Raw genomic sequence first — 576,716 nt, 5'->3', positions numbered from 1 at the left:
TGCTGTTCTTTTGTAGAGATATCTCTGCTCTGGGCAGTCTGCCCATGAAATAGCAAAAGATTTTGTCCAAATAAAGGTTGCATTACAAAACAACTATATAGCCTTACTGCTTAAACAAGTGTTTGAGTTTTGCTTCCAAGGCTGCTTCTTGGCTCCTTTTCACTGCAGTTTAAGAATAGCAGCACACCATGCACTGATGGGTGTACATCAGAGGGCATTTTGGCTTCATCTGTGGGAGTCATGTCCCTCAGTTTCTAATACAATCATTCATCTTGGATTTTTCATTCTAACTATAATATGCCAAAAAAGTCCATGTTAAGCTTCTCTCCAAAGCAGACATCAATAATATTGCATATCACTAATTTAAAAGAGGTTCAGTGAAAAAAAATCAAGTAAAAAGGAGCAAGTACCAAAGATGTAAGTTGTTCTTTCCATTCAAAACCAAGGCATAAATCTTAGGATGTTTTTTTTTTGTTATTGGTTTGGTTTGGTTTTTTAATGAAGGAGAAGTTTTAAAAAAAACCCAAACAAAAAAAACAGAAACCAAAAACCAAACAAATTTTGATATTCCACTGATAAAAGCCACACCACTTCTAAAACATACTTCCCTGGCAGATCTAGTACTTATGATAAAACTATAGTTCCAGTGCTCATGTAGTTTTAATGACCCAAGAATGGAAATGAGGCCATTTTTATAGGGAGTTATACACATTTTATCAAATCAACTGATGGTGCTGGACAAAAAAAAAAAAACCAAAACAAAAACCCACAACAGAAAAGCTTTCAGGCACTTGTAAACTGAAGTGAGTCCCCTTTGTTGCTTAGAGCAGAATTAGTGAAGAACACAATATGATAATCTTATTTCTGATGTTCAAAATCATAAAAGAGAACTTATCTACTAGCTTCTTTTTCACTTTTTTTTTTTTTTTTTTTTTTACTATTTTATTACTCAGAGGGTTAAATCTGGATGCTTGAATACTTTCATATCTTAGCTTTACTTGACAGATAAAGATGAGTTTCTAGGAGACTTTAATAATGAGAAGTTAAAAGTAACAAGGAAAAAATCCTGGGAAGACAACCAGAGCCACAGGGCACAGGCACTTTTGATCACGATTGCAGCAGATCTTGGAGAGGGCTCTAGAGGCTCCCTCATTCCTGCTCTGCATTGCATCCAAAAGCTAATACTTGAAGTATATACATTCAAGGCATCTGGCAGGTCAGAGTTCCTAAAGGGCATATAAGTAACATAGCATTTTGATGAGGCTCTTTAATTTCAAGGTCTAGCCATTCAACAGACCCTTGTGAGAAGAGCTCAAGTGTCTTTTTCTGATTACTGAGATAATTCAGTTACAGGGAGCATGGGGATAAGGTGTTTTTCATGGTAAATAAGAGCAGAGGAGAATATTGAAAAACTAAGTATGCAGTATGTTTCAAACTGGGATGTAACAACCTTTGTTTACGTTGCTTTGTGAGATCTGTGTTGTTCTGCAAATACAGATCAGCAAATGCCTGTCTTCATAGTAATGCATATTGCTGTCCACATTATGGTAGGGACACAAGGCACAATATCATTCTTTGTTCCATTGAAACACCCAGTTAATCCAAACAAGAGCTTTATAGGCACTGGGACTTCAGGTTAAGGTATTTGTCTGTCAAAAGTACTGAAAACTTAAATTGCCCCAGTATTCAGAATTTAAGATATCAGTGCCTTATCACAATAAGTACTCCCTGAAAACCCTGTGCATAGACAAAATACATCTCCAAAAGGCTCTGAACCACCATGGAAGCAATGCAGCTAACAACAGCTTGTGAAGAAGCGGTATGTTAAGCACTAATTATTGAAAACATAAGCTTCTGTGCTCTAAGCAATAGCATTCCAAAACATTCCATTTACAAAACCCCAAATTCCAAGAATACAGAAAACAAAACAGACATTTGGTAAGTCTTCTGACTACTAAATTAAAATAGGCTTTCCTGAAGGCATCACATACATTCTTGATGACAAATGTTTTTCAGTGTGGTATTAAATGGCAGCAGTGTAGGTTCTGGATCTCAGGCTAAGCTGAATTATATTCAGCATAGATCCCAAGGCAGGACAGAGGTTAAAGGCACCTTTTCTCCAAGTGACCGCTGTTTCTTTGAAACACATACATGTCTGAGACATACAGCAACCTTTAGATTCCAAGGAGTTTCTGAAGTTTTGCTCTTCAATTGTTGCAGAGCTGCTTTAAATGGCTCAACGCTAGGACTCAGGTCTGCAATAGATGGGGCAGGTACAACGCACAAGTCAGAACTGCATGCTTTTATTTGCATTTTGAGATAAAAAATTACTAATATGTTAAATATCAATTGATTATCCAAACCATTAATTCAGGATTAAGGAATATTAAAAACACACATCATGCGTAACCACTAATCAGCAACAAATCCAAACTTAATAAACTGGTATTTAATTGTATCTTGTTAAATTTAGCAGTTGTCTTAATCATAATTAAAAGCAATTCCAAGATGCAATTTAAATCATTACCAAAAGCTCTTGCCAGTCCATTTCAAAACCAAAAATAAAATTATCTGAAGTTGCTATTAATTTTTTTTCCTTCTCCAAGCTGACTACATTCATTTATTCACAGCCCTGTGTATGCCCCAGTAACCATGATTAACCCATATCAGCCAGAGCCAGAAAAGCTATGCAAGGTCACAGCCAAGACGGACAGGGCAATAAAATATAACTACACTACCAAAAGCAATAAAATGCTTTGCTTCACTGCACTGATTTCTTTAGAGTCTCATCTGGCCAGCAGCCCTGTAGTGCTACAGTTCTATGCAAGATTATACGTTTGTACATGACTGTAACAATGCTCCTATGGGTTGTTGTGTAAAAAAGAAATACTGCAGGATGAGGCATGTAACCCACCGAAGTGAGCTGTAAGGGACAAGGACCTTGGATTTACAGTTGTTTCATCTCAGCAACAGAGGATTGCAAGGCCAAATTTTGTTCTCTTGGTCAGATTCAGGTAGCAGGAAGCTTATATTTGCCCTGTTGTCTTTTCATCAGAGATGGGGAAGAGCTTTCCAGGCAGTACACACTGCTCCATCACTTCACCATTTTGCTCCTGAGAATGGTCTGAATGCTACCTATGCAACTACATGAGAAGGGATGAAGTGGTATGTTAAGTCTTGCACATATGCATGGCTGAGGACAGAGCTGGGAAATGCTGCCACAGCCCACGAAGAAGGTCCACCAACCTCTAGCATGGCAGCAGAGACTGGACAGACCAGCCTCGTATTCCAGCAACTCTGGTACAAATGGGCCTGTTTAATGTCATCCACCATAAAAGTTTTTTGGACACACAGCTACAATTGGTGGGCAGCATTTGGTGATACGTTTGCACTATATCCATAGACAGAAAAAATACAATATATTAGTGTAATAGAGAGATACTTCATTTCCTCTGTAGATACATGTGGTGGGTTGACCCTGGCTGGACACAGGTGCCTACCAAACCCACTCCATCACTGCCCTCCTCAACTGGACCAGGGACAGAATATGTAATGAAAGGCTCATGGGTTGAGATAAGGGCAGGGAGATCACTCAGCAATTGCCATCACATGCAGAACAGACTTGATTTGGGGAATTCAGTGTAATTTATAACCATTCAAATCAGAGTAGGATAATGAGAGCTAAAATCAAAATGTAAAAACACCTTCTCCCCCCACCCCTCCCCTTCTTTGCTGATTTCTCTCCCTCCTCCCCCTCAGTGGTGCAGAGGAACAAGGAACGGAGGTCATGGTCAGATCATCACATGTTGTCTCTGCTGCTCCTTCCTCCTCACATCCTTCTGCTCCAGCATGGAGTCCCTCCCATGTGAGACAGCTCTCCATGAACTTCTCCAAAGTGAGTCCTTCCCATGGGCTGCAGGTCTTTACAACGTGCTCCAGTGTGGGTCCTTTCCACGAGGTGCTGTCCTTCAGGAACAAACTACTCCAGCCTGGGTCCCCCATGGGTCCACCGGTCTTGCCAGGAGCCTGCTCCAGCATGGGCTTCCCATGGGGTCAGAGACTCCTTCGGGGATCCACCTGCGCTGGCGTGGGACCCTCCCTGGGCTGCAGCTGGGTACCTGCTCCCCATGGGCTCCATGGGCTGGGGGCACAGCCTGCCTCACCGTGGGCTTCCCACGGGCTGCGGGGGGATCTGCTCTGGTGCCTGCAGCACCTCCTGCCCCTCCTTCTGCACTGACCTGGGGTCTGCAGAGTTGTTTCTCTTAGATATTCTCACTCTTCTCTTTGGCTGCAGTTCTCTGATATTTGGGGTTTTTTTTCATCTCTTCTTAAACACATTCTCCCAGAGGCGCTACCACCGTCTCCGATGGGCTGGGCCTTGGCCAGCGGCGGGTCCGTCCTGGAGCCATCGGGCACTGGCTCCATGGACACAGGGGAAGCTGCTGGCAGCTTCTCACAGAAGCCACCCCTGTAGCCCCCCGCTACCAAACCCAACACAATGCAGTTTGAAGATAGTGACATTAAAAAAAGGGGACCCCCAGCACCAATAACACAACACATGCTTTTTCCAGAGTGCTGTGGGTATATATCAGCACAATACCAGAAAGTTCAGATAGAATATTAACTTTGCAGAAAAACACACATACCTTAAAAAAAATTATTTTTTACTTTGAATCTGATAGTTCAAAATTTCACTTTTCTCCATATAACTGGATTCCTACAGATGGAGAAATGGACTATGAGTCAGTTTTTACCACGAGTTGCTCCAATTGTTCTTACTGCTTTGAAAAATCCGTGGTCAGAACTGCCTTCACAACCCAATTCTCCACAACTTTGAAACAGTTTCAGAAAAAAACACTGGGAATAATCCTCTGTGGGTCAAGTAATCAGGTCTGTAAATATGGAAAAGAGCTGGTGCTACTTAGGTGAATCGATTAGTTCAATGGGAAACAACAGAAGACTTGTTTCTGTTTGCTCTTTTCATCTTTCTACTCAGGCTGTAGAGGTTATAGCCCTTGAGTTTTATTCTTTTACAGTTTAAATGAACTTTTCCTGTTTTGAGCACTTTTCCTGTTTGCTCTATCATGGTATACATCTGGCTGTATTAAAGCACATTTAATACACCAGGGCTCATACTTCAGTCTGGAATCCTTTCAAGTCTCCCTTATTGTTTGTTCCACAGCCTCTGCTGCTCTAAATTTAGTTTCATCAGCAACTAACTAGTTCACTCTCCCTGTCAGTCATGTATATAGATTAGACACAGTCTATGTTCAAGGACGACCCCTTTGGGAACCCTGCTTAATACTTCTCTCCAATTTAGAAGTGCTTTTCTGACAAGCAATTGCTTGTTTCCATTTTTTTTTAGCTAGTATTTATCCCCTGTATCCACTCTTACAACCTCCCTTGGCTAGCTGCAGCTTTCAGCTTAAGCAGAAGTCTGTGAAGCAGAACTTTTGCAAAGAGTTTTCTCCAAATCCATAAATTAAGCTGTATACAGTGCTCTATGAAGGCTATTGCTTTGCCTTCAAAAGAAACAGCAAGAAATCTTGGCTTAGCAGGAGCCACACTCTTCCTGCAATGTTGCTTCCACAGTCACACTGGCTAGTTCCTCTGAGGTTAACGTAAGAGATGAATGTTTCATCACATTTCTTTTTAACATGTTCAAATTCTGCTCTGGGTGACAGCAAACTATCCATGGAGTGGCTTCACAGACTTCAGAGATTTAGTGTCTCCTGCACCTTTGCCCTAGCATGGATGTCAAAACTCAACATCTGGTGTTACAGAGTCTAGCATTTAGAATAGTTACAAACTAATACACCTCCTAATTGGTTCAGGGAGTGAGACTTTTCTTGAAAAAACTACAAACCAACCAAGCAAACAAAAAAGGGACTCAGATTAATGCAAGTCCTATACATGGAACAAGGGCATGACATGCCTGGGATTTGTTATGCAGCGAAGAGTTCAAGTTGAGAATTTTGGTTCAGGGAGCGAGACTTTTATTAATAAATCCACAAACCAACAAAACAAACAAAAAGGGGACTTTGAGATTAATGCAAGTCCTATGCATGGAACAAGGGCATGACATGCTCAGGATTTGTTCTGCAGAGAAGAGTTCAAGTCGAGAATCTTGCCCTAAGGGCCAGCTCCTACCTTTAATCTGTGCCTCCAGCTTCCACCAGTATGACTATAATATGAAGCATTCAGACTTTTAATAAGCCTGCATCCAGTCAAGCTTCATGACTATTTAAAGTCTCTGTAAGGATGCTCTTGATTTGTAACCAGAACATCTGCCATCTCTTGTTCAGTTGTACACCTTTTCTAAAGAGAGCATCCTGGTTCTTTGTGAATATTGAGCCCAAAGGCACATTTAAAGATGACAAACATTGGTCCCAAAACTACCAGACACTTAACTCATTCCTTTCTTTGGGTATCTTAATAGTGTTACAAGAAACTAGTCATATATTTGCTACTATTTAGTCTGGGAGTCAATCAACAAGGAAGTAATAATCTAACAGAGTGTCAACATTTGTGAAAATGTTTCCCCACAGTGAGATACAATATGAACTCCTCCCCTCTGTGTGAACTATCCTTGGAAGAACAATGTGAATATATCCAAGAATGTGAAATGGCAGAAGAGAAGAACAGGAAAGAAACTGATTCTTCCAAGCTTGCTGGTTTGGACTCTGTGATGTACTCATGTTGCTTTAGGTTGAAGAATGGAAACTGGATACAAGTTTCTGGCCATATAACCTGACCAAGGAAAATCTTGTCAAAGTGAAAAAAAGACATGAACTTTACAAGTTAATGTTTCTTTAATTTAACTGTTGCATAAGAACTCTCCTTTTCCTCCAGTAAATTTGCATGCAGAATCCCCTAAAATCCAAGGAATTAAAACCCCTCACTTTGCTTTCAGCAGTTGAACAAGAGAAAAAATATAAATCAATAAGAGGTCTCTGTGCCATTAACAGGTTTGTTGCGACTTTTATATTAAACCAAAAAGTAAGTCAAATCAAGACTGCCAACGGAAGGCATGTCTTAGCTGTTATAAATGGACAGATGGGGAATAAGGCTAATAAACTAAGATGACAGCACATCACTGGAAAAGGTGGAGGAGGTCCTCTATCTGCATTCTGTTCTAAATCCCACCTCCATAAGGATAAAGTAAGTGTCTTTGGTGAAGATGAAGGAACAGTGTGCAGATGTCCACCCTGGGGCTGAGATGAAGGACTAAGCACAGATGTCCAGCCTAATGCTGAAACATCCTCTTCATTATAATGTTTAAAAAGAAAAGTGGAAACTACACCTTCTGTTACAGTAAACACCAAACAGTGGTTATGCATTACTGTGGTAAACAAGGACATGGGAAGGGTGGGCTGCCAAGCAGCCACTATACTTTCCAGGTGGACTGACCTAGGTTAAGGGTTCTAGCTGTGCCAGTGGCCCCTGCTGCGGGTTATGACCTGAATCTGAAATGGTGGCTCTCCAGATGTTGTGCAAAGCCACCAGAAAAAAATCTCTGCACAAAGTTTGAGGCTGAAATGAAAAGTTACAAACTTTTCTGAAGCCATTCAGAGCTCCTGTTCCAAATTCTCCAATGAAGTTTCAGTGTAAGTTTCATTTTACAACTTCCTATATAGCTCTTAATTCCAATTTTTAGGCTATACTGTTTCTTTACTTCAGTAACACATGAGCATACAGACCATTACTAAAAATCCTACTTTGACTAATAGAAAACTCCTACTGTGCTATGCATCATAAAGCAGAACATTTTTGCAAAGAAATCACAGTAGAAATAGGTAACTTTATTATAGAAACAGAACTAGGAATTTGCCTGAATCCAAGAACTTTTGGAGTACTGGCAGAGATAAAATCTACTTTGTTTAAAGACTGTTCTTGTGCACTCCTTCACACAAAGCAATTTTTTTCCCTAGTTCTACCACCCTCTTTTATGCAACTCCAAGAGAAAACGAGCTCATTTAGGTCTTTCATACACTACTAGATGTGGAGCCTGAAGATGTTTTTAGTCTAAAATCCTGAATGAAATACAAAATGCAATTCCTTCATCAAGCTGGTAATTTGAGGTAACAGGAGGCTTTCTGTTTTGATTTAATGGCTACAGTATTGGACAATTAATATTAATATCTATTGATTTATTAATTCATAATTAATAATTATATAAATGAATTAGATATTTGGTGGGCTATCCCAATAACTACAATTTCAGTTTTTCTGAAGAACTGTATTTTTCAATGGAAAGAATATATATTTCCTTCATGCAATGCTTTGAGCAGATCATATTTCTGTTAGCACCAATAAATATTTTCTTTTTATAACTGCATATGGAACTATTATGATTTAGTAAAGAATTCACTGCATGGCAAACATATTTAGTGAGTTGCTCACTTGCTGTTTTTCAAGTCTGTCACTTCTACACATGCTGTTTATAACCAGGTGTCACACGGTTCATCCTTTGGCCTTCATCAGTGCCCTTAAAGCCAATTTCCTATGAACATTCTCTTTTCCTTCTCCGTTTTAAGATCAATTGTCACAAACACAGATCATCAGTGATGTAGCATTTAGCTACATTGCAGAAGCTTTGTTGGACTACAAACAAACAGGAGCAACTACTGCAATTTTGTAAGGCAGCGTAAAAAAAAAAAGTAATATTTTAAAGGATTTTCCCCTATTAATACGGAAAATAGTAAGCTCAGAACACTTATGCATTTCACAGTAAGGTTTTTAGCTTATTTTCAGGAGCAGTTGAAAATGCTGGATATGCTCCATCATGTCCATGAGAGTCTTTTTTCTCCCATTTCTTAAAGTTGCTCTGAGCTGTATATTTGCTTTTATAAATATGCCACTTACAAGCACATCCCTGTGTTAAACGTACCCCTGTACCTGCAACTGTAACATAGGAGATTGATAAGATTTTAACACAATTTTTTTATTATATTAACAACAAGATAGATTATTATTTTTTTTTTTTACACATCTGATCTCACCAGTCAGTCTCCATAAAACAAATGAAACAAAGAAATGTCACCAGTACAACAGGGGAGAACTGCCACACCTACCCTATTGCACCAAGCATGACCAAAAAAACCTCCCATACTGAGATGTGAATGGCATTGACAAGCATCATACAAAAACATATCATCCATATGTCATAAAAAAATATGCAAATATGATAAAAGCCTCTTTTGCTGGAGGAGCATAGCAACTGGCAAAGTAACTGCACATACATTTAATATCTCTTTGTGGAAAATAATCAATACATAACAAGAGAGATTTGGCACACAGATTCATGTGGGTGAAAAAAAAAAAAAAAGTCTGTTTTCATATGGAGTAAAAGCATATCCTCTCTGCCTTCTCTCTCTCTCTCACCTCTCCTTCCTCTCCCAGCTATACATATACTCCCTGCAGGGTTATAATCTATGTATTCCCTAGTGATGTAGTCACGTTCGATTGAATTTTTCAGAATGCTTAGCTATTTTGTGACATTTGCTTGGTAGTAGAAGACAAAACACTTCATGCCGTAAGGTAAGGCACTAACAATTCAAGAAGAAAGGAAGATGTAACAAACACCTGGTCTGCTGAATTTATTTATATCAGACATTAGAAGCCACTGTCCTAAAATATCTGGTGACATATTGCTCAGCAACATCAGCAGAGCCTGAAATTTGAGGGATAGGACTAAAATACAAATTAATTTATCTCTGATCAAAGCATAATGACATAACAAAGCACCAAAGCATACATCATTTTCCAATCTCACACTGACATTTTTAACACAGTAACTCTATGGGTTGCAAATTTTAGGAAGGCAGACAGCACCACCTGTATCATCATTCTAGACTCCCATAAAAGCAGATGCAGCAGGGTACTGCTGCAGGCAGGCTGTGCCAGGGGGCACGTGGGGCCAGGGACTGACCCACTGAAACATCAGCCTTCACTGGGGACAAACCACACAGAACATGTTGGATTACATTTAAAGTTTTTACCATCCTGCACATGTTTAAGTGAGTTTGGAGCTGTTATACTCTGAATCTTCTGTGTTTCGTATGTGATATTATAAACAAACTAAACTCCACACATTAAAATTCTTCAGATTCTTGAAACATGGAGGTCTTGCAAAACTCACTATACAATGGATGCAAGACTTGTTTGGAAATAACGAATGGTAATTGATTTAGTAAGAAGACAGGATCTAAGGAGCCTGGCTGGATTTACCTGCTTTGCTAGTCAGTCAGAAATCCCTAAGTGAAACTGCTAATCACGTCTAGATACCCCATGCTAGACTGCTGTCTATCTCCAGCACAGAGAAGCCCTTCTTCCAGGGGAAATGGAATAGAAACAGAGGAAAATGGCATGAAAAATAACATTTAAGCAACTGTTTTAGAGCTAGAGTAGAGAAATACTTATGAAAACACTCTTAATGAGCATTTATACCTGAATAAAGTAGCAACTGTTGGAACAAATGGTATCAAAAATTCTTGATATGGTACAGCTACAGTAAACAATAGCCAAGGACTGATGAAGTCCCCAGCTGTGACCATGCAGCCCTATAATGAGTCATATCTTTAACTCCAAAAAAGACGTTAGTAAAAGATGAGGATGTATTAAAATGATAAGGAAATATTCGTACTTCTTCCAGCTGCTTCTGTGGCAGGTAGTAATCACCAGTTCATTTAGGCCAAATCATTACTATCAAATTCAGTGACATCTGGTAGAAGAGTAAGCTCAAAGCTAACTAGAGAAAGTAGTCTACAAATGAAGCAGTATGTTTGCATCTTGTTTATTACCAGCAATAGGCACGTGGACTGCCAGATGCCAGCAATAACACACAGATGCCGAATGTGAAGTCTTGTCTCCCTTTTTTCCCTGGAGAATCCAAACAAATCAGTTGTATTCATGAAACAGTGACAAACACATTCCCTTTTTCACCAGGCTGCAAAGGATTTAGTAGAGTAGATGACAGAATCTGTTATAACATACATTGTCAAACAAATTAATAAAAACAAAGAAAGAACCAGAGCTGCACACTAGACAGCAAGCCCCTTAAGACACACACATCATGTCACTGGGATATGAAACACTAACAACGTGAAATTTGGATTGCCCTTGCAGAAAGTAGTTTGTTTAACATAGCTGCTGCTCCAAACTTGGACTTTGGCTGGCTTTTGCAACATCATTGTGCCTTATCTGAGAATCTATCACTCTTAAACTACAACACCCTTTGTGATGGGGTCACTGGCTCTCCAGTAAAAATATTTCCCTTGATATCTCACTTGTCTGTTGTGGAACAAGCACCCTCCACTACAGGAAAGTGATTTAGGAATTACAGTTATTATATTGCAGGAAAACAGTAACAAGGCTCCTATTTTCACTGCTCTATTTCTTTCCATTTCCACTCTACTTCACAGTTTGCCCCTTGCTTTCTACCTTCCTGTTTTATTCAGATTACGTCCTAAATATCAGCTGCCAGCACTCCAACCTACTTACAGCCCATCTGGTGGGAAGCAATTGTTACAGATACTCAACTTATCACCACATCCAACACATATCAGTACTTTATTTACTACAACATTTTCATGAACATAGAAATTACCACAGAATATAAATTTTTACAAATACCTTCAGTTGTTTAACTAAATAGCTGTTGACCTGTTCCCAAACAAAATGTTGGCTGACTTGTCTATTGTGGTGGAATTTTAGCGAATCCTCTGGAACCTTGAAAATGAGATGTTTGTCTTTCTAGGTGAGAAGCAGTGGCAAAGCAGTGAGACCTTAGCATGTGCCACCAGTGACTATAAAAACATGCTGCCGCTCTCGGGTACGTAAGCAAGTCGCTCTTCAGTTTGTGAGCTCTATTGTCTCACCATTAAGTCAGTCTGGAAAGGCACTACAACCAAAGCATCAATTCCCTGTGCCCTAATCCTGGAAAGGGCAAATTTATCTCTATTCAAGTACTGAAATTCAGGAATGGTATCTTAGATGTCTTCGTTTACTCCAATCGGTGTTTCATGTCTCATCCACCAGTAGAGGTAAAACTAAAAGGATGTATTTCTACAGAGAAGTCTGAACAATCCACAGCAACTCCTCATAGTACTTACATGAATAGGAGGTGGAAAGTGAGAGAGGGAAGCTATTTCCCCCTGTGTGTTAAAAATCAGTTCAGTGTGTCCTTAGTAGTGGAACAGATATTCACTACTCCAAAAATATAAAATCAATGGAAAAATAAAATATTTAGTAACCACATTTTGTTCAGGCAACAGATAGCAAAATAACAAGAAACATTTACAAACTAAAATAAAAGTAGAATTTAAATTAGTTCACGTATATAAAGGGGAAAAAGGACCATCAATTCAAATGAGAAGAAACATTCAGAAGATGATATTATGGGTAATTATAATAGCATTCTGAAAAGAAAACAAAATATATCATTTTCCTGATTAGTAACTTTATGTACCAGTTCATTTGTTAATCACCTAAAATCACCTGTTAATCATGGCTGCATAATTTCAAGACTTGAAAACAGTGAAAGGTTAGACACAGAGCTACATGTCAAGCATCTACAGAAAACTTCCACCTTTCATACCTCAGAAAAGTTCATATTTATAATTTCAGAGCGAGATCTCCATTCTAAGTTTATAATGATGAGCCAAATAATAGCTTTAGATAGATACAAGCATATAATGCTGGCAAACAGAAGTCCACAAAAATCTGGGCAACTTTTAATGGCTTTGACTACACATACTCTCACAATGCAATGCCTCTATTATCAGATAGAGAGAGAATGCAATCCGTTTGCTGCTGTATAGATGCAATTCTAAACTTAATTTACTGTCTGCAATGGAAGGATTAATATAACAGCCGTTTGCCAACAGTCTACTGTAGAGTGTCAAAAAGGAAGGAAACACTAGAACTATTCTCCCACAGTGTACTTGCCTCCCACCTGAGAAGTCAAGATGAAACTTCAACAGAATGTGTCATAATATCATCATACCTGTCAAACACAACGTTGAAAAAAGCAGAGACTCCAGACACATTGTATGAACCCTAATTTACCTTGTTTTATTAAAATGCACAAAGCTGAGCTAAGAATATATTTAAGAGCATATAAATTGCCCTTCTCTGAGGTGGCTCATGCAACTCTCATCTTTGAGAACTTACAGATTTGTCCAACTCCCTTACTTATGTTACAAGCCTTTAATCCAACGCTAAACCACAGCTAATATTTTTGAGGCTGAAGTTGAGAAGGTGGGAATCTGTTTTTGCCTGTTACTATTGCAGTTTCTCCTCAATTAGACATAGTTAGAGTTAGGGATCAGCTGAGAATCCAGAAAGGAGATCTCTCTAAGACCATGAAAACAGCTAGCAAATAACTATAAATGGACATGGCAGTATTAACTTAAGTCTGAAGACAGGCTGAAAAAATAACCCCAAGAAAAATGATTTTTTTTGTTATGTGTTTGAGTGTGAAGTCAGACAACATTAAATTAACTTTAACTTTTTTGCTATTATTTAAACGGAGAGGAGACAAATTTTAAAGTCACAGAAATTATAACAATTTATAAGTTACTAATGGGATGGCAAACTACAAGTCGGCATTGTAACACGTACAAATCACTGCAACAAAGGATGACCACAACACGCAGAGTTATAGAATCAGATTGCTCTGAGCAGACTGTCTTCAAGCCCCCTTTTTCCTCTTGACCCGTTACAACGCAAGAGCTGACCCACCATGGGACAAGAGGTCCTAACTGAAGAAGTGCTGAAAGTCACACTTTGCTTACAGAGTTACGAAAATGACAGCTAGCTATGTTTCCAGCATAACATGGGTGGAAAAAGAAATCAATTGCTAGATTGACACTCCCGTTTGTTTCCCTCCAATTTCTTTGATTTAGGTTTATTATAAGCACTTTGTTTTGTAATATGGAATACAATTCAGTAGCTATGTCTCAAGGACACTTGAATGTAAAAGTAAAGGCTTTTCAAACTGATTTTTATGTGCATATTGGCTATTACACCATGACCAAGGTATATAAATCTCTTACTTGAAAGAATAATAGCTCTTATTGATTATCATTTGATCATGCAAGATAAGGCAAGTGGGAATAATAAATCACCTTTATGGATTATTTGTGTACATCAGGTAAATGGGATTAAAGGCATGTTTCACATGTTTGCTGATGAATCTCATTTGTATGTAACTAAGGATGTTTCCATGTATAATCTCTTAATGAACTGTCACACAGAAACGAAAGAAATGTTTTCAGTCATTTTGAACCATCGGTCATCTGTCTCAAAAGCAAACTCACTGGCAGTGCAGCACTGGGAAACAGTGGCACATAAATCATCTTATCACTGGCCCTAAACCCAGTATTACATTAACTTAATCAAAAGGCTGCATGAAACCACCACTGAAACTCACTAAATGGAAGTAGATATACCTGGAAAATTACCCATACCTACTTTAATCGTGCATACAACAGCTGTTCTCTAATACTCTTAGGAATTACACTCTTAAATTACAATGACTTTACAATTTACCTAGATTATATTAGTCACCCAGGAGATATCTGTAACTTGCTATGAAGAACAGCTCATCATTGGATTCACCGGGTTTGCAAATTATGTCAAGATAGCCTGGATTTCCGCCCCCCCCCCCCCCCCCAACAAAAACCGCCTAGGAACTTTTCATTCTGCTGTGAATAACAGATTGTGCAAACCCCAGAAACAGAAGAGATACAAAAATTCCTCCTACTTCATAAACTCTATTCCCATTATCCCCAGACCTACAGGATAAACTCTTTGTAATAAACATTCAAAGGCGATTAGCTGAAATTCAGAATTTTTGTGAAATGTAACACAGTACTTGACACCGCATTCCTAAATCTGCCTTGGAAGAAATGCAGTGTTATGGACTCCAGTCTTCCCAAATTGGCCTTCCACCCATTACTGTCAGATCTATCAGTGTTTTTTCTCTTACATTTCTCTTTCCATTCTTTCTGCCTCCCTGTTTTTTCCTCTTTTGGTCATCTACTTCATTAAGAGAAAGAAATATGGAGATTTAGTTAGCCTATGCTTTTAAGTGAGCAAACAGAACTTGACTTTCTCATCCCCATAAAAAATAATGATGTATTGCTCAGAAAAAATAAAATAAGTAAAATAAAGTAAGATTTATGACCTCAGTTATGGGGTCTGCAGAAGTGCTAATATGGTTAAGTGACTGGTTTTTTTTAACCTCAACTACTGGTCAAAGGATGTTGCAACACTTTTTATTAGTTCTGTGTGTCAGGGAATGCTTCTCCCACTCTACAAACAGAAAGAGGACAAGCCACACAAGCAGCTGAATGGCTGAATTCACTACTTCCAGCCACACACCATTTACTTCTGAATGGCAACTATTTCATCTCCTAGTGGAACAAACCTTGTCTCAAGGAGAGCTGGCTGCACTATAAGATTATACGGTGCAGAAGGTTATATTTCTATTACATTACAGACTTTAGAAAACAATGACCTTATTATGGTAAGTCATGACAGCACAAAACACTAAAGCTTTTCTCTGTCTGGGAGACTTGAAATTATACAGGCAACAGAGCACAAGTGGGAAGGGCATTCTACAAGGTAAGAAAAGAGAGAAATTGGCCATCCACCCCTCACACTGCCCCACTGACTGGATTCTATGGCAGAAGGAGACACAAGGATATGGAGTCACCCTGAAAATCAGGCAAACTGTAAACTAAATCATGTCAGTTCTTGATTCTAATGAGGATCTCACAGATCCTTCAGAACGCTGCTCAGGTCAAAATGTAATTTTGTCAAGGCACTGAAAATGTAAACTTAGAAAACAAAATATCACCAGCAAACCCAGATCTTCCATGTTTAGAAAGAACTGCATGTTCAATAACCTTTAACCAATAAAACCAATTTCCTTTCTAGACTGGAAGGACTGTTAAAACTCTCATCTCCTGAATCGTTAAAATTCAAAGCAAGTGTGATAGAGCATTGGTAAAAGTCATTAGACGGTCATTGGGAAGAGCTTGCAACCCCTGGAATAACAATTAATTCAAATCAATACAGAAATTAGAAGGAAAGATTAGAAACTGCTGAAATTTACCTAGTGAGAACTAATTTATATTTTTAGCAAAATGAATCCTGTGACATGATCAGTAAAGCTTCAATTAAGAGTCAAGCTGAAGTTCTCCAACTTGTTTTTAAAACACAGTGTTAAAATACTACCGATCTTCAGAAAGAAATGCAACCGTTTTGTTTGTAATAAACAGCTGTAAAACTTTGGAACACAGACAGCTCCAGGACTGTGATAAAGAAATTAAAATCTGACAGAAGTAAATGTGGATAAGATGAGATTATTTAATAGGTCTGAGCTGTTTTTTTCTAAAATGTGTGATAGGAACATTGTACCACAATATTAGAGCCTGACAGAAGAACCAGTCATGGTGTGTTAAAAGGAATACATTTGCTTTCAGAGTGAAAGTTTCACTGGAAATACAGGCTGGTACCTTGTTAATACTGCAATGGCCAGCTCTCCACATAGGGACAGATACAGAGGAGAGACACCATCTTGCTGCCCAGACAATGCAAGTTTTCGTTACAGCTCAACATACATGGACACACCGAACCACTACTCATTCATTCAAACGGAAACAGCACACTGTAAAATTCAATGCAAGAATTCAAACCAATTTTCCCTCTGGATGTCTACCAACAAATTCTCATTTTGTATCAAGGCTGACAAGCAAAGCTTTGCAACATTCTAGATAATTATCTGAACTTTCCCCTCAACAAATCAAATAAATAATGACTCCCTACTCACGTTGCAGTCCTACTCTCTCATTTATTTTCTCTTCATTTGACAACAGAGGATGTTCTGATGCTTTTCTTTTTTTGCTTCTCTGTGAAAAAGGGCAATAAAAAAAGGAAAATACACATACAGACCAGCAGATGACAGCCTGCCATGACTGTAAATTATCTGAGGAAGAGCTGTTTCTTACAGGTCTCCTGAAAGCAATTGACATATTGTTGGTATTTGGAAAACCAGCAAGCAGTGATTGTGAGCAATGATAATAAAGCATTGCCCTATAATCTTTTTCAGAGGGGATGACATTACTGAATAGATTTCTTGCCGCTCCACCCATCACATTTGCCTAAAGCATCACAACAGTGAATTAACAAACATCACACTATCATTTCTGGTATGATAAGAGGTCACTGCTGAAAGCAGTCCTCTGTGTGCCTGCAGCCTTCTGGAAAGAAAAGAAAAATCCTGAGGAAGCAGTGCTGCTTCCCATTTCTAAAGGTGTGAACAACCCTAATAGGTCTGCTATTAAGAAAATAAGGACAACTGTAATTTCTAGTGAGAGACTGCTCACAGACCTCACCTCCTACACAATTCATTATAAAACCAGGACGTTTTAAAGAAATGAGATTACACATCAGCAGCCTGCAATGTTAAGAGGAAGGACAGTGTGTTCAGGTCAGGCTCTTCAAATGACATTTGAGAAGCCATTTGCTTTGAACAAATACATTTGTGCAAACATTGACTTTCAGATAAGCAACTCTTTCTTGTTGCTGTGAGTTAGCTGAGAGACAACACCTGAAAGGTTCATGCGGGAAAACAGTTCTTCCCCCTTCCCAGCACAAGAACCAGTCAGACAGCAGGACGCTGGCATAGCTGACGTTACTTAGAGGCCAGCAATATTATACGTGATCCTAATAAGAAGCACTTTTGGCTCACTAGTCTATGAAACCATTATAATACACCTTCAGATTACTAATTTCTCACGATTTGGCCATTCCATCATGAGTCCCACTGAAGCCCTCCGCCTCATACACATGAAGTGCAGAGCCACAGCCTTTTCCCCATGCAACAGTTGCAGTCCTGTGCTACATATCTACAGCCCAGGGACAATCCCGTAAGGAAGCACGACCCTCACAAGCAGCATGCTGCTGCTGGCCCTTCTCCATCATGGAGGTTCCTGCCAGCTGAAACTCCTGCACAGATACCTGATCAGCCCCTGCCCAGATGTCCACATGGCACCTTGCAGTCTGAGAGGTGCCAACCTGAAAAGTAACGTGGGACCCAAGTGGGTCCTAGGTAAAAAAGAAAGGAGTTTGCATGCCATTGCCCTGCCCAGCAAGAGGACCTGTGTTTCAGTACCTGACAAATTATCTAGCTCCATAGATGAAATACTCAAGATGTGGGAAGGAGCAGAGTAGGAATGCAAAGCTAGCAGCATTAATGAGCACCCGTGTTTGTATTTTTGTGGCCCCTTTGGAGGCTATTGATCTCAGTGAAAGGGTTTGTCATTTCACAGGGAAAACAAGGGAGGAACTGTCAAAAGTAATGGCCAGATCTTTTAGGATGGCTGTCTTTCGAGATCAGCTGTTGCTAACCCCATCAACTGTCCTACCACCATGGCTTTTTCAAGCAAAAGTTTACTCCTATCACCTTGGACCGCTTGTCTGATGATTGTTGAGCAAACCATTGGAGAGGAGGAAGGGGAAATTAATCAAGAGCCAGACAAAACAGAGGCATTGTAGAGAATATTTACTGGAGATAAAAAAAGGGTGGGATACAGTAGGGATGCAGAAAAGGGGAAATTGATGAAGCCACACAGACTGTATGGGGGCAGGAAGGTTGAGGGTGAGGAGTGGGATGCGGGGGCAAAAAGCTATGGAATGTAGCACAGTGAAACATGCTCCTCTGATAAAGATCTTTGTGGCATGAAAATAAATCATCCAGTTCTACCAGCCTAACAATGCCCACCACATCTGCATAAAAACATTTGACCAGAGAATAGCAAGAAGTTTGCCTTTCCCTTTTAAACCAGTTTCTAATTAATGACCTCTTCAAAGGACTTCAGCTCCTTTTCTCACTCAAAACTTTCATTAAACTTGGCAGACTGGCTTATTGTACTGAAACTTATGAAAGCTATACTACCTTTAAAAGTGGGGAAACATTGTCAGCACATTAAGCCTCTAGCTGCATTGGCTTTCCAGTCAGCAATACGAGAAATTAATAATCCCTCACTAGCAAGTTTTCTAGAAATGAGTGAAAAGCTGTGAATATTCTTTGGTCTTAGTAACTCAGTGATGAGGATGGGAGATGAGAATATCAGCATGGTAGCTGTGTAATCACTAAACACACAACGTATAAAATGGTGTTAATAACCCTAACCTTTAGTAAGTACTGAGCAATATGATATTAAAAGCATATTTTAGTTTTATTCCTATATTTAAGTAACTTTCAATATAAATTACACTAAAAATCCATTTTTAACTTTCTGCAAGGTTTGTGTGTCTGAAACACCATAGCATCTCAGGCACTGTGCAATGAAAGGCACCCAACGCTATCATTTTCACTAGTGTTTTCTTTACCTTGTTCTTTCAGCTTTCTAGTAGGAAAATAGCTACAGGATGTTTTAACATAAAGACTGCATTGCTATAGCATATCGCCAGATCTTCTGCATTGCATTGCATCTTGCATTGGGAAGTCTTGGCAAGATGCTGTTATGAAGTGGCCTCAGCAATAATGCTAGAATCATAATAGGCCACAAACCACCAGCCTCCTAAATTCATAGATGTGACCCTCTTGGTCAGTGAAGAACTCATTCTAGTCCAAAGATAGAATGCACTTACGTCCAAACAGTCTGTCTGCAGGAAATTCTGCAAGCCTCTGTCTACAGCTTTTCAGATTAAAAAGCTTCATACAGAAGTGGAAAGCTGCAAAATCAGGAAAAGCCTTCATTTCAGATACAGCTGATGAGTCATGTAGCAAGACGCCTAAGACATTAGTCACTGCCTGCTTTGTCATTGTACACTGCTGTCATTTAATTTCTCAATAGTTTTTCTATAGCATCAGCTTCAGTATTTCACATAGCCTCGGAAAGAACAAAAACCTGCACAATCGAGGACAAAAAAAAAAAAAGAAAAAAAAAGGCAACAATATTTGTTAGCAAAACAACTTTAAGAAAGAATGGAAGACTACGGGAAAGTATTAAGTTAAATAGTCCTGTTAGCAAGTATAAATTATCAGGTAGAGATATAAAACCAAACAATAGTATTATTTATCAACATTGGTTAGACAAATTTAAGACCAAAGTTCATTACACTGACCTTTTTCTTTTTGTGCTGCTTTTAGTACTGTTGGCTGAAAACTCATGAGATTAGTTCGACATGGCAGAGGTCATAGGACAAATGGAAGTTAGTAGATCTCAAGAGAAGACACACAAAATGTTGCCTGAACATGAAAAGCTAGAAGTGCTCTTGCGCTTTATGAAGAACTGAAATCTTATGGGGCGGTTCTAATACAAGTTTTGAAAACTGAAGGAATTTAAGGAATTTTGGTATTATTTACCTGTTCAAGCCCCTCTCAGATTTAATTAGAAAGATTTGCTAGAAGCTGTCCATTTGGATTCCCACCTCTGCTGAACTGGAACCAGATAGACTTACGGAAGATAGCAAAAGGCACCAGAAAAGAGCTTGAATAGTGTCCAAGCATCAACTGTGTCAATTGCAGCAAGAGACCTGCACTGAAATAAGGGAAAGAAGCCAGAGAAGATGTGAATGTGCCATCATGAGTATGTTAGGAGCACTGGTTAATTTGGAAGATAAGGAAAATGTATTAGTACGGGAAAAATAATGAGCTCATAAAATTCAGTACATTTGACAAAGAAGAATACTGGAGAGAATACCAAAGGTTACAGGAAGAGCAACTGTAATTTCCAGTCTTAACCATATTGAAGTTTAAGATTTTGAAAGCATTTTTGATGTTCCTTTATTTAAAATAAAAAACAAAGGCTTCTGATAAGTTCAAGCTATCTGACTATTCCTGCCATGCACATTGGTTCTTTCTGTTCATGCTTTGCTAACAGTGAAACTATAACCCCGACTGCCCCTGTTCAAAATCAAAACTTTACATCTGAAAACAGACATTCTCTTGAATGAGACACAAAATTCTCATGTCATGAAGACACTTCCTTTGGCGTTTACTATCAAGTATTACCCTGCACCAGTACATTATAAACACACGACTCACTGCAGGATTTATGGATTTCAGTTGTTGCTACTTGAGATATTTCTGTCCTGTTTTGCGTTCTTATAAAATGGGGGTCCATGAGTTTTATTGATGGCCATTGGCATATAATCAGGGCAGACATAACAACTGAACCAGGTATTTGTGCTCTCACTAGTTTAACTTTTGAGGCCTGCAATACTGTGAGAACCTTGCAGCAAATCTGCTGAATTTCCACATGCACCAACTAAGCCCAACGGCGCATAAGAACTGAAGCAAAAGAGCAGTTGCATGAGTTAAGTCATTCTTAATTTTCTTCCCCATAGATCACTTATCTCTTGCACCAATTTTTATCACTTCTCTGAAAGACGAATTCAACCAAAATCAGAAGCAGAGAAGGTTTAATGGGAACTGGGGAAGCCAGAGCAAGCCATTAGGATTGGTTTGTTCAGTGCAGAAAAAGTTATGTTTACCAGCGGGCCATGATTGCTCTCCATGAACATTATTAAACAGTAATAAACCACTCTCTTCCAGATAGTAAAAAAGGTTAATTGAAAACGTACTGGACAGTATGGACATGGTGGAAAGTTTAGGTGCAAGATGTTCCTGAATATATTCAGGAGAGACAGAAGATGACAGCTTCAAAACACCAAAGACTCTCCTGGTTCCCTCCCTCTTGGTCAGCATTCCAAGACCAAACAGGGTGCAGAGAAAACACTGACTTTGGTTTCATTAAGAGATTCACTACTTCTAACAAGACTGAATTCAATAGTTTGCAAAGGGAGTACACAAGAAATAACTTTTGATTCAGTATTTTTGCTTTTCTCCATTTGTGTCTACCCACAGACACTTGTCTCGGCATTTGGCAGAAGTTGCACTTTTTGTTTAGCAAAAGCATGAAACAGTTCATGATCATACAAAAATAATGTGCCCCTATCTAAAATCTATTAAGTATTTAATCAAAGAATAGAACTACAGATTTTGTTCACAGAAATCACACAGATGAACAGAAGTTTTAAAAATACAATATTTGACTCTTGTTACTGTAGCTTGCTGCTCAGCAATCAGGATCCACAAAGTCAAGGAAACACTGAAGAATCAGAGAAGTTAGTAACTATTGATTAATTAACAAAACCTGGTAATTATTACAAATATTATTCTATGGTCTTCCCAAAAGGGTGGAAGAAGGGGTGGATCTAACAATACTGACAGTTAAAAATTTGTAAGTTGCTATGACTGAAAGCATTTTTATTTTTACTCTTCAGTTGAAAATGCTGACAATTGCATAAACTTTTGTAAAAAAACTTCAGTATATTCTTCAAGATCAAGTTTCTTAAGAATGTAGAAACTTCTGTCTTTGGTGTAGGACATTAATTAGCTACATCCCTACTACATCATGACCAAAAAAATGCTGGTAACGTTTTCAGAAAACTAAGATTCTCTGGTCACGCTTCCAAGGACCAGCTTTTTTCCCTGTATTTTTGGAAGGAGTGGGAGTCATCTGAAAATTACCTACTTGCTAACTGTTGTTGACATAAGTAGTTGTTTATTATAATGTATAATCATACTGGGCTGTCAACACCACTCAGTCAGCAAGAAGCAAGATGTATGTCTCTCAGGGAGGTACAAGTCTTACATACAGAGAACCAGTCAATAAAAGAAACAACAAAAAAAAAACAAACTGAGAAATGCCGTTTACTTAGAAAAGAAAGCAGAGGTGGGCCATTTCAGCACAGAATTGTGAAAGAAGCTTAAAGTGTGTCCAAAACCCTCTGAATGTCAATGAGATTTGGGAAGCTATATCCCTTCTGTATCCGTGTAAATTCCCAACTTATAAAACATTGGCTACAAGTCATAATGATCGTCATGAATTGGATGCCTTTTGCTTTGATCTTTTGGGTCAATCCAGCACCCCAGACTGAAGCCAAATACGTGGCTTGGGAACCTGCAACAGGGAAAAAGAGTTAGTTTATAAATCCCTGTAAAGAGATTAGTAAAGCCCTATGTACTTGGCTGTAATCAGAGAGAGGAAATGCAAAGCCGTGATATAAATTACACAGCCCGATGGCTTTGGTTAGAAAAAAAGAAAAATAAGCCTTGGATGTTTCCTATGAAGGTGTTGCAACTAGTATGCTGTTTGAAGTTAAATTAAAAGCAAAACCTGCTAATCAAAAACTCAGCAGCATATCATAATCAAGTTACTGCAAACTTGATCATGCCTGTGTTTTTTGGCTATACCATCTTTGTCCATCGACATAATGTGAATCTCAACAGTTTGCTGTCAGAAAAAGAACACTGAGAACCAAAACAGTACCTCATTATCACACCCACGTAATTACCCACCAGCTTTTCCAAAGCACCTGTTTGCCCTCCTGTGCAAGCCAGCATCGCAGCTAGCTTGAGCAGCATGCCTTGCCCAAAGCTCTCCCAATACCGAAAAGGTTGCTGCTGAAACATACTTCTTAAATCCTCAATAGTATTTCAGGTTGTCCCCTTAGAAGAATGAAATGTAACCTTCTCTTTTAATGCCCCTGCCCGTCCTCCCTATAAACTATGCTAAAATAAGGGAATCATAGAAAGATCTATGTACTTCCTGAATGTTGTTTTTCACAATATTACAAAACTATTAATGGAATTAATAGTTAACTGATAGTACTTTTAAAAGTGCATCATAGAATGAGAAATTATCCAATAGGATACTAATTGCAAAACATCTAAATAATAGAGTTCAGAAATAGATTAACCAATTGCAAAGATCGATTTTATTGGCTTCAGCTATTATCTCCTGAATTATTAAAAAAAACTCAGCAAACACAACAAAACCTACAAAAAGCCCCAATAAACTAACCAACAACATAAAAAAAACCCTCAAACCCAGCACCCCACTACCTTCTGCCCTCAAATCTAAGCCATGGATTTCCATATTTTAGGATTAGTTGCATGAAAAAAATTGGCAACTGCTCCACAAAGTAACTAAATTCAAATAACCTTACTATGCTTGAAAATATTTATTTTATGATTACCCATCTGTTTCAGTGAGGTTGATTATGGAGTAAGGTGCCACTCAACATGCACAGAGTAATAGCATAAACCCAATATTTGCTTAGAATTTACATCAGGGCTTAAGCCTGCAAATGTTTTATTCATGTTGCTTTCAAGGTGTGTTCAGATAAACGACTGGTGGATTTGTAACCATCCATTACATGGCTCAGTCTTTTGAAAATTTCCTTCTCTAGAAAACAGTTATTTAAACCGCTAGGAGACTGAAAGGGTAAGGGCAGCACTATGGGGGGCTTGATGTTTCTGTATCTTAGACAGAGGGATCTCAAGTCACTCACACTTCAGGAAAAGTCCGTTAGAATTATGAAATCACTGAATCATTTAGGCTGGAAAAGACCTTTGAGACAGATCATCAAGTCCAACTGTTAACCCTGGACTTCCAAGTCTACCACTAAACCCTATCCCTAAGCGCCACATCTACCCGTCTTTTAAACACCTCCAGGGATGGTGACTCAACCACTACCCTGGGCAGCCTGTTCCAGTGCTTGACAACTCCTTCTGTGAAGAAATTTTTCCTAATATCCCATCTAAACCCTCCTCTGGCGCAACTTGAGGCTATTTCTTCTTGCCTTACTGCTTGTGACCTGGGAGAAGAAACCCGCTCCCCCTGCCTACAACCTCCTTTCAGGCAGCTGTGGGGAGCGATAAGGTCCCCCCGGAGCCCCCTACTCTCCAGACTAACCGCCCCAGTTCCCCCCACCGCCCCTCCCAGCACTTGTGCCCCAGCCCCTTCCCCAGCCCCGTGCCCGGCTCTGGACACGCTCCAGCCCCTCCATGTCCCTCTGGCCATGAGGGGCCCAAACCCGAACCCAGGGTTGGAGGGGCGGCCTCACCAGTGCCGAGCACAGGGGTCGGGCACTGCCCTGGCCCTGCTGGCCATGCTGTCCCGGCTACGAGCCAGGGTGCTGCTGGCCTCCTTGGCCACCCGGGCACGCTGCTGGCTCATGCCCAGCTGGCCACCAGCCCCCCCAGCCCCTTCCCCGCCGGGCAGTTCCCAGCCCCCTGCCCCAGCCCGCAGCGCTGGGGGGGCTGTTGTGCCCCCGGGGCAGGACCCGGCACTCGGCCTTGTTGAACCTCCTCCAGCTGGGCTGGGCCCCTCGGCCCGGCCTGCCCAGGTCCCTCTGCAGAGCCTCCTGCCCCCAGCACATCAGCTGTCCCCCAGCCTGGTGTCCCTGCAACCCTCCTGGGGGTGCGCCCCGTCCCCTCGCCCAGCCCCTCGGTAAAGATGTTCAAGGGACGGGCCCCGGCCCTGAGCCCTGGGGAACACCGCTTGTGACCAGCTGCCAACTGGATGTAGCTCCATCCCACACCACTCTTTGGGCTCGGCCATCCGGACAGTTTTTTACTCAGCAAAGAGTACACCTGTCCCAACCATGAGCAGCCAGTTTCTCCAGGAGATGCTGTGGGAGATGGTGTCAAAGGCTTTACTAAGATCCAGGTAGACAACACCCACAGCCTTTCCCTCATCTTTTGTGGCAGTGTTCCCTCACCCCCATCCAACAAAGGATGCAGATTATCCTTGGCCCTTGTTTTGTTTCTAACATACTTGTAAAAACATTTACAAAACTGTAAAAAGATTTACCTTTTAGGGCAGTGGCCAGCTCGAGTTCTAGGTGGGTTTCTGCCTTTCTAATTTTCTCCCTGCATAACCTCATGACATCCTTATAGTCCTCCAGAGTTCCCTGCCCCCTCTTCCGAAGATCAGCAACTCCCTTTCTCCCTGAGTTCCAGCCCAAGCTCTCTGCTCAGCCAGGCTGGTCTTCCCCACCGGCTCATCTGTCGGCACACGGGGACAGCCTGCTCCTGCGCCTTGAAGACCTCCTGCTTGAAGACTGTCCAGCCTTGCCGGAGCTCTTGGCCCTTCAGGGCTGCCTGCCCAGAGACCCTGTCAGCCAGGCTCCTCAACAGCCCAGTCTGCCCTCCACAAGTCCAAAGGAACAGTTCTGCTGACCCCTCCTCCTGACTTTCCTTACTTCTCTGAGAACTGAACCCCCCATCATTTCATGACCGCTGGGCCCAAGGTGACCTCCAATCATCACATCACCCGCCAGTTACCTCCAAACATAGGTGCATGCCTAGTACTATCACCATTGCAGCTCTGGGTATACCCAGAATTTATGGTTTACTAATCTGTAGAAAAAGCAAACAGTCATAGCAGGCAGACCTTCTGTGCTAGCTTGGAGTTTGTTATAAAAAAGAAAAGTTTTCACAACTTGTCTGTAGCCAGCCTGCCTGCTGAATTAATCTTCAGTTCTATGGCTGTCCATTCAGCATCTTTTATATTTGTAAGCAGCAAGGAACGGCTCGTCAGCAGATCACTAGCTGCATGACTCAGTGCTGGCTAGTAAGTGAAAACACAGGACTTCTGTGAAAGTTTCCTTAAAATATGGAATTCAGCCCAGGATGAACTCTCCATAAAACTCTCTTGTAGAGAAAACAAATACTCCATGTAAGGAAAGCTGTGAAAAGCTCATTAACTAAGCCAAGCACAGCATCAGCACTCACAGGCATTCACTGCTGCATCTCCAGCCTCTGTCTAATCACTGAGGTTTCCCACATTTGCACATAGGAAGCCCATTTAAATTCCTCTGAGAGTCAGGCCAAGAATCAGATATCAAACTTGACTCTGAAGCTATCTCACTTTACAGGCCGCACGTACTTTTTCAACAATATAAACACGAGATTAATGAAGATAAGCATTACAGGTGAATCTGGGCCCTGACCCAACATACCGTCTACTTAATGTCTCCACTTTTTCACTCAGATCATTAAGCAGGGCAGGGAGCATCTTACCAGTAGCATTTTCTAGTCTGAACATTTCAGGAGTTCTTAGAGACTACCAAACTTAATTCATTAGCTCCATCCCTAGCACTGGGAAACCTTTAAATGGAAAGTTCACCAAGCAGTGTAAAAATCAGTGAACACTGCAGTTCCCTGGAACAGTTCATACTCTGAAATTACATAAGTGATCTGAATCGAGTGAGAACTACAACCCTTGGGAGCAATTTCCAACAGCGCTAATGAGAGCACATCGAGTTCTTTATGTCCAGAAACTGTCACTGCCTGCAATAGTATTTAGAGCACATCTTGATGCTGACTCACAGATGCCAAGCATATTATATCACCTTTCAGTGTTCTGTTTAGTCAGCTATAAAGTTCAGCATCTGGTTCCCATTTGGGAGTTTATTTATATAGAACACCTACTTATATTCTACACACAGGGAGATGAACCGTAAAGACACAAAGGACTGATGACTAAATGAAGCGTTAATGTGGATACAGAACATATTCAACTATATATGCATAGGACCGGGGGAAAAAAAGAGATACAGCCAGGTTGAGAGGATTACTCAAGTGTTTCAAGTTATGATTTTTGGGAGTCAGAACCTTTAATTGTGGAATTATCCTGGACAGTGATTGTGAAGATATATCACTACTTCTTTAAATCGGTTGGAAGGTTTTAAAGTGGCCTTCCAAGTTTGTATCTTGTTTGCTAAATAGTTTTGATGGCTAAGTGTTTGAAATACTCTGGTATTAGCATACACTCAAAAAAGGGCAGCGACTGAGCTGACTGGAACAGTGATGCTGTATTATTATCTCTGACTCTCACCAAAAGACCTATTTCACAAAAAGACTCTTATTAACAGAACACCACCAATAATGCTCAAATACAAACCCCACTGCACAGGAACCAATGTTTTTTGTTTCTCATCACTGTGCCTTGAAAAATACAAAACTAGGTAGGGTCTGGTCCATAACAGGCTATATCAAACACACTGTATAATGTTATACCTTAAAATGAAAAACAATAGTATGTTAAAGATTACCCTTTGGTATCCTGTATTTTGCTGTGCTCAAACGTCTCCTCCCTAACAATTTGTATTTAATATTTGATTTTGCTAGAGAATATTGGATTTGCAGGCTAGTGATTTAGGCTGCATCAAAGTTTGGAATGCCATCCTTCAGACGGTGCTGCAAGGGCCTCTGTTCCTACCTTCTTTTTCTGACATGATTTCCAAGTGGATACTGCAAATCCCAGTTCTCAGACCAACCTACATTTAATTCTCTCTCATATTAAAGCTATGCTCCAGACAGTGGGTCTGTTGCACCTTGCATATTTGTAACTGGCAGTATGCTGATTCCAAGTGTGCACCTTGGAACAGGCTTGAAGGTTTCTTTCTTCACCCCCTCCCCTACTCTGCACCCCCCCTCCCCCCCAGCAGCTGTGTGATGGATATTCCAGACATTTGCCACCAGAGGGAGGTGACAAAATTCCACAAATTAAAAAAGACAGGAATCCACTAAAACAGCTAAAAATGTCCCATCTCCCTCCCCCCCTCGATGGCTGGAAACCAACTACATTTCACAGTACAAACTAAGTTCAATGTGCATGCCATATCTGATGAACATAGAAACTTAATTTACTATTTTTTTTTCCTCCAGTGAACAAGAACAAAAAGGAAGAAAGGATTCTTCTATTATAGAACATTATAAAAATGCTACTTTAAAACCATTAATTCATTGTCCCTTTTATAAAAGCAAATTTTTGATTAACTGAGATTCTGAGAGGTTACTTCATATGTAGAAATGTGGATGAGAAGTGGATCTCTTCATTAAAAAGTGTTCAAGATATGTTAGTTAAGCCAGAAATCCCTAGGAGGAGGAGGAATTGGAATTTATAGGAGTCCTTTTCCATTTTTGAAAGGGACAGTGACCTTGAACACTGCAATGGCAGAGGCTGGGATTCAGCCCCAGGATCAGAAAGTTCTGATCCGAGATCAGACTTACACTGAATACAGAAGGTCCCACATCCACACAGGGCTGTTGAATTACAACCAGACATACCTACAGTCTCCAAAACCGAAAAGAACTGGAATAATTCAGGATAAAATTAAAACTGATTTACACTGAACTTACAAGTTTCTTTCAGCCTGGCTTGAAACATCAAAAGGAAAATATAATATATTTTGGATTTTAAAAAAATTATCTAAATTTTGATGGCAAAAGGCAGCTGCTATAAACTCAAAGCAAAGTCCAGATCAGTTTTTAGACAACAGCATGAAAATATTCATTTGACTGGTTTACATTTAGCACAAGCCTCACACACAGCCCTCCCTTCCCCAAGATCTTGGACACTGGTCCCTGTACAAAGATCTCTGTACAAAGACTTGAGGGATCTATTCTGTGCATAAGTTGTTTGTTTTTTTTTTTTTCCTGAAAAAATCTGTTTATTATAGAAAAAGGTATTAGTGGGAGAAATCTCCTCTAAGTTTGTATCTCTATTCCAAAGTATTTCTTTAGCCTCTCTCTTTCTGGCTGTGGGATTTCTTCTGAATACAATTTTTATCTTTGGTAGCCAGAGATCATATCTATAAATGCTGTCTTTTCATGCCGTCCTCATGCCTCTTCTCCAGCTAAAGCTCCTAGTTTCTGAAGTTACATGCGGCTATTGCTGGACCAGTGTAATACCTACTGGTGTCTAAAGCAAGTGCCTGCAGGGGAATCTACTTGTCCTGACCGTTGCTCATTACTCTATATATACTTATATATTTTATATACCCTGAGGAAACCTGCAGCCCTCACTGTAAGGCTCAGCAGAGTTTTAGGCTTATTACAGACCGACTGTGCGGTGCTATGGGGGCAGAGCATCCCTACCCGTGGGACTGCCCACCGAGCCACCAGCAGAAGCAGAGACGACACTGGAGGAGCAAGTAAAGTCACATTGAGAGGGAGGGGCTGTTTCCCTGGTTTCCTTAAAGCTTCTCTCATCATATTTTTGATATTCCAAACTGACCAAGAGGGATTAGTATCACCTTAGAAATAGAAAGAAGCACGTGAAAAAAAAACAATAGTCTGTGCAAACTGGGTTAGCCAGGTGAGCCAGCCAGCAGAATCAGAACTAACCTCTCTGAGCTACTGAGCAAACTTCACTCAAACTACTAGCCTTCAAATTAATTAGATTGACCCTTCTCCAACTAGAATTTTCCTACTGGCTTCTTTTTAAAATGATGACCTTGAAACTTACGGATGTAATAGACATTTCTGGTATTTTTGGCCGTTTCAAGCAGAACCCATTTTAGGATTCCAGGTGTTTGCTGGGCAGGGTGACAATACTGGCCAGCGCAGGGCTTTACGTAGCCTTGCCTGCTGCTATAGCATGCAGCACTGGGCACTCTAAGAGGCGGATTGTCAGACTGAAGGGATCGTTGGTCCACTCTGGTTTTCAATTGCTATCTTTTTATAAGCAGGGCCAGATTTTAACAGAATTACCCTTTTAATTAACACACTTAACTCCACTAAACCTTTTTTATTTAGTCTAATCAAGTAACAAGACAAAGAAGAACACGATGTGGTGGTTTCCTGTGCAATAACAGCAATAAAAACAGACAACAATGAAATAGATAGTTCACACCCCATGAAACAACATAACAACCAAGTCTGTTAATTAAGGTATTTTTCTTCAGCATTTATCCCTTTCACTTCTGAATTATTTCTTTGAGATGCAGCTCAAAACCTCTCCACTTAAATCATTAACCAAAATTGCTCTGCCACCAAACATAGTTTTTGCTGGAACACTTAGTATATAAGATGCATTTTTAATCTATCAGAAAGGCAATGCTCTGTTTGGAAGTTCCTACTATCACCCAGGACCACTACTATCTAGAACATTGATCCGATTTTGGATTCACCTGAAAAGATTCTTGATAACTGTGAGGAGGCAATCATGTTTGGGCTGGGGTTTGCCTTTTGGAGCTGGCACCAGATTCTCCAGTTCTAAGGAAGGAGCATTCCTAATGTTCCTGGCTATTTGAATGAGCACTACTAACACGCACACAGAAACTTTATGCGTACTTGACTTGCAAGTCTGTGCTCTAGAAATATTTGAGAAAGATTTAAAAAAAAAAAAAAAAAAGACACATTCTCTAAAGGACTGTTTCATACAAGAAGCTAAGATTTCTTTTAGTCTATGCTTGAGTCCCTAGGAAAACAGTTTCCAGTTCTTATCATTCAGCTAAACGCTGGTTTTGCAGAATAGCTATTACCAGAGAGCTTAGCATATCCCAAACTGTTTCTACATTGAAACAAAGGGAGTTTGATTTCAACGAAGGCAAAATTTAACCTGTCACTGGCAGTTTTATTTTCCTCCCTAGAAGCGCACAGCTGTTTTAATGAAGGAAAATGAAGGAGAAAGTTACAGGGGGAAAAAAAAAAAAAAGGTAATTCTGCTCCCACTACAGCCCTTGCTTACCAGAGAGGCATAACTGTATTCAAATAACTGGAGTGTTGAAGCAGGGAGGACTGTCGAGGTCACACCAAACAACTGAGGGTTGCTGGGTCCCTTGGCTCAATAGGCTTCAAGCTGGAGGATGGGTTCCGTCCAAAGCAGCAGCACCTCTCACCCACCCTGTTCTCCCCATGTCCCACCAGCCCCCAGACTGCCTAAGGGAGGAGTTGCCAACAGAGGCAATTAAGAGCAAAGGTTCACCTCCTGCTCCAGGGCTACATTTCTAATTAAACGCTGTTCATAATCAGCAGGCAGAAGGTTTCCAACAACACCCTCCTATTATGCACGATGACTACCATTAAAATACTGCTTGCTAACAATTAGAGTGTTAATCATGACTTCATTAATGCATTTTTTCCTCTTTAAGATAAAATTATGGGAACTGGAATAAGAGATGGAACACGATTAAACTTTTAAATAAATCCATGGTGGTTCATTTCAAGGATAGATTGAAATCTGTTAGTAACTAACAACTCCATGCTGTGGATAGGGAATAAACTGTAAATTTAAGAATAACTATATAGTAACTGAGAAGAAAAAAAGTTAGCTGCTTTTATCTCCATAGCCAAACACCTAGTGCTAGACATAATCTACCTTTTGATTAAGTCTGACCTTGAAAATTGCCTTAGGAGCACAGTAAGTCATTTTTAGTGAACTGAGGTTGCAATTAAAAAAAATAGGAGAAAGTATTATTGCTTACATTGTAGAATTTTTTCTCAATTCAAATATTTCTTTTAAAAAATGAACTGCACTTTAGCTATTTGTTACATCAACTAATTATTCATCACATCACATTTATTTAATTACCAATTGTTCATTTCCAACAGTTAAGTTTGAATTAATAATGAGAATTCTCATTAAACTGTGTCTGCCAGATCCGACATCACATTAAAAACTACGCAGCGGGAGGAATGAGACCATCACTGGATCTTAGTGGACGTGCTTTGGGCAGACCTCTCCCTTTGCAGCACTCGGAGGGGAAGCGTAAGTAAGAAGCTCTGTAATATTGCAGTAGATAATTTTATAGTTTTAATTAACTGTAGATTTTTCTGTTGCACTTGGAAAACTCTTACGTCTTAACCTGCATGAAACAATTTATCTCTCACTGCAAAACAGGATTTTGAGGTCTGTGGAGTAAGGTGATTATATTTAAACAGAAGATTTTAAACAAAGTACAAGACACAAGTGATAAAGTAAATAGTTATTATCTATTTGTTGCTATAAAGTTAATGGAAGGATTCCAGCTACTAGAGGTGCTTGGATATTGTCTGATATTTTTTTTTTTTTAACCTGAGAAATTTTCAGATAGATACAGTTAGGAAGGTAAAATCAGTTATGATAAATTTCTAAACTCTGTGCAACCACTAAATTAGACTAAAAATAGCATATTAAGATGTAGGCACAATTTAACAGATAAATTTCAATTTTAAACAGCATTTTGCAAATTAACTTCAAATATACTCTGATTACAGCAGAAATATAAAAACAAAACAGTTTGGTCAAGCCTATGTACATTTGCAGAATTTTTTGTTTATTAATTTTTGAACATTTTGTGCCCCACTTCAGGATGACAAAAATATTTCACCTTGTGATACTAATCCAGCTAGTCCCAAAGTAACTACAAGCATTAGCCCAAACCTCCTTCCTTGTTCAAGGAGACAAAACTAGAAAAACCCAAATGTTTTGGCAAGGTAAGTTGCTGAAACAGCTTGAGGCAATGGCGGCTGTTCAACAAAACACAGTTGTATTCATTTCTGCTCCCCGCCAAATATACAGGAAAGATAAAGAAAGCTAACAGGATAGAACAAATTAGTAGATGGAAACAAACAGCCCTACCCCAGTACTCTAAACACTCTTTAGCTTCCCTTAGTAGTGCTTTTCAAATTAAACATACACAACTCAAACAAGATAACAAGAAACATCACTACACTAATAAACATTGGTGCGGGGAAAGAGGAGACCTGAACAAAGGTTTGATTTGGATATTCTCAGCATACAAACTTGAACAAATCAGTACTAGAAATACCGAGTAGGCTAGAGTATGTTTGTTTATGAATTATTGATCATTTAAATTGCTTGTTAGTATGTATACTGAAAGCGTAACTTCTGCAAAGATATTTGCAAAAGAAAATAACCCCCCCAAAGCATCACCAAAAAGATCTTAAGAATGTTAAATGTAATGACCTACACTCTATATTATTGAAAACTGAAAGAGATACTATTTTTGATTCTACTTGAAAAATCATGGGATTTTTAATTAAAAAGATCCAATATCAGTGGCAGATTAAAAAACAATGCAGGAAGCAGTTTAAGAGGAACAATGAGTCATAGTCTCTACAAAGACAATGGAAATTGAGGATGAAATTCTTAAAAAAACATAATCCCATCCCAGAAATTTAAACCCATGTAGTTTACACCTTCATATCTCACATATACATAAAGAATGACAACATTCTTGTAATATAACTTGTTTTGGTATAAACTCATCACATAACTTGAAGCACAGTCTCCAAACGTAGCTTGGTCAGTGCAGAAGTGTGGACTATCATATCGTTGGGATCCATAGAATAATATAGGAGGAAAGCCCCAACACCATCATATACATGAAGATAGGCCATATCTATGGGTCTTTCAGGAATCCAACTCACACTGTAACTTTGATACCTACCACAACCCCCAAACTGGGATGGTACTGTATAAGTCAGCATATACAGCAAACTGCATACAAACTCTAGGCAACTACCAGGAATTTGGTGGCAGAATAAAACTGAACCTCACAGAGAAAGCAACAGCCAAGTCACAGGTGAAAGAAAGTGGAAATGGAAACCAAGGATTTGAACTATCAGACCAGTGCTCTAATAAAGACAGTTTAGTTTCGTATCCACTTTAGGTCAAATCTAGCTACCAATGTAATTTGTAAGCTTAAAAAAATCTGAAAAAAATGTTATCAAGTTGTCCTGGCTAAAGGTCAGCTCTGAATCTTCCTGCAATCTGGAAACTCTTTAAAGGAAAAGTTTCCAAAGTTCCTGCTTTATCTTTTTGATTTTAATGAGCTTTGATATGCACAAAGGCAAGCATATATTTTGTTTATAACAGCAACTGTGAAAACTACAAATACAGCCTTTTGTCAATAAGCCAATTTAAATCATTGGATAAATGCAGACTAATTGGTGGGTTTCATTAAACTTTGCTCTTCCATTGAAATTAACTGCCCCGCTTCCTTCAAGGAGGCAATTTACACCAATTTACAGTGAAGGCTGCTGAGGAGACTTCATCATCCCTGTAACAGGCTCGCCAAAGCTGTCAGAGTAAAACACCCTCTTTTCATTCTGCAAATGCAGAAGAACACAAAGAGTAGCTTAGTCTGAGAAACATTTCTCCATGATATTCCAAGAATTTCTGGTTTAACAAAGCATAACTTGTGCTTGAAGGAGTAGAGGGCAAATTAATTTCCATCCAATATTTTTAAAACAGCAGTTGAACAAAATAGAGTGCTACCTCACTTTTTTTTTTTAATGAAAAAAAAAGAAACAACAAAACAAAACCCCCCAACCAAACAAAAGAATCCCCACCTAAAATAAAACACCAAAAACCTCCAACCCCAACAGAAAAGTATTGCCCACAAACTAATCAGAATAAAGGCAAGTTCTCCACTGACTTCCAGGTTCCCTTTTGTTACTGGTTATTTCTCTTTGAAACACGTAACTGGTGACAGCAAATTTAACTCTTATCTTTCTAAAACCAGTTCCATTCAAGTACCTCTATTCCACAAAAAAAAAAAAAAAGAAAGCATTAATATAGATCAAATGAAGAAACACATTGTGTTGAAATCTGGACAGAAAGCAGTTTCAAGCATTCAGATAGAATTTCTTTGTGCTGTGAGTGTCTTTGTCCAAAGAGCTCATATGGAGCTTATGAAATTCTTCTGGCTTTCTCTGCAATGTTAAAAAACGTTATGCCCATTTTAGAAGAAGATGAAGAGTGAAAAAATGACTTATTCAAGTAAAGCACAGTTTTGGAAGGAGTCCAGCAATCCAGGTTCTTGCCTCCTCTTATAGTCATGACCTCTTTGGAGATCTGTCAAATATAAGAAAAATCCTCATACCTCTGAAAAGATGCACCTTATCAAAGATTGAGAGAAAAGAGGGGTGGGAGAGAATCAGAGCTAGGGACATACTGAAAGTCAAAAAGAATAAAGGCAAGAGTCCTGGCAGAGAAAATATACAATATGATATGTGTATCTATAAGGACATTTACCCTATGCACATGGCTGCTGGATCAGCGCAAGACGAGGAGTGGCATTTAAAAAGCAATAACCGTGGTTTATATGTGTAGGATTCTACAAATAGGGTGAATTCTCCCTGAAAGACAACATTGTGTAACGAAGACCTGAGATTTAGAAGACCCCTGGGTTCTAACTTTCCAGAGTGGTTTTCAGCATCAAGAATTACTTCTAAGCACATGGAAAGATGTCTCTCAAAAGAGCGTAACTCACCACTTTTGACTTTTCCATCATGCACTAGCTAAATTATATGGGAATAAACATGTTAGCCTGGGAATTTGAAAAGGTGACTCACTGGGATTTTGAAATCAAAAAATTAAGAGAGAAAAACATCATTATAAAAAAATATTTGTGTTTAAATGGCTCTAAAATTAAATCCCCCAAACTGGAATTCAGACTGAGTGTCTGAAATTGGTATTTCAACACTCCCAAATTACCTCAGAATTTTTTTTCCTGCTAATTGCTAGTGTTAATAAGGGCAAAGAAGAACAATTTTTGCTTTGCTGCAATAGAACCACACATTTAAAGCTTATGTTCTGAGATCTATGCAAGTTCATTTACAAGATAAAGTTCAAAAAAGAATCATTAGAATATGTCTGACTGTCTTTCAACACTTCTCAGTTACTTTCTTGTTTTCATAATTGCTTAAAATCAAGCAAGCATCATCTATAAAATCAGTTCTTGAAATAAGCATGTGTTGGCTCAAAAATGAGTTCCTTACTGAGCGTGCAAAATCAAAGGAAAAGGCTAAGAATACAAGATATTGCCTTCAAAGTCATGCAAGCGTGGGTGCTAGGTGGACTGCCACACCTTGGTAGTTTCCACAATCAGATTCATACCCTATCACATGAATATGAATTTGTTAACTTCCAACCCTCTAACCCTGACTGGACAGTAATCTACATAATGGTTACACAATCGCATTGGTTAACTCCGCATGATCGTTGAGGAAGGGTCTCTGTGGGCCAGGGTCCCTCGTTCAGGGGGTATGATTTTATGATTTTTAGTATTATAATGAAGGTAGTTTGCTTAAGGACATATCTTTGGCTATCTGTTTAACAAGTATCGCATCAAGAACCTTGTTATTTTCCAGAATGTAATTGTTCTTCAAAGTCACCTTATCCTAAGCAGCAATTACTTCCATTAACCATCCTTGATCGTTATTTGCTTGGGACATCCTGAGTCAAAATAATGTGTGCTTTCTGTTTCTCAAAGAACATGTGCAGATTGTTAAACAAAACCACATGTCCATATAGTCTGCTCACAAAATTTGTTAATACGTGCCAGTGATTTAATTCAGGTCAGACCAAGATCATTGTCGCAAGTGTTCATTTTGTCAGTCTTACAGATCTTGGGTATCGCGAGGGTCAAACAGTCATGAAAACTGTACTGATGATCCATCCCTATGAGTACAGGAAACAGAAGCTACAAAGACATTATAAAAAGTCTTGTCTGTTACTGCTAGCAGCTTAGTCTCTATATTTTGCTCCTGACTTGGTCACACCTGTGCCTAGACATTGCATGCATACAGAAAACCAAATTGCTGTTTGGTTATGGCTTCATCTCGAATGGAAACAAACTGGATCTCTCCGAGACTAGCGAGTCACTGACAACAAAGCCTTCAGAGTCAGACACATTTCTCTAACAAACATATGGAGAGAAATGTCAGCACTAAAGGTAGAAATAATTCATCCAAGAAACAACACTTCAGATATACACTAAACAACTACCTTAAAGAAATAGAAATATAGAAGGAATCTTTCTATATTTTAATAACATACAAGTTCTTAAAAGTCTCATTAAATCTCATGCAGATTAACACCAGTGACAATCAATATATCATATGTGGTGACTACTTAGAGGGAGTAGTGAGAAAAGGGACCTATCTTAATGTCATTTAAGCACTCTTTTCTGTTTAAAAGGAAATGTGAAGATAAAATGCTGTTCTCAAGGAATCATTTCAAGGTCAAATTATTCTGGCCGAATTAATCCCAAGAGTAACCGCCGATTTTACTGGAAGTACATCAGAACTGAATTTAGCCTATAAGGTCCAACAAAATAAATAGGAGTATTTCAACCTGACCTAAGCTGGCATTACAGAGATCCGTAAATTATTTGTATATGGAGTAGAGAACTACATGGGAATAATGTATTGTTATGTCATTTTTGGGGGGTTGGGTTGGTTTGGCTTTTTGTTTGTTCATTTTTTCCCCTGAAGTTCAAAAAATCAATTACAGCCATGGAAGAGTAAAAGCACAAAACTCTCATGTCAAACAAGCCTAGAGAACTTTATTCCTCTGAAATTGTTAGGCCATATCCTGTTTGTTTTCCTACAGCCTGAAGTCAGAAATCATTCCACTCAGCCTTTAAGGAATTCCTTGGCTTTAAGGAATTTTACAGAACACTACCAGAATGTTATATAGCTTAGCAGCCCAACCTACAACATTTTACAGATAATCATATTCCTACCACACAGTTCTATTCAAAAAGCTTAAGAAACTTTATTGCCTAAAAATTGACAGAAAATAGACGAAGTGACATAGCTAGCCAGTATAAAATAAACCCATTACAATTTCTGAATAAATCTGAATAAGCAGAACACTCTCATATCTGACTGGGGCTTTGTGTCACAATTTTGGCCGTAGCAATTTTGATTCAGGGTGGAAGGTCCCTTAATCATATTTTTATACTGTCTAACCCCAGTCTTGTGGGTTTTTTGTGTCTCGCAAACTTGTTTCCATGTTTTTTATTAAATAAGTTTTAGTCACCTGATTTTTTTTATCCATTGAAAAAGTCCATCATATCTTGTTTTCCTGACCTTAGCCACGTAGACTGCAACAGGAAACTAACTTCTGGATAATCTTTTACTTTTCATCATAACCAGCACACAGGTAAGAGAACAGAAAATGCCCAAAATAGTCTTAATTATCCACATATTTAAGGTAAATTCTCAGTAAACTAACTTGCACTGATGTCCATGGCTCAGTAGCGAAAGAAACGTGCATAAATATCTGAACAGAAACAGGAATATTGTCTTTTAGAGGTAATAGATAACTCTTATTCAGGTTGCCTGATAGTACTCAGCAATTTTCCTCTCTTCTTGTCCAACAAAAGGTGTTGATCATCTACCTGGCACTATAAATCAAAATTCCTAGGCTGTCTGACTGAAAGACCAATTACCACTCCATCTGAAAATCGCACTTTAAGTATCTCGGAAACAGTTGTCAGGAAAGGTGAAATTCCTAGTGTAATACTGATAAATGGCATATATTCTTGGTACCACTGAAAGAAATCATTAGTTCAGTATGTTTCAGAGACATTGACTGCTACTTGAGCGGACTGTACAGACTGCTGAGAGGGCTCAGGGAAATGTCTCGGTACACTTTCTTGCTTAGACATTGTAACAGAAAAGTACACTTCTTCGTGGCTTAGTAAACATCAAGATTTTGGAGATTTTGTTTAATAAGTTGAGTAGCAATTAAGTTCTCAATTACAATTCTCACAAAATACATATTACATCAAAACCTCCTTCAAAATACAACCAACTATTTATGCCTATGTGCATATAGTTTCATTGTTCATGAATGTCTGTATATTCAGCTGAATATTAACAAGTAATGAGTATTTCTGAAACAGACTAGTTCTAAAGAAGCAAGTTTACCTATGAAAACTACAACAATGTCGTATTCCCTTTTCAGCATTAAAAGGAGCAACAAACAGGGAATGAAAAAAACCCAACCACCCAATGTCTTAAATGCTAGATTGTGGTACTTACAAGCTGTAGTATTTATAAGCTGTATTATCTTTCTTCCCTCTTCATGTTGCTTCTATAGCACACAAATATTTCCTGTGCTGCCTTTGTGCATAAGCTCAGATTTTTGTTAGAAAAACAACTTCTTGCTACCTCAGTGAAACAAAAAATAGCTCTGGTCATTTCTTATTACTTTCAGCCCAGTGTCTTTGCCCCATCAAATTTCTATTAATATTTTTCATTATTTCTCTAAGGTAATATTGGAAAAAAATCATTAACCTGTGGTTTGTTGTGTAATAGTATCTGTGATGCACGCATAAAGAGACACTTTCAGAATAGACTAAATTATATTTGTTTGCCAATGGTTAATTTCAGTTTGTTAAGAAGTTGCTTATTACTACAGCTTCTGTTAAGAAGCCCAGGTGAAATGCGATCAGTGTACCTCACTACTTACAGGATATGATTTTTATTAGAATTGGTTCAGTGCATTTGTAACCACTTAGAGACTTGGAAGCCCATCTATAGTGAATGCTTTTCCTAACCATTCTTCAGGTTACAACTTATATATCCACATTTTGAAAATCAAGCTTCTAATCTATGAATAGCGAGCAAACTGCCTCTTCTTCTACCTGTAAGATTTTCATCTTGAATAGTCAAAATGCTAAAGGCAAGTGTGCCAGAGCTAACCAGCAGAATCAGGGACCTTCATTTCTCAGCCTTAAGCAGGTTTTAAGGAAAGGATTTTTACTGCTTAATCCATTTATTCAATTCTAGTTGAATTCAAAAGGGCAGAGTTAATACCAGTAAGCTGACAGCTAGATATGTCCTGAAAGCCATACAAATGTACTCTGGGTGATAAAATTGGAATTTATGAACTCCCCCCCTCCAAAAAAAAACCCCAACCAAAAAAACCCAACACATAAAAAACCCAAAACAAATTACTTTCCATCTAATAGTTCCTATACAGAGAATCTAAAGAAGGCTTCACCAAAACTGATTCTAAGTGTTAAGCATGTTTCATCTGGAGGGTTTCATACGTCTGGCTCTCACCACTGAGCCACTGCATGGGAAAGGGGGTTATATTATTTAATGAAAAGATGTGCAAAGACTCACCTTGGGGAAAAACACTACCATAACTGAAATAAGTGGTAAAACAGAAGATACCCTGCTGGCATGAAGAGGTGGATGTACTATACGTTTTACTTAACTGCTTCTATGCATAGGAAACCACCCTGCCCTAACTTTTAAAGATGGCAAGCTCCGGTGGCTTGAATGGGGCTACAGTAGCTAGGTAGGCTTAGGCTGCACTTTTAGGGCTACTACAGAGGCAGCAGCGTGGACAGCTTCTTATGCCAGATGCCTCAGTTTCCCCCACCATACAATGGAGGACTTATTCATCTGCTTCGTGGAGAAATCTGTAAGTGTAATGCACTTCAAAGTCATCAGTTTTTATACGTACACTGAAGGGGTCAAAGGGGAATTTCCACAATTTCCAGGCTTGCCTGAAATCAAGAAGATAGGAAAAGCCACAGCCTGGCTTTTTGTAATAGCGAGAAAGGAAAGCATTCGGACCTGTAGGTAACAGTGGGATCCATATACCATTCTCATCATCTACAAGAGACACTGAGGATCAGGTTTATGAAAACATGACACTGAATTGTTAAAATTTAGAAAAAGTAAACTGAAGATAAATGCCACCATAAAAAAACTAATACATCACAGGTTACTTTCTTACTTTCCCTGAATATTCTTAATACTCTTGAAAATTTTCACAGCTATTCTTGGACAGCCGTGTGAACTGGGAGGACCTCAAGCCAAACAGCATGTTATTTGTTATGTTTTTTTATACACCCAAGCAGCACAGAGTCTGCATTTCACTGGCACGGTCCCCACGGTACACCGTGCCCAGTAGAACTTACAACACTGTCATTAATAACCTTTTTGCAGTAGGCACTTACTCTTTCTAGCACACTTACTATGGGGACATGTGGTCCACTGCAGCAGCCTTAGTAGGCTCTAAACTTTAACTACCAGGAGAATGCTTTTTTCTTGTGAGTCCGCAGATCAGAATTTTCCTCATCACATTTCCACACCTAACGGCCTGAAGCATCACAAGGTACAGTTAAGTATTGGTGCGAATCACTCAGTAGGCAAACTGAAGGAAAGTATCTCATCTCCTGGCCCTGTCTTGAAGAGCAGGACCCTAATGCTAGCTGTTTAGTGATAAAAATCAGTGTCAGATTTACCTCAGTCCCTTCAACTTTAAAAAGATGTAGTCAGGCTTTCTAAAATTGACAAGTTTAGATTTAAGACCATTGTCGTATTAGTTACCAGCATTTTTTTCCTTTGTTGGTTAGTATTTCTTCCCAGTGTATTTAAAAATGCATTCAAAAGGAATAATAAGAGAATCATCTAACAAAATAAGACCAGGAAAGTCTGGCTTGACTCCTGAAATTATATGGAATATCAGCATCTCCCCCTGAACTTTTTCAGATTAATATATACATTTAGCAGATATAGACATGGTCTCTGCCTTCTGACAACAACCCAGCTCAGAACAGCAAGATGTTTGAAACAAACCGTTGATAACATAGTGCAAGAAAGCAGCTATCTGGCTTCAATATAGTCCTTTATGCCTCTGTAACATGAGCCATGTGTAAGAACACAACTTGGTGCAGCCAGATTCTGGTCATAAGGGGCACGTACATATGCATCTCTTAAAGGAATTAAGAGAAAAAAACTCAGTAAAGATATCTATTTCTATCTGAAAGGAGAGCACAAAACGGCTCACAATAAAGGGAGCTATACAGTCAAGGAAACAATTTCGTGACAGTGGAATTCTCACAGCTCTACATTGTCATTCTTTGAACAATGACAACCAGTTCCAGCTAGAAAAATAGCAAGCATAGTTTCAGCTTTGATGATAGTTTTTTGTTTTTAAGTAGTAAAATAGATTAGAGTTGGATAGTGGTAAAAAACTTGGAAATTAAAATAATGCAGAAATTTTAGTGGAAGTAAAGAGACTTAACACAAAAATGTGACAGCCTAATGATGATATTTTTATATTTTTTATATTATTTATAAAATACATTATATTTTTATATTATTTCATTTTTTTGCACAGTAAAATTGTCCCAGAGATTATATTTTTGAGAACCGATTAAATACAGTGTCTTACAAATTAAATAATAATTTAAAAACCCCCAACAAACCACAAAACCCTTGCTGCTTTATCTACAAACAATTGCAGGTTTTCAGACACTGTTAAAAAGATTCACAATAACAGCTTATTGGGGTACTTTATTTGGACTTTGAAATAATCATAAGGGTCTTCCTCAAGACTTATTTTATGCCATCAGTCCAAATACTTACATGTCTGGGGAGAAAGTATTAGTAATAATTTAATTAAAAAGAACACCACCCAAAACAATATATATACTACTGCAGTCAATTTTAAAATGTGACATTAAAGAACTACTTTTGTAAACTGAATTAGATCCAGGTACTGTTGGCTGGGTCATGTTCTCAGGTGATAATTTCCTTGGATGAGGGGCACTGACTTAATTTAATCTGTAAAAGTCTTCTGTGTTAGGTAATATGTTATGATTTGCTTAAAAATAATAATCAACCAAAGCACCACTTCCCTTTTCTGAACAGATCTGTTTATACTATTTCCAACAAAACATTACTATTAATAACAAGGTGGAATATCTGTCCCTATAGAAAAATGCATCCTGCTGTGAAACACTATCTTGTTTGCCTTTCATTACTGAGAATATTAATCTCAATGCAATTCCTGCTGGGATAAAGATTTAAAGTTTCGCAGATTTTGGAAACAGTTAATTAAGCAGCTGCACTAACTGAGTTTCAGCAAAAGGAAGTCCAGAACACTTTGCAAAAGGCAAAGTAAAGCTCCATACTCAACTTTCTGGTTCAAACTGGAAAAACTAGAGCACCCTGAAAAGAAGAGAGGCCTTTTTCTAGATAGGAAATGATCCACGTATTTCACAGAGTCCCATCCCCTGGCACTTTCATAGCTAAATACTGGGACAAACAGGGATAAGACTGGAACAAAAGAAATTTCTTACCTTTTTGGAACATGCACTTGGAAATAAAAGATCCTGTTCGAAGGGGAAACCTTAATCCACTGTTAACAAGAGCAGGTGAGCTAGATTCAGACGCACAAGGTATTCGCACGTTGTTGACTTTATTAGAATGTGGGATGAAACTGGGACTGGGGAGGGCTCCCTTAGCTCTTCAGAAGTAAGAAAAAGAGATCTTGTGTTCCCTTGAGAGGCTCCGAAGTAACTGTTGGGGTGTGAGATGAAGTTTAGGATACTTTGCAAAAGTTGCCCGTGTTAATAAAGTGGTGTGTGGTGTCTAGGAAGAAGAAAGGAGGAGTCGGGAAGTTTGAAATCTTTAACCTCTTCTCTCACCTTGCTTAGTAGTTAATAGATCAGACCTGCAAAGTGTGTTGAAGTCTGTGTTTGTGACTGTAAACAGGGTGTCTCCTGAAATTCCCTGTTTCCTCATAGACAAGCTCAAAGAATTCTCTTTACGTTTCTTCTCTCCGGGTTCTTGGCCCAGAGTAATGAGATGGAGATGGAGGTGATTAACTGGGTGGCTACTGAAAGCCCCACCAAAAGGACAGGCTGTGCTTTCCCAGCTGTCAGTGTCAGAGAAGGATCAGTTAATATGTGGGCTTCAGCAGGAATGTTGCACTAACAAAGGCTTTTTTTTCTTTTTTTTTTTTTTCCTTTTTATGATATTACACTACATTTTTCAGTCCAAAGCTGGTAGGAGGAAGCAAATACCTTGGTGACTGTTACCCTCCTCACGTTAACTTGTGAATGTTTGCTCAGAGACTTGAGGAATTTAACTGTTAATAACACCTAGTTAACGTTGTAGTGCTCAGAAAAGTTCCTGCCCCCTGGCATTAACTAGAGAGAACTATCTTAACAATCTTTTATTTAAAAAAAGAAAAAATAAGATTCCCCTCAGAAGTTCTGATATCCTTAAAAATAACAATATGTATAAATAGATGAATTGAAGAACCATATATCTCCCCTCCCCAGTTAGGCAGAGTTAGTCTTAAAAAAAAATCAAAGATGACTTTGCTCCTTTCCAAAATCCTAGAGACGCCATATTTTATTATTGGGGGGGGGGGGGGGGGGGGGGGGGGGGAAGGAAAAAGAAAAAGATCTGAAAGAGATATGGCTCTGGAAGACAGGTGAAGTTGGGAATGTAGGAAGAATGGTGGATTTTTAAAAACTGGCAGCCTATCTTAAAGCCTCCTGTGCTATGAACACCTCTAGTTTAGTGAGTTTCTATAAAATGATGAAAAGATTTTTTTAAGTTGGTGGTTTGTCAAGTTATCCTTACTGTAGACTGTTCAGTTTGATTTATCAAAAGCTAGAAAAAATTATTTTCCTTTACTAATCAAAGAATTCTTAACTGTGGTCCCCATCAAAGATCAATAACTGTGTTCACACAAGCTCTGAGAAGTCTCACTTGCATGATCCGTCCGCGTAGGGCTGCCTGCTTGCAGTAGTCTGCGGTTAACCAGACCTGCATGCTGCACACTGCGGTGTTTATACCGCCTACAAGGAAGGAAATCCTTTGCAGCAGAGACAGAATATTGCATCGCTTTAGCTTCCATACCTTTCTGTTAAAAGTCATTTACTGACTATAAATACCTTTAAAACAGAGTTTGGTTGTCACAGCCATTGGCCTATAATAGCCAAGCAGTTTGAGAAGTGATGGAACACAGGCAGAGGACTGGAAAGCAGAACTTTCAGTGTGGGTGGTTTTTTTGGCATATTTCACAGTGCCATGGCAAATAGGCCCATTCAGGATCACAGCAGAGCCACAGCTGTCTGCATAGGCATCAGGATGGGTTCTTTTAATGGGCATTACATTTTCTACAAACCCAGAAGCATAGCCAAACCTGTAGAACAAATATATGATTACATTCCTATTGCATGTGCTTTGTTCTGCCAGAATCAGGCTGCTGAACCATTTAACAAACCTGGCAAAATAAGGACAAATAATTACCGAGGCCATTTGTTTTGAAGACATGCTATATGATATCTTTTTGAAAGCTATGGCATACGAGAAAGATTTCAAGGTAATTACTCGTAACTGTTGTCAATTACTAGAGCCTTAATTAATATGCTTGTTTTGCTAGCCCAAGTAGTACTCAGGAGACAAAACCCAACAAATTTGTCCATAGCAAGATAAGCAGAGAACAGCATTTCCAGGATTTATTTCCTACAGTGTCAAAAAAATGACAGTTCCTTGCTGTTCACTACCAGCTTCTGCTTTACAGCTTCAGAGTTATCTACAAACAGTAACTGATAAAGTTTCATAGAAACTCTGCCAAGAAAGGAAACTGTCTGTTCCATCATATAGGAAAACACAGCAATCTTTGCCCCAGAATAAAACAAACAACCCATGATTTTTAAAGAGGAAATCGTTAAAATTCCAAATGAACGTCCAAGTACGCTATCACAGAATGAAATTTTACATTTAAAAATGTCACGAGGATATAACAATTTATTAGAAAAAAACATTTAGAAAAAGTTGTTCTGGTTGAGGGTTTTTTTTTGTTTTGTTTGGGTGCGGTTTTTTTTCCTCCTTTTTTCTTTTTACACTCTAATCTTCCCTGAGCATAATGAGAAATTATCTTTGCTGCAATTGTCACTTAAAGAAGGTACCTTAAGATGAAGAGTGACAACAAATTTGAAGTTCATCAATTCTGCTAGCCCCTACAAGATATACTTTACAAATCTGTTATGCAAATACAGATCTATTTAACAGCAATTCCCCTGCAGCTCCCTGGTGGAATGTCACAGTGCATTCATTACAGGCAGTATAGGGAAGATGATCCAACAGGAAGGTCATGATCCAAGAACACCACAGATATGATACAGCCTCACATTATCTACACTACATCCAAGCTATGTTGTAAGCCTTGAGGAAGAGAGGGTATTCCTATGGCTCTTGAATAAGTTAGGAACTTACCAGAGTTAATTACTTAATAAATAAATGAGCTTGAATAATATCCCATTTGTATGTTCATCTTTAACCTCTGTATTTATGTGATCAGCTTCAAATGAGAAAAGATTTAAGATAGAAAGGGAAACTATAGCTAGTTACCTACAGATAACAAAACTGTTGGACACAGGCATATGCTGAAGTCCTGTAGCAATAAGTAAAGTGCCTTGCTGGAATAGGGCCTAAATATGAAAAATCTTGGTAAACCCTCTGATCCATCTTGGCTGAAAGTCATCGGACTGACTTCAGAGCATTTGCTTTGCATTCTGGCATGAGTTAAAGACTGAAGTGTCTGATGCTCATTTTGGTTCTGCTTCTGACTTCCCTGGGATTTTGTAGGGGGTGAGTTAGAATAGTGATGCTATTCCAGGGTAGGATTCAGCTGTGTTCTGTTTTACACAGAGGAAAATGTTTAAGGCAGAAGTACTGTGCTTCCTTGGTGAGTGGTAAACCTATTTAACAAAGTTAAATTGTATCAAAGCCATGCAAACCATGAATTTTTCTTAGGCTACAGTGAACAAAAAGGCTTTTTAGGCACCATTCCAGTTCCAAGGCAAATGGTAGAAAAAAGGTGTTAGGAGCTCTTAACCCAACAAATGCAGGAAAACATCCATCCATGTATCATCACTCTCAAAACAACTGTTTTCAATAACATGAGCTATGGTTTATGTAAATGGCTGTTGAGGAGCAAAAGTACAAAGCAATACTTGCTGCAAGATTTGATGTATCATTTTTGACATACAGGGAGAATGTTTTCTTCTTGTCTCCCTCTCATCACTTTTTTCTTTTCTCTTTAGAGAGCAGGGAAGAGTATCATCTCAATTCTGAAGTTCTAACCAATGTATTTGAAATTAAAGCCATGGTACTACTTCTTTAATTAAAGCATTTCTCACAAGGTTTCTAGATGCAGGAGAAAAATAATAAGGCGTATGGATTTAATTTTATGCAAGTTCTTCATTGAATTGCAGATATATGCAATCCAGTTTAAATGAGTGAAGGAGGGGAGTTTGGGCAACCAGTCAGGCTCCGCTCTTGCACATTAATGAATACCCCATAGAGTAGTCTGATATCCAAGAAAAGGCTATCAAAATTATATTGCTTTTATTAGTCAGAAATATTCTATGACACAATGTAATGCAATAACAGTTCAGCAGAACAGCTAATGCCTTGGGAAGCAGAACAGTTATATCACAACAAGCATCTTACCAAGTACTTACATAAGAACTACAAGTCTGTTTCTGTAAGCCTTTAAGCCAGCGAGTCTGTATTTCCTTCTGAGATACTGGCTCTGGCAGAAGGTACAGCAAAAGACCATCACATTTCACTTACTGGGCATTTCCCCCCCTGTAGTTAGAACCAGACATCTTAAAGAACATCTTTTAAAGAAGGAAGCAAACTGTATGTCATCAAAAAAATAATTAAAAAAAATTACTTAGAAAACTTCCTGCCATTCTAATTATTTAAGACATATGATTCTTACAAGAAAATAATTCCCAATCAACTTTTACATAATTTAAAATATTTTTTCACAGGATTCTGTAATGTTTCCATTAACTGTGCTGGTTATATCAGGTTTGGTGTTCCCCTCCCCAAAGACTATCTGAAAAACAGGTATTCATCAAAACTATTGGTGCAATGCCATTTTTAATGTCTCATATCTGTGACACGAAAGAGAACGAGAAAATTTCTATGTATATTATTGGTGCTGGGTCAAGCAAACACTTCCATGTCAGCTAATCTAGTCGCATTTGTCTAAAATCTAAAGAATTTTTTTAAACTATTCTGTGCCTCAGTTTGTCAAATGGACATAGTCACAGTATAGTAGGTTAGGTACCCCAGAATTGTTTAATCGCACCTCTATTCACTTCTGAGGGGTCTATGAGGAAACTCAGCTTCTCAAATACATTTCTGAAAAGGTTCTGCAATTATTTCTTGGTCTTGAGGCATATATAAAATATTTATAACCTGAGTTTCTATAATCTTACAGAGGTTAAATTGTGCAACCTCACAATTTCCCTTAATTTAACAGGTAGAGTCGCATTCTCAGTAAAGACACAGACACAAAAGTTTACTTACTATAAGATTTCTTTTTTTAAGGGGTGGCAGGGGGCAACTTGCCCTATTAGTTTGAATACTTGTGAAAATGTGAAAGGGGTAATAAAACAGTCAAATGACATCACTTCAAAAAATCTAACTATTATTAACAAAAAATGTTTACAGTATTCATGCTGCACTTGAATACAGTGGAGGAGGTTAGAGAGATAACCTAAAGTGTTCCAAAATAGTTTTTCAATTGAAACATGAAGATGTGAAGTACTCCTGGCTTTGTTTAGCAGATGGAGATTAACTCCTGGAAGATCCATATGTACTCAACCCAAGTACTGTGGGAAAACGAGTCCCAAGTCAGGGCTCCCTGTCCTCCTCCAAGTCAGGTTGCACGACAAAGTTCACCCGCAATGCAAGCAAAGCACAATGAAAGATTCTCATTGCAAAATGCCTTTTGTGGAGCCCTGGTCTATGTAACATGGCACAGATATTGAGCAGGATAATTTTTTCTGCCCTGTGCTCCCTGCTGCCATAGCCATACTGCTGCGAACAGCTGAGCTGCCACCCCACTCTGCACTGGAATCTGGGAATGTAGACCCATTCAGTGCACTGCAGGTCTTACCTCCACTGCTTCCTAACAAGAAGATAATGCTCTTAGCCCTGTGTGCACACAAGTTAGAGTTTATTCATCTGTGTGCTGTTTGCAGCTCTGACTGTATCGGAAACTGTACTGACCTAATGGAAATGTTTGTGCTATGCCAAAGCAAGTTCTACATGCATTTTCCTCCCACAGACCTCATGTGCCGCAGGGTCAGTTAATGAGCTGACCTGCTTTTGTGCCACTGAGCTGGAAGTGGCTTTTATGGTAAAAGTGCACAAGTATTCCATCCCCAGGGAGACATTTGAAAAAAAAGAAGATTGTTCAGCCCTCTTCTGAACAGAGAAGCAAGTTTACCCGGTTATTGCTTTATCTAGAGAGCGAGTGTCATTTAAGAAACTGTAGACATAAGCCTATGTTGAATACAAGAAGCTAAAGCTTTTCAGCTTACACTAAGTTCTCAGTTGTGAAGCTGAAGAAATGACATGAAGCAGTACTACGTCTTGGTGATACCTGTTTATTCTGATTCAACCACTTCTGGAATTTGTGTGGATTAAACTAATCTGGAGAATAAATCTAACTTGTTTAAATCCAACTAATCCAGAGAGGTCATAATGAATGACTACCATAATAAATATTACCATCATAAATATTACCATAATAAATGATAGCAAGTCATGAGTAAGTAATGTAACCGATCCATAATGGCTTAAAGCTAAATTCTGCACCTACTGATTTTCCAGTTCACCTTTGATGTAATTTTTCCTGAATTACTTCACATAACAGAAACCAAATATGTGTGTGCAGGAAACGTGCAAGAACCTCAGTGTTCTCTGGAACACAGACATTAATACATGTCTATTGCACAGCTGGTGAAATAAAAGTTAATTCCTAGAGACAATGGTCTTCAATAGCAGAGGTTAGAGAGATCATGAAAACTGAATGTGGAGTCCGAAAGTTTGGGGCCTTATCTAGCATAAATCGATTGAACTAAGGCTAGTTAAATGGGACCTATCAATTTAAACTAGATGAGAATCTGAAATCCTGGGCCTCTGGATCACGGATGTTCAACTAGAACAACTCTACATCCAGCTTGTTTCTGGTAATAAAATAATTGATATAAAGAATACACTGCTAAAAAATCTTTCTGTATGCCACTTTTGGCATCAAACTTGCCAGACCCAAGTGTTTTTTTCCCCCCCTCAAAAATGGATTATTGTGGCATTTAATCTCAATGGGAGGGAGGTAAACTCCTTTTGGACTCCATGCATAATTATCTTCTCCAGTACCCAAATATACCTTGGAAATTCAACAGCAGTGCCACTCAGCACTCTTGCAAGTACTGACAAATAACATCTGCAATGGAAATGGCAGGGAAAATTAGACAGACAGAATGTAATTACTTGCATTGGAATCTGGCCAAGACGTTCAAATTAGCAACAGGAAGATGAAAAAAATCTTGTAACAAAATCTGAAGCCAAATAATACCTGGAGTGCTCTTTTTGCTAGGCAGATGCAATATCAAAATCTAGAGGATGGTAGCATCAGCCAGAACGTTAAACAAGACTGTGATTCTAACACCAGGTGGATGCTTCTTGTAAGAATACACACAGCGTATCTGCCTGAAGGATGTGGCAAAACCACCTCGAGGTGTTCCTGAAGCATGAAGGGGAAGAAAATCAGTTTCTGGACAAAATGATTAGAATACATTGGAATATGGCTGGTGGCCTCTGCTGCAGGAAGTGCAGGGAAAGAAGTTAGCAAAAAATTGCCATCAAGGGTATGATTATCTGCGTTTCTCTTGCTGTGTTAGGTTTCATGAAACTTTCCAGAAAAGATGAAATAACCACAGAAATTGCTTCTGGCTTTGTTCACTATGACTTAATGAAATAATATTAATCTTTTTAAGATTAGGTTAGCTCTTCAGAACCAAAAAACTAAGGAAACTCATCAGATGTTCTGAAAACTAAACACTTTACAGGAGCACCTCTCTTATAGCATAAAAAATCCCATCTGTACCTATGCTGTCTAAGGAGGAGGTGTGCTTGGTGGCATTAGGATTTGATTCCAGAATCAGCCTACTACCCCTTTTTCTATTCCTCCTTCATTGTAAAGCAAACAAACAGAAGAGGGTTTTTGTTATGGAGAAGTAAAGAAGCTAGAAGGATGGTTAGTAAGTAAAGGCACGGCACTGAAGAATGGACACAGAATCTGCTATCTGTCCCTGCTGCAGACGCTCTCTGGTTACAGGACAGCTTTAAGATGCAGATTGGTGTCTACTGAATTTTCCGAGACGGCCCTTTCCCCTGCCTGAAGCTCCCTTCTGTACAATGAAGAAAACAAGGCTTGTTTGCCTCCTGGAGAAAGCAAAAGATAAAAATAACTGGTGTCAGTAACGGATGTGTACAAGATGTTACGTTCTCTTTAGATAACTCTCGTTTGAATCCAGAAAATGAAGATGGGAAAATAAAATCTGAACTTTGGTTTGGATTTCCTAGGAGACAAAAGCATGAGGCTCTTAATTGTTATTGATTTTTGCCTTCTTAATCTTTTATCTTTGGACCTTCTGCAAAAAAGCCAAAAGAAGCCCACTATCAAAAGTACAGCAAACCCCAAAAGTTCAACTTTTAATAATCTAGCAGATTCCATCATGATTCATCATTAGGGCTAAGGAAATGCTCACTCTGATGGAACGTGGAGCTCTATGATCTGCCTCTGAATGTGTTGGCACATCCTCTTGTTGGAGCTCATCAACACTGGTTAAATAACAGTTTGCTTAACAACAAGGTAGCATGGCTGGTGGTAGCTGGGAGACCCCAAGTAATGTGCAATATTTCATAGGGATGGATGCTGCTGAAGAAGAGAAGCACAGCCTGTAGAGAGGTCCCAAAATCTGAATTTGGCACCCTGTGAGTGCTGGACAGCTCTGCAATGCACAGGAAAGTGGAAGAAGAAAAGGAAAGAACACAGGCTACTGGCAAACTGCACCCCCCCCCCCCCCCCCCCCCGAAACCAAACCCACCCACCCTACCCCCAAGCAACTGCTGAACTAGGAATTACAACAGGAACCACAATTATCAGTTCCAAAATAACTTCAGTTCACATAATCTGTGTGAAAATTTTTGGGTTGATCGATCCTGTATTATACAATATATATAAACTCCAGGTGTGTGTTATCTAAGTTTATTGCTTGACTTCTGTTTTCCCACATCTTAGTTTTCAAATCATCTAGCTCCCTCAATATTGAACAATAACTTTTTGTTTCTCTAATCTGTAGGCAAGCCAACATCAGAACAAACAAGCAGCTACGCATCATGCTCTACTGGTTCTCAGAGAAGCAAAGAAAATGCAGTAAAGCTTTGAAGGGGTTTTGAACATCAGAAAAATCTTTGGCAGTAACTAAAGCTCATAGTATTTCTGAATTATAAGAACCTAAAGCAGCAGGGAAAATGACAAGGACTGAACAGGCTTTAAAACAGCATCAAAGAGTAGTGCTGCTCAGAGCTTGCAACCAATGTGAAACATCCCACCAGAAAGGGGTGCAAGGATCAGCTTCAGGAGCATCAATCTGATTTACAGTCAGCAGGACAAGAAAAGTATTATTGTGCCATCCCAACGAGACAGTTGGAGCATGTCCCAAAGAAACGCCCAACACATTTCCTCCTGAGGTAAATGAAGAGTGCTGATAACCCAGCAAACTGGCTTCAGATCATCACCGTCATATGTTTTCTAATGCCTGGTCATATACAGCGTTATTGCTGCTACAGAGCCAGCTGAACCCTTTATGTTCCTGAGCAAGGGCCAGTAGGTGCAGCCAGGTTCCTAGTGCAAATGGATTAGAGTGGGCAAGTGTGCCACGGGGGCCGGCAAGGCAGACAGTCTCCACAAACAGGGAGGCACGAGCTGCCTGCCAGCTACCTAATTGTGGAGTTGGTGTCTGCTGGGAAGCCAGCTGCCTTCCCAGCCTTCCAGATGGAAATGAGAATGTAAAAGAAAGTAGACAATGAAGGGTACATGGAAATCAAATTAAATAAACACTATTTGTACTACAATTGTGATCTGTTGTGACTAGCCCTCTTTTATAAAAAAAGCTCTTCAGGGATTTTCTTTCTCTGCATGTGGTAAAAGAGTAAGTTGAGTACAGAAGGTGATGAAGCAAAAGTACTAGAGAGCCTCTCTTACATTTGGAGCAGCTGTCTTGAATCTCCAAGTATACACCCACATTCTGCAAATATAAGTAAAAAGTTCAGAGGTTACTTTTTGGTTATTCTAGCTGGACTTTTACGTGAATCTTGTCTAAATCCTTTCAGTCTGCAAGCCGAAACAAGTGCTTCTATTTACATCTTCTACTCTTTCCATTCAGGGCAGTAAATGCCAAGACTTCCTTCTAGTCCTAATCAATGAGAACAAGAAAGAGTAGCTTTTTGGAGCCCCAGAAGAAGAGAGCAGGCAATTTCTTGCTTGCACAACACAGATAATACCTGAGATAAGACAAACACTTATCTCAATAAGCTTCCTTAAACAGAATATTAGCAGACCATTGATGGTAGAGTTCCAGCTGACTCACTGATATCAATACAAAGATATTTATTTCAGTGTGGCATATTTCTTCTTAATTACATAGTAAACCATTTTCAACAGAACGTTGAAATTCATTTCAAATGAATCAATTTCAAACGCATGTAAAATTAACACATGCCCCCCTGTTGCTAGTACACAGTTATGACCATTAAGCCACAGCTAAAAATTTCTGCAGAAATCTGATAAGGTCATTGCTGGATTACAAATCACTGCAACTTCAGTACTAGCCAACCCGTCCAAAAGATGAGACAATCCTCCGAAAACTCTGGATTTGACCGTGGTCATCAGGAGACGTTAGAAAGAAAAATACATGTTTCTCTAAGTGAAAACGGTGCCTATGTCGGATAAGAGCTGATTCAGATAATACCACACAGTATTTTTATATTTATATAAAAAAATGTAAGTTTTATTACACAGAACAAAAGGGAGCATAGATGCAATCTATATAAATCAAAAGTCAAACAACTAGAAGTGGTAGGAATTTTCACCTGTCATCTTCTTGAGCTACAAATATTTTGCAGAGATGCAAAATCAGGTTTTAGGTTTTATGGATATTTTCTTCCACAAGAAACAGCCCCACTAGTTTTTATTACCAGTAAGGGTATCTGAATGTATATTTCTATATTCATGGCAGTATTCATATGAAATAGTAAACTGATCTCAAATAGAAGAGTAATCAGATAATGTGTATTTTTCAGAAACAAACATAAAAAGCTTTAACATTAATTTAACAACCTAATTACTCAAGTGCTCAAGATTAGAAAAGAACAGTGTATTTTCCAGAGTTTCTAAACCTACAAAGTACAACACACAAACAGAAAACTAATAGATTTAAGAAATAGTTCAGATCCCCTCAAATTATTTAAAAATTATCTATGGTATAATCAAAAAAACTGTAGCAAACTTAGGAAGACCACTTGCTTACTAAAATAACATTTGTCCAGCCTTATCCATCAGCACTTTAGGAATTTCCTGGGCTGATCATCTATTGCTTCTGCACTGAACTCCTTAACCATCACCTGTGGTAGGGAGTATAGTGGAATACTGGATTTTTCTCTCTTACAGCTTTTAAAATAACAAAAGGATATTAGGGCAGTAACATTGATTAATACAGAGTGCCACAGCTTTATAATCCTAGTTACCTCCTAAGGAGGTATTTTCATAAATCTTAGTTAGATAGCGATTACTTTCTGAAACATAAAGGGGAGAAAGAAAGAGTCAAAAGGCATTCTAATGCCAATCGAGTCCTTCCTGCTACTGCCCATGGATTTCCTTCCTGTCAGAAAACCAGCCTCGACGTAGTAGTTGTCTTTAGAGTAATGGTAAATATTGCTTTTACATTTTCTGGTGACGCAAAAGTTAACTACCAGTCCAGGGGAAGCAGAATCATGAATTAAATCTTCTTGGGTGTTTTCCTAACATATGCGGTAACAGGAATAAGCCCAAGTTCCTTGAATGATGCCACAGCTAGATCAAAACTAACAAAATGAGTTTTCTTACTACCTTTCTATTGCTAACTTGTAGTTCCTTTCCATAGACAGAGATTTCAGTAAAATGAGCTTTGGTCCAGGTTCCCAACTGACAAACAAATTTGAGTGTGACTCACAGTTAATGTGAATTAGTGGAGCCCAGCTGACGTTATTCTGATTTAAAAGCTTCTGCCACTACAGATTTGCATTTAGAAACTAAACTCATCAAGTCAAATTCCAAATACTTTCATATCCTCTCTAATCATAGAAACCATAAGGAGTGCATGTTCTTTGGTCTTTCAAATGTAATTATTACTCAGAAAAATACTGAACTAAATGATTCTCTTCCTCTTGCCACCTTCTCCCTTTTCTAGGTCTGCTTTACAATACTTTTCCCACTACTTTGTGTCCCAGAAATCATCTTTCTCTGTTACTACAGCCAAATTTAAATTGTTGATTTTAACATTAGCTGAACTTACAAAAATTAAGCTATTTTTTTCTTTTGATAATCTTGTATGTAGTTCAATTCCTTAAAGTATCATGCAAATAGTGATCAGCTTATCCTTTGCTCATAAGTAGGGATCTGACCTTACAAATTTGCACAAACATCACAAAACCAGGCAGATAAGTAAAGCAAGCCAACAAGTGTTTGATAGACTTCTTGAACAAATACAAAATTTGCTCAGAGTAGCAATAGACTAAAAGAAAGGTAATAGCTATAATTTTAAGGATGCTTACTCAATGACAACAGATTAAACAGGCAGTCTTGTGGCTAAATGAATTGCTAGGATGACAAACGTCTTCCAGGGCTATGGCTGTATCATTGATGAGTAGATGCCAAGCCCACAGATTAGTAGACCTTAAAATTCCTACAAACGTCTTCTGGAAGGCATTTAGAACTGTCAGGCTATATTGCAGGAGTCAGCTTCCTCACTTGTTAACATACCTGCAGCTGGCAGCTGTCCCTGGACCACAGCAGAGGCTTAAGTTCACTTTTCCTTCTTACCCCCTCTGTGGTTATTCAGAACTATTTGTACTTCCTTTTAGCATTATAGGAGTTCCTTCATTTCTCCCCATCAAACTAGTATTTATCAGGAAACCATTGTTGGCATCTAACACCTACACAGCATCCTTTCTTTCTGTTTTTATCATATCTATGACCTTAGAATGTCTCCTGTAGTTTTTCCACCTGACGCTGCTGTAGCTATATGCCAGATAACTCCAGGTATAACAGATGGCAGAGGAGCTGTCTGTATTTTCAGTTCAGAGTCAATATTTTCAACAGGTTATGGCAGTTTATGCCACTATCCTTTTTTATACTTTTGCTGCTTTTTTTTTAAAAAAAAAAAAACAAAAAACAACAAAACAACTCTGCACCCCACGTTCTGCAGGAAGTGTGGGCAGTTGGAACAAGGAGGATGTTTGGCGTGGGGCAGGGTTAATCGCAGCTTTGAGGTGTGGGTAGTTGTGAAGTAGTTCATATTACTAGGATAAGGAAGATCTATTTCTTTAAACATCTTTGTAAAAGTATCTATAAAAACGTCTGCTCATCATAATTTCTGGCCTTAAAAGCCTCCTGTCATTTCAGAGTATGGGAGAGACGGGAGAGGCAGAAATCCAAGTTTTATTTAGCATCTCTATTGCTTTTTAATGATCTCTTCAGTGTCTTAAATGATCATTTAATATCTTCTGTCATCATTTTTCAGAGTCCCACACAATCTTGAGTGTTACTGTCTGTTTTCACGGCTCTTAGCTCTCTAGCATTGCAAGGCATCAGCAAGCTTTTACTCCTGCCCAAACTGGCTAGGTTAATAGTCATATCCATCACAACATAGATTCAGTGGCAATTCATTATACTCATCCTAACCATCCTTTAACCAGTTCATTACTTGTAAGTCCATAAACTGTTTTTTTCTCTGCTCATTGTGGATCTGTCCCATTCCATCTCCTTTCAAACTATTGTCTCTCATACTTGGACACCAAATGCTGTATATTCCAGCTCAGTTACATCAGTGCCTGTGAAAAGCCACTGCCTGTCATCTGTGCCCTTTCATTAGAATCATCTATCATCTTTTAAAAAGTCCATTATTAGTTCTAATGTCTGGTAAATTCTATTTTTCTTTTTGTGGAATTGAAGACTATAAAAAGTATTTCCACTTAATTTTTCTGCCAAAATTTATACCATCTCCTTAGCATCCTCTCCTCTTATTTCCCAGGATCTCACAAAAAAATTTGCTATTTTCTCCTCTGTTCTTATTTTTATTTTATATCTTCATTAAATGCATCCATTCCTGCTTTCAAATCCCTCTCTTCATTAAGATCTAATTTATTGGTATTTAATTTGGCCAAAAATGCCCTGAATGTAGTTTTTTACATTAGTCTATCTCTCTTAGAAGTTTATTTGAAATTAAGATCAATCCACATGCCTTTTTCTTTTGTTTTTACTTCTCATATTGTAGGACAAATACTCTGGGAAGCTGGGAATCAACTGTTTTCTTTCCAAGAATCCCTAACATCTGCTAGATGTTTATAAATATGTTTCCAAATTCTGGCAAAGTAAAAACCAACTTACCCAAACCCACAGTTTATTTCACAATTTATATCCTCTAAGAAACAGAAAGCATACGGTACCATTAGAAAAACAGGCAAAACAAACAAATATTCTGCAAAATTGAAATACAAAGTGAAATACATACATGAGTAACTAAAAGATGACACACTTTTTAGCAGCATTCAGAATACATGATTCTGTAAGGGCACACAGCTGTCTGTTTCAAGCCTAGATGCCCAGTACTGATAACCTGAAAACTGAGATATTAAAATGTTTTTCTGACTTTTCCTTAAGATATACTGTTTGTATGTCTGACGGGAGACAGTACACTACACAGCCCCAGGTTGCTGAGATTATTAGTTTAACAGAAGCATGCATTGTTCTGCTGCTTTTCCTAATTTTTTCTTTCCAAACAAGTTTTTCATAGAGCTGAGAAAGAAAAAAACCTCAAACCCCCATACCACAAAGAGGCATGTTCAAACTGAAATAAATTTGTGACTTTTTATTTGCACTGGACATGAGGCAGATTTCCTCAAGATATAGAAATGTTGGTATTGAATAATGTTTTTATTCTGATGTGAGTCTGTGTACTGTAGTTTTCTACAATATTTCTGGTTTCCTATGCATTTTCATTTGGTTTATGACTATTCAGGAATTTTGGAAAGAAACGAAAAATAAAGACAAAACATGACAATTCTGCCTTCCTATCCTTGAAAGAAAAAATAATCAGATTTGAAATTGATAAAAACGTGTTGAAAAAGTTAATTTTTCAATTTAAATGAACAATCCAGTGTTGCTTTTTCCCCATGAACATTAATAAAATAGGTATATTTAAACCACCATTTGCTGAGCTTTGCGCCGATCTCACATCCCAGGAGGTCAGAGCAGACAGTGTTGCGCTGAGCTTTCTGCCCTGCATTGCCAAGTCCAGCTCATGGGAGCAGAATGTGTTCCCTCTGCTCTTCGTGTGCAGACTAGTCCTTACTCAGATATTCCTAAAACTGCAGCCACTGACTGTATTTAAGTTTTCAGAAAAAAAAAAAACCCAAACAAAAAACACAACACCAAAACCCAGACAAAAAGAAAATCTCTACTGCATGATTTTTTGTGTTCCTTCCTTACTCCCTACATCAGAGAAAAGTCAAGGAAGCATCCAAGGGCAGCAGAGCTGGGACACTGAATGAAAGGTATTGGTGGGCAATGGATATTAGGAGAAAAAGTGTCCAAAGGGAGTACACAACAAGATATGTAGATTTAGAATCACTGGAAAATCCTGTACCATCTTCTTTTGTGAGAGAAAAATTGAGGACAAATACTAAACACAGCTCCCGAATCTAGTGACTCAACTGAATTCTGCAGTCAGACTATGCCTCCCCGGATTAATGCACAAAAACATCAAAGTAGAGGAGCTTTCTTCCCTTCCCTTGAAAGAAGCAAAGCCTACAGCAATGCTGGCAAGCTCTAAGAAAAGGTAGTTTTGGCCCAAACTAAATGCAAAGCAATGTAGAAAAAAAAATTAAAAATCAAAACTCAAACCTTTGTCTTTATTAAAAGGAAGCAGTAAAATCCAACACTCCCTCCACCTCCTCCCTCCCCTATAAATTTAGCACTTGGCTAAATTTATTGAGCAGTTGTTTGCAGGAAGTCCTCTCCACTATCGCTCCATCTCCCTTCCCTCTTGCTACCAGTCAGCTGAGGAGTGGGGAGAAGTTTGACCTTGCAGCAGAGGACAGCACTGTGAGGACAACAGGAGTTAGATGACAGCTGGGCACAGAGCCATCGATTCTTTAGCTGGAACACTTTGCCATTCATGTTTTTGGATTAAAAAGTGGGAATAGGGGTAACGGAGAAGGTTTAAAGGGAGACTCTGGGAAGAGATAGAGAATGGGGCAGGAAAAACAGCAAGGTAAGCTATATATATATATATAGGTTTCCATGATTCTTTGTGAGTCCTGAATGGGAAGCTTATAAAAAAAAAAGCATAAAGCTGGTCTGATAAGATAACGCAATGAGTGGTATTGGGAAAAAAAAAAATCATCTGTTAACAGAACCTTACACAAGGCTTTTTTGGGTGTTACATAATAGAGTGCACTTGGGCATTCATGAAGTGACACACGGCACACCTCCTGATGAAGAGCTGCAGGCTGGTCTCTGAGCAGACACAAAGTGCTCAGGGAGGAGTTGTTTACAAAAAGCAAGAACTTTTCAAATGGCTAGGCACTGGCAGGCAATTCATTGCCTGTCAGAGGTATCGCTACAGTTTTCAGGAAAACTTTTATCTTTTGTTGCTAGTTTTCTATCTGAGACTGAGGTTTTTACCCTTTTTTTAAACTTCTGTTTGTGCCTGGGAAACAGCAAAAGCAATTCATGTGCTCCACCTGCTCAGGGTAAATAACTATTAGCATCTTTACTTCCTTGAAACAGGACTTTTTTTTTGAAACTTGGCTTGGCTTATTGTTGTGAGTTTTTATCAGCATATTTTGCTTCACATCAAGGCACTTCATCTTCTGCTAGCACTGGACACAGGGCATGGGAGTCTTACTAGCTCAGGCTCGAGAACCCCAATTAGGATGAAAAAGCATAACTGTAACATTTTAAGTGTAAGTTTTGATCAGCAGAGATAGGTATGGACTAAAAGTGCCAGAAGTCTTCAGCTTGCTGTAAAATAATTGCAAAACCACTAGGGACTCTTGTGGGACTTTTCAGGGTGCACTCATTAGCATTTTAAGGTGAGGAGATAAGTTACCTGAAGTGAAAGGAAACAATCTGAAACAGATCCAACACCCAGGCTCTGCCGTAAAGGAGAATGTGTCAAAATGTGTGTTCTCATCCGAAGTTAATCAGGCAAGAAATCTTTCACAGTTCACAGTTAATTTCTCATAAGAAAAAGTAAAACATATTTTCTTTCTTAACAAAGATAAGGGATACCCTATTAAGTAAGAAACCACTCAGTTAAGCCTCGTACCCTGCTCTGAACAGGGGCATACAAGACACTTAAGGAGAACAAATAACCTTTGCCCTTTTGTACAGTCCACTGGCCTGGTTCTTCCCTTGCACCAACAGCTGCTGCAGCAGCGGTCCCAGACCACACGCTGCTGCTAGTTCCCTTTAATAAGTAATTACCAATTTACTGCTTTTACAAAAAGGAATTGTCTAATTCCTTCTAAAGCTTGCTGATACTGTCAACCTCTCCGTCACCTCAGGCTTCTGTGGCAACAAATTCCAGAAGTTCACAACCACCTTAATACAAAAGTACGTCCTTTGTTTTAAACCAGCCTCTCACTAGTGCCGCCCAAACAATCATTTAATGCTCATCAGGAGCAACAGGGATATATAAGACCATTCAGCCTACAGTGTCCACATGCAATTTTTTGTTAGCTCTCTTCCAGGAATCTTTTGAACATTTCCTCAACACCACCATATCATATGTAGTATGACGAAGAGCTCTGTAGTGAAAGGTTGCCTTCCTTTCCTTTAGGAAAGAGTATGCAGGTTATAACCAGGATCTCCATGATAGGAGTGTTACATGCTAAAACAACAAGTTAAAGCGGGCACCTTTACTCCCTCAGCAAATCTAAGATGAGAGAAGACTCATCCACCTAGATGTTCTGCCTCCTTTCATGAATGCTGTCTAAAAAGAGGCAGTCCCTGATGTACATGGGCCACAACAGAACAGCAAGATTCCCGAGAGCAGAAATTGGCATTTACAGTGAAAGAATCATGCAGCTATGACCTTTAGGACTTCTGTTTATTTAAGAGAAAATCTTATATGTGAAAACAACCGAAATATTAATTTGTCTCATTGTTTTCCTATGCAGCATTCATCTCCAATTACCCACAGTTTTTCCTGCTCCGCAACAGGGACACCAGAAGGGCAACAGACACCATAAATATAACAGAATCGGGAAACAGAAGAGCATGTGGAGCCCAAAATGCAGCTAAATCACTTCGTTTCCTCATTCTTGAGGAAAACCTACTAAATAAATCTCTGTATCAATTGTGCCAGGCTTCTTATCTTCAGAGGAGAATTACCTGGTATAGCCAACAGCAGTAATATGATCGTGGTTTGTAAACCGGTCCTTATCACATGGCATATATGCTGCACCTGCCTAGCCGATAGTGTTTCCTCCAATGCCTGACAGAGATTACAACTGAAATCAACAGGAAAGCTCTTACCAGTTAGTTACGACCTGCCAATTACAGTCTTTTTGTCAGCACATGACCAAAGAGCTGCTTGCTACAGAATAGACATGCAGATTAGCAGTCTTTGTGTATGTGTGCATGCACACCAGAGATTTTAAAAAAAAAAAAAAAAAAAAAGCATCTGCAACATTAAGTCAAAGTATTTTAAATAGTTCCAGGTCTAGTGAACAACTGTGGAAGATCAACAGATCTGTTTTCTCTGAATGACAAAAGTTGCATGCACACCAAGTGAGAAAATTTTGTGGATTAGTTAGCTCTTAAGTCAGCATGGGAAGCTAGTGACTACCCATTTTTCTACAGGATTTTGAGATTTGTGAATGAAGACAATCCAAAGAGTAAAAAGTCTTACTAGTTTTCAGTCTTTCAAGGTGAAACATTTTGTTTATTTCTACAAACACTTAAGAATATTAATGAAAAATATTGTCTTTAGGTTTCAAGGGAAACACTAAAGAGAAAGTCCAGCTAGATTTTTCTCTGAAGACCTCTGTCTTAGCTTTTTGCCGTTTTCAGACATAACATAATGCAGTATGTTCTCCTGATCAGTAACAGCATCAGAATCTACTATTTCTCAGCTGAGATCTGAGACTCATGTCAGCCAGTGGAATCAGCTGTAACATTTACGTGTGTCTGTCCAACCTCTCCCCAGTGGATCGTTATCTCTAAAGGAATGCCTTGTATGCACCTGTGCACTCAAACACCTATTGCATTGACTAGCCAAGGGTATTAGCATGTTCTGATACTGTTTATGGTTTATACCAATCTCTGTACCGAAAGCTAAGGAGTAAATAAGAACAGGCACTCTAAGACAGAAGGTCCCTCTAGTGCAGCATGTCTCCAATAGCAGTAGAACAGCAAGGCAGGGCAAGTATGAGATTCTCCTTCTGTAACTTCTAACTACTTTCACTACCTCTTCCCACTCTTCCCCTTAGTGTGAAAATATATCTCCTTTTGTTTTGAACTTCGCTCCTTTTAGTTTTGTTGGACGCCCCCTTACTCTTGGATCCCTGATTTTTCTTATAATTTTGTAAATCACTTAATCCTTTCTTTTCCAGACTGACATGCTGTATCTTACTGAACACTTCCTTGAACAGAAGCTTGCCAAGACACATCCCGTTCAACAGCAGCCTTCAGCAACCACTACATGGACTGCTATCCTAAGCAACTCACTCAGATACTTCCCATTTTGTCTGTTTGGAAAGGCATCTCAGAATCACAAGAAGACTGGCCATATGTCTACTCCTTAACGACTGAAAAAAACAAATGAAACAGGTAAACTTAAACCACACAGGAAGAGCTAAGGCAGGGTTTTATTTTCAAGCTCAGAAATTCCCTTTTTGGTATATTGGGAGGACAAAGGAGAGAAAGCCTTGACAAAACCAGTTGTATTTAATAAAAGAGGATATATTTTGAGAATACTTTCCCATAGAGTAAGCATGCAATGACCGTAAAAACTCGATGACATTTTCCCTTGGACTATGAGCTTCGACTCCTTTAACAGTTCCATCTATACCACTGGGAACTATAAACCACTTACTGCACATGTCAAACTTCTAACAAGACCCACTAATACTTCACAATTTTTTTTCCTCTCTGATATTGTACAGAAACATAATATATACTGGAATTTTGAGAGAATTTTAAAGACATTTATCTCTAAACCACTGTTTCAATTATCTGTGCACAAACACCACACTCTTGGTTTTACCCGATTTAAGCAAGAAAATCAGATGTTATTTAAGACTTTGCTCCTTTCCTCACTTACAGCAAAGGTTTGTTTATTTTGAGCTAAGGAGCTGTTCTAGCCAGCCCTTCTCATGCTGAGAGAAAAGCATGCTTCATCCATTACTTTCTTTTCAAGTCTCCTAAGGAGATAATCAGGCATTGCAATTGATTGCAATTTATTAATCAGACAGTCTGTTATACCTTTTTTTTTTAAACCATAACTTTATAGTTTGAGAAAAAGAGGTGGAATATCCAGCCAGATTTCCTTAATTGCAATTCATTCAAAATCATTCTTGTCCTCTTTTTATCCATTATGTCTTGTCCAGGATTTTAAATAGATCATGGAAAAGTGTTCAGTTACATTGTTATGACAAACAACAAATTTGTTTCATACAAGAAAACAGACAGCCTTTTTTCCCATCCATAGTATACCACTGATTTTCTGGCTCGCTACTTGCCCATAAGCTTTGCTGCCCACCTGTACTGTTTATGACTGATTAAAAAATATATATTATCTCAACATTCATGCCTTCCTATTATTTCAGTCATCTGCAGCAAGTTTGAGTATAGTGTTTCAGTTTGTTGCCCAGGTAAATATTTTTGTGGAATTGAGCACCATTAAGCCATATACAATTTCCTAAGGGAAATGCATAGTTGGAAACAAACACATGAAAACATTGTTCACCAGTGCTTTAGTTGAGTTTATTTTGTTCTATCATTGTGTGGTAGCATTGCTGAAGGGTTTTCATGAATGAAACCATGGAGAGACATTACACTGACATGGTATCTGATATTCCCAACAAAATTCTAAACCCAAATGGTGACTTTGATCTCCCAAAGCAAATACCTATAGAACTAAAGCATGAACTCTTAACAGCTTGATTCAATAAAGCTCCAGAGTTGGTACTATAGCCAGACAAATCAGTATCCCTCACTTTCAGGGTGCTTGGACTTATTGCCTGCAGTTTTGGAATGAGTATAGAGCCATTACAATAAAAGCAGAAGAAATTTCCTCCAACCATTGAAAGTTAAGTGGCAAACATTTACTGGAAGCAGACAACACAAGCAGATAAGAAGCATTTCCAAAACAGTGATTTCACCACTTCCAACAGTGGTCCCTTGTGGTTTTCATTTTAGGTGACTTTTTATTGCTTTTAGGATTTTTCCAAAAGTTTGTAAACACATTGAACATCACAGAGGTGCCTTAAGTGTTCTGCCATCTTTATTTTTATGATCTGCCTCAATATCAACTCCATTTTCAAATCTATCAAACCAAAATGACCAAAGCCATTCCTGTCTCCCTCTTCTTGTCATACCCAAACTCTTCCCACAATTAAGAGAGGATACGTAGTGAACCACTCCTCCTGAAACACAGTACAGGTTTTACAGCATAACAGTAGGCTCAAAGGGAACTTTGTGCTAGGCTTGAAAGTTTCTAGGACAACTAAGCTGAAAGTTTCAAGTTGCATTTGTCCCCAGTTGCATTTTCCCCCTTTATCACAAGGTATACTACACGTTGTTTCTGAAGTGCAGAGATCCTTTCAGGCTGGCAACAGTAGACTTTACTGTGTGCATTTGGCTGGCAGAATTGCTCATTTTCAGCCTATCAAAATGGGGAAAACCTCCTAAATACTCCCCCTGCTCCTGAACCTGCCCCACCTACAACAATAGGAGTTAATTTAGGTCCACTTTAGCATCTCCCGATGAAGGAACACCTTATGGGAAGATATTAATCATGTGCTAGCTTCCTGATCTGATTCTATTCTTCACAAAACCTTTTAATTGAGAGACTGCTTGAAGAAAAAAGACAGGTCCTCCCTCTCAGCTGCCATCTGATAAAAAAACCCAAACAACACAACAGCAACAAACACCGCCCCCCCCCCCCCCCAACACCAAAACCCGCACAAAACCAAACCACAAGAACTAACAAATAAAATTCCCCAGCATTTTGAATGGACACGCTTTATAAAAAAAAAAATTAAATCAGAGATGTTCTTTGGGTTATGTTGTAGGAAGGAATTCCCGTAGGCTAAGGAAGAGTGAGATATGCAGATTTTCCTGCCAATCTCAGAAAGTCAGCACTGCACCTGCAGCTCAGCTCTATAGCAGAGGTTGAATTATGAATTTTGATCCTGCCTCATCTTTCTCCACCTCTTCCCCTACATAATGAGTTGAAGATAGTTACTTTAGTTTTGTTTTTCACAAAGCTTTGAGCCACTGACATGGTTCACTTGATTTCTTTTGTCTGAAAACGTATGTACATCTGCCATACATCACTATAATCAACTTGCATTTACTTATGTAAAAGGTCAATTCTTAACATTATTTGCAGAGCTAGAAAAGAGTAAGAACATTTCATTCAACTAAAAAGAACAAGAAGAACCTGTGTTAATCGGCATTTATGACGCAAGTCATCAAAATCAATTTTGATGGAGAAAAGACTTACTGTTTCAACAATGATGAGCAATCCTGTGTGTGCTTGTTACAGGAAATTACATGTTTACTTCTGTGTGGCACAACATTACCTCTCAATTTTGAGGGGAGCTCTCTGTAAATTAGAATCTTTCTCCGTTATGTTTTCAAGGATTGCGTATCGTTGAAATGAGCAGGAAAATTAATGGAAAGCTACCAAGTTCACTTTGATGGTAGGACAATGAACTCATGTTTCACCAGGGATTTTTTTACTTTCAGCAAGAACCTTTACAGACTTCTGAAACCATTATCATGTATTAGTTAATATTTCACTAGTTTTTTACCTTTGATGAGTGCATGTTTACATGCCCCATTCATCAGCATTTCAAACTGATGGTGGTCTCTTACATTATACAATTTATTTTTCTTACTTCTAGATACGCTGTAGAAAGTCATCGGTGCAAACAGAGTAATGCAGCAAATTATGGCAGGACCAGGTTATGTAGCTAAGAATCACCACTTGATACTGAAGATCTCCCACTGGAGTCAGTACAGAACCACAACTAATTCCTGTTTTATATAAACATATAGCCTCCTGCCACCTCCTGCCCCAGCTACTATCTCTAAGCACAGAAATACTGGAAAAAAGCATTTTAACAGCAAGTAGTCATTTGAACTAAAGTTGGGGAATAATCAACATCCTTATGAGAACTGAGCATTTTCTCTTAATCACAATATTCAGCAGCTGACCAGCAAATAGATATCATTGCTTATTCTACTAAGTAGAAACCTCTGAGCAGTTTTATTTTTGTAGAGTATCTAAGAAGAGATACACATTTGTGATATAAAGCACAGATACAGAAGAAAAGCATGACAAGATGCTGGTTGCAACACTTGCAATAGTAACTACTAATTTTTATCTTGTTTTGCTTATTCTATGGGATTGTTAAAAACTGGAATTTGTTAATACTTGAAAATATCCTCGACAGAAGTGAGACACTATCATCTGGAGTTTTTTGCGTCAGCATATCTGCTGCAAGAAGCTAAAGACCCCTTAGCAGAAATTCACTTTAGATGGGAAGAAACATGCATATGCAAAACACTGATGTAAAAACATTCTCATGTTACATGAAGCACATAGTGTCATGAAGTAAGTTTGCCATTCTCTTACACTATTCCTTATCATAGTATGGGGTGGATTTCAAAGATCTAAGCAACATCTGTGAGAATAGGGAAATATTTCTGTAATTTGGGAGAACGTGCCAATAAGACCTTGTTTACATGAGAATCATTGATGAATTTTCCAGTGTCTAACCAACAGTATCAGAAAGGTACTTGCAGCCACTCAAGTGCTAATATTGCCTGCCTGCCAGCATCTTTGCCGCAAAGTTAGACAAGTCAGTAATTTAAATACAGGAGCCTAGCCCCAGGGAAGGAGTGCCAGTAGCAGCAATTACTTTCCAACAGTAAAGAAAAAAAAAAAAGAGAAAGAAAAAGAAAAAAGAGAGTCAGCACTGCTAAGGTGTCTATGCCTAGAATATTTAATGCAGAATCCAGAAGCCAAAACTGATTAGCCTTGTTTGTTCAGCTAATGTAAGTAACAAGCTTCGATAAAAAGTGTCATAGCCTGACAATCACGAGCCATTTTTAGAGTAAAAACTGTAATGTCCCTCTTTCTAGAAGCACCACAGATACACAGTATTTAAGCAGCTGTGATCTAAGATTTGTCTTGCATACACACCAAACAAAATATCATGATTCTTTCCTTAACAGTACAATTAAATGTTTCCAGTCATGCTCTCATGGACTTAAAAACAAGTCCGCATCCTGCTCATGAGGAATTTTTATTTAGTATCTCTAAGCTCGTTAGACAGGTTTTATATCTAGCACAGTGGGAAGAAAGGGCATGTCTGATTCTCCTATAGGTTACCACAATACAAAAATGTTTCAAGGCAACAATTTTTCAGAATTTAGCAGCTTGCATAAGATCCCCCAAATCATCTTTAGTAGCCAAATTAAAAAGACTTAACCCACGTGATGCTGAAGAAACTGAAACTCAGTTTTAAAATATGTATCCCTCATTCTTTTTTTCAAAATTGAACCACAGGAGTTAAGGTGAGAGCAAGGAAAACATGCAACTGAGAAACTGAATGACAGTCAGTGTAATGAGGAGAAATTGTTGCCATGTCCATGCTAGATTTTATCTGCTTCCCCCTTCCTTGTTTCTCACAGCAAATGACTAATTGCTGCATAATATAGTTTTTGGGCACAGTACAAAAAAGCAGGAGAGAAAAGGAAAGTTTAGAAACTTAAATCCAGCAAATCATTCAGTCCCTTTGCTAGATTTTTGACATTAGTAGGACCAGGTTCATTCAGCTGGTTTAATTATCAAGAACTTGAAATCAAGGTGGTATGATGACAGGGGAATATATTCATTCTATGAAGAATCCACAAGAGCTCTAGACCTCATGAAGAGCGCATAGGTGTAACCTACTGGCAGAAATTGGCACTTGAATGATATCATATTGATCAGATTGTGTATGAAACAGTTTAAATGAGGTTCGATTTGAAAAAAAAGAAGAGAAAAAGGAAAAAAAAATGAAAAAGAATCTCACCTCCTTCTGTGCCTACATGGAACAAATAACACCGGATCCTAGTAAGTAAAAACAACTTGTGGCAGATTCCTTTGATGTTAGCATACATTTATGCCACTAAAAAAAATATCTTTGTTAGAATGAGTCATGTTTTTATTATTCTCTGTTAACATGAAGAAATTATTCATCAGCATTAACGATGTGAAATTCTTTGCACTTGGCTTCCTTCAGAGCTACAAGATCAAAAACTAACCCTTTCACTGCATCTTGGCTGGAATGTAGAAATATCAATTAAAGAACAAAGGCAGGCACTACAGGTAATTGTATAACTTGTAAACATGTATTATCTCAGTTTGCAGTGTTGGGTTGTCTAAAAGAAATCAGCAGCAGATAGCCACAATTTGAGTGTAAAATGATAAAGGACACTGATTCTCCCTCTTCTGCCAGCTGATGTTGGCAAAAAACCCCTCAGGGATTATAGTGCACTTGGACTGCTTGCTCCGTTCCATGCTAGTCACTTAAGCTTCCACTGCGATGTTTAAACAGAATTTTTACTGCTTATAGGCAATGAAGGTCTGTCTTCCTCTGATCTCCCTCCCCTCCCTAGTTTTCTCATCTGAAATATTGTGCAAACACTGTCAAAGTCTCAGCATAACAAGGTTATGTATTTTATTTATTCTGCATTTTCTGTATTATCCCCATAGCCTTTCTCAATATATTATCACCTGTTATTTTCCCTTCTTTTTTTCCTCTTTTTTTCTATAATATTCAAACAAATAAAGTTTATGTATAAAAAGCAGTAAAATGAAAGCAACTGTTAGTTCTGAATGCAGGGGAACACTGTAAAAGTTTCTTAATTAACTTTTTCTCTTCTGCATGATCGTTGTCAGTCTGTGCAAGCTGTGTGATATCTGTTTGTCTGGGTGCACTGCATTCTGACTTGTCTCAGGATGAGAAAGAACAAACACAAGGGATAAAACGTCTCATACACCAGGAGATCGGCAGCTCTTTCTTTCACTGCTGGATAATGCTGCTTTTGGACATTACATTTCAAGAGGTTTAGATATCACTTAAAGTACAAAAATCAAGTTTGGAAGTCTCTGTTGCGTGACAATACAGGTAAAATTTGGTGGTGGTGGAGTAACAAGAGAAAGAGCGGTAACTGAAACAGCAGCTTCATATGGAGCAATGCACGCAGCTTCTGGTTTTGTACTGCCCACTTTGTCTTCCTCAGTCCTTTGATGAAAGACACCAGAGATTTACGGATTTATTCTCCTCTGGTTCTGACACTCTCCAGGTACATGGCACAGAGCAGCACATCCTGTTTTGCTGTTAACCCAGGACAAAGTGAAGGCTGTAGCACGGAACTACAGCACAAAGTATGCACATTTCAAAGAAAACCTGCAAACCAGCTCACTGCTTTCTAGTACCCATAGCACACTTTCTCCAAAGACTTTAACATGCAGCTGGCTGATAAGCCATCCAAACAATCTAGAGCAAGAGGGAAACTACTGCATCAACATACTCTAAGCACTATAGGGGGCTTAGAGGCATGGACCAAATGATCAGGACAGGTGTGTAACAGGCAAAAGCCTCCTGTACAGGAAGATTCTCAAGATCTCTGGTACACACATATCAGACAGTACTGATATTTGCTGTGGCTGCCTTGCAAACCTAGGCTTTGGGGTTCAGCAGCCCACGATGTGGCAGGGATTTCAAATCACACTCCCCTGACGAATAATGCCCTTCTCAAACCTAGTGTTCCTATGGTTATAGTGTGCAGACAAGGATCTGACACATGCAGTAACATCCAAGCCATTTACTTAGGATTATCAATCATGACACGCCATTTCTATCACCTCTCCACATTTTTCAGTCTGAATCCCTGAGCGTCATTAATGAATTGTGATCAGGCAATTAGTTCCTGACAGACAGGCTTTTCTACGCTAACTTCTGAGTGTAACAAAGATTTTGGAAATGGTAGCTCTTGCAGAGTATACCTGTGCCATTTTGGTATTTCATATCATGTCTGCTTCTAAGAGGTTGCTCTAATGTGCGGATCAGACATCAGGGACTGAGCAACACGCAGTTAGTTCAGTCATGCAAAACTGAAGATCAGCAGTGCCTAAAGAATGATAACTTGTTTGTCACATCAGAACAAAAATCACTGAATGCCATATCAAATGATGCAGATGGTGAACCTATTAAAATTTATTGCTTGATAGCCAGCCAATTTCTTCTACCCTAGATGTAAATTGACACGATAATCAAATGCCATAAACAAAATTAGTGCACTGTAGTACAGCATGAAATATTAAAATTTCAGATCAGATACCATAATAGCCACTACTTTAGTATTTCAAAACTTTAAAAAGTTACTTTTATCAGCAAAAATTAGCAAAAGTATTAGATACCTTGAAAACAAAAGCAAAAAATCCTACAAAAATCCAAAATGCATACATCCCACAACGAAGATTATTTTCTACAAGCATGAAATCAGCAGCAGATTTGTTTGCTTTGTTTGAAAACTACACAATGAAAACTCAAACTTTCCTCATCTGATGTGTTGTAAATGCATAAGCGATCTGGTTTGATTTGGCTCAAGACTTGCAAAAGCAATCAATCCCTATGGACTATCTTTGATTCTCCAGCTGAACATACTGCTCACAGAGCACTGAGCATGTTTAAGAAATAACAGTCATGATCATTACCAACCTCTTCTTCCTCCCCCTCCTCAGACAACTTTTTGTGCACAGAAAGAGTGGAAGTCTCATTTAAAATATATTTATGACACCTGTGAGGAACATGTCCTGTCCTTTCACAAGTCCCATTAATCTTTCTGTGTGAAGAGCTACCACTGGAAGATGCGTAACATTAACAATAAGGTTAAAGACTGAAAAATCTGCTGTTGTCATAGTAAGCATAATTTGACCTGATTCACATATCAAACTGTTTTCTAGGCTGAAAAAGTATTCTAGTCAGATTTTAGCACATACTTTAATCTGTCACTATCTGCTTCTGAAACTGTTACAAAAGAACAGTTTTTAACCACCATAAGAGGAAACAAAGCCCCATAGAATCCCATATGCAGTGTCCTGTATTTCTATGCCAGATTTTAGTGAGACACATGCTTGCACTTCCAGAAATAAGGAAAACTAAGAATCTACCAATGACATTTCTGTTGTGCCAATGGGTGGATGTGCAAAAGTTAAGAGGCAATCAAGTTGGAATTATGAAATGTCAGATGATAACCTCAAAATGTGAAAAGGAACATGTCTCCCACCACCAAATATACTTTTTTTTTTTTTTTTTTCCCCGCTTTGAGCTCCCTCTGCCTTATCCAATCCATCAGGGAGCTGTTGTTTCTGCTGTTATTGACAGAAACACTGTAGCAATTTTGTTGTTTCTTCACTGACCATTTCCTACTTCTGTCCCACCTATAAAGCACCTGTGTACGTCCTGATCCTAAACCAGGCATGCAAGAGAGGGATGTGGGAGGGAAGAACCAGTGGGGATGGCAGAACAAAACAGCAGACAAAAAAAGATTATTAGAATGGAAAAAAACTCTTCATACAAGTCAAGACCACAAATCAATGCAAAAATTATGATTAAAATCAAAGCTTTCCCAGCCAAAAGCCACTAAGAACATTCAGATGAAATACTTGATTTTTCATGGTATTTTTTGATCTGTCTTTTCTCTCCTGTCTCCTCCTTTATTGAACCGATAAGAACAAGGAAAATTGGACCCTGCCATCCACTGTGGTCCAAAAGATTATGCCCCTGCTCTTTTTAGCAAAAAAACTTCATTTTCTGAGGAGCTGGATAAATTCAAGACAGAGCAGAGGAGGTATTCATGCTCTAATACTGTTGAAATAATGTTCTTATGCTGCATAACTCTTCATTCAAGTACCTGCTGACAAGGTTCCCTGTTTGGAATAGGTTGCATGTAGCCACATTGCCTGGAAGAACACCCCCGCCACCCCCACCCCGCCCCTAGAATTTGGCATCACTGATTTAGATGACTACATACTCTGTTCCATGACAGCTATTTAAGATAATCAGCATTACTGAGCTTTACTAATGAAGCGTTGCAATCTGTGTTCCAAATCCGAACAGGATGCATTTCTCCTTTTTCATCCCTTACAAACAGAGTATAACGCATAATGAGAAGGATTAGGCATTCAGAAATTTACAGTAAAATCCTTTTTGCTTATCAAGGAAAAACATTCCTGGAGAACTGGCTTGCGTACCATATTATTTTTTTTTTTTTGCCATCATTTAATATTTCAGCAATAATAGGGAGATACCACATGGTATTTTCTGACTGGTAACAAAAACCAAGTACTTGCCACTTGCTCCTGTGTTCAGAGGACAAAAAAAGTATTGAGACACTGTTTTTAAATGAAAGAGACTACAATACAGAACATTAGTTCCCTGGCAGAACATAAACCAAGAAGTGGAAAAAAACCTTAAGCATTACTCAGAAGTCTTGTTAGTCCTGAAATTCTTAATATGTTATATCTGAGAAGCATCAAATCATGTGTAAGTCAGTTATTTTCAATAGAGAAATTTGGTTCACAAGAGAAATTAAAGTGATCCCTTGCTTTCATTCCCATCTCATTTCTCATTTCTCCCACTATAGTAATATTTAGTTGCATTGTTCTCAGATAACTTGGAGGGAGAAGGACGGACAAATTTCTAGACCCAATATATGGACCCAAGATCACTCCTGCCATTTTGTCCCTCTGTATTCTTCAGCTCGTTCCACTCTACATCTTTAAAGATCCCTTTCAGGAGAGGTGAAGGCAATCAGAACTCTCATGTTTACTAATTAAAGGCAAACCTCAGTCACTATTAGCAAAAAAAAAAAAAAAGAAAAAAAAGGAAAAAATTAAAAAGACAACATGTTTGTCTCACCTCACTGGACAATCAAGATTGGTAGACATTTTTTTCTTTTGGAGTTAGCAAATGAAGATAAAGGTTATGTCCAGATTTATATACAACACAGGTGTAAAAAACAATGAGGTTAGTCATGAACTCTTATTTTGATAAAATTAGCAGCTCTGTTAGTGATACAATGGGATCAAAATTCCACCCTGTTTATCACATTTATTTATATGTGAAAAGTGCATGGAAGCTCTAAGCCAGAATTGAGTTTCCTGACACAGGAGTGTACACCAGAAAAACTTTTAACCTCTCCTTATTGGAAGCAGAGTATCGTTTGCACTACAGAGGTGGGATGTTAAAAGCTACAAACAGAAATAAATGTGCGGTGCACCCAGATCTGAAAGTAAATCTTAACCATTGGTCATGCCTTTTATAGCATTAATATGCCAGAACATATATAGACTCACAGAATGGTCAGGGTTGGAAGGGGCCTCTGGAGATCATCTAGCCAGCTCTAGCCAGCTCTCTTGGACCCCCCTACCTTCTAGGGCCCTAACCCACGGGATTCCTCCAAGTAGGTCCTTGATGAGGCCGCAGTTAGCTCTCCTGAAGTCCAGGGTTGCAGTCCTGCCTACTGCCCTGCTTCCTCCACGCAGGATCCTGAACTCCACCGTCTCATGGTCACTGCAGCCAAGGCTGCCCTCAACCTTCCCATCCCCAACCAGCCTTCTTGGTTTGTGAGCACAAGGTCTAGGAGCACACCTCACCTTGTAGGCTCCTCCACCACCTGCATCAAAAAGTTATCATCAATGCTCTGCAGGAACCTTCTGGACTGCCTGTGCCTGGCTGTGTTATCTTTCCAGTGGGTATCAGGGAGGTTGAAGTCCCCCATGAGAACCAGGGTCTGTGATGGTGAGGCTACCCCCTGTTGTCTGTAGGAGGCCCCACCGGCCTGATCAGGTGGCCTGTAGCAAACACACACAACTGTGTCCCCCACGTTGACCTTAATCTTTACGCTTAAGCTCTTGACTGGTTCTGCATCCACCACTAGGGAGACCTTGATGCATTCCAGTTGTTCCCTCACATAAAGAACAACTTCGCCATGTTTCCTTGCTGGCCTGTCTTTCCTAAAAAGTACATAGCCATCCGTGATGGCGTTCCAGTCACGTGAGCTATCCAACAATGTCATACACCATAATTAATCCATCAAAAGACACACTTCTGCATACAAAGTTGTCATGACAGAATAGAAAAGACAACAAGCAGCCTCTTAAGTGTCACGACCCATAAATTGTTCAAGTTTTTTTTCACTCCAAAAATGGCAACTGAGGGACTGTGTAAAAGTAGCAAAATTCTGCTGCTAAAGCAGTTTCTGTTTTGATTTTTTTCTTGGGAGGGGACAGGCGATGATAAAAAAAAAAAAAAAAAAAAAAAAAAAAAGAGAGAGAGAAACCCAAAAAATCAACAATCTTATCAGACTTGGAAACCTTTGAGTTACTGGCCAGATATAAAATCTTCCCTTTCAAGTATGCCAAGGCACACACATTTTCAGGGCCAAAGAACCCAGAAACAAGACATGTTCACACAAAATAAAGAAAATAGGGAGGAGGAAGAAAAAACAGAAGTGATTCAGGAACATTTCAGAATAGCACAGGAAAAACCCTCAACTATCAATCTGGGTAGAAGTGGTCACTGTCCACTTGGTTCTGAGGTAACCCCTCCAGTCCATCATTTCACACAACAAAACATTCAAAGGATTTCAGTTTCTGGATAAAAATTTTCACAAAATCCCAGACATTTAGTTTATAAGAGACTCCTTTTGCCTTGTTTCTTTCTTCCCTGGCCCCTCTCTTCTAATCTGGCTAAAGACAGAGAAAGTTGGTTATTAGATTTGAGACAGACAAGCCAGCACTTATACACAGCATATTTGTGTAAAGCTGCTTTCCTTGAAAAATAAACCAAAGATGTGCAAACACCCATAAATGATCACAGATTGCCATCTGTTTCTAACATAGCATTCAGAGCAAAATAAAAGAATCCACACAGAAAGAAAAGATTTCCAGTATGTAGCAGTAAGGGGCATCTTCCTTGTCCTGAATGGGCAGTATGCATATATGGTCCGAGGATGATATCTTAGATACAAAAATGAGACATTGGTAGAATCAGATTTTTTATACGACAAGAAAAAAAACGGCCTATGAGAACTGGAAATCAAGTCTTCTTGGACTTACGTGACAAAAGTGTCGTAAAAAATGCACTAAAAACTTCCCAGTTCTTTCAGTGACTCCTGTGTCTTCTCTCCCAGGAAGTCTGGCTTTGTGAAAAATCTCTTTGAGGGCACTAACCATATGAACAGTCAAACACATAATCGCTGTGAAAATCGTGCCCATTATGTGACGTTGGGCATCCTATGGGATGGAGAACGTGGCAGAAACCATCAGTGGTAATCCATTTTCTTGGAAAAAGAAAAAATGAGAGATAGATGTCTTGTAAAACTATCTTCTTTGCCAGAGACAGCAGAAACTGTTGCACAATGGCCAAAGGTGAGCGGTTTTCATGAAATCTGAACTCTGACACCGATTCACTAGATCAAAGGCAAGCTACTGACTTTTTATGTTCAGAGGGTGACAATGCTCACTGGCCTTTGGAAGCACTTGAAGGTTAGTTCATTTTGGGAAGTAGCCGAGAAAGAAATTGGGCAGTTCCTGTGTCACTTGTATAAAGTAAAGGCAGAGCCTTTTCCTTTGACTTCAGTGGGGGCAGGACAGCACTCATGGCCTTAAGGAATTCCTCTGTTACAGATGTTTGTGGACTAAAATGCATAGATGGTCTTTGCCCAAGAAAAACAATCCAGAAGTTCCACTGAAAGCCAGTTGTTAAGAAGCAGAGATCAGGCCTATCAGACGAAGGAGATACATGGCTTTTTTTCTGCAGAAAATACATTCTACCTTGGGGAGGGGGTGGAATAAAATATATCACAGAGGGTTGAGCTCCTGAGTCTTAGTCTTGACTGTGGTCCCCGAGTATCAAGAACCACAAAGGAGATTTGAAACTCACCAAAAGTCCTTTCAGTTCAGCTAGGTTCCATAACATCCTATTGAGCATGTGCTCCACAGTTTTGAAATTTATCTTCAGTAGAGAAAAGGAGATCTATATTTGACCACAGAGGCAGTTTTGTGAACATTCTGTAATTGCAAGGAAAATTTACTGAGAAACAAGAGCATTAATGACACAGGGCTGAAATTATGTAGTAGATCCTAATCCTAAAATATTACAGATAAAATGCAAAACCATGAAAAGTAATACCAAAGAACTAGAAAAATAAAACAACAAAAAAGGAGGAGGGCACTGCTGCAGTGTGGAAGCAATGTTAGGAGCCATAGGAGAAGCAGGCAGGAGGCAGAAAATAAAAGCAGGTGACAGCATGTCACCTACATAGTCCTAAACTGCTCCCAGCAAAGGAGAGATGAAACCAATTAAGGCACAAAACAGACCCTTTTAAACATGTAAAGAGCAGACTTGATCTATTACTAGATTTTGAAATTTACATTCGGCGTATTAAATACATATTTAATCTTTTGACCTTGAAATCTGGCTTCAGTATGCCTCCCTCCCTCCCTCGTCTTCCTGTTTGGCCAACTTCTTTACACCATTTAATAAAAAACCAACATGCAGGATGTAAACCTACTTAAGGCAAAACTACTGAGCCTATATTATACTTTAAAAAATTTGTGTAGGGTTTGCGTGACAAGGTTTTGAAAGCAGGAGAGGTTGCAGAGACAGCTTCTATGAGAAGCTGCTAGAAGCCTTCCTCATGCCCAGCAGAGCCAGTGCCAGCTGGCTCCAAGATGGAACCACCACTGACCAAGGCCGAGCCCATCAGCAATGGTGGTAGCACCACTGGTATAACATATTTAAGAGGAAAAAACAGCCGCACAACAGCAGTCTGAGAGAAAGAGCGAGACTACATGAGAGCAACAACTCTGCAGACCCCAGGTCAGTGCAGAAAGAGGGGGAGGAGGTGCTCCAGCCACCAAAGCAGGTGGTCCTGCAGCCCATGGTGAAGACCATGACAAGGCAGGCTGTCGCCCTCAGCCCATGGAGGTCCAGGGTGGAGCAGGTATCCACCTGCAGCCTGGGGAGGACCCCACATGAGCAGATGGATGCCTGAAGGAGGCTGTGATCCCATGGGAAGCCTGTGCTGGAGCAGGCTCCTGCAGGACCTGCAGCCCCACAGGAGACCCAAACTGGAACAGTCTGTTCCTGAAGGGCATCACCCTGTGGGAAGCACTCATGTTGGAGAAGTTCATAGGAAACTGTCTCCCGTGGGAGGAACCCCATGATGGAGCAGTGGGAGCGCTTTAGGAAGAAGGAGAGGCAGAGACAACTGACCACAACCCCCATTCCCCATCCCCCTGCGCTGGTCAAGGGGAGGAGGTAGAGAAAATTGGGACTGAAGTTGAGCCCAGGAAGAAGGGAAGATTGAGTGGGAAGGTGTTTTAAGATTTAGTTTTTATCTCTTATTACCTTATCCTGACTTCATTGGTAATAAATTAAATTAATTTCCCTGAGTTGAGTCTGGTCTGCCCACAACAGTAGCTGGTGAGTGATCTCTCCCTGTCCTTATCTCAACCCATGAGACTTTCAGTGTATTCTTCTCCCTGTGCAGTTGAGAAGAGAGACTCAGTGTGGATTGGTGGGCACCTGGCATCCAGCTGAGGTCAACCCACAACAGGTATCTTCCAGATATTTCTATCTGGAGTTGTGTATTTTTTAATACACAAAAATCCAATGCATTTTTCCTCAACTGTATAATATCAAATATAATTCTTACACTCTCCTCCTCCATTATTAGAGCCCAAATCCATAAGCAAGATAAACCTCACTATGAAGAGCAGCAGGAACCAGCTGGCAGGTAGGTTCTGGACCTCTACTGATCCCCGGTTGCCCAACAGCACAAAGGACTATTTTACTGTAATATTCCCAGTACAACACTCCTTTTATTTTTCCATCTTCAAAACTATTTCTGCCATCTCTCCCTTTCTCTGCAATCCTTTGCTGCATGCACACACAACCATCTACATGCCTAGTGCTAATACTAATTGGTTCACCTCCAAGACACTTCTGGGCAATCCCTTCAGGATGCTCCCAACAGTTGGCTCTACTCTGATAGACAGTGGGATCCTCCACTACTCTCAGCCTGTGCAATTGTGCCTGTGATTATTGTAACGTTGCAATCTAAACACAGCATGGACTCTGCTGTTGCCTCAAGACTTGGGTCTAAAATAATCCTACTATTTATCCACCATCTCGAAGTGTGCTAAAATCTAGTTCATGAACATCTTGAAGCACTCAGATTTTTTTTGAAACCATTTTGCACGTATCTTTCACATTTTTTATTTTTCCCTTCAGTGTAGCAAAGAAAGGTGCTTCTGTTGATTTTAAAAAAATACATTAAATAATCAAACCACATCAACGCATACTCTTTAAACTCCTCAGTTCATGAATTCTGTTTACTCATGGAAAAAAATGAACTAATGCATTTGCATTTCATAATTGGACTAATGGGGCTGTTTACACTTCATGTTATTGCCTGTAACACAGATCAGGTACCTCTGTGAGTGATTCGAATGACCAGTACCTTTTTAGGAGGTATAGACCAAGTTTTACTAAAGCAGTTCAGTTAGACTAACTCCTGAAATTTGTATCCATCTACAGATTCCTCAAAACGCTGCTGGAAAATGAGTCTTGAGTGTTTATGATATATTTGTAACCAGAATACACCCTTCATTGAAATTAAAGTGCCATTCAGTATATGAAAGCAAAAGAGACTTGAGGATTGCCTCACATTTGACATAATCTCTAAGACAATATTCTAAGAGAAAGGGCTGATGGGGCAGGCATCTAGAAAATATTTTTTTTCTTTTTTAAAAATAATTCCTGCAAAATACATAAATCTGCTGGAATAAGAAAAAACGCAAACATATTCCAATAAACACCTTTAAAAAGATCCCCACTCCCCAGGATAATCCTTACAGCCTAGTGAAAATTTATTCTCTGTTCTTTGTTTCATGTTGGTTAGAACAATTCATAGGAATGTCCCAAAAGTTCAGCACTTTTGACCCATATTTATCCTACATTCTCCCTTTAAGAGGCCACGTAAATTTGACTCCCTGCTGTTGAATTTCAAGCAGACAGAAATACCAGTTCCAGTCCATTTGAACAGCCTCGGCTTCACTGTCATCACCGCTTGTGTCAGAGCAAGTGCTGAACGAATCAGTCTTCAGTCTCATCAGGTTACTGCTCGGCATATTACTTCTGAACAGAAAGAATATGAGTTTGTTTTGGGACATGTTCGTTCCACCTAAAACCAGTAGCCTGAGAAGAAACTGTAAGAGGCTGGAATACATGGTCACTTAATTGGGACAGTTCCACACACTGGAATACTACATTCAAAAAACCTGCCTGCTTCAGCTTATAGGCACCTTGCACTATTACTTTTTATTTTTTTAAGCTCCTTTTGCATCTTTTTCTCTACTTTTCCAGATAAAAATTGCATCTGGGTGACAAGTAACAGACTACCCAAACTCCTCTTCCAGGCAGGTTGAAAATGTTCAGTGTTTTAATTCAAATGCAGACTTCCATTCTGTACATTTCTTATTAATCTATTAAAAGCTCACCATTATACTTTATGTAGTGGTGAGTGACACCAAGCTAAGTATGGTCTGTAAGGCAAAATTAAAAGAGCAAGAAAATATTTACTGGAGTGGTGAAGGTCACGGCTGTCTAATAAAGGATTTGTGACTACGTGAAATTGGGAAAGGGATGGTATAGTCTGAAGCTATTTTCAACCCATTAGCTTAAGTCAGAAAGTATAAATTAAATATTTCAAATATTAGTTTAGAAATCTGATGTGCAATGACTGAATGCTTCCCCCCTTCTCCTTCCCTCATCTCTTTCTCCACAGGAACCCAAGTGAAGGGTTATTTTTCTTCTCTCTCTCTCTTTTTTTTTTTTTTTTTTTTTTTTTTTTGAGCCTAGTGTCCAAGTGCAGGATCATCCCTGCCCCCCACCAAATAACAGAACTCACAATTCCAGAAATTTTCTCTAATGCAATCGTCCTTTTCATTTCAGACAGGTGATCAACACTCAGAGCGCTTCCTGTATTTTTTCATAAGCAAAATAAGCATTCTGATTGTTCACTTTACTACATCACTGCCCTCTTTTTTTTTTTTTTTTTTTTTAAGTTATCCAGTGGTATCAAAAGATGTTTGCAGTAACAGTGGCTTTGATCATTCTTAGAGCAGATGTGAACTCAAATTCCTCCATGAGTCCAAGAAATCATTGGTTGACTTGTTTTTGAAGGTGAGAATTTCAGGGAAAGTAGTATCACACAGGTACTAATGATGAAAAATTAGTAAAGCAAGAGAGAGAATCTGATTCTTTTGGAAAAGTCGTTCCACCTTACTTGCAACAGGGCCTGTTGGAATGTGTTTCATATTTCCAAAAACCTGGGCTTGTTTAGTATTTCAGTGTCTGTTTGAGCTTTGATAAATAAGGAAATAAAAACTGCTTGTGACTGCAAACCCTGTACGACATAAGAGATATTTTCTTTCCCCAGATCTTTGATGAAGTAAATAGTAGAGAACAGAAAAAAGATCCCCCCCCCCCCCCAAAAAAAAAAAAAAAAAAAAAAAAAAAAAGTCTACACTAATTCTTGGTTCTCTAGTCCATGTTTAGAATCTCAGATGATTGTTCTACAGTCCCTTCCTGAAATACATATAAGCAGTAAAAAAAATAATAATGAACAATTCCCTGTAATTTAGTTTGTTTTCTTCACAGATCCTTAAATCAATTCGTTTTGTTCTGCTGTCAGTGACAAAAAGCAACCACTTTCACCTACCTTTCAAAAGCAAAAGCTTCAAATTGCTAATGTTTCCTTAAAAAGCCAAACAACCCCCCTCACAGTGTCTGCAGGCAGTTCCTTATCTCCTTGATATTTCTGTCTAGAATGGTTCTAGACACCTTACTTCGTAGATTCCCATCTTCCATCTTTCACTTTTATTGTTTTCTGATGCATCTAATTGCTTTTTAAGATGCTAGATGAAAAAAATAAAACCTCAGTGTTTCAGCTAGGGATTAAGTGCTGCCAAATAGAGCTCAATAATTATCTTGCTCGTTTTCTGCATGATATGTCTCTTACAGCCGCACTCCAACAAAAATATAATGTCCTCCATGAAGCATTATTTTTGTCAAGAGAGTTACAAAATTTCTGAAAATGGCGATTAGTCTAAAACACACCACAGGAGTATCTGTAATTTGGCTAATGTTTCCATAGAACAAGGCAATAGTTGAAAACATAGATGTAAGATGAATGGCATTGACTCTGTACAACAAATAGGGAAGGCCGGTTAGTCTTGACATTGCGGCTTAGTATAAGCCCTAATGAAACTGGCCGAAGGCACATTAGTTCTTGCCACTGCCTGGCAGCCAGAACCTTTTACTTGAAGAGTACCACGGGTCTTTTACTACAGAGAAAGTTCAATGAAAGGCTTTTTTTCTGAATATGTTCCAAGTCAGAATTGAGTCAGCTTGTGAAAAAAGTTTTCTGACTACCTAATAGTTCCACATTTCAGCCAGCTCTGTTGTTAATTCTTACTCCCAACTCTTTGCAACTTTCAATCACCTTTCTAAACACAGCCTTGAAATACACACACGCACAAACATCTCAAACTAATTTTACAGCACATTAGTACCCAAAATACACCTTCATCAACTTCTTAACTGTGAACATAGTAGTTAAGGCAGAGACACAGCATTCCTTTTTGCCACACAATATGGGAAATGCGAACAGGGAGATTTGGAGCAGACAGCCACGGAGCAGAATTCTTTCGCAGACTAAGGCTACAGACACATTTGAAGCTCTCTAGCTTAGGGCGTCTCCTGGGGTGATGATACTTGTGCTGAGGAATAATGGATTTTTCTACTCATTGGATTAACTGGAGAGACAAAGTGAAAAAGTAAAAATTTGAATGTCTGGATTACACCAGGTAGCTAAAATTATAATTTTACAGTGTACACCCAAAAAGAAAAAAAAAAAAAAAAGAGGGGGAAAATTAAATTTGAACGTAGTTTAATATGAGAGTTTTGAAACATTTTATTTTGAAAAAACAATTTTTGTTTAAAATTATTTATAATAAAGAAAAAACCTATTAGCAATCAATCTAGTTCTTAAAAAGTTATCTTTCAGCAGTAGTTGAACTATACTACTCTAAATTTCTAAGTTTGAAAAAACCTCAGCAATACAAGAGACGCAACTTGGGATGCTCGGACATACAGTGACTGTATGTGTTATTTCTGCATTGAAGCATTTAAAAAAAAATAATTGACAGTGATATAGGTTTCCTTTATTTAAATTCGGTAATCTGTTGCTTCTGTGACCAAAAAGATGACGATAACAGTAACGAAAGTACATCTGACATCCACACACTAGCTTTGCCTGTGACAGAAGAACAGAACAAAGTCTGCAATCCTTTAGTAAGCATGCAGAGGTACTCGGCTTCTCAGTTAGAGGCCCCTTCCATAGCTCAGCTCCAGATACAGTAACAATGGAATCTAGACTTTGGTGCTAGTATATATAAGTGCAGTTGTTGTGGGTCTGAATCCAAAACAGTTACATGTACATGAGAGAGAGCGCACACACATGAGAGTGTGGGAGCGTGTCTAAGCCGGACTGTTAAGAGCCAGCAGAAAGCCCTTTTTGATGAGGTTTCTGTTTGCACTTTCACTAGAGGAAGGCAATTTTCAAACTGTTAAATCAACTCCATGGATTATCTGAATTTCAATTCTTCTTATTGTAACCAGCCATGATATTATTTCATCAGCGTGAAGGTGTGTTGAGCACAAGACTCCCATACACAGCATAATAACAGTCTCCCAATTAATCCTTCCTAATCTTTAATATATTATGAGAATATTAATGAATGAATCCAGACCAATAACTTTCAATTAAAAAGATACACTTTCTAAAGCGTGAAGTAAATAAATTTCCCTTTGTTTTAGTCGAAGTGGTGACGTATGACCCAGTAAATTCTGCTAAGAAGTCCCATATTATAGTAAATGGCCTTAGATCCCATACACATGCCATAGAACTCAAAAGAGCCATAGTCAGCCTCTAAACCTCCTAGTCTGGTCCAAGGGTCACAAGCTCTCTGGCAACCAACTCACACAGCATGAGTCCAAACTAGAGACTGCACTGGGAGACTCTTACATCCCTACAAATGTTAAACAGATATCTCTTATTCCTTTAAAGGAAAAATGGCCTAAGGTATACTACTAGCCAACAGTTATGGTGTAAGTTTAAAAACTTTATTTCTCAAGGGTTTTTCCTCCCCATTGCTTTTTCTCCCCTGCCCTGTTCTCCACCTACTTAATTTCCCCTATTCTCTTCATTCCCCCAAAAGAAAGAAATCAATCTATCTATATACAGATCCACTAAATAGTTGGTTAAAACCTAAGATTACAAGCAGAGGTTCTTAGGTGGATGTATTCAGATATTGAACCCACCCTAATTATATTTAGAAAACAGCTACAACACCAGAGTAGAGGAAATATTTCTCACTTGACCAAGACGAGCTGTAACACTGCATTTTTAAAATTGGGTCCATGGTGTCTTGGTTCACTCAGCTGTAAAGGATTAAGGAAGCCTCCAGGGGAACATTTATGATAGAGTGCATAATGCTGGAGAGATGCAGGTGACACTTGCCTGAAGATTCTGACAATTATGTGTCTCAGCTGTTGACTGACTTACATGAAGGTATGGGAAAGGGAGCAGGATAGAGGAATGTATTTTATAACAACTGACCCCAAATTGCAGGTAAAGAACATTTAAGGTTTTACTTTGTGACATTTATGTTCTTTATTTACACAGCATTTCTATTCTCAGTGTTTCTCTATCTTCATAGCTTTTTGAAAAGAAATAGCATGCTAGATAAACATTGCTGACTCTGCAAGCCATATGAAGAGCAGAAGAGGGTGCTCAGCCTACATACCAATGAGATTACTGACCACAGCTGACTGGGTTTTGCCACCCTCTATTACTATTTCACAGCAGGATCTCCCATCTATTACTGGAAGACTGAGCTAAACTCTTCCAACTAAATCAGACATGGTGAGTATTACTTTGCAGACTGCTCTAACAATCTAACAAGTCAACAAATTGTTTCTCCTATAGTTGCATACACATAAAGTTTAGGAAAACAAACAAAACCAAGAAATCAAATCCATGAAATAGCTTTTAGATGTGTAGTTTTGCTCAACACCAACAGCTAAAAATAGTTGGACTAATAGCAGTGGAACAAAGAACATATGATGAATTCTGCATTATGGTCAAGGCATATTTGCATTATCTGAAGCATCAGCCTTGACCTAAGGTGATCCCTTCTTCCTCAGCACAACCGATTAGATGCTCTCACAAGACCTTGCTGTCCTAAAGTTGTGGTTGAGGCTATGAGCCAGGGAAGCAGTCAGTGTTAATTGCAGTTTTTATTAGTATGAATGGATATTTAATAGGCAACAGGATAAGTTTGCAAGACAAAGGATGTCAGTTTATGAAAGATAATAGCAGCCACTCACCTGGGTTTCATAGCCTTCATTTGAGTTAGATATGTGCAAGTATCAGACTACACACATTGGACAGTCTGCAGGGGAGACTGTAGCTAAAAAGCCATGTTTCTAGACCTTACAGCAAGTCATTGCCCCTTTGGTCAAGGTGATAAGTGTTTATCACAGCTAGAAGAAGATCTAATTAATGATTAGTGAGAACAGGGTTACTTCTCACCTTACAAGGAAACTATGAGTCACTCAGCCAGGTGAGCTGAGCACCATTGCCTGAGTGCATTGCCAACAGTTCTGAGGCAGGTGCTGTGATTATTTTTAGAAATTGATCACTGCCAAAGAAAAATAAGCAGGCCAAGTTTGGGGTGGGGATTGGCACAACAGATGAAACAGGAAGTGTTATTATTATCACTCTTACTTTATAGTCTTCCATCTTCTATGAGACACCTGCAAACACCATTAGAAAACATCAAGAAACACAACCCCTTGTGGGAAGCCCCATTCCTTGCTCCCCCAACGTGTCCTATCTACAGCCTGCTGTGTTCACCCAGAGCACCCCACACTCCGTTCACCTCTCTGAGCAGACATGATATAGTAATATAGTAGCTTCCGAGAAGGCTATTAAGCTATTAACTGTAAAAAATGGGATCACAAATAAAAGCATGTAGTATTAATGTGCTCAGAGTTATTTTATCATGAAAGCAAGTAAAATCTCAATTATCACAAAACTTCTGCATGTCAGTCTACAGGATCTAGATCTCCTTCACGCTGTCTAGGAAAAAGCATATGTCCAAAATAGTTGTAGTTCAAATGAATTTGGTCATGGGGGCTTCATCCGTCCTCATCAATGGAAGATGATGTTTCTCAACCAAGATAACTTAGGAGCTAGCTTAACAGTAGTATCTCTGGTCCACACAATGAAAGATTATACACTGGGACTGCAGGAGCTCAATCAAGACATGTGTAGAAGACAGAAAGGTTATTTATAAATAACTCTGGGACTCCATGACTTTCAAGAGCAAAAGTCATTTAAGACATACAAGAACACTTATATAAAAAATTAACTTTCATAATGCATTTCACAGGGTCAGGAGCACTCTTTCCTTTCACCACGAGTAGATTAATATTGTCTTTAACCTAACCAATTGCGTGCTGTTTGCTTCCCCCCATAGCCTTGCATGCTCATTAGCACAGAATTGATTCTCCATTCTGGCCTCTGTTATTCAATCAGCATTATCTCATGTGAGCAGGTAATCGTTGTGGCTGAAAGGGTCAAGCCTGTCTGCTCGGCATATTTAAACATGCCCCTTGCAAGTACTGCCTTTGAGAACACGCAGCTCTGAAGTACTGTCTCTGATGACATGCTGGATTGTCGCAGGATTATCAGTACACATCACTACCTGCGGGTAAATACTGTGTATGTATAGAGGGTCTAGAAAGAAGCAGCCATAAGTCTGGGTGGGGCTTGAGGGCTCTTTTGGTTTGAGCTGTGGGGTTTTTGTTGTTGTTAGTTGGTTTTGGTTATTTTGTTGATGTTTTGTTTTTGTGTTTGTTGGTTTTTTTTTTTTTTTCCCCAAAAGATAGTTTGAACAACAGGAGCGTTCATACACAGAACCCTTTAGAAGCTATTCTATCAAAGTCATACGGCATTCACAGGGAATGAATATCAGGACAGCATCCCAGAGTGCCATAATTCCTGCAGTTTTCTCTCCTGGCTGACAGGAACAATTAAGAACAGCAAAGCATTTAACTTCTAAACAGGGAAACAGGAAGTTTAACAAGTGTAACTTCTGTAATTAATAAGTGTCCTTTTCAGCTTGACACTGGCGATTTAATTATGTTCCAGGGGTTCCACAAAATTCTGGTTTAGATTTTTTAAATTGTTTAGACTTTTTAATAACTGTTTAAACTTGAATAATAAAAGGATTATACTGTAAGTGTAACCCCTAGTCTATGCTTAGAAAGTCAAACAGATTCAAAGTCAGAAAACTTCAGAGTCTGTCACACCTCCCTTCCGTCCCCCAGCCCCAGATCTCAGATGATGCAGTGCATTGCCTGGATACATCCAGTTCTACGAGGCGGGAAGAAAGGGATTTACTTTTTGTAACTCTTGGTGTTTCCATATTTATTACCTAATAATAAAAAGTAAGCAAAATCACAGAAAAAAAGGAAAAAATCCCTCTTACACGTACAGAAATGGAACAATGAAGTTGACTATTCCAAATGACAAACTGCCAAAGGCAGGAGTGAAAATTCACAGTTTCATCCAAAAGTTTCATAAATTCTATTCAAATGGATGGCTTCATGTCAAGAGAACTTTCTCCCACCAATTCTCAAGTTCTTTAAAGGACAAGTGATGTCCTGTGCTGCAGCAATTCTATATCATTTCACTCCATTTTTATTTCACCCCTTCAAAAAGTGACCAGATAACATAATCTCTAAACATTAAAAGAATCCATGTCAGATGTCATTTTCCTAGATATTTTATGTTCCTGTCACTGCAATCCTCCTATGATTTACCATATAAAAATATAATGATTAGCGAAGGCTGTGTATAATACCCAGACATTTTGGCTGCTTAGATTCATCCTTCTAATTAACTCTGAACACCTTTAATTAAAAGAAAGAAGATACTCTCCAGGAACAGTTTAGTACTGCCTAGAGGATTATCACTTCACAGTTTGTTGTCCTTGACTAACTACACAGGATATTTGAGTTTTTCCACACAGGTCTACAGAACAAAACCAATGGCCATGACATATGCACACTCTTTTCTTCTTTATAACCCAAATGATCTGATCCTGGTCACCCCTCTGTGTGACCTATGCAAAGACCATTATGTATGGGACAAGTTATATGAGACTGACCAGATCTACTAGCTCCCTGACACACGTGGTGAAGATTTACTCTCCCTGACCCTTTCAACCAGGTATGCTCACAGCCTTGCAGTTCTACCTCAATCTGAATGGCCACAGTGCCATTCAGCTGAGCTGATTCAGCTCATTAACTCAGAGGAAAAGTCTCTAATTTGTTTTGCTGGTTTAGTAAACCATGTCAGACCACAGCAAGGTCTGATGAATACCTGAGCTGGTGGAACAGGGCACTCAACATTTTGAAGAGACAACCACCATACTCTCAACCAAACACACACAGGAAAAAAAACACAAGCAAACACAGCTAAAAGATGTTTCTTATTATATCATGGCAGATTTGCCAATAGGTTGAGGAAGATAGAAAGCTATTGCTTTTTAATTTGGTGTATACCTATTCTATTTCATTCACTAATATAACTAGACACAACTCTACTGGTTTTGAGAATTTAAAACTTCTAACAATCAATCTGGCTAAGGATACAAAAGGATCATCATAACCAACTCATGGAGGAAAATAAGTAATAGAATTTCAGAAAAAAACCATACTAAATTCCCTTTACATGGGGAGAAAGTATTCCAACAGTAAGCTGGTCAAAGTAAAAACTCCTTCTATATTGTGACTGCGAATTTAAGCAGTTGCTACCAAAACAGATGTGCAAAGTTCATAAACAGAGGAACATCTGAGCATCGAATCAATTCACAACCGTGTAGTGACACTACTACTGGGCTAAAACATGCTGGTTTTTGTATGTGAAGTGGAAACTTTAGCTGAATTTTAACTTAAAGTGTCAGGTAGTACAAGATATGCTCTTTGCATCCTCTAGCATATTTTCAGACAAGCCCCTTGAAACTGCCTAATAGTCCACACAGTATTAAGTAAAGATCCAATCCTAAGAACAGCACATCTAGAACCATAACTCCCTACCTGGGCAGTGCTAGACCTTTGCAGAAGTTAGCCACTTCATCAAGACAGAAAGTTTTTATCCTTCAACAGTCTGCTCTTCTAAAATTAACTGTTTAAATACAATCCTTATTAGCTTCTGAGAGGTGACATAACTTCGGAAGAATAGCAAACATGGTGTCAGAGGCATCTTGAAATCACGATGAGTCTTATCTGGTTATCTCACTGCCTGACAGATAGTGTGGAGAAAAACTCAGTCTATCAATCATTCAGCCCTTTGCTTTACAGGCAGGTTTAATCAGACAAGACCCTAATGATACCTTTCAGAATGTTATTTACGTTGAATATTCCACAGTTAGATCTTCCAAAGAATAGGCCAAGCAACACGTTTAGAGCTTTGTAAATTGTTTCTGTCACCCAGACCAATTTATTTGGGCAGGAAAGCCCTTTCAGTGTTAGTCTTCAGCAAAGTGGCTAAAACACATCACTGAAGCCCTCGGCTTAAAGCCTGCGCCATGGTGCCAGATTATGTCACTGTACAGTTATCACTCAGCTCTGATATTTCTGTCATGGATCATTAGCTAGGTGCTAAGGAGACAAATGGCAACATTTGCCACTTGACAGTTTGCACTGTTTTTATACCAAAAGCTTATTTTATCAACAAAGTCAAGAAGGCAGAGCTATTTGTACTCACGTTCTGCATGTTTATGACAATTCTGTGAAGACATTAAAGTAAAAAGTTTCTGTAGAGAACAAATTACTTTCTTATGCACAATTATATCAAAGTTTAAAACCCTAATGGCAATTTATCTTTTATATTAGCAATTTCCAGGTGTAATATATTCTCCTTGAACCTCATATTTTCCATTTCTTTGTACTGCTCCTCTGAAACCAGTGAGTATAGTATTTTACAGTACAAACAAACATTTTAAACCAGTAGCCACTGCCAGTTTTCAGTGGTTGTTTTCACTTCACTGTTTTACAGCTGGGAAAGAACTCATCTGAATCATTATAGATATCTAATTTTTATATTTTTTTATCCTTAAGACCACAATGGCTTTTCAATATACTTTTGCTTTATATATAGCCTATACTATGCTAGGAGATAAATGCCTCCCTTCTTTTCAAGTGAATAGGGCAAGGTTTAAAAAACAACAAACCAAACCCCAAATATTTTGTTGTGATTATAGTAGCAAGCAGTTAGCCAGATTAAACCAAAATATTTTTGAGCAATTACTGTGATTACTTAGAATTAGGAAACAGTAAATAATTATTTAACAGATTCCAAAGGTGAAGATGATTAGAGTAATTAGCTATGTCAAGCAATATTTTTTTTCCTAATTGATACTGGCCTAATGAAATAAAGGATCTTTAAAAAACAACTAGTAATACATTTACAGCTCGGATTCTTCCATGGCCTGGGCTATAATGATGTAACATATGAAAATATATGGGGTTTGTGCAATATCGATTGCTTGAAAAAAAAAAAAATTTTACTTCCCAGGTTAGTGTATAACCTCAGGAAATAAAGAAGTGGTTGTAAAACAGGTGGATTTCAATAATTGGTTCGAGTTAGCCTATGTATTTTTAACACGCTTAACAGCTTTCCTTTGAACAGCCTCAGATTCCTTAGTAACAAATAGATTTGTGGGATACAATAAAGAAATAACATATCCTACAATGGAAAAAAACACGCAAATACAATCACTAAGAAGTTGAAACACCTTCAACTGAGCATCAAGGAAGAAGCCTTCTTAGAATAGTGCTCTACATAATCAAGCATTGTATTGAATACAAACTCTGAAAATTGGCCTCTGTTTGAGCAGGGGTTAGTTATTAAGAGTTTAGGTACACAACAGCTGGCCATTAATTAGCACAGACTGGTGATTTTTTAATGCATATTCGGCTGTTCCCTCTGTGTTCCTTATAGAAAACAGTATATGAAACAGCAAATAAATAGGAAGGCTGAAAAAAAAAACGTATCATCATGAACTTTATATAAAGAAGCTGCAGTATGATACGGTCCTGAAATCAGAAGGTATAATTCAACGTAAAACCTATACATGACATCATGGTGTGTGTATATATATATATGACATCAGTCTCTGGGTTTTCCCATAGTTACTGGGTACAACAGAAAGTCTTGGCACATTATTGCTAACCTCGAGCCCATACACACTTGCGAAGCATCCTCACCAAGAGGCAAACCTATCCCAAAAAGGGATCTGGTCTTCCCTCTTCATGAAAAGAAGACTGGAAGTTTTATGTGATAATGTAAAGACAATCTTTGCACCCATAGCAAAAGAAGAGAGTCTAAGAGACCCTAAAAGAGACAAAAAACAGTGACTTAAAAGAACATCACTTTAGAGCACACAAGAACAGAAACAAAGTGCGAATTATCAAGAATCAAGCAGGGTTGGCCCACAAAAGTTAATTAAGATCATTTCTACAGATAAGGTATTCTGATATCCTTACAGTTCCAAAAATAGATAAATCTGATCCATAATATAGACTTTGAAAGGTTATGAAGGCAGACATGAACATCTGCGTGGAAGGAGTTTTAAGGGATGCTTCCTTCTTTTAAAATAAGGAAAAGGGATCATCAGTATTCTGCTCCCTACATGTGTATGCTCTTATTCTCCATTCTTCCTGAAAGGAGCCTTGCTAATGAGCCAAGAGCAGCAGCACTGGGCCTTTAACAGTGGCTAATAGCTCAGTGTAACAGAAATTTCTACACTTTAAGTACCCATTACATGAGGTAGCATTTAATTTTGCTCTGAATCTGCTATATTATTTTATTTGAGGACTTCTGCTCTTACAGGGAAAGGAAACATTTGTACCTTCTCTGCTTCACCATCAATTTTTTATTTCTTTCTCAGTCATACGCCTTAACACAGATCATGATGGAACTCTGTTGAGACCTTTCTTCTCCATGAAAACTAGTCATTGGGTTTTACCCTGTGCTTCTCCTTTATCCAATCCTTTCTCCACTTGACTCCTCTTATCTTGTGACAGCTTAGCTAAAGATTCTTTGGTGACAGACATTGTAGAATATATTTTAGCACTCAAAACAGTACCTCAGCTGGATCTTCCAAATCCACTTCCTTGCTGACAGCTTACAGAATGTCAATGGATTTTTTTATTATTATTATTATTATTTTGAGTCATGAGTCCACTTTTGAATTTTGCTGACTCTCCCCGTCTTTCATACTCATCTCCATGTTCACTAATTCTACCTATCTGGCCGGTACGGACACCAGACTTAAATTCTGGTTCCCTAGATACCTTTGAAGCCTCACAGAGCGTGTGACACTAGCCCCCTATTAGTCATCTTCTCTCACACTTTTTTCAACAACAGGTTACGTACTGTTCAATAGCTCATATCTCCCATTCTTGATTACTTTTTGAATTTATGGATTAATACCATTTAATCACAACAATGTAGCTACATGAATTTGTACTTGTACTGTTAGGAACACAACAACCGCCAGAAAAAGTGAGGCCTAGGTTCCACCTGAATCAATAAGAGACGGTAAACAGCATAAATAACAAGGCAATAAAGGTGCGATTCATCTCCAGCATATTCTGTGTGCGTTGAATGTGCAGCAGTTCCCAAGATGGAAGATGCATTTAGATCCTGGTTTTATAGCCAAGGGTGAACTTTTCTTGTATAATTTGCCTAAGCTCTCTTGAACTTTTCTATTTTTTTCTGACATAATATTATTTACAATGGAATCGTGCATTGCATTAAAAAAACCCAAAACAGCACATTGTTTTAAGGTTCTGCCTGTTAAAGGACACTCAGTGGAACTAAAGGAAGGAATAATGAATAATCTTTCTCCTATTTAGCTTCCCTACAATAGTAATATTTTGTAGGAAAAGCAGGTATGAAAGTCATTTTCCCCTGCCTTTCACACCTTCCTATTGTGGAGATATTGAATAAACATGAGAGCAGTTTACACCTGTTTGCATCGATGTGACTTACTGCACAAAGATTTTCATAACGACAGATGGAATTCTGCATAAAGAGGTATGAGTTTACAGGTTAATACTACTAACAGGAATTGACTAAAACCATTAACACCACGCTGATGCAAGTTACAACTGTTTCCATGTCGATATACTGAGGAATCCACTTTATTTTTCCCATTTCTTTAGAGTTAGTATAACAGGAAATTATTCAAATCAAGATGTAGGAATAATTAATTCTGAGCAGTAGAATACACACGTACAAAGTGAATTTGAAGAACTGCGTAATATTGTTTCCTAGTACACAAGTTTCATTTCAAAGGTTCTGACAGTGCAATGAACTTAAAAAGGGTATTTGCATTGAGATTTTATGAAAACAAAGTTTTACTCATACGTTGAATATGAGATATCAAACCCAACGTACAGGATTTTCTGGAATGTTGAAAGCTTCCTCATGTTCTACAATGTACAAAACTATTTTTAAAGAAAAAGACCAACAAAAAGCCCATTATTATGCAGTATGGCCCTCCAATGATTTTTGGATCATGAATAGTTACTGTTCTCAAGATTTGCATTCAAGACAATTGATAAGGTTTGATAAGATTGTTATTAACAGGCAGAAGAAACCTGATAATTTGGCTGTTGGATTATCATATATAAACATACAAAGCCTTTCACAGTCATAATTTCCTTCAGAGGTCCAGGTCTAGAACAATTTCTAGACAACTGGCAAACGTTTAATACTTCCTAAAGTTGCACCTCATCTGTGATTTTCCACGAACTTAAAATAGCACTTATTGACTGGACACCACGCAAAACCTCTCTTTAGTGCATGAAATGATGAACAATTATCAAAGAAAGTCCTGGAAAAAGGTAATCAAGACTTTAACCACACAGCTTAGAAAGCTGTAGATATAATGATTATTTTTTATTGGTTGTTGTAGTATATTTAACTGATTGTATCTGACACATAATAATCCTTTCAGTAGTTTCAGATTGTTTTATGTGAATTGCTAACACAAAATGGTTTTTAAATTCCCAGAATAATCTAATTCTGCCTAACGCCAATAAGAATAAAATTGCTGAAACACATGGAAGAGGAAAATATCTGTAAAGTATAAAATACTGAATACATTATATCAGTGCTTTGCCAGCTAGAGCCACTGCCTTTCAGAGTTAAAGTCTGAATATCTTAAGACATTTTTAGAATCAAGACTGTTTACAGCATGAAGAAATCTCATTGGTTTTAAGTTAAATATATTTCTGGTCTTTATATCTTTTAACAGTGTTGTCTTTGCAGCTCTCATGTAAAGATTTGAGAAAATATTACAGAGTAAATTAATCATCCTTGGTATTTGTTATTAAACGAACTTTACTGGTAAGAACAGACTTATGTTGCTAACAATAGCATTTTCTGAAACGTTTCCGAAGGGAAATCTGTAGTATGTGGGTGAAAAAAGGCATCCATAATTATAGGAAAAAACCCTCAACTTTTAGATAATCTGTAAAAAACCAAACCAAAACTGCACTTACTTTCATATCATTCAATCACATCTTCAGTTTTCTGCAGATGAATTCAAAATAAACACAGCTTTCACCTCAGACTTTGAGTATTCTTAAATAAGGATAAAGGTTTTGAGCATTCAAAATCTGCTTTGTATACCTTTGTATGGAGCTCCAATAAGGCCTCTCAAAAAGAAATGTATAAATGAGAGTTACTGTGGAAAAATGTAAGTTTATATCCCCGAGAGGGAAATGTTTATATTCAGTAAAAGCAATCCTATTGCAAGATGAAAGTCTACAACTAATAGCAGACAGCAAATTTGGCATCTGTCTGCTACATAATGTGCCTCCAAAAAAGCAACAAGATGATTTCAAACTGCCTATCACAAATCACAGAGCGTTCTCTTAAATAACTGTAGAACACATTTCAATTAGTTTTGGCCAGCATACGATAAGACAGACATAGAAAAACTAGAGGGAGTTTGGAGGAAAAAGAAGATAAAATAGAACGGGAAAAAGAACACTTTTTTTTGTTGTTGTTGCTGAGAGGATTATAGGAGGTTAAAAAATAAAAAAAACCACACAACACAAGCAACTTGTTTGGGTAAGTGATGACTAAGAATGAATAATATATCAGGCATTAAAATATCTTTAGGCTATTAACATCCAAGTGGGAATGGATTATTTAGTGCGGTACACAAACCATAACTAGAAACAGCAGCGTTAGACTATGACAAGGAATGTGGCGGCTACATAGAGCGCAAAGCTTACTGATGGGAAAAAACATTAGTTCCTATTGCTTCTCTCAAAGTATCATCAAGGAATTCTAAGGCTGTTCAACTCCAATGCATTAAAAATCATATTACACAAGAAATTCACCTGATGGTATGTACTTACCAAAATCATACTATGACTAAATTACAAGCAGGCTCCAATGGAAAGGTACCTTGTCCCCAGTTGTTTTGCTTGTTAAGGTACTTGGGAAGCAAGCATCCTCAGGATATGTGACAGTCACCTTACAGTCACACATATCTCCCCAACACACACATGATCCAAGGCCAGTAATAATTCAATGGTGACATTTGGAAGGGCATCTGGACATTTTCTGGTCCAACCTCCTGCTCATAGCAGGGTCACCGTGCGTCAATGTGCTCTCACACCCAGTCGCATCCAGTGAAGTTCTGAATACCTTCAAGGATGGAGATTCTACTGTGCTCTCTTGCTAACTTCTTACAATGTCTGTCTGCTACCACAATAAATTATTTCACATAATTTCAGCTTCACATGTTGCAACTTGTGTCCATTGCCTCTTTTTGGAAGCGTACTGTGAAAGGACAAGAATCTTACTCCTGCTCCATAACCTCCCATTAAATAGCTGAAGATGGGAACTCCACAGCTTTCTTGTTTCAAAGATATGGTAACCCTAGATCATGATTTCATTGCATGGAAGGTGACCTCAAAAGACCCTAACCCCCTATTTGCAATTGAGTTCCCAACTGCCCATGTGCATCAAATGGATGTCCCCACCCCTAATAAAGATACGTAAATAGAAAGGAAAGGAAAAACATCACCTCTGCTTCCCCAAGAAAACACAGGAGGTTTTAGGTATTCTGTCCTTAACTATTGTCTGAAAGTTTTAAACTCTCTATTTTGCACACTAGTTCCTGACATAGCTGGATGTCCCTTTAGCACAGGAGACATCCAGTCTTCTGTCAGGACATAGTAAACAGCACATTATACAGCCCCCAGATAGAAAGCCTGGATAGATCTAAAAATTGGGATAGTCAGTTTTATAAGCCTTCTGAAGATCAGAGAAATGGTCAGTTCACAAAACGAGATGTTTTCTATTTTCCAAAATCCATGTTCCTTGAAAATAAAGACATAAAATTCTACACTTCTACCCACACCAAAGTGAACCTCAGCATTATGAGAGGTGAAAACACTTTTGTCTTAGAGAAATTAAAGCTGTAATTCCAGATTTATCTAAATATTCATTAGAAATAATCCAGTTAAGGGTCCACATACTCAGATTTTTGCAGATATTTCATAAATTTAGAGGCAGCAGTAGATGTCAACCTGGTACATTATGAACTTACACTATTGAATTTAATGTTTTAGCCTTCTCCACGGATTCATTGGCAAGACAAGTTAATTGCACAGCTACTAGAGGATAAACAGGATAAAGTTAACATGGGAATCTATGGAGATTTATTGATTCCAACAGTGCTTTTACTCTAATAACATACGTTTCCTGTGTAGATATTGTGTTATTTCATAATAATGTTGAATTAATTTACAACTTCACTAACTCTAGTGTGAACAATCAAAATCTGACAGCATTTTACCACCAACCTCATATTTTATACACGCACACATAAGTGCTCATACACAACTCAGGGAATTATTAACAAATTCCCTCTTTTATGACCACCTGGATTTTCAGAAACCGTAGAGGATGTACTGACATTCTCAGATTACTTTTGAGCAAAAGGAGTTCTGCTTTCATGTTTGATCAGGGTGAACTTGGTATCTATTCTTCATGTTACTCCTGGTTAGAAGACAAGCAAGATGGTTGTGATTTATCACACAAGTCACCAGTTGCTGGCTGTTTTCTTCCCTATTTGGTTGCCCCCATGCAACATGCTCAGATGTGTAATATGAACCATCCTGCTTTTTTTTCAGGGAGAAAAATGCATTCTTTTCCATTAATAGATTATGTGGTCAAACTACAGAAACAAAGTAGGAGGTGTTCAGACAAAAGAGCTAGAAGACAGTAATTTTGTTGTACAAAAATTGGGATGTGTGGACAGAAAACTGCTGATGTTTCTTGCAAAGAGTGAAGATGGTCTACAAAGAACCCTGGGTAGCTGAGGTATATAGTAACCACTGAAAATAAATAAATTAAGACAGCAACCAGAACTAGTCATTTTACTGAATGAATTATCTGCCTTTTTCTTTATTGATAAAGATTAATAATCTAGTACTGAAAACATACATTGAGAGTGAATACCCTATGTAGAATTATCCAAAATAGTTGAACTATATCTCATAAGAAGTCCTAAGTTTCTGTAACAGATTAATTTAAAAAGGTAACATGTGTAAGTGATTTCATGTATGTTTTGAAGCAACGTTAATCAAGTCTTAAGAAAAACATCCTAGTATTTTTCCTTTATTCTCTCAAGTGAATCACCAGCTAATTAAATTAGTTTAATGGTTAGCTGGAACTCATTTTTCATGCCATCTTTACAGAGAAAAAAATAAATATATAAAACTTCCCCCCCCCCCCAACAGAGTACAGTTGCTTTAAAAAAAAAAAAAAAGATCATGACATCAAATAAATCATGTATTTCATACTATCATAGAATAACAATTCTGAAATTCTCTTTAGGGGCCAATGATCAGCACAAGGTACCTTTTCCGTATGGGAGATCACAATGGTGTGTAAGGACACCAGTCAATCTTTACTAACTGGCTGAAACATTAGGAAAGATTATTTACATTAACCTCAGTTATCTGATTTCCTTGGATTATATGCAGTGAGAAGAGATTGGCTTCTGTAGGGGGCATTAAAAAAAATCAGAACCAAAACCTGTTGGTTTAGATGGAGTCCCGGGATTGGCTTCACTAGAGAGACAGGTAAGAATCAGTTTCTGCAAAAACTCAGACTATTCAGCATCACTAGTATTGTGCAGAATACATATTCCAGTGCTTTTGGAAAGTATTTGTTTTCTTATCGATGCTTTGTGACAGTAATCCTTTTGGGAATATTTACACAGCAAAAATTCAAGCAATAATTGCTTAGTTACATAATTAATTTGTTACTGGTTTAAAAATGAGGTGCAAGAAGGCACATGCATACAATACATAAAACCACCAACTACTATGGAAGTGACAAGCTTTTTTTTTTTTTATTCCTACAAATAGCTAAAAATCTCCAGAATTCAAATGGTGCAGCAGCTTATTTGTGATGTAGATTATAACATTTTATTTTGCCCGCACAATTTTCCTCAAGCACCTTGAGCCTTCATTTGTCATCTATTAATACACTGCTGCCATTACTGAGCATTTTAACTGAAGTAGCCCAGATTAAGAAAAAAAAAGGTCAGAAGAAAAACTTATGCCAAAATATCAGTTCACATCCAAATCTTTACATGTTTTTTCCCTTTTTATTTAGTCCCTTAGTTTGTAGTTTGTTTGTGGTTTTTTTTTTCTTATTGCTGTTACAATATTTTAGGTAGGGATCATCTGTAGACTACATACTTCATGTAATAGTTTGGAATTTGTGCCACTGTAAGCCAACAATGACACATTGGCATGCAATGTTGTGCTTCAAGTCTCATTGCATTTGTACTGGATGATAAGGCACTCACCTTTAAAGAGCTAGCTTTTCTCTAATTCCAGATAGGAGGCACTGAAGTTATTTAAATGCCAAGTCTCACAACGGGTGTTGAATTTGACAATCTAATTTTCAGATCGCTATAGATTAACTGGTAAAGTTTCTCTAACCTTCCTTGAATTTTAATGACCTTCCATTTCAGCAGACAAGCATCCTGTAAAGCCTGCTATAAACGTGTCCTAGTCGGGGTTCACATATCTGGATGTCCACTCATAAAAAGGAGAGCGTGCTTTGTTCCTAAATGCTATTTAAAAATAAAAATTAAGTGTATATATAAAACCAGAAATTCATTTCTGAACAATACTATGATGAATAGAGGTTAGAAAAGGTCTGGTGCAATAGAATAGAAATGTACTGGTTGTCATGGTGAATAAAGCCGTATAGTAAGCCAAACATGTTTCATTTTATTTAAACTGTTATTCAGACACCCATGAAAGTATTTTCTCATTTGGAGGAAAAATACAAGTAGACCACAAAAAATTGATTTTGTTGACATGGGTACATATGATGTAATGAAAATATCTTTTAACTTAAGGGAAAATATTTATCATTTTAATATGAAAAGTAACTCAGGTAGAATGCCACCATAAAAACCTGCTGGATCAGCAAGTTAACTAAAACTAAATATAGCATGCAAGTGTCTCCTGTATCTTTGGTAACAGATACTAAGCCTGGAGCCATAATATCTCACCATTCCAGTTCTTAGCAGAAAGCATCAAGTGAACCATTTGTCTGACAGACAGATCTTTTGAAACAATACTATTGGAAGAAAATAACCATATTCTTTTCCAATTACCCGATTACGTATTAATTTTCAGGGGGCAATTTAGTGAGGGTGACACTACAAAAGCAAAAGGCTGCATCACACATCTGCATTCCATATGCTTAAAGGAGAGCTACAGTGTTTCTGCACAGTCTTGATCCTATATTAGGATAGTTGTTGCTGCAATTCTTCTCTCTACCTTTTAGTTCACAACATCCAACAATTGAAATATTTCTCTCAGTCACTTCTAAATGCCAAACTAATTCTTAAAGTACTTTAGTGCTACCAGTATCCCAAGCTCTTCACAGTTTTGTAGTTCAGCCTCAGGCCTTTGTGGCCAGCAATACCTAAAGTACAAATGTCTTTCTCTTCATTTTTTTCCAGCTGCCTCTGTCGAGGCAGGAGCATCTCAGAGGCAGAGAAATGCCAAGTATACGTGGCAAAATATAAAATGTTGCCAAAGTATTCCATAAGTAACATGTGCTGTATGAAGTCATCGGATTCCACAAGATGGCAGCCACAATCTTGTTGCTAATTGTTATTTTATACTGTACCCAGGACTTGACTTTACAAGAACATTAATTCACTTGAGTTTACATTTGGGTAGTTGCTGTAACTACAGAGGGTGATCCAGCTCCTCATGAAGAGAGCAATGCCTTGCAAGTGACTGAATAAACATCAAATTTAGTTAGTCTACGTTTCATGCAAGTTTTTGGAGCACCATAGGAAATAATTACAAATGAATGACTTAAGTCTCTAGAAGGAAACAGAACAATACTATGAACGACCATCTGCCATTATCTGGCAATATAAGTAATGTTGTAGGAACACACAAAGATAGGAAAATAAAATCACCCAAATTTCTTTAGAAAGAGACCGATGCAAATATTAGTTTGTTTACAATTACATCAGGACTTGAGAACATGCTTCTTGTAGATGTTGTCCATGTCACCTCACACTGTTTTGCCTCTGGCACCTGTATTACAGTTCCTGTCATAGTGCTAAGGGGGAGACTATGTTTTTTTCCCTGGTCTTAGTCTCTTTGGATTAGATTTAAAAACCACATGAAGAAGTACTGTGCAATGCTGGCAAAGAGCAAAGGTGTTGTAAAACCAGACCATTAACAGGAGACGTGCAGGTGCTCCTCCAGTGGAGTTTGCACTGCTGTGTAGCAAAAGCAACTTCCTTGGCTGAAGAAACTTTTAACGATAAAGCCAGAAATATAAAATGAGAACAGCAGTCAGTTGATCAGCCAGAAAGAGGAAATTAATAATAAACACTGCAGCAAACATTTTTCATGCAGAGGGTATTGTGAAAGTAATCACAGCATGAACAAGAAGTAGGAATTACAGCTAAATCTAGAAGCAACACTAAGTTTGCGGTGTTTCTCCCTCCCAGTCTTGCAGATTCAGCCCTGTGATATCAGATTATAACGTATTTCAAAAACATTTAAAATCTTTCTCCCTTTCTTAGGGAAAAAAAAATATCTTCTGCCTCCCTCATCTCCTCACCTCCTTTTAAAAAGAAAGGACAACCCTTAAAACTGCCTAGGAACCATTTTTCATTGAAATATTGCACTCTGGGCATTAAAGACGGCATGACAAAGTTCTGTGCTATATGACATTTTTCTCAACCTATTTTTTTTTTTATAATTGCTAAATTATGATCATTTTGCATAGGCGAGGTAAAAAGTTAAGATTTCTCTGATGGTTTGGATGATTTGTTTGATGCGGTAAGTTAGATTCCAGCTCACTGTCTTGCATCATCCCACTGCCTTCTGGACCACTGATAGTCGAGGGGCAAAAAAATATTCTTATAACAGAAGTAGATTTGATGGACACACGTTGGATATAAAAGTCAAAAAACAAAGTAACATTTTCATGGTGGCCTCTGATCTCAACATCATTCTGAGCTTTTTGCAACAAAGCTGCTGTGAACAGACATTATTATGCCACTTTTTTCTCAGAGCAACAGAAAAATCTCACTGGGTTCTCAGATATTTTGCTCACACAGAGTAAAGCATGTTACACACAAACAAATAAGGCATTCAGAATTTGCAGTCCAGCACCACAATGTAGAGGAGCGTGCTTACAGAATTACTATAATACCATTCTGTTGCTACCTTAATTTCCTTTGATAGAAAAAGTGAAAAATATATATAGCAGATTTATCCTGAATATTTCAAATATATGTATGTATATTTGCATATTCTAAATTTAAGAACTATTTTGAGTTCTTATAAGCAATATAAAACAATGACAGAGAGAATACAAACCTTTAAGGTGTTACAGAAATGGAAGACTTGCTACCAAGCTGGAGCTGCCAAGATCCTTGGACTCAGGATTTGCTCCTTTCAAATTACAACTAATTTTTCCAATTACACTAAGTCCCAAAATAATTTTTTTTTTTTTTCTGGATATAAAGTAGAAAAGCACTGTTTCTTACAGGGTGAAGTTTTCACTTCATCATTCCCAGACATTTAATTTTTATTTCAAAATGAGAAAGAAAAGAAGTCTCATATGTAGAGCATTTTCTTTTGTAACTAAATAATAGTCAGTCAAATTTTATCATCCGTGAGTTACAATGCTTGTTGGTGTTAAACAAAATTCTATCCCTTTTAGGCAGCAGTGTTTCTGTCAAAGTGTTTTTCTCAACTCTGCTGAGTGAGGGCTGTTTCTGAGAGACGATCATCTTCATAATCCTATAATCCTACAAACAAACGGGAAGCCATCACTTAGCAGGTTACAAGCAAAGCTTATTGAAACACAGCATGCTTTGGCCACCATCAGTCCTAGTTCAGAGAATACAAGAACAGAGAAGACTAAAGCTGCTGTACAACCTTCACAACAAACGCACATATTAACATGTGCATGAACAGAGATTGGATTGTTCAGTGCTGAATTATTTATTGTTTTCCTCACTCACACAGGCTGACCTAGCCTAAACTCTAGTAAAGACATTGAAACTTCATCAGCTTGTATTTAGAAGAATGTTTGGGGTTTTTTCCCCACCCCTTATTAGGGGGATTCTACGCTCTGTACTAAAAAAAATAAAAATAATCAGTTCCACATATACAGGACACAAAAAATACAGAAAGGATAAAAGATAACTAACGTTAGCCCTGTGCGTTGGGCCTTCAGATGTCTAATCCCGTTAACTAAGAATTTTCCCCTGCAGGACCTTTTTCCGTTCCACTCATAAACCCACTGTTTTATTCATCAGAAAGAAACCACTGTTCTACCCATGGGCTAATTTATACCTTCTGCCCATGCTTAACTCACTGAGATATCCACCAGTAAAGACTGAAGAGTGTCTTCAAGAACAGGCACCACGCAATGGAAGAGAAGTCAGCAAGCAGTCCAAAGCAAGCTAGTCTGACAAAACCCATGGAAGTGCAGAAGTCACACATGCCCAGCTTGGGCCAGTCACCCAGGCTTGGAAAAACCCATCTGGGGTCCCTGTCTTGCCGAAAGCAAAGCGGTGAGACTCTCTAATGGAAGCTTTTGCAGCTTCCATAATCCTTAGAAGTTTGAATCTGAATTAACTTCATATTTCCCTTTCAAATAAACCACAGAATATCTGAAACAGCTTAAAGATTTTAAAACATTGTACAAATTAAAAATTGGGTTTTGCTTATTTGGGTGGACTGCTTCTAGTTTTCTACAAGGTGTGTTCACTTTGTTTTTTATCCGATTCACTGCATTTTCTAAAACACACACTATTTAAAGCTTGGGGTGGTTATTTCATGCTCAAGGACAAAGAGAATGAACTTCTATTCTTAGGGAAACACAGAGCCAGGAGGTAGGTCAAAATATGCCAGTCCTCAAGCACCAGACTGTGATCTAGGGCAAAAGTCTTAAAAAGAACATGTACCTATATTTGCCAAACAGAAACAGCAGATGTTACGAATCAGAGACTGGAATTCAAAGGTATGTATCTTCATCCATAGGAAAATAAGGAAAAAGAAATTTTGCCTTCAGAAAGGAAAGTGATTTTAGCGAGAACCTGTACAAATGTTTAAAAATAAAGAAAAGTTAAATTTTATTGACATTAAAGTTATTCAAGCAAGATAGAATAGTAAGGATGGCAGCAGTCTCATGGAACATAGTTGTTGAAGGCTGGATTGCAAAAGTTCTGTGAAGGAATGCATAGCCACATTAGAATAGAGGTTTGAGATTTAACAGTGATATAGCCTTGTTGTTAGATTGATCAGTTGATAAAGTTAAACTCTTTTAAGAAGAAAGTTTTGACTTATTTCTGTGTTGTTGTTGTATGTCTCTCCTTCCTGTCTCTCTCTGGTGTGTGAAGCCTTACACACCAAGTTGTTAACGTGGACAGCAGCAGTTTACTGGAAGAAAATATGCACCCCCAGGACCAGATAGTAGGTGCCTCGTCCTACAGAGCACTGAACTCCGGTGCAGCTCAAAGGGTGCCCACCAAGCACAGCTAGTCCAAGAATCCGAGATAAACCCCATCAGCTGCAGCTGGCAACAAAGATTGCACTAGAGAAAACGGGGGACCTGGTAGAACAAGTCCCTTGGTGGGGACACAGTAGGGGTTTTTACAGGCTTATCCCTAAAGCTTGGCCCAAGGGAATCCATGCTGAGGTCCAGTATTCAGCTTTCTTCTAGATCACTGGAATAATACATCCAAATATGAGGGTGGAGGGGTTTTTTGTCTTAAATGTCTTGAGAAAAATCAAACAGCACAAGACTACTATCTGCATAAGTCTGTACTATAGCTCCCATTTAAGCTCAGCCTAGGAATAATAAGAAATATACATAAAATCCGCAAATAATAAACAGTCATTCTGCTACTGAACTAGAGATCAGGAAAGAGAGTTACATTCCTCAGCAATAAGACAACAACAAGGGGCTCCTTTGACTACTATTAAGGCCTGTAATTTTGTACAAGGCCCAAAAAAACCCATATAAAAACCTAAAATCCAAACCAAGTCTGATTCTCACTGATCAAATTTCTGCTAGAGGTATTTATCCTTCACACTAGTGCTATGAAATACAGCTTACGTATTAAAAAAATATGAAAAACAGCACAAGTCACATGTAGCTATTGCTGACGCAGATACAGTATTATCACAATTGTTGAGGACTTCTGAAAGTTAAGCGCTGAGTTTTCCAGTTAATGAACAATACAACTAAATTATAAGTATGGAGCCTATCATTTTAAGTTGGTTTTTTTTTTTTTTTTTTTTTTTTTTCTCTGAACAAAATCTTCAATTTGTGGTACATTTCAAATGCAGGGAAAGACTATAAGTGTACAGGGCTCAAGAACTCACTCCCATTCAGCATCCACCTTTACTTACAGCTTGGGCCAAACATTTCAGCTAATCTACAAAGTATTTTCATATTAAAAGGAAAGAAAAGATCCTCCCTAGAACACAACCACTTCAACAACTTTAACTGGACATTTACAAGCAGCTGGCACCAACCCACAATTTAGGGTAACCAAGATGCTCTGAACACTGCTTCTAAACAGAACCCAGGGAAAAGAAAAGCAGTTCTTAATAGCCTCTACCAAAATTTCTCAAAAAAAACTTTGTTTGAGTTGCTTTCCGTCTCCAGATGAAGCTTCTTCAAGGAAGACAAACCTTAGACTACATGGAGTTTTTGCTCAGGAAGACTTTCTCCCTTTATAGCACTCACCTTTTTTACAGTTCCTTACTGAACGTAGTTTCTTCTTTTCAATATAAAAACACATTCAGGGTTTTTTTAGTTTCCTTCTCTCCTGTTCTTCCTGTACACTCTAGACTAAGGGGCGGGGCAGGGGAGGTAGGTTACTTTTTTTTAAAGAGCCTAGCATCCTCCCCCTTCTTATTCAGGAGGGATTAATGCTTAACTGGAGCCACCTGCTTGAATCCTCCCTCTCTGCTTTCCTCTGTCACAATTTCAGGTGTGGGAAACCCAGTGCAAAAGATTTTGAGGCTGGAATACATCCACTCTTATTTCCAATGGTGAATATCCATTTTTGCAGTAAAATAAGTGACTCACAAGGTAAGAAGCAATATATTGTGTTTTCAGTTTTCTGTGGGAACCAAAAGATTAAGGAAAGACTTGTAAGTACTCCTCTTCACAGGCATTCTCTACACCCTGCCCAACAACTTTCTGAATGAAGCCTTTAGATACCATAGTGAAAGGTTAAAGCCAAACATACATTTATCTTTCATGACAAATGAAGTAATATGGCACAAAGATACTTGTCTTCTCTTCCTCATTATCAGATACAGCCACATAAACCAAAACCACACAAAAACCCAACCCAACCCAACCCTCCACAAAAATGCACTGACCGACAACAAAACCAGACCAGTGCTTCAGGCTGCTTCTGTCTGACAAAAGCCGTGGGGCAGCTGCAGGAAGAAACAGTGAACGAGAAGGGTATCACCGAGCTGTGTTTCTTTTGGTGTAAATGCTAGCTATTTAACCACCTCGGAATAGAATTTCTGGAGTTATTTCACGCCTCTTTAAAGAAAATAAGAAAGGAACATCTCTTCATTTCTCCAGAAATGCATTATTCTAGAGGGAATGACATATTCCAAGTAAAGCCAAGCAAAACACATAACTCTAATCAGGCCGAGTATTAAGAATGACTCTGAATTCAATCTGTAATCTGCATACAACACTCTTTCCAAAGGTTTGTGGCCTGAGCACACACAAAGTATAACTAATTCAGAGCTCAGAGAAGAAATACAACAAATGTATTTCAGATTAATTTTGCTTGCTTATTCCACTCTCAACTGTCAATGTAAAGACAATTTGAGTTGAAATTTGGTCAATTATTTACCTATCGTATAATAAAAATAATCCTGATATTGTTAAAATAATTTCAGATACATACTTTTAAATGCACTCTTCCAATATCATGTGATCATTATGCAAAATCTGACCTGTTTTTGTTAAACATATAGTCATATATTACAAAATCCCTATTCCTTTCAACAAGAATTTTATTTGTTTCTTAAAATTGGAAGGCCTTCAAGTGTCTGTGCTGTTAATTATTTTTTTTTTAAATAAACTCAGAGTTTAATTCTTCAGTCTATTATATGCATTTATATCACTGAATTTCAATTGAAATCAACAATGAATACATTCCTTGCAAACACAGAGATGAACAAATGTTATTTACAATTGCTAAAAGTGTAAAAGTAGAATAACTGATTTTTTGCCTAGCAAGAATAGTGAGGGATTCTACAAAATCTGGTATACAGAATGAAAATTCAATGTGTTTCAGAAAATACTTGTTGTCTAAATGTCGAACAAATATCAAATTACAGAAGTCCCTTGAACTCTATTATTTGTCCCCAACTTTTTTCATCACCATGAAGAAAATCAAAGGAAAGAAAAAGCCCAGAATAATTTTTACATACTTTTTGCCTAACTGAGCAATGAAAATTCCAGGTTGTTTTTGTTTGTTTGTTTGTTTGTTTGTTTGTTGTTTTTGTTTTTTTTTTTTTAAGAGAAAAGACTTGTGTAGTCTGGCAAAAATCAGGCTGAGGTAAAGTGAAAAATTCTGTCTTTATTTAGAGCCAAATAAATAATTCATTATATCTGACCTGCAGTGCCCATTGTACCTGATTCATATTGAGTGGAAGAGTCATCTATTTAGCTGTCTATTTATATAATAGTATTTGCTTATAGCATACTCTCTGTTTACTTCTCGACTACACTGTTCTCTGAGCCAGGCAGCTACTTTGTGTTCGGCTCAAAGCAGACTACAACCATGTGGAAGTACCGTGGCTCACTGCCCAGAGTGCTTGGCATGTAACATCAGCACTGAGCTGTCAGTAGAGGTAAACATGCTGTGGGGTAGAGTTATAAAGGTGCTACTACATGCTGTCCAGCTGGGAGATGCTGGATTGCAATTCATGTTCCATATTTGATATCTACATGGAAATTTATCTCCTTTGAAGAGCTGAGCCCAACTGGGATGGCTAAGAAGCTGAAAACAAAATGCAGAGGTGTCTTGAAAATCTGGTTTAACTTTTTCTTTTTGAGGAACTTTGACTCTCTCTTTTTTACGTTTTAAATAAAAGACAGTCAATGAAATAATGTTTTCAGGTTTTGAATGTAGGAGATTAGCAGTTCTTACAATGATCAGTTTCCTCCAGTGTTCACCTCAGAGCTAAGTCTTTTGCCAGAATCCACTGACTATGAAAGACTTGAAGGCTGTTGTTTGACAACTCTGTCTTTTGGTGACACTATCCACGTTCACACTCTTTTCCATTCATTCAGCCCCTCATCACCCTCTAGTTCAGTCAGTAACTCTGCATGTGGGACTGATGAGCAGGAACAGGAGAAAAAAATTGTAGAAAAGAAGAATTGAATTAGTTTCTTCACACGTTTCATGGTGAAGTCTCTCAAAAGGCTGTACTAAAGGTGTACTAAACCTGAAGAAATAAAAATTGTTGGTGGAGGAAGGGGTGCTTGAGGGCTGCTTATCAGCTAGGACCTATGACTTTGCAATCAGGCTCCAGATATTCATGCCAAAGTCAGAGCTAATATTCTCTTGTACTAAATGTTTGTAATAGAGTTAACATAATAGGAATTATGTTAATTGGACAGTAAAGTTTAATAATACCAAGGTGAAGTTGACAGTGCATTGCAAGACATACAAATGGATCACAGATGCCAAAAGTGAGATGTTCCCTCACCCTCTCCTTCCCCTTTTCCTTGAGCTGGTACTCCTCTAAGATATAACTTGCTAACCTGTTAGAAAATTTATCCTATTAAAAAAAGTTAAGTTTTCTGCTAGGTTAATGAATCAAGCAGGCTCAGAAACAGGTCAAACACCAGCATTGATCAGGAAAAGGAAGAGGGAGGCTGTCTGTAACCAGGCAGGTGAGAAAGGGAGAGGGGAAATGCCCCTGTCTGCACAGGAGGCTGCTTGGTTTGCCCAGCCTCTATCTTCTCCAGCAGGAGATAATAACAGAGAGAAACCACAAAGTGGGGAAAAACCAACATCCTGCCCTGCCAAGTCAGAAAGGAGGACAAAATTAAAAATCTGGAAAGATAATCTGCTTTTTGCATAAAAAAGTAGGAATGTTAATTATGATACAAGCCTAGTTAATAAGCACATTAGAAAGTTATGTCTCCATCCACTACAAACAAAAGACAGGAAACCTCAGCAGCTCTTGTTAGTACTAGAGTCAGAAATTGAAATTACAGAATCAGAGTAGGGAAAAAAAAAATACTGCTTGTTCCTTACATATTATTATTAAGTTCTTTGTCAAGAAAGACAGGATGGTTGATATTTTTACTGTTAACAATCACCTCATCAGGTCCAGAGAGATTTACTGTCCTCAGCAAATTACCCCAGACTGAAAGAAACTGAAAAGTATGTAGCACATTCTTGTCTCCACCCTTGTTGATAAAACATGGATTAAGTCAGCAAAGGGTAGATCAAGCACCTGGTTTGACAAGCTCTAAACAATATCGCATCACATTAGTCACTGTGTCTGCAAAAACACTTCCTCCAGACTGGATTCTTCCACTAGGTCTCAGGTTCTCAACACCTTTATATCTACCTCAGATTCCATATTCTTATTGATCTCCTTATTTCTCACCCTCATCTACTATTGATTTTTTTCTATGCCTATTTCTAATTTAAGAATGAGCTGTTCATGTGTTAACAAAACATGCTGAGAAGATGCTGAGAACACTGTAAACAAAATCAGTGGGTTTTATTAAGCAAACAGGCAAAAATACAAATGATACAAGAGTCTATATGGTCTCTGAAGTAATAATTTTCTGTATTGGTTAGGCCTAGAATGTAATTCTCAATACAGATACTCATATCCTACGGTGATCCAATAATGTATCAATAATTATACTGTATATCCACCCTATCCTGGGCCAGTCCCCACAGCATCATCCTCTCTATGTATCCAGGAATGCTTCTTCACATGTGGCTTCAAAAACAAAACCATGCTATTATTACACAGTGCATGCTACATTTAAGCTGCAGATTTTTCAAGCACCCTGAATTTAAAAGCAGGTACTAATGAGAAAGAACTGTTTCAAGAAGTGCAAACTACTCAAATTCTTAATAAACTCTCAAGGACTTGAGTGCTGGCTCCAATGGCTATTGCACCTCTGTGCTATACTGGACTGGACAGTGCAGTGGCATCCAGCAGCAGGGTAGCAGTGGAATTGCATCATACCAAAGAATTGGGCTTCATGGCAGCCTAGCACTAATTTTTTCCTGTCATCAGCTCTCGAGACTTACATGTTGCATTTCCTGTAACTAAAGAAGTCTGCAGGAAGTGCCAAACTGGATTCCATACATGTGAATCAGCATGACTGATAATTTCAATTTATCCCATAGGATGGGGAGGGTAATGAATCAGATCTGATGCATATTGCACAGCTAAGATGACCATTTTGTCACATTATCAGTAAAATTTTCAGTTTGGGAGGTAAGAATACTTTTTAAATTATGATCATTTTAGAAAGGAAGATTTTTGCTCAGTCTGTCTATTACGATTAATATGAAATTTATTATAAACATCAATATCATACAAAAAATTAAATTCATTAAACTAATGTGCAGAGGCACCTCTGTTTTAATTGGGCTTTCCATTCTAATTAGACACTACTTCAGTGATATCTTTCAACCTACACAGATGTATTAATGACGTACTTAGTAATGCTGTAATATTTCATATCACAAATGTGTTCTTTTCCACTCTTAAAACAGTATTTTTAAGCAATGATTTCTGATAAAAAATGCTACAGAAACATAACATGATTTTTTCCAATATTAAGAATAACATAACTCATCAGGGCTTAATGATATACTGAAGCAACAGATGAGTTAGTTCTTATGTAATAATGTTAGTAATAATAATTATTCTCATATAACAATGTATTTAATGTTGTTATTAACTTGGATTTCAGAGATCTTGAGCAGCATGGTAGATCAATACTGAAGCTGAACTGAACTGATATGAAAGACATATTCAGTATGAATACTGAAGCTGAAGTGAAGTAGCCAATGACTTCAGAATGAGGCTATTGTCCTAACTGCAGCTAAGGAATACCCACTGTCACCCTCCTACAGTGCAATGGCTACGACAGCACGTAAGCCCTCCTCAGCGGTATTCAATTGTAGACATTCTGTGGTCCAGATTCATCTTATTACTAACTTGAAATAACCGCTCTCTGAAAAAAGGATCTGATTTTAGCACTTCTTGTTGAAAGGTGATTTTTTTTTTAATAGGATCCCTCAGCAGTTCAGAAGAAATCAGCACAACATTCTTATGCAACACAGTTACTACTTAAAACTTCAAAATTTTCTTTTGATTCATTATCCAGGGAAAGCAGAACCATATATTTGAGGCAAATTATTGCAGCAGAAGTTGATACTTTATAGTCATTATCATAATTAGAACAGAATCAGTAACAAAATACAAAGCCTTTGAATCAATTCAGAATCGCAAATAGTTGATCCTTTCCTCTAAATACCTGACTTTTAAAGAACTCACAGAGAGTTGTACATTAACAATGTGAATGTGAGCCTATTTAGATTTTTTTTTTCTGAGTTGTCCTCACATGAGTTAGTTCCTGGCAAAACCCACAGTGTCTAGCAGTGGTGTAACAGAGTATCAAGAGGAATAAATGGCGAACATGCACTCAAAGCAGTTGAGGACAGAGGCAGTGGCTGTTAATTACATCTTTGGTGTTTACTCAGTCTTAATCTGTGGGAATAAAAACTTGGAGGGAAGACCAAGGAAGGAATTGTTTCAACCCCTTATTAATTTATCATGACCTTATTTCAAAGACAAACTAAAATCTTAAATTAAGGTTCTATTGCAATAGAAACAAATGAAAATATACAATAAACTGTCTTCTAGTCATCCATTCAGAATCAGGTCTATTTGCTTTTTTCGGCAGATGGAAAATTTTATTGCTGTTTGGACTCATGAAGCCGATTCAGCTCCAGTGAGGGAAATGGAATTTTGTTCCCCAGTGCACAAAGATGTTGTCAATTATACAAGGCAGTTTTCTTTAACTTAAAAAAAAAAAAAAAAGTTGCTGGAAATCATATATTTCTGTGGGTTTTGCCCTTCAGTAGAGTAAAAATAGGATTAATCCATTTTAATTTTAAATAACAAACAAACAAATTGTGATCTGAAGCAATGCTGCAGGAAAGAATTTTGTTAGAAATGTACACAGCTACTTGCAGTACTATATTTTAGTTGTGACAGTGTTTACCCCAGCTGTTAAGCTCTGAATGCCTGTTTCCCAAACTAGTGTTGCATGTACCATTTGCATATACAGTACATCTTCATCAATGTCAAATCCAAAACCAGCCTCCTGAATAGATTTTATACTTTATATTCTAGTGGGCTTTAAATCTTTGTTTAAAGGCTTCTGTCTGTTCTTTTTATTTTGGAATTTAATTTAGTCATGGAAGGTTAATTAATCTTTAGATTTATAATTAGAGCAGTGAGTCAGCTCTTCCCGTCCTGTGGTATGGCCAGCTTTATACTAAAGTCTCAAAAGGAAAGAATGCAATTCATAATTTTATGCAAATATCCTATCAGATTTAAATGCAATGGAGATGGAAATCTTTTCAACTCTTGTCTGTGTAAGAATCCTACACCAAAAGATTTCATTAGAAGAACTAGAAAGAATACAAAGGAAGAAGATGGTCTTATCTCGTTTGTGGGGAACTATTTACATTAGTGGGGACTTCATTACTGGAGGGAGGGGTAGGCTGCCAGTTCTCTAACCAAACTGTTGTGTGTCAGGAAAGCTTGTTTAGACAAACCCCAAACGTTTCACAAGAACACATCAACTTCATCAGCTTTTGTTGAAGCATTATGGCAAAGCTTTCCTTGAACTTAAACATTTGTGTGCAACTGATAATGAAGTGTTTCAACAAGCTTATTTTGCAGGAAATCTTTTTGTAGTTTAGGCAGAAAGGAAATAAGTCTATTGTCAGAACTGTTGTTGGAATTGAAATCCAAGATGCAATCAGATCTAGACATCTACCTACCAAGGCTAAAAACAGCAAAATCCTCAGTTACGTTTGGATTTACTGTAGTCTGGTTTATTTCAGGTCACATTAAGAGGGAAATAAGAAGTCCATATGGCTCATGAAAAAATCACGTAATCTGCAGACAATGGATTGCTTTGACTAGCTGTGCAACACATCAAATGGCATGAATTCCTCATCTGGAATAGACCAGCAATACTCAGTAAAATTATGGCTGTATCAATTAAAAAAAGTTATTCTCTCATCAGATGTAATGTTGTGTAAGCAAAGGAGAAGACAGTTCAATTTAACACTGTATGAGGGGAAACGTCTTTGGATGTTCTGTTCTTGTTAATGTCGTAGAATGTCCAAAGTTAAAATACAGAAAAGCCAGATGCAGAAGGATTTGACAGATTTTTGTCACTGTATGCATTATGCATGTGTACGGATTACATTTTTATATGTATTGCATTTTTGTTATAAATAAGTAAATAAAGATACAGTGAGAATACTAATCTCACTAGTGTCTAAACAACTAAGCTGTTAGAGTCTAAACAACTAAAACTGTAAGTGTTGCCACTTGGAAAGGGATAAGTGCTTTCTGGGAGATGACTAATTTCATTCCACCTAGCATCCAAGAGACATAGGACAAACCACTTATGAAGACACACTGTTCTCCCCATTGATTATAGTGGGTGCCTAGACCAAATGGCTAATTTTTGGATGTCTAGAAGAGACATCCAGAAAATGCAAATTTATATAAAAAAAATTATTTGGTAACAGTCTTAACTAGTTTTAATTGACACAGGCTAAGTGACAATGAGCAAGCACTGAAGCAGAATCAGCTACAGATACAACCTTGGAGGTTATGGTGTTTCAGCTTGTTCAGAATTCCTTTTCTTTTCTCTTCTTAAACTTGAAAATAAAAACTCCCTGAAACAAAGAATTTGTTAGAAAGGAAAATTTCCCTGATAACAAGAAACTGCCATCTGGCTTTTAGACATCATATAACACTTCCTTATATAACTCAATAAGAAATTACAAATAATCATTAAAAGACAGTTTTCAAAATATTCAATTGAAAAGAAAGATTTCTCTGAGCCTACTTGAGAAAATCCAAATGAGAGGCATTATGGCATTCATGGATAGGAAGAGGTACCTGTAGACGTGTCTGCTTTCATGCAAAATTTCTAAAGAAAGGAGTGAATAAGCATAGATATTTATTTCAGAAGTGTTACTACAGGTGTAGTAGACAGTGGACAGAGAATCTAACTGTCTAAAAAAATTATCCTAAAAGTTTGCATAACCAATTTGGAGATAAAAATGGAGCAAAATTGTGTCTGCTGAAGTCGCTGCTGCTGCACAACTGTGAGTACAACACCACGAGACCTACAGTAGAGTAGAGGTGGCAGATAACATTTCATCATTATGCTTCCACATTCAGTGAAGCAGTGATGGAAACATTATACCTTCTAAGAACCTACACAGTGCTTATCCGACAATAGTCTACTTCAAGACACTGAAGGGTGTTATAAAACTTGGTCCAAGCATTTGCTGTCTATGGAGCACTTACAAGCATCAGGCCTATAATGCAAGCAAAGCTTTGGATGCTCAAAACCAAAATTAACAAGTCTAGTCACCTAGCTCACCTTAGTTATCATCACAAAGAAGTTAACTAGCTTACTGTTTACTAGCCACTTGAAAGATATGGAATGTAAACACTTCATGAATTAGAAACTAGGACTGAACGTGTCAACAGAAATTTGCATTCCACTTGTAAAATTACTTCATCACGGGTTACCACTGCCTTCCTGTATCACAGCTGTTAGCAGAGACAAAGCCTGAAAACTTCTGTACCAAAGCTTCTGCATTTCTTTGAAATGGAACTTTCTCTGCTTACCTGAAGCTACCCCATCTTACCTCCTACCTAACATTTTTGATCCACAGATTCCACAGTATAGCTGCTAGAAACACATGCTCTAGGCCAGTTTAAAGATGCATATAGTACACAAAAACTGCTGGCAGGAGAAAAAGAGGATTTTACTGTCTAGAATGTGTTTCAATTTTTCCTTCTCTTTTTTGCTAATCTCTTTCATTGAAATCTCTTTATTTCTTCTCTAAGCTAAAGTATTAGTTGGGCAAAAATATAACTGATAGAATTGGGCTCTTTGTGACCTAAATTGTGACTTTGTTGATAAAATCTGCACATCTTTATCAGACTTTTCAGAGAGCAGTGATTTTCCTCAACTCTCAGGCTGCTTCTCTTTATATCACCCTGACAATCAGCTCATTTCAATGACATTTCCAGCCTGCCTTCTTTTATCTATGCCAACAACTGGTTTAAAGTTTCCAATGCTGTAGCATATGGGCATCTGCACTTAATGCCCTGAAGATTTTTTTTCTATTCTATAATACTTACAGAAAGGATTTTTAGTAGCAAAAGAATAAAAGAATAGTAAGAACTGTTCAAAGTTATGGATATGCTTAAGGAGTGCAATACTAAGAGCATCTACTGAGGGTCACAGGAATTCACGGAATGAATATGTTCATTACCACAGAAATATAATTATTGATATTAGTTATTAAGAAAAAAAATTAAAAATGTTGAAAATGCTCCTGTATAAGGAAGTTTTAGTCACAGAGTGACAACGTCTTGCCCACTAATGATACATTTCACATCTGAATAAAGTATGAAACGACATACAAATGAAAGGCTCTAAAGTGACACAGTAGTTGACGTTATGTTCCAGCCATAAATGTCAAAAGAAACACCATTCTGCAGTTTCTAAGTGTTCTGCTTCAGAATACCTCAGGTTTGACTGATGGAAGCCAAGTTCTTGCTACTTTTGTTCATGACAGTAGAAGAAGAAATCAGCATATTTGAAATAGAGACCAGTGGACAGCATTCACATTACTGACTTCAGGCAGATAACTGACGTGATTGAGGCAACAAACACTTCTAAAGGATGGTTCAGGTCACATATTTTACAAGTCAGCCATCCTCCCAACTCCAATTACAATAGAAACAACTAAGGCTTGCTGAGCCTCTAATGTTAGCGTTGAAGTGAGATACCTAAACTGGGCAATGAGAATTCCAGACTCCTAAGAAACAGCAAATAATACCAATGGCAGCTAAACCAAACCAAACCAAAACACAAACACACATGCAAAAGAAAACAAAAAGAAAAGGAAAAAAGAGAGAGAAGGACGAAAATGACCTTACTGTAGATGAACTTCTGTCTAGAGTAACTACATAACTAACTGGATTTTAGACCAAGAATTTAAAAGTAGTATTCCTACACATGTCCTAACTCTGAAACTGCCAAATGTTAGGGGATCTGAATATTGGCTAATGAGCATAAAATATATTTGGAGTCTAAAGGGAAAGTGCCTCATCCTGCCACAGTATTGTTCATGTTTCCAACCCTTTATTTGCATATGAACCTTAGATTGTAACAGCAATTTCCATGCCAGTTGGATTTCAACCAGATTTGTTGGGGAAAAAAAAAAATCTAAGTGTGCAACATTGTGGCTGGATAACATGCACCCGGAGGATGGTAACTGAGAAGCAGACCACAAGCAGCTCAGGTAGCGCATCTCTGGCTAGTGCAGCAGCAGTAGGCAGGCATCAATTACAGCAGGCTTGCGGCCTCAGGCTTGTGAGAATGGCCACTGGGAACAAGGCAAATCTCTGGGATATCAAGGAATCTGGACCATTCTTGTTCTTTTCATTTCTCTTTCCATCAACCTAATTTATTCTAGTCTTACATTCTGCAGGCTTATGTGACTAGAATTACATCTGCAGTTCTTTTCTATCTTAACAAGCATTGCATTTACGTTTGGAATAATTTAGAAAGTTTCCATGTAAAATTTTGTAATGTAAGTTACAGTCCAATGAATCTGGCTTTTCTTAGGTTTCTAGAATATTTCAAAATGAAATTTGGAATTCAGCTGCACTTTTGGGGCCTGCATCTGATCCACCACAGTCCCACTGGCTTTAACTGATTTCATTTCACTAACATGGCTTTGCTTGTGCTGGTGGCCATCATACACTGTAAACTATCAGCTGATATTTCTGATATACTACTCTATACCTAGCAAAAAATCCATTTTTTTCTTTCTCAGCCCACTTGTGCATTTGAAACAGTATTCTCATGGAATTGTAATAGTCAGTTTTAGAGGCTCTGGCAATAGGATTTCTTCAAGATCATTTCAGATTTTTTATCCATGTCATTAACCCTTATACAGTCTTCAGGCTTTTCTTCTTCATGGAACATTCAAAATTCACCAGCTGTCATCTGTCTTCAGACTCCTAACAGCTACATTTCTTCCTCACGATCTTCACTTACCTTAGCACCCCCTTACTGGCATTTTCTATCCATCTGTCTCTGATATTCCATTTGCCCTCCTTTGGAACATTTTCTCTATCAGATATCAAAACTGTCAGTGTTTTCTTTACTTAATCCCTAACTGCTTCAAAACCACGTCTCAAGCCTCTTCTGACCTGACCAAATAACATTACCGATTTTCTCTCAGCTTCCCTGTGAAATTGAGTCAAGCAGCAGCTTCAGGTTCTCAGGCAGAGTGCTTGTGCTGTCATCCAGCTACATGACTGCAGCGGCGAGCTCATTTCTCTCTTTCAAACAGGAAAATCTGAGACATGGAGATCCAGCTCTAAGTCTGAAAGGATCTGGTTTACCCAGTCCACCGTGATTGTTAAATGTGCCAGGACCAGCTGGTTTGGACGGTCTCATGCTCACCTTGCCCATAGCTATTAGTTTCCAAAGCAGACTTGGCTGTGTCCACATAAATGCCATGTCATTCCTGTGGCCAGGCAAAAGATAGTTATTTTTGTATTCTTTTATTTGGTTTGATTGCCTAAAATTGTGAGGGTTCCACATTGTAACCTGTAAAAGTGTTCCTGTAGGGTAACTCTCCGAGTGAGTATTAAATGCCCAGCTGTGAGGCAGAAGGGGGTGTGAGAATGTTGAAGCAGCTGCAACAGCAGCAGAGGAAACCCTGGGCAGCAGGTGAGCAGCGTGTTCAGCATCTCCGGAAAAAAAACTTGAGCCTATGTGGTCGGCTGTGCCCAGATTCCCATAGAGAGATTTAGCCGACGCACTTCAGGAGGGAGCCCAGGGGGGAAATTAGATGCTGTAACGGTAAGTGAATGGATCCTGGGAGAAAAACAAAGAGCCAGACTGACAGTGTAGGTGCTCCCTGAAGAACCACACTCTAGTTTCACATCTCCATAACCACATCATTAATGGTACTTACTGGAACACATCTTGAACTCTTTGGTAGATGAGCCAAGAACTGCAACAAGAATGACAAAGAGACTACACCCAAGCTTTAAGGTGAGTCAGGATAGAATATATTTTGTATTACACCTGAAATGTTACTCGAGACTTCTGTCAGTTTATTAATTTTCAATTTAAAGGAAAATAGTCACTTAATATACAAAAAAATTTAAACTACATAAAGTATCTATTTTCCTGGACGAAACTTTTCAACTATAGGACTAAAAATTTTTTCGTGTTGTTTTAAGGTGAGTTTGGTATCACTGCAGCTTATGGTGCAGCGAAGATGTGAAATAATTGCTTTGTGTACTCAGTAGCCTGAAAGTTAATCTGGCTTATTATTTGTAAAGTTCTGCCATATGAGGGTCGAAACTAATTGCAGGAATAAAATGCCTGTGTCTCTAGTTTAATGCAGTGGAATTATTTTCTAGGTAAGGATATTATTAGCTAGAATCCAAGAAACGAACCTGCTATTTCAGGTTTTTGACTCTATCAAGACCATATTTTAAAATAGGGATTATTTTTCATGTCTGTTTCAATTTACAATTAATCCCTTACCAAATTAGCCATGCAACACAAAAGAGGGTGCTTTCAGAGTTCTAAAGGAACTGTTTCTGCCTACTTGATATGTACAGGAGTACTGCATATACAGTGAATCTGCAAGCCCAGTCAGTTATGGTGTGAGAATACTTATGGCTCAGTACTCCACTATATATTAGATATGTAATTCCAGAGACTCTTCATCACATCATTAAATTTTAAGCATTATTTTGCTTAGAAAAGTCTTTCTTTTTTTAAGTCTAACTGACAGTTCAATGCTGAAAAATGACCACTTCAAGAAAATGCTTAATTTATCTACTATTGAAAGAATAACATCTCCTCTTCAGGAGCCAGATAATAGCAGATCAAATAATATCTTACAATCTGCATATAAGGTAGAATGAAATATCTTTATAAGGATGGTGATTGCTTTATCACTTAATGATGTTTGTTCCCCATGGTTTTCAACATATAAATTATATTGATGGCAATGTGGTTTAAACGTTAGATATCCTTTAAATATTCACAGTACAAAAGCATTCAGGTTATTTAAAGTTTTTAAGAAATGACATGTTTTATTTTATAAATACTCTACAAGAAGCAACAAGCCTGTATTAACTTCAAATCTTTTTAGCTTAATGTCCTTCCTATTTATTGCACACCACGCTAATGACAATAAATCCTCACAGTGGAAACACTTGTGTTTGCAAATTACTAGCCTATGTCTGAAGTCATGCAAACAACCCTTTTATTGTTGTTTCACCTCTAGCATTCATTGGATTTGACATACAAATAAGTTCAAAGTAGTTTTAATAATTCTGTTGCTTGTTCATAGTTTTCAAAATGATAATCAATCATCCTTTAACCCATCGAATCAATCATCCTTTAACCAATTCAAACAGGGTGAACACACACATGCACATCGACAGATACCTGTGAATACACAGTAAAATACATTCTAAATATAACTCAACAGTAAAAACAACCCAGAACATACCAAAACCCTAAGGAGGTGAATATTTTCATGTGCTGCGCTTTTAGTCACGTTATCCAACCAGCCTGTGACTAAGATAAATCTGCCCTGTGCCTCTTCTAAGAAATGACAAATGGAGTGGTCCTTTTCTAATCAATTTGTGGAACTGCCAACATCAATAGTGTTCCTGCTTTCATCTCTGGCTAAAAAAGAGCTAAAGTTGTCCACTCTTTTCTGAACTGCTGTAAAATGGACTTAAACACAACACTGATATGTGAGCAGCCATCTTCAGAAACGGCTGTGTTCAAAAGTTACGGGAGTCAAGTACACTAAGCATCCCTTGCTTACCACAGCCTGAATACAGAAGTTTGAAGCTGTGCCTTGAAATATCAAACTTGGAATCTTTGTTCTGGTCGCATTACAAGATGGGTCCTGAGACAGAGAGTGCTCTCTCTCCTCCATCCCTGCAGATGCAACAGCTGTGTGCACAGGCTTAGGTCTTCACGTACAAGCACCCCACACTGAGATTGCTGTGACGACTTTCAGATACCACTCAGGTTAAGGCATGTTGCCACTAAAAACCTTGAAGCTTCAGTTTAAAGATTTCTGGGGTTTGATGACTTCAGCCTACAGCCTAGCAGTAACTCTCTCACAGGACAGGGTGCTGTATATATGACAGCTATAACTTCCCAGCGACCCAGCACGACCAAGTGAACCTTCACTTTCTGCATAACCTGTTAGCGTTGCTACTCCAACAGAGCATTTTTGACTTGGTGCTGTCATGGGCAGAATTATTTCAGAGCCTATAAATGGCTAACATCTGGTTGTACAACCAAACATTTGATTGTTTTTTTATATTACAAAAAGCATTATCAATGGCTTAGTTGTGATCCCAATTCTTTTTAATTTTACATCTAAGTTGACCAAGTACACATCCTACAACTGCTATATTGAAATTATTCTATTTTTATTAACAGATAAATTCTGTTATCTTTCTTCCACTAAGACAAGCATTTGCAACATCTCTATTTTTCTTTGGGAAAGACTTAAGCTCTCTCCTCCACCTTCAAGTTTCCTCTGCATAACTCTGAATAATGATTTCCTTTTCAAAATGTGAATTTAAATTGTGAAAAAATAAACAGCATTTTAGACCAGTGAATTTTCCCACAATGATGATTTCCTCGATTGGATTTTCTTTAGCATGTTCTGTTACGATTATTATCTGCAAAACAGAAGCTTATTCAGATGTGTTTTCTTTTATGCCTCAGAAATGTTAACATAGCTGGAATAAATTAGGAAGGGAATACAGAAGCAGTGTAATACATTTTCAAAAGATTTTGCAAATACCACGTATCAGGTATAACTACCATAAAATTATGCATTTAATTCAGGTACAATTTTAGGCAACAGAACATGAAAATTTGCTTATTTTTGCTAACTGAGAGCATTTGCCTTGCAATATGTGATGTTCCTTGCATCAGTTCCAGCCAAAATAACTAACCTCAGTCACTGGCTATGTTTGCAGCTTATTTCCAGTTGCCTGCTGGAATGACTGAATTGGAAAGGACTGTCCAGAGATTAGATTGTGTGTGTAAGTCATAGACTTTCCATCTGACCTTGGACTGAACATGTAGGCTGAGATTCTGCCTTTCAGAATTCTGTTGAAGTCCTTGCAGCTATTACTGCCTACCGCTGGCTAATTTTAAAGGCGTATGATTAATCTAAGTGATTTTTGCCTGTAACCTCCCTGTACCTCATTTTAGATGCTGAAAATAACATCATTACTGAATCTTACAGGTTGTTGTGAGGAGAGATATGCAACATGATGGTGTGCTTGAATGTTTGGATTGAGGAACATAAAAGACTCTAAGACTGACTGGAAGACCATTGAAATGTCAATCTCAAATCTTCTAAGTTCATTCACTACAAGGTATGCCGAGAAATTAAAAATATAGCGCAAATTGCACATTCTAATCATGTCAGGATTTCCAGGTGTGAGGGAAAGAAAGTCAGGGTGGTTTAGTACCTCCCTTCTCACTAACCCCCATCTCACGAGGGCTTGTTTTCTCATGCAGTGTCACAGTAGGAAAGGACAATACAAGGGGTAATGAGGGCAGGGGAGGGCTTAAACCACAGCAGGATGGGGCAGTGCTGTTGTGCCCAGAATATGGCAGACAGCCCTAAGCCCAGGCTCCAGCCCTGGAGACACCGGTCTGCACCAGGGACAGCCTGTTACTGTGGGCAGCAGCAGCCCTGCATTTTAGGAGGCGTAGTTCTTCAGGAGAAGAGGGCCTGTTCCTCTCGATAACCTACAAGGGAAGATCCTTTCCCCGTATTCACATCAAGGCTTTCTCCGCCTCTATATCTAGCAGCAGGGATCAGGAAAGATAGCTGGATGTTTGATCAAAACCTTAATTAGAACATAAAGCCAAACTGATTTGCAGTTCTCATCTCCTCCTTTGCACTTCCTTCTTTGCAAATGATAATTGCAGAAGTGGCATTTCATAAGACGATTCTGCCTGTGACATTCAGACATACTGGCATTTGAAAGAGGACTAAAGATACACTAAGGCAACACAGCGTCTCCCTGGAACAGTACAGTCTGGTCATTTTATTATTTACCCTTCACTAGAAACAGTGGAATAAGAATAGCCCTAATCAAAACGAATTTGATTGTTTATGAAGATCTTATTATCTTCTCTTGAACTTTTTCTTCCTGCCAAGCACTTTGTATGTCCCAGCAAATCTGTTAATTATGGTGTGGGGTTTTTAAGTCTGGGTACCATATGACAAAGCCTTTCTGACATAAAAGGGAGGGTAATACAAGACACGCAGTCCAACAGGCCATGGGTGTTTTCAGGAAACTAAGGGTTAACCCATTGTATCACATGGCTGAAAAAAAAATAAATAGACAGTCTCTATTGGAATATGGTGACTGGATGAACAGATGCTTCAACCCAAGACCCTTTAGAAAAAAAACATACCCATGAAGAATTGTAATTTCTTCCTAGAGCTCCTTATGATCTTATTTGCTAACAGATGGATGTATAGTATGATGAATTAACACTTCAATCCTCTGGAAATCACATGACTTTCATTTTAAAATACTGACTCCACAAAGCATGCACTCTAATGATGCGGTGAAAGTGAGTGAAGCTCTGTAAAAGAGCTCCTCATTGAGATTAGAAAGGGAAAAAACACCAAATCCCCAAACCCGAGGCAGTTTACTTAACAAGCTTACCCCTGCTTCATTTCCATTCACAATTAAAATAAAAAATATAGACAACAGTTCATTTGCATTTCTGCATTATCCTCTTTTTTAAAAATAAGAAAGGGAATTTAATCATACCAATTATCATATCAATTAATCATATCAATTAATGATAAAGTTTAGACCATTTAAGAGAGAGGGATTAAAAAAACCTCAACCCCCCAAAAAAACTACCACTGCATACTACAAAGATCTGCAGTAGCTTTTAAATTCTGTTCAAGTACACCCTTTTCAGCTATGCCAGATTTCAGAATCTAGTGCTGTCATTTTAAAAAGGAATAAAGTATATTCTTAGTCCTCACTATGAATCATCAGTTTGCATTAAAAAAAAAGAAGAAAAAAACCGAGCAGAGAGTTTAAAGCATAGAGAGAAAAGGGGGCATGGGGACGAGGAAGAGGATGCTTGAAACATCCAAAAGAATCTTTGATCTTTACTGTGAATAGATCCTGTGATTTTTGAGTCACATAAGAACATTAAAATATCTTTTTTATTCACTTCAATGGACTTGGATAAAACCCTTAAAGCCTTGTCAGATAATGAATGCTCTACAATGCAGCTAGAAAAATTTATCAGCGGTATTACTATTTTGACCTTTATTCCTTTTTCTCAGTTGAAATAAAAGCAGATCACCATCTGTATTGTTAAATCTTGTAAATAGTAACAGAAAGAGATATATTTATGATAGGCTGGTTTTTTTAAAAAGCAACTTTTTTTTTTTTAAACCAAATTTCTGTGGGTTGGTACTCAGCACATTCCGAATAAAGTTAGATCCTCCCGCCTTGAAAAGATTCCAAGTCAGGCAGGCAAAATTGATTGCCTCTCATTTTTAGCATCTTGTTTCGTGATACTGAAAAACATGCACACAGACTGCTAGATAACTTTTGTCAGAAAATTAGGTGAAATTTAGGCTGAAAAAAAGATTTTTTCTTTACCTTGGGAATTATTAGTAAGAGGTACTTACAAACTAGAAAACTGTTTTCTTAATTGCATATTACTAAATGCAACTTAATTGTAAAGCAGTAAGAGGCTTACCATAGGCTTTTAGTGAAAATATAAATCTAAGCAGCTCATTTGAAGCATTTACATTTTGTAATGATAAAATAAAATGGAAAATGTACAGTTCCTGCTCCCTTGAGTTTTTCATATTTCTAACTGTTGCATGCTCAACTAACTTCCTTATAGCTCTCTAGATAATACTGCATCTACAATTTTGCTGTCAAAGTATTTTAATACTTATTTTTAAACATTAACACTTAACTACACTCTCATTCGTTGTGCTCAAAATTAGTACTGGTTTCCTACTTTAGTGCAAATTAATACTGGAATATATTTCAGTGCTGCAGAGGTAGGATTAAGGCTCAGTATGCTAGACACAATATTTATGAGGGGTAAAGGAAAGGGGAAAAGGGAAAACATAAGGAAACAATTCTCACAGAGTTCTGCAACTTTCTGCCAAAGCCTCAAAGGTTTGATGAGTAGAATGAATATTTTCTAAACCAGGAGAGAATTAGCAAATAGAAAATAACAATTTCTGAAGAAGCAGGGAGAGAATAGTAAGTGTTACATATTTCTAAATGTTAAATTTTCCATTATTTTGAATAAACTGGTGAAATTGTAAAGAGTAACCAAATATCTGGAAGAATGCAAAAAATACATTCCAAATGACTGTGGAAAGGCTGAAGTCGAGAAAGACCTACAGATGTGTTCAGAGCTTCAGTTAAAAGGGAAGAGGAAAATATGAACACTAGAAGAGTGTAATGAAGATTGAAAAAAATTACAGAAATGCTGAAAGATTGGTGCAGGACAGAAAAATACTCTGACAGGTACAAAGTTCCTTAATAGCTAAGAAATTGCATCAAGAACAAAATAATGGTTAAAGTGAATGGTTTTCATTCTGTAACTAGGACCATGAAAAATAACTAAAGAAGGATCATATTCCCTAGTACTCCTCCACTGAAAAAAGTAAGGGTTTAAGAATACAAAAATAGGTTATAAACTAGATATCTATGTAAAAAACACCAGTGAACCAGGAAATGCAAGTCTTGTAAAGGTTCTGGCTTTGATAAAAATATTTGTTACATAAGTAGATATAGCCTACTGAAGTGTGACTGAATGGTCAAAATCCTATTCTATTACTCAAAAATACTCCTATTTTTTCTTTATCCATATGCTCACAGACATCAGGGCGCACAGTTGGTGAATGGTGTCCTGCAGAGTGTACCTGCACCCCAGTATTGATAGGGACAGCTGGACTGTATCTACTATTTCTGTATACAAATCAAACAATCATGGCTTTAAATCTACAGCATATATTAAATATATATATATATAAAATAGAGCACACACTTTTATATATATATATATATAACCCTATAAAAGGTAAAATTATTTGCCTAATCCAGAACCTGTGAATTCACTCAAAGTTCCTTCAGGGTATAATCAAATTTTAGGTAGCTTCACGGTGGTTCATAGTTGAGATTACAATATCTTGCCTAATTTGTGATTAAACTCCTATGCGTTATTTCTTTAATTAATGTGTCCTAAGCATCATAGGATACTCTGTGATCATAAAAAAAAAAAAAAAAAAAAAGAAAAAGAAAAGCATATATCATGATGAGTTTGCTGTGGTATGCAGACTGTTTCTGTGTAAGACGAAAAGTAGAGGAACCAAAGCTAACACAGAACGAAATGTATTAGAAAGTATGCAGCACAGTAAATGACATGTAACCAGTACGAACCAGAAAGTTGAAAAGGTGTTTTTGGAGCAGAATCTTACTGGGCAAACTGTACTTAGGCAGTCACAGAGTAACGCCATGCAACATCAAGATTGCCTAGTAACAGCATGAGAAATATTACATATGGGTATGGATTTAAGCAAAACTGGGATTAACAGGTATCCTAACTAAAACAGTTATGGCAGGATCCTTATCTGAGAGCAGACTGGGGCAGAGAAAGGAAGATGCAAGAGTGGCAAACAGGAGGGTCAAGAAACAGAAAAAAAAAAATAGAATAAGGGTCAAAATGACATCACCGAACTGTATTTGGTCACTGAAAAAGAGTAGGTGGGACCTTTGCGATGGTAGGAGTGCTGACACCAGCAGATTATAGTAAAACTGACCACGTGGGCTGTGGAGCTGGAGATGACCCACCTGACAAGTTCTCAGATTCCCCACTAGGTCTATATCCAAAAGACTCAGTGTAGATGGGTAAAGAGTGATAGAACTGCACCTCAGTAACAAATTGTTGTGATTGGTAAGAGTGTGAAGAGTGATAGAGCTGTAAATATGTAATAGCGGTACATTTATCAATTAGTCTATCAGTAGATAATTGGGATATTATTAGTGTAGTGATGAAATAGTAAACATTAAAGCTTCTTCTATCAGTTATATCTCTGCATTCAAAAAGAACAGAATCAGAACCAGAGGTAACACCTTCTTCAGTTAATGATGCTTCACAATATTGTGCAGAAATAAAGAAAAATCAGTGGAAGTGTCTCTCCACATAAAGCAGATTAGCAAAATCCAAATATTTTTGCAATGAAATGTACTGGATTTCTTCAAATTGTTTTTGAGGTTTTGATTTTCCTTTCCAACAATACATCATAGAATAAAAATAGATTAAATAAACACAAAGGCTTCCAGATACAACAATCTTCCCTTCCCCTTCCCCCCACCTCCCCCCAAACCTAGGGCCAATTAGCAGTTTGTTTTCTATAGTATGCTCATCTACTTTATTCTCCGCCCCTCAAAGGTAGCTGTAGTTGTGTTTCCGTGACCACAAACCTTCAAAGAAAAACAACCCAGAGAATTTAAATAAAAAGTTAAAATCAGAGCAATGTGGGTAGTAATCTTAAACAAACCAATCTAATTAAGAAATAAAGTGCATACTTTTTCTATCAAGAGTAATTGATGATAAATCATCAGGAGACAGATTTTCCATTTATGTTTGTTTCCACTTAAATATTTAGTAGGTTTTTGGAAGATACTTAGTGGGTCAAACTCAGTTCTGTGTTATATAAATCCAGGGGTATATGAACAAATTACTAAAGCCACGTTATACCAGCAAACATACAAAATAACTGTAATTATCCCTTGCTGTGTCAGAATATACAAAAACATAATATAGGGTCTAATTGAAATACATGAGACTACTGAATCAAGAGAAACAAAATTTTAAGTCAAGAAACAAATCAAATAAACCGCTGAAAATACAGATCAGTTTTAGCTGATATGCAAGAATGCTGAAGTACAATACAACGTCTCTTTACCCACCAAAATAGACCATTGAATAAATTGGGGTTATTGTATTATCATAATTTAGTAGTGCTTCAGCATAAGTTTTCATAGGGGTGAGTCTTGAACCTGCTTTTAAAGTTGATAATTAAAAAACTGGCCTGATTTTAAAAACATCCGCTCCAGCAGCTCTGGGGAACTGAAAAAACCCAACCTATTTTCACCGAAGAAACAAAATAGCAATGCATTTAGAGACTACCAATCACTGAAATTGAAGACATCTACAGCTGCTCTTGACAATTTTAGCTAAATACTTGGCCAAATATATCAGGGTTATGCTTATATCCCTTCAAGGAGAGAATGTTCTGTAAATACCATGTCATTGGTAGCTGTTGTTTCTGGTGTCCGCAGAGCTAATCAAGCTGCCTGGCAGGCAGAGCTCAGCCTCGGAGCTACTGCCTGTTAGAGTTCGCACATCTCATGGTTTTGCCTCTTTCCTTGGGCCTGCCCCAGCAAAATATTTCAGTTCAGGTTCTATGTGAATGTTGTATGTAAAATTTAAAAATGAGTTGTACAAGTTTTCTTTATATAAATGCACACAGCAATATTTGGACCACAGCATAAGATAGGTTTTCACCCATTTTCAGTTAGCTTTCAGTTTTGTGAGATATTAAGAAATTATATATATATATAAAAATATTAATACATTTTAACAGTAGAAAACAGAGAACAACAGCAGCCTATAATATGGAAAATATCAGAGATCCCAAATTTATGTATTAAATAACAAGAAATTTACAACAGACTGAGTAAATAGGTACCATTTGGAAGATATTCCAAAGGGCAGTAAATTAAATTGATGAAGAAGGAAAGCAAGAAAGACTTCAGACACAAGCATACTTAGGGCTGAGGAATGGTGCTGCCTGTAGTGCTTGCTGAGTAGCAGATGAAGCAATACATGCAGAACCAGAAGCCAGACTTACTATTGAAAATTTCTATGGATGAAGCAACTAAGGTAAAACTTATAAAACAAATGCATCTTATGCATAGTATTAACTACAGAAGTAATTTATAAGTTATAAAATCTCACAAAAGCAGCACTGCTTGCTATTTAGCATTCAAAAATCCTTGAACTCTCAAGCTTGCTCCCCCCAAAGGATTATATAAATCCAGGATATTTCTTACCTTCAGTCCTAACCCTTTCCACCCCCTTTTTCTCCAGTACATACCTATATGTGCACAAATCCCTTGAAGGTTTGTATAACAGGATTAAACACAAGTAAGGATTTTGGAAAAACGCAGGGAAAAAAAACCCCAGACATTCCACCTGGAGAAAAAAAACCCCAACTATTGGGAAAGCTGAGGTCTCTCTGAACTCTCTTCAGAGTTAAGAACACCGCTCTTGTGGTTTCTACCTGTGTGTTTTTATGTAGCTGTTAAAACTTGGGCAAAGAAGCTCATTTAACCTGGAGATGGTTCAGAATCATTTCAGTTCTTTGCCAGCATAGTGAATCACAGATTATGTTGATGACTCAACTCTGCTGAATGTATTGGAGCATAAGCATAATCACTTGATGTGTATAAAGAACACAGACAATACTGAAGTCTCCAGATATCGGGATATCACTACAAACATAATTCAGATATTTGTGTTTTGACTGTTGTCAATAAACAGACGATACAGTTAGCAGAACTAAGGAATTTTTTAATAATTGCCTTTTTATTCTTAACTGTAGCTGGACAAGAAAAAGAATGAACCAGGAGAGCTGGATGACTTGTAGACATGTCTGTTACTAATTGTAGCTACTTGGAATTAAGACATCATTATTTATTTTATATTCAAAAAGACCTTTATGCTGGATGGAAGCAGAGAGAATTTTATGTGGTAGCAGAATCAGAACTGTGGTTATGGCAAAGAGCAAAAATAACAGAGTAAATAACAGAGACGTATGTTATGATGCAAGTAAGATTGTTCTTATGACACAGAGCATAAATATACTCCATCTTTACATTTACAGATTTACAAATCTATGTATATATTGTTGTGCCTAGGCACAAATGGTTTCAGCATAAAAAAATGGATAAAATAAGTTTAAAAGCATGAATCTATATATTTAAAATATAGACACACACACATACCATAGAAACAATAACCTTTAATCTAGGTATTTTAGATTGGCCTTTCTGAAATGTGGGACTTGCTTTCTACCTGTTCAGTCCTTCCAGGAAAAATACAATTCATCTTAGGTGGTGAAAGAAAGTTAAAACAGGTGCAGTGAAGCAGGCAGATTATCTTTGGACATTATAGAAAACCTTATTTTCCCTCTATTTTTCTTCTTTCAAAGGACATGATTTGTGTAAGAACACACTTGTGAAAGCCTGCTGAATGTATGAATATTTTCTCATATCTCTTTTTTCACTAGAGATATTCAAAACATTTTGAGCAGCAGACATCTCTTAGGAAGTTCAATGAAAAGATAACTAGTTGTAGTCTTTATAGAACACGGAATAAATAAATTTTGAGTTCCGTCATATTGGTCATGTCATTTCTGCTACTTCTTTGTAAGAAGGTGGAAGCTCTAAAGGGAGAGCATGCTTCTAGAAGCTATAAGCAGTGTAACTATTAATTTTCTGGAACTTATAATCTGTTTTGCATATAGCTGTAATTTGTTTGTGTAGAAGTGTTTTTCTTTGGTGAGAGAATGATGGGTGCTGAGCAAGATTCCAACTATTTTCACATATGTCCTGACATACCTTCCTCTGATCCACTATTAAAAAAAGTTAAAAATAAAAAATAAAAAATAGTGTTTTGCAAAAGTAGCATGTGCAGAACATTGTATTTATTCTCCCTTGTTTTTGAAATATATATATCAACAGGAATACATGGTCTAGAATTGCTGTCTCTGAAGTCTAGCAACCTTTCTGCAGTAAAGTACTACCTATTTTTTTTCCTGCTGCTTTGTCACCAAAATAATGATTTTATTCCCCTTTTTATTCCTCCTAAGGCAATTTTGCCTTGAAAGACAAGACATTAACAAATGACAATGATATTTGATTTCATGTAAGATTAGAAAGTTTGTATTAGAATGGTCACTTGGATTACAAAAGTGTGTTTTAGGGATAAATTTTTGTTCAGAGAAAATTCCGTTTTTAAAATGTCTGAGAAACCAAAAACTTTGACATAATCTTAGCAATTCAAACATCTAAATTACATCTTTCTGATAAGACACAATAAATATATTTGAGACAAAGGGAGAGGAGAATGTAAAAGATGAACTTGTAAAAGTTATTTTTTTAATAACTGAAATACTTTGCAAGTTTTCAAAACAGACTATGCTCTGAAGGTATACCATAAACGTCTGCAGATACATTGCATGTATCTTGAGTGTGCACTGCAAAAAAAATGTGAAGGAATGTCACATCAAACCTTTTGCAGAACCTAAGTCTGAGAGCAGGCAAAGGTTTGCTGTCTCCTGATAAAATACCTTTAATTTCAAAAAAATCCTATATTATATAGTAACTCTTTTGATCTTTCAAATTATCCCTTTTAAACTTATGCTTATCCTAAAATAAGGATTTACAGTCATACTTTTACAGAAAGCAATGATTAGCTTCCCTAAATGTATATAGGAACATCACGCAGCCTAGCATTATGTCAATTCAATAAGTCATTCAATTAAAAACATAAGTTATGCAGCCTTGAATTCAACTAAAACATTTATTAATACATTTTCAAAATAATTTTATGCTCTTCAACTTTTAAGAAACAATGAATTTTAGGTCAACTGTCTTTCCCAGTATTTTACAGCTGTAACGATTATCCAATATGTTAACACATAAGAAAAAAAAAAGTACCAGTAAAGATTGTTCCACTGGAAGGTTAAACAGAAGTTTCTTTTCATGAAGGAGTGAGCTAAATGAAACCTACACTAAAACTTTACTTTTAAACCTAGATTTTTATTTCCCTAAATTGTTTCTAAATCAGGTATTTTTTCTAAAACATAACACATGAGGAGATACAGATCTTGATGATGTCCTCTAACATGATTTTTTTCTTTTGAGCAGTTTTTTCCTTTACATGGACACTATCGCTTTTAATAAATTTGTAATTTCAATAAAAGCTCTACAGTTAATTTTGTTGGCATTCTGGTGGATGATCAACATGAGGAATATTGGCAATATGTCTGTAAGTCAACAGAGCAGCTTTAACAAAAGCCAAAACCAAGGCTAATAACCCTATAGAAGAGCAGCAATATTTCTATATGCATGTAATCCTGAGTCACACCAAGAGGAGAATTCCAGGCAAACAGAACACACACAGAAAGAAAACATACTAGCTAAAGGAGCAGCAGAGAAGCGCTACTTGCAATAGGTGTGGGCAAACCAACCATATTGAAGCTACAGCTGCTTCTCTAGCTCAGGTTTAAAGGACATTTTTAAAAGAGATGCTGGCAAAGGATCCTCTAAAATAATAAGAGCTCTATAGCAGCTCATTACCTCAGATGAGCTTTTATTTTGCTGGATTATAGAAAAGATTTCATAACAACAATATCACTAAGATACACATTTGGAAAAGTGGGAAAGTTAGCCTCTGCAGAAACCTGGTCTTGAAAAGAAGCATCGCAGGAACTGCATTAAAGATTTGTGAATTGGAACCTAATGGGTGATGTTTCCTAGTTGTTCCCTAAGATTTCTTCCTTTCTGACTTCACACTAATTTTCATTTCTGTTTAAAGTGCTGGTTTTGACCTTAGTGACCTTAGCTTAGAAAGAATGCTGCACAACAGACACTAATGTTTATTCAAAACTTTGGGTCTCCAGAATTTTCTAATATAACTCTTGCTGACACATGCAGCACACTGCGATGTACTCTCACGTACTATTGCCATACACCTTCCACAGCTCTGCCAGAAATTACTTTGAGGAGTCCTAATTCCAGTGGGAATAACTGGTGTTTCGCCTTTTGTTAAGACAAACTTAATATTGCTGTGCTATACTGCACTGAAGGGGAACACACCTTCCATGGTTTGAGTAAATGAGAGGTTTAAACAACCCAGAAAAAGAGGAAAGAAAAGCTTGACGATCACAAAACCACTTAGCTACTGCAGCGTGATAGCTAAGATAGAGATGCTTGTGAAAGTGTTAAATTTTCTCCTGGAACCAGCTTGGTAATGTCTGTGTTGCATTTTATTTAATTTTATTTTAATTTACCGACATTGTAGGACTTAAAGTCATGAAGCAAAATTTCCAAAAGCTCCTTATTTTCTTAGCAGCCTGAATAACTGCACTTTAAAGTCCAGTCCAGATTCCCCAAACAGTCTAACCAGGGCAACTCAGGTACCATGAAGAGCTGTCTGACTGCCCACACTGGCTCCCCGGAGCTCCACACTGCCACATCTGAAGTGGTTCTGATACCTGATATTTGCCTCAGTTTAAATATTTCAGTGCAAAGCAAACATATGTTATCCCATTCTCAGCACAACTTAAGGCTGGCAGACTTACAGAGAGATGAGATTCTGAGGCACTTGAGGCAGCTTTCCATAATTTTGAGGTTCTCTCCATTTAATTTTAAAAAAGAACAGATAAGAAGCATTATCAAAGCAGAAGAATGCATTGAATAGGGCTCCACAAGTGTGTGTTCTTAGTCCATAATTTCATATTGTCCTGGCAGACAAAATAAAGATTAGGTTTATTAAATTTGCAGACTAGTAAAGATTGCCAGCAGTTAGGAAGATATGCTCAGGACTCATACTGATCTCGACAAATAAGAGATTTGGTCCGGAAGAAAAAAAAAAAAAAGCTGTTCAAAAGAGTAAGATAAATTTGCTATACCTAGCAAGAATTTTAGGGTACATAAAAGCCAGTACAGGCAACAGTTCTGGAAAAGAGGTTCTAGGAACTACTACGGAGCCTCAGCTGAGCATATGTCATGATAATGAGCAAAATCAGTCTTTGCATTATGATAGAGAAACTGTTCTGTGAGCAACATGAAGTTGGTTTTCTGCTTTTGTACTGACATTGAGAAAACCCCAGCTGATGCTCTAGATCTGATTTTAGGGACTAAGTATCAGTTGGAATACCCAGAAGAGAATGAGGAGAATGACACGAGATCTAGAAATGGGTCCTAAATATGTGATTTTTTTTTTTTTTTTGCACAGGGAGGTAAATAGGTACAAGAAAATATGGAAAGAATCTTCACTATATGAAAGAGTGCTGGGGAGTAGAAAGGAGCAATCTCTTCTTGTCACATGGTAAGAACAGAACAAGAAATAGTAGCAATAAATTTCAGGAAGAAAGATACAGGTAGGACATGGAAAAAACTTTTTAGCAGTAAGGACAGTCCAAAGATCTCTCAGTGGGATTACCCATAAGGCTGAACCTCCATTCGTCAGTGGAGGCAATAACAGCAGCTTATGCAAGCGTCTGTAAAGAATGGCACAGCACAGCTGACAACACCTGGAGACAGGGAAACAGAGGAGATGAGATGGCCTTTCTGTGTTTGTCTCTTGTACAGAAACTGAACTGTGACTGAAGATACACATGTGGTTAAACCTTGTGCTTTTTAGTCATGGGGGGTGGTGTGGGAGAAGGGAAAAAAACCCCTAAAGCACAATTAGTGCATAAGCTTTACTAGTATACAAACATGTACAGTACATACCTAGATCTGTAAATGGACATCATCATTAGTCTTGGGAAGTGATCTCAGGACTTCTGTGACACGTCTCAAGAGATACATAGATATCAGGGTCACTTTGAAGATACTTGTTTTAACTTTAATTTCAGAAACCTGGCTAGAATGATTCATGAACGTCTTGTGATTCTGAATATTTTTGTAGCATTGCCATGGCAACCTGATGTGATAGATGCAGGAGATAGTCACAAAGATCTGACTAAAAAGATGTTGAGACTTTTCTAAAGAGAGGAAAAAACAGTGAAAATAAAACAAAATACATAAAATATAAAATGTATGTCTGCAACACCTAAATGTTGCCAGATAGTAGGAAAACCAGATTTTCCATGTAGAAATGACATTCTTATTCCCTCCTAATGCTTATCCTAAAATAAAATATTACCTCACAAAAGCATCTAAAAATGGTATTTTGTGTCTTTTTGATGTCTCTCATCACAGAGTTGCAAAGGAAGCATATGTTTTAGAAGTCATGATGCAATTGTTGCTGTATCCCCACATGTGCACAGGAATACAAGGATTAAACAGATTTGGCAGCACATTGCTTTACAGATCAGCAATGATAGGTAGCGATCCAGAAACTTCCACAGGAGAAAAAAAAAATAGATTTAGAGTGCTGGCTGAGAGACTTATCCAAACTCCTTGCTGCCACAGTACATGAAGGAAAGAGCCAAAGAGGTACAGAGGACTACAAGTGTTATTTTGAAAACGGCAGCAAGTGTATGGCTAACTGGTTTGGTGAAGGCAAGTCCATAATAATGTTTCACACAGAGACAAGACAGGCATCTGTAATGCTGCAGGCATCCAAAACAGTTGGGCTATAATGCAAATGCTCTCTATGGCTATGATGTGCTTCACCATTCCCAACATATCTAAGGGAACAGATATCTATGGAGTACTGAATGAGTCTGCTTGTAATAAATTGATTCCTATTGGTGGTGTGGACTCAGAATCAATGGAGATATAAGATGCTGTAACTTGCTTTCATCCATGCTAAGCATGGCAATTTTAATGAGTAATTGATTCATAAAACTCAATCTGTTTTGGGATCATCCAGTATTGCAGAATATACTATAATAACATATTAGAACATGTTTAAGCACTAGTTGCAATTATTGGCAATCCTTGGTACAGGGATACATCTAATATTTATGGGATATATTGTGTCTGATTGATAGCAATGGATATGAGTTTACCTAAATGCTGTTAAAAACAACATAACATAAAATACAAAAAACCACAAAGCAAATAAAAAACTCCACTCAAAGTAACAGTGCTTGCTGGTTTGGAAGTGTGACAATTTATATTTATACCTTTTGTAACTTTAAGATAATAAAAACTTTGTAAAGGAAATGACGATAGAACTGTGCTAATGAAGAGAACCAAATAAACTTTTAAGTAGAGACATTTTTAAACTTACATAGGTATGCAAAAAAACCCAAACACCAACCAAAAAACCAAAACAATTGCTGTCTGACACAAATTTTTTACAACTGAGGGAACTGGGAATTTTCACAGAACCTGTCAGCTTCTGTGAAAAAAGACTAAGTACTGTTTTTTTTGTGACTTTTAAAACTGTCAAATTTTAGCCGCTGAAAGCCTTGAAAAGTTCACAGAGAAAATGAACCTTGTTCTTCTGTGTGTTTCCTCAAACCATAATCCATGAATGATGTGGTATTGCAAATTGTGGCATGATATTAAAAGGGAAAAAGAAAGCCCTTTAGTATTTCACAATACTTTCTGAGCTATATGTGATGAAGAACATACGGTGCAAGTGAAAAAAGCAATATTATGAAACACTTAGCTTTTGACTTAGATGGTAATATCCTCCCATCTTCTTTAGTAGTATGATCACTGCCAGAAAACCCATAATTCTCATCAGCTATAAATTCACTGGCTATCTAAAAAGAAATTTGTCCCATATTGCTTTAAAGCAGTAAAAAATATGGAGGTTGTCATTCTGTAGCCTGAAACTTCAATCCCAACATTTCTATTGCTGTAAGGGAAACTGTTTAATGTCCGGTTAAAAAAAAAAAAAAAAAAATTATAGATAATTAGAAACAGAAATATGTTGGTAGTTTTGTATTTTTAATAATTTTATTAGAAAAGGTTTTTAGTCCTTTGGAAGACAATTCCTCCCATTATATTCTTTTATGGATAACTGATCACAACAGCAATTTAAACAAAAAACCTCCTCCTTGGTTTCCACAGATGAATCCTCCTGTCTGCAGGGTTTCCATTCCCTAAGATTACAAGGACAAAAGCTTAATATTTTTCATTCATTGGAAGATTTTGTGTTTTCCTTAGTTAAACTCCTAGATAACAAATGAAAACAAGGATTGTGATGAATTTACACTATATTCTCATCTACTTAAATTTTTGCATTTGCATGTCACAGAGGAATTGTTTTCCAGAGCATTGAGCCTCATGGATGTGATAAAGGACCAGAAAAGAAACATTTCACAGCAGCACATGGGCAATCTCCACCTATTCATGGAAGCACTTCCAAGAGTTGTGCATCTCATTTTTTCCTCATAACTTTGTTTCATGGTCAGTGTACCTTCACTGTTTTTTTAAAGCATGGTCATTGGATGTTTATTGATTTCAGTACCTCCTAATCATTATACACAACACCTTGAAGGAAAATAAGAAATGTAAAGAGGACAAATGTGTGGCATCTCTTGAAACCTTGCTTTCTCTGCCTGAGCACACAGTCACAGGTTGTTTTTCCCCCACCTTTCTAACAATACTATTAATAAAAAAAGAATCAAGCAAACTACATAATGAAGTGAAGAAGTTAAGAGGACATTAACACATAATTTCACTTGTTCTTTGAATACTTTTTAGTCTTGGGGGATAAACACTGAGGATAGATGACTGAACTGTGATGTCTTTTTCACTTTAAAAAGAGCTCATATGAAAGTTTGAAAATTTTGAATCTAGAAAGCTTGCATGGGTATTTACCTATCTATACTTATATATCTATACCTTCAGCTACATTTAAAACAGAACTTTGGAAATATATGCTTTTAAATAAAAATCTACAATTTTATAAGGAATGAGAGCAAATAAGAACATATTCTGGATATTCAGATAAAATACTTAAACCAATACCTGGATGTTGCAAGTTCAGTCTGACAAACAACTTGCAATGAAGTGAGATAAACTAGTAAGTTAAAGAAAGGTAACTGAAGATTTTCACGGTGCTCCATTATTTTTAATAGTTAAAGTCAAAACGAGAAGATAACTGTATATGAACTGTAGCTGAAGAATTTGAGATAAGAGTTCTGTTGACCAAGTTTAAAACATAAACATATAACTTCAGTTGTCCTGTATTCATGCTTTATAATGCTGCTGAAGCACAGAAAAAACATCTCTTTATTCTATGCTTGTATTACACGTTACAATAAGTTCTGTATCAGTGAAATGGTACCACAGATAAAAATGATCCCATATTAATTTTCAGTCAGCTTAGGATAGTTTTAATCTTTCCAATGGTTAAAATATTTTAATATACTATACAGATGGCAAATTTATGTTGATAGCAGTAACTGCTCCAGAAACTTAGACAGCTCTCCTCATCTAGACAAGTGAAATAAGCAAGACTTATACCCATCAGTCTCACAGTTAATTTAAGACAGTGTCTGATGGAAACCTTCTCAGACAGTTTCACCATCTGGAAATTACCAATAAAATTTGATAGGAAGCAGAAAACTTTATTCCTTTGGTAAACTTATACACTACCAGATTTTGAGATGATTTCTGAAAAACCATCCGCTATATTGGAATTTTAATAGTCATATGCAGATAAGGTGGTTTACAAGAGACACCTAAATTTCAAGTTAGAACTATCACTGCAATGTAAAGAAATACAGAAATAAACCCTATTTGCAAGCAAGGAAATAATTATAAAATCACAAAAGAATTGAGGTTTAGCAATCTTCTGACCTAGATGTTGCAGAAAAAAATAAGAGAAGGATGTAAACTTCTGATGTGAAAAATGTAGAGCTGAACTTGAATTAAGAATCTTCTCAGAATGCTTAAAAATTGTTCTACTATCTTGTAGAAGCAGCAGAATTTGAAAAAAAAGTCATACGATATTTATGGCAATTTATTAATTTATCTTAGTATCTGTCACTTGTCCATATTTCCATAAAAATTAAAATTCTCCTCAACAGTAATTAGCACAGTTGAATAGATATATTAGATTCTTTGGTAATTTGGATTTTACACTTTTTTTTTTTTTTTTTTTTTTTAGAATTCGCTGTAACAAACAGAAAAACATGAGATATACATTCAGCTCTGTTCTCTACTTTGGGGCACTGACATGTAACTAGAGTTAAAATGGATTTTGTACTTGTAAAACACGTGCTTTGTTACACATTTTACAGCTCCAGAAAATGATTTTGTGAATGAAGGTTAAAATGAAGTATATATTTGTTAAAAAGTAATAGTAATGGAATTACCAAAAGATCATATTTATTTGTTTTGAATTTTTCTTTAATCTACTCAAATTTTAAGGCACTTAGATAAATTAACAAATACTTTCTTCTATAAGTAATTGCGTCAGAATGGAACTCAATAATATGGTGTAACCAATAATCAACACCATGAATTTACAAAAATGTCATTGTACAGCTGTAAATCTCACTGTTATTAAAGTACCACTGTTCTGTGTGCTTTAAAAGGAATATTAAAACCCAGACAGAACATGCAAAATAACAAAAATTATTTCTTTACTAGAATCTTAATGTGCCACAGTACTGATCTATGGTGAAAGATTTAGCTCTGTTTCAGGTTATTTCAGAAATCTGGAGGAAATACTTTATTTTTTTAGAAAAAAACCCTATCAATACAGCTGTTCAATTTTGGATTACTTTTTAATTTAGCTAGCACCACAGTATAGATAATGTAATAAATTGTTTTTTTGCTGTGAAAGGTAGTGCTAATCCACCCCCCCCACACCCCCAAAATATTGTCATTTATGTCAGTTGGAGAAGTTTCTCAGCCAACAACCAATAAATCATGTATGGTTTTATTCCCTTTCTTTTTTTAATATATACTGAAATGTAATAATCTGAGCCTGCAAAAGCACTACGGATGTATTCTACTACTGAATACAGCTGTAGAATTTACTTGTCAATACTAATATCAATGCCAGTCCAGTAATAACTAGCTCAAATCAAGAAATAAAAGAATCTTTAAAAGGAAAGATGGTTGATGGTTTTTGATCCCCATTACCAAAGAAGTCTTCACCCATCCTTCACTTCCCTTAAGATTATAAAATACAGATAAGTAATGTTAACCATTAGTCTCACTACTCAGTCCATTTTAGGACTTCTTGCTTGCTCCCATGGATTAATATTTGGTTTAGCCTCTAAACTTCAGGGATGTCTCTTTCTTTAAACTTCACTATTTATAGTAAGTTGTATGAGTTTTTTGTTTTTTTTTTTCTCCCCCTTTCTTTTGCATCAATACTCATTTTGTAAGCAGATGCTGCAGTAAGACATGTGAGATTGAGCACACTTCAGAATATTAATGACAGAATATTTCCATTTAATGTCTTCATCACTGTCTTCTGAGGTCCTGGCCACTTCATTTTGAATTTAAGCAGCCTTCAGTTAGCCAGTTTGTGCAGGGAAGAGGCACCAGAAATACTACAGAATTAGATTTCAATTTCTCTAATCCATAATTTTCTTTTACTTCCTTTGAATTTCATGAAATAGACAGTTTATGTTCAAATATACCTTTTGACCTTGACCTTATCAGGCCAATTATTTCACAGTTATCATGCCCATTCATTCCCATCTAATTCTGAATAATTCTGTATACTTAAATCCAGTTGTAAAGCAACTTTTCGTTTTGTCAGAAGGTTGAGACAATCCAGGCAGGGACACAGGACCTTCTATTGCCCAGGAAGCACAAAACACACCTCTGTCCTTTCTCCTATGAGAAGAGTGATAGTTAAAGCAGGGAAAGGAAAAGGACAGTAATGATTTAGTTTGAACATCACAGCTCTCCTCCGGTTCCACATCATAATGAAAGAACTAGAAAACTGGTCCTGCTTCTGTATTAATCAAATAGCTGGTATATAAAGTTGACTTTCCTTTTCAATAATCAATCTTTTAGAAGTAAATAGTGCAGTACCAAAATCTATTGAAGTGGTTACATGATGCTGACGAGCTTCTGATATGGTAGAGACTTCTCTGGGCAATTATGGAATTCCCTCAGAGAAAAACACCCACCCCTTTTTCCAGATGGCTCCATCCATTCTCTGATATGCCTTAGGGCTGCAGTGAATTAAATGTTAACATGTTATGCATGAGTTTACTCAAGGAATTCCCTTTCCGTTAATCAGTGCTGGTTAATTGACCAAGAAATTTCAGCTGTATATCAAAAATGCTCAAATTAGAAATATTTTGCCAGAAAAGTTTTACATTATGAAAGACTAATTCTAAAATGGCTTTTTCTTTTGACTTATAAGGTTAGTTCATTTTTGGTGTGAAACAACTGTGATTGCTTTATAAATACAATCTGAGTTTACAAAAATTCTTGAATAACATAATGAAAAGAACTCGGGATGCACAGACTGATTTCTAAGAAATGGTTTTGGTAATAATCTATTTTTAATAGGCACAATATTATCATGTTATTACATAAACTGATGGGAGTGTCTTGCTTTGGCAAAAGAAGGGATATGATGAATCCCGCTGTATTTATCAAAGCTTTGGGGATTGCTCAGAGGAAGCGGGAAGTGCCTTACCGATCTGCCCACTGTGGTACTTTTGGAGGGCATGGTATCATTTCACAGTTTTTTTTTACTACTTGTTTAGAGCAGACATACATACATACTACTGCATTTTCATGTTCCCACCTTTTCTGATACACAGGACAAAATAACTCTGCTATTCCTGGCCTTCTGCATCCCAAACCCAACCTGATTAACTAGGATTACCATTCTAGGCAGCCCGCAGGACTGCTGTACGGACAGGGAAGCTCCATACACCAGCTCTACTGCAGGAGCAAACAACTCCACAAACGCCTACACGAATCTCTTCTACTTTTGAACTGCAGCTAAGAAAAGCACCAACAAATCCAGAACACTTTTAACATATCCATCATCTTGGAATTATAATAAAGATTTCAGTTCTGCTTTAACTTAAAAACAGTTACCTGGTTAATCACAACATCACATCTAGAACATTCTCTATTCTAATATATCACAGCAGGCATCTTATTCTCTTATATGTCTCCAAAAGGGAAGAGGGAGGAAAGCACCTCTAGCTGCAAGTGTACAAAACCAAAAGCAGACAAGTGTACGCAGCCAGAAGCAGGCATTTTTACACTGAACTACCTCTAATCATGAAACTTTTCCATATGTTACTGTAGTACTGTAACCATATTAATGAATTATTCCCTTCATGACCCTATCATTCCATGTCCTTCAGGGTCACTAGTGCTGATGCTGTCTCCCTGTAATGTAGCTACATAGCCTTGGCCCAAGCCTTTCACTGTATCTTCTGCAGAACTGGCTGCTTAGTGTCACTCAGTCCCGTCATTGTTCCTTAGATCAAAGCAAAGTAGCTTTCACAGGTAGATCAAAACAAAATAGCAGAACGGATTCTGGACCAGTAGTCCAGTGCGTTCACTAAAGGTTCACAAAATTTCCAGGCCGATGGAAGCAAATACACTGACATTATGGCAATTCAATTTTCCTAATGAGGCTGTTGCAACAACATCAACATAGGGCAGTCCAGCTGGCTGCAATATCCCATCAGCCATGATTAGGAAAGAGCAAACAAATTCTGCTTGGTCTGCAGGCTCTCCTCCATTGTCATACAGACTTCTAGGACTCACACAGTATCAGCTATAGGACGGCACATTGTCTCCAACATAACTACTGTGGTCTCATATTTTCTCAAATGACTTTTTTATTCCTCTCTACTCTTAACCAAATAAATCCAGTACTGTAAGCTGAATTTTTCTTTTTTTTAAATACAATTATATGACAGTTTTTAAAGAATATTGCCAAAGCTGTTTTCATAGAATGAAATAAATCAACAACATTGTTCTTTTGTGCATTTCAATGGGGGAATATTACTACCATTAGCTGTATGTGATCAGTCAGTGACTAAAGTAATAGGGCAGCTAGTGCATTGATGTACATATATGTGGCTGAGAAGTTTGTTACTTCCTTCTCTTTAAAGTCCTGGCTTGTACAAAATCTCAAGGAACCACTATTATACCAGTGTGATTTGTCATTCCCTCCAAGGACCTCAGAAGAGCTCTGAGCATTTTTATGAGCTCAAGACCTGTCTTGAGCCCAGAATGAGTAGGATGAACATGAATTAAACATAGGATTTTCCCAAAATGCACCATATACAGTGTATGATGAACAAGCTAGCAGACCTATCAGCTGGACATTTCACCAAAACACTGTTGTTATGTCCTCATAAAATAATTTTTATAGTAAATGAATTTATTAGAGATAAATTCAGCAATATTTGCTCAGTTTATTCCCAATTCATTTCTTACTTATACTAGATTTATAGCATACATAACCCATATATAACCTGTATCCTTTATAATATGTATATATTTTATAACAAAATCTTAAGGAGATAAAAAGAATTATCTACATTACTCCTATCACTATCCCCCAATTCCCTTCATCTGAATTTTTAGCACTAGTATAATGATAAAGCAATATGTAACTCTTCATCCAGAAGCATCTGGCCGGATAGATTTTTTGAAATAAACAGCACACTAGGTTTAGCCTAAGACTTGTAGGGTGCTACCAGAAGATGGAGAGTGCACTGCTGTCCTCATATATGAGTGTACTGAATTTTCACTGTAGGAGAAATTTCCAGTCCCAGAAATCCCAAGCAGCTCAGGCTGATTACAGTTTGTTTGTTGTGCTTGACACCACAGGATAAATGAATAGCTTTCTTGGAAGGATACCCATTCCCCCTGGCACAGCCTTCATTTAATGATGTTCACAATTATCTTTACAGCAAAGATACTGGCTTATTATGAGCTATCACTGAGCTTGTGGTTCCATGTCTCTTGCAAGAAATTGCCAAAATTGATACAGACTGCAATGAAAGCAAGCTCTGTAAATTAGCCATGTAGGGAGTTGCAGGAACGTCACAGAGCACGTTAGGAATTAAGTTGAGGACACTCAGTCTTTTCTATATAGCACATATCAGTATGCAGTCACATGGTAAAAGAGAAATATAAGGTTTTCACATAGATGTGTCCATGGCAAATGACAGATTATTTTCACTTGTCTCCAAAGATGTTTCTAGCATGAAGGACTCCATTAAACCTCACAGATAAAAATCACGCTCAGAAAGACCAACAAAGGGCCTTTGGTAAACTTCCATCCTGTTTTGATAGGGGCATGGAATTTCTTTTTTTCACTAACTAATTACGAGTTCCTTTTTATGGCAGAAGAAAACAAGGGGGAGTTTTCATATACACAACATATAAAACTCAAGAGTTTAAGATTATTGTAAAATGATATTAAATTAGAATTGTAACACTCTTTACCCATTTTCCACAGAGAAAGTTATGAGAGAAGGTTAAACATAATCCAGGAACATCAAGAGCTGAAGTAATTAACGGGTACATGCTGGAAAACTTGACTGGAGCATGGAAACAAAAATGCAGCATAGAGCACAAATGTGATGACTCGGAGCCTAACTAGTCTTTCCTTGCCTGACATGGCTGGGATGTTACAATGCCCTTGAAACAGGTCTTCCTAGAAGTGAAAAGAAGCTGCAAGAATGCTGAGGAAGTAGTGCACTCTGCAAAACCTACGATCATTAGATTACAAGGGAATTAAACAGTTCAAGACAGTATGAGGAATAAATCACACTGTTTGATTGTTCAGTTAAGGCCACTGCACAAATCTGTGCTGCAGATCACAATATTAAAGGAAAATAGATATGTGTTTCTAAAACAGTCCACCTGTTAGAAATTCCTACCATAGCACATGGCATGTCACACAGTAAGTATTTTAGTATTTTAAAAATAACCTTAATTTTTGCCCCAGTGTAGCAAATTTTCAGGGCTTTTCTGAGTATTTGTTGCCATGGAATGACCTGTCTCCTCTTCCACTTCAAGATTACCTCCATTGAAACCGAGCAATATATTTTCCATTGAAGCTAGATATTATATTTAGTTTTTACTGAATGAATCTTTCATTATTTGTTTTAATTTTATCAGATTTCATTGTTTTAATTTTAACACTTTTTTTTTTGCTAGTTCTTACCTTTTTTCTAAGCTTTCTGACTTCTGAAGTAGATTTATTTGCTGATCAATCCATTTATCCGTTCCTTACAGGCTCCCTGTGTATTTGTAATAGTCTTATCTTGAGTAGCCATCTCAATGTCGCTAACATGCTTTTGTACCAGTTGCACAAGGCATAGCACACAATCTAGCAATTTAGCGAATGATGAACTTTTGACATGTAAATCAACAGTCAAGGATTAATGAATACAATTCAACAGTGAAGATTAATGAAAGAAGACAACAGGAAAAATTCTCAGTTACAAAAAGAAGGCACACTGCAACCAAACATTTTAGAACAAGTAATACAGTTTTTCTTCCTCTGGAGAGAATAAAAGAGGTTTCCATGGTACTGGAGTAATGTGCATGTCTGTCATTTTAAGTCACAGGTCCCTTAACCTTACCATAAATTTGTGAGCATACAGCGGGAAAACCAGCAAGAAAACTACATGTCTCTGAACTACTTTCACCATATTTCATCTAAGAAACCAACAAAACTGCTCTCCAAGTAGATCAGATACACGTTCCGGGGAAACAGACTCACACACTAGCCTATTGTATTTGATTCCTCCAGACCAAAATGGTCCTTTGTTATTTCAGAAAGGCTTCGAAAGATTTGCTAGCAACAAAGTATGATCACTAACACACACGGTCACACAGCATTGTTGTGTTTTATCCCCAGCACTTCCACATAATCCACTAAGGCAAATGTTACACTCTCTTGTTTTTCTTGCTCATCAACAGAGTCATAATATTTCATATACTTACATAAAGATTAACACCCTTTATCATACTCATAGGTTTCTTTCCTGCACTCCCTGAATTGTCACCAGGTAACTTGTTCTGCTTCTGAAAGGGCACTGCACACCCCTGCAGTGGCAGGTATAATGTATACTTGTACCTCAAGATGGTTGGAGAAGCCTTTAAAGAGGGGACTTGAACTACTCAAGTCTCAGGCTTGGTTTAATTCTTTAATGGGCAGTTATTCTTTATAACTAGTAAGTCTAATCCCTAGGAAGTTGGTATCAGTTCAGAATACAGGTGCTCAGTTAAGCATTCTCTTGTTATACAGAATAACTTAACTTCTTAACAGTGGTAAAGCTTCCTTCGTATTTGCTTAAGTACCATATTGGTTGTACACAGGTTTAACTTGAGATGCATGAACGTTTTTTGAAGCCTTTTTAGTGAGATCCAAAAAGGACCTTCAGATTTACTGAAACATTTACATTGCCTTGTACATGTTAAGTTTGTCATTTAGCACTCAGCCACTTGCACTTGATCTTTTGTGAAAAAGGGTCTATGAAAATGGGAAAAAAGCATCAGAAGAATACAAGGGTTAAACCAAAATAATACAGCCTTGCTAGGGCTTAATATTTTCATGCTTGGGTGAGGGAAAAAAAAAAAAAAAAAAAGGGGAAACTAAGGGACATAAAAATCCCCAGACATACTACAACACTTACCAGCAGCCTTGAAAGCACATGTCAAATTCATACAAGAACTATTACCAACTCTCTGCCATGTCCAGTTCCAACTACTGAGCACAAAGCTGTGTTCTATGTTTTTAAAGTGTTCATTTGAATGGGCACAGGTGATTTTTCTTAGTTTGTCTGAGAATATCTTAACGAGGTGGCTGGCCACGCCCAGGGAAGAGTACTAAAAGCTCCTAAATAACTGTAAAGAAGCAACTGTAATCACTGCCACAAGGATGCTAGAGCGACCTTGATTTCCCATTAAAAAAATATTTAGACTTTGCTAATGAAGACATATTATATCCAATATCTAACGCTTTTTAAATGTCAGAACATTACTAGGGCAGATTACTTCAATATTTTTACAGAATTTTTTCTCATTTCATTCATGTTTTACCAGAATTTCATAATACTCACACATTCACCATTACAGAATTAACTGTGAATTCACTGTTAATAAAGAGAGTTTCTTTCCTTTGTAAATGGAAGAGTATTTATTAAGTCTGTGTTTACACAGCGATGGGTTGAGTTGCCACAGAAGTAGGCAGTTATGTGGGCCTTAGTGTATCGTTTGGAACTTACAATTTTAGTCTTGACCCACTTTGTAATAAAGGCGGACAGTTGAAAGTAATTACTTGGTTGCAGTTATGTTTGGGGTTTGTGTGGCAAGGTTTTAGCAGTGGGCAGTGTTACAGGAGTGGCTTCTGTGAGAAGCTGCTGGAAGCTTTCCCCATGTCCAATGGAGCCAGTGCCCGCCAGCTCCAGGACGGACCCACACTGGCCAAGGCACAGCCCATCGGAGACAGTGGTGCCACCTTTGGGATAACATATTGAAGAAGGGGAAAAGAGCTGCACAACAGCAGTAGCAGCCAGAGGGAGGGGTGAGAATATGTGAGAGCAGCAACTCTGCAGACACCAGGATCAGAGAACAAGGAGGTGCAGGAGGTGCTGTAGGTGCCGGGGCAGAGATTCCCCAGCAGCTCATGGTGAAGACCATGGTGAGGCAGGCTTTGCCCTCAGCCCATGGAGGTCCAGGGTGGAGCAGATATTTACCTGCAGCCTGGGGAGGACCCCATGCCCTAGCAGGGGGGCACTCAAAGGAGGCTGTGACCCTGTGGGAAGCCTGTGCTGGAGCAGGGTCCTGGCAGGACCAGTGGACCCATGGAGAGAGGAGCCCAGGCTGGAGCAGGCTCCTGGCAGGACTTGTGACCCCGCGGGGGACCCAGGCTGGAGCAGCCTGTTCCTGAAGGACATCACCCTGTGGGAGGGACCCACACTGGAGAAGTTCATGAAGAGGTGCAGCCTGTGGGAAGGATTCACCTTCGAGAAGTTCCTGGAGGTCTGGCTCCCGTGGGAGGGACCCCACGCTGGAGCAGGGGGAGAGTGAGGAGCCCTCCCTCTGAGCAGGAAGGAGCGGCAGAGACAACGTGTGATGAACTGACCGCAGCGCCCGTTCCCTGTCCCCCTGCACCGCTGGCGGCGAGGAGGGAGAGAAAATAGGGAGAAAAGTTGAAGCCACACAGAGGGAGGGGGCAAGGTTTTTTAATATTTGGTTTTATTTCTCATTACCCTGCTCTAATTTGAATGGTAATAAATGTGATTTCCCCAACTTGAGTCCGGTTTGCCCATGATGGTAATTGCTGAGTGATCTCCCTGCCCTTATCTCAAGCCATAAACCTTTTGTTATATTTTCTTTCCTTTGTCTAGCTGAGGAGAGGGAGCAATAGGGCAGCTTTGGTGGGCATGTGGCATCCAGCCAGGGCCAACTTGTGGTCAGCCACAAGTTACCAAATGGTAACCAGTTATCACACATGCTTATGGTGAAATAAGAAGAAATCCTATTCTTACTGAAATAAATCGGATTTTTTAAGGTTTTAGGAGGAAAGTCTTTATCTTTCCTTGGTCACTGTTGTAATTATTCCACTAGGCCTGTAAAGATGTCTTATTCTCTCATGTATCTTGTTCTGTATTTGAAGAATTTTGGTGAATTACCTAATGTTGTCTGTACAGACCCTCTTTACAGAAGCGGTGTAATTCACCTGGACTAATTTTATTAGGTGTAACTGTCTTTCATGACTATTCAGATAGTTCTTTGCTTTCTAATGGATACTGTAAATTTTCTTCTAAAACTGCATTTGAAATTTTTTATAAAATATTTTATTACAGTAATTATTGCTCCTGTAGTATAATATGCAAATATTCATGGATTAAAGTCTCCCTTGAAAATGTGGACAATAAGTTAGTTCAAACAGCACAGGCCAATAAATTGACAGTAAAATTTGTCCATTGCTGCTTGGAAATCAAGGAAACATACTTGTAATAAAAAAAATTAGCAACCCTTTTATTCTTTCGATTTGAAATTTCAGTGCTTGTTCAGATAAAGGAGTTGTTAATCTCCTTTTCTTCAACATGAATATTTATTCTTACTATTTAATTTGGTCTTGAAATAAGCAAGGACTTCAGACCTTGGTATTCACATCAAGTAAAAATATCTAATTATCTAAATCTCCATTTCATACTAAGTAATAACCAGTTCTGATGGCCTGCATGCAGTTCTAAACAAAATTGGTCTTTTGAATGATGGTAAGGAGGTAGCTGATATGGGTAGAGGAAGTCACTGAGGCTTAATATTAAATATAATATTAAGAAAGGAAGACTGGATGAGTGTGACACTGTTTTTGAATGAAAGGAGATATGTACATGGGTGTAGCTATTATAAGTGAATTTAGAAAACTTGCACGGCCCTTCTAAGTGCTCTGAATTTTTCTAAGCTTGCTAAAAAGTGTATCATATCTTCATATAGAAGATGACAGAATTAACCACCCTATATCTCATTACTGTCTTGTCTACTGTTCAAACACAAACACAAGAAAAAATAGTCAATAGACATAATGTCGAAAACCAGCAATAGGAAAAAAAGATCTTTTCTGAATCTCCCAGGCAATCATATTAATTCTGCAATATGAGATCAGTTTAGCATAATATGGTTTTAGCTTACAAGACCATGAAATACTATAAGTAGTTGAACTTAGTACAGAATGTGATATTTTATTAATGTTAAGTTTTTAAATTGCTTTTAGAAGTAAATTTTGCTTTGTTTTAAATGGATAGCCAGGAATCAAATGTGATGTATATAGTACCTTTTATTGGATAGCCAAATTCCTTTGGTACTTTTGAAAAATTCCATTGTAAATCCCTGATTTACCAAGTGCCCAACTTTAGTCACATGGACAGCCTGATTTATCTTGATAAGAATATGCAAATGCTAAATGTACTAAGCTGGAAAGGGATAGAAAATCATACTAGAAACCTTGATGTTCCATTAAAAAAACTTCTTAACACTTGACCATGTGATAGAATTGCTAATGCAAGGCTTTCATATGTTTAATTTAATGAATATTAAAACTTGCTTTCTTTTCATCTAGTTCTCATTACTTTCATCGTGAGAAATTTGCATGTATATGCATTTGCATGTAGAATAATATGCTAGATATCATGCCTTAAGGATAGATAAAAGGATAGAATGAGTATTCATACTGCACTTGTCCAGGATCAGGTCAGCTATGATGGTCTAGATGTATGAGCAAGCTCAACAAGGAAGGAAGCAATGGAAAACAAACCAAGAATTGTACAAGAAAAAAATGAACTAAAGGAAATGAACAAACATAGCAGAGTCAGTAAAAATGCTAAAGAAAGACTTGTGGCTCTATGAACACTTGTCTGTTCATATGGCCAGAAGAATAGTTGATTAAGACAGAATTTTTTTTAGTATCTCTTATTTTGAATGATATTTACAGTTAATTAACAACCACCACTTCACCCCCTGAAAAACAATATAAAATAGCCTGTTGTGTAGCTTTTCTCCTCTGCCTCATTTAGGAGTTAAACTGCCTTTTTATACTTACTGGGTTTTTATTGGATTGTCAGTATTATTCAGCTTAGCATACCCAAGCAGGTTCTTCTAAACCTATTTGCATTTAATTGTAAGAACACAAGTAAGTAAAGCTTAACTTTTTTTTCTTAATTAAACTCCAAACAACAAATCATCATTAGTAAGACACCCTGCAGGGACAGAGAGTAGAGATACAGAGCCAAACCTTAAAATCTGGTTTTGTGCCTGCAATGCAATATTTACAAAACTATCAGAACAGTTTGTGTATTTGTTAAAGAGGCAAGAATATGTTAACAAATAACGTAAAGAGTAAATACTTTAGGCAGGTCCATGTTCTCTTCCCCAAGGAAAAAAAATGTCTGTCGGGAAGCAGCAGAAACAACAAAAAGTTATATTGCCTACATTACTAATGAGATCTGACCTTGGGTTCATCCTTCACTGAATCATAGATCATGAGCACAGTCTGCTGCTTAGCTCAGTGCTGGTGATCCACCCGTAGCTTGAACCATCCATCTCAAATCTCCCAGGTTTTGAGGTACATCTAGAACTAACTGCTGCCAGCATTGGCAACGTAGGTCTGTCTTGCTGACAGGCAAATTTGTCCCATCTGTGATTAGAAACAGATTCAGAACAGAAACAAGTGGGTTTATCTATTTCTGCATTAACTTTGCTTGGAATGGTACAAAGTGATGTATTCTGCTTTTCAGTACCAGAGATGACAAATATGAATCATAGTCTGAACATTTTGGTGTGGACTAATATAATGAAGAGAGAGTAATGGTAATTTACATGGCTCAGGTTGCTGAAGGTGATTCCTAGGCTAGTGCAGAGGATTAGTGACTCCTTTATCAGACTGCATCTGTTTGGCCATGGACTTTAGAGTACCTAGCATGAGGCACGAGTAGTTTCTGGAAACTAAAGTAAATATTAATTTATTGATATAGCAGTTTCACCAATATTCAGACTGAATAATCATCAGTCACACCCCAAAGATTTCTGAGTATTTATTAACAACTGCGGTTGATTTGCTTGCGACTGTCTTTTGAATCCTAAGTGATAGTGCTATAGGGCACATTTTCAAAGGTTCACCATAACTGTAAAGTCTACAACCTTAGTTATAATTTTTAGTTATTTTTGGAAAACTGATGTGTTTATATAGCTAACAGTACTCGTACTTGAGTTTTAAGGCAAACAAGACACGTTATGAGTCATGTAATTCACAGAATTAGAATCAATCACATTCACTAAAATGAAGGACTTGGCCTGCAAATAGTATCTGTGTATGTTTGTGTGTGTGAAAAGATGAGGGAGAGACACAGACAGACGGACAGAGACAGGTTCTCTGGCTTGAGCCCATTGCAGGAAGTCAGGAAGATCAGAAATACGACTTGGTATTTCCCTGCGAATGTCATAGTCATGAAGCATGAGCTAATCAAGTCTGCACCCTAACAATTCATGAGATAGCAATCTGTAACAATGACAATCACATGTAAAATTTAGAACAGAATTTTTCCTTCCACTTTTCTGATACTCTAGAAATGCTTCTGGTATTTAATTCAATGCTAATTTAAGAATATAAAGACCACGCCTGTCCCAGTAGATAAGCTTTTCCTTTGGGAGATCTTTTGCCATTATCCTCTAAAATCTGAGTTGACTGAGGGGAGTTAGCAAGGTTTTCTGCTACCTTTGTTTACCCTGAATCATACTTTCTGCATTCTACAGCTGAGAAGCTTGATCTGTTTATTTGCTGCTGCATTCAGTACTGGTAACTGTAATCATAGTTTTTACTATGACTTCCTTTGCTTTATTGCTTCAGCTGACTTGTATAATTCATCATATTCTGCATTTGCAGTTTCCTCCATTCTAGTATTTTCTTTTCATTTTGCTGGCTTCAGCTCCTCTTACCAGTTGCTTGCTTGAAAAATGACCTACAGCTAACCACTTTACATTTCTACTCCCAATGTCTGTTTTGACCGAAGGGCTGTGACTAGGATAATTTTAATTCAAAGTCTATCATCTGAAGGCATGCTGGGATATCCAGAAAAACAAAGGTTCCATCTAGGGAGATGATACATTAAGTGACATGGTGTTTAATTGATTAAACTTGTCCTTAAGTGATACTAAACAAACAAGTAAGCCAGTTATCATCGATTAATTCTGTGTGGATAGATAGGCATTGGTAGCAATAACTGCCTCTTTTCCAGGCTTTCTGGCTGATGTCTTTATATCAAATAAAACTTCTGAAGGCTTGGTCATTTGCCAGTTTCTCCATCGAAAATTACAGAAATTATATCACAAAGATGGCTGTGCTAATAAGATTTATTTTTTATTTCACCAATTAAATAAAAAGCGGGTGATAAATAATGCAGAATCAAATAATTAGCTTTTCTTCAAATTTCTGGTGAATTAGAAAAATAAGAAAAAAATAAACATTTTTGTTATTTCCTTGGAATCCTGAAATTCATCTTTCATTCATACCAGATTCATTTGGTAAGAAGGTGATTTTTGTTGCCTAATAAATCTCCAGAATGCTAATTGAATTTTTAAAAAAGTATTTTAAAATAATATTTTCATTAAGAACAAGTGAACATTCACCAAGGACCTATTTACCTTTGCGTTTTTAAGTGTTTTCTCATAAATTGTAATCTAAATTATGGCTAAGGTTTTTACAAATCCATCTCCTGTTGGCAAGGACTCTACCCTCCCTGACGTTATACACTCTTATAAAACCCTTCGCAGAAAATTAATGCAGAATTATGTATAGAAAATAATGTTTCAGTAAAAAAAGATGTCAAGTCAGAGAAAGAGATTGAAAACATTTGAATATTCAAAAGTCTGACAAGGATTAATCCAATAATAAGTAGGTTTAACCTACCTATCTAAATCAACCTGATCAGAAAATTGATCCACTGTCTGTCTTTGCTAAGAAAATGCTTTCAGTATTGTTATCTGTTCTAGGGTTTTCAGTTTTTCATAGATATTTTCTAGGGTAAAAAGAAGTAAATGAGCCTGTGAAACAAAACAGATTGTACCCTTCAAAAGTTTCTTAAAATTATCATTTTCTAAATAGCCATAAAATGAAAAAAACTAAAAAACTATGACAATTATTTCTTTTAGTATTTGCAAAGCTCCCATATGACAGTACACTATATTGCTGTGAATTTTAAAGGAGGCAATATCTCTTGCACAATAATATAGTGCTCTTCCTGATGGATTTTGACCAGATGATCAGTTGAGAAACATGAGAAGCTATTGTAACTTTTACTTTGTAAGTACTCTGTTTTTAAGTACTGCTTTGTTTTGCTACAATGGTTAAGCTGTACTTTACTTTTTACTGATTTTAATATCCTCCAAGTTTATAATTTTGTACAGATGTCAGATGCTGTTCAAAGGCATCACAGCACCTCATGGGATTCTAAATTTAGGCTAGCTCTTTCCAAGCTGTGGTGTTCTTTTAGTACTTTAATTTGCAATCATGATATTTGACTGTACAAACTGCCGGACTATTTTGATGACAGAAGTATTCTTTTAAAAATTTACCTACCATTACAAGTGAGTGGTACTGTAAGTCAGCAGCAGAATGAATGCTCAAAGGTGCTTCCTCCTATCTTCGTCCTCTTCTGCATATTACTTTGAGTCCCTGCCATCAAAGTTCCTATGAAAAAGTATTGATAGCCAAAGTGGGGTGATTGCTAATATGATCAAATGTGAAACAGATTTGGATTTGTAGCAAAGATTATTTTTCTATGGGAAAAAGACTTTTTTCCCAAAATTCATATTACTTTTTTGCCTATGACTTAACTTTGCAGATTGCATCATTTATTATCATGCGTTACTTATTATTTTGTAAGTAATAATATGTTATATTTGAGTTTATACTCTTAGAGCATAGTAATAGTTAAAGAAATATGAAAAGAGAAGAAAAATCCAAGTAATAAAATAGCAAGTTTTTGATAAAATGGTTAAATCTGGATTTTCAGGCTAACAGGTTAAGAGATATTGAGATGAAGCACTCTGACTGTTGTACTCTTTCCTAAGAATGGTATTTTTTTATAGCTGTACTGGCCTGATGCTTTCATTGCCAGATTAGCACCCACATATTTGCACATTCTGACGTGGTTGTTTTCTAAAATTTGGAAATAAATGCCTTAAATAATTCTGTATCTTTCCTTGTAATTGAAGGAGCTATGTTGTAAGGCTTCTGTGTTCCTGCAGAACACCTTGACAGTGCAAAATCCAGTAGTCTTATTGCTTGCTTAAACTTTGCTGTTTTATTTTACTTTGCAAGGATTAGTGTGCAGTCTCATCCTCTGCTAACCATTTTGAATGTCTTAATCCATAATCTCTCAGTACTTCTTAATCTGTATTCTGAAAACTGTTTAAATAACAGAACTAAATCTTTCTATTTAAACCACTGATTATTTTGAAGTGTTTTAGAACTCCTTTGAGTTTGATAGATCTTGGTTACTGGTCTTTTCAAATTACTTTGAACATTGTTTTGATTGATTCATGATTTCAGGAACACTTCGTTTGCTATGTATAGTTCAGTTTTGGCGGGTGTTGTATTTCCATATACAGAAACAAAACCAAACAAAAACCATTCAGAAGTTTATATTGACACACCTACTTTCCATTTATAATAATGCCATTCCAAGCAGCAGGATTGTGGTAATACAGTTTAGGTTTTACAAAACAGTGCTTTACGTGTGCATGTTAGGCTCGTGCTTCATTCGGAGAAAGCATAACTCTGTCAAGTGTACACAACCATAGCGCTGTTCTCCATTTGGTCACAGGGAAAGTAAGGATAGAGCCTACAGGGCCCAAAATCTCACAGAAAATCTTTCCAGAGATTTCAAAGAATTTTAGACTATGCTCTCCTGAAGGTGGATACTGAGTATTTATATTCAGTTCCAGTACAATTACAAAAAACAAGCTCTGTTTACTTCCAGCTATTTTCCACTCCTTCCATTCATGCATCTAGGTATAAGCTGTGCTCCACCTTTTTCCTCCCAGATATTTAAGACTGGAGTCAAAAAAGAAAAAAGGATAAATTTACAGAGCACAGAAAACTTACCTGTAGCCTCATGAAAAGCTGTGCAACCTGAACACTTTTAGAAAATACAAATTTAGCACAACACATATATTGTTTTCCTGATTGTATAAATGAAAAACCTGCTTCATTTATGCTGAAACTACTTATACTTTAGACCTAAGAGAATTGTCAGCAGGTACAAATTCATCCCTGATGATTTCCAAAGGGATTAGTTTTGTTCCTAGCCCTTACACACACAGAAAGGCAGATTCTATGAAAGTAATGTTTAATATACTGATATTATGGTTCACTGTTGAAAAAGCTATAGTAAACTTATTTCATACGTAGCACAAAAATTAGCACTATGCCTGGTTTGTTCCCTTCTATCCATTTACAAGAATATTAGAAGTGGTACTGAAATGGTAGCTTACTCACTGTCTTGTGTTTATCACTGTATTACCAAATAATCATAAACGGGTTAAAATACAATAAATGGACAACTGACTACAGAGTAGAGCATTACACGTGGGTAACTGAAAGTACATTGTTATTCAACTTATGTTCCATGAAGCCATTACCAGTGATTTATTGCATTTGTCAGACATATCTGAAGCTGATATAGACCTAGTTTATTGCACAAGGTTTTATAAATGCTGTGTGACTCAGAGCTCAGCAAATATCTGTGAAATACAAGACATGATGCTTAGAATGCTTGCTTAGATAAAGGTGTTTATGCTATGCAACGGTTTCATTTGAATTGGGTCTGGAACAGTGAAATCTTCAGCCCTGGTAAACATTCAGAAAGCTTTTCTCTGTTGACAACAAAGTTTTCCAGGTGAAACTTCAAAAAATCACAATTTCTTTGCTAACAGTTCAAAATCTGTCAGAAATTCGTATCTGTAGGCTCATGTTTATAGCTAAATCTGCATCTACCTCCATATCTGAGATTTTCAGAAAGGCAAAATTAAATCTAAATGTGTCTGAATAAATTGCTCAGATATTTGTTACCTTCAAATAAGTATTTTGATCAATTGTCAACTGTTCTGTTGTTTTCCATCATATTGTTATTCACAGAATGCAGTTTCAGATATTCATAATACGCTAAGAGAAGTTTTTTTGTACCTAATTTAAACTTTTGGGATAAAAGAGAGAGTTTTCAGGATCTGATACACTTCAAACATTTTAAAGATTAGAGATGTGAAGAGGAACATGGCTGAACAAATAGACTCTATGCCTAGAGTAGTATAAAGGCAGAATAGTTACTTTTATTTATCAGTTTAAAAATCTGTTCTTCCACAAGTTCACATATGAGTAGATAAATTTTGTATGTTTATGTATAAGTAGGTAATATTTAACTACTCAAAGTGGAAAAAAGTTTTTATTTGTCCACTGTAGATTCAAATGCAACTTAATTGTTTACCTTTTGGTTGTAATAAAGTTGTTACCTGTAAATGACTGGTCAATATAAAATAAGTTATAATTAAAGGTATCTCTTAAATTCCCAGTTACCTCTGTTCCATGCCTTTAATTGATACCTTTATTTGTGGTGTCAGCAATTAAAAAAATGAAGAAATAAATGACTGTAGAAAAATAATTTCAGATTATGATTGAAGCTTACCTAACACCTAGGATGATGCAGTCCTTGCCTCTGTCTGAAGTACAAAAAATGGGTTGATTCTTTCCAGGTTGATTTTAACATGGGTTTATGTTGGTGGTAATAATGCAGTGAAGCTTGGAGAACAGAGGGTCTCTATTCTCAGTGGTATCACTGTGTTGAACACAAAGCAACTCTGCATAAACAGTCCTGTTTGCCAAATAACTTCAACAGATGTTGAAAACATCAAAACAAAAGATGTCTGGGACTGTGTATTTAGCTGGTAGTGAGATTTTCAGTCTTCCTCTGAAGAAGCTAGACTTGAAACAAGGAGAATGCCAGTCAGCAAGAGAATGGCAGCCAAAGGACTGGTCTAATGCAGAAGACAATTTCTACTGTATTTGTGTAGCACATTGATGACACTGAAAAATTTCCAAGGGTGGTAGAAAGTATGTGTGTAGATTAAAATACTCAGCCTCTGTCCACCTCCCCACACTCAAAAACCCAACAACCTGGGATCAGTGCTGGTTAACCTAATATCCCTTATTAATATATCATTTTCAAATTCCAAATTGCTTCTGAGAATGAAAATATTATAAAAACAATAAAGCTGCCCTTTTAAAAAAAAAACAAAAAACCCAAAATGAGCTTCCACATAAGGAACTAGACCATACTGTCTGACAGATTTTGCAGCATCTCATCACCTAATATCTTACCTGAAAATCTGCTGTATTTGTTATCTGATGGATATTTAAGACATATTATGGTATAAAACCATCATGTATCAAAATAATTTATTTGGGCTACCATGACTCAGTTAAATTTACTTTTGAGCTGATTATGTTTTCATTTTATTGAATGGAATTATTGAAATCTAATACTGACTTATTCTTGTATTTTTAATAAAAATGAGCTATCTATTGATCTGCACAATTTAACAGAAGTTTCTTTTATTTCATGATATTTTATAAGCCAAATAGATTGGTCTCAGGAAGTCAGTTTTAAAGGTCTCATTAAACACTTTCAGCCCTGTAGATGCTAGTTATTGTAGTCCATGACCACAAGTGTCAAGCCTGTCATTTACCGCAGGCTGCTAAGAAGTCCTGTCAATTTTCCATGTTCAACATGTTCTTTCTTTTTTCTGGGACTTTAAATAACTACTCCAACTTATCATTGTTTTCTTGTTTATTTATTACCAACTAGATAAGCAAGAAGGAGCAGAATCTCACTGCAGTTGGTGCTATAGGTGAATCGAATCCAAAGAATTTATGGAGTAACTGCAGGTGAGTAAGAAAAACCACAACAAATGGCAATACAATACACACAATGACTGATCACGTATAACTATTATGGTAAGTATCTAGTGAATAATTTTAATATGGCTTTACAAAATGGTTAGTTCAGTAGAACAGTTTTTACTTGGTTTACTTCCAAAAGACATATGCTTATGAATTAAGATATATGTTTATGAATTAATTTCTTTTAAGAGACTGTTGATACTTTGCTCTTGAGTATAACATTGTTACAAATAGATCAGGCAGCTGAATGACCTACTGTAGTATTGACTTTCTTTCCACTGCAAACAGTACGTGAATATTGCCTATGTGATATTGCACAAGTCTTTTAAGTCAGTCCTGTTATTTCTGGACTACTACTAATGTGCTCTTTATTTGGGTCTGTTTAATATTACTCTTACAAACTTGTGTTAGTAGTAAACATCAAACATGTAAAAGAATGTACCATCAATAAAAAAGCTATTATTTTCATTCTACCATCAGTCCTTATCAACCGCATCCTACAAATATCTAATCACCCAAGCATTGTTATTAAATTCTATTAATTATTTTAATTACTTTTGCACTTAAGCATTTGCAAAATTGGACTATTTACTTGCAAAGATGGCATGACTTTGAGTCAGAGCTGTTTCTTTCAGCCTGTCTTAAGATATAATATTAACCTGAGTGATAAATGCATATAAATTCCCAGACAACACTGCTCTTCGAAGGCTGAAAAACATATCAGAAGAAAGGATTAGAATAAATTATGAGATTATTGGAATCAATGCGGTATGGTTAAACATAAGTTCTCTATTTGTCAATAGGCAATTTCTTTGAAACAGGTATTTGATCACAATTAAAGAAAAGTCAAGAATATTTTGCTTCTGACAGAAAGGGAAACATTGTGGCATATAGAAAAAGCAAAGTAATCAATTCAGTGTATGTAGTACCTGGAAGATCTCAGCTGCAGACTGTATCCAACTTAAGCAATAAGTGGACTGACTGAAGAAAATCCAAGGAATGCAGTAAGAATAATAAGCAACCTGCAAACATAAGATATAAGAACGGTTTGAAGGAATAGGATTTGTTTAATCTAAAGAGAAGATATGCAGTATAAAACCTCATATACACAGTAAATACCTTAAAAGAAGAAGAAAAGTTTTTCCTGTCAGCACAGGGTAAGATAAAAACCAAAGTTCTTTAGTTGGACAGGGAAGACAGCTGGGACTGCAAAGCACTGAAACAAATGGCCCAGATAGGCTATGAAAGTATCACCCCCGACTAGCCTGTATAGGTTTTCAAACTAAAACTAATGAACAAAAGGACAGTTCTTGGTATTAAGTAAAGCAAAAATAACACTAAAAATGACACTGTTATGGTATGTTCTGACAGTAGAACATGATGCCAATGTGTGTGTAGGTGTTATTCCACTCAGAAATATAGGACAGCAGCTTCACAAGTTTTCCATTGTGACTCCAGAGCTTTGGAATCTCCACCTAGTAGTTTTGAAAAGGAAACAGTCATAATAAATGAAAAGATCACAAAAATTTGTAGCCAGAAAGCAAAATACAGAAGTAATTTTGTTGGTATTTTATTGTGAATGAATAAATATTAACACAATAGTCAAGTGGGACTGAATGCAGTGACAAAATAGTTATGTTTGTGTGGTTTTCTATCTTTTTTATTGCCTTTATCCTGTGTGATGTCCTCCAAGATCCTCTGTAAATTTATGTCTTCACTACTTTTTTTCTATAGATTCAATATTGTGATATAGCTAGGGAACATAAACCCCCCTCAAGATGGCACCTAAAAAACACCACAAATTTTCTTGCATTTAAAAATAGTCAACTATCCGATTAACTTAAATTTTTCAAGAGAGATTTTGCAACAGTATCTTAATGATGTATTCATGAATTACGCATTTTATTTCTGTCTTATGAAACAGCCCTTTACAGGCTGCTGTTCTTCACTTATATTCCTGTAAGACAAGGCTATGGGGCATTTGTTAAAGTAAATACTTATATCTAATAGTGTGTGTGTATATATATATAAGAAATATAATTGCTTAACCATGTATATATATGTTCTATGTATATATATGCTAAAGATATTAACTCAGGATCAATTTCTTTTGAGAAAATTAATCCTTCTAGCATTTGAACATGTCCTACAAATGTAAAGCATATGAAAGCAAGTGTTGGTTTTACATCCTCAACATGCTAGACAGCAAATGTCTGGACTCCCTCAGTAAAGGCTTGATCTTGTACTGGATCTTGCTGTCACCAGAGGGGAAGAATCAAGTGCCAGAAGAGCTAAGTTTGTCTCACCAAGAAGTTGGATCACAGTTACTCTGTTGTTATGAATTACAAAGAAATAGATGATTATTGATGAAGAAGACTACAGGGAAATAGAATATTGGCATGCTGATGGCATTTTAAATGGATCCCCTTAACCAAAGAAGAGCAGTGTATGTTTCTGACTACTGTGGAGTGCTGTAAGGCAATAATTAGATGCTTCAGTACCAGTGATTTCTCAAGTTCTGAAAACTACTTCTTAGGCAAAGGAAAAAGAAAGCATTATAAAAGTAGTGAATGTATCATATATGGGAGTATTATGAAGAGTGTAATTTCATTTCCAGGCCCTCATCACATGACGTTGATAGATATGAAAAGGTTTGTATTATTTTGTATGGTTTTGTATCCAGTATCTGCATTAATGAGTGTTACAACAGAGAACTGGGATTTTACAGGAAGAGAACAGTGAAAACTACAAATCAGATGCACAAGAAAGGACTGAAGAAGACCAAAGCAAAAGGTAACATCTGTGAACAGCTCCTGGAACAGAATGCTGTTTTAAGGGAAGAAAAAGTAGTAAAAAAGGAAAATAACTTCTGAATAGGTTTAGAAAAGGAAACAGAAATGAGTAATCTAGTAATAACAGTTTAAGATACACCTGAGAAAGCTATTCGTTTGCAAAAGGTGAACAGAGACAAAGTCACAAAACATATTAGCCATCTACCCAGTATGGAACTGGAATGACTCAAAACTTTCAGCAGACTTCCAGCCCCACCTGAAGTTGTTTTGTTGCTGATCTCTGTTTCATTCAGTTCACAGTGCATTTACATTTTACATTGTTTCCTTTAAAGTAGTCATCAGCCACAAATAGCTCTAACTCATGTGGCTCAACCTTACAAGACTCAGATTTGGTTGCCTGACTTCTCCTTTGCTCCCTGCTGGGAAATTATTGTACAAACTTAACACTGAAGGTAAGTCAGGGATGGTAGCTGCTGGTGTTAGTATAGACCTGCTAAAGAACAAGGAGGAATAACAAACATGTCTTAATAGTAGATAGAAAAACTCACTGGAGAAAAGAAAAAAAGTGTAACCCTTGCTACCTAAGAATATAAACCCCAAACTATTTGCTGGTGGATGTCTGAAGGCAAGAGAATGCAGACAGTGAGAGGATTTCTATTTCTTTTCAGCACACCCCTCTTCCAACCTGTAACTGGAAGCAGAAAAGGCAAAGTTCAATTCTGAGGACCAAAATGAATGCCCAGCTGAAAAACTTACCCCAAATTAAACTGAACTGTCTCAGGGCTCTGTGAGCCCTGTTATGCTCTAAAATGGCTTAACAAAATATTACTTAAAGAAAAGAAGAAAATGCCCAAGGGAGGAAAGAGGACAACAATCAGTAACCAGCATTCTCTTCCCCGAAGTGCAAAAATAATAACACTGGAGTCCTCTCCTCTTGCTATGGTAATACATTAAGCTTATAAAGTCTGAAATCTTACCCTGTTTCATAGTAAGACTTCAACCAAGCTTCAGTTGGCCTTCCAGTGTATATTGCCCACCAGCTCTTTCTCCAGCTCTAAAGCAATCTTTTTTCATCAGCAGGAGTACCAGAGCATAGCACATACCACATTAAGTTTTGTTGTCCAAAAAAGACTTGTTAAATAGAGTTTAACTGATCTCGACTTTTTAAAGAGGTGTGTCCTTTCCTCTTTAGAACATGCACTGTGAGGCTGCTTACTATGAAATTACATGAGGGTGACTGCTCACTTAGAAACATTTAGATAAAATTGGTTTATACCAACTTTCAGTCATTTACTTCACTTTATCACAGGAATTCTTTTTTAAAAGAAATGCCCACAAATATGGTAAAATACCAAATATGACTCATTTTCAGTTCTGTTGTTATGTCTGGCTATCTACCGCTTCTTTCTCTGCATCAAATGACACTTCTGCACTTCCACCCCTCTGACATTTTCTAGTAAAAGCTAATACTCAGAATTGGTCAGGAATTTTTAACTGTCTTTTACTTGAGTACTTGCTGAATTCTTCCTCTAAGGTGCAGGAAATAGTAATGTACATCTTAGCTGATGGGAACATTATTAGTCATGATGTCTCAAATGCTCTATCTAGTAAAAGGCAACAGTTTCTGCACATAATTATGTCCTTCTTGTAGTAGTTAGTACAAAGCACACAAAGATAATGACTAATGAAGACTTAAAAAGCATATGAAACAATAATTTGAAATCATATTCTTACTGTCATCCATTATTGAAACAAAAAGACATTTGTCTACTTTTGGTCTTTTAGTTCTTCTTAGGTAACAAGTTTTGTATTTTCTTTAGATGCAAACACAAATTATACTTGGCTGTTATACAATGAAGTGACTAACTAATAATAAGACATTACAGGTCATTTACTTGTGAAAAAGCCACAGACAGTTGTCTGAAAAAGTCAGTTATTTTGTGTGTAAATAAAAATAGAAAGATAAGAAAAATTAGGAAGTAGAACTATGAATGACTGGAGATCTCAAACATCTTTTTACAAGAGTAAACGACTTGACAGGAATTCCCTTATACATGATGATACTCCTATCATAATCACTCAGGAAGGATAGACTTTATTTTCATGCCAAAGATGCAACTGTTAGAGGCCTTAAGGTAATATGAGGGCATTGATGGACAGCCTCAGAATAGGCTCATACCTTGTCATAGACTTTCTCTCCCAGACATATTATACCCTTTTCATCCAACAAGGATACTTTATTTTCCATTTATAAACCAAACTGCCATCTTAATATAAGGCAGTAGGAAATAAAGACACAGGCATTGAAATAAAGGCAAAGGAAAGGCATAAGAAACAAAACAGGCCACCTCAGGTTCAATCTATAACGGGTTAGGACAGGAAAATGGTAAGGATGTAGTGTTTTCCATTTTGTATACTTGCACCAGTGAGACAACTTGTTTGCCAACATCAGACAAAACCTTAACCAGCCTGTAAGGTAATAGTCTGTTTCTCAAACAGAAAAAAAATTAGATATAAAGAAGTAGATTTCTTTCTAGAACTGTAATGCAAGTCAGAGTAAGAATAGTAAAATCCTCTCTTTCAGTTCCCAGATATATGCTTAACTTAACTCATTGCATTAGGCCTCCTGACCAGCCAAAGTAGTCAACCCTTTTAAGAAAACATACTAAGAACACACATTAAGAACATGCTTTTAGTAGGCACTGTTGTTTCTAAAAAAAAATCCATCAAAACCCACAAACACACACACACCCAAACAAAAAAAAAAAAAAAAGAAATTACACAAATAAGGCTCACAAGCAGCTCGAGCCCATTGAAGACTGCCAAGCAATAAACATGTTCTAACATAAGACATCCTTAAGCACTTCCCAGAGAGCTGGGTAAAACTTATTTGTACAAGGTCAGTGATGTGGTGGGATTTGTCATTCCTGACCTGCCATCAGTATAGGTCAAGTTAGTATAGAATAGTTTGGTATTTAGCTTTGGGCTCCTTGTAAGCCATTATTATTCTGAACTGAAAAAGAAGCAAATAACCCCTTCTTCTGTGTTATCTGGAAAAAGAGAGCCTAGTACAGAAAAACAAAAATTCACCTTAAAAATGCTTTTTGGGGAATGGAAACTTTGATTCAAAGTGACATTTCTAATAATATTTTTCCATTTTATTTTTAGTTTTCTTCAGGCTGTGGAAAAATAAATTAAAAAAGAAAATAAAATTATTTGAGTGGAAGGAAGATAGCGAAACTGTTAAATGAAAGGGCACAAAGCAAGCACTGCAACCCACAAACCAAGGAAAAATATTAAATTAATTATATTTTAGGTACACTTAGTATTTAAGAACAGTAATTAAACCTAGAAAACTTTTTATGTCATAGATTTTAAAGCAGTTACAAAGCAGGCTAAAGTTCTTAACCACTTTTTTAGTTAAAATACTGTCATACAAGAAATTACTAGCATTTTCAGAGACAAGGATCAGAGTAGAAGAAATGGCAATGATTTTAAAGTTTGCCCTTACTGTCCCAAATAACTATATAATTTCAATTTTGTATAATAAAATATTTATATAACACACATCAAAAGACTAGAGTCAGAAGTTTAAGCATGTTCTGAAAACAGCGTCTCATCCTGATCTAGGAATTTGTCATGATGAGGGAAAAATCCCAGAATGTTACCTTTTATGATCAGACAAGTACTATCTTTTGTTGGAAAGTAAATTTTCTCAGTAGCTATCAAGTCAAAACAACATTGACTGAGCTATTTCTTTAAGGAAACAGCTAGGTAGGATAAGATTTTTGTCACAAGGATCTGAGAGCACTCTAATTTGACATCCTCTTACCATTAAAGGTGAATGCCCAAAGGTAAAAAATCAAGTAGGTATATTTCTCAATATAGAGATGTATTTTCATAGAATGACATGATGTTTGCAATTCTAGATGTTCAGCACAAGGAATAAATAAACTCCCTCAAGGAGCAGGAAATTCATGGCTCCATTAGTCAAAGTGCTAGCTTTTTAGCTTCTGTATGTTTATTACTTTCAAACCTGATTGAAATGATTTATTATCCAATCTCCATATTTTATTATTTTGCCTTACACATCTTTCACTCAAGTGACTGACCATAATTCCCTGCAGTCATTCTAATAATAAAAGAAGTTTGTTAATATTATTTCCTCCATAGATCATTTAATATTCATCACACCTGGATAACATAAATGATTTATGTTCTGAAAGTGGGAGAAAGAAAGCCTAGAGCTCTGCTCAGAACTGAAATTTTCAGATATTTTTAACAGTGACTTATTATATCTTTATTATGCCAACTAACCTATTTTGACTTCAAATCATCTGGTAGAATATGAGCTTTTGGTCAAACTAAAGAATTCAATATCTTATACATAAATTATAATATTGGCTAGCCATAATGTGCTTGCTTTATGTAAGTCTGGTTTCATGACAGTAACTTGGTTAATATACAAATGGGAAAGTATAGGGATTTCATAGGGCCAAACACAGAATGAAATCCTACTTCCACAGAATTTAATGTGGCCAGGATTTCATCTCTGTCCTTACATTTTCAAGATAAACCTCTTAAAAAATATTTACTGATCGAATGCTGGATCTGTTACATGTACACGAAACCATCCTCAATACCTTGAAAAGATGTAGCTATGTTAAAGCCAGGCTCTGAATACATCTTATAGGAAAGAATGTTTACTGATAGGAAAAGTTTTGAACTTAACATTCCTACTTAGATTTAATAATATATAGCAAGATAATAAAATACATGGAAATAAAAGAAACAACAGTGGGGATAATGTGCAGGAAAAGTTAATGTAAATTAACGTTGGAAGGCTGAACCTTGAAGTAAGTTTGGGAAAAAGACTCTATAACAATATATATTGGTGAACATCAATCTAAATACCATTATAAAATGTTTTTTAATCACTGACTCTTCTTGGTGGCTTTCTAATATTTGAACAAATATTAGTGTCCTTATTATTCAAATATCTGTAAAAATGAAGATAAAACAAAGCACAAAATAAAGAAACCTAGGGCCCAAATCTTGCATTAGTGGTCACAGATGTCTATTTCTGAAAATTACAAGCTCAGAGGTTCTTGTATTTTCTCTTCACAGAGGGAATCAGATGGAAATACAAGAAATGTGCCTTTCATTTTGTGTATAAAACCTTTTTCTGGGCTATGATTTGGTTTTGATGTGAACTATTTTTATCAGCTATGTTTCAGAATATACTTGTGATTACAGTTTTAAGTGTGTATAGATTACTTCAGAAACAGCATATCTAAGTATTTTTTCTTACATAATGTCTGTAATAACAATAAAATCTGAGATTTGCTTCTTTAAATTCTTACTTTAAATTCTAATCTTTAAATTCAGATACATTCCTATCCTTTGGTTGAATGTGTTTGGTTGAAAGATTACTGTTCCATATTTTACATAGCCATAATTGAGACAGAAATGCTAAGGATTAAAAAGTTAGAGACATTATGTGTATAAATTCAGATTGTATGTTTTCTAAACACATTTCTAATCAATAACTTTCTAAGAATACAGTTCACATCTGGACTACTTCTCTATTACAATGATATGTCATTATCTTAGTTATTTTGCCTCTTGCCATAAAATGTGCTGTTAAGGATAACTGGAAAAAACAGTAGTATAGATTGGAATAGTTAATGCCAACATGATTGAAGCAACATGAACCTTCATTAGCTGTCTTCAAAATGCTGATAGAAAAAACCTGAATAAAGCACAGCAAACAAATGGAAGGGCTAAGAAATTAACTTTCACCTTATGAATCCCTGTGCAATGTCTTAACTACAATATCATTCCTGATAACTAACATGGTGCATGATTTGAAAAAGCTTTTAACTTTTTATATGCTTATTATTTATTCTTAAAGATGGATAGGGACAAAGATTCAAATATTATGATTGCTTTGAGTTAACAACTCAATTTATAAGGGTATCTTGACAATTGCTGCATGTGAACTAAACCAGCATGTTGAAGAACCTGTGGTTATATTCCAAAGGCTGTGAATTTTTGGAAACCATTGCCAATACAGGTAAAAAAAGGAGTAGGTTGACATCAAATGACAATTTTATCAGATACTAAGGAAGAAGAGAGAAAATCCTAAAAATTCTCACTTATGAGCTGTACTTCAAGTAGACAATTTTCATTTCACATTAGCCAGAAATGCACATAGCACTGTGCGTTCTTACCTTTCACCTAACATTTAAAAATTTGAAAGATTTTCAAACCACGAAGGAGGATGAAAAAGAAGGTTATTAACCTCACTTTTTGTTCATCGTCATGTTTGGTATTTTCACTAGACCCAACAACAGATATGCATAAAAAGGGATCTATTTTACAGCTACAGAAATATTCCCTTTGCAAAAGTGGATGCTTTCTTTTGACGCATTCACTGGCACAACCTGAGCTGCATGTCATGCTTGTCATTTAGCTGGGGGTACAGACACCTTTTCACATTCATACATATAGCTCTCAAAGCCTTTATATAGTTCAACATGTTTATCTGCTTTAAAGAAACTACCAGGTGTCCTTGTTTCAGCTGGGATAGAGTTAAATTTTCATCTTAGTAGCTGGTGCAGCGCTGAGTATTGGATTTGGTGTGAGAACAATGTTGATGGCACACTGGTATTTTGGGTTGTTGCCGGGTGATGTTTATACAAAATCAAGGGCTTTTCAGTTTCTCAGGCCCTGCCAGCGAGAGGGCTGGGGGGCACAAAGAATTGGGAGGGGACACAGCCGGGACAGCTGACCTGAACTAGCCAAAGGGATGTTCCATACCACATGATGTCATGCTGAGTATGTAAGCTGGAGGAAGAAGGAGTCGGGGGAGGTTCAGTGTTACAGTGTTTGTCTTCCAAAGTAACCATTACACATGATGGAGCCCTGCTGTCCTGGACATGACTGAACACCTGCCTACCGGTGGAAAGCAGTGAATTAATTCCTTGGTTTGCTTTGCTTGCATGCACAGCTTTTTCTATACCTATTAAACTGTCTTCATCTCAGCCCACAGGTTCTCACTTTTACTCTTCCAACCCTCTCCCCCATCCCACTGTGGGGGGAGTGAGTGAGCCCCAGCATGACTCGTAAAAGGCACTTAATCACCAGCCAGGGTTACATCTCAACACCTGGAAACAATGGAAAGTACTAATAAGGTATAAATCATTCCATTCAACAAGGACAGGGGTTGGTGATGGCAGGTCCTTTTCATCCTCAAGTGCTTGACAAGAGTCTAAGTCAATGGAAACACCTTACAATGAGCTTTTGCTTACACCATACATTTCCTAATTTGCACAATGCCATAAGCACCAACAGTACAATCTTCTTAAGATCTGAGATCTCTAAGAAATTAACATGTAACAAATGGCTTTGTGAACAGCAATAAATTTATATGATAAATTTTTATATAATATGCATTATTATGTCTATATTATATAATTATATAAATAAATTTATCCTCAGGACTGAGCTGTGACTTGCTGTGCACATAAATTGAGAGGATAACACTGTAAAAAAATCCAAACACACAGACTTGGATATTGTTTTCAGATGCCAGCATTTCAGCTACTATTAATGTGCACCTTTGTTGATAGGATGAAACAGCACACAAGCATACCCTGGGGTTGAGGGTGAAGAAAAATCTTCAGAATCAAGTCCAGGAATTAAATTATTGCTTTCACTAGTGTGATCTGTATTTTGAGAAAGTCATATGGGGGTGTAAGGTAGTCATCCCTAACCCTGAGTAATTAAGGTACCAACAACAGCAGGACCTGCATTCTGTCACTTCCAACTTGTCAGGACACTGTATTCTTTAATATCAGATTTCATTAGAGACACCTATGCTCAGATGGATTAAGAATCACTTGGACAGATGCATTTTGTCATTTATAATTTGGAAGGGTACACCTCAAACAGAAATAACAATTTCTGTGAAGTCTTAGTAAGAAAAGGCAGTAACCTTTGGCTCTCAGTATACTATTTTTCTGCACCTTGTCTTGGCTCCTTTATATTGTAGTGCTTACCACAGCAGCTGCGATTTTTCAAAGCTACACTATTAACATGAAGGACTCTGGAAATTAGAAAATAGGATTTTTTTGATCAAGAATCCTGGAAAACGCCAACATTTCTCAGAAAAAATAAAGGCAATGCCAAGAACTGAACAAGTTTACATTCTGTTGGTTCATTTTTGTGAAAGCCTACTGCAATAATCAAAGATGATAAATTAAATAATATATAATGAATTAAATATTTATAACAAAATAAGAATTATGATTCAAGTACCTGGGAAGCCAGGAAAAAACAGATTCCTATAAAGAAAGTTAAGGACTTTTTAGTAAACTATAAAAGAATACATACTTTTGATATAATTAAAATTGTATTTGATAACTGCATACCATTAAAATAGATAATCCAGTCAGTATAATAACCAAGGTTTTACCACACATAAAAGAAAGTCAGGGGAGGGGGAGGGCAGAGGGGAACATCTTGCTTAAGAATCCTACAGGAAAAAAATTGTACTTCTGTACTGAAGATGGTTCACTGGATCTCTAGAGCAAATTTGCACTCACATACAATTTTTTATTGTGTTTCCCATTAGGTCACATCATAACTTAGGCCCCTAGTTAGGTGCTCCATTGCCTCCAGGTACAGGGTTTTTTTTGCTCTCAGTGAAGACAGAGGAATCTTTTTAGTAGAATGTAGTTGACTTACAGTAGCTTTGCTTTAAAGTTTTTGAAGCAGATTTTAGAGTAGATTTTTTTTTTTTTTTTTTTTTTTTTTGCTTTTAAAGTAGGTACTGTTGCTATTTCTTAGTTGATTGTCAGAAATTTTCTGGAAGGAACAACTTATTTTATCCAGTTTTGAATGAGTTGTCGAGGAAAATAATTACTGACTGTTAAATATATTTCTTCATAAAATTTAAGGAATGCAAACTCTCTAGTGTGTTTGAGGTTGTGCAAGGCTATGTCCTTTATCAAGCTTTTGACTTCTAATGTCCTTAGTACACCATTTGGGCAACAATATACTTTAACAAAATGAATTCAAGGACTTCCATTAAAAAAAAATAATAAAGCCTGGCCTGAGATCATACAGCTCCCAAGATCACTCTTTACTGCATTGATCATTGTGGACTTTATTCATTGACCCTGCTGAATCAAAAGACTCTCTCAGTTTATGCATCTCAGTTTAAAGCATGATTGCTCAAACCAGTAGCTCCTATTCAGCTTCTGAGGTTATAGACATAGATGCCTGGATTCACTGATTCCTATATGTAACTCTAAGGATAGAAAAGTTCATCTGTAAGAAACCACTCACAACACTAGGACCTAAGTATGCTTAATTTTTACCAAATATATATAGAAAAAAACTAAAAAAACATAAACAAACTCATGTTAACATAGCTCAGAAAAGGATGAAGACTTTGTTTGGGAACAAAAATTTCAGACTTTTCATTTATATGGCTAGTGACACCTCACCAGTTGCTGAAGACGCATTAAATTTACACTTTAGAATTAGGAGTATGTTGGACATCAAAAATAACTTATCATTGCTAATAATTCTGAAGCCAGTTGATGAATTGACAGAAGGTAAAATAACAGTAGAATAGATTAAGAATAGATGCACAGTCACATGAAGAAATGCCATGTCAAGTGGTGAATGTAAACCCAAACGTTGTCTTTGGTTTTGGGATAGGCAAGCCAATAATAATTTCTAAGAGACACTTTGGTAAACATGATACAAATGGGGTGTTTAAATAAGAGAAATTTTAGTTATAATCCCTAGTTCCGACCATAGCATCCACTTTCACAGAGGTTAATACCTGGAGGAAATATCAAATGCTGGTTTTGGTAGGTCTGATAGGAATCAGGAGTACTAAGATGTAACACTGTGAGAAGTAAACACATACTGCTTCCCACTTCTATGTTCAAGTAGCTTTTACCCCAATAACTCTTTTACCTTCCCCTAAACAGACCTCAGCTTAGCTCAGTTAACCAAAATCCTCTGCTTTTACCTTTACAATTATGGTCTAAGCATCTGAAACAGGATACTTTGAAAGCAAAACCACAATTTGTTAAGAACCTAGAAAAAAAATAACTCTAAATACCATTGTAACTGATTCACAAAAGAAGCTCTTTATGTTCAAGTATGCTTTTCATATCCTCATAATCAACAAAGATAAGAAGGGGAAAATACATGCTAATATTCAATAGTCTAAACAGGAAAATGAAGCCTCAATGACCGAATTTTCTGGCTTTCAAGGCAGACCAAGACTGAGTGTGAGGATAATTACTTGAAATAATAATATGCCTGAACAGGTACCGGACCCCACTACATAAGGGGCTGCCTGAGGAATGTTCCATTTGCCATGTCAAATTGATACAGCAAAGTGCTGAACATGGTGTTTTGCGTGAACTGTATTGGGAGCAACTTTTCCAGCATCCCTGAGCAACTGCACTGATCATTGATGTAGTAAGACCTGTAAAACAAATTGGAAATAACTTTTATTTTGTACCTATTGGTAAATTACATGACATTTCTGCCAAAAAAAAGCCTCACAAGCTGCCATACCAGCTGGAAATAGTTCAGTTTAGTATAACAAGTGCAACCCTGAAGAGCTTTTATAGATATGACTAATTCAGTTTAGCTTCATTGTAAATTAATGCATTGGGACAGCCAATACTAAAGCTATTAAAAGAATGAAATGTCAGTGGAATTGTCAAAATTTCTCCCTTAGCCTGTATTTAGGAAGACAATTTCAGCTACATGGGTCTCCAGTCAGTGGCGGAGACAGTCATCCATTACAATCAAACATGCATGAGGTTTTTGGGGGAAGTACTTGAGGAAAACAGTCTCTCTTACCCACTGAACAGCACGATGTGCAGGCATATGAAATTTACTTTAGTTAACAGGACAAAAGGGGTAACACTGCAATCAGACAAAGAAGGCCCCCTATCAAGCAAAAGCCTGTCCAAACAGATGGGCTTTCCAATACACTTGAAGGTCAACAGATTCTGAATTTGCCGAATGTGTCAGTAACCATGATATTGCAGCTACTGGATCTAACCTGTACATATCTCAGCAATTAAAAGATAAGGCCCATAAAGCAGCTATCCAAGAAAACTGAAAAACAAACTAGATCCCACTTTATTTAAAAAAATAGAAAAGAAATCTTGTTGGCCCTAATTGGAAGAAGGTTAAAGGTTAATAGGGAGGTTTGTTTCCACTGTAGGCTATTTAGATTTTGTCTGTAATCACAAAACAGCCCAATCTAGAAACCACAGGGAGAGCATTTCCTCAAAGTTTCTTCTGTGGGACTTGCTTTGAAGTAAGGAAGTTTAAGGACAGAGGTAGTCTGGCTTAACCATCAAGGGCTTTTTCTCTGTATTTGGAAATTCCTTTTTATTTGTGTCTTAAGTATATTTATGGTGCAATACTTCAGTGAAACTTAAATGCATATCCAAAATGCACTTCTACATGGAATGTTGATGGTTTTGCATGGTTTAATGAATGCTCCATCTACATAGCCAATGCAGGAGATTTAATTGAATATTTAACCCCAAATAACACTCCCTTAATATTATAGTTTCAATAAACAAGGCAAAATGCTATTTTTTGTTGCACTGATACAAATCTTACATAGCACTATTAAAATATAAATGACATTAAATCCACTGTAAAAACTGTAAATAAAAACAGCATTTCAGGCTTTCACAGTAAGTTCTCCAGAACTAAGCATACAAAGGATATCCGACCATTCTGCCATTCTCAAAACTGTAATGGTCAATATATCCTCATTCTACATGTACTCTTTTTTTAAAATCTAGGTCTTCAACTCAGTTTCCTTGGTATTTTTTCCTTTTTTTTTTTTTTTAATTGCTGTTCCATGAGCCTTAAGCACCTACAGAATATGATACTTGTCTGTTGCACTCAGTGAGATTTTCTAGTCTCTTATTCTGTTCCTCCTGATTAATCTGTTTTTACTTTGAGACTAACTTTCTCTCCTCTCTTTCTTCATGTTTTTTCTTTTTCAAGAAAAAAAAGTTCCTTGAACCACCAAAAAACAGACTAACCTCTCTGATAAATTACCATCATCTAAGGCTTGATGCAAGTTGGAAGAAAATTCTAATCAGCTAGGAACAGTCTCTCAGGGAAATCTTTTACCCTATTAATCAATCACATCCTTACAGTGTAGTCTGAACAACATTAAAGGAAATTATTTCTATTTCTTAGCTGTCTGAAAGCTCCCTTCCATATCTGTTTCTTCTCTCAACATCTTGCTTTTTTTGTCACAGGGAACCTTTGGATCTACCAAACTCAACTTGGACATGTTAAAGGATGCAGACACATCCACCGATCCTTGCAGCATGCCAGATGCAAAATAAGAAGGTAGTATTTAAACACTGGTGATAATAGGACTCACTCAATCTTCCCAGATCGATACAGTGCAAAACATTTTCACTACTAAACCTTATTTCCTGTTTTCTTGCCTAAACCTCAAAGTTACTGTTTGTTTTGAGAAACTGAATGACTGTCACCAGCTTGGTCAGTAGTACCTTATTCTGGGATTCAATTTAGTGCAGTAACCCATAGCAGTATCTCTGCTTTCTCTCTTTGTATAGAAAAACTAGAAGGATTTATGTTTTAGAGTAACAAAAGTTGCATCTCTGCATGCCCAGTATCACTCCAAGTCAGAATAAGGACTGATATTCTTTAAAAGAATCATCCCTTATGTCAACTCAGCACAAGCATGCAGTCCAGTGCAGGTTTTCAGTCAAACAAAACCCCAGCTTTTTCATTTTAACAAAATGAAGCAATTGTACAGAAAAAACTTGTGTACAGCAGTAATGAGATGTACTTTATATGCTTCAGATTGTCTGCAAAAAAAGACAGGAAGAACTGGCTCTTACAAATGAGTCATGGTGCAAAAGCAATATTAGTGTTTTTTAAAAGAATCAGTAAATATTTGAAGAGAAAGCCTCATGGTATGTGGACTTCCAAACACTTCAGATAGTCCTCAGAAAAGGCCAAAAAACCCTTTGCCTTCATTTGCAAGAAAATGATTTTGTCTTGAAAGCAAAAGGAAGGTTGTTTTGTTAAAATGTTAAACAAGCAAGCAAAGGCAGAAATTTATTATAAGGTTGCACAATGGAGGAGTTTAGCAGTGAAGTCTCAAAGGAAAGTATCCTGGACTTGTGTTACAGATGTACATACATATACATACACACACATATATAATCTGAAAATATGGTCAAATGTCTGTGCTAAATGTTTCATAATAATCTAAAGTAAAACTTACTACAAAGGGCTGCAGAAAGATCTCAGAAGACAATATGACCTGACAATAAAACTGCAGCTGATATCCAGTATGAATAAATAGAAAGTAATGCACAGAGGGATAAAAATCCCTAAGAATATATACATAAGCATGGGTTCTAGAATACAACTAATGAAAAATAAAAACTGGATTCTGGGGGAATATAAGCTCTTTCCTCAGCAGAAAAGAAATGTTTAGAACATTAGAGAAATAAATAAAAGAACGGACTGCAAAACAGAAGCCTTGTTTATAACTTCCAGTCACCCAAACTAAAAAAATTACATAAAAAAAATTAAAATGTGAAGACCGGGCTGACAATGGCGTATAGAAAAGTTTACATAAGATGCCCTTAGGGGACCATAAAGCTGAACAGTAAATGAGTCAGAAACTACTCTGGTCTGGAAAAAATCTGGTTAAAAACAATAGTAATAAACTGAATCAGTTCCACCATCAGATGCACCATATGGTCATACAAACAATTGTGCCAAAACAAGTGATAAGGCAGCATGGGGAAAGGGATTAAATGAATGGGGGGATACTGTGATTACACCTTTCAGGGACAATGCTGGCTTCAAATGTTTGCAAAACAACAGACTATCTAGACCACAACATTTCACCTCAGAAAAAAAGCAACTGAGGAGGGATATAGAGAAGGCAAGCCAAAAATTCTGTAACCTAGCTCCTACAGACAATTTTGCAACAATTGTAATTAAGGGAACCAATTTGTGCTTCACTTCATTCTCCAAAAACTGGTGGGTACCAATTTGCAATTATCTGACAATCCCCTCTGTACAACACAAGTCGTTCTTCAGGCATCATATTATGTTAATTAAAATGTATTAATTAGACTGCTGAACAACTTACCAAATACAGAAAGTGTTTATATGAAAATTTTTTCCAGTCACACAGCTGCTTTAAAGGAGGTGAATTTTATTTTTTTTGTTAATTTGACCACCTCTGAGACTGAGAGAGAAAAATATCTTTTTTCTATAAAATTTACCATTTTTGGTAAATATTTGCATCTTTTGATCTACATCTGGCACTTCCACTACTTTTCTCCCCTGCAAGAGCATAGATACTAAAAACAGAAAAGGCAAGTGTGAGTAATGAATGAAATAAAAAACTGGAATGAATAACCTGAAATTTGTAACAGATACTACCTGCAAAAGTCTCTCAAGTTCAAATATTGACAACTTTATTTTTATCCTTCCTGTGCACAGGTGTAGCTTACATTGAAAGTTCCATTCACAACAATTTTAGTAAAGCCTGAATAGATTCATGATGTCTATTAAAAATTTTAAAATTACTCACTTGTTCTTTCTTTCTATTGTTACAGTGCTTTGTTTAGTTACAGACAGTATTAGCAACAGTTCTTACTATCATCCTCATCCTAGAACAGGGCAAAGACATTTCTGTTGTTTCCCAAGATCATTATGTCCCCAAAAGCTCTAAAGAGAAACACATCTTCAAAGGGGAAACAAGTTAGAAAGCAATCCATGATGAGCAATCATTAAAAAACAGTGATCCTTACAGAAACTGACAATTAATGACAGTTTTAAATTTAGAAGTGAGTCTTGAAACCCATTTTTCCTATAGTGTTCCAGAGACATTTTGCTTCTTGAGGGAAAATAAACTCACAACCCACTTACAAGATAGCACATAACCTTGTGGCTCTCAAAGAATACAAAATAAATAACACCAATCTCCTTCAGTTTTTTATCTTTCTCACTTCATTAAAAAATTTGCTTCAAGTAAAAAATGTTAATAACTGAGGTCCTTCAGCCTATGAGAAATTATGTAATAACTCAGGGAAACCCATATGGCAAAAGTTTCAGATTTGAAGCATAGTTAAATTTGAATCACCAGAGCTCTTTAAATAAAATTAGTGAGAGAAAGACTATTAAGCATTCCAAAGGGTTATTTCTGCTTTGTATGATTCATGTTGGAGAACAACTCATTTTTAAACCAAATGAGGCTTAGCACAAAGCTATCTGACTTAGGCCACCGTCCTGATGAAGGAAGACTCCAGGTGGCTCATCTTGATGCACCTGGGTACTGCTATTATTATCTAATCAGAAAAGGAAGAAGGTGAGTCTATGGTCACAGTCACAATAGACCCATTATATATTAAGGCTCTATTAGCAGGAAGGATTTTTCATGCAATTGCAGAGTGGCTTAGCGCAAACAATTTTTTTGTTTTTAGGTTTGTTTGGCAAGTCTCTAAAACCTGCCCTACTTAGGGATCCAGAGGCAAGGGTTGGTTAATAGGAATGCTAGGATCGGCATTCAGAAGATCCAGCAGCAGAATGGCATGTGCAAAGCTGTAATTAGTTGGTTGAGAGCAGGAACAGAATTGTTTATCTGGGTTTCAGAAGACTTAAGCCCTATCAAATCTTGGTGGATCACTCTTCACCTTCTCACTAAGAGTCTCAGAATGTCCCAAAGCACACATATACAGATGTTGGACATGGCTTACAGCTGGGTACAGATCTACTTGAATAATTCTGTATAAAACATGCAGGATGATGTTTGAATTTGCTCACTTAGTGCAGTGTCACACCTTCACCTATGTCAGACTGCAGACCTTAGCCTTAAACAAGGTACAGACCTGAGCTGAATAAATAAATTCAAAAAAGCAGAACCCAAATGTTATAGCATTGCTTTTTGCTTCTTATTAAATCCTCAGTGACATAGTTGAAGCTTCAGTCTGTGTACAGTTAAAACAACTAACCAAAGTAAATCAAAGTTTACTTCCTTTCTAAAGAAAGCTGGACAAATTCCAGGGTCACTTACAAAAAACAAACAAAAAAAGAAAATAGAAAAGAAAAATAAAAGACTAAGACAGTTACAGAGAATTGAGTGGTAGATTTATGTGAACAATTTTCAGCCTCTGCAAGTTATTATAAATGAGCCATTTTTACTCTCCTTGACCTGACCAGGGAGTTTATTTCACTGTCTGATGAAAGGATAATTTGTATTAGAACATACAATCATTTGCACATCACTGGCCTTCCCACCTCTTCATGTTTCACACACCTACTCATACTCCCCTCTTCCTTCCAACCCCCCTCTTTTAAATGAAACACCCAGATCTTGAAATCTTTCTCAGAAATACACACAAGAACATATTCCTTGGCAACATGACTCACTCCAGTGTCTTACCCTCATTAGTAAGCAAGGCAGATGCTCTGATACCAATGCTGTCTGTTTTATATAATATCTCATTATTTATATATAAATGTATAATGCCTTGTCTTGGGAATACGGCATCAAATTTTGGTTGAACATTAGTAAGATTCACTCATACGTACAAGTGTCTTGTTTATTTTAGTTCACTTTATGGTTTTCTTTAAATTTTGTCATGAATTATGCTTACTTAGAAGAAAGTAAACCCCCTTTGGGACATTTTCCCCTGAATGCATTGCATATTCCAATGGCAGAATCTCTCACGATGTAGCAGTTGACAGTCTGCATACTTTAATTGAGCCAGAAAGTTTTAATTATACTGCTAGAGGCATCCAATTAACATTTATTTTCTTTAATAAGGACTCTATGAGAAATTAAAGAGAAAAAAAAAGGTAGAGACTGCAGTTTTTTGGAAAGAAAGAGGAGGGCACTCCTCTGTTTCTTAAACATAGCCAAACCTGAACATTATCACCATGAAACAACCATGGAGTCATGGAATCATTTAGGTTGGAACAGACCCTTAAGATCGTCAAATCCAATTGTTAACCCAGTACTGCCAAACCCACCACTAAACCATGTCCCTAAGTGCCACATCTACCTGTCTTTTAAACACCTCCAGGGATGGTGACTCAGCCACTGCCCTGGGCAGCCTGTTCCAGTGCTTGACAACTCCTTCTGTGAAGAATTTTTTCCTAATATCCCATCTAAACCCTCCTCTAGCGCAACTTGAGGCTATTTCTTCTTGCCTTACCGTTTGTGATCCGGGAGATGAAACCCGCACCCCCTGCCTACAACCTCCTTTCAGGCAGCTGTGGGGAGCGATAAGGTCCCCCCGGAGCCCCCTACTCTCCAGACTAACCGCCCCAGTTCCCCCCGCCGCCCCTCCCAGCACTTGTGCCCCAGCCCCGTGCCCGGCTCTGGACATGCTCCAGCCCCTCCATGTCCCTCTGGCCGTGAGGGGCCCAAACCCGAACCCAGGGTTGGAGGGGCGGCCTCACCAGTGCCGAGCACAGGGGTCGGGCACTGCCCTGGCCCTGCTGGCCACGCTGTCCCGGCTACGAGCCAGGGTGCTGCTGGCCTCCTTGGCCACCCGGGCACGCTGCTGGCTCATGCCCAGCTGGCCACCAGCCCCCCCAGCCCCTTCCCCGCCGGGCAGTTCCCAGCCCCCTGCCCCAGCCCGCAGCGCTGGGGGGGCTGTTGTGCCCCCGGGGCAGGACCCGGCACTCGGCCTTGTTGAACCTCCTCCAGCTGGGCTGGGCCCCTCGGCCCGGCCTGCCCAGGTCCCTCTGCAGAGCCTCCTGCCCCCAGCACATCAGCTGTCCCCCAGCCTGGTGTCCCTGCAACCTCCTGGGGGTGCGCCCCGTCCCCTCGCCCAGCCCCTCGGTAAAGATGTTCAAGGGACGGGCCCCGGCCCTGAGCCCTGGGGAACACCGCTTGTGACCAGCTGCCAACTGGATGTAGCTCCATCCCACACCACTCTTTGGGCTCGGCCATCCGGACAGTTTTTTACCCAGCAAACAGTACAGCCATCCCAGACATTAGCAGCTAATGATGTAATTTGTTTTCTTTTACAGCAAGAAAGAGAAAAAAATGTATGGTACTGTAGTGTATAAGGCTCTCAGATAATGTAACTGTTCTAACAATAGCAAGACCTTTAAATAAAATTCTCCTCCCTGTCCATTTCCCCATTTTCTGTCTTCTGGCATTTAGTACTGGGAGTGGGTAGCTCCATGCAGTTGGGAACTGTACACCTGAACAAATACAGCTGTAAGAACAGCATGTGTCTTGCCCTATTTAAGCTCACCTTGAACAATGTCAAGGCAGGAGATTTTAGTTTGGGAAATGGAGCATCAAATATAAAGCCTCCTCAGATGCCTGCTTTGGGAAAGAAAGGCAGTGTTACAAAATACCTGTTGGCCTTTGAAACAGAATTTTGGAAAAAGCAGAAAGACTGTAATCTATTGAGACAGATCTTTTCTTCATCTTAAAAGGGTAGCACGATTTCTCACATAAATTTATTTTAGATTTAAATGTTTTCCTGCCATTGTCATTTAAGTCACAATTTCAGATATTGTTGAATAATATTTTTCGCTATTTCATTAAATATATGTAAGTAATGATCTACTTTTGATGCCTTGTAATTTTGGGCCTGAGTTCATAATTTGCCTTGTGGTTTTTTTCGAGGATGAGCTCATTAGCTACAGGGTTCCTGATTTCATTCCAAATCAGGTAGTTCTTTCTCTACAAATTCTCTTTAATCTTCATTTGGGTACACTATATTTCTCTCCCTTGTCTGAAAGTACTATTTATGTAACATAACTGTTACAAGCTTTTCCTCATTCTTTCTACACCATAGGTGGCAGCACTATAAGAGTGAGAAAAATAATCTGTATGTGATCAGTAATGGCTGGGAAGTTACAGCTGGAAGATACATGTTATATAGGACTATTAATGTAGGTCGCAGTAGAACGATAACAGACAATTTGGCTGAAATTGCAGTTAAATACCAGATCAGTTCCCTCCATAGATTTCTTGTTTGACTGAGCAAATACATACAGCACATTTAAAACGGTATAATCATCCCAAAACAGATAAGATACCACAAGTTGAAAAAGGGACTTAAGTGCCTAATACATAAATTGCATGGAGTTTAAACTCCCAGAACCAAAGACACAATCAAAAAACTATGCCCTTGGATTACGTGGACTCTAGGGAGCATATAAACCAAAGAGGGAGTTCAATATAAAAGTGTTTCAGACAAAAAAAAAAAAAAAAAGAAAAAAATCAGCTTCTCTAAATGATGAGAAAAAATTCAGTCCTGTAAGAGTTTAGTGTCATGTACCTCACTGCAGATGGCAAACCTAAGCATTCCTCTGCCTACCCTTGTAAATGCCTTGCGCCAGTAGGTTTTAAAGCATACTGCAAACTCATTTCCTCTTTAAAAAAAAAAAAAAAAAAAAAAAAAAAAAACACCACAAAAATTTCCCATAAATCCCTTTTTTTTTTTTTTCCAAAATGGCAAGAAAAAGACTGAGATTTTCCTTCTCCTTGCTTTTAGACAAAAACTTACTCATTGGAGCAGTGATCCAGGCTTCACTCATTTTCCTTCTTTAAAGTGGTATTCAAACCTATACATCTACCACGTAAGAAAAATGCACAGATGCAAAGACAGGAGCTCTTTCCAGATACCTCTGGAAGCTTGTGGCATTTTCCATATAAGAATTAAAAGACCATTTGTTGGGGCATTAGGGGGAGAATAAAGGTTGAATATTACTCTCTGTCCTATGAATTACTGTGGGCAGTTGGGAAGGTGGATTCCTAGGTTGACCTCCAGAATAAAAGCACAAATGTTATATAAAACTGTAAGGAAGAAAAAGGAAAGAAAAGAGATCTTTGATTAAATGTTGTCCATCTCTTCTTTTTCTTTCCATTCAAATGTAACCAATCCTCCAGCTTAGGCTGACTCCAGCAACAAGTACCGTGCATAAGAGTGCAGTGACTGCTTATGTAACAACATATTTACAGCTGTTCCTATGTGGAACACAGGTGTCCCCTTTTGATATTTTTCTGGCTAGACAGACAGCATAACAATCTTTTGGAGATGATCCACAGCGATTTCATAAAGAGAATTGTACATCTTCACTGTCACTAATTATAGTAATCATCTTGCTCTGTAACAAGCCAAGGGCTTTCGCCAGAGCAACTAATTTTGCTTTTAATCCTGACTCCAAATTGCTACTACATTGTCCAACCTTCTTTCAATTAAAAATTGTGTAAATGTTTAGTTGGACTTAAAGCAGAGCAAGTAATAATATTTTCTTCAAGATGTATAGTGATTTCTAGAGGTAGGTTGATAAACAACACTGGATTCAACTGTGAAGCAGAAGACAGAACTACATTTTGAGGTGTGTCTCAGGAGAGCAGGTGATTATGTTGTAATATCATGTTTACCAGCAAATTATCCTTTTGATTAAAAATTATCTCAAAAAAAATGGTTATGTCAGTGACAACATTTAAAGTGCCCCTCAATAATTTCTCAGTTTTGATGAACCAAAAAAGGAGGAGTAAATAAATAAGCTATGCCAGTAATGTAATTTTATATGGTGTCAAAAATTGTATTAACCTATTTGAAATTAATGCCCAGTAGGTAAGTATGAAAGCCAAAGAAATGAAGCAATGGGAGTAAAGTGATGATGTATATACTTGATAAAAAGCACAAAACGTTAACATTTTAACACCTGTAGCATTCAGAAAATTCTCACAGACATGTTATAATGGATCTGAAATTTAACTGTGACATTGAAAAATACAGTATATATAGGAGTATGTCAAAATTTGAATATAGTTCAGACAAATTATATACATAAACGGTTATAAAATGAATAGAAAAAATTACATAATTATCTCCACTAACTTCCTCATGCAGTTTCCTGGATCTTTTAGAATAAAGATATCTAGTCTGTCCTGCAGGCATTGTATCCAAAGTCATCTTAGCTTAATTCTGTTCCACACTTTACCAACTATAAATATTTTGTGATTTTAAAATTATTGATACCTATGCAAACAAGAAATTTTCAAGTAGTATTGACTTTATTGCCTCTGCATAGAATATGCCAAAAGGCTGAATACTCTGTAGGCTGCTTGAGTTACATTTCTCTGTTAACTGGGATAGGAATTTAATTTCTACAGTGAGAAATTCTTAGTTAGACACACAGTGTGGGACTGATCTGGCTTAACTTAAACATATAAATACTAGATGCAGAAGTCTGAGCTAGTCATTCACAATCCCTTTAATAATTGAAGAACAGGCATCTTTAAATGTTTATCATTAGATCACTTAAACTGCATATCCCTGCCCCCCCCCCCCCCCACACACACACACACTTTATAAATAAAGAAATTATCCTTCAAAACTAGACATGTGGTTGCCTTAAAATTATTTAAAATTTCCATGTCACCATTATGCAGTGCTTGTTCACAGTGCAAGTTGGGAGAGTGCAATGAGAGTGATAATTAGTTGCACAACAGTGTAAGGTCTCCATATCTTTTCTGTACTCTTCACTGTAAACACCAAATATCAAAATGTTGAACTTACTAGCTTTTAATGGAACTTCAGTTGTTGTTCTCTGTTTCTTCATAGTCTTAGTGCCCTTATGTGTTCTTGAGAGATTAGGATAACCTTGAGAACAAAAGAAAAAGCACAAGTAATTTATTGCAAGCAATACAACTGCAGAGGGTATTATGTTGATAAGGGAATAGCCCTGGAACATGACAAATGCAAATAAGGCAAGCAGTAATGTACTGCATGTTTAAGAACTACTTATATAATAGGTAAGTACTGGAGAAATTATTTCCTACCTAGTATGGCAGCTTTTGATATATTTTGCAAACACCAAAATGTCATTCTTAGAGATGAATCACTGCTTATCAGTCCTTCCTCCCTCAATACATACATACATAGACATTCATAAAAATATTAATAAGAACAAGCAGAATCAATTTAAATACATTATTTTATACTTTTTAAAGAATGTATGCTTATGGGATGAATTTTAAGCAAGACAGCCAGCTCAAAGTATGTTTCAGTACAAATTACTGCAACAATAGTTTAATTGAGACAAGATATTTACAAGGTAATTCTTCTAGCCATTAGAAAGGCAATTATGCAAACCATATAAGTGGAAGTAAGCAGCTTCAAAAACATTCAGAAAACATCCCACATAAATTTTATGAAGTTAAAGAATTAAAAAGGGAAAAGAACATTTAGTAGCTTAAGGTTTTCCTCAGGGAATGCTTCTTTTCCTCTCTCATGCTCCACTGAAAGCAATTCAGATCCTTCAAGATTGTAGCATGACATTTCTAGATGTTCACGTAGGTAATGGACAAATGGAGTGCTAGTTCATCCAAAATGAAGTTAAACAAGCAGAAATTAACACAGAATAATCAACTCAATGTTAATTTTCCATCTTTTTTCTCAAAGATCAGATCTCCTTTTGCCTCTAGCTGCCTGTTTCATTGTGGCATGGTGATCTCTGTCCTGTTAAATGTTTTGATATGCAAGGAAACAATATTCTTTAAAAAGCTTTGGAGCTTCCATTGGTTTGCCTGTTACCAAACTCTGCTTAGTGGCAAATAACTCCAACAGGGTACTTTCTCTTTGAACTTTTTAAATAGATAAGATTATCCATTTTCCCTTGCTCATCTGGAGAGGTGTGTCACTGCAGAACACTTACATGTTAAAGTACCACATTATTTTGTCACTTCTTCAAGTGAGCTAGCTAACAGAAATAAGAGACATTTAGAAGGTAGAAAGTGCAGAAAAATACATTTCAGATAGGTTATGAACAGAGATGGAGAGTCATCAAAGCCAAACATACAAAGAAATTATCTCAGAACAGAAATATTTCACTCATGTGATAAAAATGTCAGAGAAGAAACGTGTATTTGAATTTCTATGTCTGTCAGTGACACTTTTCACAGTGACATCTGAACATCTCATTCACATTAATTAGCTGAAATTCATGTCACTATGCCTGCAAACTCAGGAAGGGATTGAACATGAATACTTTATGAATAGAAGCTGAGAAAACAAAGAAATTATGGATCTGGTGTTCCAATACACTAAAGACTGTTCCAGAATTTTGCTTGAGCTGATAAGAGAAGTATTTGTCAAAACAAGAAAACAATTTTCCAGCATCTCCTACAGAAGAAGTTATACTTCTGTTGCTATCCCACATACTTCTATTTGGAAGTCAGTGTGGTTTATCCTGCATTATCCATAGAAACTAAGATGCTTAAATCCATGGTTAAGTTACTGACATTTCTCAGAAGGTAAGAATGAAATATTTGATCCTCGGAATAGAAAAATCTTTGCTCTACTGGCCAAAAAAAAATATTTCTATTTCCTTAGGAGTGAAAACTTTAAAACATTTTCATATCCCTGCCTCTGTTAGTAAATAATGTCATCTTTTGTGATTTTTTTTTTATTAAAGTTGCCTTTCAAAACTGAGTTCAGATTTTTAATCATAGTAGAATCACTTCTTTAACTTTTCACTTTGTATTTAACAGACACTTCTCTCTTCAGGTTTTACAGACTTTTGCCTCAGCCAAATGATGTTTTCTGGCAGTACTTAAATCAATAGTTTAGAGACTTCCTTTCCAAAGAGTTGCTACAAAGTGTTAACATACAAAGCATTCCAATGCATAAGATATTAAAGTAGGAAAAAAATGTCATTTCTCTCTCCTGTTCCCTAATATAATTCATTTTGTAAATCTTTACTGTATGGCTATTGATTTCCTGAATCAAAAACACAGAACCTTTTCTTTCTCCTTTTCTTAAAAAGCATTTTTACCCACCTTCTGAGAGTTTTTGGCTACAATCCACTCACTAACTTGAAAGCTGTAAGACTCTGGAAGTCTTTCATGCTGCTGGTTGCAGAGTGAAATATTCACGGAAACCAAAGAACTTTAAAGTTCACCACATTTCACTTATGCACTCTCTCTGCAGTTTTCTCTGTTTTGATAGTTTTTGGCTTTTAGCTATAATGCTGCTTGTTTTCCTAAATCATTTGCAGTGAGAGTGTATGAGTGTGTTATTTTTGAGGTTTGAAGTACTGGGGGGAAGGGACATGGAGCCCTTGAAATGACTGCTGAAAATGCAAAAAAACTTTAACTTAACTATTTAATTCCTCTTTGTGGCAAGGTGAAAAGGCTGGCACTCTTTTTAAATGATTTTTTGGGCAGGTGTACAGCCTCATAAGCAATTCTCTTTATTCCAGTCAAACATATTTCCATACTCTAATCTCTGTGCAAGAAAGCTTATGCTGAACAAATTGTGGCTATTGATATTTGTATTCCCCACACAGTCAGAGCACCCACATTATCTAGCTCATTACTGGAAATTGCTTTAGAATGCCTTTAGTATGAAAGGTGTTATTATAGTATCAAATCCTACTCTAGTCTGCATTTCAAATTCTTGATTAAAACAGTATTTTGGGCTAACGAGTCCTCTATTAACATCTCACCTATATACTTTACCCTGAATAATTCTAAATAATTTGTTACAGCTAAGGAAGGTTAAGGCTGCTTAGAATAATAGTCTGCTATTACTGCTTCAAATGAGATGTTTATTGCAGTACTGGATTCAGTATTATAAAATATTATATTCAATCAGCTACTACCAGTGATAGAAGCTCCTAAACTGCAGTGAATGGGAGTGATATGACTTGGGCTAGCATCACACACTGACATCACAAGTATACGTTCTTTGAACATGTATGTGAACAGTAGATTAAGAATTAATTTTTTCATTCATAGCAGAATGAAATAAAATTTTGGTTACACTAAACTATCATCAAATGAAACATGCAGACTCTCTTTGCAGTAAGTATTATATATGCTTACAGTTGCAAGAGTATGGATAGGACCAGGATCTCTCACTTCTACTTTTGGGAATCTAATCAGATGCACAGCCTTAACATATATGTCTCTGTGGGAGAGGAGGATAGTGAATGTCTGAAGAGAGATGTATGAGAGGTGTATGGAGAGTGTCTGACCATTACTGATGGGAGATAAGAGAGAGGAGGACAGAGAATGTTTGGAGAGAGATATATGAGAGGAGGATAGAGAACGTCTGATCTGACAGAAGATGAGAGAACAACTGAGTATCGTGAAGGAAAGTAAGAAAGATAAACATGGTTATCTAGTAGTCAAAAGGTGTTTGCATGCTTGTGGTGATATATAGCTATGTAACTGCATGAATAGTTTCTGCCCTGAGCCTGGTGGTACATACAGCTGGAATTTGTATCCAGGCTCAGAGATATAAATATGAGCTTCTCTGTACAATAAAGTATCTCTGGTTGAACCACAACCTGAGTCTGTGCCTTCACACACACCACATGTCTCCATAAAGGCGACCACAAAGATGTGCCTGAAAGAAATTAAAACAAGGAGTTCTGGACACAGAAAACCAAGGCCTGTTTGCACATTAGTGTGCTTGGTTTAGCATTCACTTACTACAGGCTAGAAACAGTGAAGTACTCTGAAGGAAACAGTGCCAGACTGCATTTGTTGTGTCCCTTGTCAAAAAGCAAAAATAAAAGCACTCAAATACTAAGGGTTTTTTGATTAAGGGACCAGAGGCTTAATTTAACTACCTGAGGTCAAGTCTAGAAGCTCTGCGACCCTGAAAACCTCTGCATCCCAACGCCACAGCCGAGGTGAGGCTCACAGGCCTTGCGGAGCAGCTGCTGGGAGAGGCTCGGGAAGGCGGCTGGCACCTGTCCCTCAGGCTGTGCAGCCACGTTCACCCCAGGCCCTCAGCCCCACCAGAGCCCGGCGCTGCTCACCGGCCGGCAGGGCCTTCCCCGCCACCTTGCCCACTGCCCGCCGGGGCCAACGCAAGCTCTGTGCCCTGTTGTGCCACGGGCCACCCATAAAGCACCTCCTGATGATAAAAAATGCCCCTGATACCCCAGCTTCAGAAGGTCCCTGTAATTGGCAACACAAAGCCTTTCATTTCCAGGCGAGACCTGGTACACCCCAAGCACTGGGATGCTCTTCATGGAATTGCTTTCCTCTGTGCAGTTGTAGCTGTAAGAAAATACCTCAGTTACGTTCAAAATTGTATCTTCTCCATAAAAAGAAGGGCCCAAACCCTGGAATACAGTAGTATAAAAGCACTAAATCTGCGTCAGAAGGGTTTAACACTCCAGACAGCAGTGATTAGGCTGAGACAAACACGGCTTCAGAAGCGATCTAAGAAATTAGGTCAAACTTAGTTACCACCAGGGCATGCCAATCCCTTAAGCAACTTAAAAATGCATGTAAACTGCTTTATCAAAATACTTCCCTGACATCCTTACACGCAAGAAAGTTTCTTTCTACTATTCATACAGTTGATTTCCAAATCCAATTGAACTTGATTTTAAAATTCAAATATATGGACATTAAAGGAGATCCCTTTACTTCTTAAATAACAAGTCACAGGTCCCCAAAGGAAAGAATTATCAAGCCCACAGGCAAATGTGCAGGGATGGCTGAAAGCTGGGACGACACAGCCCTAGGATGGTCACCAGTGGGAAGAATGTGGAATTGCTTCTGCACAGGTACCTCAGAAGCAGATCTAAAGAAAGAAAAAATTAGACATGCATTTAACCTTGCAACATAACTTGGTTCAATAATCTTAGAAAATACTTTTAGTAGGAAAATATCAGAGACATTTTCATCTGCATGTGAAAAAGATTACACTGAAGCTTGAAAATCCGTAATAATTTATGGCAGTTCACAATATTCCCAAATCAATCCTTACATACCTTGGATGATAACTACATTTTCGGAAGACCCTTTGAATTAATTACTCATTTTAAACATTTCACAGCCTCTGGAGAACTGCGCAGATTATTTCCCCCTGCATAACTATGGCAAGGAGATCACTTTGTTTCAGGGTTATTTGGGTAGTTTACAGAAAAATGGGAGAATGAGACAGAGGGACAAGCTTTTCTTTTCTTTAATAATACTGAAAGTTATCCATGCAAGTCATAGCCTTCAGTCAACTACAAACAATAAAATCAATTAGGATACAGTCAGAAATGGAATTCTGATTTTAAAAAGGTGCAGACTAACTGTTCTATCACTTATGTTTCCTCCATGATAAACAAAAAGTTTGAAATTGCATTTTCTCCCAGTGACAGCCAAGTAACTGTAGGTTATAATATTTCTTTTATAAAAGTATAGAGCAAAATATTTTCAATACTGAAGAAAGAAAAAAAAATAAATTTTTTTTACAAGCTCAGCCTCAGTTCTGATGACCTTGCTCTAAGCACCTCACAGACTTTGAAATGGAGAACACAACTTAAAAGGAGCAACAAATAAGTCGAGTCCTGCTGAGGTTCACAGTTTAAAAATACATATCTTTCAATACAAGATAAAACTTTGAAATTTACTTGGCTTTGTATTATATTGCCACTCATTCACTGTAATGTTAATATTTTCTAGCAGACATCTTCACTACTGTGCATTTATTTATGGATTTGATTCAGAGGCAGGCAAAATATGTTCAAGCCATAATTCAAACCAATCAGTTCTACTTCATCTCTCATTTTCAAACGCTAAGAAATTTTGCTCCTCTCCCTATCTCCCTAAGTACTAGCATAGTGTAGCAGCTGAAATCCCAGTGTTTCATCTTCTGTGAGCAGGCACCATATCCCTGAGTGCTGACCACTCTTGTGCTCTGTCTTCCATTGAGTTTGCACTGAGTCTTGATTCCATTTTAGTCTGAATTAAAATCCACTGTAGCTGTGTACCAAAGGAAGCAAGGCCAGCTGCTCGTTGTACATCCTACATATAAAATAGTCAAAGATGGGACCAAAGGAATCAGAGTTACTGCTGTGAGAAAGCAGAGCAGGAACTAGCAATAATATATGGGGATGGAGACAGAAGTGCTGTGTCCTGAAGCTGGCAGGAAAGGAGGAAAGATACATAGTGCATAAGCCACCAAGGAAAATAAAATCGAATACTTAGAAGAAAGGACAAATTAATGGGCAGACCACAACCACAACCTGAACAATGAGTCTACAAAGGAGTCAACAAGCCTGAGAAACAGAGCCCATAAGTAGATAGGTAAAGAAAATGAAGCAAGAAAGCTGAAGTAAGGAAGATAGTAATCTATCATTGGAACAAATAGGACAAAACAAATGAGAAGAGCTTAAGCTTTGCAAGGGAGAGCAGAAAAGCCTTTGACTGTGAGAGGAAACTCTTTGGAGACAAATGGAGGCCAAGATCCCTGACATTTATGGTTCTGAAAGTTAGGACATGAAAAAGCCATCAGGCACGGTGCTCCTTCATTACATTTAGTACCAATGAGCACCAATCATAGTCAGCACCTCAAATTTGTAAGTCAAACATCTATTGAGTAAATTTAATGGGTTCCTTACATGCATTCCTTAATTTTCTAGGACAAAATACATAATTTTTTATAGTTTTAGTGTCGGTTTTGTGTGTAAAAGTAAATATGTGATTTTAGTAAACTTTTTTTTTCTGTCTTCAGCAATATAAATTACTAGAAATAAAGTGAAAAGCAATAACCTTGAACACATCCTTTTGAATTGCTGCATAGGATTGACCAATAAGCCTGCTGTTTCATACTGAAACTTAATGGAAGGTCTACAGAAAACTACAGAAATGGAAGCACTGTATTTAATTCCTTAATAAAATATCAATTTAAAACCTCAAGTGAAAAAGACACGTTCACAGTGGGGCAGATAAAACTCAATAATCTTACATATAACCATGTGAATGAGCTACAGTGATCTGCCATACGTTTCCTGTTTGCCCATATGATTATTGCTGTGGCAGCGGACCCTCAGAGATAAGCCTACAGCTGATGAAATTGCTTTGCCATGCGACTTACCTCGTAGATCACCCTCAGGAACACAGCTGGGTAACCTGGGATAGACCCTGCATTTTAAAATGCAGTCAAGAGTCAAGTTTCCTGTGCCTGGCCTGGCAGTCTTTGCCATTTTACTTGCTTTTGTGGTGCCATCTTACATTTGGTACCAGAGAGACAAGAGGCAATCCTCTTGCACTGACAGTATCACCTACCACAGGAGTAAATCGGATGGGTAAATAGCTTTTGCTCAAACTAAGTTCAGGGTGATTGTGAAACAGTATAAATGCAAGAAATCGTATAAAATTTGTTTCAGGTTAAATGGTTACTTGCAATCAGTCCTTCAAAAACAGATCATATTAATTTTTCTCACTTATTGAGTGATCTTTTGTCTTTTAAAACTTCAAAACCATTTGAAGTGTATCAAAGACTGTTTCATCCTAATCTATGTTAATCTTGTGGTCCACATATATGATGAGGGCATTAGAAACAAAACTATTTGCAAGTATCAATATCAGTCTGGTTTGAGTGAACTGTGAAAAGTGAACAGCTGCAAATTACACTGTGCAAAAGGGAGCCAGGCAGCAATTGTATTGCCACGGACTTTTGAGATTTCAGAATATTCCCACTGTAAATTACACCAAACTAAACCACTCTCAGAGCTTTTCATGACAAAGGAAAGAGCGAAGAGGAGGGAAAAAGACCAGAACTGCACCTGTGCCTACTATCTGAATGTTCACTTCGGCTGTAGGGAACCTACATTTGTTGTTTTCAGTCTCGTCGACTGAAAGCAGGAACTTTGAAAAGTTTTCCTTTCACAGGAACTACAATGGCTGTGGGTATGGAAATCCTTTGTTTTGCTCAGAATCAGTCCCTAGGCTAATCAAAACTTACCTTCAGGAAGGGAAAAGGGATTTTTGCAAAAAAAAAAAAAGGTGTATTCCAGTAGAAAGTTTCAGGTTTTTATAAACTTAAGTTTCTTAATGAAAAGATATATCATCAGAAAATTCCTACTCACCTCTAGGAAAAAAAAATCTTTCTTCATTTTTTTGTTTCAGTTGCAAGCTTTGTCACTATAATTAAATGATTTGTTTCACAAGATAAAGCTCCTCTAGAAACTAGTATTGTATTTGCATTTCTATTAATTATTCTGATTGCATGTTATCTTGAAAACACAGTGCTTAGATTACATTTACTTTTTTTTTACTGTTTATTTTGAAGGCATAAGATTTTCTCTGTGCAGATATCTATGGAACTTTTAATAAGTAATTCAAATGTTTGGTTATTAAATGAAACCCACTGATTCTTAATTCAATTTAGAATTCAGCATTTGCTCATTTCTCTGATTCAGTGTTCAGAATCAATTTGCTCTATCCTGATACAATTATTTTAGGGCTTATCCTGAAAAAGAAAAGCGTTTGCAGCTGTTTCTTTGAAGTACAAATAAAACAAAATTTCTACAAATGTAACGTATAGTTTAATGTTTGCCGCCTTCTGACCACGAATTTTAAAGTTTTCAGGATCAACACAGGCAATCCAGGTAGCAAGGTATGATGTGACATTTGACTTACCTTACCACCCGTCTCAAGTTGGAATAGAAACACATGTAAAACCACGGACAAGTGAACACAATTATATACACATCTCTTAACATCTCGAGTCACTAACCTAGCAAGAATCAATTACACCACAAGCATTGACTGGAGCTTTAATGAGAGTAACTATCATGGTTTCAAGTGGTACAGACTCAGTGATATTCACTCCATCTTTCTACTGCTGAGGGTGTCCTCTCCCTGCAAAGGGAGGAAGACAGAGCATGTGCCCACCCCTCAGCCTTCAAATTTAAATCCACATTTACCTGCAACTTTAATTGAAGGTCCAGAATTTGGCTAGAAATAGTTAAAACATTGTTGAATTTTACTGAATCTGTTAAGACACCACTCACCTCTGATATAATGGGAAATAACAAAGAATATAAGAACTTTTGTTGTTGTTGTTGTTTTATGTACTTTTCTGTGCTCATGAAAGATGAATACTTGACTCTTTTAAGAAAGAAGCTAAATTTTTAATTTTATATAATTCTATGAGCAGGGGTAAAAGTATACGCAATATCTGTCTTGCACATTGTATTTCACAAAGCAGTATTTACATCAAACTGAGCAGGGAACAATAGCCACTGTTGCAGCTCTCTAGAAGGAGAGCCAAACAACAGTTAGTTACTCTGCTCAGAAGAATGGAAGACATATTACCATCAATGAGAGAACTCAGCAATGTGATGGTAAATGAAGAAAATTGGGTAGGGTTGTTAGCTGTGTGCATTGGAATAACTGCAGAAATGTAAGGAGGACACAATTACATTATCCCATTGTTCAGATAAGTATATTGTCTCCTGGGCTATTTCTTAATGTTTTCTTCATTTTATTTAGTATTTTAGAGCTTGGATCTCCCATGTCAGTCACTGAAAAACAAGTTCTAGAGAATAGATTGAGGGCTTTGCTTGAGGTGTCTGAATCTGGTGACTTGCCTTGCTCTAAACTCTTCTAAACTTAGAAGTTTTACTCCATGTTTCCTTCTCCCACTGAAATGTGGCCGGTTTTGAAGCACTCAAGAATTCATCATTTCCTGGCCTTCTGAGGACATAGCCTCTCATTGCTAGGATAGGTGAAATCAAGACTTATCAGCCAGGATGATATGTAAACAGATTTCTTTCCTTGACCCCTCTGTTGCTCATAGGATGATATTTACACAAATGTATTTGTTTTGCAAAGAAAGGCTTGGAGAAGCTTGCATACAAATATTTGCTACTATTTGCTCCTGCTGTTTTAAACACTAGGTAGCTCTGCTTTTAGTAGTTATTTCTTGAACTGCTACCAAGTAAATAATATGGCAGTGCAGATTCCTCTAGTACTGTTAAGAAACCTTTTTTCCTGGCTCCATATTTAGTTACATTTCAAAGAACAACTGGGAAAGCCTGTGCAATAGTACCATGGCAGTAGTGTCTCATAATATGCAAGTTTTTCTTTCATTGGCTCATAACAGGGAAAAGATCTAAAAATCTCTTCCTTAAGTAAAACCAAGTCAGCTGAAGTAACCAATTTTTGTAACTAGAAGTCCACACACACATCCATTTCCACATAGTTTACTTTTTAAAAAGTGGTATTTATAAAATTTTCTTTAGAAAATTCAGCCTAATGGAAAATTGAGGCACATAGGAAGAGAGGAGGAGACATCCTCCCTTCAATTCTGGCAAAGTAAATTGAAACTTCTTGGCATCATCATTTACTATTTCCTGAGTAAAATAAAGCAAGTATGATTCTTTTTTTCTTCTTAAGTTTACCAGAATTATGAAAAACTTTAAATGTTTTTGAAGAAAATTACTCACACTGATCGAAATCTTCATGAGGTGAGATTGCCTAGATGTAACAGCAGAGATGTTATTGAGTAAGTTTTTACAGTTATTCTTTTAGAATGTAAGCACAACTTCAAATTTTCAAACTATTATCTGATGTTGATATATGAAGACTGATATATTCTCTTTCTAAACTTATTTCTTTGGCCATTCAGACATTTGCAAGTCACTTTCCACTTTAACAAAAACTAATTTTGTTTGGTTGATTTTCAGGTATTGCCTTTTTTGAAAATACTCAGTTATTTATGTGGCAGAGTTTTCTCTCCACTACTCTAATAAAGATTAGAGGGAAATAGAGCTTCTGTGATTAAATTTGCTTGTAAGAGGATAATATATTGTAAATCAGCAGCAATAATGGTCTGTTACAATTAAAAGACAAGAATTAAATGACCACTTTATGACACAACATTTCATAAACCATGAAAACAGACCCCATTAAGAAGTATAAACTTTTTTTTTAAAAAAAAAAAGAAAGGCATACAGCTGCATATGCCGAAGGTTTCACATGGTTTTGAAGTCTATATATAAAAGCAGCTATGAAAATGGACTTTCACGCCGAGTCCTACATAAACTTCAAGGTATGTGCTATCATGTATTAAGATAATTTCTATTAATACCTATTATCAGGTATAAATTTAATGTCAATAATCAGTTAAGCCTTATGTTAATATTTGAACTCAATCCCTGTGCCTTGACACACTCTTTATTAAAAACCAACCCCAAATCATAATCAAATCACTTTAGCCTAACTTAGAAATAATAAGAGTAGATAAGACATCAGTGGCTGTAAATTGGTGTAATCTGTCTGCAGGATGTGAGATCACACTATCACAGATTTGAAGATGTGGCTTTTGCTTATTTTTCTTTAGGAATGATGTGTGATATACCTATTTATTATAAATAGCACATAGCTCTTGGGTTTTCTGCTCGGCGGAAGCTGTCTAGAATTCCAGAATTAAGTCAGAGAAAGCTATTTGTGAGACATCAAAAGGAGCAAGCCAATAACAAAGATAAAGCTTTCACATTGGAAAAGGACCTTTTTGTACAAGCATGTGCAATTAATTACAAGTTCTGTTATGGCCAGCATGGGTGACAAAGTTTTCTCTTCTTAAAGCTAAAACATCCCAAGAGTGTAAAATTTTTGAATCTTTGGTAATCAGGTAGCAATGAGAGAGAGCAGGAGGGTAGTGGGGAGTTCACAAGGCTGAGAGAAGTTTTCCTGACTTCTGTTTTGTGTGCAAGAATGCATTCTACTAGTATCCTCACCGACTTCCCTCCTTTCACATCATCTTCTTTGTAGAGCACAAAAAATATTATGTTTATTTTGAAAAGGGTTTGAATCTTTTTGATCAGGTATAGTCACAGGCTCTTAAAAGAAAAGATTCACAATTGCTGAATTTAATTGGTCATGCTGTGTTTAACGTGGTCTGGATATAGACAAGTTCTATACTGTATTTAAATGCAGGGCTACTCAACTTCAGAAAATAAAATATGTGTATATATTACCTACCAGGATTTATAAATTATCTACCAGGTTAATTGCTTTTTGCAACAATACTAAGTTATTGGTGTAATGAAATAACTCATTGTAAAATAAACCTCTCAATTCAATGTCCAATCATAAATAGGATAATTGTTACTATACATTATATTAATAATACATTAATCAATGTAAATAAACTGGGCCTATATTTCCCTCTCTCTAAATCTATTTTTCCCTTTAGGTTTAAATAATGTGTTGTTTTTCTCTACAGTACCTCCTAACTTCTTCGTGTTCTCTTATTTTTCCCTTTATTGTCAGTTTAAGTGAGATCTTAGTGCTCTACAGATTCTCCTGAGTCTCCAGGTGAGCATTATGATAACTGCCAAAAGTTATTTCTGAGGTTTTAGTAGAAGCAATAATATCAGCAGCAAATCAAAGATAATCCAGGAAATTCTTCTCAATGATCTGTTCTCCCTTGAAGATTTTGTACAAAAGGTGAAATAATGGTTAGGACAGTGTCTTCCTGTCTAATATATCACTTTAACTTGCTATCTTAACTTCTTTTGTCAAGTTTAAAAGTTGTTAGGCTAGTGAGATAGATCCAGCTGAATTCAGTTTTGTTTAATTTAGGTTTATCTTGTCTTTCATAAAAAGAATCTCAAAGTGCTTTAGAGCTGAAGATAAGAAATGGGTAATAAATTTGGTACGATTACCCTTCTAGAAATAGAAAGACAGATGATTTTTTTGAAATTTGACTAGCATCTGAAGAATGGGAGGAGTAATTGGGCACAGAGGGAAACACAGAAAAGACAGAGATTTGAGAAAAATCTTTCCAAAGCTGTATGTGTGAATTTATGAGCTAATACCTGTGCATTCTCCTTTTGGAAACACACAGCTTCTAACCATACTAACAATTCATAATTAACCTTTCATATTGGTACTGAAAATTAAGTAACACAAAATACTGGGTAAGAAAATTGCATTGATGTGACCACTTACACACTTGTTCAATCTAATGAACATTTTTGGAATATTTTTTTTCAAGAGTTCAGAAGACAGTGCAGGAGGAGCAAGGCTGAGTAGCAATATTTCCTTCAAGATTCTGCCTTTTGCAGAACTGACTTCCAGAATTCACAATCTTACTGGTATCTTATTCGTGTAACAAAATTGTGAAATACTGTTCTTTGAATTTTTGTCAGGAATGAAACTCAGTAAGATAAAAAGAAAGAAAAAACAAGAACAAATCAACAGATGTGGAAGAAAAATAATATTTTTTTTTTTTTTAGTTTTCAAAGATAAATGCTATAAATAACATACAAAAATGAAAATATCTACTGGGAAAAAGTCTATGGAAGTAAATTTTGCAAATTGATGTGAACATGGAAAATAAAAAATAAAGAGATAGGATTCTGAAATTGTATGTATGGAATCAAAGATTAGTCTCAGTATTCTAAGAAAGATCAGAAAACCTGAGAGGAAGGATTTAGAATTTCTAGAATGGCTATTGCAATTAGATTTTGTAAAGGATATGATCGTGCACAGCTGCATGACAGTCTCTAAAACAGAATTCATTCTTCTTGTGGAATTCATATCTGAGAAATTACTTCAGAACCTCGTTATATATTCTTAAAACTTTGAAGTGTTTTGTAGTACTAGAAGTTATTAATACTTCCTTTCTTACAGTTCAGTATCCAGGAATAAGACAAACCTGAGTAAGAGCCCCAGTATTTGGCCATTTATTTTTCAGAAGATTAATTCTTTGGAAAGACAACTCTGAATCAAAGTCCCAGCTCTATGCTTCTCTAAGACTTCATTTATATAAAAGTTCAGTTATTAACTTGAATTTTACCACTGGACATACTTGTAATTGTTTCTAAATCCCAGATTTAGTTTTGGAAATTAGTTGAAATCCTGATCAGATTTCTTTTTTGTTTCACCTTAAAAATAAAAAGAAATAGAAGAAGACGTAACACAGAAACATATCTGGCTTGCATGTTAATACCTAAGGACACCGTTGTCTTTCTTTTCTACATCTTTACCAGATGTAGCTCAACTGGTGTCTGAATTTACGTTACTTACAATAACTTTGAAATCTGAGTTCTGCTAAACAGAAGTAAAGCCCAAATCTGAACCAATGAAAATTCATAATCTCTGAGTCAGCACTGAATACCTCAAAAACAGAGTATGTGCTTTTTCTGAGAGGGAAGGGTGTTATCCATACAAGGTGAAAGAAATGGGAGTCTATGAAGAAAGTGTTTTATTATTTGAAGATGTAATGCAAACAGTTATCCCAAGGAATTGCATTTATTGCTCTATTTATTGTCATTGCTTTATTTAATGAAATGCATCCTAACCAAATACGTTTCCAATAGCTCTATCGCTTTTTCCTGTTTTAAGATATGAATAATAAGTGCAATAATCATAAATGTTTGTTCTGAAAGATCCTGTATCTCCATTTTTGCGAGGAAAACTAAGTAACATAGGTATGAAATGTAATGCATACAGTTCAGAGTTAGAATAAAGGATAAAATGTAGGCAAATGTCCTAGAAAATATATTAAATGTAAATCAAAGTTAACTAATGTACCCATTAATCCTTGGATAGATTGTGAACTAGATAGAAGATCACTTGGTAGAAAATTGCCAGTAAAAATACTGATATAAAATTTCCATGCCAAATGGCTAAGTCTTACGTTAAACTTATCATTTAAACTTCAGGAATAAGCTTTCTGAGAAATTATGCACTAAAGCAGTTGCGGTTGCCAGAAGGTATCTGTATTATTGCTTGGATCCTCAAGATAAAAGCTCCATTCATAAATTATGGCTTGAACAATTCTTGAATGAATGTATTTTGAAGTGGATTAATTTGTCACAAAGAAAACATGTGGAATTAACAAGGTAATACCATTTAAAGAACATGATTTAACACTACTTGAAAGCAGAGCCATCCCTCATACACACAGAAGGGCATTTTTACATTATAGATTCCATTTTGTGTGTAATGAAATCAAGAGCAGATCAGGGAGTGAAAGAAGAAAAAGAGCTGTGATTCTTACTGCTCTTTGGATTTAGAAACATTATTTTAAAATTAAGCTGTAAATTTCTATAAAAGAACAATTGAGTCAAGACAGTGGAACAAAGATTTTGCTAGAAAAGCGTGTCAAAATCCTCTTGAATAGCCAAGTGGTTCTAACTGTTAAAAGAACAGTAACTGGGAAACGGTGTTGCTTGAAGTGAGGTGTAAGTAAACGTGGTGACAAGCCTTTACCTTTAGTGCATGGCTAAAAAAGATCTATGATTGCCTTCTAACCTTACAATAAATGTGGCTCAATTAAACTACGAGAAACATAATAGAAAGGGTTTTTCTTCATCTTCCTTCCTGTTTTCACAGATCAGTAAAAGTTTATTTTTCTTTTCCAATACCTCTGAAGCAACTCCACAATCTTTCTTTCATCTCAGTAATTCCTATAACTCCCACTTTTCATACATTCCACACAAGTAGACTCCTCCAGCCCTTACAGACATACCTACTTCTCTCTTATCCCATCATTATTTACTACCGTTCAATATTCTCAGTATTTGTCCCAGCAGAAAACTGCTGTGGTTTAACCAAATCAACAAAATCTTGACCGTAGTAAATCATATGTCACAGGGTGTAGCAGGAAAGCCTCTCTTTTCCTGAAGAAAAGAAAGGGAGGTGGGGGTGGGGGTGTGATCCTGTACAATTTAGGCTAACCTTTTTAGATTGTCAAGCCATGAATTCTACAGTATCATTTGTCTTATGTAATTTTTTAACAAACTTAGTGTAATTTTTGCTCTTATTTTGGTAAAACCACCTCAAATGCATTTTCATTATATAGTTGTGTCTCTTCAATAAGATAAACTAGATGTCTGAAAAAAAACCAAAAAACCAAAACAACCAAAAAACACTTGCTAAAAAGGATGACTAAAGTTAGTAAACCTAAATAGTAATTTGAAAGGAATTTTGATTGCATTCACATTAATAAGTAACTTCAAACAATAACAAGAGACCAGCAGAACAAAACAATTGGTGCTGAGGCCTCAACTTGTACACTACACGTGGTCTGAGAGCTTTATTTTAGGCAAGATTCAGTTTGGCCCTCAGGACCCCGTCTCCACAAGTATGTGGTTCAAAATGCTCTCAATACACATTATTGTTCTGAAATAAAAGCTGATTTAGACACATCTTGCAAGTATTACCAGCACCACTTCCCCCATGGAGAAGGGGGGGGGGGGGGGGGGGCGGGAGGGTTGTTTTCTCTTTTCTCCCACTGAAATATTTACAGACTGATGAAATACTTGAGCTTGGAAACCACATGCCTGTGCCAACGTTTGTTGCATGACCTCCACGACTGTCCTGTTAACCCAGGCAGCCACATCGTAGCAGAAAGCGTATGGTAATGCCTGAGGAGACATTTGCAGAAACATTCATGGACATAATCTTTTGCAGGCTAACATTTGTTGTAGACACACAGTATACAGAAAGTAAATGTGAATAAGATACATTTTTTACAATTTTACTGTTCATAGGTAGTCGGAGAGAAGACGACTGTCACTAGTTGTTGATCATGGTTGGCTTTTAGAAATACTTTGACAATATTGTAGTGTGCCTAGGACAAAAGGAGATAAAATTGGTAAAGCAGTTTGTTTGTTTTTTTCCAAACTTTACTATTCTCCACAAGTGTCAAGGTACACAAGTGTCAAATGTACCCTGCAGATCTGAATAAAGGGTTGGTACATACCTGTGAAAAAGCAATGCTCTTCAGCTTCCTCGATTTACGTAAAGTAAGAGGAAAATAAGTAAACAAAAAGTATCTGCATATTATGAAAATGCCATAATGGTGTGCTTCCAAAAGATTCTAGAGACAAATTTTTGACTAATCGTTCCAGAAACCAGAAGAACTGTTAGCTGCCCAGAGATTTGGATTTGAAAGCTGCTTTGTGTGGTTACTGTTACAAAATATATGCAGAAATGGAGACATTTCAAAATTTCCTCTGTTATTTGTTCACATCTCTACAGCTTAAATAGAATGCTCATGGAGTGAGAATCAAGACATTAATGTGAAAATGGAGACATTTTCTCCCAGTGTAGTTTTAAAACTATATTAAAAGAGCTATCCGTCCCCTACATCTTCACCTTACATAAATCAGGTTAGCCTACTGACTTCATTTAAATACAGTTTACAGGAGTTGTCTCACTGTACCTCAAGAGCATTCAAATGTACCAGAAAGATCAGAAATAATAGCTGTAAATGCTCAGATGAATTTTTTTTTTTCCTCATCTGAGATGATAAAGTGAAGATTCTGGTAATTGACTGTACTGAAACCTTATTCCACTAGAAACAGTAATTTTGTATTTCCTATAAGAAAACATATAACATTTGTTATTGCATTAAAAACAAACAAAGAACGTTTTTTCTTTCTGGCTTCAGTGAGAAATCCTGGTTTTAAGCCCTGAAATCTCTGGATGTGTTCATACAATTTTTTATTAATTTTTTTTTAGATGCAATGAAAGAATATAAATGTCATAGATTATAGATGAATTATTATTGCTTTATTATTCCATCATAGCTTCAACAAGCAAGGGTTTTAATGTGTAAAGGCATTATCAGCAGTCTCCTTTCAGTCCCTCACCATTTAAAAGCAAAATTGACTTAATGGACTGGATGAGAGATGGTGTTTCCAGCTAGAGAGGAGGAAATCATTGAAAAGTGGGCTGGTGGAATTTAGGCTTTTCTGAAATAATGGCATTCAGCAAACAATATTACTGTTTAAATCCAATATGAAACAAAAGAAGCAGATGGATGCAATAATTCAAGTCAACATGCATATAGAAGTTGTATGGCATTTTGGCAAATGTGCAGTTTGATACATTTTCAACTATTCTGGCTGCCTGTACAGGCTGAGAAAATCATAAAACCAAGGACCATCTCCAGTAATGAACCATATCCATGGCCACAAAAATCCTCATCAGTAGTCAACTACAACTTTAAATATCAGGAAAAACACTGAAACACATCTAAGGCATTCGCTGAAAAGCAGAAACTAGACTTATGACATTACTACTGAAGAAATAGTGTAGAATTTTAAGAAATGAGAAAATAGTTAATGTTCTGAATATGCAGAAAACCCACTGAATTATTTCCTGCTGTCCTTTCCCCCAAACACAATCTTCTGGTGAATTCTTGTCACTGCTAAACATTTCTGCAAATGTGTTGTTGGTTTTTGTTTGTTTGTTTTTTCTCTCTTTTGTTTGTTTTTGGTTTTTTGTTTGCTTGTTTTGGTTTTGGTTTGATTTGTGTTTTTTTTAACAAGAATTACAGAATTACCAGAATTACAAGATTAGAACTTACTGCCACTTACAGGAGAAGGTTCACTGGGAAGGGAATATCTGAATTTCCATTTTCAAGAGGTATCCATTTCAGCTGGTTAAAACATTTTCAGGATGTTTACAGAGTACTCAGAACTATATTACAAACTTTGCACAAAAAGGCCTTCTGTCTGGATGTTGTTTTCACTGACCAAAATCCTGATGAGGACACACAAGTATTTGTAGATAGCTGCTTTCTTCTAGAGGTCTCACTCATGTTCAAAGTTGATCCCACAAGGAGATGCTGAAATTCATCAGATTGAAAATTACTTCAAAGCACAGATTTTAACACTGCAACGGGACTGTTGTCTGCCTCTTCCCAATTTTAAATGTAATACATCCCTTCAGAATGACTAGACAATCATTTCCTGAGTAAATCAGAATTTACTGGTGTTTCTACAGTACTGATATCAGATACCTCATGATGTTTTTTCACAGCACTTAAGTCTGATCTAAATCAGTGCTGCCATAATTCAGTCCTGCTCTGACTGTGCATTCCTGCTTCTTCCTGGATGCCAGCAACCATGACTGATGAATTGCGAGGTGGAGAAATTCAAAAGATAAATGGGGGTGAGACATTTCTTGGCAATTTTAACTCTCATGTTATACAATGCACAGACAACACAAAAGAAAGGACTGCTTGCCAAGAGGCAAGCATATGTATGGTGGGACTTCAGTAACACGAACTTACAGTCTTGCAGAACTGCACACTTAGCGTGCAGCCTTGCTCTTTACAAGCTGAAAACTGCATGTATGCAATCAGCTAGAGAATCAGGTACAAAACAATGTATGTAACTACTTATGGCTGCTGGCCGTAAAGTTAATCAAGCGAGTTGGGGTTACAGAGGGTTTAGGGTGAATTTATAGATGTAGACTTCACAGATCTTGGCAATCCTGTGATGTACCAGCAACATATATACTTCTGAAAATGTCTAGGAAGGTTACTGGACATGGTGTCAGAAGTGTTCACCTGTCTCAGATTAAGTTCAAGAGGTACTATGACAGAATGGTGCAGGAAAAAGTTGAGGATGTGATGGAATGGATTAATGGTTTAGAAAATAGGTTTGACTCTCTGTAATTATAGACCTCTAAATCAAACTGCAAAACTACAGCAAAGAGCCACATGTTCCTGGTTTTGGCTATCACTGCTCTCTGGTATGATGTTTTGATTCTTGCAACAAAACTTAGGGAATGGCCAAGCTTGTCAGACCACAATCTATTTCCATATCCTCCTAAACACTGGTGATAGAGGGAGGGAGAAAAAAACAAACAAAAAACAACAACAGCAAAAAATATTAAAAACCACACGGCAGGAGCCTGAGATAGCCAGAGCCTTAAGGCGGGTCTGCCTCACGTTTCCTTGAAATAAATATGCCCCCTACCCTGAATCCCAGTCTCTGAAGACAGGTTTTATTAGAACACATAGAACAAAGTATAAAATAATTCTTGAAATAATGATGCCTTGTGGTCAGCTGGGTGAGACTGACTTTGGGAGAACAAATCTGCCCTGTTCCCTGTGTCGTTATACGGCAACTACTTTCCTCTACACTTCAGTGGCTTTGAGGGCTGAATGAACCCCACAGGGTCCCTTTGCTGGTCCCTGGGATTGTCCCTCCCTCACCCTGGCGGCTTGATTGTGTGTTGACCCCCTTCCTGCTGCAGGAACCCTGCTGTCACCTCCTCTGCAGCATCCTCTCCCTATTTGCATTGTAAGATGTCTAGAAAGCAGAGCATGTTCTGTTTCTCTAAAGTAAAATGCCACCTCCACCTCCCTCCTTACTAGAATAGATGATCCATAGCATGGCAGCCAGGGTATCCTGCACAGCATCAAATCCTGCCCTCTCTGTTACCAGCTGAGTCCTTTGTCCATGTGCTGTACTAGACCTGTTCAAGAAACGTTGTAGAAGCTGATCCAACACTTATACTCTCCATCACAAACACTGTATGCAAAAGACCTAGTACCTATTTCAGGCAGTAGTAAGCCCTGGAAAAAAAACACCAGAAATTTGGGGGGGGGGTGTTTGTTGCTGTTTTTTGGGGGGTTTGTTTTTTTGTTTGTTTGTTGTTTTTTTTTTTTTTTAATAAAAGAATCATCTGGAAGGAAATCAAACATATTAAATTATGGGCTAATGATATAAATAACATTCCATTAAATCACAAAAGCAAAAAAAATATAAATTACTTTAAAGCAAATCTGTCAGTCTTTCACTGCAGGATGCCACTTGAATCTATGGCACTTTACTACCATATCTGATTCTGTATTTGTGATTACATTTATCATACCCAGGAGACAGCAGTTTCCCTGTTCCAAGCAAAATAGTAACTAAATCAATATTCTTGTAACATATCAAATGCAAAAGGTGCTAATCTTTAAGGGGGATAGCAGAATTTGAAAAAGAAGAGGGGTTAAAATGAATTCTGCCCTTCTGCTCAGGTTTTGTCTTCCAGCCAAGCATCCATTTTTTAATACCTAGTTAAAGGCTTCCCACTGCTGCTTATGCCTGGACCACCTGTTCCCATAATGCACTCAAATCAGCAGGTTTTGGCACCGCATTAGATAGTTCACAAAAATACTAGTTCAGCATCAGACATTTAGGGTAAGCAGGCTAAACCACGTGACCCACTATTTCATTTCCATGAAAAAAGAAATAGTTATAACCAGGAAGGAAAGAAGGAAAAATATTGTACAAATTTGATGGTAGGTCAGGGTGGTGGAAATGAAGGAGAAGTGCCTTGGAAGAAATGCCTGAAGTGTATTTGTAGCATGAATGTTACAGAGAGGGAGAAAGAGACAGTGAGGAGGGAGGAATTAGATCATAATTGGTGGAGCTAAAGGAGAGTGAACAATGCTGAATAAAGAGAAGTAACAGGCAATTTGTCTATTGATAGATAAGAATAGGAAGAGCAGGCAATAAATCATCTCATCTAAAGAGGCAAATAAGTGGTATATTAAAGAACAGAGTGTAGGGGGAAGGAGAAGTAAAGTGATAGGTGGCTAGCAGATCGTACAGGCAGGTTGGTTTGATAAATAATTCTTGAGTGGCAGTTTTAAAAACTCTCTGAATTATGAATTTTAAATCAGCCTTCACATCTGGCCTCTGACAAAACTTTGTTATCCATAGCTATATATTCACATCTGGAAGAAAATATCCTGAAAGACAGTTACATGCCTTTTCTATTTAGTGCATAAGAAACTTTTTATAGCTGCTTTTCTAGCTGGAGCTGTCTGGTCTGTTTTCTTTAACTTTGCATTTCCTCAGACATTAGACTCTGTCTAACAGCTCACATTTCAGGCAGTGAGATTGCCATTCCAGGAGATGAGGAGAAAGAGGAACTCCTCCTCTTTCTAGAAGAGCTTTTCATTCACTCCAGCTACAGCAGCAGGTTCAGACCTCTAATCACTTGACATTTTCATGGAGAAAATACTTTATTCCTGGCCTTGGCACTGCAGTGTTCTTTGATATTCAGTCCACAAGGGTATTATCCCACATGTAACACCATACTATGAGTGAATCCCACCCTTTTAAGTAAACAATACTAGATCTTAAACATTTAATCCACTACATCTGAAAAGATTCTTGATGTACTTTCACAACTTGAAACCAAATGTAACAATCTTTCCAGGTCCGTGCCCACGGAATAGTTCCTGATAAAGTGAGAGGCTTGCTTGGATAGAGGTAGCTTTCTCCGAAAAGAACATGATACTTAGCTAAAAGGTATTTTAGTTCCGGAACTTGGAGAAGGTTGAGAGATCGCTTAAAAAGGCAGTTCTTTGTTTGAAGGACTTCAGGAAGGTAGAAACAAATGAATGATGGAAAAGAATAAGGCTTTTTATGAGCTATCTCATACCTGGAGGGGCTGGTACAGATCCAGAGCCAATAAAGCCCAGCTATCCCCTTGCTCATTCATTCTGATGTCTCTGCTTGGAGACTTACAATTATGGGGAGAAGGTAGGTTCATTACAGCTGGGTATGCACAGGGCTGGCTCAGGTCCATGATGCTCAACAGTTTCATAATATATTTAATGGTTTCTTCACGTACTTTAAAGCTTTTGTAGCTCAAATATATCATTATCCACAGTGACCTGCAATCCAGAAGATAAGTGAGAGTTAAAAAAAATATAAATCTTTTAAGATAGTTAAAAGAAAATCACTTTTTATCCCAGTCAAAACAGAAGTCTTAAGTTTTCAGTAAAGATGTAAGGGAACAATCACAACATGAACCTAAATAGTATTATGTTAATATACCTCTTACTTCAAATATACACCTTTCTCAGGATTCTGCTCATGTAAATACCATCAGATTTTGGGTTTTAGGTTTCATCATACATATGAAGTGGATATAAAGAGACAATGCTGAATTTAAGACAAATTATTGAAAGAAACTTAGATTTTCTTAGTCCCTAAAACTCAACTGAAGAATGAGTCCTCTGTTTCTTTGTCATGCAGGATTGATCCCTCCAGAACAGTGCCTTTGCAGTGTTTTGCCACTTAAGAAACATCAGTACATAGAAGCAAATAGAAATTATTCATATTTCCTGTTAAGAATATATACTAAATTGCAGAGCTTGTTAAAGTGTCAAACCTGTTCTTTCCTATTTTCTTGTAGGAACAAGGATTAAGTAAATTAGTCTTCAGAGAGCTACGTTAATTTTGTTGTCATTTCTCAATGAAAAGAAAAAAAATACTGTCTTATTTGACTGAGACCCAGCTGACACATGGTCATATTTTGGGTTTGTTTTTTTTTTTGCCCCATGTAGAGGAGTTAGAACTTCTGCCCCTGTGTTTCCCTTGGTCACGTCTCTCCACTAATACTGAACACGTGCATATTTCCTACACTTTTTAACATCATCAAGCTGGCAACTGTCTCATCCAATTTGCTGGAGCAAACCAAGGTGCTGGCATGGCTTTCTTGAATGGTAAATATCATCGCTGAGTGTAACAGCTGAGAATGTTGCCTCTAGCATCTGCCCACATGCTGTAGGACTATCTGGCACATCCATAATCTGTCTGCTAGCAGGAAAATAAAAAAAACTCACAAAACAACCACAACCCACAACATACACACAAAAATACACAGAAAGAAGCATTCATATCTAACTGAAGTTAACTCTTTCTTTAACAAAGACAGAAATATCACCATATCTGCTTCAAAAAGCAAGGTTAACAACAAGAAGATCACTTATGCTACCCACACTCTGCCTCCTCCAAAGCTGCAAACATGATACAGTTACAGAGGAAGAAATTCTGTCAAATTTCATGTGGTTACTGTTGCTTGGGAAACCACTTCCTTGGTAACTACAATGCATTCTCAGCACGTCTCAATATCAATTTCTCTCTGGCTCTGAGACACGCAAACCTGCAGTATGGTATGAAGAGAGAAAAAGAAAAACAAAAAACCAATAACAGTGAAACCAATCCGAAGGGAAAAGAACGAGCAAAAGATTTGTTGTTGCTGTAGTTTCAAATATGTCTAAATGAAAAATAATGTAATCGAAAATATATCTGGAAGTTGTTTTTAACATTGTTTGGAGGAGAAATTGTTGATATATGTCAATAAGTGTGTCTTGAATCATAAGCATGAGGTTGGAGACAGGTGTTTGTGTGGCTCTGGAGTACTGGCACTGAGCCTGGTACAGAAAGTTGGCTGTCGCTGTGATTTTCCCTGCTCTGTTCCAGCTTGTCAGATCATTTGTTGCTGAATCCACACTATACTTTAGAATTCAGCTTCAGAAAATATCTGTTAAAAATAACTCATTAGTATTTTGAAAATAATTTCTAAAGGAAATCATAAAAAGCAGAGATTATAAGCCAAAGAGTCCTTTCACAGACTGCTCCAGAAGTGTGGCTTTGGGAAGCCGTGACACCAGGAGATACTGCTGCTAAATCAGTGGCAGGTTCATCATTGTTAAACGCTCATTCACCCTTCTTTTCAGAAATATTTGAGCTCTTTGCATAGAATGCAAAACTTGATTTATTCATGGTTTCGTACCAAACCCCTTGCTTTCTGCTTACCTGGACCTCCAGTTTCTCTCTGACAACAAAACCATGCAGGCAACTCAGCACAGTTTTTGTTCTGGACAATGTAAAGGAAAAATCCAATCTTTATATCAAACAAATGGAAGGAGTGCTGTAGTAATAGCATTATCCATGTATTTTTTCCCTGTTTTTCTTTTTCTGTGCCTTCTATCAGAATCATTAATGTGTTGTTCCAGCAGTTAAAATCAACTAATAGGGAGAAGCTGAGAAAAGGAAGCACTAAGAATTAATGCCACATTAAGTGTCCCATGCACTATCCTTACAAGGCAAAGCAGACTTGACAGCCTGTGTGGGATATAAACGTCTGCAAAGGAAGTTCCTTTTTACACAGCTAGAAATGATCAGGACGGCAAAGAGGAGGCAGCAGGACCTCACTCCTGCTCCTATTTGTATTAGCTAGCTTAGTTTTGAGAGTGCCTCTCAGCAAACATGGAAAAATATACTGTACATGTAATTTAAATCTCCCCTGCTCTCACTGTAATGAACTATTATTTTTATGTGTGTCTGTATGTACACATACACTCCTGCCTTTTTAAGGACAGTAGTAAGTCTTTTTGTAACTTTTTTGCAGATAAAATAATTAACTAGCTGAAGTTATTTTGTTCTCATAGGATGAGCATCATCCAAAACCATTAATAGTGTCATTTTAACACCCTTAGTTCAAGCATGCCTTCCACCCACACTCCAAATGGTGGAGGATATATGTAAACCACATCTCTTCCAGGAATTCAGTAACTTATTGAGTCAATGGAAACACTGGTGCTAAACTGCAAGAATATACTCATCCCTTTCCTGGTGCTGTTTCCTGGATTAAATACAGGGATAAATTAAGAAATCTGAAAATGGAAGACTACACTTTAAAGTTTGTTCTCTGGGAATACAGCAGTACATATATCTGCAGTATAATATGTGGCTAGGGGAGAAATGGCAGGAGTATGACTCCTATTCTGATTACTAGAAAAGACATCATGGAGGGATGTGTAGCAGTAATGGATAGGATAGTATCACTTTCTGTGATGATTACCTGGGTCAGCACTAGTTTCTCATGAAGTATAGTGTCTTAATTTAGAAAAATAGATGAGAATGTCCAGAGGAGTTGAGCTGATAGTGTATTGTGCTACTATTCCTAGGTAGTTGACATACTTCAGCATATGTTTATGGTACTTCGAGAATGAAAAATGACAGTGGGATATGCCAAGTCTTCCACATTGCTGAGATGGCACTTAAAATGTTTTGGCAGTACTCCTTTCTCTCCCTGTGAATTTTAATTACCCTATTCAAAAGCACCAAGTAGCCATTAGAATCAATGTTATTCAAATACTGATGCCACAAAAGCTCTAGCCTTGAATGTAAGGTTGTAGGTCTTCTGATGTATAATCATTGTTACCAAATTATTCTTTGATGAAAAGCAGGAAGTTAGATATATGTTAAATAAAAAAAGAAAGCCAAAGCCACAAAAAGAATGGGGATAACTGAGGGTTTCTGTTTGCTTTTTTTAAAAAAAGTTTGCATGCCAAACTGAATCTTCCAAAAATTCATATGTAATAGTCTCCATTCCTCTCCTGTCAGCACAACTCTAGTTCAAATTTAAACTCTGCAGTCAGACTCTTTCCTTTGGCTGGATGAAAGAAAAATGCTGGAGTATATCAAGTTTGTTTATAAAAGTTTATCACTGTGATTTCACTTATAAATTAGCATCTTTTAATTATAATATATATAATAATTATATGTTCTTGAGTAATACAATAATGTACTAAATATATTAACTAATATATGTCATAGACTTTCCTAAGCATTTAATACTTACTTTTGTGTCTAGAGTTTATTGAATATTTCACCACTGAAGTCACGATCAAAAAAAAGTTTCAGGCCTATATTAAAACACGTGAAAGTAAGCATCCAGTGTCATAGCATGTTAGACTTGCACCTTGCGTGTGGTCTTTTTCAGTGAGTACCATGTAAAACCAGTAAAAACCAAGGAGACTTTAGTATTTCACATTATCAATTCCTAACTCACATAAAGATTTGTGGGTTACTACAAAATCAGGGTTTGAAGATTTGCCGAGCCATTGTCTGACTGGGTCATTGTGTGAGAGCCACTATTACATCCTACTTGGCGGGTTATGAAATGAGGTGAAAGCAGATATATATCCATGTAAAAGTCATGTCTTGTACTGACTGGTACTGAAGTGACTGCATATGTCAACTTGCAGTGATTTAAAAATCTATGTTTAGAGAAGTATTTCATCATGCCTTCTGATGTAGTTCCTAATGCCTCATTCTGGTATTTAAATGAAAACAAAAAAATTATGTCCTCCAGACTGGAAAAATTCATAGAAGAGGAACCAAATCAAGACTGTATCTTTGAAATTTCTATACATTGAGTTTTAACTTTCCCTGTCTCCAAATGTTAGCTAAATGAGAAACTGCCAATTTCATTTGGACTGCGTTCTGAATTTCTCACAGCTCATTGAGTAACATGTTACTTCAAGAGCAGCCCATCTAGTCAGGGTGGGATGACTTACTAGAAATGCTTTAGACAAAGAAAAATTCAGAAAAAACAGAAGCTTGGTTAAAAAAAAAATCACTTTTGTATTATCTCATAGGATTAGATTCTGTCTCTGTCACTCTGCCTTTAAATATATAAATATTGCTGCTTCTTGCATATTGCTGGCTTGATTCAAGCAAATCCATCTAGGTTTTTAAAAGTCAGTGTTTGTATATTTAATTTCTCAGAGGATTCAGTTATGTCTACAGTCAGTGGAATTGAATTGAGAACATTATTCTTGCCTTCCAAACATTAATTTACAAGCACATCATGTTTTCTGTGATTTTTTAAAAAATACTTTTCCATAAATCTGAGGGAGGAGTTCAATTAACATGGAATGAATAATAAACTATCATTTATCTTTCAACATGCTGCAAATCAAGGTATTAATTTAGGTTACCTCAGTGTGCAAGAGACATTGCATTTCTTTGAGATGAGGGACAGAGTGATAAAACCCATTTCCAATATGGTTTCATTAGACAATTTTTTTCTTTCTGTTGAGATGTTCAGTGTCTGTCTGTGAAGTGCTCCAAAGCATTCACAGAAAGCTATATTGCTATTCAGTATTAAAATACACTGATAAATTTTCAAAAGAAATGTCTTTAATATACAAAGATCCTCTGAAGCATTTTTGCAGAGAGACATGTAATTAAGAAGGGTTATTCAGAGCAAAACTGTGCTGGAATAGTGAGGACTTCTAGCAGAGCAAAGCTTCACACAGAACAGGAACAAATATCCATCTTTCTTGTACCTTTGGTTGAAGTCCTAATCTCTGGGATATTGGTATTCTGTGCCACTTCCCATGTTTCTTTAAATATGCATCAATCTAATGAAGGGTGAGTTAGAACATTGCCCATGATGTTAACGAATCAGGAAGAACAACATCTCAAACCTTGGGCTCCTAGCAGCTATTCCATTGCTGCTCTCTCTGATGTTTTCACAAACTTAATTTGCATGGTCTTAATTTGTTTCGGTGCAGAATAAAGAACAAATGTCAAACCCCTGCAATTTTAAGAGTTTTCATTTTTCAGGCAGCCTTCCTTACCATTTCTGAAGACTGTTCCTATTGGTCCAGAGGAGTCACATTCTCATAAACTAAACCAAATCAGTCTCATGGAGTCCACCTTTCCTCCAAACTAGAATAAATAAGAAAGCAATTTGTCTAAACACTAATTAAACCTTTCCTGTAGCCACAAGGAGCTCAAGCAAAATCGGCTCCAGGCAAAGCATCATTTGTAGAGGAGCACACTGCACCATGTGGGACAAACCAAGATCCTGTATTTCCAAACATCCTTCTAAACCCCAGCCAAGGAGCCACAGGTGGCACCTTTAGGGCATTAAGAAAGGCACCAGGGAAAGTCCAGTGAACATTGCTAGGCAGTGGAAGCAACTATTAAAATGGTAGCACAGGGACCTTCCAAGGAAATGTCCACCGACATTTTAATAATCTTTTAATAAGACTCATTATCTTCAGCTCATGACCTCTCTTGACACTTGCCCCTGACAACCATAACACAGCTTCTTCTTCCCCATCTCTCCAGTAAAATGAATTTTTCTGCTGTCCCTACTCTGTCACCCCTTGATTTTCTTCGGTTTTCTTCCCACTTAGGGTGTATATTTTATCTCCCGAACTTGTAACTCTAAGACCAGGAAAATTTAGTTTTTTATATATATATATGTATGTATGTATATGTATATATATATGTATGTATAATTCTGCCCCTTTCCCTTGTGTTTTTCATCTGTTCCTCTATTCTTTATCATAAACCCCATGATTATTAGTATGTAAAAGTAATGAGTTCTTCTGTTGCTAACTGAAACGCAACTGAACTAGTGACACCTATAGGAGTCAGGTTTTCGAAAAATAGTCATAATAAATTAGCTGGAAGCATTCCAAAGAAAGTGATTTCTCCCTGGATAAGTAAAAATTGTCACCCCAGTTGGCATAGCACACCCTAGACTTCACCATCTAGCCATTTCTGTCTTCTATTTCTTAATTACTGGTATATTCATATACCATTCATAGTTTCAAAGATCTCTTCAGTGTGTATTTGTATCAACACAATTTCATATGAATGGTGTCTCAGACCACCACATATTATGAAATCACTTTCTAAAGCAAGTACTTTAAAGTTATCACAAATAAGGCTGATGCTACATATTATGTTTACCTTTAGGTTATTTGCTTTTTATTTTCAGCTTCTTAAATAATAACCCTATTAGAGAGCGCTCCTATAATTGAAAGTGTTTATGATACTTCTATTAATACTTCTAACACAACCAAATGCTGAATGTACAGCAGGGAGTCAGTGATCTTTCCTCTGTCATTTTAAAACTTCAGTGGCGTCATTAGCCACATTAGGTAAAGAGAGTGTTGAAGGGGAGATACAATAGAGATCTACAAAATTATGAGTTCTATGGAAAAGCTCAACAACATTCATTGTTTGTCGTAATAACATGACTGGAAGCCAAATTCAAACCAAAAGGAGAAACATCTTCACACAAACTAAACTATGGAGATTATTGTTAACGCATGGCACCGATTCAGAAGTTTATATAGATTCAAAAATTACGTATACTAATTTACGGAAGGAGAATCCACTAGGTATATTAAGCATAGGATACCATCCCTGGCTCAATGAATTCATGAACTACAACTCACTAGAAGCTTGCAAATTCCACTCTACAATTGCTCTCTTGTATTCCCGCCCCCTCCCTCCGACACCTGCTCATGGCACCTACCAGAGGTACAATACTGCATGAAATGGCTTGATGCAGGCCAGGCTTAGAGCGCATCAAAAAACAGAAAGCTCCAGCTGGTATCTGGGACCAGTATTTTAGGATTCATTCTATGCAGATTTAAACATCAGGGTCTGATACTGTCCATAGTGAAAGAATTCTTTCAAGTCCTGTGCTGAATGTTTGAGCAGGCTTTTCATAATGTAGGAGGTCACAGTCAGTATCACAGAGAACACCGAAACCCTCACCTACTCCTAGTCCTGGAGGTGGTTATTGTATGGCCCTCTTTCAAGTGTCTCATAGATCTATAGACATATAGCTAATGCTGTGGTCACCATGATTCTGCCAAACTGAACTCACTCGCAAGCACCCAGGCTGGCACCCCTCCACTGAGGTGGCTTTTGTTAACATCACCCTTGCACAGGGCAGTGGTGCTGTTGATGGCCCAGCGGTGCCAGTTCCAGATAGCCTCCAACCAGCTTTGGTGAAGCAGGTGGGAAATTTGATTGATCTACCTTTGCTCAGAGTCGGGTCTCTGCAGCTGCTGCAGCTCCAGCTTTAGGTCAGGTGAACCATGATGGCTCCTGCAGGGGCCATCTCCCTGTGCCCTAGGCTGCCTCTCCTTCTGACCCAAGAAGCTTATACAATTAAATTACTCTGTTCCTTGGGGTGCTAAAGCCTTACTTGTAGACTCCACCTCAGAGGATCCTGGGGCAGGGGACCCCACAGAAAATGAAGACCTCAGACTGTATTAGTGCTTTTTACCATTGAGGTATTTATCTCCTTCTCCCTGTTCTTTACCAACTACACCCAAGCTTCATTATCTAACTTTACCTTATGAGTAGCTATGGTGATCAGATAGCACGGTTCTATGCTGTTTCTTGGGCATCATTATTTATCAACTTATTTATTGGCACATGCATAAGTCATAAACAAACCAGGTAAAACACAAATGAGACAACAGCCTGCTATTACACAAATAAACCTTTTCCTTCCATTCTAAAATCATGGGGTTTAGAATGAAAATTGGCAAGAGTACAGTCTTTACTATCTTTTAAAAGTGACAACTGTATGATGTTATATTGGTGGACAAGGGAACTGACAGGTAGTTAAGACAGCAACTATTAAGATGCAGAACAGCAGCTGCCTGACAGAACAAGTAAAATTGATTCTTGCATGCAGCTTCTGCCAAAACAATGGCAAATCACGTGGGAATGTGTTGTTTGTATGAAAAAGGCTACTTTGAATTTTAAAACCTAACCCCCCCAGCAAATGTACAAGGCTTAAGGATATGAATCACACTTTTGCAGATAAGTAGGCTCTGCTTTCATGTAATAAAACTAAATGCTTGAACTCAAACAGATTTTTTCCTTAGATGTGGTTTATTGCTTCAAGTAATATGAGTTGTTCTAGGTACTTCATTTTCTTAACACTGAGATTACATTCATTTTAGATTTCCACAAAATGAGTGAACGGACAATGTGTCTGGTCAAAAATAAAAAAAATCCCTTTAAATTATTCTTCTAATTACACTACAGTAATGTGACACTGAAAATATGGAACATACCCATAATTTCAGGAAGTACTTGTATAAACAATGAACTTGATGATGTTCTTGTATTGCACTCAAAGTAACGTCAGTTGCACTGAATTTTCTATACTATTATAAATTAAATTAAAAAGAGAAATGAAGCAAAATAAACAACTTGCCTTTGGAGCAACAGTCTATGAACTGACCACCGTTTTTTGAGAAGATGACATTTGAACAACATATGTTATTTAAACATAGCCATCATATGTCAAGAGACTTTAGCTGCTGGCCACAGACTTGCTAGACTGCCCAGTACAGAGCTGGCCTCGTTGCTGCAAGGGCACACCACAGACCTGCAGTCAGCTGGTTGCCCCAGAGGTCTCCAGGCTCTCCTTGGAAAAACTGACTTTTTCTAATGTACAGAGCTACTATTTACAGCAAAAGAATCCTGCTAAACCCGAGTTTCATATTCTTATACCCTTTTACAGTATTGATATTATGAAGGCTAAAAAGAGCCCTTTTTAGGATTCTTCTGGATTATTTTAAGTACCTCCCATGTAATCATCAGATCTAACCAAGAAATGCTTGTGTTTCTGAGTCTGACAAGGATCTTCATTAAACTGTTGAACTATTTTCCTACCCAGGAGTAGGCCAAACAAGGAAGCAAACCAGTAATATATTTCCAGTTGTCTTCACAGATCAGTAATTACAATCTACATTAAGCTTTTTCCATTCAAAAGCTAACCTATGAAAGCTCTGGTTCTTCATTAAAATCAGCTTAAAAAAAACTTTTTTATTATTTATGAACCTTCAGGTTATGCATGAACTTTCCTGATGTCCAGCTGACCAAGAGCAGCTTATTATCTCCCAGACTTCCCACAGCCTGCAAGGAATGGTTCAGATTTTAAATCCTCAAAATTTCTTGCCCCAGACTCTTGACATTTTCACTAACTTCATTTGAAATGGTGATATTTATATTGTACTCATCCAATTGAGTATATATACTCAGTGCAACACTCTAAAGCCAAAAGAAAGTTGCAAACACCTGCACATAAACAGGGTTTTTATGCAAATACAGAAAGTTGTTTAGCAAATTGCTTAATTAAGGAAAGTATTTGTTACAGAACATGGTTTAGTATGTATTCTAGTACTTGTTCAAATCTTTAGCTGAGCAAACCTTATTTAGACCTTACGTTTTGAAAATGTGTTTTAAATTCAACAGGAATGCCACTCTTTCTGTGTGTTGCTAGTAACAGATACACCTAACTTGAGTCTATTTAAAAAGGCAACTGGACACACGATATTGTAAAAGGATTAGGATAACCATTCTGAGTTCAAGATTTTAAATCAAGACATTGAGACGTTTGAGATTCACCTCTGCACTCTTTTGAATGGTGAAAGAAAGGGAGCGTTCAGAGACAGCGAGGAGTCTTTCCCTTGGGTTCCTTAAGTAACTCCCCAGTCCTCTTCTGCTCTAGAGAAGATTATTTTCTTGAGAACGACTCCAAAAGAAGAAGAGGTAGGAGCTGGGACAGCTTGATATTTACTATTTCAAAGACCATCACTGTAACATAATTCCAGCCCAACATTCAGCTAAATATAGCATGTGGTGCCAAGACATCTGGAGGAAGAGGACATATTTTCATCATCCATCTGTGCCTGTCCAAGAATGGAAATTGAGCTTATGGTCCAGAGTACTGTACTTTGGTTTCACAGTTTTCAGGAACAATGGATGCTGTACTTTTTTTTCTCAGAAATAAAAATTAGAATAGAAGAGAAGAGAACAGAACAGAACATTTCAGTTGGAAGGGACCTACAACGATCATATAGTCCAGCTGCCTAGGTTGAGTGGAATCACTTATGACCAAGGAGATGTTTCTTGCCTGAAAGAAGCATAAACTGCTGGTGTCCATTTTTTACCATCTTAAGATGATTTAGAAAAAAAAAAAAACAAACCAGAAATCTTTTCAATTTTTACTTGCTTCTCTTCTTCCCTATGTTTACTTATAAATGTCTTCTCAGTGGAATATATTATCAGCTATTTAACCACGTCAGGAAGACATATCAATTAGTAGTATAATAGTCTTGCCCTATATTTTTCTTATTATACACTAAAGCTTAATGGCAGAATTCCTGTGGATGTACTTCTCGTAGATAATGATTTACAGTATCCTGAAGGTATTTTAAGCCTAAGTCTGCTCTCTTTCTCCCCTCTAATAAGATGAAACTTTAACATGACATTAGAGAATTATACTTTGGTTTTAAAGATTTTTTTTACCAATTTGAAGGATTCTTATTCTCACAAAAAACCCCAAAACAACAAAAAAACCCCCAACAAAAAAACACAAAAAACCAAAACAGAAAACAAACTTTTAAAACTGTCTCATAGGGCACATTTTGAAACTATCCAAGTAAACTGCCATTTTCTGTACATTAGGGTAACTTGTGCTTTGCAGTCTTTTCTCTCTAGTTGCTGTGCAAACTGCTTAGGAGCAGAAGAAACCATAAGCTCCAGGAACCAATCTGCCACTGCTGTCTGTTTATGTAGTCTGATAGAATTTACATGGGCTGGCAGACAAAATTGCCCTTTGCATGCTTTGTCTCTAGGGGAATTTGGAAGTCTGTCCGAGTTTTATAAAATAATGATAATCACAGTATACACCAAGCAAAAATAACAGATTTTCCAAGGGCCTTTTCTGAGCAAGTTAAAACTGGACAAACAGAAATTAATGAATAATACTTAAAAGAAAAGCAACCCATTTATGCATCAAAGTTAAAATGGGTCACTCTGCAATGTAAAGCACATTTTTAGTGGATATAAATTTAGCAGCTCTCTGCAGCATTATGCATGACAGCAGTCTTGTGATATTTCAAGTACAGAACAGGTCCCTGGAGACACCATGTAATTTATAATGGACTAACCATAATAAACTGTAGTAGTCAGAAAAGGAGCTGGTTCCAATAAAATAAGGCATGTTGGTCTAGTCGTCTTACAGGAATGTCCTGTTGAAGATCTAAATTATCTGAGATCACATGGAAATAATGGGGAGGTTGGTTGGTAAAAAAACAAACAAAACAGAATGGAAGATCTCCTTCTTTTTCTTTCAAAGAGCAAGAAATTAAAAGAAAGAAAACAAATCCAAAGGATCACAGTACTTTTCAGTTGAGTAATAACTAGCAACCCTTTCCTCCAAGTGCACAGCAAACGTCTTACTGTTTTTTGTGCTGGCTGTGCTTTATCATAATTGGTGCAGTAACAAAATCCATCAGTACCTGCAGGGCCATAGCACTGCCTTCCTCAGCTTTGCTGCAAATTAATTAGGTACCAGCTGTCTACAAAGGCAGTCTTTATTTTTGACATATCTCTTACTTTGTTATTTCACACATTCCTTGCAGGTAGACTGTGGGTGTCTATTTGCTCTGTTCATAGCTACCAAGGACTGATACCTAGCAATGTGCACAGAAACATGGGAAATGATAAGCAGATTAAAGGTGCTGATTTCCAAAACACAGGTGTATTTAGCATGTCCACTTAGTGCAGGGATGTATGCACTTTGCAATTAATGAAAAAATTAGGTTTACCCGTTGATATTTAAGGCCCAGAAACTTCATTTCTAGATCTTAACTTCTTACAGGCCTTTGATGACCTGAGAAACAATAAAAGACATTATTAGCTCGGATCTCTGAAAAGAAAGTTTCATTTAACTTTCTTCTGTTCTGTCACGTGGTCCTTTGAAAGAACAATAAATAAGTGCTCCAGTTACATCAGGTTTTCAGTTATCAATTAATGATATAATTAAGGCACAGGTAGTACAATACTATCAATTTAATATGTAACATCTAATTTAACAATAGTTGAGAGATAAAGGGCCAAAATAAATCTTGTAGGGTTGTTCTGTTGCAAATTGTTAGTAGGTATGAGTGACCTAGGCAGTCATGTCCTCAACGTGTGACTACAGGGAGTCTGCTGTCTTCATTCTGCTGTGTAACACAGCCATTCTGGGACCACAGACAGGCACTTCTCTCTCCAAGGAAAGAAGGTGGATGTACACACGGGATGCAAACCTCTATCTGACAGCACGCCTCTTGTCTAGCTGACAAATGTATTCAGAAATCCCAAAGCATCCTTCTTAATTCACAATATGCAAAAGCTGTGATCACCTTCATTTAATTCCTCAAAGCAAAGTGACCCGAGTGCAACAAACAGAGTGCAAAGCAATTGATGGTTCCACAGACGTGCATGATCATGGTCCTACCTGTTGTAGCAAGCAGCGCGGAGGAGGCCAAGCCTGCAGAGACATCACCACGTGGGAGCCTAGTACTGTCACGTTATCAGGTCCCAACATACCTCACATATGAATTTTAAGCTTTTAAATGAAACATCAACTAAATCAATTATAAATTCTATATAAGGAATCAGAAACCTTAAGAGTATGATCATCAAAGCATGCAAACTTTGAAAGTCTAGCATTATGTCAAATCATCGCTAGAGTTTTCTTGTCCTTTCCTACTATTCTGATTCCTCCTCATGTCAAATCTAAGTATTTCAGGGTTAAGCTGACTGCTGAGTGGTTGTGTTTAGATTTTATTTTTCCAGGCACCTTGATGGAAAAAAACAAAACAAAACAAGAACCAAATTTTTGGCAAACTCCCCAACATTTCACATGAAAAATGAAAAATATTTTAGCTGAAAAGAACGACGAAATCTCCCAGAACAGAAAGCCGTTTCCACAAGGATATCAAAATAGCATTTAAAAAAAAAACCCCAAACAGAAAAAAACTCCCACCCTATTAAATAATGTACTAACATGATAACATCCCTTTAACATTGTGGAAAATATAATTCTGGGGTTTGAAAATTTTCTTGAAATAAATATTTTACACAAATTTATATCCAAATATATCGCAAGAGTTTACATTAGTATAAAATATCCCCATAAAGTAAATACCATGTTTTCATGAGAAATACCCACAATGCACATACTTTATCCATACATATTTTTGATAAAACTAGACTCATGTAATAGTAAAGGGAACACTGTGTTTTGTCCATGCAGTCACCATTAGGCAGTCCAACTTTCTATGGGGATATAAAGTACATAAGAGAAAGACAAAAGCAAAGTAGTACCTGGAAAGGTCAAATTAAGACATTTTGTTAATGAAACAAAATCAAAACTCATCTATTCCTTTATGCATTATGAATTACTGATGAAGTCATGCTTTAAAATGCTTTTAAGCTAGAAAAGTACTGGCACACAATTCTCATCCTCTTTTTGAGATGGCTCTCAAACACAAGCTAGCAAGAGGCATTCTGCTTCTCTTCTCTGCTAAAGAAGGATGGCGCCGGGGCACTACAATATGACTTTTTAAACTTATTTTCCAAAGTCTGTATCACTCTTATTTCATTAGAATTAAACGATTCACTTGACTTCTGGCACAAATGAGCAAAGTCTGTTTTTAGTACTGTACAAATTTTGCATACAATTTAGTTTCCAGTTCAGCAATATGCATGAGCGCCTGCAAAATCTAAGGAAAACATTTACATTTACAGCCCAACAGAGCTGTCTTGTTATCTCAGTTATTAAAGGAGAAAGATTTTCCCTCCCTTCCTCCACAGTTTCAACCACACTTAAACATTTTTCAGGGTGTGTACAGTAAATGGAAATGCTTAACACCTTGTGAAATCCTTCGGGCCAGAGCCTGCTCACCAGAGTAAAGGGAGCAGGATTTGCTATTTGTTTTCAAGCACTATCAGGCATAAAATACATACCTAGGGAAGAAGTATAGACTTATGCTGGACATCCTTTCCTTTCATCACCACCAGGATATATTATCTGATAAGGCTTTCCTGTAAGGAATCCGAAATAGGAAAACCAGGTGGTGGATGGCTGGGCTGCAGTTAAAAGACAGAGAAACATGTTATGCCAGAAAAGCAGCTTGTATTTACTTTAAAATCTTACAGCATGAGTGAGAAAACATCCTTTACTTTTCATCTGCCTGTCCTTTCCATTTTTTTGTCTCTTCCTTTTGTAAACTTTTGTTTGGATCTCATATAAAGGCTTTTTTCCCCTCCTTCTCTCATCCTTAATTAGGTTTGAATGTCAAACCTGTTCAGTAATCACATCACTTTGGGTAGTAATGAAGGCAAATAAATAATGCTTAACCTTTCTTAGAGAGATCTGGAGACCCTTCTAAAACCAATTAAGGCTTGTGTGATTCACTGGAATTAGCCAAGGCCTTCATCCTAAGTTTCCAAACTTGTGTAAGAAAGAAAATATTAAAATTAAAGGAGGGGAAGAAACTGTCCTTCCTACAGTCTTAGACACTTCTAATTTTAAAGTATATTATGAGTGAGAGAAAAAAAAAAAAAGGCAATGGAGATTACACTTTGTTGCTGCTTGAGCAGTTGGGAGGGTATTGGCTGGATTTCCCCATACTGGGGTTCTTTTTCTTCCCACCCAGCCCCCCATTTTCTTTCCAGTAATTTTTTTTTTTCTTTTTTTAACTAATTGACACATATTTCTACTTCAGTTATCTTTGGAATGGTAACTAACAACCAACAACAACAGTAAAAAAGCCTCAATCTTTCATAACATAAAATACAGAAGAACAGCAAAACCAACCCAATTTGTCTGCAGATCTTGCAGATAAATCTTGTGTTCCTGACATGTAGGTTTCGATCTGTTTAATATCCACATTTCTTCTGCCAATGTTCTCTCACCTGAAGAAATAATTCCTTTGCATGACATGGAAGGGGAAATATCCTCAGTAATACAACGGCACTGATCCTTCCATGACCAAATTAGCTGTTGTGCTGTGGGTTTATCATGGCACATCTTGCCCTTTTTGCTGCTGTCAAAGAGCGTATGACAGGACTTCATTCCCTGTAACCTGCATGACACTGTACTCCTGTGCCTGCCTGTGATCTCTCTTTGCAGTACCTTCATAAACATCAGTGCAATAAAATTTCAACCAAAAGTTGAAGATTAAAGACTGACACGTTCAATCAAACTCTTCAGGAAACATCTTTGGAAGCATTGAACAAGGAGATCTCAAAGGCCACAGACCAGTTTCATGTGGGCTTAGAAAGCATCAGCCTTTAGACATATCAGCCAAGCTTAAAAATGTATGTATGACTATACATATCCATAGATATAGACATATTTCTACTCAACTACCATTTGAAAAGGGCACCAAAACTGTAAATGTGCATGGCTTACATGATTTAGTCTTTAAAGATTTTGTAAGGGGACCCAAGTAAGCCAATCCAAGACTCCAGACTTCAGGAAGATTCTGTTTCTTTGGCTACGTTCTTTCTAAAAAAGAGAAAATTTAAAAAAGTGGTCTCAGCTGGAAGCATGCCCTTAGCCATTAGAGTGCCAAAATGAATGCAGTACATCAGCTCTGACAATCTGTCAGAAAGGAGAAAAAAATACTTTTGCTCCAAGAATAAGATGTGTTCAAAAGTTTTGCCCTGAAATCAAAACAAAAAAACCACCCACACAAAAAAGTTGCCTGGGCCGGAGCCTCAGTCAAGACAGGCATATCTCCATTTACATGGGCAATTTACATCACCTGAATACCCAACCCCCACTTCTGTACATAAGCATCTTTTTTTTTTTTTAATTTATTGCTTGCCTAGACTCACAATGAACATCATAATAAATCAGTCACTCCAAATATCCTTCAAGAATAACAAGCATTACGAATTAATAATGTCATGCTGGTCATTAATTTTGATAACCAAAGAATTTGCATTAGTGAACATACTGGCTATGTAGTTGTTAATGTTGCATTTATTTAATATGCAACAGTTACAATCTGTTAGAAGCCAGTTCCCATTATCTGACTCTTTCACAGCTGTTCAATGTTTGACAGATGCAGAATTTAATTCTTTAAAACACTGAATTTCCTTTTATAAGTTGAGACCTGTTGTTAGATAATTTCTGACACATTTTGCTAATTTTAGATTATCAAGATAGATTCAACAGTACAATTTACCTATAAGAAGCTGATAGTAATGTTTCTAATTTGCAGTCAAGTAAATTGAATGAAGCAAAGGCCATGTTAACCAAGTCATGAAGTAAGTGTTAAAGCTCAGAATAGAATAAAAGGAATAAATTATTCAAACACTCTGCAGAACTAGTCTTATTTTTATGCTAGTGGATTTGATATAACAGCTATTAGGATGTGATAACATTAAATGCATTTATAGATACAGACAGGTGAAAAAGTAGATAGACAATTTGCTCTACTTTGATTTGGAAATTATACTCACCAGTAAGTATAAATATTTTTAGACCCTAAAATCACGAAGCAGTCTTAAAGTTTAAATACTTTGGTTTCTAGCTTGCAATAATCTCTGAAAATAAGGGCTAACGGTATATCACATACTTGTACTAAAGCAACCATGCTGACATTTTAGTCTTTTTTTCAGAATTTGGATCTTCAAAGGAGGATGCAATATATTTTAAACAGTGGAGAGATGAAGTCATATTTGACTTTTTCTTAACAGTCTGGAATATTTTGTGTCTCATGTTCTGTGTCCTCTGATAAAGAGTGAGCATCCTGCAGCCAGCAGCTCCTCACCTCAGTACCAGCCACAGGACTCACGGGTCTTCCCATCTTCAGTCTCTGCAGAACTGGTGCTCTTCATCCGCAGAAAAACAAGACAAAACAGATCAGTCAGTAAAGCAGTGCTGTTGTGGGGCTGGGAACAGAGAGTAGCCAGGTGGATAACTTCAAAGGGAATTACCAATTGCCGTCTGCATTTCCAGACAAAAATGAGGATTTGGCAGTTTTAGCCTTTGGCAGCCTTTTGCCTGACAGCCATTTGTTCTCTTTTCTGGTGCTCCATCTGCTCCCCCTGGTTGGATCAACTGAAGAATCAAGTTGTGGCAGAAACTGCAGGTATGTACAGCTAAGGCTACCAAGAAACACCCCGCCATCTCCCCCATGTAGTGATACTTGGGGTTTGGAAACACAAATATTAATTCCCTTTTATTAGAGCTGGCATAGGACAAGAAAAACTAATAGATCTGAAGCCGTCCCTCGGCAGAGGAAACCAAGTCTAATTCCAAAGCATATTTAATGCTCAAGATCTACTAGGACAGAAAGAAGCAGCAAGAACAGAACTGTATTAGTGACATTTTACATCCTGGGAGCACAAGATGACACAGCTTCTGGTCCCTGCTACTGCCAACCAAGTTTTATACAAGACAGCTGATGGAGCACGGCACTACAGGTGCCCCCCCAGCCATGCCCAGCTGCACTCTCCTCCTGGTCTGCTAATCTGGAATTGGGTTTTATGCAACAGAACCGCTCCAAGAGGAAAATCATACTAGATTCACCATCCCGAAAGGGTCAATAATTTGGTCATCCAGGATCTCTCCTGTTAGCTCTTCAGTAGGAAGAGGGAGGAATGGAATTGGGTCTTCCACATCGTAAATCCATGCAGATTAAGACTATTCAACCCTTTCTCTATAAATGGCAACACCATCCCCGTGAACAGCTGCTCCTGGATTTCTGTAAGGAGGACACGAGCAACTTACCATCAGTAACAGATTCACAAGAGCTGACTCTGAAAAGGCGTTACTGAACTTCTGAGGTTTTTCGGCTGTTCCCTTCCTCTCAGCATTTTCTTATCAACTAGCACTAAGCACCTCGCTGAACATTGCTTAGATTCCCCAGACGCTCAACTCCCCCTGACTGCTGCGTAAGCGAATCAACACCGTGTTACGGCTACCCCTTCGCATACGCAGCCCACGCTTCAGATGCCTCAGTGCCCAGCTTCCTGGTGTCCCTTTCTGACCCAAATTTATAGACGTTCACTTCATACAAGAACCGTAATCTTCTGCAGCTTTGAGAAACCAGCCTGCCCAACATAACACAACTACATATACATCTTTTAGGTTTTCTTTATTTATATTTTTTTTAGTTCAAGAATTACACACTAGCCAACATTATTATATATTTACATGCTGAAACTGGCTGCAATAATTTTAAATTCAAGAAAATATCTCTTATGTGCTACTCATTTACAATCATCATTTTACTACCTCAAATATCCCAGAGGTTAGCAGTCCTTTTGAGAAAGACATGAAGATCTGATGCAATGATATCCACTAGTATTTTGCATTTTCTAGCCATTGGAAAATGTGCATTATGTGCATATAAGAAAGGCTACAAGGTCATTAGTAAGGCTGATGATTACTACATTATGAAGTAAATAGTACTAAGTAAAAAAAGATAAATCAGAACTGTGCAAAGACAGTACTAACAGAACCATTTAAACACCCATGCAAATAAAAACGTGATAGCAGTCAAATCATAGTCAGCTGGTTAGAATTAATCATGTTTCAAATGTTCTTTTTGTCTTCAACTGAAAGTAACAGGACAGACCATGAACAATACAGCCTGGTGAGTATCTGTCAAATGACAGTAACAGTGAAAACATACAAAATGTTATCAAATTGGAATAGATGACCTCATGTCTGAAAAACATTAAAAAAATACAAACCTTAGTATGAAAGTAGAGGTGAGATTTTCATTATTTAAGTTTCATTTTTTGTCAAAGCACTTACAAAGAAAATAATTTTATACTTATGAAATGTTAGTGTTGCATATTCTCGTAGAGATTATCTATTTCAATTTTATATTAATGGATATTTAAATTATTACTATTTTTACAAAGTAGAATAGGGCAGTCTTTTTAATCAACATTCCATTTGCTCCTTAAAAATTTGGACAAAGTTCCTAGTGCATTTTATTAAGCTTTACCTTTGGTGTTAAGCAGTGACTTATTAGATTTCCCTTTTAAACAATTTCTGGAGTGAAGATTCTTTGGCTTTGGGGAATATGCTATCTAACGACAGTCAAACAATCTTTTTTTTTTTTTTTTTAAAGAAAAATATAAGTCTACTATTAGATACCATAAAAGATACAGATTTCAGAAACAGACAGACGCAATATGCAGGCTTTCTGTAATGAAATCACCAACAGCTGAATTCTCACTTACCCTGGATTCCTCCACCTCTCCACTCACTGGAGCAACATAAAGGTGCCTTACTGTAAGTGAAAACCAGGCCCTATTTTTTACGCTAATCCGAGTACTGAGTGCCAAGCTACTATCTTCCGTTGCCTGAACATTTTAACCATACAAAAGAATCAATTGTTCTAGCAGTAACATTGATGCAATGGCTATTTTACACCACAGTACCTTCTGTACTTTTTTATATCCGGAATCCAAATCTGTTTATGCAAAAGGGTGTTTAAATTACTCTGCTAGAGCACTGCAATTATTGTACTTAGTAAAAAAAAGTCACTAAACAATTACTGTATCTATTGACTGCTCATTTACAGCTTATTTAATTATTTACATAATTTTAGGACACACTAACCTAAACCATAAGTAGAATTAGCTTTTTGCCTTACCATAAAGTACAAATTAGAAGTTAAAAATGTTTAAGAAATCTGATAATATTTACACACGTTCAGCTTAAGTTATGGTTGCTCACATTGTATGTTCTATGTACACATAGCAAAATGTTATGATCACTACTGATATAGTATTGTACCCTGGCCATCCCACCCTAGATTATTTTATAGAAATAGTTAATATTTTTGCCTTTTTTTTTTCCCTTGGTTCCCTAAAGAATTTGTTGGTTTTCAAAACTTACTAGTGGACAATGCTGTTATAAAAAGAGAGAGAAGAAATAGGCAAGCAATGTGAGGACTAGTCTAATTTCAGATGCTAGGAGGTACAGTACTATCATCATGTCAAACGGTGCAATGCTCCATACGAATTATAAGCATTGATCTGCTGATATAGAAATGCCCAGTTACCCTGTATAGTAAGTTGTTTGTTTTTTTTTTTTTTTTAAATACATTAACCTTTTCTTCTCAAAAATATATTCATACACTGGTTGATGGTAGAAACAAAACTATTATTAGCTTATTCCTTTAACACGCCAACACATAAATGTCTGTGCATATATATACTCGGTACATGTATATATACACACATATGTCCATATAGACATGTAGGTATATGTCCATATGCACATATAGTTGGAAAATGTTTAACATCTGTTCTCTTATGTTTAGTACTGTGTTATAATATAGAATTGGAACACAGTCTAATAATTACAGTGAAAATTAATTGAGGTTTAATTTCAATGCATATTTGTCTGAAATAAATAGAATTTTTTTTCCCCAGGTGTAAGACCACCACTCATTTTCTCTATGCATTGTGCTTTTGTACCTTACAGATTTTATGTCTTTTTTATATAGAATGAAAAACTCTCTGAAGAACTCTGTGACATGCTGCTTCTAAGACTCTGTTTTCCTCCCCTGGGAATGAGAAAAGAAATGGTCACAATGTCATTGCTTGAGTCTTTCTTCCCAGTCATTACACTGTGATAGGATAGAAACATAACATTCCTTATGCAAACACAGAAATATGTTGCATGAATTTTCAGTTCTGAAAATGTGTATCATACCTATTAGCAGTCATGTACAGTATATATTTACAGATTGATCTCAAAGATTTCATTAAAACTGTGCCATGTTATAGTCATAATTTGCCCATGAATTTCACAAAGATGAAAAACACCTTAATTGCTGGCTATTATGTCTAAGAGAACAATAAAATGTGCAACTATAATTATATTACAAGGTTTATCTAAATTATTAACTTAGATATTTTGCTTATTGAAACTAATAACAATTAGCACGATTAAAAAGATCTAGAATATTCATTTTCGGTCAATTCCAAAGTAAAAGCAAATTTATGCTCGTTTACCTGGAGGGTAGCACACATAGGAAACCCCGTATCGCATGTGTGTTGGCATAATTTCTCACTTTCACTCAAGTATCTCAGAAGAGGAGTAAGTGCTCACCTTGGGCTCGAGTCACACTTTTCCCTTGACAGTGTCTCGCCAGTCTTACCCCCATCTTTTTGTATCACAGTGTTAAGCCTTAGTACAAAATGATAGAATCCTTCTCTTTTGCTAATTTTATACATCACATTAATAGCCAGAAGGATGTAGTAAAAGCAAAAGTGCTCCTTCCCCCCAGATAATATATCTTTCCTAGTGACACCTGAGCAGAAACCAGACATTTTCTTTCACTCTCTGAATAGCGACATCAGAGAGTATTATGGCTTGTACTGTAACTTCAGATAAATTAATGTGCAGTTCTAGGATTCAGTCTCTGTGGTTTTCATAACAGCTGATGCAGTAAACCAATGTGGAGTCAACATATTCTCTGTAAGATTTTATATTTGACATGTATCAACCACAAACGGGCTGTGAGCTCCCTGTATTCACACTATGCTTCTGTGACATAAAAAAGGAGTTGGCAGCAATTTGTGAAATGAAAGAAAAGCTTGTACAGAAGAATACTATAAGACTGCTTTTATTTATGATAATTGATAGCATTTTTAAAGAACAGACTTAGAAGAGAAATACCGAATTTTGATGTGGCTCCTTTTCTTAGAATTGGGAACCAATTCCAGCATGATTCATACCTATCAGTTGAAATTCCAAATGCATCTACAAAACTTACTGCGTTATGCATGAAATGCACTCAGAAACTAAGGATGTGAACAAAAAGCAACATTTTGACTTGGAAAGTTAACAGCATGATGAAAGCCTGCTTCTACGTATTGCAGAGCCTGAGCCTGGAGGCAGTACACGAACATACGCACAGATCCCTTGAAACCCACAGGTGCTGTGTCTGCCTGGCAAACCCCACTTCAGGCTCAAAAATATTCTCTGATTTGAGGCAGAAATAAGCATATGATATGCTCAAAACAAAGTCAGGAAATTGGCCTCTTAGTTCCCAAAATTGTTTTCCTCCCATCACTGTTATTCACTGTCAAACGTGGGAAAACCCCACAGAAACTTGTAATAAAATCACTCTTTTAAAGCAAGAACAAAAGATTCAAATAAAATATTTTATGAAAAATATTCTTAAGATCTAGCTTAAAGTATCGCCAAAGGAATACCTAATGGGGGAAAAAAGTATCTGCCTGAAAAAAATTCCTTTATTATTTGGAAGCTACTTGAATTCTAGGTTCTTTCAGAAATTTGTACACAGGTGAGAGGTAGCATAGATACAACAGATGTGGCTTTTTCTTCATGAAATATTTTGTGTCAAACAGTATTGGGGATTAAGTAAAAGCCATCAGGAATTTATACTTTTTATACAGTTCTTACAAAGTTGTTTGTTTGTTTGTTTTTTTAATTACAGAAAAAAGTTCCACAATAGACTAAATGGGAAACTCTGCTTTGGCTATAAAACTACTTTCTGTCTATTCTATTTCATCTGTAAGACTAAAGCTCTATGGGATGAAAAAAAAAACCAAACCCAACCTTTTATTTAGAAAAGTTTCCTAAAGCAAAACTGAAGTTTGCTACTTTTTCAATGGAAATCACCCTAAAGCAGGAAACATTCAGGAGTATAATTAAATTCTTAAAGTGATGGCTTACAAATTTTTCCCTTTAAAACAGTGCATTAAGGAAAAAAAAAAAAATCAAAAGCGAAACCATATTGCCTAATCCAGACTGAGAAAATACACTCAGTATTTTTTCTACTGAAATACATATGCTTGGACGGTTGCTGTTGAAAGAGGTATGATACCTTTAATCAAACTGGGTGTGAGGTGTTAAGCGTAATGACAGTAGCAAGCACAACACTGGAAAGATTGCAAACTTGGAAGAAATCACACAACTCCACATAAGTATTTCAGACTAAGGTATGTACTATAACTGACAACATTCAATTGCACGGTATATATATATGTGTGTGTGTATGTCTGTGTGTGTATATACACACACTTTAACATATACGTAGCCTTCCCTCCCCTCGGCCCTGTATTTTACAACTGCTTTCCAGCTCTCCCTACCCTAGAAAGGCAGGGCACCATTGGTTTCCTTCAGCCACCTCGAGATTTGGCCAACCAATTTTGGCACTTTGGACAGATGGTTTGCTTTCCCCAACACAAAACAGCAGCGTATCTCCCCATTCAGAATTAATGCATTTTTATACCATTGCTACATTCCTCGATTGGTCACCACTACAGCCACTGTGACTGTGAACATGTGTTCTCTCTTTAAAATCCAGACGAAACTAGTGCTTTTTGCTTCAGTTTCTGTGCAAACACCCAACCCTAATATTACCAGTCAAAGGTTTAGTTCTTTCAATAAATAACAGGAAATACCTGAATATGGTTGGGAAACCTCTGACCATCATAATCTTGGAAAGATGATAGGCACTACTTGTTTTCAAGTTTACACATTTAAAAGGTAAAGTGTGGATGTTTCATAAGCACGATAACAACTTAGTACACTCTTCTAAGTGTAGATGCATGGCTCGGCTGTGCAGTTTCTCTGGGAATGGTATGTACTGCTGTTGAAACTAGAACTTGTTTCTCAAATGCTGTTGTACAATGTGTATCACTAAACTCAAATGGCCATTAAAAAAAAAAGAAAAAGACAATTAAAAAAGAAAAGAGAGTGAGGGACAATGAGAGAGAAGCGATTGTCAAAATCCTATGCTTTCACGCTCAAAATGCACTTATATTTTGAGAAGGGGATATGTCCATACTACAACTTAACATATTTATGATTTAGCAGATACAACCAAAACATTATAAAAACAGACCATAGAGTGGGCCAGCAACTAAGGTGTTTTAAAATAACTTTTTGTCCTGAATAGAATTTTTTCTAAGTCCCACTTTTGGCTGTACAACCGATTTGAAGAGAAATCCAGTTCTTGCTTCCTGCGTGGCTTTGTTTCTTAGTTCACATAGTAAAGCCAATAGACAATATTGAAGAAGGAAAAAACAACAGGGAAGAATATGCGCGACCATCTATCTATGGCATTTACATCAGTCAAGTCAGGAATGGTAATTTTCAGTTGAGATGCACGTCTCCGTAGCCTACTTTTCTTCTGTGCCACATGTCGCTCCAGGGCGTTGCGACCGAAGCTGTGCCGGGGTAAGCCAGCTTTCCGGTACTGGATGCTTGAAGTGTCATACGCCAGCATAGTGCTTCTAGGGTCCCCAAGCCCCATCACAGCCTCGGAGGCAGCCATCTCATTTTTAATTTCAAGTGTGCTCAGCAAAATATTTTCATGCGGATCCATCTGTAAAAAATAAGAAAACAGATTTAACAGGGAGAAAGAAGCGCGATCAGTTGCAAACTGAAGCCATGCTGACAAGGGCTAGCTAGATCTAACATTACTAATTCATTGGATGTCAGCCTGTCTAAAAGACTTTAAGCATAGCCATGACTGAATTTATTGTCTTTTTAAAAAAAACAACAAAACAAGACAAAAACTCAGAGAGCAGTAAGGCCAGTATATTACAATGGAGTAACCGGTGTTGCCCTAGCCCCCATGGTCAGTGAGCAGAAGCATACCTGGAAATGGAATATATGCTCAGCTCCTGAAAGTGGGATTCTGTCACTGGGTAGAGTTATCTGGGGCAAGTATTAAACTTTTCAGGGTTTTTAGAGGGAAATCAGATGGAAAAGGGTCTGATTTTTGGGGTTCTCTTCTTTCAAATGAAAGCTTCTGTTCTGAAAAAAACCTTCAGGTATTCACAAGGTGTCTCTGCCTCTCTGAAATAAGGCCCCGAGCACTGCACAGAGAATGCAAGCCTTCAGTCCCTGTGTCCCTAACAGGACTCCTGATTACTGGGGCAAAGGCACCCACAGGGTCTGGCTACATCTAAGTGAAAACTCCATTCCCCAGCGCTAATGAATTTTGTAAATACGGTGCATGCTGTGGAGACCTGAATGCCGGGATAGCAGAGATCTGCGATTTCAAGCAAGGAAAAACATATACAGAGTGTAATCACATCAAATGTACATCGACAGTTGTTTCAATGGGTACTTTTAGCTACTATATATATTTTTAAAGGCAGCTCAGTGAAAAAAAATATTAATGCATTGTTGTAAAGAAACCCCTTAGACAATCAATGGGATTTCAAAGATGAGAAAGTAAATTCTGCTCTTAGGCAATCTGGAGTAGATCTGAAGTATGGTAGGAGAACTTCAAAATAATCCATTTATAGAAAACAAATATAAGGTTATTTAGGAAGTTCTAATCCTCCTCAGTCTTCCCTCCAAGTACATCTTTTGAACTGTGCAGTTACAGATTATAGTTAAAAAAAAATACTTTAAAAAGCCATAATAGCTAATGAGCAGCTAATTCAGCACACTGACTTAGTGATGCTAGTACAGATATACTCCAGGCCAAATACGAGATGAAACTGTGCCAGAACTCCTTTAAAAGTAACTCAGTCACATTATTAATCATGTATACAATATACACCATAGTTATTAGTGAAGGTGCCTTAACTGTGACTTCTGTGAGTTCCTAAACAATAAGATGGCATTAGTCTATTTTGTATTGTTTAGAAGCCAGCAGTCAGCAGCAGGTACCTTGCTGCACTACCCAGTATAGCATCGTATTTGCTGTTATTAAAAAAATCCCTACGTAATATTTCACATGGCACGGTGACAGAACTGGGTGGAAAACCCAGCGGTTTTTAGTAACATCCACTGCACAGCGTTATGAACTGGGAAGTCAGTTACTCACCAAAGTACTTCGGACCTACTGAAACACTGCCATTTGAGTGATTACATCTGTTCAAGTGATGCATAAAAACTGACATCGCTGAGATGCCAGATTTCCTTCCCTCTCTTCACCCCCCACCAATCTCTGTGAGTTTGCACCCCTCTAGTTTCTTTATATTTTAGTTTTAGATGAAATGTTGCTTGCTTTTTCAACAAAGCCATACAAAATATTTGAATTTTCTAGTGTGTCATGGAATTCCGTCTTTTTTGAGAAGCACTAGAAAAATGGGAAAGTTGAGCTGGAACTCAAGAAAATATCCTTTAAGGCCTCCATAGGATGGTGTTGAGCATGGTGAGGAAGCACTGTGTGCCAGCCAGGCAGGTGGTCCAATCAGTTCTCCTCTGCATTAGACAAAACTAAGACAAAAAGAGGATTCTGCTACTGTAATACAAACTAAAGCAAACATATGCAAATCCTTTCAAATAGATCCATGAAACTTCTAAAGAGAGCTTTCAAATATTTTCTTATCATGAGTGGAGCTATTTAGAAAATTCTTCCATGATATTCAGGGTAAGAAAAAATTGGCTGTCATTTTTGGTATAATATTTTAGACAAATAGCAAGACTTTCAGTATCCTGGAAAGAAAAGCAATTACAGGCACTTGGCATTCATTGATCCCAAGGACAAAAAATAAGGAAAAAAAAAAAAAAAGAAAAAAAAAAAAAAAAGAAAGTCTCTTACAAGAGGGGTGCAAAGCCATTTGGAAACTACATTTTTGATAGTTTCACATAGCCTTAAGAAAAGAATAAAAATTTTAGTTTCCATGACATCAGGGGAAGCTTGGCATAACATCCACTAATACAACGGTTTTACCCCTTAGCCCAGAGGGTGGGTTATTTTCACCTCAATGTTGTGCATGCTAAGATACTATCTTTGGAAAGATTTTAGTGCCAACAAATTGGTTCACATCTTAAATCTTCTTAGGATGAAACTACTTTAAGCATTTTATCCATTTGATCTGCAATGATATTAGAAATTTGAGTGCTGTTTACACACTCATATACTTTCAATGCAACACAAATGCAAGAAAAACCATTTTAGTCTACTATAGTCAGATACAGATAGGCTTTACCGACATGATATCACTCCTTCAGTTAACTTTTTGATTTGATTCTTTTGTCACTTCTATTCTCATTTCAGTAAATTTCTTAACACAGCAAATTGTGGCAGATATCTCGTAATCTTGGCAGCAGTTAGTAAGATTAGCGATGCTGAGCAGAAAAAACATTTGGCAATATTTTAAACTACCTTCTAGGGCAAAGTGTCTTCTTCTGCACATATCACACTGATATCAGAGTTGGAGCACAGCATTTTTCAATATTTCAAGAATTTTTCAGGAGAAATAATGCAAAATTAGCGATGGGCGAACCTTCAAGTGTTAGAATAGCCAGGTAAGCACCACAGAGGTCAGGTGCTTCTTAAGCACTAATGTGACCCTCCTGCACCTGGAAGAGTGGATTGAATATAACAAGAACTGCATTTTTCATGGTATTTTGAATTCCCAATCTGAAAAATTCCCCAAGCTCCAATCCAGAAGTAGAAATGAATGTGAAAATAAAAAATAAACAACAACAAGAAGAAAGAAAGAAATTAACCTAAGTTTTCAACCTTTGACAAAAGGTTCCTTGTCAGATTAGAGAGAGCTGGGAGTGTTCTTTCCATCAAGTAGGTTCGCCCAACTCTAAATAAAACATGCTTTTGTAACTAAGTGAAGCCTGAGATAGAATGACAATGAATTACATTTATTGTACACAGCACCGCCCATTCAAAAGGATCCCAAAGCGCTTTACAAGCATTAGAAAGAAGAACCACTTCACTTCCGAGTGAAGTGCAATGTGGTGACTGACAGTGCAGAACAATACACTACATTTTAGTCAAGGCAATGGAGAATGCTGTAGCCAATTGAAACTATGGGGTGGGTGAGTGGTGGTGGGGAATGTTAGGTAAGCAGAACAGTTACATAAATTGGTATTTGGCCAGGTGCTTGGGGTTGAGATGACCACGCTATAAAAAAGTGCCATGGGATCTTTAATGACCATAAGTGGTCAGGACCTGAATTTTAAAGTCTCTGAGGATACAAACATTAGAAAACAATGAAAGATACCTTTGTTGAATACATTTCTGGACAATGATATGTGCCAATTATTCTTCTGTCCTGCAAGTTAATAAAATCAAGACCAGATTCCTTAGAGATAAGGCAGCTATTATCTTTCATTTAAAATTAAAGCACTCTAGGGTAATAATAGGACAACTAATTAAAAGATATAGGGACCTCTAAGCCAACAATTAGCATCGGTATGTTCTGGCTTCAGAGGTGCTGTTACTGCCTTGCTCTGCTCCTCAAGGTAACATAACGTTGTGATGTAAATGTGTTTTTTCCAGCTGGTCACTTGACCAAGGAAGACATGATGATATGAAAACAATTGTTAAAATTATTCTGGGGGAAAAGTAAGTGTAAAAGTGGTTTCAGAAGGAGGTGGAAGAAAGTTAAAAAGATCTCTTGGTGCTGAAGGGTTGTTCAACCATAGAACTAGACTCTTTATGGTGAACAAAAGAGTTCAAACTTAATGGAGAAATTCCCAGGGACAAGAAAGGAAGGGAAGATGAATATGAAGAAAAAAGCAGCAGCAAGTACCATGGAAAGAAAAGGTGAAAGCAGAAGTGGAAGAGAAATGACTGGAGCTCAGCAACCATGCAAGAGGGTGGGGTTTTTATAAATCCGTCTTAAAGGTGGATGACAAAAATATATGATGTAAGTGATGTTCACTTGTAGGTCCAGGTCAACTGGAAGAACAGATGACTCTGGAGCCTTGAAAGAGACCACAACCTTTTTGTTGGCCTCAAACAAAGGGAATACAAAGGAAAGTGTAGAAATGTTACCATTATATATTCTTCCTGCTACCTAGAAACTCCAAAATGATGGCTTTCTTGAGGAATTCCTCTTACACCAATACAATAGCAACTGTAAAATACAAGGCAATTACAACTCCCACACACATACGTATGTACATTACGAATCGTCCAAGGATGACCAGATCTCTGAAACTACTAACATCGACTAAATCAGCATCTTGGTGATAATGCTTTACTGTTATTCCAAACACAGCTTTATAGTAGGAGGTATATTTATAGCGATGAATTGGAAAGATAGAATATTGACATTTTTCCTTCCTCATATACTGTTTATTTTCATCTATAACCTTCAATTACAGGCAGGTACTGATGGCTCATTCTAGGCAGAATGGCTCAGAAACCATGGATAAAATAGACAGCAGGGCTGGAATTTCTGATGGAAAAACCTTGTGAAACAAAACAGTTGTTAATTCAAAAGTTTTTGTTAAGTAGGGCTGCCATTAGTTAAAAGCAAAATACGGTGAGCTAAACCATGAAGGGAAAAGAGAAGTATACCTAGTCTGTTAAAAAGATTAACACCTGAGATTAGAGGTCAGCAGTTATATCCTGAGATTAGGGCTTAACATTTATATGTCCTGTAAATCGACATTTTTAAGAACTGAGGGACAGAAATAAAAATCCCTTTTGCAATGAAGACCAACATGACATGCCTAGACATATAATTTAATTTGTTATAGATAAAGACCTTGGTACTATCTATAGCCTAGCTTCCCACCTCTCAGCAGCTGAGATTTCCTTGGAAAACCAGTACCATCCCATTCCTGACTAGTCACAACATCTCTGGCAAGATTAGATGAAGTATGAAGTGCACTTTACATGTAATAGGGATCTTCCACCTCATCAGCAAAGTCTGACTTATTGATTGGGAACCACTGATGCCTGGGGACTGCACTGACTACACAAGACAACGTGTGGAAGGCAGATAGTCCTGTATAAGCTGCTGCTAGGTACGCTCTGGAAGAAAAAAGAATTAATGATTTTCAAATGGCACCTGCTCAAAGCTATTACAGGCATTTTTGACACTATAAGCAAGTCTACTGAGATAAAGCTATATGAACTTATAAAGCACAAATGCCTGATGTTTCAAAATATCCACATTTGAAACAGCCCTAAGAATGTAACAACCGCTGCATTTCCATTGTCTGGACAGCACCAAATTTATCGCCAGTAGCACAGTAACTGTTGATGAAACCATGGATTGGCTCAGACTGCATCATACACCTAAGATTTGGGTCAGGCTGATTGGTTTCAGGCCAGAAAATCCAGAGAAACTCTGCAAATTAAATCAGGGTTTTCTTTAGGATCTTTTAAAGCCTAAAAATCTAAGCAAAAACCCAAGAGACCTGTGAGAATTTAAAAATAAAGTGAGAGAAAGTGCAAGATCTGCTCACAGAGCTGCAACACTGTTATAACTACTTATAATTTGACTCCTAGGCATCCAGTTTTACCCTCTGATACATGTCATTCCTTAATCACTATCATTAGGAACACATCCACAATTTAGCTGTAAGGATTGTACGATTCTGGAGAAATGGTTGAAAACATACACTTTCCTTTGGCATCCATTACTTCCACACAAGGTTCCCTACTTAAGACATTCAGAATAAGTGCCCACATAAAATGAAAAAGGCTAAAGTATCTTTGGCTTGATGACATTTGAATATAAATCAAGAAACATGAACTTGTTCAAACTGATGCACAGAATCTAATGTTCTAAATGAAAAGCCAACAGGCAAAATAGGCAAAATCAGGACTGCTGTTTGTATTATGGCACAGAATAGGAAAAAATGGAGAAATGGTCTACTGGTGTCCTGTCCTCAGCTTGAACCTTACACCAACATCTTCTAAAATACCCCAAAATCATCCCTGGGGTTTTGGGAGTAAAGGAAGATAAATAACCTTAGCCCACCAAAAAAGAAAAACAGAGTACACTGTGATTCTGTAGAAAAACGTCTTCTCCTATTTCACTTTTGGACGAGATAATTCAGTCCAATGCAAACCCTGGTAATGTGGAAGGAATAAATTATATAAGTAAGGCCATGATGTTGTACTACATGTAATTTCCATTCGAGTGCAGCAAATATAGTTGATCATAAAAAGTAAATAGATATCTGATGCAGGAAATGAGCTCGTAACTTTACTTAAGCAGATACATTAATTTAATAGGACTTAAATATAAGGTTAGCCACGTTTTCAAGTGATTTCCTGTGAATGAGACTTTCACTCTCAATCCAAAACCAGAATCATGCATATACGCATAAGGAGGAAACAATTTTGGTTTTTTTTTAACCTGCAAGAACTTATCACAGTGGTGGAGCTAAATATTAGTTAAGGAGAATTCTAACTGGGAAGTCTTCAAATTGGAATAAGGTTCGTATTGATGAAATTTGAAGGTAGTTGCCCTCCTTTCTGGAAATTTCAGGTACAGGTTTCTTTTTCCTCCAGAAGATTGCAAAACCTTCACTCAGATCAAAACAGTTCTTTGTAAGTGATTCTATCTTAAAAATCAAACTCTTCCATGAAAGAAGAAACCTCTCCTATGTTAAAGGTAAGCATCAACGACTTCTCTAGGAGAAAAGTTGAAAAAAAAAAATAAATCTTTGAACTTTCTGAAAGTATTTATTTTTACAAAACAAATTTTATAAACAATAGAAGGGGAAAAATATCAATCTTTCACTGAAAATTAACATGAAGGAAGCAATGCAGAACTGGAATTTTTAAAAATTCAGTTGCAATTTTCAACGACAATTTTTTACCATTGAGACATTTAGGAGGAAGCAAAGGCAAGTGCTTTGGAATAGAAGTCTTCTGGGGCACCAGCTAACAACAGCTCTAAATGCTACCATTTTGGCAAGAAACAAGGTGTTAGGCAGCCCAGATTCTTATTAATACTGGTCTGGTGAAGTATTTGTTATTTATTTGTTGAAATATCATCCCACTTATGTCTATATAATTAATGATATTATAGGTGATATAAATGAATAACACATCAGCAAGAACCTACATCCTAAGAGGTGCTCTCTTGCACCTGTGATAAATACGACCAAAATTTCATCAAACGTTCTTTATGCCCATAAGTCTCCTGTTAGGCTGTCTTACAAAATGTACTTTAACAGATAGACCTAGCACCAAAAATCTGCTGCAGAAATATAGTGAAACTGCTTATACAAGATAGCTTCATGAAAGACGTAAAATGAATGGAACATCTGATCGTCATCATAACTGGCAAAATGTCTAAGATGTGATTTGGTGGATCTAGTTATGGTTTTGATATATGAACTGGAGAGTAAAAATAAGGCTGATAAGGTTGCTCCACTAAAACAGACTTCTGTACAATACATAGATGTTATTTTTCTTGTTTGAAGTTAAATCCAGTGTGCAAAGAACTATACAGCATATACTCGTCATGAGAGAGGGTGGACTGTATGGCAGTCTGCCAGTGTTTTATCCGTCTGACCACGATATGCTCACGTCTCAAAAGATTTAGGCTTGTGATTTTGGGGAACACCAGCAGCATAGTCCTTGGGGCCAACCCAAAAATTAACATGGCCAGAAGCAGCATGAGGGCCAAGGAAAAACTATGGGAGCAGTGACAAAGGCCAGATAAAACACTGGAAAGAAACTGATTAATTCAACAAAAAAAATAAAAGAAAAGCCTTGAGGTTTTCCCGTGGAAAATCACAGATGAGTTTTAATTATAAATAAAATAAAGATGCCTTTTTAACTTTTGACAATGAATTTCTGAACTAAAAAAGATCTAGAAAGCTACTAGTTATGATCACATTCAGTACTGATCTAAAAGCCTGAAATACCACCAGTTTCATGGCTATAATACTGCAAGGCTCAGAGGACTAGTCCTGACATTATTAAAATGAAAAGTTTTCTGCTTTAAAATAATAATAATAATCGGAATTTGTTGACTGAATTAGAACGTTCCTATTTGTATGCTAAGAGTCTGCTGTTCTGGGGAGAGTCTAGTGACAAGACTGAAGAAACTTTGTTGCCAAGACATGGTTAGCCATTTCAAGATTTGTTTCTAAGTAAATTTCTGTGTTTGCAAAATATATACCAATATTATGCATCATTGCAAATTTTGTATTATACTGCAATTGTTTTTGCGTATGCATTAATTCTAGAGAAAATAAAAACTGTATTATAGTTTTCTCCCTGACACGTTGGGGGCTTTTTTGCTTGTAAATTTAAACCAAACTTGAGTTTGACTAGTTAAACATATTATAGTCCTATAGCAATATATACACACACACACATAAAATATAAAGATATGGACAGTAGAATTTCAGAACACATTTAAAATGATGTAAAAAAGACTGGGTTTTTTGGCAATAGTATGCAGTTTGTTCCTGACACACATAATTTTATGGAAAGAAGAGAAATAAATAGTTTACTAACAGGCAAACATGGTAGGTGTTTATGTAGAATATGAACGTGTTCAACTTTGTAAAAGTTTCATAAGATACATTTCAGGAAGGGTGATCTACTCACAACTGAGAAAGCTATTAATGAATTAATGAGACAAAATATAGCACTTTTTTTTTTAATTGCAGATTATTGCATATTGTATATGCCTCATGATATAAAAAGGAAGAAGAAATAAAAGCTGAAGAATCATCCCTGCCAATAGCTAGCCCTCTTCAGACAACACCTACGGGGAATCATCTTTTGGGTCTTCTCCGGCTGTATTGTCAGATACTTTAATAAACAAGAGACTTTCCAGGCAACAACTTAAACTTACGTAAGGGCACTTTTTCTACCCAGAACTGCTGTATCTTGAAAGTATAAACCCTCAGAATTCCATCTAGCAAAACGTGAGCTAAAATCTTCCATTTCTGAAGACCTTCATTTCCAGTTACCTGCAGGAACCTTCAGATACTCAAAGGACACAGGGACAGAAAATGGCCCAAACAAAACATTACAAGGAAACAATCATGTTGATATAGGCTATATGACCTTTACTGTTGCATCCTTCAGGCCAGCCCAAAAGCGTTGTTTCTGACATCGGTATTACCAGCAAGTTGAGTACATTTTGAGGCCACGAGAAGGACGGGCACATAAGGCTTTTTGTACATAGCTTTAAGATGCATGAAGTTTAGGGAGAAGGCTCAACAAGTTTTTTCGGTGGGGAGGAAAACTAAATTGAAGTCTCCCACACTTCTATAAAAAGGAAGGGAGATGTAAGAATAAACAAGACAGATTTCTATGTTGTAATTTAATCTTATATTCTCAATTCTTAAGACTACTATCTAAGGAGTAAAAAGATATATTCACATATATAGACATTTAAGTCTCTACATATACACGCACATACTAAAATTTAGGCATACTCTTACCAATCCTAATCTTTTTCCTCAGTTATGTGAGAAACTGACTCTTGGTTCTCTACATGCAGAACTCTGGGAAAGCAGCTAGTATCCAAAAGAATAAGTAACTAAGTGAATTAACTGATAAACATAGGGCTTCATAGTCCAGGAGGACTGTTTCATTAAATTTAACATACATGTATACAAAACAAACCCTAATTCTCTTTAAAAAAAAGAATATATGTAAGATAGTATTCAATTTGTACATGTCTAAGTGGATGCCTAATTCATATGCTCCATTGACAATATTTTATTATGAATACTGCCAGATATGTTATTCCTAGGTTGCTTGGGCTATTCTACTCATTAACCTTGCTCTGTCTTCACCCTCACGCAAGACAAGCAGTCTCTGTGGCATGCTGCAGGGAGCCTGCACCGTGTCTCTCCTGGGAATCAGAATGTTTCCACTGTTGGGGACGAGGGGAAGATTCTGAGGGGAAAATATTTTTGAAATATTGGGGAAAAGTCTTTAGAATGTGTTGTAACGCAGCAATTTTGGGGGTATTTAATAGTGTTGGAATTATTAAATTGATTCAATCTAGGAACTCTTATAGCCTAAAGAGCAAACAAAAAAAAAGGTAAAGCATCATAATTAATAGTTACGGATAGATTAAAGATGGGCAAAAACTAGAAAAGAGGGATTTGAAATATGTATCCCCCTTCTTACCAGTTTGAGATACTACCATTCTGATTATGTAAATGCTTCTGATATGAATTTTGGATCACCTGAAATCAATTTGCCCTAAATAAGACACAAGGATGCATTGCTATCTGCAAAGAGAAACAAAACATGATCATCTGAGACACTACAAATAAATCAAAGGGGCTGACAAACAGCCGTCTTCTATATTGTAATAGTATATTTACCACTTACTGCCACCCTAGCATACACAATCCAGTGATCTCAAGATTCAAGGCACAATTAGGTTACGTTCCCTAATACATAACATTTAAAGTTACAACTTATTTTTTGGATAGAAATTGGCTGACTCATGGCCATTCAATTAAAACTTGGCAAACTCTTTAGAGCTGATGTGTTTTGGGAAATTAATTCACCAAATTCACTAGCCAGGCACGCTTTCTGGACTGCAGCTATATACATTTCTTCTACTTCACTGTACACAGTTTGCCTTCTTTGTGCCTTATTTCCCCACAATTTGAAATAATGATATAAACTGCATTAATGGATTCTTTTTTGCAACCAAAAGTGTATTTTAATTCAGGGTCACAGGTGGATGGCAGGTTTGTAGATGCACTAGAAAAGCAAAAAGGATAATGTGCTTTAAACAAATGGAGTGTACATGCACTGGTCTTACATTAATTAAACATGGCATTCAAAGGAGCACGGCTGCAGAAATAAAATCTCACGCAGATGACTTGACCTTTATTCAGATGTCATGTGGAATACCACCACAGACCGTAGAAATAAATCACCTTCTGACTGCTTCTGCAAAGTGCTGCAGGATAAAACTAGAACTTCCTCAAATTTCACTCCTATCAAATCTCTGTTTTCAACAAAACACGAAGAGGCTGCCCAAGCACCCGGTGCTATTTCATTTGCAAGTTTTTTCATGGATAAGTCACGAATGTAAATTTAGGAGAAAGATTGAGCTTTTATAATCCATGCCTACTTTTATTCCATGTCCTTCTAGAAACTGTGTAAGGAATACTTTCCCACCCTGGACCAAGAATCAATCTCCCTACAGTTTTACCCGTACTGCAAACCAAAGCAAAACTCTCCTCGGAGGGGAAAGGAAAAGGATGAATACTTTCACTGAAATCTGCACAGTGGCAGCATTAGCTCCAGTGACATAGAGCAGTGAGGATTTGAAATTTTAGACTGAAATTTTAAGAGCTTAGTGTTTTAATAGCCTGTTCTGTTTATTAACTGAGTAGTGCACATAGTCATCTTAAAATTCCTCTTTTTTTCCAAAGCCTTTTACATCTTGTTGTAAACATGTTTCACATGCTTACTCATGTTTTATACTAGAAGTACCTCTACTGCGTAGGGTTCAAGGTGCAGTTCTATATAATAAATACTGACTGGTTTTAGGTACCTTTGCAATAATTCACCCTCGCTAGAGATGCATTATATGTCTTCTTCAAATAGAAACAAACAAATATTGCTGTGAACTGAAAAGGCCAGAGGCAAGCCAGCAGTAAATCAGCAGGGAAATAAAGGTATTAGCCAAGCCTAAGCTAATGAACATTGCTTTGGAGCACGGTGTATTATCTCAGGCCTGCAGCCCTGTTAATGTATCTTTGCACCTTACTCTAAAAACTGAGAGTGACCTTGTCTGTTGGCAGTGCACTGGAAACTGTCACAAACCGGCCTGCAAGGGGCCACATGGATATATCAATGGCTTCACACTGGCTCGAGTCAACACACTTCACCTAATCCCACCCCTCCTTTCCAAAAGAGGCATCTATGGATATGACAGTGGAAAAACCGCACAGGCTCTTCCACTTATTCACTAGTAAAGTGATAAGTTTGGAAGCTGTCGTGGGAAATGGCAGGCAGCAAAGTAATATTCGAGCTGACTGTGCCATTTCCAAGTGTGCCACTGTAATGGATGGCACTGTTGGCACAATGGAACGGAGTATTCACTCCTGCTCTAACAGCACGCACACCTGAGCCAGCGACTCTGAAACTGGACCCCTGGGAAGGAGGATGCTGTGGCCCCAGTTCCTCACCAGACTATACAGTGTCCAGAGACTCCATCCTCAGCTGCCCAGTTGCGTAGGTGAAATAATTAGGTGCAACTACTTGTGAAACAAGTAATTATATGGTCGTATTTGTCTTAAAACCCTGATAATGCAGTGGAGTTGTCTGAAAATGAGAGGTCTGAGGACAACTATTCAACTTTTCTAGTTAAACCTTGTCAGACTCTTTTCCTTGATCAAAAACTTGTAGGGGAAAAACGCAGCAGCTGAGACAGCTTGTAGAGGAAGAAAGTTACCACGTTAAGTGCAGCTGAGGGCAGGTTAAGCTTCTGCTTGTTCTTTCCGTGCCATCTCCTCTCCTTTAGCAACTCCGTGCTATTTTAGCTATAACAGTGGGTCAGGAGGGCAATGAATTGCAAAGGTACCTCTATTTGTTTAAACCTTCCTAGCTGGCTAAGCCCTACATTTGTTCTTCAAGACAACACTTCTTTTGTGATTCAACTCTATTAATATGCTGTTTAATCTCAGTCTCATATTAAAGTTCAATGTTTCTTATGTAGTACCCAAATTTCTGATAGAAAAACCTCATCAGTCTGACAGTGTCACTGGTTTGTGACTTGGCACCCTGTAACAGCAGTGCACTGTAACTTTCAGGCATGCTGACTGAATACCTTACGTAATAGAAAGACTACTGAGTAAAGAATTACTCATTGTTTTAAAAATACACTCAGTACATTTAAAAAAAGTCTTTGTGTTCAGAAAAAAAATCCCCTTATCTAAACATGCAGAGGTTAGCAATGTCAGTTCACATTTATTTAAAAAAACCCGACTGAATAAATCTGTATAAACAGTTTTATGAAGTGTTGCATAATATGCTGACATTTTCTCCCTCTTTTCCAGAGGGAAATTGCTTTATTAATGCTCACAATAACAACAGGATGATTGCAAAATTAGAAGTAGTTTTATTTATGTGACTTATGTTATCATGTACTTCAGGTATATAGTCTGTACACTTAGAGCATCTCTGTGCCTTAAGCTAGGCTGGAAACATCTAGGCTTCAGTTATTACTGCAACTGTATGCATTTTAAAACCACATTCAGTGATGTATTTAGATTACGCAAAACATAAAGCCACTTCTGTGAAGTGGCAAATCAAATTACTTTGAAAAAATATGACAAACAACTTTTATACAAAAAATGTTAATTTGCAGTAATTAACTGTTCTAAATCTAGATGGTCTAACTGTAAAGAAAAAGATAAAGAATTCAGAAATAATTTAAACACTGCCTGAATAATGGGAATGTAAGAATTGGAAAGATAGGGCTAGAAATGGAAGGTGTACCAAATCATTATATGGTAATGCCTCTGTTTTGATATCTGTTCCGAAAAAATGCAAGTATCATATCGTGTTTCTAGCTAATGTCCAGGTAAAGAAACATTAGTGATGTCTAAGACTGACAAGGTGCTCCATCAGCAGATGGATCTGTAGCCCTTCTTTTAACAAAAGCCTTGATGTAGGAACTGATATCAATACTCACAGCAAGCTATTGTCTCTGCTCCCTGACACACTTCCAGTGTGTGTTGCTTTGGAAGACGGTGGCGTACAGCTGCTTTTCCATTATGATCACCCCTTGTCAAATGTACAGACAGCAAGACGCAGGGAGTGGTTCTTTACAGAGGAAGAAGGACCAGCCTTTCATTCAGCCCAGTACATTTACCCTGGTCTTTACAGAGACAGCATTGGTTTCCATTAAATTACCACACAGCTGTAACAGGGGGGTTCTGATTTATCCAGAGCAACAAAAACACAGATATCATTTATACTGGAAAGCATTTTCACCTTACTTACACTTCCAGAGAAGTCAAGGAATGTATGTAGTAGTCTGAATCAAATGACTCAGACAAGCAACTGTGAAAAAAACAGTAACAGAATTCCAAACATGCAACAGCAGAAGCAGCAGGTTGGCTGGGAGTTTAGTAACAGGAAAACATAAAGCTTGGGAGGCAATGTGACTGCAAATCCTGACCACCACAAAGAGCAGAAGATGCATCAGACACATCAGAGTGATCAGCATCAGCAAGCCCATCTAAGCCACAGTTCCATGATCGAAACATCCAAGGTAAAATCATTTGATCTAATCATGTAAGAGGAAAATTTAAAAAAATAATCAAAAATACCTTGGCTACTGGATTCAGGAAGAAACTCATGGGGAATAAATCAGTACTGAGAGAGTGCCAAGAAGCTCATTATTTGGACTGCGATGTCAAAAATTAAGTGTATTAAAATGGCTATTAAATATAGTAAGTGTATTAAATGGGATCTACATCAGAAATTATTTGCAGTTGTACCAGGCTCTACACCGAGATCCTGATTAGGTAATCATCTCCTTGAAAACAAAGCCAGGCTTCACAAAGGAGAAAAATTGAACAGTTACATCACAGTAGCTTGTTTCCCTCTTCCCATTCCCTTCTATCCCAAAAGGAAACAGAAACCAAAATTAAAATTAGAAGAAAAAAAAGCCAACCTCATAGAGGCTTCTAGACCAAATCCTTCCAGACATTTTTATATAATTACATAATCAACAGATGAACGCTATGGATTTCAGCAAAACTTTTGACACATTATCTTAAAACTGAAGAGATGGTCTTAAAACTGAAGAGATGGTATGTCCCAGATATATGTACAATTACCCATAGGAAGACAGTCAGCTGAATGGTATCATGAAGCCAGAGCTTAGAATTTGGCCCTGTTTTTTAACATATCTGTTACTTATCTAGAAGAAGCACAGACAATACATTAGATTAGTGCCCAGAGCATAAGGAAAAGATAGCACAAAGTGTGCCTACAAAGAATCAAAAGGATGGTGATGACTGCCAACAGTCCTATTTAAAATAGAAAAGGCCACAGAATACAATTGCATAACAGTGGGTTAGATATATACCCATATGTACATATATATATATGTGGGTATCTATATCTATATATACACCAGACCTCAGGACACGGAGTAGGTCTTCAAGCAGAAATACAACACTCCTTATATATACTCTTGCAGTACTATGCCATTCAGAACAGAAGAGATGAAAAAACTCGAGACTGTAAAGCTAATAAAGGCATTTGAAGAAATAATGTAAGATAAGAAGATAGCCTTGCAAAACGAGGTGAGGAAATGATGTGAATGCTATCGTCAATTAATGAAGGAATTCTAGAGTAAGAGGAAAGCCAGGGCTTCACCTGTAAGCAATGATATAAATGTTTACAGAGAGAACAATTAGCTTTGACTAAGGCAAAAGATGACGAGTTAGAATAAAGGAATAAACTGCTGAATGCAGCTTGAGAAGCTTCAAGAGCGGAACTATCAAACACACAACCATTTTAACCTCAAGTCACTGCAAAGAAAATTAAGCATGTCCAACATGACCTAACAAGTCTGTGATCATGTATCTACTAGTTATTGAGTCTGAATCTTCCTGGAGTTTTGTCCTTTAAATTTCTCTGATTTTATTACTCAGGTTTCAGGATTCAAATAGCAAATCAAGATATAGGGCAAATCCCTTCTCTTTCTTTCCCTTGCCCCAAACAGAGCCATCAGTCTCTGGAAATGAGGGAATATATGAAGTTACAATCTTGTGTGATAATTCAGACTAGACAGAAGGAAGAAATTTTTTACAATGAGATGGTGAAACAATGGCACAGGTTGCTCAGACAAGTGGTAGATGCCCCACCCCTGGAAACATCCAGAGTCAGGTCGGATGGGGCTCTGAGTGACCTGGTCGAGTTGAAGACATCCCTGCTCATTGCAGGGGGTGTGGAGTAGATGACCTTTAAAAGTCCCTTCCAACCCAAATTATTTTATGATTCTAAAAATCCAAACCAATACCAAAAGCACCACACTAGACATATGACATGAACCCAAGATGAAATTTAAAGAAAGATTTGCCACAGTTTCACGTGGCATAGACCAGGGGAAGCTCTGCAGCCAGCCTGACAGTGTTCGTTCAGATAGAAAAAACAGGACATTCGCCTCCTGAGTCACCGAATCCCCAAGGGATCACATTGGATTCAGCAGATACCACAGACATGGAAGAACAGCTTCTACTGTGCTTCCCTACTGTTTTTTAGGCTTTCTAGTACCTTCTGAATAACCCTGAGCAAAAATACAGAGACTACTAGTGCCTGTAGCTGCCCTGGAACCTCTCCATACAAAAGAATTCAGCAGCCTAAAAGGGATCATGTGTTAACTTCTACTTTGATTTTGCAAATACTTGTGGATGGAAGGACTTCATCAGTACTTCTCACCACCTTTTGTTGCTTGAAAAGTTGTCAGAGGCTATTGTGAAAGAATGGTGTTGGAATCTGAAGAAATTTATTACAGATCTGTATCTGTATATCTGGTCTATAATGTGTAAACAAAGATTTGAACTACTGCTTGTAGTGCAGCGTAACTATCCACCTTTTTTACAATATCTATGCCAAATGCAGCAACATAGCTTTATAAAAGTTTTCATCCTCACGTTTCATGAGGTTTATTACTCATAGCATTAATCTTTCTGACATAATATCTGATTCTGATAAATTCATCATATTCCATGCAGTAATACAAAAGGAATCTAGTAATATCGCAAAACACTCATACTCGGGAAATTTAGTCCTTCAATGCTGGATCCTGATTAGAGATGGAGTGTTGGTTTGGTCCCATTTCTAAAATACTTGGGTTTTCATGGAAACCTGCATCTGAACTGAAACATTTCTGGTTCTTGTAAATGAAAATACTTACATAATATTTCCCCCCCTTTCATAGATAAAACATTCAGGTCCATTAAATATGAATCTGTTTTCTCGCTGTTGGTCAGAGCAAGAACAGATGTCAGCTCCCTTCCTCCTGCCCAGAGCAGCCTACACGCAGTAGGACAGGGCTCTCGGAAGACTACTCTTTACTGACCCTCTGCTGCTTGATTCTCCATCTATTGCTTAAGGGATTGCAAACCACGTTATCACATCAGAGCATATCCGGATACCGGAGCAGAGCTGCTGTAGACTATGAACCACGCTGGCCTCCTATATTAAGCAAAAGGCTCAGTATAAAAAACCCCTACAAATAATGTAAAGTTGTTCCCAGTATACTTTGTGCAACGATTATTGGAATTAACGTACTCTCCTTAGTGGATTGGATTAGTACACTAGTTAGTGCTTTCAAGTTCTAGCTCGTGATTAGCAATTTGCCACTAGATTTTGGCTACTCTGTTAAATATCGGAAAGATCTATTGTAAGAATAAGTATACAGAAAAAAATCACAAGTAAAGCAGTATACAAAAATATACCTCAGCTGGAGGTGACACTGACACCTATATATCTTAAATTTCCACTGACATTAGAGGAAAGACTTCAGGTAAACACAGACCTAGTCTCATAAAATTACCTACAGTTTCTTTGTTAATAGCTTTGATTGTTTAAAGGTTAATTATTTTTAAAAAATGAACTTGACAAATTAAATAAAAGCTTGCAGATCTTTTACATTGCTGAAATATCACCAATAGAAGAAAAAGATTTTACAGTGTTTCCATGAAACTTTACGATGGTAAGAGATGATCTATGGTACCATAACATGAAAATTAATCTCATCATTATGCATGTGCCTTCTTTCATTAAAACATGTATCTCTCAAATTAAAAAGAAAAAAAACCCCATAATTAATGAATGGGTGAGATATCTAAGCCATGACAATATAATACTGCATCTTGAAAGGGTATATAACCTGTAAAACTGTTTTATGCTATCAACATGCGATGAATTTTTGTTGTTCCAGCCAAAATAGAACAAAACATTCTTTTGTCTGCAGACACAGTATCCTAGTGTAGAAGTTCTGAACAAACATGAGAAATTCCACCACTAGAGCTGTATGAAACTTATGTTTCCACTTCACAAATAATCACTTGGGGTTCTTTATTTTCATTCTGATTTAGACTTTTTCCTTTAATTCTCATTTTGATTTTTTTCCCCATGGATTATCATGCTGAATTACAAATTCAAAGAGCTTCTAATGAAAAAAAAATATTAACTTTATTTAACTTCAAATTCTCTGTGTGTGTGAAAGTTTATACATTTCACACTGACTACATTTTAACATTCAGCCCAGATTTGCCACTGTGTGAAACTCATTCAAAATGGTCAAAGTGAAAAATGACAAGTGCTTTACATTAAGTGCTCCATTTTCATTAGGCATAATGGATATTTTTTCTAAAAGTGTGTATCTTGGCAAATGTATTTGCTGCCTCAATCCTCCAACCCCAGGGGACCATTTTTAGATTCAAAATTAAGTGCACAGCAAGTTGACGCTTTATTTCTGAGCAGTTTCACATTTAGTCAACAGTATCCTGGGCCATTATATGTTGAAAATATGCAAACGTTTCAAGCTTTAAACACTTCTGTAGCAAATGTTTCTTATCCAGGTCATCTGAAAGATTTATGAAAGTAGGTTAAATTTAGGTTTCATTGCCAATGTTCCATACAGCTCTTACTAGAATATCAGCTATAGCCATCATTTTGGATTTGTTCCTTTGGAAACAGGTTAGACATATTTAACTCTACGTCCTGACAGAAAACATCTCACAGTAGAGCTTAACTGAGTGCATGCTTTAGAAAATCATCATTCAGTTTTCCAGGCTAGAGGGCAGCATTCATTGCTGAGGGGGTTAAACACACTGCTCTGCAGAGCTAAGACAAGGTCATCATAATCCCACTCCACTCATTTTCTACAAGAAATCACATTCTAAAGCTCTGCCTGGCAGAACTTAAAGTCTGCCTTCCTGGGGCAATGCTAAAAATATATCTCCATTTCAATGTACCTTATTGACATCCATTCGCAACTTCTCGTTGTTGGCACTGGCAGCTTTTTCTGCCGCCTTCTTTTGGCGCTGCGGTCCCCTGCCAAAGAAGATGTAGTTGACCAATGCATACTCCAGCAGAGCCATGAACACGAAGACAAAACAACCCATAAGGTACATGTCAATGGCTTTCACGTATGGAATTTTGGGAAGAGTCTCTCGAAGATGGGTGTTAATTGTTGTCATTGTGAGCACAGTTGTGATTCCTGGAAAAAAGAATTGACAAGTTCATTGACTGAATTAATTTTAATTTTCTAGCATAATAGCTCATAATATTCAAACACTAGAGCTGACAAATTCTAAGTTGATGGGTTGGTTTTTCTTCCTGGTGGAAAAAAAGCCCACCTCCAACCTCTGCCCATATTCCTTATCTTTATTCTTTTTGTATAGAAAAGAAAATTATACCTGTAAGAAATTGCATTCAAACAAACAAACAGTAGTTGCATTCTATGAGTATGTTTTTAACCAGATAAACTGTAACCTTCTCTAACAAGTCTCAGTTATAAATTACCAGCCTAGAGTCACTGTTACCTTGCTTTCCTCCAGCATTTTCAAAATATCTGTAGTCTTGAGTTCTTAGGAGAAAATGCTACACAGAAAGGCCTGGTAAAACCCAAGACAGTATTCTATAAAATTCAAATGTCAAATTCTCAATTGCATCTTTTATGGTGATGCACTTACTTTAGCTATACAAGACCTGTACTGGCAGGAAGCAGTCTGATTTATACAAAATTTGGCAATAGATACTCGTATTTATTTTTATAACGCACTTGGATCCTCTGACGAGGGACACAGTATAAACAAACACCCATGGGATTAGTGATGAGACATAAGAGTACTTTCCAGATTATTCAGGGAAACGGTCTTGCTTTTAGACTGTAACGTAACAGTAAGGAAAAACGCCCTCAACTTAAGGAGAAGTTAGCTATTCAGCCCTAGTAAAACTTTATTTAATTCATATGTGAAAGGACAAGTAATTTATAATCTATAGCCCAGAGCTGAATGTGCATTCTGGACTGCCATGGGCAAAAGCAAACGAAATGCATTCTCTTCAGAGAAAAAAACCAGCAGTAAAACAACAACAGAAAATGTTGAGACAATTAGGCTAATTCTAGTTACAATGATTATACAGTTAGCTAATTCAGACATGAAATCACTTTAATTTTTATTTAAATTGTGATGATTTAAGTGCTGATTCAAATAATAAAAAGCTTAACAAGCCAGACATAAAAAGATCTAACAGATTTATTTTTCAGATCAGGCACTATCCACTAAGCCAGAAGCAAGAAAAAGCATTCAGCTAATGCACACTGCATGAGATGCGTAAAAATGCCTACCTAAAGCAACTCTTGCAGCTGAAGCATCATAATTAATCCAGAAGGAAACCCAGGACAGGATAGTGATCAGAATAGAAGGCATGTAGGTCTGCAGAATGAAGTAACCAATGTTTCTCTTAAGTTTAAAGCTGAGAGACAGCCTTGGGTAGGCACCTAAAAAAGAATATTTGGTATGGCCATAATTTACTTGTATAAAGCCTGAAAACAATTTTCTGTCATTTTGGTTTTATTGTCTCATGCAACATAGAGTACACACAGAGCTGTAAGATCCAGGATAATCAGCTGCAGAATTTCTAGCAAGAATTGAGACTAAGTAATCTTTTATTCTAAATGGTACAAGGATGCTCTAGGTGCGTATCTTCTGCTAATCAAAATATTCAACAATCACCAGCCAAAGTACATTCCAGAGCATCAAAGCATAGAAGTGCTTCTTCTGTGACACAGTGGGGCATGCCTGCTCCAGTGTAACTCTTGCTCTAACCTTCTCTCCAAGCAATGCAACACTCGCCCTTTGCCATTTGACACCAGAAATATTTTGGCATATGAAACACTTGTTGAAATGGGTGTCTAGAGATGCCTATTCAAGTCCTATCTCTGCTTGGTTTTGAAGAATTTGGGATGTGCAATCATTCTGTACTCCAAAGATGATTTCTATCCATACCTAGAAAGTGAGTTTTTAAGATTTTCTTTTTTTAACACACCCAGTAGCTTTCTCAGGTAGGTAGAAAACATCACACAGTAATATCCCAACTCATTTTTTGTCTCTCTTGAGTGATTCAAAGTGTCATTGAAATATTCTAGCTGTTTCTTATTTTTTTAAATTTATTTTATGAAATCCAATCTTATTTTCTACTCCTTCTCACAAAGCATCTTTTCAGCCTTCAGAAAGTCATATGCTTGTTAGCATAGGCTAAACTACAAAGTCCTGTGGAACAAGGATTTGAAAGGTTTTACAGCTAAGACAAAATAACTAGATTAACACAACCACAGGTTGGCACAAGGAACATCTAGAAACAGTGAGAAAAAGGTTCCTAAATCTCCTAGAGGCTGGGTTACTTCTTGTTGGGTTTAGGGCGCTAAGGCATATAACTGGCTTAATCAGTTTTCATAGGAGAACAGAAAATACAGCTTGACTAAGCCGTAACATGACAGACTACTGTATCCTCTTCATATGTTAATGAGTGATGCCTTATACACTATGAAAGCTGTAATAAAAACTTGCTGCTCTGATTTATTCCCATTTCTAAAATTTTTTCTCAGATCCTGAACTGCACATTGAGAATTAATCCATCTGTAAAAGTCTTCCCAGTGAATTCCCCTCTTAGATCCCCCTCCACAAACCTGTAGAGAAAACAACATTCTTGGTGATAAGCTTGTAGTCTACAATGGAGAACTGTGGCAGTTCAATCTTTGTCACTCCTGTGACTGCATTATCACCCCCACGCCAGTAAAATTCAATGTCATCTGTTGTATAGCCATCTATAAAAACAGGAGTAAACAGTTAAGATATACATCTCTTCTGACATCATGGAGAACAGTCCAAAGAATTAACTCAGAAAATAACTTCAAATATATTTCTAAAACTAAACCATTAATAACATAATAGATGTATAGAGACAGACAGACACAAGTCATTCTAAATATGATTTCCAATGGCAATCCTAGGAGCATTTTAATCTTTGGGTTTTTAAAGATATATTATATCAATATATTAGTAAACCAAAACTTTAAAAGCAAAGTAAGACTACACACATCCCATACATAGATAGTAACTGTACATCCAGCGTAAGGTTACTTCTGGTCCCAAGGCTGGATAAAACAGTCTAGGTTTGCTGTAATTGCATCCCCTGGGCTGAAACATCAGCACTGGTACCAGAAATAAGACCAAGTCACCAGGAGACGCCTGGAAGAGATGCTTTTCTGTCTCGTGCACCATGATCGGCATACGAAAGAGGACAGTGAGACCAATATGGGTAACAGAGAAGTTTGACGTACAGTTATCTCATGACATTTGCTCTGGGCGCCATGTAGTTTATAATGTGAGAAAAGAACAAACTAGTTCAAACCCATTTAGGTTCTTCTCATATTCCCAGCATCATTCTTTTTCTGAAAGTGGCCTGAATGCCACAAAAGGCAGCCACGGTCGGTGAGGCCCTCGTAAGAAGCAGCTATAGCAGATGCAACAGCCATCACTCTGCATGGCAAAAACACACCCACAAAAAACCAACCAAGCAAAAAAAAAAAAAAAATATCCCACCACCCACATAAAAAAAACCCAGAAGATGGCATGTGTTCACACAGCCATAAAATAAACATATGAAATGTGAATCTGGGTTGGCCAAACGGCAGCTGAGCTACCTCGCATACTCCAGCGCTGGTGTGTAGAACTGATCAGTAGACCACAGAAATAAATCTACTACAGAACCAGGGAATAAGACATCCATGAAGGTTCATAGCCTTTTAAAGGTTTTTGTTGTTGAAAATTGTAAATAAAAAGAACAACTTGGAGACAGAATAGCGACTATGACATTTTGGGAAACTGACAGAATAAAATGGTAGATATATGACCTTAATTTTAAGTTCTCACCCACAGACAAAGGATAAAATTCTATACTAAACATTAGAGTGCTCAAATAGTGTTTAATTTCAAGGAATAATTGAGGTTATGCATTTTGTGATAACCTAGAAAATATAAAACTGCTTCCACGCATCACTAATTTTTTATAATCGAAGTATAATCCAGGTGTACAGCAGCAGATGAGGTAACTGAGTTTTAAGAGATGAACACAGTAATCTGTAAAAACACTGAAACAACCATAAAAATCTATCCCAACATACAGCAGGTTTTAAAGTATGTTACATTCTTATAGCATATTGATAGAAATTACAGGGTTTTTTTATACATGAATCATTCTGTTTTTCATGGGTCTAGCAGCAAATCTAAACTAGTTTGAGGGCAGAAAATGGAAAACTAATTTCAGGAATCAGAGCAATCTCATTCATACAGGACAGATTTCAAACTGCTCCTCAACATCAAGAACTCAAGATGGAACCTGCTTTGCTTTGAAAGTTGCTGACACTGACCGCAAAACTGATGAGAGAATAGATTTTTTTATTTTTTTGTGAAATAAGTTCTTCCTTAATCTTTTCATTTACCCAAAGGTTCACTAGCTCTAGCTGATAAGACCAACCAAAGAAAAGAAGAGGTTTGTATTTTCTAAAGAAGTTTCAACAGTTAAGGGAGAAAAAGCTCTACAAAGTGGAATGTTACATGCTTTTGACTTATCCAGAACTCCTTAAGAAACAGTTTAAATCCGCATCAACAAATAGCTTGCATCAGTGGTCACTGATTTGTTTCCCCTCATACTTTCTCTTGTTTCACCAAGAGGAGAATCATCAAAGGAATAACTGAACATAAATTGGACTAATAGCTTCCCATAATATTTAGCTTCCCTCTTGTTTGGACAGTGCCACCAAAAAAAATCCTCATAGACACCATAATCTTTCAATTTATTGTATGTTACTTGTTCAGAGTCTAAAACATGAGAGCTCTGAAACGGAGCCAAGATTACTGCTGTCTGTCAGTAGAAAGCTGATTCTCTGTAACCAAAAAAAGCATTAACCGTGACTCCACAACCATACTCATGCTTCTTACATACTTTGTGATACAACAGAGTATGTTCAAATCTGCCTTTTTCATTATCAGAACCCATCAGCATTTTAGTTGTCTCATGAAGATCAACATGTGATTTAACTTTGTTTTTCGCTTACTGCATCTTTGCATAGGAAGACCTATAGCATTCCACATAGACTTGTCTCAGAAGAAATTTACGGCACATAATTGTTGCATGTTGACCAAGTGATGCTGTATCTAGAGATAAGAATAGCTTTAGCACAATGATTTCCAATAGCTAAGCAAGGCATCCGCAGTTCAGCCAAGACTGCTGTTAGAACCAAATTTGAATTGTTCTATAGTATCAGTTAAATTATTTCAATAGTCAAATTACAGACTTACCTAGGAGATGGGAATTGTTTTGTTCTCATGAGGAAATAATGTATTTTGGTGCTTAATTATGATTTTCTGAGAGAGACTGCCTAATTATATAAGCACCTCCCTCCCTATCTCTCATTTCTTCAATTAACCTTATTCTACTTCCTCCACAGTATAAAGATAGCAAAAGGTACACAATGGAAGAGCACAATACTTTAAAAGTTTTGTTTCTTCTAAAATGACCTGAAACACTGAGGCACTTCTAAGTATTGAACATTTTAAGAAATGAGGAGTACTGGTACTTAGCCATGTAACTGAGATTACATTGGTTTCTGAACTAAACAGTCTTGAGCTGTGGAAAACAACCTGTAAACCTTTGACAATATATTGTAACGTTTACTTTAGCTTTTTCACGCTCATTACTACTTGTGGTAAAAGTTTACATCAAGTTCTGGCTTTGACGCTGTTAATGTGACACCTTGGTAACTCTCCTCCTCCTCTTGCCGCGGTTGTGGGTGTGAAAGTCCCATCCTGCCCGGCCCCCTGTGGCTCTCCAGTGGGTACCTGTAAAAGCTCTGTTCCAGCAAACCGCCTTTGGTTTTGCAAATTGTTACTTACTAATACCCATAGCCGTTGTCATGTTCCCAAATACCGCATGGCAAGAAGGCTCTCTGCCCTTGCTGTGATGTCCATGGGACCATTACAGCTGTGGGTGCTCCTCCTCCCAGCGGAGAAGCAGCAGTCGTTTGTCAGGAGGGGAAATCACTGCCAGCACTGAGGCACTGCCTGTGGGCACGCTGTTTCTGCTCTCTGCAGAACACTAGATTTTAAGTACCGCTAGATCTGCTTCACTTGCTTTAGAAGGTACTTTTCCAGGAAGATCAATGGCACATGGATAGAGGTCGTTATTGATTGCGTTGTGGCAAGACAGGCCCACTTCAGGAAGGCATTTGAAGGGAAGACATTTGTTCCAGTACTTGTGTGAAGCACAATTCCTTCATTTGGTGCAGTAAGTTCTTCGGTCATTTTTTCTAAGCATTACATGGTATGGGGAATACGTGCAGATTCTGCAGACCTGAAATCCATCAGGTTGTCATGACATCTTTTACTTTTCTGGTCACAAGTCTATCTTCAGAAAAAAGGCAGACAGCGTACTTAGGTTTGTCTGTTATTGGTTTACATTTGTCAAGTCTCACTCTAGGCTTTCAAAGAGAAAAATAGAATTAAATCTAATATAAAAAAAATGAAGAAAAATTAATAAATTGGCTGATCTTCAGATGTAAAAGCAAGCTTATGTTATGAAAAATATAAAAGGACATCCTTAGAGAGATTAGAAAGAATATAACACACCTTGTTCTAAGGGTTCACTCTTACTTTGCAATGTTGATGAGTTTTGCTGATACTCTCTCTCAGATATTCCCTGCTCTCCAGCAGTAAATTCCAGATTCTAATACCATTTACTGAAGTCAGTGGGATTAATCTAGCTAATTTATTTAATTTTGAGTTAATTTAACTGTTAAACTTCATAACTAATAAATCAATCTTTTGTTGTTGTTGTTGACAAAACAAATGCTAACATAGGCTATAGCAAGAAAAAAATCCCACTTTTTTATGTAAGAGAAAATGTGTTTATAAAAAGCCCAAATGGCTCTTTATTTTAGTTTATTTTTTAGAACATCTGTTAGAACTTTTCTGCCCAACTGCCCATACGCAGTTTGGCCATCAGCCACCTAATCATAGCAGGGTTCACACAGGAGAACTCCGGGGTTTATGTTCCAGCAGACTGCCAACTGCTTCAGCGCTGCCCTCGACCAGGAAGATGCGGTTCAGCTTCTCTGTGTATTCTCACAGCCTTAATAATAAGCAAGTATCGACAACTACTTCTGGAGGAGAGCTGAACTCCTTCAAAAATCTGACCCTGAAGTTCAAACTGAAGATTCCAAAATGTGCAGCGGTGGGGCTGCTTCTGGGAGACCGCATGGAGCTCCCTGCTGCTTAAGGTACTTACACGGGGGAAGTGCTAAGCTGAGGTTTGGGCACCGAATGACAAGATTTGTTAGCAAGTATTGATGAGAAGAATTTCAGGAAGTCTCTTCAAGCTTTCATTAAAATACTTTTCTCTCTTTCCAAGATGGATGAATTATCCCATTCATTTCATAACACAGAGAAGGAGAGAAAAGACTATAGTCACCAGCACGAGTCCTATTTTGTGTTGCTGAAGTACCCAAAGATAACAGGATATAAGTCTAATACCTGCAAAGCATCTGCCAGAAGAGACAACAGACCTACTTCTGTCTCTAGTGGATGTTTTACAGATATCAAATTCCAACTACCAGTGTCTATAATAAACTCCATCTACAGGTATCTGGGACTGAAAACAACTCTACTTACAAGTTAAACTTAAAGACCAACCAAATTAAAATAGTAATAAACAGTCTAGAAGAATAACCTGTGACACTTGACAAGAAAAAGGCAGAGTTAATGAACATCAACTCAATGTTTCTAAATTATCAGATCACACATCAGTAATGTAGAAAGTTAAGCATACTAAAACCAAAAATCGTGCAAGTCGTTTTTGCGAGAACCTGTTTAGCACAGAACTATTTGATTTAGACTGTAAAAGAACTGTAGTTTTAGTATATATTGAATTGTACGTAGCACTACTACCAGTACAGAGAATCTGATTGATTGCTTTTTCCCAAATCATTTATATATCATCATCAGCACCATTTACTTCACATTCAGAAAGTTCAATTTCTCATTTCTGTCATGCATCACACGTTGGCAGTCAACCAAATCAATACAATGTCCTGGTAATATGGCACCAATCTGGAGAGAAGGAAAGCATTCTCCACTAGCATGGACATTAGCATGGACAGGGAGTTTATCATCGCCTGTACTTCAAGGAACTACAAATGATGAAGCACTGTAGAAGAAAAACAAACAGCTAGAAAAACATAAAATAACCCCCTTTTCACAGAACCAACTAAAAATGCCTATTTTTTTCCAGTCTATTTAAAAAAAGTCAAAATTTGAAAACTCTTTAAATGCAAACAACCTAAAATGAAAGTTGTAGCATTACTGCCTGAGCATGAGAGTGTTTAGACACAAGACAGTTATCAGAAACACCTCACAATGGAAAAAAGAAGCCAACATTTCTAAAGAACTCAGGATTTATCAGTAGGATTCACTGCCTCACAACACTTTTGTTTGTACACAACAGTTGGGCTATATTTTAGATTGATACATACACATACACTTCTTCAGTGTGCACACCGTGTAGGAATTCTAGTTGTCTATATTACTACTACTGTGGTAGCACCTGGACACTAAAGATAAGGTGTTTGTTGTTTTGTGGGGAAAAAAATAAATGACAAACATGCAGAACAGTGAAAATGTGGCTAAATCAGAGAGGATCCTGAGGCCATTCACTCACCTCACTCTGCTCTGAACCATCAGCAAACTGGCCATGTGGCTGGAACAGCACTGAGCAGCACGTGCATACATCCAGCGTTACACCTGAGCGAGGGATTACCACTCCAGTGCTAACAGTGAGGATCCGGTTGGGAGCTGTCTTAATCCTATCCCTGTCCACTCAAGCTTATCCAAAAAAAGGTGTTCCTCTAGTTACATCTTCTATCAGTGGTTCTGGACATTGTCAGCATGGAAGTATGATGGAGCACAATTTAGACACTTCAACACTTTTGCTCAGCAGGTGTGGAAGCTCAGAAAAGCTGGCATCATGCAGTCTTTCTGATCACCTGAGGTACCTGCCTTTTGCTCACCAATACAAAACACACGAAAACTCACCTTGCGGCCGGTTCTGGAATTCAATACTGTTATGAAGCAACCATTTACAAGAAGAATAGCATATACATTCTGGAAAATAACACAGTTGCAATGTACACATGGCATTTTGGAAAAAAAAAAATCACAAAATTACTTTACAATAATACAAAAATCTATGGTCTCATAAGTAGGGAGTGAGTACCAAGCTACTTAATCTCTCACATCTCTGTTGCTATCAATTGGATTTTCTTTGCCTAGCCATTCACAGTACAGTAGCTTCCCAAAATAAAATGGAGAGAACTGATGGATGATATCTATACCAGACAATGTTTGGATTAAGCATATACAAAGTATGCTTAGTTGACAGTCTTAAAACATATTACTTTGTTTAAATGCAGGTCATAGACTATCAGACTAATTGAGGAACTTGACACCTACAGGCCCTGCACCACGAGATGAGTGCTATACAGAAATATTAAATAAATTGCTAATCCTGTTTATATAACAGACCATGGAACACCTTTAGTAGCAATATCTATGCATTTTATTTATTCTTAAACATAGAACTACCACCTTCTTCTTTTCCAGGAATTTATTCAGCAGTTTTGCTTTTGCACAGAGCACACAGCAAAATGACTTACAAAATCGTAAGTAACATGCAAAGCTTATTTTGAAATTCCAAACCCCTTCAGAACACTCAAACTTGGTTCACTGCATCACTTCATTCTTCACCATCCACTTATTCATCCAAAAACATAGCCAGAAAGTGTAAGTTAGTAGTGTTTCTTTGAATTTGCAGGCATCTTCACCATACACTGAAATCAATGGAGTGATACGGAGAGGAGAAGGAAAGTCAGAGTTTGTGCACTGCTGAACACATTTGACATCAGAGAAACTGGAAAAAGCACATTGTACTTGTTTCTCTCTCCTCTTTCTCACCACCCTCCCCCTCCAAATTCTGTCTTTCTGCGTAAAACATTAAAATTCTTTTTACATTTCACTTCAAGGACTTTTCCCCCTATGGGTCTGAGGATTTGGATACAAAAGAAGATGTACTATTTTCTGACTAAAGTGAAACTCGCTTGATTTTTAGATTATATTGGTAACATTCTCAAAAAACAACCATCTTGAAGTTGTACAAACAGTTCCTTATTGGAGAGAGTGGGCTGGGGAGAAGAAAAAAAGGGAAGAAGGAAATGTGACTCTGTAATTACTGTAGGACAGTATGCAGCTATTAAAAGAAGGTGTTTTGATGGACAAGTGATATTACAGAACGAATCCCAGGCTCTTCCTGGCATTAGCAGAACAAAGTTTAATTTTCATGTAGGCACTTCAGGCTGAGTCTTGCTTACGGTAAGCGTAGTAACTTACAGAAAAGGTGTCCTGGCATAACCCATCAAATGTCATTGCCCTTTTTTTTCTAACGATTTCAACCAAAATCATTTGTACTTTAGAGCACTTGCTGCAAAATGCTTTCACAAGTAAACTTCCAATGTTACTATACCTCCAGGAAAAGAAAGAGAGATCAGAAACAGACAGAACTGTACCAGTGCAATAATATTCAAAAGCCTTCTAGCTCCTAGAACTTGGCAATTTCTTGCAATCTTTCTGCTTCCATAAGCTCAGTTACTCCCAACACTATGAATGATCTAAAAAGTTATCGGATTCAACACCGTGGAGATCCTGCAAGTCTAAGTGTCCTTCACATAACAGAAATGAGCATACACAGCACAGTGGTGCCTGGTGATATGAAGCTAACGATGCCTAATTAGCCCAAAGCGGGTGCCATACTGTCAGAACTGAGTATATGCTTTCTGAGTCTCCAGCAACAAATGGGCACCGCACCGTCCAGTGCTAGTCTCTGCAGTGCGACCCCCTGGCACTTTCTTTGTAGCTTGGGGTTCAGAACTTTCCCAGCTCTGTGGGAATTCTCAAATCATGTGCAAGAATGCTCTTCATCTTTTAGTCCTGATCCCCATCACTCATTTGGGCTTGGTGTTCGTGCAGACCAAATGACAGGTTTATGTATTAAGCATACCCAAGAACACGATAATGTACAATACATCTGGTCCAGTGTTACTTATTTAAATATGTAAAGTTCACAGATTTCCATCACTACTGAAATTCCTTTTCTGATTTCTGTAGGCAAACAAGTAATGTTAGATAACCATGCACATTTCATACAGCACCTAGAAACATCCTACCCCATAGCTCTGCCACAGTTTATATTATCTAACCCACTTACAGGGGACTTCTTCTGAGGATAAGGCTAGCAACGACATGTCAGTCTTGTGCATTGATTAAATCTGGATCATCCTTGAAGGGGATTTTAGTGAAGCATGGGTGACATTGAGGAAATATTATGTGAAGAAAACATGGGAAGTGACTACTGACAACATAAAGATAGTGCTAAACATACTTATTTCTCACTTTCATAGTAAAACTATAAAGAAAAAAAATAATCCTCAATCTGTAAATTTAATAAAGCAGATTAGTATACATTAGAATTCTGCAGTAAAGTTTAATGACTCCCCATTAAACATATCACATAAAATGGAGGTTTTGAACACATAAGTAACTAGATTAAACATGACATATCTGTCTTATATGTAAGAGACTTTTTAGGGGGTGGGGGAAATATCTTAGTTTAATTTATAATTAAAAGTAGACTATGGTAGAATACCAGGAAGATGAATATTAAGAAGCCCAGGATAATGGTATATTTTCTTGAGTCTCAATTTGATTATCAGCTATACAGAAGGACCAAGAAATCTACTGTCCCTTTTTATAAGAGTAGATGTTCAAAGATGCAATAGGAAATTGCAATATATAACTTTGAGGATAATATCAGTCGTTGCTGAGGAAAGCAACATTTAGGCAGAAATAACAAATTGCTATTTAAATGAGAACTGCAGCTGATTTAAATATGATAAAAATGAATACATCAATTCTTAAGTGATCTATTTCAACGCCATTAAATCACAAAATGAAAATAACCATTTTGAAAAGACAAGTGCAATCACATATAAGCAGGCAATGGACTTTTTTTTTTTTATCAGAGTAATCTACAAAGTGAAAATATAAAGTTTTTACTATGTTTCAAGACCTAAGAAAACATTACTTCATCATTCATAACTATTTTCTTCCATGCTTAAGTCAATGAAATCAAGTCAAAGTTAAATAAAAATAATAAACACCTTCAACACCCTGTTTTGGCATGAAAAATTGCTTATAGAAAAATGTTTGTTTCATTCAGCTCACAAGTTTTAACCTTGACAAAAAACAAAGCCCATCTCCCAGGAAGCCAAACAGTGGTACATACTGATGGACTAATTCAGAATGCCAAGACCACTTAGGGCCAGCTTGAACCTTCTACCGTACCCCAAAACCTCCAGTGCAGAAAGGATGATAATCAAGTGCACATATTTCATACACAGGGCTAAAAATTTTCACCTGAACAAAATTCAGTCAATGAATCATGTATCTCTTAAATATCAATTGGATCATTAAATAAAATCCAGAAATGAACAGGGGAGCAAGAGCTCTGTTTGACTGTGATACTTCCAAGTGGATTTGTGCAGCGTTCTGTTAAGTTATTTCCTAAGGGACTGAATAGTTAAACATGTATAGTATTAAAAAAAAATACTATCAACTTTATAGAACTTTTAAAATGTCTGTAGTATGTTTTTTTGCGCAAGCAGCCCATAAAAAATAGATAATATGATTGAACATAGTAAGGGCAACATCACCCATGAGAAGTCAGAGCTGTTCTGAATGAGTGGAAGGAAGCCACAAATACCTGAGGCAGTAAACACCATCATTCAAGTCCTACATGATCGTCCTGGCCTTCTTATTCTGTTGACAGTACATTTCCTCACCCAAACAAATTTTGAAGACCTGCCAATATTTTATACCTAATCAGCCTTTTCCAGCCTCTGCTTAGTCTTCACTCAGCAAAGTCTCTCATGCCTGCCTGTATGTATCTGCACGTGTCCAGGGGCTGGGGAAGGGGCTGGAGCACAAGTCCTGTGAAGGGCGGTGGGGGGAACTGGGGGGGGTAGTCTGGAGAAGGCTCCGGGGGGACCTTATCGCTCCCCACAGCTGCCTGACAGGGGCTGTAGGCAGGGGCGGTCGGTCTCTTCTCCAGGTAACAAGTGACAGGACAAGAGGAAACGGCCTCAAGTTGCATCAGGGGAGGTTTAGACGGGATATTAGGAAACATTTCTTGACTGAAAGGGTGGTCAAGCACTGGAACAGACTGCCCAGGGAGGTGGTGGAATCACCATCCCTGGAAGTGTTTTAAAACCACATACATGTGGTGCTTGGCAACATGGTTTAGTGATGGGCTTGGAACTCCAGGGTTAACAGTTGGCCTTGATGACCCCAAACGTCTTTTCCAACCCAAATGATTCTATGAAATTAATTTGGCAGTACCTAACTTGCAGATTTGAGGAAATATCGTATTAATAAGGATATACTTGCAAAATAGATAAAAATAGAGTAAATTTTGCATGAGTAGTCTTGTCAACAAAAGAATCAAATACAAGAGCTATTCCGTGGTTTTTAAATGAGGCATATATATAAGCAATGATTCAATTTGAAAGCACTATTATCTTTGCATAATATTGAAGATCCAGCTTGGGTGCAGAGGGAAGAACTTTTTTGTACTTTCATGCAAATATATACTGAATTTCTCAACACTATTCCAAAAAGGTAGGTTTGAAGACTGATGGAAATGCCTTAAACCCCAACTTTTTGCATAAAAACTGAAGACTGTTTCTGATGTTTGAAAACAATTATTAGCAACTGTCTTCTACTTTTCAGTAAGCCATATTTCTAGGAACAGAAATTTTATAGTAAAATGTACATCCACACTGTGCGGGTGTAAATGACAAATTATTTTCTCCTCCCACCCTTTATTAAGGATAAAGATCATCTGGGGAAAAGAAATACTCAGATTTGCACCCTACCATTGATTTCATCATTGTAACTGGTACTCACCCTCATGTTTTGAGCTGATCCCTAAACTTTTATCTCATTTGGCTACGTTAACTTGAAACTTATGCAGAGGAAAATTGGTGTGCAATACAATTATATATGGTCTGGAAATGATGAAGGGGATCAGACACTGAATATTGTTTTCTAACAGGTAAATAAATCTCCCAATTTTCTTACTTAAGGGAAGACTTCATTGGAAGACTGTATACGTTGGATTTTTGCCTTTTTATCTGATTTAAGAGTTGGTCTTTTCATAATTAGAAATAGAAGTGAGGGGTATATCCAAACAAATGAATCAGTAAAGCATCATCTACATAAGCTCAATTTTTAATACCTTGCAACATTTGGTCTTACATATCTAAGTTCCCCACTACCCACTATCAGCCTACATTTTGAATGCTGATGTACATTACAAAAAAAAAAAAAGAGGAAAAATGAACAACATCTGGCAACCTTAACATTATTTATAAAACTGCATTAATACTCCACTCTGCTTAATTATTCCATAGCTGTATTAAAAATCCAAGGCCACAAGGAGAAAAATGTAATTTGTAGAAGAAAGCCCTGGTGCCTGTGCCATTTGTTCAATTTAGAAAAATATTTATTCATTAAGATATGTTAGCTTGCAACGCAGCGTGAGGCAATGTTCTGGAATATTATTCTGTCTTCACTTGTAGTGTTCAGGACACCATAGTACCTAAAACACTTCTACTTTTGGATAAAGATCTGGTTATGAAAGAATAGGAACATTGCTCTCATCGACTGTCCAACAACAATATGCTAAAACCTGTAATTGATAACAGCTAACATCATTAGAACATTAAAAACAACACATGTTTTTACACATGTAGAATTAAGGTTGGTTTTGGACACTTATCTGAGCCTGTAAACATTAATTTTCTTTTAGTAATGACTAAGTTATAATGATTACTCTTTCTAAAGTCACCCATATATAAAGATCATTTCCTAGCTGGATAAGTCCTCTGTCTTCTAAAAGCTTTTTCAAGGATAACTACATGCACCTCTGCTGTGCAAAACTGTTTATACAGTACCATGTGAATTAAGTTTATAGGAATGTTCATTATATTGTTAGAACTACATCATATTTCCTAAAAATTGCAATAGACCTGTAACGCTCCTAGATGCCCTTCACACAGCCTGGTTGGGATCAGAAATCACATTGCTGCCTTCTCAAAATATTTCAGTGGGAGTTGTGTGCCTCAAGGCTCAGAGGACTTTTCTGTAGGAAACTCTGTTGTAACACCTATATCAGAAAAGACAGCACAGGTTTATTGGCAGTATCCCAACTACTTTCCTAGGATGCTGAAAGAGGCGAGAATAAATTCTTTTGACACTGAACCCTCCAGGTTGTAGAAATGGTATACAAAGAAAAGTTACTTGGTGGGTTAACGAGATGCTAATGGCTATGGATAGGTATGCACAAGGTAGCAGGACGTGGAAGTGTTTTAGGAGATGGGACAAGGCCACAGAAGGAGAAAGAAATCTACTTTGGCTCTCTGCATTTAATTGGCACACAAGACTGTAACCCTGAAGAGCCCCAGACATGCTGTTAAGCAGCTACCTTCTGTGAAATCTGAGGCAGAAACAACCTCCTTTCACATTTTCCTCCCTGGAAGAATTCACTTAGTCTAGTCCAGTTTAAAGTTCTGGCTGTTACGTACCACAAACCCATGTTAAATCCAGCTACGCAGGCAATATCCTGGTTTACTTGGTGTCCTCTATTACCCTCTGTTTGCACTGACATTCCCAGGGACCATACCAAGACAACTTCATCACCACATCTCACATTTCAGAGGTTTTCAAGCTAGGAAAATGGTCTGTAACTTTTCAGAAATTCATTTTTCTTCTGAATAGCAACTCCAGTCATTGCTCGAGCCTATGCCTATTTCTTAAGGTAGATGTGACTGAGACAAGATAATGCCAACCCTTAAAGGAACTTTTCCCTGCAAGTAGATTTTAACACACTCTGTTGACTTTTATTCTGTTTTCCTCTAGCTCTAGTATGGTAACTGTGTCAATATGCAAATATGTTTTACATAAGGTTGCCTCTTGGGCTGGAAAAGCAGGATATCTGCATGTAAATGTTCATTAAAAAGAATCCAGTACAATATTTTAACATACATAAAAGGGAATCAGCCTCAAATACAAAAGTTAAAGCGCTACATCTTGATGCTGAGAGCCCCATGTGGACTGCACCTCTCTCGTGCCTTTGAAATAAATACCCTTCTTCAAAAAAACTGAGGGAAAAACACATGAATAATACAACAATGTATAATACACAGTGCAGCAACGGAAAGTGCTATTATTAGTACTTCATAATCACTGTATTTTTCTGACACAACTGCACAGCTTCATTCTTGAAGGAATTATGACTCAAATTCTGTTCCAAACTACCACAGAAACCCAAACAAAAACCCCAAGCAATTTGACAGTATTTTCACATGAGCCTACAGTATTCCACACCTGTGTTTGTGTGTTCCTTATTTAAACTGCTTTCTTCCTCGTACAGTGACATTCCTAGCACACCCTTACAACCCAAGGCTTATTTGCACTGCAAGTGTCAGTACCTACATTTATATTCCTATTGTCTAACCTTGTCCTTCCTTTGAAAAGTGTTTCCCTGTATGCGTCTGTGGGATTCATGAATCAGAAAATCATTATTTGCAGGGAACACATTGTTTCTGTGTTGAAGCAAGAAGTTGAAAGCACAGTGAGCCCTGTTACCATAAACATGAAAATTGGATTCCTCCCCTCCTCTGTAGTATCCTTGGCCTCCAGGAGGTTGTCATGGCTCAAGAGCACATCAGCGCCACAGGTATCTAACAGCCACCTTGTCAACATGTTTATTAATCCATTGTGATATCTGTGGTGCTCCCAACTTTGTATAATATTTAAATTACTGCTGCAGTCAGTTTATGTTACAAGTACATATATGCTGTAGTATTTATAAGGAAATATTTATTACTTCTATTGTATAAGGTAACTATTTGTCCAAAGCTGAGAATGAAAGGCAAAGAAGAAATGGAATACATAACACCTGTCTTTGGGCGGCACTGAGTTGAACATACTGGTCTTGCTCATTAAGAGTTTTACCATGTCATTTAGTCACAAGTTAGAAGTGGGAAGACTGAAGAGCTAAAGTGGCCCAAGTGGCTTTTAGCAGCCACTTTGACCCAGACATCTCATGGAGCTGTTAGATGAGTGGGAAGACCACAAACCCAATGTTTTCCTGGGTACAAGGTCTGTAATTACATCCAACTTGTGTGTACAGTGGCGAAATGGCTGAGAAATACTTCACTATCTCCCCTGTACCAAGCACTCGTACAGAAACACTGACTGAGTCTGATTCTTGCTTTGCAAAGTACTAAGAGTCATTAAAACAAAAAGTGTTGCCGAGACAAAGGGGAAGAAATAGCACACTTTTTCTTCAAGGAAGCCAAAACCCATCATCTAGATCTACAAACTCATGACAATGCAGTGCTGTTTAAAAATTGTCAGTAAAGATACCTACAAAAACAAAAATGAAAGGGCTGAAGAAAACAGGTCTTTCTGGAGGACCACACAGGCTAGACTTAACTGTGCTGGAACCAGCTGGCCATTAACAACAGTAAATGCTGCACTAAGAAGCACCATCAATATAAATGCATGTGAACATAAAGGAGAGAGTTATCCTCAACCCCAGAAAAAACAAAGCACCCATATTCCTGTGGTCACAAGTAAATACCAGAAGCCCAGGAGCAGGATGATGAGGAGTAGCGCTCTCAGAGGATGCACCGCTGAGCTTTAAGCTGTGTGCTTGATCTCTGCACATCCTCGAGCACAAGCCAAACTCTCCCTGCAGCGTCACCATACATATAGGTGGAGATCACCCATATTAAAAAAAAAAAAAAAAAGCACCCAAACACACAAAAAAAATTCTGGTATCAGAACCACAATTATAAAATAGATCAATATCTGCAGAACACTCGCTAGGACAAAGTGGGGAAAAGAGCCTGCTATTAAATGCCAATGCCAAGTGAATGGCAAATTAAACTTAACTTTCCTTCCAAGTTTTGCTTGCTTGGTTGGTTGGTTGGGTTTTGGATGAAATCATATACATAGGAGGCCGTCTGCCAGCTTAATTAGAATAAATAAAATAAAAATCTATGGTGCACTGATCAAACTGTTGTCCTCCTCACTAACCCAAATGTATTCATGACCCTGTTCATTATAACTATTTGATGCATCATTAAATAAGGAAAATAGCACTATATCATTAACATTTTCTTTAATCAGTGCACTTGGAATAAGGTCAATAGTTGAAGATCTGGAATTATCCTAACACAAACAGTTAAAGAGCCTATTGGCAAACTAGCAATCAATCAATTAAAAAACAGCAGAACACAGGAAAAAAAAAGAAATGGAGATATTTACTTCTGAAAACACATGTAAAAATACGCTATATTTCTTTTAAATACCCAGATTTTGAAGTGTTTAACCACTCTAAAGAGCAGGGTATGAAACTGAATCTAATGCATAAAACTATGCATACAAACATAAATCTAGCTACAGACATTCGCTACATAACTTGAATATAAAGTATATCAAGAAAGATCCCATATAAATAACAATGAATATCAGGAAAAAAGAAAATCACCGAACAGCCTTATTTGTTGTACTTGATAATGGAAAAAATCCTGAGGTCTTATATCTGAGCTGCCTATTCAGGAATGAGACCTTCTTTGATAACGAATTTTTACTGACTGTTGAGAATAATCTTTCACGCGTGTGCTGTTTTACCATGAGCAGACATACCAGAAGTTGCACTTCATCTGTGTTCTGCAGAGTTACCATATGGCAATATTTCAGAGCCATTGGTAACTCAGAAACTGCAGCAAGATATTTTTTTTTTTCCTGAGAGAAGATAGCAATCCAGGGCAGATGCTCAAATGGTGTTGATTGTCAGTAGAGTCATGAGGGTCTCCACCTGTTAAGGATCTGCCAACAGACATTTTTCAGCCCAGAAAGGTGATCAGAAAGAATGTCAGGCTTACAATGGGTACTTGTTTTCAAGTTGCTTTTACCATCATGGCAACACTAGACAGCATTAGAAACTCAATCATATTAAGAATGGAATTATTAAGGGAAAAATAATCCCAGTTTAGAAAGACAAGAAGTAATTTAGCACTTAAATTACAGGAAGGCAACAGTAAAAATGAACTTGGAAAAGGGGGAAAAAAAAAAAAAGTCTTGCAACAAAAAAGGTCTTTCTTAAAAAGGAAAATTAATTAGAAGCATATTAGGAAAAAAAAGGGGGCGGGGAAATGTTATTTCAAGCTGTCTGCCTTAACTTCAGCTTTAGTAGACTATAAAGTCTTTATTGCTTTATTATTAACTAAATCCAGTTCAAGCATATATTTAAGGTATGTGCAAATCAAACCATGGTATGCTATGAACGGCTGACTTGTGAACAGTCTAAAGCACAGAGAACAGACAATTTTTGGTAGCGTACTTCCAAAACACGTCTGCCTCATGAGAACAACGTTTCAGCTTAGTTCATTTTACAACCAGTCTTTATACCCCACTCTCTTTTTAAATCAGTTCTCAGCATGGATGAAGTTGGGGTCTGGGTTTGTTGGGTTTTTTTTCTGAAGAAGGAAACACTTCACAGTTCTAGCTGTACATTCCTTTGAGACTATTCTCTAACACAGTTTTTAGCCAAATAAAGTCACTTGAGAAGACTGGAGGAAACAAAGAATGACTTACCAGCATTAATAAATTTTAAATCACTTCACAAATGATAAGATACTGTATTAGGGGATAAGGGGTAAGTCACCTACCAATTAAGTGCATCCATTTAATAGCACAAAGCAGCCTCACACAACAATTTGTGGCATACAGTGAGGAATACAAAATCCAATTAAAATTTCAGGGGGAATTTAGCAGGGCAGAATTTAATTAGCAAAGATACAATTTTGCCAGGAGACTGTGGCTAACACCTGTTCTGAAGTGTAAAGTGACAAGGAATCTGTAGTAACAAACATTTGGGTCATAATTTATGTTACACTTGCTAGACAGCTCCTCTAGTCGCGTGTGGATCCTTGTTTCCCTCAGCCTGGGAGCAGCACTGCTTTCTGTTACCAGCGCTGCTTACCAGAGTCTCTGACTCATTCCAAACCCCTCATCCAACCCAAGCAATACCGTTGGAACACAGAAATACACTTACTTTCATATTTCTGCACACAGTGTAAGTCCTACTTATTAGCATCTTTTACCCTCTCTCAGTGAAGAGCTACAGTGCTTCCTACAAGCTGTGGAGTGGCCATAGGGATGCAGCGGCTGTGCCTGCACCACATGGCAAGTGGGCAAGGAGGTGGTGTGAACCATCCTGAGGTCCTGTTCCCTTTGGCAGAAAACAGGGTCAAACAGGCAGGGAGGGTGGTCAGTGAATGAAATGGGCTTTCTCCTACCTGAGAGGTTGGGTAAGAGTGCCTTCTCAGCAGTGTGTGCAGAACCAAGAAGACTCAGTTCCATTGCACCTTTAAAGTTGACTTGAGCTTAGATCTTCTTAAATCCCACTATTTATCTTTTGCATGCCCGAATTTGGAATGAGAACATTGATTTACTTACAGGTATCATTAGAACACCTCCTGAAATACAGATCACTAATTTTTGAAGTGTCCCCAACAGTAGAAATACTATGAACCGAAACAAATCACAAACTGAATCTTCTCCATGTTCTTTTTTTTTTTTTTTTTTTTTTTTTTTTACTTGCCTAGGAGAATGTTGGTATTTGCTTTAATATGTCCACAGAACCATACCCTTCGTTCACAATTCTGGAAGTGATATCTTGCAAAGTCTAGTAAGAGCATTGTGTCTATATGGGGTAAGCTGTTACAGTAACCAACATTGTGAATCAAAATCCAAATTCAACCCCACTATCTCAAATGATTGCAGTTAATGTTTTTCCTCTACATCCACTGGCAACTTCATTAGCATTAACAGCAAGTCACTCAACTGCCTCACTGATGAAAAGATGAAGTCCCTGATTAAGCCATTCATTATATCCATCAGCATTATACTTCTGAGTTAAAATCCTATCCTATTAATGATGAAAGGAAAGGAACAGATATCAGAAACCCAGCATTAATGAACCCTACTGTTAGTAAATCCACATGTAGCTGCAGTGCAGGACAAATACAGCATCAAGATTAAAGCTTTGAGCTTTGATAATTACATAAATAATGAGAGAAAATAATTTTGAAAAACCTCACTTAGAAATTCTGGCAATGTCTTTCTAAGTGAAAATGCAAAGAGCATTTCAAAAATGTTCGTCTTCGCCTTGAGGCTGTCCTTTGAACAACAGAAATATGGAACACCATTACTTTAAATCTCATTTAACGTTTTTAACTTAATATTGAAAATATAACTTTTCATCATCAAATTAAGGTGTATGTTCTGTATTTCTTACAATTACAATTACTTGTATTGAAAAGATTTTTTTTTTTTTTTTTTTTTTTTGTGATTTGGGAAACTGTGAATTAAGTCTATATATTAGTGATCCCCCAAATCAACTGCTACAAATTAAGGTTTTAGTATAAAATATATATATATTGAAAGATAAAAAAAAAAAAAAAAAAAAAAAAAAAAGAAGAGAGAAATTATGTGACCAGTTCAGCTGTCTATGGTTGAACGTGGCATTGCCAGATTACTAACCTCTCTTTTTTGGAAAAGTAGAAAGGGAGAAACATCTGGTACTAGGTAACATTTAGTTAAACCATCTGTTTTAACTAAAATGTTTTCATTGCACAGAATAGAACTACTGAAACAGAAAAGGATGATCATACTGCGTATCATGAGGAAGGACAGAAGTATTTAATCCTTCAACTGAAACGTACAAAGTGCCACATATTAATCATGACAGTGACAATTCAGTGAACATCTGTAGGGAAAAGTTTCATAATTATTCGGCGCACTGAGAAAACTTGAGGTGCTTTATATTCTCCTAGCAAACAAAAGGATACTGAAGATGTCAAACTATCTGGCTTTGCCATATACAAATTTATGCAGAATGCATTATGGCCTGACATTTTAATGGGAAAAGGTGCACAGTGTCAAAGTGGAGTAAGAGTGACTATGGACAAGCCTGTCTATGGCACATCTTTGCCCTACTGTCTACAGTATGACACTAATAATAATAATTTTCGTAACCGCTTTCCTTGGTGGTATAAATAGGAAGAAATAATGCAATGAGAAAGAACACAAACAAACAGGCAGCAATAGAGGAAAATATTTGGAGTAACATATCTAGTTTGGGTGGAATACAAGCCATCACTGGTATAGATGATCTTGAGTGAAAACAAGAATGTTTTGCAAGTCCACCTCATAAACCCACCAAAACAATAGAAAGTACTGTATTTTCTGTAGTGGATTTATTAAATACATACAGCTTTAATAAATCTGATGTATTTTGTAAACATGTTTGCTTTTGTAAAGTTGCTTTCACACTGGCAGGAAATTCTCCAGGGCATGATGTCTGCTGTGTTAATGCTACTTGTTTGTGCACTGTGCATTTTCTTCCCACCCACTTTTTACCTAGAGCATTTGGTTACCCTAGCTCAGCTCCCAGTCAGTAAGTGACATTAATTATCTACTGGAAAGTGGCTGTGAGCTGTTGATTAAAGAAATGACTCAATTCCTGTGTGTGCACCTAGCATCAATCATAACCCGGCATCTGTACCAATCAGGTATTTTAATTCTTCCCACAACAGCACTGCTTTTAAATCTCTGCAAGATGTAGAAATAAACATTTTTAGGAGAATAAAATGTGACTTAAGATACATTAAAGGGAGTTTCAGTTCTAAAAGCTTAATTGCTAAGGAACTTCTGACAAACAGGTGCTAAGACAGTATCTCAAAGGCTCTGCGGGGTACAATCTGTGAAGCGCAGTCCCTAGGACAATGATCCCACCCTGAAACCTTTGCACTCCCCATCAGTCACAGTGAGAGCATATCCTCCATCTAAAATACAAAAGCAATGAAGGAAGAATGAGTGAAGCACTGTCAGGCTTTGAGTAAAGACAAGCATCTAGCACTGACAGTCCTTATTCTGAAAAGCTGCTCTCTATGCTTATTTTCCATTTGTCTGTTGCAGTTGCCCTCTTTTGCAAGTTGCAATTTTGAATCCAAGTTTGCTCCAAATCTATCTGACAAAAGGCACAATGGCTAAAGAGTTCCAGCACAGGCTTGAATCTCCACTTTCCATTATTGCCTTGTCCCCCACAGCAGCAGATTTAAGTCCATGTGATGCTGATCACTATAGTTATCCTTTCCACTGTGCTCCCACTCCGTAGCCACCTGGGTCACAAGTGCTGTGATAGTAAAACAAGACTAAGATTACTCTCGGTAACAGATATGAGAAATTCTGGTGTGTGCAGCACCCCTCTCTGTTCATATGTTCTGGAACATATGTAGGTGCCATGGAAGACACATGCTCCTTAGGCTGGGACTCATGGTCACATGAAATCATTCACACATTTCACTGTGTAATGATCGAAGCGTAGCTACAGATTCATACAGGCATAACCAGAGAGAAACATATATAAATAATATTTTTAAGCTAAAAGCAACTTCAAGGGGAAAGATAAGAACACACTCTAAATTTCCTTTCATCTAAGTTCAATGAATATAAAATCAAAATTCCTGGAAAATTCTCTCTCATCTAGTTAAATCTTTCTTATTTTAATAAATTATGTGTTTGTTTCATGCTTCCTGTCTTTGTTGAAAGATGGCCGGTGTTGATGCTACCTGTAAGTGAATTTTGTGCTTTTAATTGCACATAGCAACAGCAGCAAAATGCTAACACAATCTGCAAGTAGTTCACTTTGGCTGGTCAGTTGTCTAAACAGCAAATAGATGTTTCTGTGGGAACACAAAAGAACATTCCAAGTCACACACAGAGATCACTCTCGACTTGATTTAGATACAAGGCACTACTTTATAGCTGAGCCTTTAAAGAAAGCCCTTCCACCTCTTCCGCTGATCTTCTGTATGTTAACGTTCACAACTATAAACTAGATGTCTGTATTAGTACAGGTATCATTCGTCTGGTACTTCAAATAGGCAACTGATGCTTTAGAAGAAACAAAAATGCTACCTCATCTTACTTTATATACATATATGTAGATTATATATATCTACATATCTTTAACACAGACAAATGTAACGGATTTCAACTTACATATACATTTTTTTCCCAAAAGTATTTACAAATTCCTCGTTCTCTTAAGGTGTAACGAACCACAGAAATACATTAAAAGAATTTGCAGTCACTAAGAAATCAAGATTCCCCTACACTCACACCTCTCCCCTCCAGTCCTAATGATGTGTTTGAAAAAAACCCACAAACTCAATTAGAGTACTAATCCCAACTGTTTCTCTTCTGTCTAGGAATAACCACCACTAAGCTGGATCAGCTGTTACTGAAGATTGGAGAAGTCCTACCTCATTGGCATTTAGACAGCTTTGATCAATATGCAATGCTGAGAAGTTATTTTAACACATTATTTTTTCACATAATATTGTTCCTTCTTCCTCCGAATAATGAATTCTCTTAATAAGAAAAGGTTTATAACTGAAATGGGGCAAAGCAGCTGTAAGAAAATTGAAAAATGTGCAAGGAATATGCTTGCAGACATTACTTTGGCTTTATCCATCACATATTAAAGCAATAAAAAATGGATTGATTCACGATACAGCTATGCTGATCAGCACCCTCGTCCTTTTGCCTTTACTCTTGTGACTCAACGCCTGTGGCTTTCACACCGTGAAGCAGCCAGCTATACCAAATCTAGGCTTTCTCCGAAATTGTATTTAAGTAACACTGATCTGAACTAAATACGCTCTGCATGTGCCACGAAAAATGTAGGTAATAGCATAATCTCATCATTCAAATTTGTAACCCAGTGTCAAACAGAATACCTCACACAGCATCTTATCTCCTCCTATATCTTTAGTCCTGAATTTCCCGACCTCTCACCCCTGCTGTCAAAGTTTACACTACAGAACAAGGAAAAAAAAACAAATCTCAAACAAAAAAAACAAACCCCCAACAAACAGCTCTCAAATCCATCCTACCAACCAGATGAAAGCCCTGGCTGGTTGCAAACATGACAAAATAATTGCATCATCCGAACCAGCATGACCCTGTTACTCAAGTTTTGCTGAAAACTCTGACCTGAGGGTTCGTCACTGAAAAATTCCAGCTCCTCATGTCTACTTGAGCTCTGCTGCTATTAATAGCATGTGCAACATGGCTTATTCTCTCTCTGTCTGGGGATTTTTTGGTGGCTTTTTTAAAGTTCTACAAAGGAACACCTGTTTCCTCTGACAAACTTTTATTCTCATACTTGATACTCTACAGTTTTAAAAGATATAAAATTCGATGTCCTTGTTGAAGATTGGTTGTGCCACTAAAGTAACATTTTTTTTCCTCCTCATTGCACTCGCATTCTTATGTGCAAATGCCCTCAATATTCAAAGTGTTTGGTTTCAGTCAATGCCAATTTCCTCTGCAGCAAAAAATAAAACACACCAACTGAACCATTTCAGGTAGAAGGAGGCTGGCTTCTGAAAATTACACTCTTTTAACGAGCTAAATTCATAGTATTTCTCTGTTTTGTAAGGGAAAAAACAAAAGCATAGAGTCAAAGAAATAGAGAAAGGAGACTAAATCAGGAATTCATGCATATGTTATACAAATGCAATCAGATGAAATGCATTTAATCCCCTGGATTTCAAGATACCTGCTCTATTTTTCAAATCTTGTTGACATTGAAAATCTGTTGATTACCTGAAATAATTCACTTTCTTTGAAAATACATGGATAAATAATACCAATTTCCTCTTTTTTTAGTGTTATATGTAAATACTGATAGGATATAAAAAACACTTTTTAAGGAAATTATCAAAAATATAATCTCTAAATTGTGTTCAAGCAGGACAGCATATAGATAGTAATTTTCAGGGAGACACAAACGAGATTAGTGTACTCATATACTGCCTAATACTATCAATTTCTGCTTGGAATCTGTAAGAAAGGCAAGAAAAAAATCATTGGAAAATTAATGTGTAACAGATTATGGTATTATCTTATTATGTGGTTTGCACTAATGGGACCAATCTGTATATGGCGTGCTTGCTCTTGGGGAATCATTAGATGCCTGAATCATAAAACATTATGTTAAAGAAGAGAAAAAGTTTTATGGAAACAGCTTTATATAAAGAGGTAATTAGATGTAAAGGGCATAATGATGATAGCAATTATTGCTGATAACCTGAAAACACAATGGACTTCAATAGTTGCTCCATACTAGTTCCCTTCTCTATTAGAATCCACATTATATTTCAGCTTTACTTCTCTTACTATAAGAAGCTTCTTCCTAATGTTCTATACTACTAACAAACAAATCGTTCTACATTACAACAGTTTCCACTCCTACACTGGGTTTGTTAGCCAGAGAAACATTAATATAGTAGAAAAAGAAACTGTAGCACAGACAGATGTCACCACAGGTCACAGAAGTGACCAAATTAGCAGTAAAGGTGGAATCAAAGATCTGTTTCCCAGTCTGGTGCAGTCCCACACAAGACGCTCACCCTTACTGAGACGCAACTCTCATAAATGAGTTTTCTTTGAAAGTTACAAGATCTGCCAGCCTAGTAACAAAAATTGGTGACCCAATCCACAAAAAGAAACGCACCTTCTCTTACACCTTACAGCAGCACCCATTACATGGGACCTTCCATCAGGCACAGTTCTCCAGGGGCTGGTGCCAGTGTGCACCACTGTGAAGTGGGTTACGCACCTGAGATGTCTGATATTTCCTGCTCCTTTCCTTGTAATAATTCTACTCGTATCAATTAGCATTTAGTCACCAATTTCATCTACAAGATACAAATTTAGCCAAAGCAATACCACTCACACCAGCATGGCAAGTCACCAGGTTGGCTTGTAACCACACAGCAGTGAGCTGCAAAGGCTCTGCTCAACATGTAAGAAACAGTTGTGTGTGATGGGCTGTGTTTGATAGCCTGGAAATTAAAAAAATATCAAGGGGAAAGTGCATACAGTGTTAGAGACACTAAGCCTTGCTTCCATTGTTATGGTATTAGCTCCTCTAGCCTTGATGACCCATCATTCTAAAGATAACTTGGGAATTAAGACATTTTCTCTGAGAGAACTTAGAGATATAAATACTTATTAGAGAGGGTTTTTTCCTGCAGTATAAGATGACAGAAGTAGTACATTCTTTCAAATCATGTTCACACCTAACCAGAAACCATTCTCATCTTGAATGAAGTACCATGATTGAAACCTCTTAGGATTCAATTCAATTATATATTTATATAAAAGATGGGTACTCATGGGCAAGCATTAAGACCCATGGTCAGTTGTCCAGATTATAGAGTTGCTGTTTGGGTATCAGGCACACATTCCATAGACACAGCAACTGAGGAGCGGAGGACATTTTCACCAGCAAAAGAAACAAGAGAGAATACACATTAAATGTTGATAATGCAAATACACAAAACTAACATACCGACAATTCTGTGGATATCACCAGTGCAATTTGGGCTAGAGACAGGTTTAGGATCCCTAACTTCAGATTCCTAATCTTGAGACTGAGACTAGACAACTAGGCTCCATCTGCAGAAACTGGGAGGAATTAACAACCTCCAGAAGTGTATTTATCCCCTCTTAAGACAGGTGTAATGATCTGATTTCTGGCAGATATACAACTTTCCCTTGGCAATACAAGGAGACCCAACAGTTTATTTAGCTGCATGCCCGACTTTTAGATCATTATCCTTGGGTGAGCTAAACCCTAACTCATCAGACCAATGCTACCCTGAAGCTGCTTTGTTATCGCTTTCAGCATCTGGAAGAGTTCAGCAGAATCACAAAGCAAAATGACACTCTCCTGAACTGAAAGTTATAATTGCTTTTAATATTAGTCTCCTATTATAAGGAAAAAAAGAGTCAAGAAATATTGTGCAGCCGCAGAGAAACCATAGCCATGAAACAATATGTTCAATTTCCCTGTGACACCATGCCATTTTTATAACTACTATAAACTGTGGACACTTATGGTCTCAAGAAACGTAAAGCATCACAGATGCCCCGATATATAGGGTATGCTGCTGGCACATTCCTGAACTACTTTAAAAGGACTCATATCTTCAAACAGCTCTCTTCTCCAAAGTACAGGAAGAATATAACATGGAGAATCCTAAATCCAGCAGTAGATCCCTGTAGCTGAACTTCATTACCTTAATTCACTGTACCGCATACTCATACTACAACACAGCCCGTAGTAAGGCAATCACGGCATTTTCCCCACACGACTCTCCCTACCACACAAAGCCAACAGCACTTTCTTCTCTCAGATACAGAAAATATTCCAACAACTATAAGTAATGGTGTACATGGATATCCTTTGTTGCAACCTTGTCCTTTCATATTACCAAATCTACAAAACTGTGCATTGATTTCTTTCCTGCTACCATTAGTTTAAAAAAGAGAGAGAGCGAGAAAAAAGTAAGAATACATGAAAGAAGTGTAATATTCAGGTGCATATACCTTCCAGGGTATCCAGAAAATCACTCAGGACAAATGTGACCTGAATACATAGGCAGTAATACCTGTCATCCTTATTCAATGGAACTATTCTTCCATAGCAACCAATACAAAGGATTGTATTTCCTCAGTCCTCCCGTAACGTATTTAAAGTAATTATGAAATGCAAAACATAACTTTTGAAAAGAGGTAGGAATATGTCTATTTAGACAGCTCTAAGAGCAATCAGAATCAGGAGCACCTGATCATCTGTGAAGACTTCCAACTCCTCGCCCTAACAGCATCAGACCGATGACAACTTTCCCCCTTGGGCGCTGATGTTTCCCAGGTGCCGGAGCACACGCTGCAGCGCAACGGCTGTCCTGCCTCCCCAGAGAGCACCCAGACGGCTGGGACATGCCACCCCTCTGCTCTGCTTTGCGGCTGCTCACCCAGAAGACCTGCCAGGGGATGCCTCTTCATGTGCACCAACGCTGCCTTGCTGAGGCAGCTACCGCAGCAAAGGTCCTCCACCACAACATTAGCATGATCTTGTGAGAAAAAAAACGTATAAGACATTTCTGCTCTCCTGTCCCAGTGATTAATTAATCAGTGTAAGCACAGCCACTGACATAAAGTATGCTATAAAGTATTTTAACTGCATCACATGTGGGATTTTAACAAAATCAGATACACTTTTATGGGGCATTACTGATACGTTACAAGCTTGTCACATTAAAAATCACATTCATTGGAAAAATAGCTGAATTTAAAAACCTTCCATAACACAGAAAAATATTTACACTTAGGACCAATAAGAATTATTAGAAACTCACTGTGACTCAAATATTCTTTCCACGTAATAGCATTTCTATAAAACCGAGTAGCACAGTAATCAACACCCTAGTTTATAAACTGCAATGTGTTGAAATAAGTTCAGGATTTTTCTTCACCCTTATAGACAAGAGCCTTTTAAATTCCAGTTCCACTGGAAAAAAAACTTCACTTGATTACTGCACTATGAAATTCTTTCCCTCAGAGCTTCCTCTGAACGAAGTTTTGTCTTCCACTTCAGCAAGTCAATTCGATGGTTGATATTGCATCTCTATCATGTCTCTTTGCTGGGCTACACACGCTAATGCCCCGAGCAGCAATCCATGATAACAGAAGACAGCAGCAACACAGATTTCCAGACACCAGGCTGCCAGTCCTCAGCATACTCCAAACTAGATGCATCATTTCTCTTTTCATAAATGTATATGGAGGAAAAAGAAAGTTTTCTTTCCAGCACTGAGGCTTCTTGAGTAAAACTTGTTCTTTGCATTGTTCTAAAAGGACTGCAACTTTCATTATCCTAATAAATTAACAAGAAAAGACATCTCTGTTGCAATCGTGTTACATAAACATCTCACCAATAGAGATATATCATTAGATTATATTTTAAGCTCCCATATGTCACTAGAATTCATGTCGAAACCACCTTACAGTACAATCTTTATGACAGATTTCTGTGGATTAACCAGTTTCCAGTTTTCTCTGACATTTTGTTAAAACTTTAATACTCTAAGCACTGTTGTCTGACATGCTTTCTGCTACTACTTTTGCCAAGCATAAGCATATGTTACAACACAGTAAATGCTGCTCTTTGATTTATGTCTTTCAGCAAGAAAAATATTTTGCACCAATACTGCATATTGTTGTAAAAATACTAAGCTGAATAATACTTCATTTTATACCCTTGTGACTTTGCTTCCACGTTTTCTTACCTTTATCACGATCTGTTCAGATAGAATATGCTAATAATATGAAACTCATTGACTGTTTAAATATGCCATCACTACCTTTCCCTGTCATAAGAAACCTGCTAAGGTACATCACAGGAAAGACAACTCCTTATAACTAAGGAGCAGGACACAGTACCACACATAGCAGAGAGGAATAAAATGATGATGTTTGAAGACAGAAAACTGACAGTCTCTTTCTGCTTTCTGGGCATAGACCACAGATCACATATTATGCAAGTACACTGGCAGGGGAGACTCCTGGCATATCCACGTTTGAAGAAATTGTATTATTCTGTCTTCTTGCTGAAGGCTGAAATTTTTTCTTGAAAAATTTTAGGTTAAGAAAAATGATTCCCAGATCTGAAACCACGGATAATGAGAAACCACATGGCATAAAGAATCCAAAACTAGATTTCCGTTTTGTTCCTACGCGTTCATCTGAAAAATCCTGGAAATACTTGCTGCAATATGGCATCTTTAAATGATAAAGCATGGCATTGCCTCCCCTGCTGAGTCTGCTCTGTAAAGAGAGGTGGAACCATCACACCACCACTTCTTCTTGACACTGGTCTACTTTGCGATATTAGGACAAGCTATAACTAATACCCGATTCCCAGAAAAATGATGTCTATTAAACAGTAATATCAGAGGAAACTAAAAGAACATAAAAGGAAAAAAAACTGATTTCCAGAGCAAAACACTGGAAGCAAAACAGGGTTCAGAAATATGTTAGCTCCTAAATAGCAACCCAGAACATTGCCAATTTTATGAACACCCAGAAGCCAGGAATACCGACAAACTGAAATTGCTCAAAAGCCAGCAATGCCACCATTCGCTCCAGAGGACAGTAAACAACAGCCTGCCAACACGCCGCATTTCCTGGATTGTAACTTCACATGTTTTTATGGGCTTTTTGTTTCACTGTCATAAGCAACAGAAACAATGAATAAAACAGGCACAGTACTGAAGCCAGATCATGTCTGCAGGTAGTAATTTCTCGCTTATAAAAAACCCCAACCCCACAACCACAACCACTAGTATCCATTCTCTGTCTTTTAAGATATTTTCATAGCGCAGAAATTACACATGCAAGGTAACTGAGACATGACACCTACTTCCCATGGCTATCATAGAGGAAGACCCAACACAAATTTACAAAGTCAGAGCCTATAAAGCTCACCCTGTTCTGCAGCTGCAAATAATGAAAGGTGCTGTCTTTATGCCTACTTAAATACTACCCAATACGAACAGCAATATACTTGTTGTTTACTGATCCTTGTATGCATCTCAAGAAGAACTGTACACCATCACATGGAGAAAGCGTAGATGACTTTCTACTAGAAAATAAAACAACTTTTACTCTCTTGAGATCTGAAAAGGGAGAGGAGAATGTCAAAGAGCAGAGGGGAGCAAAGCAATGCTACAGGCTACAGTTAGAGATACTTATCCTAGCTCTGCTTCAGACTGGTAGGAGGGAAATGTAAATGCAGTCCTTCAGTAAGATGTCAACTTCTTGAACTGTTTGTCAAGCCTTACTTTTAGTTTTTAATCAAGTATTTATACCATGATAATTTCATGCCAGTGTACCCATCTGCCATTGTATCTGCAGGGTCAGGGGAGCTGCCTTCACAGCTCCTGTCAAACAGGGTTTTTTTGCTTGTCTTGAAAGCCATCCTACGGGTGGGCTACAGCGGGTGAAAGAGCCACAGTCTATCCTTGCACCTCACTGTGGTTAGCATTACATTTTCCCATTCCCGCCACCTTCACTTTGAACTTCCACTGTTGCAGTTTAAGCTCATTACTTCTTGTACTAACCAACCCTAGAGAACAAAGTATCCTCTTCCTCTTTGCGGTACATTTTGTGTAATCCTATCTCTTCCTTAGCTTTCTCTTTACCAGAACAACGCCCATTCAATCTTTCCTCTAAGTCACGTTTTCCAGGTCTTGGTTTAACTTCATTGCTATCTCTTAGATATTCTCTAATAGTCTCTATTGACACAAATCTTCCTTGAGGTGCAGTCCTGGGAAGGACATAGCCTCACCACTGAGTACTCGCCACTGTGGAATAGAATGGAAGAATTACTTCTGTTATTTTACAAATAAAAGTTCTATTTAGAGACTTTGATGTCAGTCTTACCATTGTCACATCATGCAGGTGAGAAATGAGTATCACATTGTAATCCATGATCTCTCCCCAGGGTTGTTGGGTTTTATTTTGTTTTGATTCCCACACCTGTACCTGGACTGTTATCTACCTATCTCCCTGAACTGAGGTGCCATTCTTAGGTGTAAAATTTGCACTTTCATTTTTTCAGACCACCTCTCTAGCTAGACGAGAACCTTTAAAACCTAACTCTATCCTTTTAAGCTACTCAAATGTTTAGGCAAGTTTCATAATTTTTAGATCACTAAATGAAAGCACTGAAGATGGACTTGGTTCAAAATTGTTTCCTTCCGGTAAACTCAACAATCGTGTTCTTCATGTTATTTTCCAAATGTGGTTTTCTCTAATCTGCGTTTCCCTACCTTGTTTGCAAAACTTCATTTAAAACAAAGTCAGGAATCCTTATTAATGTAAAAATATAGGACACACACTGCCTCCAGCAAACTACTCTGCTGTTCAGAAATGGTCCAGGCACCACCACATGGGACCCACTCATGAAAAGGCGTGTTAGGTTCAAAATGAAAAGACACAAATGGGAAATATTTGCATGGGGGCAGGGGTGGGGGGTGGGAAGATATATACAGCTGCCCAGCTTTGCGGACTATAGTTTTAAATATAATAACTGGGCAAATAATTCTGTTGCTCATTTAAAAACATTAACATTTCCAGCTCTTGCTGTGACTGCCTAGAGGTGATTTTTTCAGTGGAGACTGTGCCTCTAACGGTGCCACTGTGCTGGCAGCAGCCCCGAGGGCTCCTCAGTTGGCAGCAGAGGCTACAAGGTCTCACCGTGCTGCCAGCTTTGCAAATACTCTGTGCCTGTTTTAGCAAAGAAGGTTTAGAATAAGGAGAGCAATCCCTTGTTGCTTCTGACACACGAACTCGGGAAACCAAACCAGTAGGTTCAGCATGAAACCATCAGTAGTGAGAGAGATTCCACTCTCCACAACGTGGCAGGGTAGACACGCAGACTGACTGCATCAACTCTTCATACCTGCGCCAGTGCCACTGAGCAGGTCTTACTGTTAAACACAGTAAGGAAAAATCTAGAAATATATTTTCTGAGCAGGGCAGGCATTACTAATCCACTTAACAGAGGCACAGAGGGAAGCACACGTATGCATTTAGTCCTACAAAGGAAAATGGTGACAGAAAACAAAGTAGAAAAAGACAAGGTCAATCAAAAAAATCCAAAGAGCCTAGAATTGCTTTTATGACCAATAAGGCAACTTACCAATTTTCTATAGGCGGACAACATTTTAGGAAAATGCCCAAGAAAAAGCTTCAGGTTTGGTCAAATGGCCATACCTCACAGGCCATTTAACATGGCTGCGGTCATGACACAGATCACAAGGATTTTAAGTAATCAGCATGTCTAGAAGTGACATAGGAACCCGTGAATAGTCAATCTGGTTTACAACAGATAAGAACTGCTAAGTGGGTGCTAGGCTACCGTCCTGACACTGTGGGGTTTATTACCAAATTATTAGGCTGTAAGTTCACAAGAATGTGGACTCTGTGGAGCTTTGAAAAACTCCAGAGGCTTTAAGAATGAGCAGAATTTTACAGACACATGCAAGACTTTGCCCATTGCTCAAGAGGCCTGTGATAACCACAGCCTTCTTTTATATATATAAAAAACACAACAGTGGTCAAGTTATTTGTAGATTGAAGATTAAGAAACAAGAATGGATATTCTCAGAAAATCTGAGGTCCTAAGGCTGGTGCTTTGGGAATACTTTAATAGAAGAGATGGAAGAATTAAGACTGACCATGTAAAAAGAATGAAAACTGAATTTAAAAACTAAACTTGGGACCAGAGAAAGAAACAACAGCTACAGTGGAGGGGAACCTCCTGTGGGCCACTGAAGCAGGGAAGCTCCATAACCCGCAGTAAGATCCTAAAAAGCTTCTTCTGTGTGTAAAGAGCACAGCAATGAAGCATTAAGTGTAAGACAAAAACTGATGGAGTGAAATTCCTCCCTGTTACAAACAAATTATGACAGTACTGCTGACACAGGGCTCTCCTCTTGTTCACACAACCTGCCTCACGACCCTTTTTTCTCCTCAAATATTCCAAAGGGGAAATAGAAAACTTGTATTTTTAATTCTGGTTGAAAAAACTCTCCATTATAAAATATTTTGTATATAACTTACCTTCTTATATTTACTTCTAGCAAATTTAAATCATTAACACCAAGCATACATAATATTGGAACTGGCTGGGCTAGTTTTTTGGAAGATGCTACCTTTTCTTCATGTTCAGAAAAGGGAATACCATGTCAGGAATCATCTCCAATGATAGGCCACGTTTTGTTTCTTAAAATACCCTCAAAGTTACAGAACTTCCCCCCCCGCCCCCCTCCCCCATTCTTTACTATCATTAATTTTCAGAGAAATCATACAGAGCATACATATAGGTAAAAAATGGATGAAGAATGAACAATAACCCTGTCCTATAGATGAAATATTAAACCATTAGCAAGATTTATGGAAGCACAATCATGCTTTCATAAGCCAGCGTATCTATCCTTGCAAAACAGAAATTCCTGAGATATCTACCCGATCATACACATCCCAAGGTCTTTTTGCATTAACTTGAACGACTTAAAATGCAACAATATGTAATTGAGCTGCAGACACTCAGTAAATAATACACAGTAATTCCCTATCAAAAATAAAGACAGAAATAAAGAGAACTTACATTATATTTAAATATGTTTAACTAAATTGTTACATTTATTCTGAAAAAGAGACAAAATGGTTTCAAAATTAGTACTTATTTTTTGTTTGTCTTCCCTTAATTGTAATGCTGTATGGTCAAACGTGCTCATGTTGATCAGTTTAGAAATGTCAGTTAAGAAGGACCTGGCAGTGCATACACTGATGCCAAAGGTAGGAGACTACTCAGAGAGGCAGGCACAGGAGACAGGTCCCCCTTGAAGATGATAGGAAGCACCAAAACCTGCCCTGTCCAGATGGCAATTCAGAGCAGACTAACCTCACAACTTTGGCATCTAACATTAGCCATCAAGAAGAGACTGCACAAATTCCTCTCTGAACAGTAAAAATCGCATTTAGCCACTCTATCCCACTGATGACAGCAGAATGCTTCTGCCGGTAAAACCCAGTGCACTGATGACATTTTCCCATTCTCATACAATAATCTGGACTACAAATGCATTTACTAAAGGCTCTGGGTATCACCACACATCAACAATAACATGTATTACAAGACAACAGCAACATTCAGGTCAAAAGAAGTACACACACTTCCAGACTACGTGTTCCATTTGCAACAGTGGTGTCTTTAGATGAGAACATCTTATTTTCTCTATCTTTAAATGGTGATGGCTTTTAGTCAGCTTTTATTTACACAGATTTTAATGGTAAGGGCTCTGCGTCTCTTTTTGCCATGAACTTCTCTGTCCGTATTGACCAGGAAACTACACTGGCATCAGCTGTTCCCATCACAAGCAAAATCAGAACAAGTTCCACATGCATTGTGGGATGCACCGTAGAAAATAAGACCAAACTACTGCCAGATACTTCTTTTTGCAGACAGCTGCAATGCAGTGGACAGATACTAAGATAACCAAGGGTCTGAAAATAGTCCAGGTTAAAGCACACAGAGCTCCACATCAGCTCATCTGCCCTCCTCCAAGTCTGCAGGAACAGATGCATGCTATCTGCTAATCAGTGCAACTGATTCTGATATTTTGCTCAGATATTTTTACTGCATACTTTGATATTTTTATCATGACTGGCAAAACAATTTAGATAAGGAAAGATCTAACTAAAAGGCTTGCCTACTCATCATCCTCATAATTACTTAAGGCTTACATTTATCCTTCCTTTCAAAGCAGTTTGTAATCTATTCTGAATAACTCACCACGGATGGTAGTGCTCGAGCTGAGAGCTGAGCTTACTTCTTCAAAGGTCAGACATTCGCGGAATAGCCAATATTCACAAGCAAATTAGGAAATTTGGAGACATCATAACACAATGGTACGTCCTTAATAACAGCACCTAAACCAAGGTATTATCTCCTTTTTAACAGACCGAGCTCATTTTTGGCTGATCAAGTGGCCTCATGTGTTAACTCATGAACATGTGGAAACAACAGTGCTGTGTTTTCAGTCCCAGCTGGAGTCTCCCTAGTGAGCCTTGTTATACCTCCTGGCTAAAATACTTTCCACAATCATCCAGATCCCTGAAGGGAAACTCAAAACCAAAACACACAAAACAAGCAGCTGCTCTACGTTGCCTAAATCACTGTATTTAAGAAAAACATGCTGCATTCAACATCAAGGTATTTTCCCACTAAAAGCAAGTGATATCACAAAATTACATTGTTTCTATATAACCTGAGATCTTTCTCATCTCCAGAGCAGCCACATTAATATCCAGTGTTAATTCAAGATAACACTTTTCTATTCCAAGAAGAAACAAACTTACAGAAATGGTCACAGGAGCTCAACTTGGTGCCAGGTGCTGGCTTATGCTCCAGCAGGAAAGACAAGTGCACCAGCCCTTACAACAAGGTTATTCCAACAGCAGATCTCATATCCAGAAGAAAAAAAAAAAGAAAAGAAAAAAAAAAAGTACAGTACTCTTTATAAAGCAGAGACCGAAAAGCTGCTTAGAATATAGCACTGTTTCATTGGATAATATCTCACAGGTATGACAATACAAAAAAGCACTTTTTTTTTTTTTTTGATAGCTAAGTAAGTTTTGCTGTATCTAGCCACCTACTTTACAGCATCATCTTCATGCTCATTCTGTGAACCAGTGAGTTTATGCACTAAAGAGTGAGCAAAAGTGAGACTATGGCTGATTCTGTCTGACCACTAACAGCACAGAAAGCTCGACAGCAGGCATCTGCCCTTAAAGAAGTCAGACTGCCACGCACAGGTTAATCAAACTAGTACTGTGTCTCAAAAAGAAGAAACACGATGATAAATTCCAGCACATCTCTCCTTGTAACATTTACTGTCATCAAATCTTACCTGAATTCAAGGCTAAGGTCACTTCATGCTAAAGGTAGTAAACCAGATACTAATGGTGCCCTATGTCCGCAACCAGATTTGAACAAAGTACTACACTGACGTTACTGAACCCAGTACTAAGCTCCAACGAGACCCTCAAGTACTGCCATATGATAAGACTAACGTTTTCCTAATCTCATAGACATCCTCTCAAATCAACCAAGAACATTCAGATGAAAGTATTGCTTTTACCATGACGGAGTCCATGAAAAAACATATACCCACATCGTGTGCCCAGCTCTTCTCTGGTTTGTCGCCAGAGAGAATATCTCTCTGGACATTTAATAGTGGGCTTTCATTAAGTATACTGACCAAGAGAGATATTAAAGCTGATTTCCTCTGCTTCCAAGATGAAACATGCAAAAAGTTTTACGTTTCAAAGCCTGTGTCTGATAACGTACCTTGTCTCGGTACTCCACCTTTGAAACCAGTAATTCTCAGAACCACACATGCTCCCTTCCCCCCAACAGTATTTCACCTTCAGAATTAGTTTGTGACTCTAACTTGTTTTTTCTGAGTGTCAGGTGTAAAAAAGACAAAATTAACAGCGATCTTCCCATATGTGCTTCTGTAGAGAACAGTGCAAATTAACCATTCCTGTCCATCTCTGCTGATGAAACTACAACATGTTTCAGGAACCTACATGGTTAATTTTTCCTCTAAAATATAGTACTATGACAACAATTCAAGAGATTAACTTTAAAGAGCATCTACAGGTTTTTTCCTGCAACAACACCGCTACAGACTCTAACCTTTCTTATAAAGTTGTTAAATATTATTTAGATTAAGCTAAAAGTCTTTATTTCATTGTTATCTCTAGACTTTATTTAGCTAGATCTCTCTGTATCATGGGACAGTGGTTAAGACAGAACCAGTATTGGAGTATTTTTTTTTAAAATGCTTCAGGGAATACTTTTTATGCATTGGTTGGACCTTTCAGAGAATGTGAGAAACTCTCTGATCTTGCTTTCACTGAAATCAATTCGTGAAACATCATTTATTTCTTCATCATGTCAGGATATGCCAAAGTTCTTTTAACATTGCATCTGTAAAGGCCTCCTTTTGTCCTCTTTTGTTGGATGATTTCTTTTCTTTGACTTACTGCTGAATGTCATTGACATCAAGTTTTCCAAGCAGTTATCTGAGTCACCTAAAACACTGGAATCTGAAATAAAACATTTAGTTTTCAATTTCAAACTCATCTGTTAAAATTATTTTCCTCCCACTGCAAAAGCTCAGGCAACCAACCCTGACCACATTCTTGGCCTATAGATACACCAACCTAGAGTGAATATATTCTGAATAGTCCAAATAAAAGTGGGAATCCTAATATTTGTAAGCATTGTCTATGTCTACGAGGAGATTTTTTTAAAGGCTGAGCTGGGGCTTTGTCTCAGCAAGGGATCAAGTGTCATAAAACTTGTTTGACTAACATGGTATAGAAGATACAATTCAACCAGTCCTCAAGTGTCAGGAATCCAATTCTTCTGTTCCCTTCTATCTCCACAGTAAATTGCTGACAAGCCTTACTAATGGTTCTTTTAAAAGTAGAAAAGATCACACTGAAAATATTTTAACATAATAAGCCCTTAATTTGAGTTTGCAACACTACTGTGAGAGATTGTTGTACAGGATCCCTGTGAAACTGCTATTTGTATTTACAACACCCTACCTCAGGGCTGTATTGTTTCAGAACTTTGATGGAAATGGCGGATTAAAAATATGAAATACTGCTTATGGACGAAACCAGAACAAGTGCAAAATGGAACGGCAGCAGAATCGGGCTGACTGTCACTGGTCATAAGAGTCAAAACATACCCTTGCTGGGATACGGCTGTAACAGAGGTGCAGATGAAGCACCCTGGCTCCAATTTTGAACGCTGATTCAGTGTTCCCAGAAGGCCAAAGCTCAAGTTTTAATCAGGCTAGAGAGCTCCCGGTAAAAGCAAGTCATTTTAAGATCTATTTTAAAATATGAGAACATGTTAAGATGCCTGTTCATATATGGCCATTAAAACTACAAAAATCATCCTTAAACAATAATTACATCCATGTATTTATAATCTGATGTTTGGTAAAATTACAACCATACCATTTCTAACAGGCATAATGACCCAATTTATCAAATATCTTTTTTTTAATTCAGTAAAGTCAAAAGCAAGTTGGCACCCAGCCACAGAACAAAGCGTCCCTGAGCACAGTTTCAAGGCCAATAAACATATGTAAATATGTGCAAATAGGAGCCCACTGTTCAGTTGCAAAAAGATGTGTCTTCAAAAAAAAGGTGACTAAAAGTCTGTACATGCATCACTGAGCAGCACAAATTGACAGGAATGTGCACAGTACAAATGCTACTTATATTCGCATCACTTTCAAGATCTCCCATCCAAAATATTTTCTGAAAAATATTTTTTTATATATAAAACAATTTTTATCTATAATTTTTTACATTTTCTGTATGTAAAAACAGAAAAATCAGCTGCCAGGCATTCCAACCTTGCAGTCATCTTCTCTCAGCAGACTTCAAAAATTTCCCATGTTTTCCTGTGTTCAGAATTCCTTTATACTGATAATGAAACACACAGATACAACAGTTTAAAATGCTGGTTTATTTCTTTAAGAAGGCTAACACATTTAGCAAAGACCTTGGAATTTTATAATGAAAGTAAGTTTCCCAGACCCATACAATCAATTCCACAGTATTATCAGCGGCACACGAAGAGTCACTGTAAAAGAAAAAGAGAAGGCCATGCTGTACAGAGCACATGATAGGGTAAAGTGCAAATTTTGGACACAATGAGGTATAGGTTTTTCTGCCTTCGTGACAAAATGTAAAACCCACTTCTTTAATCCCATCTTCCCATAAATGAATAAAAATAGAGATAAGTAAAAGTTAATTCTTGGACAGCAAGAGAACAAATTTTGATAGGAACTTAGGTAGGTTTTGCAGGAGAAAAGTATCATGGATTTACCTAATAAGACTGACTCTTTCTGGACCTGCAGAATATTCTTGAAACCTGAAAGGAAAATAATACTCCAGTTGGTACATATGCACAGCACCACCAACACCAAGTATGCTACAGCAACATAAGCAACTTACAGTATAAATGCATTGCACTTCCAGCACTTTGATGCTGTATGTGGAAAACGAGAAGTTCCTTGGCATAGATACCATCCCCAGGACAATAATTCTGACTGAATGGAGAGTCACTGCTCATATTACTCATTTTGGCTCTGCAAAGAAAATAAGATAGAGAGGGACCATAGGTAAAAAGAAAAAGAATAATCTACTGTTGTGTTCTTTGCCCCTCTACAGAATTTCCCCAAAACAGTGCTGGAACATGTCTCAGGTAACAGGTTACAAATGTCCAGACACAAAAAACCCAAAGGAATAAAAGCAAAATTCAGAAATAAAAATGTAACTTACCAGCATTTCAGTATCACTCAGGTTGGTCAGAACAGCCTTCCAGAAGCAAGCATTGAAGGGACTTGACCATTCCAGGCCGTGGTCAGAAGAAAGAAATTCCTGTTTTCTTGAAAAGCCCTTCATGTGCCCAGATGAGCTCTCACACAGCAAGATGCACGTGGCTGCTCTGCTTTTATGAAACCAGTTCTCATAGCAGCCCACAACAGGTCTTCCCCTTGAACAAAGCTTTGTTATTGAACACATAGTGACTTCTAATATATGTTGATCATCAATAAACTATTTCAGAAAGCAGGATAAAAGTGGTGATTTTACCAGAAAATTGTTGTATGGGGTTATGCAAAAAGCATGAAATACTGGGATAATAATCTTTCACACATCGATAAAGCACCTGGATTCAGCACAGCACTGGATTCCATTCACGACAGTTGCAGACTACTGGCATTACAAGTTGCTATTTCCAATGTTGCATAAGTCTTCTCTAGAGCACGGTACCTGTACACATAATGTCAAAGTGGAAAGGGATGTTCTTAGACATACGGCTGAATGCTGCCTTGCATCAACTCCTTGCTGTTTCCATTATGCTCCCCTGTTATGCAAGATCATTGCCTGGGCTGAGGCAATATCTCAAATTCTGGCTATGGTTACACATCATTCACAAGATGAGACAAGCTTGTATGGCAGAAGAGGTAAGTAGTGGATTGCACTGCAATTGAAGAGTAGAGAAATATGACATACCACAAGTTCCAAAGCTGTAACCTAAATGAATACATTTCCAATGCATTCCTATAAAGCTGACTATTCATATCTGCACTCCAAGACAACTTACACATTGCACAGTTACAGAACACAGAGGATTGCTTGTTAGATCTGTAGAACAAGAAAGACGTTACCGAGCCAAACATAATGAAAATCCTTAGATCATTATCCAGGGGAAAAGGATCCTTACTTTGAGAGCTTTTAAATCTTAACAAGAGATTGAGAATGACAAGGTATAGAGACACTTCAGTCTATATGGTGGCAATATTATGTGTGTAACTGAGTCAAGAGATATGGATCAGATTATAGCACGGCAGATCATAAATGGAAGGAAAGATACATAGTTTAACTCATTAACTCAAAGTTGCCTTTGCCAAATTACAGGGCTACTTGTACAATATACTAAGTAAATGTGAGCATTCTCATGATATTGTCATTCAGCTATATGACATAATTTTTTTACAATAGAGGTTGCACAGCGCTTACATCCTATTTCAGCTTAGTAACAGTAAATACTGATTTCCGAGGCAGATGCAGCATGCCAGGAAAGGATAAACCAGATACGCATGGCCCCTTTCCACAATTGCAACAAAACTTCTTCGCTGTTAGGAGGACTGGAACAGATTGCCTAGGGAGGTTTTGCATTCCCCATCCTTGGAGGTTTCCAAGACCAGACTGGACAAAGCCCTGAGCAATCTGGTCTGACCACAGAGCTGACTCTCTTTTGGGCTGGTTAGACTACAGAACTCCAGAGGTCCCTTCCATCCAGAACTATTCTTCAAGTATGCCTTGAAATATAAGCACATATTCATAATCTACTTGGTGACTTCTCTTCCCCTACATAGAAAGCAACACACCTAAATTATCATATAAGAACAACAACAAAATAACAACCTTTTATAAATATAATGTAACATAAATGATTAAGACTATGATCTTTACAATTTCTCTAAACTACTTAGATATCCCTTCCTTTATAAATGTTCTTTCATAAAACATATTTTGCGGATACTTAGAGTAATAGCAGATTTATTTGCATTTAATTTTGACTCACAACAAATGCACATCATGAGAAAAGTTATCCAAGAGCTACAATTTTTCATACATAAGAGATACAACTCCTGAATTTCCTTCCAAATACTTTGGGACCGTGTGTCAAATACATATTGAATACTATGATTGGCATATGTATCTGGAGTATTTCTAAAACTAGAAAAATTTTCTTGTGTAGCAATCCTTTCATGACTTGCACACAAATGCAATGCCTCGGCGAATTTGCAATTGCATTTTCTCACATCAATTTTAGTAGCATTAGACTTCTAGAAGATGACAGCTAATTCCCCTAACATTGCCAAAAGTTGGATAATACTGTAACTGATTTTTTTTAAAATTAATTACTACTGTTGTAAGCAATATTGACTCTGAACTCAACATACCGGTTTAAGACATAGGAAAACAGGACTGCATCCAGAAACAGAAAGTAGCTTACATTTTCTAGACACAGGTGGAATTTGGACAGTCTGAGCTACCAGCACCAAATAACATGAGCAACTGAACAAAACTAACTTTGTTTCACAGAGCTCTCATCATTAGAAACGTGCATTATAACAATCAAAGGAGTGAAAAGATAGTGATCTTCAACTTTGCCAATGCTTCTGCTAATTCAATTTCTTCTCTGTTATTCCAAAATAAAATAATGTTTCCCAGGCTTCTCTACTTGAAAAGTCAACCCTTCTTCTACCCCAAACCAATGTCAAAATCAAAAGAAAAAATTATCTTATTCCCTCTGGCTCCTATTTGCTGAAACAAAAATGACGACTTTGTTTTCCCATTCAGTGACCAAAAATGAAATATTTTGCGTTTGAGCATCAGCAAGAAAAGTAAAGGAAATCCAGAGTTTGGAAAAAAACAAAACAAAAACACACAAACAAACAAAAAAAACCCCCAACCAAAACCAAACAACTCTGCTGGAGAACACAAATATCTCTTCTTTTTAACAGGAGCCAGCGAGGTGGGTTAAGCTCACATTTGAGAGATTGAGCTCAATTCCAGCTCTAGAAAGTTAGGCTAAATGGAACGGTTACCAATGGAAAGTGATCCCTAACAGAGCACACTGCAAGTCTGGTCATGTGGCTTGTATTTCAAGTAGCAAATTCAATTCTCATCAAACAGAGGAGGAACCTGAATGAGCATTGCTACATCTGACACCACGTCTCTGCCTGCTGTCAGTGGGGAAAGAAGGGAGTGTTGGGTATGAGTCGATCCTGTTTTGGTGGCTGTTGTTGTTTTGTAAGCAAGCCAAAACTGCTTGTCAAATTTCAGCTGAACCCACAGTTTTATGATGACTCAAACGTGCATTTTCTAGTCCTTCCCCCACAGAAGTAACTCAGCGTTAGCATAACTATTGGAATTGCTGTTATCAGTGGCCAAATGAAAACACAGATCAGACTAAAAACAGACTCAAACAACTGCCTTCCTATTCATAGATGTTTTTTACACTCATCTAAAATAAATAAATGAATAAATAAACTCTTTAAATGCATGTAATCTGATTTGATGAATGAAGGACCATTACAGTTACCCAAGAAAAATACTTCTCCTTGCTGAAACATCCTGACGAGCAAAAGAGCACCTGAAGCCACATATAGTCCTGCTTATTATTTAAATGCCAAAAGCTAAGGTATCCAGGCAGTTGTTTGTCTTGGCCCTTAACATTTGAGATAAATAGTTAATAAACTATTTTTCAAGATAAAAGGCCTAACATTTTGAACTATTCCCTTGGGGGAGAACCATCAAACAAATGGGTTTTGGCCATCAGCTACATCTTGATGAGTTTCTCAACTGACTGCTCTTCGGTTCTTTGTCTTCAAATGACATCAGGAACTGCATATAATTTGATCAATGGGTAAAAGGTGAATCAATGGAATATATTTGGCTGTCTCACAATGAAAATGAATTGATACTTATTTCCTGTAAAACAGTGAGAGAGATGCTGAAAAAGCTCAACCCCCACGAAAAACTATCTTTGGAAATCAAATGACTGTAGAAACATATTTCAATTCTTTCCACAGGTATGTGATCACTGTGAGAAAATCAGGCTTTGTTGGCCTCTAAAGCATAAGACCTGAGGTCAAGCAATTCCAGCAGCTGACAAATATTGCTATTTCATAAAAGCTGTACCATGTCGAAGAAATTCTTACATTTTGAAAAATAAAATTTTACTGAAGTAAAATGATACTATGGATGATAAGCCATTATCAGCTTTCAGTGTTACTTCCATCACTTACAACAATGTAAAAAAAAAAAATTAAAAGAACATAACTTTTAAAAGTTTCTCTTTTGTTTTAAATCCCTCCTCTCATTTTGACCTACTTTCAAAAGACAACTTTAGAACTAAGATTTGGGCACAGTAAGTTCACTCAGTAATTCTGTTTTTCCTTGAGAAAAGAAAGGCTGGTTTTATGTCCTCAAAGGAAAAACAATTTTAGCTTTTTCTCCTCTGAAATCCATAGTGTATAGGAATTGCAAAGTGAAGGAGTATTTCTCTTAATCTCTGAATGAAGTAAAACGTCAAGTTATGTGGACGTGGGGAAAGAAACCACCACGGATTATTTATTTATTAATATAGAAAAATCTATATTCGAAGTCTCCTGGTATGTACAGGAAGTTAGATAAATTGCCATGAAGTGTTTTACACTTGTAATGAGACATGGATTTAATTGAATAAAACTCAATATATACTGTCAAAAAAATAGAGATTGTCTGGTGCTTTTTAAAAAACTTAGACTAAAATACATTTGAAGTTTGCTCCTCACAGAAGGCCTGATGGATATTCTCAGGTCATAAACTGGACACATCGAAACTAAAAAAAGCTTGAAAACTGGAAGCAGACTTAGCACTGCATACGAATGCTGAAACATTTCACTCTTCCACAAAAAATAATGTAGGAATTTTGCATCACCATTCTATCTGCAAGTGAGACAACTGCCACGTACAAGTGTTTTTGACAGAGGTCGGAGTAAATGCATTATTTAAAGATAGTGCTTTGTTATTTAGCTCATTTCACTAAATCTTGAATAAACCTTTGTTTAGCATTAAACTTGGCAACCCAAGCAAGCCATGCATTACAGAGAAGCCAGACACTGTATGTCAATAATGGGTTTGTTGGTTAAAAAAGAGAAAGGCGGTGGCAAAGGGTTATTCTCACATCCCACTGCAAAGTCAGGTATGTTAGCTCTTATGAATCCAATGCAAATAAAGCTCACAAGAGTCCATAAAAGCTGCAACATAACCTACAGCTGTCACAATAACAGAAAAAAAGTATGAAAAATTAATGTGTCAATGGGCTAAACTCAAGAAGTACTGCCACCGCAACCCAGTGATCAGAAAATTGCTGGTATCGCCACTTCAAAACAATGGCTACTTATTACCAGCAACAGCCTCTGATGCAATGCGACCTCTCCTTGGCAGGGAGACAATGCACGCCAGCACTGAGCCTATTTTTTCTGTCCCTTTGGGAGATCTATGTAGTTTCAACCGTGATTGTACAGTTAATAATGATTGAGTCCAACACTGAGAAGCACCAGGCAGCAGGTGAAAAATCACAGGTGAGCAAGCTACTACTCAGCTAAAAGCAATCCCGCTTGTGCCTAAAGCAAAATAGGAGAACTTGGCAGAACAATGAATATTACTTGTAGACTCCAAATACAACAAAGATCCTGCCTAAATTGCCTACTGAATGAATCAAGGCTTTAAACCTTTTTAAGTACAGCAAACTTCAAAGAAGAACGTAAGTACTGCAAGGACTATAATAAAAATAAACTATAATCTCAGATCGCATCCTACACAGACCTAAGATACATAACAGTATGATAGATGTCCTTTCCAATAACACAAATACTTCTTTTTTTCAAAGGAATTACCAATTACAAGGAGCTTGAAAAGAATACTAGACCTACAGAAAAATATTTGCATAAATTATGAGAAGCTATAACAGAAATCCTACTAATCAGTTTAGTGTTAAAAAAAGAAAAGTGAATATTTAACTCATAAAATTCATACCTTTTTGAAACTGCACTGTAAAGCTCCAGCCCATCAGCTTTCCACACTTCCACAATTTATTGCATATAAGATCATCAGAGTATTTTTTAGAAACATATTCTTTGCTTTTGGAGTGCATCTTTCTACAGCATCAAAGATGCCTTCATGGACATTTAGGTTTTCCCCAAACCTTTAGGCAAATGAAAATGGTGCTTTCTGAATATGGACCCTTTGAAGTGGGCCCTTTTTGTTTCCAATAATCCCTTGATAAAAGGCAGGGTTACGTATAATAAGGACAGATGCACCCTAGCTCAGACTGGATATAAAAGGCAAAATGGTTTAGAGGTTTTAAAACCATTTGCAATTTTATGATTCTATATATTCTCCATATTCAACTAGAATGATTAAAAAAAAATGAGCTTCAAGCTATGAATTTCTCTGTGGAAATCTACATTCCCTATATTGTCTGGTGCTGATAAACAAAGATTGGAAAATAGTATCTTGGATTTCCTTTTAAATTTAACTCTAGGTTGCTTCAAAGCATTAAGAAGCTGTTGCAGAACTTCTGTATAATTCTTTGCTCATTTGCAAACAGTACATCGTCTTGTGTTATGAGACCTTCCAAGACGCAGATTGCTGCAAAGATGCACTGATAGAAAGAAAATAAGAAATATACTTCCTTCTTGCCTACCTGTAGGGTAATATACTTGGATGCTACTTGAGTTCCAGCCCAAAAGCCTTACCGAAGTCCCCAGCTGAGGGGAGGGGTGGGGGGTGTGTGTTACAAGAACCTTACGAACACCGGTTCGCTTGTACACAACCCACCCTGATCATATGTGCTGAGAGTCTCAATTTCCTTCCCCATTTCAGACTAGCCAGAAGAATCATCTACTGTTGGGGTTTTTTTAGCTCTTACCAAATCATCCTATCTACACACTGAAGAGGAGTCAAGGATTTCCTGTTCATTGCCAGCGTGCATTATGCCACTGAAATTAGACCTCTTCTTTTCTTGACATACTTGAGATGAAATCACTAAGGACAAATCAAGAACGAAGTACCTGTCCCAGAGAAGCCACATTATAAGCTGATGTTGCTGAAACGGACAGAATGTGGGTACAGGGGTGGAATTCATCAATGTCTGTTAAACGAGCAGCTACCTCCTCCCCCCCCCAACGTGCTGTACAGGTTGGATTGTCACAGAATCCAAAATAAGAAATACAAGCATATAGATGATGAACAAGGAGGAAGAAGAGGCACTTTGATAAGGTCAACATCCACTGATAGAGGAACGTCCTTCCTGTACAAGGGCCACTGTGCAAAACAGACTTGGCTAAAGGGACAAAGGGGACAGGACATATGCTAATGGAAAGAAAAAGAAAATATTTAAAAAATGAATCACTATTAAGATTCTAACCTTCAGTGGCCCAAAAGTCATGTATTTAGCTTTCCACTTACTGTGCAATTGTTGGAAGTGACACATTCCCATGGTATTCTCCTGTGCTGAACACCCCACTCCCTGGGGCTCAGCAGAGTCTCTTGCCTGGCATCAAGCACGTTTGCCTCTAACCCAGAAAAGCCTCGCCTGGGCACTCCTGGAGTTCTACCATTTGTCCTGGGTGACCTGATTATAGCTTTGATCGATGGCCAGAGCAGCCATCTGCAAAGTACCCAAGGCTCCAGCAAAAGGTATCTTTGATTTCTTTTCAGTGCCTTAAACACACTTGTGAAGTCACCTTGAGCACACAAAGATGATTTCTGTTTCTCTTGTTGATGAGCTTTCAGATGATCTGATTAGAAAGCGTTTGATACTGGGCTGCACTGCCACTGGGAAGAATGACATTCGCTCGTCTCTGTTCTTTCTGGCTTTTTCTAGATTTTGTTATCGAATGGAAGATTTACCTTATCTTAGTGTGCTTCTGTGACTTTTTTGTCATGAAACAAAAAAACCCAACAACAACAAAAAATCTAATGATTTCTGATCCAAACACCCCAGGCTGTTATATAAATGAAACATCCTGCAAACAATTATTTCTCATTCATCAGCAAAGCAGACCTTCCTCCCCGTCTGTGCATGCTGTTCTGACTCTGCCCTTTTTCCCTGGTCAGTGCAGCTGAGTGACAAACTGCCTGTTTGCTGAGGCTTCAGACCGCACGCCCTGATGCGCTGGTTTGAACACCACATCTTTAATACACTATGGAAAATGTTTCTGAGAATATGCTTCTAAGGAGAAACTCGGTGCTTTTTCTTGTTTGTTCCACAGCAAAAAGAAATGGGGGGGGGGGGGGGGGGAGGGGAATAAAAAAGTCACTGTCACAAGGCAGGCAGTTTCTGAATTATACCTCAGTATGACATAAATGCAGCTATGCCAAACACATTAAGAAATGAGAAAAGAAGGAACTAAAGTAAATTTTTGTCTTTATGTGACACCACATAATTGAACGGGACAAAGATCCAAATGTACCAGATGAATCTTGAATGATTACACTTAGAAATATTGAAAATAATCACAGTCATTTTTCTCTGTTATGCTAGAGGGTGTGCAATACAATATTTTATTTGTTTGAATATGATGTATTCTTCAAACTCCCCTGCACATTTGCCTTTGAGCTCCCACTAGTCTTGTGGTTGATTAGCTAGGATATTCCTTTCAACAGTTACAACTCCAGAGAGGCAGGAAACAGCAGAGAAATAAAATTATTCTACAGCATCATCAGAAACTCAGCAATGCATACTGCAGTGGCAGAGGCAGGGAGCAGAAAGGAGAGGCATTTTACTGAGTCAAGTCAATATTCAACTGAAAAGGAAAAAGCTCTCTGTTGCCTGCAAGTTGGGAAACTAAGAACTGAATACGCAGGAAAACTGATTTCCCTCTGGTGTTATAACCCTGCTATTGAGCGTGTTGGGAAATAAAAAAAAGAGAGAAGTAGAATAGCTCAGATTAGATGCCCTTGGAAAAGATGGCCTACAGGTTTAGAAGCATCATCGCAACACTGAGCATTCAACACAATTCTGCCCTTTAAAGATGAGCAAAGCAAAAAATGATCAGGGCTGTAACTAGCTATACATGAAAAAAAAAAAAAAAAAAAAAAAAAAAAAAAGGATTTCTGTTCTCAGAACTGATACTCTTTAAACTAATAGGGAATAGTCCTCTCTTACACTTTCAGCATCTAATCTCATTAATACTGCCTTAAATTGAAGTAGGAAAAATGCTGTCTCTTGTATCTTAATAGATGATACCACCTCTCCAATTTAATTTTTTTATATTTTACATACAACACTTTTTCACCATAATGTCTAATTTATCTTGAAAATTAATCTAGATTTATGTAAACCTAGACTAACAAAAATTTGATAGTGGTCACCTTTCAGTAAATACAATGACACATAGAGAACAGTAACCCAGGCAGCTAAAAGCCAATCAACTCCGGTATCAGTAACAGGATGAGACGGGGAAAGGAAGGAAGAAGCTGAGAAAGACTAGAAGAATACAGGAAACGGCAACATGTATGGAAATGGGATAAAAATCTATCATTACTTAACTCGACGGATCTGGCTAGACAACAGCTCCTTTTTTAAACAAAGTGTACCTAATCTAGGCTTTATTATAACATTTGATATAGGGCTATCTGAGAACAATTAGCGAAGATATATAAAAGGTTTGCAGGAAATTGTATTGCACTGCAAGTATAGATCACGCTCAGCACAGAGAATTATTATAAGCAAAGGTCTTCCTTCTTGGCATTAATATTCTTTGGTATTTGTATGTTAATGAAATTTCTACTGAAATAAAATCTGCAAGCACTGTTAAGACAAAGTATGATCAGAACAAATATAGCAAGAACTGGATAACCTTGAGGACAGTAGCAATATTAAGAACATTGATTTATGTGAATGAAGAGTGTTACAAAATGTCAAGTCATGTATTCTTAGTACTATGCAAAAGAAAAAAAACCAAAACAAACCACCACCACACAACTCCTGAAAGCTAGAACCCACTGCTGGAAAATGAGTGAGGAAGGCAAAGACTTTGCTGTACTGTTCCAGGAAAGAGTATTTGTGAAAGTTACGCAGTTGTGAAGGCAGGCAAAAGGTGACTCTTGGAAAAAAGGCAGCATTAATGCTATAGTTTACTAAAGATTTCATCTGGGATACTGTTTATGGTATTTGTTATTCCTAATGAAGAACTAGCATTAGCTAGTTCTACATTTCTCTTAACATACTCTTGTATGGGAAAGCTAGAAGAGACTGGCATATTCAGTTTCCTGAAATGAAGCCTACAAGAAACTAGGACTGCTTTCTTTAAACATATTATGAAGGTCCCAGCAAGGCTGGGGAATACATTGAACTAAAAAAAAAAAAAAAAAAAAAGAAAATTGTTGACACAAGCAGCAAGTATAATTTCATGCCTTCATGGCCATGAAAACACTTGGAGTAGAATTTAGAGAATTTCTAACCATCACAAGAGCGCTGTGGTGAAACAGACATCCAACAGGATCAGCAGGGCAAGGAACCAACCCACTTTTAGCACGCAGCTTAATAAGTTGAAGGAAGCGATTACGACTTGAGTATCTGCACTGAACAACTTAGAAATTCACTTTCAATCTCATTCACTCTACCGATCTGCCTAGCAGCATTTTTCTGTGAAGTGATTCATAAAGATTAGACAGACTCAGGAGTTTTACCTGAACAGAATGACATATATAAAGAGCAATAATTTTCTAAAGCAGAATTCAAGTGCTTCAAAACACAGTTCAAGTATTACTTCTATGCACATTCTTTAATGGCCTTTGTTACTGCCAAGAAAGATAGGCTACATACAGTATTCTGATTTAAATCCATTTTACTTTTGTGATGCTACAACAGAGCTAATACATCCACAAAGGAGCTCTCCTACAAGCTACTAACCACTATGGTAAATTAACTCCTACCCTTTCTATGACACAATGAGTACTGTGTTCTTCATAGTAAGCGGAACAACAATTTTGAAAGCTCATTACCCTGTTTTCAAGGCCTGCTTCTTGAACGATAACAGATCTGGCTTCAAACTTCACATTAGATGAAAGGGAAATTTCAACCTAGAGGTCCCACATTCTAAGCCTGAATGAGAACAAGTGCTCTCATTGAAAAGCAGGAACATAATTTAATTTTCAGTTTTTCATAAGGACTGACCTAGGAAGTATTTCCTGGCAATATTTCCCAGAGTGGGTCCTGCAAGAATGACAAGGCAGGGGCTATCTAGTTTGTGAATCCCAAGAAGACTCAGGCATTTCAGCAATGCAGAGACATAGCAAGACATTGCTGGTTGTTTAAACAATGCTGTAAACAGAGAGAAAGGATGCCCCCTGACTCTCCAGCTTTCTACCTTACACACACAATCGGGAAAAAAAAAATATTCAGGGCTGTGCTACAACAACAATTAAAAGGCTCCAGCATAGCAAACCACATTATCAATAAAAATCTCTATAAACCCGAATACAGTTTTACCAGTAGCTCGCACATTAAAATCAGCCTCCTATACTGCTAAAAGGCTGCAGGTATGAAATTTTGAATCAAGTGTTATCAACAGAGATTCTATTATGAACTGGGAAAAAAAAAGAAACACAAAAACCCAGACCCAAGATTTCATTAATTCTCAAAAGAGTGAAGTCCATCACCACATTTGCTGCTTGTGTATTTCAGCATACAAGAGGGGTGAACTTTAATGATAAGGACTCATTTTGTTTACTTTATGCATGTAAATTATTTCAGACAGCAGTGTCACAAGTTTAATTCAGGAAAGGATTTTGGCATATCTTTAAATTACACTAAAATGAATGAAACCTGGGCACAAATGTAAAGCATATTTTTAAATGGTTTCTGGAACAGGAGAAGGAAGCTCAGCTGTAGCAAGTTCTTAGCAGACTGTAGCACAAGCTACTGTCATTTTGTACTTCAGTGCACACAGAAATCCCACATAATCTTTTATAATACAGAAGTTACTTAAAAAGTACACATACTTTTGTGTACTGTATCTTAAACCATGCCATTAATTTCCATTTTTCTTGCCAGTCAACTTAATACACCCCAGCTGAGTTACCTATGGTTCTCCTGAAAAAGGAGATTTATCTTGAGAGTGCTGATACTGTCTTAGAGTGCCAAATAATGCGTGCTTACAATATTGTCTTTGTAACAGTGATCATGAATTTTTTTTTCTCTGATGTACTTCGATTCCCTAAAGATTTTTCACTGAAAAGATACCTAAAATTTATTTCACAAGTTTTATCTACATAGAAAGTTTGATAGAGACACCAGCCATTAAATCAGGAGATATATAACAAACAGCGTTGCATAAGCTGAAAGTTTAACTACAGCAGAGGGGTTAGGAAAAAAACACAACACAAAACACCTATTTCAAGGACAATTCTAACCCTTTGCTGTCATTTATAAATGGAAACAAGCTGTCACACAATTCAGCAGTAAAGGAGGATAAAGAACTGATAATAATCCTCATGCTCATCACATGAACTCCAACAAGGCATTTCAACGAGACATTTAAAGCTGTAAATTGTCCATCAAAACACAGAATAACTTTTGCTAATCCTGTGCCACAAATTACTAATCCATCTGGAAAGCTTTTTTTTGCATGTGTTTACAAGGGTCTAAATGTCGTCAGACAGAAAGACAACTAGGTTAGTAGCATGTTAAAAATAAATAAATAAAAAAGAGGACAGAAATAAAAACTCTGAAACAGTTGACCACAGAATAAGTAGGATTTGCAGAAGTACTTACAGCTTTCAATCTCCAGTGTGCAGTTCTGCTCATCCAGCGGATATCTCCGTAGGTCCATCATACAAGCAGCTGTTGTGGTAATTCTAGGAAGGAAACAGAAAAGCTGGTTCATGTGTCTGGTTCAAATCTTTCCTTGATCGCACACAGCTGAAACACAAGAAATGTGTTTCTACACAACTGATGCTCTTGCCTATTTTTGCTGAAATACCGTGTCTGCTGCTTACTTGTAACTAATGCTGTTCTGAGAAGGTTATACCAGTCTGGTGGGCGAGCAGAGAGCTTCCCCTTTACGTGCCATTATCACAGTACTGTAAGCTTTAATAATCATCAACCAATTTATCCTGACAAAATTAAATATGAAGTAGGATAGCAGTATTTCCTTAATTTTATAGTGGAGGACTTCAAGCCAAAAAAGAAAGGCTCAAAGAAAGGTGGCAGAGGAGGCCTAAAGAGGAACAGAGAAAGACACATACTTCACATCCTGGGTTAATACACCAATCCGTTAATGAAACTTAATTCTTCTTTCTTCTGTTTAATAGTGCTTTGTAAATGAAGTATTATTTTATCTTCATGTTAGAAAGTGAGGATTTCCAGGACCCTTTTCACAAAACATTTAGACCACATTTGCGCCTCCAGATTTCACTGAACCTCCTAACGTTAATATGTCAGGTGTGCCTCTTAGACGTTGACAGAAACATCTGTACCATCAATAAATCTTTTGCTGATAGACCTCATGACGGTATGTGACCCTGAGCAGAATATGACCAAGGCACAATTCTCAGTAGCATTTTATTAACTGTGTTCTCATCAAGTCTTCTTAATGTGTAGACAAAAACCAATTCTTAATCCTCCCTCCCCTCCACCACCCTGAGAGCATGCTATATAACCCTTTAGTAATTAAAAAATATTACCATTTGGAACCTGCCAACACTCAAATTAGTATGTCCTGCATATACTCCACACAGGGCCAGGTATGGATGTAGTGCAGATGCAGAGAGGTTTCTAGACTTTCTTCTCCCCCCTGCACCTGGTAAGAGCCCTTCTCCTACAGCTACTAGAGCCTGGTGGTTTATATTGACTCCTCAGAGAAACAAAGATTTTCTCCTGTGTGTTAAGTACAGCTGACCGGCCAACTGCATCTGGGGAATCTGCTTCCACACCAAGTAGAAAAATGAGAGCATTGCACAGCAGCCCACTGTACGAGTTTTCTTCTGGCTGAAGGCTGACCAAATGATTTAGCTCAAATCATCAAACCCAAGATGATGTGGGTGTGCATCCAAAATGGGACCCAAGTGGATAGACTGAGTGCCTACAGGACATGCAGGCACCGTCTGATCTGGCAGGATCAGCTGCTACATCGTTCCAGGGTATTCGTGACAGACCATATGACCAACAGTTTTCTTCTCAAAATCCTGTCCCCCTGTTTGAGTTTCATAGTAGGTATTTAGACTGTTCTATAACTATTTTAAAAACTTCTTTTAAATTCTTCAGCCTGACAAACAAAGAGCTCTTTCATTTGATGGACCTAATTTTTTTCTCCTTAAATACCTAATAAGAGCTTGTGAGAAGCAGAAAACTGCAGTTGCCTGAGAGGCTCAAATTCACTCAACATTGACTCCAGCAATTCCTTCTGCAAGGCACTTCAGAAGCGTTGAAGCTATACAATCTTTTCATTAGTATCCTTACTGTCCTAACAACACTTTACTGTCATTTCCAGAAAAAAAGAAGAAGAAAAAATATCCCTGTAAATTAAAAGAGAAAAAAGTAGGGGCAAGTTATTAATATAAACACATAGTAACTCCGACCTCTTTCTCGTCAGTCTAGACAAGATCCCTCAATTTTACATTTTGACCATTCATATGTATTGGGCTTTCAGAGAAAAGAAACACCTTTTGCCACTAAGTTTCTCTTCAATCACTACATGGGTACTCACAGAATTGCTTTTGAAAATACATTGTTTTCAACGAGTGTGGATCACCACAGATGCTTCAAAAGGAAGCTTCCTGGAGTAGAAAAAAGCAGGGGAAAAGAATCCTTTGGCTCCCCTCACTGGAAGTCTTCCAGCTTTTAATAAACCAAACTGCTCAGGAATACATGTTTGTTGATAGCAAATGCAAAGGGAGCAAGCAGCAGCATATATTGTTAAAAATCCTCTCAGCAGCTCATAATTGGTTTCTTATTTAAAAGTTTAGAGGAAAACCAAAGAAATTGCTCTATTCCAGTATCAATGTCAGATTGATTATTTCAGGGAAAACGTCAGGAAAGCTGGAGTGAGACCAGAAGAAAATTACAGCTCATGTTTTTTGTTTAGTTGTGTTTTCTGCTGAAGAGGTTTGTGGTTTGCTTTGTTTAATACCTCAGTATTCCCATATCTATGTGTCTATTATAGTAATGAGTTTTAGAAGAATTTCAGTAGTTCACAAAGAGAAAAGACAGGAGCATAGATTTACAGCCAAGATTTAAGTGCACAAAAGATTCGTGGTAAATACTAGCCTGGTTGACCTAAGTTTTTTAATACCTTCCTCACTACACACATTCTTCCTACCGGAGTCTACCGGACCAGGGGCTCCAACACAGACACTCCCATGCCTGTGTTACCCCCAGCAAAGTGTCTGTTCATCCTGATGGTGGAGCTGGACGCTCACAATTCTGACATAGCTTCAGCAGGATACCTGGGTGCAACAAATACCACAAAAGGGGCTGAAGGCTGCAGCCAGCTAGGATAAAAGCTCTGTAGGCAACATTATCGAATCATTAAAAGACACAGTGCCTTACCTCTTCAGAAAGTAAAGACAAAAAAGTGGCACAGTAATGAAAATGATTGGTAGAGTGGAGTTTTAATCAAGCCAAAACAGCAGTTTTGAATAATGTATTTAATTCAACTCGCTTGTTCATTCTTATCCATAATGCAAATCCACTGAAATTAAATAAGACTTCTGTCCTTTTCTCTTTGTACCTCCCTCATAATTTTACCCTGACTTTTCTCTTTCATCTTCAAAATTATTTAAACAACAAACTACCTCTTGATAATTTCTCAGTGGTTTGCAATTCATGGTGAATAGCTAAACCAAATTACCAATGCAAGAACATACAAGAATCACCACCTCAGAGTACTTCAAAGTCATGACTTTTCAGGCAGAGGAAGAAACAGCAATTCATTATAGCAACAAGGAATACTTGAAACAGGCCTAAAGCCCCTTCCCCAGAGCAGAGCTACTTCAGTTTTCACAAAAAGATTTAAAATATTTTTATACAGCCTGGACTAGCGCACAGCACAAAATACAACGCTGTCTTTTGCATAACGTAACCTTGAGAACAAACAATGAAAAAGTGAAAGCTTTTCCAAACCCGCACTGTAACTCTATGCATTATCATCATTAGGGATGATAACAGAACCACCGTGCTCTCAGAGAGACACCGTTTGAAATGAAACCATATGAAATGTCTCATAGACTAATCTTTCCATCTCCTGCTAAAGCAAGAGAAGCCTTGTGGTATTTTATGTTACGATTCCTAATAATGCAAACCAGTCCTCAGCTTTTTCTTTTATGGTCTGTATGTTGAATGTAGACCGACTATGGAGCACACAAAGAGGAAAAAAGGCAAAGCCTGAAGCACTAAACTGACTAAATAATGTATTATGAAGTAGACCTCAAGAAAACCTCATGTGTCAAAACAAGCATAGCTACAGTGCAAAGAAACCTGCACCACAACTAACTTGCAGGGAAAGTAAGGTTTGCTGTCAATAATTTAAAATAATTCAGGTAGACTATTTTTTCTGAGAAAGCTGAAAAACTGCCCTTGTCTCCAAACTTTTGTGGAGGTTCTATGATTCAAATGAGAGCTGGAAATTGGCACTATTCCTTCCACAGGCCAAAGCTAAAGGCCATAATGCAGTTTTTTATAACACTTCCAAACTTAAAGTGATACAGAAAATAATATCCATAACAAATACTATCCCAGCAGTGCTAATATTTGTTACTTTTCAGTGACGTGTAAGGGACAGTTTTTCAAGATCCCATAGATTTTGCTCTTCTGACAAGTTCAAGTGGGATGTGAAATTCAAAATAGCAACTTAAACAGTTCTGACGTCACCAGTGAAGAAAAAACCTCTCTGAAAGACAGGAGAACAATGCTAATGAGAGGTGGAGATGGACAGAATCTAATTCCCTCTTGGAGCTGCAGTGGCTCTGCAAAGCTATGGGGAATAAGCAGCAACAGAAACTTAAGTCTGCTCCGGAAGGAAGCAGCCCTGACCTCTAATTACAGGATTACATACACAACAGAAAAGATGAGCAAGAAGGTGACAATTTCAGATGGCTCCTCTGAGAAGAGTGGTAGTATAAGAACTACATAACACTCTTAACTCTAGCACTGACAGATGGTGATCCTGTTGAGTCAAAGACAGAGCTGAAGCCTGGGAAAATACAAATAATTCTTTCTTTAAATATATGCACATACATCCTGTTGAAAGCAATGTGAGATTCTGCATCAGATTTGCATATGTGAAGGTAGACTATGACTCCCCATTAACAACATCAGGAGCAATCCAAAGAGCTTGTAAGGACACCAGAGTATAACAGACTGCGCCTATCTGCAGCTAAACCCACCGTTCACTCCTAATTCTTGGAAACAGTCCTGCTGTGCCACAGCTGGAAACATCCGTGGCAGCAGCAGCCATCAGAGCCAATTTCAAATACGTGGAAATCTTGGAACAAAACTGGAACGTGATAAATCTCTCTCTTGAACAATAATACTGCATTTAGACATATGTGTCAAGGTTGTTAGAAATACTAAGAGATCTACTTTTAAATTAAAATAGATTTATTGCTAATTATAGAGTTCATTGAATTCTTCCTCCTCCTGCTTATTCACATGAAAGATAAACTTCCCTTGCATGATCATAGGTTAAGAGCTGGCTTTAGCAAAGCATAAAAAATAGTGACGTTTCTACAAGTCCATCATTAAATCTGAACATTCAGCTACTGACTGCTATATGCTTTGGACTGTAAACTGCATATAGAATTTCTCAGTGTACTTTTATAGCGGGGAAAAAAAGTGCCATTGTTTTATTGATGTTGATGCCTCAGTTTAATATGAAATTATATGCTCAGGCTACCCAGAATCTGCAATATGCTCTCTTCTAATACCACTTCTCAACATTGTCTGAGTATTCCAACCTAAGTTCCACCTTGGCTCATTTTTCTTACTCCATCTGGGACTCACTATCTCATGACATGTAGATATTTTCCCCTTGTCTCTGTTGTGTGCAAAACTTGAATAGCTAGGTACTCTCTGAAAGCACTAAGTGTATTTGTTAAAGCTAGAAGGCACAAGCATAAAACAAGTTAAGGATAAGAAGGATATGATGTTAAAGCATTTTCTAAATGTAATACAAGATAGGAAAAAACTTTTGTAGTTAAGTTGGTGGTGGTGTTTATATTGCTGGTAAAAGAAGCATCCAAGATTGTTAAGAGGAAACTGAAACATACACGCTTCTGATCTTTCTTGGCAAGAAACTCTGCATTTCTCTGCTGAAGGATAGCCTGCTGTGCCGTTTGCATACCAGCTGGGAAGAGTAATGGAAAACTGAAGAATTTGGCTGTTATTTTATGGTACAGGAATTCTGACTCAGAAGAACCAGAATTTTGCTGCAGATTTCCATACAACGATGTGCAATTTTCTGCTGTATCTTTCAGCATATAGCTTTCTAAATTGTTCTTTAAATTAGATAGCATTACCTATTACCCTGTCACTGCATCCAAAACTCAGCCATGACATCATGTTCATAATTTAATCCCTGCAAAAGGCACACATCACTCTGCAATAAAATCTTCTGGTACAATAACCTCAGCTTTAGATTGAAGTTACTCAAGCCTTTCTCTGAAGTAATATGTGCTCCTCAAGAAGATAACACAATGCAGCAGCTATGGCAGTAATGCTCAGAGGAGCACTTCATAATTTTAATATTTTATCACTGGGAAATGTATCCTTGTCTTTCAGCATTCACTTCATTTCTCCCTTTCAAAAGAAATAAAAATAAATAAAAGGGAGAATGCTAAACCACTACAGGACTCACAGAACAATGAAACATTACAGGCATGATGGCCGAGTGACTCACTATGTAACAACCAACTTTGGAATAAAGAACTAGTACATCTCCTCCACTCTATACATAGCCCTTGTGCTGTATGACCATCACTTTACTTTCAAATTTTTACCTAAATATGTTCCTTCTTCTGGTTGTGAAAGTTGCATGTCTAGTTCACTCAGATAATGTCAGCATTGAAATAAAAAGTGCATTATTTCAGCTTCTTTCTCTTAAAAATTTATATCTGTATCACCCAAGACATGTTACATTCTACAAATAAATCAATATACAGAACATCTTTAAACCAGTTGTGTCCTCTTCAACAGGCAAAAAAGTTTATAACTTATAAATTTCTTAGAAAAAACTGTATAACCAAATGCATTTCAGAACATCTGTAACACCTTTCTCACAACCTTTTTGGGGGTGGTGTTCTAGTAATTCAATCTTATATACATGAGAGTATAAGAAGATTAAAATGTATTGCATTCTCTTTAAAAATAGCTGATTTACAATTCTGATATTACATTATATTTAATACAGACTCTCTTAAAGTATGGAAGAGAGCTAGAACTTTGGGAGGAGACACATTGATTTGGTGGCTTTTTAATCAATTCTCAGTGCCTAAAATAATTGGTGCTTAGTTCTGGTGAATATATGTATACGTATATGAATATGTATACATATGAATATATGTAAACATACCGTATAGTAACACTTTTTATTCCAGGATGATAAAGATACAATGTTTAATTAAATAATTGAAAAGCTAGGGGGAAAAAGGGAATCTCTTCTCCACAAAATCCGCACTGCTTCCAAGCACAAATTGTGCAGATAACACTGCTGCTAAAAACATAGAGATAAGGAAGTACAGATTGTCATAGTAAAATAGCATGCACTTTGCCCATGGGCTACCTTTTTATGCCTTAAGAGAGAGACAACTACAGTAACGCTATCACCATGTAGTACAACACTCATCTTTGGAAGCACAGCATCTCGTTTCCCTCAGGAGCCTGTGTCTGAACGTTCAGTCATGTGAGCCTTGGAAAACAGAGTGCAACTCTTCTCCCCCACCCATGAAACGTCTGCAGTAATCCACCTCCAGCACCTGCTGGACACAGCTCCTTGTGGGAGCTGCCTTCAAGGCAGACGGTGGTGGTGTTTGCACTACCTGCATCTCCCAAACCTTCCTCTGTTAATGAAGAACTTGTGCTCACAATGATGAGCTGAAGCAGAAACTTCGTTCACTGCTTTATCTCGTTCTTAATTTATACTTTCTGTGACACAGTCAATCCTGCAAAATCCCTTCCCACAAAACGCCACCAAGAATGTTACCAATTACTTGCCTATTCAGGGAGACATCTGAGTGGAAGGTATTTTCACCATTCTGGAGAAAGGAAGTTCTACCCAAGTTAAAAATTAATGTGAAAGTCAAAACAATCTTCAGTGGAAAAGGCACATTCAGTTTTATGATTGCAGCTTATTTAGTATTTCTTACAGAAGTAAGATAAGAGCACAAAGCTCCTATTCCTCTGGCTTTTGTGAGTCAGAATAAGAAGGCTCATTTTCCACAGGGAAATGTCAATAGAAATAATAAATTTAAGTGGATTCTTCATAAGCAGAATTACTCTCAGATCAAAAAATGTGGAAAAAAGTCATGAAACCCCCTCTAGTGCAGACCTGAAATTATTAAATTTCTTTCAAGAACCTTTACAACAAAAGCAGTAACCCATAAAATTCTAACTCTTACAAAATTCCGAGACAAAAGTAAAACAAACTGTCCCTGTCCTAAAGCAGCAGTCACGCCTTAAAAGCAACCAAACAGGGACACAGTGAACGGTCAGAATAAAGGCAAACTGTGTAAAGCACAGTAGAGTAACAGACACAAGTTATTACTTATTAATTCAATGATGATAAGACATTTTCATGCACTCCAACTGGAATGCAAGGATAGTTGCACTGCCTATGTGACTGTAGGATTTCAATTAGTCCATTTACTTCCATCAAACAATGTAATCTATACCTTTCTAATTCTAGCAAAAAAAGCTCACAAACATATAATTTCTTTCCTCTTCACTCTTCAAGAGAACTTCACCATGGCCAAGAATGAAGTATTTAATCACCTTCCTTTCATTTCTTCTACTTTCTGTCTGTAGACATTCCCCAAAACGCAGGAGATGCTTTTGCAGTAGCATGTCAAAGTGAGGGGTACCTACACCCACAGGGGATTTGCTCACCGTGAAAGAGAACAGGTAAGGGAAAAAAATCCTCCTCCGAGTAGAACTGCAACCATTGTGTGCTAACACTAGTGCCTTTGAGGAACCGCTCCTGTCCAGGCTATTTCTAGTGCCCCATTTACATAAACTTTCCAGATAGCTTTACTCTAGGCTGCCTCTGTCTAGAGCCAAGTCTTAAAACAAATTTAGATATTATTTTTTTCTGTTTTGCTTTTACTGATGACAAAGGGGATGATGTCCCATTCCTGTCTCCCTGAATAGGTCTAAAAAACAAACTGCCATTCACCAGATGCTCAGATACAGAAAACAGAGTATGCTGACAGATCCCAAAATTAAGAGCCACAGACCCCCTGTGTCACAAGGGAACGCATCCTCCCCCATCCCACCCACCACTGCAGTTACCGCCGGCAGCTGTAATGCGCTCCGCATCCCTTTAAGTGCTTCTGCAAAACAGACCTCCTCACTTCTGGTAAGACATACCTCTTTCATTCTCTACCTGAGAGAGGTCAGACACTATCGAGCAGCTATACAAAATATTTTTGTTTTTAATTTATTTCTGATGAGAGCTGAAAGCAGAGGCAGTAGCTAAGCGTGTCAGCGAGGCCCTCATGTTGACGTAGCTAGAATCTCTGCTGTCCCCATCTTCCCTCTCCCTTCGTCCTGCCTCTAAGCTCACACAATGCAACAAGCAAAAAAGAGAATGAGAAACTGCCACTTTTTTTACCACTATGGAACAAGCTGATTAAATCTACTGTAATATTTCAATACAATAAACCAAATATTCTTGTAATTGAATACTGTCATAAGATCAATATTTCTTTTTTTGAAAATAAACATTTCAGCTTCACTTTGGTATTTAGGGAGCAGTAAAAGACACATATCCAAATGCATAATTCCACCCTACTGACAGCTTTTCAAATATCACTGCAATATCGGCTACCTGAAGTACTGCCCTCATACTTTACACCTAGTTTGCTAATACATTAACACAACCATTGGCTAGATAAGCCCATTGACACTAATGTATCATTTCACTTTTAATTTTACTGAATGACTGCTGTCTGTAGTTAGTAGGTAGTAATGCTTCACCCCCATGTGGCAATAAGGGGTGGGGGTTGAGAAGTCCATGTACTAGATTGTGAAGTCTGTGACAGATTTTGCAGGGCTCAGTACTGCATACGGGTAAAATAAAGTAAAGGGAAATTATATTTCAGTTAGGTTGAGACTGTCTATACTGCTATTAATCTTGTCTTTACAGTATCAACACATGCATACTAATTGTAAGCATGTTTCAGTATCCTCATCTGATCAGCATCTCCAGGGGCTGTGTACAAGATTTTAAAACCAAATAAACAAATAAAATTACACTTGTAATGAGAATCCTGCCTCCCCCTCTCTCCTGCCCCTCACTTTTCATTGCAAGCTTTGTGATTTGGTATTTTCAAAATCACATCTTTCAGGACTCAAATTCAACCCAAAACCAAAGGAAAATGGGAACCCTATTTTTAAGGACTCCTTGGAAGTACCTGTCTTGCTATATACAGTGGGTCTCAAAGTATACGAAAGCATGATTGTAAAAAAAGAAAATAAAAATACCTTTGAAACATTTATAGCAATTCAATCAAGTCCACAACTGAGCAGCCGTACCAAAAAACCACTACTGATTTCCTTTTGTGTTCATATGCATCATGAACAATCAGCAACACAAATACATTCACACACACACAAATATATATAACAACATAATATATGCTCCTTAATCATCTTTCGTTGATGCATGCTGTTTCTGATTTGTAGGGCTTCTCCCTGCAGTTGTATTTTCCCTTTTTTTTTGCAGCCAAATACTATTTTCAATCCCTGCCAAACAGGCTAACAAGAATTGGGTTTCAGTGACTGAGAAGTAGAACTTAGTTTGTTATCCTTCATTTTACATAGATGTTTATAATCAATAATTCATGAACTGTACTTCATTGCTGCATCACCTAAGTCAATTTATAGATATAACATAAACGACAAAAGCTGACCAAAATATTAATGCCACGAGACCCCAGTTAATACCTATCACTGATGTATAACTTTATTCCTTAGAATCTTACTTTTTACCATTTTCATCTAATTCCTTTATGCTCTTTGATTTACTAATTCATGTAAGTCATACATTAAAAATAAATCTATCATCTTATCTCAAGTTTTTTTAGCTTTTAGTTTTTATGGCAAAAAAGTTACCATCATTTGGCTGGGGAAAAAAAAAAGAAATTAATTAAACTGATTTAATCACTTTTTTTTTTTTAACAGCTCTGATGTCAGTACATCATACAACTGCATACAAAAGTACCACTGGCCAGTTTCCAAACCTGTTAACTGCTGCACTGAAGAGAGTAGGCACAGAAGTACCAAGGGCCTATTTCAAGATACTAGAGTGGTACAACTGACATAATACATAATGTCTTGTAGAATTAAAAGGGGCACTGTGAAATTACAGATAAATCCTTGGGGGAAGGATTTAATGCTTTTTTCTGCAGTGATTGTCACATACCTAGACCAGTTATTAGTGAACAGTAGCAAGTTTATCCTTCGTGAGTGAGAAAGTTTTTTCCCTAGAACAGGGAGAAATTAAAGGGTCGAAAGAACTCAAAGAAATTAGATACCAAAAATAGGGGAAAATCCCCAGACAATATACTGATAATAAAATTTAGGTTTGATACTGACGTTAATCATGCACCATATAGCAAGTACTTCACGCTAGTCTACTTGTACAAATACAGGCCTGCAAGCCCTGTGGATTCAAGTGCATCACCAGCATCAGGTAGCGAAACCTCACAAAACTGCAGAGGGATAGGCCGAGGAGATTTTTTAAGGCAAAATGAATTCTTTCAGTGGCACAACCTCAATTAAGATTCAACAGTCAAATTCTTTAGTCCGATATGGCTAATAATAGACTACTTCCAACTACTTTCTGGCTTTTAACTTTTCACAGGAACCACTTCTAATCACGTGCTTGCCATGGCCTGCAGAAAAAGGCTGACGCTGCACTGGCAAGCAGGCAAGAGGCAGCGTTACCAAGCAAAGGAGGACTGATTGGGTTGGAATTGCCTTGTTTTGTTTCAGTAATGTTTTTCTTTCTGGAAGATTTGGTTTGATTGTGTTAAGCACATCACAGCATTTCTTCTGTAGAATAGACTTTTATTTCATATTTTTAAAAATATGTATTATCCGTCAATTAATATTGGTGCTTGTATTTACTCTTCCAAGCTACCTAAGCTACATGTATGCCAAAGAGCACAGCAAATCCTGTACTGAGTAAATAAGATGCCATGCCTGACAGAAATGTATAATACAGATACCGAGTATGCAAATATGAAAAACCATATTATACTAGTATGTTTTTTCCATTCCAGAACAATATTTTAAAATTACAGAAGATAAATTGCTCACTTAAAATGGCTACCAGAGTTCTTCAAATCGGCTACAATTTATTCCAGTTTTTACTAGCCATGATTTGTATTAAAGTACTGCCTATAGAGCACAAATGAAAAAGATACAGATTACGTAAAGCATCCTATATGTACACATCAAGAACTAATCCCTAGGGATATAAAGCTACAGAACTTCACCGTTCACCTGAGCCCCATACGCCCAGGGTGTCAGTGGCGCCTCTCCACCCCAATTAACAGCCAGATCTGGGGCTGTTTAAGCTGCCTCTAATAAATCATCTATTTGCATTGGAGTGACGTGACGTACCCCATCCAAACAAACTACTTCCTTGTGAACTGTATTTAACTGAGGACAATGAATAAGATTTAGCAGGTATTTTTAGGCTTAATTCATAGCATACAGGTTTCAAATGGCAGATTCTTATTAATGTCAATTGACTTTAGGTAAGGCTCCTGCGGGGGAGGGAGACAGAAAAAGAGACACACAGATGATTTTTTTTGTATAAAATGCTACAACAGGGAGTTGGGAAAGGAAAGGAAGAAGATCCTTCTTATTCATATCAATGCTTTAGGAGAGGTCTGACAAACAAAATATGAACGTTTTATTCTTAAACATTGATATTTCTCCTACCCAGGCTAATCTGCAAGCAGACATCTGTGGAGAAAACCTGTTTTGCGGCTATTACTGATCATACTCCCTCTTTTCTTTCCCTGACACATAAGTCTACTAACATGATACCTAAGCCAGTAGATTTTTTTATTATTATTTTGACAATGAAAAAATACATTACTTAAAACTGCCTTCTATCACATTCCAGATGTCATGCCAGGCCTCAGTGCTCTTCTCATCTATTGTGTTAGGCTTACACCATCAATCCTCCATCTCATACCTGGTCTCTTTTAGACATCAAATATACTTATTAATTTAATGTATTATTAAAGTAGCAGCAATATTATTTTAAAAATAGGAAGCCATGTTCCCTTTTAACATTTCCAAATCAGTATCTGCATCTCAGACCAATTCGGCTTTAGTTAAGTGTTTATTGGATGCATGGGAGAAGCATACAGGTTTGTTGATTGTTTTTCTTTAACAATGAATCAAACTTTACAACTGGAATTAACAGGCATCTAACTATACTAACGTAACTCCAGCTGTCCTGCTGAAATCCACACCATTTCCAAAGGTCTACATCTCCTCCTGTGCCAGAGTTAGGATGCTCAGTTATAACTTTTCTTTTCCTCATCTTCATTTTAGAACGTTAATAACTTCGTTTCAAACAGAAACAAGGAAAACACTACAAAAAATTCTGACATACTAGCTGCATCATACTGGCAAGGACAACTGAAAGCTTGATAAGCTATCTAAAACTCTGAACATCAGAAATCTAAATAGAAAAGCTGCATAGAGGCTGCTTTTTGATATTCACTTGGTCCTCTCCTGTTTCTGAAATAATACCTTTGAAACTTCTCAGTAACTAGATATCAGGGGCTAAAATGCTAATCCATATGTTGGAAAAAAAAAAGGGGGGGGGGGGGGGGGGGGAGTTTCCTCCTAGTTACCATGTTTTGCTGCAGAATATGTTTTTTAATAAGTAAGATTTCCACTAAGAGAAGCTTAAGTAATCTTACAAGGTCCCTTCTTTTCCATTTTAATGCTAGTAAGATCCATCAGTTTCTGTAGACAGTTATTTGCATTTTTGATCAATAAAGCTATTAGATTTGGAAGATACTTGACTCTGACCTGCCAAGCAGCCTGAGATGATTCTGTACACAATGCCGTTATCAGATAGTGTATGACCTGACTCTCAAAGAGAATCAGAAAAGTTCAACTGATTCTAATCAGAGTTTAATCAGGTCTCTGCTTTCCATATACTTATGCAGACAGTGGGCATCACTTTCAAAGTTTTGTTTATCCAGAAATGCATTTTAACAATTCTTGCTGCAGTGAAAGTTGAATCAATACATAGGCTATATATGAAGGATTTCTTTGTATTGTGTAGTTTTATAATTTAATTTAGAAAACACGTCCTCCAGTGCTTTTCACGTTACCTTGGCTATGCACGAGACCTTCTTTTCTCCAAGAAACAAGTTATAACTAGTTCACATTGGAGGCAGATGAAGAGTCAACTGAAAAATATCAGTCCTACTCTGAATACAGCAAATATACATTTCCTGAGAATATAAACGCTTATCTGAGATGTGGGGCCTGTCCTGAAGCCATTCCCTGTATTCAGGGATTTTTTTAAAATTAATCATTTTGCTATAGGAAAATGCATCTTCTTCCTTCTTCTTTTTTTCCTTTTTTTTAAAAAAAACAATCTCTAAAATTATGCCCATGCTTTACTTAGAAGTCTTTTATACATAAACAATAGGACAACACATGCTGAAACTCAGTAAATTAAATTCAGAGCATCCAGAAGGCATTTACTTGATTAAATGCACAGGTACTTTGCAATGACTGAAAACACTGGCCTAAACCCACAAAGTGAAAGCATCACTTGGCTCGCAGGTTCAGCACAGAGCCATCCCAGAGGCACAGCAGCGAGTCTGATACCTCTTTCATGTATCCTTACCCCCTCCTGGGCCCAGGCGTGGGAGCAAGGGCCAGCCAGCCACAGCCCTTTGGCAAAACACGGACTTGTCACAAAATGAGCCTGTTCAACAGGCTTTAGAGGAGGGACCTCCCAGCAGCAAAACAAACATTTCCTAGGATTCACATTTATAAAAGAGGAATTTCAAAACTCAAGAGCTTGAGTTTGTTCCCCTACGTCAGATTTGGTGTTCATCAGGGGAATCTTCACTGTGAAGAGCACTGAGCATCTTTTGTAAACATTATTTTTCACACTACGAATGTCTGCATGTCAACGTTATTATCTGATACCAAATGATGTTAAAGGACATGACTGTTTCTACTAACCACCTGGCAAGAACACCTTTTAATTTCCTTAGCGTACAAGGATAATAATAGTTTGCACTACTCCCTCTACAAGGCATAATACTTACGGGAAAGATGCTTGAAGAGCCTTTTAAAAATAACAACTCAACAGAAAAGTCTTAGCAGGGATGTGGACGTCAAGTCAGTGCTGCCTGCAGTGTGGGGATGTAAGAGAGAATGTTGTATAATGAAACAGCCACACTTTTATGGGCAAGCAGGTTTCTCGAATGAGAAGTATGGGAAGGTACATGAAAATTCTCTCTGCCACATCTTGAATGAGTGAGATAGTTCTGTATCCCAGTCCCATCATTCTTCTCATTTCACAGTATTAATTTCACAATACGTATTCCCAAGTATCTAGCCGTATTAATGCTGCACAGGGAAAAATATCCATCTGTTTGTTTTTTTGTTTGGGTTTGTTGGCTTTTTTACTTGTCATAACATTTCAGAATTTCATTTATAAACTACTTTCAGATATTTCAAGTACTGACCAGAATTCCTCGCTTCTGTCATGCATTACATATGTTCATTTAACCTAAAACTAGAGCTAGTGACTCTGCAAAATCTCTCTTATAGGTGGTAAATCTCATTTCTAACTATAGACCAGAAATTTAGCAAATAATGTCAACAGTTTAATAACTTTCTTGTTTAAGGTTGAATGTGTTTCTCCTGGTGTTCCTCCAAGCTGACAAATGAAAAGATTAATGATATGAACGTCAGTACTGCACAAAGGAAACAGGCCTTCAGAAGTTAGGTGGATACTGCTTATATTGCAATCCACTTCCCAAAGATACAGACAATGAGGTGATAACCAGCTTGCTCAAAACTGCTGTACTTTTCAGAATTTTCAGCAGCCTACAATCTCAAATTTACAACGCTGAAAGCAACCAAGTATGTTTGTGGTACAATGGATCTGTCTTAGCTTTTCATTTACTCAAATTAAGTTTCTAGTCAACTGGTTCGATCATGACTGCAGTGCCTTACCGAGGTCTTAGTAACTTCATGGAATAGCAGACAGCCTACTAAATTCAGAATACCAGCACGTCAGAGGGCAAACTACACATTATGCAAAGCCTTTACATCTTCTGTGTCAGGTAACAGAAACCCTGCACTAGGTGCAAGCCTACAAATCTTCTTTGTAGGAAAAACAAGTTCTTTTCAGGTCCTTTCTACTCTTTAAGTCGCTTCTCCATTCACATTTCTGACCATATGTATCCCAGGAACCTTGACACTTGCCAAATACAGCCCTCACATCCCCTCCTCTTTCTCTTTCTCTTTCCCTCTCTCAGCATCACTTTGCTGTAACCCAGAGGCTCCTTACCCCCTTGCCCCCTCCCTTTGCAAGCAGCTTCAAGTACAGAGGTATTAAGCCATGTATAGACTTGATAAGGAGACACCTCACTGTCAGGAAAAGAACTATTCTCTCAGTTTGAAAAAATAACTTTTAAAAAGTAATCCTGAACTTTCCTGGCTTGTACCTGCAACACAGGATCTTTCCTAAACAAAGGAAGAGCAAAATAACGCATGAAGACTAAATCCAATTGCCCTAGTATTTGCAAATAATGATAAGGGACCCAAGAGTGACACTCAAAAGTAAACAAGCCTTTAAATTATGAGTAAAATATATATAAATCTGTGAGTTTTGTGAAGAACAAACCCAGAAAATGTAGAAACATAGAAATGGCAATACTATTCTGAGAAAGAAGCAATAGTAGACAATCTGGTGAGCAGGAGGGCCATGACAGACAGATGACATCAAAGGCGATGTGAAAATTTAAGGAATTGTCTTTATTTGTTGTGCCTAAATAATTTTTTCCCTGGTGTTTCTTGCAAACCATAAGAACAAATAAATGTGTGGGGGGGGGGGGGAGCAAAACAATTTTAAAAAAGCAGTAAAAGTATTTACTTTCCATCTGTCACATACAAATCATATTTGAATTCTAGTAATTCCAAAAAATGTTTGTATTGAATACTTCTAAATTTTGACTTCAGTTTTGGCTAGGTTACAGACAGAAAAGTCTGAATCTTTTGAATGCATAAGGAATGATTTATAGTTACCCACATAAAACAGGCACTGCAAGTTTCACACGCTGTCAGTAGGAACAAAGATGAAAATTCAGTGCTTCTGGGTGTGATTTGCTTGAAGGTTTCAGGCAAAGCTTGGCACAGGTGTGCTTAAAAGAAGAAAGCACACATCCTAATTCTGCCTCTTAGCAACAAGATATAATCTTAATATTTGATTTAAAAGGCAGGTGATGAATCACAAATCTTCATAAATAAGGAGATGGCAATACACCCTCTTTGCATGGTGTAAATGTCACGAGAGGAGGAGATGGAAAGCGAACTATCACATAGCTAAGTCACTACCATCTGCACAATTAATATATGTTCTAAGCAACGAGGGAGTAGGAGGGAAAAGCATCATCACTTATGACTATGTAGTCATTAGCCAAGATCCTAATCTTCATTAGACAAACGAATTAAAACTCACCATTTACTGAAGCTGTCACAGTGGCTCCAAAACAATACTCTAAAAATGGTCCCACTGGAGTTGGATGAAAACGATGCATTTTGAAGGAGTAGTTAGTAAGCAGAAGCATGACATCAAGATAAACTGACAATCTAATGCCATTAATCTAAGGCAACCCTCCCACCTCCCCCCACCTCCACCCCCCCCACCCCTCAAGTCAATCAATTTTTACAATAAGGAGGAAAAGAAAATAGAGCACATTGCAAGTTTTAGCAGAAAATGATGACTCAGGGGATAAACAAGGTCTGTAATTGAATGAAAAACTGACCACAAAACCACAACTGGCTTATCTAAGAGATTTAGAGATTGTGCACACTTTACATTAGGAAACTGCTGGACTGAAAGCCTGGATGAGCACACAGTGATGAGGAAGAACAGGAGAGTTAAGCAAAGCCAGACGGGGAGAGGATAATGCATTTTCCAAGCAAACACAAGGAAGCGGGAGAACTTTGTCAGTGCTAAGAATATATTTGATCAATTACAAATCAGGGTCAGGGGAAACCTCTCACACTGCCAGGCACAGATCTCAACTTACCTACACAGTTTATTTTCATTACTCCTCAATATTGAATAGAACACAAAAGTAATGCTCAAAAGGGGAAGAGGAAGGGGAACGCTTTTGCTAACATTGACCCTTTTTGCCAACACTGAGAGGGACTTGTTCATCTAAATGAAAGCTCTCCCACGTTCCTGGGTACAAAATGGCTTCACTAAAACTTTTTTAGTAGATAAATCCTCTGATGCAGAGCTGACATGCTGTTCTTTTAACTGATATCCCACTTCCAGCATGGAGGACAAAAGATTATTTGTCACACTAAGCCTGAACTAACAATATCTTTTAAACAGCACTTTGAACATCATATTTTCCAGGGCTGGTAAGAACTCCTAAACAACAAATAACTGCAAGGAATAAAACTTTTCACTTGCTCATCCCTGTCCAAACTAGTGAACACCAATGAACCCTCATTTTCTGGTCATTTCTTTCAAATGGAATTTAAGAAGTCTGCAAGTGTGCAGATACATTATTTCTATAAAAACTTCTAGTTTTCTGCCACAAGCACAGTAATAAGTTTGCCACATTCCCACCTCATTTTGCAGGGGTGGAAAATTCAGGAATATAGTAGTGATACTCAGATATTTGCTCAGGCCCAGCAAACTCTTTAGGTTTACCAGCTTGGCCATCAGGAACATAAGAAAAAATTTAATCTACTGGTCCAGTACTGAACAAAGCAAAACTAAAAGCTGTTTTTGCTCCATTATGCACTGACAAATGCAACTTAATAAAAAAAGAAATCTAAGTGGGAGAAACTACTTTATCACTGCTTTTTTTTTCTTTCATAAGTCATAATTACCTTTCCCTTGTTAAAGCTATATAGCTCAGGCATTGCAGTAATCATGTATTTCCTAATTGCTTTATATTCATCTAATATCTATACCTTCCTCTGAACAAATTACTAATAAGATTCTGTAACAGCTATAATGAATAGCAGCTGTAACATTTACTATTTACTTTAATTCTTGACATTAAACAAATATTACCCTCCATGCCCATTTTCTTCTGTTGAGTTCTGTGGAGTAGTATTCCCACTGCAAACAGTCTCAGTGCCTTTATTCAGTCTTACCAACATTTCTATGATCAGGACACAGCATATTTTTGCGGCAGTCCCACAGATCACAGACATAGATTGTATTGAAATTAAAGCTGTATTGAAATAAAAAGAAAAGATAAAACTTAATGAAAATTAAATGAGCTGAAGCAGATAAGATGTGACCAGATAAGACAGCTGGAAAGGGAGTTTATCTCCTAAAAATACATGAAAAATATCTTCAGTACTTGTGGAAACAAAATATTAACAGAGAGAGAAAAAAAAAAAAAAACAACAAAAAAACAACACCAGAAAAATCTCAAAATACTGAGCAACCAAAAAGCCACATTAATTATTTCTAAAGCCATCAAAACCCATTATGTGTAGGGATATCTCAGCATCTGATGCTGTGGTATTAATGTGCTTAATATAACAAAAGAAAGAGTGCCATCATACGTAAATGCATTATAAGCTTTGGGTCTGTACAGTTAAATCAAAAGAGGAGCAGAAAAGAGATGATAGCAAGTCAGACTGAAACAGCAAACTGCAGTTGCTGTTGATTTACACAAGTGGGACCCCACCTGCAGCATCAAAGGGTTCCTACAGAACCACCAGTGCAGGGGAAAGGTTTCTTCCTAATCTTTATGTAAGATGATCTTCATCCTGTCAAACAATGGGATTTTTATCTCTTCTGGAACTATAACATGTACTCATGCCTCCTCGGATTTTTCAGTGGTTTGGTTTGGGTGGGTTTTTTAAGTTAACTAAATATTTTTAAAACATCGTAACTGAATCCTGCAGGACAGGTACCTGGAAAAGACTTCAGGACCCTTCAGAAACAGGTTAAGTTTTATATATTTGTTTTATTAAATTCATCTATCACTGCAAACTGACATCACCTGCCTGAACAACAGCATCCAACAGTTTGTCAGTATCTTTCAGTCTTAATGACATGCAAATAATTTCCCTGAAATTATACTGTGTCTTCTCTACGACATATAAACATCCTGCATCAGAAGCACAGAAGACTCTCTCTTCAGTATCTTTTCCTTCAAAAGGAAATAATAATATTCAGTTTGGTTGGAGGCAGGGGCAGGAATTTTTGTTTCCTGCAATGCCATTACACAATTCTTTTTTGGATAAATATTTCAGCTCTCGAATGTGTTTTCTCAAAGGTGTACCAAAGTGGTATGAAAATGACTAATGCCATGTCTTTCTTATGGCTACTCCATTACCACTTTAAAAATCCAACAGCAACAAAAACATTGCCTCTCTGTCATATGTGCCATTTCTCCAGCAACACTAACACCATCAAATATGCAAAGGCATTCAACCATAATATAGTATTTGTACATTAGAATTATATGTGCTTCAGAGACCCTCTTGTAGAAACAGCCCACAGACTAATGTTTAAAGATGCACAGTGCTTTATTCTCGGTTGTTAGCCAAGAATAAAATGTAGTCTGGGATGTAATTATGAAATAAGCTTTTAATGTATATAATTAAAAATAAAAGGAGAAAGGGATGAATATTCAGTATGTGCCTCCTCTCCATTGTCTTGTTCCTCATCTTATGCACTGATTGTCATCTCTGCCTTTTACATACAGAATGGCGCAGATAGGAGCCATCTTCTAGGGAGAGAATGATAAGATGAAAACACAGATGATGATCCCTCACTGAAGGGATAGAGCTTATCAGCAAGGTCTAAAAATAATTTACCACCTCAGATGACTACGTACAAACATTATGTAGTCATCTGAGTTCAGGGGATTTCTAAGCTCCTTCCATGTGGTTTTCATTGCCTGAAATCTGTAATATTTTGGTAAAAATATCCATGGAGCAGATTGTGAGAAGCCTTATGATCACGGTAAATTAATGTTGCTCTCCAACATAAGCAGAAGCATTCAGAATTCTGTTGGGGTGTTTCTTCCTATACAGTATTCACATATATTACCTTGTTAAGGTACATAGCTATTATTCTAAAACACACATCTTGGGGTTTGATTTCAAAGAAAAAAATGCACAAAGACCAATTATTGTTATTTTTTGCTAGCATTCCAACAACAACAACTGCTGTAAAAATTGGTACGACAAAGACAGTCACAAATAGCAAATGACAAAAAAGGGGACAGAATTTGTGGATGGCAATATCATGATAAAGAACTTTCTTCTAGCTCCCACATTTCTGATGTTTACCCAGAGATCTCCAAATGGGGATAGGTTCAGGATTGACAGGAAAACACTAAAGTGCTTTAGAAAAGTTATGGTTCATGAGAGAGAAATCTGCAAAATAAGTGCTAGAACACTTGGTCCTAACCATACCGCATCAGTTTCAGTTAATGCAAATGAGACTGAGATCTCAAAGTGTTTCCCCAATGGCTACTCATCTCTTGGTTTTTCTTTCATTCTGACACTGAAGAGAACGTGCCATAACATTTTTCAATACATACTGAATAAATTTCCTATAAGCACTTTACACAGGCAAAACACTGGCATACAACACCTTCTACAGTAAAACTAACTTAGTCTCACAGTGCTTGTTAAGGTCTATCTTTGCATTTTCTAATTGGAAACAAGTGTTAGCTTTATAATCCCCAGTGGCCTTACAACCCTACAGAAGGCTTTAGGAAAAGTAAGATTTTTCACACAAAAAGTTCATATGCTTTTACATGCCTTTCACTTTTCAAGAGAAATTGTCAGAGCAAATCCTTTTAAATGTCAGAGGTTTAAAATAGTCCCAAGAGAGAGACTCTTGTTGGTAAATGAAAACATACTTATATGCTGTAACTATTTGTTTGGGCAATAAACAAGAGGAGCTGGAAGCCACTGTGCAGCAGGAAAACTATGATATAGTCACCATCATGGAAACATGGTGGGATGACTTGCACATCTGGAGCACTGCAATGGATGGCTGTGGACTCTTCAGAAGGGATAGGCAAGGATGGCGAGGTGGTGGGGTAGCACTCTGTGTTAGGGACTGTACGATGGTGACGATGGGGTAAGAACCAGGCGGAGGGCCAGCAAGGCAGGTGTGGCGGTGGCAGTCTGATACAGACCGCCCAGCCAGGGTGAAGAGGTGGGCGAAATATTCTAGAAGCAGCTGGGAGAAATCTCACAGTTGCCAGCCCTTGTTCTTGCAGGAGACTTCAACTTGCCAGATGTCTCTGGAACTACAGCACAGCAGAGAGGGAACAGTCCGGGGGTTCCCGGAGCATGTGGAAGAGAACTGTCTGACACGGCTGGCGGGGGAGCCAGCCAGGGACGGCGCCCGCTGGAGCTGCTGTTTGCGAGCGGAGAAGGGCTGGGGGGTGATGTGATGGCTGGAGGCCACCTCGGGCACAGCAATCACAAAATGGTGGAGTTTTCCATTCTCGGAGAAGTAAGGAGGGAGGTCAGCAGAACTGCCCCCTTGGACTTGTGAAGGGCAGACTGGGCTGTTGAGGAGCCTGGCTGACAGGGTCCCTGGGCAGGCAGCCCTGAAGGGCCAAGGGCTCCGGCAAGGCTGGACAGTCTTCAAGCAGGAGGTCTTCAAGGCGCAGGAGCAGGCTGTCCCCGTGTGCCGACAGATGAGCCAGCGGGGAAGACCAGCCTGGCTGAGCAGAGAGCTTGGGCTGGAACTCAAGGGAAGGAGAGTTTACCACTTTTGGAAGAAGGGGCAGGGAACTCTGGAGGACTACAAGGATGTTGTGAGGTTGGGCAGGGAGAAAATCTGACGGGTTAAAGCCCAAGCAGAACTTAACCAGGCCACTGCCATAAAAGACAATAAAAAATGTTTTTACAGATACCTTAGAAACAAAAGGAGAGCTAAGGAGACGGGATAGGAGGAGAAACATAGTGACAAAGGCTGGGGAAAAGCCTGAGATACTTAGTGCCACCTTTGTCTGAGTCTTTAATAGTGAGACTAATCGTTCCCTGGGTCCCCAGCCCCCTGAGCTGGAAGGCAGGGATGGGGAGCAGAATGAGAAGGAGAAATGGTCAGTGCCCTGCTGCACCACTCAGGCACACACAGGTCTCTGGGGCTGGATGGGATCCTCCCGAGGACACTGAGGGAGCTGGCACAAGTGCTCACCGAGGCACTTCCCATCGTTTGTCAGCGGCCCTGGCTAACTGGGGGGGTCCCAGCAGACTGGGGGTCAGCAAATGTGACGCCCATCTACAAGAAGGGCTGGAAGAAGGATCTGGGCACCCACAGCCCTGTCAGCCTGACCTCAGTGCCGGGGAAGGTTACGGAGCGGATCATCTTGATGCCATCACGTGGCACATCCAGGGCAACCAGGGGATCAGGCCCAGCCAGTGAGGGGCTATGAAATGCAGGTCCTTCTTGATGAACCTGACCTCCTTCTACGATAAGATGGCCTGCCTAGTGGATGAGAGAAATTTTTTTTTAAAAAAGATCGTTCTCAAGAATGATGTATTGTACTACATGAAGACAGAGAAAGCAAATGATTCATCAGTTCAGAAGCTGAGGAAGATAAGGCCCTCTGGCATACCCTCCCCATGCAGTGCTGAATGTGGATTTACAGTTCACATATGAGAATAATTTAGAGACCTGAATATTTGTTCTTTTCTGGCAGTTGACCAGAAATGAGAGTGTCCACAGACTACGTGCCATGGGGATCTACATGGCAGTGATCACAGCCCCCTGAAATACCTTCTGCAATGGAGACAGCAGTTTCTGAGGGACCAGTCTCTGGGTCATGTCATTGAGGTAATTGTTAAAGGTCCTTTTTATTCTGACACTAGGAACATGTCTTCATGTAGTTCTTTCCTTGTGATTTGATCTCACAGTCTCCTCCTGGCCCTGAGACATTTTTCCCATCTGCTCATACAGATGGCATATTAAATTCAAGTGAATTTAAAAGAATAGTTTTCCAAACTTCTTCTGTTCTCTCTCCCTAAAATGACATGGTTCTAGACTAGCAGAAGCAGGGAGCATTCTAAGGATGCCTATTCAGAAAGAAAAAAAACACCAAGGTGGAAAAAAAAAGTAATGCTTTCTTACACAAAGCTATTCACTGAATGGCTAATGCAAACGACTGCATTATAGCCTAAAGATCAGTGATAAGCACGGCTTAAAAGTGCTTTTCTGCAGATGTTTACACACATCTCTGGAGTCAGGAGAACTTCTCTGGAAGCACAAATTGACAGAATTTTTTGTTACTTATCTTAGTTTCTCTCCTAAGCAGGACTGAATATTGTTCCAAGAAAATAGCTCCTCAGCTGCTGTGCACATTGAGTACCATAAGAAATTTAAATTTTCAGTGGAACAAAGAAATAGAAAATAGACCCAGGATACATAGGGAAAATATTAGATTTTAGGAGTTTAGGTAATTGTTATTTCTCAGCAACCATTTCACCATTTTTTAAAGCTCAATAACAAAGTATGATAAAACAGTGAGTGAACAAATCAGCTATTCTCTTCACAGAAAGTGCATTCAGATCACTAAAACTAGGTATTTAACTGGAATGAAAAATAACCCCAAGTAGTTGCACCTTCAGATAAAACAACTGCTAGAAGAAAAAAAAATAAAAATCTTCCTTTCATTTGAGAAATAGTATTCAAAAATGCCTAACAGTAATGTTTATAGAAGTGTAAAAGAAAGTACAATCACAACTAGAAAGTGACTATTTGTGACCTACAGAAACAGGTGAAATAGAAGATGCATTATTAGTGCTAAATACAGTGTCATCATATTTAGTTTACTTACACACGTAAGGCCTTAAAATTTAACTCATAAAGCTCTCTGACCCTGCCCCTACTTATGAGATCCAGCTCATATTTTACCAATTTTAGGCAAAAAATGTGTGCAAGTAGAAGTTTATACATATATACATGCACCACATTTATATATCAAATATATATATATATATTTCAGGTATTTAAGCATATCCATGTATACACACATTTAACGTCCATCTCATTAGCTGAGTCTTGATCAGAGCATTCTGAGATTTTATGTATGACTGCTATATGAAAATGTGCATTGTCAGCATCACCAATTACCAGCAAAAGCGATATGATAGAAGACATTACAGAAGGGAAATAAGATAGATTGCTGTAATTCTAAATCATATTAATATTTAAATTAATATATAAATAAAATAAATCAAGATTAAATGTTTGATGACCTCTATTTGGTTTTGGAATGTGCAATACCCTTGGAGCAATTTAAACCATTACATGGTTCTATAGCTGATGGAGTTTTTCTTGCTAATATAGAGTAAATGCCACAGTTTGTCTGTTAGGCAATAAAACTCTGAATTTTGTTCACTTCATTGCAATGTAATAATCTTGGATAATAGGGCTTTTAATGGAAAAGATTGCTGTGACTTAAGGCTTTTTTCTTATTAAGGTTAATTGAATTAATTATTCACATACTAATGATTTAACAACCACTTCATATAAAATAAAAGCGAAAGACCCTCTTGAATACTTATCGCATTCTTAAGATCTAATAAAGGAACTCAAGTAGAAAGATAGCTTTGTTTTCTTTCAGACAGGGGAAGTATTTAAAATCCAACTACCCTCCCTTCTGCTGTAGATGGAGGTGTTCTGAAACAATACCATTCGAAATCCCACATCAAAATGCATCTTTAATCTACAAGTCCTTAATTGAAAAAGATACCTATGACAGTCAGTGATCTCCTTTTTATTCCAAAAAATGCATCTTTCCTAAAATTGGCTCATTTTGTGAATGGCATGCTATGGAGGAAAAGTGGAACAACGTGATTCTAAGGAGAATGGAACAGATTTGTATCCATAAAACAGCAATCCCAAGGTGCGTATGAAGGCTGGCATTTTGTAATTCTTCATAATAATGTTTGACACTCAGGTAGTGGTTTATGGGTTCAAAGCACTTTACAAACTAATTAATTAATTTTCACAACACCCCTGTGAAAGGTAGGTTTTAGAATTCCAATTTAATAAATGGAATAACTGAGACAGAAGAGCTGTATGATTTGTTTCGTGTCACAAAAAGTCCGGGTCTTCGGTTTATATATCATCGGAAATAACAGTAGTACTATCTCCGTGCTGAATTCCTTGAGACTTTCGAAGAAACCATTTGCACAAGTAAGGAAAATAGAATTCGGCCCATACCTTGTTTGGTTAAAACAACAATTCATTCACTTAAGCAACATGCTAGGATTCAAATCCTTTCCTTATGTTATATTCATTGTGCAAGACAAGAGCTAGTATCTGACTTTCCTGCCCTAGGATTTCCAAATCATGAGGCTGGGGTTGTAATGCTTCCTTGTTAATGCAGGCGATGCTTTGTACTCAAAATTCTATATAATTGTACAGTATTCTTCACAGGTAGTTGAATGTTTCTCAAGACTTCACAACAGCTACGTGACTTCAGTTTGAGCCAATGTTTTACTACATTTGCATTTATTTCTGCCCGTTTTCAAAAAGTTCCTGCTTTGAACACCTGCATGCAAGATTTAAAGGTTCTTATAAATATGCATGTGTACTCTCAACAGCCTTGACAATTTAGAAATAGAAATCCAGTTCACCTCATTTCTTGTGCAAAACTAAACAACTGCATGTCAGGCTGTGAATTAATTTTAGCAAGTGTTGCAAGTTCAGTAATGGCACCTATGAGCATGAGCACTAGCACAAAAAAAATTACCCAGTTAACATAATGGAAACACTTGTTCACAGTACTGAGATTCTCATGTTCAAACAAGTCTTATTCAAATTACTTTTTACTTACTCTTTGCAATGTTTGTATATGCTCTTAGTGTCATATCAAGAAATTTAGTGTCGTATATTTACATGAGATAAAAAGAACAACAAAAAGTGATATCCAAAATTAAGAAAACTTGTATGTTTAACTGGGGCAACAGAAAGCCGTATCAATTATTTCTTATTTTAAGACAAACTTCTGAAACTTCACATTCAAATAAACATTTTCAATCTGAAGTTCTGCGTCATTGCATGACGTGTCTCTCCACTGGGCAAAAATCACTAGGACAGAGAGAGTAAAAGTGCCTGATGTCTACGATGCTTAACATATTTTTCAAAGTAGAATTTAACATGTAAATTTTTGGCCCACAAATACACATTATTATTTTAGTGGTGATTTGATGTCCCTGGCATGACTTTCAGGACCCTCATGAAGGTATGCCCAAAGTTCACAGACAGAACCAGAAACTCCAGACCCTGGTTAGTTACCATGATCAGGAATACAGCCTCTAAAGTAACGTCTTCCCCTCCACCTCCAGAAAAGGCCAGGTCCTTTTGTTCCCTTCTGAAATCCCAAAACTGAGAAAGATGAAAATGCTCTATTTTTGAGAGAGTTTTTCCTTAGATGAAAGGGCATTAAAAGTCTTTAAACAACTTCTGTCCACCATCTGGAAATACACTTTCGTAGCAAAAGAGGTAGGACAGGGGTCTCTATCTCTTTCTTGCAGAGGAAGTTTGGGAATTAAAAGGATATTTCAAATCTTATGTGCAGTCTAAAGATATAATTCTAATTCCGGCTAGCACAAATGATCATATTGTCCTGAAACTGAAAAATGGAAATTTACCTCCAAATTATGCTTAGGATCTTAATAAAAAAATAAGCCTTATCACAGGGAAGGGCAGAAAGAAAGTAGTACCCCAAAGCAGCAAAATAAACATCAAAATAAACATTGATTTACTGAAGGATGTCTTGCATAAACAATTCACCTCTCAAATAGTATGTTCAGAGAACTAAAGGCATTTAGAAAGGCAATTGCTTTTTAAACTGTCCGTCAGATTTTGTAGATGATAAGCTGTATATAAGAAGTTCAATTGCTGAACAAGTCTATTAATACAACAAAAATGCCCAGGGCTATTTTATCAGAGCGAAGCGTGGGAGAATCTATTTTACTTGCAACAGTGAAAATTTCCAAGCAGCTGAAACGGAGTGAGCAGACAGCAGAAGGCACAGCTGAGACAACACAAAATCCAGGCATCCAGAACTATTTTGAATTCATGTGACTCAATGCTGGTAGCAAGAAATAAAGAGAGGACCAAGCAAGACCATCATGTACATAATTCTCTTATTCACAGGAGATTGTTAGGTTTTATCAGTTCAAACAGTTCAGAATTATTGCTGGTTGGGCTGAAAACTTAATAGTTGGCAATGCATTAAATATTGGCAGATAAAACCGTTGGGCCTTCAAATGGGACAAGTCTTTCATTTCTGACAAAACTACTCTGTTCTAGAGTTCTTTTGGTTTTCTTTTGGCTAAAAAGAACGGAAATGTCATCATCTCACAGGATGTGGCCCCTGTCAAAAGTTCTGTGTATATTCTATTTTTCAGCAAAAAAATGCCTACAAGCTTCAGTTACAAAAAGCATAAACCCGGCGTATGAACAGATACAGAAGTACACAATGCTCTTTGTCATGCAATTAATCAGTCCTCAGTGACTAAGCCACTGTCAAGAGTCCACTTGTTAGCACTGTTAGAAGCATATATGAGAGCAAATATCTCTAAACCCAGCCTGTTAATGGTGCAAAACCACATGAAACGTCTTTGTCTTCAGCCACTTCAACTACATTTAATCCTAGTATTGTAAACTTAATCTCCTCCTTATTCTGACACACAACACCCAAGTGCTCTCTTTTGGCAAAGAGGTGAGTTCCAGAAAACCACCCTATGAAAGTTACACAAAAAGTACCAAATCCAGATTGGCAAACAGAAGCATCTTGCTCATCACCCGTTTTAAATCTTGCATTCCAACCCTAGAAAAAACCTTAGAAAACTTCCAGTGCTTCCACAGGCTGCAAAAATCAGAGAAGTGATTCCTCCTCGGGATTACACAGAATAAACCAGAAGACAGCTCAATGTTCTGTCTGCATTTTAGAACAGATTTCATGTTGAAAGTCAGGGAATTTTATTTTTTTTTTTTTAAATATACACCTAGATATATAAAAATAAATTCAAGAAACAACAAATCTTATCTACCATAGCAACTATTTCTGCTACGTGTATTATATAAACCAGGTATTTTAACGTACAGAAATTCAGTTAAAGCCGTTACCTTTTTTCCTGAGTTCTGGCTGCAAATCTTATTCAAACTTTGCTCAACCGACTGAAAAGTGATTCTTATCTTAGATTCGAATCATGGTCCTCTAAGTTTATTTTTCCATATACATTGTCAAATCACTAATATCCTCTTGGAAGTCATCTTAACTACCAACAGATAGTAATTTTCCCTGTAATGACTCTTCATTCTAAAACTACATGCTGCAATTTTCTACCATTTTAGTGATTTACATATATCTTCTACTGAATGTCCTGGGCTTGGCAGCAAAGAAGAATTTTCTTGCCAGATGGAATATGAAAAAAAATATGAAATAAAACATTTTTTTAAACTGAAAATAAGGAAGTTCAAGCATATTTGTAAATATCATACTGCAACTGGAATGCAGAAAAAAGCATTTTCCCGTAACATGAGCAGCTGTCAGCGATCTCCGAGAAATTAAAAAAAAAAAAACAAACCTCTAAACATAAAAGTAACCAGTATGTCATGTGCTGTGTAAAAAAATTGGTCGCAATTCAGTCATGCCCCTAACTAATGCCCTGTAGCAGTGAATAAGGCAGGCTACGAGGACATGGTAACTACCACATATAACTCTACATTCGTTATTAACCATTTTTGTCTCCCTCCACCCTTTCAGTGAAAGCATAAACCATGTGTCTCCAAAACTGCCTCCTGATCCTTCCTGAAATTTCCCTTCACAATGTAAAATCTAATGAGATCCGACATGCATACCAGGTATGGCTTCTGTTCGGACAAACAGAAAGAACCATGTTAAGGGATCACCACTTGCTATATCTGAACTGGAAATTAAATTATAGGGGCATAAAAGAATGGGACAGTTACATTTATATGTTACCATTTTGGTAGTAAGCTCACTTGCAGTTCAATGAATTTGGTTACAGCAATCAAAGTAAACGAAACCAAATTCACAGAAACGTGTGTAGGTATGCGTGTGTGCATGCATCAGTGTACACTTACGCACACATTTATATATAGATGTATGGAGAGGCAAAAGTAAAAATTTAAGACTGACACTTAAAGGAATCTCAATCTAGTAGAATGAATCTCAAAGTAGGAACATGCCACTGCAAGAATAAGGTAAAGTAAATTAATGCAGCCATAAGAGTAGTGATTTTCAGAGCAGTAATAGGGTATACTTGGGTTTTTAAATGATATGTAGACATTAATATTAAGCATTTAAGACATGGAAACTAATACTAAGCAGGCATTAAGTATATCACTACTGTGGACAGTAAATCACATTAAATTTGAATTAATTTTAGATAAAATAAATAGTTAAAACTATTTAAAGCTGTAAAACTGAAGCCTTAACAGTAGGATCATACCATCAATTGCCACATGGTCCACTGAAGGCAAAAGCAGAGTATGGTCAGTCACATAATTCTGTTGCGTTACCAGCATGTGTATTTGCCCCATCCACCCCAGCGTTTGAAAGACATTTTAGCCAGAAAGCCTTTCTGAGACCTGTTCAGGTGAGTCTAAAGAGGAGGAGGAGGTAGGACCTTCTATATTTCATCACAAAAATTTGTCTGCAGGTCATTAATAATTAGGACATATAAGAAGGGGGTTTTGAGGGTAATTGTCCAGCTACTACAGACCTATATTGATATTCAGGTTTGTTCCTTGCCCTTGGCAATCCCCTCTGCAGTCCTCCTTGGAAAGAGGCTGCTTCCTGAGAAGGACAAGCAGACAGAAACCTTACAAACTGGAAAAGATAAAGCTAGAAACAGACATAATGCTTTCCAAAATCATAATAATATTGCCTTTGCAACATGTTCTTGCCCAAACAGTGTAACATTGATACATATATATTACAAACATAAATGTACACAGATGCTGTCAAGATTTCTCTACAACGAACTCCAAATAACTGAGACCAAAGAAAAATTATTCATCCAAACCCATTACCTATTGTGCCTTTAAATGTTTTCTTTTTCTTTTTAGCTTGAATATGTCACAAAAGCTAGAGAAAAACCCTTAACCATAATTTTCTCTTTTTGACTTGAAGAACAATTAGGGTTATGTTTCCTCCAACACTCAGGGTAGAGTGTGTGTGAATTTACATAAGAGGGGAAGAGCTATATGGTGACCTATCCTGCTGTATCCACTCTGAAGTGCATCTTTCTACATGCAGCAAATAACCCCCACAGGTTTTAGTATAGCATAAGGTACAACAATGAAAAAAACTTTTTATTATTAAACTGGCATTGCTAGGTCCCCATTTCCATGCAAGTAAGAATAGATTTTTTTATTTCTAATAGTAGCTGCTAACTTTAATCTGACAGTCGTCCCAGGATTAGAAGCTATTTGGTCAACCTTGAACTAGAAAACAAAGTGGACTTTACGAATATCCTATGGTCAAAAGGTGGACCTTTTCTTGCCATGTCCTGATCGATTAGGTTTCCGTTCACGCTGCATAGCCTCTATACCAGAACACACTACCTCTCCAAGAAACAAGAGGTGTCCTTCCCATCTTTGCTGTTCCAGTACATAGTTGCAGTAGCACCCACGACAGCTGCAGCCCCTAACCTTGTGTGACGGGTAGGGGGAATACAGGGTGACAGTTGTCTTGCTGCTGCCCTCAGCGTACAATTCCTTTCACACAAGGGAATGAAGGCAGCATTCACACCCATCATTCATCTCGTGCCAGCTCACAGGGCAAAGAGGACACTTGAAACATACAAAACAGAGTCTTAAAAGGGCTGGAAGAATTGATAATCACAGATACAAGATTGGTAGGTATACTGGAATACTAGAAACTTATTTCTCTGCTCTGAAATTCTTGACCTTGGGGAAAAAAAAAACAACTCTTCTAAAAAAGCCTTTACTTTGGGCTGTGCATAAGTTCTACAATAGATACAACACACAGAAATTATTCCAGAACCATCTGGATACCATATTGTGATTGCAAGTATTGAAAAAAACTCTGGGAAATAAAGGATCAAAGCATTAATGAAGCTTCATCTAATTACATTAAACAGCTTTAAGTAAAAAATACACAAGATTTCACTTTATCATGTCATAAAAGATTTGCTACATACACTCAAGGAAAAGGAGGAATTGTTTTACCCAAGACAATAAAGCACTACCACACCAAATCAGCTAAAAAAAAGACAACTAAGCTCATTCTTGTACTAGTCCAGAATATTTTATGCAAAGCATTTTGAGACAAAATTATCTTAAGTATATATAAAAAAAGAGTAAACGGTCTTAAAAATAATGAAAACCAGATTTTTTAAAAGCACAGAAAGTAAACCTAAGCTTTTAGTTGCCAATTGTTTTAAAGCTATCAATACCTTATTTCTTTGGGAATTAAAATCAAACAAAACCCCTAAACCTTAAAAAAAATATTTTTCATTAATGGCTTTACAGTTTCAAAAATATTTTTTTTAAAAAAATCTTTCTTTGATTCTCCAATAGAACAGTTTTGTGTGAGCTCTAGTGACTTTAACACTTTCAAAAATAGAATTTATTATGGATTGTTAAGCAGTCAGAATGAAAATTACTTGTCACAAGTAGTGATAAAAAGTCAGTATTATGGAAAAAAACCACCCTATATTTATTTCATTATTTGTTCTGAAAAACAAACATGATTATTTCAGTCTTAAATTGAAAATAAATAAAAACCCCTCCAGACTTGCTCCCAGCCATAGTGCCAAAGCCTGAACTGATCTCACACAGAAAACACAACTAAACGCAATAGAAATTGGTAAATATAACAAACAGCACAAAAGAGCAGAATCTGTAAATCAAAATTAATTCCATTTAGTTATATATGGCAAAATGTTTCTCTGCAGTTCATAAGAGAGTATCTGGTCCGTGCCACAGATCTAACAATGAAATACTCTGCTTCAGTTGGGGGGGGTGGGATATTATTTTTGCACATTCTAACAAAATTTCTACCTGGTCTCATGTTTTGTAACGACTGGCATGCTGCTGCTGCTCTTAAATTCACTTGCATACTTTTCTACCGTGGTGATGCTTTTGCTGTGTACCAGATGTAGCTAGTTAATTTTATTTTTTTTAGCGGGTATTGCAGCCCTTTTTTTCCCTTCCTTTACTTTTTAAGTAGTAAAATAACATCAGCCATAAGAGACAATGTTATTCCTGAAATCGGAAGGAAGGAACAGAGGAAACTAAGGAGCCAGGAAAAGCCCAGATCTTTTCCACCAAGTGGAAGATGTTCTAGGTTCTACAAAGAAGGATGAAATCAGCATCTTGCACATATAGGGGAGTGACTCAAAATCATGAAGTACCTGCTAAGTTAACATTTTCACATTTTTCATTCCCCTTTTCTGGAGATGAATCACCAGCTGGCAGAGACTGAAGAGTCCAGGGATGATCCAGACAGGAGGCGTGTGAAGCCTGACTCGAGCACAGTGGTGGCAGCACTGGTCTAGTCTCTCTCCATCTCAAGGAGAACAGTTTCTACCCAATAACTAGAAGCCGCCTGTCCTGAGAAAGGCACTTCCTGGCACAAGTGACTGGTTAAAATTAATCACCCTGGAACTATTCTGGTTTGGGTGTGAAAGTTGAAGTTCAATGCCAAAAGTGTTAAGCCTGAAGTCCTAAAACAGCTTAGGACATTTGAGTTGGAATTTAGGTATCCATGTTCTAAACAAAAGCCTCTACAGAGAAACATGTTAATGTATATCCAGAGTAGTTACATTTGCTCAGCTGCCTCTTAATTTAAGTAGTTCATGGTAAGGATTTCCAGAAAAACCTGCATGTTCAAGTGCAGTATCAAAACTAAAGGCATCCATACCAGTGACTTGTAATAAATGGCTTAATTAGATACGAACTTCATGGTCCACATTTGTTCAAGTGACAGAACTAAATACATAACACCGTGCTGCTTTCCTGTACAGCTGTGTAGAAAACATCCAAGTTAAAAGTGCATGCTTCTTGACAAGATAGTTATAGGCAGACAATAGGACAGTCTCACTGACAGTGAAAAAAAATACAGTAACAAATATTTTAACTTCCCTAAAACTATTATTATATATTGTTCGCAATATGAAAATATGAGACATTCTAGATTTAAGTCCTGCAGATTTTCTTTTTTTGAAGCCAGTCAATGCTTTCTTTCTTTGTTAACTACTCATACCATATTAAGTCAGTCATCTTTTGCAGGAATACATTTAAATCACTTGGTAATTTTTTTTTTCTATAAACATCACTAAACAGACATTTCCCTGCAGTTTTCAGAACTTCTCATGAATGAAGTTGTTCTGTTGACCTCTTCATTCACCACTCTCCACAGAGTTATACACAATAACAATATCAGGCTGAAAAATATTTCTAGTCATACACCTCATCATAGTGAAAAAATCAGAAAACTGATTCATTTGGGTAGAACACAAACCAACTGAATATTCAATAAAAAAAAAAAAAATTAAATATATTTTAGTTAAACTATCAATTCAGCCATCACACACATTTTCCCTTTTTTCCTCTAATCCTCATTTTGTGTTTTTTCAGTTCCTTCAAGGAAGGAGCTCTAAAACTGGCTTTTAATCCATTATATGTATTTAAAATAATTTTACAGTCCTATCTGTTTTTATTACAAGTGTCTGAATTGTACTAAAAATTAGAGTTTCTCTCCAAAATTTATATTAAAAAACATGTTTATCCATTCTTAGAATACTTAAAATTCTTTCTGGAATATCATCAGTTATACAGAGTACAGCAATAAAAGGATAACATCAAAAAAGGCAAAGAATGGGTTTTAATTTGAAGGCATGATTAAAAGACTAAAAATAAAAGAAGATTTAGAAATGGTTCATACTGACCTGAGTCCATAAAGGACTGTCCCATCTGGATGCAAACGGATCATTCTGTTCTTCACAGTGACACCATGTACAAATGACTTCTTGTCATTCAGAAAATAGGTATCAGGAACCCACAGCTGATCAGCTACTCTGTTGTCCAGAGTAAGGTTTAGAGGTATTACATTATACGATAGTCTCTTATCCCTCCATGCTTGCTGAAAGTACATTGTCAAGGTATAGTCCTGTGATTATAAAAACAAACAAACAAAAAAATGTTTGCATTGAAACAGACAGCATACATATGCAAAAAAACAATAATGCAAATACATATTTATTCATTGCAACTGTTCCTAAAGGCAAACATTTCTGTTCAGAATTTCCATAAGTAGATTTATTTACTTTTGCAGTAAAGAACATCTTGTGTATACTTAATAACAGAAATGAGAATACAGAAAAGATGGGGTATTTACATTTTATGAATGACTTGGGAGTTCTCATTTCAATATTTAAAAATAAAATGTAAAAAAAATTGTAGATGTTTAACAGTCTGAAATTTCTGTAGCACTTCACAAGCCTGGGAGTTCTAGGAAACAGGAATATTCATAGATCTGCATTTGATATGGTCTCCTCTGCATTCACAGAGCTCTAGATCAGGTCTTGTATCTCTGGAGTTGCTGCTACCACCCAAACACTTCTCTAAATTAAAATCTCTTCAAAGTCTGTTAACTTTCCCCTGGGCACTGAAATCAATGGGAAGTCTCTGAGGTTTCTATGCTGCCAAGTCTTAGTCTTCTACTTAATTTTACAGATGAAGTAACTCTGGTTACTTCAATGGAACAATTCAGAGAGCACAATTAAGCATCTGGGTAAATATTTGCAGTATTATGAGGCTTGCTTTGTCTTGATGCAGGCCACTAATGTACAGTACTTTAGACATATTTTTATCTTTTGGTGGTTTAGAGAACACTACAATTACAATTTTATTTGTTTTTGTAAGACTGTTATACAAAGACAGAATATTCATTATATATTAGCTTATATATATAAAAAAAAAACCTCCATAAATAATTCACAAAGGAGCTGTATATTTGATCACAGACCACAAAGTCAAGGGCTGTAAAATGATACTGAAGGAATACCAAAAGGAGGAATATTCCAAAACCAATATTTTGTTTTGCTTTCTCTAGAGAAGTCATAAAGCAGGCCTCAGACTATTATTTACAATTTGTATTTATCATGGACTTCATTAAATAGTGAGAACTTTTAGCGTACAAAAGACAGCTTTCAAAAAAAAGTCAACAAAACCTGCTTCGATTATCAGTGACTCCAGGACCTGGCCATGTCAGAGTATGAAAATCTGTACCCATGCATCAGTCTGAGGCACTTGGAAAGAAGGAAGGCCACCTAACTAATGAACTGTGGTGACTACATGTCACAAACTGATTTCTAGCAGTGCGTAACAAATAAAAAAAAGCATGCAAGATATGAACATTTTACTGCATAAATTGCAGTACTAGTTCTCGTTAGCCACTTTTGTATTTTAAAGGAGGAGCCCACTATTGAAACTATGTTTTTATTACAGTTGGCAAAGAAACATTTATCTTCCTGCTCAAATATGTTAAAAGCACTTGTCACATTTGTAGTTTACAAGCATTTTCATTTAAAAACCCCAATCTGTAATTGACACATAAACAATATACAGGACAAAAAATACAAAAGTTTCTTATTTTGCAGTCTCACAGACTAAACTTAAAAAAAAAAAAAAAGAGTCTACAAAAATGCCTCTGTAAGAAATCACTAAAATTTACTTTAAAGAAAAAGTAACTTTTAAATTTCTAGATGTTATCTTTACACAGGATAGCCATGGACTTGATAAACAACAAACGAATGGGACAACAGGCACGCAAACTTTCTTCCACTGCTATGCAGAGGTGGGATTCATCCTACTTAACTTCAGATCCTGGAGACACATCTTCCCCCACTGATTTTAGAACATCGAGGGCCATCAGTCCTAACCTACGCACATCAGGGAAACGCCTCCAGTTAAATGATGTGAATTGAAGCCAGTGTCAATGGCGAATTGAAAAGAAAAATCGAAATCTGATATAACTTTCATTACCAATTTCTGAGCATCCAGAAGACTATTTTTATTTTATTTATTATGAAACTTTTTATGTATAAATTGGGTTGGCGTAATTACTTACTTTAACATGTATGCTGTCCACCCTTAAAAACAGGCATTAGGGAGAGGCTGTGACAACCATGGCTATTCCAGCAGTTCTCTGAGTAATGATACAGCACTTGGAAACTCATTGACCCTGCCTCTTCTGCACAACAGTGCATGCTCAGATGAATCAGTATAAAATGTTTTTTTACAGAGGTATGTGTTTCCATGGTGGAAACACTTTTAATTTTTTATGCACCTTCCCCCAGAAGAGCCCACATACACGAGCTTCAAATTGCCCCTTCAGTTTTCACTGAAGCAGGGAGAAATATCTGTTTCTGTCGAGAATAGTTATGACATTTCTTCCTTGTCAACACAAAGCCAGAATGGTAATGCTGTCCCTTCAGTTTTCCTCCTATTTGCAATTGTTAAAGGTTAATCATCCTCACTTGCTGTGCCTTCAGCCCTGCGCTGCAGTCGCTACTGGAAGCGTGCACACCCAGCCCGTGCACACACGCTGCTCAGCTTCCATAGGGTGCCTCCAACATTCACCAAACTCACAGTTACAAGCAGGCAAAAACCAAGGAAGTTTTTCCAATTATTTCGCTGCCAAATATATTTACCTGGTAACTATTCTGATCTGATCAGTTTTTATGATCTGAAATCTCTTCCTCTCCCCACCCCCTCAGGATGAGGGTGACAGTCTGCTTTCAAGAACATTCCACCTACATCTGAAGAATTGTACTGTTATGCTTCATCACTGTTCTGCAGTATTTGATTCATAACCAGATACCAGAAAATGTTCAGTAATATATTGCCAGTAAGAAAATGTATTAGTCCTCATTATACCAATATATACAACATAAAGCAGATGAGCTACAGCAATTGCTCCCTTATTATCCTTGGGATGTTGAATTTTATTCCTATACTAAGGAATAATCGATGTGTATTCATATATAACATATATAGAGAGATCATGCTTCCCTCTTTACACCTCGGTAAAAGAGGAAAAGAAGAGGAGGAAGAACACTAAACATGCATGGTTCAGTGCATAAAAATGAATTACATAAAACTGTAAAACTGGAGCACTGGTATAGCTGAAAGAGAAGCCAAGTCACCAAGCTGGAGTTCAGAATCAAACACACTGTGTTCCAGAAGCAGAGCTGGTGTTCCAACTAGAAGTTATTTGTCATCTGTTGGCCCTAGTTTTCAGATGTGACTGAAGTTTCTGATGGTCAGAATAGGACACCTTAAATAATCTTTATAAAACCCTCACAATCTTTCAAATTTAGGCAGCCCTCTTTTAAATTATTATTAAAAATAAATGTGTTCCAAGCTACATATTGCAAAATATAAAGTGATTAGTCAGAAAAAAAGGAAAACTTGTCACATTCATTCCTTGGAAAGGAGGAAGACATCTGTTTTTAACATTCCAAATGAAATAGTAATTCAAAAAAACTACATGCAGGTACCAAAAGTCACTCAAGTATCCCAAGACACTTTACACTTTGTGATTAAGAACATGCTCATCTAGCAGACACACACACAAGAAAAAAGTCTGTTAAATTCTCATTAAATACAGAAATCCCCCTCTATTCTAAGGATAAACATCAAAACAAACATGCAAATAACTTGCCTCCTTAGGAAGACAAACACAAAAAAGAAGTAGAGGAGTAGAAGTGGCTAGTTACAAGATGATTTTGATTTGTTAGAGCATTAGTATCCAACTACATTCATAGGATGGGATTGTTAGAAGCTTAGTGTAACTATAAAGGTGAAACGGGAGTGAGTTAATTTAAAAAGCCTAGTACAAGGCAGTAATTACAGTGAGTTGAAAGAAATAGGAAACCAAACCTCATGATGACTATGTCGGTGTATACCATTACACAGACATAAACTACAAAGGTAGAGGCTATTTACAATACAGGCATACAGAGACACATTGTACAAATAGAACTAAATAGGTTCATCAGTTACCGTGAGAACATGAAGCTTGAAATGCTGTACAAAATTTTACTATCTATATTTAATCTATATATATTTAGTATAGACAAACTCATAGACAAACTAGAATATAAATAGACAAATACTGTATTTTCTGCAATACACACATACTATCATTTGTATAGTTTTCATTATTATTCCACTCTTCACATAAATTTATATTTAAAAAACTTTTTTATTCTGTCCAGACACAGAAATTTAGGCCACAGAAAACAGATGGTTACTCCTATTCTATCATGATCAAAAAGATCTCTTTTCTTCCCAGTTTTCTTCTTATTTCACACAATGAACAGAAGAGCAGCAAATATGAGACAGTTAAGCTTAATGCAAATTCTCTTATAAGAGCAAAAAAAAAATGAATAGTTTTATTAGTATTTGCATATTTATGAGTAAATTTTATCCTGAACATTATTTTTATGTGGTGGTTCTCTGCAAACACTTTTAAATGTAAATACGTTAAGTAATTTAAACTTAAATTTAGTTGACAGAGTTGTTACAGCCAGCCAAGTTGCCAGTTACTGACCATCAGCTTCAAAGAGCCAAGGGAAGATAGTATGCAGGAAAGCATCAAATCTGATAACTGGCACTCTTATTTATATTCTCTCATTTCATTAATACTCTCAAATAAAAGTATTCTTAAGCCAAAAAAGAAATGCCAGTTTGGGCCTAGTACTAGTTTTAAAAAAAGATAGGAATACATACCTCAGCCAAACCCACCATAGGCCAAGAACTGAAATGTATATTGCTGGTCTTCTTTTAATATTGGAAAAGGGAAGGAAATTCCAAAAAAGGAAATAAATTTCATGAACATTCAACAGTGACAGTGGGAGTCAAAAGACTGGGCCTGATGTAAAATTTTTCAAAGCATGCGGGTAAGGTCCAATGTGAGAAAAATATTTAAAATACAGTTTCACAGTACAGCTTAAAAATGTACAGCAACAATTCTGTTAACTGGAATATAACAGGGCTACTGAAACTTCAGAAGTAATAAAAACAGGAAACTTTGGAGGAAAAAAAAAAATAGAGGAAGCATTCTGTATACCATCAATACAACACAACAGCATGGAATTGAAGAAAATATTTATCTCTACTCATCAGTAATGAATGGATAACTCCTTTGTGCTTTGGCTTTCATCCACTTCTCATCACTTTCTTGGTTATTCCTAACTAGTAAAAACACCTTACTACGTTTCCCAGTGCAAGTGTTTTTAAAGCAATTTCCTTCTGAAAATGCTTGAAGCTGAAGATTTTGCCTGAACATTATACTTACCACATACATTTAAAAAGCTGTCTGTTGATGACATATGTAAAACTGCCAATAAGTAAATTATTAAAAGTATACATCTACACTGCAAAACGTATTGTAATATATTAACAGCTATTATATACTTAAGAAAGGAGCAAATTTTAATGCTACACCCTCCTCAGACTCAAATGATGTGCACAGTTTTTACAACAGGAAGCACACAAATATGTTTCACTACCTGAATTGTACATAAAACAACCCAAAACAAAGCACTTTCAGAGCTTCAGTGAATTTCCTTCACGAGCAATGTTTTTCCCTGAGTGCTTATTTCAATCCTCATTTTGTTTAACACCAACAACTACAACACGTTTGATTCATAATTACCTATCTCACACTCACATCAATAAAATTAACATAAAAAGCCAGCCCTGTTAACACTGGAAGACACCACAAAGTGACTCACATAAAAGTAGAATGAACATTGAAAAAAAAATAATGGGTAACAGCAAAGACTTGTCAAAATAAAATCTATCATAGTCCCTTTCAAAAAAAAGTCTTTTTCACATTCTGTAAATCTTTACTAAAAAAAAATGACAATGACATCAAGAACCTTACACAGAGTTGAACTCTCTTGATCTACTGAGTCTTACTTGCCAGTTAATTGTGTGCCCTAAAACTTACCAAGTAGTTTTTCTTGATGGGAATTGTACGACCTAACCTCTACGATCTTTGCAGAAAGGAAAAGATCCCAACAAATAAGCTTACCATTTATTCGGCAGCAACTATCCCAGAATTATTCATCAGCTATACTCATTTCGCAGCTGAACAAATAAGCAAAGATGGCTGTTTATCTCCTACAACAGTTCTCAGAAAAACACAGTACCATGGAATCGAGCAAGAGACTTGTGTACGGAAGCCTGTCAGCAGAGCTTAACTCCTAGGCATAAAACTCCTTCTTACCGAGCATATGAAATCTGTAGTAAGAGACTGCTTACCATTTCAGCGACAAGATCATGAATTTGTGTCTCCTTAGCACTACTGACAGTAGCCAATATTTATATTGTTTCTACACAGTGATTTATATATTGCATTGCAATTCAGTGTCACTATATTTCATGCACTAAAATGAAATAAGGCAGTTATGGCCGATATGTTTCCTGTAATGTCAATTAGTTTAGCAAGACACTGTGACACTAGATTTTAATTTCCAGCAAGTCACCCAGACTGAACCGTGATACTGCACTTTTAGCGAGCCAGCAATCTGCGTGTCATTCCAGTGAAAAAGCATCTGCCTCATGTCTTTTGGCTTTCTCTGATTTGCTCTCTTGATAATAGGAGGAAGATTGATGAAAGTGAACTTGAACTGAAAATGGTAATCTAACTGCTACTTGCTTAAGAGAGTCACGTATCTTGATATCTTCAGATTTTTTCTCTTTTGAAAGGATCTAGTCCTCTTTATACAGTGTTGTAGGATTCTCAAACGAACAATGCCAAGTAAAATGAATAAACGCAAACTATGCTCACTTTAAAGAAAAGGTATGGAAACCGTATTTTTCTGCCTCAGACAAAATTATGTACTAGTAGTATTACTTAGTCATGTCTTTGAAGTAGGATAAAATATTTTAACCCACAAGAAATATAAAAAAAAGTTTATTTACATTTGAATTTTGAATTTTTACTTCACTTATATATCACAAGCTGTTTCGCAGAGAAGGGGAGAATAATTCTGAGTTCAGAGATCGTTTCGTAGGCAGCTGTACATTTATACAGGTTCTTCAGAAAGGTAAATAGCTACTACAGAAATCATATTTATATTGGTTTTATTACTAGGCTTCCTTTATTGTAACCCATTATTAATAGTATTGCAAAAGAGTAAAAACTATTATTGAAAATACTAAAGAACAAAAAAAATAAATCATAACTTCTAAAATAGAGTGGAAATAAATCAGTGATTAAGCAGAACTGGAGATCCAATTGAAAAGTCTGATGAAAGCAGATGGTGGTCTAAACTACTCTTTTGCAGAAGAGGTTCAAAAGCAAAACACTAGAAACAGCTACCAGACATTGCATGTCTTACTGATACTTTTAGTGAAATTTAAAAAAAAAATCCAGGATAAAAATATAGTAATTGATAGTGAAATTAAACCTGGCTGAAACATGAGAACTCAGGCTGTGCTTAGGTGCAGAACTAAACTAGCATAACATCTGGATGACTGTTGCTCTTCCTGATGCTTTATAGTTTCCCAAGTGGCTAATATGTAAATAAAGCCTTAAGAATACATTTAGAAACTACAAGAATTGCCAAGTTAATGCTGCTCTGTAACACTGTAAATAATTTTTAAATAAAAAAAATCCAAACAACTTATAAAATTAATAATAAAATGAATAGATGCTCACTTAAAGCATGTAATACTTATTTAAGATAAACATTTTGCAAGACTTTACAAGGGAAATATTGAAATGAATAAATATTCCCAGAATTTATTAATTTTTAAATACAGCCTTGCTTCCTTTGATCAAAGAGATATTGCTCTATCAAGGCAAGGAGATTGCAATACCAAAAGTGCCATTGATACGCCTGTTATTATGCTAGCTAGCTCTGTCTGCCTTTTCCTATCTAAAAAGATCCATAGCAATTCCTAAATGCCCAACTGAAGACTCTGGTCCAATAGAAACTGAGACTTAATGAGAATAAAACAGTTTGAGATGCACTCAGCATTTAACTACTAGAACAGGTTGGTTATTTACAGTACACACAGTTTGTTGAAAGATGAGGCTGCGACAGAATTTGGCTGCCCATTACAAACCCTGTTAAACCTCACAGTTACAGTTCTTCCCTTTAACATATAGCCTGCTGACACTGAGTCCCGTATCACCTTACTTAACCTCACACATCAGGTGTTCATCTTCTCGGAACTACTGACAATTATCAGCATTTCACAATATTTCAGCCTCAAGAATTCAAACCTGAAGGGCTGTAAGCAGAGCATCCTCAGTGCCACATCTAAACTTTCAAATGTTTCTGTACCAGTAAATCCCTAGAGTCCAGGCTAAACCGCAAGCAAATTTCCAATTTATCTTACTAGGCAGTCACTTCTGCTTTTTCAGTCTTGCAAAGAGATGGTAGCAGGTTCATGTTCTGTGGTGCTAGTGAACCTCTGAGCTGTGCTGAGTGATGAAGTAACAGGAGCACTCTAAACACTTACAAAAAAACATAGTAACACTCCCAGAGCTACATTATCAGGGATGCCACATTTCTCCTTTCAGAAATACTAAAACAAGGCACAAAATTATCTCAGTGAAGAAGTATACATTTAATTTTAATATTAAAAAGTTAAGAGAAATAGCTGACAAAAAGTTTATTATCTGAGCTTCAGACAGTATTTGTACACTTTGTGCTGTTGAGAAATGCAGTGTTCTGACAAAAATATGTCCCTCCTGTGAGCCCATTTAATTGGGTTGCCTGAGGATGCACTTCTTGAAAAAGAAAAATACTATAGGAATATTTTATTGGATCATTGTTATAGGCAAAGGAATTTGCTTTGCTATATTCAGTTTGTTTTACTAAAGCAGATGATTTTGCTAGTACTTCCTTTCAGGTAAAAAGCTAGCTGTCTCCTCAGCAATGGAGAACTTTCTGCAAAGTAACTTCCACAACAGACAATAAAGAAAGCATATATAATATGTATATTCTTTATTTTCCTAAATATGCTCAAGTAATTATTCTATTCTGCTGTTCTGTTCTGATATTACTGCTACCCTCTGTTTTTCACATCTAAGTCATTTTCCCTCTGTTAACACAGAGCACCAAAACACTTTCAGGTGGTTTTCAGATACATTTTCTGGCCTTCAAGATTTTCCTCCTATGAATTCTTTTACAGATGAGAACACTATTAATTTTTGTTCACTTATGATCTGTGAGATTAAGATAAAACCTAATTAACCTATGTGAAAATGCTCTTTTGATTGAGAGAGCCAAAGACAACTTAGATAGCCTTACAGCAGGTATAACATTCTTAAAAAAAAGAAGTATAAATATTAATCAATACTAAGGCAATGTTTTTGGCAGTTTCAGCATTACAGAATTACTAAACCTCACCTCCGTTTTAAAGACAACAAAGTAGAATGAGCTGAGAAGCTCGGATTAAAGTATTCAGTCAGAAAGATTTTAGGAGGCACCAGAGTGAAATTACTGATTAAGCCTATATTTTTTTTTTCAAAATTGTCAATACTCAACAGACAAGAAAACCCTATTGTATTAGCATTGGAAAATTGGACAAAATCAGAGCACAGCATTTTTCAAAATGTTGCCCTAAAGAAAGTGTCTGATAATATAATACAGATAAGTTATTAATTCACGAAATGATGGCTTTCCTCAGTGCTTCTTGACACTGAAAGCTGTCACATTTTCTGCTCTTGGAATATCCTTTAGAAAGATATATATTCAGTTATTATAGAGTTCTGTCAAGACAATTGTGAATATCATATTTGTAACATTTCAAAAATATGAAGGATATAATTAATAAGAAATTACAAATTTAAAGCAAATTTTAAGATCGGCTCACAAAGCAATGTTTACATTCATTAAACAACAATCTCACTGAAAATGCTGGCCTAAGAGAAAGAGTGAGAACAAGAAAGTGAGTTTGAGGAAAAAAATTATTTAAAAAGTCTAAAACATTTCCTCTACAATTTAGAGCTTATCTCAGAATTATAAAAACAACAGGATACATAACATTTCCTTTAGTAATGTACTGTGTAACTGAAATAAAATCAGACTAATTGTTTTCTTTAGCTTATTATGGTGTCCAAAGCTGCTGCTAGTTCACAGAAATGTAGAGGACAAAACCAGACAGGTATGTGCATGCCATACCCTGACTTCATTTTTGCTCTATTTTTCTTCCAAAAAAACCTCGGAGTCCTTCTCCCTCTGTCTCTGCATTTTTTCACACACTACTACTAATCAAGCTAGGTTTCTATGCCATCTTTCTTGGTATTTTTCTGTTTGTTTGTTTTTTTTCTTGAAGTAAGAAAAGTAACACAGGTTGGATTGAAAGCCCAGACACCTCACCTGCTTTTCCCAAGCACACCCACTTTGGAAACACACATGGAAATGGTTCTGGGCAACTGCAACCCGCTGGTTATTTTTACCATCACTCTGCGCTCCCAGCCGAAGCACCAGCCCCAGTTCACTTCTATTGAACGCTGTCACCACAGATCCTGCAACACTTAGTCTCTCTGGCCTGCTGATTCCAAGAAGTTCTTCAAAACGGTTCATTAATCCGTCAGTGACAAACTGATGTCCTGAAAGCAGCAATGTGCTCTGGAGAGTACAAATCTCCCACAGATACATTCCTGTAAGCATTTATATATCATGGTCTAACACACAAGAGGCTACACGCTGCACTTCAGACTAATATATTTCTTCCCTGTTTACATATAAATCTTGGGGGGGGTAGACCAAACACCTTGGTGTAGCCTTCCCCAGCCAGTAGTCTCTTGAGTCCTGTAACCTTATGTATGGGTTTCATGGGGCTTAAACAGCGAAGAGTGTGAGGATGGAGAAAAAAAAAAATGGGGGGAAAAAAAAAAAAAAAGAAATAGTGCCATGTCCCACAGGCCTTTTCCTGTATTTTAAACACTCTTCTCCCCATATCCCAAGATGTGACAGGCTGATCCTCTCAAGAATGTCGTGCACGGCAGAGAACTGCCAGCACTGAAGTAAAAGGACAATTTTAAATAAGTACATATCGTTTCTTTCATAGTGATGACAAGCCTGTGGAAGCCGGTAAAAAGTCCAATTTGCATGACAGCCCAACACTTCGGCAAAGAGAACACACTCAGCAGAGACACTTCCAAGAGAATAAGTGATGTAATAAGACTAATAAAAGAAATTCATTAATTAATTTTTTAGGGAGAAAGATCTAAAAAAATTTAGGCGGAAAAAATTTTGCATCTTTAACAGTCATTGCACCTGTATTAATGATACTTTAAATTGTTCATGGTTCAGCAAAGCCAAAGCCTATTGGAGTATCTCACAGGGAAGAATTTCCATTCTGATGCCTTTACTACACTGGTGTATTTTCCTTAACACACACAGAAAACTTTATGGCAAAGAACAGCTGCAATGCCCTCAACAGCAAATTATCCCTAGTTTTCCACAATCAGCCTGCATATTTTATCTGCAAGAAATCAACAGAAAATTAACACTGGAAAGATCTTCCAGGACAATTCTGTATTAATATTTTCATAGGGTCATAGGAAAACTCAGGCTAGAAGAGACCTCAGGAGGTTTCTTGTGGAACCTCCAGCTCAGCGCCAGAGCAGTTGTGAGGTCAGATCAAGTTTCTCAAGGCTCTATTCAACCTGCTCTTGAAGGCCTTGAAAATTTTCTTTTCTGTCTATATGGATTAGAACAACATTTTACTAACAATGAAATGTATATTTGCATTTAGAAATAAATTTACTTCCCTGTGCCTCAAAAAGGAAAAATCAGGGTGGTTACCCTAATCTAGGAACGACTGCCATTTAATTTAAGTTTGATTTAAAATCACTGTTGTCTGATATTTGGAGCCATTGCACACAACTGCTTCTATCTATTCTGTTTAGCCTTTTGTGTGTCATTTGCCCAGTAATTACCCCCACTCTTTAGTTTCACAACTATTTCAGCCATATAAATTGACAGGATTCATTTACCATTGAGTTTTAGAACTTATATATTGTTCAATATTTCCTGTGCTCTTCAATTGTCACCAACTTTACTTCTCATGAAACTATTCCCTGTTCCTATACAGTATATTTTTTGACAATTTTTTTTTTGGTTGTTCTCCCTGTGTTTTAATCTTAACCTTCATGGCTTCCTATCTCTACCAGATAACTTTTTATGCATTTAAGTAATTCATTTCCATTTTCACAATGATTAATAGTTACTTTGTAAACAATCCTGATTGCACTTTGTCAGACAAGCTATCCTGTCATCAAGACCTATTAATTTAATGTCATTACACTTGTAACTTAATTCTCAGAAATATACCCCAAGAAAAGAAAATAAAAATTATCTAGCATCCTTCGTTACTGAATGGATTTAGTTAGTTGTCTGTCTCCAGCTAGATTAAATGTCTCATCTCAACCACCTTCAAAATTTCTCTCCTTCCTTGTGGTTCACTGTTTCTCCCAGCGCTGAAGTCAGGCTTGTACTTCAGTTACCAAATGGAAGTAATTGGTCTGACAGCTGGAAACATCAAGAACAAGATAGAAGCTTGCCTTTTTTCAAGGCATGAAAGGTTAACGGCAATGGCATTAAAAGTATCTCTTACTTGGAATTAATACAAATCCAGCATATTTTAACAAATAAGAATACCATACATCTTTTTCCTTCAGCCTGCTTGTTGTGGAAATAAAAAAAAGTTATTACTGGTCCCAGACTCTGATCCTTTTTAAGAAATTCAGATATAATTGCACCAGGAAACTATTTCAGAAAAATAGATCCTGTTTTAAATTAATCAGCTTCATTATAATCACACTTTAAATTACTTTGATTCAGCAGCATCTTCTGAAAACACGGATGGTTTTTAAGCAATTTTCAGATCTTGCACAGAATGAACTTTCAACTTACACAGCACTTCCCTCCAGCTTCTGTTATTGGAAGGCATTTACACAACTTCTCGGGACTTTTGGTTTTACATTATTCCGTCCATCTGGGCACCAAAACCAGCGGTCTGGACTCAATCTTTTCTGCCTTCTCTCTACTTTACTCGATATTTATTAAAATTTCTGGGAGACAAAACGCCCAGGAAACCATGAACTCTATGGATACTTCAGAAAGAACTGAGAGCAAGAGTTCTGGTTTTTCCTTCACCCCGAAAGAACAATAATCCAGAGCTTGCAAGAGCAGTAGTCATTCTGCACATAACAGAAAGCAATGCATTTGCTTCCTTTTTTTGACATGTGGAATTGCATCATCATTCTCACATCTTCATGTATCTGGAAAAGATCAAAGTTGACCAAGTGAACATGTTCCATTAGAAAGAAGTCTCAAGGACACATTCCTACTTAATCCCTCTCAATTTTTACATTGCAAACTCTTTCAGAAATCTAATATAATAAAGATGTGGAAAACAAACAAATCCAGGGATCAGAAACAAACACTAAATTTCCAGGAGTGGAAATCATCAGATATTTTCCAAAACTTACACAAAACATGTTTTCATTTACCAGATTACTTGCCAAAGGAATTTCAAGCCCTGAATTTACAAAAAAGCTATTATGAACTTTCCTTCTGATAGTCAGGAGATGTCAAACATACTTTGCAGCCCTACTGCTGGAATATTGAAGACAAATGCAAAGCAGTGATCTGAAACTAATTCTTAAAGAGCTCTTCAAGGAGGGTGGGAGAGTACCATACTTTATATACTCTGCCCCTGTATAGCAGTTTTCATGACAGTTGTCACAGATTGATCCACAGGATCCTTTGCCATTAAATGCCACACAAATACCTTCATCAAGAAAAGTGGTATTTTCCCCCAAATGCATTAAATTTTAAAATAGTAAGTTTGAAAGTATGTTTTTCAGCAAAATGTTTGTGTTTCCACAATAAAAACAACCTCCTCTTTGATCTGTGTTTCTGTCTGCCTCTTTTCAAAATTTAAAACCAGATAAGCAAAACCCCTAATTGGCTCTCAGTCACTAAAGCTCATACACATGTTCACTGTTCTCCCTTGCCAAATAAACTCCCATCACAGCGTACAAATTACAGTTCCATAACACATGCTGAATTCCATACAGATATACAGTTCCATAATACATGCAAAGTATATATACATTTGAACACACACACGTTATTGAGAATATCCATTTTTAACAATTCAAGCACACAGACACACACACACAAATTAATCAGAAAGCTCCATGTTGACTCCACTGAGATTGTCCTGAAAATAATGGCCCATCTCCCAGCAGCTTGTTCTGTCTTGATGAATTTGTAATGCTGGGTTTCTGAATTCATTTTGTACTTTCACCATAAAGATTTTGTTTAATATTTCAGTCTTACCAGGTTCAAAAAGACATTAGCTGAAGTGTTTTGGTTTTTCTCTCAAATTATCACACTTTAAGTCACCGCAGTAAGTGCATGGTTTTAGCGGGTGTTGGACACGCAAAATCTCAAGTAGCTCCACGACCTCCCGTGCTTCATACAGTATTTCTGCCTGAGCACACTACACGGTAGTCAGCAAGCAGAACACATCGATTTGAAATCTACTAGTTAGTAGGTGGTTAATTCATACGTGAAATGCATTCATACATCTCACTTTATACCTGTACCAAAGCCCTGTCCTTTACTACAGTATACTGTGGATGTTTGGAATAGATTGCAACTGCACTGGTACCTCTAATGAAAACACTGGGAATTCAGGGACAGAGACTCATCTTCTAACTCATGGTTTTATCTACAAAACTGTCGCAAAATTTTGAGGGTTTTTTTCAGCAGGGGTGGAGAGGAAAGAACAGGGAATAGACACAAGGATATTTATCTTTCAAGGTCCCTTCCAACCTGGGCAGATCTATGAACATTTTGAGACAAGTATGCCCTAAATTAATTGCTTATGATCTTGTATTAGACAACTTGTTATTAATGTCACCAAATATTACAATTAAGTACTCCTCTTAAATCATCTCCTCATCTCTGCAGTATTTAAAAAGTCAAGCTAGACCTCAACTGGCCTATGGCATAACACGATTATCTATAGCAGTTCATAATTAATGAATTACAGTTATGCTGCATGCACTGTCAAACACTTATTTAGGAGATCACTGAAATATGAATCTTAATATCTGCTTGTTTGAGCTGTTCAGCATGGAAAAATTACAACTGAAGATGCTCTCAGAATCTGAGAGAATGAACGACTCTTCAGATAAAATGGGAAGAAAAGAAAAATCTGAAGTTAATTACAGCAAAGTTTGCATGAACAGAAGGCAAATACATACCTAATGCCTCACAGAAGTGCCTCTCCCGAGGAAAATGTTCAGTGCTTAAAACTAAGCGTATCCTTCAGTGCTTTTCAAAGATGCTTTGAGCACTTGACCAAATCAATGCCAAGAATTGTTTTAAAAATATAAACCCAAACCAGGTAAAGTCACGGGCAAAATAGTTTGGGTTTGCATTTTCATGAGAGCCCACAGATTTTAGGCACAAAATTTCACATAAGTCTGGTCCCAGTGAAACCATGGCCGAACTTCAGTATAGGCCTTTGGAAAAAACTGAATTCTATGGGCTATTAATACAGACAGTTACAATTCCGAGCTTTCCTGAACTAGCGACACATGAGCCACTTATGGAATCTTAAGAAAAATCCATTTATTTGATTCTGAGATACTGTTTAGATCCTTATTTCTCTAGACCTGGGTGCAAGGAAAACCTTCACGTACCCTATTCCTTTCTAGTGACTTTATTTCACTTGTGTTTTATTTGTGTTGCTGTCATACTGTATGAAAAGTCTGACCATTAAACAGTTAAATAAACACTAAATATCTTTTTTATTCCCTAGTATAAGTTTATTCTAAGTACTTACATGAAGCGTGATTCTGTTAATGAGTCAAAGGAACACAAGAGGGTTAAAAAGAAAAAAACCAACAATACTGCTATAAGCATCTCCATTTTTTTTTCTGAACAAGAAAAAAAATTATCTCTGCACTCTGATATATCAAGATGCATAATTGTAAATAACTTGGGATGCCTTAATCAAAACATACAACTCTATACGACAGACCTCAACTTCTATGATCATATCACATCAGTTTAGTTAATTTTTATCCTCCCCTTCCATGCCCATGAAGTTACAACAAAACAGAAGTACTGAATTACTGTTTCTTAAGGACACCATGATGCTTTAGTAGTACAATACATGGGTTTTCATGGCTTTGGAATGTGGCAATACATCAACTGCCTGAGATCTAATCTGTTACTTAGAACAATTTTTTAATCTGTCATGTAATCTTAGAGAGTGCTTTATATATTCTGGTAGATTGTCTATCAACTGCAATTTTAAAATCAGGACATGACTCCTGAGAAGTTCATCAAGAAAGTTTTGTGTTCCTCTTCCCCCTCCCCCCCAATGTCAGATGTTTCAAACAAAATGAAAGAACCTTAAATCAAGCACTGTTAGTATAATCTGCTGCTAGCTCCTAAATACCTTCTTAACCCTTTCCAGATGTCACAGTCTGGATTCGGTAAGAAAACGTCTTTCTACTCCTGCAAGTGTCACGTGTTGGGTTGGGTTTTTGTTGGTTTGTTGGGTGTTTTGGGGGGGTTGTTTTGTTTTGTTTTGTTTTGTTTTTGGGGGGGGGGGGGTTTGTTGTTTTTATGTTTTGGTTTTTTTGGGGGGGGAGTTGAGGGGGAGCGCTCACAGGAACTTTCTAGCTGATAAGGCAACCTCAGTGTATTCATTAGTTCATGCTTATTTGTAGCACAGTATCAACTTTTTAGATTCATCTTAGTTCACTGCAATTATCCATTTTGCTTAGAACAAAACAGACAATGAAATGAAGGGGTAAAAATCAGGCAAAAGAGGATACAGATTTTAACCATTAGATAATTTACACGATACCCATACATATTACCTATGACTAACATTAAAACTCACACTTTAAAAATTTGGATGTTGAATTCTAATATTCCTGGCTGCCAGCCACACACAGAAAACAGACAGGCTAATGCAAAGAAAACAAATTTTTATTCATTTACCTTCTATGTGAAATGAACTGTGTAGTAAATTATTTAGAAGAGGAAAATTGTAATTGCATGTGTAATAAAGCTGAAAATTAAAGAGAAGCAGATGGAAGACTAAAAGTTCTTTTTTGTAAGTGATAAGAGGATGATTCATAAGTATTTGACATTAGTTAAAATTACTTATGGAACAAATGTTTATGGAAAAATGTTCTTCTTAGGACAATGTGCCATCACATAACCAGCCAAGAATTATCTTGATTGAGACCCCTAATCAAAAAGAGAAAAGGAAATAAACTAAGAAAGAAGAAAAAGGGCAAAAATTGTTCCCTTCTGAGCTTCAGTGACTTGTTTTAGCTTCCTACCTCAAGAATCCAGGGCACTATCAGAAATGTCATAGATCACAATAATTCAATTAATTTTCATTTTTAAGGGTACTTTACACTGTCACAAAATGCTAATGCACTTCCTAAAGTCAGCTCAACAGAAAGTGTGAAAGGATAAATGGGATATAAGTACATGGATGTAAGTACATGAGATTGGTGGTGAAGTTACCTCACTTAGTTATAGGCAATCCTGGGGAAAGGCTTTAAGTCTCCATCTACTAGAGAATTTTCTCTAGAGAAAAATGGAAATGAAAGCCATTTCATTTTCTCTCCATTTTCTCTAGAGAAAAATGGAAATGAAAGCCAATGATCTTATCCACACTTACATGGTTGTATATGACTTCAAATATATTTAAGTGAACATTTTCATATATATCTAAATATTTAAAGTACCAGGAATAATTAAAAGTACAGATTAACTTCTTTTCATTATTTTCCTAATGTCACGTCATGAAAAATGCAGCTACCTTACAGATGTTCCTTCCATGTTGTTATTTGTTCATAGTAAATAGGCCAGCACTTTCACTACGCAGCCAAGGGTTCCCTTCACTCTAACACTAACACACATCGTGCCCATGCAGCGCAGAAGCCAGCCTTGCTGTAGTAGGAGAGGATGGTGCAGAATAAGACTTGAGCGGCTTGTTGCAGTCTTTCAGCAGCAAACAGGTGCCTTTTCATTCTAGCATCAACAGTATTTGTACTTTAACCTAGAACTTTTGACATAGCAGACAACTTGAGTTTAAGGTATCATTTAACTTGTGCTAAAGTTGTGTGCATGCAAATGCATATGCATATACTATGTCAATCTCGAGGTAAAATTAAAATTATAATACCTGGAACTAATAATGTAGTAAAGCACATCTCAATTCTTGCACAAAACTTTTGGTTTAAAATACACAGCGAAGTGTTACTGTCTCTTCATAGCACATACTCTTCCAGGTCACACTATGAATCACTCATAACCATTATTACTTTGCAGTGGTATTTATGAAATATGTTAATCATGTCACATACAGGAGGTTTAACTGAGAAATTGAATAAATTAGTCCCTAACCTCTATTAACTGTTCAGAGGTAATTAAAAAGATCTGTAAAGGTAGTCTGCATATTGGGCTTCCTCTTCCACACTGGCCATTTAAATTGATTGCTGATAATACAATAGGACCAATAAGCTCTTCAGTGTTGTTTGGAGACAGAATATAAATGACAAAATGGTAACTTCTGTCACTATTTTGCTTCAAAATAGCCAGCCACTCGTACTTTGGGTTAAAAACTAGAAGGGAGAATCCCAAGACAAAATTTTAATTTTGTAATTTATAAAAGAAGAATTTTTAAGTACCTTCATATTTCCCTCCGTCTTATTATTGAAATCTCATGCCATGACACAGAGCTATGTTAACCTGCACGAATTATAACAGTGGTCTTATTTTCTTCTACAGATCTTTCTGATTCTGTTCTCAAATTGAAGAAAACACACTGGCCTAAGAACATTATTTCCTTCCTGTTAGACCACCCTGTTAGATGAGACAGGTTACCCTAAGGATTGGACTTCAATACCTCTTGGTCCCACCATGATGTACGAGAACCGTGGCAGATGATGTTCAAACACTGACATTTAGAAAAGATAATAGAATTCTTTTGCTTCTTCAAACAGTAATAATTTTTGCATCCTTTTACACCAAACAGTATTAACTGTAGAAAAATATACCTACTTAAATCCCTCAGTACTGGCAATATATCCACTGATACATAAAAACAACACTGAAAAAAATGATAGCTTCACACCTATGAAAAACGCTTGACAAAAAAACACATTATTGCTTTTGATTTGGTCTTAGATACTGTTTCTCTATCTTCATGCAGTACTTTGAAACACTGATATGGTTTCCTTCATGTCCACCTAGTTAACCTGAGCATGGTAGACCTATTTTTGGGGGGTTAAGCAGCCTTTCAGTTTGTATTTTCATACTATCTAAACATACCACATTTTCCTCCCATAAAGGTCGCTAGTGTTTATTACATAGCCCCTGACAATCTTTTGAGAATTACTCTCATCTGGATTTCAAAGAAAAAGGTATGTTGACTTTGATTTCCTTTGATTTCTCCAATTCACTTTTCTGTCTTCCAGCCAGGGTTATAGATTACAGGATTATTCTTAGCTTAAGTATTTATAAAGTGTCCATCTGTTTAGTTGTTAATATAGAAATCAGAGACCCAGCATTGCTAGTTTTACCACAGATATTTTAAAATCTCTTGTAGAAACGTACAAACCCAATATAAATTTGCAAGAATCTGCAGCCAAACAGGCAGAGCAGTGAGTCTGAGCAGAGGAGCTTTGACTCTGGTCTTGTTCCACATTACTGCACACCCAGTCCGATAGGCTCATTACAACAGTTAGGTTCACCTGTCCAGCTACTTAAAAAATTTCCCAGTCTTTTACTCTGCCTCTATGTTGCACAAAATTATCTTATGAATAGGGAAGAACACAGCCTCTGGGAAAACCTCTAAAGGTAACAGCCCTAAGGAAAACCCTGAAAAGTCCTCCCTTCTTTTCTGTGATGGTCAGTATTAGCGTGCACCAATACAAGCAACAGGCATTTCATATCAAAAGTCAAAGCAACAACATAGCCTATACACCATAATGCACTGCAGTTCCATAACAGGTAGAATCAAGGGCTCAGTAAATTGAAAAGAATGTAATGTGAAATGCAAAACTTTTGAAATACTTAGAGCCAGAAAGCCTTTTCAAACGTGTAAAAGGAACATCTAGATATACATGTCTAAAAGCAAATTACTTGTCTGTAAAAGCCTCCAAAATTCATTAATTTCTGGTTCTGCAAGACAGCATTTTCTATCTACAGTTTTAGATCAAGAATAATGTTGTTATACATTGAAAGTATTTAAGTGGAGCACATATGTCAAATATAAGTTGCTGAAATTTTCTTGTGACAAAGCAACTGTAGCAGTCTTTAATATCTAGGGAAAGCAAACCATGACTCTGCTTACATTTCTACCTGGAGGAGTTCAAGTATATTAAGCAATTCCTCCACACACACAGATGTCTGGATGTTTCTCCATAATAATTTTAATTAGCTGTTCACATTTTTATTTTTATTGGCTCTTGCAGTGATCCATTCACCTACATAATCTCATGTTGTTTTTCCTTTCTTCCCATAAAACAGGATTTCAATGACTGCCTCTAACCGAACAGGTTATACAATATCCCACACTATATATTTAAAATCAGTCTAACAAAACTGAGAAAATATCCAACTACAGTGTAGAACAGAAAGTCAGGAGTCTAGCAACAATCTGAAGCAACTTAAATGCAACTTTCAAAATTTCAGTTAAAACAACTTGCAAAAAATATCCTGTTGTGTCTCCTATGAAAGAGAACCATACATCATGCATAAAACTCAGTAAAAGACCACTTTGAAAGCAACAGCTGTCATTGTTATACATGAACAACAACCTTTAATAGGAGCATAATAAGCCTTCAGAAATCACTTTGGTACCTCCCTTTGGCAGACTGCTTCCAGACTTTCACATATGGATTTTACTGGCTGTATTGCAGACTTAACATCTGATATTCTGCATGCCTGTTCCTTAAAGATGTGACTTTATTATGCCAAGCAAAGTTATCTGCAACTAGCTAAGGATCCCCCACTCCTGGGCAAAATACAAAAGTAACAGGACATTAACGATATTAGATCCATAAAAGCAAACCACATTATTTGCAAATTCAGGGAAGGAAAATGGCAATGAGGCAAGTACAGGAATAAAAGAATACAAATTGTGGCTTTTAATATGGTCATGCTACAGAGATCTCCAGAGTCAATTACAATTTCTGCCATGGAACAGGCAGAGTGATTGAGTCCCTGACTTTTTTTTTTTATTTAAAAAAAAAAAAAACAAAAACAAAAAAACCAACAACAAAACCCCCACACACACAAAAAAACAAACAAACACAAACAAAACAAAACAAACCCACAACCCTCTGGTAGATGATTTTGCACTGACCACTTTGAGTTTAGTGAAAGATAGAGACAAATAGCCAAGAAAATGACTGCAGAAAGTGGCATGATTGTATCATATAACACATGGCAGAATCCAGGACCTGGTGTCGTAATGAATGACACCTCCATCAAAAGCTTTCCTGTTAGCATGGCTGAAGTCCACAAACCAAAAAAAGCACCAAAAGGCCAACAAAACCAGCCAACCACATAACATAATCTGTCTTCCAAAAAAGTAGGTGGTTAGCTTGCATGGTTTTCCAATTAAAGTTCTAAGATTATCCGCTCCCCCTCCCCCCCAAAAAAAATCAGGAAAAAAAATTGCCCTTCTTCATTTTGTTCAAACCATATGAAAATCTTAAATGTTTCCTATCAATAGAACAGTTCAAGAACTGCCCCTGCTCACAATCCTATCCGAATGAAAGAAACACAGACCAACAGAAATTAGCTGCATAAACTAATATAAACTTTACATTTACATTTTGTTTTCTGTGTAGAAGGAAACACATCTAGACAATTTCTTTCTCTAATACTGTGTTATTTAAGAGATAATGTCAATGAAATAGTGCATTGTTAAAAGATAATGGTCTCCTGCTGCTATTAAATGCCAAGGCACAGCTAAGCCATTTATTTGCAAAGCAAGGGACATTAATCCTATGATAATATTCTACTACAAATGACGTTTCTATTATACTGAATAGGATATGTTGATTCAATCATTTGATTGGATACCTGCTATTGCAACTGAACTTGCTCTGAACTTGCGTTTGAACTGACCCCCTACAGAAGAACCCTGCAACATTTGCAAAATTTAATCCAAGCATACAAACCTCAGCCAAGTCTCAAAGAACATTAGATATGTATTTTTATGGCCATTTTGTAGGTAGATAAACTAAGACTTGCCCCACCTTACAGTACAGCTTAGCAGAACGACCAGAAGCAGAAATGGAAAAATATTTACCTTAAAGGAGAGGTACGTTTTTCTACTTGGGTTTGCAACTGTTCACTACCACATAAAAACTTGGGTGTGTTTTTGCCAGCAGCATGAAGGGCCGGTGTCCTTTCAACCTGCAGAACGAGGTATGCTGTATGCCAAGAAAAAGGGCATGGAGGACATGTGGGCATCATATTTCAAAGATTTCAGGTAGCTAAAGGCGGCAGACTGCTCTTTGCCTTTGGCTCATTGCTCCTGCACCACTCCTGCACAGCAGGGGCCTCAGAGGGGTCATAACTCTGAGATTTGTTCAAAGTCTCAGCAGCCTGACTCAATCACTACTTTAAAAACATTTATTTTAAGAATTTCTGCACTGAGATGAACAAGCTACTCCTTGAAAAGGCCCTGCGATCCTTCTTCACCTGAGGGAAAAGTAGATGATTTGAGCAAGGTTTCACATGTCCACGGATTGGTTGTATCTTCATGTTTTCCGTTTTCTTTAGGTGGACAGAGATTTCTGGGATGGCCTGTTTGGGTGATCTAGTGTAAAAGAAGAGAACTATGATGGCAGAGCTTGTTGGTGAGTGCCTTGGTGCCTGTCCATAGCTCTTACCAAGACCATACAACAACAGCGGACAGAACTACTGCAAAGTTCTGGCTCAGCAACAGCCGCAAGGAAATCACCCTGACGGTTGGGTAATGCTGTTGAAGACATACGTGCTTAGACAGCATCTGAAGACAGTGCAAAGATGCTTCATGTTAAAACAGAAACCCATCGGGGAGCCCAGAGCTGTAGGAGCTAGGACCCTCAGCAGCAGCAGCAGGAACCTGACTCTCATTGCAGAGATGACTGCTAGTGAAGGTTTGCTCAGTGCTTGCAGCTGCCTCAGGGCACACAGGTGAGGGGGCTGCAGCATCTCTCCTGAGACATACGGTAGCTTGCACACCAGAGATGCAGCTGTGGCCAAGAAGCTTTGCAGAGTTTCCAGTACCAGGAAGACGCAAGCCGAAGAAGCTGAAACATTCTGTGCATCAATTCCTAGCCTGGTATTTCAGTGCTGAATAAGCATCTCCAGATTTAAGAACGTACCATCCACTGGCTGGTTTCTTTCCTTCGCAGCTGGTGAGCTGGTTTCCCAACACAGACTTGACAGAGTGGATAAGCACCACAGTGCAACACAGATTCGACTATGATTAGTTTATGGAAAAATATAACTGAAAAGCAATTTACTAATTAAAGCAAGGATTCCCCTGTGGTCCAGCTGAATGTAGCAAAAAATTAAACTTGCCTGTAACTCAGAGAGCAGGCGCTTGAGAACAAAGGCACGACAAAAGATCCATTTCACATTTTAACTACCAAAAATATCTTGAAATTTTGGAGCTTGAAACACATGCAATATCCAAAGTAAAACACATATACAATCACTGGGAAAATAAACAAGGGGGTTTCACTGGGAAAATAAACAAGGGGGTTCTAACAATAATCATGTTACTTTCAACAACAAACAGAGGAGCTCTACAGTAAAAACTTCATGAAAGTGTTGAACTTTTAAGCTTGCTTCAAGTATTTTGTTTTGCCTAGTGCAAACGTCATCCAGCTACCTCTACTTTCGCAGAATTCATGTTTAAAAGTAGATGTTACTATATACTTTACATGGTTCCTTTTGGAAACTTCAAGTTTTATTGTATCTCTCAGAACTCTATTTAACACACTATTTTTTCTTTCAATTTATATCTGAATTATGAGTAATTTCTCAGGGAGCTTTCAGAATAAATAAAAGCACTGGATCTGTCACGAGTAAAACCACCCACATACATCAGTAACTCAGAGGTAACTTAGGTCATCAGCACCCATCCAGTTCAGACCAGGAAACCATAGCACGTAAAGCCAATGTGACATAAAAGCTTCAAACATTCCTCTTAAGGAATTCCAAAGCATATAACCTTGACCTTTTTTGTTCTTTCTTAATTTTCAGTCTGGGAGGGCAGGCTAGGCCCAGGACATTTTTACACTCTTTTCTGTGAAGTCATCTTTGCTCGTTTGATGGTCTAGTGATCATCCAGCGATTTGGGCACTAAACCTCTGTGAAACACATCTGCCTTCTGCAGACTTCTTTTGTAGGAACAAACCACTTAAGACATTCTGTAAGTTAAGCTATATATTCTTGCTGGAGGAAGTGTTTATTATTAGAAGACCTGGACATAGCAAAATTTACTACAGTTTGATGAGAAATCTATAGATTCTTAAACATATCTCAGCAGACACTAAGAAACCATTAATGCTGTGAAGGTAGACTCAGGCTGCATGTGCTGCATATTCGTGTTTATGTATGTCTGAATAAAGGATTGTTATTTGCTTCCTTATACTCCCTGTGGCATAAGGTAATGTGGTAGCTAAAGTAAACAGCACCCGACAGACTTAGAAATTGATCCTACAGTTCATTCTATGTTTTCCTAAAGGGCCTTTCATTAGCAGCACCCGAAGAGTGAAAGCATAATTTACCTTATGTAAGGTGGAGTTAATTATCCCACATTAGAGCCCCAGTGACCAATCCATAAAACAGCTGGTAACATCTTTTTTTAATTGCAAAACCATTGTCTAACTGCCTTTTTTGCTTCCAGAATGCCATGTGCAATTTTCCTTGGTAATTTTTGCCTGCTTCATAAAAAGCTGACCTGATTATCTTTGGATAAATACTGCATAACTAATGATAGAGCTTAATAAACACTAAGGAAGTGCAAAATTCTGAAAAGATAATTTTGTGAAATCTAAATGATCTTACAAAAAAGTAACAATTTCTACTTCTGCATTAAATTTTGCACATGGTGCAAGCCAGAAATTTTATGAACAAGTTCATAAGTCATTAGTAATACATATGCATAATAGATTAGGGCTGTAGCCCTAACATCCTGGATCAGAATCTTCAGATTCTGTTCTAAGAAAAACAAAAAAAATTCCCAAAACAACCCCAAACCCCAGACAACTCACACAGCAAAGGTGGAACAGTCCTGCAATAAAGATAACTTTCTCAAGATGTCACACTTGCAGTGAGAGAACTGCGTACCTATAATCAATCCATGTTCTCATGACTAAATTAAGAAAAAAGTGTTAATGTGGACCCAATAAAACCTTAGCCAACTACAAGGCAAATGGCACTCCTAAAAAACCCTGTCTGACCAGCAGCTTACCTGTACTGATAATAATAATCACAGGGCAAGACAATAATTAAAAAATTTACATTTTAAGGATATCTGCCCTTTTTGGTTCCCCAGTATTTAGCAGAGCCATGTTCTATATAATCAGTAGTAACACATTCAAATATTTCATTTGAAAACTGACATACTCTTTTCAATGAAGACTGAAAAATATGGATCTTTTCCCATTCCACATTACAATATACAATACAAAGCAATAACCCCAACACATCACTATGCTTTCCACAACTAAATGAAATATACATAAGAATCCCAAATGTGCAGGCATTTTATCATCATTTGCTGTCTAAAAACTTATGCTGCTTTAAGCAAGATAATAACACAGTTTCCTTTTTAATTAAAAGGTATCATGACCCTACTGTAAACCAAAAAGCTACTTGGTACAGAAGAGAGGCATCCACAGCCTATATGTAATGGTATTGGTTTTTTAAATGTACTTATTATCCTGATAGGTTCTGTGACCTTAGTATTTTTGACATGTGGATACCAAAGGAATAAAACAGAATTAATTAAAACAAGCTAAACAGCTCTATTATAATTCAGTACAATAAAGATCTAAGTGAAAACAAGAAAGAAAACAGGGAAAGAAGCATTTTTCATTGTATCCCTTTGCCCTTATAATTCTACTGCTGTCTAATTTTTTTCTTCCCACTATCAGGTCATCCCAGTTGGCCATCACCAATTGATAACATTGTTAGACATTGTTACAGAGCAAAGCACCCTGCTAGGGTTCTCACAAAAACATTTCAGATGGTTCAGATCATAATCCATGCATAAAGTACACTTTTACTTGCAGGTCTGCCTCTTTCTTTTTTAAAAAAGTCATTGTGCACATAACACCAAAGCAGATAGAAAACTGATGATATTAAATACGTGAATAATACTGAGAGAGGAAAAGAAAATTCTTTTGTTTACAGACCTATCATAATATTACTACTTGCATGACTGCAAGTAACTAAGGCAAAGCTTACCAGAATTATTTTCTTACACATATTTGTTCTGATGAGAAGGGAACATTGATGAGAATAAAACTTGCTCATTTTTCCAAAAATGGAACACAACACCTTTTTTCATTTTTCTGTCTCATGCATTATAAAAAGTCCAAAGCACTTACAATAAGAACAACTCAAAACCTGTCATTGCTGCAGAAACGTTTAAGTGATATTACTGGTATATTACAGAAAGAAATACCACAGTATTAGCTGTATGTAATGGTCAAGAAAGGTGCAGAGGCAATGTCAAGTATTTAAAACATGGTGATATATATTAATGAGGTATTATCATAAACTCCAAATGTATAAACTTGTGCATTGCCGTATACCAAAGCGGGGATGGGGTGGGGAATAGAAAAGGACACTTAAAATTAAATTGGTGACCATATTTCTGCAGTCATTAATAGGCTCATTTAACCTTAAATTCAATGCCAATGAACTTACAAGTGTAAAATAGAGAAGGATAATGAACCAGAATAGACCCTTAACACAGGGAAGTTGCAGTACCACCAATTCAAATGCCCCCCCTCTGGTAAAACTGCTCAGAAACCACAGATGTTTCCTTGTTTTGTTTTGATTGTTTCTGATCATTCCCCCAAACTCCCATCATGTTACAGATGTGTCTTTCAGAGTGCAAAAGACTGTTCAGATTCTTCATGTATCAGATTAGGTGTGAAATTAGTATATAGCATACACATGATAGTTTGGCCACTGAGAATCTATGCAGATGAATAGAAAAGTACATTTGAGTCCCCAGTAATTCATGAAACGTGAGAATTATTTCTGTAACACCCTTAAAAGCTATCTCCAAAAGTCAATTATCTCTAAAGCAATGCATAACCAAACAGTATTACTCAACAAGCATACTCCTCAAGTATTTACGGAAGAAGTGGTCAACGGTTTTTTTACCTATCAAGTATTAGTCTTTCAGTTAATGTTTCCTTCTAATGGAATCTTCGTAGGAAGATGCAAATCTCTGAACGACATGCTTTTGTTCTTCACCAAACCAGATGCTAACACAGACACTGCTAAAGGACCCACCGATCACCTAATTTTCACCCTAGTTAACATAACTGCAAATGCGCTCTGAAATGGGTCGAAGTGCCCACCATATGACTAATTTAAAAACCAAGCAAATCAACCCAAACCCCAGACCTTTTCAAAATAGCGCTAAAGTAGCTCTTGAGGTCCAAACTTCTCTATCTTGACCATTCTTGTGTGGCTAATGGGTGCTGCTTTGGGTTGACAGGACATTTGTCTTCCTGAATCTTTCTCTGCCCTGTGAGCAAGGCCTCCCATAAGCAGTCTCATGGCATTTATTACATGAACTACTGCACTTTAAAAACAAACAAACAAAACTGAGTGAGATAAAACAGATTTTCCCCATTGTAATTATTTCTACCACAGAGCCGTCTCAGGGATGCCAGTAAAAGTCATTATGAGCTTCTCACCCTGTTGACTGTGGGAGAAAGGTATGGTGATACAGAAAGGAGGGAAGCAAAAGTAAGCATCTTTATTGCTACTAATGTGAAAAATTGGTTTACTTCTACCTGAGGCTTTGGATTTGTAACTATTGTTATTTAATGCATCTCAAATGCCTCCAAAAGCAAGGAAGAAGCATAATGATTCTTCTAAAATTTGTAACCTAAATATTCCCCCAGAAATGCAGCAACTTAGCCTGCCTTAAGATTTGACATGAGAGAAGAAAGAATATTACAGTAAGAAGAACGTAAATAGTTGCACAAAAACACATTCCTTTCTGAGCAAATATGGAAAGACCAGAGCTAACACTGCCAAACTACACAGCTTCGGGCTAGGCAAGAAAAAAAAATAATTACTTCCACACATCCAAAAAAAAAGATTATGAAATATAGAAGTGTCATAAACATTGTGAAAATGAATGGTAGATAAGCTTGTGTAAATAGCCAATCATAGATTTCACTTCGGTGATATTAGAGTGCCAAATCTTTTAAACAGAAATTTGACATAGTTTTGTTCTTCCTCTACTTCAGAAACACTGGAAAAATTGCTATTCTCTTCCTCAATAAGAATTCTTCATCCCTTTACCAAAAGACTTCATCAAATATTTTTTTTTCTTGTTCACCTTCTCTTTTTTTTTGTTTCATACCTCCTGAAGTGCCACCTGCATAGATCCACTCATTTTTACATAGCCACTGGGAATCTTACAGCAAGGTGACTTGCATTTGTCACCTCCCAGCTTCTAGTAACCTAATGCCTCTTTGTATTCCCTGCTGTGATTACCAATGACTGCATTTAAATGTTTCTCTTATATTTAAACACCTTAATATTACAAGTTAAATTGTGATATATAACGTTAGGTCTGAAAATAAATTTGCCTGTAATTAACTGCTTTGTCCTTACAGTTGTATCCATGCCTTTTCCTGAAGACCACTTGCCTCAGATTTACTGCTGTTGCCTATGTTTAGCACTCCAAAGCTCTGGCAACAAATTAAAGCTCCAATACTTTTGGCACTGGCCAAACACATAACGAAGGAATGGTCTCTGCCTTCAAAAACTCCGTTGAAGATTACAACGTTCAACTGTTCAGAGTTCCCAAAGCCGCATACTCACACAGACTTTCATCTCAAACAACAGAAATGCTGCTCTTTTCACTTACAGCTGGCTTTCTCCACTGAACAAAGTCATCAGTTCTGGCTGGCTCCCTATATGCCACCCGCCTGCCCTCTCTCTCATGTTGTGGTCCTCATTTGTACCCATCTGTATCTTCTAAAAGAGGTCCCATTGCCTCGTTCAAACTACTTCTTTAAACCGACCTCCTCGGTGCCATTTTTCACTTTTCAGTATTAGCCAGATGACTTTCTACATAACTTAGAGCACCTGAATTAAAATGTAAACTCACAGACAGGAACACATGCAACTATGCACACAACAGAATGTTCCAGAAATTACTTTCCCTCAGTAGAAAATAAAGATATTTTACATTTTAAAATCAACATTTTGTCTTTTGTCTCAATGTGCTGTTTATGCAACAAGGTTCAAAACATGGCAGGTAGACACAGATACTCATTCTGCTTCTGAGAAGAACCCTGCAGATTGTAAAACACACATGCTTATGAAATCACCTTTTTCCCCCCCGTCAGAAAATCCTTAACAGCCTAGCTATGCAAAGGTGTGAGAAGCCATGAGTGAGAAACAAAGAAGATGCAGGAAAGCAAACAGAAGCACCTGCAAATAGGAGAGGGCAGTCACCAGGTAGCAGGCCCATCAGAGGGGTGGGGTAGCAAAGACGGGTGAGCTGCAGAAGAAGCCTAAGTCAGAACTTTAAAGCAAAAAGCCAACTCCTTGTTTTTCAGAAAGGTTGACTAAGGGGTAGCAATAACAAATGGAGAACCAGAACCTTGCTTTAGAGTATGGCCAAACTGCACATGCTTCATACTCTACCAAAAATGTCTTCATTCCTCCTATACACCTCCCAATTTAATAAAGAAAACCCCCAACATACAGCCAGAGAGGAAAAGATGGAATTTTCCCAACAAGGAAGAGCTTCGCATTCAGTACCTTGAAAAAAAAATCCTCATCCCCAAAATGCCCAAATAAAACAAAGCACAAGGACAGAAAGATAATATGTTGATATTATCACAACCACAGTTGATATGGCCAGTAAGAAAAATTATTAATATTAACATTAATACATAAGGCAAATGGACCGCAAAGAGAAAACTGAGACTCTCCCCTTACTCTCATCACATCAAGAATCAGTTACACATTGCTCACAGCAAGAAAATTATGTTCCTAGTTTTCGTTTCTTTTGTTCAACTTAATTTGCTTCTTTAGCTCTTGGTTTACTTGAATTACTGAATGTCATAAAAGTAAGAGTGGAATTAAGAAACAAAGCAGTTTTCTGGCTACGAAACATCAGCCAAGTGACACTGATGATTGACATAAAAGGTAATGGCTGCTGCTCTAAAATTAGTATTTCACAGGTTTTGGACTAATCTGTTTTCATTCTTATTTCTTAGACAATATTTCTGTTGAGACATTATGAAAATGAAGTGTGGAAATAAATACAAGATTTTCTACCCTGAAGACTATTTATGAAATGGAACAAGTCAACACTGATGCTGAGAAGTGGACTGTGGTCTCGCAGGGCTGTCCATTACTAAGAGTATGCTGCCCTGAGAGGTGAGAAGTAATTCCTAGGAAGCCCAGTTCCCATCATCTCCAGCACATGCCATAAGGATGCCGCACAGCTCTTGGTCCCTCAGAAATCATGGGACTTAAAGCAAGGATTGACAAAAACAACTCAGTTCCCAGGGAGAATGACAATATCATCAGGAGTACAAATTTTGAATTATCTGACAACTCAAAAGACCCAGAAGAGGTTTGGAGTGTGAGAACTTATTTCTACGTACGTTATACTGAGGTTTCCATAATACAGAAGCCAAATATTATTTCCTTCAGTTTCAACTTCCTGTGGACTATTAACAGAAATTGTCTGCTGTCTGTCATCACACCTCGTCAGATGCACATTGCCCTAAACAACGCACATACCATTAGCTGGTTACTAATTTTAGCTTGTTCTAGTCGCCTTAGCAATTTTTGTTTTGTTGAGGTTTCTTTTTCTTATTTACCATTACAAAAAATAATAAAAAAAAAAAAATCAGGAGGCTTCTTTCTAATAGTTCATGAATGCTTAAAGAATGACCTATCTTTTTTTTTTTTTTTTTTTTTTAGGTGAGTCAGCAGTGGAGGTCTACTGCATTTCTTGCATTGCTTTCTACATATTAAAATATATGCTCATATGGACATACACAGCTATGCAATCATTTTTACATCGCAGTTAAAGAAGATAATCGGTTGTCCAGAAAATACTCAAACACATTCCTTAGCTCAGTGAAAACATTATGGATTATTAACGTATAAAACAGGAATAAGGCATACATGCTATACCTTGAAATCAGAAATGGATAGAATTCTGAAAAAAGTGTACTCGCATAAATAGGATTTTACATAAAGTAAGGCACTTCTCAATGTGAGGACAGCTATAGTGCACAGTTCTAAGAAACATTTTGTAGTTCCGATTTTCTTATCTATGTTCCTGCACATATTCTCTCCCCATCAGAATGTACTGGCTCTAAAGGCCTACTTATGGTGTGTGTATACATGATTAAAGTGCCCTAAAACCCAAACTGGAATTACTTTAAAAGCACAGCCATAACTTCTACTTGGGGGATAAAACTAAGATAATAGCAATGCATTTTTCAATATACTTACAGAAAAGCAGATAAGATTCTACTGCAGGCAACTACATTCCTTTTACCCATATTCACTTCAATTTTAATAAGTACATTAACTCTTAAATAGCCTCCTAAAAATGACTTAGCATTTGCCTAAACTGTACAACTGTAGGATATTGATATGAGAAGACTGCCACGTTTGTCGGATTACTCTTACATGTCCACTATTACTTGACTGAATTCCCTCACTCCACCATTTCTCTTTTCATACTATATGTGTAAATGTATTAGGTTGTAAAGTACTCCAAAGACATTTATACCTGCCTTTTAGACCACTCTGACTTGCCTTCTACTACCATGAGAATAACCCCCGACTGCACTGAAGAAAAAGTCTGTTACAGGTATGAAGGATTTAAACATCTTATATTCAAAGTTTTATGAAAATTTAACTAAAAACTCTCTCCTCTGGAGAAATAGTACTCAGACATCAAAGGCACATTATCCTTGACTACAAGTGTCTCTCAAGATACCTTGCTCCCACGTGACAAAGTTTGTTGCGATCATACTTTCCAATGCACCTTGTTAACAAGACTAATAAAGTTACCTTAGCCATAGGATAATGGCACGTGGAAAGCTGCTGAAGCTGAAAATTATGTCCTCCTAGCAACTTGAAAGATAAATTAAATCACTGGACGACAACAAAAAAAGTACGACTAAGATAATCCTGCAGAAGTAAGACTCAATCACTCTCTTTAACTTGTACCATTTTAAGCAACAACTTAACCATCATTTGTTGACCTAGATATTTAACTTGCCTTCCAGATGTTCTCATATTGTTTGGTGCTGGATTTGCTTTCTTACAGGCAGTATGAATGGGCAGCCCATTAAAATTCTTAGAGCACTGGATAGGGACAGGAGTACAGAAGTTTTGTTCACATTCTTTCTTAATGCTCTTATCCTACATTTTTGTTTCACTGGTTTTGTTCAGTAATAAAGATTTTGGAAGCATTAATGAAAAAAAATAAAACCAGTTATTAAGAAAAATGGGTTAACTATGGCGGAAGAAACTATTAACAAATAATTACATATTATTAGTACTTAGTACATCATCTCTTCTCCTGTGAATACTGACTAAAGACGACTCACAGTAGCCTCTAACCTAAGTGCTACTGTCACTACTTTTTAGTTAGCAAAACAAGTATTACGTTACTGATTCCCTCTGTGCTACAAACAGCCTAGAGTCAAGACAGAATTTCATAATTAGACATTTAAAATTAACTAGACAGCTCATTTAATTTGCCATTCAAACTACACAGGATTGGCAGCAGGAATATGGCTAAAGGAAACTGGAGTTCGGCTCCTATGTTGAAAGGAGGATTTTTTATGTTATTTTTTTTACAGAACTGAGAGGAACCCCATGACAGTGCTGAGATGCTCCAATATATGATGCACTTAAATCATCCTTCAGAGATTATTCTGTCAGCCCAGAGGACTGCATGCTGTATTCTAGTCATATTTCCTTCTTCTCTAGGCCACACACTGACATCCTTCTAAAGGAAAGTTTATAAAGGAGCAAATGAAAAACTGATAGCATAAACAGTGTGTATTTGATAAAAATTATATCGAACTTTATCTACATAGAAGAGAGAGAAATGCATGCATTAGAAGTGTCATAAATAGAAAAAGGTAGCATTTACCTGGATTTGGTACTCAATGATATTTTAGAGTGATTAACTTCCAAACATACTAAAGTTCTAGCCCAACTACCACTCCATGCCTGTCATCAGTAAGCGACGAGTTTTTAAAGGCAGTCACTACAGAAGTTATTTCAAATCTTTTAAAATAATCAACAAGTCAAAGCTCATGGATAAACACACATAGAGGTAAAGGTCTTATATACTGTCTGAAGGATGTTATACCTGTCAGTTTGGCATCCGAATGAAAAACTTGAGTTCTAATAAAAAAAGGGGCATATGAAGCCAGACTGCGCAGCCTCCAGATGCCTAAAGAGGAAGGCATTGAGTCTTGAGCTTTTGTAAGTTAAAACGCCTCTACTGTAACAGTATTTACTACAAAGAATATATGTATTCATAGGGAAATGTTTCCCATAATTATAAATAAAATTACCCCCAGAAAAATACAACACAAAAAACAACACAAAACCCAAAGCAAAACAAACAAGAAAACCAACACCCAAACAAGAAAAAAACAGAAGTAACACCAACAGTTTCCTCCTAATGCTTAACCATAAATAACATTAAGTCATCTGCTGCTATTGCCACACCCTAATTCAGAAGAGTATAGGTAAGAGGGAACCAAAAATCAAAGAGAAAAAGACACCACACAAATGTAAAGAAATGCAAACTAATAACAGCAATGCACGGAGGACCAGGCAAAGGGATCATACTGAGGATTTAGTGTGTCACTGTCAAGCAGATGGATTCCTGGGAGAACTGCAGCCCATTTTGGTTTGCCATGGAATAACAGCGTAACCTTTTCCTGTAGAAGAGAGGAATACTGAATAGTATACCTATAAAATCTTAGTGATGGTAACAGAAGGAATGCCACTTTTAAATTAGTATCCTTGCGGGTCTGAATGATGCGAAAGGTTTGTTATGAATTATCACTACCAGTAAACACAGGAAGGCAACAAAGCAAGGAGAGGACAGGGAAAAAAACGAGTATAAAGAAAAAACATTAGCAACAGTACAGAAAAGATAATTTGCTGGTTATTTTATTTTGCCTGTGTCATTTTTAAAAGATTATTTTCATAGAGATAACAACTATGGAAAACTGATACTGCTGATACACTTGAACAATTGGCTTACCCATGTTCCACCTGTTCACTTTAAACCTCCTTTCCTTCTGCTACTCTTGATCACCTTCAGAGAAACCATTACCCTTTTGCTATTAGACAATGTTTAGGCTGAAAACAAAGGAAGTAAAAAAAACTCATAGGAAGGTGAATAATTACTACTCTCTCAAAACCAGGTCTTAAAAAAACATTCTGAATGTGCCTCCACAGTTGGATGCCTATAAACAGGAGACAAGCATAATTATTAGTCTCAATGTGTTACAGCACAGATGTTTTAGAACTGCCTTTGCTTAAAAGGGTGTTTCCTTAAGAAGAATTATTTTCATTTTTGCCAAGTTATGCTCACTTATAAAGACTAGTATGTTACTTTATTTTCTCTGGACATACTAATGCAGATGGCTTCAGGAACAAGCCTGCTATGGAGTTTTAAAGTTAGAAAACACAAGGAAAAACAGCCCAACATAGCAATTCCTTTCTGCTGGTGAAGACTTCATTTGAAGCAGCAATATAGCAACTGTTCTTACCTTTGTGAATAAAGATCTATGTAAATTCCAGCTGTGAATTAGCAATCAATATCTTTAGAAGAAAAATATTTGTTATCATTAATTCCTGTAACTTAGGCACTGAAGGAAGTGAAAATTTTCTCAAGTCATTAATAATGGTATGCAACCACGAATTTGAAGTCTCATTTATAATGTAGCCACTTCTGTAAAATGTTGTGTCAGAGGTGTACAGAAGTAATACAGTAAAAAGCACCATTGTTCCACATCACTTAAACGATATGTAAGTAGCATCTTGCAAGCCCAGGCACAAGGGATAGTGTAGTTCCCTTGTCAGAGAAGTCTGCTCACACACAAGCTTACTACTATCAGATGATTAACATAGTCACGTTGCCAAAAGTCTAACCAAGATGCTAATTCAGCCTTCCATGAAATAGGATTGGTAACAGTTTGGTAGGATTGAGATGCCTTCCTGAAATCCATGTCTTTCTAATATTTTTTAAGTTTTCATCATAAGTTAAGGTAATGTAAGCAATTGCCATCATATTAAAAAAAAAAAAAGGCAACAGACATTACAGAATGCCCATTCACAGTAATTAGCTTCATTCTCTCTCCAATTCTTTCTTGTAAGTAGATCTAAGCTAAAATGAAAGGAAACAAAATACCACTATCCTCTCCCACCTTAGCCAGCTGCAGAAGGTCAACCAGTATTTAGTATGCCAGATCTGAAATGGATGCATTTGAATCTGGTAAACAACAAATTACCGTAGTATCAGTCTCACTCAAGAGAGTTCCAAAGTTTAACAACATGCTCGAGTTCATAAAAAATGACCTTTCAGGTCTTCAGATAGAAGTAATTAATCAAAACCTTAATTCTCTTATTACACCATTGCTTTTTACACCAGTTTATTTAGGTCTCAGGTTGCCTTAATATTATAAGTATATATACACAAGCAGAAAAAAAAAAAAAAAAACAAAAACACCGAACCCAAAAAAACCAACCAAACCTAACACACATCAATAAAATCCTGCCCACAAAATTTAGCAGCTCCAGCCATTTTACTTCTGTAAGTCATAGCTTTACTCATGTTCTAAGGTTACTAGAAAACAAGTGTTTTTTCTAGGCCGGTTGTTTGTTTTCTTTATTTGCTTTTAAATACAGCAACACAATCCAAGTGGGATACAATTTGGCCCCTCTAGCTAGATGTTTCTACAGTGGATAGTTTGCAAGTTTGCACTATACTACTACAGGTTCTGGCAACTCTTTCCTCACCGGTAAGCTTCAGAAGTGAAGTTTGTTGTAAAATGCTGCATTTGGCGACAGATGCACAATGTTTCTCTTGCTTTTTGTAGCAGCTTTCATACACCTTTTAAACTGAATCTTTTGAGGAGCTTTTCAGATAGCAGGGGAACCAGACTGTTGGTTACTACTCTGGAGCAAAAATTGCAGTTCATCTCCTTCGAGCACAAGATCTCTGTCCTTATTGCAGTGTGGTCATTACAAGGGCTGGTAGCTACTACTGCAAAACAAACAGCAACTGTGGCACTACGTACCCCCTAATTTGGAAGCTCTTACTATGCCACAGGTGAAGAAACTCATGACACTGTCAAGCAAAAATTAAAAACTGAAGTCAACTTCTACATAAATTGAATTAAATCTTAATTCAAATTTAAGCATTCTTTTGTCTAGATAGTCACGGGAGATTTAAGTTCAAATATCTCAAGACCACCCTAGTTTGATCAAAATCCCAGTAGCCAACAAAAAAACGGAGGTATTTTGTTTGTCTGGAGTAGTAATAAATAGCAAATGTAAAACTAGACTGATTTTTGTCTAGAAATGTATAGGAGTGGTTTGACAGAGCACTACTTCTACTCATACCTGATATAATTATTTTTTCTCCCATTGCTATTCATATACTGCCAGTGATTTCCATATACAACTGGTACATTTTATTATTTTTTAAGACATTTGTTACATTGTGCCACCAAGATCAAGATTGCACTCTAAAATCAACACCTTTTCCCCAGAAGAAACTGGATGAAGCTTCACTGACCTCTCAAGGAGTAATTGTTTGCACCTTGCAGTTCCAAGAGACTACACGGTGTAAGTTCAGTAATCTTGAAAATTTTTATTTTGGTGCACATGATAACTTGCATGAGTGCTTGCCTGCAGTGGTGACAGTAACATATGTATTTCTGTTTTTTTCTAGGAACTTCCTACATCAGGCCACCACAAGGGCAGTAAATGACAAGGGTTGACTACAAGTTCCCATGCAAATTATATCATAGCATTTTTCTTTCCACCCAGAGAAAGGTTGTTTTCCATCTTACCACTCGGCCTCCAGTGTACCTGGCCACTGTTCAATTTAGCACACTCAATTATTTAAAGCACCAGTTATATCTAGTTTTACAAATTGTTATACGGTTATATATTCTAAATGTAATACTTTGCATCAGGGCAAACCTTCTAAAAATAATACCAACCATATATGAAAAAAGTCTATGAAATCTGCTGACTATAATCAAACTACTTCTTAAACAAATCCTTAACTTGGGAATTGTGTATTTTAAATGCAGTAATTATTTTATTTCATATTTGCTACTCATGAGTCAGCTGTGATCTGCTAAAATAACATACAAAGACATTCTTTCCCCTCTCAAGATTTTTATTTCTGCATTATAAACAAAATGCTTCTTTCGCTAGTATTTTAAAATTACATTAAGATGCCACAGCAAAGTAGTGTGGGTGAGAATGTGTGGGAAGCTCATCAGAAGCACAAAGAACCTCTTGGATGTTCAGAGAACAGCTGATGCCTCAAGGGAAATCTGGAAAAAATATTCTGCATAGAAACAATTCTGCCTATATATCATATTTTATTTTTCTCTCCTAAGGTTCTTTATCACTGAGAATATTTGCTGGAAAGCAGGTTTTCTTTCTTGATGGTTGTCTAATCTGTCACTTACAACTCAAAACATAACCCTGTTTATGACATTACCATTAGGTACAAAGGAAAACTCCCCCACCTCCTAACTACACTTAGTTTTGCAGACTGTAGCCAGGACCATCGAAAGGACACTTCACCAAAACACTTACTAGCTTTGTAGCTTCTAGCACATGTTTACGTCTTAAAGGATATGTGTCCTCAATGAAAGAAGATGTGAGGACAGAACATAGAGAATTTCTTTTTCTGTCTTGGTAAGCACTCAAGTTGCCATTATTGCTGCAATCAGCGTCATGATATAACAGCAGTGCCAGCTAGATTAAGGCCAACGGTCAGACATTTACACATGATGAATTTAACTTCCCATTTATTGTTTGTAAATATGCTTAGGCTTGCTGAACCATTGATGCTCAACCATTTTACCTTATCAGCCAGAATAAATGTAACAGACCTGGAGAACTGAATGAATGGGAACTGTTATGCACACATACAAGGGGAAAGAGAGAGAAACAGGCACTGCAGTGTCAGGCCAAACTGACAGAAATCAATGAACAAACAGAAAGAACAAGATGAAACAGTGGAGAAATAGATCAGCTATGATGAGGAGAGGTTTGCACTTTAGCTGATGTTCAATACAAAGAAGTCCACGAATGCATTTCAGCTTTCATTCATGCATTATTTGCACACCTGTATTATCCAACATTGCTGCAGTTAAATTTCAAGTAAAAAAAAAAATTATGACAAGAAATTCATGAAGGGCATAAAGGTCACAAGGGCTGACTTTATCTCAGGAGACTACCCTTCCCTAGATTCATCCTATAATCAGTAAGAAAAAAGGGCTGTTTTCAAATGGAGAACAGGCTCCCAGATGTGCTGCCTGCCATAACGTGGAGCCAACCTAGAGCCTGGGGAGCAGGGAAGGAAAAAGTTATGTTCTGTTTTACCATCCTAGAGTAAAAGGATACAGTAGCACCTGAGAACAGTCAAGAAGGGGGAAGCTTACAACTGGACTATTGCACAAGGAAAAAACCCTTTTTTTTTAAAGGTCACACTTCTCAAGCAGATGTCATGTCTCTTCATGCAAAACAGGGGCAGACTAGAAGAGTAGTATATACTAATTAAAATAAAATCTCAGATGTACCTTTTTAGGCTAAATATTTAAATAAGCCTCTGGTTATACAGCAGGCATTACACAACAAGTTAATGTTTCAAATTCAAAACCAACTACGCGTTTCATAGATTTGATATTACTGACAATTCAAGAGTAGGTTGATGAACCTGTTAAGGGTGCTTTAACATAAGATGAAAGTTGTCAGTAAGAAGCAGTACATTTAAAATTAAGCTGTATATTTTTGTCTTTAAAGACCCACAAGACCTACATCAAAAAAGACTTAAAATACAGAAATGCTGATTTACAAAATTCTGTCCATAATCTACCTTCTCCTTTCTCATTTAAACATTCAATTATCTTTTACTTTAAAAAGGAATGTGAGGAAAAAGATCAAGTATATATTCTATTTATGTAGCCCAAACAGCAACAGTAACAGCATGTGGTTTCTCCTATTACAAAATGACATATTACATATCCATCTTTACCAAAGGAGCTCGTCACATAATCACATACGCTGACATTCTTTTTTAGATCTTTGGAACGATACTAGTTTCTCCAGCCCACAAATATATAGACATACATTATACACACTATCTTGTCTCTATTTTGAGTTTGGAAGATGCATCAACACGTCAACATTTAGGACAAATGTAATTAAAAGCTTCTTATTGTATTCATCCTCTATTAATTTATTGCTGCTTTTACTACGGCTCTCTTTTGATGTCTCTAAAACCTCACTTTTTAATATCAATTGGTCTAGAATTCAGTGATCAAGGACAGATGACCACGGGATTGAAGAGACCCTGTTTTCACAGTACCTGATAGCACCATGTTGTTCATTTTTGAACTTAGCCCTGGATCCCAGGACAACCGACAGGAACCATCACGTAACTTTACCTTCCATTACAAAAGGTTAAACTACTGTGGTTTGTTACTCATCTTGATGACCATTCAGTTATTTGGAGTAAGTTCTAAAAGGAACGGAAAGTCTGAAAGTGGACAATTGCCTCCTTTCACTACCACCTCATCAGTTTCCAGTTTCGTGGTAGGGCAGTCTGCATCCCCAGGCTGAAAATTTGGAAGCCATTATGTTCTTCTCTTCTGCCTCCCTGCACTCGGAGATGCACCCACTTAGTTCCTAACCCCTTTTTCTGTCTTTTCCTCTGTATAAATAGACACTGTTCTTCCCATTGTTATCCTTCTCCCAGACCTTATGTGCAGAACAAAGCAATTTGTTGCTCCTCACCCACCTTTGGATTCCAGAGTGAGAATCCACCTCAAAAGGAAAGGTTATCTTAACAGTACCAGCAGCAAAAGCCCCACAGATCAAATAACCGCAGACTCTGGAGGAGGAGTACAGAAAAGGCCCCGATTATCACACCGTCTGCAAAGTGGGTTCAGCTTTTGGTGCAAAGATAAACGTATGTGAAGCTCTGCCCTGATACTAGGCTTACATCCTTCCCCCAGAAGACAAAAATCAGTAGATGGAAAGCTGCATTCAAAAACACTCTCTACAACTGCCAACCCATAGGCGCAGAAATTGCAAAACTAAGTACTCCCTAATAAGTGACTTTTGCTACACTCATGAACAGCGACCCCAAGATTAACCATTCACAGCTTCTTACCAGGGTAGTCAAAGGTTGTTTATGTCTGGCAGTTAAAAAAAAAAAAAAATTCAAAAAAATAAATCGGTCCTTGTCCAGATCTTCCTTGAACATGCCAGCTTAGCCCCTAGATCCTGCTTCTTGCATGTCAGGAAAGCAAAATGCCTTCATAGACAGCAACCAGATTTTGCCTCCACGCTTCGTCCTATATGAACAGTATCTTGGAATACCCCAACAGGGGAAATAGGGAGACACAAAAGAGTTTGGCACTGTGGGACAGAAAGATGATGCTTAACGGAAATCACACAAGTGTGGTGCCTCAGAATTTTTTGCCCATTTCTCTTTTCTGTTATGCTTCTGTGACATATTGGGTAAAAAAATAAAAGCCACAAAACACTAATTTGTTATACTTTTCATTAAAGTTATTTATAAATGACTCAATGAAAGATTTCAGTGAGCCTTAAAAGAGATCCTTGACCTTCCATAATACTCTTGATAGTAGTTTAAACCTTCTGCCTGTCTTTTGCATGCATTGGGATCTTTTCTATGCTGCTTTGTCAGTGATTTCATGCAAGCCAAACATCTTTTACAGAACATTTTTTCCTCCATGTTTTAATGACTTTTAGTATTGCCTTTCTTCAAAAACTAAACAAAGACAAACCAACCATGTCTCCTTGCAAGCAAACCTGAGTAATTTAGTTCTCTCCCAGGCAGGACAAAACACTTAAAAACTAAGGTTAGCCTTGCATTTTAAAGGTATCTTACACATACCTGAATCTATTGACACTAATAAAGACTTTCAACGTTTGTGACTACAATTTGTGTTTATTTGTGCGTTCAGCTAGTTCATATAATTTACTTTCTTTCACAAGTCTGTCTGATTAGTAGCCTGCTGTTAATTCACACTAATAATACCTCATTCTCTCTACAATCTCAGGTTTTACCTGAGTGCATCTTGTAAATATTTGGTTATGACTTCACCTAGGATTCTGTTCTGTTGGTAGAACTGATGTTGTGTTATCCTTACCAAATACAAGTGATCGTAAATAAATTTAGAAAATGGGCTTCCAAACCCAGAGCAGGTAGGTTCAAGCATCTTATCTCACTGTATGTTCCTATATGCTAAAGTTTAGTATCTAAATATATCAAAATGGAAGATATCAAATAAAAGTAAGCATTCTTTATACAGTATTTCAAGTTCTTTGGAACACTGTGCACATAACTATTTGCAAATGAGGTATCAACTTCCATTATCTACCAAAATCTTGTCTGGATGATGAGTAACTATATTTTCACTCAGATTTCAACATGAGGTCTCATTTACATAATGTTTTAACTTCCCATTCTGAAATCAAAGTTTCATAAATATATTTAAAGGCTCCATGAAAAATATATTCTCAATTTATTATTGAAGAATAAGAGTAACTCAAAAATCTAGAAATGGGTGGCCCTAATGAAATACATGTATATATTGCACTAAAACCTGAAGATCAGTAGCAACACAGAAGACAATCTAAATTAACCTTCTCCTGAAACATAAGTAGATAAGATGTAAGAAGATTCCAGAAACAAGACTGTCTTCAACACACCACTGTGCAAGCCACCATTTACAGACTGTAATTAACTTCAACAGTGGCAAAGAAGCCTTTCTGTCCGCAATAGCTGACCAGATGCACTGTGATTCATAGACTGAATTGCCAGTTCCTTGAACAGTCTTGCCTTACAGACTGCCCCCTCCTTAAATTGGTCAAAAAAAACCCCAATTTTACATACACCCTTGTCCTCCTTCCTGAATATTAGTCTCAACACACTCAATGCTAGCCAAGGAACATTCCTTAGAAAAGTGCTTACACTGACACTACCATTAAAAAAAACAAACAAAAAAAGCCCAAACAAACCACAACCAACAACAAAACAGCAAAAACTCCATGCCAGCACTCTGCAGAAGAAATAATGATGGATCCCAGAAAGCCCAGCCACAAATACTAATCAACACAAAACCCATACATTTCAAGGCAAGAATTTTTCCCCCAGAAAAACATACTCAATATTAATATTAACTCAAAAAAAAAAAAAAAAAAAAAAAAAAAAAAAGAAAGAAAGAAAGAAAGAAAAACCCACCCTTAGATTTCTTATCTCAGTGAATTCAACCCATGGGACACTCCAACTAGAACCACTCCGGTTCAAAGCCACTTTATTATTTCATAAAAATAAGGACCCATGAAGTGATTCTTCCGAATAACCACAATCTGTGTATTTCAAAAAGGTTCTCAGAAAAGAGCAATCTTGCAGAATATGATTGGTAAAATCAGTAGGCGTTTAACAATGCTGGCCCTATATTCATGATACTTGCCTGAGAAGCACCAGAATCATTCAACTGTAGCACAGATATATGCTGGCGAGAGATGCGCTAGACATCTCAAGCACATACTGAAAGTAAGGCTGAAATTATAACGTATAGCATACACATTAATAACATATGCAAAGGTCTTCCCTAATGTACTGACCACAACATCTGGTAAAAATACTAGACTGAAATAACATTCACCCCTCAATTTAAATACTTTAGATATCACCCCTTTAGATACTTTAGATAATAATCACCCCTTATATTTAGATACTAAACTCAATAGTTTAAAATAAAATAAATCAGTTAAACTATAATAAAAAAAAAAAAGAGAGGAATAACTTTCAGGAGCGTAATTACTCTCTCTCTGATTTCAGCCCACAATATAGGTTTTCTGTTGTCAAAAAAATGACTTCTAGGCCTTACCTAGCAATCTAATACAACCACATAGAAACACAACAAAACACCACTACCTTGATGATAACAGTACATAAAAACATAAAATAATTGAGTTTTTCCAGGTTCACAAATGCAAAAAAGTGTTTAGGCTGTGCAAAGTAATTTATTATGGTATATTACCCTATGTACCACCATAACCAAATCAGACCATTTAATGCATGTAAATACTGCCACTTAACTGCTGGAATTACTCTTATTGCTTTTGATCAGCTTACATACCTGAATATCACAACTATCAGAAATGTAAAAAAAAAAGTTTATCTTCCTAAACGAGCATAAAACTCCACGATGCTATACTATAGGACCAGACCTACTTCCATATGTGCTTATTCCTCTCAGGTCCTCTTGTACAAGATTTTTCATTTCTACCTTCTCAAACCAAGTTTTCCTCCTTGTCACCTCATTTCTTACTAGGCCTAAGGAAATAAAAGGCGGCAATCAAAGAAATGTGATTTTGCTGTATGTCTACACAGAGGAGAATCTCTGTTATTTATTTTTTTAAATGGCTGTAATAACTTAAGCTCTACTGTAATTTTCCTTATCTTAAAAGTAATAATAAAGGTAAAGAAAGGTTAAGGAGTATGTTGTAGAAGCAGAAAGATCTTGAGGTAAAAGATCAAAATTTAAGGTAAAAATCTGAATCATACAAAATAATTCACTTTGGCTGTTTTGTTTATATATTACAACACTGTTTTCCTGATTTGCCCATCAGATAAAATTATTTTTCAATTTGTGGAAAACAGTCTGATTTCAAGCTTGAGTAAGCAGTCTGCCGTTTATCATCTGAGCTATGAAACAGAATTAATTTATGTATTAACAGCGCATTCATAGTATTAATCAAAAAAAATCTATTTAATATTCAGTTCCCCATTACTTAATGAAATGCAGATATTGGCTAACTCCTTAATTATGAAATAAAGGCTACCAGTTCCTTCCCATTTAAGATATCATTTAAAATAAACAATATTGTTTAGAATGCTAACTATAATGAAATCATGCAAAACTCCTGTTATGTGTTTCTCACTCCTTCCTTTTCTCCCAAGGTAGGATCAACTAGACCCACAACCTTTCCGAGATAATCACAGTGGTTCTTTAAGACTAACATAAATCAATCTCAGTCCCTCCAGTATTTGTACTACTAAAAATTTTGTCTAATATTTGACCTGAATCTCGATGCTGTGGTTTCAACACATAACTCCTCATATTAAATCCTACAGTTCTGAATAGTAAATTTCAAAGTGGCAGAGGTAGACACAGGCTCCACACCAGCCAAACATCAATGTGTTTGTTTTGACAGCAAATGCTCCTCAAACACAGAACTCTGAGAAACAATTTTCAAAAGCCAAACAGCAATTTTACTACTGCATTACAAATGACCACAAGCAAACAGAGATTCACTTCTAAGATGGTTGGTGATGTAAGAAGGGTGGTTGCATGTCATTGTCAAGAAGGGCACAGCAGAATATGGGCAGAAAAGGAAGAAAAAAAAAAAAAAAAAAAAAAAAAGGAAAAAACCCACCAGCCCCCAAAGGCTGTGTTATCTCACTAGACAGAACCCGAGACAAGTGGAAATATTAATCTCTCTATCTAAATAACAGTTTAGTTCCCAACACCTACAAAGCTAAAAATGTTGTGTATATTACAGTCAATACGTTATTTAACTATAATGATATGATAGCCATTTAAAAAAAAATTATGCTTTTTCCAATATAATCCGAGCAGTACTACATGTTCCACTTGAAAACTTTCTTTGGTCTGTATTACTTAAGGAGGAAACACATATGCAATTTTTGTTTTCAAAAAGTTTAACTCAAGAGATAATTGAAGTTACATAAAATATTAAATACTTCCTTGCAGAAACAATTGTTTCCCCATAAAACTGATTAAACCAAAACCTTTTCATATGCCAGAGTAGCAATTATGGTTGAAATCCTTCATTCTGAATCTTTACTAAACGATTGCTACCTTCATGCTTTAATGAAACTGTTATCTAGTCAGCACATTATTGTGGCATAGATGTCTATCTCTAAAATGTCAAATGCCGTATCAAAAGTTCATACATCATCATGTTCTCAAAAAGTCAACTCAATTAAAAAGTTAATTAAAATTTAATTCTACACTTAAGACTTTGCATTACCCATCTACCTTACCAAAGATGATTTTATGATTCAGAACAAAAAGATTCATTTTTATTCACTTAAAGTAAAATGAATGCCAGAAAGTTATTTATGTAAACTTATGTCTTCCCTTTACCAGCAGGCAAAGTCTGGCCCTGGTAGGAACCACATGAGCCTTCTTATGCTGCCTCACCAATGATTTGGTTGCGGTACAGGCTAAAGACCACGAGTAAAAAAGTACACTCTTCCCATGTTAGGACTCGCCAGCTTTTAAATGTCCTTAAATCAAAGCTGCCAACAAGGTCCTACAACTTTCTGGCCAATAAAACCTACCAAGTACATCTGTTCACTCCAAAAGAGCACCTATTGTACAGCAACTATTTTGCAGACTCCTACCCCGTCCCCATTCACATTGAACATCCAAGACATCAGAGGAGCCATTTCGTATTGCAGTTCAAGTCATTTTAGTACTAACAAATCTTCTGTGAAAACAGGGCAGAAATAGCCTCAGTGGAAAAATCAGCATCAGATTTACACGTTTTAAGACTTCAAAACAAGTCTCATGCGGGATTTGAGCTCACCAAAGCATTCTGCAAAGCCTATGCACAGACGTGGGTACTTTTGAATGCAGGCCGTTAACTAGAATTATTATGGATTTCTCTAAGTGGTCACTTGTGTCACATAACAGTAGATTAATGAAAACTGTATTCATTTCTAGGCATTTACACTAACAAGAATGACTGTAACAAAAATGCCAGGAGACCCTTAACTATAAATCTATCTTTTGGGAATTTATAAATCAGCTATAATAACCCATTTTTTACTGGAATTTGATACAAAAGGTCTCAGCTATGCTTAACTCAGTAAACGTTCTTACAACTTTGAAAAAGCTTCTTTCAAAACTGAAAAAAGTAATTTTGCAAATCAGTTTTGTATCTACTGAGGTTGTTAAGCATTTCATCCTGAGCACCAAATGTGGCATATGCTACAAGATATGAACATTACATCTCTAATTCTATTAGGCATGGAATTCCTGAAAGAATCGCAGAACATCAGTGAATAAAGAGCAACAGGACAGTACAACAGATAGAACATTCATATAAATTTTAGGAAGATTTCAGATAAATTAAAAGGCTTCTTTCATCATTCCTGGACTCACATGATTCGTGAAACAATGATGCAATTATTTGCAAAATACTGCTTTTCATTTGTAAATATAACATGTATTTGTTTAATCCTATTTCCTTCTTCCCTATAAGTTATCTAAAAGAATAAATAATTTCTTAATAGGGAATAGTAAGAGACTCACATTCTTGATTTATTTAATTTTAAATCTCATAGTTTACTGGACCATCCAACTGATATTTTTTTTTTACTTAAATTTTATTTCTTCTTCAGTGCATATCTTCTCAAACATGGATTAACACTGTTATTGCCACCCCCGAGGGAGCCAACAGAACCTATTGGGTCAGCAGTCCTTGAAAAAGAAAAAAAATAATTCCACAATGCTCTACAACTCCGTTGGAGCTGCAGGGTCTATTAACTCAAAAATACATTTTATAAAAGCTACAAATATTGGTTACACAATGGATCAAAATTACTTCTGGACTATTGGGTAACAACTGTTATGCAAATGATAACACATATTTACCGTTACAAACCATAAGAATTAACAATACGTCACTACTTTTACTAAATGGATGCAATAAAGTGTGTGTGTGTGTATATATATAGTATTTATTTTTTTTACAACATATATTTTTAAAGGCCTATACAGCGAACAAAAAGTTTGAACACTGATATTACCGAGTTGAGCAGAACGTATCTCTGTTCCAAATATTAAAAAACAATTTAAACTTTCATGAAAATAAAAAAAAAAAATTAATCTACAATAGAAATTAGGACCAGGTTTACAAAAGGGCTCTGTATCACAGCAGTAAATAGCTTTTCAAAAGGCTTCAGTATCTTATTCAGACACTTATTACATGTTTAAATAGGTAGTTCTCACTAAGAAAAAAATTACTTCATTTCCTTGAAAGCAATAGTAACTCCTGGCTGCTTCACAGGTGTATGCAATGGAAGAAGTTGAGTAAGAAACACTTCCAAAACCCAAAATCACAGGGGTCAGTCACACTTCTCAGGCACCCCAAATATATGAAAACCCACAAGCTTTTCTGGAAGACCATCTCATCTCAGAGGGGTTTAGCGTGACTTTTACCTAACTCCATGCTTTCTGCCCATTTTTCTCAAGGGTCATAACTAAACCAATCAAACAAAAAGAACCCAAACACAAAACGTTTAGGGTATTTTGCACATTAGGACCCTTCACACTACATCAATCTAAAACAACTTTTCAAGAAAATTGACTGTGATGAGTCTTCTCTGGAAAAAGTTGCGTTCACAAGTCTCTGCCACTTTGACGGTTTAGTTTCCCGGTTCCTGAGGATCTGTACCACACTGCGACACAGGGTACAGCTGCTCCAGTTGGGCAGGCATATTTTTCCCACTTAAGCCCATTCAGACAGGTTTACAATATCTAAATCTCATGAAAAAATAGAAATGTAGTACGTTTAAGTCATGCCTAACAGCCAGTCACGGCTCCTGTAATTCCAAACCATTTCCAGCACAGAGGAGAAGGTTGTGTTGGCAGCCTTTCACAGCTTCACTCGCGACATGAAAGACCTCTCTGTTCCTGGTCCTCTGCACTTCGAATGCTTCCACTCACAACCACCACAGGCTACTAAGCTATCTAGAATAAAGGTTCACGGCACCCAGGCTGCTATGCAGCAAAAGAATTCAAAACTCATGAGCACAGGAAGGAGACATTCAAGAGCAGCAATCAGGACACTCAACTGTGAAGGCAAATTCTGGGGTTTAATCCATTTTCATAGAGTTGCTTAGTTAATGGAAATGCCTATTCATTAAAGAAGAAAAGGAAGAAGAAACGGTCCAGACAGCAGGCACTGGAACAAGGATTTTTCACTTCAAGCAGCTGGATTTTTTTAATATGCTTTCATTAGAGTAATTTAATGTACCACCCCTGTCCAAGGCCAAACTCCCTGTAATTTTTTTCCTTCTTCTACTTGTTCAAGTTTTATAGAGCTCAACTTGTCTTCCAGCACAATCACAATGGATCAGTGGTTCGCCTATAGGAACACCAGTGGAAATACTCTGAACTGCCACATCTACTACAACAGCACACACTTGAAACCCAAAATACATCTCTCAGAAGGGTTCCTTTTTCCCCCCATGTCATTAAATTCTTACTACTTGAAAACTAACAAACGAATCCCTCTGTCAGTATTCACAGAATAAAAATTAATATGAGTTAACCTTGACAGAGATATGCACAAAGCAGCTCAGGATAGACAGAAATAGCACAGTCCCCTCATTCTTTAAGTCTGGGGATATGGGAAGAGCTCAGGTTCTAAATGCTGTGATAACCTACATTAAATATGATCTACAAATTCTATATTCAGTTGCACACATGTCAACATCCTGAATGTTAAAATATATTTTCTTATTTAGAACATTTTCATTTTGATTGGGAATTACATACTTATTTGCAAAACTCATACAAAAAAGAACACATTCAGTAGATAAAATTCCAAGTCTGGGAGAATCTTTGCACTGATTAGCTAATTTGAAAATACTTAGCCAGACAGTTTGCATGCAAAGATCTTCACAGGCAAAACCTATGAAGTGAGAGCATTGCTACTTCACAAACTGGCATTCAGACAGGTCAGACTCTAGCTGTGAATATGCCCACTATATCTCTATTCCTACAACGCTTGTGTTACACTAGCTGCTATGTGTCCATTGTACATAGCATTGCTGTCAAGAAACATGAGCAGGATGGGAATCCCTGTAGAAGCATAGTAAGAGTAATTACAATAAAGCACAAAGTCTGCTGTTTCTCTCTTTTTGCCAATCCACAGTATGCCTACAACGTTAATGTATTTACGCACGTTCATTTATTTTTAAATTATAGATTGCATTTACCCATAATAGCCAATTTTTCAGTATTAATAACTCAAGATATTTGACTGTTTCTAAAGTTAACTCTAAAGACAAACAAGATGCTATCTTTCATTACTTAAAAGAGGCATTTCAAAAATTACCTCATGGATGAGCACCTCCCTTTGAAATGAAGGGACTAAATCTCTCCTAATTCATATAAGCACTTGCAAAGACCTACAGCATTAACCACTAAAAGGCTACAAGGAATCTGGATTACTTGTAGAGTAATAATTCTTTTATTTTTCTAGAAGACCGTACTTCAACATGGTTGAATACTAAAGGCTCTGCTGTAAACCTTGCAGAGGGCTGCATGGGGTATGAGGATAAGAAAGGGAGGGAGGAATAATAAGGATTTAGTCATGGTGCACTGACAGACTTTAGAGACACTAAGAAGCACAAATACAACCATTTGAACAGCTTAAACTTGTAACAAGTTTGTAGAGCCACAACATAAAAATCTTCCATTCTAATACATGGTTCATCTATAAAGATTTTATGTGATTTTCAATGGAGTAGTTATGAAATAAAGCAGCCTATAGTAGGAGCTAACAAAGTACACTTCATGTTCATTCCCACGCTTTAGCAGCAAGCCATTGCCCATAAAACATATTAAAGATAAATATATCTTTTCTTCTATGGCAGGAGCCAGATTACTTAAATATTTATAGGTCAAAGCCTTCTAAAAACAAGGCAGCAATAATTATTAATTCAAATATACAAATCACGTCCAAGGCAATCTCTTTAAATTACTGACAACCACCCCTTGGTCTGCTAAGGCCACTTGAAAAATAACCAACAACAACAAAACAAGAAGATTTTCTACTGATTAAACTGTTGCAACACTGTAGCACAACAGAAGCACAATCCAATTAACAAACCATTTATAGGACCTTAAAAAGAAATAACAATTATGTCATGCTTCCAGATACATAATATATAAACATACAGAATATATTATTGCTTCTGAACTGGCTTATAAAAGTTGTTAAAAACTCAGTACATTCCTGCATACATACTCTAGAGAAATCATTTCCTACTGTGGCTGCAAATATTCTTGCAAAACCAACACGAAAACTTCAGTCCACATGTAGCATACCAGTAGGAATAACTTGCTTTGGTCCCCAAGGGTAAGCATGCTACTTGAACATGGGAGCTCTTAGTTATTTTTACATACCTTAAAGCTAAGAAGGGAAAAAGCCTGAATTAGAGACGTGTAGTAACAAGAACTGGAAATCCATACTAATGTTATTTACTCCTATTCAAAAATAAACTCTTGTGATGTTATCCTAGACAATAACTAAACGAACAGGTAAAACAGGGCTTTCAGTAAAAGAAGTTGTCACTTCTAAGATGTATATCACCTGCTCTGCATTCACAGGAGTCTCTGCAGACACTTCAGTATGAGTCAGTAGTGTATGAGCACAATAATTTGGCAAGAGCCAAATTCAAACTGTCTGCTGAGAAACGCAATTTTGTGTGAAGAAGCATATACCTCTACGACACAGGGGAAATAATAAAACCAACAGTCTCTAGCAGCAGGAAGTGTTTAGGATTAGCGAAGCAACACCTTCCCAATATTTCTAATATTTCATCTTCAATGCATTCTCAGTCCTGTCCTTTCCTTATTCTCTCTATGGATCATATACAGCAACACATACAACTAGAATGGATCGACAAAAGAAGGCATTGTCCACCTTTTTCTGTACCAGTGTATATAGGACACTTGTTACGATTTCCTTTCTCTTCATTTTTCTTTACCAGGGCTTTCCCCCTGAGTTTTCTGGTTTGGAATAGCTCCGCCTTATTTTCTTACCACTTAACGCCCATTTCTTTTTATATCACAGGCTATCTCTTCCTTTTTCACACATAAGGATAACTGCTTCTACTTGAGAGGTAGCCACACAGCTCCCCTTGTTTTCAGAATCTAAACCTGAATCTCTTGGGCTTTGTTAACGTCCCCCACTGAAAATAACTCAAGAAAACATGAACGATTAAGAAAAGCAGTAGTGGGTCTCTATTATCAAAAGCAAGTGTAAGTCAGAGGTCTATCAGCAAATTACAGCTGTGCCTGTACTTTTTTAGGCTGAGAATATTCTGATCTATGAGTATTATACTTTACTATTTTATGCAACTTTGGCATATCTAAAATACAGAAGTGAAATATAATATATAAATTAAAGCTTCTTTTTATTTTTAGAGCTTTGAAGTTACTAGGTTCTGTTGTGTAAAACTTGGCATACACTATTGAGTAAACCTTTCTCTGATAGATAACAGCTCTTTTGTTTCTCCAGCTCCCACTTGATGGAAGGATTAAGCATTCAATCAACCCTAATGGCTCCCACTAAAACAAACCAGCCTATTGTATCTATTTAACTCCATGTACACATACTGAGCCCAAGTGCCAAAATCTGTACAATGATAAGCAAGCAAATATTTAAAATTAAATAAAGAGTTCAGATTCCTCTTAGCAGACCCCCAATGACCCACAGTATGAAGAGTTATATTTAATTAAATTTACAATCCATTACCTCAAAAAGTGTATATTTCTTGGGTAAAAAATATATCCGTAGAACATTTTTCTCTCTTTTCAAGACATCCTGTACTAAAATCCCAGAATAGTCACAGACCAAGGGGCAGGGGGGAGGAGAGAAGGAAATGTTGACCTATTTAATAGGAATAAGCCAAGACACAGAAAACCACCACATGGCTGACATTATCCACAGAAATTATCATGTCTTATCTGGACAGATCAAATGTACAACATTTTATGTAAAATCTTCAGTAGTGTCTAGGGAAGAAAATTTATTCCTGTACTTCTTAATGAACCTGAACCTATTTTTTATATCGGTTTATGAAGGAACTGTTGGGAGGAAAGGGGAGAAAATAGGAATGGAGGGCAGTCTCGGTTGCTGTGTTGTCAAGGAGTCTACTCCAACAACTAACTAAGGAGATGAAAAGGTGGAAATGTGACATCCCAGCTAGCACTGGTTATTTAAAACAAAACAAAACTACTGTTTAAGCTCTCTGGAGATATTTTTATAATGAGTGGTTATTATTAAGGAAAAGGAGGCTAGGAAGAAAATTCAAGCACAATAAGAAACACCTGGAAACTACCTTGAGAACACTGCATTAGACTCCCTGCAATACAGCTAATCTTAAGCAAAATCAAATTTATTAGCCCAGGAAGACCACTTTAGTAGTTTTCACACCTCTCCATGTCTGTTTTCTATTCTTACCTGAATAAGAGAAACCTTAAGCAAAGCCACAGTATAATTAACATAAAGCACACACTCAACAATACTGCAGGGCCTGGTCCAGAGAGATGAATGGATTAGCCATAATCATTATTGTACTGCATAAAATGTATATTTTTTTCTTCACAAAATACAAAAAAAATTAGTCCAAATAGTCATGGCACTTGTCAAAAAACACACACGCCTGAAGTTCACTTTTCTCACATGCATTTGGTGCATTCCCTAAAGCTGGAAAGAATTCTGTTCGCAAGTACCAGTACTTTAAACTCATTTTTTAAAACCAAGGTAAATGCCAGTTCAAGTTTCTGACAGCAAAAGATTAAACAGCTTACAGTTTCAACTTTGTTGCATACCAGAAATATCTGGATAGCTGCAAAGCCTGTTACACCCTAAGTTTCTTACAATGTGAAGTACTGAGAACCTCCTTAAGAATTCAAAGTCAACAATCACGTTCTTGAACATCCTAAACACACAGTTACTTTCTATAACAGCAACCCTAAATTTTCCCATCCAATAAAGTAAAAACTTTATGATTTACTTCCTGACACTGGAGACAAGCCTTCTGCCTGCAGAGCAACACAAATGTATATGGTAGATGGAACCCGTCAAGACGGGAAGAGGAACATAAGACCAATAATTTTAAGGTAAGTTAACACTGGAATTAATATTAATTGTCTCAAGCTTAACTACAATTATTTAGCCTTCCTCTCAAGGACAAAGTTTGCTCCTGTTAATGTTAATACCTGACTCCAGGCAACAATTTGCCTTTATCTCAAGTCAGTGGTGTTTGCCATGACTACAGGCAAAGCAACAGCCAGCCCATGGCTCAGAAAAACAGGTTCATACTTTCAGAAGACTCTCTCTGTCTCATTATCTCAGAAGGCTTTGCATCAGCTAGCATTCAATAGCATTCCTCCTGGTTTCTACCTTAAATTCTGGTGAATTTGCAAGGCAAAAGTCGAGGACATGTGTACCAAGTTATTTGTTGCCTGCTTGCATGTCTCCTCCCTTATGCCAGGCCTATCAGGGTACATTAGTACTTGTTATGCTGCAAAGATCATGGTGAAATGAACTGTTGCATGTTACATTTTGAAGTTAAGCAGATTAAGAAAGTAATCTTGGTTTGGAATCTCTTCTGAAACTGTAAGTGAAAAAAATTATGTAAAATAAATGCCTGGTTTTAAAGAATAGTCAGCTCCTTAGAGTAAAATAAGCCCAGAGCTTAAATGCTTTAGGCAAATGCGGGAGACAAAATTGCCTATACATTTCCCCTCCCTCCCCCTGGAGTTCTGCATACAGTCTGAAAACTTTTCTCACAAAGGTCAAACATTTCAACAACAAAATAAACTGACTACAGAATACTAAAAACACTCAGTTTTACAGTTTGTGTCAGATCACAGTCTTCTAATATGCTCTCACTCTTAACTGAAGCCCAAATTTCTAGAAATCATTGAAAGAAACCAAGAAAATAAGACTCACAGGAATCTTCACAATCTTTTTTAAGAAAGGAAAACATTTGGCAGTACCTTCCAGTTTTGAAGGGATGCAGGGATATAACACTGACCTAGTAGATCACAGTTCCATCAAGAAAACTGTCAGCATTCCCACACTACTCATGGCTGTCTAAGAAATAATTTGTATGGCCGTATCTCTCCTACCCATAGTTCTTTTCATGAAAAGCAAGTTTAAAATACATTGCAATGTTCTTCCTTTGCACTTAAAGCTCCTGGAGGTAGAATACTAAATTACAAGTTCAGTGAAACAAAGTTTGGCAGCACAGTTTAGCCACTTGGAAATATTTCACAAGTAATGCTCGAGGTGAAATTATCCAGAGTTTTCTTGGTATCTTGAAAAAAAAGCAGTATCAAGCTCTCAGTCACCAAGACCTCCCAGTGTCACAGAACAGCCACCAGTAATGTCATCCTCAAATTAGGCCAAGGGTTATATTTCACATCATGAAAAAAAATCCTGTACATCACACAACACAACTAGTTTGAGAGCAAATATTTGCCAATTCATTCAGTGCAGTGTCCCTGAAAACCCAAACATGCCACTGAGGAATTAGAGAAAACATTTTAGTAGTAGAATGATATTAACACAACTGGTAACTTTCAAACTATTGTTTTGAAATGCATCACTACAGCTACAGCAGTATCCCTAAAATGACATGTCTTTAGAAAAAGTTTTCCTTACAACTTCAAGAGTAATAGAAAGTTTGCTTCAAACAATAAATTTCTATCAAAATATTCACAAACATTTATTTTGTATCAGTGTCTGCTACTATGCTTTGGTGTCTTTATTTTATATTCTTCTTGTATAAAACCCTGAGAGCATGAGGCCAATTTCTGTGTCTTTAACCAAGTAAAATGTAAGTTAAAAACTTCAGAACTTGACACCAAATACCTCCAAATAAGCAAATGTTAGAAAAGTTTAGCCTAAACCAATAACAGCTTCTACAGAAGAGATCCGAGGCTTCTCCACACTTCATTACTCTCCCAGGTAACAAAAACAAACATGGGAAGCCTTACTGTGCCACAAACAAGTTCAGCCCCTCAGCACAGTCTGTTCAAGACAAACATCTTGAAAAATTAAACTTGTAAAATCCTCAACTCAGTCATGACCACCCAAAATTGTAAAAAAAAAAAAAAAAAAAAAAAATTAAAAAAAAATGTCACGTGAGCTTTGGATACACACAGAAATAAAACCCATTTGGTTCTTATCTTTTTTAATCGCAACTGCACTGCTGGGACAAAAAGGAAAAATATTTGTAGAATATTAGACCGAGAAAGGCGTGGAAGCAGGTTACAGTACAGCCGTTCGCTCCCGGCCCCTGCCCCCCCCCCACGCGGCGGTGTAGCCGGCCCGCGGCGCGCCATACCCCCCCCCCCCCCCCCCCCCGCGGCGCCCCGCGGAGCGGCAGCGCGGCCCCGTGGCGGCAGGGTGCCGTGCGGGCCCGCGGCCGGCAGGGGGCGCCGTTGCTCGCGGCACGGCGGCGCGGGCGGGCAGCGCCTCGGGAGCGGTGCGGCAGGACCAGCCGCGCGGGCGGCCCGGGGCTCCCACCTTCTCCGGTCCCGCCGCCGGGGGGAGGAGGTGGCGGGGGGGGGGGGGGAAGGGGCCGACACGACCCTCCTTCCGCCCACTCCCACCCTCCCGGGCCGACCCTCTAGGAAGCGGCTGCTCCGCCCCAGCGCCGGAGGCCGCGCCGGGTCCCCGCACGCCCGTGGGCGCCGCTCCGCCTCGGCAGGGGCGGGGGAAACGACAGCCACCCCCGGAGCGAGCGACCAGCCCCGGACCCTAAATACTCACCATATTGACTTCTGAGACCATGTCTATACTGGCAATGTCTATGTTCATGCCGACAGCCACTGGGGGACCTGCAAACCGACAAGATGGTCCGCAATGTGATCTCGAAGAACTTAACTCGTTCTTACCGGAGTTCGCAGCGCTACGCGTAGAAACGACACGTTTAAGCAAAGCCAGGAGGCAGGCAGGGCGCGCCCCCACACCTGCCCTCCCCCGCCCCCACAAAGGCAGCACAAGCGGGCTGCCCCCCGCCCCCCCTGGGCTCACCCTGCGCGCCCCCCGCCAGCTGTAGCCGGGCTTTATGTAACGCGCACACACGTGCTGGCAACGGCTCGGGGCCGGACGGGGGGTCCCTCGCACACACACACCCGCCCCCCAGGCCGGGGAGCGCGGCCCCACGCCACCCCCCCGCCCCTGCCACCCGGGCAGCCCCGGGGACGGCGGGCAGCGAGCCCCGGGGGCGGGGTGGGGGCAAGGGGACACCCACCGCCGACGCGTCCGGAGTGAACAAACTAGTTGGACGTGGGAGCGCGCAGGGGGTTAAATGACATTTTCGTATCGGTTAACAGCACATCTTGTACTCAAAAATAGTAAATGTGATCACAGGCACATTAGGCTGAGAAGAACAAAACGTTGGGTAAACTTAAGGGATTTGCATCTCGGTAAAACCAGTTAAACGAGGGCTTAATTACAGGTTAATAAAGTATCAGCACCCACACGAGATGAGGGACCGATTGCAAACGTGCAAGACGTTTAAGTGATCGCATTAAAGAGCATCCTGTGCTAAGAAAATTGAGCGACAATGGGCTTAACTTTGAATCAGCTTGAGAAAATGGCAACACACACGCACCCCAAAGCAACAGCACCCACCACACGTTTAAAAGCCACACACCCCGTACACAGCCCACATAAGCCATCTCCCTTATTAAAAAGCAGTCAAATTACCTCCAAAATCTGGCCTCAAGCGAATGTCATAGCCCTTCAGCAGTCTATCCACGGTCTCTTTTACCAGTGACATGTTACTAGGGTCATTGACACTAAAGGAAAAAAAGAAAGAACAATACCACATTATTTCTTATTTCTCAGACTCTGGTTGCACATTCCTCTCGGCAGCAGCATGCAGTGCAATTCAAAGTAAAGCAAAAGAGGTACCTTCATCACTCACCTCTGTGCACACACCACGGCTATTATCAAAGGGAATGACCAAATCCCAAAGTAACCCTTTTTCCGGACTCTCAGCATCCCTTTAGCTTTTGATATGATTTAGGGTTTCAGTGAAGAGAAGAAGAGATCCAACTTATTCTGGCCAGTGCAGTAATTCTAATGTGAAGCGCATGCGCACGGCGTACCACAACATCAAAAGGAGCAGTGGTTGCTGCTGGAGATGGAGCAAATTTCCTTGCCAAAAAAAAAAAAAAAATTAAAGGGGAAGAAGGAAATGCATTATTTAAAAAAAAAAAAAAAAAAAGTCATCCACAGGAGGATCGAGTATATTTTTGTTGTCCTTTTTGTTAGTCTAGAAAATAAATCACAGCAAGGAGAGAAGTTTTAGGAGTTGCAGGGTACAGAGGCTTTGCAACCCAGTTTAAGGGGGGAGGGGGGGCGGGGGCTGGACGAACTCGGACTAGACGGAGGGGGAATAGGTTAACGAGGGGAATGCAGAGCACACGTATGGTGCCGGGGGCAGGCGGCGAAGAAAGGGGGCAAGCTTAACTTTTTGGTCCCTGGAAAGAAGCGCCTGAAACGAGGCGAGGTGCGGGCAGAGGAGCCGGCGCTTGCAACGGGGGCGGGCGGTGGGGGAGGAGGGGAGATGGGCGCCTACAGTATTTCTCACGGAAAAAAAAAAAAATGATGACGAATAGTTTCTTGTAAGAGGGGATTAGGTTGTTTCCTTCCTTACTGTGCTGCCAGGCGCTGTTCCAGGGGCAGCGGCGCTGGGGACTGAGGGGTCCGCGGCTGCCGCCGCCGGCTCCCGCGGGTCATTTCCCGGTGCCGGAGGGGCGGGCGCGGAGCCCCCTCGGCCCCGCTCCCCCCCGGCGCATTGTCCATACATCGACCGATGGTTAACCCAGGGATGCAAGTTCCTCAGGTTGAGCTAAGCCTGGCCTCGGGGCTGGGGGCAGGGGGGTGGGGGAAGGAGAAAAAAAACACCACCCTGAAAGGCAGTCAAGCTTTTGGTGACCATGCAGACCCGGTGCAGGTTCGTAAGCCCACTTACCTTCGTGGGTAAAACGCCCGAGCTCTTCAAATGCAGCGTCTGATCCAATTAATGCCTCGGAAGAAACCGGAGACGAGCGAAAAGCTGATTTGGGGATGCTTTGAATGACATTTAAATCCTGAGCAGAAAAAAAGATAGAAAGGAGAGAGAGAAGGAAAAAAAAAAACCTAAACCCCGAAAAATAACAAACACCGGAGTTAAATTATTCCTCGCAAATCTGCTTTGCGCCCGTGGCTCCTTTTACACCACCACCTCCTCCCGCACATACCCGCTCGGCCCCGCGGATCGGTGCTGCTCCAGCCAGCGGATCTGGGCGTGCTCACGTCCTCGGCCGGCCCGGGCTGTGCGGGGAAGGCAGCGGGAGCACTTCGGGCGTCAATTAACAAAAGAAATATTTAACTCGCTGCAGGAGGGTGGAGGAGGGGGAGGGGGGGGGGGGGGGAGGAAGAAAACCCCCGTGGGGGGAGGGACAAGGGTGTTGCACAGCGAGCGAGGCGGGCTGGAGAGCCCATTCGCTGCCCGGCACAGCTCGGTCCCGCACACCGGGGCACCGCGCAGCCCCCGGCCGGCCCCGCCGCCTGCACTTCGCGGCAATCGGGGGGGTCCCGGCTGTGCGTGGCCCCCAGCCCACACACGGCGGCCTGGGAGCGGGAACAGCCGGAGGGGTGCGGGGCTGGGGGCGGCTGCCCGAGGAGCAGAGGTAGCCGTGGCCCCTCGGGAAGGGCTGAGGTTCAGGCGGTTGGGATGAAGCCTCACCTGGGGAAACGGCGGGGCGGAGGGGGGCTCTGCCCCCGAGAAGCGGCAGGGCTGCTGAAAAAAAATCAGCAGCAGAACCGTAAAACAGCCGGCAGCCCCGAAAAGCAGGCAGCCATTTAATACGGACCGGCAGCTACCTTGGCTGGAGCGCTAAGGAGCAGGGAAGCCCCGCGACGAGCGCCGCAGCATCCACCTGCCGCTGAAGCGGGGCCAGGGGAGCCCCCCCCCCGCGCCCCCCCCCTGCCCTGCCAGCGGAGCGCCCCGGCAGCCTTCCCAACGGGGGCCAAATCCTGCCCCCCTCACCCCGCCGGCAGTGCCTTAGCACAGCGCACCGTGCCTCTGAGATCACGTATCTGCTTGTTTTTCACTTCCAGGAGAAAGGAGAAAAGAGAAAAAGAAAAAAAAAAGGGGGGGGGAAGCCTTTTGAGGGGCTGGGGGGAATTCACCAGACATATTTTCACCACCTTCTCCCATACGTAACAATTAGAATTACACAGAGGGAGAAAATACACTTTCCCAGATGAAACAGACAAGATTATGTTTGTGACAAATAAAAAATGCCTCGATGTATTCCAAAGAAAAAAAAAAAAACCAAAACACCAAACCTAAACAGCTAAGTTAAAAAACGTCTAAGCATTTGTTAAAATGACAGCCTCACTTTGCAGCTTTCTATTCCATGGCTGATGTTACAGAGCCACTCTCCCTGTTCACCAGCGGAGGTTTCTGTTCTCACACAGCTAGTCTGCTTCACTGCCAAACCTCTTGAAATATAGCCCTGGAAGGAAGATGGTGGATACTCTGTGCAGTGAATCATTTTACTTTACATGTATAATAGGCACTTTTTTTTTTTCCTTCTGCAATCATATGATAAGAACAGGAGGTCTCAAGGTAAAACACTTTATCCTGCACTGTGAAACTCACCTGCAAGTGCTAACTTGGGACTACACCTGACACTCCCGATTTCTGAGCTGTTTCTGAGTCTCCACTATTAATTACCATTATACCACAGAAACGTTTCATCTACTATATCGGAATATGAACCAGATATCAAGAGGAACCTGAGGCTGAAGGCTGATAGTATTCAGTGCTGGACTCCCAGGGATCTTTGATTTACATATCAACATAAAATCAGGGGCAGAAAAGCACCATATTTCCCTGGGAATGTTGGAATAGTACACCCAAAGGTTTCAAGCTATGACTTATCTAGCATTTGTTCTGTGATCTGGTGTATGCACTAATAACCAAGCAACGCTCGCTCTGGGCCCAAAGTACCACTGTGCCATGTGTAGTGAAACCTGCTCAGTCTGGCTATTCCAGCAAAAAAGAATGGCACATCTCAAACAAATTCTACACACATGGATGTCACGGTGCATTATGCATCAAAAATTAACGTATATCATTGGGTTTGGGAAGTAGAAAGGCTCTGTTGAACCATGTTTGAGATGATCTGTATAACTTATTATTTTTGCTAGCTGTACATGTACCACCAGCTACATGGGTCTATGCCAGTAACACTTCCTTACCACCACTCCAGGCCCTGTGTGCCCAAAGAAGTCTGTGTGAGTGGGGTATCATCATTATGTACTGACACAGAGTACAAAGTCATACAGTAATTTTCCTTTTGTAAATAGTTTCATGCTTTGCTATGCATTTTCGACAGTGCCACTTTTTCTCTGACCACAGGGTTCGGGTCTATTGCTCTCATTCAAAATTTCTCAGCACCTTCAAAATCTCCCATTTATTTTAAGCAACTTGTCAAAGAAATTGTTCCCCTCTTTCTCACTTGTGTCTGTGTGTTTGATTGAAAAGGAGAGGAAATAACTGGTGTGAACACCAGTATTGGCAAGATGCAGAACTCTTCATATAACATGTTTAAGGATTGCTATCTAAGATTTTGGGTGTTTTACAATGGGGAAACAACCTGGTTCCCAGCTGCATATGATACTTGTAGCTCTAAAAATATCTCAATTAGGTTACAAGTACTGTAATTTGAAGAGAAGCCAGCAAAGATGTTCATATTTTAAATGCCAATTGCAGATTATTTTGATTCCTAGCTTTCAAGTTTGAGGCGTACAAAAGAATACCCCCAAACCTAAATAACTCTGATGTCCCACAATCCTTGCTGACCAGCACATGGCACTGTGCAAGAAATGGGCTATACGCAACATTATACTTTGCTTGTCTTATCAGCCCTTGACTACAGCAGTACATTCCTGTCACAAGCGAGATCTTAGGCCATGCACTGAGAACTGCTCTAAAGTAGTTTTCAAATGGTTTGCTGTAAGTGTATAGATTGTGCAAAATAAGCTTTCAGGTAGCATAAGAATTTCAAGATAGGTTCTCAAGTGATCCAATCACTCAAATCAATAGAGACAGAAGAGGTGCTGATTTATGCTAGCCCAGGAACAATAGCCCTGCATCACAAGTAACAAGGGCAAAATCCCACTTAAAAGGAAATTCTTTTCACTGCGCCTCAACAGGCTGGTATAAATACAGTTCTATGAAAGTGATGTTTCCTGAGTTTTTGAGCATTTTTGACTAAGATGCAGTAGTATCAGAAACACTCAGGTGAAGTTGTTTCCATGTAACAGGTAAGATTTTATTCCCTAATTTAGAGAAGAATTTATTTTGATGCATGATTTCCATTATCACTTCCTGTAAAGCTATAAATTAATGTAAAATAAACCAAAATGTAGTCAACCCTTGTTGAAATTTCCTGAACAAAGTTTCAGTATACCGAAGTGGTTTCACTTGTCATTTTAGGTCTTCAGATCTAGTATGTCACAGCCCATGCACTACACACCATCCCATTAGCAATCAGCCTGTCAGCATAAAGATCCCTATTACATCACATACACAGAAAAAAATATTCATGCAGGTGTACCTTGATTCTGCTTTTCATGGGCAACGGAATTCACTTCTGCATGGTGATGATAATCTGGGATTTACAGGTTCATATTAGCTTCACCTACTGTTATATCTAAAAGAGGCCAAAGTGGTAAATCTATCAACAAAAGCAATAGTGTATGACCTGTCAATTATACTGCTCTTGGCCCTTAAAAAAACATGAGATGATCAGTATTGTACATAAACTGAGTCTGATAAGTTGCTTAGGAAACAAATAGCACTTGATCCAGCATAAATTTCACTTAATTGCAAGAGAAGGGCAAATGGGAGGGGCAAGCAATAGTCTCTTATTTCTTTACATCCTTATGTAGGACTTTATTTGCTGGAGTTCATATTTGTTCATTCTGTGACTCACTGCATGGCATCTCCACAGGGTTAAAGACCCTATAGCTAAGACTTACCCCAGATCATGACTTAGGCTATACTTAATGGGTCAAAGACTTGCTATATCTTTTAACAAAAAAACCTTTTGTGTAGTTTGGGATCAACAGATCTTAGATGTTTATTGAGGACAGTCTTTTAATGTGAAATTGAATTACAGATTAAAAAAAAAAGAAAAAAGGGGAAGCAAAAGGTTGTGTGAGACATCCACAAGTGCTTTGATTGCAGACAATTGTTAGCAACTCAGTGGGGACTGGAGTGAAACACAAAATGTCTGGCACCTAGAATTATGACAGAAAGCAATCTACAGTCCTCTTATCAAATCGTGAAAGCACCACAAAGCACCCTATTTCCTTCAAAGTGGTGGAATAAATTAGTTTAACAGCTATATAGACAGCAGTTTTTGAATTCCTCAATTTTAGCTACATTGGCACTTGGATATCTACAGTACATACATCCTTTGATAGGAGGGCCGGGCAGGGCACAAGGAGCGATTACATAGGGTAAGGATAGTAAAACACTTAAAAGACAGCACAAAACGTACACCAAGATTATGTCACTCTGTGTCTAAATCTCTTCCATGCTGTTTGTATAACATTCAGCCCTGAAAGCAGATTGCAGAAACCTGTTATTAAATTAATGGAGTGGCATTTGTCTGCATCAACTGATTGCAGGATTTGGACTTCCTTTCTAAGCTCACTTGGATGGAGAGTTGGTTTCCTAAATTTTTTATATTGGGTAATACATTCCAGAATACTGCTATAAAAAAATAAATAAAATCTAAGGGTTCTAAAACTGTTAGTTTGGAAGCATTTGATGAAAAATGAAAATTGTTTTCTTTTTAAAGGCATTTAGCTTCAAACATCAGTCTTGGGTCTGGTATAACCATATGCAATTTTTAAGACTAAAATGGAAACCTGCATAGCTTTAGCTGGATTCTTCTCGGCTGGAAGGGCCCCACTTCTTCAGAAAACTCCTCCTCAATATCACCACCACATTGACCAGGTAAGGGGACAACAGTAGGGAAAAAAGAAGTGGGAACCAAGACAGGAAAATGAAGTAAGTAAATTAACAGGGCATATGAACAAGTAGTGAAGGGGGAGAGAAGCAGAAACAGCGAAGGCAAGTGTTATGTCCTGGCACAATGAAATGTGAAGAGAGCAGAGCCATTTATTTAATAGGGACTCAAAAAAATATTACTGCTTATTTAAACTAACATGTAAAACGTGAAATAATCCTTCTATCTCAGAAATTAAACACAGTTCCTACATCAATTCGTTTTTTCTCTAGACAAAGGGAGATGACTGAAAAGTGATCACTGAGACTCCTGACCTCTGTGATACCAACTATCAAACACGTTTTGATCCAGGTGAAATATTTTGAAATTTAAAATTTATTTTTCCTGTAAATTAGGAAATGTCACAGGATACTTTTAATCTAACTTGCCATTTGTAGTTGTAAAACGTATTTTCACATGAAAAATATCTTAATAAAAGTAAACAAACCTCAAAGAAACCAACTGTGACCACAGTACAACAGCCAAAGCATAATCAGTGAATCCTATTTTAATAAGGCAAAATATTTTACACTTTTATTTAGAAAGATACCAGTATTATGCAATGCACTTCCTAACTCAAACAAGCTCCTTATACCTTCTGGTAAACAATGATCCAGGTTAATGACTTTGTAATAGAAAGAGCTCAAAGGAGAAGTGCTACCAATGGATGTAAGCAATACTCTCACTGCTCTTCAAGCATGCTTTTTTCAGTAAGAACTAGGAGAATACAAGTTTGTATCTTACTGTAAAACAGATTACAGCTATTCTTTTATTGCTGTGCTAGAAAGAGAGATGAAACTGCTTTCTGCAAGTGTATAGTACCATTACTTCAAGCCTTCTTGGAGAACAGAGAACACACAGTGCCTCTCAGCTTTCACCGGCTTGTGTGCCCACCCCGAATGTGCTTGTGTCAATGTTCCTATTTTTCCCTCATTACTCTAAAACCTCAGCTAGTCCTAGCAAGGAGGATATGTTCCACAGTGGTGCAGTAAGCATAAATACATCTTTTGTAACACATTTTGCCCCTCACTGTTGCTTTCTAACTTTGAGCATCCAGGCCAAATGTTTCATGGAATCAATACTTGCTTTACATGTGATTTGCCTCTATTTACAGATGCTAGAAAGCAGAAATTTCACTGACAGATGTTTCTGTTTAGCAGCAATTACTAAGTCTGAATGGAATAGTTTTGCTGACTTGAGAGTGTTTTTATACAGCTGCATCACCCTCTACAGAAGAGGTATTATTACTTAAATGGTGTACCATGGAAATGGAAAGGCCTGTCAAGCTGGCAAGGCACTTGTCCAGCAAATGCAAAAACAGTTTCTATTTATCACAGAGAGCACCTGAAGAAGCAACTTACAGTTTATGGGTACGTATGCATCAAAGCACATCTAAAGCAGTGTAAAATAGGTAAGCCTAGATGAGTGAATGAACCAAAAAGTAGAATTTGAAAACAGAAAGTAAAATTAACTCAGTATCGAGTACATAGGTGTTGCAAATCAGTCCTAGAGGAAATCGATATAATCTTGAGAAAACAATTCAGAATCCCAGGACAGAGGGGGAAAAAACACCCAAACTCAACAAAATAAACCACCCCAATCACAATAAACTAACTGTGGAATAATCCCTCTGAAGAAGCCATATACAGAACAAAACTTAGTAATACCGTCAGTGTTTATCACCTATGTATCCAAGGATCTCTCTAAAATACCTCAGTATTTCTGTGGATAGTATATCTCTCTCTCTCCTCCCACCCCATTTTGGGCTCATACTTGGTAATTTACAAACAGCTATGATCTGGAAGAGATCTCATTCATGCAAATAAGTTTCTACAATATTATTATGCCAATTTCACAGATGAGGTAGGTGAAGCACACACTGGCTAAGCACCCAAGCCAATTCCTACTGAAATTAATGGAAAAATCCATATTCAGCTCAGGAACAGCAATGTCAAGGCCCGTCTTACACAGCGCTAAATGGTAGAAAACTGGAGGAGTGCCCAAGAGCCATGATTATCGAATGACTTCGTACCAGGTCTGTACCACATTTTCAGGGGTATTAAAAAGAACTACTTTGTAATTTTTATCAAATGAAGTACTAGATGGAAATGAAAACATCCTACGGTTCTTATATTTCTTGAAGCTAGAGCTTCTGAAATAAAGGATGTGACTTATTGTAGAGAGGTCAAAGTTTGGTACAGGTATGGTCAGTCCTCAAGCAGAGGTGGAGGTGCTCAGAGAGGGTCTGGAGCGATTGTAAATTACTGTTCTGAATGTGATTTGGGTGACCTCCTCCCTAATGCCTAGGGACATACTGTGTCTATCCCCCATATGCCAACATAAGGTCACTTTAACAGCTGGATCACTCTTCCAGACATGGACAGTTCAGTGAAACAGGACAATAAAACTTTCTTCAGAAATGCTTTGAAGAATTGTGAATTAACCAGTCAGACCAAGAGTCTGTCACTGGAAACAGAACAGCTCTGAGTAGCAATACTAATCATGGTATTAACTTTGTAAATTTATTCTGAAAGGCAAAAAAAAGAGCTGAGTAATACTCATATTTGATGTTACACAGCAGACTCAAAGTACTGCTCTGCATTTTATGTCTTAAAATGGCAGTTCTGGATATCTCATGCCAGCATGAATCAGGAGTAAATACAAATTTTACATCATTACAAAAAAAACCCACCCTAAATTAAGAGTTTTGAATAAGACCTTTTCTGTATAGTAAAAAAATAATGCATCTTTATTTATGTATTTAGCTTAACTTTGGTTACACCCAGCTGCTTAGCTCACTATGAAAAATTAATTATGCTTTATGTAACTTCCACAAAGCAGCTTGATAATCCCAACTCTATACACTAAAAAAACTTTATGTCCATCGTGACTCAGAGTTCAAGTTCAAAAAAAGCTGGATCTGTCTTTCAAATATCTTTTAATTTCTCCAGTTACACTTTATAAATATAGATAATTTGCATCACATAAGGGATCAAGGGTCATTTGAACATGTTAAGAAATTAACACTTTCTTCACTAGTTTCTTCAAGTTTAAGTCCCATTTAATTTTTTTTCTGTTTTAAACTTGACTAGCTTGTTCCCAGCATTAGTCCCTAATATGACATTTCACATCAAGTAAAAGATACAGTTGACACTGTCACAACTTATTGTTGAGGCTAGGGATAAGAGTTTTTATCTTTTCAGGGCAAGGCTGATGGATGGTGCTGTCATTCACTTGTGATTCTTTTTCTGAACTGATCAGTTTTCTGACAATGCAGTATGACTCCATAGCCCCACAGGGGAACATGCCATATGCGCAAGACATTTGTCCATTACTGCCACATATAATTCTGCATGAATGACCTCTTTTTTCTTAAGGTTTTTACAATGTAAAAGTTTATTATGATTCTAATTTATACTGCCTCAAATCAAAGTGACTCACCATTCTTCACTTCAGACTTTGTTTTGAGGGAAAAAATAAACTGTCTTCCATTTCCTGATTCATCGCCTTCAAACATTCTCATAACAAATTTATTTGCTATAATGAACTTATCTCTTGCAAGGAATGCAAGCACTCATCTCATTGTTTTGAATATCCTCATTAGTAACGCTACCTTTCTTTGAAGAAAAAGATTTAAAAATTCTCATTCCTACAGTCTATACAAGAACAGAAAAATGGTGAATAGTATAATAAAACCTTTTGAAATAAATACATTAGTACAATAAATAAATAACAAAATCTGCAAAGATGAGAAGATGTAAGGTAAGCTTCACAGAGTTTGGGAGGAAGTTTGCACTTCTGAAATATAACAAGATAAATATTTTTGGCCAATGACAAAGACACAAATACATAAACATGTTGATGAAGAAAATCAGGGTCTGTATAAACATTGGGGAATATGTAGCATGTTTACATTGTATAGACACAGTTGAACATGCATATACCATGCAGCTTTGGAAAGAAAAATGCAAGTTACAAGTCAAAGATTGCTTATTAATGTTACCTGTGGTCCTGTGACTCTTCTTTGCATTGCCCTGATGATAATGACTCTGTTGATGACTGTACGCATCCAATCCAGCACTACAATGTTTTGAAGGTCACAACAATTGATACTGTCTTTTCACAGTGCACTGAATATGTGATTCAGTATCTATGTGACATGAGAAGTGCATTATGTCTGTCTTCCCCACCCCAACACTACTGCCCTTTTTCCACCTGCGCTAGATGGGCACTGGATTGGTACAGGAAACTTCTGGTTCTATGCACCTGAGGGATAACTCTTATTCTAAGATGGTCTTTTTGGGGCCAGTTTAGAGAGATCTCTAACTAAACAATGTTGTATGTGTAAGTCATATGTCGGAATCTACATAGGTCCACAATACAGCATGATCCAGGTTGTAAAATACTTACAGTTGAAAGTGTTTGTTGTTCTTCAGAGAGATTAGGACAATCTGTAACAAAATCTGTTAGGACAATTATCATACCAATTACAAATGAGTTGAATGTCACATTACAACGTAAATTGGAAAGACGATTTTGAAAGTAATAAACAATTGCATCTTGGAACAGGCATGCAAGAGAACAGGCTATTTGTGACTTTGCCTTAAGTAACTCTCTGAAATAATTCCTGTAAGTATGATTGAACTGTTAAATAAAAAACATAATATAATTAAATTTGACATGTTTTGTGAGATCAGACTAAGCGGTAGTTTGCCACACTGAAATTCGGGGACCGGTTTCTATTTAAATGAGTTGACTACAGCAGTTTGAAAGACAATGAAGTAGAAAGAAAAGAAAATTAAAATTCATAGGAAGCAGCCTGGACACCATCCTGTTAGACAGTCGGGGAGAGATCTGATAACTTTCATACACCAAAGCAACAGGAGTGAACAGGTCAGGTACTGCAGTGGTTTTAATACAAAGTTTGTAGACCTTCAAGCCACTTCTTCTGATTGAAACTCAAATTATGGCAGCAAGTAAGATTCTAAACAATGGTTGGCTAGGGAGGTTACAATTCCCATACAACTGCCAAAAATAAGAACATAATATGGTAAAAAACAAACTTCAGAAGCTTAGCAGAATGCAAGTGGGATGTCAGTAACCCCAGAGATCTATCTTGCAGTGAGGCAATCTTCTTTACTTAGTTCTCTAAACACAGTGAATACAAGATACCTATATACAGAAGTGAAGTAGAAAGCAGCTTTTGAGGCATTTCCAAAGATAAAATATCAAAAACTATAACAGCAGTGGGTGAAATAAGAAGAGGAATAAAATCGTTATAAGAATTACATGAATCCATCCAAGAGTTTTGAAAGAACTGACAAATGCAGTAACAAGCATTATCAGTCAACCTATGAAACTCAGAGTTAATACCTTCATGATGTGTATACACCAGACCAGGTTTTGAAAGAACTATTTCTCTGACTTCTCAGAGTTCTTTGGAAAACTGGTAGATGGTATCTGTAGAGCTCTTCAAAGAATAAGAATATTCTTTCTGGTTAGGTCTGAATTGAGACATATATGGTCTACTATACAGATTCTAATTAAGGACTCATAGGTATAGTAAAATTGTAGTAAAATAATATGCCAAGATTAGTAGGATAAATAAAAAAATAAGCTATATTATCCCTTCAAAGTATCTCCATCAGTCAGATGAAGCATCTGTGAAAGTTCGAGACTTTCTCAAGAAAAAATATCTAGCCAAAAGTACAAAGGGGAATACCTATTGCTTATCCTGCTATGAATTCTGGACTGTAGTTCACATACGTCATAGCATAGGGCTTCCAAATTAGTTGCATCATGTAGTTTCACACATTCCTTTTAAGTTCTGATGTTGACCATTAAAGTGGATAGACTAGTATTATACGTGAAGCACAGAACATATACAATAAAGCCATTGGTTTGCGTCATTCATGCCTAGATGCATTATGTAGAGTACTCATGCTGGTTTAGTTCCTGCTTGCTTTGGAGTCAGTCCACAGCTTACTCTTCCTCCAGATGTAAAATTCCGGACAGATTTCCAATGAAGAGTAGGCAAACCATAATGTTTAGTGGGCTACAAAAAGGTTTGTTACAACTATCCTATTGAAGCCCTGTTTTGATCCTTCAGGGAAGAGTGAAGTAGTGCATTGCCTCTGAATTTGTACTTTTAAAAAACCTCACATCTACACTACTGTATCTTTGGAGGGGCTTCCTGTGGAACTATTTTTAGCCTAGGTATCAGGAGCTCAGCTCTAGCAGCACGAAACTCAGCATGCACTAATTAGGCTTCTCAGAAAGCACTTGCAGACCACACTGAGCTCCGCAATGCTGCAGCTTACTGCTGTTATTTGAAATACATGCTAGCCTGAAAAGTTAGCTTGGTCTTGTAACTGCAGTCTAGGAGGTCCTGCAAAAGATGCATTGCACCCTTGCTTGCAGGTGTTAATGTTCTTGAAAACAAGACATCAGGCAGTTGAGGATTAATATAGGATATACAAATATACTATGTTAGGTCATATCTTAATTTTGTCTTCTCGATTTAATGTCTATAGGGAGAATATATACTGATAGTTATAATATAAGCACTTCCGGATTTTCTTTGCTTTGATTCAGCTGAAAGTTGTGTGTTATGCAAAAAACAACTGAATCATGAATAACAAAGGCATGTTTTTTAATTCTCTTAGTGGAGACCAGCAACTATTATATACTGACTGTTCAAGGGTGTTATTTTTGTAAACAAGAAAGAAACTAAATGAGCATAGAATTCATCATTAGGAAATGGTCTCTTAATCAATTAATACACATTCAAGACAGCCCTAGTCAGCTAAGTACTGCAGGAAAATAGGAAGAGATCTCCCAGGGTGCAGCACACCCTGCTTTCTCTACCATATGTCTTCTAAATGTGTTCCTCTGTGTCACTATACTCACAAGAGAACTTGCTGATTCTTGGCAAATTTATTCCAATACATTAAAAACATATAATTCCTTAAGAATAAGCTTTGCTTATTAAAAAAAACCCAAACACAACAAAACCAAACTCCCCAAAAACACAAAACAAAAACCCAAAACACCCTTACAGAAGTGATCAGTGTATTCTAGCAACAGAGATATATATACTTCCAAAATTGTGATGCAGGTTTTTTTTACTTTCTGGAGTGATTCCATCTAACATCCCATTCCTTTCCAAGCTACAGCCTGAATAAGGCGCTGAAAACCAAAGCTTAAAAACTTCGAGAGGTCAGCTCCATGATGCATGAAACATATTAGTAGTATTTATTTGGATGAGGTACTACAGACAACAGTTATTATAAATTTAAAGAGAGCATGACATCAATTTAGGGAGACCATAACTGTCTTGAGGTTTGCCTAAATGCAGATTAGAAAAAATATATATAGTGAATTTTCTAAAAGAAAACTGTAATATACTGCCCCCCCCCCTTTTTTTTTTTTTTTGTTTTCTGTAAGGCTAGAAGAAGCCTAAAAAGCTCAAATAGCTAATAAGCTGCTGGTAAGTCACAGATTTTAAATAATATACTAAAATTGACATTTATAGTGTAAATCTTCAATACCTTTCTGTAAGCTGTACAACACATTGGGTAGGAAGCTTTGTTCCTAAAAAGAAGCTTTTAAAGGCTCTCCAAATAGCCACAGAATGAGGAACTGCACCTTAAAAGGAGAGGGGGAGGTACAGGATGAGGGAAGAAGAAATAAGTGATTTATTTAAAATTCAAAATATATTTTAAGGGGGATGCACGTGTTATTAAGAAGAAGAAAGACAAGTTGAGGTGAAGTAAGGTTGGATAAAGGTAAAGTAGGAATTAACTAGCATCTACAGGTGATAACTAAGAATGGAAATTCAAGAGTGGAAACATTAGCAATTACTATTAGAAAGTCTTTGACAACTGAAGAGGTGTCAGTTGATTGGAAACCAGCGATTTGTTTCAGTACTTAGAACATCTTTCTTAAAATTATTTAAAATAGATACACATCTGCAAGTTCTGCATAGCTTTACTGTGGGCTTTAGGAACACGAATTTCAGTTTGTCTGTTGTCTTTTGCTTCCTAAACTTAAGATGAGTAGAGATGCTTTTCCCAACATCTCAGGGAAACTGGATTTCTAACTACACACCCCATGGGTCTCCTAAAAACTGTTTGAATTTTGGGAAAACAAACTGTTCTAATGCTTACTATGGCTTTGCCCAGCCAAGAATCCCACAATACTTTGCTGTGTTTTATCAGAACTTTTGCAGTCAATGACATCCTAATTACTAACAGTTCTGAAAAGTGCTCTTAAAGCCAGTTCTATGAATTAGCAAGTTTAATTGAGTCCAATGGGCAGAAAAAATAAAGGGAAAAAGTGTGTGTATAGATGTTCTGTATGTGATATAATTTTTTTACAATACAAAACAATTCATTTTTAATACAGAATCTTTTTACAAATGGCTGTTTGAAAATATGAGCAGAAAAGTCCATTTGCTAATAAGATAGATAAATCAGGAACTAGTGAATATTCACTGGGTAGATACGATTTATTTCCACTGTGCTCAACAGAATCCATCAAAATCTATCACATCATACAATGTAGAAAAGATGGGATCTATGTTAAGATTTTAGTGTTTAGAAGGCTCAGTATAAATCTTTTTGCAAAGTAAAGCAAAAGTTAAGACATTGCATGTCATGATAAAAGGACTCCAAGGAAAATTCCAGCTAAAACTTGACAGTGATTCTTGCCATAATATCATAACTCATAGGAGTTCATCGTGTCCATTTTAAGAAATTCAATCATGTTATAAATCACAGATGAATGGAGCTGTCTTATTGTATATTCATAACACCTCACGTAATATGCAACACATTTTATTTATCTTGACTTACATTCTAAACAAACAAGGCTTTAGTTATTCTAAAATAACGTATAATAACAAAATACGCAGTGACCACTGATAGCATCAACAAAAGTGTGTAGCTGGAGAGTTTTTTTGTTTTGTTTTGTTTTCCCCATATATAGGAGTAGCTTTCTTCTCCTCAGAAAAATGCACAATTGGAAATTTGAATCCGAGGCTTTTATTGTACATACACAGATAAATCTGCTGAATATTACACGCTTTTCAGTAAGTCTCCACCTATACTCAGGGTTTGAAGATGCATCACATTGCATTTTTGCCACATATATTCACTGATATGCCATGATCGCATTTGTATGTTACCAATATTGTGTTTCAACTTTTTGTCTTTGACATCAGTCCCTGGCCTTAAGACTGGTCCTCTCTTCAATACATAATATTTCCTATGTAACAAAATTTTCAGTCAAATATTCTAAGAAAATTATTGCCTTTAAAAATGTAAAAGGCTTCCCATCACACTGTTCAAAGAAATTAGTATTTAAGGACATTTTTAAGATTTAAAAAAATGCTGTATTATGTGCAAGGTATTTGCACACTCAAAATTGCATTCCAGTTATTCCATGACAACACTAACACTTTGCATCTAATTTTTTTCTTCATCAAAATTTTGCTTGATTTTATCTGCGCAGATCTCTTTCTGGCTATTCAAATTTAAAGATCCTTTTGAGACCATTTCAAAAATGCAGCCACTAATGAGAGGGATGATTAAGAGGCCTAGTAGTTTGCTATTAGCATATGGAAAAGTGAAACAGTTTCCATCTGCATGCCTATTTTTATCTCTGTTTCTTCTCCTGCCCTTAAAGTAGAACTATAACAGCAGTAATCTGCCTTATTAGGGCACTGGAAAAAAAAAATCCAAAGTGGGAAACCTCCTATGACTGCTGAGTGAGCCAGTCCAGAGCAGTAGTGGCTCATCTGCCCATTATTATCTTTGTGCTATAGTCTATCATAGACTGAGCACTGTAGTTGTGTTCACTGCCCCCTTTGAATTTAAATTAGTATTTTTTTCATCCAACTCTTTGAGGATATTTCAACACTTCAGGTAAATAAAGATGCATACAAAGATGTCATGTATTAACAGCAAGTACATTAACTGATGTGTTATATGTTAAGAATATCTTCCAAGTTTATACATTTAACTTTGATCCTATCACAAATAAAATATATTTGACAATTAATTGTGAATATTCAATGCAGTACATCAGGCTTAATCTCCAGCATTCAAGTTTAAATCTGCTAACAGTTTCTTATTAAGCACAAGACAAAAAAAAAGTAAACAAATCCATCTTCCATTGGAACTCTGCGCTTAATTTTTTTTTTTTATGACAAAGACTATCCAATGTTTTGGAGAATGAGCAGATTCAAGAGTAGTAATAATCTGAAATTTCAAGTAGCATTAATGTTGGGTTCAGTTTAAAGCAGACGTTAGTTATTCTTCAACACAGTAGCAAAATTACAACAATTTCCACATTAAAACAATAGGCATACCATGAAACCCAAAATTAGTCAAATTCTGAAGTATTTGCTCTGAATTTCTCATGTTTAAATTGAACCCAGAATTAAAAAAATTAAAAAAAAACAGTGTGTGAAATCTAGATGGCCAATATAGCTTTTGCTTTAGAAAAAACTGTATTAGCCAGACCAGAAAGAAGATCTGGTAGGCAAATAAGAGAGCTTTTGACAGGGAATTTTATTAAATTTATAGAGGGGCAAGAATTCAAATTTGAACAACCAATCATTGCCTGCCCTCACTTTTTGTTTCCTCCTTCCCAAAAGGGCAGAAATGGACAAAGGTATGATACGGTATCTGCAGGTGGGATCTCTCAGTGAGCTCCAGGAATATCCACCAATAGACTGAAGGAAGTTTCTAAATTCTTTCACTGTGTACTGTTTGACCTTGCCCGAGTCAGGCAGAGATGTCATCAAACCACACCTCAGCATCCAGCAGAAGACCAATTCCAGTCGGAATAGCCATATGAACTTCGAAAAGTTTGACCTGTGTAGCCTACAAAACAATGCCTGCCCATTACTTCAAGTTGTGCATTTCAAATTAAAATACTTAATGACATTTCTTAAGCACAAGTAGTTCTATGAATTTTAAGCCACTGTGAATTATTACTAGCCTAAGTTTGGAAAGGAAAACAGAAAAGCAGTTATTCTTTGTCCATTCTATTAACAAGTTTCTGCATCTGTTTTAATAGATTCTAATAATATAGTCAATAAGTATTTACACAATTTGAATCAAATATTCTTCTGAACACCAATCTAACAGTCAAGAGTGTGTGTCTTCGGGGGAAATAAAAAGCCACAAAACAACAACAAAACAAAAAACAAAACACCCCACACAATGCCCTGACCAGTACTGCTTATCTGGGAGCATGAATAATAGTAATTAGAAAAATCAGTACAAACAGAAAGCTACTTCTAGAAAGTCTAAAGGAGTGAATTTTTCTTATATAGTAAATATAACACTCTGTCCAGAAAAATATATATGGCACAGACACAAGAAACTGAAAGCAGGCCTCAGAGTGGCTTACTTATCAGAAAAGTAAGAAATGAAGCAAGCAATTACTGAACTATTGCACTATCTGAAATATATTTCAGTTAGCATGACACAGTAAATTAACTTGCCTAATTTCAGGTAAAAGGGAGATAAAACTGTACTTGATCTCAAAATCCCCATAGACAAGGAATAGTATTTCCAATTTGATTCACCTATTGCCTCTTGAAAAAAATATTGCTGTATGAAGCCAGTCACTGCATGTTTGCATCCTAAAAATGCTTATCGTCAGGTTTGGCCCCTGCCCTTTCTTTTGTAAATCCAGTCAGCAAAGATTTAGTTCCATTGAATCGGGCCTGTAAGCAGTCTAAACACAATGAAAACATTGATAGACGTTCACTGGTTTCAGGGTGGTTTTTTGTTGTTGGATTCTGAAAGCACCAGCAGCTGTTACAGCTGCTCTGTATCTACCAGTTTGTCACAGTGATGTTTCCTAGGATGCAAATATGAACTGATACAACTATGATCAGGCTGAGGATTTTACAGCTGACTAGACTGGGAGATGACGACCAAGGTCAGGCATAACCTGCCAGTTAGCACTGTTCTAAGTCAGCTCATTTTTGTAAACTGGTGAGATGTTACAGGAAACAATTTCCAAGTCTAATTGCATATTCAAAACACCACCTATTAAGTACTGTTGCATCCTCACTGCTTCACACCCCCATAGGGCCTTGTTGCTACAAGCAGCACCTAATGTCCTATGGAATCATCTGGTAAACAAGCATGCAGTTTGAAAGTTACACTGCAGCTTTCTATCTGGGGTATGTGTTTCAGTGCCTCCCAAATCTCTAGTGCTTAACCTTCACAAGTAAATCTTTGAGGTATGAATAAGGTACTGAAACAAGCGGGTTTTTAACTATACTTAGGCATGTAACTGTCTTCAAAATGAGTTAAGAGCCTAAACATCTTTACAAATTGGTTTTAAGTGGGTAGCCAAGAATATAGATCAGGTAGTTCAACTAGAGTATGTCCAGTCTTACCTGCAACAGGGGCAGAGTTAGCGGCACCACAAAATCTTAGGAACAGAGAACACAAACAACATTTTCTAGAGAAAAACTGAACCAAGAGAGCAAGAACCGGTGGCAAAGGCAAGTGTAGGGACTGTGCAGGGGACAGGAAAGAGAGTGAACGGAACAGATCTATGAAAGTGAGCCAGGCAGCAGCAGGTCCTGCCCTAATGCAGTATGCCAAGATCTCCTGTCCAACTAATGACACCTGAGGGTGCTACTCCACATCAGAATCTGACTTAAAATATTTAAGTATCCACCAGAGAAAGCACTAAGCAACATTCCAGGTCCTTGAGATACCATTAGGGAATTCTCCACAAGCATCAGTACTTCATCAAATTAGAGATTTAGAAAACAAAGGTTATACAGATAATACTGCAAACCAAGTAAAGTATTTGTTCAACTTGCTAAATTTAACATATAGGAAGATTATTTCCAGTGGAATCAGAGGCAGAGGAGCAGGGAAGCGCAAGCAGTATTTTCATAGCTCTCACAATTGAAGGAAACTGTTGGATGGTTGGTATGAAGCTAATTATATTAATTTGTAGAATATTAAATCAGGTTTCCATGAGAAAGAAAGATTGAATGTGAATGGAACAGCCTGAATCTTTATATATAAAAAGGCTAACTTTCTGAACAGAGGATTAGAAAATCATCAATAAAGTATTGTGTAATATTATGGTAACTGAGATACTAAGGCATCAAATATAAATAAAGAACAAGTGAAAGAATATTTCATTTGTTTATATGTCCACAATAAAGAGTGGTTAACCTGGAAGATAAATTGGAAATTCTCAGTGATGGGAAATGAACAGATATATAATTGGTATTATTGATGCTGGTTACTGGTATTGAAATCGTTGATTACAAACTATTTAAATTAGTAAGCAGATGGAAATTCATCACTTGTTTCAGGGGTGCAAGAACCTCTAAATCATAGTTATAAATGTGTATTTCATGCTTTAACAAGCCCAGGAAGGTTCATCCCTGAATCAGCCCACAGAACAGGAAGAATCATTTCTTCAGCACACCTTTGGAATGTATGGGCTCAGCAGTGTGTTAGAACTTCAGTGTGGAAGACTGGCCAATGATCTCACGCAGTCAAAGTAATAAAATGCTATTCAATTTTCAAAACACAGAAAACACTGCAACTGGTAGTATTCTGGACTTTGGTGGTCATTTAGAGACAAATCATCCTGACCAATTTCTTTCGACATGAACAAACAAGCAGCACTCCCCCATCTTCAGTGCTTAAGAAAGTTCTCTTTCCCTCAAAAGAAATTTATTGGCCAGCATGAAAAACTTAGAAAAACAAGATTGAAAAAATCAAAGGTTTCTTAAGATCAGAATATTAAAAGTTCTAAATTTATGATAGTACTAGAAAGAGACAACTTCATTTCAGTGATCAGGTGAAGACAGAAACTGGATTAGTAAAAAAACCCCAAAAATAAATCAGATAAGTAACTAATATAAATTAAAAGTTATGAAGCATGGAAAAATCGAACAGATAAAGTACAGATAATGTTTTTAGCCTAGAAAATCTTAAGCTATTTAAGCCTATTCTTATTTCTCAACTTGATTTTAGGATTAGTGATACAGAAAATCTTTAATTAAAAGTTCTGTTCTTCATGTTTCAATGAGAAATACAGCCATCTCAATCCCTTCTGTCTCAACTTGAATTTAGGATTCTCTCCCAGACAGTTGGACTGCTAAGATTAAGTCAATTCTGCCATTTTTAATTTGGAATACATTTTTGAGGTGTTTTTTTCCTCCTAGGTACCGTCAGCCTTAACATGCTTTTCTAAACAACTTAGTGTAATTTCATGAAAAGTAGAAACCCCATATAAAGGGGAAAAACGTACCTGTAGTATATACAATACCAAATGGTATAATTCATAGCATAATAACTAGGGATAAATAAAAAAAAAAGTAAAAATAATAATGCTTTATATGAAAAAAAAAAATCCAAACCAAAACACTAAAACCCAGGACAAGTTTTTGCAGAGGAAGCTGAAAAATAATTTGTTGACAATTAATTATTAGGAAGGATGCTAAGAAAACCTTACCATGGATAAACATCAGAAAAATCAGAAAACCTAGAAGAAAAAACACAAACAAAAAACCCCAGAGTACTAAAGGAGAGCAGGCAGAAGAGATCTCTTGTCTGCTAGTGTTAATTTTCTAATCTTCTGGAGTTTCTCCAGTTTTCCATGATTTATTAGAAGAGAGCCAATGTTGTGCCCATACTAAAAATGCCAAGAGGGATGAATCAGGTAACCACAGGCCAGATGCCCAACTGCAGTTCTTGGCAAAATAACAGAAAGCTGCTGCAACAGTTTGACAAATTAAAGTATAGAAAAAAATACTTAATTCCCAGCTACATGATTTCAGAGATAATTGGTCTGGACTAAAAGCTTGATTTTATTCTTTCAAAAGATTACAAATTTGGTTGATTAAGGTAATTGCTTACACGTAATAAACTTAATTTTTGCAGGGCATCAAAAATGAGTACAATTCAGTACTGTATTCCATCCATGCAGAAAAACATAACTGATTGCTTTGGAGGGTTAGCCCTCAAATTACTGGGGTTTCCTGCTTTAAAAGAACGAGTAATATCGCTACATCAGAGTTAAGAGATTGGAGTAGCCCTGCAGACATCTGTGTCTGGCTGTCTATGCTTAACATCTGACTGCCCAATCGATTAGCAAAGTTGTAAGAAATAAGACAGGAGTTTGCCTCTAATCACTTTTTCACAAAACAAATAAAATTGCATAGAAAATTGTTTGATCAGAATATTCTGATTCAGACCTTTGCTCAGAATATTTTTTACCAACTTGAAACAGGAAGGAAGAGGAAACTTCCGTGGGCATCACTGAAAATGCTGAAAGGGGAATCCTGCATCCAGCTTCAGTATATGCATTACCAAAAAGTAGATATTTTTGCCCTACCCTGTCCAGGGCAAAATGGAGCATATAACTTAGGGGGCAGACAAATTGTCTGTCTAGCTGCTTGTCTTGAAACAGACTGAGGGGCAGCTTGCTGCTTGTATTTAAGTATTCACTCACAATGAGAGAGACACCAAGTACCACAGAGTTCTTTAGCGGCAGGACAAGGAGTGATGGAAACCAATAGCTAAAAGCTACAGCCAGATAAACACTAGCTGGGAATAAAACACAGTTATCATGGAGATGGTTCATGGAATAGGATAAGTCAGGCTGGGGGAGACTTCAGCAGTCATTTAGCCCAGTCTCCTGCTAAAAGCAGAGTTAGCTCTGATGTCAGGGAGAGCTCAGGACTTTATCCAGTCAGGTCTTGAAAACTTACAAAGGTGGAGACTGCAAAACCTCCTTGGGCAACCTCTTCTATTGCTATTAATTACCTCAGTGCTCAACCCTGACAGTAAAGATGTACTTTATCTATACGTTAGTCTCTGAATTGAAAAAAATGTCCACAATTACAAAAAAGTACCGGCGTCATTCAAGACTCAAAACGAAATGCTGGTCCTAAGAAAGTAGCAGCTGAAAAATAGAGATGGTAAGTATAGCTATAATGGTCTAGTAGTTCTACTTTATGCTCATTCTTTCCTCCTAATACAATCATATAAGCATCCTAGAGTAATCTGGGACATTAGATCTTTGCAATGTGATACAAACTAAACTCTTCACTAAGGTCAGGTATTCAGCTTTTTTGATCAATAGTGATGGTCACGTAACATAAGATACTAAAGGCAAGACCGAAGTATAGGTGTTATATATAGGGAACAACAACATTTTCACATTATCAACAAAGTTATGGATGATATAATTTCTTTTAGATAAAACAAGATTAATTTCTTGAGACAATATTTTTTGCTTTGTGCCATACAATTAATCTTTTCAAAAGTAACTGAGAATTTGACATAAAGAGGCTTAGTGAATTTTTGTTTGAAAACAAAAGATGTGTTCCTATACTGTTGAAAAAAAATGTAAGCAAAGCAGAATCAAGGATACTGAATTCATCAGACTGTAGCCTATCGTTATTTATGAAGTCACAGATGTCAGCAGGAAAGGTTTTTAAATAATTCTGATGTAAACTCCTAAAACATAAAAAAGGGGAAGAATATAAGCATCTCAAATGATGCTAACTACTCCTATTCTTTTTACAATATAAAAAGTAATATTATATTTTGTAACAGTAAATAGTTTCTTAGAAAGATCTGTCCTGTTTTCAGTATGGGATTTTGGGGTTGTTTGGGGGCTTTTTTTCCGATTCCCTTTGCTCCTCCCTTCTAGTGCCAGAAGCATGTCCCATAGCAGTTATCGCCAGGAAAAAAACACATAATCAAGGAATAGCTCTACACATGAAATGAAGAGTTAACGGGGTGTGTGTGTTGGGGTGTGGGTGTGGGTGGGGGTAGGGGGAAAGAAGCCCCAGAAACTACTGTAGCTTCAAAAAAGATGAAATTTTAAATCCATTACTCATTTCAGTCAAACTTTCAAGGCATTACAGATGTACCGCTTCATGTGGCTTGCTTCAAAATAAAAGAATCTTAAGTTGTGAATCATTTAGTGCTACTTACTCTGTGCAACCTATGAGATGTCTGCCACTTGAAACTGCCCATGACTTTAATAATCAATTGGAGAATGCAGCCAATCAAACTTCACCCTGTGATAGTTTCCAAGGTAACCAACAAAGATACCGACATGGGCTGCATGTAGTGGGGAAAAAAGGCACAAAAAATGCTGCCGCATTTCCACTTTTTTCAATACTTTGGATTGTATATTATAAAAATGCTACAAAAACTAAGTCAGTATTGACAAAACCAGTAGCAAAAAACAAAGCAGAATTAAAAGACAGTGAAGTATACAGTATAAGCACCTCTACTTTCAGGGACTCAGGAGGGCTACGTAGCCTTCTTGAAGCTCTGCTTCTCATGGACTACAGTAGGGACCCCTCCCTTCACGGGTGAGCCACGGAAAATGAAAACAGCAGCTCATTATCACAATTAGGACACCTCTGTTTTGTCCTTGTAAATATTTTATTAAATTGATATTTGTTTGTCAGTGGTCCATGCTGAATTGAGCTGCCTTTGTTATGATGCAATATAAGACACTGATTTTTTACAGATATTTGTTAGAACTGTAAGTTGTCAGCCAAAAAAACCGCACAACCCCAACAAAAAAGAGCAATAGTATTTCAATGTAAAGGAGGAGTTGTCAAACCACTCATTAGAAAAGCTCTCCCTCCTCTCTCTTTTCTCTTCCCATCCTGTCATTCAAAGCAGAATATGCAAGGGGAAAAAACGTTGGGGCTTTTTTTTGGGTTTTGTTTGAGGTTTTTTTACCTTTCATGCTGACACAGAATTTCAGGTCCCAGTTTCTTTCAATTAAAATACCTCAAAAAATTGTGATCTTGGCAAAATGAATCTCCAAGAACCAGACTGAGCTTCTATTAATTAAAGACTTAAAACTGGGATTTAGCAATACAAAGATTCTGTGACAATATGACTGAACAATGTGCATACATACACTGGAACCTTTCTCAATGGTTGTTTTAAAGAGCTTATACCCGATAATGGGCTCTAATACAGGAAGGTTTTCTTGAGAAGCATCTTGACACAGCTTCTCAGATGCTGAAGTTTTCCTGATCAGAGACTGTCAGTCCTGTTTCTGTGTACAAAGCCACATAGTAGATAGACATCACATTCCCCAGAATCTAATATGTTCCTGAGGCTTGGTTTTTCTTGTGAATTCTTCAAAAAAACAAATCATTGATCTCCAGAAAAAAGAAACGCTTTCTGTATCAGCAAAAGGCCGCTTTGTCTATAAGGCTGCCTTCCACAAAAAAACCTACTGATCAATCCCCCACAGCCAAACAACAAAACCCAAACCACAACAACCCAAACCAATACACACACAAACACACCCAATAGACTCCAGTCACTGGAACTATTTCTTTCTGATTATCTTATCTTACGGGGCAATTCTTTGGTGGTTAGAATTTTCTTGCTCATGAAGAGAAATCCTCCATGAAGGCATTTAATTCTCTTTTATTCTATTAAGTGCTGAATGACACAAGCTGTTTAGTGATGCTTGTGAAACTGACTCTTCAAGCTTACAGACTGGTCTGAGCAGTTTGAAATGCACTACAGACTCAAATGATTTTTAATGATTTTAGTCAAATAGGTTCAGTTATTAAATTTAATAGTTGCTAAATATTTTTAAATGCAATAATACTTTTCAATTATTGAAAAAATTAATGCTAGCACTCTCGAAGATAACCAAATATATAAGCATTAGAGTAGGTCAGAAGTTGGCAATCAAGTTCTAATTTTAATTAGATGTACTTCATATTAAATCTTGCTGTACCATAAAATGGTTTCAGAACATAACCCTAATTCATTTATATTCTACAACCCTTATGAAAAAGAGGCACAGTGGAATCAAATTCCTACATTATTTAATAAACAGCTCTGTAAATAAAATGAAGGCCAAAGTTTGAAAGCAAGGTGCAGGCAATGAGACTGCAATAATCTTTGTTTGCACATGCAGACAGGATAACTACATGCTTAGCCATCTCTCTGCAGAAATACCAGCTTTTATTCTTTGACTCAGAAAATACAGTTTCGAAATTGCACCCTGAAACTTCGTAGAATACAATAAAAAGCAAGATTTATTTTTATAGTTCTTATACTATATAGTAGCAAACAATAACAACATTTCTTGGAAATATAAAGATGCAATTCTTCTAGCTTGCCCATTTGCTTTACATTTTCCCATCTATTCAGACTGCAAGGGGTGGGGCGGGGCAGAGGGGGGTGGGGGAATAATGTGTTTATTAAGAATTTGTATGAGAACAGATTGACCCAAATGTCTGTTACCAAAATAGATTATATTAGCTAGAATGGAGTGTATTGCTTCCATGCAATCAGCAAGAGCCTTATGAAAATGTCAACTCTTATACATACATTCTGATGCAGGATAAGTCAAATTCTTTTTCAAGTCTGTAAAATAAATACATTAGAAATACTATGCTTTGTACTCTGAGAACAGAATATAAATCTTCTAGAACTACTATCTTTACAATCAGTTTCTTTCAATGCTGAGTTTTATTTATTGCTTTTGGTAGACTACCAAAATAAGTTTCACACAGTCCTCTCAAGTTGTTAATCATTAAGATTAGCAGATAGGCAGTTGCTATGATCAATAGCGTCCTCTGATAGACCAGTCTAGAGCTCCTTGCATCTGGTCAAATCACCACAGAGCTTGAAAGTACAGCAGCTCATTACTGTAGATTTAGCATAATATGTAGTTGTGCTGTAGATTGCAAAGGATAGGACAAGTCTTTTGCTCTGAAAACCATTGCAGTGTTTCTATTTCATCTTGTATATCAGAAGAAACCCCTGGGTACCAAAGACACCAAAACATTTAAGTCTATGAAGACATTAAAACCTGACATGTTGCAAACTGCCTTAACAAAGATGGTGCAACTTGCTGCATTTGACTTTTTTTTCTTAACCATTTATCATTTTGGTTTTCATTTAAATGCATCTCTATAAGGGCACATAGGGGAAAGAAAGGCCTATTTTAGTCTCAGTAAGTTACAGCAATTTCACTTTTATCCACAGCCTCCTAATAATTAGCTAACACAAGAGCAGCAAAACTGTAAGATCTGGGTTAGATAAAAAGTTACTGTAGAGTTGAGTGTCATCTTATTAATAACCGTGTCCAGAATGTTTCATAATGCCACAGAATCACTTAGTAAACCAATACATGGTTGTTCAGTACTTGTTAGAAAAAAATATAGCACAGGAAGAAACAAAACAAATAAAGAGAACAGCTTTTGGGTGTAAGCATCCAATAGCATCTTACAGAATTAATAAGGTCATTCACTGTCTCTGTATATCAGCTGGGTTTTTTGTTAGACTCTCCTCCACACTTTTGCTTGCAATTGGTAAACCATTTACAACTCTATATTTATGTGCAAGTGACCAATATATTGTTATTCCTTTCTAATAAAAATCTTTTTGCAAGTCACAGCTATTTAATCACCTTTTAATTCTTTTATATATTTGTATGCAAAAGGTACTGCCTGAGTTATGAACTACTAAGTGTTGTTGCTTTACATGTTCATCCTTTACACCCTTCCATTAATTTAGCAACATCACTTAGGTTACCTGATATTTCTTTCACTTCCTGAATAGATTATCCCAAAACCTACCGGGAAGCATGCAAGTATTTACCGAGCATACTTGCTCACAAATTTCTATGTTACCTTTTCATTAATAATCTTGCAAACAGCAATTCCTTACTAAAATTCAAGTACCAACAAGCGGTGGATAATATTGCAGCAATATTCTGTGTTTTATGTGAAATTATATCTTCAGACACCCTTAATGATTAATAATTAAAAAAACCCTTTAGCCTAAAAACTCAACATTAAATTATGAATATATTTTTGTAGGCTACAGGCTTCTGGGTTTTATATGAATTGATTAATTATAAGAATAGATGCTTAAAAAAAGAATAAATAGTATTGGCCTGAGACCATACTAGCACTTTCACTAATCTTATCCTTCAGTCATATCTACCTCTTTTAGAGTGAAGGTTTATATTTATTATGAAGCCATGCATATTTTGTGCACAGATTTAACATATTATATGATGCATTTGGAACCATCTTCCAGGCATTCAGTCAGATAATATCAAGAAAAACAAATGGTAATATCCATTGAGACTAGAAAAGAAAAAACCCTGTCCATTCTCCCCTTCTGTATTCTGACATGGCTTCATAACAGACAGTTTTATATGAAGATATGTTTCCCATTTTGTTGGTTATATGAGTCATCTGTTAAACAAACCCACCAAAGGATTTGAATACTTGTTTTAGAATTGAAACACCGGCAGTGGCGGCTCAACTCATGCCTAGTCCACACTACTGTGTAAGCTTAAATTTAGAAAAGCTTAGTATAAATAAAAATCAACACCAAACACTATAATTTGTCTCCTGTTCTGTAGGAGTTTGTTACTTAGAAAATTAACAAAATCCTGTTCCTACAAGGAAACAGCTATACTTAGATTTATGATTTGTTAATTTTACAAAATAATAGATTTGGTTTTCAGCCAGGAATATTTAATAGCTTAATCTCTGAACAAGAGGAAAAAGAAAGGAGAAAAAAAGGAAAGTGATGAAAATACTGCAGTTGCAGCTACATTTCTTACAAAATTAGTTATGCTAGTGAAAAGTAATATGTACAGGTGTTTCTAACAGGTCACACTGACTAAATGTCACAAACAGTTTTAATATCCCCATTCAACAACAGTCTCCAAGGTTGAAACCTTGGCCATTTGAGGACTAGCCTTAAACATGATTATCTTCTAGTAGTGGAAAACAGAAATAAGACCATAGTTTTAACAGATTTCAGCTATTCAGCTGCCTTTGGGCCAGATAACTTCAAGTTCCTATAGATGTAGAAGGTACATATGCAATTTACAGAAGTGACTAAGTGAAATTCAGTGGGAAGTAGATACTGCTGACTAAATTGCCTTTAAATAATTCTGTTAAACATCTGACTGCACCGTCCAAGCATCTAAACAGATATTCCCTAGTAAGCCAATGTCTAGGTCTTCAACATTGCTGGACAATATGTTTGGCTGTTATAGATATTTTCTTTTTGTCTGGCAATCACACCAGCTTTGAGATACTAAAAGGCAATGGGTCATTTTGAAACATTATTTGAACTAAGAAGTACAGAGTGTTTCGCAGCTTGGAGGTCATATTCCACTGACGTCTCTCAAATTCAATCCCAGAATATTTTCAAAATTTGAATATATAGTCTCCATTGTACAAAATGAAGTCTTCATTTAGTTTCACCACTTTCAAAATAAAATATCTTTTACAATTATTTAATCACATGAATTTCACCACCGCTTCCTTGTGATCACGTTATACCAAATGATATCCACAGGGGGTGAGGGGAAAAAAACCAAAAAATAAAAAAGGAGGAAGAGGTGGGATTATCATAACACACATATCATAGAGGGTAATTTACTTCTGATTTTCTTAATTCAGATTCATTTTGCAATAACAAAAATAATAAAAATTAATAAAAATAACAAAAGTTATTTTGTTATTATTAGACAGTTTTTTGAGAAAATAATATGTATTAAGGCATCTTTCTTGTCAGGCTGTGCCCTGGGAGCTCTGACTGGTGATGGCACATGTGCAGGGAGAACAGTTTCTGCATTCTCCCCTCCCTGCTTCAAGGGCTAGATACCCATCACTCACTTCTTCCCACTTCAAGGTCTCCTTCAGACCAGAAGATACTGTAAAATGAGAAACAAATAAGGTCATGTCCTCCTATCAGACAGATTTGATGCAACAGAAGGGATTTAATTCCCCCTGTTAACAGTACCCTCCACCTTGTGCTACCTGACTCAGCTGTGGCCAATTACATTGGGACTTGCTGTCTCCAGCCACTGAAAACTTGTTTGAAAGCTGGAGCTCTAAAGCTAGGAGACACACTGCTAAAACAGCATCACCATGTATGTGGTCTCTCAGAGTCAAAACGTCATACTAAAATGGTGTAAAAAAGAATCAAGCATGTTACATAGAAAAACTCCTTGCAAGACAGGCAAAATAAGACAGCAATGAGTTGCTATTAACAAGCTTGCTTATTTTCAAAGTCACCTGCCCATTAATTTTTGATAAAATAAAATTTGCTATAAGGAGGTAAGAGCAAAAGTTGGCAGAAAACTGTTCAGAACTCAGTAAAGTGGATTTTTAGCATTTTTTTTTAAAATCTTTTTTAAAAGATGTTTTAATTTTATAAAAGCAGATTCTAAAATGCATACCCTTCGGGTGCCCTAGATATAAATTATGGCTTTCTCTTCCAAGGGTTTTCTTATTCCTGCTTGGAGAAGGGGAGAGAAGCAATTTCTAGTGCGCTCTGAAACTTCTGAGTTTCTGAACTATTGAAAGTTAGGTTCTGGTCCTACACACTCATCCAAAAACCTAGCCTTTTCCACTCAACTTTTTCAACCAGAGATACTTCTGGCAAAAATTAATGGAATCTCTGCTTCTAAATAAGTTGCTGGCCATCATCTGAGAAAAGGATGACTATACAGAAACAAGAAATGTTTGCAGGTTTTGAGTGCTCCCTAAATTAAGTAATTCCAACCCAAAATACTGCCAGGAAGTGGTGTTTGTATTCCAGCTTATAAAACCAAATCTGATTAAGTTTTGCTGTCACATGTGACTCTTTGTTGTCAAACTTTCCCAAGTCAAGAAAAAGATATCTGCTGTAAAAATGGGAGCAATGAGAATATTTCCAATAGAAGATTTTGAAATAACCTCTTATGCACCAGAGTACTGGAGAAGTCTCTACATATTCATATTCCCAACCCTATCTACTGTTGTAGATAACATTCTTATTATTTGCCACAAATACTCTCGTGATGACATAATTGCAGCAAGAATTTAGTAATTCTCTGCATAAACATGTTAAGCCCATTAGTCAGCTGCATTAGTCAAGTGGCACCTTTAGCAACTTACAAATGTGCTCCATTCTGCTCATGCCAGGGAGAAGTGACACACCTGGAACTGGATACTTACAAGTTACCACAAACTGGGGAAGGGAAGGACAACACATCAACAATCCAGTTGATTGATACAAGAATTGGAATTGTAGTTCTGGAACTTCATTTTTTTGTTTGTTTTTGTTCTGTTTTGTTTTTTTGTTGTATTTTTGTTTGGTTTTTTTTTTTAAACACTCAAAGTCATAGATATAATGGCAGGATAACTATGTGCACAAACCATCTTTTGATAAACCTTTTTGTATTACTAAAGTAAGAAAATAGACCAGTAAGGGAAGCATCATCTCATTTTTTTCTAATCAACAAATTTAGAGGTTTTGTAATCATCAGGAGAATCAAATTGGAATCTTGAACAAAACCTTTGTAAGATGGTAGAGTTAAGAATTACAATTTAATTACTGTAAGGCTAGTTCTCCCTTGAGTAAGATTTATGGAACTTATCCCACGTTAGCAGTTGTACAGCAATTCTAGTTGGGGTAAAATTATCTTGAACAAGAGAAAATATTTTCTTCTCTTAGGCCAAAGCATTTGGTAGCACTCGATGTTAATAAACATTTAACTGTCATCTAAGAGATGTGTGTTATTTAATTTTAATTTCCACATCCAAACCCCCTTAAACATTTAGAAACATGTATTAAGTAAATTATTTTTTTTGAAACCTGAAAATACTCAAAATATTGCTATTAGCCTTCAGGATACTTGAAGACACAATAGTGTCCTAGATCTAAGAGTGAAAGAGTCCTTTGTTCAGGATAGCATACCTTACATATAAAATATTCTAATCAGTTTTAGTTCCTTTAATGTAGTAGCATTATGAATGCAATTTGGAGGGCAAATCTATGAATTATAAACCCCTGGAAATTTATCACATTGATAAATAAAATTATGTACAATATTTACTTAAATTCCCAATTCACCAGGCTGTAACTCAGAGGCTTAAGCTCAGCGAAGCTGTTTCATTTTGTTTTGTTTCGGAACAAAGCAGAAGGCTTTAAGCTTGTTTGCAGTGAAAGGAAATGGGAATTTTGGGAATTGACTTTCATATGATATATCAAGGGTTGATCCATATTCTCAAAAGAGAAACATTTCAACAGGCTTCAAATCAGGCCATAAACTACTGAACTTTCTAACAACCTTATTCCCTGGAAAATTATTGTATTACTGGGCTAATAAGTTTGCAGATGAGTTCCTCTACTACTCTCTGTTTCAGATGAAAACATTAAGAAAAGGGGGAACTTCTCTATAACTCTAAACAATATTTTGCCAGTAATTAATTTCTTTGAGATACAGTATGGAAAACCCTCTTTCATTTGGAGGCTAAATTGTTAGTCTGAAAATAAATGGCATTTTTAAAAAAATAGATTAAAGAAAATCTTCCACTACCTCTCTGGATTTCTTCTTCTCTTCCTCCCCCTTTCTCCTTTCCCTCCCCTTAAGAATTTGGGATTAAATTCTCTGTACAACAGCAGACAATAAGAATTTATCTTATCACCTTCTGCATTAACTCTGAAAGAAAGGTGAGAATCAGATCACATATCCTACATAATTCCTTATTTATTAAGCAGAATTATAGCCTCTTATTTGATTTTTGGTTTGCCAGTTACCCTTTCTGAAATGCAAAATGTAAAACCTCAAACTTTTCTTAAAATCTTTTCCCATCTTCCTGCTTTCTCTCGAATAAGTCATATTAAAGGGTTCATTACTTGATAAATATTTCATAATATTTTGTAAGTGTTCTCATAACCACAGAAAAGCTGCAGACAGATTTTTCACACATTATTAGAAAAATTCAGGAGTACTGAACTTGTGCACACCACCCTCTTGAAGCAGTTTGCTTCAACATCTTCACATTATGAGTTTCTGAGGGTACTGAGTTAAGCTGCAACACCTTTCTAAAAGTGACTGGATGTTCTCTAAGAAAACCAGATCATTTTAGCTGCCAGTTTGGACATTTCAAAGTAGAAATCAACTTTGATAATTTTGGTGATTATATTATTGTGTTCCAAAATAAAAGCAACGCTAACATCTATTGCTTGCTTTCTTACCCTAACAAGTTCTCTCATGGGTGGAATAGTTACTGTTTTAGGAATGAGGAAAACCCAAATTTTTTTAGGAGTATTTCCTTATGTTGCAAGGGCTCCTGATTTCTAAGTGTTCTCACATAATGTAGGTGTTCTTTAAATAAGAAAAAGTTAATCTGAATTTTCAATTCTCCTTTTGTCCCATTAACACAGTTTTAGGCGTTAAACATCTCATTTCCCTCAAGAAAAATTTGGTACCTAAACTGTATATTCTGACAAAGGTGACAAATTTATCACTTGTAAGAAGCACAAAAGACCCTAATCCTGAGATACTGAAGCCGAGAAAAAACAGTTACCTTTAATACATACAAGTATGTTCACCTGTATTGAACATAAATGTATCAGCCTGCTGAAAGAAATAACTGTCTTTAAAGGAACTGAAGTGCACATAATACACAGGCATAACTGTAGACAACAACTGTTAAAGACCTACCTGCAACCTTTTTTTAGTTTTAATCATAGTTTTATGCACTATCAGGTCTATTCAAAAATATCTGATTTTCTTCCTCAGTCATCATTGGTATTATTTAAGAGATTTATGTATTTTAGGCCCTAATCATCATCTGTATAACTGGAAAGATTAGGAGAAAACAAGCAAAACAAACAGCATCCCCCAGCCCCCCAGTTAATTTCGTAGAGTTGTACTGAAAAAGACAAGGTAGCTCCTAAAAGAACTCTACAGATTCCAAGTTAAATCATTATCAAATCATCTCTCTAGTGTAGATCAGCTAATGATTTTACTGAACCACAATTAAGCTCTATGTTTAATGTTTCATTAAATTGGATGATTTATTTGTGCTATGATCCTGGAAAAATTATAAAGACCCATTTGTTACTGGAAAAATTAGAGATGGTAATAAGATTTAAAAGTAAAAAGATCAGAAAAGCTTACTAAAAACATTTTTATTAGATTATATAAATGTTTCTAGCAAGGTAATCACAGAATTGGGACTTTGCACTGAATGACACTACAATATTTTAGGAATTATGTAAATGCATATTCAGGTTTTGATGGGGCAAGTTTTGCAGCGGGAGAAAATTGCCCACACCTGTAGTATATACTGAATAGCTCCTAGAAGAAATGGGGAATATACAACAGATATTTATTACGATTCTCTTTTGAAACTCCTGCATAAAGACAGGTATTTGATAAAAATAAAATTACTTTCCTCAATGTATACAACTCAGTTATGTACATAGATGCTGTTGTTGACTGACCCAGTCAGAAATTCAAGCTATCAAAATTTTTAAGTAGGACTTTCAATATAACATGCATGAATTAGGCTCTGCAAAACTTCCACATGTAGCCGTTTATTTATATCTGGCTAGGGCCAGCTGAAGTAAGTTGCAATATTTGTTATGAGTTCTTGAAATACAATAGAATTCAAAGCTCAGTTATGATACACATGGAATTCTGTGGTGTTGAAACCAGGGTTTTATTGCCGAGTATGTAAAGAAACATATACATTAAGACAATCTGCTGCATCTCAGCTGTTTATGTAACATCCATCTTGCTTGACTGTTAAAATAAAAATAAACCACAAAATTTACACAAAATAGTTAGAGACCAATATTTTTTTTTTCATATCATTGTATCATTATTACTGTTTGGATCAAAATTAACTAATTTGCATATCATGAATGCACATCAAAACTGAAGTTCGCTTATAGTTCAGATAGAAAAAACCCCACATAAGTAGCAGCTTGATCATCTTCTTGAAGTAGTAACATTTTCAGACTCTGTTCCAATTAAACAAATCAAGACCAGGCCTCCTAATGAGCAAAAGTTACTCACTTAACCATGTCTGGATGAAAGTAAGAACAAGCTGGAAGTTCAAGCAAGAGTTGAGTCAGATAACTGGATTCACATGTGGTTGAACAAATACTTGTATACATAGTTTTTGCTCAGATAAAAATATTTCAGTAAAACATGGCACAGAGTAAAGGCTGAGCATAAAGATATTCTTCTTGAATAGTACTCTGCACTGAGACAAATTGGGCTACTAGCTTAGCATCAAAAAAGTAAACTTCAAGACCAGCAGTTGCCCTGCGAGGAATTTCTAGCACCTCCAGAACATGTGAATAGCAATAATGTTGCAGAACAGTCATGTAAATATCTATTGGTCCAATGAGCTAAAGATGTCAAACCCCACTTTCTTCTTTACTTACAAAAAAGAAATTCAGCACATTGTGGATAAAGAAATGAGAGAACATGACCAAAATTTCCACATCTGGGAAAATATATAATGGCCATAAAAGAAGTAACTTTGATAAGAGTATGGAAGATAATACACACTTTATTAAGACAATTTTAAACACTAATGCCTCTACATTTTGAGAATTTACCAGTGGAATTCCACAAGATTTGCTGGTATAGACACCACCAAACAGTTAAACTGTATAGACTGCTATTGCAATGAATTAGCTGTTTTTGTAAAAGCTTTAAAGACGTGCACGTTACTACTAATACAATTAATTTAGTGCTATGGACCAAAAATTAATAAAACCCGATGATGCCGTAATACTCATAATCAATATATTTCATTTCTATTGCTACTCTCCAAAACCTTGCGCCAATGAATCATAGGGCAGAGGAAGCTGAGAACAGGATTATTAACCATATTTTCAAGAAAAAATATCTGATTCTCATGCATACTACCTTAATCTGTTATCACAGTCACTTAATATGATGCATAACATGAAAATTTAGCCAAGTGTTGAAGCAATCTCAAAGTGTAGGTAACCCCAAGTCATTGCAGGCAATTGTGTAATATAGCCTCCTCCCAGTAGATGGAGATAGGAAAACAAATGAAATAGATGTGTAGCAATCGCAATCGACTTCTGTTCAACTTTTGTTGAAGCTCCGTTGTTTTGTTAGGTATCTGTATTTGTCAAAACCATTGCGAAACCTAGCTAGATCAGTGTTTTCTTTTATTAATGTCGTTTCTAAGAATACTTTCTCTCCCTCAGGTACTCTGACTACATTCAATAGGAATACTTTTGAAACTGCATCGTGATAGAGCACTTCGAGCTAAAAAAGGCTAATTGCTACTCTGTCGTTCTTACACCCCATTCCCTCCTTTCCCCTTTTGCATCTACAGTTTGACATTCTCTATTACACTCTGTGACATAGACTATTATTATTTCCTGTTCACAAAGTGTCACTTTCCGGCATTTCACTAACTTGTGCAGACTGTCAGCAGCAATACGCATGAGGCAGATCAGAGGAGGTGGGGAGGAAGGTTAAGTTTCACAAACAGTACTTCACTGATCACAGGACTAACTTTTAATGCCATACAGGAAAACTGAACCCAAATCACACCTTGCCTCCCACTTCTAGATAGGTTTTGTGTTGTACATTGAGAAGATTTGGATTGTTTCTTTACTTTCAGGTGAACGGTATAAATATGCTAATATAGAACATAAAGAAAACAGAGAACAGATACAACCTGCAAGAACAGAAATTCCAGCTAGATAAATGGGAATAAAAAAAAAAAAATCACAGGAAGATGGGTTAAAAATTGGAACAGACAACCAACAAATGCTGTGAAACTCCATCCTTGGAAACACTCAAAACTGAGGTAGATTTGACTATCAACAAATTGATTTGGCTTTGGAGCTGGATCCACTCTTTGAGCATGGGGCTAGAACAGATGACCTCCAGAGGTCCCTTCCAATTCAAATAATGTTATGATTTTATGAAAGTATATTGCTCCTTATCTCAGATATACCAAAAGAAAAGGTATAAACGTCATGATATTAGCAAAAGGAAAAAGTAAAGCAACTTCATGGTTTTAAATTTTTTTAGGATATAATAGTAAATCATCAGAACAAAAAGGACCAAGGTTTGAAGATATTTTACTTGCGAAGATATGTTAGTAAAACTAATATTTTCGTCTGTTGATAAAATGCTACTTGTCAGACAATGATAACTGGAATGATTTGGCAGCCTTTGGCTGCTGAAACTGACACATTCAACAATACTCCCACAGAAAGAATTTTTTACTGGAATTTAACTGATTTAGTGGATTTAAAAATACATTATCAAGGAAAGCTGGCAATTCCCATGAGATATTTGATTAATAATTTTCAAAGCTTCAGTATATAAATGTTACCCCATCAATAAAGGCTGTCATGTAGTAGCACCACAAGATCCAGTTGTACTATGCACTGCAGAAACTAAGGTTATCAACAGACCTCTGCAAGCTAAACAATCTAAATCAGTAAGACAGGCTCATGTGGGAAAGGAAGGATAAGGAAGGCATATCATTGTTACCCTTGACTATGAAAAGGCAAAAGGCTTTTTTTGCAATGGATTTTGACACTTGAATTTATGATATACAGCAAAATCTAGAAACACGGACATGCTCTGCAAAACTTCTGCCTTATCACTGCCTTCCAAGAGAGCTTTCCTGTTGTGTGGATAATGGGAGCACAGACAATAAGACATGGTAAATGGCCACTCATTCCAGAGCTGCTGTTGGAAGAACAGAAGCCCAAAGGCTTAGATCAAGCTTCTGTATTTAGCAGATAGTGTGATGGCTGAGGACCTGGGACAGAAAAGCTTCAGAAGCATACAGATGTTCCTCATAAGGAGAAGCCTGAGGTTCTCTGCAGCCAAGACAAAACTTGAGTTCCTCTGGAGTATTTATTTTGACACACAAATTTGAATATGAAATTTCATTAGTGACAGAATTTTTCCATCTGGCTATTACTATAATTTGTCCTTCATCACAAGTGTGGACTTTTATAGAAAGTTGTACATGGAAACAACTTTTAATAAGACCTGGGCCTTTATGAGACACTCCCATCCTCTTGTCAGCTGTAGTCTTCTCACGAGGCAAGACGTATAATGCTAGTTCTCTCTAATGTATCAGTGTTCTTGCATTTATTTGTGCTTAAACAGATGTGCTTGTAGGTTCACACTCAGAAGTATTATATTAGACTAGTACACGCAAGTAAGGACATCACTAATAATTTCAGATTTTGGGGTTTAGTTAAGCTAAACCAGAAGCAGTTGAGGCTTCAAAAACCTAAAATGATGGGTCTGCAAAGAAGCTACGTTTAGCTGGCATATAAAGGTGGACAGAACTCACTGGACACAATGAAAGCTGGCAAAAATTAACAGTCAGGTAACCTAAAATTACTGCTGTAGCATTGTTCAAACACTGGTTTTAAAGCAAAGGCTACCGGGGAAGAAGTTTACAGTTTGGTGACAGAGAATTCTATTCACTTAAACTTTGGGCAACAATTACCCAAAAAAATAAGCGCAGTAATACACCATACAGGTAGCGGAATTGCCTTCTCTGTTGAAAATTTTTTGAGCAGAAGCTGTTCTTTACCCAGTGTAGGTCCCATACATGCTAAATAGAAAACAGTATTACAATCTCACCAGAAATTTAGAAATTACATACAACAGCTTTCATCCACCTGTCATTAGTTTCATCCATTGATCTCAAGGCATTTCAAAGGGAATCAGTATCTTTCTCCCCATATAAGTCTCAAGGACTCAGACTTCAGAAAATTGAATTTATGTTAGGACCTTAAGGCCACTATGGCCCAAGACACAGATTAAGCTGAGAGGAATAACATCTGTATCTTATTATTTACAACTGTAATATGTGCACGGAGAAGTCATGATTAATATTCAATTAGAAATACCAACACTGTTAGAAAGAAAGGACTGACATGTCTAAATAGAAATAATGTGCTCACAAAATAATATAAGCATTAAGCATTTTTTTTAAAATGCTATGAATGCTTTTGTGAGAAATGCAGAAAAGACAGCTATAAAAATTGGGGAAAACAAATTAAAAGGATATATTATAGCAAAGGGAAAAAACCCCTAGTATATTCACAGAAGCTTGCATGCAGAAAGGAGGACACTGATCCAGAAATAATTATACTGGGAAATAGGATAAAGAGGATAAAAATAGCTGCCATTAAACTGTTATTTTTCTTGCAGTTGTCCTATAACATAATGTTTTTTGTCCACTGCCTAAACTGTTTTGTCTTTTATATATCACATGTATTAATACATATACGAAAAGGCAGTAGAGCTGACAGATTATATATTTGTGCGGATATATAAAAATGTATTACCTACTATGTACAACATCTAATAAAAACAAAGCTGCCAAAACAACAGAGGAAATGGAAACCTTATAGGTGAACCAAATATATACTTTCAGATGGATATAGTTTTAAGTTGATGGGTTATTTCACTATTATCAAGTTTGAATGAGACTATGGAAAGTAAAATTATCAGTGGTGAGGTGGAAGGAGATGAATGTGCCAAGAACAGAGAGGCACCATCCCATGAAAGTGTAGGTTTGACAGCAAGCATTTTAATAAATCTGCTAAACTATAGCCTCACTTGATTGGAAAATACAGCATCCATGTTTATGCTGCAACTAGTCCCTATACAAATGAACACTGTGCAGCCTTGAATAAATGCATGGTTTCCTTTCTTGCTGTTGCAAGTAGACATAGCAAATATATTTGTCTCACTGCACGTGACATAATGGAACTGCTGACTTAGACTGTCTTTCTCCAAGGTCCAAAGTAAAGTAGCAAGCCAGCTCTTTCAGTCACTGTGTACCTGAGGTCTAGAGCTTTTCTGCATAGAAGTGTTCACTGCCATCTCTTCATGTTGTTCAACAAAACCAAGAAAACTGTATTACATCTCTCGCTCCATAAGTCTATAGATAAGAACCAATGTTCAAAATGAGATTTCATAATCCCTGTCCATGCTTTTTTATTTGCAAAAGTCCCGATGATTACAGTAGAAGATAGGAGAGTTCACTAAATAACATGAACAAGGCTGGAATATCATCTACATATGAAGAACTATAAAAAAATTTACTTCAATCCAACTCTTGACACAGTTTATTTATGTGTCTTTCTATTTCAAGACTGCAAGGAACAGTTTTTCATTAAGATAGAAGCGTTAGCAACTTCAGAAGCCTCTGTGTATTGTACCTATTATAATAAAATTATTCTAGAATATATTTTATTCTTTCACCATATATCATGTCAAAGAACATCTGGCAAGTATTTTGAAGCAAACAATTTCCCTATTTTCCCTCTCCCTCTCTGTGTCTTTCATTTCAGCCCCTGCCAGATCCCCTTTCTAGTAAAAGCTATAAATATCTAGAAAGCACTTATTCTAATTAGTGTTTCTATATTTTATAACCAGTGACAAACTCCTGATTCCAAGATGTTAATCTCAGAAATATGATTTTATCCACTGTAAAAAATGTAGTAAAGAATAGTATATACAGTACCATAAATCTTTGAAGATAGAAAAAAGTCTGCAATAAATTACCATTTTGAATGCTGTTGTAAAACAGGGGCATGTGATCCAAAATTCTTAAGAACTGTGAGACTGTTACAAAATAAATCATTACAATATTAATAGATTATATGGCTTTTCTGTGAAATGCATCATAAAATATTTTAGGTTAAATCTGTAGCAAATACATGAGCAATCTAATAATCTTTCTGATTCACATAATTTTCTATATAAATAATCCCACATAAAATTTTAAAAATAAACCTGCATCTTTAAATTATCTTCTTATTCAGAATTCTATTGACTTATTGACTGAAAATAATTTACATTTTTTTGTGTCATGCTGTTTAGTTTCTTTTCCCCAGAATTCATGCTGTTGTTTTAGTCAAAGGCGCAAAACTAGATATAAATTTTTGTACTAAAAATGTATTATATTAAGCTTTATTTGAAGCCTTCAAATACATGTCAATGGACTCAGATAGCAAGCTCCTGTTCACAGTAAGGCATTTAGGGACAATCATTACTGAAGTATACAGCAAAGTAACTAAACGTTTCTGAGAGGCCTAACAACATTTGTTAGAAAACAAATAAATGCAGCACCTTGGACATAGACATAGTGATTTAACTGTAACATAAGAAAGGGCATATAGATTTTCACAGTATGAGAAATGAATAGTTTAGTGGATTCATTTGATAATCTGAAATGTTTGCAAACAGGCAAGCAAAATATTTGAGCATGAAATACCTCAGAAGGAGATTTACAAAGACAAGCTACATTTTTCAAGATGTTTGGAAGGTTAATCTTTCACAATACTGCAACTTTGATGATACTTCAATAGAAGATTGATATAAACTAAGAAGCACATTTCAATACTATTATGATTAATATGCAGTTTAGGTAAATACAGAGGTAGAGAGGGAGAAAAAGCTATTAGGTCCACAGGTAAAATCTGTGATAACAATTTGTATTGTTCTTAATATGTCAGGAAAGTTGAGAATAAAACATTTTTCTTATTCTTTTACTAACACAGAGCATTAACCATACATTTTACTGGTTTCTATAATGCAACCATATAATCCTTCCTAAGAACTTCAAGCAACTGTTGAGAATGAACCTAATTAAGGAACACTTAACCAGCTTATCTCTATCTAAGCGGTCAACAAGGGGGAAGATTCATGTCAGAATGGGTGCTTTATACAAGCAAACAAAATAATCTCCAACATGGGAAGTAAAAGAAATTCCAATATTGTAGAACAAAGAAAAATAAGAAGTCTTTAGAAGGTTTACCAAATAATCTACAAGATATAATTTGAGAAACCTTACTTCTTTCCTCTCCCCACTTTTTTTTTTTTCCTGGGAGGGGGTGGGGAAGAATGAGGAGAAAAACTTGACAGTTACAATTGCATGAAAATTATTTGCAATGCTAAAAGGGACAATTAAATTTTGTAATTTCATGTATTTAACAGATTTCTTATAAGTTGTGCTCTGTAGTATGAAACATTTAAAGATTGTTTAACTTGTAACTGCCAAAAAACTTACACAAGGAACTTGCTTTCTTTTTAACTGAGTATGCAGCTAATAGGAAGTTCTTAAATGTACAAAAATACAAGCACATAACTTTGGAACTCAGGTATTAAATTATGTATTTCAATTATATAACTGTTTCTGGGAGAACATATAAAACAGAGACAAATATAGATGAATTAATTTCACCAAAGTGCTTAGGTGAGTATCTACAGGGAAGTGACATAAATCCAATCTCTAATCACACTCGAGGAGTGGTATATAGAGAGGATAATGCTGGTTATCAATGTGTTCCACAGGCACTCTAGAGTGAAATATTAATGTATTTAGTATAATAAAATATGTATTTAAGACATTCTGGATCTAATATGTATTCAACTTATTCAGAGCTACTGCAATAAATTAACACTTCTACATTTGTTTGTTAGCTGACATGCAACCCAAAACCAAATGAACTGTGGAGTTCTGAGAGAAAAATATGAATTCTCTAGACGTATAGGAATTTATCCAGGCAATGTAGTGGTTTAAGAGACTCTGAGTAAGAGGCAAACAAGCTTGCTCTCTCTCTCCCCTCTTATCCCCTCCCCCCGGCTTCTGCTGTATTTCACTCTTGTGTAAAAAGCAAACAAACAATAAAACCCCAAAGATTAAATAAGAATTTCATTATTTCACATTCCTTCAGGTCTAAAATGACTTGAAGGTTTTTAATCATACTTTTGGAAGAAAACTCAAACAGAAATAACCATTTCTGAGAAGCAGGCTTATAAGAAAGTTACCTTTATCCCAAAATGATGTGAAAAATTAAATTAAATTTAACCCTAAGTCTTTACAACAAAAGAAGCCTCACTAGGTAACAGTTGGTAAAGACTTATTAAATACGCATCTGAAATGTTGGTTTGTTCCTTTAAGTTGGTTTGTAAATGTCTACTCCTAAGGAAATGTGCTCAAGGAGAGAATATTAACCAGCACATTACAATCCCTTGAATCACTTCTCTAACTTCTGTATCTTATGCAGTCTTGCATAATTTTATCCAGGCAGCTTTATCTTTATATAAAAGACAGTGATACTAAATGTGACTATACTCTGCCTGTAAAATCTCGATAGTCTAGCATATACATGACTGAATAGAAACATATTTATCTACTACCCCACAACCAATAAAAGGCCAGCATGGATTTACCGGGCTTTTTTCCACTGTGCATTTGGGCTTAGCATCCTCTCTAGACAACATAGATAAGGACTGACCTCAAAAAAACAGAAATCTTGCTGCTTAAGAATATGCGTTCACTGATTCCTGAAATGTGAAGAGTACCAGGCTAGAAACCATCTCTCTCTTCTTAAACAGTTTCTGTTAACCTTAAAGGAAGAATTGTTCTCATTGTTACTATTATATAATCACAGGGATTACTATTAGTTAACACAGTTGAATTCACTAAGCTTCACACCAATTCAGGTGCAGTCAACCTGCAGTTGCCAGGGCCTGCTACCCCAGGTGCTGTTGCTGGAGGAGGGTTTCCTTCTCATCTGCAGCTTGTATCTTACACCTGTGCTGGAAACTCCCAAACAATCATCTGACTAATGTGTGCTGACTGACAGTCACAGAGAACTTGCTTCTTCTAGATTAGGATTGGGACACTTGCCAGTACAGTCACGATGCTGAAGTTTATGCAAGATTCAGAAAAATAGAAAAATACACAGTAGGACCTGCTTCTCCCCTAATATAACTGTCTGTCCTGAGACAAAGGATACTATTCTCTTCCTGATAAATAAATGCTAAACCTAATCCTCTAGTTGTGAATGGCTTGTGAATGTAAAGATTACCTATATTGAATTAATAATGGATGATTAACACCAAGTACAGTTAACATAACCTAGTAAATCACATTTTTTCTTTCTGTATAGTATCTCTGAGGTATGAGAGAACATCGTCTTTTAAAACAGGTCTGTCTTTCAAACACACACTACTGAAATAGCGCATGAGAATTGGGAACCTGACTACATAGATGAGATCATCCGGAGAACCAGCAAGGTTTCAAAAAGTAAAGCATTCCTTAAAGCATTCCTTCTCTTACTCACTTTCAGAATCATCACTCAGCCATCAGCTCTACTGTCGGTGATGGTGCTTAAAATAAGGTGACTGAAACATGTCACAGCACAGGACAATATGGCCTGTTAACAGTATTGCTATCACTTCCTTCCTTTCCCTCTGCAACGGAGAATAGGAAACAGTTGCTGCCACTAAGAGCCCTCTTGTCCCCTGACACAGAAAGGCAGCTGGTATGCCAGAACAACAAAGAAAAGGTCTTTCAAGTACTGAGACAACGAAGAGTTACAGAGTTCACTCCTATGTGGTTCCTACCACGCCTGTTCTGCAGTTTTTTTGCAGTTTCACCTCCGTATTCAGTTTGGTTTAGGTTATTTGTAGATGGCATGTGTATGAAGTATCTAGAGAGAACCATCAGCTTCCATAGAGTGATTCATGGATGCTTCACATTTCCCAGAAAGTTTTAATCATTATTATGACTGATAGAAATCTCTAATAAAAACAAGAAACCACACAATACTTGTATTGATTTATATACTACACAGCTGGTTCCATCTGTATTTTGAAATGTCATTTACACACTGGCACAGCAGGTGGAACAAGTACTAACAATGGAACAGCAGTCTGTCTCATATCCTTCAAACATGTTTAATGAATAATTTGTTTAATTTGCTGCCCAGTAGGTCTGCAAAAAGCAAGCTTCCTTCCTTTACTGGTGTTTATGCTAGAATGCACTTTGAATGATGTCTAAGAATCAACCTGAGATTTGGAACAATATGTAATGGTTTCTGTCTGTTTGGACTTTTGATTTTCCTGGACATAAAAGCAAACTTGAGTTCAATCTGCAATGCATACAGGCTCAAATATTTAAGCATTTAATATATAAAAATAAGAATGTATGTTTCTGTATGTGTTTGCAGGTGCATAACCCAAATTGGTACATCTGTTGGAAAACAATTTTTCACTGTGGTCAAGCTTTGTACAGAACAAGAACAAGCAGGACAAAGGCACCTTTACCACGGTGTGCTCCCTCAGTTCTGAGAGCGCTCTGTCCTGTGCCAGCTCCCTGTGTTGCAAGGTACCAACAAGGCAATCTGTGAGCAGATGACTCATCCGCACTCAATATTATCAGTGGCAGGATGGGGTGAGCAGCATAGGTAGCAATATGTGAATACTTTCTCCCTGAAGATTTTTGAAGGCAGAGGAAATATACTGAAAGGGTAAACAGAATAAACACTTTCCTGTGACAGAAAGAAGACCATGAAGGAATAGCAGTCTGTCATGCATCTCATTTACACGGAATTGTAAAGGATAAAACTATTTTACCTGTATCTCTGCTTTATATAGCCTACAAAATTAATTTCTTCCCACGGAAATAAACAGAATGATTAAAAGAAAAAAATCCAAACCTTGGAATCCAAATTTTTTCCACAATGGAAGGGCACTTTTTAAAGATAATTTCCCTATGTTCCTTCAATTAGTTTAGTAATGACATCCATATCACAAAAGCTTATTTCTTCTTATCTAGTATGTAGATGCCGAGGAAAAAGAAAGGGGGGGGCGGAGGGGGGCACATTTCTCTGTGATGGGCTGAACAGTTAGCACGTATCAGATTAACTGCAAATACCAGACACTTCATTGCAGTCTTGCAGCCTTCGTGCCAAATTTGTCATATTTTAACTTGCTAGTTGCTACAGAAACTTCAGTCAGAATATCTATTTTCATTTCAAAATTCCTCAGTTTCAAGAAGAAAACAAACATTTCTTAGAATTTTTCAGCTTTTGCAAAACATCTAATTTTCAGCAAGAGTATTCCCAAATGAATCAGAAATATCATCTTTCATCACAGTGCTAATGACATCCTACAAGGTGATAAAATTAGCAGCTGGAAAGTGTAATCTTGCCACCACACTTCCCAGTTGGCCATTCATTTTTTCCAAGCTGTTGTCCCGTTCATGCCACTTTCTCAACAAATTTCCATATTATTTGTTTGCTTAAATGCCCAAAGTATATGTTGCTGACAAGTCTTTCCTAAGATAAACATTTTCATTATTCTCATGAGAGTTTTGTCTCCCAAGAAACTTCTCTTCTTGTCTCCATGATCACTATTCTTTTATAAAGCTTGCTCAGATCACTTACAAAATTATGATTTCCAAATAATTTTCTCAGCTATGTTTATTCTCAAACTGGCCTGATAACCACAGGCTCATTAACATTTCCTGGTGGTTTGATCTTCTCTGATAAAGGAATTTGTGCTTTTGATAGTGTGAGCATTTCGCTTCATAATTAGGAAACAAACACGAGAGTACACTTCTTGGCTCAAAGAATTTCACAACTGCTGAGAAAGTGAATATATCTGTTTCACTCCTGAAAATCCTAAATCCACAAAAAGAAACATTAACTGAAGGTTCAAGACTAATGAGATTAAACAATCTATCCAAAGGCCACTTCAGCTCATGAAACCATTTAGCTCCGAGACAGACAGTAAAGTCCCTTCTACTGCTTTTACCATGGAAAAGGTTGCTTGTAGGATTTTAGAAGGCAGGCTCTAATATTTTGAATGGCTTTGAGATGGTTTTTTTGCCTGTTTCTAATTCTCCTCTGCAAATTTCTTGCGAAGAATATTATCATGTCATTTCCCTGCTGGCAAATCCCAGACTGAAATGATATGACTCATTCAAATACTGCAGTCCACTTGCCCAAGTTACCTGCCTTGCCATCAGAGGTCCATGCTGCCGTGCAAGAATTGCTAGGCTAGACTCAGAACTGAGGTCATATTAGACTCAGTCCAGAAAGTGTTCAAACTGATGTACATGTATGCTTTCCTCTAGCTTCTTCATTACGTGTATTACACTAAGATGGATTTGCTCTCAACACTTATTGATTCACTGCACTTGGACTCACATTGAGCTTCCAACTTGTGCTCCTTTATTTACAGCACTCGTTCATTAATTTCAACAGTAGTATGACAACAGAACAAAGCCCAGTGCTGTGCAGCAGTATGAAAGCTAGCCCTGGGACTGAAAAGGGAATAGCTGCGTGGCACAGAACCCCATGCTAACTCACTTTTTAACTCCTGTAAGTTATCCTTTTCGGCAGCACAAGCTGGCATTGAGAGGTGTGCTCCTTACAGTAGCAATACTAAGCTTGGATAACTGAACATGCCGCTGCTATACCTTGCTTAACTGTTGGCTGGGATTCAACACAACTGTGCTGTTTGAGGGCAAGTGTCATGATCTGTATTTTTGTTTTGAAGGAAAACACTGAATTGTTTATCTGTCCAAATCATCCCTTTAGCTTGCCTTATCTTAACTGAAGAGGATAAACTGTGCACAGTCAACTCTAGAATATTTAAATTCTTACAGTGTTTCTGTTCTCTGTTTTCCTTCTTTGTCTTCTCCACAAAGCAACTATTTTTCAGCCTAAATAATTATGAAGTAGGCTTCCATGGATGGGCATATATCTTAACCCAAATTTCTGAAACCCTGCGCTTACACAGAGGTTTATCTGTAAGACCGTCACAGATGTCCTAGAGCAGCTGCTGCACTGTAGGTCCAACCTGGTCCAAAAAGTAAATGTGTTAATGTCCCTCAATTCCAGGGGAAACCCCCAAATATTCCATTTCTCTGACTCCTATTTTACTCTTAGTGAATGCAACAGACTGTTTGCCTTTTTGCACAATAGGAGTCTAATTTGGAACAGGATGCTATTGAACAAAATGCAGTTGTAAATTCTATGATTAACAGAAAATGTGTTTTTGTCTAATTCACAACAAAGCAAAGTGAGGTAAAGGAAATAAGGAGCAGTTGGTGGCCCAGTGTAGCTCTGGGCTTTTAATGCCCAGGAGATGCTTATTAAAAGAAGTTGCTAAAATAAACCTTTTAAAAGACGACAAATTGGATGTGTGCAATTAAGCTGGGGGATGCTGATTGGACAAGGCATGTGCTTAATTTTAAAAGTTCTGCTCCTCTTGCACATTTCGTGAATGAAATTAGAATACTCTTGCTAATATTTTGCCAAGACTTCTTTTTCCTTTCATTTGAAAAGGAAAAGGACATTATTCCAAGATGAGACATAAGGTAAGTCACAAAACATAAGTCTCTCAGCAGTGAATATAGTGATCCAATGCAGTCAGAAAAACAAACAAACAAAACAACCCAATAACTTTTAAATGCATTTACATATTTAATACTAATGGAAGCATATTTTCAAAAATGGGTATTAGTGGTGTTTATATGCTAAATGCAGTTTATAAATCCTGAAAAGTGTGATGCACACAAATGCCTCAAACATGTCAGATCAAATATGTTTGAAAAATGGGGTAAAGTTTCAAACTTGTAGGTTTGAAATCAGGACTGGAGAGAAGTTCTGATTTGCTTATTTCCCTTTTCTACTTTTCACTTTTGCACCTACTAGTTCACACAAGCCTTTGATTTTTCATAGAGGCAGTTCTATTGCCTGTGAATAAATTCATGCAGATAAATGGTTCCAACTATCAACAAAAATTCTGAGCTATACTAGCTCCTGGTGGATTCACAGAGATCCCACCTTTGGTGTATTCATAGAGCACCAAAGCCTCTCAGGAATTCGGGTTCACAACTGTTCAAAGGCAGAACCAGAGCTCTTGCTGTGTGCAGCCAGCCCACCTATGCGGATGACATGATGCTACTGCCCACAACAACAGGGGAAGGCACTCAGTGACAGAGAATATCCTGCATTTTTAATTGCATTCTTATATTTTCTTGATTCTGTAGCTCCACAGTCCCTCTTAAACAGAAAACTTAAACACAGAACCACAGTGTTGGACTTCATCTAGTCTTACTGCTGAATAAATAGATGGCTCTCCTAGTTTCATGCAAGTACTTACTTTCCATTGCTTGTTATTTAATTTTATTTGCTTAGAAGCTGGTAATGCAAATGTGGTTTATGGAACAAATTTTTATGAAAACAATTAATTTGCTTTGGTCTTGTTATTTATTCCTCTGTATTACCATGAGGAAAGAAAATCGACCCAATTGCTTTGTTTACAGTATAACCAAATGACATAGGTGCTACACCATTCATTGGCTTTGTAAGAAGTAATAAGGTCGCAGAAAAAGCTGGAGCAGTCTGAACTTACTTTCCTTTAGGGCTGACTACATTAACACACTTACTGAAGGAGGGGACAGTAGTGATCCAGTCAGTACTTATCAGGACAAAATTAGTAATGATACACAATCCCAGTGGTTTAAAAGTAAGGAGCTCCAATTCTAACAAAAATCCTAGTAATGCCCTGGTTTAAAGTCCGAGTGAAATCTGTGTATGTAACTCGCCAAAACAGCTTAGTATTAACAACAAATATATATATACCCAAACCCCTGAACCAAACAACTTTACCGTTCAGTGTTCACATATGGATATCAAGCTCTCTCCACAGTGCTGAAGGATCGATCACAAGGTAATCTGTTGAGAAAGGTCAAAAAACCCAGTCAATTGGAAACTGTAGGGTTTGGGTGGGTTTGTGTGTTTATTTTTTTTTTCTCCGAAGTTCTAATGATGCAGAAGCTGCATAATAATCTCCCTGTGAACCATAAACATAATAAAAGCTGAGGCCATTTCTGACATAATCTGTATCAGCAAGATGCCAGCGCTTTTCCAGATTTCCTAACGGGTCCCTGCTAATTCCATGCCAAAACTAGCAGTGGATTTCTTCCTTTTAATCTCCCCTAATGCCTTATTCGATTATTGTCACTGCTCTCCGACCGTGCACCGTCCCTTCAAACCCTAATTCCTCCACTGGAACGGTCAGACGAGGCTGCACGGCGGTGGCGCATCCCAAAGGGACACGGCCGCGGCCACCCCCCGCCTTCCCGCCCCGAGGGCCGCGGGGCCGGGCCGAGCCAGCCGGGCTGCCCGCTGCCCTCGCCCGGCGGAGCCCCCGGCCGCCGGGGAGGGATGAGCGCCCACGCTTGCTCCAGCTGACGGGTTGGAGGGCACCTGAGCGTCCTCGCACACACCTGAGGCATGGCTCTGCTCATCGCCTGGGTATGCGTCGCTGTGAGGTGAGCGATCCTTCCCCGCCGCCCCCCGAGGCTCCCCCAAGCCCCGCCGCAGCCCGGAGGAGCGGCCGAGGGGGGCCGGACCCGCTTCCCGCGCTCTCCCCTGCGGGCCGGTTCCTCGACAGGCGCGAGTGTGGCGGGAGGGCTGAGGCGAGTGTGGCCGGCGGCGAGGGGGGCTGACAGCGGGACTTGTCTCCCCTCGCAGTATAGAGAAGGCGCTGGGGGGCCAGGGCGACGCGGGGGACCTCTACTCGGAAAACATCACTCGGATCCTCGACAAGCTGTTGGACGGCTACGACAACAGGATCCGACCGGGATTCGGAGGTAGAGGGAAACTCCCGTCCCCTCGGGGAGCCCGAGCGCACAGGGCTGGCTGCGGCGGGGCGAGCGGCAGCTCTCCGTCCCGCTGGAGGGGGCGGTGGGGCGGCGGGCGGGGGCGGTGGAACCCCGCCGGCGGGCGGCCGAGGGAGCCTTCCCGAGCCGCGCCGCCCCCTGCCTGCCGGCTCCTGCGGGGCGGCCCCGCTGCTGCGGCCGCCCGGCCCGCCGGTCCCGGGCCCGCTCCGCGCCCAGCTCGACTCTGTGTCCCGCAGGCGCCGTGACAGAAGTCAAAACGGACATCTACGTGACCAGCTTTGGGCCGGTGTCCGACGTGGAGATGGTAAGGGCCCCGCTTGCCGCCCCTGCTCCCCTTTCCCGGGATTCATTATGGTGGCATCTGAGTTGACCGTCATTAAAGCAGATTACGAGGCTTAATCTTCTTGACAATCTCTAGGGCCCAGCAGAGCAGTTTGGCTGCAGCTACACATACCTATTTCCCCAGCAAAGTCAGCTGGGGCAGCCCATGGCCCCGGCCCGAGGCTGGGCACAGAAGGCAGCGCCAGGCCCCAGTGAGGGTGCGGGTGGGAGGTTAAAGATGCCTCTTTAACCTGGTGACAAAGACTGTAAACATCTGCGGCCTGGCACATAGGTTTGCAGGAAGGCAGTGTGGCAGGAGACAACCTAATGAGCAGCTGTGGGGAATGGTGCCGTTTCAGAGGCTGCTGCTCCTTGTCATGGTGGGTGCTCCCAAATTCAGGTAGCTGCGGACCTGGGTGAACTCCATCAATTACAGCAGCAGCACCAGGAAAATGGCATTGCTGTTCTCATTCTGGAAATTGACTCCGCTTGCTGTTTTCACCCTTGTACATTTCCTCTAATACCTGCTCACCTGAGCTTGCAGTCCAATTTGCAGGCAAGGAACAGTGGGCCCCAAGATACAACCAAAAGTTTTTCTACTTCTCTTCATCAGTCAATCTAAGAGAAGGCATAACCTTGCCTTCTTTCAAAATTTGCCTCTGGCCACGGTTAACTCCATTTCCTAAGCAACTTCTGTAGAGAACTCCTTTTTGAAGGCTTGTGGGAATATTGCAAAGAATCCTTAAGAAAAGTAACTTAGATTAATATAGCTTGACACCACAATCCTGCTGTGATGTGACTCACACACTTCAGTCCATCCTTTATGAATATCCAAAGTAAGCTGCAGAAGAGGCCCTAAGCATGTGTTTTTATTTCTGGCAATTAAACATTGATAGTTTGTTTTTGCACTTTGAAAGGGTATTAAATGAGATATTTGTAATTCCTAAGACCTCCCTTTGAATTAAATTATTATCTGAGAGGACAATGAGGTGTTTTTGCCTTACTCATATCAAATTATCTGTTCACTGATTAATTTGTAACTATTCTTTATGTAATACGAAAATAGGATATGTTTTCACAGACTTTTTTTTTTAGTAACTACTTAATGGTAACAGGATTAAGTGTTTAAGCAGTACATGAAATGCCATTGACATGTGGGTTAGGTAGTTACTGTATATACAGCAGCTTGAGATTGTTGGCCCCCACATGTAAGTCAACCACCTATTTATTTTTCATAGGAATACACAATGGATGTCTTCTTTCGGCAGACATGGACTGATGAGAGGCTGAAGTTTAGTGGGCCAACTGAAATTTTGAGATTGAACAATTTAATGGTCAGTAAAATTTGGACACCAGACACATTTTTTAGAAATGGAAAAAAGTCTATTGCTCATAATATGACAACTCCTAACAAACTTTTCAGAATTATGCAGAATGGAACTATTCTTTACACAATGAGGTGAGAGCTTATTCTTCAGCTTTTGGTTGACCTTTATTTTTGATTCTTTCAGCAATGTTCCTGCATACCTTTTTTTTTTCATGGTCATCTACTATATTGTGTTCTAGACTAACCATTAACGCTGATTGTCCTATGCGATTGGTGAACTTCCCTATGGATGGGCATGCTTGTCCATTGAAGTTTGGAAGTTGTAAGTTTTTCTGTGTCTTTCAGTATCTTTCAGTTGTTTATGGTGATAACATTTGATCTACATATATGTGAGATCAGAAGTGAGATCACAGGACACTACTTAATCACATAGCTGAAAATTTTAATTGTATTTTTTATACTAGAAACTTACTTTCTCCTCTGAGATTCAGACCATTCATAAGGACATGGATTTACTCACTAAAGTGTGGTTGTTGATGCATATTTTATTGTTCATTGTTCTTACACGTCTAGTAGTCAAAGTGCGTCCGTCAACAAGTCATAAAAGCTGTGGTACATTTACTGTATTACTCTAGTTTTGCAAATATTTAATTGATCTGTAGTAATTGATTTTGAAAATGTGTAGTTGATCTGTGGTAATCAGTGTATGTGTTTTATAGCACATTAAGAACCAAAAGCTTATGCCTGTCAGGTCCCACCTCAGCCATTCTCTTTACTGTTTTTTTTGTATTTTGTCATTAATGCGGTTAGGAACTTGCTGGAGCAGGTTGCATTTTTCTGTGGGTATTTAAGCCACAAAAGGGATCATGCTACTTATTTTTTCAATTGCATATAAATCACATAATTAATAATAATAATTTTTCCCTCTGTAACTCAGACGCTTATCCCAAAAGTGAAATAATTTATACATGGAAAAAAGGACCCCTGCATTCAGTAGAAGTACCACAGGAGTCTTCCAGTCTCCTCCAGTATGACCTCATAGGACAAACTGTATCTAGTGAAACAATTAAATCTAACACAGGTAAGATGTAGTCATGTGGGAACTATTGACATTATAAAACACATATTGAAAATAATTTACAGGGTTTTGTCATATAGAATCAAATTAATCTAATTATCTAGTACCATTTTGAAAACTCAAATCCTTCAAAAGAATCTAACCATTGTCTCTTAAAAGATCGTTTTAAGCATACAATTCCCCCTGCCTCCCTGCCCCAGCAAAAACAATACATAAAATGAATATTACTCTCCTCTGTTTCCATAAGGTCACTTTACCTTTTCTTAATCAGCTTATTTTTATTATGCACTAGGAGGCCTGTAAGTGCTTTCCTCAGAACATAGCGTGTTGGGTTTCAGCCAATGTTTACTCATATGTTGCCAAAATAATGCTGACATACTTGTCTTTTAACAGGTGAATATGTAATCATGACAGTTTATTTCCACTTGCAAAGGAAGATGGGCTACTTCATGATACAGATATATACTCCATGCATTATGACAGTCATTCTTTCTCAGGTGTCTTTCTGGATTAACAAGGAGTCCGTTCCAGCCAGAACAGTTTTTGGTATGCTGCGTTAAGGTCTTTGACAGCTCAGCATCACATACACCATTCATTCATTACTTTCATTGCTTGTTTGTTTTAGGTGAATATTCACTTCAGCTGCTCTATTTCCATCTTCAAAGGAAAATAGGCTACTATCTCATTCAGACATACATTCCATGCATCATGACTGTAGTCCTGTCTCAAGTTGTGTTTTGGATCAACAAAGAGTCTGTTCCAGCAAGAACTGTGGCCGGTATTAATGTTTTCTTTTATCATTCACTTCATTCACTGTATTGAATCCATTGTATCAAACAGCTACTGTAATCCAGTGGGGATTGGAAAAGACGGATAGTAGGTTTCAGTGAACAAAAGTAAATACTAAAATTAAACCAAATAATACTCAGCCTGCCCATGAGGGTCAAATTCCTCTGCTCAGAATGTTTAGTTAGCCAGACTTGTTTGTGATGTTTTTCTTCCCCTCAATATTTTTTTATATGCTGCAAGGGACAATTTCAGAGTAAATATCAACCTCTCAGTTTTTAAAGATGAATTTTTATATTGATTTATTCTCATGTGAAACCAATCTGAGTTAAAGTTTTACAAAAAATTACATGGGGTGGTGGTATTAATCTCATATGACATAAGGCACCTCATCTAGCACTCATTCCGAAGTGGTCTTTTTCAAAAACCCTTGTCTACAAAGGTATCTAAACAGCTAGCAAGGTCTTTAGATAGATAAAGTGAGATGAATCCTTCTCCTAGCACAGGTTGGAGTTGTAATGTGAAAGTTGTGCCCATATTGCGTGGCAGGGCCCTTTTTTCTTTCCAGTGATTTGAGTTAATGCTCCCAAAGCTGTGATTTTTGTTTCCTTAATTTGTGTGTGCTCTGCTATTAAATTTGATGTACATCCCCCACTTCAATATTGATAGGCTCTGAAACTGCATTTACTGTTAAGGGGTAAACTTTCACGGACTGAATTGTTGTTTCTAGAAAAACAATCATAAAAATACTAAGCAAAAATAATAAAACTTGTCAAAACCTCCATGAATCCACTACCAATGCATACACACATTTCACAACCTATTTTCTCTCAACCCAGTATTTCTGTACAAAAAATTCCCTTTGTGAGACTTGTCTTCAGTAACAGAAAGGCAGCTATATGTTCCCTAAACATAAATAATGCAAGTCTCATAATTCAAAATGAATCTATGTTTGTAGGTAGCATGCTACAAGTTTTGTATAATTTGGTTTCAGTCAGTTGGCATTTCCTACCTACATGGAATGGTATTCGTAAAGGCATTGCAAACTTTTAGGAATGCTGAATGAACACAAATTCCTCAGGTGCCTCTGAAGGAAGATCAACAATTTTGTTCTTGAAATCCACCTTGGGAACTGGGATGCAGTTTGACATCATTAAGTACTTACAAGTATTATTTTCTGGCAGTTGAGAATTTAAGTGCTTAAAAATATTAAAAAATCAGGCAATAGATTTTCAAGGATGTTTCTTGCAATTGAAGCGTAAAAATATATGTAGGAGGTTTGTACACCAAATATGATGCTACCTGATTTGGCTTTATGTTGCATCTCTGGACTGTACAGTTACATCCTCTACATTTTGAGTAAAACATATTTGCTACCTAGTGGGCAGTGGAAGTTAATTCTATATGCTTGAGGTGATGTACAAAGAAGACTTTAGCTGATTCAGTAATAATTACACAAAGACTTCAAACCCTGGCAATATCATACTGAAAAATAAATATAGAATTAGAAACAAAGTATTTTATGAAAACAGTAATGTAGACACATTTCTCAGTATCATGGAAAATTAGTCATGTTGGCATTTTAAAAGAATATTTCAGTCCTTATTCCATTCTTATTTCTCCCAGGCAGTCTGGATTTATAGTCCTCACATTAAAAATCCCATGGATTCTGAATACCTTAATCTGAGGAAAAGAAGGCTTATTCCTTATGACAAAAAAGGCTTTCAGGCCCCAGTAAAAATAAAAGGTTTTAAATGGAGAAGTCAGTGTCCTTTTTGCATCATAGTGCAAATACCTGAATTACAAAGTTTCAGTTTTACTTCTCAGTTCCCAAACTGTAAGTTTAAGAGAAGAGAAATTAATAGTAGTGTGTGTCCAAACCAGCTTCTCAGGACAAGTTCATTTAGCAACTTTATTTACCTCCAAAATGGATGCCAGTTATCCTTTGCAGGTAATATTTAAATAAGTACTCTGAACATTTTGCAAAGATGAATTAATGATCATAAGCACCGACTCTTTACAGACCTGCAAGTGAAAAATGGGAGACAGAAATACTTGAAGAGGCACTCTTGCATTCTCTATAATTGTGTCATTGGAAAGAACAGCAGATTGCTAGTATGAAATTCCTTATTTTATGCTGAGCTTTGTACATAGCTATGCGTATACGTATATATGTATATATGTGTGAAGTTTTATGAAGCATGGCATTATCAGAAATTACTTAGAATAAGAAGCATGGTTATTGGAAGCCTAATTTTAAGTATGCTCTGAATCCATATAGCAATAGCTATTATTTCACATTTTTATGTGCCTTTATCTAATCCTTTTTATTCCTGGCAAAAAGTTAATTTTGCAAAAATACAGTAGTCAGCTTCTACCTTCCTAGCAGGTCACCCTGGGAATTTTAAATTAACATCTAGTCATTAAACTTTATTTGTAAAAAGTCTCAGATAAAGGTGTTTGAGGATTTTTGTTGTTTATTTTTAATAAGAAAAGATAACATATTTTAGTATTTGCATTGTGTAACAGATTCTTCAAAACTTACCAAGACGTGTTCAGAGTAGAAAGACAAAGGTAAACAATCATCCGTTACACAATTTACTAACTGTAATTTGGCATTCAGTTTGATAAAGTAGTTTTCCACAGTGCATAGCATTTCATCAATATTCACTCCACATTGAGAGAAGTCTTATCTATATCTGTAATAGAATAGGACTCCTATTCCTAAGTTTAAATTCCTGCTGCGGTAAGTTTTTATTCAGACATAGAATATATCATTTTTGTTACTAACTAGCACATGGACAGATTCTAATCTAATCACACATCATATTGAAAAGTTCATTCTGGACCTTTGAAATTGAAATATATCTCAGCATACTTCTGTTCATATTATAAAATGGTCTGGCATATTTGGGAGAAGTAGAACCTACATATTTTTATACCGTCTCCTATTTGCATTTCGTTAAAACATGTTAAGTAATGACATTGGGCCACAGTTAACCTCAGACAGCTGGCAAGCTACATCATGTGAAAGAGTTGCAAAAAAACCCTCTGAAAATAATCAAGTCACCCTGTCTTGATGCTGCAATATGCAATGACACTGCATCCTTTCCACTGAGCATCATTCATAGCATATTGATTCATCATCACATCATGACATTATAACATCTTTTACTTTCCCACCTACCCCTTTCCAACTGCAGAAAAGAACAGAAAAGGGTATTCTCCACCTTACTGTCTTTAAATACCTGCAGTTTTCACGTTCTAGCAGGCATAATTATAAGTAAACATGAGTCACAGAGGCTTGTATGTTAATGAATGAGTTTGTTCTTGCACTTTTTGCTGGTATCAGGCAGCCGTGGGAAGTAAGTATATTTCCTGCATTATTAATGTTGTACAGTCCAAAACAGAAAGAATAAATTCATGAATTCATGTGAAGAACACTATGGGGCCTATGAGCTACATGACCGGATTTGTTGTGTGAAAATAGATAAGCAGCTCCAGAGAAGTAGCTTTTATGTCCTTCTGTATATGTAATTACAGGCCCTTTCGAGTCAAGATACTGGTAAAAGAGTATGACCAGTGATTAAAGACAACAGACAGAGGACTAAACTTACTACTTGGAATATTTGGATCATAGACTACCACTGATTTTAATGCAGAATTTGATTGATTCAGTGAGGGTTCTGTAAGCCACGGTCTGTGTTGTGTAGTAACAGGAGAAAATGAGGGTCACTGTTGGGAAATGCAGCGTGTTAATCTAGAGTTCTGCCAAACATTGCATTTAGTAACCCCTCAAGTAAAGTGTCTTTCATAGTTTGAGCCTGAGTTTTGTTATCCACATGTTTATCATAGTTCTAAGAAGCTGCACCATGTAGTATGTAGTTAACTTTCAGTCTGCTCAATGTATTAAGGACATTTGTTCAGAGCTTTTAGATGCCCAAGCCAGTATACGTGAGTTATTTAAGAACATAAAATCCTTAGCAGTCTTACTGGTTAGCTGGTACATAGGATGAGAGCTAAAACCAGAAAGGATATTATTTTTATATATATATTAATTTAAGAGTACCAGAGTTGAAGCAGAATTCTAATGCCCCATTTTCTTTCTCTTATTTTCAAGGAATCACTACAGTTCTAACAATGACCACTTTAAGCATCAGTGCACGCCATTCTTTGCCCAAGGTGTCCTATGCTACCGCCATGGATTGGTTCATAGCTGTGTGCTTTGCCTTTGTCTTCTCTGCACTTATTGAGTTTGCAGCTGTCAACTACTTCACCAATCTTCAAACTCAGAGAGCGATGAGGAAGGCAGCCAGGGCAGCAGCACTGGCAGCAGCACTATCAGCAGCAACTGTACCGGCAGAGGACGAGATTGTCTCGGTAATTGCTTGCTTTTCTGATAATAAGCATCATATAGGAAGAGGCAGCTGAAGTAGTGAATGCAAAACAATATTAAAGTGATCTTAACCTGAAACAGATTATGTAACCAGATCATATCTATTTATCGAAGGCTGTTCTTTTTTCAGAAAATGAAGAGACTTCTTTATTCATAGTGTTTATTTGAATTTGAGGTACGGTTTACTAGAGAGATGTTTATTTGGTAAGATATTTAAGGAAAGCCATTAGACTTATCCATAACACTTCTCTTGAGCAATGCGGTAGGCAGCATGGTCAGGCAGCTGTGGTTCTCAGTAAGTCTGCAGAATTTGTAGGACACTGTACAATGGCATGAACATGTGCATTGGCCAGCTGATTATGGGATCACTGTAGTACACTGGTACATACCATAAGTGGGTCATCTGGAGGAAGAGGAATTAGCCTTTACATAAACTTGGCATCTGTTACTTTCATAAAAATCTGTGTTGGTGGAAGCTTGGCGAAAAAACATAAAAGTAAATATTAAGGATAAATTTTAGTACATGTGAAAGACAGGAAGGCTTTCTAGTATCAAAAAATGTATGTCAGAATTGCTTGTAAATATTATTCCTTGCAGCTCGGGCTAAGTAATGAATACTGTCTCACAACGTATGATAATATATTTATTGCTGTAACCCTCCTGTTTTCAAAATCAGTTTTACTACCACCACATTTCCCATTTTGAGAGGAATAACAGAATTTAATGACCTTCTACAAAACCTTTTTGAGTCTGTAGTTGAATAAGGGAGTCAGTTGAAGGCATTGAATATCAGGGCAACACCTTACCCACAAGACAGTAATTTTTCCACATTTGCTTATAAACAGCAGTTAAAATTATAACATTCAGGTACATTCAAACCATTAAATTCATAATTGATAAGTTGCATATAATAGTGAACCCAAAGCTCCACAGCATCTTGCTACTGGTCCTTGTTGGAGCTAATCAACAGATGTTCTTTACTTCAACTGGGAAGCATTGTGTTTGTAAGCCATATTGTATTTAGCTTACAATTTTATTAATATTGGACAAAACTGAAAACATTGTAATCCATAATAAAGAAATGTGGTTTATTTTCACTAAATATACAAATGCAAAAATAAGCAAATCTTTATACATTTTAACTCAGAACCACAGCTTTTTGTTTTGTAAACCACAGTTATATAAAGAAATACAAAAGAAAGTAAGAAAGATTTAAAAGGAGCTTGGAAGTGAATGTTCACAGAATCTTGTGCTGATTTTGAAGTGACAGTAGAAAGGCTGATTTAGTTTTGGCAATATTTGCAGTGTTCATATCTACATTTATTTTAACTAGTAAACTTTTATAATTATATTTAAAACTTACAAAAAAAAAAAAAAAAAGAGGAAAAGAGGGTATGCCTTAGCTAGTATTTAGGGCATACTTCCTTCCTCCCCAATATCATCATAATTGATAGAGCAGTACTCTGGACTGAATGTGCAGAACATTACAACAGTAAAATAGCGTATAGTAAGAAAAATACTGTTAAGACTGAAGGAACTTTAAAATGTTTTAAAGCTCCATTTTTACTCTTTTGTTGACTTTTTTTTTTTTTTGAGGGCAAGCTATCAGAAAAAAAGCTAGAGAGATCACTTGGCTTTATGTAGCATGAGGAGGCTGTTGATAGCTGCTACATAATGAAAAGGAACAATAGGTCTGATCTTTCCTACACACACTTATTCAGGTTTGAGTTAATTATAAGGAGGTTTCCAACAAGGGGGGTGGGGGAAGCCACTTTTCTTCATTAAAGTACCTGTTGAGTGATATGAAAACAGTTTGACCTACTCTGCACATGCTACTGCTGGTGGATTCACAGCAGATGCTATGAAACCACTGCCACCACCTCCCTCCCCTCCTCAGTCTCTAGAAGACAACTGTTTCAAAAAATAACTGTCTGCATATGCTGAGATACACTCAAAGATACCCCTGATGATTGTGGCTCCTGCAGTACTTGTGGGTGAGACTGTATCATTGCAGACCAAGCTAAGCACAAACTACAAAATTGCTGTTGAACAAATTAATAAGAGGAAAAGATTTCCAAGTTTCTTCTCAAGGGCATCAGCCACAAACAAGCACAATGGCAAACTGAAGATGCATCTTCCACATTTTGTAGATATTCACTTGTTAGCTTTTCCAAGTAAAAACAAGCAAAAAATAAGCATCTAGGAATAAAATAAGCATCTAGGAATAAAATAAGCATCTAGGAATAAAATAAGCATCTAGGAAGCACACTGCAAATGTTTCCTCAAGAATATTATTTACATCTACATACCAATTTAGGAAGACTAGTAAACCTCCTAACACCAAGGTCCCAAGTGGGCAAAAATTCCATAGTCGTGACCTTGCTGAAAGCTCTTATTATCTGTGACAGTAATTTTCAAGCCCTGTAAGTCCACCCCTTTTTTCTCACAAAACTAGTTATCTGTGAGAACGCACCTCTGCAGCAATAAAAAAAGTAAAATCAATGAAATCATAAAAATGAAGGGTGCCTACACTGAAGGAAAGATGTAGTTAAAATAGTTTCTAGAATAATTAACTATTGGGTTTTAAAGGTCCCATTCTAGAAGGGCATGCTAGGAAAAAGGAGGAATTGCAGGATAACAGATTTTAAGCAGCTTTTTTTTTTTTTTCTTTCTTTTTTTGTCTGGTGAAGGTAAGGGAGAAAGAACTTTTGCATGTTGTCACATAGATGGATGTTGCAGTCAGTGATATAATTTCAGCTGAAACAGACCTGAACGAGCTAATTTGAATGCTAAAAGTGTAATTAGCGCAGGCTGATTGCATGAGTATATGACTGTTTCCTCAGGATTATCAACTTCTACTGAGCTTTGTACTTCTATAACTACATTACTGGTCTTAGGGCAGTTATATTTAAATAAGGCACACAGCATAATACTCAGTTTCTCTCTTAATGTAGATTTAGGAGCTGTTTCTGGGGTCCTGATTTCCCCTTCGTTGTCCCATACCCCCCAACTTGTTCCATTTATTTGACTCTCTAAATTCTTCCATCACTTTTCCTTCCAGATTTTTCTTTTTTTGGTTGCTATAACACCAAATTCTTATTCTTTACTCCTTGTGTAATTTATCTTACTTCTGCTCTTCTTTTTGCCTTTTCTCCCCATTTACTCCACCTCTCATTAAAATGTTTTTTAATTGTCTACTTTGCTTTACTTTAAAAAAATAAATTAAAATCTTTCCCTTCTGTGATACCCTGGGCTTTGATACTTTGTTTTATGTAAGCTATTCTTGTTTTTAATATTGTTTTCTCTTTTAGGTAGGATAAAGTTTTTCATCTGCTTGTAATGCTAGTATTTTTATTAGTGCTTTTTAAGCTCATGAAAGTTGTCAGAATTTTTGCTATATGAAAGGACAGATGTAGGATGAAGAGCGGTGAACAGTGTGTCAGAAATGCTTGCTGGCTTCTGAGTTTATAGAAGTCAGATGGTATTTTTACATTGAGAAAATTTCTGAAGATTATAAAGCTTTGCCTAGTTTTGGTGAATCCATTTGTAAAAATAAAAGTGAAAAATTGAGATGTACTTAACTTGAAAATTTTCATGGCTATACAACTGCCAGTGGAACTCTTGCTACCTGTAGCAATAGTAAGAGAAACAACATAGACTTCATATATATTCATATATAAACAACATATATATTTTTAATAATTATTATCTTAAATAGCCTGGGGAGTGGCTAAAGAACATTGTGGTGGTAATAACTTTAGGCTGTCTGAACTAGCAGTTTCTGTATGACAGGAGACCCATTCACCTGCTTTGCATAAGAGAAGCCCAGGGAGACAGTTTTGGTATAAATGAAAATTCAAAGGAGTTCTAAAACATCCAGTTAGAAGTTTTTGCTGCTTGAGTGAGGGCCTAAACTTGTCAAGATACGTGTATTTACAGAATATATTCAGGGTTTTTTTAGTTCCAAATTAACTATGTTTCCTGAAAATAAACAAAATAAAATCTTTCAAAATACTATCAAAAAGCCTCCTGCTCGCTACAGCCTAGCTACTTTTATTTAAAACTTTGCTTTATTCAAATGAACCTGATTTTTTTCTCACTGTTTTTTGTATCATAGTCAAACCCTCTCTATACTCAGAAAAGAAAGATGGCAGAAGACTAAATTCTGCTCTACTGTACTAATGAAAGTAAAAGAAACTGTGCTCAAGTCCTTGGGCTACACTGGTTTCAGTAAGAGAGTCAATGACCTGACTATGTGCTCAGTTAACTGGTGACAGCCGGGCATGCCTGTTCTGGTTCCAGGAAAGCCACTCTACCTCAGTTAACTGAGAGCAGAAATTGGCTTGCTGTCTTTGTCAGCTGCAGGCAAACCCTGTGTGAAATACAAAACTATGGGTGTTCCACTCCAAAATATGATGGCAACAAGCTGAGTAGTCATCTGGACCCTGAGAGAAACCTGTTTTTATTTATGGTGACCAAGCTTGGTCTAGCATGTCAAAACCAAATGTTACATATATATATATATATATATCCATATCTATAAAAAACATTTCGGCCTTTAGCTTTTTAATCCATTTCAAATGTGTATTTTCTATGTCAATCATATTGTTTCATCATTATGGCTTCCTTTATCCAGGAATATCACTGTACTGGAAGTTACAGGGGAAGGGGAATTGGTGATATGTCTGGAGTGCACCATTTCAAGTAATGCTCTGTGAGATGGTCAAGGAGTACACACCATGGATCAAAAGACACCCTTTTCATGCGAGAGACTACACATAAAAGACAAAAGATTATTATAGGGTGATAGATTGATTACAGTTATGTTCCAAAAGACCTGTTTTAACAGAGAACAGCACAGAGCAGTGAAATACTGCTGGGAGAGCTTCCTTCTCCTTACAAATAGCCTTGTCTCTGTGTTTCAAAATAACATGGCTTGAGCAGAAAGGGATTCTCATTCTCTTTAACAATCCTGCCCAACCACAGAGCAGCCGTATGTCACTTCAGTATAGGGGATTTAGTTTTCTGTAATTACGTCAGAATATACTGACTATGTTTAATGAGTATCTGAGTGTAACTGAAAAGGTAGCACTTCTGTTTGGATTATCGATAACCCTTTATGAGATCATTTTAGAAACAGCTGTATACATTAAAGTTTTTACTGGTAACATAGCACCTTCAATCAGATCAGGGAGACCCACCTGCTCCTCCACAATTGCAGATTATCAAGTAGACTATTACAAACAAATGACAACTTTCAATTATACTGGCTTTTTGTCATGTCATCCCAACAAGGAAAGTAAATGCTGATTATTTGGTTCTGACTGAGTTAAATACTTGTCTGACTGACAAAGCCAATGCAGGGCAATAAGGAAGGTTTAGAAGTAGCTGATATCATACACCAAAATAGAAAAATTAAAGATTAATTGCATTTAGACTTTTTTTTTTTTTGTTCAACATTGAATTCTAATTCCAGTATATTTTTTGCAGGGGGGCACTGAGAACAAAGTAAAGTTAAATTACAGAGAAAAAACCCAAACAAATCTCTATAGTGCTGTTTGTGTAATTCTGGCTCATTTAGGCCCTCAAATAAGTATTTTCTCTATGCTGCAGAAATTTAGCACAGTAAATGTAGAGACAGGGATTGTTCTGCAATGACATTGCTAAGTTTAAGAGCAGAATGACTTTGAACATTTAAATCTGTTCAACATACGTTTTGACAGAGGCTCTGTACTAATTATATGATTTTTCTGATATGCTACATATAAACGTTGGGAAGAGTCTCTATCAGAGCACATTCATATTGAAAAGACAACAATTAGACTTCCAGTCTCTGCTCTCCTTAGTGCTTACCTGTTTTATATGACAGCAATTTAATACAATGGGCATGGCATATTTTTCAATGTTATGCTTTCTGCCTGTAATGGCTCTTTACATTTTCCATGCAAAGTAAAAACAGCTTTGAAGTAATGAGGAAAGGGCCTCTCCCCATAACCATCTTCACCTGATGGTTAGGCTGTCTTTTGAGGTAAATTTCAATCCCAGAAGGTTAAGAAAGAATTTGAGCATGGCTTTCCCAAGCTGCAAATAATCACCTAGGAGGTTTAACCCTTTTACTAGGGTAAAGCACAAAGAAAACAAATTTGCATGTTATTCCTCTTAATATTTCCTAGGAAAGGAAACTTAGAATTCCTAAGGATATGCCTAAAGCTGGGACTATTAATGACTTCTAAACTATATTCAGCTTTTAATTATGCAGAGCACTGTTTATAGATGTTTGCAATACACATTTTCTGAATCAGATCCCACCAATGAGGTACGCAAAGAAATGTCTAAATTATAGGTTGTAATGAATCGAGCATGAGATGGATACTTAAACTGCACAGGACTGTAAAGATTGACGTACCTTAGTGCATACCCAAAAGAGTATCTTACATAATTGGGTGAACTGTCCTGCTACAAGGTGCTGCATATGAATTGTTCAGTAGCTATGCAGAGGTTTTACAGATCACACTGTTGAATGCAGGGGCTAAACTATGCTTAAATCCCTCTTTGGAGATGTGTAGCATGTGATTTTATATGTATAATATGAATAGCTGAAATCACTCAAACTATCTACTGATGAGATAGGCAGGGAAAAAGAATGTTATATATTCAGTTTGGTGTTCTGCCTTGTACAGACATTGAGTTTTGGTGCTAGTTTGTTTCTGGTTTGGTTTTTATTTTTATTTTTTGCGATGTTAGCAAAGTTCAGTATCCTTAATCCAATAAATTAGATAAGGAGGAATAATACTTTTTTTGGTCTAAACTTTAGAGTTTAGTCTCATGAACCTCTTTACTGCATTGCCCACAGGAAAAAGAGACATGAGTAAAACAAGTAAGGACATACAGATTCTTACTTGTTAAAAGTTAGCCAGTATATGAGTACATATATAAGATACTCATGTTAATGCTAGGTCATGAACTAAACTGATAGTGAGAATGTATATTTGCAGTACAAAGGAACAGAGAATAGAAAAAAATTTACAAATATGGATTAAAGAAATCTCTGGAGGAAAGGAAACATAAGAACAAAGCACATTCATCAATCACAGTTAGCATCCATATAAAAATCAGAAAAAGGAGACAAAGAATTCAGTTTACTCCAAGGTTATACGTGCTAGGTTTTTTAAATCTAGAAGCCAATCAATTTACTGAGAGCCTCTTGAGATATTCTGAGCATAAGCAAATTCTGGTGATATTGATGAGAATTGTAAGAGAGCAGCACCTTTATAAGCAAAAAGAGACTGCTTTGTGAGCTTTCTAGGGATCATATAGCTGAGCTGCAGAAGCTTAGTAGAAGCCAGACTATACCTTTCTAGCCCATATACGTACCAGTCTTTGTCTAGTCCAGTTCTGTGGTATCTCACATTAAACAGAAGTTATGCAATCTGTACTGTCATTTGTAGTGAAAAGTTTAATTGCTTGATGGGGCTAACATTCCATGTGAGTGCAAGAGTACTCCTCTGCATCAGGATTCAGTAACTTAATGAAATTCATTGTTTCACTATGACACAGTGTGCCATGCCACAGGTTTCTTGTTGCTCTTGCTACTTGTAAAACAGTCCTTACTATTTGAGTGATTGGCTGTGTGAACTATGCAAAATAGGCGTTTCACTGTGTTTTGCTAAAGTTTCATGATGTCATTGCACGTAATCTTTGTCAGAAGGAAAGGTTAAACCTAAATATAGTAGAGAAATTACTGTAGCTGCTGTTCAGAACTCAACTGTAATAAGGAACTGTATGGTTTCCTCTCACCACCTCCTTCTCTTAGAATAGCAGTGAATTCCAATGAAAAATATGAGTTGTGGTTCTGGGGCAGCAAGTCTGGTCTACAGTCAGCTACCACACTAAGAAACACATTACACATCTGGGATAAATTTGGACTTAGAATTCCATGTCCTGGTGGTGGTATACAGGAAAATAGTCTAGACCCGGACTTGCTGGATGAGCATATGAGGGTGTTAAAGACAGTGTAAAGAACTACTCAGGGGCTTTCTTAATGCTTTACATCAACTCATAACCATCTCCTCAGCAGGTGGAGAGCATGACAAAAACCTGTGGGTTTACTGAGACAGTAAAATGCACAGGTCTTTCCTGAATATTGCAATAGACTATTTTAGATAATGAGAAGCTATTAATAGCACTCTTAATAGAAATGGCATAAACTGGTCCCAAAGTGGGAGCATGATCAAGTTAGTTTGCTCCCCAAGTTCTGAGGATACATGTCCAGATCTTCCTGTCGCCAGCTTGAGATGAAATCTCACCAAGATAATCTTCCTTCTATAGGAATGCGATCTAATAAATATTAAAAATAACAACCAGGATTACACTTTTCCAGGGGCCTATTCAGATGATCACAATGATTTTACTGCCTCTACATTCTTCATATGTTCAGTACTGAACATCATCCACAGACCATATGCTACAGCTGTTCTACTTACTGTTAACTCCATCACCTCAGCACAAAACTCCTGAGTCATGCTTGAATCATCCAGAGAAGAATCTGGCCCACCTTATTGTGCTGGTTTTGGCTGGGGTAGAGTTCATTTTCTTCACAGTAGCTACTGTGGGGCTTCGTTTTGGATTTGTGCTGAAAACAGTGTTGATGGTTCAGGGATGTTTTCAGCACTGCTGAGCAGCGCTCACACAGAGCCATGGCCCTTGCTGCTGCTCACCCCACCCCACCAGGAAGCAGGATGGGGGGACAAGAAGTCAAGAGGGGACACAGCCGGGACAGCTGATCCCAAGTGACCAAAGGGATATCCCAGACCACATGATGTCATGGTCAGCATATAAAGGTGAGGGAAGAAGGAAGGGGGGAAGACATTCAGAGCTATGGTATTTGCTTTCCCAAGTAACTTAGACATGATGGGTCCCTCCTGTCCTGGGGGTGGCTGAACACTTGCCTGCTGAGAGGAAGTGGTGAATGAATTCCTCATTTTGCTTTGCTTGCATACACAGCTTTTGCTTTACTTATTAAAGCGTCTTTATCTCAACTCACAGATTTTCTCACTTTTACTCTTCCAATTCTTTCCCTCATCCTGCTGTGGGGAGTGAGTGAGCGGCTGTGTGAGGCTTAGTTGCTGGGTTGGGTTAAACCACAACACTTATACCAGAATATTACAGATTAAAAGGGCTAAGATTCACCTTAGCACTTACATTTTTAGGAACCACTCATTCTTCACAAAAGGTTGAGCTGTCTTGCAGTAAAGTTAAAAACAAGCTACCTTATGACTTCTACAATTCAGTTCAAAGCAGGGCGTACAAGCAAACTAGAATAGCAACTTGAATGAAAGCAGTAGCTCAGGCTTGATCAGTCAGTCTGTTTATAGAGTGGGATTATTATTACGATTAGTGCAAGTGGACATGGATAACCCTCTTTATGTTTCTGTGACACATCTGTAGATCATCCTCCATTTAATTCTGTCTGTTGCTTGCTGTGTTACTGGAAAATACAAAACCAAACATCTGCGTTCCAGATAGGCACAGCCCGAGAATGTGAATGTCATTTAATATCCATTCAAAACATAATACTAGTCATTTGGTGTGTAGATGGCAAAGTGGAAGAAGGAAGGATATGGGAACTTGGGAATGTTGATGGGTTGTGGGGGAAGAAAAAGGGCAATAGGTAAAAGATACATACAGAAAAAGCACTTTCCCCTGCCCTGCAAATAAGGTGTTGTTCTCCACCTCTACTTAAACTAAAATCAGCCGTGAGGAATCCATCTCTCCCTAATTTCAGTTGAATACCAGTCCATTCATCCATGAGCAGAACTTGGCATCTTGTTGTAGCAATGTCACTCGTTCTGATACTTCAACAGTAACACTGACCGCTAAAAGGATAATTCCTGTTATAACTCTATTTTAAGTCATACATGAGATACCAGGTGTGTTAGGCTAGTCTTATCTAGAAATTGTGGCCCAAGTGCAAGTATAGGCAATGTATTTCAGAAAATGCTTCTTTTCCTCTTAAAAAGCCAGTCATTTATCTGATTGACTAAAGTCTGTTTCCATGCATAGAAATCCTGCAAGATAAATCCCAAAAATGCTGACAGTGGGCTACATATAAGTGAATGATTGTTGCTAAATCACTCCTAAAGAATGACTTTGGAAATTGCTTATCTGACAGAATTTTGCTACCTTAAACCCATTCAGATGTTACTATTCCATTTACTATATGTACATGATGTTGTATAGTAAGTTATCTATATTGTCTGAGACTTCCCTCAGTTTCAGTCACTCAGTCATCTAATTCTGCTGACCAAAACAGCTGCTTATTCAAGCCCAAGAATAGCTGTGTATGTTGTGCAGTTTTGTGCACAGGAATTTTCATCAATAATCTGGAATTATGTTTTACAATCCTTTATTGATGATGCTTTAGACAATCTCAACTAAAATGTTTTATATTAGCATTGCATTTTAAGAGTCTAAGATATTTCTGTTGCTTCCTATTAACAGAAAACTTAAGTACTTCATATCAAAACAATAAAAATAAACATGACACTCTAGGCATTCTTCTGTATTTTTTCAGCCATCAGACGAATTTATGGCTGCTGCCATACATCCACATTACCAATGATAGTCCTGGGTAGTGGCAGTAGCAGCAAGGTTTTTGAAAATTTCCTCCCATTTGGTACTACTGTGAAAGTGGGTAACTGATATCCATTAGAGCAGGCTTAGAGCCTGTGGAAGATCCTATCCCCAAGCCATTTCTGCAAGGAAGAAATCTATTACTTCTTGTGAAGGTAAAAAAAATGGCAACTTGGCCACAAATAAAACAGGTCACCTAACAAATATACATCAGCCTAGTAACTAAGAGGTAAACTGTAAATGGTCCTGAGGTCTGGCTAGATTTTAAAGCTTTCTGAACAGTAATTTGACCTGGCTATCTATATTGTACAAAATACAGGAATAATCTTGTTTCATTTTACCACAAATGAAAATAAAAATAGTCCCATTACAGTTAAGATGGGTATTTGTCTTCGGTTGTATGCAAGAAACTGCTGTGCAAATCTTGAGATTTATTTGAAAATTAAATTCATCCTAGGAAAAACTACAGAACAATTTAGCATTCATGTCTTCAGGACCTGTACAGTTAGTCCATTTCCTTTTGTGCAGCAGTTTTCTAGTTCATCAGCGCTAGTTTGGGGACTAATAACAGTGACTCCATTTAGTGACTGTTTGCTAAAACTCATCAATGGGCTCACACATTGAAGACTGCACTTGAGCCAGCCCATATGTGCTATTTTATTTAAACTTTATTCTTATACTCAGTCATATCAATATATTGCAATTTAGATACACCATTACCTTGTTTTCTCTTCGTTTTAGCTCCATCTTGCCTTTTTCTTTCTCTCTTGTAGCTTCCATTTGTTACCATTATATTAAAATATGGAAAGCACATTCTTTTATGTTTTTACAGCAAAGCTTTAGGACAGAAATTTACTTCTATATTTGCATTATTTTTGTGATTTGCTTATGTTGCTCTATAGCAGCAAAGCAGCAAAAAAAAAAAATCAAGTTTCAGTAAAAAGATGGAGAGAAGCCTAATGATCACAAACCCTAAAACTGTATCCAAAACTCACCCCTTTTTCCCCCTCCCCTCTTTTTTCTTTTTTCTTCCACAGCATTCTGACTCCAACTGTAACCTGAAGAAGCGAGTAAACTCCGTGACATGCCAGACAGATCAGTCTCCTGAAGCCAGCATAATATCAAATAGTGCATCCCAGTGTCAACCAGTGTCTGTTCCTCCACCAGCCCCACCACCACCTATTGGAGGCACAAGTAAAATAGACCAGTATTCTAGGATCCTATTTCCAGTTGCATTTGCAGGATTCAACCTGGTATACTGGGTTGTTTATCTTTCAAAAGACACTATGGAAGTGAGTAGCAGAATTTCTGAATACTTGCTTGTAATATGTTTACTTAACCAGTATTTTTTTAATTGTGCATTTACTCTTGCAACTCCAGTTAATCAATCCTTTCTGAGGAAAGTTACTGATAACAACTTTCTCTAAAAAACTAGCTTTGGCTTCCAGTAGTAGTGGCACTCTGTGCAACGCAGAAAGGCTATTTAAAGATGAGAAATGTAGACACTTATCTCTATGCCATGTTGCACTGAGCAGAACACGTTGTGTAAGACAATGTATGACGCCATTCTTAGCAAACTAATCTTACATCTTGCATTTCTTAATCTTCCTATCTGCAGTAAGGAATGGTAGAATTATCTGCTGAAGCCATGCAGGGAAGGACATAAGAACTTTAATATCTCGCAAGGTTTGGTCAGTGAGGTAGTAAGAAAACAGTCTCCTGAAAAAGTTTGTTATACATTCTAAACATTTATCCATAGTGTGAAGAATTGATGACTGCAGTATACAGTTTGTGAATCAAGATTCCCTGGTTTTATACATTTTAACACTATTTTTTCCTGTTTCTTCATATAGCTAAACTGTTTTATGCAGATAAAGCTTCTAAATTATTTAAGTCTGCTTGAATCAGGCAGAGAGTGTTCATGTCTTTAGATATCCGTGAGGTCCAGAAGCGGTGTGTCCTGCAAATTGAGCATGTCTAGAATAGTCAGTCAGTGATTAGTCATTAAACTTTAAGTCTTTAATGCCTTAATTCTCTAATTTTTCGCTTTTGCCTAAATACATCTAATGGTGTCCCATTTCCTTGGTAAGAAAATACATTCATTTGCCTCGTTGCCATAGAGTTTTTGAATCTCACTGTACATTGCAGTCAATGATTGGTACATTCAGCTTTATTTAGGACAGCTAGAGAGATAATGATGGTATTTAGATAGTACTGAATGCACAAAGTCCCCACATCAATAAAAACAGAGGCTGGCAATCTGGTATGAGTGGTGATCAAATTGTGCCTTTATTTCCTAGATTAGAGGTAAAGCAGGCTGAGGGAAATCTCATGGACAGCCAAGAGATGTAGTTCAAAGTAAACAAGACAGTGCTGATCAGCTGATTGGTGGCATCTTGCCTCTGCTTGAAACAGAGGCTACTAGCCTCTAATTTTGCTGATTTTTGCTTCTAGTATGATCTGGAAAACGCTGTCTCTCAAAGATGGAGTGTGCTGCCAAGCAGCTTATATGAAATCAGGAGGGCAGGACGATATGAGGCACTATCTCTTACATGTTCCTGCAGATGTCTCTCTCAAGAGGTCACAGCTGCTAACTCCTGGCCACTCAGAATCTGCCCAATGATAAATTTAGCATTTGTGCCAGAGTTACTGATCCTGCTATTAAAATATTGACTATGTGTGCAAATTACTTATCTCAATCAGAGAAGGGAAGTATCAAAAAAGCTCATGTATAATCATTACAGCTTCTGTTTAGAGGCCAGTTCCTCAGTTTGTGTAGCTTGCCATAACTCCGGTGATTTCATTCAACCATTCACTTTTCAATCTAGAAATATTTAGAACATATTTGCCTTGGTAGTGATTAAATACTTACACTGGACATTGTAAATTAAGAGTTAAATTAGAACTAGGCCTTTTAAAATACTTCAAAAGTCTGGGACATAGTGCTGACTATTTTTAGAATACCACTTTTGCAAGCCCACAAACATGCTCACAAACTCAGAAATTACGTTCTGTAGTAGCCTTATAGAATGACAGAAATACAGCAGCAGAGTTTAGAAGACAGAACAGCATTGACAGCTGGGGTGTTTTGAATTACAAAGAATGTAAACAATTATGTAAAATGTGGATCAAGCTCTTCTTCATAAATGACAGTTTCCTGTTTGTGTACCCACTTGTTACTAATAATGATTGTGATATACATTGCTAGGTTTCTAATTCAATATGATGTATCACTTTACGAATTGTTATTTTCAAGGAAAACCAGGACTGGTTTTGCTTTTAACAATACGTTAAACGTATGTAAGTCTTCCCATTCAAGCAGAGGAGATACAGAAGTTAGGCAAGCAAAGCACAACATGGTTCAGGGCCAGTTCAACTCAGTTACAGGCTGAAGCCCAAAAGATTAAATGCTGGTACAGTATTATTCAGTTAAGAAATTTCATTTAATTGTGAAAGTGCATTTTGTGCAGTTTTTCAGGTATATTAGCTTTTCTTTTCTTTTTTTTTTGTTACTTCAATTTCATTTGGCTTTTGTTTAAAAAAAACAAAATGGAAAAAAGTCTAATCAGTTCATTAAAATAACCACATTTCCTGTGCACAAGTTCTTGTAGTGCAGCTTTCTAGGATTTTGATTAGTGTAGTTTGGAGTGCAGAACATCATTCACTAAAGTCTGTCAGTGTGGAGATTTCTAAACAGAACAGCTACCTACTGTCTTTGGATGGTACATACAGAATAAATCAAGAAGCATTTCATGAATCTGTAAAGGCAGGCTATTAGCACTGGAATCAAAGGCAGTTTTCAACTCATGTCATTATCTTCTGGTCAGACTCTGAAGGAAGCGCAAAAATCATTTTTCACTTTAATGTTCTGGATTCAGAGCATGAGCTAGAATGAACAGACTTGTTAATGTAATGACACAGAATTTCATGAGACCAGGAGCTCTCTCCTAAGCTGTTTGGTAGTATTTCTGTGCACTGCTAAGCATTTTTCTTATGGCTCAGGTGATGGGCCATAGGTTACAAAAATGGAGAAGTCATTCTTGTATATTGTATCTGATAAGAACCTTGGAGCTTGAGTACTTTTCAAAGTGCTCCTTGAAGTACCTTTTCTTCCCACTCCATTTAATCATTTTCTTTTTGGAAGACTTCAGGTTAATCACCTTCTAGTGATTACTGTCTTACTATACACATAAACTTACAGTATGATAATTATACAGAAATTTTAGGATTTGTAAGTTTCTATAATAAAGAAGGTGCTTCTAATAAAATGTATGGTTTAAAATATTTTAATAATTATTTTTCAGAGCAGCCAGGATTGGGCAGATAGCAAAAGTGTCATAGACTGAATTCTGTATTTGCACTTGCATATGTATTGAGCCAAGTCCAGCTTAGCAGCAAACTAAGTAGCCATCAAGAAAATAATCTTTTGCTATATTTTAAAGCAAAATAGCAGGATTCTATGGATGGAAAAATAAAAACTATGGGGAAAAAATTCCAAGTTGAGATTAAGTGCTTCAACTGGATGCTTTTGATACATGGATGGGAATAAAGTTATCTTCTGGCCTTAATATGTAAATAAATGGTTCTGCTCTCCATTGGAACAAGTGGGAAAACATTCTTAAGCAGTAGCACTTATCTGCCATGTAACTTGATACATAAAGTATTTCAATGTAAACTGGTTTGCATTATGGAGTAGCAACAGTGTGGCAGGACAACAGTTACACTGATAAAGTATAGAAAGGAAGCTGATATAGTTATCCGCCAGCATTTTGTTAGACCCTAATATAACCAAAGGACAGCAAAAAGGACATACTTGAAAATAAGTATGTAAAGAATCCCCAGTTGAAATAATAGATGCCAGTTTTTAGACCACAGAAAAAGCTGATACTTGTATGGTAAGCTCCTCTTTCTTTCAGAAGTTTTTATGGCTGTGATGGTGACAGATGACTATAGCTACAGCACTGTGCCATTTATAATATGAAAAAAAAACCCTAAAGCATTAAAGTTACTCTAAAAGGACTTACTCCCTCAATATGTAAGGTCAGTTGTGATTAATTTACATGGAAGGTTCAAAGGTGTGACATCCCCATGATTTATACATGCAAGATGGAACAGGCATGTTTCTGTGGTGTGTGTTCTGTAGATTACAGCAATATTTGCCATTCATAAAAAGCTCTGTACGGTAACAAAAAATACACATTTGTCTACACAAATAGAGAAGTACTTGAAAAGAGAACAAACCTATATGACAAATGGGAAAAAGTTGTTACAGCTTTTTGTCATACAGCATTTTTTGGTTTTGTTTTTGGTTTTAAATCTGACTAAGTCCTTGAGCTGAGTACTAATTTATGACAGTGACCTTGGCAGGTGAGCTGTATGCTTAGTTTATTTTAAAATTTGCTTGATCTAGAATGCAAAGAACACTCTTTTAATGAGAAGAGTGTAAGAAACTTTACCTTTGCCACATCATTCACAAGGCATATGCTATTCTCTCACCTTGCTACACATCTTCCTAAAGTAACCTGTCTTAATTATGATATGTAATGTTGTATTACAGTTTTTTAATATAATAAAATGTAGAATGATAAAGTGAATCAAACTAAAGAAGGATATGATGTTAAAGTTTTGATAGTAAACTACAGCAAAACAAGCAGAAGCCATTTTTTATGTTTGGGAGCAGAGGAAGGTACAGAGTCACTGAATGTGCTGAATTCATGGATATTATTTAGACACAAAAGAACATAGTATCATGGCAGAAAAAGAGTTACAAACAAGTTGAAGCAGGAGATGAGATGCTAATGATGTCAAGTGGGAAGAAAAAAGAGCAAAGAAATAAGAACTGGAAAAGTATTCAGCTTCAGTATGTTAATATTCATAAAACTTGCAATGTGTATTGTTACATCATGTTTCAGTTTAAACACTGGAAAAATAAAGTTCAGGAGAAAACAGTCATTGTCATACATACTTACAATTGAGCTTTGATGATCCATCAGATTCTGAGATTCCATCAGATCCATCAGATTCTGAAAGGAGTCTCCCTTGTAATGCAGTTCTATTTTAAGGCTGCTGAGACAGTTAGAGATCAGGTGGTTTTGTTGGTTAACTCAGTTGTTAACAACCCATAGCTTAAACTTCTCTCTAAACTTTTCTTCCAGTTTTTTGAACCTACTGCAATGCACCTTCGAAATGACCATCTGTCCAACTGAAGGACAACTCAAGGTTCGAAAGAAATCACTGAAGGTCATATCGAGTTTAAAGGGACTTTAAAGGATTTGTCTATCCACAGGTGCTCTCAGTTTTCAAACAGGGAATATTTATAATGGACATCAGCTGGAAACAAGCCCTGGACCGATCAAAATGATAGAAACTGTAGAGTTCTAACAATACTTTCTCAAGATTTCTTACATTGATTCTACTATAAAAGTTCTTGTTAAATTACTCTGTTCAATTGTCAAAGAAAAGAATGTATGTTTGTTCTAATTCTGTTATAAATAATTGAATGTTTACATTGATAAAAACATCAACAACAGGATTATTTTTTAAAGCACAATAAGGATTGATAAAATAAGCCTGATTCTGAACAGTTATAACTTGGCATGGTTTCACTGAAAGATTAGGAGCTGCAATGATTTGCAGCATTTGAAATAGACCCAAAATATTGTTAAGAAATCCCATGAAAGGGAGCTGCAATTCCCCTGCAATGATAAATTCTGCTTTTCTTTAATTTCATTTTCCTATCATTTAATTTGAAATAATATTTATAAAAAAAGACAAGATATAAAAGGAAATCGAAACTATCGTTTATGTACTTTAGCTAGTTAGTTACAACAGCATAATTTTTTTTTTGCTGAGAGTGATCATGGAAGTACTACCAGACTGATAACAAGCAGTTTCTTGGCAGTATCTAGAAATGCAGGCCTGAGATGTCAGGGAATTTTCAAGGTCTAAAGCTGAAGAGACAGAAAGACGCAGCTACCCATCAGGCTAAACACAAGCCTCCAGCTCCAGGGAACTTCCTGGAAGCAAGTCTTGAGAGCTAGTTAGGGAACAAGCTGCATTTTATCCTGAACTGCCCATAACAAACTCCCCAGCGCTTTTTTCCGGAGGCAAAGTACTGTCAGCATATTCAGATTTTAAAGGTAATAATATTTTACTTCTCAACACAAACTCCCAGGATTTCTTTCTCATATTTCATAGTCATCTATTATTTTATTGTATATTCACCCTTCATCTCCATAATCCTTCTTTAGAATGTAATTAGGAAAGATATGCCTAATCAAATCAAACCCAAGCCAACTTTCTTGCAGGTGTAATGGACACTGGTGGGAGTTAAAAAGCACACAACGTTTTACATGCAGCCAAATAAAAATTAAGGTTTCCTGTCTTGAAATTAATTCTAATACATTAAAACTAAATTAATTTTAACAGACATATGCAATGCTGCATTGATTCAGAAAATTCAGGGTCTTTTGCTTTGTCTAAACATCTTAGTGTGAGAAAATGTTTAGGGGCTGACTAATTGACTCCAGTGAGTCGTCAACTGCTTTACTGGCGCTATAATAGTTTTAACTGTCAGATGACCTATCTCCAGCTGTTTTCCTCCACCTATTGCAAGAGGAGTATATAGCTTTTACTAGCATGTAGCTGGACTGAACATGTGAAGTCACTTTTTGTATTCCCTATTCTTCAACTCTGAAGAGCTTAGATGGGAACAATTTAAGTAGATGCAAGTCAGTAATTACTTGTTTGCACAGAGATGTCATGTTTGCAGTTTGCTTTTCCTAACCGGCTGCAGGCTGGCACACTTGGATGTATTTGTAACTGCACTGAATTCTTTCTTTATTTTGCTTTGAAACTAAAATTCTGACAATTTTTCCCATTTTCAGCCTTTATGTACTATTTTTTAAAAAATAAAATATGGACACTGGGGAAGTATTTTATAGTTTGTAAATACATCTTATTTTGCAAAAAAAACCAAATTATGTTGTAGGGATCCAGAGGCTATTTTTCAGTATAACTATACTCATTCTTGCTTCACTAATTTTCTATTTTGAGTACATTAATATCTGTAAGAGTTTTCAGAGTACTGTAAAATTGGTTTATGCACCAAATGAAAATGTTTAAAAGCTATTGGAAAACAAGTGACACTGAAGAAGCTAAATTTTGAGTCTGATCTTTGTATGAAAAAAATCTAAATACGTATTTTACAGCAGATGCAGAGTTACTAAATAGTCACTATCTCTTTGGAGTGTAGTATTAAAATGTATAAAATAGTGGTAACTTCCTGATTAGGAAGCTATATCAGCACCTTAAAAATGTACTAGCAACTCTTGGTATTTAACAGCGTATTTCAACATACCACAAAGGCTGCTTATCTTTTTTGAGAGGAGCTTTTCATGCGGGAAAGATAGAGAATAGAGAAGGGTTGGTTCTCCACGTGACTTTCAATGGTAAGAAGGGAATATGTATTTTTCCTATTTCATGCTTTGTAGAGACACAGGTGTAAATAATAATAATGTTCATAATGTCAAGTTATATCTTAGAATAAATGTCATTACTTACAATTCATGTCAGTTCTTAACAATCCTGGTTATGGTCAAACACTAACCAAACAAGCAATACAGTAAAAAGAGCAGATACACACAAAATTTGTGTGTGTACATATATATATATGTGTGTGTATATATACTTCTGTAAGCAGATATACATATGTATTTCTGTCAAAAATATATATAATATGTATTTATTTAATACAAATGTAAAGGAAATCAGGGAATATGGGTTTCTTCCAGTATTTTTTACTGCATTGCAATAGGAAGGGCAGGAGCTAAATTTGCTGTAAGATGGCAATTTGTATGTGCAAAAGAGGACAATGTGGGAAGAAGAGTGGCAGTTACCTTGAGCTGTTGCACTCTGGTGATACATTATTCAACACTGACCTATCTTTCTATGTATCCCGGTAGAAGGGATGCTCTGGATTCAGCCCACAAACCCCTTAACGGGACAGCTTAAATTCATCTTTAGCGTGTTCTGCTTGATCAGAAGCGCAAGAAATAGAGCTAAGAACACAATTACAGAACTGTCATAGTACCGTAGAAACCTCAATTACATAGTAGTCTTTATTATTATTGATCTGTTTTTTCTCTGTCCCACCTCCCCCTTATTTTTTCATAATTTCTAAACCAAATAAAAATCCAGCAGTTTTAAGATACAGAAACGATGCAATGGCACACTACATCAGCCCTGAGATCATCCACCACTGTGTTCAAAGGGTAGTCCTCACCACCAGCTAAAGCAAGAGTTGGATAAACCCTGGAAACGTGAAGATTAAAATCCTCAGCACTCTCTTGGTACAGCCAGTGTCACAATATTTTGATGCATCCTGTCATGTTACTAACTCACGGCCTTTTACTTCCACATACACAAACAAAATTCAGAGGTGAGTGTCATTGCTTGGTTCATTATGTACTTGTTTCTCTTCCAGTTTATGAAAAGAAGAGCATTCCTCATCTACCTTCCTAACAGAAGTCATTCTTTCAGGATTTTCCTCTCATCAGTAAGCGATCAAAGCCTTTCAACTCTCCTCATAAATGTTGCCTGACTCCTGGCTTTATGGAGAAAACTGAAGGAAAAGTCCTTACCTGCTGGCAGAATGGGTAGAGACTTGGGAAGGAAACTGTTATGTTGTGTTATGCATCACTGCTTCAACAAAACCATTGCTCAGTCGTGGCTGGAGCTGTGCTTATGTACAAAGAATAAAGATCCTGCAGTTCATTTCCAGACAGCAGTTTGATGCAAAGGGCTGTCAGCAAAGTGCATTGGAAGCAGAAGTTAGTGACAAAGCACAAATGAGACTCAGCCGTGCTTTCTGAGATGGAAGTCTTGAAACAGAAAGCTTGACCAAGAGAAATGAAGGAATCCAAAGAAACCAAAAATATCCACAAAATTGTCTTTACAGAAATAGAATTCCATACATGTTGAGAGTACTTTTAAAAAACAAACACACACACACCCACACACACCCAAAATCCAAACTATCTTAATCCTGCCTGAAACCAAAATATATGCAATCTTACAAACGCAGATGAGGGAAAAACACCTAACTTGTGTATTTAATGTAGTTATATAAAAGTAAGGCAACACAAGTCATTGCAGAACTTCATAAACCATGTAACAGGCTATTTTGCTAAATCAGTTTGCAACATATTTGGGTTGTTATCGAAAGAGATCATTTTAGTTTGTGAAAAAATGATCTGACCTCAGTTATAACTAGACTGGTTTTTACTCCGTAAAAAAAAGAGTAATCTCTAATAGCTTTAAGGTACTAAATTTTTTACATGCCTTAAGGAGCAAATAAGCCTTCTCTAGGCCATATATAGTTGCGTGTTTAAAGCACTACTGCAAAGGTTTTTCTCCCCACCTCACACCTGCTTTGTTTATAATAATGATTTCATAAAGCAGATAGAAATATTTTGTAACTTGAAATTAGATAAAACTAACAATCTAAAAGTCTTTACTGGAATACTTACATCTGCTATTCCTGTACATTAAAAAAGCTGCATTATGAAAACTGAATGCCAGCTTTGCTTTGGTTAAAATTAGGAAATTCCAACTGTTAGAAGTTGACTTCTCTAAGAGCTATAAACTCAGTGTGCTGATTTAAACTACATGGAGGTGTGGTGTTCCCTATAGAGCTGTGGGGAATAGTTATGAGATTTAAAAGTGGGTTCTCAGCAAAGAAGTCACAGGTTCCATCTACTTGAGAAACAAATCATACTAAAAAACAATTACTAAAGCTCAAACCATGCCCTTTACTGTCTGCTTTCATGTCTACCAAGCAATTGGATTCAACTATTATTTACGACAATGCCTAACATTTGCAATCTCATCAGGAAATTATATTAGTTCCTGTTAGTTGTTAGTTCCATAGGTGAAGCTGGGGGAAAGATTGGATTGTGATGTGGGACAGACTAGAAATTATCAGAAATAGGCTAGTTCTTTATCCAAAGATTTGAATTTCATGGGATGGAACTTACTTTAAAAGGCAGAGATATCTTTGTATGAACAAAAAGAAGGGGTTTGGCCAATAAATGTAATCAATGTGCATTCTCAGGTTTTAGTAAATTATACGTTCCTTACAGGCTAAAACTTGGTATGCTTCGCGCACCACCACCCCCATTTTAGATGAGTAAAAGCTGTTTCTGATCCAGTCTTCAGATAAAAAGCATTAATTGCTTGGTATGAGATGTCTGCTTGCAACTCAAATCTACTAAAAATAAAAATAAGTTTTCTTTTAAAGCTTCATTAGTTTTAAATTTTACCCAAGCATACTTTTTTTGGAAATACTCATTAGGCTTCTAGATTTTTGTGAACTGAGTGAGTCTATTTGGACAGGAGCCTCCTAGAAGTAAGCAGTAAACAATGATCTGAATAACTGAAGTTTATAAGGTGTTACTGAATTACACCAGATCAGCTACACAGCCCTGAAGGGGCAGCTGAATAAGTATCATTAAATAGGTTTAGTGTTATGAATACATACATGAGAAACCCAGAGCGCAGCCTCTGAATTACCTACTGATCTACCAAATTGATTCCCGTGCTGCCGAGAGCAGGGTTTCTCTTTTGTTAAGGAATTTAATTCAAAACAGAAAAAAGAAAACATCATTACAACAGTGAAGGAAAAAAAAAACCCAACCAGCCTAAAAAACACATTAAATCTCTCAGTGTGAGCAAAAGCTTGTGAGGTGGTTGGTACATGGTGTCATCCATGGATGAAAGAGGTTCCGCTAACGGCAGCCAGGGCTTAAAACGTGGACCAAGGGCAAGAAATTCCCTTCTCTTTCAATCTGCAAAACGCAGATCTAGCATGGAGAATCAGTACATTTAATGTTACCTTTGGATTCTTCTGAATGTTACTTAATTCAATTACATTTTTAGGTAGGTTTTGTTTTAAGGAGTAAACTGCTGAATCATTCACAGGCAGGGTAAGACCTTCATAACGCTAAATACAATCTCTATAAAGCAGTTCAAAACGTTTCACGGGGCAGCAACCATAGAATTCCTGTTCTCAGAGTATCACTTCCCAATTTAAGAAATAACAAGAACATCACCTGTATAGTCTTGGATTTAAAATCATTCAGACATTTATACTTTGAGTATAATCAACCTATGGATTATAATGTATCTGTCTCCCTCCAAAAAGGTTTTTTCTGGTAAGGTGGACAGAGCCTTTGCTGACAGAAGTCAGTGTACGTGTCTGACAACTGGAGTCAGACTTTGTGCTTTTAATGGCAACTAGGTTTTTTTTCAGGTAGATTTTTAAATTGATATGACAAAGCAGTAAGGTATGCCCATTCTGCCTTGAGGGTGTTATTCTGATGTTACCTCCAACACCATAAAAGTGGAGTAATTCTACTGAGGCAGACTGAATAAGACCAAAGTGAAAGGAAAGTAACTGGTGCCATGTTTAAGAAGCTGTTTTAAATACTGGATCTCAAACCTATGTGAAAGCCCCATGAAGGCAACATGAGGAGATTATAACAATAAAGGACAAAACTCTCAGGGCTGCAGGAGCTAAGAAGCCAGAAGGACGACAAATATCTTTATAAGAAGCTGTATATACAGTGCACCTATTGGTACTTCTATTCTGCGGGCATACAAGGATCCTGCAGCAGAAAACCACTTTCTGTGTTTGAGATCTGTTCATTAACAGCTCCTGACAGAGCAGTCACAGGAGTGTTATTGTGCACCTGATATAAATGAAAACCACTGGGTAAATGTGCTCTATTCGGGACCGATAAGCAGCAAACAAAGCTAAATGAGTTTAAAACTCTAATTATAGCCGTATTAGAAGTTAAGATCCACATGAGTCCAACACCCTACCTTTGTTTTAAGATCGGAAAGTAATTTATTCACTCACAAGGTATCGTTTCATTGGGGGCTGATCAAGTAGTCATGACTTTTATAAGTGAACACCTTAATGTTCTGAAATTACCAGGAAAATATTCAGGTCAGTGATGTGCAAACTAACACTTCTCCCTCCAAGTTCCATTTAAAGGTGCAGCAATCTCAAAACATGTCTCATGACACCCTCACAAGGAAAAAAAATAAGTTCCTGGAGACACTGAATTGGAAAAAGTAATTGGAAACTGTTCTGATTTTAGTACTAAAAGGAGAAGGTAAAACTGGACTTTATTACTTATTTATTTCTGCAAGGGAGAGTTTGGCCATTAAGATTATTCAAATAAATGTCATTTGCAATGGTTCCCAAGCAGGCATGCTGACAGTAACAGACAAACTAAGACCCACATTTGCCAGCTGAGCCATATTCTGTACCGGCCACACTACTCCCATTGCCTTAAAGGCTAAAAAGATGGTAAAGGTGTTGATGTGATTACAGAGAATGTGCAGATCAAAGAGCAATTTTTTTTTTTTTTATGGTGTTGAAGGACAGTAGGCCTTCTAGTTCCTTCATATTACTGGAACAGCCAAAACTGAATAATACTTGGACTTGTGTGTGCAACCTGAACACTTGCTGCTACATGTACTTTAGGTGATATCGTAGTTCATGGAAGCCAAAATGTCACACAAAAATTAGCATTGACGAAATCAGTAAGCAGACAGCATTCAAGTCACCACAACTATGCTTGACATTGTTTTCAGGGAAAAAAAATAATTCTAGAGACAGTAAAAGATTTCCTCTGAAATGGTCAGGGAATGGTTTTCCTCTGTCAGTTCTCATATTATTCTGCATACATTTCTAGAGAGTTAAATAAAAACTCAATAGGTTAGGTTAATATATGGCCACTAGGAGTGGCACCACTGATGTGTCATCCCCAATTAAGCTGTTATTAATACAAATGCTTTCCTTAGATTTAATGCAGTTTCTTCTGTCCAGGAGGAATTCTGAGTAGGGTTTTTATTTCTGTGAAGTGCAGCGTGTCCCACGCCAAGGCTCAGTTTACATCTGTATGAAGGGATGGCACAAAGGCTGCTGGCTGGATTCTCCAGTAGGAAAAAAACAAAAGAAAGGTCTGTGGATCAGACTCATAGCAAAAGTGGTTCTTGCACTAGAAAGCTTAAATTTAGAACTGGAAAGGAAAATGATACAGCCTTCCCTCCCTGTGAGATTTTGATCATTATAGATTAAAACCAAGAGTTCATATAAGTTATTTTGTGATTTGATTAAAATTAAAACGTTAGTTTTCTGAATCATCTCTTTTCTTCATTTCAATCCTTCTGGCTAAAATATTTTAGGTTTGGGTCTCAACTCTATCCCCATCTCCACCACACCTTCCCTGAAGAAGGTAGATGATTTTCCACTGAAAAAAACCAACATACTCCAGCAGACAAAAAATTTGTTTGTTGAAAAGACAAATTTTCCATTTAAAAACAGTTTCAAAAGAAATTCATCGGAATTCTGTTACCTGTAACATACCCCAGATGGAAGACAGTTGGGAAAGTAAAAGAAACTACATTCAAGGAAGTTATTTCTTTCCTAATGATTGTACAAAGATCAGTTTGCATTTAAAGTTGTAGTAAAACACAGGGTACGCATCCAGAATACTGTCCTGTTCCGGTTGCAGCTGGGATAGAGCTAATTTCCACCTTAGTAGCTGGTGCAGCGATGTGTTTTGAGTTTGGTGTGAGAACAGTGTTGACGGCACACGTTTTTGATTCCTGCTGGGTGATGTTTATTCTAAGTCAAGGGCTTTTCAGTTTCTCAGGCCCTGCCAGCGAGAGGGCTGGGGGGCACAAGGAATTGGGAAGGGACACGGCCAGGACAGCTGACCTGACCTAGCCAAAGGGACATTCCATACCATAGAAGGTCACACAGTATATAAACTGGGGGGAGCTGGCCAAGGCTTGTGGATCACTGCTCGGAGGCTGGCTGGGCATCGCTCAGAGGGTGCTGAGCCATTGCGCTGTGCATCACCTGCTTTCTTCTCTCCTTTCCCTTTCCCTTTTATTCCTCTGCCCTTCTCCTTCCTTTTCATTATAATTGTTGTAATTATTATTATTATGGGGGGTTTCTTCCTAGTTGATTCTATTTTAATTATTAAATTGTTCTTATCTCAACCCTGGAGGTTTACATTCCTTCCCAGTTCTCCTCCCCATCCCATGGGGTGGGGACTGAACAAGCGGCTGTGTGGTACTAAATTGCTGGCTGGGATTAAACCACAACATGTCCCTAGGGTGGCCTTTTATTATGAAGAACTTCAGAGGGTAGGAACTCCTTTACTCTGAAAGGAAAAGTTTTCACTCTCACTTGTGAGTAAGCAACAGTTCCTGCTGTAAATTTGAAGATAAAGAAAATTAACAGCACACTCAGCATTCACTGCAGTCCCCGTGTACCAGACCCACTGCACAAACCGCAATGCAAAAATGCCCATGGCCCCCCGAAGCACAGTGCATGCTCAGAGGACCATGGCAGCTGTCCCCGACACTGCCCCAGATACTGATACAAAATACAGTCCAGATTGTCAAGAGACTTTTGTAAAGGGCACAAACTGAGTGAACGTGCCAGCAATGTAACCTGGTCGATCTAAAGACAGAAGGAGGCAGTGCAGATCCCCGTGCACACCAGTAAGGGATTATAAACTAATTTCAGGGGGCAGCAATAGCCTGGCTTACACAGCCAAAGGTGCTCTGCCCTGCTCCGAACGCTCCCTGCAAGGGAGTGAATGCTCCCTTATGGGTGATGAGCTGCTGCCAGCTGGGGCAAGAGGGGGACGCACCTGCGACTGTCACACAACTGTGAAAGAAAGTCACCTTGACTATTTCAGTCATCAAATTATCTTGCTGAGACTGCCTAAAATTTTCTTCTTGTCTTAGAAGGTGTCCAGGAACGTCCCAGTCCTGTGAAACCAACGTGTTCACAGATCCTTTCGTTGCTGAAGATCAAAGCAGCTGGTTATTTTTTTGTTTTGTTTTTCTGGTTCATACAAATAAAAATGATAAAAAGAACAGTAAACTCTGCTTGTAACACATTGATTTATATGGGATATATCTTGCTGTGGCTTTTATGACAGGACTTAGCCATCACCTGCTATCATCCACTCAAGCCCATGGCAGTCAGTCTCAGCATTTCTTTCTCATTTCTATAAACTGCGGTTCTCACAGTGTCATTCCCATTATTTCAAACAGCACTCTCACAATTTCCTTCCAAATATCAAGGGTGTTTTATTTCATAATGCCAAACTCCTAAACTTGCTCTATTTACTACTTCATCTATTTTTTTTTACATTAAAAAGTCTTTCTTCATGTGGCTGCATAATACAAATTACTACTTTTTGACGTTTTTGTCAACTGCTGAATACATCATTCGTGAATACATATTTATTATTGCTGAACCAGCTCTAGAAACAGTGAAAGAATGTACACTAAGTAGTTTTATTGTGCCTTTTATTTTCATTAAAAAAAATAGATGGGGCGCATAATACTTTTTTAATCCAATATGCTGTGTTCATTTTAAGGGCAGCGTACTCTTGTTAGAAAGCACTTTCAGAAATGCATCCCCATGAGGAGGCTGGAAGACTAGCATACCTCCTGATGGCTGTTCTAAAGATAGAAAGAAAGTGTTGCAGAACAGGGTGGCATCCGTGTAGCTAAGGGCAGGCAAGTGATCACCCTGTGCCTAAATCCCACAGTCCTTTCCGGGCACACAACTCAGACAAACCATTATTTTACTGTCAGCACTATGGCCGCGAGTCTTTGCAAAGACATGATGGCACATAATACCGGGATAAGCTAAGTTAACAATAATCACTTTGAGATCTAAAAAACAGGCTTTTTATCATCTGACTACTAATTTAATACCAATTTGCATCCAAGGCTATTAACGTGGTTTTAATAGGACATATTTGTCACATAAACAGTGTTTTATGTCCACCTTCAAACGCACAGCTTAGGAAAAGACAATTTACCTCTTTGGTATTATTTAAATACAGTGTTATTTTATCTGGGGAGAATGAGATGGGTCCTTAATTTTTTTATGGCATATACCATATGGGAAAAAAAATAGCATTGTTTATTTAATCTCTATCACTATTTGAACTGTTAAAACATGCTTTATCTGCTACTAGAAACTGTATCATGTGGTACCTATGATACTGCCAATGAACTTTTCTCCATCAGCACTATAAGTCCTCAGTTTTCATACTATTTCAGTCCTTACCTTTACGCTTTCTCATAGCAAGTTCTAAATCAGAGATAGGCAACTTAAAAGAGGATAATTAGTAAAGGCATGTCAAGTTTTCATAAAATAGGAAGTGGCCACTAATAAATCCCAAGATTCTAAAGTAAGCCAATCTAATGCGCATCTATTCACAGAAAAGGAGAAGTCTGTGAAAGTCACTTAGCGATCAGATCCATAATACAGACATTTATAGTAAATCAATATTAATTCACTATTACATAACCTTGTACATGTTTCAGATCTAGTGGATGTAGTCACTTTGTTTTACAATATAGTACAAAATAGCTCAAAGGTATGTTTCCACAACAGTTTCTTCAAAAATTCATTTCATAGAATCATAGAACCATAGAATAGGTTGGGTTGGAAGGGACCTTAAAGATCATCCAGTTCCACCCCTCTGCCATGGGCAGGGACACCTTCCACCAGGGCAGGTCGCTGCCAGCCCCATCCAGCCTGGCCTTGAGCATCCCAGGGATGGGGCATCCACAGCTGCTCTGGGCAACCTGCTCCAGGGCCTCACCACCCTCACAGCAAAGAATTTCTTCTTTGTACCTAACCTAAATCTACCCGCTTTCAGTTTAAAGCCATTCGGCTTGTCCTGTCCCTACAGGCCCTTGTAAAAGCCCCTCTCCAGCTTCCTTGTAGCCCCTTCAGGCACTGGCAGGCCGCTGTAAGGTCTCCCTGGATCCTTCTCTTCTCCAGGCTGAACAACCCCAACTCTCTCAGCCTGTCTGCACAGGAGAGGTGCTCCGGTCCTCTGAGCATCCTCCTGGCCTCCTCTGGACTTGCTCCAACAGGTCCATGTCCTTGTGTTGAGGGCCCCAGAGCTGAACGCAGCACTGCAGATGGGGTCTCACCAGAGCCAAGTAGAGGGGGAGAATCACCTGCCTCACCCTGCTGGCCAGGCTGCTTTTAATTCAGCCCAGGATACAGTTGGTTTTCTGGGCTACAAATGCACATTTTTGGACCATGTTGGGCTCTTCATCCACCAGCACCCCCAAGTCCTTCTCCTCAGGGCAGCTCTCAAACCATTCTCCGTTCAGCCTGTATTGATACTGGGAGTTGCCCTGACTCGGGTGCTGGACCTTGCACTTCGCCTTGTTGAACTTCATGAGGTTCACTCGGGCCCACCTCTCAAGCCTATCAAGGTCCCCCTGGATGGCATGCCTTCCCTTTGGCATGTCAACTGCACCACACAGCTTGGGATCACTGGCAAACTTGCTGAGGGTGTGCTCGATCCCAGCATCCACGTTGCCAACAAAGATGTTGAAGAGCACCTGTCCCAGCACGGACCCCTGTGGAATGCCACTCATCACTGGTCTCCACTTGGACATTGAGCAGTCAACTGCAACTCTTTGAGTGAAACTAACTAGTCAATTCCTTATCTGCCAAGTGGTCCACCTGTCAAATCCATGTCTCTTCAGTTTAGAGACAAGGATGTTGTGTGGGATAGTGTCAAAAGCTTTGCACAAGTTCAGGTAGATGACATCATATTGCCCTTCCCCAATCTATCGATGCTGTAACCCTGTCATAGAAGGCCACCAAATTTGTCAGGCGGGACTTGCCCTCAGTGAAGCCATGTTGGCTGTTGGCAATCACCTCCTTATTTTCCATGCACCTTAGCATAGTTTCCAGGAGGATCATCTCCATGATCTTGTCAGGGACTGAGGTGAGACTGACTAGCCTGTAGTTTCCCAGATTTTCCTTATTTCCCTTTTAAAAAATGGGGGTTATTTTTCCCCTTTTCCAGTTCATGGGAACTCCTCCAGACTACCATAACTTCTCAAATGTGACAGACAGTGGCTTAACCAATTAATCTGCCAGTTCCCTCAGGACCCATGGATGCATCTCATCAGGTCCCATGGACTTGTGCACCTTCAGGTTCCTTGGAAGGTCTCAAACCTGATCTTCTCCTACAGTGGAAGGTTCTGTCATGTGACTGGAGCATTTGCTGGTGAAGATGGAGGCAAAAAAAGTCAGAGTACCTCAGCCTTCTCCATGTCCTGGGTAACCAGATCTCCTGTTTCCTTCCAGAGAGGGCCCGTGTTTCCCCTAGTCTCCCTTTTATCACTGGTGTACCTATAGAAGCCTTTTTTGTTGTTCTTGATGTTCCTGGCCAGATTTAATTCCATCAGGGCTTTAGAATTCCTAACCTGATCCCTGGCTGCTCACTTTCTCTGTATCCTTCCCAGGCTGCCTGTCCTTGCTTCTGCCTCCTGTAGGCTTCCTTTTTGTGTTTTACTTTGCCCAGGAGCTCCTTGTTCCTCCATGCAAGCCTCCTGGCTTTTTTGCCCAACTTAGTCCTTGTTGTGACGCATCGCAGGTGAGCTTGGAGGAGGTGATCCTTGAATATCAACCAGCTTTCTGGGACCCCCCTTCCCTCTGGGGCTTTATCCCATGGCACTCTACCAAGCAGATCCCTGAAGAGGCCAAAGTCCACTCTCCTGACTTCTACCTCTTCACTTTTAAATGTTTTTCTTAAAATGCTTATGATGGCCTTGCAATTAATAGAACCTTTACTTACCTATAGACACACTTGTGTTCATGTGTCGTTCCAGCGTACACACTTAAGCCCTCATAATGCACAGTTTGCTGGCTAAAATGCCCAATGTTTGCTGGAACCCAGACAGTCTTCAGGTCAATATGACAGTAATTTAAGTAATAGAATGAAGATAGAGTTGTTTTCTGTACTGTATATGCCAGGCAAATGCACAGTTTAATTAACCTCATGACAAAGTAATTATGCAGAAAATGTAGCATTTAAAGGAGATGTTTCTGGTCAGAACAGTTGCACAGGAAAATATGCTGAGAAACCTCTAAAACACCTCACCGTGCTACAGCTGGATTAACAATTGTAATTAAACTCTCCAATAATGTTTATCTAAATATTGTATACATCCAAAGTGTGGACTAATCTGTGGTGAACAGGTTGAGGAGAAGAGAGCTGGGAGAGAACAGGGTACTTTTCAACAAAGAGCAAAAAATTGAATGCGTAGTATTTTACTGTAAAAAGTAACTGACTGGTTACAAGATTGTCAGAAACATATTTGTAAATTTTAAATACAGCAAGGCTATCTAGTTTTACTACTACGAGTGTAAGCTATGTAATGTGGAATATAAAAATGTATTCAAGTACGTCATGAAGCACTGGTGAGTTGAAAGCTCAGCACTAATATATCATCTGATTTTCAATCTTGTTGAGCTCCCAGCCAGTCATCAAATTAGATTGAGATAAATTGGGTCTAAATAACACCCATTAACTTTACTTGGCCTCTTTATGACAAGTATTTTCTCACTTTAAATATTTAGAGAAATTTCGAAATGGAATTGTAATTTTCCATTGCTAAGAGCAGAGTGGCTCACGTCAGAGAGAGCCTTGGGTAACTTACTGGCTGAAAATGTCACTTTGAGAAAGGTCCGAGGAAACATTTCCTTAAACATGCCTTTTATACCTTATTTTGATCTACTTAGCATCCATTCTGCACATCACTTAACCAAACTCCTTGATGCTGTAGGTGTATTTGTCATTCTAGAGAAAGTACTTTTGTATCTACAGTTTATCAGCACTTTTTAAGTTGAACTTACTACCCTAGTTATATTATTAATACAGTGACAGCTTAACCTTGCAGATCGTTACTAACCAAAAATGGGTTTTGCAAGAAAACCTGTCTAACTTAATAAAAAAAATCAAGTGTTTCTTTCCCTTTCTAAAGTTAAGTTAAATTGCTATAGCCTTTGTGGTGATGGGATATTTTGTAAACATAAGCATATTTATTGTTAATTCACTTGAATCGCAAAACTTACCAGACACACGTTTTTTCCATTTTTCCCACTTCTGTTTAGGTACGCCCAAAATGTCTCCATAGTGCTAACAGACTGGCAGAAAATTAATTTTCTGCAGCCATTCTCTTCTACATCCTTAGGCAGAAGTTAAACATGGGACATTTCATTCCCAATTTGGGGACATAAGGACACTGAAAAGAGAGTATTTTCACATTAATTCCTGAAACCTTACTTGAGTATAATGGAGGCAGGTGGGGGGGCCAGGATAAGTGTATCATTGTACACAGAAAATGAAAAAAAAAAAAAACCCAAACAAAAAAACCCCCAAACAATCCCAACCACAAAACCCACCAAACAAGCCAAGTTCATAACAGCTTGATCTGTGGGTCAGTAACACTGCAGAATAACTTATTCTACCATCTCACATAATGCTTCTGAAGGGTGACTCTCCCCACCATCGCGGGGATGGAGCAGGCAATGAGCTATGTGATACACTCAACTGTGCAGTATTCTTCTCCCATTTGGAATGAAACAAAGAAAGAGGTACAAAATCCAGTATTTCTCAGCAAATCAGCCTGTACTCAAAATTTCCAAGCCAAACAGACACTATTTAGGAAAGTAATTCTCAAACAGCTTCCCAGGATTTTAGGCAATTCAGGTTATTAAACTTTACCCCACTGAGTTTTGTGAAGAGAATAGTGTTCCTGCTTTAGGTTTGTTGGTCTTATATTTCCATCTCATTACATCCTTGCAAGATATGCAAAATTTGCAGTGACCTACTAGAAGCTAAAAGCTGGTATGAAAGTCCTACTTTAATTAACAGAAAACAATGTTCACAGAGCTCAAGGGGCTTCATTCAATTTGCTAAATATAAAACATTGTCAGAGGTGCTTGTTAACATGAGAAGATAATTATGGAAATTCATATATAAACATACCTTTCAGACAAATTTTCACTTTGTGGCCTTATTAAAACAAAGTTAGGTATTACTATTGCTAGTAAAGAGGTACAAAGGCTGGGGGGTGGGTGAACACAGAAATGCTAGCTGCATTCAGCAGTTCTGAGATTCAACTGCCAAATTTTTCAAGGGTTAGAAGCAGCAAATTTATTTCACATATTCATCAATAAATTCTAACATAACATAGGCCACTTGTATCCTTAAGATAGGGCATTTTCCAAAGGCTTGAGGGGTGCCCGGTCTCATTCACTCATTTCCGTAGAGCACGAGAACTCCACGTTGAGTCAGAGGAAGCTGGTCGTATAGTTCACCGTCTCATTTCCAATGGAACAAGAGCAAATTGTGAGTTTTCAAACCTAAATTCTGCATTATACTGAATTACTTTTAAGTAATTATAATCTCTCTTTTAGTCGGCTCTAGTCTTTCTGTTTCATTCTCCACCTGACATCGCTTTTGCTATGTAATTCTGAAAACTTGCATTTCTGTTAAACCCTTTTTAAGATGAGACGGCCAACGCGAATACAATGTTCCATGCCAGACTGCACATGTATGTAATATAATAGTAATTTGAACATATTGTAATAACAGGTAGCACCAGATGGTGCAGTTACAGGTAGGATTACTTGCTCATTTTCACTTATGAATGATCTATTTGGTTTAACAAAATAAAATGTAATTTTTTGTTTTGTGGTCCAGATTGTACTGGTTGCTTGTTTAAAAAGAAAATGGAAGCGTTCTCTGATTTTTTTTGTCTCTACCTTTTTAGCGGGTGTCATCTTGGTATGGAGGTACATAGCCCAACCCCTACCCCCAAAGCCAATAAACTAATATTTGTACTATACTACTTGATTAAAAAAAAAAATAAAATCTCTGCCTACATTCTGTTGATGAACATCTGTTCAAAACAGTTCTATGCCAATTCATGTTTCTTGTTTAATTTGCTGGGTGGGCTCAACATCACTGAATTCTCTCCTCGCGGGAATACTATACCTCTTGATATTCAAATAGACGTGTTGTTCACCCCTACCCCCTTTCAGCATATCCAAATACTGAGAGTGTTCTTCAACCACTGCCGCCCCTGTAACTGCAATGAATGACAATAAGCAATGCCCTCTGTAAAAATGGCATTGATTATGACTATAAATCAGATGTAGAATGCAAATTAGCATCCGTTTTGGAAACAAGAGGATTTACAAACATAAAACTTGAAAGATTTAGGTCCAAAGTGCCTGACACTTTTTCTAATATGTACCTTTAAAAGATGCTTAAAATCAGACCAATCACTTTAAAACACTGGAGGTCTTTTATCCTTTTTAACAGCAATAATTATTTTTAGTCATAGATTTTTCAAAAGACTTTTCTAGATAAACTACTTAATTTTATATCATTCCTGTGAGATGAATGCAGATGTTTGGGATTTTTTTGGGGGGGATGTTGTGTTCATGTTTGTTGTTGTTTTGTTTTATCTGATGAGAAAACTAAGATGGTAGTCACCAGCTCAATATGACATTCGGCACCAGATGCACTGGAAAATACTAACTCTCATTAATTTCATTTAAGGTTATATGTACAACTCAGCTGACATAAGACATTCAAAATTACAGACTGTTTTTAAAGATTTCAGTGCAACTTTCCAATGTCAGATGAGTCAAGACAGAACAAAAATGAGAATTCATGTTTCCTGCTCTGTGGCATGTTTTATAGTTACCAAATAGAATAGTAATAATCACACAAGGAACTCTAAGTGCTATACAATTGCAAAATAATACATTTTGTAGAATGATAAAGTCCACCTGCTCTTCTTTTAGCTGGAATTTTCCAACCTACTTTTGTTTATTCAACAAAACCTGAATTCCTGTTTTAAAGAGGCAGAGAATAGCACTCACCTACCTAATAGGAGGATTTGCTCAAACGTTCAAAGTAGCAGAGAGCTATCATACAGGTTTTCAGCCACAATCCAGATACAGGTATAACAAGCTGGAACAGATTTTCAGTTACCAAAAGGAAACCAGTAGGATATAGGACACTATAGTACATGCACCAAACCAGGATCGAGGGTATTTAAATTTGTTTCCTGGTGCTGTCCGAAGCCTCACATATGACCTTGAGAAGTCCATGATCTCTCTGGAATTTACATCTGGGGACTCCACCCAACACTGACTTCTGTCTTTTCTACATATACGGTAAACTTTTCAAGTCAGGGTCTGCCTTATTACATGCTTATTGCAGCAAAAAACCTCAATTAAGCACCAAAAACATCATTGTTCTGAGTTTCCACAATATATAAATACACTAAGAATAATGTGAGCATTCCAAATCATGCAAGTCAATGTCAGGAGACGTTCTATCTCATTAAAGAGAATGTCAGGAGCCTCTTCATCCCACTTATGCTCCAATTGGTGAACATTCATCCACCTCACTGTGGGTAGAAACACCTCTCACTTTCAGAAGATATGGTATTTTTATGCACACACTTATATGCAGCTGTTATTAAGAATGCAGTCACATCATTTTTTATTCTAATAGTGGGAGTACATAATCAGTTCAAGTGCTGCACTAGTAAGGAGAATTCAAGACAAATTATAAGTCATAGATAATTACTATTAATAGAAAATATGCCTCAAGGAGAACGGAGTTATTAGATACACATCATTGCAGTGCTTAGTAGCTCAGGAGTGGATAAAAGAAAAGAGAATGAGTTGCTTTGGGATTCCTCCACCCTGTAGCAGTTCATGAAGGGGTTTTTTTTTAGAATCCTTTCTGTTCCTAGCTACATAAATACAGATTTCATTTGAGAAGAGGCATGAGAAACTACAGAACAGTGCCATGCTGAAACAGTGCAGTATTTGGTACTGCTGCAGGAGATGTCACAGCGCCTCAGCCAAAGCAAAGGCTCACTCGCACCCTTGCATACCTTTCTGCCTCAACTGAGCACGGCTGAACCTCTCTACAGCAATACTGTTGGAAACAGAAATTAGTTATCCAAAGCAAGATTTTGCATCTATGACCCGGCTGCTTTAGATTTCAATTTACATAGAAGAGACATAGTTTGATTACTGTGTTAAGTTTTATGCCCTGTACTGGAAGAAACCTTTCCAAGCCTGCCCTCCCTCCTCTCGGCCCTGTTTCAATTGGACAAATGATTGTCGTTCTACGGAACAGAGATACTTTGCCCTTACTTTAGTATGAAAAAATAAGTCAAGGAAAAAACCTAGAACATCCTTTCCCCTTGAAAAGGAAAGCTTGCTTATTGAACCACTTGATTTGCTCGATAGGATGGTATAATCTTTGATCGACTCACATTTCCCCCAACCATTTGGTGGCTGGTTTCCTCCCGCAGCGCTCTGGGAAGGGTTACCTTTCCAGCCCTGCAAAGCAGAGCCATGCCGAGCCAGCCTGCCCTTGGCCCCGAGCGGGCTGGCGGCTGCACTGCACCGCTGGAGCACTCCTAAGGTGGGAGGCAAGAGGCCAACGTGGCAATGCCTTCGACAACCTGAAAAAAATAAATTGATAGCTTACTAACACACACCCTGAAGCATCTCAGTGCTAACGAGGAGCAGCTTATTAACCTGATACATCAAAAGGTTTTAAAATCAATGTCTCTGTTATTATATTTTCCCAAACTATTGAAAAATCTGCTGGTTTAGAAACCTTTTTACAGAAAAAGGAAAGAGAACACTGCAGTATTTCTTTTCCTACATCAAACATAGCTGGCTGTATTATGAACCCTTCCCCTTTCTGTAAATAAAAAACCCCAACACTTCCCCCAGCTATTTCAAAATGACCTGCAGTTGTTTTAGACTAGTCCCTTTGTGCTATTTAAAATCAACGTGTTTGCTGTAAACAAGAAAGGTTTTCTTCCTTGTGGCCTCTGTGCAACAAGAAGGAAAAGGCAGGCAGAGCAGAAGGATGAGGGCAAGGGCTCTGGGTATGGGCTGTCCTGGGAGGTGCGGAGGGGTGAGGGGAGGGGTGACAGCGTGGGAGGGGTGACAGCATGATCAGCCCTGAACGTGTCTTGGGCAAACATCATCCTGTTTGCTTGTTCGGTTGGAGTGAATAGTGCAGGGTTATATAGAAAACTTCTGTTCTTAAAAGGAGTTCTCTTCTTAAGTTCTAGTCTTAAAATACTTCCAGTATTTCTGGCAATCAATGACCTCACACTTCATGATAATTTTTGATAAATTAGCCTGATTTCACACTGCTTCGCAGTCAAGGACTGCAGAGGGGAAATGTCTAGCATTTTCTGTCTGTATGTCCATAGGCAAGGTAAGCATATAGAATATTTTCTATCAAAAATTTCCTTGGCTTACAAGTATTTCACATTTCACAGAAGGCTGATGGACTAGGTAATTGTGGAAAACTGAGCATTATATAGGGCATCTAGGAAAAGTGTCATTGCAAGTGTTCACGCTTGGAAAAATGAAACCATTGTCACTTACAACACCTGATCTACAGCTCAAAGCGATGCAATAAATGCCCGAGAACGTCTGACCTGATCCTCTACTGAATGGTGGTTCCTTCTGAAAAATGGGGGAGGATACACAGCCTCCTTGAATCACAAGTACTTACAAATTGTCTTTTTTAACCCTGAAATTTCTCATCAACCTTTGGCCCTCCCTTTCCGCCCTGGCTCCAGGGCTAGACAGGGTGTCACTGAGCCGGCCGTGCCAGCAGGGAGCTGATCACTTTGGGGCATTGGCCTGGGCAGGGTGGTTGGAAGCTGAGGGGGAGCATTCAGAGAGCAGCAACGTGAGAGTTGGCGCAAGCACTGGCTTCTCTGTGTTTTGCAAGAGAAAAACTGTCCCCATGGGAGTTATACCATAAATCACAATCCATATAACTGCTTGTTTGAGTCTCTGCCACGTTAAATGTGACTCCCCAGACAGTTCTGGGTTTTTTTTATCCACACATCAACACAAGCTCACAGCCGCGTAACTCCCCCATTGTACTGAACAGCAGTGCCAACTTTGGCACGGTTTGATCACCCTCTGCGTAAAGACGTGTCTCATAAGGGACATCTGTGAACTTGAGTGGGAGGCAATGACGGACCTCTCCTGCCAGCTGGCTGAGGGGCAGCATGGATGTCAACTGTGAAACATCTGTTCTTCCACCTGCAAGAGTAACGGTGGTAAGCTGCTTTCAGAGCAGTGAGGGAAAGACACAAATGTATATTTTCTAATTATGCAATTGTACTCCCCTGCTTATTTTCTATTTGGGAGAGCACAGCAAATTGGCACAACTAGAAGTTTTGCTTCACTAATGCACACATGGATCAAACTGGAGTCTGCGTTACAGAACAGAGGCAACAGTCAAAACAATTCTCAGCCTCTACTCACTGTAATGACAAGAGTTATGATGTCTAGTAATTTGATGCAAAGCAACTTAATAGTGTAGTAACAGAGAAGAAATGACATGAGGAATTATTTAAAGCCAAAGGCTAGACTTCATGATCTGCGAAGATTTTTCATTTTGTAAGTTGCATCTGTCAGAAGTTATGTGATTTGTCTCTGAGACACTTCACAGAAGAGATAGTTCATGAGTTAGGGAACCAACGGTAGCTTTATTTACACCATTTTCTGCCTTCATTGGCCACAAACATACCTGGACAAAAGTTTCATGGTGCTCCACACAGCTCTACTCTTAAATACTTGACACCCTGGCTTCTGTGTAATGGTGCTAGCTAGGTACACAAATAGGTACTCAAAGCGGAACACGCAACAGCTAGTTTTGGTCCTTGCAGCATGAGTATTCCTCACCAAAATACAGGCATGGAGAACACTGTTGCAGTTTTGGACACTGAAATACTTCTCTATACAAAATATAAAGCAGAAAGGTGTGACAACAAAGACTAAGCAACTTCAGAAAGCCTTCCTAATTGTAACACTGCGTTCAGACTCACTGAACAGCATCCTAAAAATTCTGTTGGTTATTTCTAAAAGCCTTCATATGAAATGAAATGCCTTATTAAGAACACTCATGTAGTAAGAAGTCACGTCTTTCATATTATCGGTGTTTAAAAAAACACATTCTAAATAAGTGATCCTTTTCAAGGAAAAGAAAACCTTTGAGACAGAAAAATACAAAAGGAAAGCATTGCAGCCTATCTGCCAGTCATAGCTAGTAGGTCAAAAGCCTGGACAATATGCACATGTACAGAAAATGGAAGGATCCGTGTTTAAAAAAAGTAAGGTGAAAATCATTAGCAAAGGACTTAATATTTCTCAGTGCCCTGCTCCCCCCCTCCCCCTTTAAACCAGGGGGTGTCCACAGCTAAATCTCTCTTTGGAGCTGAGCTTGTCAAAAGCTCCCAGAACTGGATTTTCAGGCTCTCACTGTTGATGTTTGGAGCTGTATTTCCAAGGGAGGACAGCTGACAATGAAGTGCTGTCATTAGGACCATAATATTAAACTTTTCTTTCAGGAAAAAACAAGCAATGCAACAGATAAAAATAGTTACAGATATTCAGGATTGTTTTGTTGTTGCTTTATGTTTATTTTGTTGGCTTTCTTAAAGATGGGAATATCTCTTCCAAAACCAATGTTTGAAAAGTGTCCTCACGAGGCTGACTAAAATTAGAATGAATAGAACTAGAATAAACACAATTTCATTTTAGTTTTCATCTGTTATTATTTTCAGCTCTCCATTTAACTGTGGAAGATCATGAACAAAATTTCTCTTACTAATGATACAGTCCTCTTACCCTTTCATGTGGGATCACCCAGATTGAAACACACTAATGAGGCTTTCAGAGCTGAGCTCCCATTTCCCACTTCCTTTGAGCATTGCTTCAGAAAGCAGATTTGCTATTCGTGGAATCAGAGAAGAGGAAGAAGCTTTAGAAATGAACCCAGGGCAGGTCCAAGGGATCGTCCTCAGGATGCACTGTTGCCTCGTCAAGCAAGGAGGCTGGGCTGGGTGATGGAGGAAGGAGTCTGAGCTACCTGCGCCTAAACAACATTCCAGCGGTACCTAATGATTAGTTTTTCAAAGGTGTACAGCACTAATTTTTACAGTATTGGGGAGGTGATAAGCCATACAGATCCATGCTACACCTGAGTAATTCTGCTGCAAACCCGGCACGTCCAACAGGCTGAGCAGCAGGGACACACTGTCAATGGCCAAGAAAGACTCGGTCAGGCAGATACTTTATCATCCTATAATAGGTTTTTGGTCAAGACAAAACAAAAGTTAGAAATATGATGTCTTTTTTTCAGTAGTGTCTTAAGACAGCAAGAATAGATGTATTAATAACAAGAGTCTAAGCAAGCTGTAACTGAAAGTTTTAGGTTAAGAAGCTTTTTCTACTCCTATTCATATACTGGAAATATACTAAAAACCTAGAATAGAGTGATTAGAAATCAAGAAGCCTACAGTAACAGAAAAATTTTGAGAATCAGAAACTTACTCAGAAAAAACATTAGAAGAATGGAGTTCTAAAAAAGGACAGAAATAAGAACCTGTAAATATTAACAGGAAGGCAGGAAGAAAAAAAAAATTAATACCAAGCATCATTCCAAAGTCTTGAGAAGGTGATTTCAGAGGAAATAGGGAGATAAATGGAGGACAACATGCATATTAATGAGCCCAAAGCAATTCTCAATTACAGTTCATTATCATTAACCATTTGAAAAGTAAAAACCAGACAAACAACTCAACCTACTCTAGCAGGAGCTGAAAACTGCCTGGCAAAAGATGCTTCCCTCTCAGGAACTGTAAGTAAAGGCAAAAAGCCTCTGAGCTTAACACTTAGGATTCAATTCAGATAATGAAAAAGACTTGGGCAAAGGGGAATTGAGCTGCATTATCCAGAAGGACAAAAAGTAAGACCCAAAGACAACACAGTATTCATAATATTCTGAACCCTCTGTTAAACACATCCTCCCATGCTGGCTTGCATTAATACTCCAGTTTCAGCACCGGGTTGCAGTGCAACTGTCCTGACCTCTCCACCTTCGTTTAACTGTATCATCTCACGCCCAGCCCTGCTTGTTCTGAAATCACGCCCTGTCAGCAGGTTTCAGGGTCTGCCGGTTGTTTCCTTGGTGCTCACTATTGTAGAAACCTCTGCTGAAGACTGCTGACTCCACGTTATTCCCATGCAACCGCATGCATGCAGGGGATCTATTCACAGCACACATGTTATAGGTTCAATGTCAAGAATTTTCTCCCTTGTAAGTGTGACATGAGTCACCTGCCTTGTTTAGTTCTTGAAATAAGTTTTGGCAAGAACAAGAATATCAGAAGGGGACAGCATTTAGAAACTAAAAGCAAAAACTAAGGCTGGTAGGGAAACTTTGGGAGGCAAAGACTCATCGTACTTGCTGTGAAAAGTACAACATGCTGTATTTGTCACACTGGAGAAGTTTTAGAAACTTTCCGTCCCCTCTCGGAGCCTGTGGCTGACAGCTGTGGTGAGCCTAAGCCATCACTCAACCTCCTTGGGACGAGTGCCTAGAAATTAATAATTTGCAAAAGTCTGATGTGGTTTTGGTGACCTGCTGCAGCTGAAATGAAGGAGTGGAGCATTGCTCAGCAGCTTCTCATCTCTGCCATCTACCAAAACAAACAGGTTTTGCTCTTGAGAGTCTGGCATCAAGCATTTAATTCACAGACCAGATGAAGCACCTAAGGGAAGGTGCTGAAACACTCCCCTGCAAGTTAATGAAAAGATTGGCACCTCTGAAGAAAGTCCCAGAGTGCTACCTTGGAGTCAGCCTCTCTGCTGACAAGAGGGGTGTAACTGTGCTTGCCTGTACTCCCACAAGGCCACCTGCAAGGCTTTGTGCCTTGCAGATGCTGTGGGTGTCCCTGGTGGCCTCACGTGCCACCCCCCCACACACACACCCCAGCTGCATCGCCCATAACTGGAAGGACCCTACTGCCATGGCACGGGCAGTGCTTCCATGTTCAAAATGTCATCAATAGCATCATCTGTTTCTAAATTATTTCATCAATGTTCTAAATCTATTTAATCTGTATTCAAAAACAGTTTTATCCACTCCAAAGCTTCATCAACAGACAATTTATAAGCTCTTTTCCACCAAGCTCTGCACCACTCAGTTGGGGCTGTCATGACCAACATCATCTACTTCAGTCAGAATAGATGTATTTGTAGCCTAACTGTCCCTTTAAAAAGTCAGGAAAGCAACAGGGAAGAGACTATCAAAGAGAAATTTTGCAATAATTCCATATTAAGACCAAAAAGGTTCAATGGCATTCCTTTTTTTCTTTCTTCTACTTATCCAATCTTATTTTCATTTATATTTCTTATTTTCAAACTTAGAACTTTTGGTAAGTTCTATGCATTCTTGGTGTTTTCCCTATTTTGATGTTACAAAATCTTCCACTTGCATAGCTCCATTTTATACAAGTGGGAAGGCATTTTGCCAGCTTCCAAATTTTTTCAAGACTTTTGTAATTAGAGCTTGAAAAAATTTTTTCTCCTGCCACTGGGTCAGCAGTGGTACCATCAGTGATTCTCTTGATGTCAGAAATATTCATTAAAACTTTTCCAAAGGAAGCTTCTTTAGACTTTTATTGCCACCCTGCATCTAGCACAGAGGGAATAAAACAAGTGTTTAACATTAGATTACAATTTCTATGAAGATTTTATTTGTTAATAAAACTTTCTGGTGAAATTAGGCAATCACTCTGTTCTGTACAGTATGGACTTCATACTGCTGTTTTTCCCAAAGCTGGTATTGCCTAGTCCTATCAGAATTTCAAAACAAGTGCTAAGGCTTGGAACACAGGGAACAATCCCACCATTTCAAAGCCTTTTCTTTAATGGAATTAGCAGAATAGATGCCCAGTTTTACACAAACACTTCCAACACCTCTAAGTGAAAATAATTTGATTTTCCAAACTTAATGTAGCAAGCAGGAATTGTACATGTAAGTAGGTGTTCAGTATTTGCATTTGGTTGCTAAAATTTAAGGATTATATCCTGATATTAAAAGCATTTTCTTAGTTTAAAAATATCCTTTCAAGGAATAACTACACAGCAGCTTCTCTGTAGTACATAAATATGATTTTTATTTTTTTTAATTCAATGTTGGAACACCATGAGATTCTTTCCCACAAGAATAAGTATTTTCCAAAGCAGTTTTTCTTTTGTTTTCTTGAAATGTACGTAGACAGAGCAGAATTAATCTGGATGAAAAACTCCAAACTGTTCATTTGTGTAGACATCCTTTAAACACTCAATCCGGAGTTAACCTATCATAAGCTCTTTGACTGAGAAAGGCTTTTGACATTTCTTTCAGCAGTTACCAGCACCTCTTCTGCATTCATGTGTTTAAGCAGGGAACAGAGAAGCACACAACAATTATGAGACTTATTCAAATAACATACTCTTCTTTTAAAGTACCTCCCTACACACCACATCCATTGCACTCAAGTAACAAGTGAGAAGCACATTCTAAACACACTTTTCCAAGCAGAAATTTTTATATAGGATTATCACCATTTTGTATTTGTTCATTAAGTGATTTTCTGCTTAATTTATAGGAGACCTACACAGATACACACAACTCACTAGCGCCTCACATATTTATGAAGTTTCATTCTCTCTTCATTGGAGAAATCACAAAACTCTTTACCAAAGCCTCTGAAGAAGCCTCACCAACAGCTACTCTTCTCCTATTCTTAAAATGATTCCCATATACCTGGGGGGGGAGGTGGGGGGGGAGGGGGCGCAGGGGAAGCCACCCATCCCTACCCCACCCCCAATTTATTTGGGTATTCAGGTTTTTTTCCCCGATAGCTTTGATTAACAAACTTCACTATTAAAGACATTTTCTGCTGTATTGCTCAATACATCAACAATGCTGCATTGATTTCAGAAAGACATTTCACTGTAACATATACTGTTGGAAACTTCTTGCAGACTACCAAGCCAACAACAGTCCCACCATTCATTTCAATAAGCATAAGCTGTCAAATTCATATTAAGAAACATATTTTGCTGATGTGCCAGTAAGCAATGCGATTATGGGGGTATATTACCCATCTATCATTTCACTGCATTTATATTGCAATAAAACACTGGGTTTAACTAAATGCTTTGATGTCATCAGCATCCATGAAAATGGAGCATAACGAATGTGTGAATGGGAGACCTCTCCAATCTGGAAGTTAATTTGCATGACATTATGACCTTGTTTGCATTGCAGAATATTAAAATATTCCTTTTAGAAAACACTGGCGTTTTGAATACTCAGGAAATGCAGTGTTGAGATCTTAATGGGTTATTAGTTATATTTCAGCTTCCCCAAGTTTTTCCAGATAGGCATAATATGAAAGAAAATAAATTCTTATTATGGGAGAAAGGGTAGATTTTTTTCTTTAAATATCCAGGAGAACAATGTTAACATGCATTAAGAAAGCACTAAGCTACTGTCAGTCCTCCCTGTTAATATTGCACTACACTTTAGAGTAATACACAAGCTATAATTTTCTCTAAGAATTTATATTGTTCAGGATAAAATTATCAAATGTATTTTCAGCTTTATAAAAAGCTGAATATTGTTGTTATTATATTCATGAATGAGTGTATATAATGAAATAAGGCAGGAACACACTTGTTTTCATCTAACAGCACAGAATCTTCAGCGCTTACAGCTTTAAGTAAGCAATAATAGTTTATTACCCTCAAAAACAACTAAAAAGGAAAAATAAACTAGAAGCAAAGTTCTAGTCCTTAGCTACTACTTGTTTTGGCTTGCAGGGTCAAGGCCAGTGCCTGTGCTGTCCTGCTGCCCTCCCCTTCCTCACTGCTGGCTTAAAGCAACCAGGACCAGAGGTGCTCAAGAGAGAGCAGCGAAAGGGAAGCCTGTGGCCAAGAAAAGGCTGAGCTGCTCCCAGCTCCTAGCGATGGCAGCAGCTGACAACATTCTCAAGTGGATCGGTTCAGCCTGTGCTCCATCCTGCATGAGATGCTGACAAACCTGCCTCCTCCAATGGGAAAAGCACGGAGACAGCAGAACGCACACTCACATTTGGTGTTCAGAGTAAACGATATTTCAGTGTACTGAAATCTTTCTTACTAGCAGAAACTAAGCTCCAGACGTATTTTGGGAAAGTATCATAAATCCTTCAACCCTATAAATCAAGTCATTGCATATGAATATATAATGGCTGGTATCCGCATTTGGGAATGCATCGTGAGGTTCAAGATGCAGCGCAGTTTCCCTAAATGCCCAGCTTCTAGGCTGGCTGTTTGGAAAGCATTCATCCACAGCACACCAAGAAAAAAAATTATGGTTTTGTACTTCAGTTAAGCATTCCAAACTTTACTCTAAAAAGGGACATAAATACCCTTAAGGCAGGAAAAAGATTATCTAACGGCAATCCACAGCTAAAGACTCCCATTTTCATACTGAGCTGCCTACTCCTTTAAAAAGCACCTAAGAGCAACTCTTGTTCTCTGGAAAATGGTACTTATTAAATCACAGTCTGATCTTTTCAAGAACTTAGAGATATAGAATCTTTCAATAGCTGGTCATAACATTCTTATTGTTCTACTTATTCTTTTGCTTGCATTCTCTCCAATGTTACCATGCTGCTCTTAATGAAAATATTTCCAGAAGTACATCTGTGAGAGCAGAGGCAAGTGTAGTCAAAAAGTCAGCTGGGTCATTCACAGCCCTTGGATTGGAGGGGAGCACAGAGTGCCTGGCTGGGCCACCAGGATGCCGAGCCCAGTCCCCGGAGCAGCCATAGCCCTACCCCTTCTCGGGGGGATTCACACACCATTCAGACATGCGGCGCACTAAAAGCATCTACAGCCTCTGTCATCAAACTTAGTTATGTATCCAACATGTATCCCATAAGATGCTTCAGCTATGCAGTTATTTTATCTGTAAAAAAAATAATTAGTTGTCTTCAGGGAAGGGGATGGGCATTTCATTCAGAAATGCAGAGGGCAGAAACTGGAGGAGAAACCTAAAGCTCTTCTCCAGAAGCAGCGCACGTCTGATAACGGAGTGGGAGGGCAGGGGTCCTACCCATAGTCGTGTGCCGGTGACAGACCTGCGGGGAGTGCAGAGGTGCACCAGTGCCTCCGCTTACTGCTATAGTTATTCCCCCTTTTCACTCCTGCTATGCTGTTCTCTCCACGTGCTGCTTTCTAGACTGTTTAGCCCTTGTCCAAACAGCCGAGTGCCATACCCCTGGCACCGTGGTACCTCCTCCTCCCTGAGGAAGTGCGACCTCGGCTGCTTCCTCTGATCCTTACCTTAGAGAGGCCGTCACATGCTAACTGGCTGCAAAATGTACAAAAATATTCCTGAGTGACTTAATTTTCATAAGACATTGCCAATGCCACAGAATCATGACTTACATGTAGGACATTAAGCTTTCATTCAAAGGGAAAAAAATCCATCCTTTATGGGCACAGAGATGAGTACTGACATTCTTTGGAGAAGTTTTCTGTGCTGTCTGACAGCTTGTGCCAGCAAGTCTGAGTTTATGTAAAAAGCACGATAAATCCAAAAAAACACGGGGACAGAGTATACGGACACTGCTGGGTGCATCGCGGGAGTCAAGAACGTGGGAGGCTCCTGGCTGCACCCCAGCAGAGCAGGAGGTGCAATTCACAGTACACCTAGCAGTGCCAGCCTTCCCCCCTCACCTTGGGAGAACTTCAGCCTTCGTCGCTATTCTTGTATGCCCTGCTTCCCTGCAGCACAAGGGACCGGAGGCTGGCTGGGAGGGATTGGCACAGCAGCTTTAGCCATGATCTGGGGACACCTCTGCCCCACTAAGTAGCAGCGTGTGCTGCAATTCAGGCACAGCGCACCTGACCCACACGCACAGGTGTCATTCACTGCTGCAATAACTGAAGTGGTGCTGAGAAGGGGACTGGCAACGCACACGTTGCATCTGACTTCTGCAGCAACATCTGAAGGATAAGAGTCAGTGAGGCCTTTTTTGTCATTTTTGAGGAAGACAGTTCAACCTGAAAGGAAGCAACCAGGGAAAATTTAGCCAAATGACAGTTTAAAGAGGAACTAGAAAATCTGCAGATAAACTACAGAAAGTTCACTGAGTAAATTTCCAAGATTTAGATACTTCATAAAACCTCTGAGGCCATGTAAACTATTGACCCAACTACTTTCAGAGAAAAATATACTCTGACTGAATCCATTTTAAAAAGATACCTTGAGCAGAGTTCCATACTATACTCTTTTATCAGTGACCTGAAAATGGAGTTACGGCTGCTGCTTCCTTTAGTTCTGTTGAGAGCGTTGTACCCGCTTCACATGAAAATGGGACAGACTAGATGGTCTATAAGAGCAGACACACCCTGAAACAGTTTGTGTTTGGTTAACAGGTATGACTAGCATGCTTGTTTTAGTAATGTTCCAGGCAGAGCCCAGGAACTTTAGAAATAAAAAAGGGTGGGGTTTTTATTATGATAAAAAAAAAAAGTAATACTGAAACCATAACTTCCAAAGAACTACAAAAATACTTCCAAAATTTTCAGCCACAGGAGTCTATCATATACTGGCAAAGCCCTCTGCGTTGTCACACCTACATGCACATCTGTAAATTCAGCTTTACACAAAAATATCTTTTCATGCATGGAAAGAATACTATTTTCTGTTAGAATACAGACCTATCAGTCATTTCTTTCCATTTTGCCTATTTTCTGCAAACAGCATAGCCTTGCCTGATAGAAACAAAAAGAACGCATCTTTCCCCTAGCAGCAGATGAAGGACTCTACTTGACAGGAGTTTGTTTTAGAGAATGAAATACCAACATCCTTATTTATACTCTGCAGAGATTTAGTTCCTTCTGCTGCGTAAACCTATCATCAATTTACCCAGCCGAGTCCACAGGCTAATCCCAGACCCTGCCTATGGTAGGTTTGTCACACCAAAGGGCCAGACATTTAACAGGATCTACGCTAAAATAGATGGTAGTTTAAATTGGTTTGGACTCATTCAGTGGTACTGTTGGCAGGTTACACCCTCTAGTTCTTTGAGTCAACACATGATTTTATCAATGCATTGTGCACTATGTTCATTTATGCTGTTTTCCCCCTTTTCCTAAAGGAAACAGACCCTGTATTTCTCTTAAACCTTTCATTATTTTATTCCAGGTGGTATGCAGGTAAACTTTCCAAAAGCATTCCACCAGAGGAAATCTTTAGAGAGATACACTACTACTTCAAGGACTTGTGAACAAAACTCAACAAGGAGCGGTGTGTGGGGAAGCAAACAGGTTCTCTGTTGCCTTCTGTTGTGACTTGGGATCACTTCTTAACAAGGGAAGCTTCATAAATTTCAGATAGTTTATGTTTTGATTCAGAGGCCTTTGTGAAAACACTTGTTTCACCACTCTGAAGGGTGCTTGAGCCTGGGCAAGGCAGAAGCTTCCTCTGAGCATCAGTGAATTTGCTTGAGCAGGTGCATGCGACTTCAGACATGAATGATACCCATGGTCAGATAACATCTGAAACCTAGATGCTCTGTCGCCTTTATATGGCCATTTCCCCCTCCCCCAGGCTTTTATATAGCAAGAATATTTGTCTGTTCTGAAGTGTTATTTTTCTTTGAAACATCTAAAAATACCATTGCTAGAGGAAGCCAGCCATTTGAACTATGTATATTTAGTCTTCTCCAGCTGCTGGAAATGCTGATAGGATTTGAATTTATCAGAATTTTGGTTTAGGCTGCAGGTTTTTTTCTTAGCAACAGTTGCTATGCAAATTATTCAGAGAGTTTCTGCTGCAGTTGATGCTGGATAGGGATTTGGAATATCAGACTCTTTAAAATCTTTGCTGTAAAACACCTCAAGATCTTAACCTTTTAATGTGTTGAAAATTGACAGCTATATTAACAGAATCACTTGCCCTTCCCTACTGCTCTTCAACAGTGAAATCTTAATGCTTTCTTAATAACACACATTAAAATTAGGGTTTCTAATATGCCCGGTATTGCACAAGAGAGCAACCGAACAGAGATGAAATTGTCCTTTTCTCTACTTTTTCATTACTGCAGAGGGCTCAGTCCTTTGTAACAGTAAAAACTCTATTCCTGCCTAGTGGTAGTGCCAGACTCTTGAGGGAAAAACAGGGAAAAAGCAGAACTCCCATCTAGCATTAAGTCTGTTAATGTCTTTGTGAAGTTTGGGTCAATTTTGCATTCATTGTACAGATAAATCAAGTCATAACTAGGTTAAATCAACTGTGTTTGAATTGCACAGTAGAACTGGGAATAAAATCATCCCGAACTCCCAGATTTCCAACACTCAACACAGGTCTGTAATAATGAAATAGATTGTCCTGATCATCTTTCCCAGGTCACCTCTTGAAGGTGTTATAGTTCCATTATCCGCTACTATGCATTTATGCAAAAGCATCTTATATAACCCATGTTCTTCTGCCAAGAGCAGCAGTTGGGAGCTAACCTAGTGCTATCTGTCATTTAGAAGCAGATATTAGATATAGGCTGAGTTCCGATCATACTTCAGTATAGCTTAAGCAAGGTTTCAACATCTGAGCTTCTTGTAAGTCAGAGCTATAGTCTGATACACAGTCAGAACTTTTCTTTGTTTACAAAAATCCCATGAAGTTAATAAGTGCACAAACATTAACTACTCTATGAAGAGATTTTGCATGCAGTCTGGAGCAAGAAAATAGGCCACTAATTGTTTGAGATCATACCCATAAACATGTTTCTAGAGCTACAAATCTGACCAACCTTCCCTTAACCCAGGAGAAGTTTTTTTTTAAAGTCAGTTTTTTTTTGCAGTCAGACTTTCAGTTCCCTGATAAGTTTTGCATGACAAACACCAGTGAATATATGCTTTTGCTCATTTTGTTTAAATGGGGTGTGGGGGGAGAAATGAACACCAGTGACTAGCTGACAACTCCTGAACTTGTACAACACAAGCGGATGTGAGAAGTGCAGGTCTGTGATTACCTATTTTGCATATTGCACTGATCAGCATAGGGGAAACCTTTAGTTTTCAGCTGGACACAATGGCAAGTCCAAGTCACATCCAAAGGTATGACTAAAATGACTGAGGTGAGGAAACACCAGGGAAAAAGCAGCTAACCCTGTCAAACCTAAGTATAGGGTGAAGAGTCACAAGTCTATAGAGATCTTCAAAACCTGAAAAGAAGCTGGACTGTTTGGAAAATTTCCCTATAAGTTATAGTTCTATACTTCTGCTGGGTGTGTTTATATTGTATAACTGTAGAGTTTGAGCTCAAACTCTATACGCCCTTCTGTAATCAGTGATTACTTTTGCAAGTGTCATACTGATTAGTCAGATTCTCATTGTCAGAGAATTGTGCATTTCTGTTTTGTGTAAACAATCAATGAACAAGAAGTCCTCTTCCAAGGGCATGACAGGCAAATACATTATGTAATATCTTACATTAAAGTGGCAAGCAAAACATTTGGGACCTTCTAGACTCTCCAGTTAAAAATGTTGTATCAGCAAAAAACCTACATTTGTTGTTGTGAAGAGAACAATCTAGATTTCAATTATTATGTTAAGGAGCATACAATGGAAATGAATTCACAATTTAGATACTCCTGCCCTCAACTGCTGTAAGGCACTCTGGCTCAGCAAATGTGCTGTGCACTAACTTAACCTTCTTCTGTGTCAGCTGTGGCATTTTGAGAGACAGAACAACGAGCGCCATACAAGGCTTTTGTATGGGCAGCTTGGGGAGCAGGGCGGGGGTAACAGGCATTGCAGTAATTTCATTGTGAACCATTAGCGATGAATTTGCTCACTGAACTGAACAATAGACAAAATGCTAATAAAAGCTTGCCTTGGGCAACAACCTTTTTTTTAATTTAAGAAATTCTATTTTTATTTCCATCATCTCTGAGCATTACAAAAAAATCTTCATCTGACTTTATTCGCAAGAACATTTGTTCCTATGGCAGAAGAGCTGCAGTGCTGCACTGGGGCTGAACACTCCTACTTGGCATGTCTGCTCTCTTGTGCAACGCTCGTCTTACCTTGTGTTAGATATGCTGTAACCAGACCCACCTCAACAGGTGGTTTAGACTCCTTTTAAAGACCCTAGGGAGAAGCAGGTTTGCTCTAGGTACAACTAGTCCCATTCTGGGGCAGCTGTCTAAAATAGCAGGGGGAAAAAAATCATATCCTAGAAATGAGTCTGTGAAGGAGGCTAGTTTACCAGCTCAGATTTAGGCATCTCTTTGGTAGGTAGTTAAAAAAAATCACAACCCTTCCATCTGCAGTCTTAGTCTCATGTATATCTGAAGCCACAGCCTATGAAGGAAGTTATCAGACAGATCGAGAATGACTATTTTAATCACCATTTTTGAACACTGAGGATTACCAGACAGCTTCCCTCATTCTTTCCTCTCCTTATGCTTAATTAGTGAAGCAGGCTTCTGCCTCAAGAATTGTCTCTTCTATTTTATCTTTAGCCTTTAATATATTTCTGATAATTTGTTTCTTCCAGGAATAAGCACATTCCGCTGGAGCCTTTCCATGCCTTTTAGGTATGACATGCTTCAGAGTTTTTCATGAAATAAGGCCTTCTGCTAATGGGCCACCAAGCAAAAAAGGAAAGGGACAAACATCCTCTTGCATTGAGTGTTATAACCAAATGGCCCCCTTCCACTTTGAGAATTAATAGTGTTCTTTGAGTGAAGAGTCACGAAAACTACTCCCTGTTCCTTCCTTGCCTGGGCAACACTGTGCTCATCTAGGGCAGTTAGAAAAAAATAAATTAGTTTGGCCATTAAATCTAAAGTACTGGCCTCAGGTCTTTTATATTGCATATTGTATGCAATGGATACCCAATTTTGTCTTCAGTATCATTCCTAGAAACACAATAAAAAAATCCTACAAGTCTAAGCATAAAGTTATAAGATGGTCCCTTGCAAGAGTGAGGAAAGATAACCCTATCTTCACGTAAAAAGTTCATTATGATAGGCTATATTTATTTAAATATGTGTTAATTTTTCATTTCTTGTAGAAAATAAAGTGAACTATTATCATAAGATAGATGAAAGACTATATAGATCATTACAATGCCATGGCAAATTAAGTATTCTTTTTATGACTTTGCAGTTAGACTACAGGTTACTAAAATTCATTGAGAGATTTGAAAGCTAAAGTTGACTTCTGCTATGAAAGACTGCTTAATCCTTCCTCCTCCCAACCCATTGCTTAGGTATGTCTTGTATTTTTTCTTTTTACATAGCCTCAGCAACGCCAGACTAAGAAAACTAATTGCTTTGCTGTTTTTGAGATTGCTGTGAGCATTCCACTGTAGAGAAGCTGCTTTTCTAAAGCAAACATATATGAGTTTCTGAGATAGAAAGGCTTCAATTGACATCAGAGGGCTTTAGAATTGCTTCTTAGTGTTTACATACTTTTTAACAAGGCCAAATTCCCTTTGTAGAAATCATTAGCACAAAATTCTTCAGCAGACTACATTCACTTCAGTCATTTCAGTCGCTGTTTATTCTGAAATGATTTAGCATTCAAAGCAAATGAAGGTCTGCTGCAGTAAAAAGACAACTTCTTGCTGTGCCACTCTGTGCCACTGCATGTAATAAATACACAGCAGACAGCATAACAGAATTATAGCAAGAGTGATTTGAACCAGGGTCGTTTCTCTAATATGTTTAGTACTGACCGCTACTGCTCGTTATGCTGATAGAACTATCAGAGTTGTGGTGGTTTTAATGTCTCGTTTCCTAGCTTTTTTGTTCAAGTCAGATCAATTTATCTGATCTTATTCTCGTAGCACATTAAAAAGCCAAAAACCTACGTCCAGTTGAGAAGGCAAATACATTTCCCAGTTAAAAGCTATCCTCTTCTAAGAACCTGTCTCTAGAAAGAATCCTTTCCTTACGATTTCCAAATCTATAAGGCAGGTTTGGGACAGTGCAGTGTCAGACTTTACTCCAGCTTCCACAGTGTACTTGAAGCAACACTGATTGATATGGTCCTGATAGCTGTTATAAACCAAACAACAATAAAATTGTTCACCAAATCTCTTAACAGCAATCCTTCCCGGCCATAACAGGGCCAGCCAGTCAGCCCTGAAAATCGCAGTGGAATAAACCACGAAGCCTAACCCTCTCGCCAAAATTCACAAACTCAGGGCACAGGGTAATGGAGGGGGATTTCTTCCAAAAGCCATCTCGTATCTTCTCCATTTGTACAAGCACACCTCCTTAACAGCCACAAGCTACAGAATTAACAACAGGCCTGAGGAAATCTCCCCTCTCATACCAGGACTAAATCATATTATATGTGAAAATTTAAAAATAAATAGAAACAAACCCAGGTAGGTCTTCTGCCATTTGAGCTCTATTTGGCTCCTACTGAAAAATTCTCCAAAAGACTAGTCAAGCACCAGCCCACAGATCAGCGCACTTGATATTTTCAGTATTTGACAACCCTTCTGCTTAAGTTATGAGCCAGACTTACAGCATAAACCATAGAAGTCTGATATACAAAGGAAAGAGGGAACTGAGTGAGTCCATTTTCATCAGCATTCCTCCAGCACCAGCTCTAGTTACCTGGAGACAGCTTGCATGGTCGTACATAGCCCGTTGTGGTGCTTACTGTAGCTATGGAAAAAAAAAATAAATCAGTGCTGTAATTTCTGGTTGGCTGGAAGGGCATTGCTTGTTGGGCAGGACAACGTTATCAAAGAGAAAAATAAGAGACCCTCAAACACCTTGGGATGGACTGCAAAAATTTCTTCCCTTTATCTTCAGTTTGCTTAAACAAAACCAGGAAAACAAAAAAGGGAATCTGAGTCTGCCTGGAAATCTTCAGTCTTCAATAAATATGCACGTGAGAGACTGAAGAAAAGAATTCTTCTGAACTATGTTTTGAACATCTTTAAATGCAACAGTTCCTGTTATTTCTCTGCTCATTAAACTGCTTTGTTAGAAGAGACTGTCCTACACTTGACAAATTCCACTTTAATCAGCAGGTGTCTCTGTTTATGACTGAGAAGAATAAAAAAAAGTAACGGTTAATCAGTCAAAAATGTATATAATCCAATAAAGAAAAATCCACAGAAACTCCAGGAGACAGTGTCTGGAGGTGATTAATAATTAACATTCCCATTTTCAAAAGGAAGTTTTATTCTTAGAGGTGACTAATTTTCCTATTCCAGATTCCATCTTCCTTATTTACTTTAATATCTTTTTAGAGCAAAGAGAAATGCTCTTCCCAAAAATTTATAACTTTTAAATAACGCAAATGCATTTTAATGATAACACTTGCTTTCCCAAAGTTAATGTGGAGATTGCTTGTTGTTTGCCTTGCTTTATGTATTTCAAGGGAGATTAAGCTGTTACTGTATGGGATGAATACAGTTCAGAAATTAATTTAATTATAAACACTGCACAAACATATATTCTTGCCTGTCAAAAAACAATACCCATAGGAAACATTTGCCATAATACCATTAATAGTTTTCTCTGTTCTTTCTCATTCCATGCAAGATACTTGAGATTGGAGATTAAAGGTTTTCCTCCCATTCTAACATAAAATAAAGAAAGAATAGATGAGGTTAGAAACATTTGCGAAAAAAACTAGGAACGAGTGAAAAAAAAAAAAAAATCAAGGAGTTGCAGTATTTCCCTTCCTGCAGAACAGGTTAACAGACTTGCTGTAAACTATTCCTGTCTAAAGAGACGAATCCAGTTTAAATTTTCTAGTGGACCACGGCCAGTAGAAATTACTTGTAGTTTTACTATCCAGAACTCTAACACTTAAAACTCTATGACTTAAAGAGAAGTAAAGCATAACCTTCAGCAGCAAGCCTCTTTCAAAGAGAATTCACATGCTTAGACTGCCTTAGACTCTCAGAACAGAGAGAGAAACAGGAATTTCCCATACTGGTGTGAGCAGGCATTAACTACACAAGTATCCGCTACTCCGGCTCTTACAAACACTGCACATGAGCACTGCCTCTGCCAGAGGTCTTGGGGACTCTTACAAGCCCTTTGTTAAAATACCACCACCAAATTGAAAGTAGGATTGATTTCCCTGTCTCCAATGGAGCACACCCCTTTCTGGATACTGCTTAATCATCCCTGCTAGAAATAACTTTTCCCTGGGGCTTATGAAAAGACTTCAAGAGAAAACTCTTTTGCTTTCAGAATGCATCAGGCTGCCCGGAATGGCAGGTATTTTCAAATGAGGTGTTCCCAAAGGACAGTAACTTCCCTACAAGGTCTTTATTCTTTTGCTTTACCCAGCTCCAACAGCTGAGCACTGCACCGGCCTATTCGCATGCACGGCATCCTTTTATGAAAAAGCATAAACTTTTCCAGCACGGGCAGTCCATGCAACTTCGGCTGCTAAGTGGTTTTGCCTTCTCCTTAAGATATGCTTAAAATAAAACAGTTCTCAGCAAAATAGATTCCCTGTTATTCCTTTCCCTGTGGAATGTATTCAGAGCCAGAACATTTTTAGACCCTTTGTTAACTCCTCTGAGTTAGCATCCAGCCCCTCCACCTTCCCACGGAGGGAAGGCCTTACTCCAGGCTAAGGTGACCACCCAGTGCCCGCACATCGCTGAGCGCTAGCAGCATGTCACTGCACAGCTGGCTCCCTCCGCTTCACATGGGCTCTGTGCCGTGACGGCAAAGGTAAATCCTGGAAAGCAGATACATGGTATTATTTCTAAATCAGCACAGAAGATAATAGTGATCTGATGGTTACACATGACATGAGATTAGGCTTCAGTATTCCAACTGCATGCTATATTTTCCTTGGAAGAAACAGTGGGAGGAAACCTACTGGCTCTTTAGCTTTTACCTGTTAATTAACAATGTCAAAGTGCCAGAATAACTTGCCAAATCCTTTCAGATTTCTCCATATGAACTATAGTTTCTGGAAGGGTACAAAACCACAGCTCACTTGAACATGTCACTGTTCTTATACTGGCTCCTCTTCCTTGCACTTCGTTTACAATTAGTCCCAAAGGCTCTGCAACCAAGGCTTTTCTTGTGGTTAAAAACAAATAAACCACTCTGGCATGTAACTATATTAAATAATACACAATTATAACAATTATATTATTCAATATTCATCGCTACAGATTAGATAGTTATATCTGCTTGCTTTGAATTAAAGATATAAACAGAGACCAACATATGTGCATATATATTGCTAAATATATGTACACATGTGCACACACATCCTTGAAGTCCACAGCTACTTCAAAGAACACGTACTGACCAAGACTATTCTGGATATCTTTTCTTTTATGCACAATGATACAATAAAACCTAATTTCATTTAAGGTCACAACTGCATTAGAGCTACTAAAATTTCATCCCAGCAGAAATAGCCATTTCTCACTTTGTCACACAGTATGGATTATATACTGTTAGATCTTAACTGCAATTTGAAATATTTAAAATCCTTTACACAATTCCTATGAATTTTATATTTGTCATTTATCATTCATGCTGCACAGAGGATCTAACCAATTAAAATTATTTATTACATAAACAAGAGAGGACAATCAAAGAGAATATCCAGGTGGATGCTTCAGTTTAGTAAAATGCTCAAGTGTCAGCTCCTCTGAGTTCACCGGAACTATTTACAGTTCCATAGTTACATACTTCAGGCCGAAGCCCACAGACGCATATCACTGTATTAAGAACTAGTTTGGAAAAGCTTCACTTTCACTTCCACTCCTGGCCCCAGCTCACTCCTGAGGAAGAGAAGTGGGCTTCATAAGCCCCGGAGGATGCATGATTCCACGTTGGCTGCCCATGAACAACTGCGACTCAACCATCAAGAAAGAGGAGCAGACCAGGGGTTTGCCCCACTCCAGGACCTCCCCAGCCATCCCAGCCAGCACAGCTGGAGTTACAGGGGGGCAGATGGAGAACATCAAGGTGCTGTAAGTGTCTCCTGCTTCACCACTCAAAGGTGCTTAGACTTGATTACGCCAAGCACAGAATAACAATGAGACTAGCAGAGAAAAGAATAGAAGCTTAATGAAAACTACTTTTCAAAAAAGGTATCAGCTGGTATTTTAAAGTGTTATAAATATAGACAATACAATCTCTGGCAAAGCCCCCAAACCTTCAAATCTATAGTTAGCTCAGTGAGTGAACAGGAGTAGAAGCTAAAGTGATGGTATGTATTTTAGGAGAACTAATAAATCATTCATCAGTCTTTAATTATCGTACTCTATAATCACAGAATCAAGCAATAAGCATTTCATATCCAAATTGAACACTTCTACCTGGCCATTGACTAAAATTGGGAAGCACTTAAAGATTTCTGTTTTGTTTTAATTATAGACAGCCCAATTTCAATCTGTTTATTATGTCATTTGCATCTCATCCTGAAAAATACATATGCATTTCAGCATCTTTAATTGTGTGATTAGACCAATGACACTAATATCTGCAAGACTGTTTCTTTTACTTTTAATATTACTACTCTGGTACTAGAACAAAGTGTGAGTGTTTTCAGAATGGATTTAAGAATGTTATTCAGTACTGAAATTTAAGTATAATTACAAGAAAAATAGTTCTTCCTTGATTGTTCCTCATTGTGATTAACACTCTTAAAGCACGTTATTTCTACTACAACCCATGAACTCTTAGCTGGGACTCCAGTGAATCTATTATGCCACCATCCTTGGAGTAAATGGCCTGCTAAGAAACCTGCATGTCCTTGAAAGACTTAGAGAAAGCTAGAAATCACTTTGAAGTCACAACTCCACTTCTTTTTAACATGAGGATTACATAGACTTGGGTAGTTCACATATAATTAAATGACATTTTACTAATTCTGAGAAAAGGTTAATTAAGATAATTCAAAGTTAATGGGGAATATTTTAAACAAAGTGACAAGTATTAAAACCTCTCAAAAGCAAACCCTAACTTGATCAATTCTTCCTACAAAGAGAATATGTTAGCAAATGTGTAGGTTTGCCTATCTTAGAAGGTATTTTTCCACTTATTATTGTTGCGTTCTTATGCTGTAAAGAAATGCTTATGTAAGAAAAAACATTCAAATATACTTTTAAAGAAAGACCAGGACTCACACTAGAAGGATACATGCAAGACTGCCTTTTTATTATGTTAATGTAACTTTAACAATAATGGAGAACCTCAGAGACATTGACAGGTTTACTCAATCAAAAAACATGCATTCAAACTTTAATCGAGTTTGCCAGGTCTAACATGACAGAGTCTACATAAAGAAACAATCTCGATAGCCTGTTTAAAGCCTGACCGTAAGTAACTTTCGGTACTTGGTTTACAGAACCATGCCCAGACCCGCTACAATTTCTGCGGTATATTTAGCCAGGGCATACAAGTACTCTTAATTAGAAGGTCTAACAAGACTTAAAAATGAAAGTTCATTTTTCAGTAGATGCTCCTTTGAATAGGAAAATCTTGTCCCATCACCTGTTATCAATACCTGCTCCCTAAAATGGATTCAATTACATTACAGTGCCCTCACACATGATCTTCACTGACTTCATATTTTAAGCATGTTAAAAATAAATCAGCCAAATCTGTCTGCCTTTAATATCAGTAAACAGTTTTCCTCTTGGTTTCAGTTGTGTTGGTGACATAATTGGTTGGAAAGTTTTCAAGACCTAGAGAGTTCCGACAGTATTTTAAGTTTCATCAGTGGCATCTCTCTGAAATAAGGCTGGTATGCCCCAGTGTACTGCTGAGGCATCTACTGCCAGAATACTTATGAGATTTGGACCTTATCTTTAATCATTGAAATTTTTTTATTTGTCCAAGTCTTACCATATGCCCAGAAAAAAGTTTCCCTGTGAATATTTCTAAGCACATCAGCTAAAAAGAACCCTATAGGAAACATCACACATTGCTCAAAATCAGATATAAACATAAGAATTAGAAACACAAGGTCTGCCCACCACGGCCAGTTTCAAACAAGAACCACTGACCTGGGAGATAAGCCAGCGAGCTGCTTGGGAAGAAACTTGTGCTCCCTTTCCATCCCTCAGGTTACAGGATTGGGAAGCTCCTGGACAGAGAACTCATCTGTAGCCATGTCACACTTCTTTGCTATTACAGCTTTTGCACCACCAAGAGTATGAATACGAAGGATATGCTCGTACTTGGACTTCACCACTGTGAAATAGTTTCCAACAGCTGGAATTGTGGAGCCTGATGTAGGTTATGTCCTACGTGCTTCAAAATGGTACCATGCTTGCAGCCCATGAAAGAGGGAGCTATGCCACCTTTGAACCACCAAGGTTTCATGGCATAACGGCAGCCAGCTACCACCAGCTTTTGTGGCAGCTTCTTGGCCATTTGGCTGTCAGTAATATTCATAATATAAAATATATATAATATGAGTATATTAGATGAGCATACAGTATGTTGACAGTGAATACCACAGGCAAGAGACATTGCCTTGCCATAATAATGTTCTTCAGCTACAAAAAATTGTTGCAAGAATTTCTCAGTTTTCCTTTGAGAGCACACACACTTAGATTGACCTGGTTCTGAGCATCCTATCAGGATGCACATGATCCTGAACATGTAATTCCAGATCCAGAGACCACACTGTTCAGCTTTACAGAGGTTTTTCCAGATTTTCTAGAGGCAGCAAGCCAACCTTGTCAAGGAGTAAGATCAAACACACGTCAGTTCCTTGGTAGAAAGTTGACATTATTCCTTTCCTATTGAAATTGCATCCATGTTATCTGCAGAATGTAACTCTTGTTCAGGGCGTTATATTTCATCAAATCAATGAAGAGACTTGCAATCCATTAAAGTTTTATATCTCGACATACAAATTACAGGTATTGCCAGTCAATACTGGCAATATAAATAAATAGTATACATGAAGGGTTTTTCCTTAGGCTTGGGAGAAATACAGTAGTCGCATGAAAATCCATGGCAAGAAAAATTTACGGTTAAAAAAATGTTTTGTGGTTTGCTAGATGTAAATGTGCAAGGGAAAGGAATAGAAATTAAGTTTCATATTTTCTAGCAGTTCCTATGCTTTAATCCTGCCTACTGCCTTTATTGGCTGGATTTTACAGATAGGATGTGAATGTCAGCTGGTCTCCTGGTGAAAAGGGCTTTATTCTTTAACAAACAAAAAAAGTTTTTTTCTTGTTTTAAAAAGGATACATATAGATTACAAAGAATTTGCTTTATGAATTCATGTATGTATTTTCTTTTTACTGTGTCTGTTATTTGGTCAGAAGATATGTTAGTAAAGCATAGATGCAGTATAACAATTTTGCTGGGAAAAGTAAGGATTAATTCAATGCTGGTTCTTGTCTTGCTTATGGTTAGGATGTATGACTTGAAGTTCTTGAGATACTGAAGAAAAAATAGGGTATTTTAAGTGCATGTGTTTTTATAGCTTTCTTAATAGTGTTACAAAAAAAATATTATAAAACCTGCAAAGCTGCTCCTAGAAGACAAACATTTTTCCTGGGAAGGTTAGTTATCTGTCTACTCATGCCTTGTGCTAGTCTTCTGAAGATACTTGAAAGGGGCTTTGAAGCGAGAGCAAGACAAGTGCCAATATCCCAAGGAAGTCTATATATTAATTCCTCTGAATTCCAACACAAGACTTAGGGAATACACATGAAAAGGCCAAGAAATAGGATTGATACTTATAACTGCATTCATTAAGAGCAAGAGCATATCCATTTTCTGTCTAATGAGCATCCAAGATAAAACTTACTGAGCTCCCTGAGCTTTGATTTAGGGAAATCCTTAATAACCTAGGACATAAGATATAAATGCAATTATAGTTATGCCATCAAAACCAGAGCAAGGATAAAAATGTTGATCCTTTGTAATAGCTAAACATTGATTTTCTTGATATGGTACTGCATTTCAGAAACCTTGATTTACTTGCTGATTTTTGAGTAGTTTCTATTCTAAGCAAACAATTGCAGGTGCTGAGTTGATGAAAAGTGTCACAATATAAATAAATGTTTGGAATATTCAATTGCTTCTGTAATTCATCCATGGCATACAGTTGCTACCTCTCTAGCTGTGTATAAGAGGCTATTGAACTAAATATATTAAAAGTGGAAGAATAGTGCTGGGAGATTAAGACTAGGAGTTGAGAATATAATGCATGTATTAAAATTACATAATCTTAATGCTCCTTTAAACAGCAACTTCTGTACAGGAATTTAACGAACATTATGGCTTACAAAAATAATCAGTGCAAAGTTCAAGACCAGACCTGTTAACAGTGCTGCAATTTTTTTCTAATTCAAGTCTGACCGTGTTTCATAGCTTTGACTTTCAATTGCCTATGCTTTGTTACAGCAAGGTACATAAGATGTTTTGCTGATTAGATCTGTTTTCATCTTAGCTTAATTCTTCCTGGTTTTAGCTGGGACAGAGTTAATTTTCTTCCTAGCAGCTAGTGCAGCGCTGTGTTTTGGTTTTGGTGTAAACCCAACATTCATGGCACATGTTTTTTGTTGTTGCTGGGTGGTGTTTGTACTGTCAAGGACTTTTTGGTTTCTTGGGCCCTGCCAGCCAGAGGGCTGGAGGGACATAAGGAATTGGGAGGGGACACAGCTGGGACAGCTGACCCCAACTGGCCAAAGGGATGTTCCATACCACAGAATGCCACACTGAGTATATAAACTGGGGTGGGGTGGCCAGGGCCTGAGGGTCATTGCCCAGGGCCTGGCTGGGTGCTGAGCCATTGCACTGTGCTCCACCTGTTTTCTTTTCTCCCTTCCTTTTGGATTCCATTCCTCTCCTCTTCTCCCTCCTTTTCATTATAACTTATTATTGTTGTTCTTTCAATTTTATTTTAATTATTTAATTGTTCTTATCTCAACCCTGAAGTTTCAGACTCCTCCCTGACTCTCCCCCCACCCCCTGGGTGAGGAAGGAGTGAGTAAGGATCTTGTGTGGTAATCAGTTACCAGCTGGGGTTAAACCACATCAATTCAGAAGCACATGTGTTATTCGAAGGTCTAACAACTGTGTGTAAGGACCAGTGTGCTATAACATAGTTCGCAGGTGCCCATATTTTGAAAGGAACAGTAGCTACATCAAGACTGTTTCAGCATGCTGTGGTGCATGTTCTTTTCTGCACAAGCCTTGCCTTTCTGTTTCTTTAAAAGTTCCCTTAACTTGACAAGTTTACATCTCATGGTTGTATGCTTTAAACATAGATGTGAATGTATGCACAGTCTCAGCTGTCACAAGTTGTTTTCACAATTGTTATAAGCTCAAGAGTAGAGTCCTGCTCTTCTGAACCCCTCTGCACAGGCCATGCCGGGACCAAGTCCTGTGGGTGCTCCCTTTGGTAAGGCAAGAAAAACTACGAACACCCTGTCAGAGACAGCAGGGGATAAATGCCTCTTCTGTCCCCTGCTGAGACTAGACTGTTATGCTGCACTAAGTAGTGATAGAATTATCAAGGAGAATACATATGGACACCATACTTCAAGGTCAGGTACAGAAAGGGTGACAATTCACCCTTCAGAATTCTTGTAAAGATTACAGTTTTCATTGGCTTAATATTTCTTCCTTGATGGCAGTAAAGCTGTGTTAAGCCAGGCTGGAGGGGTTTTGCCTATTGTGCATGCCTACTAATTGCTGTCCCCTGTCACTGCTGCACAAACTCTTTCATGTTGTTGCAGCAATGGAAGAATCCAGCATGTTTTCCAGCATATTTAAAGACCATCAACACAAATCTAATTCTGTGGTGTTGTTTTGTTGGGGTCTTGGTTTTGCTAACTTTTACCAGATGTTAAGTACAGCTATCTGAAATAGCTGTACAGTTCTGGATCCTTGCTATTGCTTAATAGCTTCACTACCTCCTGTAAAGCAGAGCTCCCGAATTACTGCATAAAAAAAGCCTCCAAGTTATTTCTACTCTGTGTGACGTAAATCCATCAGATGTTGATATTTAATTTTTACCATGAGAGCATCATTGTTAACAAACAAGAACATCTTACAGTAAATAGGTATTTGCTTTTTACTGATTATCAGGGCAGCTCTGTCTCTCTGCATCTTTGCATTTTTATGTTAATAATCTATTACAGAATTTCTTGGAGGATAGGACATTTCACAAACATATTTCAAATTTCTCCACAGTATCTTAAGACACTTCTCACTTGAATTTCAACAGCAATGGTTGCTATGTAATAGGTGAACAGACACAGTTCTTAGAAGGATTTCCTTGTTACGCTGCCTGGCTCTTGTCCTCTGAAAGCTTTAGCTTTTCAATTTCTTCCGCCTGTAAAAAACTAACAAGGTCCCTTCTGTACTGCTCCATATTGTCAGCCATTCTCCATTGCAGTGGTCCTTTAAATAGCTTTTCTGTCATAGAAGTTGTTCTAAAGGTGTTAACTTTGTGTACTGAAATAAATGCATTCATTCACCCTAATGACGAAAACTTTTTCTCTTTATAACTCTGTAAAATCTGTTTGGGTGAATGGTACTCTAAGTTATAATCTAGTTTCAGCATTCACATTTTTCCAACTAGTATTTTTTCCTGTTCATTGTTGGGAGCAATATCGCTCATTATAACAGTAATTATATTAGTGTACATACAGTTTCACAACAGTTAGCCTGTTTTATTTCTTTTGTAATGTTTGAGTTATTCAAAATATTATACAAAAAAAGAAAAAGTATAACCTGTCTTTCTTCACTACAGATGCCTTAAAACTAAGCCTCTAATCTTGAGATTTTGGCACATGCTATTTCACACTGACTTTGTGCTAGTAAATAAATGCATATCTAAATATATATATACAATAAATACTCTAGAAGGTCTAGTTCAAGGAATTTTATATAGAAAAACCTTTCTGTCATATTACACATGGACATGCCAACTTGAGTTCTGTATGAATCCAAGGTGATTTTTCACTAAACCTTTGCTTTGACTAAGTTTCACCTGCTCAAATCCAAGAGTGGAAGAATATATATATACCTTGTATATATAGAGCAACATCTAGTTCTATAAAGGCTGACTGAAGTCAAGAAATATTTAATGAAATATTCTACTTCAAAACAGTGTCATTATCAGATTATTTTCAAGAATAAGTCTTACTAACAGTAGCTTGTACATGTAGACAATTAATTTGCTGAGGAGTAAGCTATGTTCTTTCTCCCAGTTTAAATTATTGAAATAAACTCAGTCACAGTATTTAAACGGCTAGTGCTTGCTACATAAAAACTGAAATATATAAGTTAAAATACCAGTGAATGGCCTTATTGTTTTTTCTTGACAGTTGATTTTTTTAGTGATTATTTACACAGTCAGAGCCAGAAATTCTCCCAGCATTGATAAAAATTTCTGCCAGTGGATTTCCAGGGGTGGAGGAGGAGCTCTTACAGCAATACCCAGCACAGAACATTTGGGAAACCTTTTTCAAGTGCTAAACTTCTATTTAGAAAAGCGCAGGAACATACAGTAGGCAGTCTTGATGAATTCAGCGGCACTGTTAATATGCTATAAGAACAGATATTTGCATAGTATTTGTAGACCAGTGCTTAAGGGATGTTTATTGGCAGGTGCTGAAGCTGTTGGGGAGTTTGTTTTGCTCAAAGAATCAAAACATTTTCTTCATATTTCTAAAGAGACAAATTGAAGACAAGGAAATCCAGCCTTCCTCTCCCCACAACCCCCATCAGAACATGGGAGAAAGAATACCACCCCCCTGGGAGCCAAAGTCATGCAAATAAATCATTAATTCATTACATAAATGGTTTTACAGAATCATGCAAACCTTAATAGAGAAAAAGCTAGGTAATCCTTTAGCCTTCAAAAAAGGGCTTTGTATTTTATTTCCAATAATGATCTGTAGTATTCAAGCCACATTTAAAGCTCTTTATTCTCGTGTTGAATATATGTCTTGTGTCAGTAGGTACCGAGAATCAACTATAACTGGAGTTATCAGTTCTAACTCTTTATAGTCATGCTGCATGATTTCACATGATATTCTCTATATTCCTACTTCTACAAGATGACCTTTGGTCCTACTCCAATAGAATAAACTGAAACATCTGTTTCAGAAGGGAAGTGGGAGTAAGGTGCAGGATGGGCTACATGACCATAAATCCCTTTACTTGCTAGAGAGGTTTGCAAGAGGAAATTTGTTATTTTAAAAATCAAAACCCAACAAATTAAAGAAGTCTTGCCCAAACTGCTCAACAAATCTGCATGATTGATCTCATTTTTCATAATAATGCAAACAAAAATGCCAGCATACAGCAGGGAAGGGAAAACAATGAAAGATACTAGGACCCTATTGAAAAATCCTATACAGTCAATATGCTTAGGACAATTAGAAGATCTGACTATGCTGACAGCACTGACTATTCTACACAGCCAAGGCCTATTCTTGCAGGGGAAAAAGAAAAGGTTAAAAACCCCACAAAAATCCACAGAGCTCCATAGGATGTTGTTAGCAGGGAGGCAACTTTCTAAATCAGGGAAACACATGGCTGGTATAACCATACACAGGTATATGGAGAACCACCCCTGAAAGAATTTTTAGGTTTGGGGACACAGATATTGGCATGCCTAACATCTAGAATATCAGTCCCAAATACACAGCAAAAGGTAAAATGAGTAAATACAAAATAAAATTTATGATTAATATCCAATTATGATAGGCTTTGCATTACCAAGTACCATAAACCAGTAGATGGAGGTATCCAGAGCAAAACAGACGATGCTGATTTTGGATCAGCACGCAACCTTTATTCATTTTGAGAGAGTTACTTCTAGTCTGGCCCCATGGGCTGAAAATTTGTTAGCTACTGGACCATATCAAATACACACCTGGAGACTGCTGTCTAATTTTGTTCCATTTGTAATGATTTGATATTTAACATCCTGAGACTCCTCCCTAATGGGAGCCAAAGTGAAGCAAATAGGAATAGCCAGATTTGCTTCAGAAGGCTACACAACGCAAATAAAACACTAACATAAATGCATCTTTTAGATAACTAGTTGCTAAATAAGGCTGTCTACAACTCAAATGCTTTTCTACAGTGGACATTGTTAGTATGAGCAAGTAGTAGTCAGGTCAGAGGAAGCAATCAATAGTACAACTGCTGTTTTAATTATCCCATCTATGAATCCCTAAGATATCCCCAGATGCCCTGTTGAATTCAGGATTAAGATGGCTCCTGGCATCTTCCCTTGGCAGGATGTAATGCAGTGCATGGACAGTGTCGGCAGGTGTGGGTAAGACCCAGGGCTGTGCCCAGCTGGGAATGCTCCCCCTTTGTTACCTTAAAGGTGGTAAATCTCTCACTGAATCAAGTCTTAAGTTTGCTTCTGAAGCATATTCTTATTCTGATTATTTTTCAGCATTTAGATTGCAAGAGTTTCTAAAATTGAGTTCTGCTATGCTACCTAGAAAATAAAAACCTTTGAGCTTTAATGGGAAAGTCTTAACTACAACCTATTACCCGCTGCTGTGCATGTCTACAAAAATATATTCATGAAAAAGAAGGTTTAGCATTAGACAGCAGAAATTATTCAGCTTGATGAACCAGGGAAAAGTGCTTGAGTGGCTTTAGTGAATGATAATTTTTTTCTATATTACTCAATTTCAAGAACTATGAAAAGATAAAACAAAAAAGTCATGGAAAAATGGGGCGGGGAAAAGATTAAGAATGCATATTCTGTTCTTTAAAGAAAGAAATGGTAAAAAAAATATAAGTTATATACAGAACTATTTCCATAAGCACCTTGGACTGATTCTCCTGAATGACAACAAAATTTGCAGTTCTGACAAACCTTACTTTGTACAGCAGATATTTTCTGCTAGTGAACTCTTTGCCTTCAGAAGGCTTTCTTTACTTCTTTCTTCTGTTTTGCTCTTTTATGGGGAGTGGCAGGGGGAGTCCAAGGCTAAGCCTTTTCTAGTTGCTCTCTGCCAAGAACCCAGCACTAGATGTTTCAATAACTACAGTTTTGTTGACTAACCAGGTGTGTTTACACTGGTTTGCTGTCCCACTTGTTTTGTTTGCATCACTGTCTTCAGAAAAGGGGCTTCACTCTTTGTCACCCAAGGCAAAGTATACTCTGATATATTGTAGCTACTAGAGGAAATCACTATGTGTAATAAAAGAAAATACAAGCAGTTTTTCAGTCATAAAGCCATTGGCAACCCTAACAGAATAAAGTTTGTAACAACACTACAAAGCAATTAAAGATTTTGCTGCAGACAACTGATACAAGTGTCACATGCCAGTTGCTTTACAATACAACTTAAACCATTTCAATGTCTAGGCCTCCCAAATTGTTTCTTGAATTACATAAATTCGTGAATAACATTGCTTTTAGTTTGCAATAAGGCAAGCATTTTCACTCTTGACAAGTGATCTCATATACCAACATTCTTGGACTTTTTGTCCCGAAAATGGAAGGTATCATCATGACACGAGCTCAGTATCAAAATACTGCTGTGTTACAATTTTTCTTGACCTCTCAATTGATCAAAGACAAATAAAAACTGTAAAAAAACCAGCCCTCTAGAACTGCTGCAAGAGAGCAGCACTGTTCTGTAGACCTGACCTCACAATCCTTTGTGACATTCATGTAACAAAGTTTTAGCTAAATTTTATTAGTGTTTTTTAGTAGAAAGGGATATATCCTTCTGAAAAAAAATTATTCTTTCCATATCAACAATCCCTTAAAAAAAAAGTAAACTGAGTGGTCTTATCACTGTTGATTACAAATGGTGTCTACATGAAAATTTAGGGATCTAATTAGTCACAGCTGAAAATGGGTTAGATGAACCCTGCTTTTAATGAGCTGCAGAGCAGTTTTACTTTCAAAATGAACAGCTGACTACTTGCTACCTTATCACAAATTGAGAAAGACAACATTCTCCTCAGTTCACAAAACATTGCTAATAACACCATTTCTTTGTCCAAAGACTGTGTACTCCGATTCCCTTCAGGAAGGGTAGGCAGTGATGATCGAGAAGGTGGTTCCACAACCACACCACTGAGTTACTCTCAAAAATACTAACGGAACTAACACAAGTGAAAAAGTACTTTTCCTCCCAGTCATACCAGTGACTGCTGGCCTGAGTATTGTCCTGATGTCAGTTGCTTTGCTCTTGATTAGCAGCAGTAAAAAAGACTCAATACTCCTTTTTACAGAACCACTACTGACTAAAGAGGCACTATGCCTGTGTAGACACATTTAATAATTTTCCTAATTAACAGTCTGAGCTCTAGACCAAAACCAAATTAATACTGGTATGTAAAATCTCAAAAGAAGTAAAAAGTGCACACCAATGTCCATGTGAAAAAGATTAGGTAACATTAACATGTTTATGAAAGCAGCAAGCAAAGCCTGTGAATGTTAAACATGGCTTCATGTTAAGCTGACTGCCTGTTCACATACCACCTGTGCAAGCCTAGCTGTTCATACCAGTTGCTTAATTTATTTATACAGGGTAGTAGGCAGGGACCGGATTCATGGTAGCTGTAACAATGCAGCTGAACTGAGCCCACCTGTGCCAGTTTACATGTGCTAGGGAGCCAATCCTTACACCTACAAAACTCTTTATGCTATTCAACATTAAAGAACTAATAGTTACATTCTAAGATATCACTTGGATTATCAGAGACCTTCAGAAATAATATTGTGATAGCTCTCCTTCAGAATAAGGCATGGATTTAAATTACAACAGAGTTTCAATTCTAATATTTACAAGCATTGATAATGCCTAGAAAATACTGGTTTCTTAATTGTTTGGGGTTTCACCGTTATAGCCCAGTGATAATTTCAGCTCCTTTTGAATGAAAACAATAGTTTCCTAATACAATATAAACACACAAGCAAACTATTGTAAATGCAGATTTCATGTTGCAAAGCTTGGCATATAAATACAACAATTTTAAAGTATGTTTCTATGAATGAAATGGAAGAGGAAACATAGTTGAATCAGTATGTTACAATGAGCAAGAAAAAATTAAAAGTTCATCAAGAAGCTCTCTAGCCAACATCAAAATTTCAGTTCTGTCTGACTAACACTGGGGGCTCTGCAAGGAAATTCAAACCAGCAACACAAACCACAGAATAAATCAGGAAGGACCCACCTTAGAAGCCATATGCACAGAAACTAGGAGCTCTGGACCAGAGAAAAGTTCATATGCAGCCTGCCCTGCTCTTATACTGCCTCTTATTGTGTGCCACCAGCACCTGGACCCTCAATCATCACAGCACTTCTGGGAAAATTACACAGGTTTTGTCTGTGTAATTTTCAGCAGGTGTAAAACCAGGCATAAATAATTCTAAAATGGAAGGAAAGTGCAGAAATTTTGTGTTAGTATCTTTTGGATAAGAACCTTAAAAGAGATGAGCGCAAAAGCTAAGTGCAAAATCATACCATTACAACATCACTTTGTTAATGATTGTGCCCATGTATTCCTCATTTGTATTTGCTATGCCTGATTACACTTGATTTTTAGCACTAAGCAGGTTACACAAAAATTAAATCTGAAAATCCCAATATCACTTAAATGTTTACTCTGATGCTTCTGTGGCAGACTTCAAACTCTAGAACAGGACAGTGCGTGCAAGAGTGCTTTGATGGTGTATTGCAACTGAGCACGTACCTCTCCGTGCAGTAACATCAGCAGTCAGGAAGCGTACCGTGTGTCCAACTGGAAGATAAAATCATCTGAAGAGCCTCCTTGTCACCATCTCTGAGAAGTGAGGAAGGCAGTGGAGTAGGAAGAATGGGTGAATCAAACACTCTGTGCTTCTAAATGACAGTGGGAACCAGCACCTGACAAGCTAATCCGTGCGTTACCTTTGCTTTGCAAACTTTTCTGTGACTTCTGAACAGTGTTTGCAGGAAAGCTGCAGCTTAGCACGGCACTCACGGAAATCTATGGGAATTTTGGCTAACAGAACTTCACAGGTTGCAATGTTCTCATTCTGGATAAAGGCACCGAGTCAGGGAAAGAAATTAAATGTGTCTACGGTCACCAAAGAAGTCAGCAGGGTATTTGGCTTCCAAAGCAGCAAAATTCAGCCTCGGGTGACACATTGAAGTTTAGGAACATTTATGACCCATGGCATTAAGTGGATTCTTAAGTGTTTGGCTTAAAAACACATTTTAAGTATCTCTCTGAATTCAGGCAGAGACATTCTGACTCTACACCTTTTACTTCAATCAAAGGCAAATATTCATGGTGGGACAATGGTGAAATGAATTTTTTCCTACTGATTTTTTTTCTTAAATTTTTAAAATGTATTTGTTTCTTATGTCTGTAAATATTTATTTTACTTTGCTGACTTTCTTTTCATAGTCACTTATTCTCTTCTCCACAAATAATAAGTAATGAGGGCTTATTAACACACTAAACATTGTATTGTTACATAAATTTTTAAAAGGAAAAAAGTATCAACCTTCATGATTGTGTAATCTAGAACTTCTGCTTACATAGATTTTTATCCTATCCAATTTTAGGAAAAATCATCATTATGGATTAGTACTGCTGCTTAAGAAAATATGAAATTACAGGTTAGCTTATTGGTCCATAGGAACACGAACTGTCATTAAGTATGTCAAACCGCAAGTTGCAACCCTGAGGTCTGAGTGCCAAACAAATCTTTCCTTCCAAATGCAGAGCAGGAAGGACAGTAAGCCACAGAAGTATTGTCTTATTTTCGAAGGGTAACTGAATGACACCCACACCAGGATGACAAGAGTACACTCCTTCCTTTTGGTAGGCAAAGCTTCCTGGTTGTGGAAGGTGTGCTGAATTTATACTAAAAGTACCATAAAAGTTCCAAGAGGCTGTAGATTTCTAGCAAAGACTTGACCTCATCAGCAGCGGTGAATTAGAGCGTAGGAGATAGACACATGGCACATATGCTGTCTGTATTCCACTGTAGATAGCTGCTGCAGGAAAAGCCTCCTGAAAAGGATCTCGTCAATGATCACCGCTGGATTTACCAGGCTTTTGTAATCCCCACAAGCTTCCAATTGTGACCTTTGTTCTTTTTTGGTGGCTTTCATTAATTCCACAGGTTTTTTTAGAAATGAGGTCATTATCCCATTCTTCCTTTCTTGCATCAGACAAGAAAGCCTATTATTATCTAGGAGAGAATCCTCCATTTCTGACTTTACAGATTGAATTTTGTGGTGATGTTTGGCAACAGCGTGGCAAGGCATAATAAATTGTTGCCTCTGTGGATTAGAAAGCCTGAGAAACTTGTAAGTAATTGGGTTTTCTGTTTGAAATAGTGTATTTGGAGACTTTAAAATTCAAGAGATGATCATCATCTCTAAGTTTCTGAGCATCAGCTATTTTACATCTTTATTCCATTTTTAATAGATAATGGGTTCAAAGAAGTGTCACTTTCAGTTCTCAACACAGATCTACAAAGATTCATCTGTCTTTAATGGGCATTGTATCTCAGATCGACTCTTTGAAAACAGTGCAACTTGTTTTCATGAAGATTCTCATTTGTATTTCCCTGAAAGTTTTTCCCTTTCTACTAATTTTTTTGAAGAGTAAAGAGGCAATGAATAGGACCTTACTGTAAAATGAAAGAGGCATCATGAGACTGAACTTTCTTTTTTACATCATCGCTTGCCTTTTATAAAAACACTAGCCGACAATTGCATGTTCTGTTTTCTTGACTGTAGCTGTAACTTAAAGGAAAAACAGAAAGTTAAGCAACTGATTTTTGTTGTTTCTACCAAAGGGTCAATAGCTGTTCTTCAAGATATTTCTGATTGACATTAAATTAGAAATCAAATCGGAATCATCTATTTGACAAAATATTTCCATTTAGTCACACAAGCAGGAGTTGTAAATAACAGAGTTCAAAGCTTTGGACCAGATGGTCTTTCTGTTTTAATTCTTTATCTGATCTGCTGTATGCCAGTAAATCTCTGTGTTTCATTTGCTTTATACAAATCCCTTAGCTATTCAGGACACATTGTGTCAAAGCATTCTGCTGTGGAATTTCAGTTGTTTTATATATGCTCCTAAACTAAGATAAAACATATGCATATTTTGTACACACAAAGAACAACATGATGAAAAACCCCAACACTGAAAAAAAAAAAACACCTTCCCTGATGACCTATTTAAATATTCTGTATATATGCTATACATATATAATCAGGGAGAGGCTGCAGGCACTTAAGGAACAGGCCAGATTTCAAAAAGTGCTTACTAGAAATTCAAAGGCAAAAATAGTTCTATCTAATTTAAAAATCTTTCTCTATGTCAATTTTAATCCACCAGTTAATAAATATATTTTACCAAAGTAGGATTCAATTGGTCTAACTTCACTGCTGCTAATCACTTGCACTAACATCAAGGTCTAAAGCGCTGCACATAGTAGCTGTGCCAAGTTCATTTTGGCTGACTCTTTAGATTTAATAATACTGTTTTTAAAGGATTTAGCTCTACACTACCTTGTAACATGAATGATATAGGCCCTTTCTGAAAACTTTACAGAGTCATAAAGCTGGCTTGAAAAAACACAGGTCTTCTTGACATCTTCCTTTTCCAAGTGTGAGTGACTGTAAAATCACACAGTGGGATATCTGTCACCTAATATTGAGTAACCTGGAGACATAAGTTCAGATGTGTCTTTCATTTCTCATTTGAACAATTCATTCAAGAATGAAATCTTATGGCCCTAAGATTCACTGGTAATATACACATTCCCATATATAGCTGGAGATTTTCAAAGATATCCTCTTAAGTTAGGTGCCTGAAACCTACAGATGGACTTTATTTGATAAATGCATTACCCTTGGTGGTGTTTTGATTAGGTGGGTGGAATTTGCATGGGAAAGAGAAAGAGTAAGCATTGCAAGACACTTATGTCCCCCTCAGCACTTGTTCTTTGAAAGAGCATTTTGGTTGGTAACAACAAATTTTATTTCCTTTTACAGATATTTTTTTTCCTTAAAAAACCCAGGTCTTTTGCTACCACAATCTATCATAAGACAGCCTATTTGTTTTATTACATCCAAATATTTTTAGCATTTACTATGGAATGACATGATAACTGTGAGAACAGCCTTTGAAAAGAAAAGGGAAAATCTGGGTTACGTGTGAGCACTGATGGACAGGAATCTCTGCCATGGAGGAAAAATAGTTTTGTCCTACTTTCTGAGCAGATGAGAATTAGAGAGAGAATGAGCAACTTCCAATTTTAGGTCAATATTTTCACCCAGGGAGAGCTCAGAAAAACATACCATGCTTTGGCACACGGGAGTTGTGTCCATGGAGGCAAAGACCATCCTGTGTAACCCTTGATACTTCACTAAAATAAAAACAGTTTTGTTTATATATTAATTAAAATATGACAAGAAGAAAAGTCTACAATGCAAGGTTATCTCTCACGGGCTCTGAAACTGCTACAGCTGCCCACTTACTCAGACTTTTGTGCACAGAGGTACATGAACCTCTAGCCATTCAATCATTCACTTTTCAGCCCATCTGTCTGTCTAGCTACCTACCACAGACACGCACATAGAGCAAATGTGCTTATAGTTTCTTTGTACATGAGAAATGAAGGGGGAAATGAAATACTGGAACTAAGCTGGACATTTATTTTTGCAAACATATATTATTCACCTAGAAAACATGGTCAGAGTAGATAAGGTCATAGTACATAATATAATTAATTCCCTAGCAACAGGGCAAGGAACCTCCGTGGGTTTACAGCCACACCGTGTCCACGCACTTTAATAAAAATTCCTTGTGCTGTTTTTGTAAACTCAGCTGAGGACTGCAACTTACTTGTTGCTTAAGCAAAACTCCCTCATGCTTTCATGCAAGAATAAAAAAAAAAAGAGGAAATTATGTTAGCTAAAGGCAAATGAAGGTGAAAACATTGCATATTTGGGAAATACCTCTACCTCCAAAGAGTGCATTCATGCACTAGTGATTTGGAAAGTCACTAGTTGTAATTTCCTTGGGAGGTCAGTAGGTTTTTCTGTTCCCTACTTTTCTGCACGCTGCTAACAACCCTGAATGAAAATGAGACAAACTACCTCGGAAATGTCAGGAAAAAAGTTCATTGCAAGTCTTTAAAATAACCTGTGGCTATTTAATGCTGATCATAATGACCGGGTGAACTTGGTGCACTAGGGGACTCGGATAAACAAAACTTCTATTTCCCCTTGTACTTAGGGAAATCATTGCAGTGTTTGGACTGTTATAAGTCAGGCACTTATCCAAAATGACTGCCACCTTGGAAGTTACTGCCAGCCTCAGCTATGAATGTCATTGGTTTCTTGGGTCGCATCAAATCCTTCTCGTCTTGTTACAAAGAGATCATGTCCTTTGTGAGGATGTGTAGAATGGGCAATATTGGATTTAAAAATATGGATAAAGCTTGCAACAAATAGTTTGACTGTAACATAGGATACTGATTCAGGTTCTCTCTGACAAAATATATGGAGTTTGACCTCCCTTGGAGCAGCATCGTAGGAGGGAACAGAAACTGGATCGGCGATGGCATTGAGAAGGGGAGAGGGAAAAGTAGACAGTATTTGAAATCCAGTAGGTGCACAGGACAGAAGGCTTTTCCCCACCCCACGGCCGCCGGTGGTGCTGTGTAGGTAACAGATACGTGGTCAGAGGGGTTCATTTTATCTTTACACCAAACAGAGCGAAGGCAGCTGACCACGCTGCGCTCGTGGCAGCTGGCAGCGCCTGGCATTTCTGCGGGAGGCTTGGAGCTGATGCCAGGTGCCCTGAGCTAAAGCCACGGTAACCGGCGGGGGGCAGGTGAGCGGCTGCGGGACGTGCCCGGCGCCCCCCGCACCTGGAGCTCCAACTTTCTCCTGCTCGTCCGCAGAGTCCCGCCCGCTGCGCTCCCACCTGCGGAGGGACGGCCGCTGGCTGAGGGTGACGCTGCCCTTGGCTCCCAGCGGCTCCGTGCCCCTCGCTGACCACAGGTGGGCCGGGGCCGGGCCACCACGCGTGTCCCGGGGGGGCAGCCGGCCGCGCCGCTCCCGTCGCGGGCAGGAGCCGAGCGCGGCCGCCGCGGGCCCCAGCGGGGCCAGGGCTGTCCCGGTGCCGGGGCCAGGGCTGTCCCGGTGCCGGTGCCGGGGCTGTCCCGGTGGCGGGGCCGGGGCTGTTCGGTGGCGGGGCCGGGCCGCCGCTGCCCCACCGGCGGGCCTTGGGAGAGCGGGCAGGGGGCTGCGAGCCCCCCAGCGCAGCCCCCGGCAGCGCCCCGGGGCCGCCCCGGGCACCCACCCGTGAGAAAAGGCGTGTGAAAGTGTGGGAGAGCCACCGGGTCCCGTAGCCGGTTTTCTACCGGTCTCGCCCAAAATGCGCGTTACCTGGCTGGAATTAGGGTTGCACAGCATCCCTGGCCCCGTCTGGCCACGTCTATAGGCTACCGCCCGGTCGCTATAGGTGCATACACGCGTAGTGCTGCATCCTCTACATTTCCAGCTAGCCTTCATTCATATTTAAGCCGCGATTAAATATTTGATCAAAGGTTGAAGGCTAACGCAGGGCGGTGATATTTTTAATGTAGGACCCCTTAGACCAGACTGGTTTGTAAACCGCAGGTGCCCAAAGGTTCCCAGGGCAGCATCCCCCCGGGCGGGCAGCCTCCCCCCAAACAACAATAATGCTGCAGATTGTAGAAGGATTTGAGGCTGCAGCCAGAGAGAAAGGGATTAGGGCGAGAGCACTGGAAGTTAAATTGTGCTGCATATAAAAAATGGGCGGATTGGTCTCTAGATGAGAGCTTGGTACCACCTTCCTTTCTAAAATAAAATCTCTCTGGCATGAAGTCACAGCCTATTTCACATCCGGTTTACCCTGGGACGTATTACTACTGTCTTGGTAAAGAGCAAGCTTTTGTTGTATAGCGGCGGTCGGAATATTGGGAAGAGAAATCTGGGTGCCGAGCCCGGAGGAGCGGAGCAGCGGCGGCGCCGGCGATGGCCGAGGCGGAGTGAGCGGCGGAGCCGGAGCCGCGCAGCCTCCGCGCCGCGCGGGCGGGCGGGCAGAGCCGGGCAGCGGCGCCGCGGACCGTGCCCGAGGGGCTCCCGGTAAGGGCGGCCGCTCGCTCGCAAACCCGCACCCCGACACCGCACCCCGACACCCGCAACCCTGGGCGCTGCCGGCGGCGGCACCGCGTCCAGGCGCGCAGGCGGCTCCTCGCCCCTCTCCGCAGGTACCGCCGGGCGGTGTGAATTTTTCCCTATCCCTCCAGCTTGAAAATCCGCAGCGATCGATGGGCATCGCAATTTATCTTATTTATTTATTTTTTAGCCTGGACTGATTTTCACCGGTCGCTTGGAAAAGGTGGTTTTGGTGGTGTTTTTTTTTTTAATTTATTATTTTATTTTGGGGCTTTTCTTTTTTTTTTCTTTTTTTTTTTCTTTCTTTTTTTTTTTTTTTTTTATTCCGAGGGAGGCGGTGGGAGGGGTGGCTTTCGCAGGGTGAGGGGGAAATACAAAGTTGAAATGCCGGGAGGAAAACAAGTCGCGATTTGCGCCCCAGAGGTGGGTAAACCTCTCATCGGGACTCAAAAATGCATCAAAATGCCCCTTTTTACCCCCGTGAATTTTTGGTGGTGTTTTTTTTTTTTTTGTTGTTGTTGCCTTTTTTTTTTTTTCCCTTTCCTTTCCAGTGGGCGCTGCTGAAATTCTCCCAGAAGCGTGGCTCGCTCTCCCATTTTGGATGGGAGAGCAGAGCTGGGTCCGGGGCGCTGCGGGCGGGGGGAGGCCGGGGGCTGCTGCTCTTTAACGCGCCTTGAAAGTCTTGGCTAACATTTGCTTTTTCCAGCTGCAAGAAACTTTCCTTCTCCAGGATTTATAGCGCCTGTATGGGTTTATTGAAGCGGGGGGTGGTGTTGGGAGGGGGGGTGGGGGGGGTGGGCGAGCGTGGAGCTCAACAGATCAAGATAGTTCAGAATAATTCACTTTCCGCTCTTTCTCCCGAGGAGCCTTTTGCAAAGGCAGAAGTTGGCAGGACCGGGAGAAGGCGATTTTTGAAGCCACAGATGCTGCCTTTCCCTTTGGAAGGGGGCTGATCACAGGGCAAGTTCAGATGCAGTCTTGTCCCTGAAGATCTTTCTCCACGCTTGCCTGCCACATCCAGCTCCTTCCTCCCAGCCAGATTAGCTCAGCCCTGCTCAGTCCTTATCTGCCGATCATTTGGCTATAAACGCATTAATTATATCTCATTGCTTACATACCGCTTTGTAATGATATTGTATTGATTTAAATTGTCCCTGGGAGTGTGCAGTGAACGGGGCTAGCTTTATTTAAAGGTACAACAACATTTCCATGTACAGGGCTTCATTTTTTCAGGCATTTTTAAGAAACTTCCATTCACTATTGGGGGAAAACATGGGCTTCCTATTTTGTTGCCCTTATTTCATGTAATGACTACTAAAAATCGACTGGATTTTAGCACAGTATATAGATTCGTAAAGGGACCTGCAGCATCTCCTGGGCAATCAGTTATATCTGGAACACCGATTCCACAAATACCAGCTAACTTTGTATTTTATGGCTTATTGGAAAGCCAAAGAAACCTTCAGAGTTGTGTTACTTTTTACTGAAAGGTAAACTAAGAGTAACTCAGTGAAGTCTGGGAAGAGGACAGGAGTCATTTGGAGAGGAAGAGAAGGCTGCTAATGCAAAAACATTTCCTAGCAGCAATCAGAGACTGGTAGAGATTTAGGAGATGGTGTGTAGGTTGTCAGCACATGGTTTGATTATGAATCGTGCCCTTTAGCTCAACAAAAATACTAGTGTGCATGTGTAGCAGCAGATCACAGAGTCGGAATTGGATCATTTTGCTCCTCTGATGCTAATATTTCAGGGAAGAGGGGAATAGTAATATCTGTAGAAGATAAAAGTTGCTTCCATCACATCAAAGCAAAGCAGTGGCTGCAAGGGAAGCACCGCTCTCCTCAGTCACACTACCACACACCGACACCTGCCAGGAGGTTTGGAAGGGCTCGGGCTGGTTCAAGTCAAGCAAAAAGCAATTACACTGGGTTACCTGGAAATGTTATGGAGGTGCTCTGTCACATTTTCAACACAGGAGGAAAGTGAGTAAGAATTGCCAAAGAGTTTGGGGACAGCAGCTTTAACTCTTAATTGCTTTTGTTAAAATTCAAGAATAGTGTAAACAAGAATACACCCTTACTGCCAAAAAAATCCTGCCCTAAGCCTCTGTGTCTGAAAGCAGAAGGTAAATAGGAGAACAGCCAAGGCCGTGCTCCCTTATTCTGAATGACATGAGCTACAGTATTGTGAGGTCATTGCCTGACATCAAATTATTCTGCAAAAGTTTCCAAAATCAGATATGTTTTTCCATGGTACCTGTTTTAATGGAGGGGATGCTGATGATTATTTTCCTTCTAGTTTCAGAGCCCACCATGAAGAGACTCCTGGTGCTTTGTGACTGCCTCTGGGCCTGGAGCCTCCTTCTCAATGCTTTGACTGAAAGAAGGTGGGGAGTTATTTTTTAATGCACCGACATATTTTAAGAACCTTTAATTTAATATAGCAGCATAAGACAAATACTGCATGGGCTGTACTAGTACTAAGTGTATTGGGGGAAGTTAATCCCTGTTCAAATCCCAGCTAAATGTAACCAAGGCAAGTCTGAAAGAAATCTACAATTTGTTTGCATAACGTCTTTTTTTTTTCAATAGTGTGAAGAAAAAAAAGAAAGCAAAAGCTTTCTGAAACAAATTGAAACTAAACTACCTCTTAAACACCTGTGCAATCCTGTCTGCTCTTATATAATGACTACTCAGAAACACAAGTTTCTTCAGAGGAAAAAAAAGTGTAATGAAGTGTTTTTTAAGTCTCATTTAAGTGCTGTTTAGTAACTTTATTGTCCCTGCAAGCAGAAGCAAAACTTTCACTTCTTTTGGTCAGGAACGTGTCCTAACTTAGTAGCTGTTTTTGCAAATCCGAAGTAGATCTTCCTGGTGAAGGGAGACTGCTTGGATAAAGAAGGATTTGTAAGCTCAAACCCCATAACAGCTTATGTTTGAAAGGCCATGCTGCGCTGAATTTTTATGGAACGCATGTTAAAATCAATCTAAAAATTGCATTAGTATTAAGAATAATTTCTGATCATACAACACTTAACGAGTAGGTTAACTAAAGACTCTAAAGCAGTTTGAAGTATACTTGAAGTACTCTCTGCAATTCAAAAATCAGTTAAGGTGTTTAAGAAGGTTCATAGATATATATCTGCATTTTAAACATACTAATGTCCTGTCAATAATGTTACCTAATGACCAAAAAGCAGTAGGAATTTTGTATTGTCAATAGCGGGTCCTAAAAGATGTGTTTGTGCCTTAATCTCCACAGTGTCTCCTTATGCATTCGCAGCTCTAGATAAACTTATTTTCTGGCTACCCTGAAGAGTTTAAATAGAGTGGAGTGGAGAAAGTGCAAAGGTTCAACTGCACAAGCATTTCCACAAAAAAAAACCAAACCAAAAAAGAATAAAAGTGGATGATTCATGTAACAATTGCTGTATTGAATAAACATGACATTTTAGAAGAAATACCTTTATTTTGATAATATATTAAGAAAAGTGAGATTTGAAGTATTCATGAAATACTTCATCTGGCCTAGCTAGAGAATTTTATGAAAATGTGTTTATTATAGAGATATGTGTGTGTGTATATATATACACACATATATCTTCATTATATCTATAACGTATGCATGTGCATTCTTAAAGTGACAATTAAAATGCATTGGACTAGTGTTTAAAAATTATATGGTGTGTCACTATTATAATGACCTGTAGATGGAGTTAGTGCACAGTTTTTTATTATACTGTGGTTTAATATGAAAACACAATCGCATAGTCCCTTTTTCCTCAAAATGTACACACCTTACGTGAAATAGATCTGTTTCTAAAGCCATTTTGTCATAGTAATTTCCCTTGCCTTTTCTTCTGGAGTGCTGTTAATCCTTTATAATGAAAAACAATTGATGAATTAGAGAAAACGTCTGTGGTACAGGAAGACATAGTCTTTCCATATCATTATTCTTGTCATAAAAAAACAGCATTCGGACTATTTTAATAGGTGTGTTTTGAGTGAAAAATCACAATCCCTCTGGACTTACAGTATGCTTCATACATACACAAACATGCAGATTCTTCCTGTTGTGACCATGTCGTTTAAACCCAGCCCTAACGGTGCTTTTTACCTCCCATAAAATGGTGGGAAGAACAGGTAAGGGTGCTGACAAATGCGACACCCAGAATGGAAGCGGTGTGTTATATTGCATCCTTTCTGACTGCACTGCCACTAGTCCATCTTTCTGACGCCTCTTCTGCAAACATACTCGTTTATTGAGCACAAAAATTTCTGAAGTGTTTTTATATCCTTTTGCCACCTTAATCCTGATGACCTTCTGCTATCCTTGAGATATGTATGTACAGCAACTTGTTTACTGACAATGAGTGTTAACGTAACATTTAATCCAGTGAAAAGTCCTGTGTTGCAATTCTACGCAAAGCGTAAGTGGAATGATCCTTTGAAAGATAATGCTCGCTGGTGACAGCAGGAGAACTTGTTGGCTGGTAACATATAGGAAACATAAAAGAAAAAAAAATACTAACGTCTGTGACTTAAAATTCAACATTAGGTATGAAAAATAAATATAAATCAACCTATTTTTTATATTCAGTGAAGTTATATGATATGGCTACAGGAAATTCATAGTATTTTTTAAAACTGTTAGAGATTTTGTCTTCTTTATTAGAATCAGTGATCTATATGCCCTGAAACCCCTGAAAATCGTTCTCTGCAAAGTCACATCCTATTGAAATAAAGCAAAAGTGAGTAAAGCTGTGCGCCTCAGTTCTGAAACTCACTGAAATTTGTAGTGTTCCGTATTCAAACCTGTACTGCAAATGCACCGGGCAGCATTTGCAGAGCACCTATATTCAGGGTACCTTTCCTCCTCCTCTCTGTGTTTGAGACAAGTGGGATGTACGTGTGGGATACACGAAGGATGTTTGACTGATGCAGCTTCCAGAAAATCATCTCGTAGGTATTTTAATAGAACCAGCTCATTTCATGTAACAGTATATTCCTCCCAAGATGCTCTTTGCTGGTTAGAGCAGGAGCAACTGGCGGAGCAGAGACCCACGTGTCGCCGGAGCAGCGTGGAGAACGAGCTGCCCAATGGAAGAATCACATCTGGGGCTAGACTTGATCCTAACAAAGGCTTTTGGCACTTCACTGTTTACCCAGTTCAGTAGCAATTTGGGTGACAAAAATTATGTTTTGGAAAGCAGTGGTTTTGCTTTTAGTCATGATGACTACACATGTTTATAATGGAAGTCTTCCCAGCAAAGAGGGAAAAAGTGATACTGGGTTTGGCTTTAAGACAACTGTAATCTGTGATTAAGGGAATCATCTATGACAGCGTATTTGGTAAAGATTTCAGATTTAAGAGAAAGATTGATTCTGATGTCATCTACAGCAGACGGAAAGCACAGCCTAAGGATTTCATTATGATTTGTGTTGATGGAAGTAAGATTTTGGTAGGTGAGTTCAAACAGCTTAATTTTATCCTTGTTCAAGCAAAATTTCAGAACCTTTGGCTGAGTTAGAGATAAACATTAGGGATTTGTAAGTGAAGCTTTATAGACATGAGAGATTTCTACATCAACAGATGGTTTTGTTACACATTTGTAAGGAAAAGTTGGAGGTATTCCTCCAAATCTAATTGCTAAAGGAAAAGAGGAAATAAAACAAAATTCTCACTCACTTGATTTACTTCTATATTCATAAAGATGACAACTCTGCATTTTTTGTTTTATCTTTATTTTAGCATTTCTTTTCAGTACTTAAGTGTCAGTGTTCTAAATTGTTGTATCTTTCTTTGTATGCAACCCCTTTATAACTATTATGAATTAAAGACATTATCTTTTGTTGACAAATGAGCCTTTTCCTGAGGAACACATGTGTTAGAGCATTATAACCGTTAATGAATAATGAGATAAACATTAAGGAACTGATTTTCTATTTGCTCACCATTTATAGAAAGGCACTGATTTTCTACAGTTTTACAAAAAAATATACAAATTAAGAAGAAAATATTTAAGTGAAAGAACTCTATAAAGCACTACAGTTTTGTTTTACGGAGGAAATTTTGTGACCATAAACCAGTATAAGCAAGATTAAACAGGCTTGGGAATTACTATTTTGTAAGGTTATTGGTGAATTACTGTTTTTTCAGTTTAACTGTTCTGTATTTCAGCTACGGACAAACCTCGTCACAAGATGAACTTAAAGACAACACCACAGTATTTACCAGAATATTGGATCGTCTTCTGGATGGTTATGATAACCGCTTGAGACCAGGACTGGGAGGTGTGTTGTATTATAATTTTCAAGGTTACACGCAGTTAAAACAAAGTTATTTTTTTCATTATATACTTGTTTTAATTCTATTTATATATACACGTAAAATAATGCTGATATGTAATACCATTTTTTCAAAAATGCCATGTTTTCTCTGTCATTCACATACTCAGTTTTCTCATGCTTGTATCCAAAAGAAGAAGAAAATAGTTCACAATTCAAGAAGATATCTGGATAAATATTAAAACTTTGAATATATGAAGAACAAAAGATAATAAAATATGACCTGTGACCTGGCAAATGACAAGTTTATGAATCAGGCCTAAGCAGTACATCTATCTATGACTTTCTTCGTAAGAGGATTTGGCTTTAAAAGTAAAAGCATCAATCAACCCTAGTCATAAAAGTCTTAGAGAAGTTTATAAGATATTTTTTTTCTGCTTATGTATGTTAGGATTTGTTTCTGTGACATTTTGTCTTCACAGCTTAGTAAAAATGTCTGTCATCTGCTTTTGGTGCTGAATCCATAGAAGGGTACAAAATCACACAGCAATTACAGCTTTCTGAAAACATTGTTACAGAACCTAGTCTTTAGTAGCATCTCTGTGTCCATGCATTGATTTGTTCTACGGTGACATGATCCCAAATCTGGGTCTTAAAAGCTCGTTGTTCCCAAACATGAAAGTTCTAAACTTACAAGCAAAATTTGTTCTTTCCAGTGCATGGGAAAGTTGGGTTTACTTCTTTCAGATGACTTTTTGTTTGTTTGGGTTTTACTTTTGGACAGTTCAGGTAAAATGAAACAAAGGAACCCATCCCACAAAGTATAGTTCAACCTGTTTTCATATAATAGCTCTCAGAGGAGCTGCATTATAGGAAGAACAGGGTACTGCATTAAGAATTCTGACGCCATCTCCTGTGGATGAAATGGAAGGTAATTAAAAGTAAGCTTATTCTGCGGTTTGAGGCTACCATCTTACAACAGTTCTTGAATTTTGAGCCAGCTTCTTCAATGGTTTGACTTCACTAACTTCAAGGACTGGTTAAAGATAAAATTCTGTTTATAAAGTATTAACACATTTAAAAATGGGTTGGTCTGTAAATTTTTGTGTGCAATTTCAGATAATACAGAACAAAATAAGAATCACTTTTTACTTTTATCTACCCGTACTTTTGCCTGCTTACTTGTAAACCCTAGGACTAGTGTAGAAATAAATGCTCCTTATTCTTTGATTAATGCAACTGTACAGTTCAGTCAGCTACTATATCACAGTAAATAAACATAGCAGAGAGGGAAATAAATAAATGAAACTCTGTAAACTGTGTAGAGTCTGGTACATGTCTACAAGAAAAATCTGAGCATATAATGATTTCTTATATGAGTTTTGTAGCTATTATTATTTGTTCAACAGCTACTAGAAGAGCAAACAGAGATGCAAAAGGACTTTCTCTCATTCTCCAGATTGCAATTTAGAGAACTAAGCACATCACTGTAGAGTCTTATGTATGTGTATATATATATATATATATGTTCTGAAGCCAGACTGCAAGGGTGTGCTGGGAAACCAGGTCTGTGTACCTCGTGAAAGGAGCATCCAGTCCAGTTAAAATTTATTTCTGACAGAAAGACTGTTTAATGGAACTGCCTCTAGAGGAGGAAAGGAGTCTCTTCGCAAACCTTAATAGCCATTTACATCACTATCAGTTAAAAGCAAGGATGAATGGAGGTTAGGAAACATGGGGTGGAGGGAAAGCACGGTTAGAGTATTTTCTCTAACCAATGGTTAGAGGGAAATTTAAATAATCTTTACATCCCTCCTTTTTTTGAACTGTGTTGCGTGTTTCTGCCTGTAGCCGAGAACCTTGAATATCACAATTTCCCTGCTGCTTAGTACATTACAGTTTCACAGTGTCAATTCAGCAGAGTAAATATAATTTATCTATTCGTCAGCTTTGAATACTAGAATGAAGAGTACCAGGACTTTTTAACAAAATCCTACATTTGATAAATTTGTGGTCAGTAAACTAATGTTTAAAATCAAATCTAGTAAGAACTAGCTTTAATCCTTTGACTGTTGAATAATGCTTTATTCAGAAGACATAAATTATAGATTTCAAAAACTAGGGACAAACATCTAGGCCAATGTTTTCAATTCTGATACCAATATATAATAAAGGGTTTGCTCAGGAATTTTGATATTCACCTTACAAAATCTTCTTGCTGAGGTATCTAAATATGAGCTGAGAACCTCAGGGTGACTCAGTTCTGACACATTTGGTTTAGACACTTGGTATAATGGAGAAATGTATTCTGAAATGTTCCACATGTAAACAGATACAGTGAGAAATCTAAACCAATATATCAAATATAGCATGGGTTTTGGAGTTGGAACGTCAATAGCCTTCAATTATAGCACAATCTTTTGCTGGAAATTTAAAAATTTTCTTCCCAATATCAGTGATGACTTCTTATTAAATATTTCAATCAGAACATCATTTTCATCTACTGTAAAGAGAAAATTGAGAAAGCTACTAATGTAACAGCATTTTTAGAAATACAGAATTAGGTCTAAAACTGATTCATTCCATATTAGCTGTTATGTAGCTATCACAGAATTTAAGAGACCAGACCCTCATACATATATATGTTGAAAAATTTTATGTTGTTAGGCACAATAGAAATCTGTGTACCACCAAGTATGTTATAGAACTCTTCCAATTATCCACAATTTTCTATCCTGTTCTTTCTACGCCTTCTGAGAAACAGCAGATGAAGTAAAACATTGCATGTACAGTTACTTTCCTCTACAGAAAGGGGCATGTTGTGGAAAAGTCTCGGCTTATCCCTGTACGACCTCTCCTTCTGTAATGCAGTTTTTCAAATATATACACCTACAGAAAACAGAATTCTATGCATGAACAGAAATAGAAAAGAGAACTAGTTTCTCTCTTTCTCACCTATGGAAGAAAAGGTAGATGGTAGATTTTCTTCAGTCAGTTTATTTGTTTCTCCTCCCTCATGTATGTTTGTATGCGTGAAGAATTCAGTGACAAAGAGGTATGTTTAGTGAAAATTTGTAATCAATTTTGAAAGGGGTTTGATCTTGATCTTGCTCTACTCGCAGGAGTATTCTCCTCCTTTCTGAAGTAGAAGTGATGATATTTCTCTATCCCAAATTTGCAAACTTCCTATTAGTGTGGTGAACAGTTTCATTGTTTGGTGTAGAAATACCCTTGTGAGGCAGGCAAGGCACCATGAAGCCAGAAACTAGCTCCTGGCGAGATCTCATTACAAAGAAACACTGTTGGTCCTATACTATAAATTTATTGGAAAGCCAGGTTAAAAGGTGGAGCATTAAGATAATGAAAAATTTCAAGGTGCTGAATTTTGCATTACTCTTTCAGCATGCGTGCAATCAGTGCTAGATTAATACTAAGTGTTCCCTTTCCTTTTTTCAGATGTTTTTTTTGAGGTATCACTTCAAAAGGAAAACTAAAAAACACACACGCTCCATAAAAGAGTATGGGAGTGAAAACCATTATTTGTCAGATAACCCAGTAAGGCCATATCTGAAATTAACTGAGCAGCTCCAAGCATTTTGCCGTTAAACAAAGAAGGAATTATTTCTCATTAACAGGAATATAAAAAACGAGAGAAGGTGACCCACAGGGAAAAATTATAGTGATTGAATATGTTCGTTATTTTAAAAATGGCATTGTGGCTAAAATGAATCTGATTTTTCTTTGAAAGAAACACGCAGCACTATGTTATGCATTGGCACATTCACACCTCTTATCAATAATTGTTGATATAAATTATGTTATTTGGATGTTTGTCTCCTTCATATGGGGGCATAGTGACTTAGTCAGACATGGCTAGGAAAGAGCATCTGTTGTACCCATCCATAAAGATGGACAAATAACTACATTTACATTACATTATTTATGCCTGGAAAATAGAACTTTCAAAATGAATGTAAAAACATTCTGAATCACACTAGAGGACACCTATTAACTGTATAAGAGGATAATAATTTACAAAAAGCAGGGAGGAGGAATTGCAGAGAGTAACATATTGAAGCTGAAAAAAGAGGAAATCATGTTAGACATTAAGGGAAAAAATAAACAGTGAAGTTATTTAGGAAATAGCATGATTTTCTATGGGAACTATCTGGATCCTAAAACCTGAGGTGATCAAAACCAGGCTAAATAATAAAGATGCTCTTCCCTTTTTAAACATACAATCCCAAACAAAATAAAGACTCGGACAGAGCTAGGAAGGAGTCAAATAAGGAGGAAAATTCACCTCAGTGTTTGGTGACCTCTCCTCATAAGCAACTATATATAGAGCGGGAGTTTAAAAGAATTGAAAAACAACAAAAAATGATGGAAAAAATAAGTTCCTCAGATAAATGGATACGCCATTGCCTTTTGTTCTGGGTTGGCTTCATGGGGGGAATAGAGATGAACCCTGGGATGCCAGCAATGCAGATGTGGAGTACCACAGTGGAGGGAGGGTGGGTGTGCACAGGGCAGGTTGGTTATACTTGATGCTGAGATTCATTAACATGAAATCAGGTACAGCTACCAATTTTTTAAGACTGTCACCTTTGCAGTGCACACATCCCCTCTTTATAACTAAATGATACCATGTGGTCTGTGGCTTTTTTACTCAGAATAATTGTACATGTGGTTTATCCCTTTAAAAGTGATTTTGTAGTAGAAAGGATGTTTATACAGAACTAAGAAGAATAAGAGTAGGTTAGATTATTGATTATCTTCCTAAATGACATTTGCTTTTATAGTCGGGTTGAATGCCCATTAGATCATCCCAAGCAGATTATCAACATTTTCAGTATTGAACAGAATTATACTTGTTTTATGCTATCAGTAAAAGCTATTTGTTGATCTCCTCTGTGTGATGTTTATGAAAATTGAGTGTGACTGTCCTTAAGTGGAATGTCGGTCCATCTCAGGCGATTCATTATTTCCACAGAGTGCTTATCTTAAAAGTGACGGAAAATAAACCTGACAGTATTATGTTAATTAGCTTTTAAAATTCAGGTTTATGAGAACATTATCTATAAATATATGATAAACTAACCTCTTGGTGATTGACGTCCCAATGGAAATTGTTGGATGTGAACTCATATCTGAGCTAACAAAGTTTAGGGAAAACATGGGCTTGGTCTGTATGTATAATAAAGAATTAGTTAAGTGTTTCTACTATAAATGAAGAGAGTCCTACACATAATTCTGTAAATAAAGCATATATACTATTTTTAACTTATATACTTATTCTTAACTATACACTATACTATACTTTATAAAACCTGAAAGGGCTGATTTTGGTCTTTTTTCCACTCTGTAGGCACCACACTGATGTAAAGACAACTGTAAAAAGCCATAGCAGACCCTAGGAAATTTGATTTCATAGAACAGTAGGGAGGTAGGGAGGATATGAGCAGCTTTGAGCTGTTAATTGGCGGGTGGAGCACTGCCGTGACACTGCACAGCTCTCGGTAAGCCCTTCATAGCAGCACAGCCCACAGCTGGGTAATCACAGGACAGCTCGCTGTTCTCCTTTTTGGTTAGCACTTCTACAAAAGCAGCAGTGCAAAGTTCTTCTGAGTGTTATTTGTTGTGGTTATTCAATCAAAATACTTCATAGGATGCAACCAGGGTGATTAGTCTACATTACTTTTTTCAGTAATAATAGTGTACCTTATACATGCATCTAAATTCCTTTCATTCATAACCATAGGAAAAGTCTTCTCCACTTTAATAATTACAGCACACACGAGAGATGCAGGAGGAACAAGTGCATTACTAAAAAAAAAAAAAAAGAAAAAGAGAACTTGAACTACCAAAATATGCAATTCAAATAAGCCTTGTGCTCAAATACCAGCAGGTCAGAAAGGGAAATAGTTAATGTGTAGTTCCCTATGATAAATAGACTTGTTTCCTGCTGTTTAAATAAATCTGTATTTCTTATTTTGTTCTCAATTTGTAATCCAATCACAATTCTAGCAATAATGAGCTCCCTGGGAGTTTAAATCAAAATATTTATTGTTATTAATTTTGAGAGTTTATGTTAGTCTAGCATCATTAGCAAAACGCAGTGGTTGTAAACAGTAAAATTACAGTAGTTGACGTTGACTGGTGCTTTCATAGCTGTATGTGGAGCAGCTGCCTGAGGCTGTTTCAGAGCACCTAGGTGTGTTACTCAGTTGCTATTTAGCTGATCAGTAACTACTCAAACCCTGTGGTTGCCTTATAGTGAAACTAGTAAATCATTAATAATTTCCTTGGGTAACTGGAATTGTTACACGTTCTACAGGTATCCCTATATTCTTTAGTCCTGGTTCATGAGATAGATGTTGTAGTCAAGAGACATGGTCAACATCTCTTTACAACTGCTGAATTTATCCTCAGCAGGCCAGTCAGCTCCAGACCTGAGCTTGTTTTGTTTGACGACTTAGAATTTTCTCTAGTTCTTAAGGATATTGTGAAGGTTTTGAATATAGCCTAGGATCTGAGGTTGCTGGAAAATGCATTCTGAGCGTTTGAAGCACAGTTTAAGCCTTCCCATGGTAATCAAGCTGCAGACTGAACGTGGTTAACCTTGATTCTAAATATATATCCCAACTGTATGAGTAAACACATGTCCTGTGCAGGAGTGACTCACAACTTCTGAAGCTCTTAACAAAGCACAGCTGAATCATCTAATTAGTAAAACAGTAAATAAAAATTTCAAAACTTCCATATGGCTTTGGAGGGGCTAATCTTTTTCTGTGTTCATGCACACTTTTTCATTGCTCTTGAAAATTCAGTACATATCAAAGAAAAAAGAAATCATTTGATGGTGTACACAGTGGGTTTATGTGGATTTGAAGAAACCTGGGATTAGATGCTCTGCAAAAGTGTAATCAGTATAAAGATAACACAATCTTTTGTGAGTGCACAATCTGAATTTTCTATTGTTACTTATGATTTACATGCCACTTAAATTATGTTCAATGTTATATAGAAATGAAAGGCATCACTCATTTTTCCACTCCCTTGGAAATCTTCCATCTTACTGCCAAAGCCTTTAGTTTCCATTTTATGTCCTCAAAGAGATTTCCTTAAGCCTCAAACCTCTCTACTATGACCCTGTCTCCCAAAACTAGAATTCAGGATACCACCACGTGATGCGCTGCTGCTTCAAAGAGCATATTCTGTGCCTGTGCAAGGTAAATCAGCTGTATTTTACAAAAGACAGGCTCACTCAGAGCTGGGGCTCTGAGTTGATACCATTAAGGTATGAACACCTTGTGCCTGAAGAGCTTCTAGCATCTTCTATCTCCTAACCACACCAGTGGAATTGCCTCAGTTGAAAGGAGATGGAGAGATGGGAAGTCAGGATGAAAGATCTTTAAGAGTCATTTAAGTTTCACTTTTCAATATGTAAAAGGCTAATAGGTTTCATGATGATATTAGTTTCTCAGACTTGAGAAAAGGTGATTCAGCAGCTGGGACTTAAAGAATCCATTCAGCAAAGATTTACCAGACCTTGTGAAATCTCCATCTGCTTTTTCTGCTGGCTGTTTCATACAAGACCACAGCCTCCTGGACTTTTGTGAAAGTGACGGGCAGAAGGAGAGAATACTTCCAAGCTAAGTAATTTCTGGACAACCATATGCTTCTTCCAGTAATAGAAGATAAAATTTTCACTCTGAACATTTTTAAGTCCAGAGCCAATTAGATGTCAAGAGAATATTACATTTCTTTAAGTCAGTTGAAAAGCTTGTAAACTATGTTAAGGTCAAACATTAATTTCACTGGACAGCCAAGGAGGAAATTTCACCTATCCAGTGCTTTTGTCAATAGTCACTGCAGTTCCCACACGTCTCAGTTGCAGATACAAAGAATGAAAAGAATATGATTAGACAATTCAGCCATAGCACAGTATTTTACTTCCTGTGATTATGAATAATACATTGGAAATTTCATCCTTCAACTTTCTTAATGAGTCCTGGAGATTACTTTTTCTACCATCTAATTTTTGCATTAACTTGCTAACAGAGTACGTGTCATTCAGTGCATTACTAGAATGACAGTAGAGGCAGATCTAATATTACATCCTGATTATTGCTGTCTCACAAAAGGAGACATTTTATTGTATATCTATTAAACATTTATATATATTTAGAAGTTATAGACTTTTTTGAGTGAAAGTGAAAAACCTGTATGTGTGTTGTAGAGCACTGATTCTTATTAGAAGTTTTGCATCAGATACAGAAATGTATGTTACTTAAGCTTGATTCCTTATTTCACTTCTGTCAGAATTCGCTTGTCAGATAGAGCAAATCATATTTAAACAGCCCAAAGTCTTTTGAAATCAGAGGGTTGTATTTAATTAGTCTTTTAATTTCAGTATTTTATGATATTTAAATAACATTATATAGATAGCTACATGTATGTTTCTTAGTCTAATGAAAATTTTTGCCTGCTGCATGACTTTTGCTTACTAAACGTGCTTATATTTTAGCCACTTTTCTTTAGGACTACGTTCAATATTTCAAATTTATCAATTTATTTCTTTTTTGAAAGTTATTTAAGAAACTTATCGCTCCTTCCACATTTGAAATTTCTACTAAACCCCCCATGCTGGCTCGTATAGCACTATACTAAATGTATTCACTTACATCACTGTAAATTCTGAAAGCTGATGGGGTTAGCTCCACTCAGCACTGTTTGGATTTATGCCTCCAGGTGGTGTTACTCCCTGCAGCTATATTTAAATCAACAGAGTAGTTTTGCTATATGCCATCTTGGGTGAATATTTTGTGATGTGTGGCCCAGAAAATACTGATATGTTCAGAAGTGACTGGTACCGTGTGCGTGTGTGTAGGGGGGAAGGAGAGGAAGTGGGAGGTTAAGTTTACGTGTTTCTCAAAATGACTTTTAACAGTGGATCCGCAGAAGCCAGATGTCTGGCTCTTTCTGGAGATCAGCACCATTTTAGGTGTCTCAGGCTCAGCATTTCTGACCACTAAAATCATTACATTCTTCTGAAGTGTCCAAGGACATTGTGCCATGGAGCAAATTTACATCCTTGAAATCACAAAGATGTATAGCTTTACGGTATAGCATATAGATATAATCTGGGTTATGTACATGTTACAGATTTCTGGATTACTATTTATACTAATCTATCATTGAGGCCTATAAAACAAATAAGGTAGTTTAAGGGAAATCTAATGTTAGTGGCCATATCAATTTAAAAAGAAACCTACATTTGCAAACTATAGCTTTTAGGCATAATTCAAAAATTTTAGGAGGCAAAGTTCAGCTGATGCTTATTTGGAAAAGTTTGAAGTCCTTTTTGTTTATTGCAGTTAAGGGTAACACAGCCATTTCTAACTCACACCAATAAAATCTCTTGATGCTTTTATACACCATAATGTACTCTCTCTCTCCTCTTTTTCTTCTATGTTCCCATGTCTCAATGCAAAATACATAATTCATAAGCCCAGGGTTAATTATTAGAGACCTTCATTCAGCTTGCCCAGAAACATTGAGTACTCAATGAGACTTGAGTACGGTGGAAAACTTTCAGCACTGTTTATATTGTCAAACAAGAAGATTTATTAGTCACAGAGTGAAAAGCTGTACACAACAGTGGAACTGTGGCTGCTGTACTGGGGCGTCACAAGCCACGTCTCAAAAAGCTCTTTGGAAACACTGTAATAAAAAAACTGTTGCTGACAATATTGACTGTGAAATTATGTCTAGAAGCAGTAAATTATCAGGACCGTATTGTAGACCAATTTTAGAATGGCTAATCAAAGCCAATAATTTTTCTATTTATTGTGAGAATTGGTAGCAGTTAGATCTAATGAAGGCTGTTGATAGACACTCACTGTCCTAATTTCCTGCTTCATCAGAGCGTGTAACTGAAGTGAAGACTGACATCTTCGTCACCAGTTTTGGGCCTGTTTCAGACCATGATATGGTAAGTGATGGCCTATATTTCTACAACATTTATTTTCTCTTGTCTTTTTAATTTAGAGGATGAAAGATCGATGCAGTGACTTATTTACTCCTTTTAAGGCAAGGGTTTTTTTTAAACCTTGATTCCAAAACGCTGTCGGCTTTGATGTGCTACCATTCCTGCTAGCTGTGACTCCATTTAAATGCCCTGAAATTAGCAGCCTCAGTGACTTTAATAATGTGTTTTAACAGACCTTATATTTGCTACATAATATATTATGAAATGCATTAGGGTTTGGATCCATATGCTTCTGAGAGTGGTCGCTCAGGTCCTTGCTGGCACATCACTGATCCAATTTGCCAAGAAAGGTCATCATCTTAAAATGCAATTAACACTTATGCCTACAGTGTGACATCCATACAGTCTAACCTGTATTTTTACACTAAAAGCTACTGATCAATGGGAAGTGACTTTCCTACATCTTGACTGCTGAAAGAGAAGAGAAGAGAAGCTTAATGACTGAATTAGTGTCACTTCTTTATGGAATGAATATTGAAATCAAATTTCTAGATAGCAGCAGGGGATGGAGAAGTTCAAAAAACTGAATGAAGATGTTGTGAGCTTAAGTCTTAAGAGATATTAAAAATTGTGTAAAAAATACAGATAAGGTACTTTAGATTTTGCATATAAATGGGGTTTTAACAAGTAGGTTGGTATTGACAGGGAAAGCCTGGTCTGCAGCTACTACTGTCTGCTGGGTCCTATTTTAGGATGAATGCTGGAAACATCCTCATTAATTTACACTCAAAAAAAGAAAACAGTTCAACCTTGTAGCTGGCTACATTTAGCTAAATACACTCACCAAAAGAAAGATGAAAAAATTATCACAGGGAAGAAATTAAGTTCCATTTCTTACCACAAAATTAGCAGTTTAATTTGAACTGAAACTGTAGACAGGACTTAAACAACAGATTATTACAAATTCCTGACTAGTCAAAACAATGTCAAGGTATGGAATAACAGAGAAAGTAACTTTTAGGAGATAGCTTATTTTCCCAAATTAACTTTATAAAAGACATGGTTTTCCTGATTGCTTGGAAAATAGCATTTATAAAACTACAGTCAGATTTATCAACTGATGCCATGGTATTTAAATAAGAACAAACTGGGCAGCACAGACTTTGTGATCAGTCGTTCTGCTGAGAAGACCTGCAATGGAAAGGTAATCTAGGGAAACAGCTAGGCTGGGGACTTGCCTCCTCAGCACGTGCATACAGTACTGTCTAAGTGCTATATATACCATGAAGAAGAATTAAAAACCAAAGTCATTCAATGACTTCTGCTCTTTTGTTCTGTGATAATCTTGTGAAATTATGATGTCTACTTATTACCCTCAATTACACACTGAACGAGGAGAAATTCCTTAGATTAAAGATTGGTAGAAACCACTGACAGCCACGATTTGTATTCTGGTAATCGATTCATTAAAACACTTCATCTTGCTTTCCCATTTCTGTCTCAAAACAGGTAAAACCAATCACGTCACCACTGGACAAACTGAAAATTTTGAACACAGTCATGTGACTGAAATATGTATTTTTTTAATTTAATAGTCTTTGAATTAAAACTGTAGAACTGCAGCTTGTAAGTGATCTGAGATTGCTCCCTTTCCTAAGAGACCTGACTTCCTGGGACAGATCTCATGTTAATTTCCTGAAAATTAACATAAATTATGTATTGAGCTGGACGTAGGTGCTTGTGGGAGATGAACAAAAAAGAGTGACAGATATATGCAGGTGAATGTATGCTTTGTATTAATATTTATTAGAATTGTTTTCTATAAGTCAGCTAGCTAAGCTACTGTTTGCTCTGTTGAATCAGATCTACTAGAAATTTCCAATAATGAATGGCAATCTAATAAACTAATGGACATGGATGCTTTCCTACATGTAGACATAAATTTAGAGTAACTGGTAGGCCTGCTGAATTACTTGAGACTATGTAATGTCTGGACTTTAGCATCTACTTATGCCTTGTGGTTTCAGGTGATTTAATTATTAAGTAAAAGGTAAAGCTAATTTGGCTTTCCTAGGACAAAGTGATGTTTGTATGGGGTTTGGGTTTTAAGGAGGAATAATATAGCGAAGCCAAAAATAATCTCCTTTCAGAATTAAGAATAAGTATATTTGGAAGAAAAATACTGATTTCAGCAACAATTCAGTACAGCTGAATTACTATAGCATAAGCAATCACTACATTAAAAAAAAATAATCTCAAAACCAGTTAAAAAAACATACCATATTCATTGGCTGCTGATTTTCACTTAGTTGAACAGGAGAGAGAATTAATCAGTCTCTTAATGAAGTGTGTGACCAAGAAACACACAGGCAGGTGTGTTTTGAAAACTAAAGAATCACAGAAAAGCAGAGAGTGTAAACCTCCTACTTGCCTCCCCTAAAAAGTAATGTGTGTGCAGCCTACTCATGCTGACTCTTTTGCTGAAGGAAATAAGTGTGAAATCAGAGACAGAAAGATAAAATGAAGAGCTTACCAGAAAACAAATTTTATGGTAATTTCAATGTATGTCTAGTGCAAAGTCCTCTGTGCATACCACAGGTTGGTTCCATCATTTGAGGGCTACCCCACATTTGCTCTGGTGAGCAGATTTACAGTAAGTGTCGAGCAAATTGTGGGATTTCGTCACAGGGAGGCCTCCCGAGCAGCTGTATCGGGAAGGATGCGCTGCTGTCTGCACCCGCGCCTGATGGCTGGGAACTGGCAATGAGCTGTTCCAGCTGATGCCATATGTTATGAAACTACAGCCACAGTGAGGCATCAGCATACCTAGACCATCTGTTTGCAGAAATCCAATGAGGCAGTTATATAGATAGTAGGTTGATATATCAGGGAGTACATGGTGTTCCTACCCACTCTCAATACACTCTTTTAGGAGCAGCATATACATAACCTGTTATTCTATAAAGAGAATGTCTTGGCTTGTTCTAAAACTTAATAAAGTTAAATAGGAGAAAACCACTTCTTAAAAGAAAACCATCTCTTTTTGGAAGAACTTTGCAGGTTTTCAGGCATGCTTTCTCAGATGGTGGATTGAACTAATCAACAGATAACTGGCTGTTCTCATGTGACTGTCATTTTTGTGAAATTTCTGATGTATGCTATCCCAAATAAGAAACGTTTTAAAATTCACTTTTTTCATAAAGACAGAACGTTGTTTTTCTAGTAGACCTTCATTCCCACTCCTTCTGTATTTGAAGTTCTTGAGGAATGAATGTGTATCTTGCTACCTGGACAGCACCTTGTCTGATGCAGACCACAGAGTGGTCTATCCTATGAATAAACAGTCTCCATGAAGAGCTATTAGATGAGTAAATCAGAGAATGTTTAAGTCAAAGTGTTATAAATATTCAATACCATACAACTTATTGCCAAAATGCAGATAGGAATCTTCTTTCTTTACTTGCACACTAAGGAATGAAGAGTCTCTGCTGCAGAGAATTTATTCCAAATGTCATCTCAGTCATGTGTTTGCACATAGACCACTGCTATAGTACATGGTTTGGAGAAAATCCTTTCATTCCCTTGTTCTGTATGGCACCCTCCTGTAGAAGAAAGCCCTAATCAGAATATCTGATGACTTGACCTTAAAGATCAGCTGTCTGTCAGGATTCATTTGAGGAGACTTACTGTACTTATTACACTGCGCAGTGAAAGCTAAAGAGTTGAGAATCTCAGCCAGAATGAATTCATCCTATATGGTGCAATGGACTGGGATAGAGAAAGGTTCAGTCTGTGCCAGGTATGACCTGTCAGCTTCTTTTTAATTGGGTTTTATCTTATGCTGTCAGGTCCCTTATCAAATCTCTCAGACTCCTTGTTCTTTTCCAGCATAAGAACCTTATGTTCATATAAAGTGAAGAACCAGACTCCCTTCTCTCAACCTGTACCACCTCCCACTCACCTCCTCCTTCGCAGTTGAAAGAGATAAAAAGGGAATGGCTTACAGGCACGCTGAAATGATGTCACCTTCTGGGCATGTCTTTTGCCTTTCCCATGTATGTAGTAGGAAATTTTCTTTGGAGCTAGTAAAACATGGAGGAAATCCAATATTTTAATGCCATCTATTGCCTTTTAAATCACGTTCTCTCCTACCCTGCTGCACACCTGGGGCAAGATTTTGCACACAGGTTGACCTAAGGCCCCAACTCAGCAAAATTCTGAAGCAAGTAGTTGGCTATAAGTACACAACTGCTGTCACTGGAGCTGAACAAATCCAGGCTTCAGCAGCTGCTGAAGATTGTAGTCAACCTGCATTATTGTACATTCAGAACATATGATTTAAAAAAATGGAAATACAATTAAGTGTGCACCAAAATGATTCCCAGGTCTGGGATGTAAACAAAACAAAATAAAACCCAAACAAACCCAAAGTAAGAACACTCCACAGAACTACAACATTTCCATGTCCACAAGAAAATTCTTTAGGCATTTCATGCCCTAAACCCAGGAAAAATACACCACCTGTAAGAATCACCATTCCTAATTACTGCTAGTTGCAACAAGGAACCAACAACTCACAATTGCTTACATTGTATGGAGCGTTGCTGTTTGTTAAAAGAAAAATCACGAGTCTAAGGGAGTCTGCCACAGAGAGGTTTTGCATACTCATTCCAGAATGTTTGTCTTTACTAACATATTCCTTGGAGCAGCTAATTTCCCTATACCTACGTGTGCCTTCCCACACAGCAATTTCCTTTATTTCAGGATTTGCCATCTCCATTAGCAGGAGGTTTCAGCAAAGGTTCAGTTTCTCAGCCAAAATATTATTATTCATGGTGACTTTGTAGAGTGTTTCAATAGCTGCTTTTGACATTTATCACAATATCATAGCCATGAATGACGGAAGGGGCAGGATAATGCCATACTGAACTTTCATTCCAGAGTGGAATTTTTCCCTGGGAAAATATTGTACTCTACAGCATTCACAGGAGTGTTTCACATTTTCACCCCACATACATCCATATTTTATATTTAATACTCCAACATATTTTTCCTAATTTCACCCTCTCCCTCTTAACCTTGTTCCTGTTACTTTGTAATAAATAATTTATTCGTTTCATATGGAGCGTTGGGTATTTTGATTCTTCTTGTGTACACCAAGTCAGCCACTGCATCTCTTCTCCATTGGCCCAGTCCTTGCATAACCAAACTACGTTTCTTCATCCCAGGCTGTCCTCAGCTTGTGCTCTCTGTAGTCCAATGATTTGGCCCAATGAGCCATTCCACATCTCAAACTAGACCACATAATTTTAGTGAATTGTGAACTTTTTGCAGGTTGACTACATGCTTATGCTAATGAGACACTGGGAACAAAAGGCTCTAGCAAGACTCTGTCTCACCAGGCTTATTTCATTTTAAGAGATATATCCTCCTGTGCTATGCATACTGGCTACAGATCCACAGCTTCAAATTATAGTTTTATGGAAGGTGAAGAAAACTAAGAAAAGGGTGAATTATTTTGTTTCCACTACATTATATCTCAAATTCTTATCTAACTTTTGATATACCATTCTCTCTAGCGCTTATTCTGTTGAACACAGTAATGATATTGTAACTGTTTAATAACCAGCTTCAGGTACATTGTAAGTAATATACAGAATAAAAGTTCTGATAATTGCTAATTTCATTAATAGTCATCTTGCTTCTAGGGAATGGTAAGAATATATTTTTCGAGTTCTTATATTGCAACATATGGTATCATAAGCATTTCCCTTTTTTCTGAATTGATGTAGGAATATACTATAGATGTATTTTTCCGCCAAAGCTGGAAAGATGAGAGATTAAAATTCAAAGGACCTATGACTGTTCTCCGGTTAAATAATTTAATGGCCAGCAAAATTTGGACACCTGATACCTTTTTCCACAATGGAAAGAAGTCAGTGGCTCATAACATGACGATGCCAAATAAACTATTACGAATTACAGAGGATGGGACATTGCTATACACAATGAGGTGAGCCCTAAATATTATATCCTTAATTTAGTTTGACAATTTAACTTGTTGAAGCATCATATTTTCCCAACAGGAAACAGGTCCCTTTTTGAGCATAATTTGATTCCTGCTTAGCAATTATTCTCACAATAGGTCATGGAATGATGGAGTGTTTATTTGCAGTGTTTATTTTTTCCCCTCCTGCTGTGCTATTTTTGCAATCACTGGATGTTTCTTAATGGTTGATTTTTAAAAGGTACCTATCGTATGAGGAATCCATCAGTTTGCAGAGGACTTTAGTTTGGAATTACTTTCAAGGATTCCATCAGCAAAGTATAATCAAGTCTGGAAGTTTAATATAATCTAGACTACTAGATCGAGTAGAAAGGATTTTAATCTTTGGATCATATAGAATGCAGAGTCTAAGAACTAGCAGATGCACACAGAATTCATTACCCATTCTTCATATTTCTTGTTCTTGGGAATACATGACAGTCTAAAAATAGACATTTCTTATTCCATTCATAACAAGAAAAACAAGTCATTGAAGCATTTGGAGAATTAGGAGCAAAAATTATTTTTGTGCTGGCACCACTCACTAAAAATATACTATTCTCTTAATGAATGACTGAACTTTAGCTATCCAGTTGTCAAACGAGGAGTTAAATAAATCCTTTTGAAATAAAAATGATATACAGTCATAGAAACATTCTGGCTTAAAGGACTGCAAATTAAACAACGAAAAAAATGGTATGTTGTCTCTAAAGAGCTACACATCCTCTGTGTATGTCTTCCATAGAATCATACAAGGTATGAAGTAATTCTGTTGACTTAAAGGCAAGATGGATAGCTTCGTATGTAGGTGAATGCTGAGTTTTCTTTTAACAATTTTAAAAATGTTTTTAAAAACAGCACAAGTATTTGGAGAAAAAGTCTCCAGGCTTTTGGGAGCCTGTCAAATGTGTTCAATTTATTCTGCAACATCTTTCAAGATTGCCTAGACTAGGGTAGAATCTGCTTGGCTGGTAGTTATACATGTCCAGGTCAATTTTTCTTGTCTTCCTAAATGCTTGGCTGTTCGGGATTTAATCCACAGGAACATTATCTTGGCAGCACATTGTTCACATATGTCTCTCTTTTGACCATAACCATTTCTATTTGCTCACCTTTGCAAGTGCCTTAATGCAATCTTCTGCCTAGTATTCAAGTATTGTTGTTCATTCCTTGCAGATGTGTGGTATGTGACTGTTTCAAGTTTATTTAATCTCTTTTATTGAGAAACATGTTTGCACCCAAGCTGATAGCAATGAAATGATTTCAGCAAATGCCTGAGCATCCAGAGTGGGCCAATTTAATGGTGGCAGCAAGGAAGCAATTTCAGTTGCTAATAGATTTTAACCCTTACGCCAAGTTAGAAGTCTGAGCATGACTCTGCTGCACAGTGAAACAAGGTAGAGGGGCAGAGCCAGTGGCACTGGTGTGCCTACATATGCCTGTCAGCACCCTCAGCCAGAGAATTCAGGTCCCGTTCTAGCTGCTAATTAATCACATAACAGATATTATGCTATACTTATTCTATGTGTCTTAATAGAAGTCTATTTGCTATTTCTATGAAACTAGAATAAATGTGTCCTTTTGCTCATTAATCCATTATAGATTGACTGTGAGAGCAGAATGTCCAATGCATTTAGAAGACTTTCCTATGGATGCACATGCTTGCCCCTTGAAATTTGGAAGCTGTAAGTTTATTTTAAATTGAGGATTCTCCCTTTTTAGGCCACTTTTAAAAAGTATTTTGCAACTGAGAAAACCTCAAGGTTTAAATCTTGTGTATTTTCCACTTTTTTTTGGCAGGGTTGTATTTTTATTCTTATATATATATTTATATTTAGTATAATGAACCTCTTCTATGTGTCTTAAATATTCTCCAATGTCATGCCTGGACATTCATGAAGGAGAAGAATGACGGTGCTCTAAACAACTAGAAAAGTAGTTTGTCATATAGAAAATGTTGTTAATCTTACAGTTGCTTTATTTTGTTAAGACCCAAAATCAATGTTAGAGAAAAATAATACAGACCATGGATAACTGAATTGGTTTAGGTTAAAACAATTCAGAATAAAATTTTGCCTAATATTATAAAATATTCATACTACAATCATACAACATTTCTGGAAGTGAAAAATCTCAGAAATCTCCAAAAAAAGAGTCCTAAGCTTGCAACATTTGTAACCTTAGGTTAGAGAACATACTGGACAAAATGTAATGTAATTGAAATCAGTGTAGTAACTGACAAAGCTTTCTGTAAATTGAGAATTTCCACTAAAACTTTAATTTAAATAAAAACCCACCTGACACTGATACCTCCAAACTTAGCTAAACATAATATTTTTAAAAAAATTAAATATAGCCCCTCTTCAACTCTTTAAGTAAAAAAAAAAAAAAAACCAAACAAAACAAAACATAGTGAAGAGCTGTTTTACTTCCATTGGCTCAACACAAACCAGGAAGACAAAATGTGTAGACGATGTAATAGTGTATAAATTGTTTCCTCAATGGCTATTTTTTTTTCTAGTAGGAATGGGTCGTTTCACTGATAATGGGTACTTAGTGGCTTGATCAATTTTAGAAGTCAACAAACTGAACACCCAATTCATTCTTCACATGGTACCAGACAGGGTGATAATTTACTTTGGGCTGAACAGCTCTATGTTTAACATGAGAAAGGACTGATGTTTTGTCTTTAAAGAGCTACTAGCCTCCTAGATAAGATTTAGAGAACAAAAAGCTGACACAAATTTGGAGTATAACTGACAAGAATAGTTTACTCCTGGAATGTTAAATTTTCTTACAGTACTTCCAATAAATCTTCCCAATCTCCTGTGAAGCAGAAGGGTGGGGGAAGCCTGGCTCCAGCTACAGCAGGGCCAGTAGCTGCAGTGAGTTCTGGAGACCTGTGCACCTGAGATCCCAGTTAGGTCAGGAGTGGTCCCAGCACTGAATTTCTTTTGAAATGCACCTTAAAGTGTTTGTGTGGACTGCATGCTGGATCTGGGAGGTGGGAAGATGGCTACTTGTGCATGAAAGCTGCTAATGCAAAGTTAAACCATCAAGTTTTTGAACAAATGTGAGCTACCATAGACTTGATAAGACAGTTATCACCAGCCCCATCTGTGCATCACTGAGCCACAGCCTAAACACTCAGCACTCCCGAGTCTGAGCAGTAGTTCCCATTTTCTTCTGATGTTAAGTTTTTCCTAGCCCTCTGTGTCCCAGATTAGTGTACTCTTGGTTCACAAAGTGCATGGCTTTCCAGATTACTAAGGATCTTGCCTTGATTAAATGGTTAAGAGATGCAGAAGTTACGAATGAAAAGGGATAGATAATATGGATTTAAATACAACTCCAGAACTATAACACAAGGTAAAAACAAGATAGCAAAAAGATTCACAAATATAGCTGCATATCATTTGTATCTAAATTGTTTTCCTTTTATCCTGAAAATAAAATATTGCCATAATATAAATAATTTTCTTAAATGAAAAAAAATTATCAGTGATATTTCTGACTGAAAGACCATTTCTTACACTAAAGTCAGAGGCAGTAACTGGCATTCTAAGCTCAGTGCAGATGTGTCTGTCATGTTTTGCAGGCTAGTTTGATTATTTTTTTGTTTTGAACACTAACTGGCTATCATGCCAGCTGTCCTAAACAGGACCTAGCAAAACAAGTAACTCCAAATGCTGGGAAGGGCCAGGAAACACAATCAAGGAGTTTTCAGGGAAACTGCATTCCCTTACTAAATTCAAGCGAGTAGCTAATCTTGGGTCCTCATGGGGGGCAGTTCCTTCTGTAACACGGTTTTACTGCAGACACTGCATGGGGAATTCACTGTCCAGAAGAGGACCTTAATGCTGGACCTCTCCCCTCCTCATCAGATTATCTGTCATCGTTATCAGGTTATAGAATATTTGTCTCAATATTTAGTTATTGATATAAATAGAAATCTCTCCCATGGGATAAATGGTTGGACCCAAGCAAGATGCAAAAATGAGACTCACCATTGTACACAGAAAAAGAACAGTTCTTATATTTACTTGCCATTTTTTCAGTGGAAATCATATTTAAATACGTGTAGGACATTTCTGTCAAATACCTAAGCCAATTCATTATAGTCCTCTTAATGGACTGAAAAATTTACTGAAAAAGACATTTAGTTGCCATGAAAGCCAAGCTTTAAGTACAGACTACAATATTGCACTCCATAGCTCCCCAAATTAGTGTTCGTCCAGCTCTGTTTTGGATTAAATTGGATAAAAGTTTTTCCATGTCCTCCCCTCTTACTCATCACTTGTTGGAGCTGGATTCAGGAAAGCCTCATATTGAAGGAGTTGCATGTCTCCCGTGGACTCTGCCGGTACTGTGGAGGCCAATAAATGTTTGACCCAGCTCCAAGGCTAAAGGGATTTGCCAAAATAGCAGCTTAAGCTAGAGGTTATTCCAATGTAAATTCAATGTGACAAATGCTAAAGAGATTCTGGAACAAAAAAATCTGGCAAAACAAAATCAGAAAGGCAGATGTTCTCCTCGACTCTTACCACAAAAATCTAATTGTCAGTTTAAAACTAAGGCCACTCTGGAAAGTGGCAGTGATAGGAGCAAAAGGCTGTGTTGCTACTTGTGCAGTACCTGAATGGGAAGCTGGAGCTGAAAGCAGAACAGGGAACCGAATCCGGCAGTTCCAGGGGCAGGGCAAGCTGTTTCCAGCCCTGATGAGTGTGCTCCCTTTCCCTCTAACCCTGTCCAGGGGTCCTCAGCAGCTCAGGAAATCAGTCCTCTCCCAAACTACCCTCCTGCTCCAGAACAAGTGAAATGCTTGAAAATTGATATTATTATTGCCAGTCTTTCTTTATGTGACTAGGTTAGCAAGCCAATTCTTGTACTTACCGTGGCCATTATTTTTAAGGTTAGAATTTTTAAGATGTAATTTGCATTTACCATTGATTCCAAAAAGCTGTGTACGTCACAGTGCTCAGGGAATATGAAGTCTGAGGGTAAAAGCACCCTTCTGCTTCAATCACGCAGGACCAAATGCCATGCAATTAATTTTGCCAGCACACTCCATCCACCAGCATCTCTTCAATTATTAACTGTTATCTCTTACACTGATAAAATTACTATCTCACAAGTGAAGCAAATCAGATTCCTTCCTTTCCTGCTTGCCAGTCCTGAAAAATGGGAAAATCTTATCCTGTAGGTAGAAGTCTAGTGTCATTTTAAGTGCCCTAAGATGTCCCATCTGGCTTCCAACTGCCTTTGGTGGGTGCAAGCTTTATGTAGGTTCTGATCACACATTCGGTCCCATACGTGTCTGAGTACTCTTAGGTGTGAAGAATGACACTAGATGCCTCTATGTAGACAGCTGACTCCCACCCAAACTGCTCAGAGCTAGAGCTGTCAGACTCTAGATGACACAAAATGACAGAAGAATTTTACAATGGGACTAAGATTAAAAATATTTATATATAGTTTAATTCCTGAAATAACTTAAATAACATACTAGTAACAGCACAAAACACCCAGATGGCATATGTAGTATGCTACTGAATTATCTATGTAACGTAATAAGAGTACTCAGATTTGGAGAGCCTGCAGTGTTTTTCTTTTTCTTTGCTCAAGACTCAAATAAATGTGAACTTGAGTGTGAGCATTTCCCAGAAATAACTAAAGGAGAAAAAAAAAAGTTAATTGTGATTTAAACTCGCTTGAGTCTAGACAGCTTCAGAAATGTCTGCTATGTCTGTTAGCCAGCAAGGACAGTGTGAGGTTGGGGGTAACCAAATGGAGAGCTCTCGCAGGGCTGATGATGAGAAGGTCACTGAAGCCACTCTGAGAAGAACTTACTTCCTTACAATGGCCCAGACAACACCACACTATGACAAACGGAAAGGACCGGCACCCATCTTGCTTGATAGCAGTTAAAAGTTAGAAAAAGAGTTTTAAGTTCTCACAAATGCCCATAAAATTCCACATCTCACTCTTGCTTCTAGTTACTCAGAATTTACATAGGTAGGAATGATGTAAGGGAGAGGAATATTGTCATGCCATTGAGGACCAACCTTAATCCCACCCTACAACAGATATTTAGCTAATCAGTGTGTGGATAGACCTATAAAATCAGTTGTATTTCCCATAGAGAAAAAAGAAGCTAGGTGTGGGTTTCTACAGATAATTGAAGAGAATTTAATAATCAAACTACTGCTCAAAACGTTTTTTTGGATAAAGCCATATGGCAATAGAAAGTGCAAAGCTGAAATGCAATGTATTTCTTTTAAATTAGATGCTTATACCAGAGCAGAGGTTGTGTATGAATGGACACGGGAACCAGCAAGGTCAGTGGTTGTGGCTGAAGACGGCTCTCGATTGAACCAATATGATCTGCTCGGACAAACTGTGGACTCTGGAATTGTTCAGTCCAGCACAGGTCTGTGAAAAAGTTTTTTTTGGGAAGGGTCATGTTTAACTGCCAGAACATAGTTTAGAGAAGGAGAAAGAATACCAAGACCAAAAAGTGAGAGAAGTAAATTGCAATATATGAGCAAAACATGACTATGAAAAGATAACATATCCTGGGATTATTTTCCTACTTCATGAAGCTGGTGCTTATAGTATTTGAACAATTTGAAAGCTTCCTGTAGTGACAGCTCTAGCTAGAAAAAGCAGTAATTTACATTATAAAGAAGCAGCCCTCATATCCTTATCATATCATCTGCCTACTATATAAGCTCAAAAAAAATAGTATATGAATATGAATCCTCAGGGATCATATTCCTGGAGGCAGTGAAGTAAGTTGCTAAAAGCGATTGTATAGTTCCTCAGTGAGGTATTTAGAGAGTGAAAAAAAAAAAAAAATCATCAAATTAAAAACCATCTGGAACATCCAAACAGGGTTTAGGTGTCTTAATGCTAGCATCAGCTTTAACTCCAAAACTATTTATAAGAAACAGAAATATAACCAACATTAATAGTATAATATACCTGTAAATTGAAGCTGGCTTAAAACATTTTTCACTTTTCAGTGTTTGTCTGAAGATGTAATTTATTTTTTTAAAAAATAATTTGGAAGGAGCATGAAGATCAAAATACAGTAAGAAACTGAGCACTGGGCATGAACAAGAACTCAAAGGGTTGACTAGAGTGACTGTTGGTTGGACCAAAAGAAGCACTACACGAAGTGGTTGTATTGCTTTGAATACACCCAATGGTTTGACTGAACTAGAGAGGTACACTTACACCTGCATAAACCAAACTTTCTAATGTGTCATTCATAAAGTCAATGAACATTTAAGGAAAAGTGAGTCACTTTAAGCTGAATCCTAACCTGTGTCTGAATTTTTTTATTTAGCTTGCCAAAATATGTTCACACACTCTATTAAGCCAACAAAATTTCTCACAGACAAAAGTTTCTAGTGGACCATTCGTCAGTTTACTGCTTGGAAGCTTCTGTTTAGTGAATGTAATCATAAAAGAAGTGGGATGGCAGTAATAAGGACTTTGCATAAGAATAATACCAACACAACCGCTCCCATAGAGTCACTGCTTCTCTTATTGAGCGCAGAGGCATGCACTGAAGTAAAAATAAAAGGGAAGAACTCTTGGCCTGGCCACAGCTAGAAATGTTGCCATTGACTTCTGTGGAGCCAATAATTCACCCCAGCTGCCCTTTGCTGAAAAGTCAATAGGGTTTGGGAGGAACTGCAAGGATCTTGAGCTCTTCACTCTTTTTGTTCTGAAGCTACTCACTTGGAGAGACCTTGGCGACCTCTGTGCCTGCCCTTTTGCACTCATTGACAGTTCTTGGCTTGTTGGATGCATTATAAGGGTACCAGGATAAGCAGAAGAGACTCATAAGCTTGGAAACCAAGTAGATAATACCAGGTACAGTTGAGAGTAATTAGATAGTAACATGAGAAACACCCTACAAATTGTTAAGAAAGGCAGATATTTTTAAACAGAACTGAAGACAAATATAAGTAGTGTAAAAACTCTTCATGCATTTACATGAAGAAACAACAACAAAAAAATGTTTTGCTCATGATACTTCATAGGTTTGAATTCTGCCTCCTTTTTCTACCTGAAGAGACTCTTTACCATGCCTAACCAAAAAGCTAAATACAGTATAGTTAGTATTTGCTGAAATAAAGATGCTATTGTCTACATACAGAAAAAAATTACAAAGAACTAAATGCAATGGTTATCTAAACTCAACAAATGCCTATTACAGAATCTTTTTAGTACTAGACTTACAATCCTCTTTAGTTACTACCTGATAAAAATATACAGTGGTGGAAGAAACACATTTATTGCTTGCAAGTTCAATGTCTCAAGGAAAAATTCTCAATTTGCTTTGGAAAGGAAAATGCTTTTCTTCCCCCGAAATAATGGTGGGGATCAGTCAGAAGTGGTTAATAATCACTTTTCTCTACATTTAGGTAGGTGGGCAGCTAGTCTCAGCAGAATCCCCCAATTTTTTTTTTGTCCCCAGTCACCTCTCTTTTAAGATACAACATATGTAATGAAAATTATGAAATCCCTCCCTGCTTTAAGAGTTGTGAATGATGACTCATCTGACAAAAAGACAAAAGGAGCTGCAGACAGTCTTCACTTAAGAGATCTCAGCACCTTTATTAGGCAAGAAAATGAAGCTCTTGTGCAGCTGATTCTGTGGATCATTAGAGGAATTTGTAACATCTTGGGCAATTTTAAGATGATATTTATAGTTGTCTGGAAATCCAGACATGTGTTTTCCAAGAATTTGGGTGTAACTGGGTTACTCTAAACATCCTCAAAAATATTAAATGATATGGTGAATCCATAAAGTTGGTTGGTTTGTTTATTTTTTAATTTCTTCTTCTGCTAGTAGGCCATCTGCTATCCCTATTTCTAGATCTAGAACAAGATAACGACAAGTACTGGTTTTTTTTTATGACAAGAGAATCTTGAAAGACTAAAACTTTTTTATAGTATAGTTATTCATCTATGATGGCAATGAAATATGCAGGCACTATAGGCTTAAAAATAGTATTGAATAAATGAAATAACAACTATTGTTGCTGCTGTTTTGCTTATCATCCATTTTTTACTTGTATGTTAAATTCCTGTCACTCCAACTAATGGGCCATATTGACTCAGAGTTTTAAATGATCAGTTTTGTAAGCACCTTAACAGATGCTTAAAGGACTTGTGCAAGTTTCTATTTACATAGAATTATTTTGCCACCTTGAAAACATTGCTTTGCAGTGAGACTCCTCAGGATTTATACTCACAATGGTATATTTTTTTCCTGATGTTCTGCAGATCTGCGGAGAGGATGCTGTTCTTAAGTTTTTCTGATGGGTTACATGGCATAAGTAGAAAATGAGAAATACTTTGTTTTAAATTAACAACAAATAAAGCCTTACTTACTACTACAGTGACAGAAAGTATTATAGCTAAAACTCATTCCCCACCTCGAATCTTACGTCTGATGTGATGCACCTTAATTTTAGGTGCTAACCTGAAAAACTGGGTTTATTAAAAATAGTTTACAGAACACAGAGTAATAGATTTGATATAGCTTTACTGAATTATCAACTATTGTCTTCTAAGGACACAGGTTAGCTTATACCACCTGGGCGTTTGATGCAATTATTGTAATATACTGTAGAATTAAGGGCTGGTTAAAACCTGCAACTACAGAAGAGATGAGCACAGGCACAAGCTCTTCCAGAGCACTGGAAATACTCAAATGTGGACAAATTTGAGACATTAAGTTAATATAGATTAAGGAGTTGTTGGACCACTTTTAAATGCTTCATATGTGTAATACATATAAACTAATTCAAACTTCATGGAATAAATAAAATGAAAAACAACTTTATCTGCTCAACACAGTTATTTGTAGAAGACTTTAAGAATTCCAAGGAAGCTAAAAAGAAAAAACTTTCTTTCTAAGCTCTTTAGATAAGAGAATGTGAGATGCATAAGCTACAACTTGTGCTACAACTTTTGAAAGAAAATATTTTTCTCAAGAGCTATTTGAAATTTTAGCTTGTAGGGAATTTTATGGCTGAATTACAAACCTTTGAAAACAGAATTACAGCGGAATTGCTAGTAGTCAGTGGTCAGCAGCTGTCATGAATGTGACTATGCTTTTCAATAAAGCCATAAAATGTGGGAAGCTGAAGATTCAGTAAATTACTGGAGAACTTTCACGTCCTGCAGTTATTTAAACAAATCTCGTCAAAGATTTACTATCTCCTAATAAATGACTGCAGTCTGTGGGTACTGTGGAGATTTAAAAGCATGTTTTTGCCTTGTAACTGAACTGTAGGTGCTATTCTAGGCCTATGCTCAGCCTGATTCACTCCTCATGGCATTACCTTTAGCTGACTTCTATCTCAGACCTGCTGCAATTCTTAACAGATGAGAGTAATCTCTGTCTTTTTAATTGCCTTTATGCTTTGAATCTTGTTCTCATTTTCCAGAGGTTAAAAATACTTTGATAATTTAAGCAGCTAAATAAAGCTTCAGAGCACAGTGGTGTGTGCACTCTGTATTCATAGCTTGCCATCTACAATCACTGAATTAATTCTGACATACCGTTGTGAGCATTCTATATCTGATGGCATTAAAATAGCTTCCCACGTCATATTTTAGTAGATAAAATTAAATTATTAGCTCTTCTAGCTAAGGCTGGCACTGTTCATAAGATTGTAATCTCTGGTACAGAAGAAAAGGAGATTGTTTCAGTGAAAGTTAAAGAAAGGTGGGCAAAATTCGAGTGATAATTCCTACTATACTACTTCTGCCAGTCCTATTTTTGAGAGAAATTTTTTCTTGTATATCCTTTGCTTTACCTCTCAATTTATAATTAATTCTCTTTCCCCCCTTTGCTACTGTATTTTATATTGAAACATACCAGGAGTGTTGTCACATCTTATTTGTAAGCTTTCCTCAGGGTTATACATTGAGCAAGATTGTTCAGATGAATGTTCTTCTAGACTCTGAATTAAAGAAAAGGGCATTTGACATGCTCGATGCATAAGCAGTCAATGTCTAGACATAGTTTTTCAATCCAGTTTAAGCTTTTCCTGTACAAAAGAAACTTTCTCTTTCCAGCTACCTGCATTTTAAAATAGAATAACAGTAATTTCACATCATCTCTAATCTAGACAGAGGTTTCCATTCAGTTACATGTCCACTTGTTTCTTTCTTAATGTTTACTGCATGATAAAAAGAATCAATCTACTCCCCCCAAAAGTCACAAAAATAGGTTTTCCAATCCTTTGAGAATATACCGTTTCTCAAAATCCATTTTCAGTGATGCAAACAGTGATCTGAAAATGAGCCATTATGCACTGTGCTCTGGCGAGAAAGTTTTATACAGTTACATAAATACTTCAGATTCCTTTCAATTGCAATTGGAATATCCAGCTCTTATGTTTTGTAGCACCCAAAAAGTTAGCGCTAATGAAAATATTCTGTGTTATTCTTGCATTGTCCATTTACTTGAGGAGAGAATAACCATGTAGTAAAGTACTGAATTAGCAGAACAGGAACACTTAATCTTCAGTGTATGTGAAGCACGGCCAGTGGTAATGCAGGCATGGTCACATTAACAGTTATATCTTAAGCCTGGCCCAAGTGAAACACTTCTGAGTGCCTGTCTTGATTTAGCCTTGATATGTTTACATGTGTATTCCATCTTCTAATGGAATAAGACCTTTCACAAGAGGCCCTAACGGGCACCAGTTAACGTAGACTTTTGTTCAATACTCAGCAGAGATGAAAATATGTAAATTTAATTAGCATTTCCCAGAATTGTCTGGTTTTGTATTATTAGTGGAACTTCAGAACCTGCTTTATTAAATATTGTCTTCAGAGCTGACCCAATTTGATCTGAAGACTTTTTTTTTCATAATAGGGGTGAATGTAATGAAAAAATATTTTCTATAAAACCCTCTAATTTGTATATTTAGAAACGCTTTAATAGTCCTGTTTTTCTTGTTTTTAGGGGAATATGTTGTTATGACTACACATTTTCATTTGAAGAGAAAGATCGGTTACTTTGTCATCCAGACTTATTTGCCATGCATCATGACAGTGATACTGTCACAGGTGTCCTTCTGGCTTAATAGAGAATCTGTTCCAGCAAGAACTGTATTTGGTAAGCAAGACTGATAAACCACTTGGCAATCGTAAGCCAAGGAGGTTTAAGAAATTTTATGGTAAAACTAGTTAGGTGTAACACAATATTGGAAAGCAATATGAGCCCCGACATAGCGCAGTGCACAATAATTAACACGTTTCATTGCAAAGATGTAGGAGAAACTGATTTAAGGTCTAAAGCTTTTAAGCTGGTTGTAAAAAGAGTCCTGAAGATACCTTAAGCAATCTATTACAGTTCAACTTTTCCAAAACAGTAAGTATATGAATAAAACATTCCTGACAATGGCAATAACACTCATGTTGGGGATTGTCAAAAAGACTTTAATCAATGGGTGTCGGTCATTTAACATCCTTGGGCCCTTTGAAAATTCTTAACCTAAAAATCTTTGTCATCAATCCTTTTTGCAGGCTGCTGCTAAAGGTTTCCCGTTGTGCTTACATCGGTGAACAGATACACTCGACAAATGCTGTAAGGAGGCAATATAAAGGACTCTAAGTTTATACAGTTGGTCCCTAGTGTTTTAACCACTGCTTGCAAATACTTTACAAGTAGAAACAAACAACTAACATGTTCTTTGGAGATATTAATAGTATATAATAAAAAAAAAAAAAAGAGAGAGAGAGAGAGAAGTTGCAACAGATCTTCAGTTAAAGAAAATAAAACCTGAGATTTCTACATGACTTAGTGTTTTTTGTGATGTTCAGGTAGGACACCTGAACACCTTTGGCAGGAGGAGGTGGAAGAACACACAGCCAAGTTGACTTTTACACTTGTTTCCCTACCTCAGGGTGCTGCTGGGGCAGGATGCCATGGGCCCTCCTGCTTTGCTGAAGATGATTTACCCATTTACACTGGACATAGCAAAGCTGGAGAGTCCCAAGGCTTGACATGGCGAAATGCAGACTCTGAAACTCTTCTTGACCATGGGCTATTTTTATTGACCTTTTCTGGCACCCTTCACAGCTGTGCTGTAGTTTCCCAGTGCCTCTTGAAGTCAATCACAAATTGTATAGCCTTAGACCTCATGAACCAAGCGGAGGCTTTCTGTTGATATGCAGATGTGTGTTTAGAGAAGAATGATTTAGATCACAGCATAATTAAATTTGATTTACACGTTATTGTTTAGATTAACATCTAAAATTTTGGATTTTTATCATCAACTTCACTAAGAATTAACCTGGGACTTTTATGGGCCTCTGTAGCCAAAGCTATTGAAGTTGTAACTATTTTACCTCTTTTTGCACATACCATTTAAAAAGAAATGCTAAATCCTAAGCTTGAAATGCTGTACTTCACTGTCCCTACATGGAGAACAAAATTTCCTAGTCTCACAGTGAGCAATATATAATACTGAGCAATGTTCAAGCTGCTGTCTTCAGAGCTCAAGAACCTACACATTTCTGAAAGTTTTCCTTTTAAAAGACAGTTATTTAGTAAATGATCTTGTGTTTACTCCATCATTATGTATCAAGATAGCTTTTTCATTTCTTAATGGCAGTGAAGCAATGTTTCAGAAAAAGTCGCATGAATGTTTATACATACAGAAGCACAACTTACATCTTTCAGTCTAGTTAGTACCACAGGAAAAAAAAAAATTCTAAATCCGGTTTTGCTACTACATAGGGGAAACATAAGCTCCCTAGCAATGAGTCAAAGTCAAGATTAGGTTGTCTCTCAGGGAAGAGAAATTGCTTCCTCATTAGGCACTAATAATTCAAGCTCTTTACACCAGCACGTAAATGCATTGTTCGTTATTTGGCCTATTTTAGACCTGTGTACGTTTTCACTAATGCTCAGTGCAGCGCAGATGAACTTGTGAGACACATTCAATAGATGACAGTGCAGTTGTCAGGGTAACTCGTGGACATGTGATTTGATGTGAATGTCTAGCCTGCCCTTGTAGATTTTTTTTTTCAAGCAGCTGCAAGCAGAGCGAGTTCAATACAGTCCTGATGGCTCTTGATGGCCAGTTAAGGGAAAAGGTTCATCAGCAGTGAGAAGCTCTGATGTCAGAAGTGAAAATTACTGTCATTGCTCTTACATAAATTCTTTGCTATTTTAGGGCATCAGTGAATAAAGAGAAGGCAGGAATCCGTAAGCCCATCAATTCCAATAGATGCGATATCACATAAAGCTTAGTGCACTTGAGTATACATTTGAAGGAGCATATACCAAATAAGCTGAATGAGAACAATAAGGTTTTAATTTTCTACTTAAGTATCTCAGAACTGTTGCAGGAAAGAACTAAAAATGTTAAATTGTTACATCTGCAGGACAATTCACAGGGTACAGAACAACAACCATGATTATTCAAATACCGGGAAGCATAAAGAAGTACCCAGTCCACAGGTCAAAACGTTATTTCCATTCCAAATTAAAAAATATGATTCCACTACGACAATGTTGAAAGAGTAAAGGTATAAAAGATGTTTTGAAGATCCTGCAACTTCCACAGATCTTGAAATCTGATATCCTCAGTTAGGAACTGAATTGAAGTGGGGAGGTTTATAAGAATTAGGGGTGAACTCGAGGCTTCCCATCTATCTTAACGGTTGAGAAATGAAACACAACATATAGCCACTGATCTAAAGACACTAAAACTGTTTGTTTTGCAGGAGTGACGACTGTCCTGACAATGACTACTCTGAGCATCAGCGCAAGGAATTCACTCCCCAAGGTGGCCTACGCCACTGCTATGGATTGGTTTATAGCGGTGTGTTATGCCTTTGTGTTCTCTGCACTCATCGAATTTGCAACAGTGAATTACTTCACAAAGAGAGGCTACGCATGGGATGGCAAAAGTGTCGTTCCTGAAAAGGTAACACCACTTAACATCTATCCCAACAGGTCATAGTGCGTCATGCTTGGTCACTATTTGGGGCTTTTTTAGCCCATTAGAAGTTCTTATTATTTAGAATAGCAAGTAATTATTCCAAAAGACTTCCCTTATCTGTTCACACACAGCATTTCTACACATAAACAATATTGAATTAGACATTGAGTACCTAAATATGCTTCTGACATACTGGATGATATTTAAGCTATTAAGATTTTAAAATTTTACTGAGATTTTTGACTTGTGTGACTGAGCAGAAAGAAAATAAATATGTATTTCTTTTGAGGGTTGGCAATTAATTTTCTAGTGTTCAAGCAAGAGAAAATGTGGATGCCCCAGTATAAAAGTAGGAAAAAATCTTGTGGCTAATATATTTGATGGTTTCCAAAGTACATTGCTCCCCAACATGAACTTCAGGAAGACTGCTCTGTGATCATGACCAAATAAATCGCTGCAGGACTTCTTCATTCCTTTTTTTTCCCCTCCTATTTTTCAAGAATAGAAATATTACTTTTAATTCTTAGTCTACAGGAGAAATTGATTTTTTTGGGGGGAGGAAGCATTGACAGTTGTGCTGGGAGTATTCAATCCTGATCCGTACCTCCCTGAATGCAACAGAGAGACGTCACACTGACACCCTTTGGTCTGGGATCAGACCTGGTCTGTAAATCACAGGTGCATCAAGAAATTCTTGAGGACATTCAGAGGATGAAAGTTTCCCATTCCTGTGAGTTATCATGTCAGCTGCTTCTGTGAGGAAGCACATTTGGTTGTGGTTCTGTTGCTGGTTTTTGGAGTTTTTTGAGAGAGAGATCTTGAAAGAGACTTTTAACTAGCCTAATTGGTTTTATGAACGTGTATGGACTAGAGATTCAGCAGAATAAATATTTGGAGGAGCAGATGTTACTCATTGTTACAGAAATATATGTGTTTAATTCAGAAGTGTATGCCTATATACTATTTTTTTATCTTAGTTACATAAGTCAACGAGAAAACAGAAATAAAATTAGGACATGTACACAATGACAACTAATACAAAAGTAGTGTAGAACAAATGAGCGAAGTAAAAAAACAAACTTACAGGAATGAGCTGCATGACTGCTGGTGAATACTGAGTTTTCAGTTACTGATAATACTTTCATTGAAAATATTTTTTATTCTTTGTTGTGCTCCTATCTTCATCATGTCTACTGTAGAAAATGGGCTGTACTAATAGAACAAAATCCTTAAATGTTAAACAGTGCCTTGTTAATATAACCTTACCTTGTAATACAGTTAGCATAATCAGACATTTCATTTCAAAAAAACCTAAATTTTCAGAAAAAACACACGGATATATACACAATATGAAACACTATATGAAACACTATTTAAAAGACTGGAAGTTTTATGTCTTTGCATTCCTCAGCAGGTATGGGTGTTCATGTCATTTGATCCAAATGAGCAAAGACACACCGGTACCTGTTAGAGGACATTATCTGCAGACACAAGGAAAGGCAAGCGAGGCAAACTAACGGTGAACAGAGCATCACAGCTTACTAAGATTTAGAGCTCTAATTAGCTGTCATTAGTTTTTCATAAAGTTGAATTTGACATGAAATATCAAAACCCTGACTGGTTTTGGGGCTTTCTATGGATCAGATACCCTATGACATTTAAAACTATAGAAAGAGTCTCCCCTGAGACTACTGTGAAGCAATTCTTTGCCTGCTGGATTTATTGCTGCTCACTGGGGTATCTGGCTGGGAGTGAAACAGGAGTGGCTTCATATTCAGCAAGCGTTGTGTTAGCAGCCTTCCTGCTCAGGAGGAAAAGAATGGACAGACAACTAAAACAAAAAATCTTTCTGACATTACCTTTTTTCTTTTCTGAGTATTTTTTCAACCTGTTTGTTTCTCCTATTCAGTGGAAATATTCTAAGACAATTTGAAGCTTTTTCTTAGCCTCAAGCTAAGCTGAATGTTATTGTCATGAAATAAAGAGAATCTACATCAGCATCGTTATGTGAATCCCTTCTCTTACTAAGTAGTAGAAATTTAACATTTTGGCTTTCATTTCCTTCCTGTGTAGGGCTCCAAGCCATGTTTCACAAGCTTCTCCCCCCTTGCCTGAATGTTTTACAGCTTCCCTCCATGTTCCTAAATATCCTGCAGGAGCATATTCACTGTTCACTTGAACAAGAACTTTTTATCAAAGCTCCTCGACTGGGTGGTCTGTATAGCTATTAATCTATAGTTAATCTGTCATACAAAGTACTGCAATTGCTTTAAAGAGTATTGCCTCTGTGGGACAGGTACTTCTTGAACACAGAGAATTATATTTGCTATCTTGTGAAATGATATAATAGATCACATTCTGCTCATGTTTTCTCTTTAGCCATATCTTTAATTTTTTTCCTTCTAAGAGAATAAGATGGGTAACATGGGTAACATTTGCTTATTCTTTTTGTGGCAAATACTGCCTAAAGATTTTCTAAGCTCTTAGGATTTTTGGTGTTGTTATCTGGTTTTTTTTCTCATAACCAGAGGAAACTGGAGCAAAGTGATGCACAGTGCATCCTTGCACAGTGGCTGGAGGAAGGGTTTGGACTGTCTGCAACAGGGACAGTTGAATTCCATTTGGTATCCCCAGATGTGACAATTTAATTTTTTTCCTACAAGTAGTTCCCAGAAGTAGAATACTAGAAAACACAAGGACTCAGGGGGAAATCTAGTTATTCTTTCTAATCAGTAAGTTCTTCTCCACTAAAAGATTTTCAATACATTCTTGCTTTAGCAAATAGGTAGATGGATACAAAAATCATACAGTTAAATCCTTGTATCTGGAATGACGTTTCAGCCATTATGATCCAATTGTAACCTTCAAACAAGAACATTAAGTTTCTGTTCCATAATGCATGTTCTTTTAGTGTAAACTGTTAGTGAACAGAATACTGGCAGCTTTGCATTTTATTAAATAATCCACTCTTCGAGTACATGGTCACATGATATTTTTATGTATGGACTGTGTTAGAATGCATCATATAACATTGTTTGTCTTGATAATGGAAAGCTACATTAAGAAATTCACTGTCTTTCAAAGTTTTTGTCCTGGTCAGGAAGCACAGCTGATTAAGGGAATATTGAATTATGAGTGGTTTGTCACTGATGATTACCATTAAAGGTAATTTTATTGATCAGTGAGCCTAGCTATTGGTAAAAGTCATCATTATAGTTTATCCATGATCTAATTTGGTTTTACTAATACAAATATCACAGACTGATGATTTTGTCTTTACCTAAATATTTCGCATGAGTCATATATCCAGACACTAACTTCTTTCTTACAGTTTATTACAATTCATTGTATAAATTCAAATAACTGCAAATTTTTACAGTGCTTTTTCATAATCTTATCTGTTGAGAAGATAGTGAGAATAAAATATTTTCTTCTTTCCCCAGCCAAAGAAAGTGAAGGATCCTCTCATTAAGAAAAATAACACATACACAGCTGCAGCTACGAGCTACACCCCTAATATTGCAAGGGACCCTGGGCTGGCAACCATTGCTAAAAGCGCAACGATTGAGCCCAAAGAAGTTAAGCCAGAAACAAAACCTGCAGAGCCCAAGAAAACTTTTAACAGCGTCAGTAAAATTGATCGACTATCAAGAATAGCCTTCCCACTGCTTTTTGGAATCTTTAACTTAGTCTATTGGGCTACCTATTTAAACCGTGAACCCCAGTTAAAAGCTCCAACTCCACATCAATAACCTCATTTATTCATGTAGTTCTGTTTTGTCTTTTGCTCTGGGAATTGCTTCCCGTTTTCATATATAGTAATTCCCCTTTGCTTCATTGCCTCTGTCTTAAAGAAAATAAAGGTTTCTTTATTTAACAAAAGGTAAAATATATCTGTATGTTTGAAAAACCTGTGTGTGAGGGAGAGAACAATATAAGCTATATACTTTGGAAAAATGGTTCTGAAAATGGGAAAGAGTTGTAGAATAACAAAAGGAAACTATTTGTAGACAGCTTAATACTGAATGTCCCCAAAAAGGTATTGTATATGTACATGAAAAAGATATTTTTATTGAAAGAATTGTGGGGAGTGGGATAGTATTCTTTATGATGTTCCTAATGCACATACTATACCATACAATTTATTCAACCACTGTTTATAATCTTTTCAAGGATGTAAAGCTTTCCATTTGCTGAATCCCATAAGAGACGTTATTTTCCTAAACCCCTTTTCTCTTCTATATTCCAAACCACCCAACTTACAATATTAAATGGTCTTTAAAGGAAAAGGAAATCTACTCACTGTAGGTACAGTTTGCCACTGTATAGCACATAAGTTCTAATGGTAACAAATGCTTTAATCTGCTGTCTTACTGCAGTCTTGTTCTAAGCATTATCACTAGACTAGATTTAAAACCAGTTGCACGATCGAGTGCAGATCCCAAGTTTCTTCTATCACCTGTGTAATCCAAACAATTCCTGGATGCTTTTACAGATAGCTTTTACTCATCACTATGTTTTAAAGAGTTAAAAAAAAAACAACCAACAAACTTTTTGCAAGCTCTAGATATGTTGAATGTATTCTTTTATAAAATGATACATTAAAAAGAAGCTTTAGATTGAGATTTATGGATAGCAGAAAGATAAAATATAGTATTTAAATAATATATGTAAATATGCAGCATGAGATTGTACATTTTTTTACTTTTTTAAAGTTGCGTTCTTAAAACATTGTGTAGGATTCACCTCTTAGCTCTTAATATGTTGTTAAATGCTCAATAAAACATATTTAGAGCCTGAATAAAAAAAAAAAGTCAGTGGTACTGGAAAGCCTAAAAAAATAAATATGCAGAAAGTGCTTGGAATTAATTCCATTTGTAAAGTGGTTAAGTGTACAGTAGCTTGCAATTTGACAATGTCATCCAATGTATACTATTAGATTAATGACTGGTCTGCTCAGGTCATGCATAAATACTAAAGTATGGGAGTATATTTGGTAGGTAAAAATGGTGAAATATTTGTTAAGACAGAAGTTCATCTGTATATTACTGCTATATTTGCTGATACATAACCGTTACAATAAGTGATGTAATATATGTAGCATTAAATACAAAAAAGTCATACATAAAAGAATGTACAGGAAAATAGATTTTATTGAGTAAACTTACTACATTTCATTTTTACTGTAGCAATATATTTGTAGGAACAATATGTAAGGGCTTTAAATAAAAGATGTCCATTTTGCAGGTATCGTGCTCCCTTTAAAAAAACAAATCTAGTCAGTATCATTGCTGCTGATTCTTACAAATAAAATTTCAGATAAAGATTTTTCAAAGATGGGAAGAATGGTGGGTATTTGCAAGCATCAATTAAAAAACCTTAATATATGATATTGAATTAATTTTAAAATAATGCTACATAAGCCTCTGGAGAAACAGCTACTGAGAGTCAAATTTCATAGGCAATGTTTTCTAAACTTTCTCAAAAAAAAAAAAAAAATCCAAAAATTTGACATTATCTACAAAAGGAAATAGTTAATGTTTTATTTAGAGAAGATTCTTTTTTTTTTTAATAATGCTTCATTGTCTAACATTTAGTCCTGTCTAAACTTGATTAGTTATCTGATTGGAGCTTATTAAAAGGGGATGTTTCATCTTCTGGTATCCTGTGTAGATATATGTATAGAAAAAAATAAACTATGGCTCTTTAACTTCTGTGTACTTGTTTATCTTGTTATTTTTGGCGTTAAACTAGTGTGTTCATTTAGGGCATTTTATCTTTCTAGCAATTCATAGCTACCTTTTGGTCTGCATTTTGCACATTAGATGTGAATATTACTTAACTAGTCTGCTTTTTGCTATGCAATGATTGCATTATATCACCTCTTAGTTAGTCTATGCCAATAGTATTATACTGTATAAACTCGATTGCACAGTTTATCAAAGACAAGGTATTCTCTATGTAGCTTTTTTACAATGCTTTGCTAAACCATGTAATAATAGTAAGTCTTCCTTGAAAATAATGATACACTCTTATAGAGGACAGTTTCTGTTTACTCCTGGGATAATTTTAAAAAGATGACATTGAATGTTTATTGCACCTCAGTGCAGTGATGTGGCAATAAAATCTAAATCTAATAGAGGTTGTTTATGGCAGAAGCATGTATTGCTTTACAGAGTTTAGCAAAAGCTCTTTATTTTATGTCAGACTGTAATTCTATTATAATAATAAAGCTAAAAATGTTCAATAATGAAAGTGAATGTTTTACTTTGGTTTTCTTAAGTTACTGCCTTGTATGACACATTGCTTGATAAACTGCTATTCATTCAAAAGCTTATTTTCTGCAGATTTGGTAATGAATGCAGTTTTAATAGATGTCATTTCCTGTCCAGTGTTTTCCAGGGACAAATATTACAACAGAAAGGTTTCTAAAATCTGATTCAACATTCAAAAAAGATAGTTCAGTCTGTACAATGTATATCCAGTAAAGCAATTAATTGAATCAGATGAACAATTGTTAAGGTTTAGGACCACAACAATGAAAATGATATAGGGTAGGAACAGAGTAAAATGCTTTGTCTCCCAGAAAAAAAAGGCAGATAAACCACAGAATGGGAGTAAAAATGTGAGTATATCTGTTACAGATTTCACTGCTTAAATAAATGCACAGATCTAAGATAAACTATTAGAAAAGAGCCTCACGCTGGGTAAAATAATACTATTTTATTTATTTAATGAGTTGTGGGGATAGCATTCAAGCAAGCATGTGTATAACATGAAAATTTTAATTCTCAACTCTTCATTCTTTCCCACATAGAAAAATACAGACAGAAAAAGTCATTCCAGTGCATTCAGCCCTCAAATTTTCTTGGAAAAGTTCCTGGAAAGCAAGGCTCATGTTCTTATGTAGGGAGAGACAACTAATTGCAGACACAGTTTTAGAGGATCCAAAGAAGGAAAGGCTGATGTGAGTGTATCTGTGTGCATAACGATATTCATAGTGCTCTTACGCATGAGTCCTACAGGAGTCTTCAAAATGGAAGGAAAGATTGTGTTAATACAGACTGAGATTCTATTAACTTATTATGCTTCCCTGTATTTTGAGTGAGAATAACGCAGTCTGAATCCCTGTTCCTTGCCTCCTACTACTAACTCCACAGAGATGAATCCCTATGGAAACCTACACAGGATTTTCTGGAGGAGTGTGGTAAAGAAAGTGGTGAGTGACACTGCTCGAACATCCCCCTCCTGTGTTCGCATGCCAGATGCAGAGCATACATAGAGGGATTCTCACTTCTCCTTTGTCACCGCTCAGACTTTTTTAGGCAGAATTTTACTTGAGCAAAATGACTGAAAATGTCTAGATGCAACAGGATTTACTCAAAGAAAAATATGTAGCAGTATTCAGCTTCAGAGTGGCAGAACAGCCTTGTCAGATGGCCGATTCACAGTCACCAGACAGTCCAGCATGACACCCTGGCATGGCATTGCTGTGTTTGTTCTGGTATTATGTCAGTATGGGGAACTCCTCCAGTTTTTCTTGGATCATCCCTAGAAGCTACTGCAGGACTTTCTTAATGACCGAGAACTTTTTCTACACCGCCAAAGACTTTCTTAATTATATTCTTTCTCTTGGACCGCCTATGAGAGACTTGAAAATGTGGATTTCCTTTGCTCTATCTCCTTGTGTTTTTCACCACTATGGTAAACAACAAAAGCTTATGAAACACCCTAATGGCCAGAAAATGTGGCACACATGCTTCAGGGAGCAAGTCATAACAGAACCTCTTTCAGCCTGTGCTTTGTGTATGAATAACTGTCCAAATAAATTAGTGTGACCGGGGAAAGTAAAACTTTTTCTTAGAGGCTGTAAAAATATCAGTCATACTTAAAAAGATAAAAACGCAAGATGTCCTCAGACTTTCTATAGCAGATCCACTGAAGGAAAAAAAAAATCCTCCTGCTATGCATAAACATGACATAGCTTAAATAAAAATGTGTTTGCAGTCTTAGCACACGAATTTTGCCAGTGAAGTGTATTATCAGCTTGTCAAGCTGTTGCTGTCATGTTACATCTGATTACAAACTACGTCAAATACAACAAGAGAGGTAAAAGCCTTGAAACAATAAGTTTCTATCGGCTCGCTCACTCTGGCTACAGGCCCATCCAAACAGGCAGGATGGCTTTGCAGCTGCTGATAACTTATTTGATTAAACTGCTTTAGGGCATTTGAAGATGCTCCGAGTAGATTTTGCACTTGCAGCACAGCTGTTACGTGCATTTCACTCCCAGACTAGAGACATTTCCCCTCCAAATCCTACAGATCGACCAACAAAGGGCACTGCTTCCCTGAATGTGTTGTCAAGCGAGGAAGGATGTATCTATATTGAGGGTTGCCACAGATTTGCATGGAGCATCGATCAGAGACATTAGAGACACGAGTTAATAATTATCTTCCTGTATCAGGCCTCAGTAATGGCAGTAGGAATAACAGTTGGAAGTTCAAGTCATGTGCTTCTGTCAAGTATTTCTATCACAGTATTGTAGAGCTGACATTTATCTTTCAATACAACTTTTTTTCCCCTAAACACAGTCCTTAGTTAATTGCAGAGTAAAAGATGTAAAACCCAAGAATACTCATTTTTTTACACCCTTAGGTTCAAAAGGAACAAACAAGCTTCGAGAAATATAACCACATACCTAAAGAAAAGCAGTTTTATCTGACTACTACAAGAAGCAAATGGAAAGAAGTCTATAAATAAACATGATTCATTATTTATAAATGTCTAGAGATAAGAAATAATAATAATTCTCTGGTGTAGCACAAGCTGACGTATTTATTACTAAACATAGTGTACTTAACAACAAGAACTGTAAGACAACAGGCTGTTTTACTACTGCCTCTTAATGGGAATTACATGAATAATGAGTCTCAGGAGGCACTTACCAGTGATAAAGGTAAATATTGGCTCTAAAAAATGTCAGACAAGCTATTATACCTCTGTATTGCAAGCAGGCTATACAGATTATTAGCTATTATTTTGTTTTATTATATCTAGTATTTAATGGCCGGGAATGCATGTTTAAAAGATAAAAAGACTGATGATATTGGAAGGTACGGCCGGTGCAAATGGCAAATAATCACCCATATCTCTTCACATCATAACTGTGGCTGGATAGTGTGCATCACTAAAATGAAGAAAACTTGCTTCAAGGTCAGCGCAGTGAAGGATCTTGAACAGAAACTGACACAGCAGAAACTGAATTGTAATGCATCACGTCCACAGTCCCAGATAAAAAGAATGTATCTCATTTCTACTATTAGGAGTTTCTGTATAGCAACAGAAAAGAACTTGCCTAAGATTTCAGCTCTGCTACTTGAGGTATTAGGCAGTGTGGCAGCGCTCTGCATAGTAAGCCGGCCACACTTCTCATCACCATACAGGGAGAAAAATAAGGACACCCTGAAACTTTGCCTATACTACACCAGAAGGAACTGAAGGCAAGAAGGCTGTAAAGTCAGAGGTGAAGTAGCTTAAAGCTAGGGAAAGTTGGAAAGCAGTGACGTGCAATTGTACGGTGGAAGAGAAGGTGATACCACAGATGCCACGCCACGACTCCTGGTCAGCCCAGGGCTTTGGCAGGAGCCAGTGCCTCTGTGCCCGAGCAGCCTGGGAAACGTTCCCCTGCCTGCTGCATTGCCCAGCTTCCCTTGTCCAGTCCCCACCGTGGCCCGAAGAGGGGTCTCCCTTCAGGAGTGACCTGAAACAGAGTAGGATTTTGCCTGCCACAGGTTTTTGGGGAAAATCCTAAGCCTTAGTGTGGGGCTGTCTCTGTGGTCCCTCAGAAGGGACACTGTTGCACCGTCAAACAGTAAGGCTAAAAAGGGCAGCAAGAAGATTGTCCTTGTCCACTCCTTTCTCCAAAGGGGGACCAATGGTCCTCGCAGAAACCATCATTCCTTATGACTGAAAAAGTCTTATTAAATGTGCACTGTATTAATCTGATAATTTCCACAGTTAAGCTACTGTGTTTCAGATAGGCCAAGAAACCATTAACACTGGATGTATGCTGAGATCACTCCTCTGTCCAAGAAACTCTACAGACTTCCACAAATGAAAAAGGCACTGTTGATAACAGTAACTGCTAATTCATAATGCCTGGGATTTAGGAAACTGCTCATCTAAACATAACTTCCCGTCCGCTTCTGCACAATCAAAAGAAAAATATTCACCATGGTCACACCACCAGAACTCGGTGATCTAACCCAATGGCTAAGCTATAGTTTAACTCTCCAAGGACCTAAACTACTGAGTCTTTTTCTGGGTGAACATGGATGTCACTTTTTCTATAATTGCATTGCTTCATTGGTGAAATGGCGATAATGATGATTATCTGCTTAAAAAATCTCTGAATTCCTATTTCCTTCTTTAAACAAATAAAGTTTAAGGGGAAGAATTAGCTTGCATTTCATGAGTTTTTAAGAAATCAGGCAAGGATCCATGCACTCTGCTCTCCCAGACTTCTTGTATGACCTTTAGATTCTGCTGAGAAAAAATGTCACATATCAGCTAGGTATTATTGCTATTAGCTATAAAGCAACTAGAGTTTACAGTGATTGATTGGGACTTCTCAGCAGCAACTGTTGTACAAAGAGGTAAGAGACAGATAATTAGGAAAAAAAGGGGGAAAATGGAAATCTCACCACAGTAATGGTTATGTTTGTGTATGCTGGAAGTCTCAGCAGTGGAATACGTAATTGATAGGCAAAAGTCTAGCCGCACTAGACAGTACTGTACAAGAATTTTGTGGCTAACAATTTTAAAAGAGAATTTTAAATAAAATAAGAATACATTTTATGGAGAACTTTTTCATCCCAGCGCGTTTCTAATAAAAAAAAATAATCTAAGGCTTTTGAGATAAATGGTTCTCACACAGTTCATGAAATTCTTAGTAGAATAAGAATATGTTCAAAACAACTTTGGGTTGCATGCTTACAGCGTAGACACATCCCTTGTCTTGCAGGAGATTTCTTCATAAAGAAGAAAGTTTCCTAAGTTTGAGTAGCCTCTGCGGTGACTGATTTACAGCTGTAATATATTTCCAAAGAACTGTCTCTGCTCACTCTGTTCATGAAGCTGTCACTTCTCATGTCCCAGAAATCACCAGTCTGACTTACATTTCTTCCGCCACTTGTGCCACTGCTGGCCAGTGCAGTGCAATAGGTCAAGGGACGTAGTTGTAAAGATATGCCAAGATGAGGAAAATCAAATTTGGAGCCCAAAAGGCAAAATTACTGATGCAGAAGATTACTAAATACAACCAGTTGCCTTATGGCACTTGACTCTTTCAATGAGGACACTGTGAGGATACTATTCAGTAAATATGAAATAAGGTCTTATAGCAAGTCAGAAATAATAAGATTATTTTTTTTTCATTACTCCTAATTATTATTTGCTCGGGGGGAAAATGGTAGAGTGTTTATCTGTATAAAATACATTAAAAATATTTCTATGGCTAACATTACAAAAACAGTGAAAAAGCTGCTGACCCTTAGACAAATTTTTATCAGCTCTGGGATTCTGCCAAGGGCAGGATGTCCTTGGGGAAAATAACTATGTCTTAAATACATATATTTAAAGTTTAAATTCTGGGATAATGAGGGGGATCTCTCAACCTTAATGAAACAGTCCTAAACCTCTAATCAAATTATTAGAATGCTATTAATAGACTTTTTTTAATGTGGGCATATTTATATACACACATATGTATGAATTCTCTCCCCAGCTTCAAGTGGTTCTTCTTTCTGCTGTAGCTCCAGTGCTAATTCACACTTAAACTTTGTTGTCTAGTCACCCACTAACCCAATAGGGATCATGTAGAGGATGCCATATTACATGATATCCTGAGAAGTGCGAATAGTGCCACAATTCCTCCTAAACTTTGTGGAAATCAATGGAAAGCTTTGGGTTTGGCACCCACTTCAAACTTACTTTCCTTTT

At 37.5% G+C, this 576,716-nt stretch overlaps 3 protein-coding genes across 15 annotated transcripts; 2 read left to right on the top strand and 1 right to left on the bottom strand.

Annotated features, from left to right (window-relative positions):
- Positions 1-212,241: 212,241 nt before the first annotated feature.
- GABRB2 (gamma-aminobutyric acid type A receptor subunit beta2) lies at positions 212,242-441,827 on the bottom strand. Of its 7 annotated transcripts, none has more exons than XR_013929983.1 (11): positions 394,346-395,822; positions 394,126-394,217; positions 393,184-393,251; positions 336,838-337,058; positions 302,197-302,279; positions 251,156-251,293; positions 249,815-249,967; positions 248,439-248,683; positions 232,742-232,792; positions 221,747-229,140; positions 212,242-221,641 (listed from the first exon to the last, which is right to left on the bottom strand). XR_013929983.1 is itself a non-coding variant. In XM_080399297.1 (11 exons), exons 2-11 carry the CDS (start codon positions 394,420-394,422, stop codon positions 228,793-228,795), a joined length of 1,476 nt encoding a protein of 491 aa, XP_080255423.1. In that variant the 5' UTR covers positions 394,423-395,764; positions 396,155-441,827; the 3' UTR covers positions 212,242-228,792. The 7 variants fall into 7 exon arrangements, 5 of the variants coding, with proteins under 5 accessions (XP_080255423.1, XP_080255424.1, XP_080255425.1 ...); XR_013929984.1 differs by having other exon boundaries at positions 222,543-229,140; XM_080399297.1 differs by adding an exon at positions 396,155-441,827 and having other exon boundaries at positions 212,242-229,140; positions 394,346-395,764.
- Positions 441,828-441,836: 9 nt separating this feature from the next.
- GABRA6 (gamma-aminobutyric acid type A receptor subunit alpha6) lies at positions 441,837-470,278 on the top strand. 4 transcript variants are annotated; one of them, XM_080399293.1, is made up of 11 exons: positions 441,837-443,508; positions 443,711-443,829; positions 444,096-444,163; positions 445,419-445,639; positions 445,747-445,829; positions 446,445-446,588; positions 446,979-447,131; positions 447,211-447,363; positions 451,492-451,751; positions 463,437-463,691; positions 468,555-470,278. In XM_080399293.1, exons 1-11 carry the CDS (start codon positions 443,471-443,473, stop codon positions 468,603-468,605), a joined length of 1,545 nt encoding a protein of 514 aa, XP_080255419.1. In that variant the 5' UTR covers positions 441,837-443,470; the 3' UTR covers positions 468,606-470,278. The 4 variants fall into 4 exon arrangements, with proteins under 4 accessions (XP_080255419.1, XP_080255420.1, XP_080255421.1 ...); XM_080399294.1 differs by lacking the exon at positions 446,979-447,131; XM_080399295.1 differs by lacking the exon at positions 447,211-447,363.
- Positions 470,279-503,102: 32,824 nt separating this feature from the next.
- GABRA1 (gamma-aminobutyric acid type A receptor subunit alpha1) lies at positions 503,103-571,056 on the top strand. Of its 4 annotated transcripts, none has more exons than XM_080399302.1 (10): positions 503,103-527,154; positions 529,695-529,782; positions 533,577-533,689; positions 543,613-543,680; positions 549,470-549,690; positions 551,326-551,408; positions 556,010-556,153; positions 561,725-561,877; positions 564,496-564,698; positions 568,157-571,056. In XM_080399302.1, the coding sequence occupies exons 1-10, from the start codon at positions 527,097-527,099 to the stop codon at positions 568,463-568,465; spliced, it is 1,440 nt and encodes a 479-aa protein (XP_080255428.1). In that variant the 5' UTR covers positions 503,103-527,096; the 3' UTR covers positions 568,466-571,056. The 4 variants fall into 4 exon arrangements, with proteins under 4 accessions (XP_080255428.1, XP_080255429.1, XP_080255430.1 ...); XM_080399303.1 differs by having other exon boundaries at positions 503,103-527,363; XM_080399304.1 differs by having other exon boundaries at positions 503,103-527,488.
- The last annotated feature ends 5,660 nt before the right edge of the window (positions 571,057-576,716 follow it).

Source organism: Falco punctatus (genome assembly GCF_963210335.1).
Source record: "Falco punctatus genome assembly, chromosome: 8".
Taxonomy (NCBI): domain Eukaryota; kingdom Metazoa; phylum Chordata; class Aves; order Falconiformes; family Falconidae; genus Falco; species Falco punctatus.
The sequence above is the reverse complement of the archived record's forward strand: the minus strand, read 5'-3'. Positions and strand labels throughout refer to the sequence as shown.

What these genes read in the sequence shown, in the direction of transcription:
- GABRB2 (XM_080399297.1), bottom strand. Translation starts at nt 394,422, where the DNA reads ATGCTGAGAGTCCGGAAAAAGGGTTACTTTGGGATTTGGTCATTCCCT. An exon ending in GCCGTGGTGTGTGCACAGAG is followed by an intron (nt 394,218 to 394,345) that starts GTGAGTGATGAA and finishes TTTTTCCTTTAG; the next exon opens with TGTCAATGACCCTAGTAACA. An exon ending in TGGTCTCAGAAGTCAATATG is followed by an intron (nt 337,059 to 393,183) that starts GTGAGTATTTAG and finishes TTATAATCACAG; the next exon opens with GACTATACCTTGACAATGTA.
- GABRA6 (XM_080399293.1), top strand. Translation starts at nt 443,471, where the DNA reads ATGGCTCTGCTCATCGCCTGGGTATGCGTCGCTGTGAG. An exon ending in TCCATTGAAGTTTGGAAGTT is followed by an intron (nt 445,830 to 446,444) that starts GTAAGTTTTTCT and finishes TCTGTAACTCAG; the next exon opens with ACGCTTATCCCAAAAGTGAA. An exon ending in AACAATTAAATCTAACACAG is followed by an intron (nt 446,589 to 446,978) that starts GTAAGATGTAGT and finishes GTCTTTTAACAG; the next exon opens with GTGAATATGTAATCATGACA.
- GABRA1 (XM_080399302.1), top strand. Translation starts at nt 527,097, where the DNA reads ATGAAGTCACAGCCTATTTCACATCCGGTTTACCCTGGGACGTATTAC. An exon ending in CTGTTTCAGACCATGATATG is followed by an intron (nt 543,681 to 549,469) that starts GTAAGTGATGGC and finishes GAATTGATGTAG; the next exon opens with GAATATACTATAGATGTATT. An exon ending in AAAGTGTCGTTCCTGAAAAG is followed by an intron (nt 564,699 to 568,156) that starts GTAACACCACTT and finishes TTCTTTCCCCAG; the next exon opens with CCAAAGAAAGTGAAGGATCC.